General features: G+C 39.2%; 5 protein-coding genes, 1 non-coding gene and 4 pseudogenes across 15 annotated transcripts; 5 read left to right on the forward strand and 5 right to left on the reverse strand.

Annotated features, from left to right (window-relative positions):
- Window positions 1-90,123: 90,123 nt before the first annotated feature.
- On the reverse strand, window positions 90,124-91,507 carry LOC112618535 (annotated as a pseudogene).
- Window positions 91,508-93,768: 2,261 nt separating this feature from the next.
- KPNA4 (karyopherin subunit alpha 4) lies at window positions 93,769-163,533 on the forward strand. The gene is made up of 17 exons (XM_025375642.1): window positions 93,769-94,144; window positions 122,257-122,301; window positions 123,191-123,280; window positions 123,397-123,426; window positions 123,520-123,572; window positions 127,556-127,651; window positions 128,163-128,248; window positions 131,013-131,099; window positions 132,943-133,112; window positions 133,204-133,248; window positions 136,900-137,031; window positions 142,617-142,745; window positions 144,026-144,130; window positions 148,690-148,761; window positions 150,285-150,447; window positions 153,512-153,606; window positions 156,359-163,533. Exons 1-17 carry the CDS (start codon window positions 94,076-94,078, stop codon window positions 156,455-156,457), a joined length of 1,566 nt encoding a protein of 521 aa, XP_025231427.1. The 5' UTR covers window positions 93,769-94,075; the 3' UTR covers window positions 156,458-163,533.
- On the forward strand, window positions 142,963-143,295 carry LOC112619976. The gene has a single exon (XR_003118446.1).
- Window positions 163,534-172,165: 8,632 nt separating the features above from the next.
- On the forward strand, window positions 172,166-224,680 carry TRIM59 (tripartite motif containing 59). 8 transcript variants are annotated; one of them, XM_025377968.1, is made up of 4 exons: window positions 211,858-211,894; window positions 212,809-212,877; window positions 213,771-213,881; window positions 222,381-223,903. In XM_025377968.1, the coding sequence occupies exons 3-4, from the start codon at window positions 213,855-213,857 to the stop codon at window positions 223,593-223,595; spliced, it is 1,242 nt and encodes a 413-aa protein (XP_025233753.1). In that variant the 5' UTR covers window positions 211,858-211,894; window positions 212,809-212,877; window positions 213,771-213,854; the 3' UTR covers window positions 223,596-223,903. The 8 variants fall into 8 exon arrangements, with proteins under 8 accessions (XP_025233754.1, XP_025233750.1, XP_025233751.1 ...); XM_025377965.1 differs by lacking the exon at window positions 213,771-213,881 and having other exon boundaries at window positions 210,692-211,926; XM_025377970.1 differs by lacking the exon at window positions 213,771-213,881 and having other exon boundaries at window positions 211,788-211,894; window positions 222,381-224,680.
- Window positions 185,894-185,962, forward strand: LOC112619892 (annotated as a pseudogene).
- Window positions 224,681-227,097: 2,417 nt separating the features above from the next.
- On the reverse strand, window positions 227,098-228,398 carry LOC112619382 (annotated as a pseudogene).
- On the reverse strand, window positions 227,912-265,322 carry SMC4 (structural maintenance of chromosomes 4). Of its 2 annotated transcripts, none has more exons than XM_025374800.1 (24): window positions 264,877-265,322; window positions 263,673-263,813; window positions 262,576-262,754; window positions 261,747-261,938; window positions 260,082-260,258; window positions 252,380-252,544; window positions 252,013-252,140; window positions 250,880-251,020; window positions 249,997-250,147; window positions 248,129-248,293; window positions 246,687-246,920; window positions 244,800-244,985; window positions 243,445-243,606; window positions 241,036-241,261; window positions 240,844-240,923; window positions 239,582-239,734; window positions 238,003-238,129; window positions 234,051-234,240; window positions 232,245-232,389; window positions 231,783-231,956; window positions 231,175-231,357; window positions 230,229-230,461; window positions 229,594-229,777; window positions 227,912-229,156 (listed from the first exon to the last, which is right to left on the reverse strand). In XM_025374800.1, the coding sequence occupies exons 2-24, from the start codon at window positions 263,806-263,808 to the stop codon at window positions 229,004-229,006; spliced, it is 3,864 nt and encodes a 1,287-aa protein (XP_025230585.1). In that variant the 5' UTR covers window positions 263,809-263,813; window positions 264,877-265,322; the 3' UTR covers window positions 227,912-229,003. The 2 variants fall into 2 exon arrangements, with proteins under 2 accessions (XP_025230585.1, XP_025230586.1); XM_025374801.1 differs by having other exon boundaries at window positions 228,011-229,156; window positions 262,576-262,679.
- IFT80 (intraflagellar transport 80) lies at window positions 265,094-406,469 on the forward strand. Of its 2 annotated transcripts, XM_025374805.1 has the most exons (21): window positions 265,379-265,503; window positions 276,961-277,074; window positions 282,176-282,258; window positions 285,107-285,328; window positions 289,272-289,382; window positions 290,954-291,022; window positions 300,785-300,894; window positions 310,270-310,359; window positions 311,695-311,832; window positions 343,680-343,859; window positions 355,669-355,787; window positions 359,519-359,593; window positions 362,437-362,600; window positions 371,435-371,499; window positions 374,718-374,853; window positions 376,518-376,665; window positions 377,966-378,137; window positions 379,672-379,761; window positions 379,865-380,037; window positions 388,872-388,995; window positions 404,819-406,446. In XM_025374805.1, the coding sequence occupies exons 3-21, from the start codon at window positions 282,222-282,224 to the stop codon at window positions 404,927-404,929; spliced, it is 2,334 nt and encodes a 777-aa protein (XP_025230590.1). In that variant the 5' UTR covers window positions 265,379-265,503; window positions 276,961-277,074; window positions 282,176-282,221; the 3' UTR covers window positions 404,930-406,446. The 2 variants fall into 2 exon arrangements, with proteins under 2 accessions (XP_025230589.1, XP_025230590.1); XM_025374804.1 differs by lacking the exon at window positions 276,961-277,074 and having other exon boundaries at window positions 265,094-265,503; window positions 404,819-406,469.
- LOC112618365 lies at window positions 330,575-331,463 on the reverse strand (annotated as a pseudogene).
- Window positions 406,470-437,224: 30,755 nt separating the features above from the next.
- On the reverse strand, window positions 437,225-439,817 carry C2H3orf80 (chromosome 2 C3orf80 homolog). Its single transcript, XM_025374806.1, has one exon. It carries the CDS (start codon window positions 439,815-439,817, stop codon window positions 439,074-439,076), a length of 744 nt encoding a protein of 247 aa, XP_025230591.1. The 3' UTR covers window positions 437,225-439,073.
- Between the last annotated feature and the right edge of the window lie 136,899 nt (window positions 439,818-576,716).

Below are 576,716 nucleotides of genomic sequence, written 5' to 3' on the forward strand. Positions count from 1 at the left end.
TACCACACATCTACAGCCATCTGATCTTTGACAAACCTGAGAAAAACAAGAAATGGGGAAAGGATTCCCTATTTAATAAATGGTGCTGGGAAAATTGGCTAGCCATAAGTAGAAAGCTGAAACTGGATCCTTTCCTTACTCCTTATACGAAAATTAATTCAAGATGGATTAGAGACTTAAATGTTAGACCTAATACCATAAAAATCCTAGAGGAAAACCTAGGTAGTACCATTCAGGACATAGGCATGGGCAAAGACTTCATGTCTAAAACACCAAAAGCAACGGCAGCAAAAGCTAAAATTGACAAATGGGATCTAATTAAACTAAAGAGCTTCTGCACAGCAAAAGAAACTACCATCAGAGTGAACAGGCAACCTACAGAATGGGAGAAAATTTTTGCAATCTACTCATCTGACAAAGGGTTAATATCCAGAACCTACAAAGAACTCAAACAAATTTACAAGAAAAAAACAAACAACCCCATCAAAAAGTGGGCAAAGGATATGAACAGACATTTCTCAAAAGAAGACATTCATACAGCCAACAGATACATGAAAAAATGCTCATCATCACTGGCCATCAGAGAAATGCAAATCAAAACCACAATGAGATACCATCTCACACCAGTTAGAATGGCGATCATTAAAAAGTCAGGAAACAACAGGTGCTGGAGAGGATGTGGAGAAATAGGAACACTTTTACACTGTTGGTGGGATTGTAAACTAGTTCAACCATTATGGAAAACAGTATGGCGATTCCTCAAGGATCTAGAACTAGATGTACCATATGACCCAGCCATCCCATTACTGGGGATATACCCAAAGGATTATAAATTATGCTGCTATAAAGACACATGCACACGTATGTTTATTGCAGCACTATTCACAATAGCAAAGACTTGGAATCAACCCAAATGTCCATCAGTGACAGATTGGATTAAGAAAATGTGGCACATATACACCATGGAATACTATGCAGCCATAAAAAAGGATGAGTTTGCGTCCTTTGTAGGGACATGGATGCAGCTGGAAACCATCATTCTTAGCAAACTATCACAAGAACAGAAAACCAAACACCGCATGTTCTCACTCATAGGTGGGAACTGAACAATGAGATCACTTGGACTCAGGAAGGGGAACATCACACACCGGGGCCTATCATGGGGAGGGGGGAGGGGGGAGGGATTGCATTGGGAGTTATACCTGATGTAAATGACGAGTTGATGGGTGCAGTAGACCAACATTGCACAAGTATACATATGTAACAAACCTGCACGTTATGCACATGTACCCTACAACTTAAAGTATAATAATAATAAATAAATTAAAAAAAAAAACAAAACAATATATAATGAAAGATTATATAATATGTCATTAACTCATACAAGTCAATATAGAAAACACATAAAATGAATTAGAAAATGAGCAAAGGATATGGAGACAGTCCATAGAAGAGGATACAAATGGCCAAGAATTATATTAAAAATATGTATAATGTCACTGGTTACCAGAGAAATGCATATTAAAATGGTAAAGTATCATCTTTCACTCAACAGATGGGAATTCAGAAGACTGATAATATGTTAGATATTAATTATTAGTGGGAGTAAAAATTGATGCAGTCTTTTTGGAGGGCAGTTTAGCAATATATCTATTAAAATTTACAACATATTTAAGAAGTTTTGAACAATGCTTGGAGGATGTACCATTCTCTTTCCAAATCCCCAGTAATTAGTAGTTTATTTCTATGAAACAGTGAGTGACAGGGATCTGAACTCAAAAAGGCCAATATCAACCAGAAAGATTTTTAAGAAAGTTTTCACGTGTCTTATTTCATTTCTGCTGCTATAACAGAATACCTGAGACTGGGTAATTTACTTATTAATTAATTAATTAATTTTATTTCATTTTTTTGAGACATAGTTTAACTCTTGTCGCCCAGGCTGGAGTGCAGCGGCGCGATCTCAGCTCACTGCAACCTCCACCTCCTGGGTTCAAGTGATTCTCCTGTCTCAGTCTCCCAAGTAGCTGGGATTACAGGCACCCACCACCATGCCTGGCTAATTTTTGTATTTTTAGTAAAGACAGGGTTTCACCATGTTGACCAGGCTGGTCTTGAATTCCTGACCTCAGGTGATCCAGAAACTGGGTAATTTATAAAGAACAGAAATTTATTGGCTCATGGTCTAGAGGCTGGAAAGTCTAAGAGCGTGGTGCTGGTGTCTAGCAAGGGTCTTCTTACTGCATCACTTCATGGTAGAAGGTAGAAAAGCCAGAGAAAGTGAGAGTAAGACAGCAAGAGAGCAAAATACTGTACTCGTAGCCTCAAACCTTTTATAATTGGCATTAATTCATTCATGATGGTGAGCCCTCATGACATGAATGCCTCCCATCACACCCCACCTCCCAACAATGTTGCATTGGGGATTAATTTGCTAACACATGAACCTGGGGGGACTCGTTCAAACTATATTATCAAGATAACATTAAGTTTTCAGATATTACCCCCTCTGGTTCCTTAGCACTTGGATAATGAGGTGATTCTCCTCTTTAACTGGTGAACTGAGTCCGTGGAACAGATGGATGTCTGTCCTGAGGTCTATCACCTTGAATATGACACGGTCACTGATTCTTTTGACATGATCCGCCTCTCCTTTTTTGAACAAGATGATAGACAGTAATGGCATCTACTAACAATATTTTCTTTCTCATTTGGGGTACTGGAGGTGGCCTCTTCTTATCTACTGACAGAGGTATTACAAAGTAGCAGGCATGCAAAAATCCTTAAGACATAATACAAATACATGGAAAAGGGCGTGGAATTCTATTCTGCCATCCAGTGGGAAAAGATTGCTAGAGATGTTAGAGGAGGTCATATGTTCATCTTATGGTCATAAAACATATAAATTATCCCCTTGAACTTGAACAATCTAAGTCTTGCTGTGCCAGTCTTCCCTAGTACAGTTTAGTAAATCCATTTGGTTTACAAATAAGAAGAGATTGTGTGACACATGACCAAGAAAGCCCCTTCCTCAAGATTTTCCCCAGTACCTTTATGTACCTTTTAATGCAATAAGTCAACCTCTAAGAGTGTATCATAAAAAAAATTATGTATGTCCAAAAGAAGCACACACAAAGATGGACATTCATGCTTTATTGTTTCTAACATTAAAATTCTAAAACAACCTGTGTAACCATCAACCAAGGAGAAGTTACATATGTTTGAAATATATTTTCATTCCTCTGTGGTATGGAATACTTTGCAGCAACTAAAAAGAGTATGAGAGAGATGCATGCATAGTGACATAAAAAGGGTACAAGTTAAATGTAGGACCTCAAACTATAAAAATCTTAGAAGAAAACCTAGGAAATACCATTCTGTACATGAGCCTTGGGGAAGAATTTATTACTAAGTCCTTAAAAGCAATTTCAACAACAAAAAAAATTGACAAGTGGGACCTAATTAAGCTAAAGAGCTTCTGCACAGCAAAAGGAACTATCATCAGAGTAAACACACAACTTACAGAATGGAAGAAATTGTTCACAAACTATGCATCTGGCAAAGGCCTGATATTTAGAATCTAAAAGGAACTTAAACAATTCAACAAGCAAAAATCAAATAACCCCATTGCAAAATGAGCAAAAGGCAAGAACAGACATTTCTCCAAAAAAAAGATACACAAGCAGCCAACAAACATATGAAAAAAACGTTCTTCATCACTAATCAACAAAGAAATGCAAATCAAACCTACAAATCAAAAATGTAAATGGGGGACTATCTCACATAATCAGAATGACTATTATTAAAAAGTCAAAAACAACAGATATTGGTCAGGCTGTGGAGAAAAGGGAATATATGTACACTATTGGTGGGAATGTACATTAGTTCAACCACTGTGAAAAGAAGTTTGAAGATTTCTTAAAGAACGTAAGACAGAGCTAACATTTGACCCAGCAATCCCATTGCTGGGTATATACTCAAAAGAAAACAATTGTTCTACCAAAAAGACACATGTACTGGCATGTTCATCACAGCACGATTCACAATAGCAAAGACATGGTATCAACCCAGGTATTCATCAGTGGTGGATTAGATAAAGAAAATATAGTACATACACAGCATGGAATATTACACAGCCCATAAAAAGAACAAAATCATGACCTTTACAGCAACATGGATATTCTTTGCAGCAACATAGATGCAGCAAATTAACACAGGAAGAGAAAAACAAATACGGAATGTTCTCACTTATAAATGGAGCTAAACATCAGGTACTCATGGACATAAAGATGGCAACAATAGACACTGGGGACTACTACACGGGGGAGAATGGAAGGGGGATAAGTTGAATAACTGACTGTTGAGTACTATGCTCAGTATCTGGGTGATGGGATCATTAGTACCCCAAACCTCAGCATTATGTAATATACCCAGGTAACAAACCTGCACATGTACCCCCTGAATCTAAAATAAAAGTTGAAAAAAGGAAAAAAAGGGGGTATCTGATTAAGTTTTTTTTAAAAAGCAAGTTGCAGAACGGTACACAACAGCATGAAATTATTTAGGTTGAATATATGTACATGATTAACCTAAATGATACTTCCTTTGTGTGTCTATTATGCACACACACACACACACACACACATATCTATTTTAACAGATATATGATAAATATATGAAATTGCATGAAGAAGGAGGGCTTGGAAGGCTATTCTCATACTATGCAAAGGTAGAGATTGCCATGAAATGGTAACAGGGGTTTAAAATTTTTTTTGTATCATTTCATGTTACAATGAGAATATCTTCATATAGAACTTGGGTAATTAAACAATTTTTCTTTATTTTAATTTTTTTTTTTTTTGAGACCGAGTTTCACTTTTGTCACCCAAGCTAGAGTGCAATGGCACTACCTCAGCTCACTGCAACCTCCGCCTTCCTGGTCCAAGCAATTCTCCTGCCTCAGCCTCCCAAGTAGCTGGGATTACAGGTGCCCACCACCATGCCCAGCTATTTTCTTTTTCTTTTTCTTTTTTTTTTTTTTTTTTTGGTATTTTTAGTAGAGACAGGGTTTCACCATGTTGGCCAGGCTGGTCTCAAACTCCTGACCTCAGGTGATCTTCCCACCTCAGTCTCTCAAAGTGCTGAGATTACAGGTGTGAGCCACCACTCCAGGCCAAATTTAAATTTTTTATTTTAAATTTTTGTGGATACATAGTAAGCGCATATATTTATGGGATACATGAGATATTTTGCTATAAGTATGCAATACATAATCACATCATGGAAAACTGGGTATCTATCCCTTCAAGCGTTTATCCTTTATGTTACAAACAATCCAATTATACTTTTTAAGTTATTTTTAATTGTACAATTAAATTATTATTGATGATAGTCCCCCTATTGAGCTATCAGATACTAGGTCTTATTCACTCTTTTGATTTTTTTGTACACATTAACCATCCTCCTATTCTCTATCTCTATGAGTTTATTGTTTTGATTTTCTCTGGTGGTACACTTTAATTTCTTGCTTTTTATTTTTTTGTGTATCTGTTGGTATGTTTTATGATTTGAAGTTACCATAAGGCTTACAAATGCTATCTTATAATCCATTATTTTAAACTGATAACAACTTAACACTGATTGTATAAACAAACAAGCAAACAAACATGTAAAAAGAAAACTAATAAAAACTCTATACTTTAACTTTGTCCCCCGCCCCCCACCCCTGCTTTTTAACTTTTTGTTGTTTCTGTTTACATCTTATTGTACTGTTTGGAAAAATTATTGTAGCTATTATTTTTTATTTGTTCATCATTTAGTCTTTCTACTTCAGTCAAGAGAGGTTAACACACTACAATTACAGTGTTACAATTTTCTATATACTATTACCAGTGACTTTTGCACCTTCAGATGATTTCTTCTTGCTCATTAACATCCTTTTCTTTCAGATTCAAAACTCCCTTTAGTATGTCTTGTGGGACAGGTCTAGTTTTGATAAAATCCCCCAGTTTTTGTTTGTCTGGGAAGGTCTTTATTTCTTCTTCATCTTTGAAGAAAATTTTCGCCAAATATACAATTCTAGTGCATTCTACTACAAGTTTTTTTTTTTATCATTCAACGTTTTAAATATGTCATGCCACTCTCTCCTGGCCTGTGGGGCTTCCACTGAAAACTCTGCTGTCAAACGTATTAGAGCTCCATTATATGTTATTTGTTTCTTTTATCTTGCTGATTTTAGGATCCTTTCTTTATCCTTGACCTTAGAGAGTTTGATTATTAAATGTCTCGAAATAGTCTTCTTTGGGTTAAATCTGCTTGGTGTTCTATAACCTTCCTGTACTTGAATGTTCATGTATTTCCCTAGGTTTGGGAAGTTCTCTGGTATCATCCCTTTGAATATACTTTCTACCCCTATCTCTTTCTCTACCTCCTCTTTAAGTCCAACCACTCGTAGATTTGCCCTTTTGAGGCTATTTCCTAAATCCTGTAGGTGTGCTTCAATGTTTTTTATTATTTTTTTCTTTTGTCTTCTCTGTGTATTTTCAAATAGCCTGTCTTCAAGTTCAATAATTCCTTCTTCTGCTTGATCAGTTCTGCTATTAACAGACTGATACTTTCTTCAGCATGTTGATTGCATTTTTCAACTTCAGGATTTGTGCTTGATTCTTTTTAATTATTTCAATCTTTTTGTTAAATATGTCTGATATAATTCTGAGTTTCTTCTCTGTGTTATCTTGAATGTCTTTTGAGTTTCCCCAAAACAGCTATTTTAAATTATCTGTCTGAAAGGTCATATATCTCTATTTCTCTAGGACTGATCCCTGATGCCTTATTTAGTTCATTTGGTGAGGTTATGTTTTCCTGGATGGTACTGATGCTTGTAGATGTTCATTAGTGTCTGGACTTTGAGGAATTAGGTATTTATTGTAGTCTTCACAGTGTGGGCTTGTTTGTGCCTATCCTTCTTGAAAAGGTTTTCCAGGTATTCAAAAGGACTTGGGCCCCAAGCTTGATAACACTATGGTTTTGCAGACTTGTAGAGGTGCGGCTTTGGTGGTCTTGGATAAGATCCGGAAGATTTATCTGGATTACCAAGCAGAGGCTCTTGTTCTTTCTCCTTACTTTCTCCCAAACATACAAAGTCTCTCTCTGTGCTGAGCCACTGGGAACAGGAGGTGTCATGATGCAAGCACCCCAGAGGCCACCACCACTGGGGCTGTACTAGGTCAGACCTGGAGCCAGCACAGCACTGGGCCTTGTCCAAGGCCTTTCCCTTCCGGCTGACATGTTCCCCCAGGCCCTGGGCATGTGCAGAGATGCTGTCTGGGAACCAGGGATTGGAGTCCAAAACCTCAGCAGTTTACCTGGTGCTCTATTCTACTGTGGCTAAGCTGGCATTCAAACCACGATACAAAGTTCCTGCCCTTCCCTCCCCTTTCCACAAGCAGAGGAGCCTCTCCCTGTGGCCCTCACCACAGTCCATGGGGATTTCTGCCAGGCTGTTACTGATGTTCACTTAAAGCCCAAGGGCCCTTCCGTCAGCTTGTGGCGAATGCTGCTGGCCCTGGGACTCACACTTCACGGCAGTGGGCACCCGCATCCCCACCCAGGGCAGGTCCAGAAATGCTGTCCAAAAGCCTAGACCTGGACTCAGTGACCCCCAAGAGCTTGCTTGTTGTTCTACCCCACGGTAGCTGAGCTGATACCTGATCCATGATTTTTGGTTCTTGTGATGGTGCTTTTCTGTGTGCAGATAGTTGTTGAGATTTGGTGTTCCAGCCAGGTTTGGGAGATAAATGGTCTAGGCTTCTATTCCCCCATCTTGCTCTTCCCCTCCTAAACACGTTTTAAGAAGAATTTGTATAAATAAGAGAATACATTGGTTAGGATTAAAGGAGCTGGAGAAACTGCGTGACCTGGAGGAGGTCAAGAACCCAGTACTTCACCCCATGCCTCCCAGAACTTAGATGCCAGCTAGGCAGACAAAGGAGAAAGGGGAAATTCTGAATTCATAGAGTTTATCAGAAATGATTTTTAAGAGAACAGAAGTAAGATTATCTGAAATACCCAGGCCAACAGAGATAAGTGGTAGGAGAACATCTGAAGTAAGGATTTGAGAGCAGAAGTTGTTGGATTCATGCATTCATTTTATAAAATTCCAAACACTTTTATCATGCATTTACTATATGCTAGGTATTGTGCAAAGGAATATTTAGAGATGAAAGCTGTATTTACCTGCCCTCTAGAGGTTCACAGAAAAGTAAACCAACATGCATAATGCAGTGAGGTCAGCAACAGACCCAGTTATACCTAGTGCATCAGAGAAGTACAAAGGATGAGATGAGCTGGTCATGTTCTTCTAAGTGCAAGACTTGCCTTTCTGGCCCTCTGCTGTCCCCAGGGACCACCATGTATACTTCTAGGCTGGAAGCCAAGACTGACTCTGTGTGTGCCATATGCATTACATCAGGAACAATAGGACTTCTAGCAAAACAGAATCTGTGCTGAGGGTGGGCAACAAGGTCTCTTCCATAGTTAACAAAACTTTCTGAACTGTAATGATACAAACAACAGGATTTTAGGACCTTCAACCACCTCTCTACCACTACCACAGTTTCTATGATACCTTCAATTCCTTTCACAGAAAAATATCTTTCATTACGAAATTAAAGACCTGAAATTTTCGGACATGCAAATGCTGTCCGAAAGCTATTCACAGTAAAGTACACAAAATCAATCTGTAGGCAATAAATATATAACAAATTGATGATGACAAATGAAATCAGATCCTCCTGATTTTTTTTTTTTTTTTTTTTGAGACGGAGTCTCGCTCTGTCGCCCAGGCTGGAGTGCAGTGGCCGAATCTCAGCTCACTGCAAGCTCCACCTCCCGGGTTTACGCCATTCTCCTGCCTCAGCCTCCCGAGTAGCTGGGACTACAGGTGCCCGCCACCTCGCCCGGCTAAGTTTTCGTATTTTTTAGTAGAGACGGGGTTTCACTGTGTCAGCCAGGATGGTCTCGATCTCCTGACCTCATGATCCGCCCGTCTCGGCCTCCCAAAGTGCTGGGATTACAGACTTGAGCCACCGCGCCCGGTGATCCTCCTGATTTTTGATAGCATGAGGTAAGGCAAAGTGTACTGCTATCGCTGAGGGATATTTTGATATTAGCCAATGTGTTTTTCATTCTCCATATTTCCCTTTTGCTATGTGACTCCTCCCTCAACTTCAGACAGCAGAGGGTAGCTGCTTCTATGGCCTTGGGAAAGGAAGGTCACAACAGACAACAGAGAACAATAGAGTCCATTTTCACTCTGCTTTTGAATTTCAAAATAGATTTTTTTTTAATTCCTGGCACAGACAATAGACTAAGAATGGATTTTTGAGGAACACAAGCTAAAATTAATGCTATAAACATTTAATTTTGGGAGAATGCATATTACCAGAGTGAGTTTTCCTACCTGTATTAGTCTGCTAGGGCTACCACAACAGAATACCAGAGACTAGGTGGCTTCAGCAACAGAAATTTACTCTCTCTCCGTTCTGAAGCCTGGCAGTCCAAGGTTAAGGTGTTGGCAGGGTTGGTTTCTGGTGAGGCTTCTCTTCCTGGCTTGCAGACAGATGTCTCATTGCTGCATCCTCATGTGGGTTTTCCTGTATACACCATAAGCTCCTGGTATCTCTTCCTCTTCTCATAAGGACAACAGTCCTATGGATTAGGATCCCACCTTTGCAAGCTCAGTTAACTTTAATTACCTCCTCACAGGTCTGGTCTCCAAATACAGTTACATGGGGGGTTAGGATTTCAACATATGAATTGGGTGGGTGGGGGGAGACACAATCCAGTCCATAACACTTCCTTATACTTGTTAGATCAGCTCTGTCCAAAAGCAAAACAGTGCAATTTAAATTTTTCTAGTGACCACATTTTTAAAAAAGTAAAATAAATAAGTGAAATTAATTGGAATGCTATACTTTGTTTAATTCAACATTTTCAAAATATTATCTCAACATGAAAGCTATACTAAAATTATCAATATTTCACAATCTATTCTTCATACTAAGTCTTTGAAATTGGTGTGCATTCTCACTCTCAGTACATCTCAATCTGGACTAACCACATTTCAATAGCTCAGTAGCCACATGTGACTAGTGGCTGCTATATTAAACAGTGAAGTGTTAGATAATTCTGCATGCTGAAGAGAGGGAAGGGTCAAATGAGAGAGTGACTCCAAGATTTGGCTGAGGCCCCAGGGGTGGGCAGTTGAGGGAAGAGTCACCACTTCTCAGGTAGGACCAGGATAAACAAGAAGGAAGAGAAGAAGGGGCAACCAGGTGTGTCTAAGACAACCCCCTAAGTCTCCACAGCTTCAGAGGGGCACAAGAGAACACCCAACAGCTTCCCATTTTCTTAAGAGGGGTGAGGATGTGGCTCAGGGAGAACCACCACAGTCAGGATAAGGGAGCTACAGGCACTAGGGCTGATGACTGGACAATGGGGACATTAGCAGCAAATGCCAGCCTGGAGGGGAATTGGGGGTCAGGAACCCAACACTTCACCCCACATCTCCTGGAACTTAGATGCCACCTAGGGAGATGAGGGGAAGGGGAAAATGCTGAATTGATGGAGTTTATCCGAAGTTATTTTTTAAAAAAACAGATGATTACCTGCAATCTACTGATCTATATTTCTGTTATCAGACAGAATGGAAGCTTGAAATAGAGATTTCAAGTTCAGTAATAGAGATTTTAAGTTCAGTTTTGTGAATTGAAAACATAGGTCTGGCTACCTGAATCTGTGCAAAGGGAGTAGTAACTACCAAGAGCATGAAAGGGTTCCTCCAAGAACAGAGGCTTTAAAGTCACCTGGCAGGATGGACTCCTTCAAGGACCCACGTCCAAGCAACCAGAGAAATTCCTGACCTAGGAGGAACCCAGGGCCAAGCCTCTGTGTACACTATTCATTCTGACCTACTTTTTTCCCGTATCCCTTAATTCTTCTCTGCTGTCTCCATGTTAACCCCTAGAATTTTCCTTCCCTCTTCATGGGTGCCCTGAGAGAGTGGGAGATAATGGGAGGCCATTCGGGCTGTGAAGATGCTGGACTTTAGTGCTCCAAGGCCAGAAACAGTACACAGCAAAAAACAAAGAACTCCACCTAGCTCTTCATTTGATTTGATTGGCTTCTCCAACTCACACTCACTGCTTCAAAATTCCTAGATTGTGGGTGGTTGCCTACTCCCTGGCACAAGCCTTGTTAAGACTTTTCCCAAGGCTGAGGCTTCTGGGGAACAAAGTTTAAGGGGACACTCACTCTCAAGCTGACCCCAAGAGTGACTGTCTCCTTTAATTTTGCACCCAAGGTGCCTCACTTGCCTCACCCTAGCTTAGGCCTCTCCCACCTGGAAATAAAAATTCTTCCAGCCCTTGAGCCCTCCTGTGATCTGTCATTGTTGTCCAGCGTCCCAGGGCTCTCCTCAATGCACGTGTCCTGGCAGAACACTGCAGATACCGTAATGCTGCAGACCAACTGTGGTTATTATCCACCAGTGCCGGGAGCAGAGGAAACTACCAGGAGTGGTTTTTTTTTTTTTTTTTTTTTTTTTTCCCAACTTTCAATTGTAGAATTACAGCACTTTGGACCTAGAAAGAACTTTAATGATTATATAATTTTATGAGCCTACTAATATTGAAGAGTTTGAGGTTTTGTGTTAGTCCTTTTGTTTGTTTTACTTTGGAGATTCTTAGAGGACTATTAAAGAAAGTGCCTCTGTAACCGTGTTTTAGAGAGGAAAAGTCATTAACAGGACTGTCACCTGTTGGGGAAAAATGGTAAAATCCATGTAACCAGGTCAACTAAAAACCTAGAGTTCCCAACAATGAGTGATACAATAATCACAGCATTGGTAATAAAAGATACATCATTAAAACAATATGTAATGAAACCATTCACATTTCTGTGATTGGGTTCAAGCAAATATTTCCCTGCCCTTAAAGACTAGACAGTACCAAGGTAATATTAAAATAAATACGTTGAAGTTAAAATAATTTGAAGTTTATAATTTGATCATGAAATCTCCAGAAGACCAAAATAAATGAAGTCTAGTAGGGCATATAAGTCTATATCCAAGCTTCATTAGAGACTGACACACTATTCAGTGAGTCCAACATAGCAGTTTTTCCTCCAAACCCCAGCAACTGGGCTCTATATTTAGCTAAGTAAGTTTCCTAATCCTGAGAAATCCATTCATATATGATGGTAATGAGAAAGCAGCTTTTAAATGTTCTATCTACCCTGAATATTGTGTCATTCAGGATTTGTAGTCTTCAAAGCGTTTTATAAGCACTTGATAAAATATCCTTCACAATCTGCCTAAGTCTGAAAATACCATTATAACATTTTATGGGTGGGATCTGATGCACAGACATGAAGTAACTCATCATCAACAGAGCCAGGGTTTGGACCTAGACATTCTAGGTCCCAGTCCAGTGACTACTTCTTGTGGGCAGCCTCACTTCGTCTGCCAAGAAATGAGTCAACTGACTAATCTAGTGGCAGAAACATCATTTTACTAATTCAATTTCTTTCCCAATTAATTCCATAAAGACCAAAGTCTATCACCCTAGAGCAGTCACACAGAAGTGTTTGAATTCATATTTGTTTATGATATATATCTATACATACATATAACATATATGTTAAACTTCTCAGCTGCATAAATTTATTTCCATTTAATCTGAATTTTCCAAGAAACCTGGCCTTATGTAAATATTTTTAAAGAGGTAATTTAATTTAAAATATTAAATTAAACTAATTAAGTAACACATCCTAATTAATTTTCAGAAATCATCCTTAAAGGACAGTTTGGAGAAAAATTAATTACAAAGGTGGCTGTCAATAATTGCTAAGTAATGTTAATTATCTATCTTCCAAAATTTCTAAATTATACTTCATAAAAATTAGTACATACCCCATCTGTAAAATTACCATTGAATCAATCTGGAGACTATGAGTCAGATTTTACCTAATAAAACATACGAGTTCTTCTGTTCCTGGAGTTTTATTTTTCTGATTCTGAGTGTACAGGATGACACACCTTCTGAAATAGATTCTTCTGGTGTTTCATTTCCTTTGTTGCTATTCAAAATTATTGTCAAATTATCATATGACCTAACATAAAATTTTAAATAAAGTTGGCATTTTATTTATAATATGATGCTGGAGAGTCTGCTTATTAACTCTAAATTTGAAGCATCAAGAAATCAAATATAAAATACCACAGTGTTATTTATTAGCCATATAGCAAAGATTTACTACCTTCACTAAGCTATATAATTATTCATCCGAACCAAAGACACATACAGCTTAGTCATCAGAAAGGTTAAAAGACGGAAGTCCTCTTGCCAAGAGAGAACAGTAAAGTGAATCAGAAAATACTGATTTAATAGCAGGGACCTATGTTCAGGTGGATCTGGCTAGAAGTCAAATACAGGAGGACATCCATTTATAGGGAGAGCTGCCACTTCTCTCTCATACTTCAGATTTAGCATCAAGCTTCATGTTAATGTAAGAATTAAAAGAGCAAGATAAAATGGTGTCTAGGAAGCCTATTGTACACAAAATAGCATTATGTCTATCATTTTTAAATCAATACAAAAATTGAAAAGAAGAGTGAAGAGCAAAAGCAGACTTTTATCATTTACTTAAGGGCAAACACTTGAAAATCACTGGAAAATCAGGAGAATCCATTCTGGGTACCAAATTGAGAACTCTCTATTTTTTTCTTAAGACACCTCTATCACTGGCTCATTTGCAAAGTGAAGTGGGCTGTTCTGCAATTATAAAACCAGCACAACATTAAATGTTACCATTCCAGGAGCAGAATTTCTGTCTTAATAATCCAAGACTGCTCCAGCTGTCCCTTGGCTATGTCTGTGGAAAGGCACTGTTTCACTCTGGCCAAATAAATTAATATATCTACATCTCATTTTGCTTTTTTGTAAAATGTTGGTCTCCCTAGAAACTGCTGGAAGAATGTATTGGATAATAATTACAAAAGGCTTTACAAGCCTGATGTTCTAGTTGCATGCTAAATAATAATGATTAAAAATGGGATATCTGGCTGTAGGTAGTGGCTGACATCTGTAATCCCAGGACTTTGGTGGGCAAAGGCAGGAGGATTGCTTGAGGCCAGGAGTTCATGACAAGCTTGGCCAACATAGCAAGACCCCATCTTTACATAAATAAATAGAAAGGGATATCCTTCAAAAGAAACCTGGAAGAAAAAAAAAAGGAAACTACTTTAGAATATATCTGAGAATGACTGAGACTCAGAAAGAAATTTTGGCTTAGATGTTCTTGAGCAACTAGGGGATGATGGGAAAGCTCTTCTTTTCCTCATTTTAGAAAGAAATGTGGGAAGTACTAGAATATGTAGGAAATTATTTATGACTGAAATAATGATGCTCTCTATATATTTGCATATATATGTGTATATGCATATATATGTATTTTTAATAGGCAAGATTACTATTTTTACTAGCAGTTTAGTTTTTTTTTTTTAAGTTTGCCCCAAAAAGCCACATAATTTAATTGAGAAGATATTTTAAGTTTTTATTTATTTTGAGACAGGTACTTGCTCTGTTGCCTAGCCGGAGTGCAATGGTGCACACAGGGCTCACTGAAACCTCGAACTCCTGGGCTCAAGAGATCATCCCACCTCAGCCTCCCAAGTAGCTGGGACCAAAGGTGTGTACTGCCATGCCCAGCTGACTTTTTAAAATCTTTTGTAGAGTCAGGGTCTCACCATATTGCTCAGCCTGGTCTCAAACTCCTGGGCTCAAGCAACTCTCCTTAATACATGGCCTTCCAAAGTGCTGGGATTACAGGTTTAAGCCACCACGCTCGGCCTAAACTTTAATGATTTTGACAATTTGCTGGGTTCAGTCGCACCCAAAAATAATGACCAGGATATGAGAAATTAGTTCAAATAAAATGTGATTATCATAATAAGAGGAAAATCAACATTAAATTCAGAGAAAAATCTACAAAACAGATCCCAAAGTGCTGTGATTACAGATTTAAGCCACCATGCCTGGCCTAAACTTTAATTATTTTGAAAATCAACTGGGTTCCCTACATGATTTGCTGGGTTCAGGCATACCCAAAAATAATGATCAGGATATGAGAAATTAGTTCAAATAAGGTATGATTGTTATAATAAGAGGAAAATCAATATTAATTAAATTCAGAGAAAGATCTACAAAACAGGTTGTGATGGAAAGCATTGACCTCTGGTTACAGACAGACCTGGGTTGGAAAACTGGCTCTGCCACTTGCAAGCTATATGGCTTTTGACAAATTACTTAACCCTTAAGTTTCCATTTCCTCACCCATAAAACAAGATAATACCGTCTTCATTGGGTTGCTACAAGGATTAAATGAGATTATATTTGAAGAGTGCTTTGTTCAGAACCTGGTTGTCCATTAAGCCCTTAAAAATAGTAACTGCCCTCTTTTAGCTGAGTCTGTTACCTAATTGTAAGACTAAATGATCCTATTTGGAAAAAATCGTGTCCAGTGGTTCATTAACACTTTGAAAGACTCTAAGCAGATGAAGACTACAAGTGTTACAGATCACTCTTAAGGAATAATTGTTCTTTTCGTCATAGTTTGTAAGGTGATATTAGTATGTCATGAATTTTATATAGGATACCCACTTCACACGTTTTCTCAGTGCAAATATCATTTGTGTGTGTGTGTGTGTTTATTATTCTTTTTTGACATAGAAACACTGACAGACAACCTGTGGGATATTTTCATGTATTTTTAGGATGTTCAAGATGAAAAACCTGAGCTCTCACCTAGTCTAATAACTTCTCCTTACTCATGAGGAAATGGAGGCCAAGAGAGTTTGGGTAACTTGTTCAAAATAACACAGTGCTAGAATTGTGAATAAAAGTCTCTTGACTACCAATTCAATATTCTTTTAGTACCTTTAAATATTAACTCTTGAAAGGCAGTCCAACATACTGCTGCTTTTTAAAAAAAAAAAATCCTGATAAGAGAATTTAAATGTCTCTTCCTTGGGAGAATCATATGTTATACATCTTTGTGTTCACACAAGGCCTGGCATTCTTGGACACTGTGAGTGCTCAATACATATATTTCAAACAAATGAATAGATTTCTCCTAAGGTTATAGTTTGTGTGACTCTTTTTTTCTTTTTTTGGTATAACTTAACACAGAATTTTGCTCTGTGTAATTATTAGGAACTACTTTAAGTTTATGATGACATAGGTAAATGAATCTGGAATTTTAAAAAATTATCTGACATTATATAAAGGAAGGCTAACTGCCAGCATGGGTGATACATACTAAATTTCCTTTTACTGAAGAATGAAGGCTTTTTTTAGCTTTCCTTTTTTTCTGCTATGACTTCTTCATTTAAATTTTTTATTTTGGTAAAATATAAATAACTTAAAATTTACCACTTTAACCACTTCTAAGTGTAGAGTTCAGTGGCATTAAGTACATTCACAATGTTGTGCGGCCATTACCACCATCCATCTTCAGAACTTTTTCATCCTCCCAAAAGAAACTCTGTACCTATTAAACAATAACTGTCCATTCCTCTTTCCTCCCCCAGCCTCTAGCAACCACTACTTTCTACTTTCTGTCTCCATGAATTTGACTATCCTGAGTGTCTCAAATGAGTGGAATCGGATTATGTTTTGGTACTTATAAAACAATTGTCTGAAATTTTCACATTCTTTTCCTTATGTAGATTATGTTGAACTGTGTCTCTGGAAGGTCACACATCCTGACAAAAACTGGAAAATAAGGTAACAAGATGTCGGCTTAATTGTAGCACAGTTGAAAGAATAAACATACAATTTTAATCAGAGAAGTTATACCCGTTGACTTGCATCACATTATAATTACAAAAATCACCATTCCGACTGTGACAATATTGTACAAATACTAAAATTTATTATTTTAAACATAATGTAATAACATGGGGGAAAAGTTTATATTCTAATATCTCACTAGAAATCAATATTTATTGTCATATGATTTTATCTACTATTTAATAAAAGAATTCTGCAAGAAAAAGGGCAAAAAGGAAAAATACCAAAACAATAATAGTAGCCTGGTTAGGGTGGTAGCAGTGTGAGTACTTCTTTCTTATCTTTAGTTATATTACTTCTGCAACAGAAAAAAAATTTTTTTTCGAGTAAAATGAGTTGTATAAAAGAAAGTCTAGTGAACATCTATTATTCATGGCAGCAGCCCAAATCTTTCGAGAAACCACCCCACATTTTGATAATTCCCCACATTATGTATCCTGTCTTCCCAAAGTAAATTCTAAAACCTTAACATTTCTTAATCTTTCTAGCCTCTAGAGTCAAGAATTAGGTCCTATAACTTAGTTTCTGGCTGTAGTTGCACCTGGTGAAAAACTACCCGAAAAACAGGCAGATTCCAGACATCTATTCTGCTGGCCCAGGCTGTTCCAAGGTCATGGTTCTGGGGTCAGCAGTGGGAGCAGTAGCTTCCCCATTGCGTTTGTTGCAAGTTTGGTTCTGGCTCAGTCTAGGACCTGTTCTTTTAACCTTTCCAATGATTATCAGGCTTTCTAGTCTCCATTAATAAGTTCCTTCCCATTTAAATGAGCTAGAGTTGAGTTTTCTGTCTCTAACTAAAAATGCTGACAGATAGAAAGGCTAACAACACTGGGATTTGCCTAAGAAAAGGTGAACGAAGGATGACATTATTAAAGAGAAGATCATTCAACCAGGAGATTCTGGATTAAGTGAATGTTGAGACTTTATCTTAACTGCAAAGGGACATTTTGGGAATAAAAGATCTTTTAGTGAGCAAATGCCATGAGTGTCACGTCCAGACCAAAGCATTTAAGAGTATGACTTTGTAGCTCTCACTTCTGCTGCTGCAGCCACCATGGAGCCTCCTGTTCCAGATGATGCAGCTATAAAGTGTCAGAGTCTCCATCAGCCCTGGTCCTTGAAAAACTGTGTGGAAGACAGCTCCCTACTGATCCAAATAAAACATAACATGAACAAGAAATAAGCCTCGGTTATGTTAGGCCACCGAGATTAGAGGGTCAATTTGTTATATGGCATAGTCTAGCATGGCCTGATTAATACACAATAGTATCTAAAACCGAATGTTTTTTAAACAATCTAAATAAATAAATATTTATTTGTTTAAAGTGTAAAGCCTTGTATGTCTTAGAAAAACATTTTATTCCATAAGAGTAAATGCCAGGCACAGTAGCTAATGCCTGTAATCTCAGCACTTTGGGGGGCCAAGGCAGGAGGATCGCTCGAGCCCAGGAGTTTGAGACCAAGATGGGCAACAGAGCAAGACCCTGTCTCTCCAAAAAAAATTTAAAACTTAGACAGGCATGTTGGCATGTGCCTGTAGTCCTAGCTACTCTGGAGGTCAAAACAGGAGGATCTCTTGAGCCCAGAAGTTTGAGGTTACAATGAGCTGTGACTGTGCCACTGCACTCCAGCCTGGACAACAGAGTAACACCCTATCTCTAACAACACCACCACCACCACCAAAAGTAAATTATATAACACATGAATTAAGGATTTATTGTCATTTGACATTAAGCAAAGTTATCTAGTTTACTTGAAGGCAACAGCAACAACCAAAAAAATGTAGCACATTATGAAAAACCCTAAATATTGAGTGATGTCAAACAACAAAAAGTTTATGCTTTTCAATTCTCACACACACAAAAAGAATTCATAATGCATATTAGTTTCCTTAAAACTACCCTCCGAAAAGAAGTATGCAATAATACAAAAAGTAAACCATTTTTATTTAGTGTGAAATTGTTGTCTGCAGAGAGAAGTATGAGAAAATTGCTAACACAATTTGTTGAAATTGCTTCTAGCAAAACTAAAGGAGAAGTGAATGCAACACTCATTTGAACAGATTCACCAATGTCTATTTACTTTTGTAGCCCTTGTCCTTTTTGAATGTCTATTTTGGCCTGCACGACAGTGAGGTTTTTTGCTTAGTAGGAAATGAACTTTCCTTTAAATGTATGAGACTTTTTTCACCTGGAATAGCCACTGACAAAGTTATTTTCTATTTGTCCATTATAATCTGCACCACCCTGTCTGCACGGCATGATGTGGAATACTGGGCCAACACTGGCAGAGGAAAACATCATTACAAGTCTGTTGTGTGGCTATTCCCAGTGTTCAAACATCCTAATAAATGACACTCTACTACATCTGAATGACTATAAAATGTCCTTCAAAAAGATGGTTTGGTTTAGTTTTGTCTATATCACCTATCGAATAAGAGAAAATGAAAGTAAAGTAGGTGAAATTTCTACTGGATGTAAAGAAGAGCTCCCAGGCTGCCAGAGTGAAAATATCAGAATGGATTATTGAAACAGAATGTCTGATCTTTTGTTAGGCATATCATTAAGAAAGACTAACTTTTCTAAAGGCATAAGACTAGGTCAGATACTCTCTTACAGTCCTTTGCAGTTCTGTAATTGTATAATTGTGTATCACATCCAAATTTTCTCAGCTTCTCTTGTTTTCATTTATATCATTCAGTGTCTCTGGTTATTAACTGGTGGGGCCAGGGGTCTAAGCCCCTTCTTGGGCCAAGTGAACACATGCAAACACACTAGGGTCAAACAGTTCTTAAGAATTCTGAGACAAATTCCAATCTCTATAAATCTGATAGTGGAAAGAAGTTCGCCATTGCCCTCCTTATTGAACTGCTTCATCTCTGAGCATGATCTGTGAGCATAGGCCTCACTGATCAGACCTTGATGATACTCCTCCATGAATGTTTCCTTGGCAATGGAAAGTGTTCTTCTAGACCCCTTGTCTCTCATCACACCACCCTCTTCTCCCCTGCCCTCAGTGCTTTCCCTTCTTCTCCCTTCCCCTATGTTATCCTACCCTCCCTTTTCAGAAGTGGCCCTTCCCCAGTATTAGCAAGTCTTTGGCCTCCTCCTGTGATCTGGAAATCCTGTCAGTCCCTAGGCTAGGAATCACAACCATTCTTCCACCTGTTCTGCTGCTGGATGGGAGGAGAGGGAAGGTTTATATCCTGAAGATAGAGATGTGGTCAGAAAAACACTACCTGGATAAATTTGTTTTCTTTTTTCTTCTCCCTCTCTTCTTTGTCCAGCCCATTAAAAAAAGTCATGCATCTTGCACTAGAGAGTTAATCTCCTGCCAACAGCTTTCAACAGGTCCATGTATGGGAGTCATATTCCCCTTGCTGCTGTAACTCATCAATCAAAAGAGCACCACTTCCCTCCCAACCTTGTATAACATTGCAAGGCCTCCTTTTATTAACTAGTCTTTGGACTAGCCATTGCCTTCTAGTAAGGGTTGAGGGAAAGGCAACCTCATCACTCATATAAGGTATTGTTATGAAGGTTATTAGCAAACTGGTTATGGCCTGTAAGCCAAATCCAGCCCACTGACTGTTTTATGAGAAAAGTTTCATTGGAATACAGTTATGCCCATATATTACCCTGTTGTCTATGACTGCTTTTGCACTAAAATAACGAAGTACATTAGTTGTAACAGTGACCACATTCCACAAAGCCTAAGATATTTACTATCTGGTTCCTTACAGAAAAAGTTTACCAACCCCTGATATAGTGTATCATGTCTATTAATAAAATCAAGGCCACCACAACCAAAAGATCCACTTTAGCTGCTGCTTTCAAAGGTTTTGAATAGTTGTGGGACTTTTGTTTTTTTGTTTTTTTTTTTTTGAACAAAAGACTTAGGCTCTAGAGAAGTTTATCCTTCCATATTCCTTTCTCTATACCCTGCATGTTTTTACTGTGGCTGAAAGAGTTGTCATATTCAAAATGGCAGTATCTATCAAATGAACAGCTTTATGTAACTACTTAATGTTTAAGTTAGGTGAGAAAGTGCATAAACTTGAAACCTTGGATTCTCTCTCAACTCCCTCTTCACATCCCTCTATCCATATCCAACAGGTCACCAAGTTCCATTAATTCTACCTCCTAAATGTCTCCAACCTTAAATCCCCTTTCTCTATTTCTAGTACCCTACTTAAAGCCCTTATCTCTTATGTGGAACTAAATCAATGGCCTCCGGCTCATTCTCCCTGCCCCCAAGCCATCTCATCCTTACTAAGCCATTGTCCCTGTATTTATACCCTCCTCCCCAAAAATCACTCACCACATATATACCCTCCCCTGACACAAGCATATATTTCTCACCACATGTACACCTCTCACCTCAGAATTAGGGCCTTTATATCATTAAATAGAACCACTATTTACTTAGTGACTTAAGCCAAAAACCTCAAAATCATCTTCGATTTGTCATTTTTCTTCACAACCCACACTGAATTAGCTGTTATTAATTTTAATTAACTAGCTCAAATTAATTCTAACTTGGCAAGCCCTATCAGGTCTATCTCAAAAATTTATGGTAATCCTAATAGAGTTAAAGAGGGCCTAAAAATTAACACTTATATTCCCATCTCCAGTTAAGAACCAACTGAAAATAGACACAAAAGTCAGACAAATGGAGACAAATGGAGGTCAAAATATTACCTTTATCAGTATTACAGCTAATATTGACAGCTCATTCTTCTGTCTGCAGGTAAGAAGGCATCCTAATAGTGAACTCACAGCTAGACAGGCTTCCTACCTAGCCCCAGGTGGCATGAGACCACCACAGACTTCACTGTGCAGGGCAGAGAGTGCCTGCTCCTGTAGTACTTGCAGCAGAGGTATAGGGAAGACTATACATTTTGGATGGAAGCAGACAGATCTTAAGGAGGCAGGTTGTAGGAGGAGCATGCTGGCATTGTCCAGTACTGCCGGTATGGGCTGAAAGTCTGACAAGTTCTGCGAGGAGTGAGTGATGAAGAGTAAAGAGGCAGGGAAGTTATAAGCAAGTTATAGGAAAGAAGTTTTCCCTCCTCTAAAATTCCCCCAATTTTTGTTCTCTTACCCTATTTGGCTTAACCATTAACTGGTGGCGTGGCTTCCCTCCATGGGGTACAAGATTAAAAATTTACTCGGGCAGTCTTCATCCCATCTTCAAAAAATTATTCCTCCAACACCAACCATGGCTGTTCTGGGATGCTGGTGGCAGTGTTTTGTGTTTAACCCCATGGACTCTAAAATGGGCCAGAATAGCACATTGATTAAATTAATTCTAAAACCTGCACCCAAAACTGAAAATTCTTTCTTTATTTTATTTCCTTTCCCAAACTATGTCTGGTCACATTGTCTAATATAAGGTTTGGCAATGATTAAAATAACAATATAAAAATACTCCAATAATAAAACTGCCAACAACAAACAAAGTCCCAGATTTGAATATTAATTGCCTTCTTAGATGGATTTTCCTGGGAGGAAATTAAAGTTAAAAATTAAATCTCCATGTAAATTAGTCCAAGGATTTTAGAGGTCAAAAGAATTAACGTCCAAAATCACATTCTCATGCACTTGGGAGTTAAAAACCCAAAGAAATGGAAGTTTAAACTTTATCCTCCTGAATTTCTGATTAATAATTTGCCTAGTCTCAGCTAGGAGGGTCTGGGGTAGGGGGTGGGGAGTAGGCAGCTGCAACCTGGCTATCTTCTATGGAATGGATGTAGGTCCTTTAGGACTTTAGAAGTTGAATGCATCTCTACTATGTCCTGTGTTTAAAGGCTCCAAGACTTAATCGAATACAGAAGACTATCCCAGCATGGGCCCCTGACCCACCAAATCCAGAAAACAAGCCAATCTTGCTATCATAGAATATAAAATTCCATAGCCCAGAGTTAGTATTGTCAAAGGCCCTAGCAGAGATTCATTGGTATTGGATGGAAGCAGGTCAGACCAAAAACAAATAACTTGGTTTAACCTCTCAGTGATGTGAGTCAGTCTGGGATGGTTATCTGAAGTTCACAGTCTCTGAATTTACAGTGAATCTCAGGATCAACCTCCCGTTTGGTAGTTAATTCTGACACCCTTTATCTACATATCTGAGGGTGAGGCTGGAGGAAGGTGGTGGTGATCTGCAAATAGCCTTGTTTCCAAGATAGTAGCATTTGAGACATCACAATCTTCTTGCAAAGTTAGAAACTTGAACCGGTGTCAGCCCAAATCACCCAGCTTTATTTGAGGCGTGTATTAGTTAGGGTTCTCTAGGGGCACAGAACTAATAGGATAGATATACATATCAAGGGGAGTTTATTAAGGAGTGTTAAACACACACGATCAAAAGGTCCTACAGTAGGCCATCTGCAAGCTGAGGAGCAAAGAAGCCAGTCGGAGTCCTGAAGTTGAAGAACTCGAAGTCCAATGTTCGAGGGCAGGAAGCATCCAGCATGGGAGAACGATGTAGGCTAGGGGGCTAAGCCAGTCTAGCCTTTTCATGTTTTTCTCCCTGCTTTATATTCTAGCCACACTGGCAGCTGATTAGATGGTGCCCATTCAGATTAAGGGTGGGTCTGCCTTTCCCAGTCCACAGACTCAAATGTTAATCTCCTTCAGCAACACCCTCACAGACACACCCAGGATCAATACTTTGCATACTTCATTCCAATCAAGTTGACTCTCAGTATTAATCAACACAGGCACCGCCACCTTTCTACTTATTCATAATCTAATTTTCCATTTTCCCTTTGTTTCTGGCACCCCAGAGCAAAACTGAATGTGAGTCTCATTAACAACCTGTGAGCAGACCTTTTCAGGCCTGAGCCACAAAGGGTGCTTCCTTTTCCACTTGCCATGAAATTGCATAGGCCTACAAAATCTGTTTCGGGAAGGGATTTTTGCCGAGTCATCACATTTGATTCAGTTGAAGAATCAACCTTAGCAGATTTCCAAACTGAGTGACTCTTGATGCTTCAGAGTTTCTTTCTAGTGGTTTATGAGAATCAATTCCTCTCCAATGGGCTCCTGGATTTACATCTTTCCTCCATTTTTTAATATTCCAAGCCTTAAGTAGCATGCCGCCTGGTGTATCTTTAAGTGAAGTACTAGCATATGCCTCTGGTGCTTCATTCCCTCTGCTGTTACCCTTTCCTTTCCAGAAAGACCCAGTTGAATTTCTAAAAATTTAAACTACTTCTTAATTGGGTTGATTCCTTTTCTAACACATGTAGGGCTGGGATTAAGGCCCTTCCTTCCTTCCTGTCTATTTTCTCTTTGCCTTCTGGCTCAGAAAATGGTTTTCCTAACATATTCCTCTAAGTTTAATGTGTAGGGCTCCACCTTAGTGGGAGATATGAAATCAATAAAGTCTAGGGCTACCAAAAGCTACACTGTTCAAACAAATCTTAGCAACTTTCTCCCACCTTTGTTAGAAAGACTCACCTGGGAGATATGATCCCATCAAACCACCACCCAACCTAGGCCTAGACTTGGCTGATTATTGTTCTGTCTTGCTCTCCATTTATATTTTTCATATCTACTGCGCCTTCCCTTAAAATGCCAACTTCATAAATTTCTCTGACGGGTGCCCTCATAGAACAGGCACCATCTGCATTGACTGTCTGTCTCTGAATCTAACCATTTGGCAACTATTTGAATATTTTATGCTTATCTACCTGGTCTTCCCCACTCAAATCTCCCTAAATTATTTGTTACCACTTGGTACAACCACACCAGTAGTCAAAAAGTTGTTCCAATTGCTCTTATTTTGGATTCTTCATCTGCGCTTTTCAGGAGAGCCTCTCAGTTTGTTTCTGGATCTGGCTTCTTGCAAGCAAGGGGATTCACCCAAAGATCTTATCTCTTTCCATTTGTTTTCACTGGGCACAGTCACTACTCCTGCACTAATAATGGTTAACACATCTTCACCTTTTCTAAATTCCTTTTTAAGAACAATTAGATGTTTACACTTCCTACTGCTTTTGGGTGGGATATCCATTCTGACCTCCAAGAGCTCATGTTGACCTTCCTAGATGATTCATCTCCAACTAAGCACTCACTCTGTTTCCTAAGAAAAGTATATTCTCCCTCCAGTTAATCATCTTGTCTTCTTTTATTTTGTTTTTATTTTCCCATTTCCTCTGCTCTTATAGTCAGACTGAAGTATAAGTTTCCAATCAACCCAATTCCTCCTCGATTTCCTGAAGAAACTTCATTACTTGGGATCAATGGTCCAGACCCAGGCCTTTGAGTTGTTTTTCTGCCTCAACCCAAGAAAGTGGCGTATTCTCTTTACCTTAAGAGTTTCCATTTCTGCCCGTTCCATTCCATTCATTTATTAATAAAATTTCTCATCTTTTGTGGGTGGGATTTGCTATTTGGTTCTCTAATCTAAAGCCATGGTCAGAATTTATACAACAAGTCCAGAGCCACTTGAGACCACATGATAGGACTGACCCCTGATTCTATATAAGCCTCACAAATAGTTGTGCCACAATTTTCTCTCTTGGACTCAAAACAATAAAATGTGGAATAAAGTTTCAGATAGCTGATTTAACACTGCCTACCTAGAGTGGGCAATAATAATTTAAAGCCAGAACCTTGTCTGCCATCCAAGCCATTATCTTCTTGTCTGGATTACCACGATAGCTTCTAATTTGTCTCCCTGTTCCTCTTCTTGTCTCAACAGTCCATCTTCTACATAGCTGCTACATAGTAATCTTTTAAAAACTTACCTAAGGTGATAGGATGCTAACAAGAAAGTGAAAAGGCAACTCACAGAATGGGAGAAAATTTTTATAAATCATATATCTCATAAGGGCCAAGTATACTGAATATAAAAGAATTCTTACAACTTAACAATAAAAAGAAATTCCATTTTAAAGTGGGGAAAGGACTTGGATAGAAATATCTCCAAAGAAGACATACATAAAACTACAAGCACATGAAATAATTCTCAACACCATTAGTCATTAGGGAAATGCAAATAAAAACTACAATGAGATAACACTTCACACCTACCAGCATGGCTATAAACACAAAAACAGAAAATAACAAATGTTGCCCATGATGTGGCGAAACTGGAACCATCATGCATTGCTAGTGGGAATATAAAATGGTACAGCCACTTTGGAAAAGAGTTTGGCAGTTCCTCAAAAAGTTAAACATAAAGTTACCATATAACAGAGCAATTCCAGAGCTAGTTATATACCCAAGAGAAATGAAAGCATATGTTTATGTAAAAACTTAGATGTGAATATTTATTCAAGTATTATTCATAATAGCCAAAAAGTGGAACAGCCCAAATCCTCATTAACTGATGAATGGATAAACAAAATGTGGTATATACACACAATGAAATATTATTCTGCCGTAGAAAAGGAACAAAGTACTGTTACATGCTGCAACATGAATAAACCTTGAAAACATTATGACAAATGAAAGAAAACAGACACAATAGGCTGTATGAGTCTATTCATGAAATGTTCAGAATAGGCAAATCCATAGAGACCAAGAGTAAATTAGTGGTTGCCAGGGGTTGAGGGGAAGGTAGAATGGAGAGTAATGGTTAAGAGGTACAGGGTTTTTGTGGGGGAATGATGAAAATGTTCTGGAATTTGTGATGATGGATACATGAATTGTGAAATGCTAAGTACCAATGAAATGTACACTTTAAAACAATAAAATGTGTGTTATGTGAATTATACCTCACTTTTTAAAAAGACTTAAATCAGATCATGGCTTCTTGTAGTACTCAAATAAAATCCAACCTCCTTACCTTACAAGGCCCTAGGTAATATGACCTTTACCTCTCTTACCCCACCCCTCATCATTCCCCTCACTCCCCACCCCCCATTTACATTACATTCCAGGCTCACTGGTGCTCCTGCTTCCAACTCTTCCAAGGCTCACTGTCAGTCTTTCTTCCAACTCTTCTAAGGTCTTTACACTTAATCTTTCTCCTGCTTGGAGTATTCTCTACCTAGGACGTCTCCTGATTGCCTCTCTCTTATCATGGAGGTCTCCGGTAAAACCTCTTCAAGGAGGTCTCCTTCACCATCCTTACCACTGTCTATCATATTAGCTTGCATTATTTTCTTCACAGTACTTATTACTCTCTGAAATTATTTGTTAACTCTGTCTCTTCTGTGAAAACATATATTTTCTGAGAGCAGAGATTTTTGTCTGTCCTGTTTACTGCTATAATCCAAGTGCTGAGAACAATGCCTAGCACAGAGAAGATGCTAAAAATATAATTTTGAATGAATGAATGAATGAGAGCTAATGTTTGTACATTGGACATTTGGATATTTTGATAGTATTCAGGTGCTGACAGAGCTGGTGGTTTTGATTCCTGGACACATTGAGACCGTAAGGATTGCATCTAGGGAGGGTATAAGAAATAGGAAGGTTGGGGAAATGTTTTCAAATTTCTCAAAGATAGGGTTAGATAGTAGAAACTATCTAAAAATGTCCAAAGCTTATGGAATAACTATCTGAATCACTCAAAGTAATTCATGATTCCGTTTGTTCCCTGAGATGAGAGTTAAGGTGCACATGCTTAATCTGGGTGCATTGGAAGGAGGTACCCAAAGTATACATTCCTCTGGGCCGTGAGGCAGCGTGGTGAGGCAGCACAGTGAAGTGTCCCTATGACTGCTGCTCAGCCCAGCCTTGGGACTCCTGCTTTCTTCCTGGAAAAGGGCAATAAAGAACAGAGGCCCTGTAAACCAGAGCGCAAGGAACATGTGCTTTAGGGCTCAGGAAGAGGGCAAGCTGGGAGAGAAGGGTGGCAAGAAAGTCATTGAGAATGCAATTAAGAAGCAACCATGCATGTGCCATGAGGATGCAGGGGGATGTCAGGGCAGGAGGAATCACACGACTGACATCAGGAGAGATAATCAGGAGGCCAGGAGCTAGGAAGACACCCTTCGAAGCAGATACCCTAAGGGTTCTGTGAAGGGTCTGAGGCCTGGGGTCCCCATATTTTACTAATAAAGACTGAGCCTGGGGTCCCCATATTTTACTAATAAAGACTGAGCCTGGGGTCCCCATATTTTACTAATAAAGACTGAGTCACACATTGCTGTTTTGTCATGATGGCCCAGGGAAATGTGAGTTAGTCATATAACATAAAGAACAATGCTTGTATTCTTTTATTTGAATAAAGAAAATATCCTGTTTTTATTCAGAGATGATCTATGAATCATAGATGACATAAATTAAGTGGAAACAACATTGGGAAGAAAAAAAATCATCTGGCGCTGTATACTTTAGTGAGTTTGATGATCAGGCAATAGAAATGCTTACCTCTAAACTAAGCCAGGTAGAAAAAGAACATAAAGATAGTATATGTTTAGACAATTAAATGAGGAGAAAAGTTATTGAGGCAGGAAAAAAAAAAAAAGCTTGGAGAGATGAGAAAGTAAGGTGGTATACAGAAATTAAAGGCTAATTCAGAAGTAATAACCAATTTTTGTAAAATGGAAAGTAAAATTTTGAGCTTGAAAGGATAAGATACATATATGTATTTGAGATACTTACATGTGTACCAGTTTGAACAATGAATGACATGCAATACTGCAGGTGAAAGTGATGTTTAGAAAGTTTAAGAAAATGAACAGAACACGATGTGGCCCAGCTTACCCAGACACACTGAGGAAATCATATCTAGGGATGTCATGGATCAGACACATTTCAGGTGGTTGAGAAGGAGACCAGTGCTGGCTCGTACAGGTTGAATTTCCAGAACAGCCTGCTAGGTAGCTCCCACTGTCAAGCCACCCTGTCACTCCATTGCCTAACTAATCTGCTTGAAACAGGCCTTTAATCACCATAAAACCTTCCACGCCTTTCCATGTCTTACTAAGTCAACTCTGAACACCGCCTGGCTCTCCAGCCCCATCCGTCCTATTCAAACTTCCGTCTTAGTACTCCCCAGTACCTCTCTTTTCAGGCCTGCCTCTCCACTGTCCCGCCCAAGATGCTGCCTGGGTCTGACATGTATGCTGTCTTCTATCTGATTAGTAAAATGCCATCCTTCTATCAAGGACCTTATAGTTTAATTCCACCATGGGTCTTTCCTAATTGTTTCTTTCTGTGAACTCCTAAAACCTAATTGCTCGATTCGATTGTCATGTATTATTCACAATTGCTTTACATGTATTAGTGCCAGGAAATGAAAGAAAGAGAAGAGTGAAAGTCAAGAGGTAACTCCCACTTTAGATTCCAATTTGGAGGTAGTTGCTGCTGGAAGGATGGAGGAAGCACAGCAGAGTGGTCCTGGGAGCCTTGGGTGCAGGAAAGGAAGTAGGGTCGGTTGTAATGAGCACCCTGCTTCCCGTGTCACTTAGCGATACATCTTTCCTTTTTAACAGATTTTTTTTAATGCCAGTTTTAGGTTCATAGCAAAATTGAGTGGAATGTACAGGGAGCTCTCACATACCCATTTCCCTGACACATGCACAACCTCCTCCACTATCCCGTACCAGCTGCACTGTGTCTACACTTCTGATCTACAGAAAACTGTGAGATAATAAATAGGTGATTCTTTCATGCTACATTGTGGATGAACCCGGAGGACATTAGACTGAGTGAAATAAGCCAATCACAAAAAAAGGCAAATACTGTACTATCTCACTTACATGAAGTAGCTACAGTAGTCAAATTTATAAAGACAGAAAGTAGAAGGGTGGTTACCCCAGACTCTGGTAACTACCACTTTGTCACTTCTATAAGTTCAGTTGTTTTAGGTGCCACGTAAAGCAAGAACATGAGATAGTTATCTTTCTGTGCCTGGCTTATCTCACTTAGCATAATGTTCTCTAATTCCAGACAAATGAATAATGCTACAATAAACATGAGAGTGCAGATATTTCTTCGACAAACCGACTTTAAATTTTGGGGGTAAATACTCGGAAGTGAGGTTACTGGATCATACGGTAATTCTGTTTTGAGTGTTTCAAGTAGCCTCCATTCAGTTTTTTACAGTGGCTGTACTAATTTATGTTCTCACCGACAGTGTACAGGGGTTCCCTTTTCTCCACATCCTTGCCAACACTTGTTATCTTTCATCTTTTTGACAGTAGCCATTGTTACAGGTGTGAGGTGATATTTCATTGTGGTTTCTCTAATGATTAGTGATTTTGAGTATATTTTTCATACATCTGTATGTCTTCTTATAGAAATGTCTATTCAGGTCATTTTTAAAAATTTTTATTGTTTTATTTTTTCTTTAATTTAAAGTTCCAGGATATGCGTGCAGGGCAGGGGGAACCACATGGCGAGGAAAAATGAGGATGCCTAGAACTATGAAGACACCCTCTGAAGCAGACACCCTAAGGGTTCTGTGAAGGGTCTGAAGCCTGGGGTCCCCATATGCAGGTTTCTTACATAGGTAAACATATGCCATGGTGGTTTGCTGCACCTGTCAACCCATCACCTAGGTATTAAGCCCCATCACCTAGGTATTAGCTATTTATTCTGATGCTCTCCCTACCCCTGTGCCCCCACAACAGTTCCCAGTGTGTGTTGTTCCCCTCCCTGTGTCCATGTGTTTTCACTGTTCAGCTCCCACTTATAAGTGAGAACATGTGGTGTTTGGTTTTCTGTTCCTGTGTTAGTTTGCTGAGGATGATAGCTTTGAGCTCCATCCATGTCTCTGCAAGGGACGTGATCTCATTCCTTTTTATGGCTGCATAGTATTCTATGCTGTATATGAACCACATTTTCTTTATCCAGCCTATCATTGATGGGCATTTGGGTTGATTCCATGTCTTTGCTATTGCGAATAGTGCTGCAATGAATATATATGTGCATGTATCTTTATAATAGAATGATTTATTTATATTCCTTTGGGTTTATACCCAATAATGGGATTGCTGGATCTAATGGTATTTCTGAAAGCACCTTTGCAAAATTATAATTGAGGAAATTATGCCAGTGAAGGAAATCAGACCTAACCAACTCCGTCTTACTTCTAACCTTTTAGCTGTCCTTGTTTATTCCTGGGCATAGGCCAAACTAACTTTGGGAAGGAATTCAGTTCATGATTTGACTCTGAAACAAAATGGATGACAGTCCTTTCCCAAAAAGACCCCCTTCTTGCCTGGGGACCAGTCTGCCTTTGCAGGACTAACAAATTAGCTACAGGATTAGAAATTACAGTTCAGGGGTTATGCAAACTCTGGCTCCAAGAGTCTGAACCTCCCCAAATTGTTCCTGGGGAGAACATCACTGTTGTAAAACCTAAGGTCAGTGCTTGAGATATTTTGCAGACCCTGTACTTGATGGATCAGCTGAGACGACCCAGACCGGTAATCTAGGTCAACTAGTTCTGCCGTCCCACCCAGAAACAGAAGACAGCAAGAAAAACTCATTATGATTCCATCTCCAACCTGACCAATCAGCACTCCCCACTTCCAAAGCCCCTACCTGCCAAATTTTCTTTAAAAACTCTGTCCCCAAATCCTCGGGGAGACTGATTTGAGTAATAATAAAACTCTGGTCTCCTGCACAGCGGCTCTGCGTGAATTACTCTTTCTCCACTGCAATTCCCCTGTCTTTATAAATCGGCTCTGTCTAGGCAGCGGGCAAGGTGAACCCATTGGGTGGTTACCTTTCTGGTTCTAGGTCTTTGAGGAATCGTCACACTGTCTTCCACAATGGTTGAACTAATTTACATTCCCACCAACAGTATAAAAGCGTTCCTATTTCTCCACAGCCTCACCACCATCTGTTGTTTCTTTACTTTTTCGTAATCGCCATTCTGACTGGTGTGAGATGGTATCTCATTGTGGTTTTGATTTGTATTTCTTTAATAATCAGTGACATTGAGCTTTTTTTTCATGTGTTTGTTGGCCACATAAATGTCTTCTTTTGAGAAGTGCCTGTTTATGTCTTTTGCTCACTTTTTAATGGGGTTGTTTTTTTCTTGTAAATTTGTTTAAGTTCCTGTCAATGGTAGTTTGATGGGCATAGGACTGAATCTGTAGATTACTTGGGGCAATATGGCTTTTTCACGATATTGATTCTTCCTATCGATACGCATGGAATGTTTTTCCATTTGTTTTGTCCTCTCCAATTTCCTTGAGCTGTGGTTTATAGTTCTCCTTAAAGAGGTCCTTCACTTCCATTGTTAACTGTATTCCTAGGTATTTCATTCTCTTTGTAGCAACTGTGAATGGGAGTTCATTCATGATTTGGCTCTCTAATTGTCTGTTGTTGGTGCACAGGAATGCTTGTGATTTTTCCACATTGATTTTGTATCCTGAGACTATGCTGAAGTTTCTTTATCAGTTTAAGGAGCTTTTGGGCTGAGATGAGAGGGTTTTCTAGATATAGGATCATGTCGTCTGCAAACAGAGACAGTTTGACTTCTCTTCCTATTTGAATACCCTTTATTTATTTCTCTTCCCTGATTGCCCTGGCCAGAGCTTCCAATACTATGTTGAATAGAAGTGGTGAGAGAGGGTGTCCTTGTCTTGTGCTGGTTTTCAAGGGGAATGCTTCCAGTCTTTTAGCAATATATCTTAAGTGTTCAGAATCATGAAAAATAAGACACCACGTGATGTTCCAGACAATGGAAGCATGCAACTTCTCAGGTCCCCACGCCAGACCTACTGAATCAGAAAGTCTGGATGGAACCCAGCAATCTGTTTTAACAGCACTCCAAGTGATTAAGATTACAGTAATGTTAGAGAGCTACTGCTTTACAGCACTGGAACTTTTCTTAAAAAGTACTCATTATATGACACTATTTCTATAATAAATTACATAATTCCTTCCCTTCTGGAACAGAATGTACTAAACATAAAGTGATATTTTCTCATGGGGCCAGTCACCATGATGGACATCATTTCTTGCCCAGTGCCGTTTTAACAACCAGCACCCCAGACAGAACACACAGGCGCCACGCTGCCAGGGCCACAGTCCACCTGGGCAACCGACTGCAACTGTCAATGTGGGCCCACTCAGCGCTGATTGTTATCTATAACAATGTTGGAGGAGTTCTTCAGTTGGAGCTTTATAAAAACAATTCAAGGACCAATTGAAACTGGCCAAACCACAGTATAAAAGAAGATTCCCCTTGAAAACCAGCACAAGACAAGGACACCCTCTCTCACCACTCCTATTCAATGTAGTATTGGAAGTTCTGGCCAGGGCAATCAGGGCAAGCAGTTCACAAATTATACACACACCTAATACTACAACAAACACTGCGCAGAGGCATTCTGGTGTCATATTCCATTGTCTCTTCAGAAAAGAAGTGGTGGAAATTCTTAGTAATTTTTAGGAAATGTTTCTGTTCTTAACTGGATTTCACTTCCTAGATTATCCAGGCTTTACCGACCCTCCTCAAAGTAACACACTCTTGTTCTTGTCACATATCAGTTTGCCCAAGAATGACTGCTTTCTTACAGCCCATTTAAAAGAATTCTCAAAATCAGCAGCTACAGCTGCTCAAAAGTTCAGATTTTTAGCAAGACATCTCCATGGTTCATAGGTTTAGCTTTTCTTGAATACATTGTGCTGAACCTGCAACCAGCTTCCTAGGCCTTGAGATCAGCGCTGTTTTCCACATTCACAGCTCTTTGTCTATCAGGGCTTTTGTGTTCTCCTGTACTGAGGCTTTCAGTGAGATTTATATTCAGTTTCTTTTAGGAAGAAATAGCTTCCAGATTGAGTCCAACCTGAACAGGATTTTCATAGATCCATAGATCTGAGGGTAGATGCATACGAAAATTTCACAGATATTGCCAAAATGCCTCTCAGAGGAGTTGCACTGATGTTTCCCAGAAATGTAGAGGGTGCCTGTTTTCCTGTAGCCTCACTGACAGAGACGGAAATTTCTTTGTACTGTAGCTATCTTAGGGTCTGATGACACCCTCACATGACAGTCGCCGTTAGAACAATTTCAAGTCTCTCTCTTTAGATGTTGACCCTTTCTCTCTGGCACAGTTTTCTTTTTCAATTTAATTCAAAGAATTGAATTGAGAACTTACTTTGAAACTAGTTCTCAAAAGTGTAAAATCAAAGAACTTGCAACCTTGCTATGATATTTGTGTTCTTTTTTTTACTTTGAAGAAAAGTCAAGAGTTTTAAAACTGAGATTTTCAGAAGGAAAATCTCACCCATATCTGACTTACATGATATTGAAATGACACTTTCGAATTTGAGTTTAAACATTATTGTTCATGCTGGAATTAGTTAAGACTTTTGAGGTTTGGGGGATGGGATGAATATATTTTACATGTGAGGACATGGGTTTGGGGGGGCCAGAGGTGGAATGTTTTGGCTGAGTGTATGTCCCCCCAAATTCATATGTTGAAACCCTACCACTTAATATGATGGTATTTGGAGGCCATATCTCTGGTGATTGTTAGGATTAGATGACATCATGAAGATGGAGGACTCGTAATTGGGGCTTGTTTCCTAATACGAGTCCCTAGAGAGCTAGCCTTGCTCTCCACCATGAGAGGACACAGTGAGAAGAAAGGCTTCTTTGAATTAGGAAGCAGACCCTCACCAGACACAGACTCTACCAGTTCTTTGATATTGGACTTCCCAGCCTCCCAAACCATAAGAAATAAATGTTTGTTGATTAAGCAAAATAAAGCAAACAAAAATCAGAAGGAAAAGAAAATTCTAAGTGATCCCACTTCTATTTGTTTTACAGAATTTGGAGTCCTGTGGTATCTATCTCCATATTCCAGGACAACTCTTTGTTTCCATTCACAGAAAAACACTGTTATTTATTGGGAGTCAAGAGGCTCCCTACCATGCAGCACAATCTTATTGTTCATTTCTAAGACAGCTGATGTTCAAAAGTCAACTATCTAACCTCTATATGACCTGGAAATTTATTTGATTTAAAAATTACCTGTCATTCAAATATTACTTTGAAAGTCCACATCAACTGGACTCCCTTAATTATCAGGTTGAGTTCAGTTTCAAGGCTCTTAGAGTAGTATATCGATTGAAAGTCCTTCTCTTTATATTGATTAATAAAGTAAATTTGGGGTTTTTGTTTTCCATCATTTTACTTCTTAGACAAGAAGGGACTATTTAACTTATCTTAATTTCTGCAAACATTTATTAATTCAGATAATTACTGGTTAACTTGTATTTACTTTTTAGAAATAAAAAAAATTACCCTATTATTGCAGTGGCCTCTTATATCAGAATTTAAAATACAATAAATTAGTCCTGGCACAGTGGCTCACACCTGTAATCCCAGCATTTTGAGATGCCAAAGCAGGTGGATCACTTGAGCCTAAGATTTCCAGACCTGCCAGGGCAACATGGCAAAAACCTTGTCTCTACGAAAATACAAAAATTAGCCAGGCACAGTGGGGCACACCTGTAGTCCCAGCTACTCGGGAGGATGAGGTGAGAGGATCGCTTGAGCCCACGAGGCAGAGGTTGCAATGAGCCAAGAGTGTGCCACTGGACTCCAGCCTGGGTGACAGAGTAAGACCTTGTCTCAAAAAACAAAATAAAGTATAATAAATCAATGATTATTTGAGAAATACAAATTTAAGTAACAGTGGGATCTTTTACAACTATTAGACTGGCAAAAATCAGAAAGCTAGATAATGCAGGAGTGCAGAATGGTGCAGCCATGCTGGTGAGCACCCTGCCACTTCTTGGTTTGATTAAGTATGCTCCATAACTCAGTAATTCCAATCTTGAGCGTGAATCTAAAGAATTTTCATATAGATCCATAAGGGGACATGTATGAAGATATTTGCTTTAGCATTATTTGTGGTGACAAGAAGTTGCAGGCAAACTAGCGGTCTGTCACAGGAAAGTGGACAGATGAACTTGCAGATGCACACCATGGAGGTCTATACAACAATTAAACCACAGATTAAATGTATACATAGGAAAACAGGTAGATCCTAAAAACATAATACCTTACTACTTCATAAAAACCTTAAGGAATATAATAGATCATAGATCTAAATGTAAAACACAAGCTATAAAAACTGGGTGAGAGGAAGTGGGGATGGTTAATAGGTACAAAAATATAGTTAGATAAAATAAATAAGATCTGGTATTTGATAGCACAAGAGGATGAATACAGCCAACAATAATTTATTGTACATTTAAAAATAACTAAAAGTATAATTGAATTGTTTGTAACACAAAGAAAGGATAAATGCTTAAGGTGATGGAGATGTAAGCTTAAGATAAATGCTTACTTACCCTAATGTGATTATTATGCATTGCATGCCTATATGAAAATATCTCACGTATCTCATAAATATATACATCTACTGTGTACCCACGAAAATTGAAAATTAAAATAAATACATAATTAGAAGCTCTTTTTTGTTTTTGTTTGTTTGTTTGTTTGTTTTTTAGAGATGGATTCTCGCTGTGTTGCCCAGGCTGCTCTTGAATTCCTGGGCTCAAGCAATTCTTCCACCTCAACCTCCCAAAGTGCTGGGATTACAGGCATGAGCCACCCTGCCCAGCCAACTTTTTTTGTTTTTTAACTGCTAAAAGATAACATAGGCAAGGACTGGACACGGTGGCTGACACCTATAATCCCATTTCAGGAGGACAAGGCAGGAGCATTGCATGAAGCCTGGAGTTTAAGACCAGCCCAGGCAACATATTGAGACCCCATCTCTACAAAAAAAAAAAAAAAATTAATTAGCCACGTGTGGTGGCACAAGCCTCTAGTCCCAGCTACTTGAGAGACTGAGGTGAGAGGATTGCTTGTGCCCAGAAGTTGGAGGCACCTCTACACTGCAACCTTGGCAACAGACTGAGACCCTATATCTATAAAAAATAAAATAAAAATTACGATAACAGGCGAAAATCTACTCAATCTTCAGTTTGCAATGACTTTTAGATATAACAACAAAAGTAGAATCCATTTAAAAAATTGATAGGTAAGACTTGGTTAAAATACAAAACTCTCTTCTCTGTGAAAATACTGTTAAAACAATGAAAAAACAAGCCACAGACTGCGAGAAAATATTTGCAAAACACATATCTGATACAGGACTTGTGCTCAAAATGTACAAAGGACTCTTAAATTCAACAATAAAAAACAAGCAATTCAATTGAAAAATGGACACACGATCTGAACAGATATCTCACCAAAGAATATATGCAGACGGCAAATAAGCATATGAAAAGATTCTCAGCAGTCTATGTTATTAGGGAAATACAGATTAAAACAACAATGAGATACCACTACATACCTATTAGAATGGCTAAAATCCAAAACACTAACAACACCAAATGGTAGCAAGAGTGTAGAGCAACAGAAACTCTCTTTCATTGCTAGTGCAAATGCAAAATGGTGCAGCAATTTTGGAAAACAGTTTAGAATTTCTTACAAAAGTAAATATACTCTTACCGTACAATCCAGCAATAGCACTCCTTGGTATTTACCCAACTTAGTGGAAAACTTGTGTTCCTACAAAAAAACCTGCACACAAATGTTTATAGTAACTTTATTTATAATTGCCAAAACTTGGAAGCAATGGAAATATCCTTGAATAGCTGAATGGATAAACACATTGTGGTACATCCACACAATAATATATTATTCAGTAATAAAAAGAAATGAGCTAACAAGCTATGCAAATATATGGAAGAATCTTAAATGTACACTGCTAAGTGAAAGAAGCCAATCTAAAAGAATGACGTACTATATGATTCCAATTACAGCAGGTCCTCTAATAATGTCATTTCAATCAAAGACATTTGGTTACAATGTTGATGAGAAAAAAAAATTGATTCCTGGCCTAGGCCACTGTCCATGTGGAGTTTGCAAGGCCTTCCCATGTCTGAGTGGCTTTTCTCCATGTACTCTGGTCTCCTCTCATATTCCAAAGACATGTACATTAGGTAATATGGTGTGTCTAAATGGTCCCAATCTGAGTGAGTGTGGATATGAGTGTGAGTGTGCCCTGTGATGGGATAGAGTCCTGTCCAGCATGGGCTCCTGCCTTGTGCCCTGAGCTGCTGGGATAGGTCCTGGCTACCTGCAACCCTGAACTGGAATGAGTGGGCTGGAAAGTAAATGAATGAATGAATGAATGAATGCAAATTATTGCCAAACAAAAATTTGTAAAGGATACAATAATTTCACAAATGCACAACAATAAATGTTTCAAGACAAAAGCTCTCAGCGAGCCATCATATTTGCTGTTGTTTGTTTTTGAACTGTGTGATGGCAGGAGCTGCTCCTTACAATTTTTGCTCTGCAAAATTATTTGATTTAGCCCATGACCACTGTGACTGTCATCACTCACTGATTCACCAAAAACTGGATAAATAATTATCTTACTTGTTTTTATTACTCTTTCTTCAGTGTGTGTGTAGCTCACATTTATTTCTATATTTAATATTAGAAGTGTTTGGAGTCTTTATTTAGAAGTTTAGTGATTTTTTTGTGTGACCAGAAATATGCCTTAGGAACTTAACTCTTGTAAATATCCACTACCCTATGTAAAATTGGTTTTGGTATAGGTCATTTTGCTTAAAGTCACAGTTTCGAAGAGCCTCTTGACAACATTAAGTGAGGACTTACTGTATACAACGTTCTGGAAAAGGCAAAACTATGGAAACAATAAAAAGGTTGGTGATTGTCAGAGCTTTAGACGGTGGGGAAAGACATGACTAAGTGGAATAACAGGGGAATTTTAGGGCTGTAAAACTACCCCGTATAATATTGTGATGGTAAATACAAGATATACATTTATCAAAACCCATAGAACTAAATAACACAGTGAGTCCTAATGTAAACTATGGACTTTAGTTAATAATAATTTATCAATATAGGTTCATCAACTATAACAAATTCACCATACTAAAGCAAGATGTTAACAATAAGGCAAATTGCCAGAGAGCCAGGGTGGTGTATTATTGGATCCTTCTGTGCTTTTTGCTCAATTTTTCTGTAAACTTAAAACTGCACTTAAATATAAATATTAATTTTTTAAAGTAAAAAACAGAATGAGTTATACTGCTGTTTTTATAACTGAGAAAGACATGCACAGAAAACAACAAAACACATTTTACAAAAACACACAAAAAAGAAGTTATTCATTAAATATACTAGAATTGTGGTCTTTAGGGAAGTGGAGTATGGCAATAAAATGTAGTTAGCAAAATAAGAGAGGAATGTTGACATTGCGTGAACCAATAATGATAACATACCATAAACTGAATATGACCAAATTTGTCCTGTGAATTTGAAACCCAAAAAGGAAAAAAAAAACAAAACAGGCAATGGTTCTCATTTTGGGCTGGGATATAGAGCTTAGAGAAGCTTAAAAAGAATGCACATGCTTCAGCTACATTTCATTTCATACCTATCACATCAGAAACTCCAGACTTGGACCCCAAGCTTGTGCATTTTGCAAAAGTTCCTGTATTAGTCAGGACACTTTTAGCTACAGAAACCCAACTTGAATAAGTATAAGCAGTGAAAGTCCAGGACTATATTGGTTTTTTCAACTTGGAAGTCTGGGGCGTAGTCCAGCTTCAGGGGCAGATGAATCCAGGAGCTCAGGCCATCTCAAGCTCTCTCTCTCACAGCTGCCTGTCTCAGTCTGTTCTACTGAAGGCAGGTTTTCTTCCATGTAGAGAAGAAAATGTTTACTAACATTTCCGGTCATGTGGTCATCTCTGTTCTCTGAGGGGAAAGAGAGGAGTGAAATGGAGTGTTGTAACTGACAACCCTCAAGGGCCAAGGGAATGCAGTAGGAGTTCCCCAAAAGAAAAGATAGATTAAGCACACCAAACTAGACATAATCATCATATCTTCCCAATTTCATTCAGAATGACTCAAACATTCACTTGCAGGACACACTGGATCTTCATGATGATAAAAAAAAAAAAAAAAAAAAAAAAAAAAAAAAAAAAAAAAAAAAAAAGAAAGAAAGAAAGAAAGAAAGAAAGAAAGAAAGAAGGAAGGAAGGAAGGAAGGAAGGAAGGAAGGAAGGAAGGAAGGAAAGAAAGAAAGAAAGAAAGAAAGAAAGAAAGAAAGAAAGAAAGAAAAGGAAAAACTGCTGGAAACATTTTTGTTTCCCACATTCCTCTCTTGCTCAACCTAGGCTCTGCTGTCATGTTCTGTCTGGGAACTCACACCGTCCCCTGTTCTAGGAATGTAAGACAAACATCTGTTTAAACTTGCTCTGTGTCTGGCTTACAGTTTCCTTTAGTAGGCTTGGAATTTTAAAAATGAAGGTATTTAGGACACCTGGGTGTGTTGTGCTTTTCCATATATATTATCTCATTTAATTATCACAACAATACAGATAATGGTCTAAGAAAAAGACAAGATAAGTTAATTATCCAAGGTCAGAGAATATAAAAGTGAGAAATGGAATTTGAACCAAAGCTTTAAATCTCCAAATCTCAAGTTTTTTCCAATGTGCAACAGCTTCACAGATAGCATTAATAATAAAAATAATTATTATAATAAAAGTTGCTAATAGTTTTTAAGTCCTTTATATGTACCAGGCAATGTGTTACAAATATTATCTCACAAATCCTCGCAATAGGCTATGAAGAAGATATTATTTCCCCCATTTTATAGATGGAAAGACCAAAGCTCAGATATTATCCTAATCGCATAGCTACTAGTGGTGAAGCAAGGATGTAAAACTAAGTGCATCTTAGAAAAAGGTCAATTTCAAAAGGTCACATGTTGTATGAGTTCATTTATATGGTATTCTTGAAATAACAAAATTATTGAGGTAGAGAACAAGATAGCAGTTGCCAGGAGTTAGGGATGGTAGAGGTGGAGGAGGAAGAGTGACTATACGGGGATGGCACAAGGGAGATCTTTGTGGTGATGGAATAGTCCCATGTTTTGACTGTGGTAGTGGTTATAGAAGTCTACATGTGATGAAATGATATAGAATCCTGCACCTGCATGGCACCAATGTCAGTTCCCTGGCTTCGATATTGTATTACAAATACAAAAGATGTAATCAATGGCAATGAGGAAAACAAGATGGGATCGCCCAACACCAGACCTCTCTATACTAACTTTGCAGCTTCCTGTGAATCTCTACTTATTTCATTATTTGAAGCTGAGACCAATAGTTGAGCCAGATATAATCCCTTGGAAACTGACATGCCTATACAAAAGTAAGGAATTATTATTATTGGTAGTACTAATAGGGAAGTGTCAGTTCTCTAAGAAGATAATTCCAAATATATTTTGCTTCCAGCTATTTATTTATTTGTTTGTTTGTTTGTTTATTTATTTATTTATTTATTTAGAGAGACATGGTCTCACTCTGTCACCCAGGCTGGAGTGAGTGCAGTGGCACAATTATACATCACTGTAACTTCTAACTCCCAGGCTCAAGCAATCCTCAGACTCAGTCTCCCAAATAGGACTACAGGCATGTTCCACCACACCCAGCTAATTATTTATTTATTTTTTTTTATTTCTATAGAGGGAAAATATTGCTATATTTCTCTGGCTGGTCTTGAACTCCTGAGCTTAAGCAATCCTCCCACCTTGGCCTCCCAAGGTGCTGAGATTGTAGGCATAAGCCATCACGTCTGGCTGCTTCCAGTTTTTAAATGCATAATAAATGTAGGCAACTTGCTTTGCTCCATGTATGTATACTAGACTCACCTATGCACCTCCATAAATTTGTATATCCCCACCTTCTACCCCCTGCTTCTGCTACTTGAACTACCATCACCTATCTCCTAACACCACTTACTCAGCCTTCCTTAGGAATGAGGATTGAACTGCAGCACAGTCTCCATTAGAAGGAGCCAACAGATAAATTTCTTCTCCTGCCATGGTTTATCCTGGCCCCAAGGATTTTGTATGTCTTCTCCAGAGAAGTTCCACGTAACTGAGCAAGTTGTGTTCTTTGAGAGTTTGTGGCCAGCTTGATAACACACCACATTGTATTTTCTTTCCCTCCTTCTTTGACTCATTTCCATTTTCTTTCACCTTTCCTACTCTGGGATTTTATTTTCCATAAACTTTTAGCAGGTAAAGTTTGCCTCAGGTTTTGTTTTCTAGGGAAGCTCGGCTAAAACAGTGTGTGTTACTGGAAAGGTATGCTCAGATTAAATTTTGTTAAATTGAATTATATTTTAAGTGCACATAAAGAGATTTTCTGCTTAAAATTTATTAATGGAACGAGAAGATTTTTGTTCATATAAATTATCCTGTCATATTTACTTTGCAAGGCTATATTTTTTTTAATCTAAACTTGCTATGTTATCTACCTCAGTTAGTTTTTCTTTTAAATGGGAAATTCATTTAACAGATAAATACTACACAGATTAACAGTGTAATCTACACAGATTTTAACCCATAGAGTAAAATATATGGGATTCCATCAAGTTTATAGGTGACAGGCAAATGGCTGGTACTGAAACAAACACAATTTCTATATATATTTTAAATGCTCTTCCCAGTAACAACGAGCACACACAATGCTCAAATTTTGAATCCTAATACCATTCTCTAGTAAATGGAATCTGGGCTCCTTAGAGAAATGGCTGATTCTAGGGCTGGGGCAGGGACAATGCAAAGTAGAGCATCCTATAACTCTCAAAAAACAAATGTATGAGGGCATTCAAAGAGATATGGGAGCAAATGTGAAAGTGCTCCCAAAACAAACCTGAAAAGATTTGAGGGCAAGACCAGCCTGACCAACATGATGAAACCCCGTCTCTACTAAAAATACAAAAATTAGCTGGGCGTGGTGGCACGCACCTGTAATCCCAGCTACTCAGGAGGTTGAGGCAGGAAACTCACTTGAACCCAGGAGGCAGAGGTTGTAGTGAGCCAGATCGTGCCACTGCACTCCAGCATAGGTAACAGAGCGAGATTCCATCTCAAAAACAAACAAACAAACAAACGAAAAACATAGTGTTGAATTATAACCCAAAGTATAGAATAAATGTTCAGGAGTTCATGCCAATTTAGAACCTGATTAAATAAATAAATAAACAAGGGAGAAGAGATAAATCTTCCTTCTATTGCAATCCCAAACAATTTTTGTAGATGCTTTTCTTCTAGGAGGCGAAGTTGAATCCCCTTTTCCCACCTTGAGTATGGGCTGAATTTAGTAACTTGCTTCTAAAGAATGGAGTATGGACAAGGAAAGAGAGTTACTTTACAGTGGAGAAATTGGACAGACACTACCTTAACCAAGTGATCAAAGTTAACACAACCAGTGTTGAGTCAAATTGGTAATATTTATTCACGCTATGATATGGTAAGGATGGTACTTCACCTCTGTGGTCATCCTCCCCAAAACCTATCTCCCCGGTCTAACCAGGGAAAAAAATCAAATTGAGGGACATTCTACAAAATATCTCACTGTTACTCCTCAAAACTGTCAAGGTCATGAAAAATAAGAAAAACCCAGATAAAAGCAGGCTAAGGAGGCATGACTACCAAATGTAATGCGATATCCTAGACAGGGTCCAGAGCAGAAACAACACACTTGTAGAAAAACTAGTGAAATCCAAATAAAGTTTGTGGTTAATAACAACGTACAAATGTTGGTTTCTTAGTTGTGACAAATGTACTTTGGTAATGTAAGATGCTAACATTACCCAAGAGGGAAAACTGGGTTAAAGTTATATAGGAACTCTTGGTATTTTCTTGCAACTTTCTTGTAAATCTAAAACTACTATAAAATAAAAAGTTAAAAAAACAAAAAGGTTCAAACTTACCAGGTTCTTGTATCATTAAAAAAACAGAAACTAGGAAGGAGAAATGTTTTAACAGGTTCAGTAGGAGAGAAGGAAATATATATTGTTTCTTTTTCACTTTAATTATTGTAAACTTCCTTTTTAAGAATAGTTCTATGATGGCGTTACTTAAATATTATAAATGAATAAAGAAGATAGAGAGGTAAAAGAGGATAAAAGGCACAGCCAGAGATTAAGGTGAAGGCTGAAGACGCCAGCATGAAGTGAATCAGGGCTGCCGAGCAGGCATAGCAAGCTCAGGGAGCCCACAGTGGGGCTGAGCAAGCAACCTGCTCAGCCTCCTTCTCTGTCAACACCAACCTTGCCCAACACTGTAACCCAGTTGGCATGAGCTTAGTGATCCAGAAAGAGACATTTTTATGTAGCAGGGAAGTCATTAAAATCTGGAAATGTGGTGTCTGCTTCCTCTCCATATCCCAGATCACCCAAAGCTGCCCAGGTGAAAATCTAGCCATTGGTGAGTGGGGAGAAGCTAAGCCACTCAGGGAAAAGTTCTGGCAAGATTCTATTTGCCCTTTCCTCCTTCAGGGGCTCACCGTGGTGCTGTCCAATTTTCTCAGATGAAAGATAATTAGAAATATACAAATTGCAGCATAATTTTCCCTTCATGGATGGTGGTACTGATTCATATCCAAAACCTACCTGGGAAAAATAATGATTCCCACTGTTAACACTGATTTTAATAGATCCCTGTGGCTTGAGTGACTACAAATTCTGCTCTAAAGGCAAACATTAAATAAAAATTAAAAACATCGCTCACATTTACTTCCACATTAGAAACCAGTAATTATATAAAGCCTTAATTTAAATGTTAGCTGATTTAATTATATCAAGCCAGTGAGACAGATAGAATAGATATTATTTCCATTTTACAAATGAGAAGAAGTGAAGAACTGAGTAATTCAGTAAATGGTTAAAGAGCATAGAACTAGATAACCCAGGTTATCTAGCCTCAGTTCTTGACACTACCTGCCACTCCACCTGGCTTTCATGCTGGTCACTTCATACTCACGGTCAGGTCCCTTTATAAGCTCAAAGTCCAGCTTGAATGGGATGAAGGTAGATTGTGGGAATAAGTTGTGCCTTTCCCTCCAGCAGGCAAACTTAACCTTACAGCTCTCACTGTCCTCATCATGTGTTGTCAAGCAATGGGAATTGGCCTTTTTTGCAACATTACAAAAAACACTTTATTTACAAAAAGCACTGAGTTCCAGGTGCTGGAATTCCTCCAGGTGGAGGAGGTTTCTTACATGACATTTAAAACTTTCCCCTCAAAATGATATGATGTTTGAGATTGTGAGATTTGCTCTGAAATAATCCATGAGGGAACAGAGGAGCACAGGGATGGCTGTATATATGTAGATATGGCATATATACATAGGATATGGGAATGACCTTATAACATAAATGCCAAAGCCAAGCGATAGGTACATCAGACTTCCTCTACTATGATATCCTCTACTTTTGTATCACTGAAAATTTACAGAATAAAAAGTTAATAAATTAAAAAACAAATAAATAAATAACACCAAGACTAGACTCTGAAGAGAAAAAAATCAAGTATCTAAACTTTGAAGAGCATAACTGCAATCAGTTAGGGCAGGCTAACCCATTTTAATAAACAGACCTTTAAAAATGATCACTCAAATGGAATAGAGGCTTATTTCTCTCTAACGAAATGGTACGGAGTAGGTGTTCCAAACAAGAGGTGGAAAGACTGTGCTCCCTGAAGTCGTTCAGGGACACAATCAGACAGGGGTTATGCCATCTCAATATGTGGCTTCCGAGGTCACTTTGTTACCATCCTGGACCGTGAGGAGGAAAGGAGCACAATGCCCAGTCTCCTGAAAGCACGGTTTAGAAGGGCATGTATTATTTCTGTTCACATTCCATTAGCAAGAGCTGAGTCACATGAAACATTTAGCTGCAAAGCAAGCTAGCCAATGTGGCTCATGCTTGACAGACTAGTTACAGCTGCAGTGGAAAAAAGCACAAATTTTGGTGGAGAACTAACTGTCTCTGCTACAACAATCTAATAAATTTGGCTATTAACATAGGCATAAATCAATTTATTATAAAGCTTATGAAACTTAAATTTTAGGGCCTTTCACTTATATGGGTCTCTTCCAAGGCCTGTGAGGGATCTGTATTAGTTACCAATTTTTGTATAACAAATTACTCTAAACATACCAGCTTCAAATAATAAATTATCTCACACTGTTTCTGAGAGTCAGTAATCTGGGAGCAACTTATCTGATTGGCTCTGGCTGAGGATATCTCAACAAGTTACAGTCAGGTTGTCAGCCAGGGCTGCAGTTATCTGAAGGCTTGACCAGGACTCGAGGATCTGCTTCCAAAATGGTCCACTGACTTGGTTGTAAGCTGGAAGCCTCAGTTTCTCACCACACAGGCTTCTCCCCAGGGCTGTCTGAGGTTTCATACAACATGTTAACGATGTTCTCCCAGAGTGAATGATCCAAGAAATGTAGAAGTCATCACGTCTTTTATAACCTAGCCTCAGAAGTGACATATCATCACTTCTATATTCCACTGGTCTCACAGACCAGCTGCAATACAATATGGAAGAAGAACCATACAAGGGCATGAATATCAGAAGAGGGATAATTGGGGAAACTCTTTATAATTGGAGGCTGGAGCACATGGTCATACGTTTTTGTAACATTTGCAAAAGTTAAGATATTTCTATAATATTTTTCTTAACAACTGTCTTGCCCAAATTGTTTAAGCTTTTGGTCCTACAAAACATGATTGCTATTCTTCTGTTATCTTGCTTGACACTTTTCAAATGGCTTTAGAACTCAGTGAAACTATTCCACAAACCAAAGTTATAATAACTAAATTCTGAATGGAATAAGGCACTTTTTAAAAATGTTTGTTTGGGTTACTGTTAATATTATCTAGGTTTTGCACTGTTGATTTATTAACAATGCCAGATGAGAACTTGGGAGATCTGGATTCTAATCCAGATTCTATCTCAAATAAGCTAAGTAGTCTTCCTTTCATAAGAGGCAGGCTGCTTTCCAGGTTGACTTTTTGTCAGTAATGAGAGTTTGCATTCACTCATCTATATAGATCAGCTCTTTAAAACTCTATAAATTAATAATATGTCTCTCTATGCCTGAAATTCCTCATCCACAAAATGAGGATAACAGTACCTACTTTATAGAGCTATAGTGATGATTAAATAAGGTAATCTACATAAAGTGTCTAGAATATGCCGAGCAAGCAACAAATGCTCAATGTTAGCCATTCTTACTATTTTACCCCTGGAAACTCGCCAATCTCAGGAAGCCTATTTTGAATGCTTTTATAGTACTATAGTAATTTGTAGTCTCAGTTTTTATCTTGGATGATTGTGTACTTTTTTGTAAGTTGGCAAAAGACAATAGGAAACAATGGCAAGGATATAGAACATTTAGAACTCTCATACATTCATCAATAGGAGTATAAATTGTAATGACTTTGGTAAAATATTTGGCAGTATATCTACTTAAGCTAAACATGTGCATAGCCTATGATAAAGCAAATTCTCTTCTTGCTACCAACCTGAAAGAAATTAGTGCTTGCATCTACCAAAGGACATATATAAAAATAGTCATAATAGCTTTACTCATAATAAGTGAAATTATTCATAAAAGGTGAAAAACCAAAATGTCTTTTTACAGTAAAATTGATAAAATATAGCGTATTCACACAATGGAATGACTATAGCAATGAAAAAATGCAAGTGTCACCAAAATGATGTTGAGTAAAAAAAAAAAAGCATTAAAAATTGCATACTTTATAATTCCATTATGTAGAGTTCAAAATCAGGCAAACAAATCTGTGCTGATTGATATAGGTCAAAATAATGATTACCTTTGGGAGGATACTCATTGGAAGAGGGGGCAAGGGAGCCTTCTGGGATGCTGGAAGTGTTCCATACATTGATCTGAGTGGGGGTTATATAGGCATATACATAAGCAAAAATCAATCAAGCTTTAGATTTAAGATTTATACTTTTTGTTGTAAGTTTACCTCAATAAACCTTTTTTTAAGTTGGTAATGGTATAAAGGAACACACTGCTGGATAGTGATTTAGATTTATTCAACTGTTTCATTTTAGCTAATGCTAAATTGTTACAATTATGACTACTGGGCAGCAATTACTGAGCAATTATTTAACTATTACTCCCCTAACATATACTACCCTATTAATTGTGTCAATTGTTCACTCATTTTACAAATAAGTGCCAACTACTCTGCTAGGTGATGAGACCATTAACAATGAACAAAATAGTCATAGCTCTTGCCTCCACAATGCTAGGTGCATTGAGATGAAATAGAAAAGTAAATCAAGAGTCACAACTGCATGTCACAAATGCATTATAGGGAGAGTGGAAGGTACCTTGCCTGCTAGTGGAAGACAAAGCAGGAACAAAGGCCCAGAAGAAAAAGACTTGCTGAAGAAAATAATATCCAAGTTAAAATCAGTACCCTTAGAGAGACATAGAGTGTAATTTTATGGCACACTGTTCCACAAGCTCAAGAGAACATGGCATATTCTACGACCTGAGAAAAGTTCAATATGGTGTTGGATAGGGAGCAAGGAGCACAATAAATGATGCTAGACAAGCAAGCCCATGGAAGACACTGCAAGCCCTGTGAAAAGGGTAAAGTTATTCCATGGACAGGGAAAAAACATGACTCAACATGTAATCTGGATGTATTAGTCTGCCTTCAGTGTGAAGAATGAACTAGGGAGAGGCAAGATTGAAGGAATAGAGACTGGTTGGCAGGCTGTGGCAGTAAACCAGACTGCAGATGGTGGTATCTAAAACTAAGACAGTAGAGGAAAATTGAGACATATTAATAGTTTGGAATTAGAAAGAGCAGGGCTTGAAGACTGACTAAGCAAAAGAGAGATTGACAGTTGATGTCCAGTTTCTGGCTGGAGCAACCCTGTGGACAGTGGTATATGTATATTCACCAGTACAGGAAACACAATGAAAGAGAAGTTTGCTAATTTGAGATATTTTGAGGAGGTAAGAGTAGAAAGCTGATGAATTCTGTTTCTTCCATGCTGTGTTTAAAGTGCTTAGGAGCCACTGAGTTGGAGATATTTAGACTGCAGCTGGTGCCTAGGAGAGGTGACTATCCTGAAGAAATAAATTTGGAAGTCGGCATTGTGCAGGCATTAATTAAAGGCACGTAAGTAGAGAGAATCTAAAATCACCCTGAATAATATGTAGAGTAAGAAGAAAAGCCGATTAATTATAGAACACTGAGAAATCCTCATCATTAAATGATCAGAAGCAGCAAAAGAGGGTCCCTCAAAGAATACTGAGGAGAAACACAGAGAATGAAGGAAACCAGAAGACTATGTACACAGAAGCTAAAGGAAGAGAGAGACTTCAAAAAAAAAAAAAAAAAAAAAAAGTATTAGGTGGGCAACAGGATCAAATGGTGCCAAGAGGTTATACAGGGAGTCTTAGTGATCTTCACAAGAGCAGTAGCAGAGAATGTATATGCCAAATTTGAGTGGCTAAGAACAGAATGTGAGGTTAAGAGATTTGATTGTCAAACATCCACTCCTGCCCACCTCAAAACTGGGGGGTCCTATTCCCCTTGCTGTTGACTAGTTTAGAAACACATTAATTAGAGTCCTAGTCTCAGACAGAGTACATTCTCATTAGTTTAAGTGGAAAGGGATTTATTACAGGGTATTGGTTAGCTTAGAGCATGTCTGAAGGAGCCCAGAAACCAAGCTTGAATGTTTCATAGCCAACACAGCCAGAAGAAGTGATCAACCACACCATGGGAACTTTCCAGCAGATATGTCCCTGCTGCCACCACATGCTGCTTGATACCCATGAACGCAGGATCTGGTCACCAGAACCTCTCCAACAGCTGCAGTAGAAAAAAGCCTTTATGACTGTGCCTGCCAGAAGAACCTTGTGGCCTCTGCCTTGTGATGTTCACTTCTGCCTGCCAAGTCTGTTGGGGGATGGGGGTCTGCCAGCAGAAACCATGAGCAACCCCAGCTACACTTCAAGAGAGTCTTGGAAATATAGTCTAGCTTTCCAGCTTCTAAAGCCCAGGAAGCCATGTAACAATGGGATTGGAAAGGTGTGGAATGAGCCAATCAGTAATATTTGCTGCTGTCCATCCCTTTGATTCACCATCCATTCACCCTTCTTCCCATGTTAAAATTTCAAACCACAAATTGCAACAACATGTTCTTGCCTTTCATAATTTAATTATTTCTTATACAAAAGAAGCTACATTCATTGTCTCCTTTTGAGATACAGAAGCTCATCAATTACTCCATGTATCTTTGGGTAATGTTTTTTCCTTTTCATGCAAAGTCACAACTCAGTGTTGATATTCTGAAATCTGTAGACTAAACTGTAAAGTTAAACACAGATGAGAAGAGCAAGGGAAAAAAAGAACACAGCAAGGAAGAAAATAAAGGTAGGTACTACAGATCATGAGACCATAACTAGGATTTATAACTTCCTTCCTCAACTATTTATTCTACGTTCTCTTTGCCTTCAGCCAGAAACTTAGATGAATCATTTACCCGATGAGATTATCTAAACTTCCTTCCTAAAAGGCCTTTTATGACTCTGACATATAGATTCCTAAGATTTTGCATTGGCTTTTGCCACTAGACATGGTAGTAGCAGAAGACAAATGATGCCCTAGATTCCAATTATATTCCTCCTTGCATTCATTGTCTGGTAGAAACTCTACCCCTTTAAAACAAGAATCAAGCACCCCGGCCAATATATGCAATCTTTTTCTTCCCTTGTTCACGAAGCATGAAGAGTCCAAAAAGATCAGGTGCCAGTCTCAACCTCCAGTTCAATGCAACCACTTTTGTGTCTCCTGATGGACCCATTCTTCCCTTAAAAAATAAGACTGTTAGACAAGCAGAATTAAAAGTTACAGGGACAGGAAACAAGAATTTAGTGGGAGATGTCACTCCTACTTCACATCCATTTGCTCCTAAACGAATGTATTGTGGCCATGGAAGATGATATGCATTTATTGCATCCTGAGTGCTAGCACTACAACCCTGCAAGGTCGTATTTCCCAGCCGGTACCTAAACTGGGCCTCCCAATTTACCTTCTGTCTTTCTAAATGCCTTTCCACTTCTGGGTGATGGGATACATGGTGAGATTGGTGAATATCAACAGAATTAATTAGCTCAATGCTTTACTTCATTTGCCAATAAATAAATTCCCAGGTCAAAAGCAATCATTAATGGAATATCAGTGAATTAGTTAGTAGATCTATGGATAATGATGCAGGTAAGAATTTTGCATGCAGGGAAAATAAACCTATATCTATAGTACACACATGTTGTAGTGAGAAAAAACTGCTGCCCTCTCCATGATGGAAGACGACCTGCGTAATCAACCTGCCACTAGATGACTGGTTCCTATTCCGGGGCTTGGGATTGGACGAGGGCCTCGGATATTCATCACTGCAGTAGTTATCATTGGTACTCTGGTGTTGAACTAGCCATATAAGCCCCAGTGAGGGAAGTCAATGTTGAATCTATGCATAAACTCCTTCCCTGCTACTGTAGAAACTTTTTAAATGAGCCCATTGAACACTTAGATGTCTGAGGAAAAACCCTTTTGTCCACTTAGTCATTGAGAATCTCCCCTACTGAAGGAGTCATTTGACAAGTATCCCCGTGGTACCCTGTTATTTTCATACTCTGGGCACAATTTAAAAGTGTCCATATGTGCTTCTTTCCCTGTATCTTCTTATCACAGTTTTTCAATCTTGTTCTTTCGTGACCTGACTTAACTCAGCCCATGAGTCAATATAAATCCATGCCTCAGACTGTCTCCTTTCATAAAAAATCAACCACAACATGTTCCTTCCAAAACTTACATGTGCATCTGCTTGCCAGAAGCCTGTTCTATGAGAAAACCCTTACAATGATTTCTTTTTCCCTGCAAAGAGGAAGCATGGTCATCTGCTGGAAGTGCAGAGGAAGGTGACAGGATCAGAGGTTTGAGAATTCAGGTTTAAATTAGCCACTCATGAGAGTGGTTGATTTGGAGAAAAAAAAGGATTGGTGGGGGCAGTTTTGAAGGTGCCAAATTATATGGTTATATGATTTTTCTCCAGAAGCCTACTGTTAGTCACTGAAGACACAAAAACCACCACAATGAACAAATGCAACATGTTTATTGCAACCTCAAGACTAGTCATTGACCTGAGTTTAAAAATAATCATTCTTTTACAAAGCAATTTACTGGTAATTCTAGCTAAATCAAAGTTATTATTTAGATGTTAGATTTTTAATAGCAGCTTTTTTGTCTAAGACATAATAGTAATGTATAAACATTTTTTCCAAATAAGTACTATTTGAAATAATCATTGTCTTAGCCTGTTTGTGCGGCTGTAATAAATTACCTAAGGCTGGGTCCTTTATTTTTAAAAAATTTATTTCCTCACAATTCTGGAGACTGAGAGGCACAAGGCCAAGATGCTGCCAGGATTGCTATCCGGTGAAAGATGGTTCCTCATAGATGGCGCTGTCTGGGTGTTGTCACATGGCCAAAGAGTGGATAAGAACAAACCCACTCCCTCAAGCCCTTTCATAGGGCCCCAATCACATACATGAGGGCTCTGCCCTTATGACTTAATCACCCCCTAAAGTCTCCATGTTTTAACACTATCATATTGATGATTAAGTTTCAACATATGAACTTTGGAGGACATATTATTTATTCAGACCATTGCAATTATCTTACAAAATCAAATAAAATCTGTTGATTACAATAGTTACCTGTAGGGAGGGAAACTAAGTGACTGAAGGACAAGAGTGGAAGGAGATTACTTTCACTTAATACCCCTTTGTAACTTTTGAATTTTATGCCTATACATAAAAATTCCTATAAATAATAAAATAATGTCTATGAAAAGCCCCTTGATGTGTCCTGCTTTACCCACAAGTATACCCCTCTGCCAGGTGCTGACAGGACAAGGCTCTATGCAACTGTGATCTACCCTATACCTATACCAAATGACACCTAACTGGTGATTTTCTAAGCCATTTGCTCAGCATCAGCTAACCAGAAAGATACTTTCCGAAATATCTATGGTGAGAATACAGATTACTTATTTCTTCCTTGTATTTTCCAAACTTTCTATCATGCTCATAGTCAGGGAAAATGCATCATAAATCTTTTGTCATGTGTTTGTTCATTCACCTTCCCACATATTTGACCAAATTTTATTGAGTGTCGTGTGTGGATGTGCTATAGAAATTCAGATGTGCTGTGTTCTAGGAAATACAGAGCTAAAAAGAGGAAGCCTCTAGTTGCCTTGGTCTCTTTTGAATGAAGCAGAGTGTAAATAAGGAAGGATTCCTGCCCTCCAGGTATTTACAGACGGATATATGGAAAAGCACCTAATAAAACAGAATGATTTTAAAGCTATATGCAACTAGCAATGTGCTATGGGAATAAGAAGAAGAAACAATCCTGTGCATATCAGGAAATGTTTCACTGGACAAAAAAGGAATCTGAATTAAGGTTTGAAGGAGGATTAGAATTTTAGAGAAGAGAACAAGATAGAAAGTGCTTTTCGCATTGAGGAAACAGCATGGGCAAAGGCATGAAAATACATGGCAAGTTCCTGAGTCTGTTCAGGGTGCTGTAACAAAATACCACAGACTGAGTAGCTCATAATCAACAGAAATGTATTTCTCATAGTTCTAGAGACGGAGAAGTCCAAGATCAAAGCACTGGCAGATTCGGAGGTTGATGAGGGCCCACTTTCTTTTTCACAGAAGACACCTTTCACTGTGTCCTCACATGGTGAAAAGGGTGGCTAGCTCTGTGGGGTCTTTTCTTTAAGGGCACTAATCCCAATCATGAGGGTTCTACCTTCATTACCTAATCATCCCCCAAAAAGCCCTACCTCCTAATACCATCACCTAGTTAGGATTTTTATATATGAATTTTGGGGAGATTTAAGCATTGCAGCAAGTTTGGGAAGCTGGTCGCTGCCCAGTGAGATAAGAATGCAGTGTGCAGCTGGGCGCGGTGGCTCACGCCTGTAATCCCAGCACTTTGAGAGGCCGAGGCAGGCGGATGACCTGAGGTCAGGAGTCCGAGACCAGCCTGGCCAACATGGTGAAACCATGGCTGTACTAAAAATACAAAAATTAGCCCAGTGTGGTGGCAGGCGCCTGTAATCCCAGCTACTCAGGAGGCTGAGGCAGGAGAATCACTAGAACCCAGGAGGCAGAGATTGCAGTGAGCCAAAATCGTGCCACTGCACTCCAGCCTGGGGGACAAAAGTGAGACTTCATCTCCAAAAAAAAAAAGAAGAAGAAGAAGAAGAAAAAGAAAAAGAATGCAGTGTGCATGGAAATATTTATGGGAAAGGATGCCAGAAAAGAATGGATGAATCATATTGCCTTGAAGAGTGAGGCATGTACTGGGAAGACACTGAAAGTTTGTGAAAAGGAAGAAACAACTTCCAGTTATGTTTCAGGGCAATGTCGTGTTTTAGGCAGTATGATGACATTAAGATCACGGACTTTGAAATTAAGCATACCTAAATTTTAATCTTTTCTTATACTCACTAGCAGTGTCATTTGGGGCAAGTCACTTAACTTTTCTGTTTCTTAATTTCATCAGATCAGACTAGAGCTGACAAATTAAAGTAATCAGTGCTCAAATGGCACACAGTAGATGCTAAATAAATTATAGGTATCACTCTTTTTATGGCAATGTGAAGGGTATATTACCAAGGTGAGAGATTGAATGCACAGGCTATTCCATGGACTGATGTGGAGTCTTGATGAGAGGTGTTGAGGGCCCAAAATAAATAATGACTGTGGGAATAGAAATGAGAGAACAACTTTAAGATATTGGCATCTAGTGGACAGAGGCAGAGATCCTACAATACACAGGATAGCCCTCAACAACAAAGAATTACCCAGCAAAAAATGGCTGTAGTACCAAGATTGAGAATTCCTTTATTAATGGAAAGAGATCAGAGAACAAGTTGTATGATCTTTCTTTCCTTAAAAAAAAAAAAAAATTTTTTGAGATGGGGTCTCACTCTGTTGCCCAGGCTGGGATGCAGTGACTCAATCTCGGCTCACTGTAACCTCCACCTCCTGGGCCTAAGCAATCCTCTCACCTCAGCCTCCAGAGTGTCTGGGACTACAGGCGCACACCATCACATCCAACTAAGTTTTTGTATTTTTTGTAGACATGGGGTTTTGCCACATCACACAGGCTGGTCTGAAACTCCTGAGCTCAAGTAACCCACCCACCTCAGCCTCCCAAATTGCTGGGATTACAAGCGTGAACCACTGCGTCCAGTCCAATGATTGTTTTAAATTATGAAATATTTAAAACATATTTGCATGCTTACCACCAAAATTTAATGCATATTTATAACATAGTTCTTCTCCATCAAGGAGAAAGAGATGGAGTCCAGATAATCCTTCAGACACACTCTAGCCCTCTGACTGAGAATCAGTTGTATCTGACAGAAGAGTACTTACATATCCTCAGGTAAAGATCTTTCATTTCTCCTTCACGGAACCTTAACATGTAAATTTTCTGAAAGGAATAATTTGTTAAATTAAGAGTAAGAATTTTCTATTAGGCTCATTAAACAACAATATTAACAAATATTATTAAGATAGCTTGACATCTGGGAAAGAAAGAAAAATTGAAGTTTTCTATCATAAAAACTTTCAATAAATGGGGCTTAACACTTCATAGGGACTCCATAGTTTTTAATTAAATGCAAGCAGAGAGGAGAACCCAGTCTACTCTCACAAGCCTCTCATTGCTCCATCAAAATCTGACATTGGGCTGGGGGTGGTGGCTCACGCCTGAAATCTCAGCACTTTGGGAGCTGAGGTGGGCGGATCACTTGAGGTCAGGAGTTCGAGACCGGACTGGCCAACATGGTGAAATTCCATCTTTACTAAAAATATAAAAATTAGCTGGGCATGGTGGTATGTGCCTGTATTCACAGCTACTCAGGAGGCTGAGGCAGGAGAATCGCTTGAACCAGGAGGCAGAGGTTGCAGTAAGTAAGGAGGCAGAGGTTGCACTGCACTGCAGCCTGGACCACAGAGTAAGACTCTGTCCCCCCCCCACACACAAAAAAAATCTGACATTAGCAAATGATTCAGTTTCAGTGCCTGCAGTCTGTATATTTTGCCATGCGTGTGATTTCCACCATAAGATGCCACAAATATAAATGAAAAAATTAAGTGGCTCCGTCAGGCTTTTAGTGACCATTACCACTTATGAGATAAGTAGAGATGTGCAGACACAGGGAGGTCAGACAGACTTACACATCAGCCAAGGCATTGTTCCTGTAGTAGGCTGCTTCAAATTCACACCACAGCACGGTTACAAGACCTACATATCAAGATCCTTTGAGTCACTCTTGGGCAGGTGGTACTACAGATGTAAAATCCGCATATGCCAAGGATTCATTGTGCCTTTATTAAATCATAGCACCTATCATGGCTTCTGTGATGGTTAATTTTATGTGTCAATCTGACTGGACTAAGGGACACCCAGATAACTGGTAAAACATTTCTGGGTGTGTCTGTGAGGGTTTCTGGAAGAAGGGCATTTGAATCAGTGGTTGAGTAAGAAAGATTCACACTCACTGTTGTGAGCAGGTATCATTCAATCCATTGAAGGCCCAGATAGAACAAAAAGGCAGAGGTATTAGGCTGGGCCCAGTGGTTCATGCTCACTTATAATCCCAATGGGAGGCCAAGGCAGGAGGATTGCTTGAGGCCAGAGTTCAAGACTAGTATGAGCAATATAAAGACACCCTTGTCAAAAAATTAGCTACTTGGGTGGCTGAGGCAGGAGGATTGCTAGAGTCCAGGAGTTCAAGATTGCAGTGAGCTATGATCACACCACTGCACTTCAACCTCAGTGACAGAGTGAGAACCTGTCTCTAGAAAAAAATAAAAATAAAATTAAAATTAAAAAAATAATAAAAATTTAAAGAAAAGCAGAAATAGAACAAACTCACTCTCTTCTTTAGCTGGGACATCCATCTTCTCCTGTCCTTAGACACTGGGCCTTTGGGCTCCGACTGAGACTTGTACCATTGGCTTCCCTGGTTTTCAGATCTTTGGGCTAAGATAGAGCACCACCAGCTTTCCTGGACCTCCAGTTTGCAGATAGCAGATTATGGGACTTCTCAGCTTTCATGAGTCAATCCCTCATAATAAATTTTTTTCTGTACACCTATATGTATACTATTTGTTCTATTTCTCTGGAGAACCCTAATAGAGCTTCCTTCTTTGATCCACATCTGCCTAGGTACTCAGATCTTCTATTTACACATGTATTTGTGATATGCATTTTCAATCAGCTGCCTCAAGCAGATTTTTTTGTGGATTATTTTATGTCTGTAGTTTAACATGCTCATGTAACTATCTAAAGCTGTGCTGTCCACTACACTAGTGAATAACCCACATATGGTTACTGAGCATGTAAGACATGGCTAATCTAAATCAAAGTGTGCTCTAAGTGTAAAAAAAAATAGGATTTTGAAGACCTAGGGGGAAAAGAGAAAAAATGTCTCATTAATTTTATTACATTGATTACATGCTGAAATTATTTTAGGTATCTTCCATTAAATAAAATATACTACTAAAATCCATCTCATCTGGCTTTTGTTACTTTTTAAATGTAACTTTTAGAAAATTTGTAAAAACCAGACAACCTTTTTTAGAGAAATATCTTTAGCTATTAGATTATTAACAGACGATATTGTGTTAGATTACCCTGTGCTAGAATGGAGATGTCCTGTTCATGAGAGAGGTTTTATCAAGGAAGAAGTGGTTGTAGCCATATTTCCCTAGCCAGGAACTGATGAAATCAATTATTAAAGGTCTTACTTCTGAATGTGTACATACATATGACCCCTGGAGGTAGAAGGGATAATCATAAGGATTCTTAAGACAAAAATCATACTTGATTAGATTTTTTTTGTAGGTAAATAATTACATGTAAGAAGAGGATGCCATAATATTTACTTTTTCACAAAGTTTTGACCAAGTTTTATGCTGAAAGTTTTCTTATCCATAAATGGGTGGGAAAAGAGTGTGAGATAAAAGCACTTCAGTTAAGAATAGATAACTTGGAACCAACCCAAATGTCCATCAATGATAGACTGGATAAAGCAAATGTGACACATATATACCATGGAATACTATGCAGCCATAAAAAAAGGATGAGTTCATGTCCTTTGCAGGGACGTGGATGAAGCTGGAAACCATCATTCTCAGCAAACTAACACAAGAATAGAAAACCAAACACTGCATGTTCTCACTCATAAGTGGGAATTGAACAATGAGAACACATGGACACAGGGAGAGGAACATCACCCCCTGTTTGGGGATGGGGAGGTAGGGGAGGGATAGTAGGTGATGGGTTGATGGGTGCAGCAAACCACTATGGCACGTGTAGAACTATGTAACAAAACTGCACATTCTGTACATGTACCCCAGAACTTAAAGTATAATAAAAAAAGAATAGATGTATTAGTTATCTTTTGCTGCATAACAATATTACTATAAACTTAGTGACTTAAAACAACACACATTTATTATCTCAGTTTCTGTGAGTCAAGCATTCAAGTACAGCTTAGCTGTAGTCTCTGCAAGACTAAAATCAAGATGTTGGCCAGGGCTGGATTCTCATCTGAGTTTGATTAGGGGAAGATCCACTTCCATACTCACATGAATATTGGTAGTATTCAGTTCTTTTTAGGATGACAGACTAAGAGTCTCAGTTCTTTACTAGATGTTGGCTGGAGGCTGCCCTCAGTTTCCTTGTTACATGTCCTCTCCACAGGGAAGCTCACAGCACAGCAGCTTGCTTCTTTAAAGGCAGCAAGAGAGAAAGCGTCTCAGCAAGAAGGATGTTACAGTCTTAATTAACACAATCACATATATGTAACCAAGTATATCCTATCACCTTTCTGTATTTTATTGGTTAAAAGCAAGTCACAGGTCACATACACACACTCAAGGGAAAAGGAAAGCGTGAAGGCCATGGGGTAGAGAAAATGAGGCCTCCTTAGAGTCTGTCCTACGGACAGAGAACTGGCTTAGGGATAAAAATTAGGAAAAAATGTCACAGTGGTTTCCAAAGTATAGAAGAAAAATAACAAGATTTCCCGGTTTTCCAACAGAAATAATTTTCTAAATAGTGAAATGTTGTGACAATGGGAATAAGCAAAGACTGCTCAATGGAAATCATGAGCTGTGGCAGTAGCAACATCATTGACAAGTGGGAAGTAGACTTATATCTGAGAACCAAGACACAGAAGCAATAACTAGAACTGCACAACCATCTTGGTGGAGTCAAAGACAGGCGACATCAGGAACTGGGGGCATTCACGAAAAGCTACCCAGTAGAGTTTAAGAATAGCAGAGTAAAACATGCAGGCCAGCCCTGTAGCAAAAGGAAAGTGGGTGCATGGTAAACGTTCTCTTCTTACAGAGATTCAAAAAACCTTCCAGTGAAAGGCCAGAGAAGATATATAGACTCTGTGACTGTCTTAAAAGAGAGAGAAAGGGAAAAACTTGCTAAACCATAGTATATGGTGTCAATGCTCAGAAAAGATAACTGATTATTTTATAGGTTCTGAATTAATTAAAAATATTTTAATACCCAAGATCTCACACATTAAAACTGAATCATTCTGTGTTTTAGTGAGTAGCTGCCCTCATTTGCTTTCAACAATTATTTACTAAGCAGTTATTGTGCTAGGACACGCGCTAGATGCTTCAAATACAGCATGAGCAAAAACAGGTGAGGTCTCTGCACTCACAGAGCTTATAGTAATGGGAAAGATGAACACTGGATGAATAATTATACAAATAATGACATAATTATTACTGGTAAGTATTATTAAAAAATGAGAATAGAGTGCTTGGAGGAAAACATAATAGGGGGATCCAATCTAGCATGCAGGATCAGGATTGAGGGCACAGTGACATTCAAGCTAAAACTTGATGGATAAGTTCCTGCCCAGAGATGAAGAAAGCAGATGCCAGCAGAGGAAACGTGTTAGAAGACCCTAAGAGAAAAGAGTTTGAGGTTCACTGGAGGAGGGAGGGTGACATGGCTGGGGCATGGAGAGCAAGAGCTCAAAATGACAGTAGCAATCACATAGAGCCATGTCAAGGATGTTTGAATTTCTCTTAAGAGCACTGAGAAGCCACTGAGAGTTTTAAGCAGAGAAATGACATAATATGATGTTTCCTTTAAACTGTCATTCTCATAGTTATTGGGGACTGGACTGAAGAAAGGGCAACTGTGGACACAGAACAGCCAGTAAGGTTTTCAGTCATCCAGAGAGATACAATGGTGGTTTGGATTAGGCAAATGACAATGAAAATGGAGAGAAGTGGATACATTTAATAAATATTTTAAGGTAGAAAGGTCATTGATTGGATGTGAAGTACCTTTCAGAGGGAGATGGAATTTTCAAGGATGACAACCAGGTTTCTGGCATAAACAATTGGGGGACAGTTACCATTTATTGATAAAAGGAAAAAGTAGAAGGGAATAGATTTGGGGAGAAATTCAAGAGCTTCACTTAAAAGATGAAAGATGCTTCTTTCTCTTGCTTATGGTAACAAAAGAATGTTGTAATTAGGTAATAATTGAACTATATGACTTTTGTTTTTCCATAAAAATACATATCAAGCATTAAAAGGTAAATATATTTGCTACAGAAACAGACCAAGATGTTACAGGGCTAGCTTTGGACTTATCCTACTACTTATGAATAAAAATGTTAATGACATCAATTTATTTTGGCAATGTTCCCTCGTAATCAATTCCAGCAAGTTAGTGCTAAGCAAACCAGGCCTTCTCAGTTGACCAATCTTACCCCTACTGATTCAGTAGCTGCCAAAAAGTAAACCCTTTGGTACCAGGACCAAACAACTCTTTTAGAGTTTGTAGAACACAAATTAAAATCATGAACGACCAAACATTCTGAACTCCTGTCCAATAATTAATACCTGTGGATAACAGGCAACTGTTTTTCTATGCAAGAGTAAAGCTTATTCTGTCAATGTTATTATTGCAATATCTCACCATCAAGGGGATGTTCAGATTTATGAATGTATTTTCTGTATTAACATTTTATAAAACTGATTTGTCCAAGGTTTTGGTTTTGTTTTGTTTTTTTGTTTGTTTTTGTTTTTGTTTTTGCTTTTCCACGTTGTTTGGCCTCTCAGATCTAACACTATGAGGCTGTAAGAAACTATGCTGTGTCTTATCCACCTTTGACCTATAGTGGATATTCATTGAATATTTGCTGGTTAGAGAAATGAATGCTTATTGTGTGGATTGTAAACTACCATTGAGGTTAACAATGACTCTAAAAATGTAAAAATTAGACAGATGAATTCAATATAAACGTGTCAAGATAAATGAATTGGAAGAAAATAATTCAGATCACACTAATAAAATATTGGGTTCTGAGCTATTCAAATACAACCCAAAATAATCCAGAACATAAATAACTTTTTCACAGAAAATATCTATCCTATGTTCTAAGATAGTAGCTTAATGCAATGAACTGTAAAGGGAGATTGATTTTAGAATTTAGTACTCAAATATCAAAGACAAGTGGGTATTGACCATGAGAAGACAAGGAATTTCTTATATGAAAAAAAAAATCAGATAACAGTGAATACAAAGATAAACATTTACAATTAGGTTTATAAAACTAGGAAATGAATTTCTCTGGTAATACAGCTATCTCTGAAAAATCCTATTTCACCAAAGGCAATTACTTTAAACAGTCATTCAAATTATACGACATTGATGGAAAAGGAATATTCCATAAACTATAAATTAAACTCAAATTGTTTCAAATCTCTAATGATTGTTCTACTTATTACCATTTGTTTCCATAGTTTGGTTTCTTTAGCTTGGTTAAATTGTAACCTGAGTGGCACCTATTCAATGATCCACAACAGAGGATTCTAATTTTTATTGTGCAATCATTTCTAAACCTTGGATCTTATCCATTTTGCATGAAACACCAGTGAGGACTCTTAGGAAACCAATGCTATGTGACCCTTTCCAACAGTGGAGAGGTTTATGGCCCAATTTGTTTTGTTTTGTTTAATCTTTAAAGACTAAGATTGAGTTGCAAAAAGGATTGATTCATCACCTCCTTATCAACCTTAGCCACAGAAACTGTGAGAGTCTCTTCAGAAGGAAACTTGCAGATTTAGGAATAGGTCTGAATAGGTCTGAAAAGAAGACTTTTCACTAGATAATGTTGTACTGTTTTTTGTGTATGTGTTTGTTTGTTTGTTTGTTTGCTTGTTTGGGATGAAGTCTCACTCTGTTGCCCAGGCTGGAGTGCAGTGGTGCAATCTTGGCTTACTGCAACTTCCACCACCCGGGTTCAAGCAATTCTCCTGCCTCAGCCTCCCGAATAGCTGGGATTACAGGCACTCGCCACCCCACCAGGCTAATTTTTGTATTCTTGGTAGAGATGGGGTTTCACCATGTTGGCCAGGCTGGTCTCAAACTCCTGATCTCAAATCTCAGGTGATCCACCCACCTCTGCCTCCCAAAGTGCTGGGATTACCGGCATGAGCCACCATGCCCGGCCTGTTTGATTTTCTTTATGTGTTTATTTTAACCACATGTATGTATTACCTTACAATCACCATAAATCACAATTTAAAAACAATAACAACAACAGAATTAGTTACATGAAAAACACCAAAAATTACATAAGTAGTTTTTTGTATCTGCCTTGGAGATAGTCCGTGTTTTTTCCAAAGTTCTACAGAATGTACTGATATTCTAACTATAAAGTTCTGTTATATCATCTAAAAACAAAACTGAATGTCTATATAGTCAATAGAAACAAGTTAATTATCTGCATTTCCAGGGTCATGATGCCAAAAATAAACTAAACTCTCCAAAATTCAAATCTCTTTAATCAAAAGTTTTGATTCTACGCTAAGGACTCTTTGTTCAAACTGCTAACAAAAATAAAATGGGCTGAGTTGAATTGAGTTAAATTGTCTCCTATTTTCATCTCAAAACTCCTAAGAATGTACCATGAGTTGGAAAAATGCATGTTTTTTAAAAAGCAGATAATCTAAACAAGTCACGAAAGGATTGAGTCACCAGGAGGTGCTAGGAAACAAAGCAGGCAAAACTCACCCTGGGTCTAGTGTCCAAATGCACCCAGAAACGAGCCTCAGACAAACTGGCTAATGCTATCTGCAATCATCTGTGGCTCCGTTGTACTAGCAAATTACCTTATTAATGAATAATAAGCAAACAGATCTAGGTCACCTACATTTCCTTTCTTGGTGAGGTAGGTCCACTTTAGGGTTCCAAAGTCCAGATCAGAAATGGTTTTGAAGAAGTCGGAATCAGGACCTAGGACTCACACGGCCATCAAAATCTAGTTTAAAAATGTTCTATCAGTTTGATGTTGGTTCAAAGAAATGGCACAAGTTATGAAAATTTTTAAAACAACTTGCTGACAAAGCCACCCCTTTTCCCTTAAGATTTTTCAGCATTCATTTAATTTGATATTTTCTGCAAAAAATTTTAGGGATACGAGAGTTTTCCGAGACTATCTATAGCACAGCCTCTGCAGATAGCTCAAATCTCTCTCAAATTGGCCTTAATAATCCATATTTGTGGCTTTCAACCAGGGTTGGATGGGCTTGGCCTGAGTACTATAGTTTGAAAAATCTGCCACAGTGATTGGAATACATGGAGTCGACACCTGTTTACCTCCAATGTGCACACTCACAGATGCACACACACTCAGGATTTATGTCACCGGATCTCAGGTTTTATCTTATTCCATTGTAGTGTCTTCTCACAACAGAATAACATACCCAGCATGGAACAGACTTTATCGAGCTTGAATTTCTTTCTTGAAAAAAGTCAAGATAGCATCTTTCTTTCTGTTGCCCAGGCTGGAGTGTGGTGGTGACATCATGGCTTACTGCAGCCTCAAACTGCTGGGCATAAGCAATCCTCCCACCTCAGCCTTGAGAGTAGCTGGGACTACAGGTGTGTGCCAACCAAGCCTAGCTAATTTTTTAAATATTTTGCAGAGAAAGGTCTCACTATCTTGCCCACACTGTTGTCAAACTCTGGCCTCAAGCAATCCTCCCACCTCTGCCTCCCAAAGTGCTTGAATTACAGGCATGAGTACCATGCATGGCCAAGCTCAATTTTCTTGGTTTGTAAAACAAGTCATATTGAGTAGGCTTCTTAAAATTACACATGCTTTCTCACCTTGAGAATGATTTGCTGTAAGTTTACCATTCAGTTTTTCTGCTAACAGCATCCTTTCTGTCACCCAAGTTGGAGCACAGTGGCGTGATCTCAGCTCACCACAACCTCTGCTTCCCAAGCTCAAGCTATTCTCCCACCTCAGCCTCCCAAGTAACTGGGATTACAGGTATGTGCCACCACACCCAGCTAATTTTTGTATATTTTTTAGAGACTGTGTTTCACCATGTTGCCCAGGCTGGTCTCAAACTCCTGAGCTCAAGCAATCCACCTGCCTCGGCCTCCCGAAGTTCTGGAATTACAGGCGTGGGTCACCGTGCCTGGCGTGCTGATAGCATCGTTTTCTTAAACATATTCCTCACATCTTTATGATGGCAAAATTCCAATTTATAATAACAATGCATATGTGACATTACAAAAGATTATTCTGTCTACTAAATTTGGGGTAAGTTTCTACATAAGTATAATGTCTCCATAATACATTTTGACATTTGTCACCCCATATTAAATTCACTTTTTTGGTTTTGGCTTCCAGAAAATTATATTCACTTTTCACCAAACCACAATCAATGTAGTAATGTGCCATAGTCTTTGGATTAAAAGTACAGGGCTTGAGATTTAAATTTGAATTTTCTACTGAAGCAGCCACAACATTCTAAAATAAATTTTTCATGTTTTATTTAGTTATCTTTACTACAATCACTCAACAATATTTATTATTTTAAAATATTTTAAAGCCACTTTTAAAAGTAAAGAAACTCAGCTCCTTCATTAATAACACTGGAGGCAGCTCCAGTAGGGCCTGAGGTGTGGTTCTCAGTAGAGCCAGCCCCTAGAGTGGGAACCCAAATTCTGTTACTGTAATTTTTAATCGGTTCTTGATTTCTGTCACTTCATTTTTGAATTTGAATTAATTTTATTTTTTCATTCCTTATATAATTTTCTTAATGTCTTTTGCTTCATTTTGAAATAATGCAGTACATTGGACCTGTTTTTTGAGTATGTCTTTTTGGCATACTTTTTTGTCTGTATAGATGTTATTTTACTCTTTATTCTCTTTTTTCTTATACATCCCTAATCCAAAAATCTGAAATCCAAAATGCTCCAATATCCAGAGCTTTTTGTGTGCCAACATGATGCCACAAGTAGAAAATTCCACACATAAGTACTTACCACAAACTTTGTTACATGCACAAACTTATTTAAAATACTGGTTAAAATCACTTTCGGGTGATGTGCCTGAGGCAAATATGAAACATAAATAAATTTTGTGTTGAAACTTGGGTCCCATTCCCAAGATATCTCATTATGTATATGCAAATATTCCAAAATCCAAAAGAATCCTAAATCTGAAACTCTTCTAATTGCAAGCATTTCAGATAAGCCATACTCAGCCTTAACAACTTTGTATGGCATCCAACCTCAATATTTTTCTGTTGCTCATTTTCATGTGAATTTAGTTTTCCAGAACTTTAAGAAGAAAGGTTGATTCAGACAGCTTTTATAACCTTGATTGTTCAAAATATGGCAGCTCGCTATCAGAGATTCCGTGACTCTATTCCCCTCTCCCACTTTAATCTGGGTTTCTCTTTCCTTCCCCATTGTTCCTATCCTGCTACATTTTGACTGCAGTCTCAGCCATGGAAATGAGACTGGTGGGTCAGTTTCCAAAGTTCATGAGATTAAGCCACTCGGGATACTGTAGGCCTTCCCTGAAGATTCCCCTAGTTTCCTAGCTCTTCCATCCACTAACTATGTGACCTTGGAAAAATTGTTCTACCTCTCTGGGCCTCTTTTCCTCATTTGTAAAATGGAGATCAGATAGTAAGATAATGAATTTTCATTTGAGGTGCTTAAAACATTGTTCACATGAAGCGAGCACTTTCTGAAGGTTTGTTTAATAAGTAAATATTAGTCTAATCATTACCTATTAATTCACCTTGAAGTTGTAGAAGCTCTCAGGTAAACTGATCTAAACCATCTGCCTCCCCAGTGCCTCACGGAGCCTGTTCAGGTGTTAGCCATAGTTAAAGCTTTAATTTACCTTATCAACATATTTCACATTATTGGGGGGATTATTTTTTAATTAATAATTAAAAATTTGTTTGTACCTTACTATGAGATTGAGGCTAGAGATTGGGGCTATGTGTGTGTGTTTTTTGTTTATTTGTATTTTTTATTTTTGTTTGTTTTTATTTTATTGATAACAGCAAAATTTAAGCATATGATATCGTATTGTTAACTGTAGGCATAATGTGTATTTTTATTTTGTTTTATTGATGCATAACAGATGTACATAGTTTGAGGGTACATGTGATAATTTAATACATTCATATAGCTTGTAAAGATTATATATATCAGTGTACTTGGGATATTGATCACTTTAAATATGTGTCTTTTATGTATGCTAGAAACATTCAAATTATTCTTTTCTAGCTATTTTTAAATATACAATAGATTATCGTAAACTACAGTCACCCTACTGATGTATCTAACACTAGGTCTTATTTCTTCTATCAAACTATACATTTGTACAGTTTTACCATTAATCAATTTCTCTCCATCCTCCCTCCCCATTAACCTTCCCAGCCTAGTAACCATGAATCTACTCTCTATCTTCATGAGAACCACTTTGTTAGCTCTAACATACGAGTGACCACATGCAATATTTGTCTTTCTATGCCTGGCTTATTTCACTTAACATAATGACCTCCAGTTTCATCCATGTTACTGCAGATGAAAGGATTTCACTCTTTTTAATGACTGAATAATACTCCATTGTGTATATATAGCACATTTTCTTTCATTGATGGGCACTTAGGTTGATTCTGAATACTGCTGCAATAAACATGGGAGTGCAGATGTCACTTTGATATGTTTATCTCCTTTCTTTTGGATATATACCCAGTAGTGGAATTGCTGGATCATATGGTAGTTCTATTTTTAGATTTTGGAGAACTTCTATACTGTCTTCCATAGTGGCTGCACCAATTTACTTTCCCACCAACAGTGTATGTGGGTTCCCCCTTCTCCACATCCTCACCAGCATCCATTATTCCCTGTCTTTTGGATAAAAGCCATTTTAAGTGGGGTGAGATGACATCTCATTGTGGTTTTGCATTGCATTTCCTTGATTATTAGTGATTTGGGTATTTTTTCACATGCCTGTTGGCTATTCGTATGTCTTCTTTGGAGAAATGTCTATTCAGATCTTTTGCTTATTTTTCAATCAGATTATTTGGATTTTTGCTAGTAAGTTGTTTAAGCTCCTTATATATTTTGATTATTAATGTCTTTTCAGATAGGTGGTTTGCAAATATTTTCTCTTATTCTGTATATTGTCTCTTCACTTTGCTGACTGCTCCCTTTGCTGTGCAGAAGCTTTTTAGCTTGAAGCAATCCAATTTGTCAATTTAACTAAGTTAAAAATCTTCTGCACAGCAAAAGAAACTATCAACAGAGTAAACAGGCAACCTACAGAATGGGAGAAAATTTTTGCAATCTATGCATCTGACAAAGATCTAATACCCAGCATCCATAAGTAACTTAAAAAACAAACGACCCGTTAAAAAGTGGGCAAAGGACATGAACAGACACTTTTCAAAAGAAGACATACATTCTCCCAACAAGCACATGAAAAAAAGCTTAACAGTACTGGTCACTAGATAAATGCAAATCTAAACCACAATGAGATACCATCTCATAGCAGTCAGAATGGCAATTATTAAAAAGTCAAAAATGACAGATGTTGGCGAGGTTGTGGAGAAAAAGAAACATTTTTACATCATTGGTGGGAGTGTAAATTAGTTCAACCATTGTGGAAGACAGTGTGGCAATTCCTCAAAGACCTAGAACTAAAAATACCATTCAACCCAGCAATCCCATTACTGGGTATATACCCAAAGGAATATAAATCATTCTATTATAAAGACACATGCATGTGTGTGTTCATTGCAGTACTGTTCACAATAGCAAATACATGGAATCAACCTAAATGCCCATCAATGATACCCTAAATAAAGAAGACGTGGTACATATATACCATGGAATACTATGCAGCCATAAAAAGAAATGAGATCATGTCCTTTGCAGGGACATGGATGGAACTGGAGGCCATTATCCTTAGCAAACTAATGCAGGAACAGAAAACCAAATACTGCACATGTTCTCACTGATAAGGGGAAGCTAAGTGATCAGAATATATGGACACATGGCAGGGAACAACACACATGGGGCATGTCAGAGGGCAGGGATGGGAGGAGGGAGAGGATCAAGAATAATAACTAGTGGATGCTGGGATTAGTGCCTGGGTGATGGGATGATCTGTGCAGCAAACCACCATGGCACACATTTACCTATGTAACAAACCTGCACATTCTGCACATGTACCTCTGAACTTAAAACACAAGTTGGAAATAAATATAAATAAATAAAATAAAAAACAAGAAATCTTGTCTATTTTTGCTTTGGTTGCCTATGCTTTTGAGGTCTTAATCCAAAAATCTTTGCCCCGACCAATGGTCCTGCAGCATTTCCCCAAAGCTTTCTTCTAGTAGTTTTATAGTTTCAGGCCGTTTATCATCATATAATGTTCTCTGTCTCTTCTCATAGTTTTTGTCTTGAAATCTATTTTGTCTAATATAAGTATAGCTACTCCTGCTCTTTTTTTTAGTTTCCACTGACATGGAATACCTTTTTCCATCCATTTATTTTCAGTCTGTGTGTGTTTTTATAGGTGAACTGTGTGTGTTTTTATAGGTGAACTGTGTTTCTTATAGGCACCAAGTCTGTGTTGGGTCTCTTTTTCTGATCCATCCAGCTATTCTATGCTTTTTAATTGGAGAATTTAATCCATTTACATTCAATGTTACTACTGATAAATAAGAACTTACCCCTGCTTTTTGTTATTTGATTTTTGCTTTGTGACCTCTCTTCCTTATCTTCTTCCTTCTTGTCTTTCTTTTAGTGAAGGTAATTTTCTCTTGCAGTATGATTTCTGCTCTTGCTTTTTATTTTTTGTGTATCTGTTGTGTGTTTTTTGGTTTGAGGTTACCATGAGGCTTGCAAATATAACCTTATAACGCATTATTTTAAGCTGACAACAACTTAACACTGATTACATAAACAAACTAGCAAAAAGAAAGTAAAAGCTCTACACTTTTACTTCACCCCCTGCTTTTTAACTATTTGTTATTTCTATTTACTGTACTGTATATGTCTTGAAAAGTTGATGTAGTTATTATTTTTAATTGGTTCATCATTTAGTCTCTCTACTTAATAGTTGTTTACACAGCACAGTTAGGGTGTTATAATCAGTGTTTTTCTATATACTTACTATTACTAGTCAGTTTTACACCTTTAGATTATTTCTTATTGTTCATCAACATCCTTTTCTTTCTGTTTGAAGTACTCCCTTTAGCATTTCTTATAGGACAGGTCTGGTGTTGATAAAGTCCTTCATTCTTTTGTTTGTCTGGGAAACTGTTTATTTCTCCTTCGTGGTTGAAGGATATTTTCACCAGATACACTATTCTAGGGTAAAAGTTTTTTTCATTCAGCACTCTAAATGTGTCATGCCACTCTCTACTGGCCAGTAAGGCTTCCACTGAAAAATCTGCTTCCAGATGTATTGGAACTCCATTGCATGTTGTTCGTTTCTTTTCTCCTGTTGCTTTTAGGATCCTTTCTTTATCCTTGACCTTTAGGAGTCTGATTGTTAAATGCCTAGTAGTTTTCTTTGGGCTAAATCTTCTGGTGTTCTATAACCTTCTTGTACTTGGATATTGATAGCTTTCGCTAGGTTTGGGAAATTCTCCTTTTCCTTTGAATAAGCTTTCTACCCCTATCTTGTTCTCAACCTCCTCTTTAAGGCCATTTAACTCTTAGGTTTGCCCTTTTGAGGCTATTTTCTAGACCTTATAGGTATGCTTCATTACTTTTTATTCTTTTTTCTTTTGTCTCCTCTGTGTATTTTCACATAGCCTGTCTTCAAGCTCACTAATTCTTTCTTCTGTTTGACCAATTCTGCTATTAAATGACTCTGATGTGTTCTTCAGTACATCAATTGCATTTTTCAATTCCAGAATTTTTGCCTGATTATTTTTAATTATTTCAATATCTTAGTTAAATTTATCTTATAGGATTCTGAATTTTTTCTCTGTGTTATCTTGAATTTCTTTGAGTTTACTCAACACAGCTATTTTGAATTCTTTGTTTAAAATGTCACATATCTCATCTCTCCAGGATTGCTCCTTGGTGCCTTATTTAGTTTGTTTGGTGAAGTCATGTCTTCCTGGATGGTGTTGATGCTTGTAGATGTTTGTCAGTATCTGGGCATTGAAAAGTTAGGTATTTATTGTAGTCTTCCCAGTCTGGGTTTGTTTGTGGCTGTCCTTCTTGGAAAGGCTTTTCAGGTATTTGAAACTACTTGGGAGTTGTGATCTAAGTTGTATCTGTATTAGGGGAAACTCAAAGCCCAGTAATGCTGTGGTTCTTGGGCACTCATAGAGGTACCACCTTGGTGGTCTTGAATAAGATCTGGAAGAATTATCTGGATTACCAGGCAGAGACTCTTGTTCTCTTCCCTTACTTTCTCCCAAACAGAGTCTCTCTCTCTCTCTCTCTCTGTGCTGAGCCTCCTGGAGCTGGGGGTGGGGTGACACAAGAAACCCCTGTGGCCACCACCATTGGGACTGTGTTGGGTCAGACCTGAAGCCAGCACAGTATAGAATCTTGCTCAAGGCTTGCTGTTACCCACTACCTGGCTACTACCTATGTTTGCCCAAGGACCTAGAACTGTACAATCAGCAGGTGGTAAAGCCAGACAGGCTTGTGTTTCTCAAACCATGAGACTGAGCCCTTCCCAGTCTTCTCTCTGCTTTCCATAGGCAGAGGAGTCTCACTCTGTGGCCACCACCACCACAGGCCCACAGGGAGTACTGCCAGGCTTCCACCAATGTTCACTTAAGGCCCAAAGCCTCTTCAGTCAGCTTGTGGTGGATGTTGCCAAGCCTGGGACTCACCCTTCAGGAAAGTAGGCTCCCTGTGACCCAAGTCAGGCCAGAAACGCCATCTAAGAGCCACACCTGGAATTAGTGACCTCAAGAGCCTGCCTGGTGCTCTACCTTCCTGTGGCCCAACTGGTATCTAATGTGCGAGACAAAGTTCCCTTTTACTTTTCCCTCTGCTTTTCTCAAGCAGAGGGAGTCTCTCATTATAGCCACTACAGATGGGAATGTGCTGTGTCTCACCTGAAGCTGGCAATTCTCAGAGTCTCAACCACAGCCCAGAATACCTGGATATTGCTACTAGTTATTCAGGGCCCAAGGGCTCTTTAGTCAGCAAGTGATGAGGGGTCCTGCCATGGCTAAGTCCTTTTCTTCAAAGCAGCATGTTCCCTTCTGGCCCAAGGTGTGTCTAGAAATGCTGTCTAAGAGCTAGGGCCTGGAATGGGGGCCTCATGACTATGCCCATTACCCTATCCTACTGTGGCTGGGCTGGTATCCAAGATGCAAGACAAAGTCCTCTTTGCTCTTCCCTCTCCTTTCCTCAAGCGGAAAGAAGGGATCTCTCTCAGACCTGCAAGCTGTTCAGCCTGGAGTTTGGGGAGGAGTGACGCAAGCACGCCTTTAGCTGCCCTGGCTGGTGTCTCAGTAGGTCATGTGCCACCACCAGTCCACTGGCTCTGAGCCCAGCTCAGCACTGAGACCCACTTAGCAGTTGTAGTCCTTGTGGCCTAAAATGCCTTTCAACTTTATTTAGAGCCCCAGAGCACTCCAGCACTCAATGACAAGGCTTGCCAGAACTGAGTTCAATGAAAAGTCTCACAATCACTGCATTCTCCCTCCCCAAGCACACAGATTCTTCACACCATGCAGCCACTGTGGGGGGTACCAGGAAACCACAATTAAAGACTGTTTTTTCTTGACCTTTTCAGTGCCTCTTTCAGTAAGGTGAAGTTAATACAAGGTATTGTGAGTGGCTCACCTAATTTTTGGTTCTCATTGAAAGTGGGGTGTGTGTGTGTGTGTGTGTGTGTGTGTGTGTAGATGTTAAATTTGGTGTTCCCATGGGGGGTGAGGAGACAATTATTGCGACCTTCTATTCTGTCATTTCACTCCACCCCTCTGCCAGTAGTAAGTGTTAGAGTCGGACGTGTGATGCCTCTAGTTTTGTTATTTTTGCTCAGGAGCGTTTTGGCTATTTAGAGTGTTTTGTGGTTCCATATAAATTTTAGAAGTTTTTTCTATTTTGTGAAAAATGTCACTGGTATTTTGATAGAGATTGCATTGAATCTGTAAATTATTTTGGGTAGCATTGTCATTTTAACAGTATTAATTCTTCCAACCTACAAGCATGGAATATCTTTTGTTTGTGTCCTCTTCAACTGTTTTTATCAGTGTTTTATAGTTTTCTTCATATAGATCTTTCATTTCTTTAAGTTGATTCTTAGGTATTTTATTTTATTTGTAGCTATTTTAAATGGGATTGCTTTCTTGATTTCTTTTTCAGATTGTTCACTGTTGGTGTATATAAATGCTACTGATTTTTGTATGTTGATTCTGTATCCTACAACTTTATTGAGTTTTGTAATAACTTCTAACAGGTCTTTGGTGGAATCTTGAGGTTTCGCTAAGTATAAGATTATGTTATCTGTGAATGAGAGTAATTTGATTTCTTCCTTTCTAATCTGGATGCCCTTTATTTCTTTCTCTTCCCTATTGATCTGGACAGGACTTCCAGTACTCTGTTGAATAAAAGTAGTGAAAGTGGCAATTATTGTCTCACTCCAAATCTTAGAGGAAAGGCCTTCAGTTTTTTTCCAGACTAATGTTAGCTGTAGGTTTGTCATATACGACCTTTATTATTTTGAGTCACATTTCTTCTATGCCCAGTTTGATGAGGGCTTTTGTCACAAAGGAATGTTGAATTTTATCAAATATTTTTTCAGCATTTGTTAAAATAATCATATGGTTTTTGTTCTTGGTTCTATTAATGTGACATGTCACATTTATTGATTTGTGTATGTTGAACCATCCACGCATCCACGGGATGAATCTCACTTGATAATAGTGAATTATCTTTTTGATGTGTTGTTTTTCTTTTTTTTTTTTTTAATTTATTTGTTATTATTATACTTTAATTTGTAGGGTACATGTGCATAACGTGCAGGTTTGTTACATATGTATACTTGTGCCATGTTGCTGTGCTGCACCCATCAACTCGTCATTTACATCAGGTATAACTCCCAATGCAATCCCTCCCCCCTCCCCCCTCCCCATGATAGGCCTCGGTGTGTGATGTTCCCCTTCCCGAGTCCAGGTGATCTCATTGTTCAGTTCCCACCTACAAGTGAGAACATGCGGTGTTTGGTTTTCTGTTCTTGTGACAGTTTGCTAAGAATGATGGTTTCCAGCTGCATCCATGTCCCTACAAAGGACACAAACTCATCCTTTTTTATGGCTGCATAGTATTCCATGGTGTATATGTGCCACATTTTCTTAATCCAATCTGTCACTGATGGACATTTGGGTTGATTCCAAGTCTTTGCTATTGTGAATAGTGCTGCAATAAACATACGTGTGCATGTGTCTTTATAGCAGCATAATTTATAATCCTTTGGGTATATACCCAGTAATGGGATGGCTGGGTCATATGGTACATCTAGTTCTAGATCCTTGAGGAATCGCCATACTGTTTTCCATAATGGTTGAACTAGATTACAATCCCACCAACAGTGTAAAAGTGTTCCTATTTCTCCACATCCTCTCCAGCACCTGTTGTTTCCTGACTTTTTAATGATCGCCATTCTAACAGGTGTGAGATGGTATCTCATTGTGGTTTTGATTTGCATTTCTCTGATGGCCAGTGATGAGGAGCATTTTTTCATGTGTCTGTTGGCTGTATGAATGTCTTCTTTTGAGAAATGTCTGTTCATATCCTTTGCCCACTTTTTGATGGGGTTGTTTGTTTTTTTCTTGTAAATTTGTTTGAGTTCTTTGTAGGTTCTGGATATTAGCCCTTTGTCAGATGAGTAGATTGCAAAAATTTTCTCCCATTCTGTAGGTTGCCTGTTCACTCTGATGGTAGTTTCTTTTGCTGTGCAGAAGCTCTTTAGTTTAATGAGATCCCATTTGTCAATTTTGGCTTTTGCTGCCGTTGCTTTTGGTGTTTTAGACATGAAGTCTTTGCCCATGCCTATGTCCTGAATGGTACTACCTAGATTTTCCTCTAGGATTTTTATGGTATTAGGTCTAACATTTAAGTCTCTAATCCATCTTGAATTAATTCTCGTATAAGGAGTAAGGAAAGGATCCAGTTTCAGCTTTCTACTTATGGCTAGCCAATTTTCCCAGCACCATTTATTAAATAGGGAATCCTTTCCCCATTTCTTGTTTCTCTCAGGTTTGTCAAAGATCAGATGGCTGTAAATGTGGGGTATTATTTCTGAGGACTCTGTTCTGTTCCATTGGTCTATATCTCTGTTTTGGTACCAGTACCATGCTGTTTTGGTTACTGTAGCCTTGTAGTATAGTTTGAAGTCAGGTAGCGTGATGCCTCCAGCTTTGTTCTTTTGACTTAGGATTGTCTTGGAGATGCGGGCTCTTTTTTGGTTCCATATGAACTTTAAAGCAGTTGTTTCCAATTCTGTGAAGAAACTCATTGGTAGCTTGATGGGGATGGCATTGAATCTATAAATTACCTTGGGCAGTATGGCCATTTTCACGATATTGATTCTTCCTATCCATGAGCATGGTATATTCTTCCATTTGTTTGTGTCCTCTTTTATTTCACTGAGCAGTGGTTTGTAGTTCTCCTTGAAGAGGTCCTTTACATCCCTTGTAAGTTGGATTCCTAGGTATTTTATTCTCTTTGAAGCAATTGTGAATGGAAGTTCATTCCTGATTTGGCTCTCTGTTTGTCTGTTACTGGTGTATAAGAATGCTTGTGATTTTTGCACATTAATTTTGTATCCTGAGACTTTGCTGAAGTTGCTTATCAGCTTAAGGAGATTTTGGGCTGAGACAATGGGGTTTTCTAAATATATAATCATGTCATCTGCAAAGAGGGACAATTTGACTTCTTTTTTTTCCTAACTGAATACCCTTGATTTCTTTCTCTTGTCTGATTGCCCTAGCCAGAACTTCCAACACTATGTTGAATAAGAGTAGTCAGAGAGGGCATCCCTGTCTTGTGCCAGTTTTCAAAGGGAATTTTTCCAGTTTTTGCCCATTCAGTATGATATTGGCTGTGGGTTTGTCATAAATAGCTCTTATTATTTTGAGGTACGTTCCATCAATACCGAATTTATTGAGTGTTTTTAGCATGAAGGGCTGTTGAATTTTGTCAAAAGCCTTTTCTGCATCTATTGAGATAATCATGTGGTTCTTGTCTTTGGTTCTGTTTATATGCTGGATTATGTTTATTGATTTGCGAATGTTGAACCAGCCTTGCATCCCAGGGATGAAGCCCACTTGATCATGGTGGATAAGCTTTTTGATGTGTTGCTGAATCCGGTTTGCCAGTATTTTATTGAGGATTTTTGCATCGATGTTCATCAGGGATATTGGTCTAAAATTCTCTTTTTTTGTTGTATCTCTGCCAGGCTTTGGTATCAGGATGATGTTGGCTTCATAAAATGAGTTAGGGAGGATTCCCTCTTTTTATATTGATTGGAATAGTTTCAGAAGGAATGGTACCAACTCCTCCTTGTACCTCTGGTAGAATTCAGCTGTGAATCCATCTGGTCCTGGACTTTTTTTGGTTGGTAGGCTATTAATTATTGCCTCAATTTCAGAGCCTGCTATTGGTCTATTCAGGGATTCAACTTCTTCCTGGTTTAGTCTTGGAAGAGTGTAAGTGTCCAGGAAATTATCCATTTCTTCTAGATTTTCCAGTTTATTTGCGTAGAGGTGTTTATAGTATTCTCTGATGGTAGTTTGTATTTCTGTGGGGTCGGTGGTGATATCCCCTTTATCATTTTTAATTGCATCGATTTGGTTCTTCTCTCTTTTCTTCTTTATTAGTCTTGCTAGTGGTCTGTCAATTTTGTTGATCTTTTCAAAAAAACCAACTCCTGGATTCATTGATTTTTTGGAGGGTTTTTTGTGTCTCTATCTCCTTTAGTTCTGCTCTGATCTTAGTTATTTCTTGCCTTCTGCTAGCTTTCGAATGTGTTTGCTCTTGCTTCTCTAGTTCTTTTAATTGCGATGTTAGAGTGTCAATTTTAGATCTTTCCTGCTTTCTCTTGTGGGCATGTAGTGCTATAAATTTCTCTCTACACACTGCTTTAAATGTGTCCCAGAGATTCTGGTATGTTGTATCTTTGTTCTCATTGGTTTCAAAGAACATCTTTATTTCTGCCTTCATTTCGTGATGTACCCAGTAGTTATTCAGGAGCAGGTTGTTCAGTTTCCATGTAGTTGAGCAGTTTTGATTGAGTTTCTTAGTCCTGAGTTCTAGTTTGATTGCACTGTGGTCTGAGAGACAGTTTGTTATAATTTCTGTTCTTGTACATTTGCTGAGGAGTGCTTTACTTCCAATTACGTGGTCAATTTTGGAGTAAGTACGGTGTGGTGCTGAGAAGAATGTATATTCTGTTGATTTGGGGTGGAGAGTTCTATAGATGTCTATTAGGTCTGCTTGCTGCAGCGATGAGTTCAATTCCTGGATATCCTTGTTAACTTTCTGTCTTGTTGATCTGTCTAATGTTGACAGTGGAGTGTTGAAGTCTCCCATTATTATTGTATGGGAGTCTAAGTCTCTTTGTAAGTCTCTAAGGACTTGCTTTATGAATCTGGGTGCTCCTGTATTGGGTGCATATATATTTAGGATAGTTAGCTCTTCCTGTTGAATTGATCCCTTTACCATTATGTAATGGCCTTCTTTGTCTCTTTTGATCTTTGATGGTTTAAAGTCTGTTTTATCAGAGACTAGTATTGCAACCCCCGCTTTTTTTTGTTCTCCATTTGCTTGGTAAATCTTCCGCCATCCCTTTATTTTGAGCCTATGTATGTCTCTGCGTGTGAGATGGGTCTCCTGAATACAGCAGACTGATGGGTCTTGACTCTTTATCCAGTTTGCCAGTCTGTGTCTTTTAATTGGAGCATTTAGTCCATTTACATTTAAGGTTAAGATTATTATGTGTGAACTTGATCCTGCCATTATGATATTAACTGGTTATTTTGCTCGTTAGTTGATGCGGTTTCTTCCTGGCCTCGATGGTCTTTACATTTTGGCATGTTTTTGCAATGGCTGGTACCGGTTGTTCCTTTCCATGTTTAGTGCTTCCTTCAGGGTCTCTTGTAAGGCAGGCCTAGTGGTGACAAAATCTCTAAGCATTTGCTTATCTGTAAAGGATTTTATTTCTCCTTCACTTATGAAACTTAGTTTGGCTGGATATGAAATTCTGGGTTTAAAATTCTTTTAAGAATGTTGAATATTGGCCCCTACTCTCTTCTGGCTTGGAGAGTTTCTGCCGAGAGATCTGCTGTTAGTCTGATGGGCTTCCCTTTGTGGGTAACCCGACCTTTCTCTCTGGCTGCCCTTAAGATTTTTTCCTTCATTTCAACTTTGGTGAATCTGGCAATTATGTGTCTTGGAGTTGCTCTTCTCGAGGAGTATCTTTGTGGCGTTCTCTGTATTTCCTGGATTTGAATGTTGGCCTGCCCTACTAGGTTGGGGAAGTTCTCCTGGATGATATCCTGAAGAGTGTTTTCCAACTTGGTTCCATTTTCCCCCTCACTTTCAGGCACCCCAATCAGATGTAGATTTGGTCTTTTTACATAATCCCATACTTCTTGCAGGCTTTGTTCATTTCTTTTTCTTCTTTTTTCTTTTGGTTTCTCTTCTCGCTTCATTTCATTCATTTGATCCTCAATCGCTGATACTCTTTCTTCCAGTTGATCGAGTCGGTTACTGAAGCTTGTGCATTTGTCACGTATTTCTCGTGTCATGGTTTTCATCTCTTTCATTTCGTTTATGACCTTCTCTGCGTTAATTACTCTAGCCATCAATTCTTCCACTTTTTTTTCAAGATTTTTAGTTTCTTTGCGCTGGGTACGTAATTCCTCCTTTAGCTCTGAGAAATTTGATGGACTGAAGCCTTCTTCTCTCATCTCGTCAAAGTCATTCTCCGTCCAGCTTTGATCCATTGCTGGCGATGAGCTGCGCTCCTTTGCCGGGGGAGATGGGCTCTTATTTTTTGAATTTCCAGCTTTTCTGCCCTGCTTTTTCCCCATCTTTGTGGTTTTATCTGCCTCTGGTCTTTGATGATGGTGATGTACTGATGGGGTTTTGGTGTAGGTGTCCTTCCTGTTTGATAGTTTTCCTTCTAACAGTCAGGACCCTCAGCTGTAGGTCTGTTGGAGATTGCTTGAGGTCCACTCCAGACCCTGTTTGCCTGGGTGTCAGCAGCAGAGGCTGCAGAAGATAGAATATTTCTGAACAGCGAGTGTACCTGTGTGATTCTTGCTTTGGAAGCTTCCTCTCAGGGGTGTACTCCACCCTGTGAGGTGTGGGGTGTCAGACTGCCCCTAGTGGCGGATGTCTCCCAGTTAGGCTACTCAGGGGTCAGGGACCCACTTGAGCAGGGAGTCTGTCCCTTCTCAGATCTCAACCTCCGTGTTGGGAGATCCACTGCTCTCTTCAAAGCTGTCAGACAGAGTCGTTTGCGTCTGCAGAGCTTTCTGCTGTGTTTGTTATTTTTTTCTGTGCCCTGTCCCCAGAGGTGGAGTCCACAGTGACAGGCAGGTTTCCTTGAGCTGCTGTGAGCTCCACCCAGTTCGAGCTTCCCAGCAGCTTTGTTTACCTACTTAAGCCTCAGCAATGGCGGGCGCCCCTCCCCCAGCCTCGCTGCTGCCTTGCCGGTAGATCACAGACTGCTGTGCTAGCAATGAGGGAGGCTCTGTGGGCGTGGGACCCTCCCAGCCAGGTGTGGGATATGATCTCCTGGTGTGCCTGTTTGCTTAAAGCGCAGTATTGGGGTGGGAGTTACCCGATTTTCCAGGTGTTGTGTGTCTCAGTTCCCCTGGCTAGGAAAAGGGATTCCCTTCCCCCTTGCGCTTCCCAGGTGAGGCGATGCCTCGCCCTGCTTCAGCTCTCGCTGGTCGGGCTGCAGCAGCTGACCAGCACCGATCGTCCGGCACTCCCCAGTGAGATGAACCCAGTACCTCAGTTGAAAATGCAGAAATCACCGGTCTTCTGTGTCGCTGGCGCTGGGAGTTGGAGACTGGAGCTGCTCCTATTCGGCCATCTTGCTCCGCCCCCGATGTGTTGTTTTTCTTTAGTGTATTTACAGATACAGTTTTTTAAAAAACTAGAAAGCCAAATTCAATAACACATCAAAAAATTAATTAGATTATTCTTAAGATATTTAGAATTATAATTATTGAGAATAAATTTCATTTATCTGGGAAAACACAGATCACAGGTAGCCCTGGAGCTGAGGAATCACTTTAATTTTTAGTAAAATTTGCAAGTCCACAGCTTTCTGATCAACCTTGCACTGCTCTGTAATCTCCTTTTTTTTTTTTTTTTCTTTGTTGACAATCTCGTCTTCCCAGTGTCTGGGCTTCCACAGCTTCTTCCTCTTAAAGTAAGTATGAGTAAGATGTTTTAAGATTTTCACATTGCTGGTAACAATTTTTGTGGAGGTGGCAATGACAAATTTTTTGTGTGTCCTTCATAGAAGAACTCAACTGAGAACCAGAGATCCAGGCACAAGTAAGAAGCCACTGCCCAGCTGCTTCAGGAAAACTACCCTGTTGCCTCTGTGGTGCCCAGTGGGGATCGGCAGAATGGTCCTGGGAGTGATGCTGCCTCGCAGTTTTCTCTGTGCTGACTGAAAGATTTTTGGCTGTGGCTCAACAGCTTTCAGGGCATGTCTTCAGTAGGATAATACCTATGCATTTTGCAAAGTATAACCAGCTGAGTACCTTCAACTTTGTCACCACCAACTGCTTTCATATTATAACAGTTGCAAGGACCTTCTCCTTTTTCTTTTCAATCTTTGATTTACTAGCTGAATACTTCCTCTTGTACATAATCTTTCCTCAATACATAGCAGATTGGGAATATCTGCCAATTCCTCTGATGAAGACAGGACTTCGGCTGCAATGAGGTTTCCCCTTCTTGGCCTTTTTGTTACCCTTTTTTATCTTGCCATTAGCATCAGCCTTCTTGGCTTAAAGTTTCTTCTCCTTAGTATCCACTTTCTCAACTTTTTCACCCACCGTCTTGCAAGATGGGAAAGAGAACTTGCTAGCACTTTATTGAGGATTTTTTTTCCTGTGTCTATTTTCATAAGGGATATTGGCCTGTAGTTTTCCTTTTGTTGTGTCCTTCTCTGATTTGGTATCAGGGTAATGTTGGCCTCATAGAATGAGTTTGGAAGTATTCCCTTCTCTTCCATTTTTTTGAAGAGTTTGAGTAGAATTGGTATTAGTTCTTCTTTAAATGTTTAGTAGAATTCAATAGTGAAGCTATGAGGTCCTGGGCTTTTCTTTGATGGTACACTTTTTATTACAGCTTTGTTCTCATTTCTCATTATTAGTTTGTTGAGGTTTTCTATGTTTTCATGGTTCAATCTTGGTAGGTTGCTGTATCCAAGAACGTATCCATTTCTTCTAGGTTTTCAAATTTGTTGGCATATAGTTATTCATAATTATCTCTAATGATCCTTTGCATTTCTGTAGTCTTAGTTGTTTCTGATTATTTATTTAGCCCTTTACTCTTTTTTCTTCTTAGTCTAGTTAATGGTTTGGTGATTTTGTTTATCTTTTAAAAAAAAAAAACTTTTTATTTCTTTGATCTTCCATAAGTTTTTTTAGTTTCAATTTCATTTATTTCTGCGCTAATCTTTATTTCCTTCCTTCTACTAATTTTGATTTTTGTTTGTTTTTGCTATTCTAGTTCCTTGAGGTGCATCATTAAGTTGTTTATTTGAGGTTGTTCTACTCTTTTGATATAGGTGTTTATTGCTATAAACTTCCCTCTTAGTGCTGCTTTGTTTCATCCCACATATTTTGGTACAGTGTATTCTCCTTTTCGTTAACTTCAAATATGTTTAATTTCCTTCTTAATTTATTCATTGATCCATTTGTCATTCAGGAGCATGTTGTTTAATTTCCACTTGTTTGTGAAGTTTTTGAGGTTTCTCTTATTATTGATTTCTAGTTTTATTCCACTGTGATCAGAGATGGTAATTTTAAAAATTATTTTTATTTTATTTTTTTTTAGAGACAGGGTCTTGCTCTGTTGCCCAGGCTGGAGTGCAGTGGTATGATCATGGCTCACTGCTGCCTGAAGCTTCCAGGCTCAAGTGATCCTCCCACTTCAGCCCCTCAAGTAGCTGGGACTACAGGCAGGTGCCATCGTGCCTGGCTAATTTTGTTTAATTTTTGTAGAGATGGAGTCTCACTATGTCACCCAGGCTGCTCTCAAACCCCTGGGCTCAAGTGATCCTCCCATCTCAGGCTCCCGAAGTATTGGGAATGTGGGGATGAGTCACCTCACCAGGCCAGGAAAGATACTTGATATGATTTCTACTGTTTAAAATTTGTTCAGACTTGTTTTGTGTTCTAAGATACGGTCTGTTTTGGAGACTGTTCCATGTGCTGTTAAACAGAATATGTATTCTGCAGCAGTTGAGTAAAATATTTGGTAAATAAGTTAGGCCTATTAGGTTTAGTGTGTAGTTTAACTCCAATGTTTCTTTGTTGATTTTCTGTCTGGATAATCTGTCCATTACTCACAGTAGAGTACTAAAGTCCCCCACTATTATTGTATTGTGATCTATCTCTCCCTTTAGATATATTAATTTTTTTAAATGTACTTGGGATCTCCTGTTTTGGGTGCATAGATATTTATAATTGTTAATCCCCTTGCCAATTTGACTCCTTTATTATTATATAGTGACCTGCTTTGTCTCTTCTTACAGTCTTTGATTTGTAGTCTGTTTTATCTGATATAAGTAGAGCTACTCCTGCTCTTTTTTTTGTTTCCAGTTGCATAGAATCTCTTTTTTCACCTCTTCACTTTCAGTCCATGTATATTTTTATAGGCGAAATTGGTTTCTTGTAGGTAGCATGTAGCCAAGTCTTGGTTCTTTATACATTCAGCCACCCTATGCCTTTTAATCAGAGAAGTGAGCCCATTTATATTCAGTGTTACTATTGGTAAGCAAAGACTTACTACTGCCATTTTGTTTCTTATTTTCTGGTGGTTTTGTACCTTCTCTCCTCTTACTTCCTTTCTTGCTGTCTTCCTTCATGGCTAAGTGATTTTCTCTGGTAGTATTTTTAATTCATTGCTTTTTATTTTTAGTGTATCTATTATAGGTTTTTGTGTTGTGGTTACCTTGAGGATTATAAAAACCACTTTGCAGACATAAGAAGTTATTTTATAGAGATGATAAAATATCTTAGATCTCAAAAAATAGAATAAAAACAAAGAAAATAATTTTTTAAAAATTTTACATGTTAACTCCACCCCCTCCCCATTTTGACTTTTAGTCATCTCAATTTATGTGTTTTAAATTATCTATCACTTGACAGGTTACTGTCACTATTATTGCTTGAAACACACATGTGGTTTATCCTTCCCTTTCCTTCCTTGTTATTATCTTGAGTAATAAAGTCAATACAAATTGTATTTAAATTATCCCTAAAAGGAGTTAGCATTTTAAGGGTGCCAAGATCAATGATTTGCCAGAATACCCTTTGGATCACTTCACATGTCACAAGAGTGCCTCCAAGAGGACTGACTGAAATCCAGCGAGAAGACAGAGATATATGGCCCTGCTCACATTTCAAAACAGAGCCTATAATCCTGGCGTGTGGTATTACTAAAGATTTCTGTGGCAAAATTTAACTACTCTTAAAGAGTTTTCCATTCTAATGACTATCTCGATAATAAATGCAGGGTATTTTTTTCCTCTTTTCATGTCACAAGCAGGAGCATAAGAAAAAAGTAAGAAGATAAATATAAAACAACAGGTATTTCTTATCCCTATAAATTAAATAGCTCTTCTAGGTCACTTGGGTACTGATATTTTTCTACTACTCTAAATGGTCCGATGATATCCTTGACTTAACCAAATAGTAGTGTTACTAGTCATTAATTGACTTGATCTGTCTACAAGTTAAACGTTTCCTCTGATGCTTCTATTTATAAGTAGAACTAAAAACCTGGGAAGTCTAATTTGGGATCAGTATGGTAGCTATGTTCTGCCATGTAGAACATCAAGTTTGATTAGGCAGATCTTAGGGTTGTAGCCAAAAAGCAAGGGCACAAGACATTCTAATATCTAATGGGCACTAAAGATGGTCTAACACTTACCAGGCTCATATTCTCATTAGTTATATGAACAGTAACTTTTAACAGGCCCTAATGAAACTGTTGGGATAAGCATATAGGTGAAAGACAAGGGATTCCAGGATTCAACACTGTGGAAAGGAAGAAGAAAAACATTAAAAGATTTGTTGTCAAAGATTTTGTCTGAAGTCCATCATAAGGTAACCAGTGGTAACTAAGTGTAAATGGCACACAAGGAACTATAAACCTTTGACTTCATAGGCATCTGGAGAATCCGTTGAAATTTTATTTGAGAAGTTCTCCAAGAGACTTCAGGGTTTTGTATAACATGGTGACAGACTATAAATAGAAATCTGATAAATCCTATGAGGTGTGTATTTCAAGACTAAATCCCATGCCTTAGAAGTGTTTGATCTTACACTATCTTTTAATTCATGTTACACAATTATAATCATGTGTGTATACATGGTACCATATATCACATATAACCTATGCTCAGTAATAAAGAAAAACAACTAATAAATGCAACAGAATCCTTAGATGAGATTATCCAAGGCAGTCGTCCGTTTTAGGACATTAGTCTGTTTTCATTAAAATTATTAAAGACACTTATATTCATGAGAATTAATTTTCACCAGTCTGATTAGCACTACTATTCTCATATTTCGAAACAGAACCTATAATTCAGGTGTGTGGTATTACTGCAGAAAGAATTATATCATTTTCATAAATACAAAAAGGGCTCTATTTAATGCATTTGCCCTTTGTTATTTCCATATTTAACTACTTTTACTCTAAATATTACAATTACTTTTTGTTTCAAATGATTAGATGCACATGTGTCTTACAAGAAAAACTTTCTAACGGTATCCTCTGAAAGCTAATGGGCTACTACTCAAGAAGTATTGAGGTTGGAAAAACCACCTGATGGGAATATTGGAAGTGAAAATTCAAGCACAAAATGGGATGGTTGATCTAGGTAATATTTATACTTTCTCCCAATTCTGAAATATCATGAATATGAAACAATTATTACAAGTCTTGAAAAGGGCAGAGGCATTGGGAATGAAAAGTAGGCAAATGTGAGAGACTCTGTGAAGATACTTTTTTTTTTTTTTTTTTTGAGACGGAGTCTCGCTGTGTCTCCCAGGCTGGAGTGCAGTGGCGTGATCTCGGCTCACTGCAAGCTCCGCCTCCCGGGTTCACGCCATTCTCCCGCCTCAGCCTCCCAAGTAGCTGAGACTACAGGCGCCCGCCACCACGCCCGGCTAGTTTTTTGTATTTTTAGTAGAGACGGGGTTTCACCGTGTTAGCCAGGATAGTCTCCATCTCCTGACCTCGTGATCCACCCGCCTCGGCCTCCCAAAGTGCTGGGATTACAGGCTTGAGCCACCGCGCCCGGCCGTGAAGATACTTAATCATTACAATTTGGCATTGATTGAGTGTGGGATGCAAAAGAAAAGGATGAAAAATCTAAGTTACTTAATGTTTTCAGTTCAAGTAACTGTGTAGCACCATTAGCAGAAATAAAAAAGGATTAAAAATGAAGAGTTCTCTTTTTTCCTTGTTTTGATTGTAAAGGAATCCCCCTGAACAGGGTGACTAAAAAGAGAGAAGCTAACCCAGTAGTTCTGTTTTGTCTGTTGGTGTCAGAAATAGTTCCAAAAGGTCAGTCCAGATAGGTCAGGAAACTCCAATCCTCCTGACTGGACCTCTAGGGGGAAGGCCCTGAGAAGGAGACTAGTAGAAGGGAAACAGAGTATCTGGCAAATGGGCTAAAATTCAGAAACAGAGGAAGAATAGTTAATGGAGACAATCTGCCTCTTTGAGAATTGATTCAAGAACGAGGACAGGCTTGATCCTTCCAGGAGCTAGGGAAAGCAGTGGCAGAGTATGTGAGATTTAAGCTAACACCAAAAAACTCAGAATAGACTTTGCATGCTCAATGGAGCCAGTCTTGGTGAAGAATGCCATAAACAAAACAGTATTTGAGAAAATTCAAGAGGAAAACCAGAAGCAGAGAGAAACCCAGGAAAGTAGTACATACCTCTATTCAGAAAGTAATATGGAACTGGGTATTACTGGCTTGTTCAATGTTGTCCTTGAAATATTAATTATTCGGTACATTTTTTCAAGTAAGAAATCTATAACAATAAATTTACACACTCATTCCTTTTTTTTTTTTTTTTAAACGCAGGGTCTCACTCCTGTCACCCAGGCTCGAGTGCAGTGGTGCGATCATGGCTCACTGCAGCCGATCCTCCCACCTCAGCCTCCCGAGTAGCTAGGACTACAGGCACATGCCACCATGCCTGGCTAATTTTTTCTGTTTTTTGTTTTTTGTTTTGTAGAGACAGGATTTCACCATGTTGCCCAGGCTGGTCCCAAACTCCTGGGCCCAAGTGACCCACCCGCCTCGGCCTCCCAAAGTGCTGGGATTACAGTCGTGAGCCACCATGCCCAGCTGACATGCGGTACTTTGAAGTGTTGCATGATATATGATCTATTACTGTGATGCCTAATTAACCCTTAAGTCTGTTCTTATCTTAATGGTGAAACCACCTTATAATGAGCTCTGTTGGGCCAGATTTAGTGGTTGTCAAAGTGTATTCTAGGAACTGAAACATCATTAGCATCATCTGAGCTCTTGTTAGAAATTCACATCTTCAAAGGCTATCCCAAATTTACTGAAACCCTGGGGATAGAGGCCACCAATCTGGTTTTTAACCTTCCAGGTGATTCTAATGCATTCTGAAGTTTGCAAACCATTCCCTTGGGCATTTCAGAACGTGACCTCTTCAGAGATTCAGCTGAGATCAGTGTGATAGGCCAGGGGTCTATCTAGAATGGTCAACTAGAAATCACAGGGGTTTACAGCTAGGCAGGGCTGGAATCCAACTAGGGTTCTAGCACCTGCTAGTTGTGTAGGGTCTTGAGCAAATTGCTTCTTTTAACCTCAGGTTCCTCATACAGAAAATGGAAATGCCTGCCTTTAAAAGTTGCTATGCACAGTGAAGTTTATGTACCTCCATGGTAATTAGGAGGGCTAGCTCTGGTGTCATGCCCAGTTCAAATGCCAGCTATTGTGTGATCTTGGGAAAATTACCAAACTTCTTTGTTCTTCATTTTATCATCTGTAAAGTGAGTATACTTAACTCATAGGGTGGTGGTGAGGATTCAATGAGTTAACATACATATATTGCATACATACATTATCTATATAAAGTATTTTATTATTATTATTTGTATTCCTTTTGTATTTCTGCTATTATAGGCAGGTAATAGTTATTGAGCACTTAGATGGCAGTCTCTTTTTCTTTCTTTTTTTTTTTTTTTTGAGACAGAGTCTTTCTCTGTTGCCCAGGCTGAAGTGCAGTGGCGCGATCTCGGCTCACTGCAACCTCCGCCCCTCGGGTTCAAGTGATTCTCCTTCTGCCTCAGCCTCCCGAATAGCTGGGGTTACACATGCTTTTTATGCCTGCCAGGCCAGGCGCAGTGGCCCACGCCTGTAATCCCAAAACTGTGGGAAGCCGAGGCAGGTGGATCATTTGAGATCAGGAGTTCAAGACCAGCCTGGCCAACATGGTGAAACCCCGTCTCTACTAAAATACAAAAATTAGCTGGGTGTGGCAGCTCGCGCCTACTCGGGAGGCTGAGGCAAGAGGTGAATCACTTGAACCCAGGAGGTGGAGGTTGCAGTGAAATTGCGCCACTGCACTCAAGCCTAGGCAACAGAGCGAAACTCCGTCTCAAAAAAAAGAAGACTGACTGCCACATAAGTGCTCATTAACTATTACCTGCCTATAATGGCAGAAATATAAAAGACATACAAATAACTATAATAAAATACGTAGATAAAATACCTAAACCTAGAATACAGTACGTACTGCATATTTGGTAACAACTGTCATCACTGTCATTATAGAATTTTTTCCTGTAAAGTATAAGGTTATAAAAGGTTCCAATACATGGATATTGCCTCATACTTCCATGTATTCTTTACATTCTAATGTCTTGCCTCCCCTCTGAATAACCTCTGTGGATTATGTCAATGCCAATTTCATTGTTTTGATAGTGTACTACAGTTATACAAGATGATACCACTGGGAGAGACTCGGTAAAGGACACATGGGATCTCCTTGTACATTTTTTGTTACTCCTGTGAATCTGTAATTAGTTTAAAATAAAAAGTTTAAACAACAAAAAAAGATAGGGGTAGGGAGCTTGCCTGAAATGAGAACTATTGGGCCTGGAGGCTGGGCCTGTAATTGTTTTTCTCCAATGAAATAGTTAAAACTAAGTGTTTTGTTTTGTTTTGTTTGTTTGTTTTTTTAAAAAAACTAAGCTAAAGAAAAACTAGATGTATCCCTCTCAATCAAGTTAACATCAATGGTGAGGTGCAGTGGCTCACGCCTGTAATCCTAGCACTTTGGGAGTGAAACCATGTCTCCACTAAAAACACAAAAAAGTTAACCGGGCATGGTGGCAGGCGCCTGGAACCCCAGCTACTCAGAGGCTGAAGCAAGAGAATCGCTTGAACTTGGGAGGCGGAGATTGCAGTAAGCAGAGATCACCCCACTGCACTCCAGCCTGGGCAACAGAATGAGACTCTGTCTCAAAAATAGTAATAATAACAACATCAATGGCTAGGCTTTTAATTCATCATCTTTTACCAGGGGCTTCAGTCAAAATTATCTGCCTATAATAGCAGAAATAGAAATAACAATAATAATTTTAAAACACTTTACATAGATAAAACGCCTAGACCTAGAATATGGTAGGTGCTCAATATTTGGTAATAATTGTTTCTCCAGGCTCCCCAAGTTATAAGTCAGAAAAGTCTGGCAATGAAAATGAATGAATGAAGTCTCTACTACCTGATCAACTTTGTTTTCCAGAGAAAATAAAGGTGTATTACCAAAGTCTTAATATTTTTCTCTCAAAAAAGCAGGAGTCCAACCGTAACAAAATCAATTACATTTTAGTAAGATTTAGCAACATATAAAATTCCTGAGGCCAGGCACAGTACCACGCCTGTAATCCTAGCACTTTGGGAGGCCAAGGCGGGTAGATCACAAGGTCAGGAGTTTGAGACCAGCCTGACCAATATGGTGAAACCCCGTCTCCACTAAAAATACAAAAATTAGCTGGGTGTGGTGGTGAGTGCCTGTAATCCCAGCTACTTAGGAGACTGAGGCAGGAGAATTGCTTGAACCCAGGAGGCAGAGGTTGCAGTGAGCCGAGATCACTGCACTCCAGCCTGGGAAACAGAGTGAAACCCTGTTTCAAAATTAAAAAAAAAAAAATTCCTTCTCTTTTCAGCCAACACTAACTATCCAGCCTTTTGCTCCGGAAATCAAACATAATCTCAGGTATTCCCCCAAACAGTAACAGAGAACCACAGGATCCAATATTACAAAGAAAGATTCTATAATCTTCAGTTTAATGCATGTATCATGAGAAGAGTCTAAACTGCTTAACTCACAATTATAATTATTTTTGAGATTGCATTTGATCAACCAAAATCCTGTATAAGTCTTCACAAATCCTTTCACAAATGTCTGTTGCAGAACAGAGTTTCTCTATTCAGAAAGTGACTCAGAGAATTTCATGACACACTGAAAGCAAGTATCTCCATAATATTTTAGACTTTCCCAATACCAAGAGTGATTACAAGTCAGAAGATCATTACCTAACACCAAATAGCCTATTGCAAAACAGGTCTCAGATACAGAATAGGTTTTCTGGTGTTTGGTTATAACAACTATACTTCATATACACAAAAAAGTGTCTTTGTTAAATAGTCTGCGTTAGTCATGAACTAAATGTTTGTGTTCCCCCAAAATTTATGTTGAAATCTTAACCCCCATGTGATGGCGTTAAGGGTGAGGTTTGAGGGAAGTAATTAGGTCATGAGGGTGAGGCCCTCATGAATGGGATTAGTGCCCGTATAAGAGAAATGAGAGCTTGCTTCCTGGCTACTATCCAACATACAAGGATACAATAAGTAGATAGCCATCTCCAAACCGGGAAGTGAATTCTCACCACATACCAGATCTGCCTTAATAATGGACTTCACGTCCTCCCTAACTGTGAGAAGTATTTGTTGTTTAAGCCACTCAGTTTGTGATAATTTATCACATCCCAAATTAAGATAATATTGAAATGGTTATTAATAATTCTGCATTTTACTTCCTTAGTCCAGCAAGTAAAATTGAAACCTCCTAATCAGTTAGATCTACTATATCTTGCTAATTCAATTACCAATCAGCATGTAGAGCTATTACCAACTCCCTGAAGGACTTCTTTGCCCATTTGATAAATTATGTATCTTCTATCTGGGAAGAACCGGAAGTACAGACACTAAACATATAAACTTGGCAAACGAGTAGTGACAATTTCAAGTAATAAATTTAAGCCAATAGACTACCTAAGAATTATAATTAAGGATAATTGTTTAACAAAGTGTGTCACAACTACTTTTAAATATGCAGGGGTTTTTTCCCTGAAATGTATGTCTGATTTATTCCCTAAACTTTTCACCCCAGAATGAGCATGATACCAAATCAAGAATTTATATTAATAGAAGGAACTCAGTAAACTATAAGCAATAACGACTCAATCTACAATTTTGTGTGTGTGTGTGTGTGTTGGATCACCAGGCAGTAAACTCCCCTGCAGGTGGGCTGAGCCTCAGGGGGGTCTCCTGTTCTCTGTGCTCCCCCACACAGCAGCCTCCCTCCCGGAGTCTGTGGCAGCCACAGGAGGAACAGACTAGGAGGGGCTGCCACAGTTGTTCACTTGGGCAGGAAGTCAGAGGACTCGGACACCAGCTTCCCATTGCTGGTCTCTATCTTCTTCACAACCATGGCCCTGGTGGAGCTGGTGCAGCTGAAGGAGCTGGAGCCTGTGCCAGAGCCAAAGCAGGAGCCCAGGCCATAGCTAAGGCCAGGGCTTGTGAGGCCCACATAGGCCAAGTTCAGACCACCTGCACAGCCGCTGGTTGTCTTCGTATGGATACCTATGTTCTGCATCCCAGACTCCAGCCAGCTCTCCTAGCCCTCCAGCAGCTTTCTGTAGGTGGCGATCTCCATGTCCAGGGCCAAGTTGACGTTCCTCAGCTCCTGGTACTCACGCGCTGCAGTGTGGCCTCCAGCTCGGACAGTTTAGCATTGACATCCTTAATGGCCAGCTCCCCACACTGCTCAGCATCTGTGACAGCGGCCTCCAGGGAAGCCCTCTGGCCTTTGAGGCCCTCAACCTCAGCCCGGAGCTGGCTGATATTCTGGTTCATCTTGGAGATCTCAGTCTTTGTATGTTGCAGGTCATCCCCATACCTCCTGGCCAGCATCTATAGCTCCAAATACTTGATCTGGTACGTGCTCTCAGCCTCAGCCCAACTGCGGTTGGCAACCTCCTCGTGCTGCGTCTTGACCTCAACAACGATGCTGTCCATGTCCAGGGAGCAGCTGTTGTCCACGGATAGCACCACAGACATGTTGGAGATTTGGGACTGCAGCTCCTGGATCGCCACTTCATACAGTCGGCCCTTCCAGATGAGACTCCAGCTCTACCTTGTTCATGTAAGTTTCATCTACATCCTTCTTGATGAGGACAAATTCATTCTCCATCTCTGTACACTTATGGATCTCATCCTCATACTTGTTCCTGAAGTCCTACACCAGCCCCTGCATGTTGCCAAGCTCCGCTTCCAGCTTCAACTTCTCCTGGCTCCAGCTGCTGCCGAAGGTTGTTGATACAGTTCCCGAACATGTTGTCCACGCTGCTTCCAGCCATCTTCTGCTGCTGCAGAAGGCTCCACTTGGTCTCCAGCATCTTGTTCTGCTGCTCCAGGAACCGTACTTTGTCTATGAAGGAGGCAAACTTGAGGGTCTTGATCTGCTCCTCCTCCTGGGTGTGGACAGCCTGGATGTTGGAGTCCACCTCAGGGTTAAGGGGGCTCAGCAGGGTCTGGTTGACCGTGATGGTGGTGATACCTCCCATGCTGCTGGCCCCACCATAGCCTCTGCCCAGGCCACCCCAGAAGCTTCTGCTCCCCACGAGGGAGAGAAGTTTGAGGAGCTGGTGCAGACACTGGACCCACTCATATAGAGGCGGCTGCTGAAAGCCTGGGCCAAAGGTGGACACCTTATAGGACTTCTGGGTCACCCTGATGGACATGGCGGAGGCAGGCAGGCTGAACCAGGTGGAGATTCCAGAAGGAGTGGAGAAGCTGCTTGTTGATCTCAATCCACATTTTTATCAAGAGGTGTTAGCTTGTTTTTCAATTTAAGTGGAGGCCTGTGGCATTTCTGTAATACTTAAAGGCATTTTTTCTGGTTTTCCTGACTCCTACTTTCGGGGCATACGTTCTTGCATTTGACAAATAGTTCCTGAGTACTTATGTGCCAAGTACTATTAGGTGCTGGGTATACAGTAGTGAACAAAACAACTATGCTTCTTAACTTCAGAGAGCTTACTGTCTAGGGAGGAAGACAGATTTTAGATAAACAAATAAAATCATAAATTGCGGTTATTTCCTATTTGTATTGCATCTTTCTGAGTTGGTAACTAATTGCAACCCTTTTTTAGGAGTCTTCTGCAGAGAGAAAACTCGGGTTGTTGTTTAATCATCAGAGACACTCAGTTGTAGCTGGAGACACGAAGACATGTAACGGACACTTCTATAAACTTCATCATGAAAGCTACCATGACATGTATTCCAAGAAGTAACAAAATGTTCATCTATTGATACGTTGACAGGGTAACTTTTATTCATAGGGTGGGAATTCGCTGGTAATTTGTTTTCTTGAACACTGCTTATGATAAAATCCATGATGGCACAAAATACACACATACTCCAGCTTTTCAAGTGAATTTTCTTATCCTAAACACATTTTGAAAAACATCAATGCTCTGGTATGCAAATACAATGTTACTTCAATTAAATGACTCTTTGAGGAATAACATTTTATAATGAACATCATCATTTGTATTTAAGATCTGTTCTAAATTTATATTCAAGTTAACCTTCAGTGTGAGTTATTCCCAGGCACAGCTTCTGTTGTCCATAGCCCAGTTGATGGTCTATAAAGTATTGACGACTTTAAAGGTACTACTCTGCTTCCTAAGTTTTTACCTTCCTTTCCCCCACTACAATATCCTCTCCAAAGTGATTCCTAAAGCACTCCGGCTCTTTTCATTACCTCTCTCCCAAAGGAAACTCAGTTGTTCACATCTGTTAAACCCACTGACTTCTTCCATTTTAACTTAAAAAAAAAATTCCCCTCTGTTGGCTTTAAAAGTGTTTCCCTAAGAAGCATATGCATTTTAAACATTTATCTCTGCACGTTGTTCTGCTAAAAAAATATACTAGAAAGGACCGGGAGTCAACGATTCTTAAGGAGTTTGTATCAGGGTCTCTTCTCCCTGCCTCGCCAAGTTTAAACACACCCAACGCCTCGATTCCTTGCTTCCGACCAGAGTTGCTGCTTTACATATTCCTGGACATTTGAGATGTTATTCGTTGATATTTCAATATATTTTAAAATAATTTTCCATTTCTGTTTTGTGAAATTTTTGAATACGTTCTTTTGTATCTCGTGTCATTTCTGCCTCTGGTAATGTTGTCCCTGGTATCCCTGGAATTCATTTCCTTTCTCAACAGACAATATTCCCTGTCAGCTGCCACGGGCTCCGCCCTCCAGAAGTTCATACTTTGTGGTCAAGCAGCTTCTTTAACTTTCTAAGACGAATTACCTAGGAAGTGCTATTGTCCAAGGATCACCAGGTCTGCCTAAATTCCTACCTGTTGCGGGCGCTTAGTCACAGAAGATAAATCAGATACGTCTACTGGGCCCTTTCCTTTTCCACCCACCGTTCCTGTCGCTTTCCGCTGAGCCTCCTCAACTCACGTCATCCCTGCAGGTTCTGGCCCCCAGACTCGACCCTGGACGGCAGGGAGCTCCAGCCCGGGAACGGAGCTGCGAGCGTCCGACCTGGGAAAGAGCGAAGCTCAGATCTCTCTGCAAAGCGAACAGAGAGCGCAAGGAATGCCCAGGAAGACAGGGCGCGCCCGGGGAGAGAAGAACGTTACTTTAACGCAGTCTCGACCCTGGACCCCTGCATCTAGGGCTTCCCGGACGAGTGATGCAAATCAACTCGCCCTGCTGCGTTCCCCGGCCTCTCCTTCCCCTTGCTGGTTTCCCCTGAAGTGTACTTCTCTGTCGCTTCCTCCCCCTCTCTCCGAAGGCACGTGGTCCTTCCCTGTCTACCCCAGCCGCACCCCTCCCGGCCCCGAGCCGGCTCCTCCCAGCGTCGTTCGCTTCCCCTTTCCGTTCGCTCCTTCCGCCCCGGCTCTCCATCGCCCCTTCCCATTGGTCGAACGCACCGGAGCCTGGTTGGCCAATGGGCGAGCTGGGCTGGAGGCGATGGGCGTGGCCGCAGCTCCGGGGCCCTCAGATCGAGGCTGCCTCCCCCTCTCAGCCGGCAGCACATTCCGCCGCCGTTGCCGCCGCCCGGCCCCACAGTTGTCTTTGCCGGAGCTGCAGTCGCGCTGGGGTTAGGGCGGGGGGGCGGGCGGGGAGAGGAGAAGGCCGCGGCGGAGGCAGGTGAGAGGAGGAAGGAAGCGGCGGCGCGGCGAGCACAGCAGCTCAGGCGGCCACCCGGTTCCTGGGAGTGTCGGTGCGGCGCGGTGGTTGGGGCGGATCCCGCGGGGCCCGGGCGGGGGAAGGAGTCACCGGCCCGGCCATGGCGGACAACGAGAAACTGGACAACCAACGGCTCAAGAATTTCAAGAACAAAGGCCGCGACTTGGAGGTAAACTGCTGGACGACGCCGGAGGGGTGGGGGCCGTGGGCCTGGGGCCGGTCTCCGCCGGGACCCCGAGTGTGGGGAGTAGGGGCGGGAGCCGCCTCCGGGCCTCGGGGAATGGCGCTGGGGGCCGGCCCGTCCGTGACGCCTCTGCTAGCGCGCCGGGAAGTTTATGTCGGGCCTGCTCCGCCTCCGCCGGGGAGCGAGGTGCCCGGGTACGGCCGGCGCGGCCTAGGCCTGCCCGGCAGAGCCGGCCCGGCGCGGGTGCGAGGGTTCGGGCCGCGCGGCGGGGAGGCCGGGCGCGGCGCGTGCGGAGGAGGCGTGCGTGTGCGGTCGGCGCTGCCCGGCCCGGGCCGCGGCCCTCCCTGGCAGCGGCGGAGATTCCGGCTCTCGCTCGGGCACCGACGTCTGGCGCTGCGGGAAGGAGGGCGGTGGGGGTGGGAGGGTGAGCGTGTGGCGACCGAGTGGGGCTCTGAACTTCCTCAGCGAGGCCTGAGGCGTCTCCACTTAAAGGCATTTTTTCTGGTCTTCCCGACTCCCGCTTTACCCCTGCCTCCCCCCAATATCCAAACTACAGGACAACTTCTCCGTTGAAAAAAACACCCCCGGCGTGAGAGGCCATCCTGGTGATGCTAACAGTGCCTTCCAGCGGCCTGTGTTTTACTCTGGATATAGCTGATTCAAGATGTGGCTCACGGTGTGCCCTCTTCCAGGCAAAGGATACCCCTTATTTCAGCTTGTCCACAAATCTCTTTACCCCCTCCTGAGAGGAGACCACCAGCTGCATTCTTACATATAAAGTCCAAAGGGTTATACAAAGCTGTCATCCTCTAGTCTACAGTATCCTTTCCCTCCACCTGCTGGTGGTGGTAGTGGGGGATGGGGTGGGCTAGGGAATGGCACCATCACGTTTGATTATTTAAAAAAGAAAAAAAAAAATCATTGTCTTAGATACAGCTGCTCCCCAGATTGTCTACATGGGGCGTATGGTTTAAATACATGCATTCACACACGCATACCCACACACCCCACTGAGATTTTTGATAGAAGACTTCTTCCCTTCAGCTTTAATAGTTTAGATAAATAGATTTATTTTAATACTTCCCTTCTGCATCTTAATCAGGAGTTTAGCTTTTAGGGAAAGTGGTCAAGCAGTATTTTTTATGTTGTTCCTCGGTATGTTTTCGTAATGAAATCTTCAACTTCCCATGACATTTCTGAACTTGAGCGTTTGCTTGACTGAAATATTTTTTGGGCTTTTTACAAAGCTGTTAATATTATCTTTAAAGTAGTTTATGCGTTTTAGTGGGTTTCATAATTTGAGGGAGTACTAAGTGTCCAGGGCTGTTAATTCTGTGGTTCTTTTAAGGTTAACATATTACCGTTGTGATCCCTTTTTTAATGCAAAGATGTCACATCTTTATTGAGATAATTCGCATGCTATAAAAATGAGCTTCTTAAATAACAATGATTTTTCAGTAAATTTACTTGTGGTGGTGAAGGTGTTTTTTACTAATATGAATACTTAGAATGAGAAAAAAATCACAAATGATAAAACTTAAAAACTGATAAGTACCACAAAATTACAGAATCCAGAAAAAGAGCAATTAGGTGCTTGACAGATCCCTGTAACCCTTTTTTCCTCTACATTTCTGGCTTCATTTTTCTAGCAGCTTCATTGAGATGTAATTCACATGGCATACAATTCACCCACTTAAAGTGGCTTTTAGTGTATTCGCAGTTTTGCAGCCATCACCACAATCAATCTTAGAACATTTTCACCACGCCAAAAAGAAACCTGTACTCATTAACAGTCACTCTCCAATTCCCAACTACCCCAGCCCCAGGCAACCAGTTTTTTGTCTTCTTAGATTTGCCTATCCTGGACATTCCATATAAATGGAATTGTACAATTTGTGCTCTTTTGTAACTGACTTCTTTCACATAGTGTAATGTTTTCAAGGTTTATCCATGTCGTAACAAGAATGTATCAGTGTTTCATTTCTCCTTATGACCTAATGATCCTCCAGCTCATGGATATACCACATTTTATTTATCCGTTCATCAGTTAATGAACATTTTCATTGTTTCCACTTTTTTAGCTATTTTACATAATACTGCTAAGAACATGTTTGTGTGGACATATGTTTTATTTCTCTTGGCTATATGCCTAGGAATAGAATTGCTAGATCATATGGAAAGTGACGTTCAACCTTTGGTGGAATTGTCAGACTTTCTGAAGTTATCCTTATTTTTTAAATTGATGTTTCCTCCTACCTCATATCTTTTAGCACTTCAGTCAAAATCAGATTAAGTGCTGAGGCTGTATTAGAAGAAGATTGTGATGTGTGACTTTAAAAAAACAAGTATACATTGACATTAACGAGGGTGTTTGTTTGTTTGTTTAGAAATTCATAGTGCCTTATAGTTGTCCTCTGGTGACTTTAATATCCTTTTGCATACATTAGGGGTAGGAATATTTTCACTTTTCCACCTAAGGAAATAACATATGACTCTAATGGAAAGTCATACTTTGTCCACACTGTGGCTTACTGAAAATCTCATATACTTGTAATGAGATAGAAACCTTCTTTTTTATGTTTAGAGAACACTATGGTGGTCTGTTTTGTGTATTTGTTACTTACATATATGCCGCATCTCTCTAAACACTTATCACCCTTTAGATATGGTTACTACATTGCATTACATAATGTATGTAGAATACAGCAAATTCTAAGAAAATAATTGCTTTTTGACTGGGATCTTGTGATGGCATCTATTTCATGGGAAGTCTTTGGAAAGAATTATGGGCCAGTGCTGTCCAATGAATTTAACTTAATCCAGTACATCCAAAATACCATTGCAACATCTAATTTGTGTAAAATAATTGAGACGTTTCATATTATTCCTTTCATACGTTCAAAATCCAGTTTGTATTTTACAGTTATGGCATACCTCCAGTTGGACTAGCTGCATTTCAAGTGCTTGATAGCCACATGTGGCTAGTGGCTACCTTAGTGGAACAGCCCATGTACGGAGTATAGCATTTAGGGAGAGGTAATTGTAGCATATTTTGATCTAACAGTTTATTTGATTAGAAATGATGAAGAGTACAAAGTCCTAGAGTTTAGTTTAATTTGATCTCTAACTTTGTGTATGACCTTGGGGGAAATCGCTTAGTCTTATGGTTCTTTCATCTGTAAAACTGGAGGTACTTGACATCTGCTTCATGAGTGTTGTGAAGATTAATAGGTAATGTTAGGAAGATGCCTGGCAATTCTCTGAGCGTTTTATCACCTTCAGCTTTTCTGTTTGGGGGGAGGGAAGGGATTTAATAGGATTCAGTATAATTGATTCTCTTACTCCCTTATTTTCAGTGGCTGTTTTTTCTCTCTGCTTGTATAACTTGTTACATTGAACAAAATAGAAAAAGTTTTTAATACAGAGACATGTAGTTGCTCATTGAAGGGCAGTTTAGACACACCACATTAGTGATCCTTTTAAAGTTTTAATTTCTGAGTGTTGGAGTTGAAAGTTCATAGATTTCAATATGATATTTGTTCCTACCATTCTGGCTCCTCTAAAATGTGGTCATGTTAGGTTTCTTGAAAGACAAAAAGCATCAAAGAAGGCATATGGGGTTGAGTACCCATTTAAAATAATTTTCAGGAACTATCAGATGATATCCACCATAGCATGGCTGCTTCTTACAGTGTGGTTGAAGATCCCCAGTCTTAGTTTGAGAATAGTAACCATAGAAAAGAGGGTATGCAGTGCAACACAGGAAATGGGTAGTGACCAAACTTGAAATAAAAAATTTGTCAGGATAAAGTAAATTAAGCTCATATAGTTGATGTTTTTTAAAGTAGAGGGGAATTTTCTGGTAGATTTCCTAATAAACCTGCATACTTTTTATGAAAGTTCTGAGTGTCTGGGTTCAAATAGAGCATAAAATATAACTAGATCTTTTAAAAACACAACTTTAAGAAAACAACTTACCCTAAATATAAAAGAATATTAAAATGCTACATAATTAGAAACTTGTGATTATCCACACAAACACAAAATATGAAGTCAGCTTGAACTTTTTTTAAAAAGGTACTTGATTGGCAAGAGTTTAATAAATTGATCAGCTCTTTTGTTGTTTTGAAAGAGCCTTGGTGATTTGTTAAAGCGTACAGAGTGAAAAGCATTGTTAAGGTATTAAGTCTTGTTAACTTTTAGAGACTGATCTCTCTCACCACAAATCTTGGAACATATTTACTATACTTAAAATAACTACTGTCTAATTTTTCACATAATAGTCCAAGCATGTGACAGTATGAAATATCTGATAGAAATATAGTTAGGAATTAAATGATTGTTTTGGTGCTTCCTGCCAACTTTGCTGGTTTACAAGGTAGCCAGTTTGAGAATTGCTTCATTGATAGTTTTCTTGGAGATACCAAGATGCCCTTATATTTCATAGTCACTAAGTATGTCAAATGAATATACAAGATTGGGAAGAATTGTAGGAGTGATTTAGATTTTAAAGAATGAAGCTATTTTAGAAAAAAAAAATGCATAGGTAGTTTTTAAACATTGATTTCTAATACCTGATAGTGGTTGTGGGTCCTTAAGATATTTTTAAATGTTTTCTGGAGCAGCATTCATCTATTTGAGACCTGTAGTGATGAATGAAACAAAAGCATGTCATCAAATTTAACCTTGATCGCTGATTTTGGTACTTACTCGCTGTTTTAGTTTTGGAACAGAAGAAAGAAGTATGACTGAAGGGAACCTTTTAAGCACCCACTGTATATGCTTTTAACTGTATTCACATTTCTCTCAATCTTATAAATATTGAATTTATTTTAAAGAAAAAATTTTAAAGAAGAAACTCTTGTGCTTTTGATTTAATAAGATAACATTCAAGGGAATGATTTTAATTCAGGTGTGTCAAGAGTCTGTTCTTTTTGTATATACCATATTTACTCCATTTGACTTTCAGCCTTAGTGCTGGTCTCAAATTTGATGAAAAGGTTTTATGTGAAAGCACTGAGCATAGTCCATGGGGTATAATAGGTATTCAGTAAATGTTTTCTTTTTTTCTCAGAGGGTTCTTTGGAAATTGTGTGTCACTTGTGGACTTTCAAGCACTAGAAAACACTGTTTTCTGTGCTTTTCATTTAGGTTTGGTAAAAGACAGCGTTGGAGTTCTTCCTTTTTCTATAGTTAATATGAGAGCTATCTTTATATTGGCACCTATAAAATAAGGACATTTTTCAAAACCAAAAATACATAGTGAGAAGAATGGCCATGTTGAACCTTTTTTTCAGGTCTTAATGTTTGACTTAAGACAACTGAATTCTCATCTATTTCTGCAGTCAGTCTATTGTGATACATGTTTTGGTCTAAGTGTGTGAAGAATATCCACCTTCACACAGACAGGCAGTTGAAGAAGGAAGGTATGTGTGTTTTCATAGGCTTTTCAGGATAATTATGGAGATTAAGTGATACTGCACCGTAATTCCACAAGAGGTAATTTCTTAAAGATTAGTTGCAATGTAGAACCTGAAGCCATATGAGTGAAGTTTTCTTACACTGTTACATTAAAATCTATTGGTCTGTCTTGCATTTCAGATGTAACTTTTACCCATCTTTTACTGATGCTTTTTGTAACACCATGCATTGGATTATTTGGAAAACATTATGTCGTGAGTTATGCAGATCTTCCAAATGCTAACATATTCTTATTCAATAAAAAATTCATGATTGTTAACCACACAATTCAGAAAAATCTTAAGTATTGAGAATCTGTCAGGTTCACAGTAGTGGATACAAGTTTTGTAAAATTCTAACTTTCCCTTGGAGGCTCAATTTTTTTTTTCTTTTTTTACCATGCCTCTGGGACAAGTTCAGAGGAAGCTGAAATTTTATCATTAGCAATAAATGCTGTAAATGGTTATCCTTGAAGCCCTAGACTCACTTTGCTCATTTTTGTGAAAACATCTTCCAGCCATTAAGTCTGAATAACCATGATTTGTCTGTCAGTCGTTTTTTCAAGTAAAAATAGTGTTCCATGAAAAAAGTGGCTAGGTCAGTTCACAGCTCAGTTGCACAAGTACTTTTTCCTTGAGACAGTCTTCCTTCAGTAGAAGTTGGTATGCTGCAGAAGTGGCTTATATGTAATCTCCATTTTTTTCACCAATTAGAAAAGGCCAATGTTTAATAAAAGTAATCATTTTTTACTGTTTCCTCAAGGACATTCTTAAGTGAGCTGGCTTTTTAAAAAATTTTAGCTGTGAAATACAGTGACTACTGTTGCATCTTGATGTCATTGCCTTAATTCATTCTGAAGCACCAGCAGTCTTACCTCTGGCATCAATTCAGATGTTAATACAATTTTTTTTTTTTAAGTATTAGTAGTATCATTAGGAAAATAGTTTTGACCGTCTACTCTATGTAAAGGTCTCAGAACCCACATAGGGGCCCATGGACCATACTTCGAGTACCACTCTCTTGGTTTATCATTGCTTCTTTTGCACATGAGTGTCACTTTTAATTAATACAGGCTCTTACAAGGCCTTATAGTGTAGGGGTTAAAGGAACATGGACTGTGGAGTCACTTAGGTCTGGGTTTGAACTCCGGTTTCTCCACTTAATAATTACGGAGGCTAACTTAATTCTCTCTAAGCCTTTGAAATGCTTAACAGTGCCTAGCATAAAGTACATGCAGAATAAATGGAACCTCTTACTATTTCTGCCAACTTACGTAGTCACACATTGCATCCAAGTAAACCCCTGTGTTCCATATCAGAATAACATTTTTCTTACAAAATTCCTCTTGTACCTCTATGTGCCATAATCCAAACCACATCACACAAATTGGGGAAGGCTTCCTATTCCCCTTATTTAACAGTCACCTGAAAGCCTGCTTTCTCCCACATACTTCAGCCAAATTGTCATGTATGTACTAGTTTATGACTTCATTTCTTTAATCCTATGTTGTAAGTGGGTTACTAAATGCTTTATGTAGATTTTGTAACTGTTTTCTCAAAAGATTGTAAATATAATCAGAAAATAACTATAATTCACACTACTTAGCACCCAGAATGAAAATGATTTAAGGTCATAGATATTTGTTGGTAATGCAAGATTAAGTTGATTATTAAAGATGCTAAACTTTGCCAGGCAGTGTCTCATGCCTATAATTCCATTGCTTTAGGAGGCTGAGGCAGGAAGATTGCTTGAGGCCAGGAGTTTGAGACCATCCTAGGCAATATAATGAGACGTTGTCTCTACAAAAAATAAAAATAAAAAATTTAGCTGGGCATGGTGGCACACACCTGTAGTCGTGCCTATTTACGACGCTGAGGCAGGAGGATTGCTTGAGCCCAGGAAGTGGAGGCTGCAACGAACTGTGACCATGCCACTGCACTCCCACCTGGGTGACAAGAATGAGATCTCATCTCAGATAGATAGAAATTTTTAAATGCTGACTTATTTTCTATTACTGTCTATTCACTATTTGGACAAAATTTGGTCACCTGTCATTTTTTCCCTAAATTTTTATTTACTTTAAACTTAATGTAAATTATGTTTTAATTAATGATGTATTTTGACAAACTTGGAATTTTATGAATTATTTTACTAACAAAAGTCGGAATCCTAAGATAGTGTGTTTTTTACTAGTTCAGTATGGAATTGACTAATATTAGAAGGTGAATCATACAGTCTATCTCAATGTCCTGTTCTTTAATGAAAACTTTAGTTTGCACATATCTACTCTTTATGTTTTTTAAAGTATGTCTTTCTGGACCCTTGAGGTAGGTGTTACATAAATTTATTCAGTTGAGTAGTTTTATCCTGAAAGATCAAATTAAGTGGTCTCTGCTTGGTTGTATTAAATGGCCCTGTCCTGTTCGCCACCTATTCTGTCATTTCACTGACTTTTTAGCCACTTTAAGCTGTTACTGGTTCAGAAAAACAAGCAAGATAATACCTTAAGGTTTTCAAATAATTGTTACATCACTCCTGGTTCTTTAGTAGGTATGAAACCCAAATATTTTCCATCTCTCTTTAAAATAGTGCAGAGGGTTTGGTTCCTTGAGGCTGGGAGTTTGAGACCATCCCAGCCAGTATAGTGAGACCTTGTCTCTACAAAAAATAAAAAATTTAGCTGGGTGTGGTGGCACACACCTGTCATCCTACCTATTTAGGGTAGGTTTGGTTCCTTATTTCACTTTTGAATATTATGTGGAGATGTTCATTTTTTTACAGATATATCTATAGAATTGGGTTCATTGTTGATCAGCTGTTATCAAACACCTTAAATTTGTTCACATTTTTTCTCTTAATATCGTGAATAATTTTTCCCAATTTCCTTTTTATTCTCCAGCTTTAAAACAATGACAGTACAGGTTCAACGTCCAAATCCAAAAATCTGAAATCCACAATGCTCCAAAATCTGAAACTTTAAACACCTACGTGATGCTTAAAGGAAATGCTTATTGGAGCATACCAGATTTTGGATTAGGGATGCTCAATCTCTAAGTATTATGCAGACATTCTAAAATCCACAAAAATCCAAAATCTGAAACACCTGTGTTCCCAAGCATTTCACATAAGGGATACTCAGTGATGAAAAGCTTAATTAAGACCAATAAACAAATAAAAAATAGGATCCATCTCAGTCATTAGGGAAACACAGCTCTAAAGCATAATGAGATACCACTTCACACCCACTAGCATGGCAGTATATAAAAAGATAGAGAATAACAGGTGTTGGTGAGGATGTGGAGAAAGTGGAACCCTCATACATGCCTGATGGGAATGTAAAACGGTACGGCTGCTTTGGAATGCAGTTTGGCAATTCCTCAAAAAGTTAAACAGTTAACATGTGACCCAGCAGTTCTAATTAGATATAAATCCAGGAGAATTGAAAACATATGTCTGCACAAAAACTTGTAAATGAGTGTCCATAGCAGCATTATCCATAACAGGTAAAAGAAGGAAACAACCTGGCTGGGCGCGGTGGTTCACACCTGTAATCCCAGTACTTTGGGAGGCCAAGGCGGTCCGGCTCACTGAGGTCAAGAGTTGGGAGACCAGCATGACCAACATGGAGAAACCCCATCTCTACTAAAAATACAAAATTAGCCAGGCGTGGTGGCGCATGCCTGTAATCCCAGCTACCTGGGAGGCTGAGGCAGGAGAATCGCTTGAACCCGGGAGGTAGAGGTTGTGGTGAGCTGAGATCAGGCCATTGCACTCCAGTCTGGGCAACAAAAGCAAAACTCCATCTAAAAAAATAATAATAATTAAAAATAAATAAATAAAAGAAGGAAACAACCCAAATACCCGTTAACTGATGAATGCATAAACTAAGTATGGTATATACATACAATGGAGTATTGTTCCACTATAAAATGAAGTATAATAGTTCACCCTTAGCTGCAGTTTCAGTTACCTGCAGTCAACTGTGATCAGAAACTAGGTGAATACGATACAATAAGATACTAGTATTTAGAGAGAAAGAGATCCCACATTCACAATTTTTTTACAGTATATTGTTGTAATTGTTTCATTTTATTAGTAGTTATTAATCTCTTACTGTGCCTAATTGATAAAGTAAGTTTTATCATAGATATGTAGGCATAGGAAAAAACATACTACATGTAGAGTTCAGTACTATCTGCAGCTTCAGGCATCTACCGGGGTCTTGGAACACATCCTGTGCAGATAAAGGGGGGACTATTGTACTGACACATGCAATGGTATGGATGAACCTTGAAAACATTATATTGCCTGAAAGAAGGTAGTCACAAAAGATCACATTCTATAATTCCAATTATATTTGAGAGGGTATAGTAAATAAGTAAATAAGTAAAATAAAAAACTCTTTTTCCTACACTGTCCTTTCACACAGTCACTCAACGCAACACTTCTAACACCAGATATATGGGGTTTTTCCCCACACACCAACTAAGTAGTCAGTTTTGCAACGGGCACCTGCTAGGTATCCACTGATTCAATTTAATTCTGACAGTGTCTACCTGGAGATAATATCAGATTTCAGGTAGAGAGCTCAGTCCCATGGGAGTGTCCCCCACTTCAGATGGAATCACAAGCACAGGTTAAGGCTTGTGCCTCTGACTGACTGGCTATAACATAGAGTTCACACTACCTGCTCCTTGGGTTCAATTAGCTTGCTAGAATGGCTCACAGAACTCAGGGAAACACTTTCCTTATGTTTACTGATTTTTTTTTTAAATAAACGATATTACAAAGGATACAGATGAACAGCCAGATGTGGTAAGCGGGAAGGGGCACTGAGTTTTCATGCCGTCTAGGCACCAGCGTGTGTTGAGCTATCCACAAGTTCTCAGAACTGAATTATTTTGAGTTTTTATGGAAACTTCATTGGGCATGATTGATTAAATCATTAACAATTGGTGATCAGCTTAACCTTCAGCCCCTTTTCCCTCCCCAGAGGCTGGAGGGTGGCGCTGAAAGTGCCAATTTTCTAGTCATGTCTTGGTCTTTCCAGTGATCACACCTCATTCTGAAACTATCTAGGGCCCCCCAGGAACCAGTCATCTCATTAGCCTTCAAAAGACGCTCATCACTGCATAGATTTTAAGAATTTTAGAAGTTGTATGTCTGGAAATGGGATGAAGACCAAATATTTAACAGTATCACAATATGAAATGTCCAGGATAGTGAAGTCCATAGAGACAGAAAATAAATTAGTGGTTGCCAGGGGTTGGGACAGAGGGAAAAGGAGGAATGATTGCTTGTGGGTGTGGGGCTGATTTTTGTGATGTTGAAAGTCATCTGGAGTTAGATGGTGGTGGTTAATGCACAACTTTGTGAATGTACTAAAATAACTGAATTGTATACTTTAAATGGGTGAACTATATGGTATGTGAATTATATCTCAATAAAGATGTTATATTAATATTTAAAATGACAATAGAAAACTAAGAGATGAGTGGGAGTTGTGAAACTTTCCACTGTTTGGGGGTCACAGTTGAACTCTAAGCAGCTCTTTTTCACTGACTTTTCCTTCTACCCTTCCTTGTATTGAATTCATTTGTTAAGCAAATGTTTATTCAGCATCTGTATTGGAGCTTCTATTGGAGGTTCTGCATAACACAGGCTGAGTTCCTATTCTCATGAAGTTTACGTTCTAACAGGTCCAAATCTCTAAGATCTCTCGGTCAGCCTTAAGCTGACACTATGGGTATATTCAGTCAGTTATGAGCTAGATTCCTTATGTTTCTTTCCTAAACTCAAATTTACAGTGAGTACTATACCTTAATTTTGAAGAGAAAGAAAAGCCTAAATGTTTTGTGTCTGATATCTCCTTGAGATTTATGCAAAAGCTTAGTTTTTAACATGGGAACACCTAGGATTGTATCCCTTTAGCTATTTGCCATTAGGAAAATTTAATAATAATTTTTTTCAGCCTCCATTTCTGCATCTGTAGAATTAAAATCCTATCTTAGTGGGGACTTGTTTTGAATTAGGCTTTTAAGAATGCAAGGAACACATCCTTATTCAGACTAGGTCAAGTAGGATGGGATGTTAGGAAAGTTCAGGGACCAGCTCTCATGTTATCCAAGACATGTCAGGTAGGATTGTCTTGATGGTAGGTGTTGATGGATCTTCAGAGTTCTGCTCTGCCGGCTGCTAAGTCAGCTACTAAGTTTTATTTTCCCTAGCTACTGACTGTCTTAGTCTTTATGTAATTCTATGTTAAATTACTAAGATAGATAATCTGACTGAGCTAATAAGCTGTGCCCAAGCTAAAGCAGATTGTTTTTACTACTGGCCTGTTTATGGATTGGCTTTTCCCGAGTCAGGTGCTTTCTTCCCAACTCCCACTACCAGTCTTCTGTGGTGTGAGGAGTGTGGGGGTATCACATGAGAAGTAACATCATTTGACTGCTTCTTCAGGAGCACCCCTGGAAAGAGCAGTTTCTTTTAGACAGGGTTGTAAATATGACATTACTTTAGCTAATGTCCACCTCCGTTCTTACTTTCCTGTTAACTTTCTACTCACTGTCATAATCTGAGGCAAATCATTATTGTCTCATCTCCAGAGTGGTTACCTTGTTTTTTAAAAATAATAATAATAAAGTAAATCAATTCTCACCTCTCCTGCTTCATTAGCTTCTCACCACATTGAGCTTCCATACTCCTTACTGAGACCTCCAAGGCCATACCATATTTGGTCCTTGTCTACTTCTCCTCCCTCTCATTCTACTGTCTCCCTTAGTTACTTGTAGTGTCATTCATTCATCTTCTTTTAATTCCACTAACACATCAGTGGTGTTTTCCTCTGCTGCTCTATCTGTGAGAATGCTTTCTCTGCCCCTCCTGTTCCTTTCTCTTCCCTTCATTTACATGGTTATTTCTCATCCTTTGAATCTCAGCTTCAAAGTCATTTACTCACAGAGGCCATCCCCTTGTTTTCCTTAAGAGCACTGATGATAATTTGTGTGTTTACTCAATGTTAGTTTCTCCCATCAGACTATAAGCTCCCTGAAACTTAATCTATTTTGTATACCACTATATTCTTAAGTCTCATCACAGAGCCTGGTATATAGTCAGCATTTAAGTAACTATTTGAGGGAATTAAATGAAAAATTTTTTAAAAGAAAACAGGAGTGTACTCTGATTAGAATTAGTAACTAAATTAGAATTTTTATTTTTAAGGTTATCTTATGTATTCTTATATAAATTTATGGAGTACAAGTGCAATTTTGTTACATGTATAGACTGCATAGTGATGAGGTCAGAATTTTTAGGTCAATTCTTTCTCTTGATAGAAGTAATGCATGATCATTTTTAAAACAATTTTTGGAAAAATTAAAATAATCTTTCATATTCTCACTACTGTTAGTCTTTTGGATTGTTTCCTTTTTCATGTGTACATTTTTTCAAACATATTTGAACTCTATTTGAATTCTCATGAGAGTAACTCATGTTAGAATACAGCAAAGATTTTCATCCTTGGCACTATTGACATTTTGGGCCAGATAATTTGTCGGGGGTGGGGGAGTGTCCTGTGCACTGTCGGATGTTTAGCGTCATCTGTGGCCTCTACTTACTAGATGTCAGTAGCACATCCCACCCTCCTAGTTGTGACAACCAAGAATAGTCTTCAGAAATTGCCAAATATCCCTTGTGTGGCAAACTCACCCCAGATGAGAACCATTAGAATGCAGTTACTTTGGTAAACTTCCCAGAACATCATTGCTATTTTCACTTCTCCACCCAGAAACCTTCAATGGCTTCCTATTATCTCTAAGAGGCACTGAGAAGTTCTTAATTAGCTAGGCATTTCAGGCTTTCAATTTGGGTTAACAGGTATTTGAGTGTTTACTGCATAAATGCTAGTAAAGTGAAATTACTTGTCCAAATTCTTACCTTTTTAGTTGATAACTCCCCCATCCAACTAACTTCATCTCTGACTCTCTACTTCAGGCTAGTGAACCCACCTCACGTTTAACATTCAGTTCTGCTTTTTCTGTATTTGCTTGTGCTGGGTCTCTCCTGGAAACACCTTCTAGTCTCCCCTTTACCTTGCCATTTCTTATTTATGCTTCCAGGTTGAACTTAAACCTCCACAACTCAGTTAAATTTTCACTAATCACATCAATTCATATGAATCTTCCCTTTACTGAACTCTTAGAGCAGTTATTTATGTACCTATATTTGGGTATTTTCTCCTGTAAGACAATGTTTTTACTTTTCATATGTTTTTGTAGAGAAAAGAGTATTGCAAAAGGATATGTATGGCTTTGTATGCCAACAACTTGGATAACCTAGATGAAATGGATAAATTCCTAAAACACATAACTTGTCAATACTGAATCATGAAGTAGTAAATCTGACTAGACCTGTAAGTAGTAAGGAGATTGAAACAGTAATTTTAAAATCTCCCAACAAACAAAAGCCCAGGATCATTGGCTTCACTGGTGAATTCTACCAAACATTTAAAGAAGAATTGATACCAGTCCTGCTCAGATTCTTTCAAAAAATGGAAGAGTTCCAAACTCAAGGCCAGCCCTACTCTGATACTAAAACCAGAGAAAGACATTATAAGAAAACGAAACTACAGGCCAGTATCCTGGAGGAAAATGGTTGCAAAAATCCTAACAGAATACTAGTGCACCAAATCTATTAGCACATTAAAAGGATCACATACCATGACCAAGTGGAATTTATGCCTGGGGTGCAAGGATGGTTCAACATATGAAAATCAGTATGATACCCCACATTAACTGACTGAAGGACAAAAATGACACCGTCATACCAGTTGATGAAGGAAAAGTTCAGTGCCAAACTTTGACAAAATTCAGTGCCCTTTCATGGTAAAAACACTCAAACTAGGAATAGAAGGAAATTATCTCAACATAATAAGGGCCATATATGAAAAGCCCACAGCAAACAACATATTCAATGATGAAAAACTGAAAGCATTTCCTGTAAGATCAGAAATAAGGCAGTGGCAGTGTGTGCTGGTTCATGCATATAATTCCAGTGCTTTGGAAGGAGGCCTACGTGGGAGGATCACTTGAGCCCAGGAGTTCGAGAGCAGCCTGGGCAATATAGCAAGACCCTGTCTCTACAAAGAAGAAATAAAAACTATCCAGGCCTGCTGGCATGCACATGGAGTCCCAGCTACTCAGAAGGCTGAGGAGGGAAGACTGCTTGAGCCCAGGATTTTGAGACTGAAATGACTGCCACTGCACTGCAGCCTGGGCAACAGAGTAAGACTCTTTCAAAACAAACAAGGATGCTCACTCTTGGCACTTCTCTTCAACATAGTACTGAAAACGCTAGCTAGAGCAGTTGGGCAAGAAAAAGAAATGAAAGACATCCAAATCTATAACAAAGGTGTAAAATTATCTCTGTTCACAGATGACACAATCACACTGAAGATTCCACAAAAATGGTTAGAACTAATAAATTCAGCAAAGTTGCAGGATACAAAATCAACATAGAAAACAGCTGTGTTTCTATACACTAACAGTGGACAATCTGAAAAGGGAATTAAGAAAATCTCATTTCCAATAGTGTCAAAAAAAAAAAACTTAGGAATAAACCTAACCAAATAAAGGCTTGTATGCAAAACATTGCCGAAAGAAATAAACACAAATGGAAAAAAATCCAATGTTGATGGAAAACTTAATATTGTTAAAATGTCCATGATAACCCAAAGCAGTCTAAATATTCCATTGCAAGCCCTATCAAAATCATGGCAGCATTTTTTACAGAAATAGAAAAGCAGCCTTAAAATTCATAAGGTACCACAAGGACTCTGAATATCCAAAACAATCTTTAGAAAGAAGAGGCCTGGAGACCTCATGCTTCCAGACTGAAAGACATATTACAGAGCTACTGTAGTCAAGTCAGTATGGTACTGGCATAAAGACATAAACAGTGGAACGGAATAGAGACCCCAGAAATAAACCACTGCATATTCGGGCAAATGATCTTCAACAAACATACCAAGACTACACATTGGAGAAAGGATAGTCCTTTAACAAATGGTGCCGGGAAAACTTGATATCCACCATGCAAAAGACTGAAATTGGACCCTTGTACTATATACAAAAATCAACTCAAAATGTATAAAAGACTTAAACGTAAGATCTGAAACTGGTAAACTGCAAGAAAATGGAGAAAGTTTTATAACTTTGGTCTTGGCACTGATTTCTTGGATAAGACGCTTCAAAACTATAGAAGCAAAAATAGACAAATGGAACAACATCAAACTGAAAAGTTGATGTGCCGCCAAGAAAACAATCAAGAGTGAAAAGACAACCTGCAGAATGTGAGAAAATATTTGCAAATGATATATCTGATAAAAGGTTAGTATCCAGAATATATAAAGAACTCCTAAAACTCAACAATAGCAAAAATCCTATTTTAAAATGTTCAAAAGGCTTGAAAAGATGTTTCTCTAAGGAAGATAAACAAAATAGCCAATAAGCACATGAAAAGATCCTCAACATCAGTAATCATTAGGGAAATGTAGATCAAAACAACTATACCATCTCCCATCTATTAAGATGACTGCTATAAAAATAACAAAAACAAAATAACTGTTGGTGAAGATGTGGAGAATTCAGAATCCTGTACATTATTGGTGAGAATGTACAATGGTGAAGCTACTATGAAAAACAGAATGGTGGTTCCCAAAATGTGAAAAACAATTATTATATGACCCAGCAATTCCACTTCTGGGTATATATCCAGATGAATTGAAAGCAGTAACTAAGATAGTTGTACATTTTAGTTTATAGTAGCAGCATTTGCAGTCTCCAAAAGGTGGAAGCAAAAGGTTATTTAATGTATAAAGTAGATACATAAAATGTGTATGTACATACAGTGGAATATTATTTAGATTTGAAAAGGCAGGAAATTCTGACTCATTACAACATGGTGAATCATAAGCATTATGCCAAGTGAAATAAGCCAGTCACACACAAAAAAATACTGTATAATTCCACTTATACAAGGTACCTAGAATAGGCAAATGCATAGAAACAGGAAGAGGAATGATGGTTGCCAGGGGATAGAGGGAAGGAGATGGGGAGTTGTTTAATGGATGTAGTGTTTCGTTTTTGCAAGACCAGGATAGTTTTGGGAGATATGATGCACAACAGTACAAACGTTCTTAATGCTATTGAACTCACTCTAAAATAGTTAAAATAGTAAAGCTTGTGTGTTTTTTACTACAGTTTTTCTTAAATTTCTAAATTTTAAAGTAGTTAAGATAGTACATTTTATTGTTATGTATATTTTACCACCACCAACAACAACAACAAAAAAACCAGAGCACTAACAACATCACATGCCAGTGAGGATGTGGAGCAACAGGAACTCTGATTCATTGTTGGTTGGGAAGGCAAAATGGTACAGTCACTTTGAGAGGCAGTATAAAACTGAACATACTCATGCCATATGACCCAGCAATAGCACTCCTTAGTAATTACTCAAATGAGTTCAAAACTTAGGTCCACACAGAGCAGCTTTATTCATAATTGCCGAAACTTGGAAGCAACTAAGATGTCCTTCAGTAGGTAAGTGGATAAATTGTGGTATATCCAGACAGTGGCGTGTTAGTCAGTGCTAAGAAGAAATGAGCTATTAAGCCATGAAACAATGTGGAGAATCTTAAATGCATGTTGCTAAAAGAAATAAGACAAACTGAAAGACTATATACTTCCAACCATCTGACATTCTTTAAAAGATAAAACTATAGAGACAGTAAAAAGATCAGTAGTTGCCAGGGGTTGAGAGTGAGGAAGATGAATAAGGAGAGCACAGAGGATTTTAGGGCAATGAAAATACTGTTTTGATACTAATGGATGCATATCATTATACATTTGTTAAAACCTATAGAAGTATGCGACACCAAGAATGAACCCTAATGTAAATTATGGACTGTGGGTGATAGTACATGTAGGATCATCAGTTGTAACAAATGTACCACTCTGGTAACAGGATGTTGATGTAGTGGGAGGCTTTGCCTGTGTGGGGGCAGGGAATATATGGGAACTACCTGTACTTTTTACTGTTTTCCTGTAAATCTAAAACTGCTTGAAAAGTAGTCTTTTGTATGGTATGGTATCGTTCATGTAAAAATCCTAAATATATAAAATTGGTGATACGCAGTAAAAACACCAAAACACCCATGAGAATCTAATCAGGCAATTAGGAAAATCATTGCATCTGGCAGAGAAAAATAAGGGGAGGAGAGGATTGTGGATAGAGTGAGATTCTAGCAGTATTCATAGCACTTTAAAATGTTTATTCAAAAAAAGACAAGTATGACAAGATAACTTTAATACATTGGATTGGATGTCATGAAATTTTTTTGTATATTTGACATTTCATAGTTGGAATTTTTTTGATTCATCTTATAGAATTGGTTAATTTGGGATTGCAAATGTTGTCCATTTACTCCACTGACCAGTTGGTAGAAGGGAACCATTATGGTCAGTTTACACAGATTTAGTCAAAAGCTTGCCCTGGAAACATCACCAGAAATGGGAATCGCTTTGCAGTGTGGCTTAAGAGACCAAAGAAGGGCTGGAGAGTGAGTTTCATTTCCATTTTGAGAAAAGTTAATGTTTTGTAGATACTAGGGCTCAGTTCTAGTTTTGTAACTTACTCAGTCCAGTACTATACCACGATAAATGAGACGTGGGTTAGAAGCTCTAAGTCTTGAGTGATATTTTAAGCATATTAAATAGTGTGCAGGGATGGGAATAAATGGTAGCAGAAACAGATCAGAATTCAGTAGATGAGGGATGGGGAGCGATACTGGAACCTTTGTTTATCCAAACAAAGGTTGGTGATTAACCATGTTAGTTTATAAAGTAAATGTGCATTTAGTAATCCTCATCTTATTTGACCTGTCCCCAACATTGGATATAGTTGATTGTGGTTCCTTAAAAAAGAGTATTTTCACTTGGTTCCATATTCACACAGATTCTTCTTTTTTTTGAGATGGAGTCTTGCTCTGTCACCCAGGCTGGAGAGCAGTGGTACGATCTCGGCTCACTACAACCTCTGCCTCCTGGGTTCAAGCGATTCTTCTCCCTCAGCCTCCCGAGTAGCTGGGACTGCAGGCATACACCTCCACGCCCAGCTAATTTTAGTATTTATAGTAGAGTCAGGGTTTCGCCATGTTGCCCAGGCTGATCTTGAACTCCTGACCTCAAGTGATCCACCCATCTTAGCCTCCCAAAGTACTGGAATTACAGATGTAAGATGCCGTGCCTGGCCTCGCACAGATTCTTGACTGCCTTCTATCTCACTGTCTCTGTTAGTCTTCTGCGTCTTATTTTGTGGTGCCTCAGGTTATGCTCATTTCACAGGTAATCTCATCTGGTGATCTGGTTTTAAATATTATTTGGACGCTGTCAACTTTACAAATTGATATTTTTAGTCTCAACTCTTTCTTGAACTCAAGATTCAACTGACTACTTGACATCTCATTTTGATGCATTATATTAAACTTATATCTACAAGTGATATTACGCCCCAGAACTTGCTAATCAGTCAGTCTGCCCCATCTCAGTAATTGGCAGTTCCATCCTTCAGTTGTTTGGATCAAAAACCTTAAAATCATTGTTTCCTCTCTTTGACAGTTCTGTCTAGTCTGTTAGCAAATTTTGCAGGTTCTGTCTTCAGAATATATTCAGACTCATTATGTTTTATGGTCCCCACTGCAGCCACTCTGGTCCAAGGTGTTATCTCTTGCCAGGATTACTGCACTTGTGGTATAATCCCAACATAGCAGCTGGAGTAATTCTCTTTTAAGTCAGAACATTTTTCTCCTCTCTCCTTTGCTCATCCCCCAGTGACTTCCTAGCTCACTTAGGATAAATGCCAAAATCTGTACGGTGGCTAGCCTCCATTTCCTACCCCTCTTTGTTCATTGCATGTCAGCTACCCACCTGGCTTGATCACTCTTCTCAAGGTCTTTATTTAAAAATGTCCTTCCTGGCTTTTGAAACACTATACATTTTAACTTTATTTACAGTCTCTCACACTAAAATGCAATAAACGCCATGAAGACAGAGATTTTGTCATTTCGTTCTCTGTTTTCTCCTTAACACTCAGAACAGTTTGTGACATATAGTAGGTGGTCAGTAAACATGTGTTGGGTGAATGAATGGTTTCCTGTGCACATGTATATATCTGTTTAGTATGTGAACATAACTAGAGGGCTTTTAAAATAGTGCTTTGGCAAAGTAATTCAGTAACTTACCTTTCAATGAAGATTTTTCTGTTGCTAAGTTTCATGTCTTTGAACATAAGTTCACAAGGAAAAATTAAAGAATATTTTGAAAGTAAACACTGAAGAGAAAAAGAGAAGGAAAAATAGTTTATTTGAAGGAATATGTAACAGAAGTAGACCTAGAATGAAAAAAGTAATGTGATGTAGTGTAAAGAATATTGGACTGGATCCAGGATATCTAAGCTTTGGTATTCTTGAAGTCACTGGGCCATAGTTCCTTTCTCTGTAAAATGAAATAGTTTAAATGATTTCTGTTCTCACCAGTTACAAAATCCTGTAATACTGTTTAAATTTTTCCATAAGAAAACCATGAGTTTGAGTTTATTATGTTCTTACATCATAGAAGGAAAATGTTCCTCAATCTCTCTTGCTTTACACATTTGGTATTGTTTTGTAAATGAAAAAAAACTGTTTTTCTCCTCTGAGAATGCACCAAATCAGCAGGGAAATCAGATTCCTTCAAGCAGTAATATAAAAGCTTGGGTTCTAATGACCTTCTTAATTTGGGTATATCTCGTTTCTTCTCTTACTCTTCCTCGGTAATTTTTCCCAGTGTCCTTTCCAATGAGTTGAGTTTTCTTCAAGTCACTCAAATAATTTGTGAAATTTTATTTCTTCTGTTAAGGATTCAAAGTTTTTTGTTTTTTGAGATAAAGTCTGTCTCTCTGTCACCCAAGCTGGAGTGCACTGGCATGATCTTTGGCAGGGGGTTTGAAGAGAAGTGATCATTCTTGGTAGCATTTGATCAATTCCCTTATAACCCATTAATCCTAGAGTACCTTCCCTTGTGCTCATATAAAACTTATATATGTGCTTGTTTACTAGAGTAGATTTATTTGTAGGTTGTCCTCAGTCGCCTTCTATAAGTGATTCTGAAAGTTTATCTTGCAGTGTTTCCCATCCCTGAGAGGTTACATGTGTCTCACCAAACCTATGGTCGTTTCTAAACTTTTTTCTTTCCCTGTCAAACACCATCTCTTTGCCAGTGCACACGTATACATGAACACACACACACACACACACACACAGTTTGGTAATTGTCTCTGCTACCAAAACTAGCTATTGAAAGGTCAAGGAGGCTGGGCGCAGTGGCTCATGCCTGTAATCCTAGCACTTTGGGAGGCAGGTGAATCACCTGAGGTCAGGAGTTCAGGACCAGCCTGGCCAACATGATGAAACCCCATCTCTACTAAAAATACAAAAAATTAGCTGAGTGTGGTAGCGGACGCCTGTAATCCCAGATACTCAGGAGGCTGAGGCAAGAGAATCACTTGAACCCAGGAGGCGGTGGTTGCAGTGAGCTGAGATCGCGCCATTGCACTCCAGCCTGGGCAACAAGAGCAAAACTCCATCTCGGGGAAGAGAAAAGGAAAGGTCAAGGATTCACATGTCCTTTTGGCATCATAGCATAACTTAAGGCGAGAAAAGTGCAAGATACGAAAACACCAAGCAACTGTACCAGAGCCACAAAGTAGCTCTTTATTGTTTATAATTTTGAGTTATGACTTTTTCATGATTCTTAGCATAGAAACTACACTGCCATGCATAGTAACTACAAATGACAATTACACACTTTTTGACATTGTTTTCTAAAGTTGAAAAAATTGGCTGGGTATGGTGGTTCACACTTGTAATTCTGGCACTTTGGGAGGCCGAGGTGGATGATTCACTTGAGGTTAGGAGTTTGAGACCAGCCTGACCAACATGGTGAAACCCCATCTCTGCCAAAAATACAAAAATTAGCCATACTTGGTGGTGCACACCTGTAGTCCCAGATACTCCAGGCAGGAGGATGACTTGAACCCAGCAGGCTGAGGTTACAGTGAGCCGAGGTTGCGCCACTGCACTCCAGCCTGGGCAACAGAGTGAGATTCTGTCTCCGGGAAAAAAAAAAGATACAGTTTTTGAGGCGTAAAAGATCTTAGGGATCTATCGAATTATCTTTACAAGTGAAGGAATTAATACCCATAAAGGTCGTGACTTGCCTATGATTTCATTAAAGGTAGAGCTGGGAGTAGTAGCCATATGCTAGTAGAGTAGTATAACCATATACTAGGAAACCATCTTGGGAGATGTATGCATTTATTTTCTCTTCTATCGTATGTCATCTCTTGCAAAAGATAGATGAATATAGAGAACTCTGAGAATTCAGATTTTTCCCTTCTTTATTTTGTAACTTTTCCAAATAGATATGTATAACTTTTTAATTTAATACATGTTCCTATTGTTTGAATGTTGAAGAGATAGTACAACTCTAATTCCATTCTTTGGAGTTAACACCTAACAGTTTTTTACATTTTGACAATTTTAAAAAATTATATTTATGTACTAATAAATTTTCAATGCTTACAGTTTAGATATGGATCATTTTAAAGTACGGTATCTATAGACTAGAATTAGTTCTTAATATTGCTCCAATAGCTTGCCTAGATTAAGTCTGGCCTCCTACACTCAATGTATTTTCAAACTCTTCTTCACTTATGCTCAGTGTCCATTAATCTTATCACTTCTTGAAGAGATAAGAACTTGATTCTGCTTGAGAAGGCTTTTGCTCATCACTAGTAGAATGTCAGGCCTTTAATACTAGTATTAATAAGTGCTACCTCTGAGAAATAAATCTACAGATTGAAAATTTGAACTAAACTTACTTCTTAAATGAACTTTTCTAAATGAAGGATTTTAATATGGGTTTTTATCCTTAGGAGATATTAATTATTGACCCACTTGAGTAAGCATTTAACAGTGTTAGGCATTTAAAATTTCCCTTTTATTGTCATAATGTAATTTATTTGCAAATTACATGCAGTTTGCCAACATAAATACTATTTGACAAAGGCATGATTAAACACCATGATGGCTGCTGCTGCAGAGAGAGAAAAACAAGAAATAGGAAAACATACTTTTCTAGTTATGCTATTTTAACTTTTGGTTCGCCATGTAATCGGGTTGAACAACTGTTTTACCTGCCAAATGTGTTTGGGTTGTGATGATAATTTGGGTTGAAATCACCAGTAACTCACTTTTCTCTGGAAAGTGTAGCTTAGCTTTATGTTATGTGATTGATTTGTCTCCTTGCCTACCTGTTCATTTCTGGCTTCTGGTATTCTTCAGCAGATTCCACACATGCCATCTTTCATAGTTCTTCTTTTTGTACATGCTGTATTTTCTACCTGGAATGCCTTTCTCTAAATGGATTGCCATTCAGTCTTGAAAATTAAGCTTATATGTTACCTTTAGTAATTACTCTCTTTACTGTCAGAGCACCTTGTGTGCATGTTATTAATACATGTATTAAATAAGTACATTCAAGTAACATGTTTAGAATGGTGTTCAGCACTTGCTATTTGCTAAGTTTGGGCCTTATTACTATTTTACTAAATTATATTTCTGTATCATAAGAATGCTACCTCCTTTAGGGCATAGATATGCAGTGTCTGGTCCATCTTTGTATTTCTAATGCTTGGCAAATCGGTGATTAATAAATGTTTGAATGCATGCTTTCCGGAAGGCTCTAAATTAGTAATATACTTACTGTTAACTCATGTTGGGGAGGGAAGGCGTGTGTCTGTCGTGTGTGTGTATAACTTTTAAAAACCACTTTATTACCTATCATAAAATTCACCAATTTTAAGTACAAAATTCAATGATATTTAGTAAATTTTCGTAGTTGTGCAACCATTATCACAATTCAGTTTTAGAATATATCCTAGTTACCACACAGAAGATCTCTCATGCCTGTATAAATTTTTTAATTCTTATTTTCTTTTTGTAGTGCTGTTACCTAAGTATTAACCTTCCTAAGGTATCAGTGAAAGTCAGACTGGGTGAAATAAAATCAAGGCATTATATTTCTTATCTTTGTATTATTAGAAAGAATTTTCTTTCAACTTTTTCTCCAGTGAGATTGAGTCCTAACTAAATCCCAACTTTGCTCAAGAAAATTTAAAATATCCAAAATTATACAGTAATTACTATATCGTATTTTAAATTAACAATTTTTAGGACTTTAAAGAAAAACCATGTGTCGGTAAAACTGACTTGAAAATTAGCAGGAATCAAGTAGCCACTAATTGTAAATCAAGTAGCAATTAAGTGGAAAGAAAATACTAGAATCTACACCTCATTAAAGCAGGGAAAGTGTTTAATCCCTAGTGCTTAACACAGTGATGGATGCATAGTAAATATTCGTTAAGTACACGAACTGCATTCCTTTTAAATAGAACTAGCATTCTGTTTTGACTTGTTTGAAATTTTTTGTCAACTTCTTATCCCCTTTTGCCTGAATTTATAATTTTATAACTGTCTCACAAGCAAAGAACTATAAAATATCTGAGTGATCTGCCTAAACTCTGTCCACCTCCTCTGAGACAATAGCAGCGGCAGTCCTCAACCTCCCCCACTTACAGTCTTTGTCCTTTATATAGCTCTTTGGCCTATACATAAGCCTTTGGCCAGTTTGTCAGCTTTCTGGAATTCTAATTGACACCACCGCTTACTGCATCAGTATAAGTCATGTAAATTCACAACTAACATATTTTCATGTAGTATACAAAACCTGCTCTTTAAGGACAGGCTTAGAAGTCTTATATACCCCTTTCATGGGGTCCCAAAGAACAACTGTTGTTTGCTGTAAAAACATGGCAAAATGCTGCCAGGCTGTGGTGCATAGAGTTTCTTTCTACCAGTTCGTTCATTCTCTACCTTGGAGAGGAAAAGAAAACTCTTGCTGTATAATAAAGGGATTGTCAAATCTCTTATTTTGCAAAGTTTCTGTGAAAGTGGTAATAGCCTGGTCTTATGTTGTTACTACAGTGCTAAGTTGTTTTGATAAATATTAGTAGTTTCAAATTACTGAAAAACCTCCAGATTTTGTTGTAACAAATGAGTATCAAGTAAAAAGAAAAAACAGAAAATTTTTCAGGCTGGGCGCAGTGGCTCACACCTGTAATCCCAGCATTTTGGGAAGCCAAGACAGGCGGATCACGAGGTCAGGAATTCAAGACCAGCCTGGCTAACACCGTGAAACCCCGTCTCTACTAAAAATACAAAAAATTAACTGGGCATGGTGGCATGCGCCTGTAGTCCCAGCTACTCAGGAGGCTGAGGCAGGAGAATCGCTTGAACCTGGAAGGCAGAGGTTGCAATGAACTGAGATCCTTGTACTGTACTCCAGCCTGAGCAACAAAGTGAGACTCCGTCTCAAAAAAAAAAAAAAAAAAAAAGAAAGAAAGAAAATTTTTCGCAAATCTCTGGATTTAATAAATATGTAATGGGAGAAAATTTTGGGGGATAAACAAAACATTTATGTAAATATGCAGTATGTAGTTGTTTGGGATTTATTAGTTTGCTCTAATGAAAAGAAGTTAAAGCCCATTGTACCTTAATCCTGCTACTTTAGATGAAGTGATTGCTAATAAAAACTTTCCTTAAACTGGAAATACCTCATCCCTCGGAAGTCTATTTATTTGTTGAACAGTCTTAAGTCATGCATCCTACAGATACTATTTTCTGTGCCTGAGACATAGGTCATAGTTTTTTGTTGTTAGAATCACTTATTGATTTCATATTGTGATATTATGCAAAGTTCATTGTGTTGGTAATAGTACTTTTGCTTTAGTGTGAACGATTGGCTCTCCAATTCACTTGAACTTTGACTTCGAGAAGTGTGGAAAACAATATGGCTTGGTGGTTAAGCGGATTTGTGTGAAACTGTCTGGGTTGTAATCCTAGCCAGCTTTGGACAAGCAATTTAACTTCTCTAAGTCTCAGTTTCCTTATTTTTAAAAAGAAATAAACGATTATTTTATTCTTACCTCATAAGGCTATAATGATTAAATGAGATAGATGTTAACACTGTAGTATTTAGCTAATTATTTTTACTCATTTTGCAGCCTATTTTATTATTTTAAAGTTGACTCTTGGTGTTTTAAAAATATCTGTACCAAATACAGTTACATGGTATATTAGAAAGTGATAAATAGTATAGAGATAAATAAGGCAGGGAAGAGAAAGAGAAAGAGAGAAAGAGAAAGAGAAAGTACCCAAATGGAGAGTTGGCAGATGGTCAGGAAGGGAAAAGCCTTCCCATAGAGATAAGGGACTGAGCACTGCAGGTAGTAAGGGAAATGCATTCCAAACTGAGGAAATAGCAGCAGCAATAATAATAAGTTAACACACACACTGCTGTGTACCAGGGACAGTTTAAGTACTTTACATATTTTAGCTGATTTAATCCTTAACAGCAGTCCTATGAAGAAGGTGTTTTTACTATCCCAATTTTATAGATAAGGAAACTGAAGTACAAAGAGCTAGTAAGTAGTATGGCTAAAAAAAAATTGAACCCGGGCAGTTTGACTCTGGAGACCATCTTCTGAGAAGTTACTATATAGTGTATTAGTTAAGGCCTTGCAACAAGAGACTTTCCAGTTTGTTCAAGAAATAGCAAAGTTGGTGTGAGTACAGCAGAATGAGATAGGTAGGAGCTAAGATCCAAACGGTGGTATTTGGGGAGGGAATGAGGTGGGAAGATTTGACTGGACATAAGCCATTGTAAAGACTGGGCTTTTAAGTCCAAAGTGGAGCGTGTGAGAGCCTTTGGATATTTTTGAACAGGAAGATGATATGATCTGACTTTTAGAAAATATTTTTTACTGAGTCCTTGGACCTTTCCGTCCTTGAAGTCTATGGGTAGAATTCAGGAGGGCCCCTGAAATTTAGAAGAAATTATATCTTTATTTTCACTAACTTATAACTGAAACAGTGTTTCCTTCACTTAATGTAGCCAGTTAACCATAGTAATATTAGAATTACCTGTGACTTTGTTACCACCAATAAAAATCACCTCGTTGTTGCATTTATGGTCATCATTACTTTGAAATTATAGTAGTTATTAGACCTACTGCTGAGATCCCATTTAATGTGGTAATAAAGAGGCACTTACACTTTTTTTTTATGTTTCCAGCTCTCTTTTTTACATCTGTGTATCAAGGTAGTTTCCTTTGTAACTACATATATAGTGTGTGTGTGTTTAAAAACACTATTTGAGAAGGTGTCCATTGATTATACCAGACTGCCAGAGGAGTCCATGGCACATAAAAATTAAGAGTCCTTATGAGTCCTATGAGGATTGCTCTGGTTGCTGTCATTATGATAGACTCTGGAGGAAGATAGAGGGCAAGAGCAGGAGGGCTACATGTTAGGAGACTTTTGCAGTTATCTAGTTGAGAGATAATGGTAAGTTGACCCAGAATAGTAGCAGAGGAGGCAGTGATCTGTGTTTGGATTGTATGTTTTGAAGGTTGAACCAACAGGATTTGCTAACAGATTGAATATGTAATGTAAGAGAAAAAAAATCAAGGATGGCTCCAAGGTTTTTGGTCTTTGCAGCTGCGAGGATGGAATTACCATTTGCTGAGATGGCAGGTGGAGTATGTTAAAGATCAGAAGTTCAGTTTTGGATTTAGGTTTGTGATATTTATTAGACATCTAATATGACTTTCTGAATTGTTACCGCTACATAATACACAATCATTAGAAAGAATAAGATGAACCTGTATGTGAAAACAGATTGAACTTACATTGTTTCTGAACATTCAGTTTTACAGTGAGCACACATCCCTGTAGTAAGTAATTTTAAAAATGAGAAAAATATATTTGAAAATAAAAGAATGGCCACTGTGTGTCATAGAATAATTGTGTGGCCATGAAAAATAATGAAATAGGTCTTTATACACCACCATGGAATATCTCTAAGGTCTATAAACAAAGTAAACCAAAACAAGGTAAAGAACAGGATAGACAGACGTGTGTCAGAATCGTGGTAAATCTAACAGTGTTTCCTATGAGAGAAGGAAATTTTGGGTGAGCAGGAGGGCTCCTTTGGCTTTTTTTTTTTTGCTTTTTTTTTTTTTTTTTTTTAAAGCAGTTGAATTTACTAATCTTGTACATGTGTTATTTTTTGTAATATCATTGGTTCATATGAGGGGTGAGATTATGGGCTCTTTTATTCTTTGTACTTCTGTGTTTTTATAAACCTTATGTTATAGTTTTTAAAATTATGATATAGCCAATATTATAGATCTATTAATAATTTCAAAGAGATTTTTCATGTTTTGCAGTATGAATGGGAAATGAAGATTGAAAATCATTTACATAGTATGATTTTTATTATGAGTAAGATTTGAGTTTATATCCATATGGCTAGAAGAAAAGATCAGAGGCGTATATTGAAATGTTAATAGTGGTTTTCTCTGGATAATGGAATTTGAGGTGATTTTAAAAATATTTTCCTTTAATTTTTTTGTAGACTATGAGAAGACAACGAAATGAAGTTGTAGTTGAATTAAGGAAGGTGAGTCTGATTAATATTGGGTACTTCTAAGCATAATTCTAACAACATTAGAGCATTGTATAGAAGATGCCAAATATATATTTTGTTTTTGTGTAAAATGTATAACTTATTGTATAACTAAATTTTATTTACTAAATTTAAACTTTTAAAAATCTCAACTGCTAAGCATTTTTCTTTAGAAAAAGGAGAGATTTTGACTAAATTTGACAAACTTTTGAAGTTGAAAAGGTACACCTTGTAACTTTATCATTGTGTAAAAACAGATATAAAGAGCTTAAAGTATAAGTCATTGAGATACAGTTATATTAAATAGTTCTGCTATTAACGGGCAGTAGTAAGGCCCTGAAAAGAACTTGTTGCAAACTTCTTCAACTTTTAAGTATTATAGTTGAGATTATATTTATAAATTTGCTCCCAGCATTTTAAGTGAAGTTGAAATGGCCCTTGATTTTTGTAAGACATTGTTGGTTTTTGTCTAACTTTGAACTGCCCAACTTCTGCTTTGACTTTGCTTTTAGGTGATAAAGAGGAGCTCCCAGATCATGTGTAAAATGGTTTAGTACTTTTAAATAAATATTTGTGTTTGGTTCTGGCTTAAACTGTACACTGTATTTTTTAGTCAAACTTTTTGTTTTGTTTGTTTTTACATAGTTCACGGTTCATTAAAAATGTAATATTTGGGAATTGGGACTCAAATTAGTTTTGTGTGAGTGGTTAATTCACAATTTGGTTTAATTTTTTACATTTGAATTTTACTTTTAAAAGGCACTTCATATTTCAGTTTGTAGGCACAGGTTTGCCTGAGCTTTGTATGAAAGTATTCAGGTTTTTTTAACTCAAATTCTTTGTTTGATTTTTTTCTTTTTTTTTTTTTTTTTTTTTTTTTAAGAATAAAAGAGATGAACATCTCTTAAAGAGAAGGAATGTACCACATGAAGATATCTGTGAAGACTCTGATATAGATGGTGATTATAGAGTGGTAAGTTATTGTTATTGTTATTCTGGTAAATTAAAAGTACCAGTGAAAGATTTAACATTAATAAAGAATTTTAAGGTGACTTTTTAACTGAGTTTTCTCTTTAACTTTTTTCCCAGCAAAATACCTCTCTAGAAGCTATTGTTCAAGTAAGTTGGATTTTTACTCTCTCTTCATTTGTATTTCTTATCCTCAGCAGCTAATTATTATATATTTATATCATAAATTATTTTTTTTTATAGAATGCTTCAAGTGATAACCAAGGAATTCAGTTAAGTGCAGTTCAAGCTGCTAGGTAAGTTAAATTTTGAAGACATGTTTAGATTTTATAACTTACACAGGGGTTCTATTTTGAATTTTTACTATGGAGTAGACCCTGTTAATCAAATTTAACTTTGATGACAATAGTAAATAGTAATAGATCAACTAAATTTATTATTTTTTTTAATTCTCTGGTTTAGAGTATTAAAATTGGTGACAGTTTTTTTAATTCACACTTTTTATTTTTAGTTGAAAGTGTGTACACTGAAGCTTTAATGTACATAATGCATGCAGATGCCAGGGAAAGTTAATTTAACAAATTAATGCCATAGAAATAAAAAGAAAAAGAAAAACATTATTTGTAAAGCTTTACCTTTTACTAATGAATAGATTTAATTTTATAAAGTCAGATTCTTCAGATCCTTACCAGGTATCTAATTCTTCTCACAATCCTCATATTGATCAAACAATAAATCCAGAATTACAATCTTACTATGTCAGTGTACATAAACAAGTAGATGTAGATTAAGATTAATGACGGCTGGGCACGGTGGCTCACGCCTGTAATCCTAGCACTTTGGGAGGCCGAGGCGGGCGGATCATGAGGTCAGGAGTTCAAGACCAGCCTGGCCGATATAGTGAAACCCCATCTCTACTAAAAATACAAAAATTAGCTGAGCGTGGTGGCGGTCACCTGTAATTCCAGATCCTCGGGAGGCTGAGGCAGTAGAATTGCAACTCCATCTCAAAAAAAGAGATTAATGACTGCATACACTCCCAGTGTCTTTCCAGGTAGGAAGTACCAAGTTGTTTGAACATTCTTTTTTTTTTTTTTTGAGATGGAGTCTTGCTCTGTCGCCCAGGCTGGAGTCCAGTGGTGCAATCTCGGCTCACTGCAACCTCTGCCTCCCAGGTTCAAGCAGTTCTCTGCCTCAGCCTCCCAAGTAACTGGGATTACTGGCACCCGCCACCATGCCCGGCTAATTTTTGTCTTTTTAGTGGAGATAGGGTTTCACCATCTTGACCAGGCTGGTCTTGAACTCCTGACCTCGTGATCCACCCGCCTCAGCCTCCCAAAGTGCTGGGATTACAGGCATGAACCACCGTACCCTGCCTGTTTTGTACATTTCTATTGTGAAACCTGTGCTCTCTCATATTTTAAGGGAAGAGGCAGAAAAATCTATTACTGAGACCTTTGTATTAATAAATAGGTTGGGGAAGACATGACTGTATCATAATGCAATTTAGTGGTTGCTTTGTGTATTTATGAATGTAAGAATAACACCCTATGTTGAGTTTATCAGTAGGAAAGAGACAAGTAAGCAATTGATCCTAGTTACAGAATTTGAAAGTGGCAAAAGTTTATAGGTCCGTCCAATACCTTATACAGTGCTGCACGAATCTGTTTTATGTTTATTAGACTTTTCCAGTATTTGTTTATCCACCTTAAATAACTTAGAACTGATAGGGAAATTATAAAATTACAGTATTGTATACCAGAGGTAAAAGAACTTCTTAGAGAGGAATTCTTTATGTAGGCAGAAAAATCACAGAACCATTCACTTGTCAAAATAGCAAATTAATGTTTATAGGAAGAATGATTAAGAAATTGATTATGCTCATCGTTGTCAGAGTTGAATATTTGATAGTTTTGGGGCAGTTCTAATCAACATGCAATCTGCAAGAAAATTAAAGCCCAGTGTACTCTAAGAGGTTTTCAGAGTATGATCTGTGGATCACTGGGAGATTCCAAGGCAATTTCATGGGGTATGCAAGAGCAAACTGGTTTTCATAATAATTCTAAGACTTTATTTGCCTTTTTTTTCACTGTGTTAACGTTTACACTGGTATTGCAAAGCAACTGTGAGTAAAATTGCAGGTTCCTTAGTACAAATCAAGACAGTGGCATGAAGCTGGTTTTATATTATATTTTGTAAAAATTGTATTATTCACCATTATGTAGAGAATAAAAGCCATTTCTCTTTTAAAATATCCTCAGTGAAGTGTAAAAAAAAATTTTTTTTTAATTAAATTTTGACCCTTGATCTCATGAAGCCTTGTTTGAGAAGGTTTAAGACTGGGTTAAGACTCTTTCTAAGTATTTGTTTTTTTCGTTTTTCTGTTTTTTAAATTTCCACTTATGCTAAGCACTGTGCCGTGTGTTGAGGAACTAGCATGTGGTATAATTCTTTCTTTTTAAGAATTTTATAAGCTAATTGGAAAGGCAAAACTGTATTTAAAAAAATAGGGGGCTGGGTGCGGTGGCTTATGCCTGTAATCTCAGCAGTTTGGGAGGCCGAGGCCAGGGGATCAGTTGAGGTCAGGAGTTTGAGACCAGCCTGGCCAGCATAGTGAAACCCCCATCTCTACTAAAAATATAAAAGTTGGCTGGGTGTAGTGTCACATGCCTGTAATCCCAGCTACTTGGGAGGCTGAGGTGGGAGAAGTGCTTGAACCTGGGAAGCAGAGGTTGTAGTGAGCCGAGGTAGCACCACTGCACTCCAGCCTGAGTGACAGACTGAAACCCTGTCTCAAAAAAATAAGTAGTGATAACACCAAATGTAGGGCTATGCTGTATAAATCCTCTTGAAATTCAAAGATGGTATTATGTAAAACACAGAACTTGAAATGAACTTTGAATAGAGTTTGAATACATAGAAGACGGGGCATTTCAAGTGAGGGGTTTAGGATAGGTTCAGTCTTATTTCGATTGAAATGATGCGACAGACAACTAACCTGTTGTTGAGTTACAGAGAATAAGATTAGTTATAAGATGGAGCCAACTTGTGAAGTAGTTTAAAGCTAGGTCAAGGAGTTTACGTTGATAAAGGTGGTAAATAAGCAGCCATCACAAAGTTTATATAGGGACATGATTTGGTTAAGCTTTCATAAACATTGCTTTTATATAGTAATACAGGGTATTCCAGTGGGTGAAGATATGATTAGGCTACACTGAGGACTTATCAGCTAAACCTGTAGTCTCATACATGTGAAAATAGGCAGTAGGTTTTGTTTTTATCTTATAAGCTCCATGAAAGCAGTGATGTGTCTGTCTTTTTTACCTCAGATTCTCTAGCATCTCTCTGGCTGTTTTCCTGTCAGTTGCTGTGCTTATTCCATTTCTCTTTAGTTGCTGAGATGAAAATGTTGTTGGACTTTTATGACTTTTAATTTGGTGTGTAAACTAGAATGAAGAATTAGGGACTAATATCAGCTCTAAACATATTCCAGCAGCCTACCTGCTTTCGTCACTTGACTCTATTGTGATGTAGTGTGAATAATTTTGGATATTTTGGTGACCTCTTAATTCCTTGCTTAGCAAGGTAAATGCTGTGTTGAAGAAATCTGCCCATTTTTTTCTCTGAACTCAAAATTATGTCCAAAAGTAACATTTTTTTAAAAAAAAATTAGTTTTCTTTTTATAAGTCACAATCAGGGCTTTACTGAGGGAATAAATTATTGTACCATTAAAAGTAGTAAAGTGGCCAGGCTCCGGGGCTCACACTGGTAATCCCAGCACTTTGGGAGGCCAAGAGGGGTGGATCACCTGAGGTCAGGAGTTCAAGAGCAGCCTGGCAAACATGATGAAACTCCATCTCTACTAAAAATACAAAAATAGCTGGGTGTGGTGGCGCATGCCTGTAATCCCAGCTACTCGGGAGACTGGGGCAGGAAAATCACTGGAACCCGCAAGGCAGAGCTTTCAGTGAGCCAAGACTGTGCCACTGCACTCCATCCAGCCTGGGCAACAGAGTGAGACTCCATCTCAAAAAAAGGTAGTAAAGTGGTTCATATCTATATTCTTGTTTTTTTAATTATTTGTCATCTCTATAAATTTAATTTATATATCATTTTATAAATTTAGAGAAAAGTTTGCATTATATAAATTGTTAATTTCAGAGAAGGCACTTGTACCAGATATTCAGATTTATGTTAATATTTGTCAAATATGAATTTAAATTTAATCATAATATTGTATGTTATTAAGTTTCACAAGGGTGTTTTTATCTCTTACAGGAAGCTTTTGTCCAGTGATCGCAATCCACCAATTGATGACTTAATAAAATCTGGAATATTGCCCATTTTAGTCCATTGTCTTGAAAGAGATGACAAGTGAGTACATTATTATTTTTTTTTTAATTTAGAATGTATCCTTTGGAGAAGACAAGACTCTCTAGTAATTAGTTTGATCTTTAAAGAAAAAAGAAAAGGGCTAAGGGATGGAGTTGAAAAGTCAAAGTGAAAAACAGTGCAAGATTTGTTAACACCAAGAGATGAAGGTAGTAGCCAAACAGGAACTTGAGAATGATAAATTTAACTTTTAAGCCTTAATTGGCAAGAAGTAGTTTGACCAGGTAGGTACTTGAGAGAACTGTTTGGGGAGTAGTATGCAAGTATCTTAAAAAGATTTCTTACTAAAATTAAGGATGCTGGAGAAGGTTGTATGCTTTTTATACTGAAGAGATGTTTGAAACAGTTGTTGAGGGTTAAAAAAATATGCTGGATGGATAGATATCTTTTGAAACAAAATATTTAATGCATTTGAAATGGTAGAGGGAAGAATGGTTAGATATTTGGCCCAATGTAAAAATCCTGCTGTTTAAATATACTTGTTTTTTTGTAGTCCTTCTTTGCAGTTTGAAGCTGCATGGGCTTTGACAAACATTGCATCTGGAACTTCTGAACAAACTCAAGCCGTAGTTCAGTCCAGTAAGTTGGTTATTAACAAACATAATTGCATTTTTTTAAAAGAAGTCAGTAAAAAATAGTGATTTTCCCAAGAAACTATGGCAATTTACGTTATAAAATAATAGCTACTACATAGTTATTGAAATAGGTCAACTTAAGTATGTTGCTTTAATCTTCTTATTCTGGTGACTGATGTTTTGTATGTCCAAAAATTCACTTGATTCCTTTCTAAATATGAGAACATTTCCTAATTATAGTAGCAGATTAAATTATTATTGTTACACTTTATTTATAGGACATCAGTAGAAATAAAGGAGTTTTTCCTGTTGCCACATTGCCTCTCAGCCTCTCTTTTTTTGTTTTTGTTTTTTTTGTTGTTGTTTTTCTTTTTCAGACAAGATCTTACTCTTTTGCCCAGGCTGGAATACAGTGGCACAATCTCGGCTCACTGTAGCCTTGGCCTCCCAGGCTCAAGAGACCGTTCTGCATCAGTCCACCAAGTGGCTGGGACTACAGGCATGTGCCACTGTGCCTAGCTAATTTTTGTGTTTTTTTGGTAGAGACAGGGTTTCGCCATGTTGCCCAGGCTGGTCTCTAACTCTGGGCTCAAGTGATCAACTTACATTGGCCTCCCAGAATGCTGGGATTATAGGCATGAGCCCCTACACCCGGCCTCAGCCTCTCTCAATGAGATTTTTATCTTGTTTTTTTTCTGAGATGGAGTCTCGCTCTGTCGCCCAGGCTGGAGTGCAGTGGTGTGATCTCGGCTCACTGCAAGCTCCGCCTCCCCGGTTCATGCCATTCTCCTACCTCAGTCTCCCGAGTAGCTGGGACTACAGGTGCCCGCCACCACGCCCAGCTAGTTTTTTGTATTTTTAGTAGAGATGGGGTTTCACCGTGTTAGCCAGGATGGTCTCAATCTCCTGACCTCATGATCCACCCGCCTCAGCCTCCTAAAGTGCTGGGATTACAGGTGTGAGCCACCACGCCTGGCCATATCATATATTTTAAAGAAATCTTCTATAAAGTAGTCCTAGTTGAAAGAATGGCTTGAATATTTTTTTCATTGTTACTATAATAGGGTTGCTTTTTTTTGTTTCAAGAGATGTAAGTGGAAAATTACTATTGGAAGTAAAACCCCGAGTGTATTGTCTTCATGAATACTATTTGGTTCTTCTACCAAACACAAAAAATAAATAATTTTGAAGAAGATACTTTTAAAATCCTCTTTAAATGTGTAAGCAGCATACTTCTCTGAGCTTATTAAAAATGTAAGCACTAATTTGTACATTTTGAAGGGGAACAAAGATGTTATCTAAATAATCATTTTATTGTAGACACTTGTAATATTATTTAGAAAAGATAATTACCTCACATCCTATTAAAACTGGTTTAGTTTTGGGTTCAGGTGGTTTTTATTGTGGTTTTTTTGGTTTTGTATAGCTATTAGGTAAATTTTATGATTTTGTAACAATGTTTTATTCCCTCTCACACTTTTTCCATTCCGTTATGTATGTTCTCTAAAGATTAGAAAAAGACTTAGAATTTTTTTTGACCTTGCTAGTCTGCTTTAATATACCAAAAATAATAAATAAATGAGGTTGGGCATGGTGGCTCATGCCAGTAATTCCAGCACTTAGGGAGGCTGAAGCAGGCAGATCACTGGAGCCCAGGAGCTAGAGACCAGCCTGGACAACATGGTAAAACCCCATCTCTACAAAATGCAGGAAAAAAAAATTAGCCGGGCTTGGTGGCATGCACCTATAGTCCCAACAACCCAGGAGCCTGAGGTAGGAGGATCAGTTAAGCCAGGGGAGGTCAAGGCTGCAGTGACCTGTGGCAGCACCACTGAACTCCAGTCTGGGCAACAGAGTGAGGCACTGCTTCAAAAACAAACCCATAAGTGAATTACTTTTTATTACAAGCATGATTGAGCTACATATACTTAAATAGTGCTTTTTAAAGTAATATCAGAAGGAAAGAAGAATCGTTTGTTCAGTGCAGTATTTTGTTCGGATACAGACGTATCTCTGTTTCCCATCCAGTTGAGTAACAGAATCACTTTCTGATTCAGAAGATCTCACATGGCCCAAGAATCACTAGCCTGTCTTAAAGACCCACATGTGTTAACATAAATTTGTGTTCAAAAGTTACTTCAGGCTGGGTGCAATGGCTCATGTCTGTAATCCCAGCACTTTGGGAGGCCAAGGCAGGCACATCATTTGAAGTGTCATGAGTTTGAGACTAGCCTGGCCAATATGGTGAAACCCTGTCTCTACTAAAAATACAAAAATTAGCCAGGTGTGGTGGCTCACACCTACAGTCCTAGCTACTTGGGAGGGTGAGGCAGTAGAATCACTGAAGCCTGGGAAGCAGAGGTTGCAGTGAGCCAAGATTCCACCTCTGCCTTCCAGTCTGGATGACAGAGCGAGACTCCGTCTAAAAAAAAAAAGTTACTTCAATAATGTACTTTTTTTTTTTTCAAATTAGAGATAATACTTAATCTATAAGGAATTAATCTTGAAATTAATTCCAGGTTTAATTGTCAATGAAATTTCACAAGCCTAATTTAACATTTGTCTGTATAACTCATTTTGATACTGAGTAAATAGTTGCTGGTCGAAATTCTTCCAATAATGCTATTCCAATAAAATTCATTTAATGAGGCTATATTTTAAATATAGTTTTATAGATTCCCCCTTTTTTTGAAGTGTCAGCAAAAAAATACTGATTTTTGGTTTATGGTATCTTGAACCTTAAGTATTGTTATTTTTTCCTGCATCAGATGCGGTGCCACTTTTCCTGAGGCTTCTCCATTCACCCCATCAGAATGTCTGTGAGCAAGCAGTGTGGGCATTGGGAAACATCATAGGTTTGTATAAAACTTGTAATACAATACTAGTCCAAAAATTGTTCTCATATACTAAGTAATAAAAATAGCTACTAATAATCCAAAAGGGAAAACAGCTTGCCTTCAGTACTAGTTTTTGTGAAATAGCTTACAGAAATTTGAACTGTATTACTGTAAAAGCATAAACTCATAATAAATAGAATTTTTGTTGCTTAAGATACCATTTTTTTTGGTATATAGTGAGCTCTTAATTTTTTGAATAATTATGCAAGATGTATACAATTTAGACCTCCTGTCTCATCCTAGGATCCATTTTTTCTTCCCCTAATGCCCACGTCGATCAGTGGGGTCCATTTTTATTTCTCAGCTTTCTCCATCAAAGAAAGTAACAAGAAAAAAGGAGGCAAAACTTAAACCAATAATTTTTCTCCATAATGACAGTTCTGAGAAGAGTCTAAAATGAAATTTTTCTCTCTTGTAGACTTTAGTACATTAGAATTTAGTAAGGTATAAAATATAGTAATATTATTTCCTGTCACCATGAATCAACATGAGATAACCATGGCCTTTTGACAGTCTAGTTAACTATTTAACACCATGATTACCATAACTTTCAGGTTCTGTCTAATAAATAATTGTAAGGAAAATAAAGACAATTCTGATATTTCAAGGATTTATTTTTTTAACTAGAGCCTAAACTCAAAAATTCAGAGAACTATTCTCCAGTAAAGGATGTGAAAAATCTGAATCGTATTGTGCCCCAGTATAGCTCAGAGACCTAACTATTATGCGTGAGGGTTGAGGTACTGTTTGTAAGGGTCTTGCTAATCTAGTGAAGGAGAATGATTCTAAAGATTATTTTTGCCAAATTCTTTATTCTTGCATGGAAATAATCATTGTTACTTTGATATGCCACCTCTTTATTGCCCTTACACAGGGCTAACATGGAAGTAAGGAGTGGCTATGAGTTTTTAAAGGAGAATTTCCCTGTAAACCATTCTTGACATTGGGTTTATACTATCAGGAATGCTATTGTTTCTATATCCAGAGTCCCTCACTCTTGCTTTTATACCAAATGTTAGATTTAGAGCTATTATACAGCATCTTGATCTTTCATGTTTTATTCCAATCACATTCTGTAATTAACACGAATATATGGATGCAAAAAGAACAAACATTTTATTTCCAAATATTATAGTGCAAGCGAAGGTGTTTTCACTTATGGTAACCTTTTAACATGGCTTCATATATTAGAAACTGCAGTGATGCTTTAGATACAGAAATTAAACTTGTCAGTTCTCTGCAACAGTTGTTCTCAAACCTTAGCATGCAATCAGAACTACATGGGGTGCTTGTTAAAACACAGAATTCCAGACCCATAGAGTTTCTGCTTCAGGAGGCCTGAGCTAGAGCCCAGTAATCACATTGAGAACCACTGTTCTAACACTGGTTCACCCTTTTTTTCTGACATAGTTTTCTAAGTGTATAGAGTAATTTATAGTTCATAACCTTGATGCTCTGATACTGGATCGTAAGTACAAATTCAACAAATGTTTTCTTGATACATCTTTTTTATCACATGAAAGTTTGTTAAACCGAGAGTAATATTGAGAGAGAAGTTAAAAGCAGCAGTTTAATTAAGTGAGCAGCAAAATGCTGAAGATGGGAATAATGTGCAAAAGAATACCTTATCACCTTATGTTGCCTCTCTTGGCTCAGAAATCTTGAATGGGAGCCTGCTTATTGTCTAAAACTGAACAGTGTATCTGGTTAAAATACATGAAGCAGCGTATTCCCAGTGCTTTGTGTTTTCTGAAAATGCTTACTGTCAATGTTTTATTGAGTTAATCCTTTTTTTCTACAGGTGATGGGCCCCAGTGTAGAGATTATGTCATAAGTCTTGGAGTTGTGAAACCTTTACTTTCCTTCATAAGTCCATCTATTCCTATAACATTCTTAAGAAATGTTACTTGGGTTATGGTCAACTTATGTCGCCACAAAGACCCACCACCACCAATGGAAACCATTCAGGAGGTAAACACTTTAAAAAAAATTAAAAGAGATACCATTATATATGTGTTTTTTATCTGTGTATGTTTTTAAATCTACATATTTCTCTCCTCAGATTCTTCCAGCCCTTTGTGTTTTAATTCATCACACAGACGTAAATGTGAGTAAATGTGTCCCATTATATATTTATGTATGTATGTATTTCTAGGGCTTCCCCTGTGACATAGGGGAGAAATACTGTACTAACACATTGTGTCAGCATACTGTCAGATTTTTCCCATATCACGAAATATAATACCAGTTAAGAAATCAAGCATAACTGTTATTTTGGTGTGGGCAATAATGTATGTATATATATATATTAGTGTTGTAAAAACTGACATTAAAAGTTTTTAAAGTTGCCAGTTAGTAGTGATTTCTCTTACTAAGATCGTGTCTTTGATTGTTCATGTGCTTTTTATAAAGGAAGCTCATTTTGACAGTTTGGCCAATGAAAGCACACACAGATAGTGCTATTTTTGTTTTTTGAAAGATGAAAAAGGAAAATGTTTGTGCATGGATTTGTATTCATATACACATACCAAACCATGCACATCAATTGCCCTTTAATTCCATTTTTTATTCTATTTCTCAGTTACAGTGACTGGCAGTGGCTTCATTTATCAAGATAACTCTTGATTATTCAAACAACAAGGAAAAAAAAATCAGTGCAGGCAAGATTTTAAACATAGCAAATATATTTTGCTTATTTTTACTAACACAGATGGCAGAGGAAAAAGCAACTCAGGGAGTATGAATGAGGTGGAAAACTGCCCTGAGTGCTTGTAAAAGCCAGACCAGCCTTTGGTGTGTTAGAGAAACCAGGAATATACTGGGTAAGGGAAGACACATGAATGAAATGTTTAGCAACAATCAGGAACTCATGTGGTTCTTTAAAAACAGTTTGGCATGGTGACCAGTGTTGGACAAGCTGCTTCATTTCTTTACAATTTAAAGGCCTATACCTTTTGGCCAGAATTTAATTTGTCTGGAACAAATTAAAATTAGAATTTTACTGTATCAAACAGTTACATAATATTTTGCTTTGAAAGATTTACAAGAGGCCAGGTGTGGTGGCTTATGCCTATAGTCCCAGCACTTTAGGAGGCTGAGGCAGGAGGATCACTTGAGTGCAGAAGTTCGAGACCAGACTGGGCCACATGATGAAACCCCGTCTCTATAAAAAATACAAAAAAATTAGCCAGGCATAGTGGTGTGCACCTGTAGTCTCAGCTACTCGGTGGCTGAAGCCAGAGGATCTCCTGAGCTTGGGAAGTCAAGGCTGCAGTGAGCTGTGATCATGTCACTGTACTGCAGCCTGGGTGACAGAGCAAGACCCTGTCGAGAGAGAGAGAGGGAGAGAGAGAGAGAGAGATTAACTTCAGAGTTTATACCTCTACTGGAAAACAGGACATCTTGGTTGACTTTATTTAGAGATGTATTGTGTTCTTTCCACCTATTTCCTCCAATCTAGATGAGATTGTGACTCTATTTTCTTGCCTTTGATGTTTCTTGAAGAATTTCTCAAGTCTGTTTGCATCATTCTTTTTAGTAACATGATTAACAAGTAATATTGCTTACTAAATAATGTTTTAGAAGTTTGATTTGAATTTTGATTTTGATCTGAGCATATTAGTGACATGTCCTTTAAAAACATGTATCTAGCTTTTATATACAGTTATGAGCAAGTAACTTGAAATTTTTGGCCTATGTCAACAAATTTTAGCATATGTTGATATTCCAGAAAAGAAACTCAGTTACATTTGCAAATTGAAATTTAGGTTTTTTCACATACGTTGATACCACTCTTTCTGGGTGAACTCTTTTTTTTTTTTTCTTTTTGAGATGGAGTCTCGCACTGTCACCCAGGCTGGAGTACAGAGGCATGATCTCCACTCACTACAACCTCCACCTCCTGGGTTCCAGTGATTCTCTTGCCTCAGCCTCCAGAGTAGCTGGGATTACAGATGCCCGCCACCACACCTGGCTAATTTTTTTTGTATTTTTTAGTAGAGACAGGGTTTCAGTATGTTGGCCAGGCTAGTCTTGAACTCCTGACCTCGTGATCCACCTGCCTCGGCCCCCCAAAGTGCTGGGATTACAGGCGTGAGCCACCACGCCCGGCCTGTGCAAACTCTTTTGTTTGATATCTTCTTTTTACATTAGAAATATCTTTAGCGCTTTCTTGAATTTCCTAAGAAACAATGGCAAAGCGCTATTTTCTCCTTTTAGGAGTTTTTGGGTGTCTTTTTTTTTAATGTTTTTTTATTTTTTTATTTTCTCTTGAGTGTCTTAAACATAACATTAGTTTACAGTTTTACTATTTTTTTTAAAGTCAGGGTCTTAAAAAACAAGAAAAAAAAAATGCCGAATTGTTTGTGTTTTTCATAGAGACGGGGTTTCACCGCGTTGCCCAGGCTGGTGTCAAACTCCTGGGCTCAAGCAGTCCACCGCCTTGGTCTCCCAAAGTGCTGGGATTTCAGGCGTGAGCCACCAATCCCTGCCTGGTTTATAGTTTTAAAGATTGTATACTTCTCCAGCTTGTCTTGACACAGAGTTCATAATCTAGAAAGGCTTTGAAAGTAGTTTTAGGCACAATTATTATTCCCGTGTCTTTGTCAATAACTTGTGTATTTATTTGCAGCAGTTACAGTTGTTTGTCATACTGCCCTTTGGTCATAACTTCTAATTAGGACTTAATATACTAGGAAAGATCAAACAATGGCCCGTTGTACTTAAAGATATAATCATTAAAAAAATAGTAGGCTATTTAGTAGAAGTTGATTACACAGATTTTTTTTTTTCCGTAAGTAGCAGCTGTAGTGAAGTACGTATTTTTTGTTTTAATTACAGATCTCATCTCACAGATTGACCTATGATTAATGTCTTGCAGCTGTAGGGGACTTCCACTATTTAAGAAGTTGCTGGCCGGGCGCGGTGGCTTACGCCTGTAATCCCAGCACTTTGGGAGGCCGAGGCGGGCGGATCACAAGGTCAGGAGACTATCCTGGCTAACACGGTGAAACCCCGTCTCTACTAAAAAATGCCAAAACTTAGCCGGGTGTGGCGGCGTGTGCCTGTAGTCCCAGCTACTCAGGAGGCTGAGGCAGGAGAATGGCATGAACCCAGGAGGCAGAGCTTGCAGTGAGCCGAGATCGCACCACTGCACTCCAGCCTGGGCGACAGAGCAAGACTCCATCTCAAAAAAAAAAAAAGTTGCCTCCAGTTCTATAAGGCAAAACAAACTGGTTGGAAAAGATTTAACTATTATATTATAATACTGTAATACGACTGCTTGGGTTATTGGCTTTAGGCATATCTACATGGTACTTATGATACTAGAGAACTCCTTGAATATATTCATCTAGCCCAGATGTTTTGAGCAACTGTGCATATTGGAGACATGTAGTCTTTCCAGCTTTATACATGAGCCACAATGTTTTTGGACCTATTATCCCTCAGCCTTTGGGAAAGAGAATGTCTTTTTCTCCTGTTTTATGAGCTGTGTAGTGTGCGTGTGTATCTTAGTGAACTAAGATTGGATACTAATCTGGGATCGGAATCCTGAATATGGCTAAAAGATGTACATCTTAGTACAGACATTTATAGATGATGACGTTTAATACAATAGCGATCAGATTCAAATGAATTGAACTGAGAGAAGAAAGAAAGGAAGAAGGTAGTTGAACAATCTTAGAATCGTTGTTTGGTCAAGAATTACTAAAATGAGAAAATATTTAAAAGTTGATTGAATTTTTATTTTATTCACTAGATATTGGTAGATACAGTCTGGGCCCTCTCTTACCTTACTGATGCTGGCAATGAACAAATACAGATGGTAATAGACTCTGGAATAGTTCCTCATTTGGTTCCTCTGCTCAGCCACCAGGAAGTTAAAGTTCAGGTAAGTTTGTTCTTAGTAAAATTATAAGTGTTTCTTACCACTAATTGCTTTAAGCATGGCATTCAAAGATGGACAGTTTCAGTAGTTTAAAATATATCCTTAGCATAACAACAAATCTGTGATGGAAAGAGGAAAATAAATAATAAGCAAGAAGAGACCATTGTAGATTACTAATTTCTTTTTTTGAGATGGGGTCTCACTGTCACCCAGGCTGAAGTGAGGTGGTGTGATCTCAGCTCATTACAACCTCCACTTCCCAGGTTCAAGCCATTCTCCCACCTCAGCCTCTTGAGTGGTTGGGATCACAGGCACACACCATCGTGCCTAGCTAATTTTTTTCTATTTTTGATAGAGTCAGGGTTTTGCCATGTTGGCCAGGCTGTTCTTGAACTCCTGGCCTCAAATGATCCTCCGACCCCAGCCTCCCAAAGTGCTGAGATTACAGGTGTGAACCACCGTGCCTGGCCGGATTACTTATTTTTAATGTAGACCAGGAAAGTTCATTATAGCAACATGCATGGCATCTGGAACAAGTATTGACAGACACTTAATTTTGCCTACTCTTCCTCTTTTTGTTCTTCCGTCACTTCCCTACTTTTACCTTTGTCCTCCTTGCCAGCCATCCTTTTTTACTCACCTGGCAAGTTTAGTTAACTCTTAACTTCATTGATGCTGAAATAAGGGCACTGTACTGAAATGTGCTGTTTAGGGGCTTTCTAAATTGTTCCTTTTCACTTATTTAAATTTATTTTTTATTGTTTAAATTCTTTCACATAATAGGTATCCCAAAGAACTTGCATCTAGAAAGAGCCAAAAACAGTATGAGAAGTTCTCAGAGATATAAGCAGTAGCTGTCAAGCCACAGTTGTAATGGAGGAGATGCAGCAAGCTCCTCCTACCTTTCTGAAGTAAATAGTATATTTTAATCTGCTAATGGCTTAGAATCTGTAAAGTACAATAATCGCGTAAGAAAAACTGTTAGTCTGTAGCCTAAGTCATTATGCCTGAACATCAAATGCAAATGTGTGGAGCTTAAAAAATATGTTTTTAATTTCTCTTGTTCAACCCATGGAGATTCTGTTTCAGAAAATATTTCTTAGAAACTTGAACTTTAAAATGCTCTTCAGGCGATACTGATACATAGATAGAGACCCAGTACCTTAAAATTAAAGCACTTTAAAGAAAGAACACTTAGCTAAATACAGAAAGAATTAATATAATAATTTGGCCCGACATGGTGGCTCTTGCCTGAAATCCCAGCACTTTGGGAGGCCGAGGTGGGCAGATTACAAGGTCAGGAGATTGAGACCATCCTGGCCAACATGGTGAAACCCTGTCTCTACTAAAATACACCACCACCACCAACAACAAAATTAGCCAGCATGGTGGCATGCGCGTGTAGACCTAGCTACTCACGGGGCTGAGGCAGGGGAATCGCTTGAAACCAGGAGGCAGAGGTTGTAGTGAGCTGAGATCACACCATTACACTCCTGCCTGGCAACCGAGCAAGACTCCATCTCAAAAAAAAAAAAAAAAAAGAAAATAATTTGTCATTTAAGGGTATTTATGACTTATCTTAAATATTCTGGCCATATGTTTGTTCTTAAGTTTGTATTTATTTTGTGTGGTACTTATGTCTTGGTACAGAATTTTGGTTTGTATTTTGTTTTTTGTTTTTCCAGAATGTATCTTCAGTTTTCATAATGGACTTCATTAAGAATCTGTAGGGCTTGGAATTTACCTTTAGCCAGTGCTCAAGGAAAGTTGAAATTCTCTACTCTACTTGACACCTTATAGAGATTTTCTTATACTTTTTAACTTTCATGCCATAATATCATAAAATAAAATAGTGTAGTGGAACCCCCATGTAGCTTTTTTCTCTGTATCTCTACTCCTCCAAATTTATTTTGATACAAATTCCAGATATCATTTTACGCAGCTTGCAGCTCTAAAATTTAAGCCTATTTTTTAGCATAACCACAATACCACCTGTAGACTTTTTAAAACCTTAGTGTTAAATATTCAGTCAGTATCTGGATTTTATTTACTGCTTCATTATTTTTTCACAATTTTACTAAATCAGTATCCAGACAAAGACCATACAGTGCATCTACTGGCTATATATTTTAAGCCTCTTTTACTGTGCAACTTTCTTTTCCTTTCTTTTATCTTTCCTCTTTTCCATTTATTTGTTAAAGAAGCTGGATTACTACAAAACATTTTTGGAAGACATTAAAGAAGACCTAAATAAATGGAAAGACATTCATGTTCATGGATTGTCTGATATTATTAGGATGACCATGCTTCCCAAGTTTGTCTACAGATTAAACGCAATCCCTCTTAAAATCCCATGTGCTTTTGGTTTTTGACAGAATTTTACAAAGGGAGATCTTAAAATCCGTATGGAAATATAAGGGTCCTAGAAATAGCCAAATGATCTTGAAGAAGAACAAAGTTTGAGGACTTCTCATTTTCAAAACACTACAAAGCTACAGTAAATAAAATTTTGTGATACTGGCATAAATATAGATATGCAGATCAATGAGATAGAATCAAGAGTTCAGAAATATACATTTTATGATTAGTTGATTTACTTTTTTTTTTTTTTGTGAGACAGAGTCTTGCTCTGTTGCCCAGGCTGGAGTGTGATGGCACGATCTCGGCTCATTACAGCCTCCACCTCCCAGGTTCAAGCAATTCTCCTGCCTCAGCCTCCCAAGTGACTGGGATTACAGGTGCCTGCCACCACACCCGGCTGATTTTTTGTATTTTTAGTAGAGACGGGGTTTCATCGTGTTGGCCAGGCTGGTCTCGAACTCCTGACTCAGGTGATCTACCCACCTCGGCCTCCCAAAGTGCTGGGAGTACAGGCGTGAGCCACCTTGCCCGGCCGGTTGATTTTCAGTAAGGATACCAAGCCAATTCATTGGGGAAAGAATAACCTTTTCAACAAATGGGCAAGAACGACTGGATATCGACAAGTAAAATAATGAAGTTGGACCCCTACTTCATACTATATGCAAAAACTCAGAATAGATCAAACACCTGAACATAAAATCTAAAAATGTAAACCTCTTAGAAGAAAAATACAGGCATAAATTTTTGTGACCGTAGATGAGACAGTGGCTTCTAAGATACGACACCACAAGCAACCAAAGAAAAAGAATTGATAAGTCAGGCTTCACAAAACTTAAAAACGTGTGTGTGCTTCAAAGAACACCATCAAGAAAGTGAGAAGACAACACATAGAATGGAAGAGAATAGGTATTAGAAAATTATGTATTGGCAAAGGGATTTACATCTAAAATATTTAATATATTAAGAACTGTTACTACTCAAAAATAGACAACTCAGTTTTTAACTGGGCAAAATATTTGAGTAAACAGGCTTCTAAAGAAGATATAACAAATGGTCAGTAAGCACATGAAAAGAAGCTCAACATCATTAGTCATTAAGGAAATACAAATTAAAGCCACAGTGAGATACTACTTCACACCTACCAGGATGTAAGCTATAGTTAGGAAGACAATAACAAACTTTTGGTGAGGGTGTAAGAAACTAGAATTCGTATATACTGCTGTTGAGAATATAAAATGGTACAGCTGCTTTGGAATATAGTTTTGGCAGTGCCTGAAAAAGTTAAACATAAGGTTACAATATGAACTGACTATTAATTACTCTTAGGTAGATACCCAAGAGAAATGAAAATGCATATCCACACAAAAATTTGTACACAAGCATTCACAGCAGTGTTATTTATAATAGCTAAAAAATGAAAAAAATTCGAATGTCTATCAGCCAATGAATGGTTAAATAAAATATGATACATTCACACAGTGAAATATTATTTGGTCGTGAAAAGGAACGAAGTACTGATGCATGCTGTAACATGACCTTTTACAACATTATGTGAAATGGAAGAAGCTAGACACAAAAGGCCAAATACGTTTTGATTTTGTTAATATGAAGTGCCCAAGATAGCCAAAATCTTAAAGACAGGCATAGTGTCTTCCAGGGACCTAGGGATGAAGGCAGTGTGGGAGTGACTACTAATGGATACAGATGTTCTTTTGGGGGTGATCAAAAAGTGTTCTGGAATTAGATACTTGTAATAGTTACACAACTCTGAATATATTAACTACTGAATTGTACACTTTGAAAGGGTAAATTTTATGTTACATGAATTATATCTCAATTTTTTCAAAAACTTGGATCATTTGTCATGTAGAAAGGAAAATTAGAGTAAAAAGCTTTACTTAACGGGAAATGACCTCATGCAACCACAGAAAAATAATCGATAATTCAAATTCATACCATAGTGAAATCTCATATTAAGCAGGTGTCTGCTTTCCTTCAGAAAAGCATTGTGTTTTTTGTCTTTTTGTTTTTGACAGGGTCTTACTCTGTTCTCCAGGCTGGAGTACAGTGGTGTGATCACAGCTCACTTCAGCCTGGACCTCCCAGGCTCAAGCAATCCTCCCACTTCAGTCTCCTGAGTAGCTGGGACTACAGGCTCGTGCCACCACACCCAGCTAATTTTTTGTAGAGACAGGGTTTTGTCATGTTGCTTAGCCTGGTGTCAAACTCCTGGGCTTAAGTGTTCCACCCACCTCAGCCTTCCAAAGTGCTGTAATTACAGGCATGAGCCACTACACCTAGCTGTTTTTATTTTTTCAACACTAAATCTAAAGTTCTGTCTCCTTTTTTTATGGCACTGTCTAAAATTATCCTTCTTGATTGTTTATTGACTCCTCTCTTACAATAATATAAGCCCTGTAAGAGCTGGAACATGTATCTATCTTCACATCTCTGTTGCTCCATCAGTGCCTGACAGTAAGTGCTCAAAAACAATAGGTTTGTTGGAGCAGGGTGCAGTGGCTCAGACCTGTGATCCCAGTACTTTGGGAGGCCAAAGCAGGCGGATCACCCAAAGTCTGGAGTTCGAGACCAGCCTGGCCAACGTGGCAAACCCCCATCTCTCCTAAAAATAAATTACAAAATTAGCCAGGCGTGGTGGCATGTGCCTATAATCCCAGCTGCTTGGCAGGCTGAGTCAGGAGAATCGCTTGAACCTGGGAGGTAGAGGTTGCAGTGAGCCAAGATCGAGCCACTGCACTCCAGCCTGGGCGACAGAGTGAGACTCCGTCTCAAAAAAAAATAAGTTTGTTGGAAGAAATAATGAGTGAATGGATGCATTTATCTTTTATAAGGTGCCTAACAAGCCTTTTAATAAGGAGTGTTTCAGCTGGGCACAATAGCCCATGCCTATAATCCCAGCACTTTCGGAGGCTGAGGCAGGCAGATCCCTTGAGCCTAGGACTTCGAGACCAGCCTGGGCAACATGGTGAAACTCTGTGTCTACAAAAAATACAAAAATTAGCCAGGCAGGGTCATGCTCTGCTGTAGTCGCAGCTACTCTGGAGGCTAGAGTGGGAGGATCGCTTGAGCCTGAGAGGCAGAGGTTACAGTGAGCTGAGATTGCACCACTGCACTCCACCCTGGGGACAGAGCAAGACCTTGTCTCAAAAAAAAAAAAAAAAAAGGAAAGTATTTCACATAGAACATCATCTCATTGTGCATTTCAGACTGCTGCACTTAGAGCTGTGGGCAACATTGTTACTGGAACTGATGAGCAAACACAAGTAGTTTTGAACTGTGATGCTCTTTCACACTTCCCAGCACTCCTGACACATCCCAAAGAGAAAATTAATAAAGTAAGTACTATTAAATACTACTTAATAAATTGCACTTAAAATGTCAGCAGTTTTTATTTGTAAAATTAGAGTCTTAGAAATGTCTGTAATATTGATTCTTAATACAAGCTGTCATTTAGACATCAAGAGAAAATAAAAATTTTATTCTATAACAAGCATTAATAAATTATTTTTTGATATATAAGACCAATTATGAAAAGTGGTATTTTGGCTCTCTCGGAAATGATGAAATAGAGATAATTGGGTGTTGAATGTTGTATGACTGGAAATTTTTAATATGTATGTTACGTAATTCTTATAAGTTTAGTGTTTTATAGGTACTTAATAGAGTATAGTGTGTATGCATGCGTGTGTGCTTGTGGTGGCTATGGAAAGGGGGCACTGACTGGTGATGCTGATATTGGAGTGCATCTGAGGCCGTTGTAGAAATAACATGGGTTGTTGATTACAACATTGCCAGTGATTATAACCCAAGAACAGCTCACCTAACTAGCCCGGCACCCTAAAATCTCTAACAGGTTCATTAAAATGGTCCTGTGATCTGATCCAAAAGAGCCTAGTATACATTAGCTAATACTAATTTTTTTAGAGTAAAACTTACTAGTTATCTGTGATTATAACGCTTAAGGCCACCATTATCTTGTCAGAAGTAGCACCAACTGTGATGTAAAGGGTAACATAAAAAGATTATTAAGATAGACCAATAAAGCAATCAAACATCTGGTTCTACTTTTCCTTGAGAGAAATGATGCAGTGAATGACTATTACAAATAAGTATACTAAAACAATGTACTATTTTGTTTTTTATGTCTCCATTATTGTGGATAATTGATATTTATCTACTTCAGCTAACATTCTTCATCAGAATAGAATGGAGAATAAAGCACATTATGTGAGGGAAGGGCACTGAATCTTATTTACAGCTGTTTTAGGATTTGTATTATACTCATTCATATTTGCTCATTCATTATTTCATATTTGCTCACTCAAATTTCTTCAGCCAAGCTTCTTTTGAGTCACACTATTTGGGAGCATTGTTTTCAAGAATTCTTCAGAATTCTTGAAATTAGTTCATTGTGATTTGAATTAGGTCCATTAGCTATTTGTCCAAAGAAAATATGGAAAGGGGGTGTAAAGGAATTGAGATTCCTGATATTTTTATTATGGAGCTCATTTCACAATAAAATCATTGGGACAGTGTAGTGAATGCTTTTTTTTTCTTAGTTCATATGCACATTTTATTTTTTAATGAGAAATATTCAAATGCTCTTGTTTTACAGGAAGCAGTGTGGTTCCTCTCCAACATCACTGCAGGAAATCAGCAGCAGGTACAGGCAGTAATTGATGCCAATCTTGTACCAATGATAATACACCTTTTGGATAAGGTAAGAAAACCATGTTGTATGTATCGTGTATCTGATGTAAGGGGAAGGGGTAAGACATTATGTGAATTTATACTTTTCTGTTTAATTAGAAGCTATACAGTGGCATGAATACAGTAAAGTAATATTAACATTACAACTTTTGAACCTAGCAGTTTTTATATACAAGAAACTTTTTGGGGGGTTGGGGGCAAATCCTAGCCCTTTCTCTGTATCATTCTTTTACCAAAATTGCCATTATCGTAGGCCATACTAAAATTTCATATTGTTACTGTTGATAATAAATGCTTACATAGTATTCTAAGCACTTTACATACATTACCTCATTTAATGAGATTAAGCCTATAAGATTAGGGATTATCCCCACTTGATAGATGAAGAAACCCTGGTATAGACAAATAAATTGTCCAAAATCAGATAGGAAATAAGTATGCTATTGTATGCCATATATTTCCTGTCATCTCTCATGCTCATATTAGCATTTGGGAGAAACAGCTTATCGCAATTACAGCATGAGGGTGGGTGCAGTGGCTCTCGCCTATAATCCCAGCAGTCTGGGAGGCCAAAGCAGGAGGATCACTTGAGCCCAGGAGTTCAAGACCAGCCTGGGCAACATAGGGGGACTCCATCTCTACAAAAAGTTTTTTTAAAAAAAGAAATTAACCAGGTGTGGTAGCATGCACCTGTGGTTCCAGCTACTCAGGAGGCTACGGTGGGAGGATCATTTGAATCCGGGAGGTTGAGGCTGTGGTGAGCCACAGTCATGCCACTGCATTCCAGCCTGAGTGACAGAGCAAGACTGTGTCTCAAAAAAAAACACACACACACACACACACATAAAGTAGAAGAAACAATCACAGCATGAGGGTTCTGAACACTGATCTGTAATTAAAGAGAAGATAAATCTGTTTTTGTTTCCTGTAAATCGAGTTCAGTTTTTTAGGCAAGAATATGTCATGCATAACTCTTATTTCCTAATGATTCACATAAGGAGACACAATCTGTCTTACATGTAGTGATATTAAGATTGACGACTGACCTCAGGTGTTACAGCCTATTCCAGCTGATGGTTATAAAGTTATCCATTAATCTTTCACTTATGGTTTTTAGGTAGCCATTGGTGATCATTGTTAGGGTCCCTTGTTTTACTAGGAGTTGCAAAATGGTGACTTTCTAATTCTGTCATTTTTTGTGTATTGACCATAATTCTTTAGTAAAGAACTTGTCTTGTTTTTTGTTTTTGTTTTTGTTTTTTTTAGACGGTCTCGCTGTCACCCAAGCTGGAGTGCAGTGACACGATCTTGTCAATCTCCACCTCCCAGGTTTAGGTGATTCTTGTGCGTCAGCCTCCCAAGTAGCTGGGACTACAGGCACACGCCACCACACCCAGCTAATTTTTGTATTTTTAGTAGAGACAAGGTTTCACCATGTTGGCCAGGCTGGTCTCCAACTCCTGACCTCAAGTGATCCACCCACCTCAGCCTTCCAAAGTGGTGGGATTACAGGTGTGAGCCATCCACGCCCGGCCAAGAGCATTTCTTTCTCAGCTGTTGTTTATTAATACTTTGAAATATAGTTAATTTAGGATAGGCAAGATAAATGTTTGATTCTTTGTCCTTATCAGTCATTTTTTAGAATGACACATTTCCTAATAACCTTGAAAGCAGACCAGAGTAGATTTTTTTAGTGTCATTTGGAAATTATGAATTTTTAAAATATATTTTGCAAGTTATAATCCATTTTAGTTTACTCTTTTTGACACTCTGTTTGTTCCTGACCAACAGGAACCTCTTAGAATTGGTGACCTGTGTCTTTTATCACTAGTTTTTGAGAGCTACACCTTTTGGATATGATATGATTCCCAGCCTATGTTACATGTTTTCTGATCTAGAACTGGAATTAACTATTTTTCTATGATATCTTGATCTTGTTTTGTAGAGAATGGTGTTTAAGGATCATATTTCGTCCATAAAGATGATCATTGTTACAGTGTTGTCATTTTTTCTAGGTCTGAGTAAACCAAGTAAATGATAGGCATTGTTGTAGAAAGTGAAAGATGAGTTCAGGAACATGAGAGTTCATAAAAAATGAATCATGAATGAAAGGAAGCTATTAAATATTATTGGATATTTAACATAACAGTTTTTAATTTTTATTCCTGTGATTTTATATTTAAATCTCTTTTATGCTGAAAATCTTCCTAAAAACATTAACATAATTATTTTTCTTATATATTGGTATGTATAGATCTGTGGATATATGTCAATATACATGATTTTTAAGTACATCATTGATGACATATATCCCAAAGACCAAAAAAAAACTATCCTAATTTTCAGCATGAGACAAAAGAGATGCAAATATATATTTTGATATATATATATTAAAAAAAACAAAGCCATATTGCCCCTGACAGCATGAGTACTGAATGTACTTTTTTTTTTTTTTTTTTTTTTTTTTTTGAGACGGAGTCTCGCTGTGCTCCCAGGCTGGAGTGCAGTGGCGTGATCTCGGCTCACTGCAAGCTCCGCCTCCCGGGTTCACGCCATTCTCCCGCCTCAGCCTCCCAAGTAGCTGAGACTACAGGCGCCCACCACCACGCCCGGCTAGTTTTTTGTATTTTTAGTAGAGACGGGGTTTCACCATGTTAGCCAGGATAGTCTTGATCTCCTGACCTCGTGATCCACCCGCCTCGGCCTCCCAAAGTGCTGGGATTACAGGCTTGAGCCACCGCGCCCGGCCGAGTACTGAATGTACTTTTAAGATTTCTTTGACATTGGTTTCCTTTAGAATGTATTTCTTGAGTAATGTACTTAAAAACAATGTCACTTCCATAGCACTATATAGAGGGCTTCTTTATTCCTTGTTTGTTTGTTTTTTTTTCTTATTCCTTGTTTTTCTTACTCCTTTCATAGCTACATAGTACTGCATTGTACGGATGCACTATAATGTATTAAGTTAATCTATTATTGATGATATTTGAGATGTCTCCAGTGTGTGTTGTTAAACAGAACTTTAAAGAATAGCTGCCGGGTGCGGTGGCTCATACCTGTAATCCCAACACTTTGGGTGGCCGAGGCGGACAGATCACGAGGTCAGGAGATCGAGACCATCCTGGCTAACATGGCGAAACCCCATCTGTACTAAAAATACAAAAAATTAGCCGGGTGTGGTGGTGGGCGCCTGTAGTCCCAGCTACTCAGGAAGCTGAGGCAGGAGAATGGCGTGAACCCAGGAGGCAGAGCTTGCAGTGAGCCAAGATTGCGCCACTGCACTCCAGCCTAGGCGTCAGGGCGAGGCCTGTCTCAATAAATAAATAAATAAATAAATAAAAGAATAGCTTGTGGCTGGGTGTAGTGGCTCACACCTGTAATCCCAGCACTTGGGAGACTGAGACGGGCAGATCAGTTGAGGTCAGGGGTTCAAGACCAGCCTGGCCAACATGGGGAAATCTCGTCTCTACCAAAAAATACAAAAACTAGCCAGGCGTGGTGGCACATGCCTGTAATTCCAGCTACTCAGCAGACTGAGGTGGAAGAATCACTTGAACCCAGGAGGTGGAGGTTACAGTGAGCTGAGATTGCGCCACTGCATTCCAGCCTAGGCAACAGCGAGATCCTCTCAAAAAATAAAAATAAAAATAGAATAGCTTGTAAGTTTTTTTTAATGTTTTTGCCCAATTATATTTGAAATTACTGGATCTACAGAAAAACATATATGTAAATTTTGCTATTATAGGGCTAATTCCCCTCTATAAGAATTATGCCATTTTATACTCCTACCAGCCTCACACACAAATATTTAGATTTTCTTATTCTGATAAATATGAAAGGAGATATGGATATTTTAATTTGCATTTCTTTTACTTATATGGTTTTTTAATACATCATAAGCATTTTTTCAGGTTGCCAGTTGTCTTAATATTTAATAGTTGCTTATTCAGTAGATTTACCATAATAAGACAATTATGCTTATTGAGAATTTTAGTTGTTTTTACTTTCTAGCTATTACGGTGCTGCGATAACCATATATAGAAAGGATTACCCTGCTTTATATTATTTTCTTGGTGAATTCTCAAAAATGAGATTATGAAGTTTATATATATGAATTTTTTAATGACTTTTAAATATTTCTTCATTTCATATTTGAAAGGCAATATATAACATCTTGATCATAGTTTCATTAATGGTGGGTATCATTTTTGTGTGTAAAAGCTTTGTGTGTAAAAGAATATGTTAGTTTACATGACTCTAGTGATATTATAGATTTTTAAATTTTTTTCTTTACTATTTTTATTTCATTTTATCACCAACTTCATTTAATCTGATATTATTAAATAATAATACCAACTCAGTTTGTATCCAGGAGAGTTCACAGAAAAGTGTCTCCATGTATTTAGGGTAGATTGGGTATAGTTCAAAGACCTGTCTTAAGAAAAAATGATGTATACAGAAAGACTAAAAGGAGACCTTGGGAAATAAGCAGTTGAAAAATCATCACAGCAAACATTTTTTCCAGTTTATGTGGCCATTTTTATAGCCTTTTGCTTTGCCTTTTTACAGGGGGATTTTGGCACTCAAAAAGAAGCTGCTTGGGCCATAAGTAACTTAACAATTAGTGGAAGGAAAGATCAAGTAAGTTGAGCTTTTTAAAATTTATTTCTCAAAACTGGTAAAATAAAAGTACAGGTAATTTTGATTTAGATTTGAATAAGTTATAATTTAAAATAATAGCAACACTCTGGCAGGCCAAGGCTGGAGGATCACCCGAGGCCAGGAGTTTGTGACTGGCCTGGGCATCACAGTGAGACCACATCTCTATTAAAAAAATAAAATAATAGCAAGATAACAGGTACTAACTTTTATATAACAGGTATATAACTTTCTTTTTCACATAGAAGTATCACCTTGACTTCCTTTAGTCATACTTCATAGAAGTGTTCTTTTTCCCAATTTGTTGGCCTACAAGAATTTTTTAATCTGTGGTAAAATTGAGGCCCCTATAGTCAGGAATTTTTTGTTTTTTTTAACAGTATTAGAAATGAACAGACTTCTTAAGTTAATATGGAAGAAAGAACTGCATCACAGATTCTCCTAACAAATGAACAACAACAACGAAAAGTAAAAAGACAGCAACAATAACAAATTCAGCAGCAAACCAAACAAGGAATTAAAAACTCAACCAGATGGCTAGGACTTAGGAACTAGGGTGAGGAATATAAGATGTCTAGGAAAGGAGGCACCCACTCTCAGGTCATGCAGGTGACAAAGCTTAACATTGTGCCAACTGGCAAAGGAAAAGCAGTTTTAAAGAGGTGAGATCTGTTTCAGAGTAGGTAAAAACAAATTTAGAGTTGAATAGCAGTAAATTGATAACTGTAACAAAAAAGCTGTGGACTGGTGGTTATCAGTGAATTCACATAAATACAGAGCAGAACAGAAATATTAATATAATGAATGGAGATTATAACTAATGAAATATTGAAATCATTGGAAAATATTATGAAATCAATAGAATAGTGAATTGAGAGGTAGCCAGGCACATGAGAGCCTCTGGATGCTGTCACATTGAACCGTTGTAGTTTTTTGAAACTAGTATCCAGGCTGGATGCAGTGGCTCATGCATGTAATCCTAGCATTTTGTGAGGCCGAGGCAGGAGGATCTCTTGAGTTCCGGAGTTCAAGACCAGCCTGGGCAACATAGTGAGACCCCATCTTTGTATATTAAATAAATAAAGAAAGAAATCCTGGGTAACATAGTGAGACACCATCTCTATATATTACATTAATTAATTTAATTAAATAAAAATAGCATACAGCCTCCATTAACAGCCTCCTTAACTGATTTCATAATTTCTTACTCTTAAAGGGAAAAAAATCTTTGAGGGAAATATTTCTTATGGCAAAGAAATGTTTAATATGAAGTTGAGTGATTCCTTTATTTTAACTTTATGTTGTTTTTTTCTAAGTTCAGGAAAAAGGAAACTAAATTTTAAAAAAAAAGAAGGTTAGATTAATAATGTAGACACACTTAACATGAGAGAGATGAGGTCATATTTCTATACTCAAAATTTCAAAATCAGAATTATTCCAGTGAGATAACATGGCACACAAAGTTTACCTATATTGCATTATTTTATGTTGTTTTTTTTCTTCAGGTGGCTTACCTTATCCAGCAAAATGTTATCCCACCTTTTTGCAACTTGCTGACTGTAAAAGATGCACAAGTTGTGCAAGTAGTACTCGATGGACTAAGTAATATATTAAAAATGGCTGAAGATGAGGCAGAAACCATAGGCAATCTTATAGAAGAATGTGGAGGTAAGTTTATTATAAGCTCTTATTCCACTTCTTAAAGTTCTCTTTGTAACTACCTTTATTTGCCGACTAATAGAGCACATCTATGTTTTTCTGTCTTAGATATTGAAGTAACAGAATAAAGTCAGTATTACATTCTATATGTACAGTCCTGCTCAGCCTCTTACATATGCTTAGGTAACTGAATTGCTGCCATATATTGAACAGGCACTGTGATAAGTTATTGGGAAGACAGTGGTAAACAAGACACAGTCCTTGACCTCAAGGCATGTAGTCTAGTCTTGATAAATATGAACTGATGTAATGTGCTAATTACCCTAATAGAAATGTACAACAAAATGGGATGCCTAATCCATTCTGGAAGAAGCAGGAAGTGCACCTGAGCTGGATTTTGAGAGATGAATAAGGATTAATAAAGTAAAAAGGGATGAAAGGTGTTCCAGGCAGAGATAACACCATGAGCAAAGTCTGAGGTGAGAAATAGCATTCAGCAAATTATAAGTAGTTCAGTGTTGCTGAATCACACAGTATGGGGTAGAAACCACCAAGAGACAAAGCTGGAGAAGTAACCAGCGTCCTGTGAAGGCTTTTTTTTTTTTTTTTTTTGGAGACAGAGTGTTGCTCTGTTCCCAGGCTGGAGTGCGGTGGCACGATCTTGGCTCACTGCAACCTCCGCCTCCCAAGTTCAAACAATTCTTCTGCCTCAGCCTCCTGAATAGCTGGTATTACGGGTGCCTGCCACCACGCCCAGCTAATTTTTTGCATTTTTGGTAGAGACGGGGTTTCACCATGTTGGTCAGGCTGCTCTTGAACTCCTGACCTCAGGTGATCCACTGGCCTTGGCCTCCCAGAGTGCTGAGATTACAGGCTTGAGCCACTGCGCCCGGCCTCCTGTGAAGTCTGAAGCTTTATGGCACAGCAGATGCTTTATTCTTTAGGGCAGTAGTTTCCAAACATGGCCATGTACCAGAGCCTCCTGGAATGTAAACAATACTTACTAGCTTTCAAGTCTTAGAGTTAATATACAGACAGAACATAAAAGTTTCAAATGTGGCTGTGTAACACAATGTAAATGTTATCTATCTGGATAAGCACAAAAGTAAAGGTATTTCTGACAGAAGGTGAAAAGTTAATGAAAAGAGAGGTAACTGCAAAAGTAGGAGAACCCATAACTTCAACTAAGTGGGAATGTTGAGAGGCTTCAAAATTAATGTAATAAGAAAAGATATACTTAAAATTACTAAAGTGACTGATAGAACAACAACAATAAAAAAATCTGTGACTATCAAGTTAGGAACAAGAGATGGGGAATAGTGTTACAGAACTAAGGATTAAGTAACAAAAAAATAACAATAGGAATACTTAATTATTTTTACTACTTGATTTTTTTTAACTTGTAAACATTTTAATTACTAAAATATCTTTATACATTCAAATAAAAATATGAGTTCTTGGACATTGCCTACCTCATTGGAGGTAAGACCCAGGAATCCCCAGTGTGCCACAGGAGGTGACAGGCCATTGCTGATTGATCTAGGGGATGGATATGTTCAGATGGAACATGGATATCTGGGAAATGAAGCCTTTGGAATGACGGCTTGAAATGAAATGAAGACAGGAGGCAGGAAGAGACCAGTTAAGAAAGTATTTATGGCCAGGCGCAGTGGCTCACACCTGTAATCCCAGCACTTTGGGAGGCCGAGGCAGGCAGATCACCTGAGTGAGGCCAGAAGCTCAAGAACAGCCTGGTCAGCATGATGAAACCTCGTGTCTACTAAAAATATAAAATATTAGCCGGGCATGGTGACACACACCTGTAATCCTAGCTGCTCCGGAGGCTGAGGCACGAGAATCGTTTGAACCCAGGAGGCAGAGGCTGCAATGAGCCCCGAGATCACGCCACTGTACTCCAGCCTGGGCGACAGAGTGAGACTCTGTCTTTTAAAAAAAAAAAAAAAAAGAAAGTAAGTATATAGTGGCCAAGCCATAATAAATGAAGGCAGTCGTAGTAATAGAGACAAAGGGGAGATGAGGAGATTTAAAGTCCAGTGGATGGACTTTCAAGTTTTTGAGGTTTGATTGTGGGATATTGAGGGAAAGGGGAACTTGGGCTTTCTCTTAGATTTCAAGCTATTGTTGATTATCACCAAGTAAGAATACAACTGTAGGATGAACTATTTAAATGAGGAAGGCAAATAACAAATTGTGTTTTGGACAGTTTGAGTTTTAGGTAGCTATGAAATTTCCTGATAGAATTACACAAGCATTTTAATTTTTTGCATGTGAAGCTCAGAAAATAAATGAAGCTATAGATTTGCAAGTCCTCAGCCTATATGTAGTAACCAAATTTTTTAATGGGAAGATCACCACAATGAGTGTGTAGGTGAAATGAGGCTAAGATAACTTCCTCCGTTTAAGAAATGGATAGAGGAAGAACACTCATGAAGGGGCAATTTCACTTTTTTCAAAGACTTTAAAATTATTTTTCCTCTAAAGTAAAACAGGATCCAATTTGCATATCAGCAAGTTAAGTATGTACTTTTTAGTGTTTCTGCCTATAATTCTCATTAATGTTTACAGGGAAAATTATCTTTTCCCCTGAAATACTGTGTTAGATCTTCATCATTTTCCAGTAAACTTAACAGGTATCTTAAGCATCATATTTATTAATCACCAGTATTTTTAATTTTTTTTTTCATACATGCTCAGTAGAAAAACTTGGCAGGTGCTGGAAAGTAGGAAGATTCTGCTTTTTACTTAAACAAATGGAATTTTACATGTTATTACTGCTTATAAAGATTGGTTATGTATTCTGATGAATAGGCAGATGTCTCATTACTTACACATTTACAAGCAGTTAGATACTCAGGTTGTTAATTTTAAGATAAATATGCTATATCTTTGTGCATAAAGATTTTTTATATTTAAGATTCACCTTTAAATTCCAAAAAATTGTAATTCAAAAAATTTGCAATTCAGAAATTGGGTTATGTGTTCCAAAGATTATTCTAACTTGTCACTGCTCTTTAAATATTACTGTTGTTTCACATTACAAAATTTCTTGCAGGACTGGAGAAAATTGAACAACTTCAAAATCATGAAAATGAAGACATCTACAAATTGGCCTATGAGATCATTGATCAGTTCTTCTCTTCAGATGATGTATTTAATAATTTTGTAGTTTTCTTAGTTTTATATATAAACATAGATCTGGATGAAGTTATATATATATAGTAAGCTAGGGGGATGTACATGTATGTATTTTTTTGGAATGGAATTAAAATAGATGTATGACAGTAATGTCACCAGCTTTGAAAACATAAATATTTCAATATTTTAAGATCCCTTCGGGGCATATTAGCTCTAATGGCAAGAAGATAAGGACTTTTTTGACCAAACTAGATGAGTCAGACTTTATTTTCACTTGGTGTCTTTATAGTTCTCATTTTTTTAAATTGTTAATAGCATACCATATTTATAAACAAAACAGTGATACTAGTATATCCTATAATAAGTTCTTTATGACAGTAGTTAATCCACACTTGAATGGATGGTCACTGTTACTTTTATTTCATGACCAAAAACAAATATGAAAATAAAAAGATGGAAATAAAAATGTAAGGCACTGTATAATGTAAGGTATAGTATACAAAAATATCTTCAGATTGTTAGTAATAGTAGTGGAAATTAAAGTATTAACTTATTTTTAGTATTTCCTCTTTGGAAAAGTAAATCTAAAATTAAACCAGTTGCTCCTTAGAAAATTTTATAGTGGTTCAATGCAGCCACCAGAGGATTTCTTGAATGATTTCTCAACTTTTCAAAGTATAAGTATTTTACTGTATGCCTTTCCATATTATCAAAAAGAATAGAATGTTATTAAACATGTTGTTAAGCATGTATAGTTTGGACATTAACTTGACAAGGACAATATTAGAGAAGAAAATTATAGACTATTTACTTATAGTTGTCTAAGCTTAGTCCTATTTAGAATATAAGGCCAGTTAAACCAGAAATAAAATTCAGAAAAGGTTTTGTTTTGTTTTAAGACGAGGCCCAGGCTGGAGTGCATTGGCACAGTCACAGCCCACTGCAACCTCCCCCTCCCTGGCTCAGGTGATCCTCCCACCTCAGCCTCCCAAATTGCTGGGATTACAAGTTCATGCCACTATGCCCAGATAACTTTTTAAGTCTTTTGTAGAGACAAGATCTGTCTATGTTGCCCTGGCTGATCTCGAACTCCTGGACTCAAACAGTCCTCCCATCTTGGCCTCCCAAAGTGCTGGGATTATAGGCATGAGCCACCACGCCCAGCCTGGCATATTCTTTTGAGGGTAACTTTGATCGTATGTCTTAAAGTTGGATTTTTGAAAATCATAATTTGCAATATGGTGACTAATTGTAATAGCCTTATAATTTCTAATACCTCAACATGTAGGTTTCGTTCTTGTCTTAGATTGTGAAAAGAATAATTCAGATGATATACATAGTTATAGGAAGTACACTGCAGGTTTGTAATATTGTGGAATTTCAAAAAGGAACTTTTAGGTGTAAAGCATGTAGAATAATGTATATAATAATAATAACCATTATTAGCAGAACTGTTATAGGTTGAGTATCCCTTATCTGAAATGCATGGGACCAGAACAGTTTTGGATTTGAGATTTTTTTGAATTTTAGAATATTTAAATTATTTCTACCACTTGAGCATATGAAATTCAAAATGTTCCAATGAGCATTTCCTTTGAACATCATATTGGTGCCCAGAAAGTTTCAGATTTTGGAGTATTTTTTGTTTTGGACTTTCAGATTAGGGATACTCAATCTGTATTTTACTATTTTAAGCCCAAATACCATTTGTCTCCAATTGCTATTGAAAGATATATACCAAAGATTCACTTACTTTCCAAAAGTGGTGGCATTAATTTTCTTTTTTAATGTCATTGTCTTTATGTACTTGCCCAGGCTTTTGTGGGTTTTTTGGGGTTTTTTTTTTTTTTTTTTTTTTTGAAACAGAGTCTTACTCTGTCACTCAGGCTGGAGTACAGTGGCACAATCTTGGCTCACTGCAACCTCTGCCTCCCAGGTTCAAGCAATTCTCCTGCCTCAACCTCCCAAGTAGCTGGGATTATAGGTGCATACCACCACGCCCAGCTAATTTTTGTATTTTTAGTAGAGATGGGGTTTTGCCACATTGTCCAGGCTGGTCTTGAACTCCTGACCTCAGGTGATCCACCCGCTTTGGCCTCCCACAGTGCTGGGATTACAGGCGTGAGCCACCGTGCCCAGCCATACTTGCCCAGGTTTAAGGGAAGTCAAGTACCAAATTTTGCATCCTCTATTTGAGACTTACGGCCATCATTACTGTTCCTTCATTCTTCTGGAAAATGCCCGTCTTACATATTCTTAAGTTTTTTCTCATTTTGGCATCCCTTGAGAAAAAGCCTTGAGTAGGCACAGTGGCTCACACCTGTAATCTCAACACTTTGGGAGGCCAAGGCAGGCAGATTGCTTGAGCTTAGAAGTTTGAGACCAGCCTGGGCAATATGGGGAAACTCCATCTCTACAAAAAATACAAAAATTAGCCAGACATGGTGGTGCATACCTGTAGTCCCAGCTACTCGGGAGGCTGAGGTGGGAGGATCACTTGAGCCCAAGAGGTTGAGGCTGCAATGAGCCATGTTTGTGCCACTGATCTCCAGCCTGGGTGACAGAGAAAGACCCCATTTAAAAAAAAAAAAAAAAAAAAAAAAAACCTTTTATAAAGTGTTTCAGTTTTCTAAAGGATGGTAAGACAGCATTGGCATTCATCATCTTTCCAGACTTTTTTTTAAGGGTAAGGGAATTAGTACTATAATACTATTTATATATTTTTTAAACTAATTATCACATTATTTTCCTTTTTTTCACCTAGATTGATGAAGACCCTAGCCTTGTTCCAGAGGCGATTCAAGGCGGAACATTTGGTTTCAATTCATCTGCCAATGTACCAACAGAAGGGTTCCAGTTTTAGAAAGATGTTGTGGAAGTTAGGTACAATGCAGCACTGAGATATATATATATATATATATATATATACATATATATAAAAAGGTTTGATCCATCAAGCTTGGCTCATGGGATCTGCTGCTGCATTAAATCGGGAAAGAAAATGTGAAGATTTCATTTGGAATCACAGAAAATGCCCAAATGAGGTCAAGATGGCGAGTGGGTGCGAGTGAGAATGAGTGGCAAAATGTAATGAAAACTTTACATGAACGCTTATTTAGGTTGTTCAAAGTAAAAAGGGCTACAGGTCACAGATCGTCAGTGCCTGAGAAAGAACATTGACTTACTCTATATCAATTGAGGGGAAAGTGCAGTACTGTCATCTTCAAGCCTTGTAAACATAAAAGAGAATAGGCTGCCCATATAAGTCAAAGGAAAATGAGCCCAGGCCTTGCTATGAAGCAGTGTGTGAATGGACAATGTTGAATGAATGTCTGGCTCAGTGATGGAGAGCCAGGTTCATCTTTGAAATCTAGGGCTCTTCACTCATGAAGCAGACTCCTAGTCCTGGAGTGACTGTGTACGAGAGCGTGGTTGTGGTGCTGTATGTGAACGCATGCAAGCTTGATTCACCTTCAGGGGGCTGATAACAAACCTAGTAAATCATCAAAATGAGATCATAAGTGTTAATGTACACTGGACATGAAAACAAAGACTGGTTTAGCAGCAGACATTGGTTTACTCTGCAGCCTGTGTTTTCTCTTTCCCCCTTTCCCCCCTCCTTCCCCCCCCCCCCCTTTTTTTTTTTTTTCTTTTTTTTTTTTTTTTAAGTCTTTATTTACTTTACCTAGTATGCCTTTTTTTTAGTTGCTTCTCAAGTGAGAAAACTTTTCAGGAAGGTTTCCCTGTGCATTTGCACCAGATGAATGTTTGATGCTATGAAAAGCTTTCCATATCATCAAAACTAATTTGTGTAGATTTTTGCATGAAAAAAAATCATAAATTTCCCTCAAAATAGACTGTGTTGCAGTACACAAGTTGCCATAATAGTATAAAACAGTAAAATGTGCTTAAAAGGCCATCCTTTTCATTTTCAGAGATAACATAAAGATCTTTGCATGAGGTAAATCTACAGCATAGTTCATTTTTAGATTTTGTTGAGTCCTGTAAAGAAGAAGAAGAAAAAAGTTTCAGTTGTGGTAGAATACCGTGCTGTGTTTAAATGTTACTTGTTTTCAAACCTTGTTTTCTATGAAAATGATATGGAAACTTCTAAAATGGAATTTGGTGCATATGTACTGCTGAATAAAGACCGATGAAGAGGTTTGAGTAGATGTACAAATCAAGTAATGGTTTGAACACCTTTAATAATATGCCTAATCTGTTCAATTGTTTTAGAATCTTTTTATCTTAGATGTAGGCAGCCATGAACAATCTATTTTGAGCCACTTTAGGGAGAAAACTTTGTATTTTTAAAACTTGCATAAAAGTTATGCAAGTGGTTTTTATAAATTGGAATAATACCTCAGTTTTGAGGTTATGCACACTAAATTAAATGTGACATAAATTAATTTGTACAAAAAGAACTCTTTATAAGGTGGCTCATTGTAGGAAATCCTGTGCCTTCCCCTTTGAGCACAAGTGTTGCATGAACAACAGTTTGCTATAAGAAACATACCAGATTAGCCACCATTAGCATCTATATCTACTTTGTGTTTAAAAATCAACTGGTAATTCTGAAACACTGTAGAATGGATAAAAATTATTTTGTGATCATAACTCTTTGTTGAACTAGAGTATTTTTGCAGCATTCCTTGTCATCAGAAACATGGTTAAAGTTTAAAACTAGAAGCAGCAGAAAACTAGCTTGTAAAATTTATCCAAGTAGAGTGCAGGCTAGGCTGTCTTGGGGAAATAAACATTAAAACTTAAAGCAATGTTTTACATGGGGTGTGTGTGTGTGATGTGTGGATTTTTTTTTTTTTTTTGTAAAGTTAGAGTATAATTCAATGGCTTACATTAGCTTCTTGTCTTTTTACCTAGAACCAGCATAACAAGAAATTTCTTCGGTTCTGTCATTTCCGTATGGACATAGTAATATTTTAGCCCATTGAATTTGTCCAGTTGACACCATCTGTGCTTCTGTTTTCTCCCCATCCAAACCAAGGTTTTAACTTTCGTTCGTTCTACAGTAAAACAGACCGAGACAACTGGAACTGTATTTTGAGTATTGCTGTATCTTCAACATACAGCTCCAAACGATGGATTGTATACAAAGCATAGTACAGAAGGTTTCAGTAATTGGAAGGTGAACACAGCAATACTTTACATATTTGTGTTTTTTAGTAAAAAATATTGGATTCAAAGTAAGCCAGTAAGCTTGTATACAAATTTTATATACAAATTATTGTATAGAATAGTGATACGGAAAATAGGTAAGGGTGATATTAATATCTCTGGGTATAAGGACTACCTTATCATTTAAATATTTTATTTCCATCTATAGCCTCATATAGAACATTGATTTTCTAGTAGAAATTCTAGGAAGGGCTTTTCTGTCTCTGAAATTGTTTCAGTACAGTTGACAGTTCACCACGGTTACCTGAGTTAAACAATTTTTTTTTTTAAATTCTCCAATGATATAGGAAATTGATCATTTTTAACACAGGCTTATTTCTGATGGGGATAGGGGCATAGAATAATATGCCTAATAAGCTAAATGTTCTTAACATTTCATGTCTGAAACTGTCTTTTTGAGCATTGAGACCACCTCAAGTGCTATAAAAATAAGAATATTATATTACGGGTGTGTGAGACACCCTAGTCTAAAATCTATCTTTGAATATATTTCCTTTGTAATTTTCAAAGACTTTGGTAATTGTGTGTTATGGTGGAAATAATACTTTCCACATTGCTCTGGACCAAACCTGGAGCATTTCTATAATTAGAGCTATCTATTAATCATTAAAAATGGATCTGGAATAATTTGGGGGAAAGGGAGTGTATCATTTAGGCTCACCTCAGCAGCACTTTATAGGGTGAGGAGTTTTTTGTTTCTTTAAAGGTATAACTGCACTGTAAAATGACCGGGTTTATTGTAACATTAATTTATGGGGCACCCTTTTTGGATTCTCCATTGCCTCAGTTTCGTCAAGGAAAAAGTTACAAAGATTAAGCTAAATTTTGGCTTTAGAGAATAATTGCTGTGTAATTTTTGTATAATTACCATAAACTTAGTGTCTTAAAACACAACACGTTATTTCACAATTCCTGTGAATCAAGAGTCTAGTTATGGTTTTCTGCTCAGGATCTCACAATGCTGCAATAAAGGTGTCAGCCAGAGCTGCAGTCTTATCTGAAGCTAGGGGGTGCTCTTCTATGCACATATGGCAAAATCCATTGCCTAGCAACTGAAGAAATCGTGGCAACTTCTTCAAGGCCAGCAAGAGAACCTCTGATCTCAGGGAGGGCCTTAAGCGCTCTTTTAAAGGTCTCACCTGATTAGATCAGGCCACCTACCTACCAGGATGATCTCCCTTTTGATTAACCCAAAGCCAAACTGATGAAGTACCTTCATTACACCTGCAAAATCCCTTCACCTTTGCCCTGCATTGTAGTCCAATCACAGGGGTGATATCCATCATATTCAAAGATCCTGTTCACAGTCAAGGGAGGGGATTATGTGGAGTATGTATACCAGCGAATCTTGGGAGCCATCTTAGAGTTCTTCCTATGACAAGGAAATAACTATTTAGAACTGGAACAATTTAGAAGTGATAACCTTATGTAGTTATCATAGCAAGATTAATATAGCAAGCTTATTTGGGGATCAAGGTTGCCTCTGAGAACCTAATGAAAACTGGACCAGCTTCCCCAAAAAGTGTATATACATGGTAGTTTTTCATACAGTTTTAGGGGATTCATAAGAGTCCATGAATTACAGTCTGTCCCAACCCTCCCCTTTAGATGATAGAGTTGTTGAGGTGATTTGCCCAAGCTCACACAGCTACTAAGGGCCAAATAAGGCCCACATCTCAACTCCCATACTGCCCAGTGCTTCTAATTACTATTCTAAAAGTAATTTAAATTCATCTAAATTTGTGAACCAATGCAAAAAATGTGAATATAGCTTTTTGGATCTTTTTTTGTTTACTAAGGAATGGGTAACATTGTTATAGAAGCTTGCCTAAGTTTTGAAATTAGTTGACCTTTTTGGGTTTCCAAAATTGAATCTTCCATTGTAGCTATTAAAGTGAACTATAAATAGGCCAACTTTAATTGTTAACTCCTTGGGTTTGGTGGATTATTTACCATTTATATATAAAATTTCAGTTAGAATCCACCATAGACTGTTTTGAAGGCCAAGATAGCTGAGTATCTTACTATTTTCGTAACTTCTTGATTATTTTACTCATTGGCAAAATTCATTAACTGTCAGCCAATAATTTAATATTATGGGGGGAAAAAATTTTGCCCAGACATCCAATGCAATACTCCCAAACACTAACAAATTGATGCCTAACAAACTTGACATTTTGAACACTTAAAGAAGTTTTCCCTAAACGTCTTAATAAGCACACTAATAAAGTGTATGCTTTTAAATATATATGTACAGTAACTTTTAAAAATTGCTGCAAGATGCCTTCGAATCAATATGCACGTTGATGGCGTTAGTGCAGTCTTTTGTTTGTTTCTTTGAGACAGAGTCTCGCTTTGTGGTCCAGGCTGGAGTGTAGTGGCGCAATCTCAGGCCACTGCAACCTCTGCCTCCAGGGTTCAAGCAATTCTGCCTCAGCCTCCTGAGTAGCTGGGATTACAGGCGTACGCTACCACACCTGGCTAATTTTTGTATTTTTAGTAGAAACGGGGTTTCACCATTTTGGCCAGACCGGTCTCAAACTCCTGACCACAAATGATCTGTCCACCTCGGCTTCCCAAAGTGCTGGGATTACAGGCGTGAGCCACTGTGCCCGACCAGTCTTAATAAAGGAAGTTGAAAAATAACATTGGTAAAACCTATATTCCAATGTGATCAGAAGCAAATCTGGACTGTAGTGTCAAATTGATAAAAACTAAGCACACCAATCATGTATAAGAAAAGTAGTTTTAACATTTTTTTCCCTAAATACTTAACCCGGAAGTTACAATAATCTTGAAAATTCCTTCTAAGTCCAGGCCCTTTAGGTGATGGCAGTTTGACTCAGGATGTCCAAGTCAAGTGTGTTTTCAATAAAATTGACAGCTACTGCTCTGGGTGTAAGAGCAGCTGACTGTGAAGAACAGTAAATGGTCCTACAGATTCTTTCTGATCTACCTCCCACCAGAGGACTGCAGTATTCACTTGTCATTTATATTTTCTGCCCCAATTTTTGCCTTCTCCACAAATGTTATACCTTTTGTAGCTCTAAGTATGCTGCCTACTCCAGATTACTTCACCTTTCCAGACTATCAGCTCTTCCAGTTTTATCCTTTATAAAGAAAATTTTAATAACCTGTTTCACTTAGGTTTTTCTATTACTCTTCAAGCATGAATCCTAATTTCCCTGACTATATCTTACCTGTGATCTCTATAACTGATGGATTGCTATCCTAGACTTTGTTACTCTAATTTTACCAAGATTTTTCTCCAGCCTGTTATTACTCTTACTTTGAAACAGCTGTTTAAAATGTCTTGTAATCTGCTTAAATCTACATACTTTTTGTGGTTCTCAATCCAGTTACCTACCTTCCAGATAATTCCCTCATTGTCCTGTCCTCTCCATTCTCTGATATTTGAGCCCTGTGAGCCACCTTTCCCCCATCCTTTGTGCATAGTTACCATTTTACTCTTTCTTGTTGCCGAGGCTGGAATGCAGTGGTGCCATCTTGGCTCACTGCAACCTCCACCTCCTACGTTCAAGCGATTCTCCTGCTTCAGCCTCCTGGGTAGCTGGGACCACAAGCGTGTGCCACCACGCCCAGCTAATTTTTGTATTTTTAGTAGAGACGGGGTTTCACCACGTTGGCCAGGCTGGTCTCATCTCCTGACCTCAGATGATCCACCCGCCTTGGCTTCCCAAAGTGCTGGGATTGCAGGCGTGAGCCACCATGCCTCGCCACCATTTTACCCTTTTTAGGTACAGTAATGTAATATCCAAAGTCTTGGACTCAGCTAAAGAGGGTATTTACCTTTAAAAAAAAAAAAAAAAGATTCCATGTGTTGATTCATAATTGTGGTTGGGGGGGAGTCAAGACAACCTTAGTCACTATGGTATTACCGTATTTCTTGTCTTTTCAGGGTTGTCCTGTTCAGCTGCATAAAACATCGTGTGTTCTAGGTATTTCCTACCTCCACTTAGGTTTTTACTTGCTGATGTGCTGCCTTCATAAATGGGTATATTCTGCCACACATCTAGTAAGCCCCCAATGCAGTACACAACGTGTATCACTGGTAAAACTGGCACTTCTGCCATGTCAGTATTATATTCAGTTCAGTGGTCTTCAGCATAGTGGCAGTCCTAGTCATCCTAACCTTTTAGTTAAGGTTAAATTATATATGTACATAGAATTCATATAGACAAGCTAGTTTTTAAAATCTTTTTCCTTTTAACCAGTTTAGGATGATCTAGGGTAACTAAGTTACCTAAATGGTGACTTTGTTCCAGTCTAACTCAGAATGAGAAGTGCTAAAAGAATACTAAAAAGTTTTTACCCATTATCTCTATCCCCGTTTTCTTCTGCAGTTCTCAACTGCAGGGAGCAAGAAAAGAGGCAGCAGTTAGGAAGTGTTTGTTTGCATCCTGGCTTTCTCAACTGCACTTTACGTCCTTGAATATTCTAGATACTTATCTCCTTCAGGAAGTCAGGAGTATATCCAGGACTACCTATCATCCTTGCCATCCCCATTAACCCTCATTTTTCAGTATGTGTTTTATATTTATGGTAATTTTTCAGTCTGTAGTATCTGTTCACTCATTGCTCTATCACATCTGAGTTACTCCGTCTTTCTTTCCACTAGATTGTAAGCTCCTTAAGGGCAAGGTCGGCATATAAACAAAGTTCTGTAAACACCGTGAAGGTACCATGAGTTCTATGGGTACTCAATAAACGCTTGTGATAATGGTGCAATTTCTCAGATGAACTGATTGTAGTGACTACCTCTAAAAGCCTTCAATGTACAGTTTTTAAATTTGTCTCATTGCATCTGAGTTTTAGAAAGCCTTCAATAGAAAGGGAAGGTACTTCATAGCTTGCCAGATGAATGCCCATTTCCTTATTTCCTTTTCCTCACTTTTGATATTTTACCCAGCGTCTGGTCTGGATATCTGACATCCATAAGGATGTTGAAATGGATCCTCGTGGTTTTCAAATACCAGTTTTATATACTATGAAGCAGAGGTAACCTAATATCGTCTAACACTATTGATACAGTTTATTTTTTGGAAATACTGTATGGGTGATTTATTGAAATAACTATTATAATAAGATTTTTTACAAAGAAAATATCCAAACCACAAAGTTAAGTGATTGCTGTTTTGGGCAGTCAGCTATAGTATGAAATTATTAGAATGCTTTGGTTTATTGATGTATGTGAAATTATTTTATCCCTATGTGCTTCAGTTTCTTCGTCTGAAAAAATGGAAAATAGTAATAGTACCTACTTGTATGGCTTAAGTGAGTTAATTCATGTAAAGCATACACAATAATTATAGGTAGATAATAAGCACTCATTTACAGCATCCAGGGGAAATTCCCTTTAAAGTTTGTTGCAAGTAAAGGCAGAAGCTTTATTCATTTCTACCTTTGTCAAATATCTGAGAACCTACATTGGGTTAGGCAGTAAACCAGGAGCTAGGGATACCAAACCAATTAAATGTAGCAAGCGCTCTCAATTTAGTTTGCTGGGAGAGACACAGTCATAAATAGGCAAATAAAAAGCAGTGATAGATAAATGGTAAATGAAAGCATGATAAAAGCAACGATAGATGTACATGATACATTAGGCAAACTGCTGCTTTGGTACTGCATCAGAGCATTTGATGGAGCACACACAAATTTAGACTTGGTATCTCTAAACTCATTACCTCCAAATTCAAACTTTCTTCAACTATTTAGACGTCAGTTTTTTCAAGCCTGTAACTCCTTGCTTCCCTCTCACTCTTAGTGGATGACCTTTCCTATTTCAGTACGGGGCAGTGGCAAAGAGAAACTATATGAAAGGAACTCCATTAGTTCACTTCCAGCTTAGAAACCCATTTAGATATCACTCCTTCACTCCTCACTGTTCCATTAGAGAAGCTTTCCTCATAACCAAGGCAGTCTTACTGTCTTGAATCCTATCTCCTGCTACTTAGGAATCTCACACCGTGAATTATGATTTTTCTCCCCTTTATATTCAGCTATGCCCCTTCAATGTGATTGTACCCACTAACATGTAAACATGCTGAAACTTTTATCTTAAATCTCAGCACCCAGCTACTACATCCTCTTCTTACTATCACAGCCAAAGTTCATGTAAATTTGCTTGTTCTCTCCAGTTGCTCACATTCCATTCGCTTCTCAACCCATTCCCGTCTTTGATTTGCCCCCATCACTCCATAAAGCCCTTGAAAAATCACCAGCCTATATGTTACTTAATTAAATGAGCAGTTTTTGTCTTCATCTTGACTCAAACACTAGGCACTTCATGACTCCCTTCTAGATTTTCACAACACCACATTGTTTTTCCTCTCATCACTGCCACCTCCCTATGCCCAGCAATTTTATCTCCTTTCTAGCACATCTTTTTCCCTGGTCATTAAATGTTAAGAGTTTTTCAAGCCTCAACCAAGTTTCTCTTCTCAAACTCGTTTGTGTTCTATGATGACCACACTTCAATGATCATGTGTGACATACTACTGATCCCTAATTGAGTACTGGCTTTCTCTGAAATCTCCATATTACTTCCTTGAAATGTTCACTTATCTGAAAGACAACCACAACTCTCGTCCAATATTAAGCTCATGTCTTTCTCTTCCACTGCCAAACATGATCCTCTTGCATTGTTCCCCGAGTGAATGTCACCTGCCCTCACCCTAAAGTTCTCCAAAATGGTTCTTGCATTCCTTCACTTATTTCCATTTCCACCTCCTTTGTCTGACCATCGTCTCTTTTCTTGAACCATTGTAAGTCTGTTAAGATGGTCTCTCACAGCCACTCTGACCCTCTTCCTCTGATGTCTGCAGTGAAGACAGCATGATCTTTCTGAAATCAAATCTGAGTGTTCAGATCATTCTTACTGTTCATATCTTTTCACATTTCTTAAAATGAAACCCATCTATTTTTCTCCTGATTAAATTATTGGAAATTGCAAGCACGTGCAAAATTAGAATAAAATAATCACCCTGTGTACATCACCCAGTTTCTACAATCATCAACACATGGTCCAGCTTGTTTCATCATCAGCCCACTCACCTTTTATGTCTCCCTAGGATTATTTTGAAGCAAATCCCAAACATTATGTATCTCTAAAAAAAATTTTTTTTCAGAGTAACTACAGTACTATCATCAACCCTCTTAAAAATTAACAGTTCCTTAATACAAGTAACTTGTGTTCACATATCCTTGATTTAAGTAAAAATCATTAACATGGATATGGTCTTCCATTTTCTGGCCCCTGCCTACTTCTCTAGCTACTTCTCACACATACCACTCTGCTCTGTGTTTCAACTGCACTGGCTTTCCAGCTCTTCCTCATTTAATACAATTTCAGAATTCCATTCCCTTTCTTTAGAGCACATTGAAGTTCACAATGAAAATTCATACATTATTAGATTATAACAGGAACTATATAGCACATTGCTTGGAACATAGAACACAAATATTCTTTAGATGATTAAATAAATGGATTTGTGGGGAGAAAGAGGATGGATACTTAGCCCAGACTTGGGGGAGATAGGACCTCCTGAGTGGCTCAGGACTTAACAAAATGAAGTGGAGACAAGAGCATCCTTCTGTGAGCAATGTCAGGGAAGGGAAAGCTGGCATCATTTTTAGTCTCAAAGTTCACAGCAGGTAGTGGTGGGAAGGTGGCAGACCAAGCAACACGTAATACGCTTCGTTTAGGAAGGAGGGACTTGGGAATTTTAAGTATGAGAATATCGTCAAAATTGAACTCTTAAAGAAATCACTGTCATCTTTGTTGAAGATGGATTGTGGGGAGATATTATAAGAATGAGGCAGGAAGATGGATTAGGAAGCTTTTAGAGCAATTGGGCGTGAGATGGGGGTCCTGAATAGGGGTTGAAATAGCTGAAATAGAAAAGGGGATTACAAAAAATACGGAGAGGGGTGTGTTTATTTTCAGTTTATTGCCCCACCAGCTCCAAATCCACTCTTCTTTGCCCTATTTTTTGACACTGGAGCTGAACTGTTTAAGTATTTTTCCTTTACCAGCTGGCACAGTGTTAAGCTTTGTCAAAAGAGAGCACTAGGGTGACATACAGACTATACTGTGGCAGGAAAACACTTTCAAGTTCCCATTGTCCATTTTTACTATTGACCGTTGGAGCCCAGTGGTACTCAGGGACCAGCTCCTACTATGCTTTTAGGCCACGCTGACTCAATGGCAGATGCTTCCACAACAAGCCACTTTCACAGCAATGTATGCATGTGTGTGTTGTATAGAAGAATTGAAAATATATTTACGGATGGACCTGGTGGCTCACGCCTGTAATCTCAGCACTTTGGGAGGCCAAGGTGAGTGGATCATGAGGTCAGGATTTCCAGACCAGCCTAGCCAAGATGGCGAAACCCTGTCTCTACTAAAAATACAAAAAGTAGCCTGGCGTGGTAGCGGGCACCTGTAATTCCAGCTACTCAGGAGGCTGAGGCAGGGAATTGCTTGAACCCAGGAGGCGGAGGTTGCAGTGAGCCAAGATCTCGCCACTGCACTCCAAGCTGGGCAACAGAGTGAGACTCCATCTCAAAAAAAAAAGAAAGAAAGAAAGAAAGAAAATGTATTTACAGTAGGAATTTCATCCAAGGAATAAACTTTATAAGAAATTGTGTGAGGAAGCTGATGCCTGTAATCCCAGGGAAGCCAAGGCAGGAGGATCGCTTGAGGCCAGGAGTTTGAGACTAGCATGGGCAACATAGTAAGAAAAAAAGCGCCTGATTAAGATTAAGAAAACTTTAATACTGCAGGAAATCAACTTAATCTCAATATACAAAATCTTAAAACTCAGTTAAGAAAACAACCTAATTTTAAATAAGCAAAAATTTGCACAGACACTTCAGAAAAGATATGTGGATGGTAAATAAACATATGAAAAGATGTTTAACATCATTAATCATGAGACAAAAACTACAAGATACCATTACACACCTATATTAGATTGCTAAAATTTTAAAAACTGACAACACCAAGTGCTGACAAAGATACAAAGCACCTGGAACTCTCATACATTCCTGATGGGTGTGCACAATGGTCCATTCTCTTTGGAAAATAGTTTTGCAGTTTCTTAGTTAAGCATGCAATTTGCCCTACAAATAGCAACCCCACTCCTAGGTATTTACTCAAGTGGAGTAAAAACTTTGTCTGCACAAAATCTGTATGTGAATGTTTATAGCTGCATTATTCATAATCTCAAACTGGAAACAACTCACTCAGAATTCCTTTAGTTGGTGAATGCATAAACTGGTACATCCATGTAATGGATTATTACTTATAAATAAAAAACTGATACACATAACATGGATAAATTTCAAGTGCATTATGCTAATGAAAGAACTCAAAGACTTCATACTGTATGATTCCATTTATATGACAGTCTGGAACAGGGAAAACTATAAGGATAGAACATTCTATCAGTGGTTACCATGTACTAGGAAGGGGAGAGATTGCCTATAAAAAGGCCCAAGGGGAATTTTGGGGGTGATGAACAAATCCTATATTTTGATTGTGGTAGTAGTTACATATTCATTTTTCAAAATTCATAGAACCGTATGATAAGATGGATAATATTTACTATATATATATATATATATATATTTTAGAGATGAGGTCTCACTCTTGTCTCCCAAAGTGCTGGGATTACAAGCACCAGCCACCCCGCCTGGCTTAAATTTTTTTTTTTTTTTTTTTAGACAGGGTCTCACTCTGTCACCCAGGCTGGAGTGCAGTGGTGTGATAACAGCTCATTGCAGCCTCGACCTCCTGGGCTCAAGTGATCCTCCCATCTCAGCCTCCCAAGTAGCTGGTGCTACAGATGTGTGCCACCACACCCAGCTATTTTTTTTAATTTTTTGTAGAGACAGGGTCTTGCTATGTTGCCCAGGCTGGTCTCAAATTCCTGGGCTAAAGCAACCCTCCCACAAAGTGCTGGAATTACGGCATGAACCACCACACCCAGCTTAGTTTTTTAAATGCTACTGTTGAACACAAATGGAGATTTGAATCAAAAGTTACGTGATTTTCTCAAATAAAAAGACATAAGATGTCAGTTATCCTAAGCTGATCTTTTAAAAGAAAAAAAAAATTCATGAATATTCTGAAAAGGGGGACTAGCTTTGTCAAATTTTAAAATATACATTCTCAGTAATTAAAATAGCATAGAACTGGCTCATTAATCAGCAGTTCACTGGAGCCAAATTTTTGAAAAATCCAGATTAGACCCAGGATAGGAACATACCATGTATTAAAGGTAGCATGTCAAATAACTGGGGAGATATGAAAACTGAGTAGACACCCAGAGAGAAAATTGGCTTTATACATCACATATCCTACCAGAAAAAAAAAAATCCAAATGAATAAAAGCAAACACTAATACTATAAAAGTACTAGTGGAAAGCCCTGCAAGAATTATCATACAACTGCAACATGGGGAAGATATTTCTGGCTATATACAAAAACTCAGAAGTCATAAACAAGAAATGGATCAAATCTATTTATGTAAAAAATAATTTCTGTGCAGGAAAACCATAAGCAAAGTGAAGCAACTGAGAAAATATTTCTAATCATCCTAGACAAAGGCCTAATTTTTCTAACGTGAAAAGGTCCTACACATCAATTTTATTTTATTTATTTAGTTTTGTTTTTTGAGATAGAGTCTTGATCTGTCACCCAGGCTGGAGTGCAGTAGCAGAATCTCGGCTCACTGCAACCTCCACTTATGGGCTCAAGTGATGTTCCAGCCTCAGCCTCCCGAGCAGCTGGGACCACAGGCAGGAGCCACCATGCCTGACTAATGTTTGTATTTTATGTAGAGATGGGGTTTCACCATATTGCCCAGGCTGGTCTCAAACTCCTGAGCTCAAGCAATTCTCCCACCTCAGCCTCCCAAAGTGCTGGGATTACAGGCGTGAGCCACCATTCCCAGCCAATTTTAAAAGGCTCATTAGATAAATTATGTCAACAGAAAATGTAAGAAAATATAATTGGCTCTGTTATGGGTTGAATTGTATTCCCCTAAAATTCCTATGTCTAAATCCTAGCCCCCAGTGCCTCAGAATGTGACCTTATTTGGAAATAGGGTCTTTGGAGAGGTAATCTAGTTAAAATGAAGTCAGTAGGGGGGGCCCTAATCCAATTTGACTGGTCTCCTTAAAGAAAGGTGTAAAAATAAATATAAAAGGAAAATCTGAAGACATACACACAGGGAGAAGGCCACATGAAGATGAAGGCAGTAATCAGAGTGTAATCAGATCTACAAGCCAAAGAATACCAGGAACTACCAGCAACCTATTGGAAGATAGGGCAGAGGCATGGAACAGATACTTCCTCACACCCCTTGGAACAAACCTGCAAGATACCTCGGTCCCAGACTTCCAGCCTCCAGACTGTGACAATGTATTTCTGTTATTTAAAGCCATACCCAGTTTGTGGTACTTTGCTTCAGCAGCCCTAGCAAACTAATATAGGGTCTTAAACATATGAAAATTTACTCAGCCTCCCCTATAGTAAATGAAATTCACATTAAAACTGCAAGAAACCATTTTTGTTCTAATGAAATTGCTAAAGATCAAGAGTCTGGATAACAAAATGTCATTGACATAAGACAACAGTACCCTCATGTCTTCCTGTTTGGAGTGCAAATTGGTACAAACTCAGGAGAGGTAAATTTGATAAAATCTATCAAAATTATAAATATATGTACTCTTCCTAAAATGTGTGAAATGACACACAAATTTATTGCAGCATCATTTGGAAAATGAAAAGACTAGACTGGCTGGGCACAGTGGCTCACACTTGTTATCTCAGAACTTTAGGGGGCCAAGGTGGTTGGATCAGTTAAGGCCAGGAGCTCTAGACAAGCCTGGCCAACATGGTGAAACCCGGTCTTTACTAAAAACACAAAAATTAGCCAGGCGTGGTGGTGTGTGCCTGTAATCCCAGCTACTGGGGAGGCTGAGGCACGAGAACAGCTTGAACCAGTGAGCCAAGATCATGCCACTGCACTCCAGCCTGGGCAACAGAGCAAGAATCTGTTTCAAAAAAGAAAAAACAAAAACAAAAAAAAACTGTAACTAACCATCATTATGTGCTGGTTAAATCAACCAACATCAATATAGTGAACAATTTTACACCTATTTTTAAAATAAGGAAGACTTTTTATGTCTTGATACAGAAAAATCTCCAAAATACCATTGAAAGACTGAAAAAGCAAAATATATAGCAATGTAGTATTTTAGCATTTGTATTAAAAATACATTTTTGTTTGAATATGCTTAAAACATCCCTGGAAGAAGATACACAAAAATTATTAACATTGTATTCTCTATGGAAAGGACAGGGTTGGAGGGAGAGTTTTATCACATGATGTTTTAAAACTGAATTTTGAACCATATGAATAATAAAACGCATAACTTTTTACATAAATAAGAGTGTTTTTTGCTGCCACAAGGTGGCAGTGTTGAAGTCTTTATAAAAGAAGAGTATTTTGAAATTTGTCTCAAGACAGAAATTTTTGTATTGGGCCTGTAATTTTCAAAGATCTAACTGGGGATTGAAAACAGGTAAAATGTATTTTCATATAAGGTAGCATATTTTAGGAGTCATGTAAGTATGTTTTATTTCTGTAGTTTTGTAATCACAGTGTATTTTATTTTGACTTTGCTTTAAATAAAGCACTACAGGACCATGGTAAGAAAAAGATAATACAAAAGCATTTTTGGCCAGACATGGTGGTTCACACCTATAATCCCAGCACTTTTGGAGGAGGACCAGATTGATTATTCCAGGTAGCTAGTGTGAGCTTTCTCTGTTGTTGGATTGTCAGTTTCTGTACCCAAGAGACCTCCCCTTAGACTAGGAAAACAGGGAATTCTGCATGCTTGGCCAGTGCATGTTAACTGCAGACTTTGCTTTAAAGTGTGTGGACCTGATGCTGAGCATCAGACTGGGAGCCTCAAAATGTCAGAATAAAGAGGGAGGAAGCCTAGTTTCCCCTAACCAGACCATTTTATTTTGGTAAGAGCCCACTTGTTTCTTTTTCCTTTTGCTTTTTTGCCCTCAGGATAAATATGGATTGTTTTACAGTAAGGCACATGTGAGAAGGGAGGGGAGTTGAAGAGGCCAGATGTTAACTTTCAGTGTACTATGTTGAGACCCCTTTCTTTTTTCCTTTTCTTTTCTTTTTTTTTTTTTCTTTTTTTCTTTTTTTTTTTTTTTTTTTTTTTTGAGATGGAGTCTTGCTCTGTAGCCCAGGCTGGAGTTGCCCAGGCTGGAGTGCGGTGGCGTGATCTCAGCTCACTGCAACCTCTGCCTCCCGGGCTCAAGCGATTATCCTGCCTCAACTTCCTGAGTAGCTGGAATTACAGGTGCCCGCCACCATGTCGAGCTAATTTTTGTATTTTTAGTAGAAAGGGGGTTTCACCATGTTGGTCAGGCTGGTCTGAAACTCCTGACCTCGAGATCCTCCCACTTCGGCCTCCCAAAGTGCTGGGATTACAGGCATGAGCTACTGCGCCCAGCCCGAGACCCCTTTCTTGTCTCTGCATAGCAGCCCCACTCTGGCCTAGAGCCTCTTCAGCTTTCCACCACTAAGCTAAGCTCTCACCTCCACTTTAGCCTCTTCCTTACTTAGACTTGTGTTATGGGCTTCCTCCACTCGGATTAACCTACCCACATGCTCCAATCTTCTCATCTTCCTGAAGTCATTTGATACGTCTCATCTAATGGTTCAGCCCTCACTGGTAAGTAAGCGTTTATTCCTTTTTGCTCTTCTATGTAATTATATTTATTTCATCAGGTTCTCCTGAGAGAATAGAGAAAGCACAAATGTTCCATCACCATACTGGACTGGAATCCTCTGGAGATATCTCTTAGTTCTGCTTTTTTCTTCACTCAGATCTTTGTCCCTCAGATGTGTGTGTTTGTGTTTATAACAGTTGTTGGTCTTCTGATTACAACAGTAATATATATTCATTGTATATAATTTGGAAATATAGAGAAATAAAAAAGTCTATAATCCACCAATTACTGTTACCATTATAGTATATTTATTTTTAGCCTTTTCAGTATGCATATGGTGTATTTTTAAAAACAAACGACATTATTTATACTATGTACAATTTTGTATACCGTTCTTTTTACTAATATCGTGAACAATTTCCCAAGTCACAAAATGGTCTTTTTCAACATGGTTTTTAAGGCTACATAGTATTTCATTATCTGAATTGACCATTATCTGAATTACCTCTTATTCTCCTGTTAGACGTTTTGCTTGATCTCAATTGTATTTGTTTTTTAGTTTGTTATTATAGAACACTTCTATTATACCTGGCCTTTCCTGTGTGCTTGTGATATCTGTCTTAATTGCAATTGAGAAATGGACTTTGGGCCAGGCACAGTGGCTCACACCTGTAATCCCAGCACTTTGGGAGGCCAAGGCAGGCGGATCGCTTGAGCCCAGGAGTTCAAGATCAGCCTGGGCAACATGGATAAACCCTGTCTGTACAAAAAATTTGCCAGGCATGGTGGCACGTGCCTGTAATTCCAGTTACTCGGGAGGCTAAGGTGGAAGAATCACCTGAGCCAGGGAAGTCAAGGCTGCAGTGAGCTGTGATTATGCCACTGCACTCTAGCCTTGGCGACAGGGGTGAGACGATCTCAATTTTCAAAACTAAAAAATATTTTTTAAAAAATATACTCTGATTTAAGCTGCAAAGGAATTTATTGAAAGGAAGGCTGTTAGCTCGCAAAATCATACATGCACAAGTTCAGGTAAGGGCTTTTCTTCTCTTTTTCATCAAAAACAATGTTTCATCTACTATCCATCATCCCAAGCACTGTGAGAGATTCACTTTTGACACTTGAACGGAGTTCAGAGCATTTCTACTAGCTATTCTGTTCTCATTCCATACCAGTCCTTCCTTTTTCTCATTCTTTCTGATCAGATCTGTTCATAACATTTGTTGACTGTGGGGCAAAAGTACAAATAAGGCTCAATGTTACTTATATCTAAATATTTTAATCATACAAATTAACCTAAAAACTTGAAAGAGAAGATGTGCTCTGTCTTCCTCCATTGACCAATATACTTCATAAATAACCTGGAAGGGGAAGTTCTAATTCTGAATTATTGTTCTGTGCCTAAATGTAGTGGGGCAGGAAGAGCCAGCCCTTGGCCCTCTGCCTCAGGCCCGTGGCGCCCACCTAGTTGCTTTTCTACCTTTTACTCATTCCTTCACCTGCTGTGGATGCCAGCATAAGAGGCTTTATACAGGCCTTAGAAGTGGACTCAGCGTGTTTGGCCAGAATTCTGGGGGTCCCAGTACACAGAGTGTGGTCTAGAAGAGAGGGGGTGGGTGCAGGCTCTGGTGGGCATTTCCTGATGGACTCCTCACTCTGGTGTTGGACTGTGGCCAGAGAAGGGCCAGAGCAGGGCCCTCTAAGAAGGGGTTCTGGGCAGGGCTATCTCCACTTCTCCCTGAAGCCTCCCTTGTCTCTTATAGTTCATATGACCTCACCTTTGTCTTTCATGTTCCCAGAGCATTTACCATTAATATCACTCATTTGAGCATATTAGTCATATATTCACTGTATTGTTACTTAGCGATTTCCTAAGGATATGGGCAGCTTCCTGGCATCCCAGGAAGAGAGGACTGGGTTCATATCTTATCAATGTCAAATATTTCATTATCACAATTGATACTTTATGAATACTTGATAAATTGAATGGCATCGAAATGATGTAATAGTGTACTAATCCAAGATTAGTAACTTTGTTCTCAAATTAAAGCCTTACTGGATATTTGCAATGTGGCCGTCTTAGTCAGTCTGCATTACTATCAAGGAATACCTGAGGCTGAATAATTTATAAGAAAAGAGGTTTATTTGGCTTACAGTTCTGCACACTGTACAAGAGCCTGGCACCAGCATCTGCCTCTGGTAAAGCTTCAGCCTGCTTCCCTCAGTGGAAGGTGAAGGGGAGCTGGCCACGTGGAGATCATATGGCAGGAGAGGAAAGAAGAGAGAGGTGGAACAGGTGCCAGGCTCTCTTTTAACAATCAGCTCTCAGGGAAACTTCTGCAGGAACTAATAGAGCAAGAACTCATTCATTACTGCAAGGAGGAACCAAACCATCTAGGAGGGATCCACCCCCACAACCCAGACACCTCCTGTTACATTAAAGATCAGATTTCAACATGAGATTTGGAGGGTGAAATATCCAAACTATAGCAATGACCATATATGTTTTTGCCATAATTGTGGGATTATGTTTTCTGGTTATGCAAAACAAAAAATAAAAAAAAAATCCTGTAAAAGCGTCTTCTAATGGAACTAGCATTGTAATAAAAAAAATGTTATATATCTAAAGTATAGCTCAAAATGTATGGCCAGGTGCAGTGGCTGTCACCTGTAATCCTGGTACTTTGGTGGGAGGATTGTTTGAGCCCAGGAGTCCAAGACCAGCCTAGGCAACGTAAGCCAGACCTCATCTCTAATAAAAATTAAAGAAAAAAAAAAATTGGCCAGGCATGGTGGTGCACACCTGTAGTCCCGGCTACTCCAGAGGATAAGGCAGGAGGATCACTTCAGCCCAGGAAGTTGAGACTGAAGTGAGCCATCATTGTGCCACTGCACTCCAGCCTAGGTGACAGAACAAGGCCCTTTGACAAAAATAATAATAATAATAATGAGAACTATTACATGGAAAAAAAGTAAGTAAGCTAATACACTATAGAATTATTGCCTTCAACACGGAACATGCTGATAGAAAAGTTTCAACATAGCACACAATTTATAAAATAATCAGTTAATCAGGCCACAAATATTTCTTGAGGTTTCTATTTACTGAGTGCTGTGCTAGGCCCTAGGCCCTAGGAGTATTCAGTAGTAAATAAAATAAGACAAAGTTCCTCCTCTCGTGGATCTCATATTAAAGCTGATTGTAACAAAGGATGAATTTGTCATTGGGCATTACAGCTGCAACTCTAAGTTCAGGCCAAAGAGTGTGCAAGGGTCGGAGGAAGAGCTCAAGGTCCGCATAGGATCATTGTTTACTGGCAATGGCAGTCCTTCCTTCTTGCTGTTCTGAATTTGCCATAAATGTCGCGAGGATAATGTGAAGGGTAGTGCCACCTCAGGACCTGCTCACCTCTCTCATGTTCCATCTTATTCCCGTAGACCTTTCATTGAAGCTGCAGCTCTTATTTTCCAGTTACTATTTAGATCGCTCTATCAAGGCCTGCGGTGACTTGGGTTTGATTATGAAGACAGTTATTAAGGCTCCTAAATTTTCTTCCCTTGCAGTTTGCCTAAAGGCTGTTTAGGGAAAGATAGAGTCTCTTGGCTTGGCTTCTCTAAATGATCTTTATTTTTCCTGCTTTCCCCTAAATCTTTCTTTCTTTATATTTATTTATTTATTTATTTATTTTTGAGATGGAATCTCACCTGTCGCCCAGGCTGGAATGCAGTGCTGCAATCTCAGCTTACTGGAACCCCTGCCTCCCGGGTTCATGTGATTCTTCTGCCTCAGCCTCCTGAGTAGCTGGGACTACAGGTGCCTGCTACCATGCCCAGCTAATTTTTACAGTTTTAGTAGAGACAGAGTTTCACCGTGTTGGCCAAGCTGGTCTTGAACTCCTGACCTCAGGTGATCCACCCACCTCAGCTCTCCTAAATCCTTCAAGTAGAAACAGAAAAGAAATAGGAAGGGGGAATAGGCACAACTTTGTTCAGGCTCCGGAAAGCACCACCTCTCAGGCTGCCCTACACAACAGGAGAGCTGCCATCTCAATGTAGTGACGTGGTTCAACAGAAGAAGGTCTTCATATTTAGCTTCCCTGACACACCCACAGCTCCCCAGCATTGCCAACACTGAATTAATAGCAGCACATCTGCCCTGAGACTCAGTGAGGTAGAGCAAGGTGACTCACCTGCACTCAGAGGCTGAGTGGAGACCAAGGCTCAAAGACTGGAGAGAGAAGACACTGCAGAGACTCAGGGGCCTGCCACCAGCAGGAGTCAGAGGAAAGCCAGCCAGCCAGAGGAACATCATTGGGAGCATTGCCCAAGGTGAGAGAGCCCAACCTCCATTCACATTCATATCAGCCTCAGACTTCAGCCTTGAATACCAGCAGCACAGGGAGAAATTAAGTGAACAGTGGGTTGGCCAGGGGTGATGGCTCACACCTGTAATCCCAGCACTTTGGGAGGGTGCAGTGGGTGGATTACTTGAGGTTAGGAGCTCGAGACCAGCCTGGCCAACATGGTGAAACCCCATCTCTACTAAAAATACAAAAAATTAGCCATGCGTGGTGTCAGACGCCTGTAATTGCAGCTATTCAGGAGGCTGAAGCAAGAGCATCACTTGAACCTGGGAGGCAGAGGTTCCAGTGAGCCGAGATCACACCAGTGCACTCCAGCCTGGGTGACAGAGCGAGACTCTGTCTCAAAAAATAGTAATAATAAAATAAAATATACAATGTTTCAACACACTTGAACTGAAGACAAAATTCTTATAAAGTGTTATAAGCAGTAGGAGAAAATGGGGAGGGGGTGGTGGGAGATCCTCAAATAAAGTATGGATTGTCCACCAAATCTCTGTACTTGCAGAGACTTGGACTCTGGTTCCCTTCTTAGACCTCAGTGTGGTGGAAAGAACATGGGCCTCTGTTTTCAGCAGGCCTGAGTTTGAATCCTACCTCCATATATTATTTATCCTAGCTAATTTGTTAAATGAGAACAACTACTTAATCAGTCTGAACCTCAGTTTCTCTACCTGAGGAAAATACATGCGTTCTGTGTCATGGGAGGATTAAATGAAGTAGTAAACACCTGCAAAGTGCTAAGTATATTTTCTGGAACATAAAGAGGCAAAGGAAAAAGAAGAGAAGGAGAAGCAGAGAGAAAAAGGAGAAAAGAAAAACGTACAGATGACTACCAACAATGACCATGGTTAGTCATCTCACAAAATCTCTCCTAGCAAGTTCTGTCTTCTTTATGTCTCAAATATTATTGCTAAACTTACCTTCTATTTATTTGCCATTTGACTTCCCTTCTTAAAGCTGCCTACCCCCTTTTGAACAGCAGAGGCCTTAATGTTTGGGGAAATTGGGTGAGGAAGAAAATCATTCTGCATATAGAGTTGCTGAAAAATACTGCCATATAGTTGAAACTTTTAACATTTGTTTTTTTTTTTTTTTTTTTGAGACAGAGTTTCGCTCTTCCTCCCCAGGCTGGAGTACAATGGCATGACTCGGCTCACCACAACTTCCACCTCCCAGGTTCAAGCGATTATCCTGCCTCAGCCTCCCAAGTAGCTGGGATTACAGGCATGCACCACCACACCCGGCTAATTTTGTGTTTTTAGTAGAGATGGAGTTTCTCCAAGTTAACCAGGATGGTCTCAATCTCCTGACCTCGTGATCCACCCGCCTCGGCCTCCCAAAGTGCTGGGATTATAGGCGGGAGCCACCGTGCCCGGCCGAAACTTTCAACATTTTTTAGCAGCTTAAAACAACAGCTGTTTATCTCAGCGTTTTTGTGGGGCAAGAGTCCAGGCATGGTTTAGCTGGGTTCTCTGCTTTAGGGTCCCTGCTTCAGGCTGTACACCACCAGGGTGTAAGCTGAATGTTATTCTTAAAGTCTGACTGAGCAAGTGTCCACTTTGAGGTCCACTTGGATTGTTGGCAGCCTTCATTCCCTTGAAGCTGTAGGCTCCCAGCTCCTATAAACTCTCTGCTGGTCCTTGCCATGTTGGTCCCTCCATAGGCAGTTCACAGCGTGGGTATTTGCTTCTTCAAAGCCAGCAGGAGACTGAGAACAAGACTGCTGGCAAGGGAAAGTTTTATAAACATAATGTGATTACAGGAGTGACATCCCATCACCTTTGCCATAATGTATTGGTTACAAGCAAGTCACAGGTCCCACTCACACTCAGGAGAGGGAACTACAAAAGGGGGTGAGCATCAGAAGGTAGGGAATATACGGGTCACTAGATAGTTCAACTTTTTAAATTGTTTTCACAGAATTTTTCATCCCTTATGGAGTTTTCAAGAATTGGTTTTTGGCCGGGCGCGGTGGCTCAAGCCTGTAATCCCAGCACTTTGGGAGGCCGAGACGGGCGGATCACGAGGTCAGGAGATCGAGACCATCCTGGCTAACACAATGAAACCCCGTCTCTACTAAAAATACAAAAAAATTAGCCGGGCGTGGTGGCGGCGCCTGTAGTCCCAGCTACTTGGGAGGCTGAGGCAGGAGAATGACGGGAACCCGGGAGGCGGAGCTTGCAGTGAGCCGAGATCGCGCCACTGCACTCCAGCCTGGGCGACAGAGCGAGACTCCACCTCAAAAAAAAAAAAAAAAAAAAAGAATTGGTTTTTAAATTGTGCATTAAGGATGGTGGTTTGGGCTGGGCATGGTGGTTCACACCTGTAATCCCAGCACTTTGGGAGGCCAAGGTGGGCGGATCACTTGAGGTCAGGAGTTTGAGACCAGCCTGGCCAACATGGTGAAACCCCATCTCTACTACAAATACAAAAATTAGCTCGGCATGGTGGCATATGCCTGTAGACCCAGCTACTCAGGAGGCTGAAGCAGGAGAATCACTTGAATCCGGGAGATGGAGGTTGCACAGTGAGCTGAGATCGTGCCACTGCACTCCGGCCTGGGCAACAGAGCGAGACTCTGTCTTTAAAAAAAAAAAAAAAAAAAAAAAAGGAACGGTGATTTGGCTTAAACCCTTTGTGAAATGAAACAGAATGTCAATATAAATAAAAAGAACCATGCCCCACAACAGCACTGAGTCTATTTCCAGGCAGCCGGTGATCAGGGCTGAGAACTTGCCCCAGACCACGAGCCTCTCTGTTGAGAAAGTAAACTGACACAGTTTTTCAGCGTCTCAAAGAGCCTGCAGCGGTGATCCAGTTTCTTCAAAGGGTCTGTGGATTCTCTAAGCTTTCCTGTTATGTTCCTGCCGTAGTTCTTGCAGCAAAAGTTCATAATGTGAGTCTCCACATGCTGCTTTATCCATCTGAGCAGGAACTGCAAGCTAGTCCTGCCTCCTATCTGCCGTCTTAATCCCTAAACTCTCATCAGTTTTCTTGTCCTGTAAAAGATCAACAAACAGAGAATGGTATTTACCTGTGATAAAATGCAAAAACTAAGACTGCTTCATCTCCAATATCACCTTCACCTCCAACTCTACATCAAGGTTTGCCACAGAATATTGACTGTTCAAATAGGTTGTTTGCCGTGTGACAGCAAGAAGAACCTGAGACCTTAAAAGAACTCTTTAAATACCTGAAGATGAACTTTCACACAAACCAAAGGAATTTTAAAATATATGTCTTCCCCTCCCAATTTTCCAAAAAGCTCAGGGCTTGCCCTGTTTAAAAGGATGTGGTCAGCTGACTGCTACCTCAAGCCAGAAAAGCAATCATGTCCAATCAGTCCACACAGCCATTGCTGCCTCTGTGTCTCACTGGCATTCAGGGTCATTTTTCAAGGCTGGGCCTCCATGACCACCTGCAGTTACTGTTGTCTACTGGGAGATAACACTTCAAAGACCCAGGTGGGCCATCAGACTGAAATGAAGCTTCGAGGCTGGATACTCCCAGCCTTAGTGCTAGACTTAGCGAAGGAAGGCTCTCACTTGGGGTTAACTCCCAGGGGGCCAGCCCAGGGGCTTCATCTCTGTGAGTCCCGGCAGGTCGCTCCCTACCTTGGGACCTCAGTGTCATGGTTGGTTCTGGCATTCATTCCCGGAGGACCAAAACTGTCCCTGTCCCTCTTGGGTTGCTCAGCTTTTCATTTTTAACTCTTGAAACCCACAAGACTGATCTTCCCACTTGCCAGAAAACAGAGCTCTGGTTCCATCCTCCTGCGGGAAGCTACCTTTGGGAGGCAGTGCCTGCAGTCACTCATTGACTGAGATAACCCTAGTATCTCTTGCTCTGAAGTCAAAAGAAAATCACTTTCTCTCCAGGGGCACACATTGCAAAATGAGAAGCTGCCAAAGCAGGAACTCATTTTAATTTTCACTCCTCTCTCTCATCTACTTTTCTCTCTATTGCTCCTCATTCTCTCCACACCCAGTAAGTGACATGTTTCTAAAATTTCTCAGGCCATCAAATCTCGATGCCAGAATGCTAATCTATTGGGTGTATTAGAAAGAAGCAAATGTGAATGAAGGTAAAATATGACAATAAGAAATACATATCTACAAATGTAAAGGACTACAGAAATAAAAACAGTCATTAGTCTATAGATTTAGGTTATTTATTTATTTTGAGATGAAGTTTTGTTCTTGTTGCCCAGGCTGGAGTGCAATGGCACAATCTTGGTTCACTGCAACCTCCGCCTCCTGGGTTCAAGTGATTCTCCTGCCTCAGGCTCCAGAGTAGCTGGGATAACAGCCACCATGCCCGGCTAATTTTTTGTATTTTTAGTAGAGATGGGGTTTCACCATGTTGGTCAGGCTAGTCTCGAACTCCTGAACTCAGGTGATCCATCCACCTAGGTCTCCCAAAGTGCTGAGATTATAGCGTGAGCCACTGCACCAGGCATATTATTTAATTTTATTACTATTTTATTTTATTTATTTATTCATTTATTGAAGTAGGTTCTTACTCTGTCACCCAGACTGGAGTATAGTGGCATGATCATGGCTCACTGCAGCCTCAACCTCCCAGGCTTAGGTGATTCTCCCATCTCAGCCTTCCAGGCAGTTGGGATTACAGGCACATGCCAATGCACCCAGCTAATTTTTTGTCTTTATTGTTGAGACATGGTTTCATCATGTTGCCCAGGCTGGTCTTGAACTCCCGGGCTCAAGCAGTGCACCCACCTTGGCCTCCCAAAGTGCTGGGATTACAGGCGTGAGCCAACACACCTGCCCTAGATTTAGATTATATATAAGAAGGGCTACTTATGTATAGATATATGTGTGTATGTGGTTACTATGATGATAGTTTCCCTTAAGCTAAATAACAAATATATACATGAAAAAGAATACTATAGCATAGGCTTCATTTTGCCCACAATGGGCACAATAACTCCATGGTTCAGCATTTGATGGCTAATATTATTATGATGAGCAGCTATTAGCAAGGCCTTTCAGCAGCTATTAGCAAGGTAAAATTTCTACCTGGCAGAAACCTTAGTAGGAGTAATCACTTTGGTTTGAGGCTTGGTTTTAATCCTGAACACATCAACAGAATTTCAAGATCAAAGGCCCTTAACAGTGACTGAGTTTCTTAGGATCTTTTCCGTGGGAAGATTGACATTTCTCTTTCTTCTTGAGTTAGATCATTTATTAGCATCATTTTCATTTAGTTACTACCCAGTATAAAGTGTAGCACTAATATATAACTCATTGTCCTCATGATGACTAAAGCTTTTTATCTGATGACACTGGCCTGGGAAGATCAGGATTATCTTTGCTTTTTTTTTTTTTTTTTTTTGACGAAGTTTTACTCTTGTCGCTGAGGCTGGAGTGCAGTGGTATGATCTTGGCTCACTGCAACCTCTGTCTCCTAGGTTCAAGTGATTCTCCTGTCTCAGTCTCCCAAGTAGCTGGGATTACAGGCACTTGCCACCACACCGGGCTAATTTTTGTATTTTTAGTGGAGACAGGGTTTCACCATGTTGGCCATACTAGTCTTGAACTCCTGACCTCAGGTGATCCACGGGTCTTGGCTTCCCAAAGTGCTGGGATTACAGGCGTGAGTCAACACGCCTGGCCAATCAGGACAATCTTGAAAGGACTTTTTGAAGAGTCTGCCTCAGACTTTGTGTTACCTACCTCTTCATCTCCTTCACATAGACCTTATTTCATAGTTACTCTTGAAACAAACAGTGCATCTGTTCTTTCCTGGAATCAAATGAATAGGGTGGAAGTAGGAGGAGAAGAGGATCATGGCAGGAAGAGAGGAGGCACAGGGACTTTGAAATCCATTCTCTTCCACAGTCAAGTGCCTTACCTCCTCCTACAAAGTGCAGGGGAGAGGGGGGAATTCAAGGTTTGCTGCCTTCCCTAAATGCAGAATTTTTTAAAGTATTATTTTAAAAATACTGCTTACATTTAGTTACTTCCCTATTTCTGCCGATGCAGACATTTTTATGCAGACATTTTTAGCAAATGTCTTTTTTAAAAAGTGAAGAATTGTATAACTGCAGAATTTCTATGATCCAAAGAGCCAGGGGTACACAGGCCTTTGCAGCAGGAAGGGGAATTCAGAGATGAATCCTCTCATTTGATGGGTGAGAAGACTGAGGCCCAGACAGAGGTATCCACAGTGGTTTAGCAGGTTAGTGGCAGAACAGGGATCCAAGGTTCTCTTTCCTGGTTTAGTGATTTATCACAAAAGCTGACTCATCCATTCACTCATTCTTCAAAAAGTGTTTGGATTCTCACTCTGTGCCAGGTGCAGTTCTGGGCACAGCCTCCTGCCTTTGGTGGATTTCCATGTTTGTTAGAAGATAGGGAGTGCAGCCTCAGGGTAGGTACAGGGTGCTGTGGAGGGTGAGGAAGTCTAGAGACGAGAGCTCACAGGCCTCTGTGGGTAATAATAGCAAGTTGTTTTGGTGTGATTGGAACATGGGGAAGGGGTCATGAGCAGAAGGCGAGGCGGTGAGGAGGCTAGAGAGGGAGGTGGGGTCTGATCAAAGAGGTCTAGCTGGTGGAGAGCCAAAGTGGGAGTCTGGGACCTGGTAATGTCTGTGCTTTAGAGAGACCACTTTGGCTGCAGAAGGGTGAAAAAAATCAGAGAAGAGCTTACTAGTAGGCTTTGAGCCAAGGTAATGAACCTCTTAGACTCTGAGGCAGAAGTCAGACCTGGAAGCTTCCTCCAGTAGCCTCAAGTTGTTATCCCAGTGTGCTGTACTAAAATTGTCATTTTCTGTGTGCTGTGATGAGAAAACAGATGAGAAAGCGCTGCCATAGAGGAGAGCAAAACCCTGGGTGAGGAGACTGGTTTGATGGGAATTCCAATTGGAAATCATATTGACCTGAACCAAGAGGTCAAGACCTGATTCTGGACTTTGTAATTTACTGGTTGTAGGTAGTGAAAGGGAAGTAGAGGTAAGTAAGAGACCCCTAGTCTGGGACAACTAGAAGGGTGATGGTACCATTCATTGAAATAGGGAACATAGGTGAAGAGTTTGTGGATAAAGACTATGAGTTAGCACATACTAATGATAGGTACCTGGAAGACATCCAAGAAGTGATGTCCAGTGAGCATGTAAATATGTGGCTCTGAAGGGGAGAAGGAGGTCTGGGTTACAGTTATGAATCTGGGAATCTCAGCATATCTAGTAATTGAAGCCATATGGTCAGTGAGTAATGGTGGCCAAGAGAAATGTGTGGAGTAAAAGGAAAATGGGACTCAGGAGAGGAACATCAACATGTAGGCTAGGGCCCAGGAAAGGAGCTCCTAAAGAGAAGATGGGCCAGATAGGAAGGAGGAAGGTTCAAGGAGGTGGTGTCCTGAAAGCCAAAATTAAGAGCCTTTCTCAAAGGTAGAAGCGGCTAAGTCCTTTCTAGAAGATGGGAGGTTAATGGTGTAATGCTGTGGATGCTGGTTGTGTGTGGCTGTAAATAGCTCCAATCCATGGCATCCATTTGTATTCTTAATGTACATGGATGCTGTTACCTTTTTTGGGCTAAAAGAGGAAAAGATGTTGTTGCCTGGGTTTGTGGAATAGGTAGAGAAAAATGAAAGAAATCGATACCCCAGGAGGTTCGGTAGAAGCTGTAGGGACTGGATAATGAAGGACCTTATGGGACTTTGGAACCTAAGGGATACAGGGTTGGAGACAGAGGCCTTACTACTATTCAGTACCCAAGACTACTGTATGGCTGGACCCATAGAGCATCTGCGGACAGCATCAGGGCCAGCCTCTACTGGCTTGCAGAGGCAGTAAACTCTGTTTAGAATCTTGGAGAGAAGACCAAGAGTACATGCGAGTCCACCCTCTGAGGCTACAACACATCACTGGGAAAACTTTGGGGGCTGAGGGTTTGCTGGTTGCAGGAACAAGGAGCAAACACAAAATGTGGTCCCATCTGTGTCTACAGCTGGTGAGACTGGGTTATTCAAGAATCTGGGTGTGGAAGAAAGCAGCATTCTTAGAAAGAGCTGCAGGAGACATGATTAGTCAGGGCAAAGCCAGTTTTCTGGAAGTAGAATAAACTTGTAGTGAAAAGGTGAAGTGTATGGGGGAGTTTGTTTGCCTGGAAAACCTTTCCAAAGGTCACAGTTGAAAGGAAAGTTTAGGAGAGAGTGAAATGGTAGAACACTGGGTGAGGAAAATAAAAAATAGAGAAATAGGGGATTGAGAGTGCATAAGAGGAGAAATGAGCACAGATGGCAATGACCAAAGATAATCAGGACTTCTAGGATGGAAGAGAGATTGGGAGGTAGGAGCAGGAAGGCAAATTCAGATCCCATAAAGAATCAGTTGTCCTTCCAAGAGGTTCTCAGCCCAGTGAAGTTCCAGATCTCTTTCCATTCTTGGGAAAGAGTAGCAGTCTCTGGTGGAAGGAATATCCCCTACTTCTTAGGAAAATTTATTCATGACCTGGTCTGGTAGTATTCCCTACTTCTTGGGAAGATTTACTCATGACCTTCCATAGCAGGGTGGAGTTGGGGTTTTGGCTGCTGCCATGCGTCTTCCTTTCCAGTGTCTCTTCTGCTTATCCGAGGTAATGCAAAAACTTTAAACTGATACCTGTTGGTGTAATGGGAGTGCCTTTAATTTATATCAACCTTCCAACTACCTTAATGTTTGGTTTTTGCTAGTCAATTCCATGCACATCTTATCCTCAAATGCTCTAATATGTGTAGACCTAACTGTCCTATTGTGAATCCCCTGTCTATTAGATACCGAGAGGCATGATCCAGCCAGGTCATTCAAGAGTGGCTCAGCAATCAGCAGACAGGATGTGTCAAAGGGATGGTCAAGTCCCTGGTTCCACCTCCAGGGTCAGCAACAAGGAAGGTGTCTGATCAGAGAGAAAGAGTCAGAAAAGCAAGAAGCAAATGTATTATAATAAAATGTTACAGCTCTTTTAGAATTTATCTAGCAGGTTTTCTGGTTACTATAAGAGAAGGGGGAACCACCGCGGATTTGGAATATAGTAAGATGGGGATATATTTATTCTCTTAGTAGCTGGTGCAAAGATTCCTCTTTGGGGGAAAGGTGTCTTTGTAAAATTACTTCAGGGGCAAACATGGGGAAGACTGTAAACATTGTGTTTGGGTGCAGAAGTCCTTAAACTTTAGCATGCAGCAGAAACCCTGGGGGTTGCTAAAACTCAGATGTGCTGGTCAGCTCACCTTCAGAATTTCTCACTCAGAAGACCTGGGGTAGAGCTTGAGAGTTTGAATTTCTAACACACTCCTGGGTGGTGATAATGTTGCAGGTTCAGAAACCACATTTTGAGAACTACTGACTTTCAAAAAAGAAGACACTACCTGAATAACTGAAGAGAAGAATCTAGGGTTGCACTTGTATTAGCCCATTCTCACGCTGCCATAAGGACATGCCTGAGACTGGGTAATTTATAAAGGAAAGAGGTTTAATTAACTAACAGTTCCACATGGCTGGAAACTTATGATCGTGGTGGAAGAGGAAGTAAACATGTCCGTCTTCACATGATGGCAGGAAGGAGAAGTGCCAAGAAAAAGGGGGAAAATCTCCTTATAAAACCATTAGATCTTGTGAGAACTCACTGTCACGAGAACAGCAGCATAGGGGTAATTGCCCCCATGATTCAATTACCTCCCACAATGTCCCTCCCATGACACATGGGGATTTGGGGGAACTACAATTCAAGATGAGATTTGGGTGGGGACACAGCCAAACCATATCATTCTACTCCTGGCCCCTCCCAGATAACTTGTCCTTACATTTCAAAACACAATCATGCCTTCCCAACAGTCCCCCAAAGTCTTTTTTTATTTTAATTTTTGAGACAGTGGGGACTCTCTGTAGGGGCTCCAACCCCACATTTCTTTTCTGCACTGCCCTAGCAGAGGTTCTCCATGAGGGCTCCACCTCTGCAGCAGACTTCTGCCTAAACATGCAGGCATTCCTATACATCCTCTGAAATCTAGGTGGAGGTTCCCAAACCGCAGTTCTTGTCTTCTGCACACCCGCAGGCCAAACACCACATGGAAGCTGCCAAGGTGTGGGGCTTGCATTCTCTGAAGCAATGGCCTGAGCTGTACATTGGCTCCTTTTAGCCAAAGCTAGAGCTGAAGCAGCTGGGAGGCAGGGCACCATGCCTCGAGGCTGCACAGAGCAGGGGGCCCTGGGCCCTGGGAAACCATTTTTCCCTCCTAAGCCTCAAGGCCTGTGATGGGAGGGGCTGCCACAAGTGTCTCTGACATGCCCTAAAGACATTTTCCCCATTGCCTTGGTGATTAACATTTGGCTTCTTATTACTTATGCAAACTTCTGCAGCTGGCCTGAATTTCTCCCCAGAAAATGGGGTTTTCTTTACTATCTCATCATTAAGCTGCAAATTTTTCCAACTTTTATGCTCTGCTTCCTCTTGAATGCTTTGCCACTTAGAAATTTTTTTTCTGCCAGATACCCTAAATCATCTCTCTCAAGTTCAAAGTTCCACAGATCTCTAGGGAAGAGGCAAAAAGCCACCAGTCTCTTTGCTAAAGCATAACAAGAGTCACCTTTGCTCCAGTTCCCAGCAAGTTCCTCATCTCCATCTGAAACCACCTCAGCCTGGACTTCGTTGTCCGTATCACTATCAGCATTTTGGCCAAAGTCCTTCCACAAGTCTCTAGGAAGTTCCAAATTTTCCCACACTTTCCTGTCTTCTTCTGAGTCCTCCAGACTGTTCCAATCTCTGCCTGTTTCGTAGTTCCAACATCGCTTCCACATTTTCTAGTGTCTTTACAGCAGCACCCCACTCTCTGCAGTACCAGTTTACCATATTAGTCTGTTCTCACAATGCTATAAGGACATTCCCGAGATGATAATTTATAAAGGAAAGAGGTTTAATTGATTCACAGTTCTGCATGGCTGGGGAGGCCTCGGAAAACTTACAATCATGGTGGAAGGGGAAGCAAACACATCTTTCTTCACATGATGGCAAGAAGAAGAAATGCCAAGCCAAAGGGGGAAAAGCCCTTTATAAACCTATCAGATCTCATGAGAACTCACTCACTATCACAAGAACAGCATAGGGGTAACCACCGCATGATTCAATTACCTCCCATCAGGTCCGTCCCATGACATGTGGGAATTATGGAAACTGCAACTCAAGATGAGATTTGGATGGAGACACAGCCAAACCATATCAGGGGAAGAGGATTCAGAAGGGAAGGAGAAAAAAGGGAGGTCACAGAGCTGGTGGCAGGCAGGCTGAATACCATGTGAGGCAATCCTCCAAACTTTGAATATAACATTCTTGGGGTGAAGAGATTTCTTGTGGGAACTGGAAATGGGGTTGAGCTCTGCATTCTGAGATGACAGGAGGGTGAAACAGACATCATCCATGGGGCCAAGGAGACTTAAAATGAAATCCATGAACATTTTCAGAAATCTTAGTGGAACACTTGAAAATTTTCCCAGGTGGTGAAAATTGAGAATGGTGGGCAGTTTAAAGAAAAATCAACGGATAAGTTGGGGTTTGTGTACCTCAGCTGACCTCTACATTGCATGTCATCTAGGAGGAAGTATTTGTTGAAGAGAAAGAAAGGTTCTGGGAAAAGAAAACATTATACAGTATACATTCCTGAGGAAACCCAGTGTTTGAAATTCATCAGATGTTAGCAACACACAGAAAACCTGGGGAAGACAGAAGCTCCTCAATAGGAAAATATTCAAAGGCATTTTTTTTTTTTGGAGACAGAGTCTTACTCTGTCGCCAAGCCAGAGTGCAGTGGCACAACCTTGGTTCACTGCAAACTCTGCCTCCTGGGTTCAAGTGATTCTCCTGCCTCAGCCTGCCAAGTAGCTGGGACTACCGTTGCATGCCACCACGCCCAGCTAATTTTTTGTATTTTTAGTAGAAACAGGACTTCACCATATTGGCCAGGATAGTCTCGATCTCTTGACCTTGTGATCTGCCTGCCTTGGCCTTCCAAATTGCTGGGATTACAGGCATGAGCTACCGTGCTCGGCCTCAAATGGCTTTTAATAAGCCCATTTGTTCATTACGAAGTCCACGTGTTCATTAAGTTCAACAAGACAAGACTATGCAAGTATCCACTAACTTCATCCATTGGCAATTGGGAGAAACAGTGACGTTTTTACTGTAGTGTAACATTTCCATATATACCCACTTATGAAAGATTGTAAGCAGAGTAAATTTCTATACATACCACACTGTTTTGGTTTTTTATTTATTTATTTATTTATTTATTTATTTATTTATTTTTTGAGACGAAGTCTTGCTCTGTCACCCAGGCTGGAGTGCAGTGGCGTGATCTCGGCTCACTGCAACTTCTGCCTCCCAGGTTCAAGTGATTCTCCTGCGTCAGCCTCCCAAGTCACTGGGATTACAGGCACGTGCCACCATGCCCAGCTAATTTCTGTATTTTTAGTAGAGATGGGGTTTCACCATGTTGGCCAGGATGGTCTCGATCTCCTGACCTCGTGATCCACCTGCCTCAGCCTCCCAAAGTGCTGGGATTTACAGGCGTGAGCCGCATGCCTGGCCATACCACACTGTTAACAGTGCTGAATGGGGTAATTACATTTTTCACTTTCTTCATTTCTGTACGGATGATTTTTTTTAAACAGGGAGTTTCATTACTTTTGTAATCAAAATATTTTTAGAAAGCAGATTTTTCTTTCCTTCCTTCCTTCCTTTTTTTTTTTTTTTTTAGACAGGGTGTCACTCTGTCACCCATGCTGGAGTACAGTGGAATGATCACAGCTCATTGCAGCCTTGACCTCCCGGGCTCAGCTGATTCTCCCACCTTAGCCTCCTGGGTAGTTGGGACTACAGGAATGTGCCACCACACCTGGCTAACTTTTGTAATTTTATAGAGGCATAATTTCACCATGTTGCCTAGGCTGGTCTCAAACTCCAATTACATATGTGAGTCAACATGCCCGACTAAAAGCAGATTTTATTTCCTATTCTAGTTTTCAACTGTTTCATGAACCTAGAGATTTTTTTTCACTTGAAAAGGGGAAAAGGATAAAACAGCTTTATCATAAAGAAAAAATGGAAACAAAAATAAACTTTACTGTATTGACACTTAGCAGATAGAGATGATCACCTTATAAATGTGCATTTGAAACTGAACTGATCTGTCTTGTAATGAGTTTAACAAGCTTCCAACAGAAACTTGTGATGAATGTGGCTGTGTGGGTATATAGACTTCCCTTCTTGATGGTGGTTTAGCTCCACAACCCACATATGGACTTCAGGTCATTGGAACACAGGGCAGGATTGACAGGGTGAAGAAGACAGGATCACAAGACCTGGGCCTAATCACAGGGATGAGGTGCTAGAGTGAGAACAAAGGAAAAAAATTGACTTAAAGATAAGATCCTAAATTAGAGTTCTCTTTAAATTCTCCAAGACTTGGAGGAGGATTGGTAATATATCTTGTTAGACATTGCCATAGTCTGCCCCAAAAAGGTTTGCATTCCCATCAGCAGTGTATAAATGAGACTGCCCATTTCCCCAGACCTCAGGATGTGTTGTCATAATTTTTAATTTGCAATTTTCATCAATACTATGGGTAAGAAATGGTACCCAGAATGATGTAAGTATGAGTAGAATGTAAGTATGAGTGAGTTTGGGTGTCTTTTTATATGTTTAAGGGCCATTTTTGTATCTTTTGTGTGAATTGCCTGTTCTTTTCCCAGTTTTTAAAATGAGATTTGTGGTTCTTTGTTCCTCAGTTTTTAAGAGTTCTTTTTATATTAAAGATATTAGCACTTTGTCTTTGACATATGTTACAAATATTTTTTCCCAAATTTTCAGTCTTTTTTTTGTGTGTATGTGTGTGTCTGTTTATGGTGGGTTTGCATGTTAATTTTTTTCATTTTTACATAGTAAAATGTATCAATATTTTCTCTCAATGACTCCAGATTTTGAGTCATAATTAGAAAGCCTTTCCCTACACAGAGATTTAAGAAGTATTCATCCATGTTTTTGTATAATACTTGTATGATTTAGTTTCCTTTTATTTAGAATCTTGACACATTTGGAATTTATTCCTGTATATGGGTGTGAAGTATGGATCTAATTTTATCTTTTTCCAAATGGTGAATTAATTGTCCCAGCATCATTTATTTAAAACTCTATATTTATCCCAGTAGATGCCAACTACTGGGTTGAATAGTTGGCGTAAAGTTGAGTTGGATAAAGTTAAGATGACAACTTTATCATGTGCTAAAATTTTATATGCACTTGAATGTATTTCAGGACACTCTAGTCCAGGAGTTGGCAAATTTTTTTTTTTTTTTTTTGAGATGGAATCTCACTCTGTCGCCAGGCTGAAGTGCAGTAGCGCGATCTTGGTTCACTGCAATCTCCGCCTCCCGGGTTCAAGCCATTCTCCTGCCTCAGCCTCCCAAGTAGCTGGGACTACAGGCATGCGCCAGCACACCCAGCTAATTTTTGTATTTTTAGTAGAGACGGAGTTTCACCATGTTGTCCAGGATGGTCACAATCTCTTGACCTCATGATCTGCCTGCCTCAGCCTCCCAAAGTGCTGGGATTACAGGCGTGAACCACCGTGCCTGGCCAGCAAACGTTTTTTTCAAGGGCCATACAGTAAATACTTAGGACTGCAGGCCACAAGGTCTTTGCTGTTATAGGGCAAAAGCAATCATAAACAATTTGTAAATGAATAGACATGGCTGTGTTCCAATAGCACTTTACTTACAAAAATAAATAATCTTGAACCGTCGCTTGCCAATCCCTGCTCTAGATTATTTCACTCATTTATTTTTACACCAATAACTCATTGTTTTAATTACAGAGGCTTTTTGGTATGTTTTAATGTCTGGTTGGGCTAGTTTCTCCCCTTGTAATCTGTTCATTCTTTTAAAAAAGAAATATAGGATAGATCCATGAAATAATATGACTTTTTGTTTTGTCTGTTTTTTGGTCTGGTTCATAGACCAACTCTAACGATAATTCCAAAGAGGAGTTCCAGAAGAGCCTCAAGCAATGTTAGTGATTATTCGAGTTCCCCACTGTGTTACAACTTAGAGGCATAGTATTGATGTGAATGTATCTGGTATGAACTGTTATAAAGTTAAATCATACAACTTACCTAATAGTTATAACTTTTACATGCATATTTTAAAAACTGAAGTGAATAGAAATTATGTTGAGGAGATATTTTTAAATGTTATAATAACCTTTGAGAAATTGGAAATATTTTAGGATATTACAATCAGAGCTAGGAATGGTTTCAGTATGTAATTTTTTTCCTGTGACAAACGTCTTGTCAATTGCAAATGATATGTAATTCTTCACAGTCTAAGATCATGAGTTATTTTTAAAATCCTGTCAATCATCTCTTATTTATCAGAACATTCTTCAGCTGAGTTGTTTTAAATAGTAGAAAGCTTCCCAGTTTTATGACATCCAGACCCTCATCCTGTTGGAAATGTCATCAAATCACTGCCGATAACCTGGCCACTAATTTGACACTCCTTACTTTCGTCAATCCTATAGTTGGATTGAACAGACTTTATGAATAAGAATTCAGAAGCTTGAATGAATATGAAGCTTATAACTCTTTAGTAACCACTAGGAACCAGAAACTTTGGACGGTAGCCAAGCAAAATCTCACCATGTATGTGAGTTTCATGGTTTTGACAGCTGTGTAATTTTTACTGAAGAGAAAAGATTATCTTTTAAATGTACAAAATGGGAAGCTCATTTTTGGTTACTATCAAATGCAGTGGGGATGAAAAACGCTGTCTCTTCAGTTGATGTCAGAATTATTATTAGAGAAGGAATTATATTAGGAAAACCAATTGACCCTGTGAGTGTGGAGGTCAGAAGCTTACATAAGAAGAAATGGCTAACCTGCTCTATAAGGAAAAGCGAATAGACTGTGTTTTGCTCCTGAGAGAGGGCCACTGGAAGAGAAGTACAGCAAACTAAAGGGAGGCTACGGCAGTGTGTGGTGAATAGTGGCAGTCTGCTGAAGTCATCACAAGATGAGACCCATCTCTGCCAGCATTGTCCCACAATAACAAACATCGTTTTGTTCAAGAGTGATAGATCTCCAATTGTTCATCAACAGGTGTTTGAGATGGTGGCTTTTGTTTTCAACATAGTGTAATTGCTAATTTGAACAAGAACCTATCAACTACACAGATAGTTTAATTTTGCTCCTCAACTGTCCATTTAAGATTTACTCAATAAAGAAAGTTCTTCCTCTGACCCTGGATGGAAGTGGTCGGTAGGCCCATGACTTTTCTTTTCTTTTTCTTTTTTTTTTTGAGACAGAATCTTGCTCTGTTACCCAAGCTGGAGTGCAGTGGCACAATCTCGGCTCATTGCAACCTCCACCTCCCAGGTTCAAGCAATTCTTCTGTCTCTGCCTCCCAAGTAGCTGGAGCTACAGGCATGCTCCACCACACCCAGCTAAGTTTTGTATTTTTAGTAAAGACAGGGTTTCACAATGTTGGCCAGGCTGGTCTCGAACTCCTGACCTCAGGTGATCCACCCGCCTCGGCCTCCCAAAGTGCTGGGATTACAGGTGTGAGCCACCGCGCCAGGACGGCCCATGACTTTTCTAGTCAATGCTTGCTAACACAAAGCCCTGAGGCCCCTTTAAATTGTGAAACAGTCTCGTTTCAGAAATTAGTTCCATTGTCAAAGCTTGAGACTTCATCTGAAACTATAGTTACTCCCTCTCCCTCAGATAAGGCCTATTCCAGGGGGGTTGTTGACTCCTGAGGAACGTACAGGATCGGCTGCTTCTAAATTACCTCCTTTCCACCCTACCCCACTTCCCCAGTTGACAGCTGTTTCTCATCCTTCCTGCATTTGAGCAGAGGGTGGAGGAGAGGGAGGTGAAGTGGGAGAGTTCTTACCTGGCTGGTGCTGTGGAAAGCCCAGCTCACATTCTCTGAGCAGGGGTAATGTTTCAAGCTGACTCTCTTGTTACAGAGGATCTTCTGTGGTTATTTGGAGACTCTGGAGTTCTTTCATGGGTTCTTTAAAGCATTTTACTAGGACTTCTCACCTGCAGTTTGCTTGACCTGGTGGATTTGCTCCCCTTGGGCTCACTGCTTACTCTTTCGGAGTAAAGGAGTGCTGTGATGCTTTTAGTATTTCTCTGTTGAGGCCTGTTTGCCCCTCTACTTGGAACAATTGGGCAGGACCTTTGGCAACCCCACACCTGCTCATCTGACCCTTGGGAGCAATCAGGCTTTCTCAGCACCCACCAACTCTGGGAATGCAGCAGCAACTCTCCCTCTCTCTGGCCACCAGTGTAGGCAGCTATCTCTGTCTCTGCTTCCCCAAGGATTCAGTAAATACTAGGCTACTCAATCCCTCCAATGCAGAGTAGACATAGCTAAGCCCTTCTCACTAGGCTTGAGGTGGGGGCAGACACTGTGTGAGAAGGTAGGACTGAAAGCACCCCACAACTCTTTCCAAGAGAGTTCTCACAAATCCCCTCCCCAACTCTTGCATACTGTCTCTGAGGGTGAGAAGTTATGATGCCCCAGTACAATTCTCAAGCCCCTATATTGTGGATGTTCCCCAGAGGTCTGTCTGCCTTGCGGTACACTTGGACGTTTAATAGCCTGTATCTTGAAGTTGCAGCAAAAATTTCTAACACAAAAGCCATCCAAGGAAAAGTAATTTATTTGGCCTGGAAGGCAGGGAATTGATGAGATTCTAAGATTTGGACCTAATCCCTTAGCAGTTGGCCACAAAGAGAGATAATTATGTGGCTTTCCTAGCCATGTGAAACGTAGCCCATCAGTGGAAAAAAAATACTTGTTAAGGGCTTGAGATCTGACAGAAATTTGTCACAGAGACATACTGATAATTGTTTTTACCATGATTCTTTGGCAGATGAAAAACACTATGAGATGAAAAACATTCTTAATCACACAATGATATAATCATTCTCTGATAGTGTGACATGGTCATTGGGTAAGGCATCAGGAGGTTTAAGCATGGTCTTGAATCTGCTGTGACCTTGCTGTGTTATCACAAGTCAGTCACCTCTCCTTTGGAACTAAGTTTATCCTGTTGAAAATGTGGAGATGATCTCTGGGATTCACTCTGCACTTAGTGTTCTATGAGTCTGTTAAGCTCTCAACATCATATAAATGACAACTCTAACCCACAGGGATTGCATTAGGAAGGTGTAGTAGGTTAAATGGTGGTCATGCAAAAGTTATGTCCACATCTTAACCCTCAAAACCTATGAATGTGACCTTATTTGGAAAAAGGGTCTTTGCGGATGGGTCGTTAGGAATCTTCAGATGAAATCATCCAGGATTACCCAGGTAGGACTAAATCCAATGACAAGTGTTCTTATAACAGACAGAAAAGAAGGCATACAGAGGAGAAGCCCACATGAAGGCAGAGGCAGAGAGTGGCATTATTTAACCCTAAGCCAAGGAATGCCTGGAACTACTAGAAGTTGGAGGAGGCAAGATCAGATTCTCCCCTAGAGCCTTCAGGAGGAGCACAGCCAAGTTTGGACTTGGCCTCCAAAACCGTGAAAGGATAAATTTCTGTTGCTCCAGGCCACCAAGTTTGTGGTAACTTGTTACAATAGCCCTAGGAAATTAATAACAGAAGGTGAGGGATAAAATAAGAGCACACAATCTGGCAGTGAAGAGCTCCTGCTTTGGAATTAGAGAACAACATTAAGCAGCCTGGAGGGCATTATTTAACCTTGCTAGCATTTAGTGTCCTCCTTTGTAAAACAAGGATGAAAATAGAGACCACTGTTTCTTTTCTATACTTCATTTAAAAGTTTAAAAAATAGTAACTATTTTATAGCCCATTTGTAAGGATTATGGAAGATAGTGAATGACTTAATACAGTGCCTGGTTTGCAACAAGTGCTACATAAATGTTTGCTGTTGTATTTAAGGTTATTGCATACACGAAGTGACAATCTCTTTCCTTTTGAACGCTATCTCTAAAACTTATTTGATGTTTACTCATACATTGCTAGGATCATCTTAAAAATGAGGCAGGGTACAAATCATAGCATAAGTCTGCCTAAATTTTTTAAAAAGGCAAATTCTGATTATGATGAACATGAACGGCACCCTGAAAGGGAAAACAAAAAGAATGACAGTTAACTCTTGAACAATGTGTAGGTCCCCATGCAGTAAAATATCCATACACAAAACTTTTAACTCCCCCAGAACTTCACTGATAATAAACTCCTGTTGACCAAAAGCCTTACCAACAGCATAAACAGTCTATTAACACAGCAGTCCCCATCCTTTTTGGCACCAAAGGCCAGTTTCATGGAAGACAGTTTGTCGACAGATCAGGGTTGCAAGTGGGGAGGATGGTTTCAGGATGATTCAAGTGCATTACATTTATTGTGCACTTTATATCTATTATTATTACATTGTAATATATAATGAAATAATTATACAACTCACCATAATATAGAATCAGTGAGAGCCCTGAGTTTGTTTTCCTGCAACTAGATGGTCCCATCTGGGAATGATGGGAGACAGTGACAGATCATCAGGCATTAGATTTTCATAAGGAGCATACAACCTAGATCCCTCAAATGCACAGTTTGTGATAGTGATGGCAGCGCCTGCAGCAGGGTGGTGTGGCTAGGGCTGCACACTTCATGGAGCTCCCCATTGCTGCTGCAACCACCCAAACCATGATGTAGACCCAGGCCTCCTGCTCTCTAAGGAGCAGGCAGGAGCCCCACCCTCCTGGATGGGGCTGCAGCTACTCAAACTGCAGCTGTGGAGCTAAGCCTCCCTGTGCTCTTGGAGGGGGTTGGGAGTAGTCAGGATCTGCCCTACTGGGTGCAGCTGCATCCACCTGATCTGTAGCTACAGACCTGGGCCTCCCGCTCCATGGAGCAGGCAGGAGTCGGGAACAAGCAGGAACACTGCCTCTTCTGAGTTGGTGGGGCGGGAGCTCCCTGGGTATAGCTGTAGCTGTCCTCCCAGGTGAAGGACCTGGATATCTCTGTAGTCTGCATCCTCAGGGGCCTGGGAAGGGCCCCTCACCTCTCCATCCCTGCTGGCTGGGGGGGTGTCTGCTCCCACTGCCTGGACTTTCTCCTCTCCTAGTGCCATCTCTAATCTTGGAGTGGGGTTGGGGCCAAGCCCTGGGGCCATAAATGGCAGCAGGAGGAAGTCAGATTCCTGGGCTGTAGGGGGCAGGTCCCCAGTAAGACCCCACCTTCAGGCCAGGGAGGGCCTGAAGGCTGGGGGCGAGGCTGCCAGTTCTGCAGACTGGAGTAGGGGACTCGTGGTGCCTCTTCCAGGCCTGCCCATAGCTGCCCATTGATCAATCAGTACACACTTCCTCCCCTCTGAAGTCCATAAAAGCCCTGGGCTTGGCTAGTGTGGGCAGAGGATGGCCAGAGGATGAAGAGGGCAGAGAGATGATGGGATAACCAGCTGTAGAGAGAAGCTACCCTCTCTGTTGACAGCTGGAGATGATGGGACAACCAGTTGCAGAGAGCACCAACCCTCCTGCTGACAGCTGCAGAGATGACCTGCTGGCAGGGATGCGCCCCCCTCTCCTGGGCCTCCCTCTGCTGAGAACTGACCACTTGACAGATGGCCTGCCTACAGAGAGGAGCTACCCACTGCGGGGCTCCTCTGGGCTACTGTAACACTCAATAAAGCTCATCTTCATCTTGTTCACCCGTCGCTTGTCTGCATATCTCATTCTTCCTGGATGCAGGACAAGAACTCGGGCAAAGGCACTATGGCCACAGAGGTTTCTGGCTAGAAAATCGACACCCCAAAGATCCCATAACAATAGGGTTTGCACTCCTATGAGAATCTAATGCTGCCACTGATCTGACAGGAGGTGGAGCTCAGGCGGTAATGTAAGCAATAAGGAGCGACTGTAAATACAGATAAAGCTTTGCTAGCTCAGCTTCTGCTCACCTCCTGGTCTATGGCCCTGTTCCTCAAATTGGGGACACCTGTATTAACACATATTTTGTACCTTACATGTATTATATACTACATTCTTACAATAGTGTAAGCTAGAGGAAACATTTCTAATATCTTGAAAAATATATTTATTATTCATTAAGTGAAGGTGGATCATCACACAAGTCTTCATCCTTGCCATCTTCACGTTGAGTAGGCTGAGGAGGAGAAGGAAGAGAATGGGGGTAGGTCTTGCTGTCTTGGGCTGACAGAGATGGAGGAGATGGAAGAGAAGTCAGGAAAGGCAGGCACACTTGGTGTGACTTTATGGAAATATATCATAATTTCTGTCTGGCTTTTGTTACTTTTCTATTTATCTAAAATTGTTTCTGTATAGCACCAATTCTTCTTCTGCTTTTTGCCTGAGTTTCAGTGCCCTTATCATAGCAGAGTCCTTGCTGTAAGAGAAGTCAAAAGCAATCTTGAATCATTGAAACTTTTCTGCCAGGTTGTCTAATGTCAGTTTGTTTTCTGGCACTGCTTCTTTTATGTCTTTTTCTTCATCACTTGGCACTGTTCAGAGGTGCCCATCTTCATTAAGCTGTCTTCTGTTAATTCCTCTAGTGTGGCGTCTATTAGTTCTTGAATTTCTCCAAGGTATCTTAAAACCCTTCACCCTCCACCTTTTTTGCCATATTCACAATCTCTTTTATGATTTCCTCTATTGGTTCTGTCAAAATAAATAATAACTGGATTTATGACAGAACAAGTTACATATAAGTTAGCAAGCCCAAAACAATAAATTCCTGCTGAAGAAAACTGCAGGAATTTATTGTTTGGGACTTGATAACTGTCACAGCTTTTTCTATAACAATGATGCCATCTTCAGTGGTGTAATCCTTCTAGACTTTCATGTGTTTTCTCTATTGGGGTTCTCTTCCTTTCCATAGGGTACCATGTGTATGTAATGAGCCTTAATGGTCCTTATGACTCTCTGACCTAGAGGCTGATTTAGAGACGTTGTGTTTGGGGGCAAGTAGACCACTTTCACACCTTCAGTGTTGAGCTTGTGGGGCTCTGGGTGGCCAGGGGCAATGTCCAATATCAAAAGAACTTTAAAAGCAGTCAGTCCATTATTGGCAGGATACTTCTTGACTTTAGGGACAAAGCATCAATGGAGCCAATCCAGAAAAAGGGTTCTCCATGTCCAGGCCTTTTGTGCACCAAGACTGGCAGCTGGTGTTTATCTTTTCTCTTCAAGGCTTGGGGATTAGTGGCTTTCTAGATAATGGCAGTCCTGATAGCATTTGCATAAAACACTAGAGTTAGCCTATACCTTCTTGCCTTAAATCCTGGTGCTCACTTATCTTCCATACTAATACATGTCCTTTGCAGCTTTTTTTTCCCCCATAATAGGGCACTTTCATCTGTATTAAAAACCTGACCAGGCAGATATCCTTTCCCCTCAATGACTTTTTTTTTTTTTCGTATTTTTGAGACAGAGTCTCATCATGTTGCCCAGGTTGGTCTCAAATTCCTGGACTCAAGTTATTCTCCTGCCTCAGCTTCCCAAAGTGCTGGGATCACAGGTGAGACCCACGGTGCCCAGCTTTAATGATTTTCTTAATGGCATCTGGGAACTCATCTGCTGCCTCTTGGTCAGCAGAAGCTGCTTCTCCTGTTATCCTGACATTTTAAAAGCCAAATCTCTTTCAAAATCATCAAACCGGGCGCACCCAAGATGGCCAAATAGGAACAGCTCCAGCCTCCAGCTCCCAGTGTGAGCAACACAGCAGATGGGTGATTTCTGCATTTTCAAGTGAGGTGCAGACCGACACCTCACACCTCACACGGCAGGGTACACCCCTGAGACGAAGCTTCCAGAGCAAGAATCAGACAGCAACACTCGCTGTTCAGCAATATTCTACCTTCTGCAGCCTCCGCTGCTGATACCCAGGCAAACAGGGTCTGGAGTGGACCTCAAGCAAACTCCAACAGACCTACACCTGAGGGTCCTGACTGTTAGAAGGAAAACTAACAAACAGAAAGGACACCCACACCAAAACCCCATCAGTACGTCACCATCATCAAAGACCAAAGGCAGATAAAACCACAAAGATGGGGAAAAAGCAGTGCAGAAAAGCTGGAAATTCAAAAAATCAGAGCACATCTCCCCCTTCTCCCCCTCCAAAGGAACGCAGCTCATCGCCAGCAATGGAACAAAGCTGGATGGAGAATGACTTTGACAAGTTGAGAGAAGAAGGTTTCAGTCGATCAAACTTCTCAGAGCTAAAGGAGGAACTACATAACCAGCACAAAGAAACTAAAAACCTTGAAAAAAGATTTGACAAATGGCTAATTAGAATAACCAATGTAGAGAAGTCCTTAAAAGAACTGATAGAGATGAAAACCATAACACAAGAACTACATGACAAATGCACAAGCTTCAGTAACTGACTCGATCACCTGGAAGAAAGAGTATCAGCGATTGAAGATCAAATGAATGAAATGAACCGAGAAGAGAAGTGTAGAGAAAAAGAAAGTAAAAAGAAATAAATGAAACCTCCAAGAAATATGGGATTATGTGAAAAGACCAAATCTACGTCTGATTGGTGTGCCTGAAAGTGACGGGGAAAATGGAACCAAGTTGGAAAACACGCTGCAGGATATCACCCAGGAGAACTTCCTCAACCTAGTAAGGCAGGCCAACATTCAAATTCAGGAAATACAGAGAACACCACAAAGATATTCCTCAAGAAGAGCAATTCCAAGACACATAATTGTCAGATTCACCAAAGTTGAAATGAAGGAAAAAATGTTAAGGGCAGCCAGAGAGAAAGGTCGGGTTACACACAAAGGGAAGCCCATCAGACTAACAGCAGATCTCTCGGCAGAAACTCTCCAAGCCAGAAGAGAGTAGGGGCCAATATTCAACATTCTTAAAGAAAAGAATTTTCAACCCAGAATTTCATATCCAGCCAAACTAAGTTTCATAAGTGAAGGAGAAATAAAATCCTTTACAGACAAGCAAATGCTTAGAGATTTTGTCACCACCAGGCCTGCCCTACAAGAGATCCTGGAGGAGGCACTAAACATGGAAAGGAACAACAGGTACCAGTCATTGCAAAAACATGTCAAAATGTAAAGTCCAGTGATGCTAGGAAGAAACTGCATCAACTAGCAAGCAAAATAACCAGCCAATATCATAATGACAGGATCAAGTTCACACATAACAATCTTAACCTTAAATGTAAATGAACTAAATGGTCCAATTAAAAGACACAGACTGGCAAATTGGATAAAGAGTCAAGACCCATCAGTTTGCTGTATCCAGAAAACCCATCTCACATGCAGAGACACACATAGACTCAAAATAAAGGGATGGAGGAAGATCTACCAAGCAAATGGAAAACAAAAAAAAGCAGGGGTTGCAATCCTAGTCTCTAATAAGACAGACTTTAAACCATCAAAGATCAAAAGAGAAAAAGAAGGTCATTACATAATGGTAAAGGGATCAATTCAACAGGAAGAGCTAACTATCCTAAGTATATATGCACCAATACAGAAGCACCCAAATTCATGAAGCAAGTCCTTAGAGACTTACAAAGAGACTTAGACTCCCATACAATAATAATGGGAGACTTTAACACTCCACTGTCAACATTAGACAGATCAACGAGACAGAAAGTTAACAACGATATCCAGGAATTGAACTCAACTCTGCACCGAGCGGACCTAATAGACATCTACAGAACTCTCCACCCCAAATCAACAGAATATACATACTTCTCAGCACCACATCGCACTTATTCCAAAATTGACCATATCATTGGAAGTAAAGCACTCCTCAGCAAATGTACAAGAACAGAAATTATAACAAACTGTCTCTCAGACCACAGTGCAATCAAACTAGAACTCAGGACTAAGAAACTCAATCAAAACCGCTCAACTACATGGAAACTGAACAACCTGCTCCTGAATGACTACTGGGTACATAACGAAATGAAGGCAGAAATAAAGATGTTCTTTGAAACCAATGAGAACAAAGATACAACATACCAGAATCTCTGGGACACATTTAAAGCAGTGTGTAGAAGGAAATTTATAGCACTAAATGCCCACAAGAGAAAGCTGGAAAGATCTAAAATTGACACTCTAACATCACAATTACAAGAACTAGAGAAGCAAGAGCAAACACATTCAAAAGCTAGCAGAAGGCAGGAAATAACTAAGATCAGAGCAGAAGTGAAGGAGATAGAGACACAAAAAACCCTCCAAAAAATCAATGAATCCAGGAGCTGTTTTTTTGAAAAGATCAACAAAATTAATAGACTGCTAGCAAGACTAATAAAGAAGAAAAGAGAGAAGAATCAAATTGACGCAATAAAAATTGATAAAGGGGATATCACCACCAACCCCACAGAAATACAAACTACCATCAGAGAATACTATAAACACCTCTATGCAAATAAACTAGAAAATCTAGAAGAAATGGAAAATTTCCTGGACGCTTACACTCTCCCAAGACTAAACCAGGAAGAAGTTGAATCCCTGAATAGACCAATAGCAGGCTCTGAAATTGAGGCAATAATTAATAGCCTACCAACCAAAAAAAGTCCAGGACCAGACGGATTCACAGCCGAATTCTACCAGGGTACAAGGAGGAGTTGGTACCATTCCTTCTGAAACTATTCCAATCAATAGAAAAAGAGGGAATCCTCCCTAACTCATTTTATGAGGCCAACATCATCCTGATACCAAAGCCTGACAGAGATACAACAAAAAAAGAGAATTTTAGACCAATATCCCTGATGAATATCAATGCAAAAATCCTCAATAAAATACTGGCTAACTGAATCCAGCAGCACATCAAAAAGCTTATCCACCATGATCAAGTGGGCTTCATCCCTGAGATGCAAAGCTGGTTCAACATATGCAAATCAATAAACGTAATCCAGCATATAAACAGAACCAAAGACAAAAACCACATGATTATCTCGATGCAGAAAAGGCCTTTGACAAAATTCAACAGCACTTCATGCTAAAAACTCTCAATAAATTCGGTATTGATGAAACGTATCTCAAAATAATAAGAGCTATTTATGACAAACCCACAGCCAATATCTTACTGAATGGGCAAAAACTGGAAGCATTCCCTTTGAAAACTGGCACAAGACAGGGATGCCCTCTCTCACCACTCCTATTCAACATAGTGTTGGAAGTTCTGGCTAGGGAAATCAGGCAAGAGAAAGAAATAAAGCGTATTCAGTTAGGAAAAGAAGTCAAATTGTCCCTGTTTGCAGATGACATGATTGTATATTTAGAAAACCCCATCATCTCAGCCCAAAATCTCCTTAAGCTGATAAGCAACTTCAGCAAAGTCTCAGGAAACAAAATCAATGTGCAAAAATCACAAGCATTCTTATACACCAGTAACAGACAAACAGAGAGCCAAATCAGGAATGAACTTCCATTCACAATAGCTTCAAAGAGAATAAAATACCTAGGAATCCAACTTACAAGGGATGTAAAGGACCTCTTCAAGGAGAACTACAAACCACTGCTCAGTGAAATAAAAGAGGACACAAACAAATGGAAGAATATGGATAGGAAGAATCAATGGTCATGGATAGGAAGAATCAATATCGTGAAAATGGCCATACTGCCCAAGGTAATTTATAGATTCAATGCCATCCCCATCAAGCTACCAATGACTTTCTTCACAGAATTGGAAAAAACTGCTTTAAAGTTCATATGGAACCAAAAAAGAGCCCACATTGCCAAGACAATCCAAAGCCAAAAGAACAAAGCTGGAGGCATCACGCTCCCTGACTTCAAACTATACTACAAGGCTACAGTAACCAAAACAGCATGGTACTGGTACCAAAACAGACATATAGACCAATGGAACAGAACAGAGCCCTCAGAAGTAATACCAAACATCTACAGCCATCTTATCTTTGACAAACCTGACAAAAACAAGAAATGGGGAAAGGATTTCCTATTTAATAAATGGTGCTGGGAAAATTGGCTAGTCATAAGTAGAAAGCTGAAACTGGATCCTTTCCTTACTCCTTATATGAAAATTAATTCGAGATGGATCAGACACTTAAATGTTAGACCTAAAACCATAAAAACTCTAGAAGAAAACCTAGGTAATACCATTCAGGATGTAGGCATGGGCAAGGACTTCATGTCTAAAACACCAAAAGCAACGGCAACAAAAGCCAAAATTGACAAATGGGATCTAATTAAACTAAAGAGCTTCTGCACAGCAAAAGAAACTACCATCAGAGTGAATAGGCAACCTACAGAATGGGAGAACATTTTTGCAATCTACTCATCTGACAAAGGGCTAATATCCAGAACCTATAAAGAACTCAATCAAATTTACAAGAAAAAAAACAAACAACCCCATCAAAAAGTGGGCAAAGGATATGAACAGACAATTCTCAAAAGAAGACATTCATACAGCCAACAGACACATGAAAAAATGCTCATCATCACTTGCCATCAGAGAAATGCAAATCAAAACCACAATGAGATATCATCTCACACCAGTTAGAATGGTGATCATTAAAAAATCAGGAAACAACAGGTGCTGGAGAGAATGTAGAGAAATAGGAACACTTTTACACTGTTGGTGGGTCTGTAAACTAGTTCAACCATTGTGAAAAACAGTGTGGCGATTCCTCAAGGATCTAGAACTAGAAGTACCTTATGACCCAGCCATCCCATTACTGGGTATATACCCAAAGGATTATAAGTCATGCTGCTATAAAGACACATGCACACGTATGTTTATTGCGGCACTATTCACAATAGCAAAGACTTGGAATCAACCCAAATGTCCATCAGTGATAGACTGGATTAAGAAAATGTGGCACATATACACCATGAAATACTATACAGCCATAAAAAAGGATGAGCTCGTGTCCTTTGTAGAGACATGGATGCAGCTGGAAACCATCATTCTCAGCAAACTATCGCAAGAACAGAAAACCAAATACTGCATGTTCTCATAGGTGGGAATTGAACAATGAGATCACTTGGACACAGGAAGGGAAACATCACACACTGGGTCCTATTGTGGGAATGGGGGAGGAGGGAGGGATAGCATTAGGAGATATACCTAATGTAAATGATGAGTTAATGGGTGCAGCACACTAACATGGCACATGTATACATATGTAAGAAACCTGCATATTGTGCACATGTATCCTAGAACTTAAAGTATAATAAAAAAAAAAAATCATCAAACCATCCATTGCTGGTGTTACGTTTTCCAGCTTTAGATCTTTTACCTTCCTTTTGCTTTAAGTTGTCATATTGTGACTGTGCTTCTTCTTGAATCATATTAGAGTCTATAGGCATGTCTTTCTTATAGCAATCCTATACCTATACAAAAGCTGCATTTTCAATATGAGATGAAGTATTTTACAAAAAGTGCAAGGTTTTTGTGCCTGCTTGCATAGCTATAGTGACACCTTCATAAATTTCCTTTTTTTTTTCTTTTGTGACGGAGTCTCACTCTGTCATCAGGCTGGAGTGCAGTGGCATTATCTTGGCTCACTTGCAAGCTCTGCCTCCTGAGTTTAAGCGATTATCCTACCTCAGCCTCCCGAGTAGCTTGGATTACACAGGTGCGTGCCACAGGCCCAGCTAACTTTTGTATTTTTAGTAGACACGGAGTTTCACCATGTTGGCCAGGATAGTCTCGATCTCTTGACCCCGTGATCTGCCTGCCTCAGCCTCCCAAAGTGCTGGGATTACAGGCATGAGCCACCGCGTCCGTTCTCTTTTTTTTTCTTTTCTTTTTTTTTTTTTTTTATAGTGGCCTTTATGCTGGACTTATTTAACTTGAAATGGTGGGCAATCCCAGCTGCAGACTTCACTCCATGGTACATATCAAGCAATTCAACTTTTTCTTGTAACGTCATGACTTTTCTCTGCTTCTTGGGAGCACTTCCAGCATTATTAGTGACACTCTATGCTGTTATTCAAGGTTTACAGTATTGCAGTAAACACAATGAAAAATACATGAGAACCGTGAGAGATCACTTTTGATCACAATAAGCGATTTACTAGGGAGAGGAACTGCTCATGGGGAGATGATTAAGGTCACACAGTGTTTTAAGCAGATACAACATGAGCTCACTGCAATAGCAACAGAAGGGACTATGAAATTATTACAGTAGTACGGTATGTGCTATTGCTCATTTTATGCAGTTATGATTTAATGTTGCATCTTTATGTTTGTTTACACTTCTCTCAACTTTGAATGGTGCTATGTACAGTGTGTGTGTGTAAGTTTTGGTAAATTTTAACTTTTTAGAAAAGGTTTGTGTATATTTTATGGTAGTAAATGATAAACTAGCATCTACCTATATTTTATGCAGTCATGACACACCTTTTTTTGATATTTCTAGGCTACATGGTTCATCTGTGAGTTTTTTCAAATTGTCCAAATCTCCGCGTTATTTTCTAATATATTTATTTTTAAAAATCCACCTCTAAGTGGGCCCTTGCAGTTCAAACCTGTGTTGTTCAAGGATTACCAGTATAAGTAATCATCCACATGAGCTATTTCAAGTCCTTAGCACACACATGTTTGGGAATTGCCATTCTGAATATACAGAGTGACATGTATATACTATAAGAGGGTTTTTATAACTAGAAAAGTCCTCATGTTTCTCCTTTAAAAGACAACAGGGCAGTGTCTCAGTAGAGGATTTAAATTACAGGGGTGTTTTATTCTCTCAAGTCTCAAAAACTTAAAAGATATATGTTTCTTGACTTTTCAGCTATAATGCCAACCAGCATTAGGAAGATATTACCCAATCCCAGACTTGTCTTGCTGCCCCAAATTCAACCATTCTGAATTACAAGAGACAGAGACTATCACCTGAAAAGGTGATATAGCACAGAGATGATGAATGGGGGCCTAATTGTGAGGTGGGCAGCCAGTGTGATTTGTATCTCTTCCGGAAATCCCTCTATTGATCTCACAATGGGTGAAGATCATCCAGGTATAGCCCCAACTTCTGGTCATCAGTCACCAGAAATCTGGGAAACTCAGTGGCATAAGGCCTGGGCTGCTTGTGCCAATTGGAGGTACACCTTAATCTGCAGTTTATCTGATATTGTCATTTAACTAGATCTGTATGTTAGCTCGCTTAGATAAGCAACTTGAATACAGGAGCTGTGTTCTTTGTCTCTGTAATGCTGTGTATTTTAGAAGGCAACTAACAGATATTGGTTTGAAATGGACTAGAGAATCACACAAGGCTGTATCAAAATAAAAATTCTAGGAATCATTTATCAGAAAAAATTCTTGAAATTCAAAATGTTTGGATCATTTTTAAAAAATAGATGCATGCATAACCATTACAAAATAGTCTAGAAAACTGGATATTAAGTGCCTACATAAAGAGATCCCCAAATTTACTTAAGGTTACAGCCACCCATAAAATTGAGTACTCAAAAAAGCTGGTGGCAAAAAAGTTAGTGGCATTTGAAATAAAAAAGACTCAATGATAATAAAGAAAAGGAAAAGTGGTTACAAGGTAAACTGCTCCAGGACAGACACATCTTTGGAGTCTTCCAAGGTGCATTCAGAGACACAGCTGAAAAGGGCTGTGTGAAACTAAATTCTGTGTATGTTCTAGTTTTAAAAATTGTGTAGTAATTTATGTATTTTTAGGTAGTAATATACAACAAACGAGCTCAAACTCAGCTGAAAGCAACACCAACATGGTTGTTAGGTTTCTCTCCTCTAAAAATGAGGTTTTTCTAGATTGCCTCCAAAATCCCCCCAAACTCCAGGTCTCTGAGTCTATAAACTCCGCTGCATCATATAGCTGTGTGCTGTTTTTCCAGATAAAATGACCTTCTATGAACTATTAGGTAGATTCTCCCAGCTCATTATCACAGATTCATTGCCACTATAATTATGGTGCCAGCTGCTGCTGTGTTTTTTTGTTTTCTTTGCACTCCAGGCTCCAGATGAAAGCTGTGCATTTTCTGTGAAGTCCTAGAAATGAAACACATGAGCTTTCTAACTTTGGAAAATCACATGTTCTCTTTATTAGAATTCTGCTGAGACTAATGTGATGGGAGACAAGAGTGGAGTATTTAAACTCTGTAGCTATTAACACCCCAATCAAGTGTTTTAGCTTGTCTATAGAGTACTTCTCTGTTACTGATGCCTCCTGTTTTAGCAACTGAGATAGAAGATGCCTAGAAGCAAAAAGTCTGACCTGAGCACCAGAAGGTTGTCATAATTAAAAAAAAAAAAAATTCTTTGTAGAGATGGAGTCTTGCGATGTTGTCTGTCCATGGCTGGTCTCAAAACTCCTGAACTCAACTGATCTGCCGGCCTCCATCTTCCAAAGTGCTGGGATTACAGGCGTGAGCCATCACGCTCGGCCTAGTTGTCATAAAATTAATGTTATATTGCCTCCTCTTCTACACCTGGTAATAACTGCAAATGTTTATCATCTTTTATCTCTTTCCAGTATTCTATCAAAAGATTACTGGAAGTAAGGCCGGGTGCGGTGGCTAAAGCCTGTAATCCCAGCACTTTGGGAGGCCAAGGTGGGTGGATCACTTGAGGTCAGGAGTTCAAGACCAGTCTGGCCAACATGGTGAAACCCCGTCTCTACTAAAAATACAAATATTAGTTGGACACAGTGGTACGTGCATGTAACTCCAGCTACTCGGGAGGCTGAGGCAGGAGAATCGCTTGAACCTGGGAGGCGGAAGTTGTAGTGAGCCGAGATTGTGCCACTACACTCCAGCCTGGGCGACAGAGCATGACTCCATCTCCAAAAATAAAAAATAAAAGAGACCCTGCCCAAGCAGCTCAACTGTCCTCTTCCCCACCATTTTTTTGGGTGGCTGAGAAACTTATCACCTGAGTTTTAGGCTTATGGATTTGAAGCATGTACTCCTGCATTTGAGTATTAGTTCTTGTGTCCCACCTTCCCAGGAAAACATTATCTTTTGTAGAGTATGTTAATCACGGTCCACAAAACCAGTTATGTCAGGCTGACTGCCACCACTTAGGCCACCATTGTTTTTGTAGGCTCCTGTGGTTCTCCACACCATCCTAGCCTCCTCAATCCCCAAATTCATGCTGGGCTACAGAAATCTTGAATCTTTGGCAGGGTTGGGAACCCACGGGCCTCTGAAGCAGACTCCCTGGAGGCACCAATATAACCCTTCCCTTTTGGCGTCATAGTTTTCCCCCACCAGGACCCGAGTCATCTCTATTTTGGGGCAAACATAATTCTTTCTGCTTCTCTGAAGCATTCGGCCTCTTCCTTAAAATATTGTTTCTCTACATGGGCTCAGGCTTTTTGGGAAACAGCCAGTAAGTCTAGTGTGAGGTTCTTCTGTTTTCTTGCTACATACGTAACTGTTTTGAGGTAAGAAAGCACACAGGGGAAAACAGGTGAAAAAAATTATAGCTCAAAAACATTTTCATCCATATTAATTCAATTCCAGAAACAATTACGCTTTTTATAAAGACAACAATTTAATATACTACATTTACTGCTATGGAAAGATAATTCACAATATGTTGGGTTTTTTGTTTTGAGACAGGGTCTCACTCTTCTGCCCAGGCTGGAGTGCAGTGGTGTGATCATAACTCACTGCGGCCCTGATTTCCCAGGCTCAAGCAATCCTCCTGCCTCAGTCTCCCAAGTAGCTGGGACTACAGGTGTGAGCCACCACTCCGGCTAATTATTTTATTTTCGGTAGAGATGGGTTCTCACTCTGTGGCCCAGACTGCTCTCAAATTCCCGGGCTCAAGCAATTCTTCCACTTTGGCCTCCCAAAGCGTTGGAATTACACACATGGGCCACCACGCCTGTCCCACATGTTGTTGTGACAGGAAATTATAAAGATGTCTATCAGGATGACTCCAATGTTTAAACAGAAAATGTACATCAAGTCAAAACGAATATTTACCACCATGAAACAGTAGCTATCACTACAATTCACACTTCATAAGCAACCTTTTTAGGAGCTGAATTGGTGAAGCTATCTGAGATTGACTAAGGCCTCATTAATATTGCCTTACTTTCTGCTTTGTATCTTTAATATTTTCTGTAATTTACTGAATAAAAGCCTAGCACCTGAATGTACTGCAATATAAATATACAGTATATAGAGCCCATAGGTTTTTTTTTTTTTTCCTGGAATGCAGAGGTGCCATCTTGGCTCACTGCAACCTCTGCCTCCCAGGTTCAAGCGATTCTCCTGCCCCAGCCTCCAGACTAGCTGGGATTACAGGTGCCTGCCACCACGCCCGGCTAATTTTTTGTATTTTTAGTAGAGACGGGGTTTCACTATGTTGGCCAGTCTGGTCTTGAACTCCTGACCTCAGGTGATCCACCTGCCTTGGCCTCCCGAAAGTGCTGGGATTACGGGCGTGAGCCACTGCACCCGGTCTAGAGCCCATATCTTTATTTAGCACATTAGTAAACAAAATGACTTTAGTTATCAGAAGTTAAGTAATTCAAACTTAAAGCTGTTGGAACTTTATTCTGAGCCTTGAGAGGAATGTGGCTACAGCCTGAGCCAAGAAGCAGGCATCTGCACCGTCTGCCTTTTGTTTCTGTAAATAATTAAAATAGGAGGAGCAAACCATACCAGAGATACAACCCCCTGAGATCACTACCCGTCCTCACGGAGTAACGAAGTACCCTTTCTTGGAATGTAGCAATCTGTAACCTACCAAATAGCTGTAAGTATACACTGGTCTCTTACGGAAAATGAAATCCTGCTAAAATTTGTCTCTGGCCACCTAGGTGAAACCTTAACTTCTTCACTTTGGAATGCTGACCCCATTTGGAGCTGGTGTCTCCTGGGTGGCTACCCTCAAGCCTTACGCTGGAATAAACTCTTATCCTTAATCATATTTCCTGAACCTATTTAAGGTCGACAGGAGAGGGAAGCGGAGATGTCTTGAGATAAAGCTGAATAAAGTTTCTCAAGAAAAAAGGGAAAGGGACCTCTGAGCTGTACGTTGTTTTCTAACTCTAGGGAGTTAGAGGTGAAGTAGGAACTTGAAGTTGGAAGTGCTGAGTTGGACAGCCCTCATCTCTAGGCAATACTTTAGTAAAGTGGAGAAGAATACCTTAGGAAAACGGGAGAAGACGACGAAGGCTAGGGAGAGATGCACCCAACCCAGTCCCGGGTTTCCCACTAGCTCTCGGAGTTGGGTACAAAGAGTGTTCCAAAACCCCTTCTCCTGTGCTCAGCCCAGTGCTCCGGTGGGTCAGGTCTCCGGAACGCGTAAACAAAAGCAAACAGCTGAGCGGCGGAGGGCGCTGGCGACAGGTGTGGGTGTGCCCTGAGGATGCGTGGCGACTTCCCCGGAGCAGCGGGTCTGTGAGGCAACGATGGAAGACACTGCACTCCACAGCATAGCAGCAGGCCCTGCCCTGGATGGCTCCAAGTAAAAGACAGTTCCCCAGAAGCCGTCGGCCGCCGGCGATCCGCCTCCTCCCGCGCCAGACCCCGCCTCTCCCCCCGACTACCGGTGCCATCCAGATGCCCCAGGCGGGACCCCAGCTCACGAAGCCCACCGGCCGAAGCTCCCCACAGGCTAGAGAGCCGCTCCTTCGAGGCCAAACTTCCGAGAGGCGGCCTGCGCCTAGCACGCAGGCGTGGAAAGCTAGGCGCCAGCCTCGAACTGACCACCGCCACCTGCCTGGGGCCGCGCCGTCCGCCGTTTACTTTCGAACGAGCCCAGCAATAGTTCCCATTGGCCGATGCCGCGCAGTTGAAAGCTGCCTGCAGACTGCGCCTGCGCCGCGAGGCTCCGGGCGGCCCCGCCCGGCCTGGGCACCTGAAGCCCTTCGGGGCGGAGGAGGGCGGGGATTCGGGGCGACTCTCAGCATCAGCCAGGAGTCGGTGGCTCCCTGTTTCGGCGCTGTGGAGTCGCCTACTCCGCCTCCTCCCCGCGGTGAGTCTAAGGACCTTTACGGATCCGAGAAGGTGGCTCTGAGTCCTTTTTCTTTTCCTGTAGCACAGGCTGGTGTTCCAGTGTGTTTGCTGGGGAGTCCTGGGGGCGTGACGATGGAGGGAGTGGCTTGGGACCTGCACTCATTCCCACTTGTCCCACACTGGAGTTTGGGGAACCATTCTCCCGTCTCTCCACTGTGGAGCTGCGTTCCTGTGAGGGAGGAGGCGCTCTGTGGTGGCCAGGGTGAGCTGGGCCAGGCCGAGTCGGTCAGCCCCGCGGGGCCTGGGGTCGGGCGGTTGCGGAGGCGGAGGCGCTTTAGGAGGGAGGCCTGGGAGAGTGGAGCTTTCAGAGGGGGAGGGGAAGAGTACTGCCATTTTGAGCCCCTTTGTGGGAGGTGCTCGTAGGACTTAGGTGGGATAGGTGCAGTTACCCATTTTACAGATGTGAAGCCTCACTTTTGAGAGGTATTTGATAATACTGACTCAGGTACCACAGCATTGAAATGGCAGAACAGAGAGATGAGCAAACTATACTAAATCAGTTATAATTTTGAGCTGGCAAAGTATTTTACTCCCATGGATGCTTTTGTCTTGCAGTTAATTTTAAGCACTCTAAAATGACCGTGAATGTTTTTTCTGCCATCGCCATTGGTGGGTAATATTGTCGAGCGCTCATAAGCTACTTGACGTTGTAAAGAGGTCCTTTGTGACCATCTGTTTGGTCAGAGTTCGGATTTTCAAGGAACAAGCGATACCTCTACTGCAGCTCCAGCAACTGTGTTGGTGTTTGTGACTTTTCGGAAAACACAGTGAAGCATAGTGAAGATAAACATCAAAGACAGTGAACTAACAACCATTTTTATGACATGAGACAATAAATTGAAAGCATTAAGGATAACATTATTTTAATTTTAGAATAAGAATAAAAGATTCTGGAGGAGTTGGAGAGAGTGTATTCAGTCCCCAAACCAGGAGATCAACAAAGTAGGTAAGTTCTGGGAGATTAAGTAAATATGAAAAACATTTTAACTGAGTTTTTACAGAGTGTATCATTTAAACTATAAAGTGAAATTTAGAAGTCTTTTGAAAAAACATTATGTTGATGGTGTATCAAATTCCAACCATCTTACCGAAGGAGCGGAGCATAAAGTGAAAAATAAACAGCTTCCTTTTCCGATCTGTACCTTAAAGGTAGTCACTCAACTCTTTCGTACATCCTTCTAGAAATTTTACAAGAATGTGTACATCTCAAAACACATGCAAAGCTGTTATTTTAGACATACAGATCTGCAGAACTACACAAAACTGCAAATTAAGTTACCTGGATACTTCTTCACTATGCATTCATATATTGGTCTTTTTAAATGAGTAAGTAGCTATTTAATCTGGCAAGGTGAAATTTTGATTTTAGGTAATGTTAGTTTTGACATTGCCTTTCACCAAACACGTTGATGAATATTTCCCACCAGATATATTTTTACTTTGAAAAGTATAACAAAAGTAATTAAAGCCTTAACTTCTCAAGTCAGTTCCTGGTTAAATTGAATTAATAGTCTTTTTTTGTTTTGTTTTTAGTTTTTTTATTTTTTAGTTTAGGAAAACAGGTTGATATCAAAATGAAATAAAATAGTACAGATGGACAAAGAGAGTTAAAATCAGCTGACCATAGGATTTTTTTTTTTAATTTGAAAAAGTTAAGGTGATCTCTCATTATTTTTGTATATTTATATGTGGCAGAATTATTTTTAAAAATCTTGTTTCTCAAACTTTCCGCAACAGTGTTAAAAAAAAAATTTATATATGTATATAAATGATGCAGTTGTAGTTATTTCTTAAGTAAGTCTTCGATTGCATGAAATGTATTTCTTCTTTATCAGTTAGGGCCACAAAGATGTGAGCCCCAATTTGGGTGGTGGCACCACTTGAATTTTTCTATACTTAAAGCTGACTCACTAGAAGTCATGGGGCAAGTCATCGAATTCTATAATGTAGTAAAAATATTTTCGTTTCAGAGGCTGTGAAATGTAATGAATGTTTTACAACTGTTCATGTTTAGAGTTGAAAGGCAGGAAAGCATTAGTGAATTAAAGCTTAAAAACTGGTTTACACAAGAGAATGGGTAATGATATTTTTGGTGCTATTTAATCATCTGTTATACTATCTATTACCTAATATGCCAGTTAGACATCAGGGAGGCTCCCTAGTGAATTGGTCCTCTGGAGAAAGACTTAATAAAAAGTGTGGAAATTCAGAAATGTATTTGTTTTGACACTTAAACACAAGACGTTAGTGAAATAATTTGTCAGTAGAGTGATTTAGCCTCAGATTTCTTTCTGAGAAGATTCATTTTTTTATATTTATATTTCTTGGTGACTTTTAAAAGAGAAGCAGGAAATCTTGAGGTACTGGTTTCTACATGAGCTTAGTACTCACTAGAGGAAAATACATTTTACATGGATTATTTTACTTTTTTGCTTTTTAAAAACATACAGTAGTATAAATTGATTCAAATTCATTTAGCAAAAGAAAGACTGGATAATAGGCAAGACACTTGAACATTTTTTTTAATTGTGTAAAATATACTAAACATAAAATTTACCATTTTAATATTTTTAAGTATACAGTTTGGTGGTATTAAATACATTCAGATTGTTTTGTAATTATCACCACCAACTATCTCCATAACTTTTTCATCTTCCCAAACTGAAACTGTGTACCCATTAAACCAGCAGTCCTCAACATTTTTGGTACCAGGGACCAGTCTCGAGGAAGACAATTTTTCCATGGACAGGTGCGGGTGGGTGGTGCATGGTTTTGGGATAAAACTGTTCTACCGCACATCATCAGGCATTAGATTCTCACAATGAGCTACAACCTAGTTCCCTCGCGTGCGCAGTTCACGGTAGGGTTCACACTCTTATGAGAATCTAATGCTGCCACTGATCTGGCAGGAGGCTTTGCTCAGGCGGGCTTGCCAGCCGCCATGGCGGGGGTGCAGGGTGGGTAGGGAGGGTTGGGGACCCTTGCATTAAATGATAACTCTACGTCTTCCCTGCTCTCAAGCCCTGGCAACTACCATTCTACTTTCTGTCTTTGAGGACTGCTTATTGGTTTTAATATTATATGTGCTTTTTTCACATATAATGTGAATGTAAATTTTTTTTCCATTGAACTAATTGAGTGAATTATATTAATAGATTTTTTGTTATTGAATTAACTTTATATTTCTGGGAAGAACCTTATTTAGTCATGGTGCAGTGTTTTTTTAAATGTACTCCTGTATTTGTTTTTGCTAACATTATATTTAGAATTTTACATAAGTGTCCATTTTTGAAATTAGTCCATTTTTAGTTTGTATTGTCTCAAGTTTTGGAATCATGTTTTACTGTCTTCAAAACATTTAGCAAACTTTTCATATTTGTATTCTGGAACAGTTGAGTAGGGCCTAGTCCACACTCAAGGGAGAGATTTCAAGAGTATCCAGGAAGTGCAGGTCATTGGGGGCCATTTTAGAGGCTGCCTATCATAGATAGCTAATGGCTTGTTTATTTACTTAAATAACTAACTCTTAGACTGGTCATGGTGACTCACAGCTATAATCCCAGCCCTTTGGGAGGCTGAGGGGGGAGGATCTCTTGAGGCCAGGAATTTGAGACCAGCCTGGGCAACATAGTGAGACCCTATCTCTACAAAGCATAAAAACATTAGGCACGTGTGTTGACATGTGCCTATCAGCTACTTGGGAGGCTGAGCTGAGAAGATTGTTTGAGCCTGGGAATTTGAGGCTGCAGTGAGCCATGGTCTCACCACTGCATTCCAGCCCTGGTGACAGAGCAAGTCTCAGTCTCAAAAAGAGCCATCTCTTGGGTTTATCAGTTCTAGCATTTTTATTTTTTATTTTTTTGAGACATAGTCTTGCTCTGTCACTCAGACTGGATTGCAATGGCATGATCTCGACTCACTGCAACCTCTGCCTCCCGGGTTCAAGCGATTCTCCTGCCTCAGCCTCCTGAGTAGCTGGGATTATAGGCGCCTGCCACCCTGCCCAGCTAATTTTTGTATTTTTAGTAGAGATGGGGTTTTGTCATGTTGGCCAGGCTGGTCTCGAACTCCTGACTTCAGGTGATCTGCCTGCCTCGGCCTCCCAAAGTGCTGGGATTATAGGTGTCAGCCACAGTGCCCAGCCAGTTCTAGCAATTTAAGTTTTCTAGTTCATTATCATCTTCCATTTATCTTTATTATTATTTTGTCTTTTGAGACAAGGTGTGGCTCTGTAGTCTAGGCTGGAATGCAGTGGAATGACCATGGCTCATGGCTCACTGCAGCCTGGACCTCCCAGGCTCGAGCAATCCTCCCTCCTCAGCCTCCTGAGTAGCTGGGACTAACAGGCATGCGACACCATGCTTAGCTAAGTTTTTTATTTTTTATAGAGATGGGGTTTCAGTGTGTTGCCAGGGCTGGTCTCAAACTGCTGGGCTCAAGTGATCCTCCCACCTTGGCCTTCCAAAGTGCTGGGATTACAGGTGTGAGCCATCACACCAGGCTTATCTTTATTCTTTTTTTTCCACTTTTCCTTGTTTTTTTTCCCTCTTTTTTTAAGTTGAATTATTTTATATTCCTTTTGGATTGGTAAGGAAAGTGTATGGTGTCAACTCTGCCCATGTAGTTTTTTTTAGCTCTGTAGATTTTACTGAAGAGTATTTCTGTTGTTTCACATGAATAAATTATGTGTTGACTGTGTACGGAATTCTCAGCTCATATCCCTTTCCTTCTAGACCTTGTGGACATTGCTACATTGTGTTCTAGCATTCCTTGTTGCTGGTGATGTTCTGGTTATTTCCTACTGTGTAACAAATATCTGAAAGCTTGGCTGGCCAGATGTTCAAGATGTCTTTTTCACTCATGTGTCTGGCAATTCCTTGCCCTTCTGTTTGGCCTGTCTCTTCAGCAAAGTAGCCTGGACTTCTTACATAGCAGTTTGTGGCTCAGAGGCAGCAACCTGGCAAGCTAGTTAAGGGCTATACCTAGAACTCACCACATCACTTATACTGTATCTTCTTGGTCAGAGCAGTCACATGGCCCACACATATTCTAATAGGGGGAGAATAGATTTCAACTCTTCATGTGCAGGGAGTAGAAGCAAAGCCACATTATAGGACAGCTCGTGTGGGAGGTAATTACTGTGGGCATTCCAATTTTAGAAATTCCAGTCTTTCAGAGGAGAATTCTGAGACCTTTGGTTTTGTTTTCCTTTTTTCATCCTTCTTTTCTATGTGGATACTTGTAGGATTCTCTTTCTTTCTTTAAAATTGTATTATATTTTTAATTGCTTAATAGTTAAAAGTGAAACCATAATTTATAATGAAAAACAGATTCTTACCCTCTAGAAGCAGTCACTTTTATCTTTTTTAACATTTCTTTTGGTATTTTCTTCTAAATTTCTAGATACTTATTTTTTTGTGGTTTCTTTATTTTTTAAGTATGTATTGACTTTCTTATAAGGAAAAATTAAGATTTAGTTCTTAAACTGTTTCCTTACTGTATTTCCCCCCTCAATATAATTTTGTTACTCTTTGGTAAAATCAGTATTTGATATTTACAATATTATGACTGTTACAGTGACAGCTGAGCCATATACTATAATATTAATCTTTCCTCTTTTCGTGATTCTATCATTTTTTTCCCTAAATTTAGTTACCTCTCAGTATGTTTCAGATACATGAAGCATTTCTATCAGTTCCATTTATTTACTTAAACATCTGTCTTCTGCACGCCTGTAATCCCAGCACTTTGGGAGGTCGAGGCAGGCAGATCATGAGGTCAGGAGATCAAGACCATCCTGGCTATCATGGTGAAACCCCGTCTCTACTAAAAATACAGAAAAATTAGCCAGGCGTAGTGGCGGGTGCCTGTAGTCCCAGCTACTTGGGAAGCTGAGGCAGGAGAATGGCATGAATCCAGGAGGCGGAGCTTGCAGTGAGCAGAGATTGCGTCACTGCACTCCAGCCTGGGCGACAGAGCGACACTCCATTTCAAAAAACAAAAAAGAGATCTGTCTTCTGGATCTGCCTTCCTCTTCTAGAGTGACTCTTCTCTAGGCTTTCACAGTTGTCCTGGAATTTATTTCACCATTATGCTGGTGAACATTCTTGCTTTTCTTTTCTCCCTGCAGTAGCGTCTTTAGAAAGAGTTGGCAGAAGGTTGTTCATTTTTGAGATCTTACGTTGTCAAACTGTCTTTATATAAAAATTTATTGTTTTTTTTTTCTATGTATAGAATTTTATTTTCCATTTTGGAAGCTATTTTTTTTTTCTGAGAATATCAAAGGCATTACTCCATTGTCTTACTGTTTCCAGTGTTACTAATGTTTTTACTGTTTGGAAACCTACATACAGCATAGCTAAATCCAAGGTGTTCATCCTAGATTAATTTTTGCTCTTTTTCTTCCTTCCAGAAGTCTAGACTGGTTGTGGAAAATTTCTGCTGCATAAAATTTCATACTGGTTTCTGAAAGAACTAGCCTGTAAGCATGGTAGCCACCTTTTTTTTTTAAAAGAAAAAAAAAGGGTCTTGCTCTGTTGCCTAGGCTGGAGTGCAGTGGCAGTCGTGGCTCACTGCAGCCTCAACTTCTTGGGCTCAAGTGATCCTCCTGCCTCAGTTTCCCGAGTAGCTGGGACTATAGGCATGTATAACTGTGCCTGACTAATGTTTAATTTTTTGTAGAGATAGGGTCTCACGGTGTTGCCCAGGTTGGTCTTGAACTCCTGGCTTCGAGTGATCTTGCCACCTCTGCCTCCCAAAATGCTGGAATTACAGGCGTGAACCACTGCACCTGGCCCACCTATATAGTTAGTGTACTTCTCAGGCAGCAACCAGAGTCAGAAAGTTCCTGACCTTACACAGTTATTTTTCAGTTCTAGTTTCTCTTCAATTTGTTGCCTAAAATTAGTTTTTAATAAATAAACCAGTGAGAAAAGGGTAGTCCGAGAATAGATTTTGACTTCTGTGATCTGTAAGTTATCTACAAATTTTTGTCTAAAACGTATTATTAAAAATTTTACATATGATAGCAGTAACTTTGAGACCAACCATGATTTTTGCTTCCTTTTTTTTTTTTTGAGACAGAGTCTTGCTCTGTTGCCCAGGTTGGAGTGCAGTGGCGCCATCTCATGCCTCAGCTTCCAGAGTAGCTGGGATTATAGGGATTACAGATGTGCGCCACCATGCCTGGCTAATTTTTGTGTTTTTAGCAGATACAGGGTTTCACCATGTTGGCCAGGCTGGTCTCGAACTCCTGGCCTCAAGTGATCCACCTGTTTTGGCCTGCTTCCATTTTATATAAGCTTAGGATTTGCTTTACAATGTCGTGAATATTTTCATTTTAAAGAAAGTTGAGCTTTTGGGCTCCTAAATGCATTATCAGAGTTGTTCCCTAGCTTTTTGCAAGCATAGAATAGGGGTTTGGGGAGAAAAGTTAGATTCTGTTTTAGGACTAGTTTTGCTACTTAAACAATTGAATAGCTCCAGTAATATTAAATCTAGATTAAATGTATGTCCACTGCTCAAATTTTATTTCCTACAAAGTGTTATTCTGTTTATTCCTTCAATGTGAATTCTGACATCACTCAAATACTCTGAAAAACACATCTGTTTTTCTTGGGTGGTTTCTGTATGAGTTCAGAGACTTCTGTAGGTGTAAAGTTGTAAAGTCTTGCCAACATGCACTCACTTGAATTCATCTGCAGTGAATGTCATCTTTACTGTTGCTCAATTACTTTAGTTTGTTGGAATGCTTCATCGTTCAAGCTTAGTCTCTGTTTGACACACTTTGGCTCATTCAGGGTCTGTCAGTCTGAATGGAGTATTTTCTGATAGATTTTCCTTTTACACCTTTTCCTAAGCAGAGATTTTGCTATTAAAAAAAAAAAGCAAAAAAAAAAAAAAAAAAAAAAAACAAAGTCCCGAAACAAAAAAATCTGTATTATCACAGGTGTCTGAAAAGGCATTTGTTCATTGAACCAATAACAAGTAAATGCCTGCTGTGTTAAAAGTTGTGCCTAAATTGCAGGAATATAACCATAGTTTTAGACACAATTCCTGCCCTTCTAGGAGGCCTACATTCTAATGTATACAGAAAAGTTACAAAATTCTTTTAAATAAAATCTTGTTAAAGTGCTATGAAGTAAAAGTTCAGTGTTTAATGAGAATAACAGGGGACCTAATCTGGGGAAAGGCATCCCAAGTTGAGCCCTGAAGAAAGAGTAAGAGTTTGACAGATAGTAAAGATAAGGAGCTAAGTTTGCATTTTATTAGAAATGCAGTTACTTTTAGATGCTATTTTCACAGATTTTTAATCTTAAAAGTTAGTTTTATGGCATGTGATTTGGTAACCTTTATATTTTATGTGAATGGCACTTGGGTGTCTTTTTTTTTTTTTTTTTTGAGACGGAGTTTTGCTCTTGTTGCCCAGGCAAGTGCAATGGTGTAATCTTGGCTCACAGCAACCTCTGCCTCCCAGGTTCAAGCAATTCTCCTGCCTCAGCCTCCCGAGTAGCTGGGATTACAGGCATTTGCCACCACACCGGGCTAATTTTGTATTTTTAGTAGAGACAGAGTTTCTTCACGTTGGTCAGGCTGGTCTCAAACTCCTGACCTCAGGTGATCCATCCGCCTTGGCCTGCCAAAGTGCTGGGATTACAGGCATGAGCCACTGTGCCTACCCATGGCACTTGGGTTTTTAAGTTTTGCCTAAGGTACTTTCAACAGTGGTGTAACTTGATTTTTCTCTATCAAGGGGTAAGCTAGTCTTCAGAATTGTGGCTTGCGTTGAAGGTAGATATAAAGGAAAACAGTAGGAGGTGATAGGGTGCAAAATGGTCAGACTTCTGTTACTGGAAATATCAGTAATAGCTTGCCAAGAGGTCAAGTTACTTGTGTCAGAGATGGTCTCTGAACTATTGCTGCATTTCTTTTTCTGTCTCAGAAATACTGATTGAGAGACTTTTTCATGAAGGAAAGATGACTAATGGTCTCCTTTTTGTTCTTTACCATTTAGTGCTCTAGTTTTTCACTTAAAAATTAAGGCAGTAATTCAGTTACCATAGTCAACTCTTATTTTTCAAACTGATTTTTATTATAAGGATTAATTCAAAATTTTTCTGCCTTCTAAATCTCCAAGTTAAAATTATTGCCTTAGAAATTTATACTGTGCTGATCCTGGGGTTTAAGCATACTTGTATTTTAATTCAAGAAGCTAAAAAATTTATGGTAGTAACGGTTACTATGGAGAAATTTGATAACTTGCTTTAGAAACCATTGTTGAGCCAACTGGGACGTTTCCTTCTTTTGTATTAAAGAATATACTTTTGCTAAGCCTAACTTGTTATAATAGAAATAGTCTTGTCTACTCATTATATGTGCTTGGTTTTGATTTTATAATCTTAAATGTTAAAATGTTGCCCAAAATAGGCCAGGTGCGGTGGCTCATGCCTGTAATCCCAGCACTTTGGGAGGCCGAGGCTGGCGGATCACGAGGTCAGGAGATCGAGACCATCCTGACTAACACGGTGAAACCCTGTCTCTACTACAAATGCAAAAAATTAGCTGGGCGTGGTGGCGGACGCCTGTGGTCCCAGCTGCTCGGGAGGCTGAGGCAGGAGAATGTCATGAACCTGGGAGGCAGAACTTGCAGTGAGCCAAGATCATGTCACTGCACTCCAGCCTGGGTGACAGAGCGAGACTCAGTCTCACAAAAAAAAAAAAAAAGGAAAAAAAAGTTGCACAAAATAGTTGTAATCACTAAGTAGACTTTAACAGAACACTTTGAATTTTTGTCTTTATTAGATAGTATATTAGTCTGTTTTCATGCTGCTGATAAAGACATATCCGAGACTGGGTAATTTATAAGGAAAAAGAGGTTTAATGGACTCACAGTTCCACGTGTCTGGGGAGACCTCACAATCATGGCAGAAGGTGAAAGGCACATCTCACATGGTGGCAGACAAGAAAAGAGAATGAGCCAAGGGAAAGGGGTTTCCTCTTAAAAAACCATCAGATCTCTGATACCACAAGAACAGTATGGGGGAACTGCCCCGATGACTCAAGTTATCTACTGCTGAGTCCCTCCCACAACATGTGGGAATTATGGGAGCTACAGTTCAAGATGAGATTTGGGTGGGGACACAGCCAGACCATATCGCGTAGCAACAAATTTAAATAACTTCAATTTGAAGCATTTTACTACAAATTAATGATAATCGCTTTGTTTGGGATGCTTTTGGTCCCTAAGGAATAAACTCTTAATTGTGATCAGTTATTCACCATATATACTAGGAATTGAATTACTCAGAAAGCTTCATTTTAAAAATACTTTGTTCTCTTTTAAAAGACAAGCAGTATAGTAACAATTTGGAGGTTAATGCCTAGAATGTTAAATAATATGTACAGGTGTCTCTATGTAAACTTAAAATAAGCTTTTCTCTTGACAGGAAATGCACAATTTTGAGGAAGAGTTAACTTGTCCCATATGTTACAGTATTTTTGAAGATCCTCGTGTACTACCATGCTCTCATACATTTTGTAGAAATTGTTTGGAAAACATTCTTCAGGCATCTGGTAACTTTTACATATGGAGACCTTTACGAATTCCACTCAAGTGCCCTAATTGCAGAAGTATTATTGAAATTGCTCCAACTGGTATTGAATCTTTACCTGTTAATTTTGCATTAAGGGCTATTATTGAAAAATACCAGCAAGAAGACCATCCAGATATTGTCACCTGCCCTGAACATTACAGGCAACCATTAAATGTTTACTGTCTACTAGACAAAAAATTAGTTTGTGGTCATTGCCTTACCATAGGTCAACATCATGGTCATCCTATAGATGACCTTCAAAGTGCCTATTTCAAAGAAAAGGACACTCCTCAAAAACTGCTTGAACAGTTGACTGACACACACTGGACAGATCTTACCCATCTTATTGAAAAGCTGGAAGAACAAAAATCTCATTCTGAGAAGATGGTCCAAGGTGATAAGGAAGTCGTTCTCCAGTATTTTAAGGAGCTTAATGATACATTAGAACAGAAAAAAAAAAGTTTCCTAACAGCTCTCTGTGATGTTGGCAATCTAATTAATCAAGAATATACTCCACAAATTGAAAGAATGAAGGAAATAAGAGAGCAGCAGCTTGAATTAATGACACTGACAACATCTTTACAAGAAGAGTCTGCACTTAAATTTCTTGAAAAAGTTGATGATGTACGCCAGCGTGTAGAGATCTTGAAACAAAGACCACTTCCTGAGGTTCAACCTGTCGAGATTTATCCTCGAGTAAGCCAAATATTGAAAGAAGAATGGAGCAGAACAGAAATTGGACAAATTAAGAACGTTCTCATTCCCAAAATGAAAATTTCTCCAAAAAGGATGCCATGCTCCTGGTCTGATAAGGATGAAAAGGAAATTGAATTTTTTAAAATTTTAAACATTGTTGTAGTTACATTAATTTCAGTGATACTGATGTCAATACTCTTTTTCAACCAACACATAATAACCTTTTTAAATGAAATCACTTTAATATGGTTTTCTGAAGCCTCTCTATCTGTTTACCAAAGTTTATCTAACAATCTGCATGAGGTAAAGAATATACTGTGTCACATTTTCTATTTGTTGACGGAATTCATGTGGAAAATAGTTTCTCATTGAAAACGTCAATCTGAATTGTTTAAATGGGCTCATTCTGTACACTGCTAAATGAAAAATAGGGTGGCAGCATGAATAAATAGCAAACTAAGCTTTATTAGTGCTGCAACTAATATAAACAAAGTTTATATTTGTTGCTTTTGGTTAGCAATATGTCAAAGTTAGAAATATCTGAAATATTCAAATCTTTGGGAAAATCTAGTAACTAATTTGAAAAATACACTCTCTCATTTTTATTGGCTTTATGAAGGTTGACATAATGTTGCTGTGACATTTAAACATTCTTGTACCAATATTGTCTTTTACCATTATTATATACTGCAGTTAATTGGCTTTACAGTTCTTTATATATATAGCAAAATCCTGAAAGTACGTATACCTTTATTTTGATATGGCTTGAAGCTTTTGAATGGGTGAATAGGATGATAGGTTTTAAAATCAAGCAACAAAGTCTTAAAGTGATAAGGCATTGCTTAAAGATCTTTTGATCAAATATACCTGTGTTTTAAATAGTTTAAGAGCCCTAAATGTTTATCACCATTCACTCCAAATAAAGCTATTGCTTTTGGATAACTGTTCGGGAACAGTGGCTTTTTAAAAGAAATTTTCGAGACTGGGTCTCACTTTGTTGCCCAGGCTGGAGTGCAGTTGTCTGGTCATGACTCACTGAAGTTTCGACCACCCAGGCTCAATTGATCCTCCCACCTCTGCCTCTGATGTAGCTGAGACAAGGCACACACCCCCATTCTTGGCTAATTAAAAACATTGTTTTTTGCAGAAATGAGGTTTTGCCATATTGCCCAGGTTGGTCTCAAAGTTCTGGACTGGAGATCTGCCCACCTTGGCCTCCCAAAGTGCTGGGATTACAGACATGAGCCACTGTACCTGGGGGCCAGCATTTTTAATACTTGTCATATTCTACGTTAGTGTAAATTTAAGATTGTATTTAACTTTTCGGCTCATCAAATCAGTTCTTGGATTAAAAACTCATTCTTACTAGAACAGAATCATGTTGGTAACTTGGTCTGCAACAGGTTTTGATGGCATCGTGGACTTTATTCATCTTTTTTATTATACTTTAGGTTCTAGGTGTATACATGTGTATACATGTGTACAACATGCAGGTTTGTTACATATGTATACATGTGTCATGTTGGTGTGCTGCACCCATTAACTCATCATTTACATTAGGTGTATCTCCTAATGCTATCCCTCCCCCCAATATGCCCCAGTGTGTGATGTTCCCCTTCCTGTGTCCAAGTGATCTCATTGTTCAATTCCCACCTGAGTGAGAATATGCGGTGTTTGGTTTTCAACTTTATTCATCTTAGCTCATTTAAATTTTCTACCACATTCCCTTAAGCTAATGCAAAAGTACCAATAACTTAATCTTATATTTGCTTTGCTTAAGAGGGCCTATTAAATCAAAGCCTTTTAGTTCCCTTTAACAGGGACTGGAGTTATGATGCATGTGTTACGACTTTTGGCCCACTGTTCATGCAACCCTAAGTGCAGGTTGATTTGCTTTCCAGAAATCCCAAAGGGGCTGCTCTTGGATCACTGAAGAAGAGCCTTATCTAGTTCAAAAAGACGTTTTGGGTCAGATTAGACAATGCTCCTGGCCCTACAGATTACACATAAACTATCATAAATAAATACAGCTTTTCAGGGAACTAGTCCTAAAAGTCTTATCTGCTGAGAACAAGTCTTAACACTAAGATGACGGTATTATATCAATTTATGATTAGTATCAGACTTACATCTAGCACAATTAACTATTGTGTGGGTAAAGAACATTTAAAGGGCATAGTAGAGGTAAGGAGACACATATTCAGGTAGAGATAAAAATACTAAGTTGCATTGATTACTTAAAATACTAGTCACACCATAAAAGTGCCCTGTAGTTTGAAAAACACATAAGCAATGAAATGTATGTTAGCCATTATGTGTTAAGCTACTTAATCTCTCATATCTGTGATGTGAATATTTTTAACCCCCACTTTTTGTAGATGAGGGAACTGACAAGTGACTTGCCCAAGGCCATATAGCTGTGGGAGAACCCATGCATTCTCTTTTCAGAGTTCATGCTATCACTCAACTTTAAAGAAGTAGGCCAAGATTAATGTTAATAAGGGTTTATAATCTATAAGAATAGCTAAAAACATAAGTATATATACCATTTTAGATTTGACATTATTGTGTATCTTGCTAGTTTTTAGGAAGACTTCATTTTGTTAAGTATGCATATAGTTGAATATGAGTAACTGGTTCTTATACTGCTGTTTTGTATTTTTACCAGCAGGAAGATTGCAAAAGTTAATGTATATAAATCTTGAAATATTTCTAAGTTTTATGTATAATAAAATATATATTTTAATAAACACCTTTTGATATTTTATTTGCACTGTCTTAATGAGACTTCCAAACTCAGGAGTGGTAGCTATGGGATTTTCACATGGGTTCTGGGTACTTCTATTCTTTGAAACTTAGTACTGCAGGCTGGGTGTGGTGGCTCATGCCTGTAGTCCAGCACTTTGGGAGGCTGAGGCAGGCAGATCACTTGAGGCCAGGAGTTTGAGACTAGCTTGGCCAACATGGCAAAACCCCACTCTACCCAGAATACAAAAATTATCTGGGCACAGTGGTGTGCACCTGTAGTCCCAGCTACTCGTGGCTGAGGCACTTGAATTGCCTAAACCCATGAGGCAGGGTTGCAGTGAACCAAGATCTTGCCACAGCACTCCACCCTGGGTGATGGAGTGAAACTCTCAAAAAATCTGAGCTCTACTGCATTGGTTATGAAAACATAATAAAGTATTAAATTCTATTCTCCCACCAAATGAAAACACTTGAGATTATCATTATAGCATTTTAAACTTACTTTTCCCTTATATATTCTTTTTTTTTACTTTTCTTGAAAAAAATTTTAGAAAATGGCAGTTAATAAAAGGCACAAACAAATCAACAGGGACATACTAGTGGAAAACACAATATAAAACTAAAAGGCCATTGGCTTGTTTAACTGGTTAAAAGCACAAAATGTAACAGGCAGAAAGTCTGTTTCAAACAAATTAAAAAGCTATGTGTTTTTTAAATTCTCCCCAAATCAGATACATACACACCCACAAAAAGTGTGTGAAGGAAAGCTGTCATACACAAGAAGTTGTATCCTGAATTCTTCAAGGAAACATATTGAAATAGGAATTAACAGAGTCAGCAACAGATTAATAATTTTTAAAAATTGAGTCTTAAAATGCTACATGGCCCAAAGCTATACTATATAAAGTACTGCTAGGTACAAAAGAAAATGTCTGTACAGCTTTTAGCAAAACTGCTTTCTCAGAAAAGCAAATTAAAATAATGCAATCAGCAGATCAAGGAGACTATAGACATCAGAGCTACAACTTCTCATTTCTGTGTCAGAAAATCCTATTTATCCAGAATAGACTAAAATTTCAGGACAAAACAGGGACTTAACATTTCTTACTTTACCCAGTTTAAGTTCATCTCCCCCACCCCCCAAGCCAGTAATTCAGCAAGATCCAGCAGAAAGAGGGCTACTTTTAGAAGTCGCTATTTTACTTTTCTATGGCGAGACTGTCATGGAGCCTGGATATTTCAGGCTCATACGCATCCAAGACCAGTGTCCCACTGTGGTCAAAAAACTTAGCAATGGACTTGGTGAACTTGGCTTCCCGCTGCTGCTTTGTTCTCCCACTGATGAAGGTCGGCTTCAAGGTGTATTTGTCATCAAACCTTTTAAGACCGGAGGACAGCTGCCAAATATCATCAGGGTCCATTCCTGTAGGATCTTTCCTGTGGGCCATGAGACAGATGCTCTTCTCCTTGTATGAGGTATAAATGGTCAGAATCCCCATCATCACAAAATAGGATGACGCACAAAGCCAAAACGGGTTTGGACTCTGGAAAGGGGTGCATACAATCCCAAAGCAAAGCCAGTATGGCAAAGAAACAGGAGATTGTACAGATGGTAAGGCGACCATCAATTAGACCAAAATTCTCTACATATTTCTATTTTTCCAGAAGTACTTTTTTGCCAGAATCATCCAAAGAGTTTTTCACAGCTGATCCATCCCACTTGTCAATTTTTACAGGCTTATCTATCTTCCACTTACCTAACAAGCCGCTACGGCCACTGCCTGTCCCGCAGTTGGAACCACCGCCAGCCCCACTATTGCCTCCGAGACCACGGCTTCTCCTGCCCTGTGCAGCTCTGCCGCCATTTTGTCCACCTCTGCGTCGCCCCCTTATATATTCTTGATTTCCAATAAGTTACCATACTTGAATTTCAGATCTTGCTTTATTTAAAAGTCCATGCTAATAATGCGTTTACATTTTTACAGTTACATTATGATACAAACTGTTGGATTTCTTAAGTATCTAAAACAAAAGCCCACTGAAGAAACAATTAACTCTTTTAATTCCTTAGGATAAATACCCAGAAATTTAATAGCTAGGGCAGACTTCTAATTCAATACCAAAATTCCTTCCAAAAACCAAGTGGTTGCCAACTTATGTCTAGTAGCATTAAACATTCTTGAACCAATAGTATAAAAATACCCTGACAATTTTATAGGCAAACATTACTCAAGATATCTTACTAACCATTGATTACTAAAGTAACCCCCAAATACAGATGCTCCTCAACAGTGGGGCTACATCCTGGTAAACCTATCAAGTTGAAACTACCAAGTTGAAATGCATTTAGTACCCTGATAAATGTATCACAAAGTTGAAAATTTGTAAATGGAACCAGTGTAAGTCAGGGGCCATCTTCATACTCATGAAGCAACTACAGTGGGGTATTTTTCAACTTAAAAGATAGCCTAGGCTTGTTGAGACACTGTCTTAATTTACTGGCTCTCTTGTAATTAAGTCATAAATGGTCAAACATCAAATTCTAGAAAAGCATATATTTAAATTCTCATCACTATAATTCAAAATGACTAGTTTACAAAAATATGTTCCTAGTATTTGGGTAATAACTGTGGTGATTGTCTAAACTGGCAAGCTAAGTGGAATGCCTTAAAGAATATATCCAAGATTAGTTGGCAGATGTTTCCAGTGTAGGTAGATCAAAGGCCCACGAAGGTATGCTGAGCACAACCTAGTTCAGGACTTTGCCTCAACTAACATACTTCTTACTTTGGCAAGTTACTTGACCCTCCAGGTATCTAATTTTTCTCGATAGTCTGCTACTTACAAGATTGTCATTTTTTGTAATCTAGAAGCAATTATAGAGAATATTTTATTAGACTTAACTGCATAAAATAGAAACCAGTTTCATGATCTAGTTTAAGGGGTATTTTATAAAACTCATAATCCTTTACAAATAGAAAAAAATCAGTAATACACTGAATCAACTTGAAGAATCTTCAGTATAAACAAGTTCAACAAAGTCCCTTAGATGCAATTTCTTTTGGATTTACAGCAACACTTTTTGTTATGTTGTATGTCTTGTAAATTCCAATAAGTCTATCCGAAATCTCAAACATATTATTTCGAAGAGAAATTATTATGAACTGTGCATTTTTTGTCTGTTCCTAAAGAGAAAGAAAGAAAAGTCAAACATTAAGTAATAACAGGTAAATCACACAAACATGTAACCTCAAATATTTTTTGGAAAATAAACATTGCATTGATAACATGTAAAGGAATGATGGCAGGAATAATTCATAAAACAGTATTTCAGTGTGAAAGGAATTTGGTTATTTTGACTTCCAATGGAAAAGATCTAGGAAGATGACCTAGGATTCTAGCTGTGATTCTGCTAATTTGCATTTTAAAATTTGTATTTTATTCCTCCAAAATGGAAGTATTTGGTTCAAATAAAAAATAATTTGGTCTCCACTGATACCAGAGGAGATGGGAGTTAGACAATAAAGAAAAAGCTCAATAGTAAGAAATGAATAATTCCACGTGCAGTGTTTAGGATACCCCTAAAAGTTTCTGGAATGAAAATCCCGAAATGATTACTTACATATATATAAAATGCAACAATGGACACATTTTTAAAATCAAGGGCTGCATCAATCTCATCCATGAAGTAAAGGGGAGTGGGCTTGTAGTGGTGAAGAGCAAATACTAAAGCCAATGAACTAAGTGTTTTCTCTCCTCCTGAAAGGTTGAAGATCTTTTTCCAACTTTTCTTAGGTGGTCGAACACTGATGATTAAGAAAATCATAGTCAAATTACTTGTAAAGCTAAAGTTAAGACCTTATGATTTGTTTTCCATAATTGACTTCTACTGTCTTTCTCTCAGGAATCTGTAATTTGCTTTTCACAAATATGAACTCTTCTGTCATTTTATAAAAACGTTATTGGAAGATGAATACATAGGAACACATACCAAAATTTTAAGATTTAAAGAGCAAGCTAAGTATACTTCTTGCTATTCTTTCTCCTTATCAAATAGTTTCTCAATCCTGATGTTAAAAATGCCTTGAAAATTTAAGAAAAGCTGAACTAGACAAATATTTTGTAAATACTGGCGGGCTGCCCCTGTAAACTGCAAGCATAAATAGCACGTAAGCAAATTAATACTTGTAAATTGAGTTTGGAGAATATGCAGAAAAAGGTTAACAGTGGGATTATAAACTCAGCATAATTACACACCTGAACATGATTCCTTCAGAGAAAGGATCCAAGCTGTCTACAAGCTCCAGTTCAGCATCCCCTCCCAAAGTAAGCATTTGGTAATTTTCCTTTAATTTATTTGTTATTATATAAAAACCGGCCATAAATTCATTTAGCCTTTGTTTCCGAAGATCTTCATATGCCTGTCTAAAACTGTCTCTTTCATAAGTAATTTTGTCCAATTCTGCTACCCGTTGCAAATACAATTCTTCCTGTGAAAATATTATGATAGGAAAAATCTATTCAGATAAATTTGATATAATTAGCACTGTTTTTTTTTTGTTTTTTGTCTCGCTCTGCCGCCCAGGCTGGAGTGCAGTGGCCGGATCTCAGCTCCCTGCAAGCTCCGCCTCCTGGGTTTACGCCATTCTCCTGCCTCAGCCTCCCGAGTAGCTGGGACTACAGGCGCCCGCCACGTCGCTCAGCTAGTTTTTTGTATTTTTTAGTAGAGACGGGGTTTCACCGTGTTAGCCAGGATGGTCTTGATCTCCTGACCTCGTGATCCGCTCGTGTCGGCCTCCCAAAGTGCTGGGATTACAGGCTTGAACCACCGCACCCGGCCAATTAGCACTGTTAATTATTATTTTGTTATGAGACGTAGTCTCGCCCTGACGCCCAGGCTGGACTGGAGTGCAATGACGCCATCTCGGCTCACTGCAACCTCCGCCTCCCAGGTTCAAGCGATTCTCCTGCCTCAGCCTCCCAAGTAGCTGGGATTACAGGCACGTGCCACCACGCCCGGCTACTTTTTTGTATCTTTAACAGAGATGGGGTTTCACTATGTTGGCCTCGCTGGTCTCAAATTCCTGATCTCGTGATCCACCCCGCCTGGCCGACAGCATTCATTATACAAAACTAAAGGTCAGAATTTAGGCTAAGGACTAAAAAGAATTCCAACTAGTATACATAAACAGTTCATTCATACCTTCTTTTTATACTCTGCAATGGCACCGAGGTTTGGTTTCATTTCATGACACCGGGCTTCCAAAAGTGCAATTTGATTTGTTATAGAATCTGGATTCTTGATTGCTTCAAGATCCTCTGGGCTTAGAACTGAAATCTCTTCAATAGGATTATCTTCTATAGGATGCAATGATATTTTTGAAATCTAAAAGTTCAATTTAGGGGAGAGTTAGAGAAGGCATAATATCACAATTCATTGTCTTAAAAAAATAGTGTGACAAATTACACAGCTATGAAAACAGGAGTTGTGACTGATTTGTGTATCAATTATTTTTCAAAGGACTTTAAGAAAAATAGTTGTAACACTCGAAAGTGTTCATGTAATCTTTTCTTAAATGTCCAGATCAGCCTTAGGGTGAAAGGGTAGTTGTCTGATTCTAACCATTACTTAAGACTTTTCTGTCTATAACAATATGTCCCCATAAACCTGAGATGTGTCACAGAATTAAAAATCACAATGTAGCTCGCAAACAAAATTTAAGAACCCCAACCCCCCAAAACAATCCTCCCCAAACCCACTTTTTTCATAAAGAATATGTTAAAAATTAAACTAAGTGGTAACAATCTCACCTCTTTGTGCCAATATTTTATTTTAGAATTATGTTCAGCAATGTGACCATCTATTTGTTCAAGTTTCAACTTAATACTAAGTGCATCTTTTTGCAGAGCATGTTCATTTTCTTGAATAACTTTTAATTCTTGAAGCAGATTGCGATGTTCTTTCTGGATCTCTGGTAAGGATTCCTAAACACCAAAAAGAACTGCTAGATAGAATCTTCCCAAATACAGCCATCATTTTCACATTATAAAGATGAAGGAATTACTAATCTCTCCTTGCCCCTTCCATTTAAAAATAATATAAGCATTTAAATTCACAAATTACAGTATTCTCTTATTGTACAAATACAAATTGATAGTTATAAAACTTTAAATCTATGAGTGCTTACTACATTCTAGGCACTGTCACATATCCAGCTCTTTAAATTGGTTCCAGTATCATCCCATCTCCTCTTAACAGAAAGCAACTCTTACCTCTGCAGCATTTGTATTCTTTACGACCTCTGCTGCTTTGTCCTCAAGACTTTTCAGCTCTGCTGTTAGGTCATCCACTTCTTTCTCAGTATCTTTTATTTCTTTCTCTGTACGCAAGACAGAGTCTTGTGCCTTTTGAAGGTTTCTAAAGCAAAATGATGCATCAAAAATGCGGTAACATGATTTGTTGTTTCTGAAAACCTACTAAAGAACTTTTAATGAGATTTAGTGTGACATTTTTTGTATTCATAGATTTTTACGTTTATGACTTTCTAAACCATCCTTAAATCGGCTTTTATAGGTTTATACAAACACTTGTGGGATGAGCTGTATATTTTTAATTAAAAATATACAATATAAGCTGCTTGTATCATCTAACTTTAGATTGATGCAACACTGTCCATTAGATTATCAAATTCTGTCATTTTCTTGTCAGAGATTCTTAAATCTCTACACCCATAAAGTTGTACCTTCAAATACTTACCAGTTCAAGACAAGGCAACAAGTACTTCCAAAAAAGCAAGGCACCACTTCTCCCTTATTACCTCCTTATCTCTGAGCAAAACACTCTGGATTAATTTAACCAGATAATCAATATGCAATCAATTTGTTAGAATTTTTTCTAAAAACAGAAATGGCTATTTAAATTTCAATATTTTATATACATACCTAGCTTTATTTTAGACATACTTCAATAAATACTCTAAACAAATTAAGGGCCAGGCGCGGTGGCTCATGCCTGCAATCCCAGCACTTTGGGAGGCCGAGGCAGGTGGACCATGGGGTCAGGAGTTCAGGACCAGCCTGCGCAACATGGTGAAACCCTGTCTCTACTAAAAAAACAAACATTAGCTGGGCCTGGTAGCGTGTACCTGTAATCCCAGCTACTTGGGAGGCTGAGGCAGGAGAATCGCTTGAACCTGGGAGGCGGAGGCTGCAGTGAGCCAAGATCGTGCCACTGCACTCCAGCCTGGATGGCAGAGCAAGACTGTCTCATAAATAAATAAATAAATAAATAAATAAATAAATAAATAAATAAATGATCTAGAAGTAGATAAACCTTTTTTTTTAAGGACAATGAAATCTTTTAGGTATTTACAAATTCAAGGTGGCTGGGTGCAGTGGCTCATGCCCGTAATCTCAGCACTTTGGGTGGCCAAGGCAAGAGGATTGCTTCAGCCCAGGAGTTCAAGACCTGCCTGGGAAATATGGCAAAACTCTGTCTCTACAAAAAAATACAAAAATTAGCTGGGTGTCGTGGTGCATTCCTGTAGTCCCAGCTACTCGGGAGGTTGAGGTGGGAGGATTGCCTGAGCCTGGGAGATTGAGGCTGCAGTGAGCCCTAACTGTGCCACTGCACTCCAATCTGGGCTACAGAGCAAGACTCTGTATCAAAAAATAAAAATATAAAATAAAATGTAAGTTACCAAGAGAATTTTGCTAAGTGATCCCATTTTTACCTCTTTTACTTATTCTTTTAATGCCTATATCTATTTAAATTAAGGACCAACTACTCCCTCCCCGAGACCAGAGAAACAAAACTGATTTCCATGCCCTCACAACAACTGGGGGGTTCGTCTACCTGTACTTTCCTATGGCATACCTGTTTACCAGCCTTTTTAATTGGCCATAGGATAAATGTTCATTATAGGTTTTCCATCATGAAAGTCCTATTAGGTAATGTGTCAGACAGGTTCAATAAGTTAACAGTAAGAAAAACATTTTATGGAACATTACATAGTAACCCCCTTTCCAATGTGAAGGTGGGGAAAGGGAAAACAGGTTAGGGTAACATGCATACTCTACCTGTCAGCAGTCTTGATTGCTACTTGGGCTTTAGTAATAGCAGAAGCACATTCATCTAATTGCTTATTTATTTTATCAAGTTTGTCTTGTTGGGCCTTGAGTTTATGATTATTGATTTCTACGATGATATTGTGTAAGCGTTTAACCTCAGCTTCTACTTTACCAGCTTTCTCAGCCACAGCATCATATTCTGAAATTAAAAAATAAACAACCTAATTTGTGTTTCTATGTTAATGAACATCATTCGTTACAGGTACATTTCTTCAGTTGCTATGACTTAACGTGAGGCATTAAAACAAACTTTAGGCATATGGGAAAAAGCACCTTAAAAAAACGATTTCCTGTATCAAAACAAATGGTGTTACAAAAATATACAAGGTTAAACACTCTAACTCAGCTGTACACACACCATTTCTTAATGGCTTCATGTTCTCGGCTTCTTTTAAGGTATCTTTACAACTTTTTCTTAGGGCATTTCCTTGACTACTGAATTCATAATGATTTTTAGCCTTAGATACACTATGTGCCTAACTCAATATTATCTTGCCCACAGTGAAGTAACTGTGGTTATTTTCTTCTGCTAACATAACTCCGCAGTTCTCCACATTAAAACAAAGTGGAGGATATAAGATGAATTAGCAATTCTTCCTGTGACAACGAAGAGTAAAAGTTAACATTTCCCAGATTCCCCTGTAGCTAGGGTTTAGACGTAATTTAGGTCAATTCAATCAAAAGTACTTGCATAATTTGGAAGGCATAAACAAATTGGACATGTTTCTTCTGGCAAGCAGTCTGGATTTTCTGTAATGAAGTTAGAGGTTCTGGTGTCCAGTCAATAGCTTTGTGAATATTAACAGGCAGTGGCACTGACTTTGATGGTATGGATTACAGTAGGTACAATGTACTGCTACTGTTGGCAGTTGTAGTGGCATCTTCCAAATTTGAGAGATTGCTTTCCAAATGTGGAGGAGGCAGTAGCTTCTTTGATGGTTCTGCAGAGCAGCTCTGGAAATTATTCTTGAAATGTTAAATCCAGAAACTCTCTTTAGACATCCCAGTGACTCTGTAAACAATGTATTACCCTGCCTCTCCCCCACCACACCCACTCACCACACATATCCTATTTATGCTAGCCGTACTGAATTCTGTTCTTCACACTTGAATCTGAATCACTATCCAATACAGGAAGAATGAAAAGGTAGCAAAAACATGGGAAATTCAGGCTATCAAGAATACTGAGATAACTGGTGGAGATTCCCATAAAGCTCCTATGGGTATATGGGTATTAGGCACAGGAGGAGGGAAGTAGGATTTGCTGAGACAAGGATCGGACAGATATAACTACTGCTTCCTTCGTCTTTGCTCTCCTGTTAGGCAGATGTTGGAATTTCAAGAGCTCCCAAATCTCTTAACTTCCTGCTTCTTTATCTTTTTGTACTACGTTATCAGATAATTCTTTAGCCTGATCTTTTAGCCCATCTATTAATTCCAGTATCTCTATTTCTCAAATATCTGAAATTACCATTTGGCTCTAAAAAAAACAAAAACCCCCACTACTTTTTTGGGGCGGCTTATGGATGGCTCCTTACTTTCCTAAGAATATTAAACATATACATTTAAAAGTCCTACATATTGCTAACACTAGTAATTACTTCTTTCAGGTCTAAGTTACATTTGTTGACAGGATTAACTTGTTCATAGTAATAATGTTCTTTGTGGCTGAAATTCTAATAGGCTGCCTGTGTGCTTGGCTCACTTGTAGGGTAGAGCACCAGTTGCTGTGAGAGCCATCAGCACCACTCATGATGATTGGGGGATACCTCAGGCATGCAGTTGGGAAGGCTTCTATCCCTGAATCTCCTTTCAAAAAGAAATTCTACAGAGCACTTTCTTGTTTTCAAGTACCTGCAGTGCATTTTTTAATACCTATAGCAGTATGTCTACTAGAATTAGAAAAGCTGTGGCACATATAGCCTACGATTCTGACATCACTATTCTATATTTAACTATTTTTTATTTTTGAGACGAAGTCTCGCTCTATGGCTCAGGCTGGAGTGCAGTGGCACGATCGCAGCTCACTGCAACCTCCACCTCCCAGGTTCAAGCCATTCTCCTGGTTCAGCTTGCCAGGTACCTGGGATTATAAGCGTGTTCCACCACACCCGGCTTTTTTTGTGTGTGTGTATTTTTAGAAGAGACGGGGTTTCACCATGTTGGCCAGGCTGGTCTCAAACTCCTGACCTCAAGTGATCTGCCTGCCTCGGCCTCCCCAAGTGTTGGGATTACAGGTGTGAGCCACCATGCGCAGTCCAATTTATCTTAAATATAAAATGTTTGCACAGATTTAGATATAATGATTTACTGTAGCCTTTATTTAAAAATATGAATATGTTCAAGAGTTGAAAAGAAAATATTTAATCTTAAAGATATGCTTGCACGAATGGGTCCTCCACATGAGATATTAACAGAGTCTCCTGATAATATATGGCATTTTTATGGCATTTCTATGAGAGTATATAGAGCTCCTAATAAAGTCAAGGATTCCTTTACAAGTAAGTATGAAACACATATAGACTCTTGCAGTCTCTCCATGAAAATGTTGCCATTAACAGCACAGATATACATTTTGGCTTCTCAACTGACCGTTAGGTACCATCAGAGCCATTGTTGTGGGTGCTTGTAGGGAAAGTACAGTGTGGTTGAAGGCCCCAGAGGATCTGGGTTCCTCTGTCCTTTATTCTAGCCACAATGGCTTGTGTTCCCAGCATACTCCTGCTTCAGCCTTTGTATTTGCTCCTTTATGCTCTTCTTGGAATGCTTTTCTCTCAAACATACACAGGTTAGCACTCACACTTTCTTTGGGCCTCCACTTAAATATGTGCCATCTTACATGTGTGCTCCCTGGAAAGAGACTTTATTTTTGTTTACTGCTCTATCAACAGGACCTAAAACAAAGCCTGGTCAGTAGCAGGTACTATTTAAGTGAGGGCCTGAGTATTAGAAATGCAGATAGACACAGACACAGACACGCACACAAATTAATGTGCGTATAAATGAACATTTGATACGCATTGTGGAAATGTGTCAACATTTAAAAATCTTTTTCTTTGGGAAGAAAATCCCCTCATTTTTGGAGCAGTTGGATAACTGCTACAACTCCACTCTCATTAGTTTTTTGGGATGGTTAATCGGTATTTGTCTTCCTTGGCTCACGAAGCAAACTAACAGGGATCCGTCTTAAGAATAAAAATGAAGCTTGCTGTGTTTGCTGGAGTCACTAGCTAAGATTGTGTAAACCTGGAACGGGACTGTGGCATAATTCACCATCCCTTCTCTCAGTAAGATGCACATCTATGTTTGATTGAAGCCAACATGGAAAGAGAAGCACAGCTGCTCAAGTGCGTGATCAGGGGATTTCAATTAAGGCTACAGAGCCAATTCTGCCTATGAATTCCTTTTCCTGCCTAAAGATTCTATTTTGGTAGAACATTTACACGTCTATATGTGCACAAGAAGTTATAAAAGAAAAAAAAATACAACTACACATTGTTTTTGAGTGCATACCACTTATTCCCTGTTATTTGAGTGATTTAGTTTTTCTAAATCTATAACCACTATCTTGAAGGGGTTTTGGAATGATTAGGGTCAAAGTATACAAAGTATGACATTAAAAACATGGGCTCAAAAATCAGACTATATCACCTATTCCTAAACCACCACGTACTGTGTGACCTTAGGCAAATTATATATGTATACACACACACACACGCACCACTGTGCCTCAGTTTCCTTATTTGTGAAATGAGACTTAACAGCACTTACTTTATAACACCATAAAAGAGTGCAATGACTTGCATATACTTAGCTTCTATTATTATTCCACTGCTTCTTAAATATTGCAAGCTTTAAAAACCTGTTTTTGTTTTCAAAAAAGGTCTATCTTTAAACATACCTGTTTTGAAAGCACTAACGTTTTCTTCTAGCAATTTCTGCTTTTCTTTGTCAGGGGCTGTAGCAAGTACATTGGCTTCAAGTTCCTTAACTTGGACATTCAAATATTCTTCTTGCTCTATTAAACGCTACAAAAAAGTTTTAACATTTAAGGTCAATATTTTAACATTTGCTGTAAACATTGTTAATTTTTAAAAAGAGCACTTAAAATCTTCAAGAAAAAGACACACACTAATAGGAAAAGGGAAGACATGCGCCATTGATATAAAAAATGAAAATGGCCAACAAAAACAAAATGTGTAAGCTCGTTATAAAGACAAGTTAAAATGCCACATTTCTGTTTACAAGATAGCAAACTTATTTAGACCACCCTAGTGTTCAAAGACTTGGAAAAATAATTATTTGAATATGCTGTTAGTAGTGCATAAATTATAACTTTTGAAAACAATCTGGCATTATGCAACAAATGCCTTAAACATTGTACACATATGGTCTAATACTTGTAATTTTTGAAATCTAAGGAAATAACTGAATGAATCAAGGTATACCTACAAGGATTTTTTTTTTAACATAGCCATGTACATAATACAAAAAAAATGGTCAATTATGGTATAAACAAAATGCTCTAAAGCAATTAAAAACAAAGTACATTTATATTGGCTTGAGAAGAAAACCATATTTTATTAAGAAAAGTTAGTATGACATTAAAAAAACCATATGCACACTTTATATATACATATCTACCACATATATAAATATGTTACATGCAAACTAGGTATTAGAAAAGTTGAAAGAACATGCGTCAAAATTGAAGGTGATCATTTGGGTATTTTCTGGAAACTTAAAAAAAAAAGTGGGAGTGCATTGCTTTTTCATAATTAAAAAAAATTCCACTTTGAAAAGAATAAAAATAAAGGGCCACATCGTTGTTAAGGAAAGTAATAAAAAAAAAAAGTGGGAGTGCATTGCTTTTTCATAATTAAAAAAAATTCCACTTTGAAAAGAATAAAAATAAAGGGCCACATCGTTGTTAAGGAAAGTAATAAAAAAAAAAAGTGGGAGTGCATTGCTTTTTCATAATTAAAAAAAATTCCACTTTGAAAAGAATAAAAATAAAGGGCCACATCGTTGTTAAGGAAAGTAATAAAAAAAAAAAGTGGGAGTGCATTGCTTTTTCATAATTAAAAAAAATTCCACTTTGAAAAGAATAAAAATAAAGGGCCACATCGTTGTTAAGGAAAGTAATAAAAAAAAAAAGTGGGAGTGCATTGCTTTTTCATAATTAAAAAAAATTCCACTTTGAAAAGAATAAAAATAAAGGGCCACATCGTTGTTAAGGAAAGTAATGTTTCTATGGAGTACAAATGGAAAACAGGAATAGCTGTGGTTGGGGCAACACTGTGACAGGGCATTATCTATTAATACTCAATGAAACAAAATCATCAAGAGTTACATCTGCCTATAGATCCTCTCTTCTCCCTCCCTTATATATTTTATAAATTGTAAGCAAATAGCAAAATGGTTCTGATAAATTCCTGCTGAATCCCAAATAGTTTCAGTACACACACACATGCACATACCTGGATGCTTGCAGTAAATTTTTCTAGCGTGTTCCTCATTTCTCGTTCACTATGCCGTAACTTAACTACTCTTTCTTCAAGTTGTACTTTCTGTTCTTGGATTTGCATTGCTTTTTTAGAGTCGTTTTGCAACTGTGATTCCATTTTGTTTACCTACAAAGTAAGTTTTAAAAGCTATTAAAAAAAGTTTTCTCTAAGAGCCATTTCAGATTGACAGAAAAGTCAACTTACGAAGAAAACTAAAACTTCTGTCGCCCAGGCTGGAGTGCAATGGTGCAGTTTTAGCTCACTGCAACCTCCGCCTCCTGGGTTCAAGTGATTCTCCTGCCTCAGCCTCCCGAGTAGCTGGGACTACTGGTGTGTGCCACCACACCCAGTTAATTTTTGTATTTTTAGTAGCGACGGGGTTTCACTATGTTGGCCAAGCCAGTCTTGAACTCCTGACCTTGTGATCCGACCGCCTTGGCCTCCCAAAGTGCTGGGATTACAGGTGTGAGCCACCATGCCCGGTCTAAAACTTCTGATTTTAAAGACTAGAACAAAATCAAACCACCCGTTCCAATCCCAAGCTTAAAGTTCAGGAGATGGTCAAATAATTTCTTGATCAAGTAATAAGATGGAAAGGTAACTAAGTGTTGTAAAGTCACCTATTACTTCAATGAAGGTACAGCATTCAAATACTTAAGTGGAAGGATATAAACTCGTATTTTCAAAATATGGGAGGAAAAAATCAAAGCACAACACTTTGGGAAAACGTATTCAGGCTATCTAAGAACATGTTTTTGAGAAGGATAAAAGTATAAAATATGGGAAAAGGTATTCAGGCTATCTAGGAACATGTTTTTGAGGAGGAAAAAAGTACAAAATACTTTGAAGTAAAGTTGAGATTTGCATCAAGAAGTCTTTGCTCTGCTTATAATTATTTTGAAATAAAAAATTATGTAATATAGCAATAATGCAAAAAAACCCCAATAAGTTAAATGTAAAACAGAAATAATTATGTAAGTTATGGAATATCTGTATGATCCAAATGTACTAATTAAAAGATTTTGAGCATATAGTTTCTAATTAATATTTTGTTTTCTAAAACTTTAAAGGGTTTTACATAAAAAACTCCTAGTCATTTACAGAAAATTCAGTCTATTAAAGTTTGAGTACACCATACTTAAAATGGCCAAATTTTGTAGAATGTATGTACTTCAGTAAAGCTATTAAAAAAAAAAAAAAAAAAAAAGTCTGGCTACAATTTCAGATATGCTGACCTCTTCTTCAGAGATTTCAGTGACAAGTGAGGAACCCATTCTTCCTTTCATTACTTTGCTTCCACCACCAGTCATTGTACCTGGAAAATAGGGGCGAGAAGTCAGTTTCAGATGTCTCCCCAACAAGATTAAAGTCAATGCTGGTAGAAAAAAAAAACAAAAACAAAAACAAAGAAACAAAAACACTATTACCTGACTGTTCTATGATCTGTCCCTGTAAAGTTACCACTCTCCACCTTCTATCTTTTTGATACGCTACTCTTGTGGCTTGATCCAAGTTGTCAGCTACTAAGGTATCTCGTAAAGCAAAATAAAAAGCCTGGCGAATTTTCTCATCTTTTACTTTTACTAAATCAAATAAACGAGGAGTATTTTCAGGAGTTTGAATTTTGGTCATCTTTTTTGCCCATACAGCCATCTACAAGTGAAAAACAAACAAACAAACAAACACAGTAACAAAAAAGAAAACTCAGAAAAAAACCCCATAGGAATAAATTTAACAGAAGAAACAAGAAATGTACACAAAAGGTTATAAAATTAGACCTAAATAAATGGAAGACATCCCATGTTTGTGGATCTAAAGATTTAATATTGTTAAGATGGCAATACTATCTAAACTGATCTACAAATTCAATACAACCTGTATCAAAATCCCAGTTACTTCCTCGCCTTTTTTTTTGTGGCAGTAATTGACCATCTGGATCTTAAAATTCATATATACAAATTCTGGGGACCCAAGAACAGTCAATATGATAAAGAACAAAATTACAGGACTCAGACTTCCTGATTTTAAAACTTATTACAATGCTGTAATAATCAAGACCAGCACAAGTAATAAAATTGAAAGCCCAGAGATAAACCTTTACATTAATGGCTGGGTGGTTTCAACAAGGATGCCAAGAAAATTCAATGGGGTAAAGAATCTTTTCAACAAATGGTGCTGGAATAACTGGATAGCTGCATGGAAAGAGCAGTTTGATCCCTACTCTATATCACGTGAAAAATTAACTCAAAATAGATTAAAACCTAAATATAAAGCTAAAACTACAGAACTCCTAGAAGAAAACAAAGGAGGTAAATCACCGTGACCTTGGATTAGGCAGTGTTTCTTGGGTATAATACCCAAAACACAAGCAACCAAAGGAAAAAAAGATAAATTGTGCCTCAAAGGATACCATCAAGAAAGTGAAAATACAATCCAAGGAATGGGGTAAAATATCTGTAAATCATCTCACAAGAGATTTGTATTCAGAATAAAGAAATCCTACAATTCAACAGAGAAACCAATTAAAAAATGGGCAAAGGATTTGAACAAACATTTCTCCAAGGAAGATAAAAAATGGCCAAGGACATAAAAGGACTTTTACTATCATAAGTCATCAGGAAAATGCTAATCAAAACCATGAGATCCCACTTCATATTCACTGAGATGACTATAATCAAAAAGATGTACCATAACAAGTGTTAACGAGGATGTAAAGAAACTGGAACCCTTACACATGCTTGTGGGAAATGGTACAGCCACTGTGGAAACAGTCTTGACAGTTCTTCAAAAAGTTAAACATAGAATTACCGTATGACCCAACGGTTCTACCCTAGGTATATACCCAAAAGAACTGAAAATACATGTTCATTCAAAAACTTGTACACAAACGTTCATAGCAGAAGTATTGCCAAAGCAGTCAGCAAGTGAAAACACAAGTGTCCATCAACTGACAAATGGTTATACAAAATGATGTAACAGATACCATTTGGCAATAAAAGGGAACGAAGTACTGATACATACTTCAACACAGATGAACCTGAAAACCTGCTAAGTAAATGTAGCTGTATAAGAAGGCCATATATCATATGATTCCATTTATATGTAGATAAATCTATAGAGACAAAAAAGTAATTAGTGTTTGGAGGAGGTGAAGGGGTATAGGGAGTGACTGTTACTGTCTATGGGGTTTCTTTCTGGAGTGATAAAAAATATCCTGGAATCAGACAGTGGTCATGGTGAACAACACTGTGAATATACTAATACCCACCAAACTGCATACTTTAAAATGATTTCTTTTTTTTTTTTTTGAGTCTCACTGTCACCCAGACTGAAGTGCAGTGGCACAATCTAGGTTCACTGCAACCTCTACCTCCCAGGTTTAGGCAATTCTCCTGCCTCAGCCTCCTGAGTAGCTGAGATTACAGGCGCTCACCACCATGCCTAGCTAATTTTTGTATTTTTAGTAGAGATGGGGTTTTGCCATGTTGGCCAGGCTGGTCTCAAACTCCTGACCTCGTGATCCGCCTGCCTTGGACTCCCAAAGTGCTGGGATTAAAGGCATAAGCCACCACACCCAGCCTAAAATGATAAATTTTATTGTAGATAAATTATCTCAATAAAGGTTTCCTTTTAACTCTGGAATGTACATTTCTTTAATGGAGGCACTGCAATATGTCAAACAAGTTTTTATAATCATATAACCTCAGAACATAAAATAATCCTCAAAACCCATCAGGTGTTCACTGAGTAACCATAAAGAAAAAGCTAGAATCCAAAATGAAAAAACACTTAGCACTTAAAAATTCTATTATAGGTAGGTTATTATGAATACCCACCTTATCTAAACCTATAAAGGTTGCAACTCCAATATTTTGTCTTTTAAGGAAGTTTACACATTCTTGGGCTGTATCAATAGAATCAACAACAATGTAGTCTAATGCATGACAACAGGATGATATAGCCACATCGTATTTTTCATCAATGGCTCCTAAGTCCCCCTAATAATTAAGAGTGGGGGGAAAAAAGAGTTAGGCAAAAAGCACAGGACCATTTCATTCAACAAGTTTTAAAAAGTTCTTTTAACTGAAAAACTTTATGTAGACATGGTTTTAAAGGGTACAAAAGGGTACACAACAAAATACAAAATATATAGTTTATGAATATGCAGCTTGAATTTCTAATGAGCACGAAAGAACTGTTTTCATTTTATGAAAATGTGAAGCTATAAAACGTAAATGAACTATAAGCAAAACAACTCAGAAACTCTGAATTACTGAAAAGCATCTAAAATTATGTAAATCGTGATGAAACACATTTATCTGTTTATCTATTACACAGCTATCTAGCAGTATTCACTGGTTTGGGCTTTCCTTGAGAGCAAATGAATAGGATCAAACTGTTTATCCTCAAGAAAATCAGGTGGAAGTCCCCTGATACAAGATGTAGAAGCAATCACGTTGGGTAATTTTTCATTTGCCCTTTTAAATCACTTTGTTCCCTTCTCCGAAAGGCTGACTTAAGGACTGTATCAACTGGCTCCTTTGACTCTCCAGCTTCAGCCAATATGAGGTTTCAGTTAAGACTAGAGGGCAGGAAATAGGTGGGGTTAAGGTATCGATTTTCCCCATTTCCTCTGAACCACAACTCCCTTCCCTCGAGGCTCAGAAGCAGTAATGGCTATTGCTAGCCTTACATTTTTAGATTATCCCTTGTTATATCCTTAAATGCTAGCCAAAACCTAAGTAAAATGGTGTGAAACCCCAAATACACCAACTTTTTAAAAATTTTTCATTTTTTAAAAAACGGACTTTGTTATATTGCCCAGGATGGACTTGAACTCCTAGGCTCAAGTGATCCTTCTGCCTCTGCCTCTCCAACAGCTGGGACTACAGGCACACGCCATTATGCCTGGGTAAATTCTTTCTTTTAAAAAAAGGATAAAATGGTTTTAAGTTTGTGTGCCATTACTAATATTTTTCTTGACAGGTATGAAATAACTGTATTTATCTAAAGCTAAATAAACAAGAAACTGTAAGGGCAAAATGTTTAAAAATAAATGTGCTTTAAAACAAAGAAAATGAATGTTATTTTATATACAGTGACATTTGAAATACAGTTGTTTAAGGCAAAAAAATGTTACACTTTCTTAAAAAATAAAAGTAAAGCCATGCCCCCCCAAAATCTACCTTACCAATCTTCCATATATTCCTGGAATCCTGCCAGATTTTTTTTCTTGAATTACTGCATCAAGGACTTTCCCCCTACTTCGATTCATTGCTAATGAGCTCTTTGCTTCTTCAACTTTTTGGAAGAGATCATGAACCAAACTTTTAAAGTTTATTTCTTCTTGTGTAAGTTTTTGAAGTTCTTTTTCTTTCTAAAAGTGAAAATAAAATGAAATCCAGAAGCATTAACTCCTAAATATGATCAGTCATTGCACTGAATTAGTTGTAATTCTTTAATAACAAAGAAAAAAAAAAGACCAACAATAAAAATGTGAACCAAAACTGAGCAGCTGTATGGCGATTGCTGGTTTGGTTGTGGCAAATATGGATGGGTTTAAAAGGGGCATAAATTACTTGGGTCAATAAAAGAAAACATTAAGTGTAGTATTTTTCCAGGAGCAATTAGTTCATCCTGATAGAGAAAGTGTACCTGGGGCTGTGAAAATCCCAGTTTGACGCTACATAGTTATATGTAAGTGTGCCCTAATTCTTAAGCTCTGCCCTAATTAAAAGCAGACCCAGAAACAGGATCCAAGGTATGAATAACTGGGCAGGACTATGGTAATGCGGTGCTTTATTTTAGCTGAATGGGGCTGGGGGGTGCTGGAGAAAAAGCACACCTCTGAAACAAAGGGGAGAAAGAGGACTGGATAATTCTATTGCTATACAAAAATGCCAGGCTCCCAACAAGAGAGGAACCACACACATGCACACATAAATACAGCCTCTCAGTTTCTCAATCTCCAACTTAGCAGCAGCCATTTTTTGTAACTGGTATTCTCCTCCATCCACTAGATTTAAATTATGTCTATTACTTACTGCACTGGCATAAAGTTTAAACCAGGTTACTGACATAAGTCATCCCAAAATAAACGGATTCACCAGGAAGATAGAAGTAGTCACTGGATCTAACTTAATTTACATTTAAATTCTCCCTGGTCATGAAATTCCCTGATGACCAAATAGTATGCATTTACTAAAATGAAAAAGACTCATATTTATTTTCAGTATAATTACACTTCAAACAGTTGTTTTTTTTTTTTTTTGAGACGGAGTCTCGCTTTGTCGCCCAGGCTGGAGTGCAGTGGCCGGATCTCAGCTCACTGCAAGGTCCTCCTCCCGGGTTCCTGCCATTCTCCTGCCTCAGCCTCCCGAGTAGCTGGGACTACAGGCGCCCGCCACCTCGCTCGGCTAGTTTTTTGTATTTTTTAGTAGAGACAGGGTTTCACCGTGTTAGCCAGGATGGTCTTGATCTCCTGACCTCGTGATCCGCCTGTCTCGGCCTTTTTTTTTTTTTTTTTTTTTGACACCTTGCCTACTGAGGTTTTGGAGATCTTTGGAGATTTAAAGTTTATGAAATTCCTTAGACATCTAATTCACTCAAGGATAGGGGACAGGCACCGATAAGCTAAGCTACACATCTTGGTTAGTTTATAACATTTTGGAATGCCAGCAAAGAAACTACATCCATAAATTCAAAACCCAAAACACACTAAGATAGTTGTTCTATATTCATTATATAAATACATATACACTTAATGTTTTTTATTTATCCTTAAATAAATTGTCTATACTTAAGATTTAAAGAAACACAAACTTTCTTTTGTTTAAATTATTTCCACAGTGGGGTGGTGGTGGTGATTTACTGTATGATGCTTCTGGGGATAATACAGTTTCTTCATAGCACACATATGGAATACTGAAATGCTGACCTCATTCTTTTGAGATTATATAAAATGAAGAAAATTTATCTATCACTAATCACCTTAGATGCTGAGATTAAAAACAACAAAAATGTATAAAGCTAAAGGTGATGAAGGATGTTCTGACGCAATAGAGAAGCAAAGATTTACCTCCTTTAATTCTTGTTCAGTTTGAGGGAGTTTTCCTTCTATATCTCTGATTGCAGCTTTCCTTTCTTTGAGAGTCTCAGAAGCTGCAATTAGAGCTTCCTTGGCCTTAGTTAATTGCGACACTGCAGTATTATGACAACTGAGATAGATATCAAGTTCTGACTGGGCTACATCCATCTTTGAACGTGCTTCATTTACCGATTTGCTGAAACCCATAAGTTCTTTCTCTCGACTCTGTTAAAATATGAGTTCATTAAATCTGGACAGATATTTACTTTCAAACCTACACTGAAATGAAACCACACATTTTACATTCAATTTAAGAAAGGAAATTCTACAAGCACAGTATATAGAAATAAAAAATTCTCACAAGTGGACTAGATTCAGTTTTTGCCTAGTTGTCAACATTCACTGTAGACAGTTTTTTCCCAACTGATTTCACAAGAGCTTTGTGAGGCAGATCATTATGCTGAGGAATAGACATTTGAGGCCTAGCTTTGTCATTAACATGCGGTTCAGGGCACATGAGTACTCAATATATATTAAATGAGCAAACAGTGAAAATCCACTAACCATAAAGTATCCCATCATGAAAGCTACTGCATTATCCATTGACACTTTATCACACAGGTATTCTAACCTGCGAAGTTTTACAGTTTGACATTAGAACATGTCCATATTCCAAAGCAGACTCTATTAAGTCCATGACTTTTTAATACAGTCAATTCAATTACCATTTTCCATTAACATATGTATTTAACATGCTTAGCATTGTCAAAAATGCTGTGGTACATATAAACAAAGATAATTTTATACTTACTCTTGGGGTAGATAGTACATATCAATGTGACAACTTCATGCTCTCGTTTTATTAATAAAGTGTTAAAATTACAGCTAACGTTTATTTTCTTTCTTGGTACTTTATATATATTTATTCTTTATTTTCACAAAGTAGATATAATTCTTTCTCATTTTAAGGAAGACGACTTGGAGACATAACAACCAGCACAAGAACACAGACAGTAAGTGACTGACCTAGGATTTGAAACAAGAGCCACAGCTTTTAACTATTACACAAGAGCTATAGAAGCAAAAAGAAAGGAGACATTAATCTGTGCTTAGTGTGGCTCCAGGTTTTACAGGTGGCAACAAAATATGATGATTCAACATGCCTAGGAGTGGCATATATAATAATCAAGGTACTGTATTTGACATCACACCTTCTGCTACTACTACAAATTCTCATTCAGTTAACTTTTTAAAAAACAGGACAGCAGGAATTAAAAGAATAGTCATCTAAGTCTAGGTTGACTAGTTTTAGGAATGTTGGACATTAAAAGTCCAAACTTACCAGTTCATGTTTCATATTTTTGAAAAAATCATCTTTAAGTTAAAAAAAAAAAAAAGGCCACCAAAATAAACACTGATAAAAAACATCTTACTTCTTTTTCTTTCTGAAGCCCTTGTGTTTCCTGTTTAAGGCTATCCATAACTTCCTTTAATTTTTTTTCTTCTTTCTCTTTTTCTTTCTCGAGGGCATTGTTTCTGGTTGTTGTTTCATTAATGACGTTGTTACTCTTGGCAGGTATACTTTTGAATTCTTCAACCTGAGGTTATAAAACAAGTTATAGGAGTATACATCTTTATGCTACCCAATACTATCAATATTTGACTTATTTAAAGGCATTTCTCAGTTCTTGTTTTCTTTATAATCAGAGTTAAATTAGCTAACAAGTATTTTCCCGACTGTTCACGTAATTTCTAGATTATTTCAATCTAACAGTAAAACTACTACAAACACCTGACTTCTTACGAAGGAAAATTCTCTCTGGCAGGGCCTTAGGTCTGTCATCCTTCTCTCCTGATTTCAGGTTGTAACTATTCTTCTTTAGCTATAAATACGCTCTGACTACAAGGAATTTTCTAAACTATCCTTCCTGGTATATCATAAGTTACCACAAATTATCTTTACCATCTTCCCCAATCCTAAAATCTTTCACTTTACTCTTCCAGAGTCATCATGTAGGGCTAATATTTTATTCCATTAACATATTCTGATAATAATCACTTATTCACGCAGTCTATGCCTAAAGGCTAATGACTCTGTAACAGTTACACTTAAATAAGATTGTCAAGTCTTTGGGGTTACCCCCAAAGCCTTGTTATTTTGTTTACTCTGATTATGTAGTTCCAGTGAAGTTCAACATTTCCCAAAATGCCATTTCCTTAAACACTGACTCAACATATTTATCAGCTGTGCTAAGCAGAAAGTATTTTGTGAACAAATACATTTAGAAAATGCTTATAGCATAGAGCCTAATCTATAATTACTGTGTAAACATATGCAACAAAGCTTTTTTTCGCGGGGCTGGGGTTAAGGTATCATATCTATTTATATATGATAGAGCTACGAACATGAACACAGCTTAAGAGACTCCAAATTATGAGCTTTCCTATCTCTAAGACATAGAGTCTCACTTTGTCGCCCAGGCTGGATGCAGTGGCTTGATCACTGTTCACCGGAACCTTGAACTCAAGGCATCCTGCCGCCTCTGTCTCCTGACTAGCTAGGACTTACTAGGCATGTTCCACCAAGCCTGGCTAATTTTTAAATTTCTGTAGAGATAGGATCTTACTATCTTGCCCAGGCTGGTCTTAAACTCCTAGCATCAAGCAGTTCTCCAACTTTGGCCTCCCAAAGCACTGGGAACATAGGTGTAAGCCATCATGCCTGGCCAACATTGGTAATTCTTGCGAAATCCTGCTCTGATACTGTTAGCTTAGTTTTTTGTAGAAGACAGGCAATATTTTAAAGCCTATAATACTTAACCTAAATATCTTTAAAAACTACTACTTTAGGAAAAAGAAAATTAAAATTAACACCAAAATGGAACTGCGGTAAATGTTTTCCCAATAACATATATTATTGTAATATAAACTTTAAAACTTAAAGTCAAGCTAGGAGCAATGGCTCACACCTGTAGTCCAAGTTACTTTGGGAGGCTGAGGTAGGAGGATTGCTTAAGTCCAGGAGTTCAAGACTATAATCATACCACTGAACGCTAGCCTGGGCAACAGACTGAGACCCCATTTCTACAAAACTCCAAAACCAAACAAAAAACCTCCTGCAAAATAAAGTCAGTGGAAGCATGGTTTCCCTAGAGGGGGTAAAATCATGTTCAGAGACAAATCTTAAAACAACATTTAGAATACTAATTCATTCTCTTAGGCAATAAGAGGCAAACACTTCCATGAAAACTAGATATGATATTCAGACATGATATCTTAAGAATTTTTTTCTAACACCTACCTTTTCTTTATCTTTTTGAAGTTGTTTCTCCAGTTTTTTGACTTTACTAGTTGCATGTTTTAATTTTTCTCTAACTTGAACATCTTCCAAATCTAGTTGTGTAAATTTTTCTTTATACTCCTCAATAAATTTTGTAATTTTATTCAGTTTCCTAGCAAAGCAAGTAGTCATTATTTTGAATGTTCAGGTATTTTAAAACCATGTTATATTTCCTACCTGGAACACTTCCTCTATAAATATGTTCAGGCTTTTAATAAGGCAAGATCCTAAATCTCTCCTTCTTCCAAATGATCCCTCTCCCCATAGTTGAAGAAGCACCTGTATTTGTGATTATGACAGCAATTTTGCCTTTCTAAGTTGGATGCAAAATACTACATTTTCCAGTGACTGCAATGTCTAGGTATATAAAATTTTTACCATAGGAGTAAAAATTTTTTTTTTACCTTTTATGAATATACTTACAAGTTACTATACAAATTTTTTATTTAAAAATAGAGATACTAGTGTCACTGAAAAATGGCATAAGTAGGGACATGATAAAATCCTTCAAAATTTATCTAGAACAACCCAAATCCTACCCCTCTATCAGATTTGTGACTATTAATTAACCTGTCAAGCCAAATGCTTATTGTTTGTTACTGTGCTATGCCACTAGGGGGTAGCATCCCCACGGTTCCAAGACTTAAGAGTAGGGCATTTGATCTGTAATAATGAACTGGATGTGAGGCAAGGTTTTTTTTTTTTTTTTTCCTGCCACGGGGGCCACCACTTGATATGCTGGCAAATGTCTTACACTCATAATGTGCTGGCAGTAAGTTTATATATAAATACACATGTAATAAAATTATCTAAATACTCTTAGTACTTTCCAAAATATTATTACTTTTCTATATCTTTTACATCTTTATTCTTAGCTTTCATTTCATTTGACAGTATACTGCTCTTCTCATTAATTTCTTTGGTATCTTCATGAATTTTTTTCTTTTGAGTTTCCATTTCAGCAATTCGTTTCTGCAAATCATAACTAGAGGAAGGAAAAAAAAAAAAAAAGAAATTGAAGCTCCTAAAATGCCATTTCTAAAACTGTATAACAATTTTAGTAAAATTAGCTGTTTCTAAATTATTATTATACTAGTCAATATGTGACTACCTAGGCTATGAAGGGAAAAATCTCCTTGGGTCAAGGCTAGAATTTAGGAACAAAAATCGGTTTCATTGTACCAATGCGGTGGCTGACGCCTGTAATCCCAGCACTTAGGAGGCTGAGACAGGCAGACTGCCTGAACCCAGAAGTTTGAGACCAGCTTGGGCAACATGGCAAAACACCAACTCTACCAAAAAAAGAAAAAACAAATACAAAAAAATCCCAGCAACAACAATAATTAGCCAGGTGTATTGGTTTGCACCCTGTAGTCCCAGCTACTCATGAAGTAGAGGTGGGAGGATCAACTGAGTCCAGAAGGTTGAGATTGCAGTGAGCCGTGATCACATACTGCGCTCTACCCTGGGTGACAGAGCCTCGTCTCAAAAAAAAGTTCGCTGTAAGCTGAAAAAAATCAGATCTGCTATTACACAAATTTTAAAAAGTGCACATGTAAAAGGATTAAGCATAGTAATAAATACCTGCGAACCCACCTCCCAACTTAAAGTAGGATACTAAAAAAGTCAGCTTCAGTGAATTGATAAATATGCCTAATTTAATAAATTCAACCCTGGTGATCAATGGGGTGACAGCCAGATAGTCCTCACATCAGATAAATTCACCACATAATTTCTTTTTTGTAGAGATGGGGTCTTGCTATGTTGCCCAGGCTGGTCTTGAACTCCTGGCCTCAAGCGACCCTCCTGTCTTAGCCTCCCAAAGTGCTGGAATTACTGGCATGAGCTCACACATCCAGTCAAAACAATGTTTAGAGACTTTTTTCACTTCAGTCTTTATGTTTCTCTAGGAAAAGAGAAGGGCTTTGACTTAATGGTTAAAAAGTAATATAAAAATTGATAAATCAAGGCACTTACATATAATATTGACAAACATGATTCTTTTTTCTAAATATTTCATTTTCCAAGGTAAGAAATTCAATAGCTATGTTTTTCTCTCCTTCTAAGGCATCCTTTTCCTTTTCCACCATCTTTACTCTGTTTAACTATAGAAATTAAAAGTTTAAAGACTGAATACACACTTCATATATACAATATGAACTTAAAATATGCAAACATTAGACTAAAAACAGTAAGAACGTTGATCTTAAATGTTAATATATAACTTCAATATAAGAGATAACATTTCATTATGAAGTATTATAACATGACTATCTGATTTAGTAAAATGTGTTAAATCATAAATGAAACATTGATATACAATGAAAGTCTACAGCAGATTCACCTTCTCTCCTCTGTGTTCATTTAATATTTCAACTCTCCGACACAAGACTTTAATAGGTTCATTTAGCCGTCCACAACCAATTATATCTTCTAAATATTCAAGCATACCCTCATCGTGTTCAGTCTGGCCTTTTGGTTTCATCATAGCAATTTGTTCAACTTCGCCCTTTAAAAAAAGTTATATTTCATACTCACTGTATATGTTTAGCTAAATCAATCTTAAGTGAGAATTGGGAGCGGTTAAATAACAAAGCCAAGAGTAATAAACATCTAAATAAGGTACAATAGTTCAACGATTGCATAAGGTATAAATAAAAATGTTATTTTCACTGGTATTCCTAGGAGTTTTAATTTTACATAAGGAGATATGAAACATGAATTTATATTCCCTTAGATAAATCCTTATAAAAGTGTAATATACATCCACTTATATATACACACACAGTTCCCCATCTAGAATGTTCAATATAAAAATAAAACAAGTAAAATTTAGGAAAGCATTCACTTAATCTGCAATCTGATTATAGTGGCAACATTATCAACTATTAATAACACAACTGAAGCTCCTGTTCTAAAATAATTTTCAAAAACACTTGCATCATTAAACTGTGCTAGGAACCCTGTCCCAAAGTAGTATTACCAACTTTCTCTATAAATATGGTTATTATGAGTTCCTTAACAAGTAATAGGTTTCAAAGGTAGTCAAAAACTTAAATGTTCAATTTTCTAAAAACAAGAGCCTTTGGTAGAAAAGGATATTACCCATTTTTCATGGTAATAATAGAAATCAAACTGATCACACCTTGACTAGAGAAAACTAATGGCACTGGTATATAAGACATCAGAAAACTTTTAGTTTGTAATCACTAATATAACAACTTTGAAATGTAATTAAAATCTTTGATTAACTTTACATATTTGCATTTATGCAGTTTAATTATGAAGAGAAAAGAGAAAAAAAATCCATAATAAGTAACCACCAAGGCTGACTGCCAGGCAGCCATTTAGTTTGATGGTGGAGAGAAAATTTTGTCTGAATACGTTCAGGCCAAATGCCTCTACTTTATAGAAGTAGCTTGTTTGTACTCTAAACTATTACAATGAAGAACAGGTACAGGCAAGTGAAAAAAAGATATACCTCTTATTTTCAGCAAAATAGCTAAGATGAAAAAAACCAACAAAAAGAATTACATATTAAAAATAGTATATTGTTCTCAATTTAAATATCTTAGTGATTCCCATTTCCTAAGTGAACACAGGTGAACCTTAAAAATGTGGGGTAAAACTTACTGAGAGCATCATATTCACCAAAAGGCTCAACATAATTACAAAACGTAGACAATTTAATAACAGGACAAAACAGCTCATTTGAAAATCTACTCATTAAGGCATAATTTTATTTGTATACATCACTTTTCGATACTTTTGACAGTCTATTAGCACAATGATTATCAACAAAGTAAAACTGTTACCCCAAAAGTTATTTTCCATAACATTCATATTATGTATGAATCTGTATAAAGTGAAAATATGTAGATATTTACATAAAGTATTTTATTCTGCTTTCAACTGTTACTTCTCTCTAAAAGTTTGCAGCAATAGTTTTAAGTTTTAGACAGGAATGAAGCCTGGAAAAACGCCCAAACCTTTGGATTATACAGGATGAACGTTAAGTCACTGAGGAAGCCAAGAGTCTTTTTCAAAGTTTGTATCTATGTAGGGTTTATCAACAGTGGCAGTACTGACATTTTGGGCTGGATATACTTTGTTGTGGAGAGCTATGCTGGGCATTATAAGATGCTTTAATAGCATTTCTGACTTTCACCCACTAGACACCAGTAGCATCCCCCCTTCCAACAGCTATAACAACCCAAACTGTCTTCAGATGTTGCTGAATGTCCTATGGGAAGGGGAGCAGAATTACTGTCAGCTGAGAACCACTGATCTAGAGGCTGCAGTTTGTTTGTTCATTCATTTATTATTTTTTTGAGATAGGGTCTTGCTCTGTCACCTAAGCTGGAGCATAGTGGTGCAGTCTCAGCTCTCTGCAGACTTGACCTTCCAGGCTCAAGCAATCCGCCCAGCTCAGTGTCCCAAGTAGCTGGGACTACAGATGCACACCACCACACCCAGCTAATCTTTAAAAAAAATTTTTTTTTTGTACAGATGGTGGTTCCCCTATGTTGTCCAGGCTGGTCTTCAACTCCTGGGCTCAAGCCATCTTTTACCTTAGCTTCCCAAAATGCTGGGATTAAGGGCAGGAACCACTATGCCTAGTCTAGAAGTTTTAGTTTAAATCCTGTGGGTTAGTGTTTATAATCCAAATAAGAAACAATATCTGACAACTAATATTCTACCCAATTCAAGGATAATATCTGAACACATATTTTAAGAAAATGAAAAACCATCCTAAGAGAACTTACATTTGAGTCAAATGGCCATATTATTATTTAAGTATACATTTTTCAGATAGCTAAAAGTTGGGATTCAGTTAACAGTTTACGCTGATAAAAATATTCCTTAAAAACATCATATTTCTCCTGGCAAATTACTTATTGAAGAGACAGAGTACAGCTATTAAGAAACAGCTTAGCTTTGGGTAAATAACAATGGTTGCTTATTTTTGGTTGGTTGTTCCTCTCTCTCCAAACAAAATGAAAGATACAGCTATGATTTCCTCTTACTCTAATAAAGTTGACAAGCTTTTTTTTTTTTTTTAAAGACAGGATATTTACGAAGCAAAATAGTTACATCTCAAATCCTACATAACATTCAGTCTTATTATACTGTATTGCTTTTTTAAAAACCAGTTACCATATTATCAGATTAGCATTATTGAATCAACAGGCAGTATTAACAGGCCTTTACTTGTCCTTTGACTATTAAGACTACTGTGGTATCACAATGACAACCTGTGACTTTTCTTGTTGCTCTGTTCTTTGATGTCCTTTGCCTGCCCTACCACTTGCTACCATTTCCAATCTTCCTTCTTCATTTGTGCCATCTCCTATGTAATCTGTAGACTGACAGTCTATGCCTAAAGGATTCCTGCTTATTTCTTCAGAAAACTTACATAACTCATGTAAAATCATAGAATATAGTTTTAATTTAGGGCAATAAGCTCAATAAATTTCAGAAATAATTTTAAAACATCAACTTGAATTTAAAGTCATATCAAGGTTCAATCCAAATCACAAATAGTGACTGGCACAATCACAGACAAAAAATGTTTTGTTTTTTTTTTTGAGACGGAGTCTCGCTCTGTCGCCCAGGCTGGAGTGCAGTGGCCGGATCTCAGCTCACTGCAAGCTCCGCCTCCCGGGTTTACGCCATTCTCCTGCCTCAGCCTCCCGAGTAGCTGGGACTACAGGCGCCCGCCACCTTGCCCGGCTGGTTTTTTTTTTTGTATTTTTAGTAGAGACGGGGTTTCACCATGTTAGCCAGGATGGTCTCAATCTCCTGACCTTGTGATCCGCCTGTCTCGGCCTCCCAAAGTGCTACAATACTATTACCTGACGCTGACAAAGTTTTACATGTTCCCAGTGTTATCTCTATTTGCTGTCGCTTAAAGCATATGAAACAAGGTCTTAAATGCTTTCTTCCCCCCACTGTTATTTACTACAAACTTCCTATGTTTTAAATTACATTCTTACTATATAAAAGACACTAAGCAACTGTGGAAAAGATCAAGTATGGTTTTTAAGAGTTACACAAAAAGAGCAAACATGCTCCAAGAGTACATTTACCATATCAACAGCTTAAATCTTAATTTATGGAACACTTTGAGTGGCAAACCAGGAATTATGATCCAGTTATACCATTCTTTGAGAATCAATTTACAGAAATACAGCTTAAAAATCTAAGAGGAATGAATAGGTATGATGCCCTTTATCCTTATTCAAATGTAATCCAAATTTTAGCAAGTATAAACTACAGAAAACTCAAACAGTACATAGCTATAACAAAGTTTTGTTGTCCTAGTAAAGCCTCAATTATTCTTCTATTTTTATGTATAATTACTATGAAGGGGGGTTTCAATGATTCTTACGGCAAATACGACTGTTTGCATAAAAATTAAATGGCCTAAAATTACTGGGGTTTAAGTTTTTACCTTGATCATATTTTTATTTTCTACATCTTTTATTATATTATACTATAAATTACTGTTCTTTATCTTCCTCTAATACATTTTACTCTAATTTGATCTTTGTAAGCTACCAGAGGCCAAGAAACTAAACCACCAAGGTTAGTATCTTTCTAAAATAAAACAGAAAGAGTAATTTGTTCGTAGTTGGACTTCTTGATATCTATTTCTGGTTGGTTAGAGGATGCTTCCTTGCTGCTCCCCACCACCTCCACCCTACTTGTGGATATTGAATACCTTTGGAAAACTGAGGTATTACTGAAAAAACTAAAAATTTCTTTTGATATTATAGCATAAGCTCATTTCTACAGAGTAAGAGACTAGAATCCAAGTAGTTTATGTGATAAGCTTAAGAGAAGTACATTGGAAGAGATGGCTAGGCAACAACTCAGACCTAGGTTAATTAAATCTTCAAATTACAAAATAATTTAAAAACAAACAAACAAACAAAAAAACCTTTGCTATTATTTATTTAGAGACAAGGTCTCACTCTGTCACCCAGGCTGGAGTGCAGTGGTACAATGTTGGCTCACTGCAACCTCTGCCTCCTGGGTTCAAACAATCCTCCTACCTCAGCCTCCTGAGTAGCTGGGACTATAGGAGTGTGTAACCAAGCCCAGCTACTTTTTGTATTTTCTGTAGAGACATAGTTTCACCATGTTGCTTAGGCTGGTCTCGAACTCCTGGGTTCAAGTGATCTGCCTGCCTCAGCTTTCCAAAGTACTGCGATTATACGTATGAGCTAACGTGCCCAGCCTGGTTTTTCAAACTTTAGATTTTGTAATGTGAAGACAAAAACATATGAAATTGAAAACTTTGACAAAATTAAAGTTGTGCTAATAGTTGCAACTTTTGAGGAGTTTACAAAAATATTCCTGAGGCAGCAATCATTAATACAACTTTTTAGTAAAAACATTAACCATTCTTCTACCCCTGAATGGAGCAAAAGCACCCCTAATTTATAAGTCATAGTTACCCAAGAAATGCTATACAGAGCTAATAAAACTCTACTTGTATGGACTTATAGTTATTACAACAGGACCAAGGCTCCCAAAGTAGATATATATAAAAGGAAACGTACAATTATAAAAAACACAATGGTCAATCATAACTAAAACTTTGTAAGGGCATGTATGCGTCTTTAAGGACAAGAAACAAGGTTTAGCCATCTTTATATTACTTATAGCATCTTAGCATAGTGCCTTAAAAGGAATTCATTTGAATGGCCAATTAATGAAATTTTTAATGGATTCAAGTAATAAAAATGCCTACTTGAAAAATTTGCTAAGCCAACATATTAACACTGAAAAATTTTACTCTTAGGAAATTCTAGAAAATTTGGTTCTTTTAAATCTTAAAAATAAATGTTTACTTTTACTAAATTTAGATTACTTTTGCTGTTAATCACTATTACTGGCCAAAGAGTCTACATGTTTTATTCCAAGTAATGATTTAGGTCTTGGATGTTGATACTACGATGCTGTTTCCAATTTCTCAGCCTCCCAAATCAGTTTTTAAGATAGATGTTATTCAGTAAAAGAGAAGGTAATACAAATCACATTTTTACTTACCATCAAATGCTTTATATTGCCAGTTAGGAGTATAAGATTTTCATAAGCGACTTAAAAAAAAAAAATCCATAGAAACCATTGCCATTTTCCCTCAGTTTTAATTGGGCACTCACTATTAGTTCTACTGTAGTCCAGTCCCTGTTTCTTATTCCTAACAGGTGAGTTTCTAAGGTTCTTATCTGTAAATTTAATTGAGTCAAACTGAATCTGTTAACTTGGAACATTTACCTTGGTATTATCTGGGAAGAAATGTTTTTAAAACAACTGTAAAGATCACAATAAAAAGGTTCAGATTATCATGTGGACAAATTGGCTTTAGCATCCCATATACTTCAGAAGCACAAATGTAATATAAACTTGACAATTTATAAATTATTTACTCCCTTGGGACAATATTACATTAGCTTCCTTTATTACTGAATTATGTACAGAGATGCTGTACAGGGAAAAAAAATATCCTCAGAAGGGTTAAAATGCAGTGTATTTTGATGAATCTTTGCATAAATGTAAAACTCTGATTATCCCAGGACGACGGTAAAAGATGATTAAGCAAAAGATACACGTTAAGTATAATTTCCTGCAAATTGGTATCATCATCAAATTTAGCATTATATAGGGACATAGCTTATTATCCATAATTAACCAAACCAAGTCCCAGAATATGAAAGTCAATAAAACAGTTCAATTTGATTTTAAAAACACACAAAATCCTTTAATGCCACACTCTATACATTCAAATCTTGTTTAGAAATACATCTGCAATTAATTTCCTCAACATTAATTTTTAAACAAGTTTAGGTTGAAGTATTGCAAATATACTGTGCCTGGTAATAAAAGATACTAAAAAAGGTTATCCTAGAATGATACTGATTTACCTTGTATACTACGAATGTCTAAAAGTAATTAATTTTTAAAAACAATTGAAGAATAAAGACTAAAATGGAAACAGAGGCTAATATTTTATAAGTTTGTTACTAGGAACATCCAGTCACCCTAACAAAACTTTTAGCATCAAATCAAAATTCCCTACTTATTTCAGTCATTTCTGCATCACAAAATAGTTTTGCTTTTATTATTATGCTTCGGTGATTCCTGATGGAACACAGGAAAAGAAGATACCCTAGAATCAAACAGGAACTTGACAAAGCCATGGTTTTACCCCCCTTTTTTTTTTTTCAAAACATTCTGAATTTTGAGGACAGGGAAAAAAAGATAGGGGATTTTTCTTACCAAGCCCTGCTGGTAGAATATACTTTTACTTAAAGAAAACAGGGTTTCTAATAAAAATCAGCTTGGCACAGGTACTTAATTTTTACATCTCTTTAAAAGGACTTGCTCTGTAACAGCTGTGATACTTAAGAATGTAATATCAAAGTTCCTTTCTTTCACTAGTCGTGGTTCCACCAAGTCAGTCATTTTCAACGAAACAAAAACCAATGAGTAAAGGTTCAGTTAACCATCCGAAGTGTTACAAAGATTACATTAACTAGGTGCTCAGGTAAATCGAACACCAATTGTACCGATTTTTCAGTTTTTGGTTATATATCAGAAAAGAGTAAGAACAAGAACAAAGGAAAAGGATAGATTATTAAAAAATAACACATTTCATTTAAAATGTTACCTTAAAGGGAAATACAAACAATGGATAAAATAGTTGCTATATCCCTGTCACACTGAAGCAGCACAGTAATATTGGTGTTTAATACATATTTCACTACGCCAATATTTACGTGCTGCTAGAGTGGAACAAGTATGTCAGTTCATCCAAACATAAAATGAACATCTGATGATGAAAACATAGTTTTGAATGAATTTCCTTAAATTTCTAGAGCAGCAAATAATGATTCGCATCTTGACTGTAGTATGTAAACCATGATGTGCTGCTACAGTACTTTAAGGCCTCAAAAATACAGGATTCATCCAACCTAACTTTATAGAAAAAAAAGTAACAAGAATAAGATAATCTTGGAAGTCTTTAATAAACTTACCTGTAAAATTAAAAATCTATTATGGTCCAAGTCAATTCCATGGCTTCGAAGAAGATTTCCAACATCCTTAAATGTCTTTTTCTTTCCACTTATGTGATAGACAGAAGTATTATCTCTGTAGGCCGTTCTGGATACATAGAAATTACTGTTCGGAATGACTTCATAATCATCCCCTTCCTGTTTTGAGGAAAAACAAAACCAGAAAACAATTGTTGGTATTAAGTCATAGGCCTACTTCAAAATTCACTCATTTCATACTGAAACTAATTCTATGGATTAAAAACTTCAATTGAACACGCACACAAACTGCCAGTAGTTCTCAATAATAACTCGGCTTAGCAAAGAATGGATAGTTTTCCATGCTGCTTGGTCTCTTTCTCAAAGATCACAAAAACCAAGAAGCCAAACCAACCAGCCAACGAAAAAACCCACCTCCAAACAAGCCTAAAAACATTAATGATTCAGAAGAGGTAGACAAGATTCCTACCATATTCAAAACTCACACAAATTATTAACATGTTGACAGATTTAAAAAGCTGCAGCTTTTAAAAATGATGATTCAAAGAAAAAGGAAGGAAGGTAGTAACGGGGTGACACAGTTTAGTTTTTTTGTGTGGGAGGGTAAAGAGTGTGCCATTAATTTAAAGTAAAAAGCATCACAAAATAACAACTAAATTCCCTAGGTTTTCTTTTAAACAAACAAGATGTAAAAAAAAAAAATCAATTGCAAATCTACTTTAACACTCACTTTCCCTTACCCTTAAAAGTTCTGTCATACTGAAGCAATGGCTTCTAAAATTTAGATAAATCAAATGTAATTAATAGGCAATGGAATAAAATCTGATTTACCGGCAATCTATTTTCCAACCCAACTTGTACAATAGAAAGCACAAAAGAAACCAAATTAAAATAGATGATTCTGTGTAATTAAAGCACTTTGTACTTTTTTTAAAAAAAGGAAACAAAATTCAAAAGCCAAATCACCTCCCAATTTCATTATGTAATTAGTTTTCTATATTTTTAGGTTCCATCGAGTCATTTTTGAACAATTAATTTCCTACATTAATTATTAAACAGAAGCAAAAGTATCAACAGGTAAATAATCTAGACATTTTACCTGTAATTGTCTCTATTTCTAGAAAACAAACATTAGCTTGCCCTTCCCCCATTTCAAAAGGACTTAATCACAGCAGTAGTCAAACTGAAGCAAAGCTCCTTCATATCATAGATACTCAGGGGCCACTAACATTAAAGTTAAAATGCATTGAAATAATAAAGATGGTAAAACCAGCCAATTGCCATATTTTCAAGTTTAGCTAATTTATTCTAAAGCAACCAAAATATAACTTTAAAAATGAACCCAATATTTATAGTAAAATAATGCCTATTTAGTACTCGGGATCCTAAAACTGCTCAATGTTTTTATTCCAAAAAGGATTACTATGAACTATTTGTAATTCATTTCTTTAGCTAAAAATTTAATATTTTAAAAGGCACCACCACCACTCCCCCAAAATAAAACATGGTCAGAGGTAATGAAACCAATACTTTCTGCTATAATTACATACAAATTTCTTAAAGTCAAAAATAATAAAATATGAAATGCATTTAAGTCCATTTGCCTTGCTTGAACTTGTCAATAACTAAACAGTAAAAATCCCTTACCTTATCAATTATCTTTTGAAAATGAACTTCTACGGTACAACTCTGAATGTCCTTGTGTTCATCAGAATTATGTATTAATACTGAGAGTTTTTTAGATCTTATTTTTTGTGCTCGATAGCCAAACACAAAAAGCATAGAATCAATAACATTGGATTTGCCACTGCCATTTGGCCCGATAATACAGGAAAAGCGCTGCATTAAAAAAACAAAAACAAAACAAGTAAAAGTTCATAAGGTCAAGCTAATACTACTGATTTTAACTTAAACCGTTCGGTTTTTTTACTTTACTTGCAGTTAAAAACTGCAAGTATTTAAAAGTTTTTATTGCTAATCACGAACATACAACTTGAGTTTTCTTACATCAAGTTCTCCTCTCTTAAAAGTTTCAACATTTAATAAGAATGCTCTAATTCTAACGCAGACGTTTTAGAAAACTCATTTTATAGTTAAATTATCTAAGGGTTCCAACGAAAGCTTTAAGAAAAAAAATTATCTAAGGGAAAATACTATTTCACACAAAAACACCGACTCCATTCAATGGAAAACTTTACAGCTAGAGGTACCAAAGATAACCAGATAAACAAAAGATAATTTAAGTGTTAAAATCATATGAAACGTGTGTGCGTGTGCGAGAGAGAGAGAGAGAGAGAGAGAGAGAAAGAGAGAAAGAGAGAAAGAGAGAAAGAGAGAAAGAGAAAGAATGGCTATCAGGATAAACAGGGAGTGAGTGAATTTTAGTTTAGTTACAAAACTGAAACATCTTGTAAAGACGTTATTACCTTACAATAGTTATTTAAAAGTTATAAAATAGTTATTTCCATACAAATACCTTATGGAAAGGTCCCAGAATTTTCTCCCCAGCGTAGGATTTGAAGTTCTGGTTTACAATATGAGTTATCATAAGCCGAGGAGCTCCAGCTTCATTGGTCATTGCTGGAGGCGGGGGAGGAGGAATGCTATTCAAAATCTCTTCTAAACTTCTATTATCAAGCTCCTCACTTGCAGTCTCTAAGTCAGTGAAAGGAAAGGAAAAGGAAGGCAAACGGGGGAAAAGCCTACATTAGTGCAATTAGTTCGGAGAACTAATGACTGCCCATCTTTAAAAGTAGGGGATGGAGGGATGTTATTTATGAAACTTAGGAGTCTGTATTTTCCACTTAAATATGTTATTATCTTAAACTCATGGGGGCGACTAAACCTTCAGCTTGATTTTATTAAAAAAGAAATTCTTGAAAGAAATGCCACCAGTCACAAAATTCTATATACCTATACCTAATCTTAAGAGTCAAAACCCTACATCATAGAGCTAATCTGGGAAAACCATAACAAGCTATTTCCTGCTGTCTATCCTAAACAGGAGGTTAAATCCTAAGGCTCTAGATCCAATTATCCGTACCGCTGAGCACCTCGAACCTTCATTTTGGAAACTCATGAACTTCAGCGACACCGCCACGAGAGTTTAATAATGTCACCCAACTCCTGGACTCACAAAAGCTACAGTGGTTTCAAATAAATTACCGTCTTTTCTTTAAAGGCAATCTAAGACCACGGAGGTGAGGTTAGGGTCAAGAAACTTTTCATCATGCTCACAGTCATATTGATTGTCTCTGGGAAAAAAATCCACTTGCTCTTGACTGACCGTCTCGATTTTAGCGGAAATACAATAAAGACGTCTGTACCATTCCACAGGTCACAAACAAAAATTCACAACTGAACCCGTTTGCTCGCCCCCATCCCTTCCAGCGCCGTTACACCAAAATTGCACGGGAGTCTTATCTCAAAGTTGCCAAATGGCTCTCCTAAGCCTCTACGGGACCGACACCGGATCTTCAGACTTCAACCCCGCAGCCTCTAGCCCGCGCTCAACAACCCCAGCCAGCCTCGGGCTGGGCGCGCGTTCCTGAGGAGTCGCGGCGGGTCACTCACCTGCGGCGGTGGCTGGGCTCTCCGCGCGGCCGGACAGCGGCTCAGGCTCCGCGTCGCTGCTGGCGCCGTCAGGGGACGGCGGCGGCCCTTCCTCTCTGCGCCGGGCAGTGGAGGGCTGGGTGCCTCTACGGGGCATGGTTGCTGGGGCCGAGGGAGAGCCGGGAGCAAGTGAGCCCGCGGGCTGCTACACCGCGCCCGCCCCACCCGGGGAAACCTCGGTCCACCGGCTTCCATGAGCCCCGCTTAACACTCCGCTTAGAGGCAGTGGGAGTTCGGGAAGGGAGCCATCGAAAGACACTAGTGGCAAGAAGGCAGGACTGGTTTCTTAACAAGACCTATGTAAGTGAGAAAAACTAGAGGTGCCTGAGGATCAATCAAGGTCTGAGCAACTGCTTATTTATTTTTTTAAAAGCCCTCCACCCGTCCGCCCATAGTATAAGCGTGTAATACTCGCTAACGCATTTCTAACGGAGGAACTCCCATACGCCGGCATTTCCGGACATTCCCACGCTCTCGGCGCCAGGGATGCAAGCGCACCGACAGGGAGAAACGAGTTCGTGTCAGGGTCAGGATCCCGCGGCTAGCAACTCTCTCTAGAACGGTGAGGACTTAACTGGCGACTCGCCGCCCGCTTTCGTCTGCCCGCCTTTTAGCTCCCGGTGCCGTTGACGGCCCGAAGCATAACGAGGTCTCCCTCCTCTCCGCGATCCGACCGCTAAGGGCGAAGGCTGGAACCAACCACTAACAACTTCAAGTCGGACGCTGGCAGCGCTTGCTAATTTTGGGGTGGCAAGAGTTTGTCTCTCCAGCTCCCCGGGCGGAGTCCCGTTGGACAGTAAACCATGAAAGGTCACCAGCGAAGGCTGAGACCCGGTGACTAGTCCCTTGGCAGAAGAGAGAGGGGTAGGGGGAGACGCCCTTTCCCAGATAGAGACTAGGATTTTTTAAAGAAGAGATCTGCGAGGCTCGGGGCCTCCCCAAGACGTCTGAGTAGCTTGGAAAAGTGGCGCCCGGGAGTTGCGCGCGGGAGCCCGGGCCGCCGGGGAGCGGCCGAGGGGGGAGGGGTGACAGCAAGAGAAATCTCCCAGCGGCAGCCTCAGCCCGGACTTCGTCGCTCCGGCTCAAGGCCTCTATTTTCCAGGCGCTCGCGGACAAGGCAGGAAGTAAGAGCGTGACAACCTGACCAGGAAGAGAAGTACTTTACCTGCGAGACAGTCCGCTCAGACCAAAGCTGGAAACGGTTGTGTAGTATCCACCTCTCTGCTCCTACCGGTGTTTCGACTCCGGGTCCTTCACTCGAAAATGGCGCCTAAAATACAAACTCGAACGGAAATTCGTTACAAATGCGCGCAATGATTTCTGGGATCCACTAATTTGAAAAAAAGTGCGGCGATTACCACCGCCATCTTATGGTCGCTCCTGCGCATGCGCGAGCTCCTGGCGTGACCTACACGGTAGAAGTTTCTACTAAGTGAAAAGGAAGAGCGAGGGATTGTTTTCTCTGTGGTCTACAACAGCAGCACTATTATTAAAAATATTTGGAAAAACAACCTGGCAAGTTTTGAAAAATAGTTTTTTGAAAAGGGTAGGGTTCCGCTCACAGCGGAAGGCGGGGCTCAGTGGTCCAGAAACGCCTCTTCAGAAGAGGGCGGGCTCACCGAGAGGCGGGGTGTCTGGCCCACTCGGATGACGTGCCGCGTAAAAGTATCGCGGGAAGAGGAAGGGAGCGTAACTCTAAGAAGTCACTATGGTGACGGGGAGGTCGGGAGGCTTCTTGGTAACTGGTACCAGGTATTTCAGAGCAATCGCCACCGCTTTCCTGGAACTTGAGGTAAATCTCTTCACCTCTGGACCTGGTGGGAAAAGGGTTTGGAAGTTGTAGGCGTCACTGGATCCCATCTTTCTTGTTTTGAAGGTGTGTGCTTCGTGGAGCATCATTTTCTGTCTCCTTGGCGGCAGCGAGGCTCTGGGTGTAGCTTTTGGGATGAGAAGGAGGAAGCCCTGAATTTGAAGGGAGTAGAGAGACAACTAGAAGAAGACCTGGATTAGTGATAGCTTAGTCCACATGTGAATAGCTCAATAACGATTTTCGAGTTACTGGTTTTTAGATCATTGTTGTTACTAGTGAAAGGTTTCGGTCTTTTAAAATAGTTTGACTAAAAGGCTCTTTAATGGAAAAAACGACTCGCCAGTGTTCTGGTTATTTTTATGAGGAAATTATCGATCAGCAAATATTCCCTAAGTAGCTTTTGTATACATTGCACTGGATAAGACATAATTAGGATTAGTAAGCAAGTTTGGCAATTCCTGTTCCCCAAGAACAGGAATTTTAGTTTTAGTGGGTTTTTAACCTGAGGTCTGTGGATCTGGTGGTAGGTGATTGGGCTTCACAGTTCATAACTCGCCTAACATTGTATACATAATTCTATGTGCATTTTTTTGGGAAGTTAGTTTTCCTACAGCTTTAATCAGAATCTCATACTTGCTCCTAATTCCCTGCATTGTTAAAGAGCCACCATCTCATTTGACTATCTCCAGTATTCAGGCAACAACTCTTAAGTACTTGACATTGAGAACTACTAGCCTCTTTTTTTTTTTTCTTCAACTTTTGCTTACTTAGGGTCTGGCATGTTAAAGCACCAAAAAATCTGCCTTCTGAATGAATTTACATGATCACTCTAAATATATTATGTTTCTTCTCTCGAAGAGCATTAAGTCAGGTTCAGTGATTCTCAAAAATGCGTGGAGAGCCACGGCCCTCCCAACCAATTGTAAGAATTTGGTGAGGTTGGGAGGCTAGTGTGTTTTAAATAAGCATAGACTCAATATCGTGATATATCTTTATATTTGAAGTTAAAAACTATTGTTTTCATAAACTATAGAAATAAAGCTTAATGAAAAAAAGTTTTTTGACTGGTAAGCATACCAAGAAGATATAAGGATTATCTTTGAGAGCTTCTGGAATTTTTGCATTTCCAAAGGTTGTAAAACACTACAAAACCTGAGTTGGAGAGGTATCAACTATGCGGATCACCTGAGGTTGGGAGTTCGAGACCAGCCTGACCAACATGGAGAAACCCCGTCTCTACTAAAAATAAAAAATTAGCCGGACACGATGGAGCATGCCTGTAATCCCAGCTACTAGGGAGGCTGAGGCAGGAGAATCGCTTGAATCCGGGAAGTGGAGGTTGCGGTGAGCCGAGATAGTGCTTTTGCACTCCAGCCTGGGCAACAAAAGCGAAACAGCGTCTCAAAAAAAAAAAAAAAAAAAAAAGTATAGACCAAATTGAGTGGTGTATTTGGGGGAAGAGAGCACATTGTAGTGGAAAGATGTAATATAGAAAACAGAATCGTAAGTTCCGTCATTTTTTAGGTTTATGCTTGACAGTTTCCTCCTTTTGTCAATCTTGAGAGTATTTATTTATGAAACCAGCATATAATACCTGTCTCATCATACTGTTTATGATTGTTCATCTAGCACATATTCCATAAGGATTTGATTTTGCTGTGTTTATGACACTGAACTTATTAAAGTATGCTAAGGACGAATACTGGGATATCAAGTTAGAGGAAGGGTAGCTTCTGAAGGATCTTGAAAACCAAGTCAAGGATGTTAGATACGATATGGAGGAAACGGCTTTTAGAACAATTCTGAGCCAAGGAATGACTTGGTAAATATAGGAAGAATAATTAACAGTAGTTATGTGGGATGTGTTAATGGGGAAAGAAAATGAGATCAGTCTAGGCTTTCGTTAAGATTGTTACTATATAACAATAAGTGAGAAGCGCCTACACAGTAGGATGGAAAAAAATCTGGAGTCATTTTGGGGGAAAAATCTATAGCTTTTGTAAATTGTCATGGTTCAGAGTATAAACCCTTGAAGTCAGTCATGTACTATTCTTTGTGTATCCTTGAATTAGTGATAAGGTATAGGAAGAACGATAAGTCACAGAAACATAGTTTTGATAAATAAACTGACCGATGGCCTTAAATTTAATTGAACCTAACTATTGCCCACTCAGAAATTTTGAAAAGGGGCATAAACCAGGTTGTATAATGAGAAAACATAACAAACAGCTACAGAGTAGACTTAAATCTGGAGATTTATATATACCACAAAAATAAGACATTCAGAATAAGTATAATTTTTGAGACGATATTAGAGTCACAAGAAATAAAGACTTTTGGTTGATTGTTGCCAATATTTTGGACATGTCTCATGAAATTAACAGAGTTTAATTACAAAGAGAAGCTAGCCTACCTGGAAAAGACTGGGTTACAATCATTTTGGAAAGTATTGCTATAACCAGGTCTTATCTTCCTAGTCTAAAATAATCTGCCAGTTATCTCTATTTGCAATTTCAGGCAGTCTTAGAAGGAAAACCTCACTTTTTACATTAGAAAAAAATTATACCCCACAGGAAGAAATACGTTCAAAGAGAAAAATTGGAATTACAGTCTTAATTTTCAATTCTTTAAGTGCAAGGTTTTTTCATCATTTTAATAATACGTGTTTTGTTTGCCTTCTCATGTCATAACATTTCAGAAAGGCTGAAATTAGATTTCTCAGTAAATATTTTAAAAGATTAAGTTTGTAATTGTAAATATTTAGATAAATTAGATATTAACTAATATGATTTTATGTAAGTATTGTATAAATATTTAGATTATATTGTTCAAGATTAATAGATATAGACACAGTGCAGATAGAAGTGAATATTCCTCCTGATAATATAAGCCCCTTGGTATATTAATGTTACAGAAACACACATAACTTATCACCAAAAACCCAGGAAGCTAGAAGGCAGAACAGCTCTTTTTTGGAAATGTTATATTGAAAGATAAGTATGTTTTTATTCTGTAGGTTGGAATTCTGGAAAGATATATTCAACAAGCAGTAGAGGTACAGAGTATGGCTTAAGAGAGAAAATAAAATGGGTAGTGTTATAAGAATAACTGGAACACTAAAATAGGTTAGGTTTTTAAGATTGTAAGTGGAAAGAAGTTAGCACCAGACCAAGGATATTAAGAAAATGTTCATTTTTAGAATGTAAGAAGAAATAATTACAGTAATATCTAGGATAGGACCCTCTTGATTACAAGTGACAGAAAACCCAATCCAAATTGTCTTGAGAAAAAACAAATATTGTCTCCTATAACTAAAAAGTCAGGTGACTATAACTGGATTGAGGGTTCAGACAAAGACACAAGGGTTTGGTTTCTTTCCTTGCTTTGAACTCCACTGTGTTGGCAGTATTTTCAGGTTCCGTATGATAGTCTCTAGCACCTTTAGGTTCTCCCCTTGCTGTGGTAAGATAGCTACAGCAATTCCAGCCTCATATCTTCTAAAATTAAAATCCAAGGGGGAATGAGAGTTTCTCTTCCCCAGCATTGATTTGAATAAAAGTCCTGGGCCACCTGTGAAACAGTCTGTGCAAAGGGAATGGAATGCTCTAATTGGCTTAAGTCTGGGCCTCATGCCACATGGGCTAACAGTGAGGAAGTGGTTGTTGCAAAGAGAAATTCTTTTTAGGTAGGAAAAGAATGAATATACATATGCAGGGTGAAAAAACAACTTTCATGGGAAATACTAACATTTATTAAGTACTTACTATGTATAGGGTACTCTACTGGACACTTTACATACTTTATCTCATTTAGTCATTATAACTAATTTGTCAGGTAGGTATTGTTAGCCTCATTTTATGTAAGAAAGAAAGCAAAGTATAGTATCTTCATGAAGATAAGCCAGGTGAGAGTTTTAATAAGAAGGGATTCACGTGTGGAGAATGGTGATCTTATAAAAATATCATTTATTAGGGTTTTGTAGAAAAGCAGAAATGCATAAAAATTGGGTCATAATCCCTTTCACTCAGATAATCCTATATTAAATATATAAATGGATAGATTAAAAAGTACTGTGAGCATTGTTAAAAACTTCAAACAGAACAGAAGTATATAAAATTAGAATTTAAAGCTTTCCTTCTCATCCCAGAACCCCTACTCTTTTAGAGGTCTCCATTATTAAGTGTCTTGCATATCTTCCCAGAAAAATGTTTTGGTATCCACCAGCTTAAATATATCTCATTTTTTCTTTTCACAAAAGGAATTGAATTATATAATACAGCTGTATATCTTGCTTTTGTCATTTAACATAGACATCTTTCTATATCAATATGTACAAGTTCATCTCATTTTTAAAATAGTTTTCTTTTTTTTCTTTTTTGAGATGGAGTCTCACTCTGTCACCCAGGCTGGAGTGTAGTGACAATCTCGGCTCACTGCCACCTCCACCTCCCGAGTTCAAGTGCTTCTCTTGCCTCAGCCTCCTGAGTAGCTGGGATTACAGGCACCTGCCACCACATCCAGCTAATTTTCATTTTTGTTTGTTTGTTTGTTTTTGTTTTTGTAGAGATGGGGTTTCACTATGTTGGCTAGGCTGGTCTCAAACTCCTGACCTCAAGTGATCCACACACCACAGCCTCCCAATATGCTGGGATTACAGGTGTGAGCCACCATGTCCGCCAAAAATAGTGTTAAAACACAACCTTCAACTGTATCAGCTATGTGATTTTTTAAAAATGTTAGTGGAATTAAAAGTGTGAATTAAAGGTGACTACATACTTTTAAATTTGTGAATCATATAGTTTAGTGGTTAGAATTTATTAGACCACCCCACAGAAGAATTATAAGTGTAGCCAATAAGAATAATACTGAAGTATGGCTATTAATCATAGCTAGAATTTCAAGGAAATGTAAATACCACAGCATTTAGCAAATGCATACAGGAATTGAGATGGGGTGGGAGTTGAAGGTCTTTACTAATTAAACCACGGTTGTCCAACCCATGGCCCGTGGGCCACATGTGACCCAGGACGGCCTTGAATGCAGCCCAACACAAATTTGTAAACTTCCTTAAAACATTATGAGATTTTTTGTGATTTTTTTTTCTTTAGCTCATCAGCTATCATTAATGTTAGTGTATTTTATGTGTGGCCCAAGACAATTCTTCCTCCAATGTGGTCTAGGGAAGCCGAAAGATTGGACACCCCTAATAAAGTAAACTACTGTACTGTTTCCTGTGGTTAAGCCTTTGAGTCTGTGCCTGAAAATGGTGAGCCTGCTTCTCTATCTTTTCTACCATGCAAGAGATCTCAGCTCAAGTCTGCAAGTTCTGTGATGGCACCAATCTGAATAAAAGGCTTGCCTTTCCCCTTTCTCCTTTCTCTATTGGAGAAGAGACACAGGAGTCTGGTCAGAGCTATCAATTTAGGGGACTGTTGATAAAATCTGTACTTCTTTTAATAGGACCTTGGTTAGTAATAAGCCAGCCTGCTGTCTCTATTAACTAGTATGCAAGTGACCCAAAGAAAACTTGGTATAAATATGCTTGTGATCTAGCTCTTAAATTTCTTATCTATCCTTCACATTCTTGTTCACTACTAGAGATATTTCTGCCACTTCTTATTTACAGGTACATTCTTGTTAACAAGTCATGGTCTCCCTGTTTATCACCTAAAATTTTTCTTATTGTTAGTGCTTTTACCTCTTAGTTTTATTTCCTAAATCTAATTCTTTTATTTTCTTTTTAAAAAACCATCTGTTTTACAGTTCAGTGACATTAAGTATATCCACAGTTGTGCCACTGTCACATGCATTCATTCATCTATCCATCCACAGAACTCTTTTCATCTTGCAGAACTGAAACTGTACTCATTGAACAATAACTCACTATTCTCCCTTCCCCTAGCCCCTGGCAGCCATCATTCTACTTTTTGTTTCTATGAATTTGACTACTTTAGGTACCTTATATAAGTGGAATCATATAGTATTTGTCCTTTTTTACTAGCTTTTTTCAATTAGCATAATGCTTACTTAGGTCTAACTCTTAATTATATTTTCCTGATTTTAACTCTTCCATATTATAAACACATATATCCACACAGGGATGTAAAATCTATAAACATTTAAATTTCTAATTTTTGATAATACTTACAGAGTTCTGTAATGAACAGATTTGAATATACAGTCTCAGACTATGATGGTTTGACATGATTTATATTGACTTTATGACGGTGTGAAAGGGAAGCACTTTTCAGTAGAAACTGTCTTTAAATTTTGAATTTTGATCTTTTTTTGGGCTAGCGATACATGATATGATGCTCTCTTGGGATGCCTGGCAGTGGGCAGCCCGCCACAACTCCCAGTCAACCACATGATCATGGCGTAAACAACTGGTAAGTTATAGTATGCAACTATAGGCTAATGTGAGTGTTCTAAGCATATTTAAGGTAGACTAGACTAAGCTATGATGTTTGGTATGTTACGTGTGTTAAATGTATTTTTGACTTAATGATATTTTCAACTTATGATGGGTTTCTTGGATGTAACCCCTTTGTAAATTGTTGAGGAGCATCTGTATATCTTGGTGTACATTCATATGTGTAGAGTGAATTCCTATGACTAGCAATTATTCCCAGTGTACATTGCTTATATGATACTTCCTTTGCATCAGTAGCTTCTAGTTTAAAATATGGCATAGATCGTAGATTTGGCAGAGCCTTAGTTTTATTAATATTTACCTGTGTTTCAGCTATAAGGAAGTGTAGAGAGGAAATAATTTGTTTTGTATAATGGGAAGAAGGACTCATAAGACATGGAATTCCCCAAACATAGGAAATGCAGCACCAGTTGACCTACCCTTCAATAATGTATGGAAGTATCTGTTTCTATGTACTGGCCAACTGGGTTTTGGATATTTTGCATTTGGCCACTCGGAGAACAGAACAATGTATCTGGCTGTTTTAATTTTCATTTCTATAATTATAATTGAGGCTGGGCATTGCTTCTTGTTTCTGATTGCCCATAACCATCTTTATGTTTCTACGAACTATGGATCTGTACATTTAAAAAAATAAAAGGTACCCTATTATCAGTGCCCTTGATCAAATGATTTCTAAGGGGACTGTGCTCTCTTAGTTTTCCTCTGTTTCCATGATATTGCTAATCTATCCCTGTCCACTGGGTCCTTTGCTTCCAAACTTGTTGTTTGCTTCCAAACATGCTAAGGTGTACCCTAATTTAAAAGGCCTTCATAGCTATAGCTGTATTTCTTTCCTTTAACCCCTATATTTATATACTTTTTAACACACACACGTATATATATATACAGCATATTAATACACACACATACTACTACATCTATCTATCTACACTTACAGATCTTTAACCTCTGCACTTATAAGCTGTGCCTACTGGCTTCATATTTTCTCCATTTGTTCATTGGACAAACGTTTACTGAACACTTACTGTAAAGAAGGCATGGTTCTAGTTGCAGGGGATTTTTGGGTGCACAAAACAGACAAAAATTTCTGCCCTTATGGAGATTACATCTTAGAAAGGGGCAACGGTAAGTAAAATACATAGTATGACAGACAGACGTAATAGGGTATACAGAGAAGGCTTTACTGAGAAGTGACTTTTGGGCAAAGATATAAAGAAGGAAAGGGGAGTAAGCCATACAGCTCTCAGGGGATAGGGATTCCAGGCAGGATATGGTAAATACAAAGGCCCTGAGGCAGGAGCATGCTTGAAAGAAAAGCATAGATGTCATTGTGGCTGGAGCAGTTTTAGTGAAAGCGGAGAGAAGCAGAAGATATTGTCAGAGAAATAATGGGTATATTACTCAGGGCTCTCTAGAGAAACAGAACCAACATGGGGTATATACAGCATACCTCAGAGATACTGCAGGTTGGGTACCCAACCACCACAATAAAGCTAATATTGCAATAAAGTAAGTCCCATGAAGTTTTTGGTTTCCCACTGCATATAAAAGTCATATTTACACCACATGGTAGTCTCTTAAGTGTGCAGTAGTAATATATCTAAGAAAAGAATGTACATAGCTTAATGAAAAACTACTGTATTGCTAAAAAATGCTGATACTCATCTGAGACTTCAGTGAGTCATTAATGTTATTGTTGGCTGAGGATGTTGCCTGGATGTCAATGGCTGCTGACTGATTAGGATGGTGGTTGCTGATGGTTGGGGTGGCTGTGGCAGTTTCTTAAAATAAAACAACAATAAAGTTTTCTGCCACCAGCTGCATTAGCACCTAACAAGAGAATTAGGATGTCATTTGAAGCTTTGAAGCCAGGCATTAACTTGTCCTTTCTAATTGTGAAAGTCCTAGATGACATCATCTTGACTGTTTCATCTACACTGAAAACCTGTTGTTTAGTGGAACCACCTGATTTCATTAATTATCTTAACTAGATCTAGATAACTTGCTGTAGCATCTAAGTTAGCACTTGCTGCTTCACTTTTTGCCTTCATGTTATGGAGAAGGCTTGTCTCCTTAAATCTCATGAACCAAACCCTGCTAGCTTCAGACTTTTCTTCTTCAGCTTCCTCACTGAGATTTCTCAGCGTTCATAGAATAAAAGAGAATTAGGGCCTTGCTCTGGATTAGGCTTTGGCGTAAGGGAATGTTGTGGCTGCTTTGATCTTCTATTCAGACCACTAAAACTTTCTCTATATGAGCAATAAGGCAGTTTTACTTTCTTATCATTCGTGTTTTCATTGAAGTAGCACTTTCAATTTTTTTCAAGAACTTTCTCTTTGCATTCACAACTTGGCTGTTTGGCACAAGAGACCTAGCTTTTGGCCTCTCTGGGCTTCCAACATGCCTTCCTCACTAAGCTTCATCATTTCTAGCTTTGGATTTAAAGTGATAGACCCTTCTCTTGAATACTTAGAGGCCATTGTGAGGTTATTAATTCACCTAATTTCAATATTGTTGTGTCTCAGAGAATAGGGATGTCTGAGGAGAGGGATGGGGAAACGGCCGGAGGGTGGAGCAGTCAGAACACACACAACATTTATCCGTTAAGTTTGCCGTTTTACATGGTCATGCTTTGCGGTGCCCCAAAGCAATTAAAATAGTAACATCAAAAATCACAGATCACGGATCACTGTGGCTGATATAATAATAATGAAAATGTCTGAAATATTGCAAGAATTACCAAAATGTGATACAGAGACACAAAGTGAGCACATGCTGTTGGAAAAGTGGTTGATGGACTTGCCCAAGGCAGGGTTACCACAAACCTTCAATTTGTTTAAAAAAAAAAAAAAAAAAAAAAATGCAGTATCTGTGAAGTGTAATAAAACGCAATAAAATGAGATATACCTGTGTCTGTGTATATATGATATATGATATATTATATATAAGATAATATATAAGATATATATTGTATATACATATATTCCCCATATAAAATCATAAATATATAGATCTATCTGTCTGTATATAGAGGGAGAATTTAGGAGTTGTCTCATGTGATTGTGGGAGCTGACAAGGATAAAATCTGTAGGGCAATGCTGTCCAGTAGGTTGGAAATTCAGATATGAGTTGATGTTGCAGTTTTGAGTCCAAAGGCTGGAAACTCAGAATTTCTGTGTTGTAGTCTGGAGGCAGAATTCCTTTTTTGTGGGGGAAACCTTGGTCTTTGTTCTTAAGGCCTTCAGCTGATTGAATGAAGCCTACCTACATTATGCAGGGTAATATGCCTTATTTAAAGTTAACTGGTTGAAAATGTTATACTCACCTGTAAAAAAATACCTTTACAGTAGTGTTCGCCCAAACGACTGTGCACCATAATCTAGCCAAGTCGTCACATAAAATTAACCATCACAATGGAAATCCAGATTAATAAGGGCCTTGGACAACATTGTCAGAACTTTGTTTTCACTCTGGGTGAGATAGGAAGCCACTGAAGAGTGTTCAGCAGAAAAGTACCATGGTTTATTTAATCTAATTTATTTTTTTTAGAGACAGGGTCTCACTGTGTTGGCCAGGCAGGAGCTCAGCAGCATGGACATAGCTCAATGTAACTTTAAGCTCCTGTGCTCAAGCAGTCCAACTGCTTCAACATTCCCAAGTAGCTAGGACTACTGACATTCACCACCATGCCTGGCTAATTTTTTATTTTTTTGTAAAGAAGTGGTCTCACTATGTTGCCCAGGCTGGTCTTGAACTCCTGGCCTCAAGCAGTCTTCCTGCCTTGGTCTCCTAAAGTGCTGTGATCGCAGGCATGAGACATTGTACCTGGCTGTGGTTTATTTTAAATTAGTCACATTGGCTGTTGTGGTGAGCATACATTGTAGAGTGGCTCAGAGGCTAACTAGGAAGCTGTTGTAGTAATTCTGGTTAAGAGAACATGGCATCTTGGATTGCGGTCATAGTGGAGATGGTGAAATGTTTTACATTTTTAAGATAAAGCCAACAAATGTTTTTATTTACAAGTTGGATTTGGTTTATGAAAGAAGAGTAAATGATGACTCACGTTTTTGGTGTATGTAACTGGAAGAATGGAATTGCCATTTACCAACATGGGTAAGAATGTGGGAGGAGCAAAGTTGGAGGGAAAATCGGGTTTGATTTGGATCTTTTTAAATTTGAAATGTCTGTTAGATATTCAAATAGAGTTGTCAAATAGATATAAAAGTCTGGGGTTCAGTGGAGAGATACTAACTAGAAATATGAAATTAATAGTTGTCACTATATGGTGAATATATTTACATTCATATTAAACCATAAAACTGGATGAGTTCACCATGGCAGTGAGTGTAGATATAGAAGAGGTACAAGGACTGAGCCTACCATTTAAGGCTGGGGATATTAGGAGAAATTAACATTTGGTTATTTCCTCTGTAATTCTCTGTAGTTCCTTTCCCTCCATAAACTGCTAGTGAAGTAAATGCCAACATCCTTATCAAGATTGAAAAGAAATCCCATTGAGTTCCATATGCTGCTAGAGGACTGCCCCTTTTTCCTTATGAAAGTCTGTATCACTACCGCCTAAGAGAGCAGTTCCAAGAAGGCTACAGTTTAAATCGATTAGCCACCTTTTCTCAAGAGACATTTGGGACTACTATGTCTTACCTTACATCCCTGTTTACCTCAGTCTCCACATTCAAGACTCTTAATTCCCTGTATTAGTTTGTTATTAGGATTAGCTGTTGATGACAGTAACTTAAATATGATGCAACTATTCTCTGTCACTTAAAACTTTGATGGTACAGGATTGATGTGATTTTCCACAAGGTCAGGAATCTTGGCTCTTTTTTATCTTGCTGTGTTATACATGGCCTTGATGGCATGGCATGGGGAGTGTCACTCTTTCAAGTTTTTATTTCAATTATGCTGTGATTTTATATAACTTTTTTTTTTTTTTTTTTTTTTTTTTTTTTTTTTTTGAGACAGAGTCTTGCTCTGTTGCCCAGGCTAGAGTGCAGTGGTGAAATCTCGGCTCACTGCAACCTCGGCTCACTGCAACCTCCACCTCCTGGGTTCCAGCGATTCTCCTGCCTCAGCCTCCTGAGTAGCTGGGATTACAGGTGCCTGCCACCACGCCCGGCTAATTTTTTGTATTTTTAGTAGAGATGAGGTTTCACCATGTTAGCTAGGATGGTCTCGATCTCCTGACCTTGTGATCCACCTGCCTCAGCCTTTCAAAATGCTGGGATTACAAGCGTGAGCCACTGTGCCCAGCGATTTTATATAACGTTTATAAGAAGTAATGAAATGGGTTCCTTAGATAACTCACTGTGAAATTAGGCAACATGAACTTAGGTACTATTACTGTTGGGCAGTGTATCTGATGCAGGGCAGGCAAGCTCCAAAACGGGCTTAGCCCAGGAGTGTTCTTGGCGTGGCCCAAGAAAGAATTCAAGGGCAAGCTTGTGGTGTTATAGCAACTTTTATTGAAGCAATAGTGTACAGCAGCAGCAGAGGTACTGTTCCTTGTGGAGCAGGGCTACCCCATAGGCATTGTGCCCAGAGGAGCAGCTCAAAGGCACTTCTGCAGTCATATTTGTGCCCACTTTTAACTATATGCAAATTAAGAAGTGAGCTATGCAGAAATTTCTGGAAAAACAGGTAACTTCCTGGTGTTACCATGGCAATGGTAAACTGATACGGCACACTGATAGGCATGTCTTACAGAGAGGTGCTTTCACCTCTTCTGTGTTTTAGCCAGTACCCAATCTGGTCCTGTGTCTGAGCCCTGCCTCTGGAGTTGAGTCCTGTCTCTTACCTCATTTCTACCCCTCACAGAATATAAAATCCAGATTGGGCCAGTAGGTTGATGATATTATAATAGCCACTGTTGGTTTCAGTATTATTAATGCCTTGGGTGGCCACACCTAGTTTCAAGGGCAGCTAGGAAACATAGTGTTTGTTCTAGGTGGCCAGATGTACAGCGAAACTTCAGATTCCTATACCACAGAAGCAGGGATGAAGGCATATTGCACGATAGCCAGCTGTTTCTACCATCTCCAACCATCTATCTTAAACCATTAGTTCTTCACCATCTAAATTTTTTTAGACCTCACAGTGTGTCATTAGCCAAATCAGTGTCCTTAGCTTTTATTCTGAATGATCCCTTTACTCTCAAAGTCTAACCTAAATCTGGTTGTTTCCTAAGGAAACTGCTTTTCTTTTTTTTTTTTTTTTTTTGAGACAGAGTTTCACTCTTGTTGCCCAGGCTGGAGTGCAATGGTGAGATCTCGGCTCACCACAACCTCCACCTCCCGGGTTCAAGCAATTCTCCTGCCTCAGCCTCCCGAGTAGCTGGGATTACAGGCATGCACCAGCATACCCGGCTAATTTTGTATTTTTAGTAGAGACAGGGTTTCTGCATGTTTGTCAGACTGGTCTCGAACTCACGACCTCAGGTGAGATCCGCCTGCCTCGGTCTCCCAAAGTGCTGGGATTACAGGCATGAGCCACCATGCCCATTGCTGGAAACTGCTTTTCTTACAGATCTCTCAAGTAGAAGCTATTTTGCCTCCCAAACTCCCATACGTCAGAGTCTTATCTCTTATTACTGTATCTGGACACTTGATTCTCTTTCTCCTTCCTCTCTAAAATCTCCTAGTCCCTTTGAAACAAGTCCTACCAGATTGAACCATTCTCTGCTGTGCTTTTATGCGGTCATCTGCATAGCTCTTTGCTCTTCCCTCATTCAATGAATATTTTAGCATCTGGCTAATTGTCCTTATCTCTACTACTACTCTTGTCATTATCTTCAGCGATTTAAAATGTCCACAAATAAATCCCTGGCCTGTCAGTTCCTTGACCTCAGCCACCCACTTTAACAGTCATAACCCATCTTATTGTTACCAATATCTATACTGGCTCTAAAATCTGTTTTAAGTATCCCATTGTCTATCTCCACTTGTTTTTGCTAGTTAACTTCTTCTGGAATCTTAATGCTAACAATTCTAAAGACTCAGTAAGATTTCCAGGCCATTGAATCTACCACTTTTTCATGGTATCTTTGGCAATTTCATCTTATTCCATGGCTTTGAATATGATGTTTTTGCTGACAACCCTCAAGTTGATATCTAATTGATATATGCAACTCCAACTTCCCACTTGACTCCAGACTTAACTATATTATATCTCATTTCTCTTTAACTTTTCCATTGGGTTGTCTAATAGAAACCTTGTACTTAACATATCCAAGACAGAATGTTTGATATCACCCTTTCCAACCTGTTTCTCAGTCTTCCTCATTTCAATAAATGGCAACTCCATTCTACCTATTGAAACTTTATAGTCATTTTTTACTACTGTTTTTCTTTTTAATTTTTTGAGACTGAGTCTTGCTTGATGCCCAGGCTGGAGTGCAGTAGTGCGATCTCGGCTCACTGCAACCTCCACCTCCCGGGTTGAAGCAATTCTCCTGCCTCAGCCTCCTGAGTAGCTGGGATTACAGACATGCGCCACCATGCCCAGCTAATTTCTGTATTTTTAGTAGAGACAGGATTTCACCATGTTGGCCAGGCTGGTCTTGAACTCCTCACCTCATGATACGCCCACTTCTGCCTCCCAGAGTGTTGGGATTACAGGCGTGAGCCACTGGGCCTGGCCACTACTGTTTTTCTTAAACTCAATTCACCAGCAAATCTTCTGGAATCTTTCCTCAAAATATATTTAGCATATGACTGCTTCGTGCTGCTTATACTATTGCCTTCCTTGTCCTTCTTTATCTAAGTCACTTTCATTTCTCTTCTGGATTATTGAAATCCCAACTGGTCTTACTGCATCCAGTCTTATTCATTTTCCCTCTGGATAGGCTCTTTGTTGTATACCATCCATCACATCCATTTAAAATGTAAGTCAGTTCATATTGCTTAATTGCTCATAACCTCTCCACTGGCTTCTTGGTTCATTCAGAAGAAAAACTAAAGCTTTTATTATGACTTTCCAAGGCCCTGCATGTTGTGTCCCACCCTCTCCTTCCCTAATTTCCTGCCAGTCCCTCACTCATTTTATTTTAGGCATACTGGCCTTCATATTCTGACTTAACTTTAAAAGAATTACTGGCTGGTGTATTTAGAATAGTTTGTAGGGGTAAATGTAGGAATAGGAAGATCAATTTTGAGGCCACTGCAATAATCGAGGCAGGGGCTGGTGGTGGCTTTGGATTATGATGGAGGTGCTGAGAAGTGACCAGATTTGCTGTGTATTTTAGTGGTTGGACTCAGATTTTGTTGCACATTTTTTCCTCTCAAGCCTCATAAATGTTGACCCATACTGGACCAAAAACAACTTATACATGGTTTTTAGTAGCAAAGACATAGTTGCTCCCTATGTAAAGTTGCAAAGTTACCTATACCCTCAAAATTGTCTTTCTATTATCTAAACCCAGCCCCTGCCCCAATACCACTGGTTAGTCAGATCCTCGTGATCAATCCCTTTAGGCAGATAAAAACACCTCAATGCAGCATTCAGGCAGTTCTGCACTTCCCCAAATTGGCTATGTTTTAACATTACTTTTCTTTTATTCCCTTATTCAATCCCACATGAAAGTGCACATGTCATTCATACAGATGGACTCAGATAAATGGAATGTGTGAGGATGATCGTTAAGGGAGAATCTTCCCAGTGTTAGAATGCCATCGTCTTACTTTCTCTGATTCCTTGGCATGATGTTTCTGAATGGTTAGTGATTCCTTTCTTATAAAAACCATACTGCTTCTACTATTTATAGAGGATTATTATTTATTCTCGTGAGGAATTATCGTAATTATTATGGATTTCGGCAGTTTCAGGTTTTCTGATGTAGAATCCATCATGTCTTTTAAGTTTCTGATTGTAATAGTATATTCAGTTTTTATGTGTATTTTGTTATCTATTGTGTTTTCATTTCCAGAAGCAAATATTTATCTGCCTTTCTTCTTTTAAAATCCTTATAAGCTGAGTAAATTTCAATTATTGTGAAAAAGCAGCATTTCATAAAATGTTATTAGTCTTTTTTCCCCTGTCTAATCAGAGGGGGCCTGATGGAAGAGGGAGTTTGGAGGAAGGTGGAGAACTCCTAAAGACCAAAAAAGTGAACCTAGGAAGTGTTCCTAGGAGACATTGTATTTTAGCTCTGGCTGTGCTACACATAGTTTCATACTTTTGATATTCCACAGAAATCACCTTAAGAGAACTGGAAGAGAAAGAAGTGAAAAGAGTACTTTGAAATACAGCTTTATTTAGCACCTTGCTGATCTAAAGGTTCTTGGATTCATGAGAATGAGAAATTATCTAAGGGAGGCCTACTGAATTCTCATCTATAGTCAGTACCTCCTTTGATGTAGTTAGCAGTAATTTTCAACTTAGTAAAGAGGATTGTTTCCCTTTAATTACACTTTCATTTGATTTATATTTGCCTATTTAGGTTAGTGATGCTACTCAGAAAGAATTCTGTAAATGTAAATCATACTCAGACAATTTAGCATTTTCTTGATTTCTAGCTTTTTTTTGTGTACGACAACTATATTCATAGCAATGATTTGTGTCTTCTGATGATATGGCTATTTGGGGAATGTTATTCTTCTTTTCCTAATTTTTTATTTGGCAATTACACTGTGATTTTTACATAACTTTTATAAGCAGTTTATTACCTCTTCCTTAAATAAGTCACCTATTTTTCACATTGTCACTGTAGTAACCGTAACTGTTGGGCAGTGTATCTGCCCCACTGCAGAATGTCAACCCCAGATTGGGCCACTAGATTTATGATGTTGTATTTTTCCACATGGATTCTAGAATTGTAGCTGAGCCAGTCAGACCTCGGATATTTATATCCAGTAGACAAGACCAAAATTGATTTGCAATTGAAGAGTTCCCAGTTTGTGGAATTTTTTGATTTGGTCACAGGACATGGAAATTCTTTACCTGACCAGATTTACCTAGTGGTGTTCTGCGTAGGACTGTCTCAGGCAGGTTTAGGGGACTCCTGGGGTTCAGCCCAAGGCTCTCCATCATCCCTTGATAGGATTGGCACACCAACTAGTTTTCTTTTTCTTTCCATGTACTTGATGTCAGAAGGATTGAAGGTGCTCCTTGGGGTGCAATGATGTTTTGTTTGCTTTTTGTGTGTGTACATATACATTTGTTTTTAATGCTGACTTTATATTTTCTCTCCTTTTATTTTTGCAGTAAATACAATCAAGTGGCATCTTAAATTTTTGCTGGAAGTGGAGTCATGAGACTGAAGATAACTCTTTTAAAAGAACCAAAGCATATCCTTTTAATGGTTGTAAATCTTACGGATTTTCTTAATTATAGTATTGTTAAAAGTTTCTCTATTTTATATTCTAGTTGAAGAATAGATGTTTTTTTCATTTCTTTAGTAGCTGTTTATCTAAATTGTTTTAAAATATTTAAGATCATGTGTTTTAGGTAATTCTCCAAAGTGAACCATTTGCTATAAATCTTACCTTCAAATTCTTATTGACATTTTTCTTATTTTAAGTACTATACTTAAATACTTAAAAACCAGTTTTTGTTTACTTTAGTAGGGTCTTAAAAAGAAGCTTTTTTTGTTTTGTTTTTTTAGACGGAGTCTCACTTTGTTGCCTAAGCTCGAGTACAGTGGTGCAATCTCGGCTCACTGCAACCTCTACCTCCTGGGTTCAAGTGATTCTTCTGCCTCAGCCTCATGAGCAGCTCGGACTACAGGCACCCGCCAACATGCCTGGCTAATTTTTTTATTATTAGTAGAGATGGTGTTTCACCATGTTGGCCAGGCTGGTCTCGAACTCTCGACCTCAGGTGATCCACCCGCCCCGGCCTCCCAAAGTGCTGGGAATACAGGCATGAGCCACCATGCCTGGCCAAAATGAAGCTTTTGTAAAACCAAATAGTTTCTTTGCTAGTGTGATCTAGCATGTATTCATTCTGCCATGCTCTATTTCTTTACATTCATGATAAGGTAAAGGACAAGTTGGGGAAATCTGAGCAGTCAGATCCTCATTATTTCACATGAGAAGGTGGCAATTAGTAATATTTTCTCAAACACATGACCCTATATTTTGTCAGCAAGAGTCCCCAGTTATGTGTCAAGGAATTATGACAGGCCCCAGTATCATCATTCTTAGACATTGAGACTAATTCTACTCAAAGCATCCTTTGTAGACTTCATTGCAGGTCTGTGAAAGAATAGATAAAGAAATTGAAAGTAAGGGCTGAGAAATTTTTGTAGCAATTTGACATTGTTATAATATTGAAATTTTCTAATATTTCATTTTTATTATATCTTACAAAATATCTATCTGCAATGGATTCAAAATAAAGAAAAATCTGGTCCTCCATCAGAACTAGGAAAACACTGATTTAAACATTTGGTCAGACATTTTAAATTGATAGGTGTTTTCATTTATATTATCTTGTCTGCTTATTTAACTATTAAGTGAAGACGTAATTCTTTTTATTCCTACTTAAGTCATTTTTACTGTCTTTTCAAAAAAGTGTGCTTTCAAGAGTTCATGCCATACACAATTGTATAGATTTTGACCATGTCTACTGTCTGCTTTCAGACCAAGAAATAACAATGTTTTTAGACTTTCTTGATCTGGCTGTCTTCTCATTTCTCCCATAGTTTTAGTTGACCTATTAGTTTGAAGATAATGCCATGGACATCTAGCATGTACTTACAGCAATTTATATAAGGATAAGCTAATGATTTTTGGTTTGCGATGTGTGCATATTTGTTTGTGTGAGTTTTCTTCCTTTCTAGGTTTTACCTAAGCTACTCCCATTTTAGTTTTACCTAACATTCTTTAGGCAACAGCAGTGATAATACAACAGTTTTTTCAGGAATGATCTAGTGTCCTTTTGTTTAGCTTGTGTTTTGAGTTTTGAGTATTCTGGTGTCTCTTTATTACCTTTTTGTGCAGACTCTTAAGATCTTTCTATAATCTCTCTTTATTTTTTTGGTTTCTGCTTAATCTATCATATTTTGAAGTATTAAAAAGTCTTGGAACATACTAGAATAATTAGGCACATTGTCTCTGTTTCCTTTATCATATTATTGCTCAGATAAGACAGTAAAAGTATTGGTGAGAAATGAAGGAAATAAAAGGATTATATCGTAACAGTAAGAACAAACAACTCAACCAGGAATAATCTGGCAGTATAGAAATCCAGATGTAGCAAGAGAAAACATCCTTTGTAAATAAAAGACTGAAATACCCTGTGGGTACACAATTCTGCTAGGGTAAGTACCCTGTCCTGATGGAGGAAGTGAGGGCTACTTGAGCATCTCAACTTACATAGAAATTCTCCTGATAAGTTAGAGCTAAAAAAATGGGTTAAATAAAATAAAAATTTTAGGGATCATATCTCATCCAGCACTTTGCATCTTTTAAGTGAGGTAAATTATAATTGAATTATTTCCTAATTTTAATGTAGGAAAGTTTGCTATTGTCAATTAAAAATAAATGAAGAAATAAAATGAAAAATTTTAAAAAAGTTTGGTGAGATTTTAGTTTCAGCTGTTAAACCATAGGTTCTTTCCTAGGTGAATTGTTATGATAATATGTGATTTAAAAGGATAGCCTACTGTTAGATTTCAGTCTTCTTTTGACACTTGATTATTTTTTCCTTAGCAAAAGAATACATGCTTATTTTAATAACTTAAATGATACAGATATATATAAAGAAAAAAGTATAGTTCCCTTTGCTCCCTACCTATCCCCCAACAGTTCAGTGTAGATTCTTTGATACCTTTTGATCTACTAGGTTTCTTTTGTGTACCTTTTGGCTTTGTTTATGGGATATTGTGTAACACAAGTTTTAAATTTTCATGTGGTCAGATCTTTTCTCCCCCTCCTTTTGGCATCTGGATTTCTTTCTTGCTTTCCATTCTTACAACTGTTTTAATAGATGCTTATTTTCTTTTATATAGAAAAAAATACTAGTCATAAAATGGAAAATACATTTAGAAGCTTGAAAACATTTGACCCTATTTTACTTACACCTTAAAATCTGCATCTGTGAATTACACTTTACTTACACCTTATAATCTGCATCTGTGAATTAAAATTTAAGACTTTTGTTATGTTTTATGTCTCCTTAACATGGTGACACATCAAGAATTAGTAAGCTGTGTGGGCTGGACTACTGCTGAAGAGCTGTATTCATGTAGCGATGATCACCAGATTGTGAAGTGGAACTTGTTAACCAGTGAAACAACTCAAATAGTAAAGCTTCCTGATGATATTTACCCTATCGATTTTCACTGGTTTCCAAAAAGTTTGGGTGTAAAGAAACAAACTCAGGCAGAAAGCTTTGTCCTCACAAGTTCTGATGGTAAGTTTTAAATAAACATTATATAGTCACTATTGTATTTAAAAGACAATAGTATGATTTATGCTTTGAGTTGTTTTACAAAACTGGTATTTGTGGATCTGCATATTTTTATCCACACATTGTATTTCTTTTCTGAATAGTCACTTGGTTTGTGTATGGGCTATGAAATTATTGTCATGGAAGAAAGTTAATTTAACTGGCATATACCAGGATTGAATATGGGCCTTTGGCATTATTATATATATATATATTTAGAGACCAGGGTCTCACTCTGTTGCCCAGGCCAGAGTGCAGTGGTGTAATCATAGCTCACTGTAGCTTCAAACTCCTGGGCTAACACAATCTTCCTGCCTCAGCCTCGTGAGTAGCTGGGACTACAGTCACACACTATTACATCCGGTTAATTAAAACTTTTTTTTTGTAGAGACAGGGTCTCATCTTGTTGCCCAGGCTAGTCTTGTATTCCTGGCCTCAAGCATTCCTCCTGCCTTGGCCTCCCAAAGTGCTGGGATTACAGGTATGAGCCACCATGCCCAGCTGGCTTTACTTTTTTAGTACTCTTATGAGTTGAGTTAAGCTGTTCTCATAGTTTTAGTTTCTAAATTCTTCAAATTTAACTTAATATAACCACACTGAAAAGATATACATATTCATTTAGTAAGGTATCTGTTAAAATATATACTTTATTTTTCAGTACATGTTAATTTTCAGTTACAGAGTTGAAGAGTTTTATAATTTGACCGCAGCTTTCTTATTGGTGAATAGAAAGTATGATTTTTTTTTCACTTTTTAAGGGTATGTTTTTATATTTGTTTTCTTAGAAGTACATGAACTGTTTTCATCTGTGTTATACTTTACCTGCTGTTTCAATTAGGAGTACATTCATTGAAAGTAACAGAAACTTACTTGGCTAACTTAAGCACAAATGGAGTATTTTGGTTCACCTAGCTGTAGGGGTGGATCAAGCACTAGTTGCATCAGGTCCCTGTTCTCACCATCTCTTGGGTAGGCTCTTTGCACATGGTGAACATGGTGGTGAGTATGACGGTGGCCAGTAGCCCAAGGCTCATCATACTTCATAAGACTGCTTCTTCCTCAGTATCTTGTGCAGGCAGCTTGCAGAGGGACCCTAAATGAGCTTGGGTCATATGCCCATCACTGAGTCAATCAGTTTAGTCAAGAGAAATGGACTTTGGGAGGCTGAGGTGGGTGCATCATTTGAGGTCAGGAGTTCGAGACCAGCCTGAGCAACATGACAAAACCCTGTCTGTACTGAAATACAAAAAAAAATTTAGGCAGGCATAGTGGCACATGCCTATAGTCCGAGCTACTCTGGAGGCTGAGGTAGGAGAATTGCTTGAACCTGGAAGGCAGAGGTTGCAGTGAGCCGAGATTTTGCCATTGCACTCCATCCTGGGTGACAGAGCGAGACTCTGTCTCAAAAAAAAAAAAAAAAAAAGACAATGGGACACTGATTGAGCATATCCAGCCTCAGGCCATCCACATGCAGCTGGAAAGAGAAAGAGAAGAGAAGAGGGCTTTTGTAACCTGAAGATGGAAAGGATGTTAGGCCAAACAATAATATCAGATTACACCTCATTTACCGAGAGACTTGTGGTAGTTTTTTAAAACTTTGTTTTTCAGAAACTTGATTAAATGAGATACATGTGTAAAATCACTTTGTAGAGTGCCTGGCGCTTAGAAGATTGACCCTGAACCACAGCTAGAATTTAATTTACCTCAGATGATAAAGGGAACATTTGACTTAAACAATTTTGATTTAATTTTGCATTTACAGAAAAGTTTTAAGAATCGTACAAACAATTCCTGCAGGTCCTTTATCCAGATTAACTAGTTTAACATTTTGTCCCTTATACATTGGGACAAAGTATTGGCTCTGTTTCTTTTTATACAAACCTCCCTCCCCCTCAACATCTACCCTTTTCCTGAAAGATGTGAGAGCAATTTGTAGACATGTACTTTTAACCATAAATACTTCAATGCATTTCCTCAGAATAAGAAGTTTCTGTTACATTGCCACAATTTGTTGATAAAAATCAGGACATTTAACATTGATGCAATACTATTATCTAATCTATAGTTTATATTTAAATTTTAACAATCATTCTAATTTTCCATAGAAATTTATTTTTGCTGGTACAGGATAACATATTGTTTTTGTTGTGTCTCTTTAGCTTCCTTTAATCTGGAACAACTTTTCAGTCTTTTATGATCTTGACAGTGTTAAAGAATATATGCCTGTTATTTTATAGTTCTTCAATTTGTTTTTGTCTGATGTTTCCTCATGATTAGATTCAATTTATATGTCCTTAGCAGGAATACTTGGGGCATCAGATTAGGAGATTAATGATGTTGGTTTGACCCATTATTGGTGATGTTAACCTTAATTATAAGTTAAAAAGTTCATGTTCATTAAGTTAATTCTGTAAAGTTACTATTTATTCCTCTTAATAATTTGTGAAAAGATACTTTGAGACTATGTAAAAATATTCTCTTCCTCATCAAACTTCCTCCCACTCTCTTAACGTCTATTGATGACTCTTGGCTGAATCATTTATTACTAAGATGGTTTGCCAAATGGTAATTTTTCCAACTCCATAATTCCTTCCATATTGATTAGTTGGTATTCTACTCCAAGGAAGAGGTTCCTGTCCCATGTTCATATATTTATTTGTTTTTTTTTTTTGGGGGGGGGTCAGATTACACTTGTGGATTCTCATTTTATTTCATAAATATATTATTATCATTTTTAGATTTTGATGTTAAAAGTGCCCCAGATTTGGCCAGTGAGAGCCCCATCAGGCCAGCCACAGTGATTTTTTTTTTTTTTTTAATTTTATATGTGTCCTCATCATTTTTTGAGCACTTCCTTGCTGGCACAAGATGTTCCAGGCTTATCTTGTACTTTCTTAGTCCCAGCCCCCAAATCAGCCATTTTCCACAGAGACCTGTTCTTTTTCTGGTGGTTAATGGTATTTAAAAAAACAAGATAACAGTGCTAGCTGTGCTCATTCCAATGGGGTGTATTTGCTTCAAGGCCCTTTCAATGGACAGAGCTAAGAACTGTGAATATAAAACCTTGAAACAAGTAACATAATAGACATATGTATACAGTGCTATGATAAATCAGAGGGACATAAAACTCTGCTGTGATGTGGCCAAGGGAAGGTCAAGAGAAATGTCAAGAAAGTCTTGTATTTAAGCACAGTTTTGCAGTCTTGACTTTTTTTTTTTTTAATAGACTATAAAAAAGCTGGAAAAGGTATAAAGGAGAGGAACCAAAATAGTAAAATGGATAAAATACTTGCCTTATATAATTTTATACTGTATCAGGCAACAGGTAGACAAAAGCAAGCCACTTAGTTGCAGAAGTTTGTACATATATTGGCAAAAAGTAAAAACACTGTAACTTTAAAGGACATAAGCTAATTATATAAGAGATGTCAGAGAGACAAGTCAACAGTGCAAAGAATAAGTGATACAAGAAGCCAAGAAAGGATCATTTGGTTTCTGAATGATCATTAAGTCTAGTAATATACAGCTGGTAATTTAAAACACTTTCTCATCCATAGGTGTGGCATATTTATTGGCACATTGTTTCTGAAGCATAGACATATACCCAGACCATAGGTATTTAAATTATGTTAACTAAATCAAAAGGTTTATGAATTTGAATTTTTCCCTATTTTGAACATATATAATTATTTTGAACCAAGTAAGCATATGCATTTTCAATTTATTTTAAAATATTTAAATAGTTTTGTTTTTGTGCCTATTTTCCAACAGATTTATGTGTGAGATTAAGAATAATTATATTGTTAATATTTGCCTTTATGCCTCTAGTGCCTGTTACTTAGTCTAGTAGTAGGTGCTTTGTTGATTGAATAAATAAAATAGATTTTTCAAATGTAATTTCTTTTAGGTAAATTTCATCTGATTTCCAAATTAGGAAGAGTAGAAAAAAGTATAGAAGCTCACTGTGGAGCAGTACTTGCAGGAAGATGGAATTATGAAGGAACAGCATTAGTTACAGGTAAGTTGTCTGTTAAAATGACTTTTGAAATGAATATTTTAAAGAAAAATTTCCAAAGAAACAGAATATTTTCATTTAGCAATAATGTCTAATAGCATTGTCTGATAGCAAATAATTGGCATAGTGTTGTTCTACACTGCTATATAAATGTTATAATTCAGAATGTTATATTAATCATTTTCTTATGTGACCTTTGGAGACTGTTCTGTCAAAGAAGGCTTTTGGAATGGTCAAATATGGGATAAATAAAAGTTGTAATTCTTTAAAATTTGAAAATTCCAAATATTCTCATTTAACTGACCGTTATCCCCATTCTGTCTCTTTCCCGTCCCTGCCCTACTCTAAGGATTCTTAACTTCACCTATTACATTAGTTATATATTGCTTATAACAAATTAATCGTTAGTGACTTAAAATAATAAGCATATAGTACCTGATAGTTTCCGTGGGTCAGGGAACAGTTTAGGTGGGTGGTTCTGTCTCACTCAGAGCCTCTCATGAGGTTCTGGTCAAATTGTTGGATGGGGCGGCAGTCATATGAAGGCTTGTCTGGGGCTGGAGGATCTACTTCCAAGATGTCTTACTCACATGGTTGTTGGCAGGAGGCCTTAGTTCTTCTCTGGCTTTGGAAGGAGACCTTAATTAATTCCTTGCCACACAGGCATTTCCATAGGGCTGCTTAAGTGTTTTTACAACATGACAGCTGGTGTCTCCCAGTGATCCAAAAGAGAGCCAGGTAGAAGCTACTATATCTTTTGTAGTGCATCCTCAGACATTATACTCTGTTTCAGTTATATTCTGTTAACTTAGCAAGTCACTAAGTACAGCCCACACTGGAAGAGAGGGAAATTAAACTGTGCCACTTGAAGGGAAGAATAACAAAGAACTTGAGGATGTATTTTAAAACCACCATGCCTATACTCTGGGCCTTCTCTAGGACTTTCCTCAGTGAACTGGCACTTCTCTTACTTGTATCTTTAACATCTTTTCCAACGGTTTCTTTATCAGCATGTAAATATGTTCAGATGTCACCCATCTTAAAAATTAAGAAGAAATAGAAATCCCTCTCTTAACAAACAACTCTCTCTACCTGCAGCTATTTTCTTTCTCCCTTTTTCAGCCAAGCTGTTCAAAAGAGTAGTCTATTACCTCACTTCATTCAGTCTCCAGCTCATTGGAATTTGGCTGCAGCTCTGCTTATTACACTGGAAACACTTTTCTTGGAATTCTAAGATGGAGATTGCAGTGACAAAGGAAACATTATTTGCGTAATATACTTATAAGTCTTCTAAGATTGAAGGAAATAAAAATTTTAGTCATGAAAGTTAAGCTACTTTGATAAAATCATTTCAAAGTAATTTCTATTAAATGATACAGTTATAAAGTACTCTGCCATTTAATTAAACTGTATCTGAATTTTAAATATGCAGTAACACTCCATGATTTGAGGAAGCCTAGAAAAAAAAAGAATATGCAGTAGTATAGATACTGTTAATTTTTATATGCAAATTTAATGTTTAAATTTATTTCCTATAGGTAAAAATACTGATTAAATTTTTTTTCCCTGTATAGTTGGAGAAGATGGGCAAATAAAAATTTGGTCAAAGACTGGGATGCTTAGATCTATTTTAGCTCAGCAAGGTATGGTTTACAATTGACAATTTCATTTTTGCAAATTATACAATACAAAAATGCCTTAAAGTTTTGTTTTAGAAAAAATCTAATATGGTGGTTGAGACTGACTTTGGTTGAGTTCAAAATCTGTAATCTCTTATTTTTTACACTTTTTTGTCTTGCTTTGCTTGGTACCTGATGTACCATGGTAACGCTATTATTTCAAGCCAAGAACTATAAGAAATACTCAAGGGCTTCTTCTTTATGTTAGTGAATCTCTGTAAAGGCAGTTATAAGCTAAATATTTTCAAAAAATAATTGTGAAACGTTTGAAGCATTTCTTATATAGAATGGAATTGGCTGTCTAGTTTAGTAAATCATAGTACGAAAAGACATTGAGTATCTCCCTACTTAAAAACTCCCAATAACTCTTCATAATATTAACACCCCTTCCAAATTAAGTTGTATGTTTGATTTCTATACTAATGGAGGGGAACAGACACACTAAGAATCTGAAATTTGGTAAACCACACTATTTAGAGTAGCATCTTAATTTTTTATGTTAATAGAAAGGAGTGGCCATAAAATCAATCCAGTGGTCCTTCCTGTTAGAAGTTAGATTACATATGATTTTTTTCTGTGTAACAGATTAATTTTCTTAGTTAGATTTTACATAGGAACAGTAAGCAGTTTTAATGTTTACCTGAGCGTGTATCAGCTGATCTTCAGGTTGCCAAAAAACTTGAGGACTATTCCTCAGAACTATTTGATAAAGTCATATTGTGAAACATTTTCAATAACTGACTTCCAAAAATTTCCAAATTTTATTTTAAAAATCACGTTTACTTTTAGGATAAGGTTCAAATCACTTGCATTTCTTTAGCTATATATTAACTGAATGTTAGCAAAGGTAACCAGCAATACTAGGTAGTATTTCTTTTCTGAGCTTAAATGTTTGCTACAGATAATCTCAAGGTAGAATATTTATTTATGAGTAGAAAATTCAGAGTTCATAGAAGTAGCCATGGCTAAATTTCAGTTAACAGCAAAAGTCAACTTATTGTTACTTTAGTAATACATGTACCTTTAGAACATAAATCTTACTTTAATCTTCTAGTAGGCAGATGGATTTACCTTTGGCTTCATAGATTTTTCTTTTAAGGCTAATTATTTGACATTCTCAATTTGTGATGAATGACTTACAAGTAATTGACAGAATTCTTCCAGAGATCACTGGCTCTTGGAAGAACTACAGGAATTTCAGCTACTGCTACTGCTGAGACAGTGTGCAGCAGCTGAAATGCTATATCCATTTTTCTTTTCTTTTCTCTTTCTCCTGTCAATTTGTTGCCTATAGATGACACAGATCTTCAGAGAAATTCTAAAAGCCAATGCCACTATCCACCATAGAAGATTTTTCCTTCCTCCCTCCCTCCCTCCCTCCCTTCCTTCCCTCCTTCCTTCCTTCCTTTCTTTTTTGACAGGATCTTTGTCTGTAACCCAACTGGAGTACAGTGGCACAATCTTGGCTCCCTGTAACCTACTCCTCCCGGGCTCAATCGGTCTTGCCACCTTGGCTTCCCAAGTTGCTGGGAGTACATGTGTGTGCCACCACACCTGGCTAATTTGTTGTATATATAGATATTTTTTCTGGTAGAGACGAGATTTTGCCATGTTCCCGGGCTGGTCTTGAACTCCTGGGCTCAAGTGATCCTCCTGCTTCAGCCTCCCAAAGTGTTGGGATTACAGGTGTGAGCCACTGTGCGAGTCTGAAGATTTGAATTCTTTCCCGAGACCCTTCACCAGTACCCTCCCAGTGCTGCTTCCACTTCCTTCAATTTTTGTGTTAGCTCCTTCCCATTTACTACCTGTGGATTCACCATTTCAGATGTTCTAGAGTCTAAAATGGAAACTTGGAATAAGTTGTTTAATACAAACATTGTTAATTGTTTAGTCTAGGTCAGGGGTCCCCAACCCTTGGGCCACAGACCAGTAGCTGTCTGTTATGTGTTAGCTGGGCATTACAGCAGGAGATGAGCGGTAGGTGGGCGAGCAAGTAAAGCTTTATCTATATTTACAGCTGCTCCCCATCACTTCCATTACTGCCTAAGCTCCACCTCCTGTCACATCAGTGGTGACATTAGATTCTCATAGAAGTGCAAATCCTATTGTGAACTGTGCATACGAGGGATCTGGCTTGTTCACTCCTTATGAGAATCTGATGCCTGATGATCTGTCACTGTCTCCCATCACCCCGAGATGGGACCATCTAGTTGCAGGAAAACAAGTTCAGGGCTCCCACTGATTCTACATTATGGTGAGTTGTATAATTATTTAATTATATATTACAATGTAAAAATAGAAATAAAATGCACAATAAATATGATGCCCTTGAATCATCCTGAACCATCCCCCACCTGGTCCATGGAAAAATTGTCTTCCACAAAACCAGTTCCTGGTGCCAAAAAGGCTGGGGATCACTGTTTTAGGTGATAATAGTGCTAGTAGTTTAGTGCTGTAGTTTTCCTGTATAATGAGTCTGGAACCAAATTGCTACTTATTTTATTCTCATGGGGAAAATGCATTCAGAGTCTTCAGACTTGAAAAGGCTAGTTGGAAGCACATGTTCACAAATGAAGAAAATTGGAGATCACAATTAGATGGCCTCTGAGCTTAATCTGGCCCACCAGCATGGTAGAGGCCCAGTATTAAAAATCAGGACATTTTGGCCAGGCATCGTGGCTCACTCCTGTAATCCCAGCACTTTGGGAGGCCGAGGTGGGTGGATCACTTGAGCTCAGGAATTTGAGACCAGCCTTGGCAGCATGGTGAAACCTCAACTCAACAAAAAATACAAAATTTACTTCTGCTTTTCATATTATAGTGATGAAGCCATTGCCTAATCCCATGCCATAAAAATTTCACTTATATTTCAGTGCTTACATTCAGGTCTGTGATCCATTTTGAGTTAGTTTTTGTGTGAGGTGTTTATTTTAGAGAGGGATGGTGATGCTCTTCCCCTCACTGCCTTCATAGATGGGTAAACAAGATTTTCTTAAAAACTAAAATACAGAATATACCATAAAGTACGGGTGATTTTCTGATGTATTCGTTATATCATGTAATGATATTACCCATCAACATTTAAAATGTGTTTTCCTTAACATCAAATGACTTTGAAATGACTATCATTGTTGTCCTATTTTAATTTTATTGTTCTCATTCAAAGTTTGTTAATTACGAATTAATAAGCAGAATTAAATTAGCTAGATATCCCCATTTTGGCTAACCTCTTGGTATTTCAACAGAGTAATCTGATATCTTTTTCTGGACTAAGAATTACAAACTTACTATAGAACTATGCATCTAATTTTTGAGTTTTTAATCATTGGTGCCACCAACACTTTCCTAATAAGGCATAGACTTTTCCTTTTTCGTCTCCAGAAAAATCAGTAGAGCAGTTAAGTTGTTATAATGACACTAACCCAAAAGGAAAGGTCCCTAATTACTTATAAAGTTTCTTTGATCTATTAGGCACTGCAAGTTTTGAGGGTGATTGTAAATCTGAACTGAGAGCTGGATGCTAAAGGCTCAAGTAAGAAGGCCAAGGCAGCTGGGGGTGCAAGACTGTTGCCTCCTTTGAAGGGAGAAACTAAATTTTGACACAAAAATGAAATAACATAAACCTGAATTATCATAAAATTTGGAATTCTGTAAACAGTGTTGAAAGCATCCGTGTGGCTTTGTCTATGTGTGTTAATTATACTTATTTCTTGATGAATAGAGATTAATTCCTGAATTCATTTCTTGACTATTGGAGCCAGATGTTTGGATAGAAAAAGCCATAGTCATTAACTTCTCTTCTAATCCAAAAGATACTTTAATCTCAGTTTTGGTTGGGGGGATTTGACTTAGTTTAAAAATGATTCTTAATGGTATTATGGGGAATTTATTGTTCCTTATTAGAGAAAAATAATATGTACACCAGAGATAATTATACTTAGGCCATATGTTTTGTGTATTGTTCCAGTTTTAATCTCTAATTAAAGTATATAAAGTAATGCTGCAAACCTTTAAGGACATTTTTCCCACACTGTTTTCAAGTGGAGGAATAGAACAACAAAACATGGAACTTGTCTATAATGAATTTAGTAAAGGAGGTAAACTGTAAATGTAAATAATTGTGGCTGGGCACAGTGGCTTATGCCTGTAATCTCAACACTTGAGAGGCTGAGGTGGGCAGATCACTTGAGCCCAGGAGCTGGAGATCAGCCTGGGCAACATGGGAAAACTCCGTCTCTACAAAAAATACAAAAGTTAGCTAGGCATAGTGGTGCATCCCTATAGTCCCAGCTACTCAGAAGACTGAGGTGGGAGGATCACCTGAGCCCACAGGCGTTGAGGTTACAGTGAGCTGTGATCATGTCGCTGCACTCCAGCCTGGGTGCCAGAGTAAGACCCTTTCTCAAAAAAATCAATCAATAAAAATAAATAAATAAATAATTGTAATACAAGGGAATGTGCTTAAGGTGCTGTTGGTGGCAGGTAGGAGTGGACCAGAGGGTTAAGATTAATGCTCTGGGGAGAGTGAAGGTATTGGGAAGTCTTCCTGGCAAATATTGCAGCATCTTTTGAACTGGGCTTTGAAGAGTGAAGAAATAGGAAAGGAAATGGTCTTGTTGGCATTGGAGTGAAGCTGTTAAGAAGCTTGGCATCATAAGAGGCTTAGAGACAGAAGACTGTGAGACATAGAAATCAGGTGAGTGGGAGCTAACTTCTTGGGCCAGAGTGTAGGCCATGTGAAGGATAGTACTGCCAAGGGGACCAAAACACTGACAGTCCTGGATGCTAAAGGAAGGGGTTTGGCATTTATTCTATAAGCATACAAAACCTTTAAAAAATTGACCAGGAAAGTAAAAGATAATGCCAATCTTTTAGAAAGATTCCCTTTGCAGTAATAATAAAACTAGAGGAGGTAGAGATTAAATAGAGGTGGCCAGTAAGATTTGAAATTGTCTATTCTAGTGCTAATGAAAACTTGAACGAAGGCAGCGGTTAAGGCTTGAATAGAGGCAGTGACAACAGTAGTTGGAAAAGTGAATAGTTCTCAGGGACTGAGAGGGATGTACCCTGTAAGGGTAAAGACTTCAAAGAGGGATAAATTAGGAAATATATGTGAAGGGATGATGGTTTTGGATATGTAGAATTTGAAGCTCTGTGATGGAGATCTCTTTGGATCAAGTAGAAATGTGTTGGAGCTCAGAGGTAAAGGCTAAAATATTAATTTGGGAGTCAGTTACATTAAGTGAAAGGTGAAACTATGGGGAAAGTTGAGACCCCCCAAGGGAGAAGTGGTTGAAGATAGAAACTAAAAAAAAAAAAAAAAAAAAAAAAAGCCTTTATTTAAACTTTTTCTTGTATTGATCCAGTGACATACGTAAGCATGGAGCCTGGAATTTTTTGAATAAATCCCACTTGACTAAGTATTGTTAGCTCATGTCTCCTACAAATGAAATGAAAAGGAAACCATTCTTGGTTTTTGAATGCCAATGATTTGGCCAAAACAGAAAAAAAAAAAAAAATCAAATGGCTACTACTATGAACAATACAGTAAGCAAATGCTTGCTTATTACATTACAAAATAATTTGTAGTAGTAGTAGTAGTTAACAGATAGTGCTATATAGTGCCAGACTCTATTTCAAGTACTTTACTTCTGTTCACTCAATGTAGACCAATACTGCATTCAAGGCAAAGATAGCTAATGCTTTATTATAGTAGTGAACAGTTTGTTTCAAAGGCATTCTTAAAAACATACAAAAACAACGTTTTTAGGGGATACTTTTATAGTGTGAATGTGAAAAACATGGTATATTTGACCATGTACTTCCTTAAAACAATTGAAATACATTTTTGTCTCCTCTTCTGTGGTTTAAAATGCCTTCAACAGGTTGAAAGAATTTAGATAATTTGTTTTATGGAGAGATAAGGGTCTGACATTTAACACAACCCCAGGTGCATGTGGTTTCTTAAAAAATGTCAAAAAGGTCACATGATTTTAGTGTACAAAGTTAGAAAAACAAGATCTTTTTGAGTGTCTTAGCAGAAATGGGGCATAAATTAAAATTTCCGATATAAAAAGTAAAAAACTATTATAAAGCTATTTGTTTTTTGTCCATTTTTGTTAATGGTGAAATAAATAACATTTTGTTACATAATTTGCTACACTCTTTGTTTTAAAGTAATTCAATCCAAAGGCTAAATTTGTTATTTCCCTGCTGACTTTGCAAAGTGAAACATAGCAGTGGGAATAATTCATACTTTAATAAGTATATTTTAAAAACTTGAAATATTATAGATTTTTTAAATGCTAGTGGATGGATTTCATAATAATAGAAATTATTCTGTGAAGCTGATTCTTCCACTTTTAATAATGATCTTTATTAGAACCACCCAAATTGAAAGTTGTATAGCTATGTAGTTTATTTCCTTCTAGAAAAGAAAATGTTCACATATACAGTAGTTTCATGCTTAATATTTTATTTTAAATGTAAGGAATGGTTGTAATAAAGATCAAGGCTTTTGATGTTATATCCATTTTGAATTTTTAGTGGTTAAGGAGAGTAACTAATGAGTCCTATCTATTGACCTTGCTTATTTATCATAAATAAATTATTTATTTCCATATTTGTTTCCATAGCTTGTATTTTGATTGAAGGAATGTGGTTAAAAACCACATAACAAAGGAATTACTTAACTTTTTCTTTATAAGCTTATTTTCTTTTATTATATAAGTTATACCTGTTTTTTTTAACATTATTGTTTACAAATTTGTTTTATAAGCAGGAAATGAATTATCTCTTTGTCCCAAAAGGGAAGATAAATACGATGAAGAAAGGTTCATAAAAAAGGAAATGGTGTCATAACTGACTTAATGGGACCACAAATTAAATGTTAAAGTTAAGAGAACTAAGGAGTCCTTAGTTCCTCATTCTATACCCCAACCGTGCCTTTTACCACAACTAAAGCCTTAAAGTCACATCCTGTATAACTCAATGGGAGTTGTATTTACTGAATTATTTCCTTGAGGGTAGGTGTTTGTCATAGTTTAGTATACACCCCAGGAAAGTATAATTTTACTGAGTGTATTTATGAAGATTTGATAGGCTATAAATTAAAACATATTAATTTACTTTTTTGTACAAAAATTATAACTATAATAATGGAAATAAAGATGGCATCTATAATTCTACCACCTTAACTAGTAAGTCCCTGTTACTCCTTACCAGTGATCAACAAGAACTACATTTGAAATATCTGAAATTTTGACTTCTATTTTTGGGGGAGTTTATTAAGGTTAAACTTCGTTCATTTGGAGATTTATTTTTGAAGCACAGGTCAACTCCTGGCTACTCCCAGAGAATATTCCCAGAAAATATACTCATCAAGTACAGAAGAAAGAGGAGTACCTTCTGAGGTTGGCCATCTCATCAGGAAGAATTTCTGTGGGTTCCTTTGATACAGAACAATCCTAGATGTCATTGACTAAACAGGATTTAGACATTTTATAACACCTGAACTGTGGAAGACATGTTTCAGGGTTTTTTTTTTTTTGGACTGGGTCTAGACTAGACTTTCTAACCTCTATAAACCATTGGGACTGGTTCATAAATGAATTATATTTTTATTAGGGAGAAAATGGCACAAAAAAAGTAGAGTACCTCTTAAACAAAAGAATTTCTCTTACTGAAATTTATTCCCTGTTGATTGTATCATCAGTTGGGCTTTTCATTTAAATAAACAATTAAATTTTATTGATTGCCCACAAACCCTGAAATTCAGATTTCATTCCACTAAGAATGTAAATTCCTTAAAGATTCATTCATTTATTCATTGGTTCATTTATTCACAGAAAGTCAGTTACTACAATAGTCTGATTTAGGAGTCCTAGACAATTTTTAAAAGCTGGTTTTGTAAGTATATTTGGGTTACTATTTCATAGATTAACTACATAACCTTGATTCACCTGCCTAATGAATAGACAGCTGGGCCAGGGAAGTGGAATACAGATTATTTACTGCCATATAACCAATGCTTTCAATAAATATGATAGTCATTTTTTAAAATTAGGCTTACATAAAGTATAGTCTTCCAGAAGACATTAGGTAATCTAGAAAATAATTAAGCTAAAAAATACTTTACTTAAGTGTAATTTATTTTAAAAATCCCATCTCTAAATTCCTATTGGCAATTGAAAACACTATCAAGTGTAATGTAGTTTATAGAGTGGTAGGTAAATCAAACTTGTGCTTTTCTTCTGGAAGTAAACTTTATGCAAGTTATAACATATTGGAGCTTCTTTTAGCCAAGGTTTCAGGCTAAAGCCAAAGCTGATAACAAAACTTTTCCTAATCTGATATAAAAAAATTTGCCATTTGTGAATTCATGAGTTGGAGGTTATTAGATTATTTTGGGATGAAGTTATTTCTGTCCATTAGTCTGCTGCTTAAGTAGCATGTGAGGGGAAGTTCTGTTGCCTGTTGTAGCATCAGGTATGATAATTAATTTATAAGGTGAGTATATCATTTGTATTTTAGTATGTAAAATTTAAGTTACTTTATGCGTTGAGTCAGTTTAATACTGATGGCTCTAACTCCATTGCTGAGTCATACCCAAAAGAAAGGAAATCAGTATATTAAAGAGATAGCTACACTTTTGTGTTTGTTGCAACTCTGTTCACAATGCCAAGATTTGGAGGCAACCTAAGTGTCCATCAACAGATGAATAGATAAAGCAAATGTGGTACTTATATATGGTGGAGTACTATTCAGCCATAAAAAGGAATGAAATTCAATCATTTGCAACAACATGGATGGAACGGTAGTTCATTCATTATGTTGAGTGAAATGAGCCAGGCACAGAGAGACAAACATTGAGTGTTCTCACTTATTTGTGGGATCTAAAAATCAAAACAATGGAACCCATGGAGTTAGAGAGAAGAAGGATGGTAACATGATGCTGGGAAAGGTAATGGGGGTTGTGAGGGGGGTGGGGTGGTTAATGGGTACCAAAAATAGAATGAATGAATGAATAAGTCCTAGTATTTGATAATACAACAGGGTGAGAGTTTAATTGGATTGTTCATAACACAAAGGAAAAATGCTTGAGGGGATGGATACCCCATTTTCCATGATGTAATTATTTTATATTGCATACCTGTATCAAAATATCTCATGTACCCCATAAATATATCTACTGTGTACCCACAAAAATTAAAAATAAAAATTTTTAAAAAGCTCTAGGTGATTACAATGTGCAGCCAAGCCCCAAGACTGCTGCTTTAAACCAACATCATTTGTTGAACTAGTTGCAAATAAATGTAAAAACATTTGCTGCCAATAAATAAATACATACTGATGACTGTCGATGATGGGAAATGATAAATCATGACTTTTCTGCTATTCCTTTATATTAAAATGAAGTATATTTGTTTTATCTTATGTATTTCAATAGCACTGTATATGGAATTTCTAAAACTCTATTTTCTCAGCAAGATCCTAATTAGTTAAAAGTATAGTATGTCAGTTGCTCACAGTAGATTTTCAAAGGTCAATATTAACTCAGTCAGCATTTCAACATCAGACTATACTCTATTTTGAAAGGTCCATTGAAAAGAGAAGAAATGAAATGACACCTCATATGACTTTTTTCATTCTCTTAACAATCTCTCTTTTTATAAGGCATAATAATTAAAGTTTATCAGCCTTTTTTTTTTTTTTTTCCTCTTTCAGGAACACCAGTGTATTCAGTAGCGTGGGGCCCTGATTCAGAAAAAGTTCTTTATACAGCAGGCAAGCAACTAATCATTAAACCTCTTCAACCAAATGCTAAAGTTTTACAGGTACTTTTCAGTCATATGTAAATTGTTATCAGGGTCTGCCTGACTGCTAAACTAGAGGGCACTTGCTTAGGAGTCTCTTTCTTCAGGGTGGTCTTTTTACAGTCTGGTCTTTAAGTACATGGTTTAATCAGCCTTTATTACAGAACAAGGAATATCTTTATATTTCCAACAAGGTTTGTTTTCCCCTTATTCCAACTCATTTTGATAATGATACAGCATAGTTTGCTAATAAGAACACAGGCTTTGGAGTTAGCCACTTGAGTTCAAATATTCACTTACTTACCTATACACGACCTTAGGCAAGTTATAAAATATTGTTGAATGTCAGCCATCTTATCTCTTAGTCAGTGACACTAATATCAGCTGAACAGGATTGCTGTGAGGATTAAATGAGTTAAATTACAAAGCACAAAGGACAATTCCAGGCATACAGTAAGCACTCAATATAGAGTACCTGTTATTATCTGTATTATTATGCTATTATAAGTTGCTATGCCATCTCTACCTTTTAGTCAACCAAGGAGACCAGGAAAACATTGTAGAATGACTAGGTCTTGAGTAAGAGATTTGTTGGCAGACATTGACAGGCTACAGCGGCATAGATGTGTTTTAACAGTTGAGTAGATGTCGATTTTAGGGAATAAGGACATAGAGATGACTTCGAGGTTCCATATTAATAACATCTGTATAGATTATGCTATATGTATTTTACACAGCCAACATGCATTTACATTTTTACAGTGTGCAGAATACTCTGCTAGAAACTATAGGGACATGCAAGAATAGAACATACAAGCCCCTGTCCTTAGGCACCTAAGGTAAAAAATTTGGGCAAAGGGAAGAAGCTGGGAAAGAGGACTAGATCTGATGGCTCTTAGTCAAAGTCCTTCCATGCCAATTACCTACGCTGAAAATCTGCTATGAAATTTATACAGCAAAAACAGGCAAGTTGAATATTTTAGTTTATACCTTTAGTTTATAGTTATGTGAATTTGGTTTTCTTTTTCTTTTTTTTTTAATTATACTTTAAGTTCTAGGGTACATGTGCACAATGTGCAGGTTTGTTACATAGGTATACATGTGCCATGTTGGTTTGCTGCATCCATTAACTCATCATTTACATTAGGTATTTCTCCTAATGCTATCCTTCCCCATCCCCCCACCTTACTACAGGCCCTGGTGTGTGATGTTCCTCGTCCTGTGTCCACGTGTTCTCATTGTTCAAATCCCACCTATGAGTGAGAACATGCGGTGTTTGGTTTTCTGTCCTTGTGATAGTTTGCTGAGAATGATAGTTTCCAGCTTCATCCATGTCACTGCAAATGACATGAACTCATCCTTTTTTATGGCTGCATAATAATCCATGGTATATATGTACCACATTTTCTTAATCCAGTCCATCATTGATGGACATTTGGATTGGTTCCAAGTCTTTGCTATTGTGAATAGCACTGCAGTAAACATACATGTGCATGTGTCTTTATAGTAGCATGATTTATAATCCTTTGGGTGTATATCCAGTAATGGGATCACTGGGTCAAATGGTATTTCTAGTTCTAGATCCTTGAAGAATCGCCACACTGTCTTCCACAATGGTTGAACTAGTTTGCAGTCCCACCAACAGTGTAAAAGCATTTCTATTTCTCCATATCCTCTCTAGCATCTGTTGTTTCCTGACTTTTTAATGATCACCATTCTAACTGTGTGTGAGATGGTATCTCATTTGGTTTTGATTTGCATTTCTCTGATGACCAGTGATGATGAGCATTTTTTCATGTGTCTGTTGGCTGCATAAATATCTTCTTTTGAGAAGTGTCTGTTCATATACTTTGCCCACTTTTTGATGGGGTAGTTTGTTCTTTTCTTATAAATTTGTTTAAGTTCTTTGTAGATTCTGGATGTTAGCCCTTTGTCAGATGCGTAGATTGATTCTGTAGGTTGCCTGTTCACTCTGATGGTAGTTTCTTTTTGCTCTGCAGAAGCTCTTTAGTTTAATTAGATCCCATTTGTCAATTTTGGCTTTTGTTGCCATTGCTTTCGGTGTATTAGTCATGAAGTCCTTGCCCATGCCTATGTCCTGAATGGTATTGCCTAGATTTTCTTCTAGGATTTTTATGGTTTTAGGTCTAACATTTAAGTCTTTAATCCATCTTGAATTAAGTTTTGTAAAAGGTGTAAGGAAGGGATCCAGTTTCAGCTTTCTATGTATGGCTAGCCAGTTTTCCTAGCACCATTTATTAAATAGGGAATCCTTTCCCCATTGCTTGTTTTTGTCAGGTTTGTCAAAGATCAGATGGTTGTAAATGTGTGGTGTTATTTCTGAGGGCTCTGTTCTGTTCCATTGGTCTATATCTCTGTTTTGGTCCAGTACCAGACTGTTTTGGTTACTGTAGCCTTGTAGTATAGTTTGAAGTCAGGTAGTGTGATACCTCCAGCTTTGTTCTTTTTGTTTAGGATTGTCTTGGCAGTCCTGACTCTTTTTTGGTTTCATATGAACTTTAAAGTAGTTTTTTCCAATTCTGTGAAGAAAGTCATTGGTAGCTTGATGGGGATGGCATTGAATCTATAAATTACCTTGGATAGTATGGCCATTTTCATGATATTATTATTCCTATTCATGAGCATGGAATATTATTCCATTTGTTTGTGTCCTCCTTTATTTTGTTGAGCAGTGATTTGTAGTTCTCCTTGAAGAGGTCCCTCACATCCCTTGTAACTTGGATTCCTAGGCATTTTATTATCTGTGTAGCAGTTGTGAATGGGAGTTCACTCATGATTTGGCTGTCTGTTTGTCATTGGTGTATAGGAATGCTTGTGATTTTTGCACATTGATTTTGTGTCCTGAGACTTTGCTGAAGTTGGTTATCAGCTTAAGGAGATTTTGGGCTGAGATGATGGGTTTTTCTAAATATACAATTGTGTCATCTGCAAACAGGGACAATTTGACTTCTTCTTTTCGTAATTGAATACCCTTTATTTCTTTCTCTTGCGTGATTGCCCTGGCCAGAACTTCCAACACTATGTTGAATAGGAATGGTGAGAGAGGGCATCCCTGTCTTGTGCCAGTTTTCAAAGGGAATGCTTCCGGTTTTTGCCTATTCAGTATGATATTGGCTGTGGGTTTGTCATAAATATCTCTTATTATTTTGAGATATGTTCCAAACTAGGAACTAGATATGTTCCTAGTTTATTAAGGGCTGTTGAATTTTGTCAAAGGCCTTTTCTGCATCTATTGAGATAATCATGTGGTTTTTGTTGTTAGTTCTGTTTATGTGATGGATTACATTTCTTTATTTGACTATGTTGAACTAGCTTTGCATCCCAGGGATGAAGCCAACTTGATCACAGTGGATAAGCTTTTTGATGTGCTGCTGGATTCAGTTTGCCAGTATTTTATTGAAGATTTTTGCATCTATGTTCATCAGGGATATTGGTCTAAAATTATCTTTTTTTGTTGTGTCTCTGCCAGACTTTGGTATCAGGATGATGCTGGCCTCATAAAATGAGTTAGAGAGGGTTCCCTCTTTTTCTATTGATTGGAATAGTTTCAGAAGGAATCGTACCAGCTCCTCCTTGTACCTCTGGTAGAATTCAGCTGTGAATCCATCTGGTCCTGGACTTTTTTTGGTTGGTAGGTTATTGATTATTGCCTCAATTTCAGAGCCTGTTATTGGTCTATTCAGATATTCAACTTCTTCCTGGTTTAGTCTTTGGAGGGCGCATGTGTCCAGGAGTGTATCCATTTCTTCTAGATTTTCTAGTTTATTTGCGTAGAGGTGTTTATAGTATTCTCTGATGGTAGTTTGTATTTCTGTGAAATCAGTGGCGATATCCCCTTTATCATTTTTTATTGTGTCTATTTGATTCTTCTCTCTTTTCTTCTTTGTTAGTCTTGCTAGTGGTCTATGAATTTTGTTGATCTTTTCAAAAAACCAGCTCCCGGATTCATTGATTTTTTTGGAGGGTTTTTTGTGTCTCTATCTCCTTCAATTCTGCTCTGATCTTAGTCATTTCTTGCCTTTTGCTAGCTTTTGAATGTGTTTGCTCTTGCTTCTCTAGTTCTTTTAATTGTGATGTTAGGGTGTCAATTTTAGATCTTTCCAGCTTTCTCTTGTGGGCATTTAGTGCCATAAATTTCCCTCTACACACTGCTTTAAATGTGTCCCAGAGATTCTGGTATGTTGTATCTTTGTTCTCATTGGTTTCAAAGAACATCTTTATTTCTGCCTTCATTTTGTTATGCAGGCCATAGTCATTCAGGGGCCGGTTTTTCAGTGTCCATGTAGTTGTGTGGTTTTGATTGAGTTTCTTAATCCTGAGTTCTAATTTGATTGCACTGTGGTCTGACAGTTTGTTGTGATTTCTGTTCTTTCACGTTTGCTGAGGAGTGCTTTACTTCCTGCTATGTGGTCAATTTTGAAATAAGTGTGATGTGGTGCTGAGAAGAATGTATATTCTGTTGATTTGGCGTGGAGAGTTCTGTAGATGTCTATTAGGTCCGCTTGGTGCAGAGCTGAGTTCAAGTCCTGGATATCCTTTTTAACCTACTGTCTTGTTGATCTGTCTAATATTGACAGTGGGGTGTTAAAGTCTCCCATTATTATTGTGTAGGAGTCCAAGTTTCTCTGCAGATCTCTAAGGACTTGCTTTATGAATCTGGGTGCTCCTGTATTGGGTGCATATATATTTAGGATAGTTAGCTCTTCTTGTTGAATTGATCCCTTTACCATTATGTAATGGCCTTCTTTGTCTCTTTTGATCTTTGTTGGTTTAAAGTCTGTTTTATCAGAGCCTAGGGTTGCAACCCCTGCTTTTTTTTTGCTTTCCATTTGCATGGTAGATCTTCCTCCATCCCTTTATTTTGATCCTATGTGTGTCTCTGCACGTGAGATGGGTCTCCTGAATACAGCACACTGATAGATCTTGACTCTTCATCCAATTTGCCAGTCTATGTCTTTTAACTGGGGCATTTAGCCCATTTACATTTAAGGTTAATATTGTTATGTGTGAATTTGATCCTGACATGATGTTAGCTGGTGATTTTGCCCATTAATTGATGCAGTTTCTTCCTATCATCGATGGTCTTTAGAATTTGACATGTTTTTGCAGTGACTGGTACTGGTTGTTCCTTTCCATGTTTAGCGCTTCCTTCAGGATCTCTTGTAAGAGAGGCCTGGTGGTGACAAAATCTCTCAGCATTTGCTTGTCTGTAAAGGATTTTATTTCTCCTTCACTTATGAAGCTTAGTTTGGTTGGATATGAAATTCTGGGTTGAAAATTCTTTTCTTTAAGAATGTTGAATAGTGGCCCCCACTCTCTGTTGGCTTGTAGAGTTTCTGCTGAGAGATCCACTGTTGGTCTGATGGAATTCCCTTTGTGGGTAACCCGACCTTTCTTTCTGGCTGCCCTTAACTTTTTTTCCTTCATTTCTACCATGGTGAATCTCACAATTATGTGTCTTGGGATTGCTCTTCTTGAGGAATATCTTTGTGGTGTTCTCTGTATTTCCTGAATTTGAATGTTGGCCTGCCTCGCTAGGTTGGGGAAGTTCTCTTGGATAATACCCTGAAGAGTGTTTTCCAACTTGGTTCCATTCTCCCCATCACTTTCAGGTACACCAATCAAACGGAGATTTGGTCTTTTCACATAGTCCCATATTTCTTGGAGGCTTTGTTCATTTCTTTTTATTCTTTTTTCTCTTAACTTCTCTTCTCACTTTATTTCATTAATTTGATCTTCAATCACTGATACCCTTTGTTCCACTTGATCAAATCGGCTACTGAAGCTTGTGCATGTGTCACGTAGTTCTCGTGCCATGGTTTTCAGCTCTGTCAGGTCATTTAACGTGTTCTCTATGCTGTTTATTCTAGTTAGCCATTCATCTAATCTTTTTTCAAGGTTTTTAGCTTCCTTGGGATGGGTTAGAACATGCTCCTTTAACTCGGAGAAGTTTGTTATTACTGACCTTCTGAAGCCTACTTCTGTCAACTCGTCAAAGTCGTTCTCTGTCCAGCTTTGTTCCATTGCTGGCGAGGAGCTGCGAATCTTTGGAGGAGAAGGGGTGCTCTGGTTTTTAGAAGTTTCAGCTTTTCTGCTCTGGTTTCTCTTTGGTCTTTGATGTTGGTGACCTACAGATGGGGTTTTGGTGTGGATGTCCTTTTTGTTGATGTTGATGCTGTTCCATTCTGTTTGTTAGTTTTCCTTCTAACAGTTAGGACCCTCAGCTGCAGGTCTGTTGGAGTTTGCTGAAGGTCCACTTCGGGCCCTGTTTGCCTGAGTATCACCAGCAGAGGCTGCAGAATAGGAAATATTGCAGAACAGCAAATATTGCTGCCTGATCCTTCCTCTGGAAGCTTCGTCCCAGAAGGGTATCTGCCTGTGTGAGGTGTCAGTTGGCCCCTACTGGAAGGTGTCTCCCAGTTAGGCTACATGGGGGTCAGGGACCCACTTGAGGAGGCAGTCTGTCCATTCTCAAAACTCAAACGCTGTGCTGGGAAAACCACTGCTGTCTTCAGAGCTCAGTTGGAAATGCAGAAATCACCCATCTTCTGTGTTGATCATACTGGGAGATGCAGACCAGAGCTGTTCCTATTCAACCATCTTGGAATGGTGTCCCTGTGAATTTGTTTAGATACCTGTCATTAGCTTGTATAAATGAAACTCAGGAAGCTGGTTATATCACCGTTGGTCAAGTAAAATATGGTTTAGTGGTTCAATAGAACCTTTGGGCCAGGAGGTAGCAGAGAGAAGCAAAGTATCCATTGCCAAAATTAGCTAGAGAGGAACAGGACTTAAACTATAATTAGTAACTTCATGCAAATTATCTATTCCTTTTGGGAGACTAAAGCAGTTGCAATTCTTCTTGAGCATAAAAACATATTCAAATTAGGATTGTACACAAAAAAGTGTGCTTAATTAATTCTTGCTTGTGGAATGCAGTTCAGAAGTATATACCTCATTTCCTTTAAAGCCTTCTTGACACCTAGAACTTGGTTTTATAGTGAGGAAATTTTTATTTATTCATTGAATAAAAATGTAGTGCATACCTATTATATACCAGGCACTGTGGTAGGTATGAGATAGTCAAAATGAAACAGAACATAGTTTCTGCCTTCAAGGAGCTTGTTGTTCAAAGGAACTTTACAAAATGCCTAATAAATTAAGAAATAAATAAAAATTATTGTATGTATAACAATATGCAAATATTTGTAATATATGTTGATACCCTAAATTACAGTGTGAGGAAAATTTAAATCTCATTTTATTCATAAATCTTGAATATGCAATATTTATTTTGTTCCTTTAAAGTGAAACTCTTAAGAATCCGTGGCTGGGCACAGTGGCTCATACCTGTAATCTCAGCACTTTGGGAGGCCAAGGCAGGTGGATCACCTGAGGTCAGGAGTTCAAGACCAACCTGACCAACATGGCAAAACCCCATCTCTACTAAAAATATAAAAATTAGGTGGGCGTGGTGGTGGGCGCCTGTAGTCCCAGCTACTTGGGAGGCTGAGACATGAGAATAGCTTGAACCTGGGAGGCGGAGGTTGCAGTGAGCCGAGATTGGGTCATTGCACTCCAGCCTGGATGACAGAGTAAGACTCTGTTTCAAAAAAAGAAAAACAAAAAAGAATCTGTATGTATATGTGTAGCTGTATATATTGTTACATTTGTCCTTGTAGTGTATTTCAGGACATTGGATTAATTTGGCAGTTAATTGTGAAAACTATTGCTTTTTAACATGTGTTATCAAAACATTTGTTTTTGAAAATGTATATTTTTGTATATTTTGAATATAGCAAGTTACGAATTGTTGCTTATTCTTAGAGTTTATTTGGCTCACATTTAATACTTTGTACTGTATACAATAAGAACAATAGATTGGGCAGGGCGTGAGGGTAAAGCCCTTAAAATCTGCCACCCTTTGAGGTGAAGTCAGTTGACTCAGACATTAAAATATACTTATAGTCTTAAAAGAAGGTTAATTCTTTTTAGTTTCATTATTCTGCCTATGGTAGCATTTAATTACATGTTAGATAATAGCCAAATGGGCCCATGAATTACATTTAAGAGCAAGACATCCATGTTTACTGTTTGGATTGCTAGTTTCTGCATGACTTATAAACACCCATGTCTATGCATAGTATATACATTCAGCGTAACCATGGGTTCCGCACTGATAGATTAAACTAACCATGAATCAAATATATTAAAAAAGATAGCATCTGTGCTGAACATGTATAGACTTTGCTCTTGTCATTATTCCCAACAATACAACTATTTACATAGTATTGCCATTTTATTTCTATAGTAAGTAATCTAGAGACGATTATAAGTATGTGGGAGGATATGCGTAGGTTGTATGCAAATATTGTGCCATTTTATATTAGGAACTTATGATTTTCATATCAGTGGGAGGTACTGGAACCAATCCCCTACAGATACCAAAGAATGATTATATACATAGAATATATACTTATCTATGGAAAACATCTTTTTGTTACATGGTAAATACAGCAAAAGTTTCTCAGAGTACTCCAGTTATAAACCAGACACATGAAGATAAAGTGGATGAAACTTAGAAGAATATGATGAACAGAATGAAATGAAGAGGGTATTAAAGATGTTTGTTCAGAAGTTTTTTTAAAAAAATGGTTAGGAGGGCCGAACATGGTGGCTCACACCTGTAATCCCAGCACTTTGGGAGGCCAAGGCAGGAGGATTACTTGAGCCCAGGAGTTTGAGACTAGCCTAGGCAACAAAGCAAGAGTTCTCTACCAAAAATGAAAAAAAAAAAAAATTAGCTGGGTGTGGTGACACGTGCCTGTAGTCCCAGCTACTCGGGAGGCTGAGGCAAGAGGATTGCTTGAGTGTGGGAGGTGGAGACTGCAGTTAGCCCTGATCACATCATTGAACTCCAACCTGTGTGACAGTGAGACCCTGCTCAATAAATAAATAAATAAACAAGCATGAAGGCAATATGAGTAATGGCATCTGCTGTATGAAGGAGAAAGCAAGATTTGGATTCAGTTGACATTTTTGGAATGCATAACATATTCATTCAGTGTTATCATACAAATGTCAATCTTGAAATAGTTTAGCAGCAAGTGATTTTCCATCTGGAGTCCAGGCAACTGAGGAAATTCATAAGGTTTGAAGCTGTATAGTGGATGTCTTAGGTGCTAGGTGCTTGCGTTAGTGTAAATTACAAATGAAAGAAGCAAATGAGGTATTGTACAATGGCTATAAAAGGAAGATAGGAATCCTTGAGAAGATGACAAGGGAGTCATTAGAAAGAGGCAAAATATATTTTCTTATAGAAAAAAACTTAAGTGCTTTTAAAGTTATAATTAATATCTTATTTTTTTCTCACAGTGGAAAGCTCATGATGGCATTATTTTAAAAGTAGATTGGAACTCAGTCAATGATCTTATTTTATCTGCTGGTGAAGACTGTAAATATAAGGTATGTAATGTTTAGATTTATCACTTGGCTGAAAGAATCAAATTTATAAGTACTTAGCATGTAAGAATATTCTTTTAGTTTTTTACTTTAACCATGTCTTTATACTCCAGTAATTTAGCAAATTATTTTATAATGCTAAGTGGTATTTTAAAGCATGGACTTTAAAAAGACTATCTCATTAGCCTGGACAACACAGTGAGACCCTACCTCTACAAAAATAAATTAGCCAGTTGTGGTGGAGCACATCTGTGGTCCCAGCTACTTGGGAGGCTGAGTTGAGTGGATCACTTGAGTGCAGGTGGTCGAGGCTGCAGTGAGCCATAATTGTGCCACTGCATTCCAGCCTGGGCAACAAAGTAAGACCCTCTCTCTCTCAAAAAAAGAAAGAGGATCTCATTGATCTATAGAGTTTGATATTTAATAACTAACAATATCAGTATAGCCTGTAATTTTACCGTGACTCAATTTAAGTCAATTCAGTATGTTTTTAAAAATCAACCCTGCTGGTTTACTAAATATTGATCAATTTCAGGTCAAAATAATTTGTAGAGAGGAATAAGGTTTAATGTATTAATAACTAGAGTTAGACACAATTAAATTGAAATAAATACTTTTAGAGAAAGTAGGTAGAGCCCTTACAGGGAGAAAAAAATTTAGGCAAAATGGTAAGCAAGCTAGGTATGGTAGCTCATACCTATAATCCCAGTGCTTTGAGAGGCCAAGGCAGTAGGGTTACTTGAGACCAGGAGCTGGAGAACAGCCTAGGCAATATAACAAGACCCTGTCTCTACAAAAATTAAAAAATTAGCCAAGTGTGGCAGCATGTACCTGTAATCCTTGCTACTTGGGAGACTAAAGCAGGAGGATCTCTTGAGCCCAGGAGATCAAGACTGCAGTGAGCTATGATCATGCTACTGTACTCCAGCCTAGGCCACAGAGTGAGACCCTGTCTCTAAAATTCAAAAAACAAAACAAAGCTAAGAAGTAAACATTTCAAAAAGTACTATTATATTTAAAAGACTTAAAGTGGGTAGATTTTATGTTCAGAGATTTAGTAAAATCTGAAAATTATGACAGTGTTATAAAATAGTTTCTTTTTGAAATATTTAGGCTTAAAGGAATACAGCTTTGTTTTCCCCTCGTGTGATAGTAAAGACATTTAATTGCTAATATATAAGGTGCTGATTTCTAAATTTTTATTTACTACCTTGCTGGAAGACAAACTTGTTTTTATGTGGTGTCTGTTATAAAACATTTTTATTTATTTATTTTTCTTTTAGTTTTGGTAAACTTCTCCCTGATATTACAAAAGATTTTTAAAAATTGCTTTTGTAGGTATGGGATAGTTACGGCCGCCCACTGTACAATTCACAACCTCATGAGCATCCTATTACTTCAGTTGCCTGGGCTCCAGATGGAGAATTATTTGCTGTTGGATCATTTCATACTTTACGCTTGTGTGATAAAACTGGGGTAAGTTATAGTGGTGAGCAATCACAGATGTGCTGTCATAAATGTGGTAATGCACAACACACATGGTTCTCAATCTTTAAAAAACATTTTCAATGGATGCATTTGGTTGAATCTTTCTGATTTGTCTTCTTAATATACTGGTTCAATCAATTCCAGATATATGGGACCAAAATCTGTTTAAGTTTGAAGAATGGGCACGTTCTCTACTATTTGTCTTTCTGGAAATACTTACTTTGAGCATGATTGTGAAGGATGAAGTAGTTAAAATATTAAAATTTATGCCCATTAAAAATGGAAAATTCAGTTTTAAATATTTCTTTCTAACCTTTCACTGACTAGCTCATAAACTTTTTTTTGTTTTTTGCTGTCAATATGTTTCATACGAAATCTCGATTGCATATTTTGTGTAAGGAATTAATAGTGCATTTGAAAAGCAGTCATTTTAAGACCAGAGGACATGACTGGATGTGGTGTTTCATGCCTGTAATCCCAGCACTTTTGGAGTCCAAGGAGGGAGGATTGCTTGAGCCCAGGAGTTTGAGACCAGCCTGGGTAACATAGTGAAACTCTGTCTCTACAAAAAATTTTTAAAAATTAGCCAGGCATGAAGGTGCATACCTGTGGTCCCAGCTACTGGGAAGACTGAGGTGGGAGTCTCGCTGCAGCCCAGGAGGTGGAGGCTGTAGCGAGCTATAATTGTGCCACTGTACTCCAGCCTGGGTAAGAATTAGACCTTGTCTCTAAATAAATAAATAAATAACCAAAGGACATATTTTTCTTTGTCAAGGATTCATATTTGAATACATGCAAGAATTTTTCCTCACAAGAAAATATGCCCTCCTTCATACAAATTCTGTTTAGAACCTAGGGAAATAGCCAACCTCAGCAGCATTTACCCATTGTACTTGAATGAATTGTTGGTTGAAGTACCCCAAAAGCAGCAGCATTATGTGGTAAGTGTGGCTGTTTTATACTGTTCCTAACTGGGAAATCATATAATTGTTCTGTGGCTTATTTGCCTCTAACGCAGAATAAGACAGACTTTTTAGAGCTTTTAATCTGTTAAGATTTCTAGTTACTTGTTTTCTACCACATAAATATGAAGTCCTCTGCCTGGCTTTAGAAAATGTTTGAAACCTGGTGTCATAAAATCCATTCAGTCTTTTCACCCGCAACTCTCTAAGTGTGTTCAAATCACGTTGAACATTGACTCTCGAACCTTTCCTGCCTCTTACTAACATCCCTACTCGTTTTCTCATTTCATGGAATACTTTGATTTCTGTCTTAGACCATAGCGAGTTCCACTCATTCTTTTTTTTGTGGGGGGGGATGGAGTCTCGCTCTGTCACGCAGGCTGGAGTGCAGTGGCGAGATCTCGGCTCACCGCAAGCTCCGCCTCCAGGGTTCACGCCATTCTCCTGCCTCAGCCTCCTGAGTAGCTGGGACTATGGCCGCCGGCCACCACGCCCATCTAATTTTTTGTATTTTTAGTAGAGACGGGGTTTCACTGTGTTAGCCAGGATAGTCTTGATCTCCTGACCTCGTGATCCGCCCACCTCAGCCTCCCAAAGTGCTGGGATTACAACCGTGAGCCACTCCACCCGGCCCCAGTTCCGCTCATTCTTAAAGGTCCATCTCATGTTTGACTTCCTTTGATCTTGCCTTCCATTGACTCTAAGTTTGTTTGTATGTTTTTCTAATTTCTTTTCTGCTAGGTCTCTCCTTTCTCAATTACAGCATCAGGATGTTGAATCATCCCATCTAATCACTTAAGGAGATTTTACCTCTGATTTTCCCTATCAATGATTCTAAATCTATAGAATATGTAGTCTCATTTTCACAATGTATTACATTCTTACATTGTCAAAATCCCATAGTTCAGTAATTCTCTGTTATTTGTGCAACACAGTAGATACTTAACAGTTTATTAATAAGCCAATTTAAACATAATTTTAGGTTGTCATTTTGATTAAAATATTTAAAAATATTAAGAGCTTGAATTAAAGGTTTATCTCATTAAGCACCTAGTCTTTTTATTTAGAATGTTAGCATCTATCTTTTATTCAATAGACATTAAATATATACTACTCATCAGACAGTGTTCTAGAAACTGGGGATATAAATAAGAAAAAGATATAAAGACTTTCACTCAAGTTGTTGACAGTGTAGTGGAGAATTAGACTATAGTACTTACAGTGCATTATGATAAGTGATATATGGGAAGGTTTTTATACAAGCACTGCAAAGGTGTGGAAGAGCCTAACTCAGCCTGTGGGACATTGACTAGAGAGCAGAGCCTTGAAGAATTAGTAGTTCTCCAAGGAGACAACATTGGGCCAGAGAGTTGCAGGCAAAAGAAACCTCTTGCAAATCAAAGTACAAAAGAATATGGTGCTTTTTGTGCAGTGTCGGTAAAATTTTCATGGCATAATATGAGGAGATAATACAGAAAAGATAGATGGACTAAAGTGTTTGCCATGCAACAGAATGCAGATTTCAGTCTTTTAAAATCTAATTCTGTTTTGTGGAGCCTCCTTTGGGGTTGCTGTGGGGTAGAAGAGAGGTGAGGGAGTTGAGCCCCTGATCTCTCTCACTACCTGCAACCAGAGCAGCTCTGGTTATACTGTTTGAGCATCTAGTATAAGATTTTCTTTGAACAGCTGAAACAGTGAAGTTGGAAATTGAGTACATTAGTCGGTAGAGAGCCATGGATGGTGTGTAGTAACATGGTAGTATTCAAATGTTGGAAATACTGCTTTGAGGTCAAAGGAACAGTGATTTGAGAGAAGGAATAGAATAAACAAAGGTGAAGAATCATGGTTTATTAGAAAAATTAAAAGTTTAGTATGGCCACAATAGTTTGGAGTTTATCTTATGGGCAATGATGAGTCACTGATCTATTTTAGATAGTTACCTTATTAGATTTGGCATTTTTGGGGAAGCATACTCTAAGATCATCATAGAGGACAGATTAGAGTAGAGGTACACTAGAGGCAGGATGGCTAATTAGGAGCTGTTGTAGTACAAGAAAATGATGACGTTGGCCTGAATAATAGAGAAGTAGCAGTGGAGATGGAAAGAAATAGACAGGTTCAGGAGATAAATCCTTGCTGTATAAGTAGAAAGAGACAAGAATAATTACCTGAGTTTCCATTCCTTACTGTCTGGATGTTCACCTGAGGATAATGCCCTTTCATGATGTAATGCCCTGTTCAATCATTACAACAGTAAACCAAGTTACCTAAATTTCAGCATTCATAAGTATCATCTGGGTATTGCAAAAATACACATTATTGGGTACTATTTGCAATATGGAGAATCAAAATCTCAGAGAATGAGGCTCTGTGAAGTGATATTTTTAGGAAGTTTCCTAGTTGTCTTTATGCAGGTTGTCCTCAGAGGGCACTTGAAGGAAGACTTAGTGAGATGCTTGATAATTCCTTTTGAGTTCTGAAATGGGCAATGCTTACTCTACTGCAGAAAAAATACCTTGAATTTGGAGATGAAACAGTAAACTATAATGCAGGTGATACCAAAAGAGAATAGTATAACAGAAAAAATTACATTTCTTAAAAATCTCAGGTAATTTATTCTTCTGACTCATTCTAAGCATCTTCTTCATTTAAAATTACTGTTGGGGGTCAGGCGCGGTGGCTCACGCCTGTAATCCCAGCACTTTGGGAGGCAGAGGTGGGCAGATCACGAGGTCAGGAGATTGAGACCATCCTGGCTAACATAGTGAAACCCCATCTCTACTAAAAATACAAAAGCAGAATTAGCCAGGCATGGTGGCAGGAGCCTGTAGTCCCAGCTACTCGGGAGACTGAGGCAGGAGAATGGCATGAACCCGGGAGGCAGAGCTTGTGGTGAGCCAAGATTGTGCCACTGTACTCCAGCCTGGGTGACAGAGCGAGACTCCATCTCAAAAAAAAAAAAAAAAAAAAAAAAAATTACTGTTGGGTTATGTCTGCCACTTTGCTGCGGCAACAATGTTGACAGTATATGAATCATATGTGTGATGATATTATCTCTTAATGTTCTAGACTGATTCTTTTAGAATAACTAGTTGTAAATACTATTCAAACACTTAACTTTCATTCATTGAATTATCGATTTTTTTTTTGTTTCATTTTCTGCCTTGTGTATTTCCACAAAAGTATTTGGAATTCATTTATGCAATCATTTCTTTTCTTTTTGCAAGGTTTGTATTAACCCTGTCATATATCCTTTTATACAGTTATCATTTAGATTTTTATGAGTTACTTAATATTTAGATTTTTATGAGTTACTTAATGTGTTATTTATGTGTGTATGTATATCTATACTAAATATATTTATTTGTTTGATTCTTTCTGGAGGATATTTTGACGTTTTATATAAAAAAACTCAAGAAATAAACATATACTTCAACCCAGCAATTCCAGTTTTAGGATTTATCCTAAGGTAATAATAAGATAAAGAATGCTTAGTGGAGCATTATTTATAATTTAACAAATGAAAAGCAATATAAAACTCTTTAACAGTAAGATATTATTTAACTTAATTATGGAATATAATTCTTACAATGAATTATTATATAGTTATTAAAAATGATCATTACTTTTATAATACCATGAAAATGTTTTAAAATATATGACCACAAGAAAAAAATAGTTACAGACTTTATGCATAGGGTGATCTTATTAGTATATATCAGTATAAATGAACAGAAAAATAGTCTGACATGATATAATAAATTTTAACAATGGTTATGTCTGGAGTTTGTTGATTTAGTCATAGGTGGTGATAGGTGAGTTTTCTTCTTTTTTGCATATCTACATATCTACATTTTCAAAATGTACATTTTTTAAATCTACATTTTCAAATAAAATGTACAGTTTTTGAAAAGGGAAAAAATAGCTTTATCCTTTCTTTTGTTTAGTTTTCCCTAGATTCTCTAATCATGTAATTCAGCCTTCTTTCTCTTTTTAAAAAATGTTGTTTTTTTGAAGTTATCCAATTTATTTTAGAAATATGTATTAGTTAAAACATGGGAAACTATTTTTAAGGTGACATGCATTTTTTTTTTTTTTTTTTTTGAGATGGAGTCTCGCTCTGTCGCCAGGCTGGAGTGCAGTGGCATGATCTTGGCTCACTGCAATTTCCACTTCCCAGATTCAAGCGATTCTCCTGCCCCAGCCTCCCAAGTAGCTGAGATAACATGTGCGTGTCACTACGCCCAGCTAATTTTTGTATTTTTAGTAGAGGCAAGGTTTCCCCATGTTGGCCAGGATGATCTCGATCTCTTGACCTCGTGATCCACCTGCCTTGGCCTCCCGAAGTGCTGGGATTACAGGCGTGAGCCACCGCATCCGGCCTGGTGATATACATCTTTATTGGGGAATAATTCTACTCACTAAGATATAAATGCTATGAGCATTTTGAGTTTAATAAAAGTATGTAAATACTTTCTGCATGTCTATTTTTTTTTTTTTTGAGACAGAGTCTTGCTCTGTCGCCCAGGCTGGAGTGCAGTGGCGCTGTCTCAACTCACAACAATCTCTGCCTCCCAGGTTCAATTGATTCTTGTGCCTCAGCCTCCCGAGTAGCTGGGACTACAGGCATGCACCACTACTCCCAGCTAATTTGTATTTTTAGTAGAGACGGGGTTTCACCATATTGCCCAGGCTGGTCTTGAACTCCTGAGCTCAAGTGATCCATCCGTCTTGGCCTCCCAAAGTGCTAGGATTATAGGCATGAGCCACCATGCCCAGCCTCTGCATATCTTTTTTAAGAATGCCAAGCAGACATTGCCTTTATAGAGTTTACTTTCTTGTTGATAAGACATATGTTAAATAATTAATTATACACTCAGTTATTTAATTACAGTTGTAATAAATTTTAAAAACAGGAACAGGCTGCTCTTAGTAATGAGAACTAATATGTCTGGAGGGTCAAAGCAGGTTAGTGTGATGAAAGGGAAGAAGGGCAGCGCTTATTGAGACTCTTTACCTTTTCTTCTTACCAAGTAAGTAGATATGGTAACTGCTGGTGTCAACTTAGAGTAAGTTTACCCAACTTACTCTTAATGGTGTCAATTTAGACCTGAAAATTTAAGTCAGCTGGTGTCAGCTGCTTTTCTCACACAATGTTTTCTCTTTCGGAAAAAAACTTGCCAAGGCTTCTTTTAAAAAGTACATGTTTTCTTGAATCTGGAAATGTTACCCTTAAATGTAGCCCCTTGTTTCTTTTTGTTTCTCTCGTAATCTGTAACTTAAAGTGGCATAATGAATGTATGTCTAAATAATGTAATCATTTATCCAGGGCCAGATTTTGTGAAATAATTTCAATATCAAATATATAAAAATCTAATCTTCAGAAATGATCTATACTCTAGCATTTTCCACAAATTTATCAAATTTCTATTTAGTGTTTGAGAGCTCTTCACAAACTTTTAGTTGAGGTGCAGCGTTCCTTTTTTTTTTTCTTTTTGAGAGGGAGTCTAGCTCTGTCACCCAGGCTGGAGTGCCGTGGCGCGATCTCGGCTCACTGCCATCTCTGCCTCCCGGGTTCAAGCAATTCTCCTGCCTCAGCCTCCCAAGTAGCTGGGATTATAGGTGCCTGCCACAGCGCCCAGCTAATTTTTGTAGTTTTTATTAGAGACGGGGTTTTGCCATGTTGTCCAGACTAGTCTCAAACTCCTGACCTCAGGTCATCTGCTTGCCTCAGCCTCCCAAAGTGCTGGGATTACAGGTGTGAGCCACTGCGCCCGGCCCTGTTCTCTTCTTTCAACCATTGACTCCTCTCAAGTTTCTGGCTTTTTTAAAAAAACAAATTTATCAAGATACCATTTGTATATGACACATTTTACCCATTTAAAATGTGCAACTCAGTGTTTTCTACTATATTCATAGGGTTGTGCAACCATTACCAAACTCTAATTTTAGAACATTTTCCTTTCCTGTAAAAGGAGTTGTGTACCCATTAACTGTCAATCCCTATTTTTCCCTACTCCACTCCTAGTCCCTGGCAACCACTAATCTACTTTTTTTCTATGAATTTGTCAACTTTGGACATTTCATATAAATGAAATAATACATTATGTGGCCTTTTGTGACGGCTTCTTTCAGTTAGCGTGTTTTCAAGATTCATCCATGTATCCAGTACTTTATTCTTTTTTATAGACAAATAATATTTCATCATATGTTTATAACACATTTTGTTTGTTTATTAATCAGTTAATGGACATTTAGTGGTTTCAAAATTTGGTTATTAGAAATAATGCTGCTATGACTATGTGAACACATGTTTTTATTTTTGTGTGGACGTGTTTTAATTTTTCTTGAGTGTATCCTTAGAAGTAAAATTGCTACGATAAGTGTAACCCTATGTTTAACTCTTTGAGGACCTGCCAAATTGTTTTCCAAAGTGGCTGTCTGCCTACTTTTGATTGCTGTCCAGTCTTCAAATGCTTGTATTTTGTCTGGAGTGCATAGGTGTTATCTGTGAGAAGGCAGATCTAATAGCAGCTGTTCTGCTATTGTAATTCTTTACATATCAGAAGTTTATTTTAAATAATTGAACATGAGTTTGTAAAAATTAGCTTTGCACATTTCAGAGCTACGCTAAACTACTGCGGTGATTCTCAAGGTGGAGTGGAGTGGGAAAGCTACCTGTTTGAATTTCACCGTTCAAGAAATTATCCAGAAAAATAGCCAAAAGGCATAAATAGTTCATAGACAAATATAAATGGCCAATAAAAACATGAAAGGATGTTCAATTTAGCTAATAAATAAATATAAAATAAAGAAGTAAATAAATAAAATAACATATTTTACCCAATAAGTTGAAAAGATTAATAATGACCTAAAACCCTCAGTTTTAGTTGAGCAGGAAGGAATTGAGCTCCTTCGTTTATACAGTATTAGTGGAAATATGAGTGATTTGACTTTTTGAAGGGTAGTTTGATAATACATATCCAAATGTCAGACGCACATATCCCTTGACTCAGGAATCTCTCTTCTAGGAATTTTCTTTAAAGAGATCATTGCATAAGTACACAAAGATATATGCATATCAGTTTTCAACACAGTATTAATAGTGAAAAGTAAAAATAAATATCCATGAGCAGGAGACTGATTGGTTATTATTCTATATACCTAAAGTGCAGTACCCTCAACTCATTAAAAATGGAGAAGAAGGATCATGTTTAATTATCTGGAAAGATATTTGTGATGTTATTTAGTAAAAAGACTGGGTTATAGGACAGCATGCTATTCTATGATTTTTCTTTAAAAATAGCTTTATTGGTCAGGCATGGTGGCTCATGCCTGTAATCAATCCCAGCACTTTGGGAGGCCGAGACAGGTGGATCACGAGGTCAGGAGATCAAGACCATCCTGGATAACACGGTGAAACCCCGTCTCTACTAAAAAATACAAAAAAACTAGCCAGGCGTGGTGGCGGGTGCCTGTAGTCCCAGCTACTCGGGAGGCTGAGACAGGAGAATGGCGTTAAACGCGGGAGGGGGAGCTTGTAGTGATCTGAGATCAGACCACTGCACTCTAGCCTGGGCAACAGAGCAAGACTCCGTCTCAAAAAAAAAATAAAAAAATAAAAAATATAAAGAATAAGGGCTTTGGAGGGTCCTCACATATACTGAGGGATCTAGAATGTAACATACATGCCCAGGGCCAGACACATGCTCAGAAAAGACCAGAGGATGTGAGGCTTGTATCACTGGAAAATCTTTCATCTATGAACAAACAAGGAGTGAAAGCTAAAGTAGAGTTGTAGGTGGTCTGGCTATGTATTAAAGGAGTGCCTAGGTCAGAGCCAATTGGCAAAGACTGGGAGAGTATTTTTTTTCTTTCTTTTTGGCTCTGTCTGGCTGACCACTGAGATAACAGAATGGAGATTTCAGTGACCACACACAAAAAGCAGTCTGCAAAAATAGTTTGAAAAAGTCAGTAAATAGACAGATAACTGAGCCCTCAACAAGCAACAACACAAGCCTTGTTGGGGAGAGATTCTGATTTCCTGAATTACCACATTATGATATTAAAAACATCCAATTTTCTACAAAAAATTACAAGGCATACAAGAAGCAGGAAATTACAGCCCATTCACAGGGAAAGAGATTAATAGAAACCATACCTGAGAATGCCCAGCATTGGACTTATTACACAAATACTTTATTTTTTTCAAAGTTTTATTGTTAATTGACAAATAGTAATTGTTTATATTTATGAGGTACAGGTACAATGTGCTGTTTTGATATATGTATACATTGTGGAAGGATTGTATCAAACTAATTAACATGTCTATCACCTTACATAACATTTTTTGTAGTGATAACATTTAAAATCTTCTGTTTTAGCAATTTTGAAATTTACAACACTTTGTTATTATTATTAACCATGCTATGCAATAGATTTTGAAAACTTTCTGTCCTGTCTAACTGAAACTTTATACCCTTTAATCATCATTTCCCCATTCCCCACTATGCACCACCTTGTAGCCACTATTCTACTCTCTACTTTTATAGATTTGATTTTTTTATTTAACTTTAGTTTTTGTAGATACACAGTAGGTGCAGATATTTATGGCATATATGAGATGTTTTGATGCAGCATGCAATGTATAATAATCATATCGCAGAGAATGGGGTATCCATTCCCTCAAGCATTTATCTTCTGTGTTACAAACAATCCAGTCATACTCCTTTAGTTATTTTTAAATATGCAATTAAATTATTGACTATAGTCACTCTGTTGTACTATCAAATAATAGTAGATCTTGTTCTTTCTGATTTTTAAAATACGTATTAACTATTCCCACCCGCTCTCCTGCCCGAACCCATGACCCTTCCCAGCCTCTGATAACCATCCTTCTTTTTGTTTTTTCTGAGGCAGAGTCTTGCTCTGTCACCAAGTCTGGAGTGCAGTGGAGCAATCTTGGCCCACTGCAACCTCTGCCTCCTGGGTTCAAGCAATTCTCCTTCCTCAACCTCCTGAGTACCTAGGAATACAGGTGCCTGCCACCACGTCTGGCTGATTTTTGTACTTTTTTTTAAAAAATTTATTTATTATTATTATACTTTAAGTTGTAGGGTACATGTGCATAACGTGCAGGTTTGTTACATATGTATACTTGTGCCATGTTGGTGTGCTGCACCCATCAACTCGTCGTTTACATCAGGTATAACTCCCAATGCAATCCCTCCCCCCTCCCCCCTTCCCATGATAGGCCCTGGTGTGTGATGTTCCCCTTCCTGAGTCCAAGTGATCTCATTGTTCAGTTCCCACCTATGAGTGAGAACATGCGGTGTTTGGTTTTCTGTTCTTGTGATAGTTTGCTAAGAATGATGGTTTCCAGCTGCATCCATGTCCCTACAAAGGACACAAACTCATCCTTTTTTATGGCTGCATAGTATTCCATGGTGTATATGTGCCACATTTTCTTAATCCAATCTGTCACTGATGGACATCTGGGTTGATTCCAAGTCTTTGCTATTGTGAATAGTGCTGCAATAAACATACGTGTGCATGTGTCTTTATAGCAGCATAATTTATAATCCTTTGGGTATATCCCCAGTAATGGGATGGCTGGGTCATATGGTACATCTAGTTCTAGATCCTTGAGGAATCGCCATACTGTTTTCCATAATGGTTGAACTAGTTTACAATCCCACCAACAGTGTAAAAGTGTTCTTATTTCTCCACATCCTCTCCAGCACCTGTTGTTTCCTGACTTTTTAATGATCGCCATTCTAACTGGTGTGAGATGGTATCTCATTGTGGTTTTGATTTGCATTTCTCTGATGGCCAGTGATGATGAGCATTTTTTCATGTGTCTGTTGGCTGTATGAATGTCTTCTTTTGAGAAATGTCTGTTCATATCCTTTGCCCACTTTTTGATGGGGTTGTTTGTTTTTTTTCTTGTAAATTTGTTTGAGTTCTTTGTAGGTTCTGGATATTAGCCCTTTGTCAGATGAGTAGATTGCAAAAATTTTCTCCCATTCTGTAGGTTGCCTGTTCACTCTGATGGTAGTTTCTTTTGCTGTGCAGAAGCTCTTTAGTTTAATTAGATCCCATTTGTCAATTTTGGCTTTTGTTGCCGTTGCTTTTGGTGTTTTAGACATGAAGTCTTTGCCCATGCCTATGTCCTGAATGGTACTACCTAGGTTTTCCTCTAGGATTTTTACAGTAGTAGGTCTAACATTTAAGTCTCTAATCCATCTTGAATTAATTTTCGTATAAGGAGTAAGGAAAGGATCCAGTTTCAGCTTTCTACATATGGCTAGCCAATTTTCCCAGCACCATTTGTTAAATAGGGAATCCTTTCCCCATTTCTTGTTTCTCTCAGGTTTGTCAAAGATCAGATGGCTGTAGATGTGTGGTATTATTTCTGAGGACTCTGTTCTGTTCCATTGGTCTATATCTCTGTTTTGGTACCAGTACCATGCTGTTTTGGTTACTGTAGCCTTGTAGTATAGTTTGAAGTCAGGTAGCGTGATGCCTTCAGCTTTGTTCTTTTGACTTAGGATTGTCTTGGAGATGCGGGCTCTTTTTGGGTTCCATATGAACTTTAAAGCAGTTTTTTCCAATTCTGTGAAGAAACTCATTGGTAGCTTGATGGGGATGGCATTGAATCTATAAATAACCTTGGGCAGTATGGCCATTTTCACGATATTGATTCTTCCTATCCACGAGCATGGTATGTTCTTCCATTTGTTTGTGTCCTCTTTTATTTCACTGAGCAGTGGTTTGTAGTTCTCCTTGAAGAGGTCCTTTACATCCCTTGTAAGTTGGATTCCTAGGTATTTGATTCTCTTTGAAGCAATTGTGAATGGAAGTTCATTCCTGATTTGGCTCTCTGTTTGTCTGTTACTGGTGTATAAGAATGCTTGTGATTTTTGCACATTAATTTTGTATCCTGAGACTTTGCTGAAGTTGCTTATCAGCTTAAGGAGATTTTGGGCTGAGACAATGGGGTTTTCTAAATATACAATCATGTCATCTGCAAACAGGGACAATTTGACTTCTTCTTTTCCTAACTGAATACCCTTGATTTCTTTCTCTTGCCTAATTGCCCTAGCCAGAACTTCCAACACTATGTTGAATAGGAGTGGTGAGAGAGGGCATATCTGTCTTGTGCCAGTTTTCAAAGGGAATTTTTCCAGTTTTTGCCCATTCAGTATGATGTTGGCTGTGGGTTTGTCATAAATAGCTCTTATTATTTTGAGGTACGTTCCATCAATACCGAATTTATTGAGCGTTTTTAGCATGAAGGGCTGTTGAATTTTGTCAAAAGCCTTTTCTGCATCTATTGAGATAATCATGTGGTTCTTGTCTTTGGTTCTGTTTATATGCTGGATTATGTTTATTGATTTGCGAATGTTGAATCAGCCTTGCATCCCAGGGATGAAGCCCACTTGATCATGGTGGATAAGCTTTTTGATGTGTTGCTGAATCCGGTTTGCCAGTATTTTATTGAGGATTTTTGCATCGATGTTCATCAGGGATATTGGTCTAAAATTCTCGTTTTTTGTTGTGTCTCTGCCAGGCTTTGGTATCAGGATGATGTTGGCCTCATAAAATGAGTTAGGGAGGATTCCCTCTTTTTCTATTGATTGGAATAGTTTCAGAAGGAATGGTACCAACTCCTCCTTGTACCTCTGGTAGAATTCAGCTGTGAATCCATCTGGTCCTGGACTTTTTTTGGTTGGTAGGCTATTAATTATTGCCTCAATTTCAGAGCCTGCTATTGGTCTATTCAGATATTCAACTTCTTCCTGGTTTAGTCTTGGAAGAGTGTAAGTGTCCAGGAAATTATCCATTTCTTCTAGATTTTCCAGTTTATTTGCGTAGAGGTGTTTATAGTATTCTCTGATGGTAGTTTGTATTTCTGTGGGGTCGGTGGTGATATCCCCTTTATCATTTTTAATTGCGTCAATTTGATTCTTCTCTCTTTTCTTCTTTATTAGTCTTGCTAGTGGTCTGTCAATTTTGTTGATCTTTTCAAAAAACCAACTCCTGGATTCATTGATTTTTTGGAGGGTTTTTTGTATCGCTATCTCCTTCAGTTCTGCTCTGATCTTAGTTATTTCTTGCCTTCTGCTAGCTTTTGAATGTGTTTGCTCTTGCTTCTCTAGTTCTTTTAATTGCGATGTTAGAGTGTCAATTTTAGATCTTTCCTGCTTTCTCTTGTGGGCATTTAGTGCTATAAATTTCCCTCTACACACTGCTTTAAATGTGTCCCAGAGATTTTGGTATGTTGTATCTTTGTTCTCATTGGTTTCAAAGAACATCTTTATTTCTGCCTTCATTTCGTTATGTACCCAGTAGTCATTCAGGAGCAGGTTGTTCAGTTTCCGTGTAGTTGAGCGGTTTTGATTGAGTTTCTTAGTCCTGAGTTCTAGTTTGATTGCACTGTGGTCTGAGAGACAGTTTGTTATAATTTCTGTTCTTGTACATTTGCTGAGGAGTGCTTTACTTCCAATTATATGGTCAGTTTTGGAGTAAGTACGATGTGGTACTGAGAAGAATGTATATTCTGTTGATTTGGGGTGGAGAGTTCTTTAGATGTCTATTAGGTCTGCTTGCTGCAGAGATGAGTTCAATTCCTGGATATCCTTGTTAACTTTCTGTCTCGTTGATCTGTCTAATGTTGACAGTGGAGTGTTGAAGTCTCCCATTATTATTGTATGGGAGTCTAAGTCTCTTTGTAAGTCTCTAAGGACTTGCTTTATGAATCTGGGTGCTCCTGTATTGGGTGCATATATATTTAGGATAGTTAGCTCTTCCTGTTGAATTGATCCCTTTACCATTATGTAATGGCCTTCTTTGTCTCTTTTGATCTTTGATGGTTTAAAGTCTGTTTTATCAGAGACTAGTATTGCAACCGCTGCTTTTTTTTGTTCTGCATTTGCTTGGTAAATCTTCCTCCATCCCTTTATTTTGAGCTATGTATGTCTCTGCGTGTGAGATGGGTCTCCTGAATACAGCAGACTGATGGGTCTTGACTCTTTATCCAGTTTGCCAGTCTGTGTCTTTTAATTGGAGCATTTAGTCCATTTACATTTAAGGTTAAGATTGTTATGTGTGAACTTGATCCTGCCATTATGATATTAACTGGTTATTTTGCTCGTTAGTTGATGCAGTTTCTTCCTAGCCTCGATGGTCTTTACATTTTGGCATGTTTTTGCAATGGCTGGTACCGGTTGTTCCTTTCCATGTTGAGTGCTTCCTTCAGGGTCTCTTGTAAGGCAGACCTAGTGGTGACAAAATCTCTAAGCATTTGCTTATCTGTAAAGGATTTTATTTCTCCTTCACTTATGAAACTTAGTTTGGCTAGATATGAAATTCTGGGTTTAAAATTCTTTTCTTTAAGAATGTTGAATATTGGCCCCCACTCTCTTCTGGCTTGTAGAGTTTCTGCCGAGAGATCTGCTGTTAGTCTGATGGGCTTCCCTTTGTGGGTAACCTGACCTTTCTCTCTGGCTGCCCTTAAGATTTGTTCCTTCATTTCAACTTTGGTGAATCTGGCAATTATGTGTCTTGGAGTTGCTCTTCTCGAGGAGTATCTTTGTGGCGTTCTCTGTATTTCCTGGATTTGAATGTTGGCCTGCCCTACTAGGTTGGGGAAGTTCTCCTGGATGATATCCTGAAGAGTGTTTTCCAACTTGGTTCCATTTTCCCCCTCACTTTCAGGCACCCCAATCAGACGTAGATTTGGTCTTTTTACATAATCTCATACTTCTTGCAGGCTTTGTTCATTTCTTTTTCTTCTTTTTTCTTTTGGTTTCTCTTCTCGCTTCATTTCGTTCATTTGATCCTCAATCGCTGATACTCTTTCTTCCAGTTGATCGAGTCGGTTACTGAAGCTTGTGCATTTGTCACGTATTTCTCGTGTCATGGTTTTCATCTCTTTCATTTCGTTTATGACCTTCTCTGCATTAATTACTCTAGCCATCAATTCTTCCACTTTTTTTTCAAGATTTTTAGTTTCTTTGTGCTGGGTACGTAATTCCTCCTTTAGCTCTGAGAAATTTGATGGACTGAAGCCTTCTTCTCTCATCTCGTCAAAGTCATTCTCTGTCCAGCTTTGATCCGTTGCTGGCGATGAGCTGCGCTCCTTTGCCTGGGGAGATGCGCTCTTATTTTTTGAATTTCCAGCTTTTCTGCCCTGCTATTTCCCCATCTTTGTGGTTTTATCTGCCTCTGGTCTTTGATGATGGTGATGTACTGATGGGGTTTTGGTGTAGGTGTCCTTCCTGTTTGATAGTTTTTCTTCTAACAGTCAGGACCCTCAGCTGTAGGTCTGTTGGAGATTGCTTGAGGTCCACTCCAGACCCTGTTTGCCTGGGTATCAGCAGCAGAGGCTGCAGAAGATAGAATATTTCTGAACAGCGAGTGTACCTGTGTGATTCTTGCTTTGGAAGCTTCCTCTCAGGGGTGTACTCCACCCTGTGAGGTGTGGGGAGTCAGACTGCCCCTAGTGGGGGATGTCTCCCAGTTAGGCTACTCAGGGGTCAGGGACCCACTTGAGCAGGCAGTCTGTCCCTTCTCAGATCTCAACCTCCGTGTTGGGAGATCCACTGCTCTCTTCAAAGCTGTCAGACAGAGTCGTTTGCGTCTGCAGAGGTTTCTGCTGCGTTTGTTATTGTTTACTGTGCCCTGTCCCCAGAGGTGGAGTCTACAGAGACAGGCAGGTTTCCTTGAGCTGCTGTGAGCTCCACCCAGTTCGAGCTTCCCAGTGGCTTTGTTTACCTACTTAAGCCTCAGCAATGGCGGGCGCCCCTCCCCCAGCCTGGCTGCTGCCTTGCTGGTAGATCACAGACTGCTGTGCTAGCAATGAGGGAGGCTCCGTGGGTGTGGGACCCTGCCGGCCAGGTTTGGGATATGATCTCCTGGTGTGCCTGTTTGCTTAAAGCGCAGTATTGGGGTGGGAGTTACCCGATTTTCCAGGTGTTGTGTGTCTCAGTTCCCCTGGCTAGGAAAAGGGATTCCCTTCCCCCTTGCGCTTCGCAGGTGAGGCAATGCCTCGCCCTGCTTCAGCTCTTGCTGGTCGGGCTGCAGCAGCTGACCAGCACCGATCGTCCGGCACTCCCCAGTGAGATGAACCCAGTACCTCAGTTGAAAATGCAGAAATCACCGGTCTTCTGTGTCGCTCGCGCTGGGAGTTGGAGACTGGAGCTGTTCCTATTTGGCCATCTTGCTCCGCCCCTCTGTACTTTTTTTTTAGTAGAGACTGGATTTCACCCATGTTGGTCAGGCTGGTCTCGAACTCTTGACCTCAAGTGATCCACCCACCTTGGCCTCCCAAAGTGCTGGGATTACAGGTGTCATCCTTCTACTCCCTATCTCCATGAGTTCAATTGTTTTGATTTTAAATCCACAAATAAGTGAGAACATGTGATATTTGTCTTTCTGCACCTGGCTTATTTCACTTAACATAGTGATCTCTATTTCGATACATGTTATTGCAAATAACAGGATCTCATTCATTTTTGTGGCTGAATAGTACTCCATTGTGTATATGTAACACATTTTCTTTATCTATTCATCTGTTGATGGACACTTAGGTTGCTTCCACATCTTGCCCATTGTGAACAGAGCTGCAACAAACATGGAGATAGCTCTTCGATATATTGATTCTTTTCTTTTAGGTATATACCTAGCTGTGGGATTGCTTGGTTATATGGTAACTCTATTTTTAGTTTTTTGAGGAACCTCTAAACTATTCTCCAAAGTGGTTGTACAAATTTACATTCTCACCAGCGGTGTATGAGTGTTCCCTTCCCTCCACATCCTCACCGGCATTTGTTATTGCCTGTCTTTTAGGTATAAGCCATTTTAACTGCAGTGAGATGATATGTCATTGTAGTTTTGATTTGCATTTCTCTGATGCTCAGTGATATTGAGCACCTTTTCATATACCCATTTGCCATTTGTATGACTTCTTTTGAGAAATGTCTATTCACACCTTTTGCCCAATTTTTTTATCAGATTATTAAATTTTTTTCCTGTGGAGTTGTTGGGTCTCCTTATGTATTCTGGTTACTAATCCTTTGTCAGATGGGTAGTTTGCAGATATCTTCTCCAATTCTGTGAGTTTTGTGTTCACTTTGTTGATTGTCTCCTCTGCTGTACAGAAGCTTTTTTAACTTGATGTGATCCCATTTGTCCATTTTTGCTTTGGTTGCCTGTACTTGTGGAGTATTACTTAAGAAATTTTTGCCCAAGCCAACGTCCTGGAGATTTTTCCCAATGCTTTCTTGTAGTATTTTCATAGTTTGGGTCTTCAATTTAAGGCTTTAATCCATTTTGACTTGATTTTTGTATATGGTGAGAGATAGGGGTCTAGTTTCATTCTTCTGCATATAGATACCCAGTCTTCCCAGCATAATTTATTGAAGAGACTGGACAAAGACTTTAAATCAGTGATCTTAAATATGCTCAAAGAGCCAAAGGAAAACAGATCACAGTCTGAACAAATAGAAAATACCAGTAAAAGGATAGAAATTATACAAAAGGAATATTATGGGAATTCTGGAATTGGGAAAAAGCAAAGGATAAAAGAAGGGTACATACCCCCAGAAATGCAAAATGTGTTGTCTCTTTAGCAATGAGTTTTATGCAGATAAAAATTACAATGTTATGCCATTCCCATTCATCAGAAAATGGGAAAATGGGGCTCTTTGTAGAACATTGATAGGAACATTAACTGGCACAGCTTTTCTCAAGGATGATTTGGTAAAATCTGTCAAGAGCTTTGAAACTTTTGACATAGCTATTACTTCAGGGAAGTATAAAAGTGCATTGCATATTAATTTGCTCGTTTATTTTCATATTTATCAATTCTTTTACAAACATTTATTGAGAGTCTGTTAGATGCCAGGCACTTGCCCTAGTTGTCAAAGAAAATCCATAAATAAATTCTGTGTTGTTGAAAGGTTTTATTCCATCGGATGAAAGACTAAAAACAAGCAAATGTAACATATTTTAAATGGTAATGAGTGCTATAAAAATTAAGCTGGGCAAAGGAGATGGCATTATTTTAAGTGAGATGATCAGGGAACATTAAAACAAATATAGAAACTAAATGTACGTTACTGGATGGTAAGTAAAATAAATATGGTACAAATGAATTACCTTTGGGATAAAAATTAAAAGTCATAGTACCATAATGTTTTCTATATTACATGATAAATTTTATTTTTACCTTTGATTTTTAAGAAATGCTTGATTCCAATTGTAAGGGCACAGATGTTCAGATTAACATAGTTATTATAAATAAATAAATTATACAATACATTAATGAATTATGCTGTATTAAACGATAGTGTCCAAGGGGAAAGATCTAAATATACGAAGTACTTGGCCTCATTTTTAATTAGCTGACATTGTTGCTTTTATTTATCAGCAGGTGGTGCTATTGCTTGTGTAAGAGATACTTTTTGTGATTCTCATTTTCTCTGTCTTTGAATATTCGGTTAGGCATTATAATAAAAAGGTATCTACCTGTTCATCTTTTCAATTAAAATAATTGCAATGACTTACCATCCGCAGTAACTGCTCCTAAACATCAGTTAATGTGCCCTAAATGAATGTAAGAAACTTTGCATCTATTTTCTCTTCCACTTAAACTTACTTTGTAAATGTACAATTTTATGAATTGAATTTCTTGAACTTGGCCAAAGTTTATGCTTTTTTTCCCCCCAAGAACACAAATCCACTTTTATTTACTTTTCGTTAGCTTAAATCCTTGAGGGGTACAGCATCACACAGATTCTGTGTCCAGTGGCCTTAGCAGGAAGATTTCTTTGGATTTTGGCACAAACCATGCTACTGTTTCCATGGGCCCAAATTATCTTTCCACGGATTACTCTAGTTTGTTTGGTTTGCCACCAGGAGTCACTATGTTGTTCTTTGTTTTATATACATAAGCATATCTCTTGCCCAAATAGAATTCAGTTTCATCTCTAGCATAAACATCTTCAACTTCAGGAAGAGCTGTGTACTCCCTTTGGTTCTGGAGACCCCACTTAGAGCAAGCAAACATGATCTTGTACCACAGCCTTCCAGCCTATTTCCCTTTTAGACATCCTGTTCCCTGCAGGCCTCCACAGGCTCCAAGATGGCAGAAAGAGCCAAAGATTATCCTTTTGAGGATCCTTTCAATGTAATATATTTATACAGGAATAGTAAAGATAAGGGTGAGGTTGGCATTGAGGAGATACTTTTTAAAGTCTCTATAGTCAAGTCATGTTTTTTAGTTTAAATATTTATTTCCCTGTTGAGAAATAACCTGTATGCCTAAGCAATTTGACAGAATACAGAAGGAAAAAAATAGTCTCTTCACTCAAAGGAATGTATCATTTTTTGATCTATCAACACTTTATAAAACATTCTGAATTGTTATTCCCTATATTGTGCTGTTTAACATGATTGCTTATTTTGTTTTAATGTAAGAGTAGCATTAGTATGTTTGTAGAGCCTGGAGTCAAGCCTCCAGCAGTGAATTTACAAAGTCAAAGGCCTCTTCTTGGTCTTTACATTTCTCATCTACAAAATAAATTGTCTAAGCTAAATGATTACCTCTCTCTTTTCAACTCCACGATTCTATGATACCTTTTCTATGGGCATTGGACATCCTGCTTGCTTCTTCTTGTGTTAGTGTATTGATTGTTTCTTTGTTTTTTAATATGAAGTTATTATATAGGAAGAGGCAACACTGCAGCCTTTTCTCACTGCCAGAAGTGAGAAAAACACAAGCAGTGCTGGAGAAGTATGGCTGATCTTATGACTTCAAACTTACTGAATGTTTTCTTTTAGTTGAAGAAAGTAGAAGAAACCATTAAGTAAAAAGGAGATTTGGTTATAAGGATACAGGGATATCTTCCAGAAGCCAGGGAAAGGATATAGCCAGACCTCAGGAAACAGGAACTGGAGTGCTAGGAGAACACAGAAAGTGCCTGTTTTCTTTGTGTCTTTTGTCGCTTCTGTCTGTATATCCAGGTCCTTTTTTTCTTTTCCAGTGGATTGACCTTTTTTAACCCCCTCAGTTTATGTGCTGGGAAGTGACCAGTGTTAACAACTCTGAAGTATACGTTTTTTTATTTGAGAGAGCAGTCAGACTGAGACAAGATTCTTAATCCCAATTTTAAGCACTCCCTCAGGGAAGGGATCACTGACTCAGCTTAGGTTTGGTACACATGCCTGGTCTAATGAGTTGTGTCTAGGCAGGTTGGGGTAAGTGTACCTATTTTGGTTATTTTTTTCTTTTTAAAAGCAACTTCTTCAATAACTTAAAATGTTTTCTTTTGGATATCTTTAATAATCCAGTGCCACATGCCAAGTTCCTACCACCACTTGGTGGCAACGTGGTCACATAGTCAAAATATTGTTTAGGTTTTTTTAAAAAAAATCATTGTTAATAAGTCCTTGAAAGCCAAAACCACAAATCGCAAACTACATTTAAAAAGTGGTAAGACTTTAGGAGGCCAAGGCAGGCAGATTGCTTGAGCCCAGTTCAAGATCAGCCTGGGCAACATGGTGAGACCCCCATCTCTACAAAAAATACCAAAAAAGCATTAGCCAGGTGTGGTGGCAAGTGCCTGTAGTTGTAGCTACTCAAGAGGCTGAAGTGGGAGGATTGCCTGAGCCCAGGAGATTGAGGCTGCAGTAAGCTATGATCGCGCCACTGCACTCCAGCATGGTGACAGAGTGAGAACCTGTCTCAAAAAAAAAAAGAAAAAAAAGTAGTAAAAATATCATTTTATGTGTTTATGCTCATATCTAAATACGAATCTTTAGAACAAAAGGAATATGCTTTTACAATCCCCAAATTAACTGCTATGTTCTTCCTAATGTAACTTAATGACTGGCTGAATAATGGGCCTCCGAAGATATCCATGTGCTAATCCCCAGAACCTTCGAATATGTTACCTAATATGGCAAAAGGAATGTTGCAGATGTGATTAAGGGTAGGGACCTCTAGATGGTAAATTATCCTGGATTATCCAGTCATCCAATATAATCACATGAATTCTTAAAAGCAGAGAACCTTTCCTAGCTGGGGGTTAGTGGACGAAGAAGGACAGATTCAAAGTAAGAGCAGCTCCACCTGCTGTTGCTGGCTTTAAAGGCGAAGGAAGTGGACTGCAAACCAAGGAATGCAGGTGGCCTCTAGAAGCTATGAATGGCCAGCAAGGAAATGGGGACCTCAGTCATACAACTGCAAGAAACAGTTCTGCCCACAATCTGAATGATCAAGGAAATGGACCTTCTCCCAGAGCCTCCAGAAAGGAATGCAGCTCTGTTAGCACCTTGATTTTAGCTCAGTGAAACTCATGTTGGGTTTTTGACTTAGAGAACTGCAAGATAATCAATTTATGTTTTTCTAAGCCTCTACATTTGTGGTAATTTGTTACAGCAGTAATAGAACACTGCAGATATACGTGCAAAGATATAAACTATATCTTTGTAACTGCATTTTAGGGCCAATGTTAGCAATGAGTCATGTAGGTAGAAGATAACTTGGGAAGGATTTCACCTTCTTACTGATAAAAAAATTCCCTCACTAGCTTTATTGCTTTGATTTAAGAAATTGTTTCTTAAAATATAATAGTATCATGGGAGTAACACATTAAACTTATTTTTATCAGGTCCTTTTCTAAGTAACTTGGCTAGCTGAGAGCAGACTTCAGAGCATGTGAAGAGAGGTATAGAATATTTTTGCCCAGGAGATGGCCCTTTATGGAGAGATTTTGGCTAGTTGTAGAACACCCTCAAGGTACTGGATATTTGAGGAAATGCCAGTGATATTTGCCCAGAGCTAAAAACCAAATTGGTCAGCCTCACACTTTTTCAAGACTGCCCTACCTTCAGACAAAGTTGTTGCTTAAAAGAAAATTGGCCTAAGGGAAAAATAGAATGCAAAAAGAAGTTTTAAACTCTTTTATAATCATGTGTTTGTGGTATTAATAGTGTTATTCTGAGTATCTATATTGGTGTCTTAAGAATCGGGATTTTTAGGGCCGGGGGTGGCGGCCCATGCCTGTAATCCCAGCACTTTGGGAAGCTGAGGTGGGTGGATCACCTGAGGTCAGGAGTTTGAGACCAGCCTGGCCAACATGGCAAAACCCCATCTCTACTAAAAATACAAAAATTAGCCAGGTGTGGTGACGGGTGCCTATAGTCCCAGCTACTCAGGAGGCTGAGGCAGGAGAACCTGGGAGGCAAAGGTTGCAGTGAGCCAAGATTGTGCCACCGCACTCAAGCCTGGGTGACAGAGCAAGACTCCGTCTCAAAAAAAGAAAAAAGAAAGAATTGGGATTTTTTTTTTTTGCCGAACCGAGTTTGACATCAGCCTGAAAAACATAGTGAATTGAAACTCTATCTCAAAAAAAAAAAAAAAAAAAGAATTAGGATTTTTTCGGCTAATTAAAGGAGATCCTGAGGTAAGATTGGAGAGGGTAAGTAGAAATCCGATAGTTCCTGGATTGGAATGGAAAGCATTAGAGTTTGTTTTTTATGTTGAAAAAATTACCTATTTCTGTCCACTAAAAAGACCTAGAAAAGCAATGATCAACTCAGTAATAGTATCTAAGCACTTGTGGGCATTCTTTAAATAATATTTTCCACATTTTTATAACATGAACCAGTGCTCCACTGAGAATTCCCCGTGTAAGTCAGGAAATCTGAAATATGAATCTGGACATTTTATCATACTAGGAAACAAGGAAAGTGTCTAAAAAAAAAAAAAAGCTGTAAGAGTCTGTCAAGAAGACTAAAAAAAAAAAAAAACACCCAAGTTGAAAGAGATCTGACTGGCTAAAAGTGAGCCAATTTGAAACGGGCACAGTAGCTCACGCCTGTAATCCCAGCACTTTGGGATGCCGAGGCGGGCGGATCACAAGGTCAGTAGATCAAGACCAGCCTGGCCAATGTGGTGAAGCCCCGTCTCTACTAAAAATACAAAAATTAGCTGGGTGTGGTGGCAGGTGCCTGTAGTCCCAGCTACTCTGGAGGCTGAGGCAGGAGAATTGCTTGAAGCCAGGAGGCAGAGGTTGCAGTAAGCCGAGATCGTGCCACTGCATTCCAGCCTGGGTGACAGAGCGAGACTCTGTCTCAAAAAAAAAAAAAAAAAAAAAAAAAATTGAGCCAATTTGAGCATTCTATTTATTGAAACACATCAAAGGTGTATATACCAACTGGTATAACAAACCGCTATTTACCCATTACTCAACTTCCAACAATTATCAACTAATAACATATCTCATCTGTACCACCACCCACTTAAGCAAATCCCTGGCATCCTATCATTCTGTCACCAAATATTTTAGTATATATCACTGAAAACACAAAGTCTATTGTTAACCTAACCTCAATACCATTATTAAATCTGAAAACAATTAACAGTAATTTTTAAGTATCATCAAGTATCTGGTCACTATTCAAATTTATATTTTTGAAAAGTGATACAATTATGTACCACATAATAACATTTTGGTCAGTGACAGACTGCATGTATGACAGTGGTCCCATAAGATTATAATGGAGTTGAAAAATTCCTATTGCCTAGTGATGCCATAGCCATCCTAGTATCATAGTACAACACATTACTTATGTGTTTGTGTTGATGCTTGTGTAAACATACCACTGCGCTGTCAGCCATATTAAAGTACAGCATGTACAATTATGTACAGTACGTAATACTTGGTAATGATAATAGATGACTGTGGTACTGGTTTATATATTTCTTATACTATCCTTTTTATTGTTATTTTAGTGTGTACTCCAATTTAAAAAAGAAGTTAACTGTAATACAGCCTCACATAGGTCCTTCAGGAGGTATTGCAGAAGAAGACATTGTTATCATAAGGAATGACAGCTTCATGCATGCTATTGCCCCTGAAGACCTTTCATTGGGCAAGGTGTAGAGGTGGAAGACAGTGATATTAATGATTCTGACCCTGTGTAGGCCTACACTAATGTGTGTGTTTATATCTTAGTTTTTAACAAGAAAGTTTAAAAAGTAAAAAACAAAACAAAAAATTTTAAAGATAGAAAAAAACATAAAGAATAAGGATATAAAGAAAATATATTTGTACAGCTGTCCCAACATGTTTTATTTTAAGCTTAGTGTTACTACAAGAGTCAAAAAGTTTAAAAAATTAAGAGGTTTATAAAGCAAAAAGTTATAGTAAGCTGAAGTTAATTTGTTATTGAAGAAAGAAAAATACTTTTCAATGAATTTAGTAGCCTAAGTATACAGTGTTTATAAAATTGATAGTAGTATGCAGTAGTGTTTCAGGCCTTCACATTCACTCACCATTCACTCTCTGACTCACCCAGAACAACTTCCAAGCCTGCAAGCTCCATTCGTGTAAGTGTCATATACAGGTATACCATTTTTTATGTTTTAATGCTGTATTTTATTATACCTTTTTTTGTGTTTAGGTATGTTTAGGTCTACTACTATCATTGTGTGACAGTTTCCTATAGTATTCAGTACAGTAAGGCGCTTAATAGGTTTGTAGCCTAGGAGCAACAGGCTATACCATATAGTCTAGGTGCTATATTATCTATATTTGTGTAAGTACACACTATGATGTTCACATGATGAAATCGCCTAATAGCCCATTTCTCAGAATGCATCCCCTTCATTAAGCAACACATGATGGCAACTAACTGGAAATAATAAAGAATTTATCCTGCCTTTGATATATATACCCCAGGGTAACCAAATAGGTGATGAGAAGATATTTCTTTTTCTAAAACTATTGCAGTTAGTAAGTGAAGAAAAGATTAGAAGATTACCCATTTTGCAACCCTACTGAATTAGTAGATGTAGGCAATGATCGTCATTTACTAAAAGCATAAGAAGAGAGGCAACAGATGTTAATTGCTTCCTACTGGAAGTACAGGTCATTACTCTTATTCATGTAATGCTGTCCCAGCATCCATTTTGTTGTCTTGTCCCTGACTTTTGACCCATCTATTTTGAGATAGTCTCCATCTAGTTAGCATTTTATCTTCTAGATAGATAAGGCCCCGTACCCCGAACTGTTTGATCACCTTCTACTTTTAAGTGTTAGGAACCTGATAATGTAATCCCCAAGTTCCCGTGCTTATCCTTGTGCTCCCTCCAATCAACCCCACCTAGGGGTCGCCAGGGGAAACCCACCTAGGTAACACCCTGCACACCAATAAAAGCTTCCACCCGAAGGTCTCACCCTGTCTCTCTTGCTCCCCATCTGCTGGTCGAGCGTTCATGTTCTTGATGACACCCCACACCTTCCCATTGGCTCTGCCTTCTCGCTTAGACCTATGAGTAGTAAACCTAATCTTTCCATGAATGTTCCTCACTCTGCCACACAAAACCTAACTTAAATACCTCACTAAACAAATTGCAACAGTATACAACATCACCTATGAAGTTTTCTTGCCAAAAATATGGAACCTGAATCTGATCAAGACTCTAAATCTAACTACTAATTTACAGGAAATAAAGGGGACAGAGGAAATGTTAAATAACACCATGAGAATGCAGAAGCCAAAATCCAGACTGGGAAATTTTATAGGACATATGACCCAGTTTCTTCAACAACCACAAAATTACAAAGGGAGGTCAGGCATGGTGGCTTATGCCTGTAATCCCAGCACTTTTGGAGGCCAAAGCAGGAGGATCACTTGAGCTCAAGAGTTCAAAAGCAGCCTGTACAACATAAACCTCATCTCTACTAAAAATAAAAATCCCGATGTCTTGGCATGCACCTGTGGTTCCAGCTACTCAGGATGCTGAGGTGGGAGGATCACTTGAGCCCGGAGATTGAGGCTAGAGTAAGCTATTGCATCACTGTACTCCAGCATGGATGAAAGAGCAAGACATTGTCTCAAAAAAAAAAAAAAAAAAAAAAATTTACAAGGGTAAAAAGATGTGGAAGGAGAACATATAGATCTTACCCATCAAACATAGTGGTTGTACCTTATTTGCATCTTGATTGACACAAACTGGAAACAAATTGGAAAAAAAATGGCAATTGGGAAATTTTGAACAGTGACTTAATGATGGTATTGAAGTTGGGTTTAAAAAGCCTTTTGTCTTTTTAGTGATATATAGTAGTTCCTCCTTGTCTGTGGCTTTGCTTTCATGATTTTTCGGTTACCTATAGGCAACCATGATCTGAAAATATTAAAGGGAAATTCTAGAAATAAAAAATGCATAAGTTTTATATTGCACACTGTTCTGAGCAGCATGATGAAATCCCAAGCCATCCTACTTCGTTTTCCCAGGACATGAGTCATCCCTTTGTCCAGTATATCCACTCTGTATACACTACCCACCCATAAGTTACTTAGTAGCTGGCTTAGTTGTCAGATCAACTGTCACAGTATTTCAGGGCGTGTGTTCAAGTAACCCTTAGTTTTCTTAATAATGGCCCCAAAGCACAAGAGTAAGGATGCTAGCAATTCAGTGTGCCACAGAGAATCCATAAAGTGCTTCCTTTAAGTGAAAAGGTGAAAGTTCTCAATTAGAAAAAGATGGTATGCCGAGGTTACTAACAGCTATGGTAAAAATGAATCTTCTATCCATGAAATTGTGAAGGAGGAAAAACAAATCTGTTCATAGTGTTATATAGACAGTACAGAACTATCTGTGGTTTCAGGCCTCCACTGGGGGTCTTGGAACCTATCCCTGTGGATAAGAAGGGACTACTATGTGCTGAAATATTTATTGATGAAATGATATGATAGGGATTTGCTTTAAATAATCTGGGCCATGGAGAAGTGGATGGTGGTACAGAGGAGATGAGAATTAGCCGTTAGTTGATAATTGTTGGAAACTGGGTAACAGGTAAATGGGGGTCTACTATGCCAGTCATTCTCAAAGTGTGGTCACTGGCCCAGTAGCTTCAGGACCCTCTGGGAGCTTGTTAGAAATGCAAATTTTTTGACCCCAGCCCACATCCACTAAATCAGACACTCTGGGGTCGGGCCCAGGAATCCATTTTAACAATCCTTCTAGGTAACTCTGATGCACACTAAAGTTTGAAAACCACTGCTTTGTATTATTATTCCTACTTAAGTTTATGTTTGAAATTCAAAGAAATAAAAAGTGCAAAAGAAAAAAATTAGTTTATGAATATAACAAGCCAAATGTACACATACCTAGGAGAAGCTGGTTTAGAGGCTAAGACAAGGTTGTATAATTGTCTTAATAGTTAGCAGATGAGTTGGTAAGGTACTGTCAGAGAGCCAGCTGCTAATGATAAACTAAATTACAAATTTTGCTCTTCTCTTGAAACAATGGCTCTTTATTAAAATCACCTAGAGAACTTTTAAACACACATCCAGACCTACCCCCAGGAGATTCTGGATTTAATTGGTTGGATCAGAGCTAGGGTTTTGGCTCTCTTTTTTAAAAGTTTCTAAGATGATAATAATGTGCAGCTAGCATTGATAACAAGTATCCTAACTTTATGTGCATAAGAATTATCTCAAGAGCTTGTTAAAAGCTTCCTGTCTCTCCTCTCCAGAGATTCAGATTCAATAGCTTGGGGTAGGGTCCATGAATTTACATTTCTAATAAGCTCACACGTGATATAGATGCTGCTGGCTTGCACACTTTGAGTAACATCTTAAAGTAAGAGATAGTCTGGTCAAAGAAAACGATAAGATAAGTAACAGTATAGGGGAGAAAAAGTATGTCTCTTCCCATCTTAGGTTTATGAATGAGGACCCTATAAATAACGAAAGACAGATTAACAACAACAACAAAAAAGCATACAATTTTATTTAATACAAACTTTACATAACATGGAAGCCTTCAGAAATGAAGACCCGCCCCCCCCACCCCAAGAAACAGGGAAACCTGTGTATTTTTATGCTTAGGTTTTATTACAAATGAACTGTCATGCAAAAGTATGATTGGACAGAGAGGTTATGATCTAATGCTAATAAACTGGGGGAAATGTAGCAAAGCCTTTCTGTTCAGATTATTCCTCTCTGCATCCCTGTGTCTTTAGAGATAAGGATGTTCCTTTCCTCCTAGTACAGGGAAGGTACCTCTCCCTTGATGAACTGACCTGCCTTGGGAGAGGGGTGAAAGAAGGTTAGAGAATGACGTTCCTGCTTCTACTGTGTTCTCTATGTCAAAAATTTTGGATTTTGGAGTATTTTGGCTTTTGAATTTTTCAGATTAGGAATGCTCAACCTGTATAACAATATCGTGATAGTAAAGTTAAATTAAATTCTTACATTAAAATTTTTTTAATTTACAATTTAAAAATTATTTTAAATGTAAGCATTAAAAATTAAAATTTCATCACCAAGGTATTAAGCCCAGTACCCATTAATGATAACAAACCCCCATGATACAAGGTTACCTGTATAACAAACCTGTACATGTACCCCTGAACTCAAAATAAAAGATTAAAAAATAAAATTATTTCTCTCTGTTTTAGATTAGTAATAAAACAATATAATCGAAACCTAATCAGCAGAGAATAAGTCTTTAATAGTTACTAAAATTGGGGAGACATACTGGAACTATTCCAAAAATTAAAAAGGAGACACTCCTCCCCAACTCATTCTATGAGGTCCGCATCATCCTGATACCAAAACCTGGCAGAGATATGACAAAAAAAGAAAACTTCAGACCAATATCTTCGATGAACATCAATGCAATAATCCTCAACAAAATACTGGCAAAGTGAATCCAGTAGCACATCAAAAAGCTTATCCACCATGATCAAGTAGGCTTCATCCCCAGATGCAAGGCTGATTCAACATACACGAATCAATAAATGTGATTCATTACATAAACAGAACTGAAGACAAAAACCACACGATTATCTCAATAGATGCAGAAGAGGCTTCTGATAAAATTCAACATCTGTTCATGTTAAAAACTCTCAATAAACTAGGTGTTGAAAGAATACCTCAAAATAAGAGCCATATATGACAAACTTACAGCCAATATCACACTGAAAGGGCAAAAGCTGGAAGCATTCACCTTGAAAACCAGCACAGAACAAGGATGCCCTCTCTCACCACTCCTATTCAATACAATATTGGAAGTTCTGGCCAGAGCAATCAGGCAAGGAAAAAAAAAATAAGGGTACTCAGATAGGAAGAGAGGAAGTCAAACTATCCCTGTTTGGAGATGATATGATCCCATTATATATCTAGAAAACCCTGTCATCTCAGCCCAAAAGCTTCTTAAGTTGATAATCAACTTTAGCCGAGTCTCAGGATACAAAATCAATGTGCAAAAATCACTAGCATTCCTATACACCAACAACAGACAAGCAGAGAGCCAAATCACGAATGAACTCCCATTCACAACTGTCACAAAAAGAGTAAAGTACCTAGCCAAAATACTCCAAAATCCAAAACTTTTTGAGCACCAACATGATGCCACCAGTAGAAAATTCCAACACTTGACCTCATGTGACAGGCCACAACCAAAACATCTGCAAAACTTTGTTTCATGCACAAAATTATAAGAAATATATGTATAATTGCCTTTATGCTATGTATAAGAAATATATATATAATTACCTTTATGCTATGTGTATAACATATATATGAAACATAAATGAATTTTGTGTTTAGATTTGGGTCTCATTCTCAATATATCTTCTTATGAATATGCAAATATTTCAAAATCTGAAGAAATCCAAAATTTGCTTCTGGCCCCCATGCATTTCAGGTAAAGGATACTCAATCTGTATTCCTTGAGATGTGTTTTCAGGGATAAGTTGCATGTTGCAGATTTTATTTCTGTTGGTTCGTGTGGACTGTAAAGGAAATCAGTTGAATATGGGATGATGATATACTATTATCTAAACATTTCATTTTCTCCTCTTAGGATCATGCATCTGTAAGTTCTTAGATAAATATTTCTGTTTAATTTTAGTAAGACATTTCTTTCTGGCTGATTTGGTTCTTCCAGTGTTTTAAAACCATACTTTAAATTCGGTAGTCCTCCCTTTTTCACAGTTTCTTTTTCTGTGAGTTCAGTTACCCTCTGTCAACTGCAGTCCGAAATGGAATTTCCAGACATAGAGATCACACTCACGTAACTTCTACTATAGTATATTTTTATAATTGTTCTATTGTATTATTAGACATTGTTAATCTCTTACTTTCCCTAATTTATAAATTAAACTTCAACATAGGTGTGTATATATAGACAAAAACATAGGATGCATAGGGTTTAGTACTATCCATAGTGTCAGGCTTCCACTGGGGATCCTGGGACTTATCCCCATGGTTAAGGAAGGAGTGTTATATGAATGTATGATTTTAAAATAGAAATTAAACTAAGATCTCTGTTTCTTCTACACCATGAGGATAGACTAGATTTAGAAAGAGAGATATGCCATAAGCCTATATGTTAATAAATCAAGACTCGTTTGTCATTACCAACCACTTTTAATCTTTATGTAAAATAGTATTCATGTAGTGTTTCATAATTCTTTTTTGTCAAACACAAATGAATTAATTTCATTTTATCGCCCAAAGCAGGTTATTAGTATCTTTGAAGTTCCCAGTCTTACAGTTATTTTCAAAAGATGACTTCAAATATTATATGTATTCTTTTTTTAATTGATTCTTCTTAATTTTTGAAAAGGAAGTTTCTAGTATTTTCATACTGCTGATGAAGCAAAGGTTATGGTTTGTTCATTATCTTCTCCTTGATAACTTTATTATTAGGCCTTTACTGAAGCCATTAAAGCAACAGTTAGTGGCTCTAAAGCTGGAGGGTGGGGAGAGTTGTAAAAGAGTGTCAGCAAGGGGTCAAAGAGCCTTTCAGTATGTTTTTGTTATGTATGAACTTTTATTAGGAATTTTAAATTCTTGTTTTGTAATAGTATTAATTAGTAAAGCTTTATATTTTTCCATTCCCCCAGATTTGTTGTCAAAGTGAGCCTGTAGCTAATAATGAGTATTTCTGGAAAAAAAAATGTAAAACAAACAAACAAATTCTATCTATCTATCTATCTATCTATCTATCTATCTATATCCAGCCAAGAGCAACAACAACAACAAAATCAAGACTGTGATTATACGCTGTAAGGCTGGAGAAATGGAAAGAGAATATGTATATAAGTTTAGTCAAATTAATTATCCTAGCAAATAACATATGTTGCATCTGAAAAATGAAACAAGTGCATATAATACCATGTATTAAAAAGTTTGCTTTTTTTCTTATGTCTTACTTATACACACACACACAAGAATCTCTTTTGTCCTATTTAATGCTTATTGATATCTCTAAATAACTTTCTCAATTAGATAGATAGGTTCTAGGAGACGTTATACTTACTGCAGTCCGTTAAAAAAAAAAGAAAAGAAAAGAAATAAATCCAATTTCGTGTAATTTCATGATTTAGGATGTGTGTCAGAGCTATTTTAGTTACATTATGTGTTGAGTTTCAGTTTTTTTGTGACATTCTTAAAATATTGTAATGAGATTTTTTTTAGATGTGGAGACTATATATTAAGAATGAATAATAAGATGTCTTTGTTTTTTCTACAGAATCTTTGTGTTTACCTATTAAGTATTATTACTGAAAAGGAATAGTAAACATTGAAATGATGTGGGTTTTTTATAGTTCTTGAGATATTTCATACGGTGTTTTATCATGATGTTCTACTGTGGACTTTAACAATTACATCTGTATTTTCCATTCAGTACACTGTAATTTTAGTAAGAAAAATATTTTAATAATTCCAGAACTGACATTCTTTTAAAAATGATCTTAATATGTTGTCATGTGCCTGATTTAAAACTTCCTAAAAAATTTTTTCAATAAGTCCATTTTTTTCTTGTTTTTTCTCCCCCAGTGGTCATATGCATTAGAAAAACCCAATACTGGCAGCATATTTAATATTGCGTGGTCTATTGATGGCACTCAGATTGCTGGAGCCTGTGGAAATGGACATGTTGTTTTTGCACATGTGGTGGAACAACATTGGGAGTGGAAAAATTTTCAAGTAACATTAACTAAAAGAAGGGCCATGCAGGTATGATTATGTTCCAAGGTTGGTTAAACCTGCTTCTTTTCATATTAGTTAACTGTACAGAATATGGAATTATTTTCATTAATTATATTTAGTCAAGCTTATAAAAATTCAGTCACATTAGAAATATTTTAGCTATGCCATTAGTGACTTTCTCTGACATAAAAACCTTTCACAGATATAGAACCTGAATGCCAAAGCTACTCGGTTATGCATTTAGTACAAATATGGTAAAATTGGAAACATTGAGGAAATGTTGAGGAAAAAGCTGTAACAAATAGGAGCATGTTGGATTTGACTCCTGGAGCTGAATCCAAGGCAGGCCTAATCTGCCAGTTACTGACAGGGTTAATTGTTTTACTTATTTGTAATTGGATGAACTTATTTAACCTGATTTTTTTTTTTTTTTAATTTATTTTAAGAATTACCTAAGGAGAGTCAAAATGGGAAAATGGTATAGGAAGTTCTTATTAGGAATTAAGAAGTATAGGGGAAGAAAAATATCTCTACCCATCCTAGGCTCATGACTGAGGTCCCTATAACAAAAGGCATATTAACAAGAAAAAAGCATATAAACTGATTTAATGTAAGTTTTACATGACACCAGAGCCTTCCTGAGGAAATGTAGATCTGAAGAAACAGTTAAGCCTGTGTGCTTTTACGCTACGTTTGATGAAGAGTAGACAGTTGTGGCGATACGCAGTAGGCCAAAAAAGGTATGATCTAGTGGTAATAAGCTAGGGAAAATTTAGCAAGACCTGCATGTTTAGATTCTTCTCTGTGTCCCTGTGTCTTCAGAAATAAGGATATAACTTTCCTCTGGGTATAGGGAGGGTACCTCTCACATGAGAGTCTTATGACCTGCTTCAGGAAAAGGTCAGAAAATCCTTTCTAGGTTTTATGACCTGTGTGAGAGAAGAAGAGTTGGGGAAGGTCAGACTGACCTCCTGCTGCTCTTGTTTTATCAAATTCCTTTAGCTTAAAATATTCAGTATGCCATAGTGCCATAATAGTGTATCCTCAATCCCATCAGAAGAAAATTTTGAAGTGAAATATTTTGTAGATAAATACAAGGAGGTTGGAATGTGGCAATGGGAAGTAGACAGATGTTTTACAGGTCAAAAGTCATCAGTGGGAGGGCACAAGTATCCTCATGGCTCATCTTTGTCTCTCTTTCAGGGCCTCTAGCCCAGTGCCTTGCCCTTAATATATTAATAATTAGTTGAAGAAAGGTACAAGGAGAAGATCAAAGTGCAATGTGTCAATAGAAATCCTCTGAAAAAGAGGGATTCGACCTTTGTCTTCTTCCTTTTGCCTGTATCAATTGCCTCTATCTTCAGTATTCATAATTCATATTATTACTATAAAAATTTAGAAGCATAGGCAGGTCTATTCAAATATTCTGTTAGCCCACATATCCAGATTTTAAAATTTGGATAATATTGTCACTAGATTACTAATAATTAGGTATATTATACTTTTTCTTTATTCTGCTTATTTATTTTAAAATTATAAAACTTTTTATTTAGATAATTTAAAACACACACAGAGTAGTATATTGAATCCCATGTGCTCATCACCCGGCCCCAGTAATCACCAATTCATGCTTAAGCCTGCCCGGTCCATGTCCTGTCTACTTTCCTTGTTCCCCAAATTCAGACGTCGTATTTCATTTGTAAATATTTTAGTATATATAACTAAAAGATAAGAACTCTGTTTTAACATAACCACACTACCATTATCATATCATATAAAATAACAATTTCTTAACATTATCAAATATCCACAAAGTGTTTAAATGTCCAATTGTTTCCTACATGCCACAAAACTTTGTTTGAATCAGGATCCAATTTTACATATTGCAATTGGCTGATATATTTTTTGAGTCTCTTTTCGTCTGTAGAGTCCCCTTCTATCTCTATTTCCTGCCCTGCAGTTTGTTTGTTGAAGAACCAAGTTATCTGGTAGAGTTTCTCAGTATGGACTGGGCTGATTCTATCTCCATGGTGTGATTTGACATGCCCTCCATCTTCTGTGTTTCCTTTAAGAAGGATTTAGGATCCAGATGATGATTTAATATATATTTCTTCTAATTAACCTGAGATCTAAACCATTATAATATTCTGGATATGACATAGAATCCATTGTGAGTTCTAATCAACTAATTGGGGTATAATATTATATTTATAGCTAATATAGTAGTGCTAAAAAGTTCTAGCCTTAATTACAGATATGCCCCAACATAAGACTATATCTAGAAAGAGGAGTTCTTCTTTCATAATAAAAAGAAATTATCCTAGTGATGAGAGGATTTTTATGTGAAATAAGATGAACCATGGAAATGCTTAAATGGCTTATCTAATCTAAATTATCTTTGTGTTTAAAATAATATTTATAAATAATTTTTTAAAGTTTTAAACTAGAACATTATTTTTATTTTTTAAAGAGGTTTTACTTTCTCCATGTTATAAAACATTTGACTGCATTTTTGCTAAGTTAGGCCTATTCACTGTTTCTTTTTAGAATGATTTTATTCACTCATTCAATGGATATCTATTGAGTGATCCCTACTTGCCAGGCATTGGGCTAAACAATGAGGAATACAGTAGTGAACAAGACAGATTTGGTCCTTGGTTTTACGGACCCCCTAAATTATTACCTTGAAATTTTTTTTTCATCAATTCAGCTGTAATTGATTTAAAGTGAAAAATAAAGGAAAAAAAGGAAATTTATTGATTCATGTGAAGTTAAGAGATAGACTGACTTGAGAGGCATTATTGGTTCAGAGGCTTAAATAATGCCAAGAGGACTTCATCTCTTTCTCTTCCTTGACTCTTCTTTTCTCTGCAATTGCCTTAGTTGTCAGAAAGGCTCTATTTTGTGGCCTTGGTAGTTCCAGACTGACATTCTACCAACTTCAAGTTCAGCGGAAAGAGTGCTTTTTTTCCCCTAGTAATTCCGGGAGAAACCTCAGCCTTGGATTTCATATGCTGAGCCTGAGTCAAGTGTATTTACTTAGGGAGAGGCAGGGGAAAATGAGTCAATCCCATCTAGCCAGTCACTGAGAATAGTGGAAAGAATGTTTTCCTAAAGGAAAATCAATGTATATTTATGAGAAAAGATGTCATTTGATTCTGGGCAGACAAAAAATGATAGATAGATATATGCTGTAGTCTATCCTTGAGCGGTTTAGCAGCTATAGTGTATTTATTACTTATTGTTGCATAATGAATAACCCTAAACATAGTGGCTTAAACAGCAACAATTATTATCTCTCATTTTCTGTGAGTCAGGAATCCAGGCATAGCTTAGCTGGGTGTCCTGTTTCAGTCTCACAAGGCTGCAAACAAGGTGTTGGCCGGGACTTTAGTCTTATCTGAAGGCTCAACTGGGGAAAGATTTGCTTTCAAGCTCACTGACATGATGGTTGGCAAGATTCCGTTCATCAGTGTCATTTACACCTGCGGGCCTCAGTGTTTTCTTGACTATTGACTGGAGGTCTCCTTCAGTTCTTTGTATGTGGCCTCTTCATAGGGAAGCTCACAACTTGGTGGTTTGCTTCAGCAGAGCAAGCAAGAAGGGCCAGAGAGAGTGCAAGCAAGACATAAGTCACAGTTTTTTATAACCCGAGCTCAGAAGTGACGTCTCATCACTTTTGCCATATTCTATTTACTAGAAGCAAGCTATTAGGTCCAAACTACACTAAATAGAGAGATTTGCTCAAGGGTGTGAATACCAGGAGGCAGGGATCATTGGGAGTCACCTTACAAACTTCCTTTATTCATATATATGGATATATATTCAAGCTACTCATACATATGACTCAGAAATATACTAATTTATCATGCAGCTATTTCATATGTGATTGAAAACAAACCCATCCCCTTTCTAAAAAAAAGATAACCTAGACTCTACGGTTATTGCATCCAGCTCCAACTCTCTGGTTTGGAAAACTATACATAAATATGTATTTTAATTCTTCTCCCCTCCCCTCCCCTCCCACTCTCCATATTCCCAGTTTACAATGGCTAAAGGAAAAGAGGGTGGCTGCAATGAAAACAATTTGGAAAAGGGGAGAAAGGAAAACAACACACAGTGATTACCCATTTATAGCTAAAATCCAGCTGGTGAGTGTGAAAGGAAAATAAAAATCTTGAGACCCCAAACTCATTATGTCAAAGGGAAAGGGTAAGCTTGAGAACTGAGTCATGCAAAACTGCCTCTCATTTTGTTCCTAAGTAGATAGCTACAAAGATAGAACACATACCTCCCCAGAGGACTTCCCTTGCAATATGCTCACAAGTAAATTCCCTGTAGGCCCCAAGATCTTTACCCTACAACAGAGTTCTGTTGAGTTTCACCCTAACAATGAAAATTAACAGCTTATCTTCACAGGTATGGGAGAAAGACAAGACTAGAAGTCATCCCTCTGCTCATCGGAGACAATGCATATTTCACTGCTTCTTCTACTCTTGTGTTTATCTTTTGTAAAAATTCAGATTCACTGCAAGGGGAATACATAGTTGACTATCCCTGTACCTCTTTTCATTTGCAACATGTGGATTCAGTGAGCTCTAATCAAAGCCTCACAAGAATGTGACCATACCCTCCCTCTTCTCTTCTCTTCTCTTCTCTTCTCTCTTCTCTTCTCTTCTCTTCTCTTCTCTTCTCTTCTCTTCTCTTCTCTTCTCTTCTCTTCTCTTCTCTTCTCTCTTTCCCTTTTCCCCTCCTGCCCACTTTTTTTTCTCTTTAAATATTGAAGCTCTCCAAACCCTTTTTTGGAAAAAGCATGGATCACAGATGTTCCTGTGATTTTGTGTTCCTTTTTCCTGGGCACATCCCCAACCTTGGCAAAATAAACGTATAAATTGATTGAGGCTCGCCTCCAGTCATTTTCTTTGGTTTTACCCCAAGAATATCCTGAGAACTTTTTTAGCAACAAAGAAGTTGCTTGGTCAGTTTGTTAACTCCAGTTTGCCTTTCTGGGAAGATCTCCCCGGACATTTGGGAGGATTCCCTTTCTGTACTTTGTAACATTCCACTTTTGTTGCAAGGTGGAGTCACAGGATTTCAGTGAGACTAAACAATCACAATTGTTTTTGTTTGCCCAATTTAGAATTTTACAGTTTCCTTAGAGGCTTTGTTGGCTTTTGGTTTATCCGTGTTTCATTAACTCAGAAACCAGAGATCATGTTGAGTCATGATTGTTAAATCTACACCTTGACCTGCTGGTGCAGTTTTCCTACAGTAGACCTACTTGCCCTACGGTCTCCCTGGACCTCAGCTTTTGTGGGACACAATAGCCTGTAGTGAAAAAGTTTCTTAATCTGCCTCTTGCCTCCAGGAAGCAGCCCAGTGGATAATTCTTTCCAAAAGAGATCTGTTGATGTCTTTGTTAGAAGGAAGTGCCTAGGAGGGAAAGCCTGCGGGTGCAAAGGATGAGGCATTTCTAGTGTCCCAATTTCTTTCCTGCCACTCTAACTTTAGGATGGGATACAAATTTGGCTTTTAATAGTCATCAAAGTTCAAAGGTGTCTAATTCTTACAGGACACTTTATGTCTTGTAAAAATAAGAGCTAATAATAGAGTAATTTTGAAGATGAAATGAGATCATATATGTAAAACAAAAATAAATGATAGCTATTGCTATGATTATGATTATAGCTATGTATAGGATTAAATGAGTGTTTTGCAAATGTGCAAACAGAATGTTTAGACTTATGTCAATCTGAGGAGTCTAAATATTGTGATCACATAGAAGAATTAGGTGATGCGAATATCAGGAGAGATTAATCCTGGAGCTGCGCTGAATTGAACAGAGTAATTGGTGTATTTTAAAATTCAGCAGAGGCCGGGCGTGATGGCTCATGCCTGTAATCCAGCACTTTGGGGGGCCGAGGCAGGTGGATCACAAGGTCAGGAGTTAAGACCAGCCTGGCCAACATAGTGAAACCTCGTCTCTACTAAAAATACAAAAAATTAGCTGGGTGTGGTGGCTCGCGCCTATAGTCCCAGCTACTCAGAAGGCTGAGGCAGGAGAATCTCTTGAACCCTGGAGGCGGAGGTTGCAGTGGGCCAAGATCAAAGCCATTGCACTCCAACCTGGGCGACAGAGTGAGACTCTGTCTCAAAAAATAAAAAATAAAATAAAATTCAGCACATAACATTTCTGATGTGGAATTTGCCATAGTTTTGAAACTATAACAGCAATTACTAGAGTGTCTTTAGTTTTGTTATTGTGGCTAGGATGCTTTATTCTGGTTTGGTTCAGGTGTACCAGGTTCACAGAAAGGGACACTCCCCCATGTGAGGCTTTAGGCAAATATGGATCTTAAGAAATCTATCTATAATTTTAATAATGTTAAAGGCCCATACAATTGGATTTTTAAATGTTGAATTTTCTTAAACCTGTTTGTTTAGGAAAGTTTGCAAGCAGTTTGACTAGATAGCATGTTGCTATAAAGAAACTAACATATAACTTCCCTTTAACATTTTTATATCATTCTATTAGCTTTAAACTGTTTCTAGAAGATGGCATTTTGGATCTTTAAAAAACAAAATCTCTGGGAGCTCAGACTTCTCACAAAAATGGTGTTAATTCATACATGGAAGAAAGAGACATACTTTTGGCACCAAAAGATTTAAATATGTAGATATATAAAAGACTCATCTGGCCTCAAAAACAAGATAAAGATCTCTGTGGACCAGAAACAGAACAAAAATGCAGTGTGGAGTCTCAGACCTACTCCAGGTCCAGAAGCAGGCAGGGAAAGGCAGTGAGGAAAGTTGCTCCTGCTGGCTAAGGAAACTGAAAGTATTAATACTTGAAGTGAGACAAGGGACTAGATTCAAGTTTCTGTTTGAAATCAGAGCCTGGGGGTCTATGAGGTAGCTCCTTTCTCTCCATCCTGAAAGGAGACCTAAAAATTCTACAGCCGCCTGCTACATGGGGCTTCATATGTGTAGTTGTAGGCCTAGGAAATTTGAAGACACCACCTGCAGTCAGCGGCCTGTTCAATTCCAGAGGGCACCATTCACATAGACCCAGAGTTGTGCAGTACACAACCTGCAGTCATATAGCTGTGGCCTTGCAGACAAAGCTCAGCCCTTTCACTAAAAGCATTCTTGTGCTAATTAACAACAGCTGACTACTGGCCTGGCACGGTAGCTCACGCCTGTAATCCCAGCACTTTGGGAGGCCAAGGCAGGCGGATCATGAGGTCAGGAGATTGAGGCCATCCTGGCTTACACGGTGAAACGCCGTCTGTACTAAAAATACAAAAAAATTAGCCGGGTGTGGTGGCACACGCCTGTAATCCCAGCTACTCAGGAGGCTGAGGCGGAAGAGTCCCAGCTTGAACCTGGGACGCGGAGGTTGCAGTGAGCCGGAGATCACGCTATAGCACTCCAGCCCAGGAGACAGTGCGAGACTCCGTCTCAAAACAAACAAACAAACAAAAAGCAGCCGACTACTGAGAGCAGTGTTTTTCCTCCAGCCTTTGTTATGCCCAGACCGTTTGATCCCCAAAGAAGACCACCAGAGCCCAGTGTCAAAGCCAAGCGGCAAGGATCTTTACTACAAGTTCGAACTTGGTCCCTCCATTCCACAGTATACAAGAGGGCCTCGAACAATGCGAGCGTTTGCTTTTTATAGCCCGAAAGTTGCAGGGGAACAAAGAAATTCTTTTGGCTCCCGCGCTTTCAGTAACCTTGAACGGCTGTCCCCTTATCGGAGACTTTCCAGGTGGTGTTTGTACTGGGCTCAGGGAGTTTGAGAGATATATGGTGGTATGTGGTGGGATGGGAGGATGGGATGTGTTTGTACTAGGCTCAGGGAGTTTTGAGCCCGGGGCTGAGGAATGTGCCCAGCTCCTTTCACCTTCTCAAGTAGAGGTGTTTTTCTTTGATGCGCTGCATATCACCGGATCTGGTTAGATGTCTTCCTTACTCCTCCTTGCTGATTCTAGACCATTATAACCTCCTCTTCCCTAAAAAACTCTAGCTCCTTTGAAACACTTGATATCAGACTACTCCCCTCTTTACAGTCATTCCTCCTACGCCTTGAAGAGGTGAGCAAAAATATTCATGTCTTTTTCTTCACCACTAGTTCTGGAATTGTTTTTAAGTTCTTTTTAAACAGTCTGAAAGATAAGAACTATTTTCATTTTGACATTACCATAGTAACATTCACATTTCCCCAGTCTTTTCCTAACGTCTTTCTACAGTAACAAATCACATTTCTCCAATTATTTTCTAAATATATTTTTCTAGTTGGTTTGCTTTTATCAGGAAATAAAGCCCCACATTGCATTTAGTTAATTTGTCTCTTAAGTCTTTTAAAATCTGAAACAACTTCTTATTTGTTTACTTACAATTTATTTGTTAAAGGAACCAGGTTATTCTGTTGAATTTCCCACATTCTGTATTTGACTGATTCCATCTTTGTGGTATGATTGCATTTATTTATTTATTTTTATTTACTTATTTATGTATTTATTTTTTCAAGACATGTTCTCACTTTATCACCCAGGCTAGAGTGCAGTGGCACAGTCACGGCTCACGGTAGTCTTGCCCTCCCAAGCTCAAACGATCCTCCCACTTCAGCCTCCTGAGTAGCTGGGACCACAGGCGTCTGCCACCACGCCTAGCTAATTTTTTTTGTTTGTTTGTTGTAGAGACAGGGTCTCACTTTGTTGCCTGGGCTGGTTTTGAACTCTGCCCACCTCAGCCACCCAAAGTGCTGGGAATAAAGGCACAAGCCACCATGCCCAGCCTTGATTACAATTAATATGTTCATTTATCCTGTGTTTCCTCTAGACTGGTTATTGGATTTAGAGCCTTAGGCGATGCTGTGCACTTCCTGTTGCATTAAATCAGGAGGCACATATGTCTGCTTGTCTCTCTTTTAGTGATGTTAAGATTTGATCAGTGTGTTCAGGTATTAGAAACCTGATTCATGTATCATATAGTTTCCCACTGGGTTTTTTACCTTAATGCCTTTAGCTGCCATTAATGATAGTTGTTTAGACCTATTTTTCATTGGGGGTTGTGAAATAGTAACATTGTAATTCTATCATTCCTTCCACATTTATTAGCTAGAATTCTCCTATGAAAGACTTTGTTTGCCTCCTCAACCATTAGGTTACCCTATGGGGAATGGTAACAAATGCGGATTTTCCTATTTGCCAATTTTCAAATAAGTTGGTTTCCTAGCATGCCCAGTAAATTTCTTTTTTGTTGTCATTGATGTTATCATTATAAACTTGTAGATTTTAACATTTTCTCTGTGTTTCAACCCATCGTGGTTATTCTCTATAATGCTCAAATTGTCTCATCTTTGGCCAGTTGGCTCCTATGTTCTTTTGACTGATTTCAATAGCTTCCTTGCTTTCTGGTATGACAAGATGTTTCAGGCTTCTTTTGTACAGACCACAGTCAGATCTGTAAATAACGTGTGTTCATTGCTACTGATTTCATCATTACTTCTAGACAAATTTTTTTTTCTTTTTTCTTTGTACTTGAGCCTACACTGGGAAGAAATGTTTTTGTTTTTGACAGATAAAAATACATCACAAGTTTATGCTGAGGTTTCTAATTTAAATTTAAGATTATAGGGTTTTACTCTTGATTTTTTTAAGAGCAACACTTCTCTGACCAGAAAATTTTGGTTCCTAAAAACATTATATCCCCAAATATAGTTTGAAAATAACAATATTAATATTATTCTAATAATATATTACTGAATACTGTTTAAGATTTCTCATTTTTTTTAAATGTGAGCAAATCCATATCTTCATATTCTTACGTTTCTTAGATAAAAGGTATCATACTATACACGCTGTTCTGCATCTTGCCTTTTTTTTTTTGTTTTTTTTTTGAGACAGAGTCTCACTCTGTCATCCAGGCTGGAGTGCAATAGCACGATCTTGGCTCACTGCAAGCTCCGCCTCCTGGGTTCACGCCATTCTCCTGCCTCAGCCTCCCGAGTAGCTGGGACTACAGGCACCCACCACCAAGCCCGGCTAATTTTGTGTATTTTTAGTAGAGACGGAGTTTCACCGTGTTAACCAGGATGGTCTTGATCTCCTGACCTCGTGATCTGCCCGTCTTGGCCTCCCAAAGTGCTGGGATTACAGGCGTGAGCCACCGCGCCCGGCCACATTTTTTTACTTTACTACATCTCATGGACATCTATAGATCTTCCTCATTCCTTTTTATAGCTGTATGTATAGACACTTTATGTCTCTATATGTGTGACTATATCAGTTTATACAACCTGTCCCTTATCAATAGACATTTGGGCTATTTCCAGTCTTTTGTTATTACTAATAGTGCTGTAGTGATAGTCTGTGCATACGGTATTTTATAGTTTTGCTGGTTTATCTTTGGGATGGAACTCTAGAAATGAGATTGCTGGGTCAATATTTTGGTGGAGATGGGAGTTAGACAGCAGATAGTAAAAAAAAAAAATAACATACCCGTTTATTCCGTTTGGTCTGCTGTAACAAAATACCATAATCTGGGTAGCTTATAAACAACAGAAGTTTATTTCTCACAGTTTTGGAAGCTGGGAGTCCAAGATCAAGGTGCCAGCAGATTTAGGGTCTGGCAAGGGCCCACTTTCTAATTCATATATGGTGCCTTCTTGCTGTGTCCTTGCTTGGTGCAATAGGCAAGGCAGCTCTCTGGGGCCTCTTTTATAAGAGCACTAATCCCATTCATAAGGGCTCATAACCTTCCAAAGGCTCCACCTGCTGATACTGTCATACTGGTGATTAGGTTTCAAAATATGAATTTTGAAGACACAAACATTTAGATCATGGCAGTGCCTGGTAGGCATAAGTACTTCTTTGAAGTACTTATAAGAAGTTAGATTTACCTTCCTGTTTTTCTTTCCATACCCTTTCATTGTTCATTAATATTATAATTGTCACATTATATTTAGAAAAATGGTAACATTTTGAGGAGAACTTAAAGCAGTATTAATTTGTAGGTATAATTACGTTTTTTTCCTCTATTTTTCACCTCTTACTGTGCTGCCATACCCATTCTGGTATTGGGCAGAGATTAGGTAAATTTAATTTGCTCAACGTTTTTCTTAATTTCTTGCACTTTGTTCGTCAACTTCAAGATTTTTGTCCAATACTGCCAAATATTAAAATCCTTGCAAAATAGTCTGTTACAAACTTTTATGATAAATCTGACTGTCATAAGCAAATCTCTCTCTGTTAGTTGCTGCTTGGCTTTTTTAGACACTGTCTCTGTGTTTTTGCATATGAAAATACCTTTCCCCATTCCTTGCAGCTTGGCTTCTTCACCATGCAATTGGTTTGTTTACCAGTACCTCCCACCCCACTTTTGATTTTTAAAGCAATTATGTCTCTTCTTTTAGAATGTATATTTTTAAGTAAAATCTAACCCCAAAAAGAGATATTCTTACCGTTTTGGGCAGAAATCACATAGAATCTTTCCAACTTCAATATGCCACCCTCCTTTGACTATATCTCAGTGTTGGAATATTTTTTATATCACTCCATTGCTACATCATTAAGTTTGGCTTGCAAGTTAGAAATCTCTGTGGTCTTTTTCTACTTATTTCTAAGAGATTTTCTGTATCTCTACTTTGTTGGTTGGTTTTTTTAATATTAGGTATACTATCTTATGCCTAGTTTCTATTAAATTCTTTTTTATATGATTAGGTAATCAGTAGTGCATTGAATTTTTTTGTGTTTCAAAATCTTGCTAACTTATGTAAATAAAATTTGAATATGTTTTAATGATGTTTGTTGGCATTTTATTTTTCCTTGTTTAGGTTCGTAATGTTCTTAATGATGCAGTGGATTTACTGGAATTCCGTGATAGAGTCATTAAAGCATCTTTGAACTACGCACACTTAGTTGTTTCAACGTCTCTTCAATGTTACGTGTTCTCGTAAGCATCTTGCATTTCTTAAAAATTCAGAGTTTTGTCTATGCTGAGGAGTTTATTTTCAGGATTTCACATCAGCGTGGTTTGGTTTAAGCTTAACTTTCTCGAAACCTCAGCTATCCTGAACTACCTCAAACCAGGAAGTGAGAGAAAGTGAACACAGAGCAGTGAAAATAGATCTAATAGGGTTTGTACATCAACAGTTAATAGTCAGGCGAGGTGCAATGGCTCATGCTTGTAACCCCAGTACTTTTGGAGACCAAAGCAGGAGGATTGCTTGAGTCCGGGAGCTTGAGACTAGCATAAGCAGCACAGTGAGACCCCATCTCTACAAAAATTTTTTGAATTAGCTGGGCATGGTGGTGCGCACTGTGGTCCTAGCTTCTCAGGAGGCTGGGACTGGAGGATTGCTTGAGCCAAGGAGGTCTAGGGTGCAGTGAGCTGTGACCCTACCACTGCACTCTAGCCTGGACAACAGAGTGAGACCCTGTCTCAAATAATAAATAATGGCTTTATTTAACAGTTGGCTTACAAAATTCTTGAAAACTTAGTAACTAGTACAAGCTGGCTCTAGCATGCTACCAGTTGATTCCTCAACTATCCAAAAAACTCATGTAACCACTATGATGCTTTCAAGAGTTAGAAATAGTTAAGGATTTTTTAAAAATTTTGTCCTTATTATTTGTAACATTACGTAGTTATAGTTTAGTCACTGAATATAAATTGAGATGGAGACTATATGTGTCTCATTCACCACTATATGTCTAGCACCTAGCACAGTGCCCAATGTGTTGTGAGTACTTAATAAATACTTTTGAATGAATAAATGAATTAAAATATGTAAAGTATAGCATCATCTTGGTATCCTAAAGTCTAATAGTACACAACACAAAGGTATTTAATTAACAACTGCTACAACTATATATTTTAAAATTCCCACTCACCATATATAAACCTGCTACTAATCAGAATCTGCAATTTGGGACAAATAGCCAAATCTGAAGTAATGAAATAGAAGAAACAGAGGTGAGTGGATAAAGAAATAAGCAATTTAATTTTATGTGAGTTTTTTTTTTTTTTTTTTTCTTACATGAGAGCGAAAGAGGAACAGTAAGAATTTGGGAAAATTCAAAAAAGATACCAAGTTAGGCAGTTGAGATGTGGGGAAGGGATTATAGAATGTGAGAAAACCATACAATCACTTTAATGCAGATAGGTGTTTGAATAATTAATTTTCATGGGGCAGGGGAGAACAGAGATCTCTTCAGTTTAGTGTTTATTTGTTCGTTTGAGGGAAGATAAGGCTCTTAATTTCCCCATAATAACTTCCCCATTATTCTACTAGTTATAGTGGCAAGGACATAATGTTTGAATCTGTAGGATTAGTATCATACTAGTTATAGTGGCAAGGACATAATGTTTGAATCTGTAGGATTAGTATCATTAGGTGTTACATGTATTAGAGAAGTTGCCTTTAAAAATACCCAAAGTTTAGCAGCTATTAATTTTTTTTGGTCATTCTACTTTTCCCTTACAAGTTTTTTGTTTTTTGTTTTTTTTTTCTGAGAGAGGTCTTGCTCTGTGGCCCAGGCTGGAGTGCAGTGGCACGATCTCGGCTCACCGCAAGCTCCGCCTCCCGGGTTCACGCCGTTCTCCTGCCTCAGCCTCCCGAGTAGCTGGGACTACAGGCGCCCGCCACCGCGCCCGGCTCATTTTTTTTTGTATTTTTAGTAGAGACGGGGTTTCACCGTGTTAGCTAGGATGGTCTCAATCTCCTGACCTCGTGATCCACCCGCCTCGGCCTCCCAAAGTGCTGAGATTACAGGCGTGAGCCACCGCGCCTGGCCTCCCTTACAAGTTAATGTGTGGCAAATTTAAGATTGCTTTTCTTCTTTTCTGTTTGAACCTTGCCTCCCCTCTTTGATTGTCAAGACATTTATTAAGGTACAAAATATTAATACCAGGATGCAGCAGTGGTAATGAAATGCAAGGATGCAGTAGTGGGAAAGAATCACCACGAAAACATATTTCATAAAGTTTTAAAAGCCTACTAGCATTTTAGATAATAATGACTGTCATTTATTGAGCAACTGTTATACTGTCTTTCATGTTTATTATTATTCTGATTTGAAAGCTGAAGCTAAAGGACATAGAGAATGATTAGATAACTTGCCTTACATCAGATTATTGACTTTATTACTAAAGGAAAGTGGGGATTTGAATCCAAGTTCTTAATAACTCTTGGCTCTTTTTTAGTAATAAAAATATAATTATAAAAACAGACATGCAAGTAGTTTACTAGTTTATATGAAAAGAAGTTCCAGAAAAAGAAAACAATATATAAGCATTCTATATTAAATTTTCATTTGATTTTTCAGATAATTATATTAATATTCTTGTTCTATTCAGCATTTATAGCTTAGGGAGTCTATATTTCCATGGCATTTATGTATCTCTCAGTTGTCAGGAATCTCAGATATTTTCTTAGGGGACATTTAAAAAACCCTCATAAATCACTATTTTTCTTATCAACTTTCTTGACAAAGAATGAAGGTTAATTAATAAAGTATTTTGTGATTTTTTTCTAAAGTGCAAAAGCATATATCTTTATCATATCTATGAACCCCAGACTAATTAATAATCAGTAAGTAATAATCACTAATTATTAGCAGTTCTTTATTTGTTATTTTACCTTGTCCATGTATTTACTTACTGAAATTATTATCAGAATCTTTACATTAGTCAAGATTAGTTGCCTACCTGTTTGCTTACTCACTGCTTCCTTCCCCTTCCCTCCTCCATCTTCTGGATTTGAACATGAGATTTAATCTGATTTAGAGAATCGGCTTTATGAAAGTTACTGAAATTCAGAATATATAGAAGTAATAAAACTTATTTTAAACTGTGGAACAACTTTTATTATTTAAGGATGAGTTTTTCTGTTTGTAAATGTTCTCTTTACCCACCCAAATCTTTGATTGATGTTACCCTATAAAAACAAAATGATTTGCTTGTTCATTTATTAATCAATTTATTCAATAAGCATGTTCATGGCTTACATTTATATAGTATTTTAGAGTTTACAGAATGCTTCACAGAAATATTTTCATTTCAACCCAACAATAACATTGGGAGGTCTGCAGGAAAAATAATCATGTTCATCATATTACTGTTATTAGTTTCTGTTTGCCTGGTACCTGCTTTATAACAGGTAGTTTGCCAGACACTATGTAAGTCATCATTATCCCCATTTTACAAATAAGGAAACTAATGCTTAGCAGGTTAAGCTTAAGATCAAGTGGCTGACAGGTGGTGAAGCCATATTTCTAATCCAGATATGTCTAACAAAAAGCTATCATCTCTTCATTATGCCATGCTGCTGCTGTTTTTTTTAATGAGGATCATTAGATGACTTGCCCAAACTCACAGAGCCGATAAATGGCAGAACTCAAACTTAGAATTCCTCAATTCACATGTTGTAATACCTCCAGTAAACATTTATTGGATTCCCATTATGTGCTAATTGCTGGAGATACGGAGTCTCTGCTTTTTAGTTGGGGACACAGACACATCAAGGAATAATTTCAGAACAATGCACCAAATGCTGTAATAGAAGTATGTATATAATTACTATGAAACTGAAGTCACTTTATTTAAAATGAATACCTATCTACTTATTTAAAAGTATTTGCTATTTTAAATGTTAATACATATCCATTTTACTTGTCTTTTAGCACGAAGAACTGGAACACACCAATTATATTTGATCTCAAAGAAGGAACTGTTAGTTTAATTCTGCAGGCAGAAAGGTAATTTATTATGTTTAACTGTTGGATCTGGGGTTAAAATAAATAGCATTAAAGCACTCTTTAATAAAAACATCCAATTAAAAGAATGATGTACTAACCATTTAGAACAAATCTGTTTCTATTATACATTTTAGAATAAAAAGAAAAGAATAAAGTTTTTTAAATCAGTGATTCTGAAACATTTTAGTCTCTGAATTTCTTAACATTCTTAGAAAATTACTGAGGGTTATATGTGGGTTAAATATATCAGTATTTACAGTATTAGAAATTGAAACAAATTTTAAAGCTATTTATTTTAAATGATGAGAATAAACTCATTACAAGTAAATATCCGAGTGATGACATGAGAGAATGGGAGCAACCTAGGTAAATAACTAGTAAAGAATTTTTACCTCATGGCCCCCCTATTTTCTGTTCTGCTTTGTTTTAAATATTGGTTGAAACTCTTTGGTTTCATGGGCCTACTGGGCTGTGACCTGAAGTTTGAAAACTAGTTTTCTCTACTAAGACATTCAGTGTATACAGGACTAAGAAATGCCAGGCAATTAACTGGAGTAAATTAGGAATAGCTATTACTCAAGAACCTACGCTTTTCCATGAAAACTGTCAATTAGTCTCTTGCGTACAGCAATAGCCTACTGAATCAGAGGAGGACTTAGCTACAACCCAATAAAGCTTGTTAAAAATTGTGAAAATATAATCGACAGTTACCTAAAATATCTACCCATAAAACATTTGCCCCAAAACCATGCGCTTTATTCCTCATCCCTTTACTCATCATGTAGGCAGCTCTTAATAGTGTTTATTATCAGCTTTTCTAGCCCACAGCTTTTTATAAATAGAAAACCAGAAGAAGAATGGTACTGGTGGACTGCTAGAGGCTGGCACAATGACAGGAAGAAAAGTGGCTGCCTGGCAAGGGAACATGGAGAAAACTAAAAGCACAGAACTGTGTAGCTGAGTAGTATAAGGATTCTGCACACCAACAGATTCTTATGAATATCAAAGTTATCAGTTAAATAGTGAAAAATGTGATCACCGTGTTGATGACCTTGAGTGACCAATGAAGTGTTATATCAAATTTTATGTTATCTATTTAATGAAATTGAAATATATGAATTGTTTAGTTATACCATAAATTTTTTAAGTCATTTTTGTCATTTAAAAGGTAAAATGTCAGCTATCTAAAAAACATATATCTGAAATGCTTTTTACTCTAACAGTTCCAAATAAATTCATTTATACATTATTTATAAATGTATTTATTGAGTATACTCTTAATAAAGACATATATTAATGGCATAAATAGCCAAAAAATTTAGTCACTGCCTATCATTGGTCTTATTTATGCAATTAGAGATGTTTGCCCCTTGAAACAGGGTGTTTACTCACAAGTAGGTTAAAAGCTATAGTGTCTTATTTGGAAACAAAAATACTTTTAGTACGGAGACAAAGGAATATATACTAATATATGTCACTTTGTCAAGTTTAGCAAGTATTGTTTTCATAAACCAATATGTATGACCATACACCAGTGTGTAAGGGCCAAACCCTTCAATTAAATAAACTACCTACCAATCCTCAAGTATTAATTTAATTAAAGTGTATATAGTTGGTGTTCATTAGATACTAATTTTTCATTGGTTTTGGTGTTTATTTCCTTTTTGTTTCCATAGCAAAAAAAGAACAATTAGCAATTCCTAAATCAAGAACCAATTCTGAATCAAGGATATTTAAAACATTAAACATAAGATTTTGAAAAGTAATAATGTCTTCAGCATTAAGGAAACAGGCACACCCATATAGCCATAGTATGTGTGTAAATCAATACAACTTTTCAAAGGGCAGTATAACAATATATATTTAAACATTTTAAATGTATGCTCTTTAATCCAGTAATTGCATTTCTAGAAGCTGAACTAAGGAAATAAGTAGGGCAGACATATGGAGGTGTATATACACTGTAGACATTCTTTAAAACAGTGAATAATTTGAAACAAATGTATATCGGGGAATGAGTGAGTTAGTAAAGCAATATACTATTGCCATCGTTATCTCTATGGAGGTAGGATCTCAAGAGGTCTTTTGTTTTCTCTGTATTGCTTGAATTATTTTGTACAATATTCATAAATTTTCAAAGGAAAAATATAACAGCCATAAAATATTTATGTTTCGAGTTAATAAAAAAGTAACAACAGAGAGCCCTATGCCTTAAATATGGTTGTCAGTATAGCAGATGAATCTGACCCTGTGGCAAAAAAATATGAGTTTTTAGATATGAATACATACTGATAGTCACCATATGATTTTAAAGTCACAACTACCTTATTTTAATAAATGCTTGCCCTAATGTTAATTTTTTTAGTCATTTTCACTACTTTAGACTTTAACCACTATTTAATCTTTAATTATTTTTAGCATAATCTTTAGTTATAAAATATGTATTAAGACTGTTTCATGAAACAAATAGCACCTGGCATTAACATGACTGTATTGTAAACTCTAAGATTTTTTGATTGTCTTTGTATAGAATCTTCTTTAGGAAAGGAAATGAATTGTGGGTATAATGTAAAAGAAGTCAAAATTTTAGTGTATAGGGTGATGATTATGGACCTTTTCATTTTTCTTCTTCTACTTCATAATAAAACAAAAACCGAGAAAACAAACCAAAACAACCAATGCTGGTTTTCAGTGTTTGAAATGTTTTATTCCTTATATATCTACACATTTATATTAATTGTAAGATTTAGATTTTTTCCCCAAGGATAAACTATTCTGTAATATAAAAACGAAAATATAATATACTCCTATTTGAGAATCTATTTCTATTCTTTATTTTTTAGACATTTTCTTCTTGTAGATGGTAGTAGTATCTATTTATATTCATATGAAGGGCGCTTTATTTCATCTCCAAAATTTCCTGGAATGAGAACAGATATTCTGAATGCACAGACTGTATCTTTGAGTAATGATACCATAGCAATAAGAGACAAAGCTGATGAAAAAAGTAAGTACATTTTTATAATTTTTCCTGTCAAATATGAAAATTTGTTAAAACTATAAAATTTTTTAACACTATAAAATTTTCATAAATTAACTTACATTTTCTACCAATACATCAACTTTATAGAAAAAGAATTATGAGCTTTCTAATTTGTTTTCAAAACATGAGTTAATTAAACAGCTAAAGTTGTCATACTATATCTAGTTAATGGAACAAATAGATATTGTCACAACATCAAAGATCAGTAATAAGGAAAAAAATCTTTATTGTAGCTGCGTAGCTGTTGGTAGAGAGTTTGAATTTAATGTTGTGGTCCTAAAAACATATATTAATGTTTAAGTTTTTGATCTTTTTAAATATTCTCTTTTTCTTCATTTGGTAACATAGTAAATATTGCACTTCATTGAACTATTTAATTTGTTTATATTTTTAAATTCATATTTTAAGTTAATTGAAAGAAAGGTATGAATAACTTAAATTTTCTGTTTAAAAATCTAGGTCACATTAGTATTCATAAATAAATATAAGTATGTGATTGCACTCAGTTTCCAGGTCCCTTCTCAAGAGGTTGCTGGTGGGGTGGAGGGCTGAAAAGTGCTCAACTCTCTGAACATGAGATTGGTCTTTCTGGTGACCAGCTGCTATCCTGAAGCTATCTAGGGGCTCACCAGAGTCACCTTATTAGGATAACAAAGACACCTCTATCACTCAGAAAATCCCAAGCATTTTTGAAGCTACCTGCTAAGAGCCCAGGACAAAGACCAGACAAATTATTTATTCAACTACAGATCACCCCCTGGTCTATGACCATGGATCCCTTACGGCAAAAGGATCATTCCTGTCAATAGGACCAGCATGAGTATGCCTAATGTTTGGAGGAATCAATATTGGGTAGAGATAGGAGGCTTTTAATTCCATTCCCAGTACATTCGATCATCACTATCAGTATTTATACTCTTACCAACAATTCCAGTGTTATATCATATTGTAAAATAGGAGTCAGAAGACACTAGCACATTACTAGAGTTCTACTAGTCATTAATAATTAGTCCAGTCTGGGCCAGGCACAGTGACTCACACCTGTAATCCCAGCACTTTGGGAGGCCGAGGTGGGCGGATCACGAGGTCAGGATATGGAGACCATCCTGGATAACATGGTGAAACTCTGTCTCTACTAGAATACAAAAAATTAGGTGGGCGTGGTGGCGGGTGCCTGTAGTCCCAGCTACTCAGGAGGCTGAGGCTGGAGAACGACGTGAACCCGGGAGGCGGAGCTTGCAGTGAGCCGAGATCACGCCACTGCACTCCAGCCTGGGCGACAGAGTGAGACTCCATCTCAAAAAAACAAACAAACAAAAAAACCCAAAAAACAAAAAACAAAATAATTAGTCCAGTCCATCATCATGTTTTGTGACCAAGTTGTCTTCAAGTTTAGACCTCTGAGGTTTGCAGGATTCCATTCAAGTTTGTCAAGTTCCAAGTAGGAGAGGTCTCAGCAATATATGGCTTCATCTTCTCATGTATCAGCTATAATTAAGCTAAGAAACAATATCATTCTTTTGCTCTGAGCCTCTTTTGAAGCATTAATGTAGTATTTTACTTATTGCATAACCCATTTATTCATTTCTTTACTCTCAGCTATTATTTCTCCTATCCATTTGTACAGAGCAAACAGGCTGTTTCCTCTACCAGCCGATAAAGCTGCATTCACTATTAAACCCCCAATCTCCAGATGAGTGAAGGCACAACCCATCCTATCAGGTCCTTAGGAATTTTGACATTAAGGCTTAAAAGTATAGTTATAGTTTCTTTCTTGGGGACCATCCCTGCTTCTGGCATTTGTAGTGGTAGCCCTGGTCTTGGGACCATGGTGTCAAGTAGGAGAAGGTGATATAAGGAAGAAAGAAAAAAGTGTTTTGCCATACCAGCATCCTCCTTTCCCCTCCCCCTCTCCCTGAGATCCATCAAAAAAACAAAAGGAGGCCAAGGTGGGCAGATCACAAGGTCAGGAGTTCGACCAACTTGACCAACATGGTGAAACCCTGTCTCTACTAAAAATACAAAAATTAGCCGGCCATGGTGGTACGCACCTGTAATCCCAGCTACTCAGGAGGCTGAAGCAGGAGAATCGCTTGAACTTGGGAGGCGGAGGTTGCAGTGAGCCGAGGTTGTAGTGAGCCAAGATCGCACCACTGCACTCCAGTCTGGGTGACAGAGCGAGACTCTGTCTCAAAACAAAACAAAACAAAAAAACAGAGGAATCTATCTAGTGCAGGAATCTATCTCTTTGCTTCTCTCTTGCTGAATCCATACTCATGCAGGCATGCAAGCCAATTCTTCATACTTTCCCCTGTTTTAGAAAACCGCTGTTTTAACTTACCATTCTGATTCTTTACCAAACCATTACTCTCGGGAAGATATCTCTCTGCCCATTGTTGGACATTATAGATTGTAAAGTATGTTCCTTGGTCTGATGAAATGTGACTAGGTAGTCCAAATCAATGCATTATCTTCTCTGCTGGTTCTTTTATAATTCCCTCAGTATTTGCCAGGCTACCACTGGTTAAGCAAAGCCCAGTGCAGAGTCAGCATTTACTCATCTCAGGACCCTTTTGTAGCCCTCCAGGGCTACTGGCATGAGTCCAGGTTTCCAGCTATATGTAGGGCCATCCTCCTGGGGAATCTGCCCTATAGCCATCTGCAGTCTGTCATGGGCAGACAGAAAGTTCTTGCTGGTATTTTGTGCCTCAGAGGGTTTGAGAGGAACATTTCTAGATTTAGTTCATCTCTGCATTACTGCAGCCCCCAGTGTTCACTTGCTTCGTATACCCAAGGGGGCCACCTCAAGCAGGCATCCTGAGGTATTTGCTCGTCAATTCCAATCACCTTTTGAACCTAGAAGGGGAAGTCTCCTGATAAGCATTGATACGCCATACCTTAATGCACCCATCAAGTTCCCATAGTAAGTTCCTTGAAGGCTGTACCCTATATGGGCATTCCTATAACAGGCCAGTTTTCCATTGTCCTTCTTGCCTGACCATGTGACCATGGCCTGCAAGTTAATAAAAACTCAGATATCGAGGCAAACAGCATGCAGTGCGGCCCACCACACCTTCTTCTGTCAGGGGGTGGCCTTACAAATAAAACGTTGTATGTTCACAATAGAACTGCTATTCATAAACCAAGCAACTATCTGTTAGTTAATTGAGAGCTGTTTATAGGCCACTGTCCGAGTGTCAACAGAATTTGGCAGCTCCTCAAGTAGTTCCAAAGTCAGTCAGAGCAGGTAGACTCATGAATACACTGTAACTTTTTGTATTTCCCAGTAATGTGTTCCTACTCAATACATTTCCATTTTATTATGAAACTCTTCTGGGCATTGCCTTTCCTAGTAGAATCTGTCTCCAGTGTCACCCAAGATATTATGGGTACTTTAGATTTCAAGATTATTTTCTATTCTTCAGTTATAGGGTCAGTTTCAATTAATGTCAGATAGCAAGCTAGTAATTGCCCCCAGATGGGAATTCTCTAGTCCAGAATCCCAGTAATTTTCACTGAGAGGTGTTCATAGGCTTTCTCCTGTAAGTTCCAATCTGTATTCTACCCAGGGTTATTGTATAGAGAATTCATCCATACTAGTTCATATACTGATTGATATTCAAGGCCTGTTGAACTTGAGTAATCTTATTGATTCCCATTTTGCATTCCCAATTAATATTGCTTAAAGGGTGGATTTACATGCCTTCTGTTTCACGTTACTTGATAGAGGAAACGCTCTCCAGTCAGACGTAATATCAGTCCCTATAATACATTCTGGCAAATGAGACACAACTACTTAACATAAAGCTCGTTTGGGGCCAGGCGTGGTGGCTCACATCTGTAATCCCAGCACTTTGGGAAGCCAAGGCAGGCGGATCACCTGAGGTCAGGAATTCAAGACCAGCCTGGCCAACATGGCGAAACCCCGTCTTTACTAAAAATACAAAAAATTAGCCGGTGTCCCAGCTATTCGGGAGGGTGAGGCAGGAGAATCGCTTGAACCCAGGAGGCAGACTTTACAGTGAGCTGAGATCGCACCACTGCACTCCAGCCTGGTCAACAAGAGCAAAAACTCCGTCTAAAAAAAAAAAAAAAAACTTGTTTAAATATACAAATTTTCATCCAAAACTTTCACCTTAATGCCATTAGCTCTTGCATTTCTATATCCTCTCAATCTAGTTGTGACTCCCATTAGGACTTTGTTTTCTTTTTTTTTTTTTCCTTTTTTTGAGACACAGTCTCACTCTGTTGCCCAGGCTGGAGTGCAGTGGTGTGATGTCGGCTCACTGCAACCTCCTCCTCCCAGATTCAAATGATTCTCCTGCTTCAGCCTCCTGAATAGCTAGTATTACAGGCATGCGCCACCACTCCCAGCTAATTTTTTGTAGTTTTAGGAGAGGTGGGGTTTTACCATGTTGGCCAGGCTGGTCTCAAACTCCTAACCTCAAGTGATCTGCCCACCTCAGCATCCCAAAATGCTGGGATTACAGGTGTGAGCCTGGCCCCATTAGGACTTTCAGTAGTAGGTGGGGGAAGTGTTCCGGTCAGACATAGTATCTATTCCCATGAAACATTCAGGTAAAGGAGACACAGCCTCTTCACATAAAGTCTGTTTAAACTCTCCAGTTTTCATTCAAACTTTCACCTTTCTTCTACCAACGCTTGCACTTCTGTACTCTTTCAATTTAATTGTAGTCTCCTTTAGGACTTCACCAGGGGGTTTTGGACCAAAGTACATGGCACTTTTGCATCAAGGTGTCTAGAGTCTTCTCCTCTCTACCCCCTGACCATTTTGCCTATTCATGTGCTTAAGGTGTTGGGTCTGCAGCTCAGAATTGAGCCAAGGAACCCAGGCTCTTTCCTGAATCTTTTTCTTGATTAAATTGGTAGACCATTGCTCCAGGTAATTCAAGGTCAGGTTTCTTGTTGCCATCTTTGCCTTTCTGCTTTCCAAATTCTTCCAAACTAAGATGAATAAAGCAGATTTGCTTAGCACTCTTAAATTTTGGGGCACTAGCAGGACCGCCCCATTGGTCCACCCAACCTCTGTGTTTTGATCCCAGACTCCCACACTGCTATGATGAGTCCCTTGACTCTCTCCTTTCTCTTTCCCTTTCATTTTACCCCCATCAGCATTTGCTTTTTCACCCCATTTCTTTAAAAAACAACCAAAAAAACTTTTGTTTTAGGTTCAGGGTACATGTGTAGGTTTGTTACATTGGTAAACGTTGTGTCATAGGGGTTTATTGTACAGATTATTTCATCACCTAGTTACTAAGCCTAGTACCCAATAATTATTTTTTCTGATCCTCTCCCTCCTCCCACTCTTCACCCTCAAGCCCCCAGTCTCTGTTTCCCTCTTTGTGTCCATGAGTTCTCATTATTTAGCTCCCACTTATAAGTGAGAACATGTGGTAATTGGTTTTCTGTTTCTGCATTAGTTTGTTAAGGATAATGGCCTCCAGCTCCATCAACATTCCCGCAAAGGACATGATCTATTCTTTTTTATGGCTGGACAGTATTCCATGGTGTATAGTACAACATTTTCTTTATCAGATCTGTCATTGATGGGCATTTAAGTTGACTCCATGTCTTTGCCATTGTGGATAGGTGTTGCAGTGAACATTTGCATGCATATGCCTTTGTGGTAGACTGATTTATATTCCTTTGGGTATACACCCAGTAATGGGATTGCTGGGTTGAATGGTAGTTCTGTTTTTAGCTCTTTGAGGAATTGCCACACTCCTCTCCACAATGATTGAACTAATTTACACTCCCACCAACAGTGTTAAACTATTCCCTTTTCTCCACAACTCACCAGCATCTGTTATTTTTTGACTTTTTAATAATAGCCATTCTGACTGGTATGAAATGGTATCTCATTGTGGTTTTGATTTGTATTTCTCTAATGATCAGTGATATTGTGCTTTCGTTCATATGTTTGTTGGCCACATGTATGTCTTCTTTTAAGTTCCTGTCCTTTACCCAATTTTTAATGGTTTTTTTTTCTTAAAAATTTGTTAAGTTCCTTATAGATGTTGGATATTAGAGTTTTGTCAGATGCACAGTTTGCAGAAATGTTCTCCTATTCTGTAGGTTGTCTGTTTACTCTGTTGATAGTTTCTTTTGCTGTGCAGGTCTTAAATTTAATTAGATTCTATTTGTCAATTTTTGCTTTTGTTGTGATTGCTTTTGGCATCTTTGTCATGAAATCTTTCCTTGTTCCCGTGTCCAGAATGGTATTGCCCTGGTATTCCAGGGTTTTTATAGTTTTGTTTGCTGTGTTTTCTTTTTTTTTTTTTTTTTTTTGAGATGGAGTCTCGCTCTGTTACCCAGGCTGGCGTGCAGTGACGTGATCTCAGCTCACTGCAAGCTCCACCTCCCAGGTTCACGTCATTCTCCTGCCTCGGCCTCCCGAGTAGCTGGGACTACAGGCGCAGGCTGCCACGCCTGGCTAATTTTCTATATTTTTAGTAGAGACGAGGTTTCACTGTGTTATCCAGGATGGCCTCAATCTCCTGACCTTGTGATCCGCCCGCCTTGGCCTCCCAAAGTGCTGGGATTACAGGCGTGATCCACCAAGCCCGGACCACACTGTATTTCTTAATAACTGTTTAAAGATTTTTTTCCCAGTTTGAATGAGTTTCTAGACACTTCCCTCTGTCTGTCCCCATTCTCTTATGGATCATTTTAGTCTTTTTCATGATTTGTTTCAGCATAACTTTTTCCTTTGAAAATGACTCTGAGGCTAGTGCCTGTTCCTTGAACTGGCAAGAATCCAGTATCTTTCCCAACACATTCGTTCCTTCATTTGGGGCCCTGAGGCTAGAGGCCATAATTTAGACTGGCCAGAATTTATATTTGATTCATCTCTTCCTTTCATTTTTAGCTGTTATATTATAGATAGCAATTACCAAGAGATTGTATATTTCTCTTTTTTCTTACTGTTTTGCATTTTCCTATGCATTTAGTGAGCCAGTTCCCAGAAGATGTATGCATCATCTCTAAATTTCATCGGTAACTTTTGCCTCCAATAACTGATTGCAGCATAGCTGGTGTTTCGTATCCTGAGGGACCCCATGGCCACTGAGGAATCAGAAGTTCTTCATCCCCTGCCCTTTCATCTTTCTCTTCCCAAACCATATGTTTCAGTAACCTGATACCAACTATTCCATTTTCATCTCAACTGGGTATACTGCAATTCATTTCTACACTACCCGGAGTTAATGCAGACACCAAAGCTTAAGGGCACAGTCTTCCACAAGACTGCTCCTATTTCAGATGACAGTCACAAGTCTAACGCTCCCCCAACCCCACTGCAGCTGCCTACTTTTCTGACCAACTAGCTGCAAATTCAGGGATTCCCACAATGCCTTCAAGTTTGATAATTCACTAAAATGACTCACAGAACTCAGGAAAGCTATACTTATTATTACAGTTTTATTATAAAGGATGGACACAGAGTTTCTGTGCCCTCTCCTCTCAGGACACATCATCTTCTCTGCTCATCAATGTATTCAGTAACCAGGAAGCTCCACTGAGCTTTGGCATTCAGAATTTGTATGGGGTTTTATTACATTGGCATGGTTAATTAAATCATTGGCCACATGATGAACCCAGTCTCCAGCCCGCTTCCCATCTCCAGAGACTGGGAACCTGAAAGTTCAGACCCTCTAACCACATGCTTGATCTGATTATCAGCCCCTATCCTGAAGCTATCTAGGGGCCCATCAAGAGTCTCCTCACTAGCAATAATACAGCTACTCTAATCACTCAGGAAAGTCTCAGCATTTTTGAGGCTTCAGGACAAAGACCAGATAAATTATTGATTATACCAGCGTAGCATATTAATAACAGAAAACTGAACAGCACATAACATGTTGCCTGGCATTATAGTAGACATTCAACATGTTTTTCCTTTGTGGAATATGATGGTCTATTGTTGGGGTCTAGAAACTGACACCCCAAAATATGGTGCTTTGACATGCTGTGCTGAAGTTCCCTTATCTACCTCAACTTCGGACCCACCAAAGAAGACAACAATTCTCTCTGGTCCCTTCCTTGAGTTTTCATTAACTAAACTCATATTGCAGGAAGAAATACAGAAAGCTGTCAACACACCTGAGCAGACTTTTGTCACAAACCATTGTGTGCTCTGTGGGCCCAACAGACGGTTCCAGGCCACTGAATGTTCTTCATGCCCACTGAATTCCCTTAGAAATCATTTACTACCCATTCTAAAACCATCCACACTTCCCTATCTCCATTTCCCTTAAGAAGGGGAAGAAGTGGCTTTTAACCATCTGCACCCCATTGTATGGTAGGGTAATCACTCTCTGATTCTCCCCCATGTAAGTTAATAAAATTGTATACCATTTCTCCTATTAATCTGCCTTTTATGAGTTGATTTTCAGCTAACCTTCAAAGGACAAAGAGGATGTTTTCCTTTGGCCTCTACTCTATGGTGTTGTATTAGTTTAAATCAAAGTTATCAGAATTATAAATTACATTCACATTTGGATTTCCCATTGTTGAGCATTGATGCCATACCATTAATAAAAATTCTAATTAGGGAATGTGTTTTAGGAAGAAGTATTCAGTTTTATTGTTTTCATAAGAAATGTGACCACATTAATAAATTAAAATTGGATGCTGCTGCTCTTCTGTGCTGAATTATTTAACTCTCTGTGGTCTAGAGAGGTAAATAATTTCTCATAAGGATTATAATAGTTTCACTGAATTTTACCAGTAAAAATTCTAATATAACACATTAATTAATGTTCTACTTTTTTTTCAAGTAATCTTCCTCTTTGAGGCATCAACTGGAAAGCCTTTAGGTGATGGAAAGTTTCTTTCTCATAAGGTAATGGACATTAACTACTTCTAATGTAAATAGCCGCTGTTTATTTACTTCCTTTTCAAAATTAATGTTTTCATTTTAAAGAGGGCACAAAGGAATTAGTTTTTTATTTAAAATCAATGTGCATTCTCCATTGACCGTTTCGCCTAAAAATGTCACAGTTAAAGACTAAGCACTGGTAAAGTTCGTGATAGGAAGCTATACATGCAAATTAGTTGAATAAAAGGATCTGACTTATATGTCTGTTGTCAAACTCTTCACTGCTTTTCAGTTGCATGTTCTTTTTTGATTAAAATTTTAGCACCTGTCAGTAAATAAAAATGTATTTGTGTTTCTAAATATCTTGCAGTTTTCTCATTGACCTGTTCTTAGCCAGCATTTTCTTTAGGTTTTAAGACTGTAGTAAGAAATCTCTATACAAAGTACAAAAGACCCTGAATTTTAAGTTGTTTATTGGTTTCTGATTTTTAGCCTTAGAAAAAGAAGCACATTGCGTTGAGTTATCCTTCTAAATTACTGATATGCTGGGGTCTAGAGACACTTTTAGTTTTATTAATACTTCTAGTGAAATGTTACTCAAAATTATATGTATTTTTTGTAATTAATTTTTTTTGTTTGTTTGTTTTTGGAAGAGACAGGGTTTCGCCATGTTGCCCAGGCTGGTCTCGAACTCCTGAGCTCAAGCAATCCACTCACCTCAGCCCTGCAAAGTGCTAGGATTACCGATGTGAGCCACCACGCCTGGCCCTAGTTTTAAATTTGAATAACAAACACATTCATATGGTTCAAAAATCAAAAAGCATTACAAAGTATACAGTGGTAGTCTCCCTACTATACCTATTATTCATCACTGTAGTGCCTCTCCACCAAATAAGTAACCATTGTTATTAATCTCTTATATATTCTTCCAGAGATTTTTAGTGTATGTACCAACAAAACTGATATATGTTCTCTTCCTCCCCTTTTACAAAAATGTAACAAACAGTTTTACACTTTGCTTTTTTCATGTAATACTCTCTTTCTGGAGATGATTCCATATCTATACACAAAGTGCTTTCTTAACCCTTTTTCCTCCCACTGTATGGTATAACATTTTATGTATGTATCAGAATTTAAACTGTTTCCAATCTTTTGCCATTAATATTACGGTATTGCCAAGATGAATTACCTTGCATATACATCTTCTTGTACATGTGCCAATGTAACTGTGGGATCTATTCTTGAAATATTGTTGCTGAGTCAAAGGATATGAGAATTTGTAATTTTAATAAATATTGTAAAGTCATCTTCCAAAGAGAGTTTATCAGTTTACTTTTGCACTGGTAATATATGAGGTGCTTATTTCTCTATAACCTCTCCGTTATTGTCATTTTAAATCAAAACTATGTAAGCAGAGTTTTTCCTCTTCAATAGATTAAGCATATCAAAAGGAGTAAATTTTTCAGCTTTTCAAGATGCAGTCATTTTTGTTAGTAGGATTGAAAGGAGAGTCAATTAATAAGGTTAAATATTTATTTTAATTTTATAACTCTTTCTATAACACTTTTCCTAAGTGTAAGAATTTCCTAAGAAATTTACAATTAAAATAATTTAATTGTAAATAAAATTTACAATTTACAATTTAATTTACAATTAAAATTAAGAAATTTATAATTTCCTAATTATAAGAATGAAAGTGTCTTCTACATGTCACACTTCACCCAATTACCCAGTACATTTGTATGCAATACAAAGGATTTTTAAATTTTACATTCTATTAAATAATAGAAAAATCACCCACTCTATTTTATTTTATATGTGGAAGAGATTCATATCCAAGATCTTCCCAAATAATAACAGAGCTCAAACTAGAACTCAAGTCTGTGTATTAGTAAATGAATATTGATTAGTGTAGGGCAAGGGAGATGGTTCTAATGAACACAAAACTGCTTTTATGTCCCACCAGAAAGAGTAACCCAGGCGGAATAGAACCTATGTGGAGGTGGTAGGACTTGACGAGAGGAAAATGGGGGGAAGCCCTGCTGAATGAAGTGAGGGAGCCCCTCTTCCCCTATGTACATAGGCATTATTATAATTAGTGTCCATCTTTGATTTTTAATTTCTTAGGAGTGTCATATCTGTTTAGCAGTGTTTTTAAAAGAATACACTAGGTTCTGATGATGATGGTGATGATGACGATGATAAGCAATTCTTTATTGTTAACATTTCCATTTTGAAAATACCTAGAGTTATATTTCATGCATGCCTTGATATATATGAAACCAGATTCTTTTCTTCCTTAAAATATAAATTATGGTATTCTAGAAAGAGCTGAATTTTTAAAAATGTATTATGAACTGGTATATGATTGGTTCATCAATTTGGATAAAAGTATTTGTGTATTTTGTTTTATTTTAAAAAGTGTTTTTTATAGTTCATTTTGGTACAGTGACTTGATGTTGTGGTCATGATTCTTGTTGAATTCACAATTCCTACCAAAGTCTTCAGACATTGTAGGAAGTAAATAAATCTTTCTTGGTTTGAATTAAAATGAATCTATATTGAAACATTTTCAAGTTATAGTAAAATTCATCTCACTAGCAGATGAAAAACAATGATCTTGGAGTTAGAAGTCTGAGTTGCAAGTTTATATATACTTGATACTGGCTTTTTCTGAGCAAAATTGCTCAGTGAGTATGAGTCTAGTCTTCTGATTTGTAAATTAAGTATAGTAATACCTACATTACAAGCTTGTTTCCTGTTTTGCAAGAATGAATGTGAGAGAATCTGTAGAATTTAAGGCCCTGGACACATGATGTATTTCCACATATTTCCAAAATTTGTTTTTACAAATATTTAACAGATAGTTGTTAGGCAACTTATTAATCAAAATAGACCTCTCATATGATACTCAGAATTGCCTGACCCTTTCACCCTGACTACGAAAGGTAGGTCAGGACAGATGGGAGTGTTTCTCAGCCTGCAGAGTATCAAAATATATGTTATTTTATTGTATTTTAAGAGGTGTCTTTTCCTTGGATGTCAGGCAAATATACTTTAGTGCAGCTTTTGAACGATTAATGTGTTGGCAGTTTAAAATTATTTAACAGGGACATTTTATCATTATAAATGTGTAAATGACATTTAATTGATCTTAAAGGGAATGATTTTATAATTAATTAAAATGATCTTATGTCAAACACTAAAACTAACCCAGTATTTACATTTTTAAAAAATTTTAGAATGAAATCTTGGAAATTGCTCTGGATCAAAAAGGACTTACCAATGATAGAAAAATTGCTTTCATTGATAAAAATAGAGATCTCTGTATCACTTCTGTGAAACGATTTGGGAAGGAAGAACAAATTATCAAGCTTGGTAAAATAATTTGAATACATTTTAAGTTTTAATTGTCAACTTTCTTATATTTACTATAATAAATAATTTGAATGAATCTGGAAATGTTTTAATGTTTTGATCTTGTAATACTTCTTAGCTACTTAACCCATTTTTTAAAGAGTAGGAGTGAAAGTTTATTAAAAGCTTTATTTTTAAATTTTTATTGTGTTTTATTTGAGATAGGGTCTCACTCTGTCACCTATGCTGGAGTGCAGTGGCAAGATCAAGGCTCACCGTAACTTCTGCCTCCTGGGCTCAAGTGATTCTCCTGCCTCAGCCTCCCAAGTAGCTAAGACTACAGGCATGTGCCACCACATCTAGCTAATTTTTTTTGTATTCTGGTAGAAACAAGGTTTCACCATGTTGCCCAGGCTTGTCTCGAACTCCTGAGCTCAAGCCATCCACCTGCCTTGGTCTCTTAAGGTGCTGAGATTACAGGCATGACCCACCGGGCCCGGCCTATTCAAAAGATTTAGAGCAGGAAAGAAAGGAAATAGAGTAAACTTGGAAGAGGGCAAGCAGGCAGCTTGAGAGATCAAGTGCACTCTTTGATCTTTGACTTGGGGTTTTATACTTTGGCATGCTTCTGGGGAGTTGCAACCCTTCTGCCCTGATTCTTTCCTTGGGTAGGCTGTCCACATGCCCAGTGGCCTGCCAGCACCTGGGAGGGGCCACATGCACAGTGTGTTTACTAAAGTTATACACATGCTCACTTGAGGCATTTTTCCCTTACCACTCCAGTGTTTCTAGAGGAAGTTTGTATACCAATTAAACTCCTCCACCATTTTACCTGTTAGTACGCATGTGTGAGCCCACTCACCTAGTTCTTGAGATCTTATTGAGAAGCTACTGATTTCCAGTTTTGGCGTTTATATTGAGAGACTACCTTTCCCTGGCACTGGCTGCAACCCATTATTATTTTAGAGAGACAGCTTAACAACAGCCTGACCATCAGCTGATGGTCATCTGACATTCCTGGTGCTGGTGGCAGGGGCCTCTCCTGCCTTGCTCATGTCTGCCTGACTACCTGCTGTAACATTTCCACCCTCAAGAGTCCAAGACCCCAATTCTGTGGGGAAAATGGACAAAAGTCAGTCTTCTGTAACTGCTTCCTGCTGACAGAGAGACAGTGGTGGTTATTCTGTGGATCTTGGCCTCTTGCTAGCTGTCAGGGCAGGGTGGCTCTGTGGGTTGGTGAAAGCGTATACAGCTAGGTCCAAGGGAGACAAGGGAGGACTTCACTTCTGTCATGTCCCACTGACGGGCAGACTAGGGGTCCCTTGTAGAAGAGTGACTCTTGAATATTGAGGGGACGGTATTCCTCACTGAGGATCATCTGGAACTTGATGGCCTGAAGACAAGAGGATTAACTGAATAGCAAGTCTTTAGCTGCTGCAGCTAAATTGTCACTGAAAGAAAGATTTGCAAATTTAAAATATAAGGGTTCTAAGTAAAGCATTCAAATATTTCTGTAAATTATTGTGTGATTCTTTTGTATGTGTTTTTCACCATTATAGAATCAGAAAGTAGAGTCATATCTAACAGAAATTTTGTGGGATTTTGTTTGTCAGGCATTTTAAAGATCTATTCTTAATTCTTACATATTAAAGCTAATAGCACATTAACATTCTTTTTAAATTAAGGAACAATGGTGCATACTTTGGCATGGAATGATACATGTAATATCCTTTGTGGACTTCAAGATACTCGATTTATAGTGTGGTATTACCCCAATACAGTTTATGTGGACAGAGACATTTTGCCTAAAACATTATATGAAAGGGATGCAAGGTAACATTTTACTGCATATAATTCTGTATTGTAGTAAATAAAACTCTGAGTATCATGTTTTTGCTTCTGTTTTCAATCCTGCAAGGTGTTTTTCGCATCAGTCAGATTTATTGATGAATAAATTGTTCGGCTAAAGCTAGCTTGAGACTTAAGTGACAGAATCAAGTTGAAAGTGTGGTATGATATGAATTATTTATTTGTCCCTTATATGAATATAATTTTCAAGCTTAATATTGTGTAATGGTAGCTCAGGTAGTTTTCTCAGTGTGATCAAGTGATTTTAGTCTAGTCACTCTTAAGATTTTTCAGGATGCACAACCTTGTGACAGCTAGCCAACTCTGTCACAGATTATCATTGACTTTAATACTTTCAAGAATGTAAATGTTTCTAGAATTGAATTTTTGGTTGATATTAAAAGTAGGAAAGGACCAAAGTTACTGAAATTTGTTAAAATTTATATGCTTCAGAAAATCAAAGCATTTATATTCCTAAATTCTCTAAGAAATAGCAAGGAGATCTCTTATTCTTGACAAAATAGGAATACAAAGGCTTCTTAATTCTAGGCCTTAGCTTAGTTTCCAAATCTGTTTTGAGTTCATTTTTAGTATTCAGATTCAAACCCTTAACAAAACCAGAGAAGCATCAAAATAAAACAGTGTATTTTTAAAAGTATTTGAACTAATGAAAAGAAGTTAGTCACTTTATTTAAAGGTCATCTCTTTATTTATTTATTTTTAGAGTCAAGATCACACTCTGTTGCCAAAGCTGGAATGCAGTGGTGTAATCATGGCTCACTGCAGCCTGGGCTTAAGTGATCTTCCCAAGTAGTTAAGGCTGTAAGTGTGAGTCACTGTGCCTGGCTCACCTTTTTTTATTCTGAGAAAATAGTCTTGGAATTTAGTTTACTTTTTATTGGTTTACCTTTTAATACTTTTAAAAGCTAAAGCTATATTAATTATTGTTGTGATTTATCTTAAGCCTCAGAAAAAAAAAGATGATTTCAAATGCTCTTAGGAATAGCTCTCAAATATGTAATAATTTTTCCTACTTTATATAGCAAGTTATATTCAAATGTTTATATTCAAAGTTAATTCCAGGGAGAATGTATGTATTCAAATAAATACATCGAAGTGTTTTTGAACATATACATTCTCCCTGGAGTTAACTTTTGGGGTTGTGCCTTTTGGAGATTGGAGACTCCCTGTATATTTCATGGTCCACTCCCCAGATTTAATATACATGAAAAATTTTGCTCAGAATACAATTTTAAATTGTACTTTGCTTTTTTTTCCCCAACAGTGAATTTAGTAAAAATCCCCATATTGTGAGTTTTGTTGGAAATCAAGTAACTATTAGAAGAGCTGATGGCTCCCTGGTTCACATCAGCATATCACCATATCCTGCTATTCTCCATGAATATGTAAGCAGTTCAAAATGGGAAGATGCTGTAAGACTTTGTCGCTTTGTTAAGGTAATTTACATTTTAGATTCATAGTTGTATATATATTTCATAGTAGTTTACCTTTGTGCAAAATGAGCAATGATAATAGGCTTAAAGGCTGGAAAATTGTGAATAAGATCATGTCTTTTGTTTTATAAGTAAAGACATGAGCAATACAGAGGAATACATGTTGCTGTGTGATTTATTCTCTGAAGAAGATATAAAATTTAAACTGTTTTTCCATACTGGCACATATAAAAATCTTCTGTGGAACTTCTTTGAAAGTCAGATTCCCAAGTTCTACTCCCATAGAGATTCTAATTCATTATATCTGGATTGAGGCCCAGCCATATTTTTTAATTTCCTCAGATGATTGTTTTGTACAGCTAAGGTTAAGAATCTCTGCTTTTGATCAGCCTTTTTCCAACTTGGTTGAATCTAGTATTTTTCCAACATGTGTGACCGTAGACCTTTTTAATTGACTATCAGTGAACATTCCTTAGAATACACTTTTGTGAAATAACTTTTAGATGCTTTTTTTAAACAATGGGTTGTTGTTGGTGAATAGCATCATTGTCTGGGGTAAATACCCAGAGTTTGTCATCTCACACCAAGAAAATTAAGGACGGACACATGTGGGTAGGTTAAGGAGTGGAAAGTGTAATAGGCAGAAGAAAGGAGAGAGGAGAGCAGCTGCTTGCCAGACAGAGGCATCCAAAAAGGGAAAAGTGGCCGACTGCAGCAGATTTCATAGGCAGGCTTGAGGAGGCTGTGTCTGATTTACATAGTGCTCACAGATTGGTTTGACCAGGTGTGACATTTACATAGCACAGGAAAGGCTGGTCGCCCCACCCTAATCTTATTATGCAAATAGACTTTGCACTTGGCCAGTGCCATCTTGTCTACTCCTTACTGTACATATGGCTGGCAAAAAGAGAAGATGGAGCTGCCGTTTTGAACATGCCTAGTCCCAGGTAGTGTATTGCTATGGGCACAACTACTGGCATTCACTCATGCAAGCTTCCAGTTTGCTTGTTTGTGTCTGCAGCTGTATTTTACAGGCTGCTCTTTGTTAGAAAAGAAAATGATTTGGGGGCTGCTTTTCATTAAAAGGAAAACCTTATCATGAAGGACTTCTATACCCTCACTATCTGCCTAAATAATTTCTTCTTAACTGGTATATCAGTAGCAGTCTGCCATAATATCATTGTCTGATAACTTCACTATTTCTTTGGTTCCCTATAAATTACATTATTTGACACCTCATCAAAAAGACTGGAAGGTTTATAACCTTGAGTTATTATTTTAAATTCAGAAATAAATCCTTAATAACTCAAAATTGAAAATTTCAGAAAATTTCTTTCAAAAGTTTTCTGTGTATTAATATATTTTAACAAAATGGCCACAATGAAATTTCCACATTATTAGTTTTTTTCAATGCCATGCTCAGTAATTTTTATTTTTTAAATTAAAATATCATTTTGGTATGAGTATTTAAATCACTGCTTATTTTAAGGCAGTTCAGTCACATAGTTAAGATAATTGTTCTCATACTTCACTTTAGGAGCAAACCATGTGGGCTTGTCTAGCTGCTATGGCAGTTGCTAATCGAGATATGACTACTGCAGAAATAGCCTATGCAGCAATTGGTGAAGTAAGTAATTAATGTTTACATATATGTACATGTGTTTTTTCTTAGCATAATTTGTTATATTTCTGTTATTATCTACTTCAATATTTTTCTTTTCTTTTTTTAGATTGATAAGGTTCAGTACATCAATTCTATAAAAAGTCTTCCATCTAAAGAATCAAAAATGGCCCACATACTACTTTTTAGTGGGAACATACAGGAGGCTGAAATAGTACTTCTTCAGGCTGGCCTTGTTTATCAAGCAATCCAGATCAATATTAATCTCTACAACTGGGAAAGGTAATAAGAATGCTTTCCATCAATTCCAAAATCTGTTTGACCTTAATGTATTTTTCCATCTACCACTTAGTAAATTACATTTTCACTGTATTTTAGTTTCTGAACACCACAGAATTTATTCATGTTTATATTTGTGAATAGTTTGCAATTTATTTCTTCTCTGAACTTTCGACTGATTAAAAGTTGGGGTGTGAAGAATGAGAGGCTAGGATGTTTCCTAAATTTTTGGTTTTAGTAACTGGAAAGATCATGACACCATACCATTTGCAGATTTGGTAGAGAAGATAGTGAGTTTCATTTTAGCCAAGTTGAATTTGAAATACTCGCAAAGAGATATAATTGTTGATTAAATGGACCTGGAGCTCATAAGAAAGATCTGAGCTAGAGGTTTAGATTTAGGAGTCATTAGCAAATGGATAGTAGTTGAAGCCAGAGAAATGGATGCAATTGTCTGGGGAATGTGTGGAATGAAAAGACATCCACTACATTATGAGATGGATGAAAGAAAAGAAAGACACCAAATGTTTTTCCATAAAGCAGCCAGACAGGCAGAAAAAAGAAGAACCAAGAGAGATGTATAGTGCTAGGGAAGAAAGAGGAAAGGATTGGTGATTCCTTGCATTTGGCTCTCAGACAGATTGCTTTCTGAGGCAAACTGGCATGCTGCTCTTCTCTGTGACATAAGAGGTTCCTCATTCTCTCAGGTACATGTCTCTCAGTGAACAAAACTATAGTTTTTATATACTCCTGAAGTTACTATGTTATGGAATTGACGCATTTTTCCAGGTTTGAAATGTCTTTCATGATCTTTGTTTCTGCCTGGGTGAAAAACAACCCCTGTATCTGTCAATTACAAGGCCCTTTACTTAAACTTCCTTAGACTAGAATTTCTATAAATGTTTTATCTCTGTCTTTCCCTTGACTGAAAGTAACAAAAATGGCAGATGGTTTATTTTATGATTGACATACTGTAGTCTCCTTATTTAATTTATGCCTAATGATCTATACTATTCGTATAATTTAGCTACTCTGTTTTTGTCTTTTATTAACACAAATTCATTTTCATTGTTTAGCTGTACAAAGGATCATGAAAGATGTTTTTAATTCTATAAAAATAAATAGGCTGCGGGGTGCAGTGGCTTACACGCTTGTAATCCCAACACTTTGGGAGGCTGAGGCAGGCAGATCACAAGGTCAGGAGTTTGAGGCCAGCCTGGCCAATATGGTGAAACCCCATCTCTACTAAAAATACAAAAAACAGCAGCCGGGCACGGTGGCGCATGCCTGTAATCCCAGCTACTCAGAAGGCTGAGGCAGGAGAATTGCTTGAACCTGGAGTTCCAACCTGTGCGACCAGACCGAGACTCCATCTAAATAAATAAATAAATAAATAAATAGGCCATTATCTTTGTCCTGAATTTATTCATAATTCATAAAGTTTAAGGTAACTAGTTTAGAAAGTATGAATATTTTAAAAATTTTATGTTAAATAACTTACAGAAAGTTGTATGTATCATTATCAAGCTAACAGAGTTCTATGAGAAATGGGGAAGAATTGTGTTTATAGCATTCTTTTGACCAGTGTTTTTGAAAAAATATGTTGAAATCATAGACACTGCTCTTGCTATAGTATTCTGAATACTGTACAATTTAATAAAAAAATTTAAGATAATGGTCTTTATTTTAAAAAACTTATAACCTAATTAGGAATTCCATTTTATTGTCATTAATAATAGTCAAATGTCAAAATGATGAAGAGTATTGCACATAGAATGAATATTAACTACCTACTATGTGAAAGTAATGTAAAATGTTTCTGCTGTTCAGGAAGCATATAATCTGTAAGGGGAAACATAAATATCTGCAAATATAAATAATTAGAGAGAGAAACAGTAATCCAGTAAAAAAATATAAACAATGGTACCAGCAGTACATAATTAACTGCTTGGTGACCATTAATAATCATTTTGCAGCATTCCTCCTTTTAGATTGATGTGGTTCAGTACATCAATTCTACAAAAATCTTCCATCTAAAGAATCAAAAATGACCCACATACAAATGTTTAGTGGGAACATACAGAGGTTGAAATAGTACTTCTTCACACTGACCTCCACTTATCAAGTGGTTATGATGTGCTAGGAATTAATTGTGCTAGACACTTTCTATATATCATGTCATTAGGTTATCTCAGCAACTCCAGAAGTTTAGATATTACCAGCCCCGTTTTATAATTTAGGAGATTGAGGTTTACTTATAAATAAGCACAAAATCTAGGATTCGAACCCCCAAGTTGTCTAATATCAAAGAAGAGCTCAGTTTATCACCAAGCAATCAATTATCTATGGCTGGTACCATTGCATATGTTGTTTTGGGTTTTTTTTTGAGATGGAGTCTCGCTCTGTCACCCAAGCTGGAGTGCGGTGGTGCAATCTCAGCTCACTGCAACTTCTGCCTCCTGGGTTTAAGTGATTCTCCTACTTCAGCCACCCAAGTAGCTGGGATTACAGGCTAATTTTTGTACTTGTAGAGATGGGCTTTCACCATGTTGGCCAGGCTGGTCTCAAACTCCTGACCTCAAGCGATCTGCCTGCCCTGGCCTCCCAAAGCAAAGGGATTACAGGCGTGAGCCACTGTACCCGGCCATGCTTATGTTGTTTCTACTGGATTACTATTTATCTCTTTATTTATCTTTGCAGATATTAAATCGTCTTTCCCCTTACAGATTATATGCTTCCTGAAGAGCAGAAACATTTCACATTATCTGTACATAGTAGGTAGTTAATATTCATGCTCTTACTCTCTATGCAATACCCTTCATCATTTTGCAGCATTCCTCCTCTTCAAACATTTATTGGGTGTAGATACGTGCAGTGAGTGAGTAGGTATCATAGAACAAAGTGAGGAAATTTGCCTCTGATGGCCCATAATATAACCTTCTGAACATTTCTTGTACCTCCTTGACCCAAATGAAACCTACCTTTATTTGGAAGAGAAGGTAGAGAAGAGAACACCACTTCTCTACCAGTCCTCTCAAATGGAGTCAATTTATTCTCTCCACTCTACATTCCTTAGGATCCAGTGTGAGTGGAGTTGGTGTCCTTTTTGCCTCCCTCATCTTTACTTCCCTATCTTATAAAATCTCCAGTCATTTAAGGCTTATATCATGTGTCTCTACTTATTTTTTGCTAAGACCTCAAACTTTCCCTGCTATCCTTATATCTTGTTCCCCACGTGCCCCCCCTTCACCTTCCAATTCTCATAAGTGACCTTGACTTGAGATTATTAGATCTCAGGGAGAGGGAAAAGAAGAGGGTCAAAGAGGATGTAATGAGGAAAGAGAATGAATTCCGGGTGCTCCTGCGTTCCTCTTATCTCCTGACATCTCCTTTTCCTGTGTTTCTTGTTTTTACCTAACTGTAAGCCAGTCGGTTGGTCAGGTGCTGGTAGAGATCTCTGAGTCTACCTGATAAGATGATAAAGATCCCAGAGCATTATTCCTGGATTCTGACCATTATTTATACACTACACTATCTATACACTTAAGACTCCAAAATATGCATCTCTCATCTAGCCTTCTGTTCTGCCCATATTTGCTTCCAGAATCAATTCTCCAACTGCCTACTTAACATTTCCATTAGATATCTCACATTTTTTCGCTCAAATTTATGTTTATTCCCTCATAAACCTGGTCTTCTTCCAGACTAATCTATCTTATCATTCTTTCAGCTGTACAAAGCTGGAAATCTAGAAGTCACTTTTGACATTTTCCTCACCTTCCCCCTCCCTATTATCAACCACTTCCCTTCCAAATACCTCTAATACTCATCCACTCATCCACTTCACTACCATTATGTAAGTTGATTCAAGTTTTTCTGCTTAATGTCATCACTGATCTCCCTATATCTGCTCTGTCTCTCTCCTACCCATTATTCACTCAGCAGTCATAGTGATCTTTTCACAATGGAAATCTGATCATATCACTCTTGACCTCTGATTCACTTCAATGAAACCCACTTCAGTGAAATTCATAGTTTCCCATTGCTTTTAGCATAAATATCAAGATTGGATAAGAAGGGATTGCAAATATTCAGCAAAAGTAATTATAGCTGCTAAGAAACTCTCAGGAAACTTATATATTATTTTCATTTCTAAGTTCTACAGATATTTCTGAAAAAATTTGGAGTATTTGTTCCAACTGCACATTCATTCATTCATTCAACAGATAATTGAGTATAATCCCTTGGTATCCATGAGATGGGTAAGGATTGGTTCCAGGACCCCCAGGATACCAAAATCTGGAATGCTCAAGTTCTTTATATAAGATGGCGTAGTACTTACATATAACCTATGCACAGGGCTTGAATTTGTTTGCGTACCTTAGGTACAGGGAAGGCCCACATTGAATATGTGTATAGGAAAGAACTGTACTAGATTTTTTTGTAGGGAGTATAAGGTAATGGTTAAGCTGTGTAACAATTTGAATTTGTTTACCTTTAATTGACTTTCTACATCCAGTTCATAAGCATAAGACCCAGTAGGGAGTGGGATATACAAGTTTAATGTTCATGAGAGACCCTAGACATTGAGGGAAAGCCAGTAAAGGAATTATCAGCCTACAGATAGTAGTTGAGGCCATGAGTATGGCTAAGGTTAATCACGAAAACTTAAGAAAAGAGAGCAGCAAGCAGATATCTGCTGAATACCAATATTTAAAGGTGTTCTTTAAGAAGAGAATTTTGCAATAGAAATCAGAAGGGATGAAAAAGATGGAATTTTAAAAAAATTGTTCATTATGGAAAATTTCAAACACATACAAAAGTAGAGAGAATAGTGTAATGAATCTGAATGTACCCATCATTCACCCCAACAATGATCAATTTGTGAACAATTTCTACCCTTACCCTACCATTTATTTTAAAGCAGACCCCAGTCATCTCATTTTTTCTGTAAATATTTCAGTATGTATCTCTAAATTTTTTTTAACATAACCACAATATTGTGGTCATACCCTAAAAAGTTGACAGTAATTATATTCCGTGTTCTTATTTCTCTGTTTCACTCATAAGTACTTTGTTTTGTTTTATGGTTTGTTTGAAATAGAATTCAGTAAAGATCCACACATTGTGATTGGTTGATATGTTCTTAAATTTATTTTAATCTACAGCTTCTCCTATTCTTTTTTTGTGTTTTCTTGCAATTTTCCCATTGAAGAAACTGGACCTATAGAATTTATCATAGTGTGGACATTATTGGATCTTTGGACAAAGATTGCATCTTTGTGGTATACTTTAACATAGTCTTCTGTCCCCTGAATTAGTTGCAAATTGGTTGTTGAATATAGGAACTTGATTAGATTTAGGGGTTTTTGTTTGTTTGTTTTGTTTTTTTTGGTAAGACTTCATTATAGTAGTGTTATGTTTTTGTAATGACTGGCTGTAGTAGTTTTTCATGGTATTTTTTGTGATGTTAGTAGCCATTGATGATCATTGCCCAAATGTATTAATTTGAGCTTACAAAATGGTGATATTCTATCATTCCAGAAGGATAGAACTTGTTAGATGCTAAATACATTAGATTGTTTTTAATATTCCTGAATTTCTATATTTGTTTAATCCTCTAGAAGGGAACAGATTTTGTTTTGTTCATATGTGATATTCCACTTGAGAAGCATAGTCTTGCTGGTTTATGTTTCTGTCTTTCATATTTGAATTTGAAAATTGCCTGCAACCTAATAAGGTACAGCTCTTGAAGAGTTATAGGTAAGCAAGTTATCTGTTTGCTATCCACTTTGGACATTTCATAGTAGTCTGTTCTCAAAAACTGAAGTTGAGAGAGGTAGAAACTAGAAACTCCAAATATGCATATTAATCCTTTATGATCCTTTATGTGCATATTAATAAAAATAATTTCTAATCTACCAGTTATACAAAGTGATTTTGCTTCATTCAAGTTATGCAAAATCATATTTTGAAGTTATAACATCTTTTTATATAACTTCCTTCTATTTAAAATACATGGATTTATTCCAGCCTTAGAATCTAATGTCACATTTGTTTGGTTGCCAAATAACGATTTTAAAATTAGAGACATACTGTTCCCAAAACCCTTATATAATTTGGAGTAAGTTCCCTCCTAAATGTGGAGAAGAAACATTTTTTTACCCAGTATGTGCTTTTAGAGAACATTTAAAATAGCACATATCATTTGAATGTTTACCCTTAGCCATTGCTATTCAATCAATTGATACATATTTTATAATAATAATAATAATGACAATGATAGATAATTCTTAGGACCTAGCATCTAAATGCAGGATTAGACATCATATTCTATTCTTTCTACATAATTAAATGTATTGATGTTTCATACCATAGTATCTCTTTCGAAATTTTGGAAAAGCTCCAACCCAGAATGGATGCTTTTATGTACTCCCCACTGAGAATACTTTCAGTTTTGCACAATCAAGATCTCCTTCCCTCATCATGTACAATCATAAAGAAAGAATGGGAGATGGAGCTTCTAAGGTGACAAAAAAGTAGCTCACCAGTCTCCACTCACACATACACCACTGGAATCAGAGCCTTAGGGATGTACATGGGGGTTTAAATGGGAGAGGGTTAGCAGAACTGAAGCATCTTTACTTCCGTTTCTCCTTTTTTGAGCCTCTGTGAATTGCTTTTTGCCTTCTTTAACTTCCACTTTTCCCCTCTATATTCTAGTAATTTTACATTCTTTTCTGCCTGTTTTTTTTTTGTTTTGTTTTGTTTTTCTGAAAGACTTAAGGTCACAGAGGAATGAGGGAACTTTGTGAGAATGTGTGATGGTAGCAAATACTGACCCTTGGATTTCACAATATATTATGTCAATATATATATAAGAAATCATTTTGCCTAATTTTGGTATTACCATTTGTATTATATATAACTTACACTCATAATTTTTTCATGTTAAGTGTTTAATATCTCTCAAAAGTCTATCAGTTGTCAATCAATACATACACCGTGTCTAAAATACTTTTTAAAGTGACTATTTAGTTTGATCAATAGTAAGGCAAACCAAGCCAGGCATGGTGGCTCACGGCTGTAATCCCAGCACTTTGGGAGGCCAATGCAGGCAGATCACTTGAGGTCAGGAGTTCAAGACCAGCCTGGCCAACGTGGTGAAACCCCGTCTCTACTAAAAATACAAAAATTAATTTGGTATGGTGGCAGATGCCTGTATTTCCAGCTACTTGGGAGGCTGAGGCAGGAGAATTGCTTGAACCCTGGCGACAGAGGTTACAGTGAGCCAAAATCATGCCACTGCACTCCACTCTGGGTGGCAGAATGAGACTCCATCTCAAAAAAAAAAAAAAAAAAAAATAGTAAGCCAAACCAAAGCATGCTGAAAATGAACCAGATTTTCCTACTGAAGAGTCTAGTTGCAAAAAATCTAATCAGTAGTCAGCTTTGCTAAAACAAGAGATTTATAATAGTTGGCTCTGATAAATCCTGACTGGAATATTCAGAAGTCATATGTCATATTAGAAAGAAAGAGAACTTGAGAAATAATGTGCTTTTGACTATTATGATGACTGTTATCTTATTTTGAAACAAGATGACAGTGAACAGTGTAAGAGAACTGTCGTCCCCTGGATTGTTCCCGACTCAACTAATATGAGTTATGCATAGGATTGCAGTGGCTGAGGTGCTGTCCAAAAGCAACATGTAAAAGTAAGCCTGGAACTGAAGATTAATCTTTTTGTTTTCCTGCAAATTATCGTCGGTATATATATTTTATGTCTTTAGTTTATACCACTGTTTTCAGCAGCAATTTATTTAGTTCTCATCTACCATTTAAATAAAATATTACTTTAAAAATAACTTGCATAAATATTGATTGAATTATAAAACTTAAATGACTGTCAACTTTTCCTGAGACTCAGATGGCAAAAGGCATTTTGTCAGACTTCTTAGCCTCAATTTATTATTTTCATAAGATTTTTAATTTGCTATTATAATAATGTAAAGATACCAGTTTTTAATTTTATAAACTCTGTATAGACTTATGAAAATGGTCAAAATAATGGGACCACTTACATTGTGGGGAAGTTCATTCACTTGAATTACAGGATGATTTCAAAAAATTTTCTTTTTTTTTTTTTTTGGAGTCTTGCTCTGTCACCCAGGCTGGAGTGCAGTGGCATGATCTCAGCTCACTGTGACTTCCACCTCCCAGGTTCAAGTGATTCTCCAGCGTCAGCCTCCCAAGTAACTGGGATTACAGGCATGTGCCACCACGCCCAGCTAATTTTTGTATTTCTAGTAGAGACAGGGTTTCGTCATGTTGGCCAGGCTAGTCTTGAACTCCTGGCCTCAAGTCATCCACCCACCTTGGCCTCCCAAAGTGCTGGGATTACAGGCATGAACCACTGTACCCAGCCTCAAAAATATTTTCAATGAATATTTACCACATATATACTCTGTAGTACTCACCAAAGAGAAATATCTCCCTTCAAGAAGTGTATTGCCTAGTAGAGAAAGCAGACTCATAACAATTGTACTATAAGCATGCTGTAATAATAGTATATATATATAAATGGTATGAAGCATAGATAAGATAATAGTCATTTATTTCTACAAGAGGAGCTGGTCAGGGAGAAGAGGCCTCGTTTGATCTGGTCCCTGAAGTATATAAGCAGGAATTTGCAAGGTTGATGAGGTAGAAAATGGCATTTCATATTGTGGAATAAACAGAGGGAAGAGCCATTTGTCTTACCCCCAACTCCAGAACTCTACTACTCATGGAGTCTGACACAAACAATGTTAATAATCTGTTTTATTTCTCATTATAGGGCACTGGAATTGGCTGTAAAATACAAAACACATGTTGATACAGTTCTTGCTTACCGTCAAAAGTTTTTGGAGACATTTGGTAAACAGGAAACTAATAAACGATACTTGCATTATGCAGAAGGCGTAAGTATTTCACAATTTTGTATAATAATACATACGGTTTATAAGTATATGTCATATTCATCCTAATGAGACAAAATGTGAATGATTCAAATTTTGAATCTTTTAACCTCTAAAAGAATTACTTTTTGCCTTATGACATCTTATTTTGACTATGTAATTCTAGTACTAAAATTTTTTCTGGAATCTCGCAGGCATGGTTTGATTAACTCAAGTCTGTCATCATAATATTCCATTTGTTCTAAGGTTGGGTGCTATTTGATATTTTTCAATAAATAATATAGATGGGTGGAATAAAAGCTTCTAACTCTTAAATTTTACCTGCCACCAGCTGCCTCTTCTGCTGCAGGGGAAATATGTATGCACAGAGGGCACTGACCAGAAAATGCATAGTTGGTCACTTTGTTTTAGAGAGCTAGGTTGCACCTCCTAGAAGTGCCTAGCCTAGGTAGATTTCACTACCTAGAACCAAAGACGACTCAGCCTTTGCCTCCCAGGCTCCTACCAGCATCTCAGATTTTATTACTCTAATTAGAAGAAAGTCATTCTGGGATGCAGTGGTACATGCCTGTAGTCTCAGCTACTTGGGAGGCTGAGGCAGGAGGATTGCTTGAGCCCAAGAGTTCAAGGCCAGCCTGGGCAACATAGTAAGACCCTTCCTCTAAATAAATAGATAAAAACAAAAAGAAGGAAGTCATTCCAGCATAGATCAGCCCACAAGGAGACCCAGAATGAGTTTGCCCCATTGCCTAGAGCATAACTGATTGTAGCCACTTACCGAGATTATTTTAGGCTCAGACAGCAGAAACAGAGCTCATGTCACTAACCATATAGATCCAAGAGACTTGACTCCTAAAAGCTATGATTACAAGATAGGGCTGACCTTTCTTTCAGCTCTGTGAACCACTTTAGCCTTTCATTCATTCATTTATTCAAAAATTATTTATGATGTCTCACTCTGGCCTAGACACTATTCTAGGGGTTAAAATCAGATACAGCGTCTTGTGTCTCTGTGGAGCTAATAGATTATGTGGGAACACACCTTCTTGGTATAGAATAAAATGGAATGTTCTGATTGATCCTAGGGGCAGACTGGGTTAGAGGAGCCTCAGGAAGAGGAGAGAAGATAGAGAGAAGGCACCCACAATTTCTATTAAAGCCAACATTATCTACTTACTGTATTTATAATATGTAGTGTCTTGATCTACATTTTTGCACTTCAGAACAATTTTCATGTTAGTGAGACCTTTAAGACCATTCTTAGAGTTTAGCAGTGCAACTTCAACATCTAGATCCAGGATAGCTACAAGTTGTGGATTTCATGGTAGAAAGGAGATATGTTTTATAGAAGATCCACAAACCTTTTTTTGATTTCATTTTGAACCTGTTTAGTACTGAAGTGAATCCTGGGAGTCTGGGCATACTGTACTATTAGGACAAACACAGCATCCCTGGGATCTCTGGGGCTACACTCTGATTCATAGTACATGACAGCAACCACCACCAAAACAGTGCTAAGCAACCCAAAGAACTGTGACACAAAGATAAGGAGATCTGATCTTTGTGTCACAGTTTTGAAAATATGGCCGTATGTTAAAACTAAGCACCCACCTTGTTTATTGTGTAATTTTAAAGCAGATTAAGCTACTCTGCTTTTTCCTCCTCATCATCATCAATATTTTTTCAATATTCACATTTGATACTTTTGAGAACATAAGAAATATAGTTCTGATCAGGTGTGGTGGCTCAAGCCTATAATCCCAACACTTTGTGAGGCTGAGGCAGTAGGATCACTTGAGCCCAGGAGTTTGAGACCAACTTAGGCAACATAGTGAGTTCCCACCTGTACAAAAAATTTAAAAATTAGCTGGACATGGTGGCTTATGCTTGTAGTCCCAGCTACTTGGGAGGCTGAGGTAGGAGGATCACCTGAGCCTGGGAGGTCAAAGGTGGAGTGAGTTGAGATCATGTCACTGCACTCCAGCCTAGGTGACAGAGTGAGATCCTGTCAGAATGAAAGAAAGGAGAGAGAGAGAAAGAAGGAAGGGAGGGAGGGAGGGAGGGAAGAGAAAGAAAAGAAAGTCCTTACTATAAAGGAAATTATATTTTAGATAACAAAAACTTCTCAACATCCTTATAATCTTTTTCATTATACATATATTCAACTATTACCAAAATATAATACTTTAATCATAAGAGTACCAGAACAACATGGCTTTCTTAGGTATTTTAGGGGTTTTTTTCATCCAGAAACTTTGTAGGTTACTTTGACTCCCTAGGGTACTGTGTTCTAGTTTCCTACTTTTCTTCATAAATATCATTTGGAGTTAACTAAAAATCATAAAGCAGTATTTTACGATGAAATATATTTTTTTTCTTAAAAATTTCGTACCAGTGAAATAAAATGTAACCTTAGGAGAATAGCTCTTGGGGATATCTGCATTACTTGCTGATCTTTTGGTTTCATTTAGGTCTATAATCTAGTCATAATATACATCCATATTTATCTTTGCCAGACTTACAATTATATAAACCCTTTATTTCAGAAGTAAGAGTTAAATAGAAAAGGGTCACTTAAAAATAACATTGAGAAATTTATTCTAGATATCTGGTGATTTTGGTGGGCTCACAATGCATGCCATCTGGAAATTTAGAAATGAATGGAATCTACCATATGGGAAGAAGTGAGAAGTTTGATAGACACTTAGTTTATGAGCCCTGAAATGTTATTTGGCCATTTCTAATTTAAAATATGGCAATCTGGGATTCTTACAAGGAATACTGTTTTCCAAGAACCCTGATATTTAGAGTCATTGTGCTTGGTCTACGATAGTGTTCTGTAAATATTTATAAGACAAATTATAAATCTAGCAAATAAAATCCACTCAAAGTATACATTTATTATACTAAATATATACTCTGCACAGGAAGAAAAGTAGATCTGGGAAATACTTCAAACATTTTGCTAGGAAAAAGAAAAAGAGTGAAAGAAATCAAACTCATGAGCAGGATTTCAGAAAGTTTAGAATTTTGAAGATCTGAGTCAACACTCTACTTAGGACAAACCACTTTAGGCTTAGCTACTACCGAAAAGCTGCTTTACAGGTTTAACTTTGGAGGAATTGCTAATAGTGAGGAGTTGTTAGCTGATTACTGATTTGCTTGGTAATTATTTACCTTTTATTCATTCAGTATTTATTGAGTGCCTCCTGCAGACAATGTTTTCTCCTTAGTGCTTGGGATATAATAGTAAATGTGACAGACACTGGCCCTGGCTTTATGAAGTTTATATTCAAATGGAGGTGACAGTTATATAGGTAATTGTTCATTTCAATTGTGGTAATTGCCTTGAAGGAGATGTATGTGGTGCTCTAAGACTTTATGAATGGGAGTCCTGACCTAGAGTGAGGCAATCAGCAGAGACTTTTCTAGCAAAGCACATGATATTTGAACTCAGCCCTAGAGGATGAATAGTAGAAGCTCACTGCAGGGTAGAGGTTGGGTGGGAGATGAGGATTACAAGTTCCAGGCAGAGGGAAGGCTTTGAAGTAGGAAAGAGTAAAAGCAATGGAGGGGTTGAGTTTAGGGTTTCATAGGGCAAATTAAATAAAGAGAAGCCTTTGGAGGTAAATAACATGATCCCTTTTCCCTTCTAAAATCCTGATTCGGCCAGGCGCAGTGGCTTACGCCCGTAATCCCAGCACTTTGGGAGGCCGAGATGGGAGGATTGCTTGAGTCTCAGAGTTTGGAGACCAGCCTGGGCAACATGGCAAAACCCTGTCTCTACCAAAAAAAAAGAAAAAGTTGGACATGGTGTTGTGCACCTGTAGTTCCAGCCACTCTGGAAGCTTAGGTGGGAGAATCACTTGAGCCCAGGAGGCAGAGGTTGCAGTTAGCTGAGGTTGCACCACTGTACTCCAACCTGGGCCACAGAGTGAGACTCCACCTCAAAATAAAATAAAATAAAATAAAATGCTGATCTCTGGCCAGGCACAGTGTCTCATGCCTGTAATCCCAACACTTTGGGAGGCTGAGGTGGGAGGATTGGTTGAGTCTAAGAGTTTGGAGACCAGCCTGGGTGACATGGCAAAATCTTGTCTCTAAAAAAAATAAATTAATTAATTAAATAAAATAAAAATAAAAATAAAATTAACTGGGCATGGTGGCATGCACCTGTAGTTCCAGCTACTCTGGAAACTTAGGTGGGAGAATCACTTGAGCCCAGGAGGCAGAGGTTTCAGTGAGCCAAGGTCATGCCACTGCACTCCAACCTGGGCAACAGAGCAAGACTCCATCTCCCGAAAAATAAAATCCTGATTCCTGGCTGTCCACAGTGGCTCACGCCTGTAATCCCAACAGTTTGGGAGGCTGAGGTGGGAGGATCACTTGAGCCCAGGAGTTCAAGACCAGCCTGGGCAATATAGTGAGACCTTGTCTTTACTAAAAATAAATAGGCTGGACACGGTGGCTCACGCCTGTAATCCCAGCACTTTGGGAGGCTGAGGTGGGCAGATCACGAGGTCAGGAGATCGAGACCATCCTAACACAGTGAAACCACATCTCTACTAAAAATACAAAAAATTAGCGTGTGTAGTGGCATGCACCTGTAGTCCCGGTTACTTGGGAGACTGAGGCAGGAGAATCACTTGAACCTGGGATTTGGAGGTTGCAGTGAGCCAAGATCATGTCACTGCACTCCAGTATGGGTGACAGAGTGAGACTCCGTCTCAAAAAATAATAATAATAAAATAAAAATAAATAATCAATAAAATAAAATCCAGATTCCTAAAAATAAATGGAAACAATAGTTTTTACAAAATTATCTTAAGATTTTGCTAGTCAGTTGAAGGAGATGATAATAAGAGCAAATGTATGAGTTATTGTATGAATGAGGAAGAATCCCGAGTGACTGCTCTGGGCCCTGGGTGGTTGGAATACTGGTTGGGAAAAGACATTGAAAGATCTTAGTACCAAGCTAAGAGAATAAACTTCGTAATGAAGGCAATGAGAAGACTTGGAGATTTGTAATCAAGAGAATGACTTGAAATATAACGTCAGACATGAAAGATAGCTTAGAGGAGAGCGTGATGACTAGGAGAATAGTTAGGAAGTTACTATAATAATCCCACTAGGAAATGGAAAGGGTACGATTAATGTAAGAAAAATTTTAGAAGTAAAATTAAGAGAACAGTTGTGGCTGGGGGTGGGAGGAGAGGTGGTGAGGTAAGACAAGGCATTTGAGAATGACTTCAACATTTCTAGTGTGGGCAGCTGATAGATGGGAATGCCATTAATCTAAAGAATACATAAGAATATACACATTTTGGACCTTTGAGTTTGAGTACATGAAAATATACCATTTTGTATGTGTTTAGAGTATCTATTAGGTGTCCAGAAGGAGGTGTCTAGAAGGCAATTAGAAATACAAATATGAACACAAAAGGATATTAACAAGGGAGAAACAAGGGCTAGAAAACTAACTTTATTGCCTTGATCATATAGGTATAGTTGAAGCTATAGGAATTGATATTTCTTAGGGAAAGTGTGAGAAAGCTTTGGTTGGACGCTGGTGAATATTAACAGTTAAGAGGTTGTTGAAGGAAACCAAAATATGACACCCCAAAATATGCCTCTTGGAGATGTGTATTTTTGAGCTAAAGACAATTAAGCAGCAGCAAATAGAAGAGCTCTATTCTCCCCCTTTTCCTCCTACAGACAGAATATAAATTCTCCTTTACTAGAGACAACTCTTGTCAGCTCAGAGACGACTCCAGAGAAATCTACCAAAAAACCTTACTGCATGGCTGTGCGTGGTAGCTCACCCTTGTAATCTCAGCACTTTGAGAGACCAAGGCAGGAGGATCACGTAAGCCAAGCCCAGGAGTTCAGGACAAGCCTGGGTAACAAAGTGAGACCTTGTCTCTTCAAAAAATTTTAAAAATTAGCTAGGTGTGATAGCATATGCCTGTGGTCCCAGCAGGAGGTCGAGGCTGCAAAGAGCCATGTTTGGGCCACTGCACACCGGCCTGGGCGACAGAGCAAGACCCTGTCTCAAAAATAGAACAAACTTCACTTGATTAGTTTCTTCCCATATATTTTTTTCCCGTGGTTTCCAATCTCTGGAAGCCTAAAACTGCTTTCACTTCTCTAAAAACAGTCTTGTCACATCTTTAAAATTTATTGTTCTTTGTTGAAAATGCTATGTAGGCCAGAGTTCCAAGACGCTGTTTTGAGTTACCTTTCATTGAGATTTTTCCTGCTGTGATGTACACTGCGCATATTATTGTACTGGCTTGTTTTTCTCTTTTTAATCTGTCTTTTGTTACAGGGGTCTGTCCCATCAGTAAACTTACAAGCGTTGAGGAGAAATTATATTTCTTCTCCAACATTGTCTAGGGAGCAGAATGTAGGGGAAAAAAGAGAAAGAAAGAAGCAGCATTTAGAAAGGAGAGCAGAAGCCAGAAGAGAGTGGTATTATACAGTCTGAGAGATTTTTCAAAGAGCAGTGGTCAGCAAGGTCCAGAGAAGGCTGTTATCCCAGGGCCGTCCGTGTACTTCTCCATATCACCATGCCCTTCCCCAGATATACACATGGGTTCACTCACTCATCTCCTTCAAGCCCCCTTTTTTTTTTTTTTGGGGGGGGGACAGAGTCTCACTTTGTTGCCCAGGCTGGAGTGCAATGGCACAATGACAGCTCACTGCAGCCTCAACATATCAGACTCAAGCAATCCTTCCACCTGAGCCCTCTAAGTTGATGCGACTTGAGATGAATGCCACCAAGCCCAGCTAATTTTTAAATTTTTTTGTATAGACAGGGGCTCACTATGTTGCCCAGGCTGGTCTCGAACTCCTGGGCTCAAGCAATCCTCTTGCCTTGGCCTCCCGTCAAGTAAACTGATGACATTGCAACCTCCTATTCTATTCCTGGTGCTCACTATCTCCCTTCTCTATTTTCAAAATCTTTACCGCTTCTGGCATACTAGATATATTTTTTGTTTTATTTATTATCTGCCTCTTCCGTTTTTATCTGTCTTTGTTTATTATCTCTCTATGAAGACAGTGATTTTTATTTTTTTGTTCACTGGTGAATCCTTGTACATCAGACAATTCTTGATATATACTAAGCACTAAATATTTGTTGAATGAAAAATTGAATCATACAGAGAAGGTATATAGGATAAGGACTGAAAACAGCTGATGGTGGCTTTAGTGCAAAGTTCCTAAAGTGTCACAGGATCAGAATTATAGTGGACTGGGAAGAGAAGGAGAGTCAGGAATGAGAAGAGTAAGGGATGGTAGCTTGCAGGGAGAAGACAGAATAGAGAGCCAAGGATGATGAGAGCGAGCCATTGAAAAGAAAGACACTTAATGTGTGAGGAATAATTGAAGTCAAATGTCCTAGAGGAGTCAAAGAAAAGGGAATCAGGGACATATGTTAAGAGGTTGGCCTGAGACGGAAGAGAAAGATAATGATGGGTGTAAATATAGGTAAGTTCGTAAATGCAAGGAAGGAAAATAAAGTGAATTCATACCTGATGGCCACTATATTCTCTGTAAAGTAGGAAGCTGATCTTCAGCTGAGAGGAAGAGAAATGTGTTAGAGGATGAAGAGCCTTTTGGTATGATTTTGAAATTGTGTCTATATGAGTAAGAATTGGCTAGTGAGTAGAATAAGGAGTGCCAGATAATATTGGCACTCCCTATACAAGCAAAAGATGGATTTTAGTGTAGAAATCACTTGACAACTATCAGAGAACATTCTTATCTAAAGCCTGCTATTAAAAATATTCTAATCCTAGAACTAAATTATCTGCAGAACACTTTTTAAAACTGGATCAATGCCAAAGTGAAAGTGAAACATTTATTTTCAGTAGGACAGCTATCCACTGACACCTTCATTTGTAGTATAACAAGTAACTAATACAGATATCATCAATTTACTTGCAACAGAGCAACAGTTGTTCAGTATACTATCAATGTATGTTTTTATTGTGATTGATTTGAGAAATGTATGTAAGTCAATTTAAGGCTGGAAGAAACCCAAAGCATTCATCAAGTTTCATCTTCTCTGTGTTTTGTTAGACATAGAAAGGAGTGCTTTGCCATTTAAAAAATATCAGATTTTGCCCTGATTGAAAAAATGAGTCTTTCAAATAATCTAACATCTGGTTGGCTTTTAGTGAGCTGTCACTTGCATCTTAACACAGACATTTTTCTTCTATGAGTAAGAAGAATTATTTTATTAATCCATCTATTTTATGTATTATACATAAGTATATGGCATTGTTTTTTTAAATAAAGGTGAGCCTCCCATTATTATTGTATGGGAGTCTAAGTCTCTTTGTAAGTCTCTAAGGACTTGCTTTATGAATCTGGGTGCTCCTGTATTGGGTGCATATATATTTAGGATAGTTGGCTCTTCCTGTTGAATTGATCCCTTTACCATTATGTAATGGCCTTCTTTGTCTCTTTTGATCTTTGATGGTTTAAAGTCTGTTTTATCAGAGACTAGGATTGCAACCCCTGCTTTTTTTTGTTCTCCATTTGCTTGGTAGATCTTCCTCCATCCCTTTATTTTGAGCCTATGTGTGTCTCTGCATGTGAGATGGGTCTCCTGAATACAGCAAACTGATGGGTCTTGACTCTTTATCCAGTTTGCCAGTCTGTGTCTTTTAATTGGACCATTTAGTCCATTTACATTTACAGTTAATATTGTTATGTGTGAACTTGATCCTGTCGTTATGATATTAACTGGTTATTTTGCTCATTAGTTGATGCAGTTTCTTCCTAGCATTGATAGTCTTTACATTTTGGCATGTTTTTGCAATGGCTGGTACCGGTTGTTCCTTTCCATGTTTAGTGCTTCCTTCAGGGTCTCTTGTAAGGCAGGCCTGCTGGTGACAAAATCTCTAAGCATTTGCTTATCTGTAAAGGATTTTATTTCTCCTTCACTTATGAAACTTAGTTTGGCTGGATATGAAATTCTGGGTTTAAAATTCTTTTCTTTAAGAATGTTGAATATTGGCCCCCACTCTCTTCTGGCTTGTAGAGTTTCTGCCTAGAGATCTGCTGTTAGTCTGATGGGCTTCCCTTTGTGGGTAACTCGACCTTTCTCTCTGGCTGCCCTTAAGAGTTTTTCCTTCATTTCAACTTTGGTGAATCTGACAATTATGTGCCTTAGAGTTGCTCTTCTCGAGGAGTATCTTTGTGGCGTTCTCTGTATTTCCTGAGTTTGAATGTTGGCCTGCCTTACTAGGTTGGGGAAGTTCTCCTGGATGATATCCTGAAGAGTGTTTTCCAACTTGGTTCCATTTTCCCCCTCACTTTCAGGCACCCCAATCAGACGTAGATTTGGTCTTTTCACATAATCCCATCCTTCTTGAAGGCTTTGTTCATTTCTTTTTCTTCTTTTTTCTTTAGACTTCTCTTCTCCCTTCATTTCATTCATTTGATCCTCAATCGCTGATACTCTTTCTTCCAGTTGATCGAGTCGGTTACTGAAGCTTGTGCATTTGTCACGTATTTCTCGTGTCATGGTTTTTATCTCTGTCAGTTCATTTATGGCCTTCTCTGCATTGATTATTCTAGTTATCCATTCTTCCATTCTTTTTTCAAGATTTTTAGTTTCTTTCTGCTGGGTACGTAATTCCTACTTTAGCTCTGAGAAGTTTGATGGACTGAAGCCTCCTTCTCTCAACTCGTCAAAGTCATTCTCCGTCCAGCTTCGATCTGTTGCTGGCGATGAGCTGCGCTCCTTTGGAGAGGGAGATGCACTCTTATTTTTTGAATTTCCAGCTTTTCTGCCCTGCTTTTTCCCCATCTTTGTGGTTTTATCTGCCTTTGGTCTTTGATGATGGTGACGTACTGATGGGGTTTTGGTGTGGGTGTCCTTTCTGTTTGTTAGTTTTCCTTCTAACAGTCAGGACCCTCAGCTATAGGTCTGTTGGAGATTGCTTGAGGTCCACTCTAGACCCTGTTTGCCTGGGTATCAGCAGCGGAGGCTGCAGAAGATAGAATATTGCTGAACAGCAAGTGTACCTGTCTGATTCTTGCTTCGGAAGCTTCGTCTCAGGGGTGTACCCCGCCATGTGAGGTGTGGGGTGTCAGTCTGCCCCTAGTGGGGGATGTCTCCCAGTTAGGCTACTCAGGGGTCAGGGACCCACTTGAGCAGGCAGTCTGTCTGTTCTCAGATCTCAACCTCCGTGTTGGGAGATCCACTGCTCTCTTCAAAGCTGTCAGACAGGGTCGTTTGCGTCTCCAGAGGTTTCTGCTGCTTTTTTTTGTTTGTTTAGCTATGCCCTGTCCCCAGAGGTAGAGTCTACAGAGACAGGCAGGCCTCCTTGAGCTGCAGTAGGCTCCACCCAGTTCGAGCTTCCCAGGGGCTTTGTTTACCTACTTAAGCCTAACACCCCACTGTGAACATTAGACAGATCAACGAGACAGAAAGTTAACAAGGATATCCAGGAATTGAACTCAACTCTGCACCAAGCGGACCTAATAGACACCTACAGAACTCTCCAACCCAAATCAACAGAATACACATTCTTCTCAGCACCACATCACACTTATTCCAAAATTGACCACATAGTTGGAAGTAAAGCACTCCTCAGCAAATATAAAAGAACAGAAATTATAACAAACTGTCTCTCAGACCACAGTGCAATCAAATAAGAACTCAGGACTAAGAAACTCAATCAGAACTGCTCAACTACATGGAAACTGAACAACCTGCTCCTGAATGACTACTGAGTACATAACAAAATGAAAGCAGAAATAAAGATGTTCTTTGAAACCAATGAGAACAAAGATACAACATACCAGAATCTCTGGAACACATTTAAAGCAGTGTGTAGAGGGAAATTTATGGCACTAAATGCCCACAAGAGAAAGCTGGAAAGATCTAAAATTGACACCCTAACATCACAATTAAAAGAACTAGAGAAGCAAGAGCAAACACATTCAAAAGCTAGCAGAAGGCGAGAAATAACTAAGATCAGAGCAGAACTGAAGGAGATAGAGACACAAAAAACCCTCCAAAAAAATCAATGAATCCAGGAGCTGGTTTTTTGAAAAGATCAACAAAATTCATAGACCACTAGCAAGACTAATAAAGAATAAAAGAGAGAAGAATCAAATAGACGCAATAAAAAATGATAAAGGGGATATCGCCACTGATTTCACAGAAATACAAACTACCATCAGAGAATACTATAAACACCTCTACGCAAATAAACTAGAAAATCTAGAAGAAATGGATAATTTCCTGGACACTTACAGTCTCCCAAGCCTAAACCAGGAAGAAGTTGAATCCCTGAATAGACCAATAGCAGGCTCTGAAATTGAGGCAATAATTAATAGCCTACCAACCAAAAAAAGTCCAGGACCAGATGGATTCACAGCTGAATTCTACCAGAGGTACAAGGAGGAGCTAGTACGATTCCTTCTGAAACTATTCCAATCAATAGAAAAAGAGGGAATCCTCCCTGACTCATTTTACGAGGCCAACATCATCCTGATACCAAAGCCTGGCAGAGACACAACAAAACAAATGAATTTTAGACCAATATCCCTGATGAACGTCGATGCAAAAATCCTCAATAAAATACTGGCAAACCGAATCCAGCAGCACATCAAAAAGCTTATCCACCATGATCAAGTGGGCTTCATCCCTGGGATACAAGGCTGGTTCAACATACGCAAATCAATAAACGTAATCCAGCATATAAACAGAACCAAAGACAAAAACCACATGATTATCTCAATAGATGCAGAAAAGGCCTTTGACAAAATTCAGCAACCCTTCATGCTAAAAACTCCCAATAAATTTGGTATTGATGGAACGTATCTCAAAATAATAAGAGATATTTATGACAAACCCACAGCCAATATCGTACTGAATGGGCAAAAACTGAAAGCATTCCCTTTGAAAACTGGCACAAGACAGGGATGCCCTCTCTCACCACTCCTATTCAACATAGTGTTGGAAGTTCTGGCTAGGGCAATCAGGCAAGAGAAAGAAATCAAGGGTATTCAGTTAGGAAAAGAAGAAGTCAAATTGTCCCTCTTTGCAGATGACATGATTGTATATTTAGAAAACCCCATTGTCTCAGCCCAAAATCTCCTTAAGCTGATAAGCAACTTCAGCAAAGTCTCAGGATACAAAATTAATATGCAAAAATCACAAGCATTCTTATACACCAGTAACAGACAAACAGAGAGCCAAATCAGGAATGAACTTCCATTCACAATTGCTTCAAAGAGAATCAAATACCTAGGAATCCAACTTACAAGGGATGTAAAGGACCTCTTCAAGGAGAACTACAAACCACTGCTCAGTGAAATCAAAGAGGACACAAACAAATGGAAGAACATACCATGCTCGTGGATAGGAAGAATCAATATCGTGAAAATGGCCATACTGCCCAAGGTAATTTATAGATTCAATGCCATCCCCATCAAGCTACCAATGACTTTCTTCACAGAATTGGAAAAAACTGCTTTAAAGTTCATATGAAACCAAAAAAAGAGTCAGGACTGCCAAGACAATCCTAAACAAAAAGAACAAAGCTGGAGGTATCACACTACCTGACTTCAAACTATACTACAAGGCTACAGTAACCAAAACAGTATGGTACTGGTACCAAAACAGAGATATAGACCAATGGAACAGAACAGAGCCCTCAGAAAGAATACCAAACATCTACAGCCATCTGATCTTTGACAAACCTGAGAGAAACAAGAAATGGGGAAAGGATTCCCTATTTAATAAATGGTGCTGGGAAAATTGGCTAGCCATAAGTAGAAAGCTGAAACTGGATCCTTTCCCTACTCCTTCTATGAAAATTAATTCAAGATAGATTAGAGACTTAAATGTTAGACCTAATACCATAAAAACCCTAGAAGAAAACCTAGGTAATACCATTCAGGACATAGGCATGGGCAAGGACTTCATCTCTAAAACACCAAAAGCAATGGCAACAAAAGCCAAAATTGACAAATGGGATCTAATTAAACTAAAGAGCTTCTGCACAGCAAAAGAAACTACCATCAGAGTGAACAGGCAACCTACAGAATGGGAGAACATTTTTGCAATCTACTCATCTGACAAAGGGCTAATATCCAGAACCTACAAAGAACTCAAACAAATTTACAAGAAAGAAACAAACAACCCCATCAAAAAGTGGGCAAAAGATATGAACAGACATTTCTCAAAAGAAGACATTCATACAGCCAACAGACACATGAAAAAATGCTCATCATCACTGGCCATCAGAGAAATGCAAATCAAAACCACAATGAGATACCATCTCACACCAGTTAGAATGGCAATCATTAAAAAGTCAGGAAACAACAGGTGCTGGAGAGGATGTGGAGAAATAGGAACACTTTTACACTGTTGGTGGGATTGTAAACTAGTTCAACCATTATGGAAAACAGTATGGCAATTCCTCAAGGATCTAGAACTAGAAATACCATATGACCCAGCCATCCCATTACTGGGTATATACCCATAGGATTATAAATCATGCTGCTATAAAGACACATGCACACGTATGTTCATTGTGGCACTATTCACAATAGCAAAGACTTGGAATCAACCCAAATGTCCATCAGTGACAGACTGGATTAAGAAAATGTGGCACATATACACCATGGAATACTATGCAGCCATAAAAAAGGATGAGTTTGTGTCCTTTGTAGGGACATGGATGCAGCTGGAAACCATCATTCTCAGCAAACTATCGCAAGAACAGAAAACCAAACATCGCATGTTCTCGCTCATAGGTGGGAAACGAACAATGAGATCAGTTGGACTCGGGAAGGGGAACATCACACACTGGGGCCTATTTTGGCTACGGGGGAGGGATTGCATTGGGAGTTATACCTGATGTAAATGACGAGTTGATGGGTGCTGACGAGTTGATGAGTGCAGCACACCAACATGGCACAAGTATACATATGTAACAAACCTGCACGTTATGCACATGTACCCTAGAACTTAAAGTATAATAATAAAAAATAAAAATAAAAAAATAAAGGTGAGCCAAAATATTTACAAATTGCTTCACAGCAATTCAGATATGGGATATTGGAATTTAAAAAAATACTTAATTTCTTAAACCTCAATCATAAGATAAAAGAGGCACGAAGTCCTATTAAAGTTAAATTAACCCCTCACTTAAGATAAATCTGTTCAAGCAGACTGAGGGTCCCTCAGTCTTCTTTAATGCTACTTATTCCATTCAGCTCCCCTAAACAGAGGTGAAAACCTCTTCACATCTGGCTCAGGCTCAGGGGTTTGGATTTATTTCCTGTAAATCAGAGTTAGTTTAATCTATGACCCAATTTTTTCCATATCTTGCCTCAGAAAGGATAAACATTCCTAAACTAGTGATCTCCAAACTTTGTTAAGTGGTAGAATGTGCTTTCCTAAACAAGTTGCTCATAGAACTCAGGGGCAGAGTCTATTCCTAGTAAGTCTAATGAACTTAGGAGAGGAATAGGGCTGGGCTAGAGGAGGGGAGACTGCATAACGGATAGAAGGGAAGCAAACAAATAAAAATGTGTGTATTTTGCAATTATTCTTTTCATGTGTTTCCCAGTCTTGCTTTCCCTTCGCTTTCTCTAACATCTTTTCCTCATTGTCTTAATGACCACCATGTCTTACTTTAAGAGTTGGTGCAAAGGAGTCACTTTCACAGAATATGCTTAGGGGAAGCTAAGGAATCCTCGTCTTTCCTCATAACTGGGCTTCCAGTGGAAACTTCAGTTTATAAGATGTGAAACCTATTTGAAAAACGGCTTGGTAACCAGAGTCCTGTCCGTTTTTCCTCGTTTGGAAGACGGCAGTCCATCTCATCCCCTACCTTGTCCCTGAGCACCTGTGCACAATCCTAAGGCTCCATGGGACTGTTTAGATGCACCTTTATAAATAGCTGTGACTAGATTTTGGTCTTTTGAATCACAATGAGAGTCTTTGCTTTTTATTATATAATTCTTATTTTTTGGTCTTATTCTTAAAACTACTTTGTGAGCATTATTTGTTTTTGTTTTTTTGAGACAGGGCCTTGCTCTGTCACCCAGGCTGGAGTGCAATGGTGCGATCACCGCTCACTGTAGCCTTGACCTCGAGGGCTTATTTGATTCTCCCACCTCAGCTGCCCTAATAGCTGGGACTACAGGTGTGTGGCACCACACCCAGCTACTTTTTTTATTTTTTGTATTTATTTTCCCATCTTGGAATATTGCCACGTTGCCCAGGATGTTGTCAAACTCCTAGACTCAAGCAGTCCACCCACCTCAGCCTTCCATAGTATTGGGATTACAGGAGTAAGCCACTATGCCTGGCCAAGCATTATTTCTTCTTCTTTTTTTTTTTTTTTTTTTTTTTTTTGAGACGGAGTCTTGCTCTGTGGCCCAGGCTGGAGTGAGTGGCGCCATCTTGGCTCACTGCAAGCTCCGCCCCCCGGGTTCCCGCCATTCTCCTGCCTCAGCCTCCCGAGGAGCTGGGACCACAGGCGCCGCCACCACGCCCGGCTCATTTTTTGTATTTTTTTAGTAGAGACGGGGTTTCACCGTGTTAGCCGGGATGGTCTCGATCTCCTGACCTCGTGATCCGCCCGCCTCGGCCTCCCACAGTGCTGGGATTACAGGCGTGAGCCACCGCGCCCGGCCGTATTTCTTCTTCTTAACTTTGATGTTCTCTTTTTCTCTAATCTTTTGGAAGTCACACATTCTATCTATTTACTCTTGGTTACTTTGGAGTAAACAAAAATGTCTTATACTATCTAAGCATATTTCTTCTTTTTTTTTTCTATTGCAGCTCCAAATAGATTGGGAGAAAATCAAAGCCAAAATTGAGATGGAAATTACAAAAGAAAGAGAGCAATCATCAAGCAGTCAATCCAGCAAGAGTATGGGTCTAAAGCCCTAAATGCCATGCTTGTCTTTAAGAAGTTTTATCTTTTGAAATAATTCTGATTAACCAAGGGTAAGCATGTTTTGGTTGCTAAAGAAAAAAGCATAATCTTTAAATGAGTATAAGTACTTGCTGTGTATTTAACGTAAAAGTACATTCAGAAAGATGAAACACAAAGTAACTGATGTATTTCTATCTTTTATATTTTTTAGTCCAATAATTAGCAAAATGTTACTATATACGTAAGATATACCTGTGTAGTGTTGATTATATTTCAGTTTTTTGCCCATTACTTCATCCCTAAATCTTCAGCATGAACAAATATTGATGTTGATAATAAAACAATGGACTCTTTGAAATGTATGTTACCATTAATTTCTATTTGACCTCTAAATTGTAAAGTGCCTCCAAAAGTTTATTTATTTATAGAACAAAAATACATGAGGATGGATTTGTACAAATGTATAAAATGCAGCTATTTATACACCAAGTTCATAGCAGCATTACTGGAATAGCAAAAGATGGAAACAACTCAAGTGTCTATCATGAATGGATAAACAAATGTGCTATAATACATGCAATGGAATATTATTTAGCCTTAAGAAGGAATGAAATTCTGATAAATGCTACCTCAGGATAAACCTTGAAAACACTATGCTAAGGGAAATAAGCCAGATACAAAAGGTCAAATAAGATGCCACTTTTATGAGGTGCCAGCAAAGGCAAGTTCATAGAGACAGAAAGGAGAATAGTGGTTACCAGGGACTGCAGGCAGGAGGAAATGGGGGGGTTATTGTTTAACGGGTACATAGTTTCTGTTTGGGATGAACAAATTCTGGAAATGGATAGCGATGATGGTTGCTCAACATCGTGAATGTTAATGCCACTGAATTGTACCCATAAAAATGGTTAAAATTGTAAATTTTGTTGTGTATATTTTATCATAATTTCAAAAATATATCTAGAATGGGCAAGAGGTAGTCTCCTCATTCCTCTCTTGACTTGAGAATGGTCAGGCAATAGGCCCTGAAGTCTGAATTTGTGAAAATTTCCTTGGGTGATAAACCTGTTTGATTACTGTTAATTTAGTATATCCCAAAGTTATTACCACATAATCTTTTAAACAATAAAACAAACACCCCTTAGAAAGTCTTCTATAAACCCGTTTCTGAAAATGGTACATTATAGGGTGGGTATAGATGCATATATATGGGATTATGTATGTTACATATATATACACACACACAAAGGGATAGAGGGATTACCTCTCTTAACTCCCATTTTAATTACTATGTCTAGGTTTTTTAAATAAAAATATTTTCTTTTTAACATGTTTCTTTTCTTTTCCGGAATGTTGGAATATTCTGTTCTTGATCCAGATGAAATCTGATTGAGTAGTGTACTCATAAGTTGTACTGTTTATATGTTTCCTATATTGTTATATTTCAATGAGAAGTTTAAAATGTTTAAAAATAAAAAATGGTTAAAAGGGTTTTGTGTTATGTATATTTTACCACAATAAATGCAAAAAATAAAAAGTCTGTGTTCTAAACAACGATTCTCTCATATCCTGGAATTCAATCCATTTCTGACACTAACTACCTGGAGTTAGAAACAGGTCCCACAAGTTAAAGGGCAAGGTTCCCAAAAATACTCCTATTTATTTATTTATTTATTTATTTTTTGAGACAGAGTCTGACTCTGTCGCCCAGGCTGGAGTGCAGTGACCCGATCGCAGCTCATTGCAACCTCCGTCTCCCAGGTTCAAGCCATTCTTGTGACTCAGCCTCCTAAGTAGCTGTGATTACAAGTGCCCACCACCACGCCCAGCTAATTTTTGTGTTTTTAGTACAGATGGGGTTTCACCAGGTTGGCCAGGCTGGTCTCAAACTCCTGAATTCCTGACCTCAAGTGATCCGTGCTCCTCGGTCTCCCCAAGTGCTGGAATTATAGGCATGAGCCACTACACCTGGCCTAAGACTGCCCTTATTTTAGACTCCAGCCACAATCAAGAGTCCCCAGGCTACTCACACTTGTGTCTGACTTGGCTGCACATTTGGAGGCTCCCTTGACCCCACTTTAAGTTTGATAATCTGCTAGAAAGATTCACAGAACTCACAGAAACACGTTACTTACAATTACAGTTTTATTAAAGTAATACAACTCAGGAACAGCCACATGGAAGACATGCATGGTCTGGGAAAAAGTTGGGGGAGGGAACGTGGAGGGAACACAGAGCATCCATGTCCTCTCCTTGTGGAATCCAGGCATGTCATCTTCCTAGCACATCAATGTGTTCACCCACTAGGAAGTTCCCCTGAGCCTTACTTTTCTGAAGTTTTGTTTGTTTCTTTTTAAATTAGGATTTCATTACATGGGCATAATTGATTAAAACATTGGCCATGCAATTAAACTCAGTCTCCAGCCCCCTCCTCTGCCCAGAGGTCTAGTGGCTTAAACTTCAATTACGTGGTCAGTTTTTCTGGCAGTCAGCCCCATTCTGAAGCTATCTAGACGTTCTCTGCCAGTAGTCACCTTTTTGGCATAATGAAGATATTCTTATCACTCAGGAAATTCCAAGGACTTTGGAAGATCTATGCCAGGAACCGTCCTTCACAAGACCATATATATTCTTCGTGTATCACAGACCACCCCCTTGTATTTGACCCAGGATCCTTTATAGCAAAAAGATCGTACCTGACTGAGCATAACTGATACTCTTAAGTATTTGCATCTCTCCCTGTGTAAGCAAAGCCCAGTCCAGAGTGCCTACTCATGTTAGGACCCATTTGTAGCTCGCCCATGGCCACTGGCATCAGTGTAAGTTGTTCTCCATGTGTAGGGCCTTCTCCCTGGGGAATCTGCCCCCTGGCCATCTATCTGGAGTCTCTGTCTCTCTTTTTGGCAGACAGAACAATTTTTATTGGTGGTTTTTTCCTCAGAAGATGTAAGAGGAACATGTCTATGTTCACCCTATCTATGTATTGCTGCAGCTCCCCAGAGTCATTTTATGGACCCAGGTGGTTATACCAAGTGAATAAACTGGATATCTGCTTATCGACTCCAATCACCTTTTGATGCTGGAAGGGAGGTCCTCTTATGAGCACTGACATGTCTTACATTAATGCACCACTCAAATTCCCACAATGATTTCCACAGAGCCATGCTGTGTCAGGGCAGGACATCCCTTTACTAGACCAATCTCCCATTGCTCTTCTGCCTGACCATATGACCAGGCCACTGGCCACCACAAATGAGTACATAGAAACCCAAACATAAGAATAAACAGCATGCAATACAGCCCACCAAGCTGATTTGTTTTTACATTCTATGCTGGGTGTGCTGGCTCATGCCTGTAATCCCAGCACTTTGGAAGGCCGAGGCAGGGGAATTGCTTGAGCCCAGGAGTTTGAGAGCAGCCTGGACAACATGATGAAACCCCATCTCTACAAAAAAGCCAGGCGTGGTGGCATGCATCTGTAGTCCCAGCTCCTCAAGAGGGAGGATTGCTTGAGCCAGGGAAGTAGAGGCTGCAGTTGAGCCATGATCATGCCACTGCACTCCAACCTGGGTGACAGAACAAGATGCTGTCTCAAAAAAAAATTTTTTTTTGTTTTACATTTTTTGATCAGAGTAATGATATTGTCTGATCACATTGGAACTGCTATCCATAAACCAAACAGCTATTTATTGATCAAACAAGAGCTGTTTATGGCATATTGTCCAAGTGATGACAGAATCTGGCAGATCCTTGGGGACTTCCAAAGACAGTCCTACGGGAAAAGTGTCTACCGGCTGATGAATACACTGCATCCCCCCAGTATGTATTCCTATACAAATCATTTCCACTTTATTATGGAACCCTTCCACTTTCTTCCTCATTAGTGTTTCTCTGACATCAACCCAGACATGATAGATACTACAGGTTTCAAGATTATTTTATGTCCTTCAGTCATAGAGGCAGTTTCAATTAATGTCTGATAGCAAGCTATTAATTGCCCCTCAAATGGGAATTCTCTAGTCCGACATCTAAATGGTCCAGTCGTTGTTGCTGTGAGGCGCTCATAGGCTTTTGCATAAGCCCTCTGCTCTACACAGGGCAATTACACCAAGAATTTGTCCAGACCAACACTCCGGCTTCTATTATGGACTGGGTGGGGTTGGGAATCTCATTCATCCTCGTTTATCCTGTCCAATAAATATGGTTTGATGGGTGGATTTACATGGCTTGTTTTACTGTTGATAAATGCAAATCATTAGATTTAGAAAATAAGATTAAGTATAGAGTTTATTTGAGTGAAAAGCTCGAGGATAGCCACCCAGAAAACACAGATTCTGAAGGAATGGGGTCAGTGCTCTAAAGTGGAGAAGTTAAGGTTTCATTTATAAAGGCAGAGACAAAGAAATTTAAAAGGGTTATAGCATTTTCCATATAAGGTCAGCCTCCTCATGCCTGTAATCTCAATAATTTGGGAGGCCAAGATGGTAGGATAGCTTGATGCCAGGAGTTTGAGACCAGCCTGGGCAATATAATGAGACCCTGTCTCTGTTTAAAAAAAAAAAAATCCTCCAAATTGGGATAAATAAAGCAGACGTTTAGGAGTTCTTTTAGTGTTGGAGGCCCAGGAGAGGGGGTCCCATTGGTCCACCCAACCTCCTATAGAGCTATATTAAGATCTTTATTTCAACCCATCAGTGCCCATTTTATTCATCCCATTTCTTAATAACCATCTAAAAATTTCCACCCTACTGGAATGAATCCTCTGTTTCTGCTGTCTCTTCTCATTGTCTTGTTGATTAATGTTCTTGATATCTTTATGACCCACATCAAGAAGCAGAGACAGCAAATCCGATAAGCCTTCTCTGTTGTTGAATTTTGCAAGAGAAAGTTTACATGGGGTGCCCTTGCAAACGGGGTCCCTTGAATCACAGCATTTACCATGACTGAGTAATGGGCATATTCAGTAGATAAATATCCTGATAATCATAATTCCAGTTTCAGTGGTTTGCATACAAAGCATATCAGCCTCTTCATCTGGGCTATTTCACTTGGCATTTATAGAGAGAATCAGAAAGTCCTTCTCAGGGTAAATACACTCTTTACAGTGGCTTTTATCCAGTCTGCCAGGCCAGCTGTTCCCTCTGGAATAACCTGCTGTGTGTCTGGATCACATAAACCTTCTATGATTTTTCCATAGTGAGCTGTGGGTCCTGTATCAATCCAAACATAATCTTCTGCATTGCAGCATTCAAAACCAAAGGTACTGCCCCTAAATTAGATACTCTCACAGTCCACGTTGGTAAAGATTCTTCAGGAGGCTGATAACTATTCACAAAATGAAACAGCTCCTTCACACTACACCTACTGATTTCAGTAGTTTTCTGGGTTTGCCCTCCCACGACATGAAGTACCCTCTTACTGACCAGAGCTACCTTCTGTTGTCCTAGCATAATTGTTCCTTTTGGGGGTTGCCTAAGGCTAGTGGCCATAGCTGAGACTTACCAAAATCTGAGTTTGGTTCAAGGTCAACATCCACCCTAGCATTTTCTTTCACTCTCACTTTAGCTATTATAGATACAGTCAAGGGATTGTATGTTTACTATATTTCTTATTATTTTGCATTTCTTTATGTCCCCTGTGAAAGGAAAATAAATCCCGGGACCCCAAAATCACTGAGCCAAAGGAAAAGTCAAGCTGGGAACTATGTCAGGCAAACATGCCTTCCATTTTATTCCTAAATAAGATAGTTGCAAAGAGAAAAAGCTACATACCTCCCTCACAATTAGCCCACAATGAAATTCCTTGTGGACAAAAGACAGACAGAACTCAAAGTCATCCCTCTGAGGCTCACCTGAGACAAATGCGTACCTGATTGCAGAAATCCCATATTTCTCCCCTATTGTTTATGTAAAAATGCGGATTCACTGAGTAAGACTAAACTGTGTATTCAGTGGAAGGCTGATCAAAGGACTCAAAAGAATGCAACCTTTTGTCTCTTATCTACTTAGGACCTGGGAGCCCCTGCCTCAAGCTGTCCCTCCTTACCTGATAGAACCAATGTACATCTTACACATATTGATTGTGTCTCGTGTCTCCCTAAAATGTGTAAAAGCAAGCTATACACTGACCACCTTGGGCACATGTTGTAAGGACCTCCTGAGGCTGCGTCACAGGGGCGTCCCTAACCTTGGCAAAATAAACTTTCTAAATTGATTGAGACCTGTCTCAGATACATTTTGGTTTATAATTCAAATGATTCCCTTCCTTTGGAGTTGAGTCTACCACCATTTCTAAATTCCACCGATAATTTTTACCTTTGGTAACTGATTGCAGCACAGTGCAGTCTCATATCATGAGTTATCAGGTAGCTATCAAGAAACTAGATTCCTCATCCGCCACCCATTCATTCTTTCTTTTCCCAAGCCAAGTTTCTGTGAATCAGGGCCATTCTAGAAATCCTGTATTTCTGACACACACACAAAAAATGTGTTCTAACCACAATTCTCTGACACCAGCAGGGTGTCCTACAATTTAATTCAATTTTGACACTAAGTACCTGGAGTTAGAAGCAGATCCCACAAGTTGAAGGGTAAAGACCCCAACAAGACTGCCCTTACTTCAAAGGCTAGCCAAATGGGTTCTCCGACTTACCAAGACTTGTGTCCAACTTGGCTACACATTTGGCGGTTCCCACGACCCGCCTTCTGGTTTGACAATTTGCTAGAATTACTCACAGAACACATTGAAATGCTATACTTATGATTACAGTTTTATTATAAAGAATACAACTCAGAAACAACTAAATATAAGAAATGCAATTTTAAACAAGTTGTAAAGCAAATATACCTTAGGAAATGGTTTACTATAGTAAAGTATTTCTATGTGTCCCTATTGAAGAAAGTCTTCAAATGTCTGTCATTTTGTACATACAGAAAATATATACCTTTCTGAAAATGAAGTATGCTACATAAATCCCGTTTGGAGAATACCTCAAATATGTTTTCCTTATTAATCCTTATACTGACAAAATTCAGAATTTACAACGTACATAGCATTAAGAGATAATATGCAGCAATAAAAATGTATGGATTCATGTTATTTACCAAGAACTCCTTGTTAATTTGTCGGTAGGATTTTGGGAAAATCACTTGTCAGAATTTCTTTTAGAACTATCTGCAGAAACCAAAGAAGGACATGCAGCAGCTCTTTTGGAAAGACTCATCATCTTCTTGTTCTTAGCTTGTATATCTTCAGTGTCTTCTGCTCAGTGGTAAGTGATATCTGGGCCAGAAAATTTGTGAGGTTCTCCCAACCTTTTACAGTCTCTAACAAAGTCAATTTAAAAAAATTCTGTCTGCTTTACTCTTAAGTTACTCTGTCCCTGTGAATTGGCTTGAGCTGCTGGAATATTACTGGCTGGCCATTTGCAACCCAGGGGATCAAACACTCACTGTGCATTATGCATAAATTTTTAAATGTAGTAATTTCTAAAACAGACCACTTCAAAACAACCATTTTGAAACAATTTAGAGCAATTCATGCTTTCAGACAGTTCCAGATGTTCTAGATTATCTAAAGCTCTTTTTTACTCTAGTAATCTATGGTGAAGAAACTTTCACATTAAAATTTTTTATACTTTTAATTGAAAAAACATTTTAATTCCATGGAAATGATTATGACACATTATTTTCCTAGTAAGGTGAGTATAAAGTAGTGGCTCTAAGCTCCTTTTCATTTTGAGAGTATTATCGCCAAAATAGAGAGTTTAAAACAACTCAGTTCAGAAGCAATAAAATATCTACCTAAAGTGTGTTTTCTTGTCTTCAAGTCAAGGGCTGTACCAGAAGGCTACTAATTTAGCCAGTAAATGAGTAAACAAATAATGTTTACTTCTATAAAACATCAATAGAGTTTGTAAACCAAGATCCTCCACGTGATTAGCATTAAATGGGATTGCTTGTGAATAGATTCTATTTAATAGTCATAATGACTAAACACTGAATATTTATATAACCAAATAATTACTATTCAGGTCCACAATCCCACATATAAAATCCCTGGGTCACATCTGTTTCAGAATTCAAATCTGTTTAAGAAAAATGGTGTGTATTCCAAAGTTCTTGGTAACACATATGTTGTTACAGAACATCCCCAGCAGGGTCACAGCGATCATTCCCTAAACACATCAGTATTTCTGCCGTGTAACACATGAATATTTATATTAAGTGGTATAAATAAAGATAGTAGCTTCTCTTCAGGTTTTCTAGTTTTTCTTCAGGTTTTGCTGCCAAATGAGTTCAGATTGGGTCAGTTATGAAAAAACTTTTTGTAGTTCATAAATTTGCAGTTCATAAGTTGTGAATATGAGATTATAGATTTGTCCTGGAGGAACTGGAGTAAAAATTGGGATGTATACATGGGCTTGGGATGAAAAGAAAGGTAAAAAAGGCTAAATCTTCATTTTTTCATAGTGGAGAGACAATAGATACTGTTCCCCCACCATTGGTAAATAATAAGCATGTTATTTATTAATAGGTGGGTTAAGGTAAATACCAAAAGAGCCAACTAAAAGAGCTAAAAGTGATTGCTTCTGTGGATGGGAAGGTTGAGAAGAATGGATCCAGTACTACTGTTTTTCACAACAAACCTTATAGAAGTATTTGCCTACTTAAATATGTGCATGTATAACTTCAATAAAAATAAACACTGACCTTAGAAAAAAAAGATGGGAGAAAATATGCAGACCACCTATTTGACAAAAGACCTGCATATAGAACTTACCAAGAACCATCAAATCTTAACAGTAAAAAAAAAAAAACAAGCAATCCAATAAGAAAATGGTCAAGGGACATAAACAGACATTTCACCACAGAGGATATACAGATAGCAAATACACACATGAAAAGAAGCTCAACAGCTTAGCAATTAGGGAAATGCAAATTAAAACCATGCCAATCAGAATGACTGAAATAGCTAGTGATAACAAATGCTGGCAAGGATGCAGAGAAACTGGATCACTTACATTTCACTGGTGGGAATATAAAAATGCCATAGTCACTATGGAAAGAAATATGGCAGTCTCTTACAAAACTATACCTGCACTTACCATATGACCAAGAAATTGCACTCTTGGGCATTTATCCCAGAGAAATGGAAACTTATGTTCGAGTAAAAATCTGTATGCAAAAGTTTGTAGTAGCTGAACTCTTAATAGCCAAGAACTGAAAGCAACTCAAATATCTTTCAATGAGTGAATGCTTCAACAAACTATGGTACATCTATATCACGGAACACTACTCAGTAGTAAAAAGAAAACAACCGGCACAACAACCTAGGTGGATCTCTACGGAATTATTCCAAGTGAGAAAGGCAATCTCAAAAGGTTATACACTGTATGAGTCCATTTATATAACATTCTTGAAATGACAAAATATTAAGATGGAAAACAGATTAATGGTTGCCAGAAATTAAGAAGTGGTGAGAGGGAGAATGGATGTGGCTCTAAGGCTAAAAGGTAGCACCAGAAAGCCCTGGGATGATAGAAGAGTTCTGTGTCTTGATTGCGGTGATGGTTACATGAAGCTACCAAATGATTATATTGCACATAAACAAAAACCTTAGGTGAAAAATAGTACTATATATTTACTCTGGGTACATCCATGTGGAGCAAAAATATACAGAGAAAATTCTGGAAATATACTTACCAAACATTGGTTAAATCTCGATTTAGAGGAGTAGGCAGCGATTGAGGACCAAGATAGCAGAGGGGACTTTGTTGTAATGTTCTCTTCTTTCTTTCCTTCCTTCCTTCTTTTTAAAGGAAGATGTATTTGTTATTACTTGAGTTGAAAACGTAAACAAAAAAGACTGGAAGGTTTTAGTTCATTGGAGTATTTCAGTGTAGTGAGATAAAGGACAGATTTTAAGACTGAATTTTCTCCAATGTGTGTTTAAATATCACTTCCATAATTTTATTTTTATTAAAAAATATTTTTGATCAATTTTGAACATTTCTATTTCACAAGAAACCCTGTACCCTATTGCAGGAAGTCAGGGACCCCAAACGGAGGGACTGGCTGAAGCTGTGGCAGAAGAACATAAATTGTGAAGATTTCATGGACATTTATTAGTTCCCCAAATTAATACTTTTTTAATTTCTTACTCCTGTCTTTACTGCAATCTCTGAACATAAATTGTGAAGATTTCATGGACACTTATCACTTCCCCAATCAATATCCTTGTGATTTCCTATGCTGGTCTTTACTTTAATCTCTTAATCCAGTCATCTTCTTTGTAAGCTGAGGAGGATATGTGTCGCCTCAGGACCCTGTGATGATTGCGTTAACTGCACAAATTGTTTGTAGAGCATGTGTGTTTGAACAATATGAAATCTGGGCATCTTGAAAAAAGAACAGGATAACAGCAATGTTCAGGGAACAAGAGAGATAAGACTTCTGACTGCCAGTGAGCCAGACGGAACAGAGCCATATTTCTCTTCTTTCAAAAGGCAAATAGGAGAAATATTGCTGAATTCTTTTTCTCAGCAAGAAACATCCCTGAGAAAGAGAATGCGCCCTGAGGGTAGGTCTGTAGACGGCCCACTTAAGGTGGCTGCCTGTTAGGATTGAAGCCAAAGGGATGAAATAAGCCCAGGTCTCCTGAAGCGCTCCCAGGCTTATTAGGATGAGGAAATTCCCGCCTGATAAATTTTGGTCTGCTCTCAAACGCTGTTTCCTGATAAGATGTTATCAATGACAATACGTGCCCAAAACTTCATTAGCAATTTTAATTTCGCCCCATCCAGTGGTCCTGTGATCTTGCCCTGCCTCCATTTGCTTTGTGATATTTTATTACTTTGTGAAGTATGTGATCTCTGTGACCCACACCCTATTCGTGCACTCCCTCCCCTTTTGAAAATTGATAATAAAAACTTGCTGATTTTACGGCTCGGAGAGCATCATGGAACCTGCCTACATGTGATGTCTCCCCCGGACACCCAGCTTTACAATTTCTCTCTCTTGTACTATTTCCCTTTATTTCTCAAACCAGCCGAGATGTTTAGGGAAATAGAAAAGAATCCACGTTAAATATCGGGGGTGGGGTTCCCTGATAGTACCCATTAAAAGTGAATCCTCATCTCCTCCCCTATCTCCCACCCAGCCCTAGGAAACTACTAATCACCTTTCTCTCTTTACAGATTTTCCTCTCTTGGGCATTTAATTTAAATGGAATTATACAATGTGTGGTCTTTTGTAACTGGCCTCTTTCACTTAGCACAATGTTTTTAAGGTTTATGCATGTTGTAGCATGTATCAGTTCTTTCTTTTATTGCTGAATAATATTCCACTGTATTTATATGCCACAGTTTATTTATCCATTCATCAGTTGGTAGACATTTGGGTGATATCTACTTTTGCTTGGGCTATTATAAGTAAAGGTGTTATGAACATTTTACACAAGTTATTGAGTAATATATTTTCCTTTTCTTTTCTTTTCTTTCTTTCTTTCTTTCTTTTTTTTTTTTTTTGAGACAGAGCCTTGCTCTGTTGCCAAGGCTGGAGTGCAGTGGTATGATCTTGGCACACTGCAACCTCTGCCTCCCAGGTTCAAGCAATTCTCCTGCCTCAGCCTCCCAAGTAGCTGGGTCTACAGGCATATGCCACCGTGCCTAGCTAATTTTTGTATTTTTAGTAGAGATGGGTTTTCACCGTGTTGGCCAGGCTGGTCTCGAACTCCTGACCTCAAATGATCCACCTGCCTTGGCCTTCCAAAGTGCTGGGATTACAGGTGTGAGCCACTGTGCCTGGCTGAGTAGTAGGTTTTCATTTCTCTTGGATATATTACTGAGGATTGTAATTGTTGGGTCATATAGTAACTCTATGTTTACTCTTTTTTTTTTTTTTTGACAGAGTCTTACTCTGTTGCCCAGGCTGAAGTGCAGTGTCATAATCACGGCTCCCTGCAGCCTTGATTTTCTGGGCTTAGATTATTCTCCTACCTCAGCATCCTGAATAGCTGGGACTACAGGCATGCAGGCATGTGCCCAGCTAATTTTTGTATTTTTTGTAGAGATGGGGTTTTGCCATGTTGCCTAGGCTGGTCTTGAACTCCTGGCTCAAGCAATCTGCCTGCCTCAGCCTCCCAAGGTGCCTGGATTACAAGTGTGAGCCACCACACCCAGCCTATGTTTAATCTTTTGATGAACTGACAGGCTTTTCCAAAGTGGCTGCATTATTTTACATTTCCACCGGTAGTATATAAAAATTCCAACCAATGTCTTTCTTTCCTTTCTTTCCTTTCCTTTCTTTCCTTTCCTTCCTTTCCTTTCTTTCCTTCCCTTCCTTTCCTTCCTTCCATCCTTCCTTCCCTCCGTCTCTCTCTTTTTTCTTTCTTTTCTTTCTATTTCTTTCTCTCTTTCTTTCTCTCTCTCTCTTTTTCTTTCTTCTCTTTCTCTCTTTCTTTTTTTCTGCCAGTATTGTATGTGGCTAAGCTCAGACATCCTTAATGTCATTTATTATTTATTTATTTATATTTCAATAGGTTTTGGGGGAAGAGGTGGTGTTTGGTTACATGAATAAATTATTTAGTGGTGATTTCTGAGACTTTGACGCACCCATCACCTGAGCAGCGTACACTGCACCCAATGTATAGTCTTGTATACCTCATCTCCCTCCCACCCTTTCCGTCGAGTTCCCAAAGTCCATTGTATTAGTTTTATGCCTTTGCGTCCACATAGCTTAGTTCCCATTTATAAGCGAGAACCTATGATATTTGGTTTTCCATTCCTAAGTTACTTCATTTAGAATAATGGTCTCCAATTCCATCCAGTTTGCTGCAAATGCCATTATTTCATTCCTTTTTATGGCTGAGCAGTATTCCACACACACACACATATATAATCACATTTTCTTTATCCATTCATTGATCAATGGGCATTTGGGCTGGTTCCATATTTTTACAATTGCGAATTCTGCTGCTATAAGCATGCATATGGAAGTATCTTTTGCATATAATGTCTTCTTTTCCTCTGGGTAGATACCCAGTAATGGGATTGCTAGATCAAATGGTAGATCTTCTTTTAGTACTTTAAGGGATCTCCACACTGTTTCCCATAGTGGCTGTACTAGTTTACATTCCCACTAGCAGTGTAAAAATGTTCCCTCTTCATCACATTCACTCCAACATCTATTTTTTTTTTATGGCCATTCTTGTAGGAGTGAGGTGGTATCGCATTGTGGTTTTGATTTGCATTTCCCTGATCATTGGTGATGCTGAGCATTTTTTTTCATGTTTGTTGGCCATTAGTATATTTTATTTTGAGAATTGTCTATTCATGTCCTTAAACCAATTTTTGATGGGGTGGTTTGTTTTTTTCTTGCTGACTTGTTTGAGTTCCTTGTAGATTCTGGATATTAGTCCTTTGCCAGATGTATAGATTGTGAAAATTTTCTCCCACTCTGAGGATTGTCTCTTTACTCTGCTGATTGTTTCTTTGGCTCTGCAGAAGCTTTTTAGCTTAATTAAGTCTCATCTTATTTTTGTTGCATTTGCTTTTGGGTTCTTGGTCATGAAACCTTTGCCTAAGCCAACCTCTAGAAGGGTTTGTCCGATGTTATCTTCTAAAATTTTTATGGTTTCAGGTCTTAGATTTAAGTCCTTGATCCATCTTTGTTGGGAAAAAGCTGAGTGTTGGTAAAAAAATAACTGAGGCAGGGCTTGCATGTCTGATGTAATGTCCTCTGGAATGTGTCTAGACTTGCCAGCTCCTTGCTTCTAGCCCTCCTAGGCTCTTAGATTGATTGTATTCCCATTATCTCAAGTAGCAGAACGTGTTCCATATAAATGCTAAACCGTCATAGCTGTAGATCATGTGCCTGCCCTTTTGACCCCCATAGTGGCCGTACTAGTTTACATTCCCACCAGCAGTGTAAAAATGTTCCTTTTTCACCACCTGTTTCTTTGTTGGATTACCAATAAATAGCGTGGGCTCCCAGAGCTTGGGGCCTTCACAGCCTCCACAGTTGTACTGGCCCCCTGGTCCTACTTTCCTTCTCAAACTGTCTTTTTCTCAATCCTTTGACTCCACTGGACTTCATCGCCCCCATGACCTGGTGTTGGGTCTGATCACCCCAACACATCTTGAGTTAATTTTTGTATAAGGTGAGAGATGAGGATCCAGTTTCCTTCTTCTACATGTTGTTTGCTGGTTATCCCAGCACCATTTGTTGAATAGGGTATCCATTCCCCACTTCAGGTTTTTGTTTGCTTTGTCGAAGATCAGTTGGCTGTAAGTATTTGGCTTTATTTCTGGGTTCTCTATTCTGTTTCATTGGTCTGTGTGCCTATTTTCATATCAGTACCATGCTGTTTTGGTGACTATGACCTTATGGTGTAGTTTAAAGTCAAGTAATGTGATGACTCCAGATTTATTCTTTTTGCTTAGTCTTGCTTGGCTATGTGGGGTCCTTTTTTGTTCCATATGAACTTTATGATTGTTTTTTCTAGTTCTGTGAAGAATGATGGTGGTATTTTGATGGGAATTGCATTGAATTTGTAGATTGCTTTTGGCAGTATGGTCATTTTCACAATAGTGATTCTACCCATCTATGAACATGGAAAGTGTTTCCATTTGTTTGTGTCATCTATGATTTCTTTTAGCAGTGTTTTGTAGTTTTCTTGTAAAAGTCTTTCACCTCCTTGGTTAGGTATATCCCTAAATATTTTATTTTATTTTTTTGCAGCAGTTGTAAATGGGGTTGTGTTCTTGATTTGATTCTCAGCTTGGTCACTGTCAGTGCATAGCAATGCTACTGATTTGTGCACATTAATTTTGTATCCTGAAACTTTACTGAATTCATTTATCATATCTAGGAGCTTTTCAGATGAATCTTTAGGGTTTTCTAGCTATATAATCATAACATCAACAAACAGCAACACTTTGACTTCCTCTTTACTGATTTGGATGCCCCTTATTTCTTACTCTTGTCTGATTGCTATGGTTAGGACTTCCAGTACTATGTTGAATAAAAGTGATGAAAGTGGGCGTCCTTGTCTTGTTCCAGTTCTCAGGAGGAATGCTCTCAAGTTTTCCCCATTCAATACAATGTTAGCTGAGGGTTTGTCATAGATGGCTTTTATTATATTAAGGTATGTCTGTTCTGTGCTGATTTTGCTGAGAGTTTTAATCATAAAGGGATGCTGGATTTTGTCAAATGCTTCTTCCACATCTATTGAGATGATCATGTGATTTTTGTTTTTAATTCTGTTTATGTGGTGTATCACATTTACTGACTTGTATATGTTAAATCATCCCTGCATCCCTGGTATGAAACCCACTTGATTATGGTGGATTATCTTTTTGATACGCTGTTGGATTTAGTTAGTTTGTATTTTGTTGAGCATTTTTGCGTCTGTAGTTTTCCTTTTTTTTTGTTATGTCCTTTCCTGGTTTTTGCATTATGGTGCTACTGGCTTCATAGAATGATTTAGGGAGGAGTCCCTCTTTCTCTATCCTGTGGAATAGTGTTAATAGGACTGGTACCAATTCTTCTTCTTCTTTTTTTTTTTTAGATGAAGTCTGGCTGTGTTGTCCAGGCTGGAGTGCAGTGGCATGATCTTGGCTCACTGCAACCTCTGCCTCCTGGGTTCAAGTGATTCTCCTGTCTCAGCCTCCCAAGTAGCTAGGATTACAGGCACATGCCACCAAGCCCGGCTAATTTTTGTACTTTTAATAGAGAGAGGGTTTCGCCATATTGGCCAGGCTGGTCTTGAACGCCTGACCTCAAGTGATCCACCCACCTCAGCCTCCCAAAGTGCTCAGATTACAGGCATGGGCCACCGTGCCCGGTCCCAATTCTTCTTTGAATGTCTAATATAATTCAGTTGTGAATCCGTCTGGTCCTGGACTTTTTTTTTGTTGGCAATTTTAAAATTACCATTTCAATCTCACTGCTTGTTATTGGTCTGTTCAGAGTTTCTATTTCTTCCTGGTTTAATCTAGGAGGCTTGTTTATTTCCAGGAATTTATCCATCTCCTCTAGGTTTTCTAGTTTATGCGCATAAAGGTGTTCATAGTAGCCTTGAATGATCTTCTGTATTTCTGTGGTATTGATTGTAATGTCTCCCTTTTCATTTCTAATTGAGCTTACTTGGATCTTCTCTCTTTTCTAGGTTAATCTTTTTTTCTTGGTCTATCGATTTATCTTTTCAAAGAGCCAGCTTTTTGTTTCATTTGTCTTCTGTATTTTTGTTTGTTTGTTTTAATTTCATTTAGCTTCCGCTCTGATCTTTGTTATTTTCTTTTCTTCTGCTGGATTCAGGTTTGGTTTCCTCTTATTTAGTTCCTTGAGGTGTGACCTTAGATTGTCTATTTGTGTGCTTTCATATTTTTTGATGTAGCCATTTAAGGCCATAAAATTTTCTCTTAGCACCACTTTTGCTGTATCCCAGAGATTTTGATAGGTTGTGTCACTATTATTGTTCAGTTGAAATAATTTTTAATTTCCATCTTGATTTCACTGTTGACCCAATGATCATTCAAGAGCAGGTTATTTAATTTCCATGTATTTGCATAGTTTTGAAGATTCCTTTTGGAGTTGATTTCCAATTTTTTTTCACTGTAGTCTGAGAGAGTACTTGATATACTTTCGATTTTCTTAAATTTGTTGAGACTTGTCTTGTTGTCTATCATATGGTCTATCTTGGAGAAAGTTCCATGTGTTGATGAATAGAATGTATATTCTGCAGTTGTTGGGTAGAATGTTCTGTAAATATCTGCTAAGTCCATTTGTTGTAGGGTATAATTTAAGTTCATTGTTTCTTTGCTGACTTTCTGTCTTGATGACCTGTCTAGTGCTGTCAGTGGAGTATTGAATTCCCCCATTATTATTGTGTTGCTGTCTGTCTCATTTCCTAGGTCTAGTAGTAATTGTTTTATAGATTTGGGAGCTCCAGTGTTAGGTGCATGCATATTTAGGATTGTGATATTTTCCTGTTGAACAAGTCCTTTTTATCATTATATAATGACCCTCTTTGTCTTTTTTAACTGCTGTTGCTTTAAAGTTTGTTTTGTCTGACATAAGAAAAGCTACTCCTGCTCACTTTTGTGTCCATTCACATGGAATATCTTTCTCCACCCCTTTACCTTAAGTTTATGTGAGTCCTTATGTTAGGTGAGTCTCTTGAAGACAGGAGATACTTGGTTGATGAATTCTTTTCCATTCTGCCATTCTGTATCTTTTAAGTGGAGCATTTAGGTCATTCACTTTCAATGTTATTATTGAGATGTAAGGTACTGTTCTGTTCATCATGCTATTTGTTGCCAAAATACTTTTTTTTCTTTTACATTGTGTTGTTTTAAAGGTCCTCTCAGACTTATGTTTTAAGGAGGTTTTATTTTGGTGTGTCTTGAGGAATTTGTTTCAAGACTTAGAGCTGCTTTTAGTAGTTCTGATAGTATTGGCTTGGTAATGACATATTCTCTCAGCATTTGTTTGTTTGAAAAAGACTGTATCTTTCCTTCATTTATAAAGCTTAGTTTCACCAAATACAAAACTCTTGGCTGATAATCATTTTGTTTAAGGAGCCTAAAGATAGAACCCCAATCCCTTCGAGCTTGTAGGGTTTCTGCTGAGAAATCTGCTGTTAATCTGATAGGTTTTCCTGTATAGGTTACCTGGTGCTTTTGCCTCCACAGCTTTTAAAATTATTTACTTCATCTTGACTTTAGATAACCTGATGACTGTGTGACTAGGTGATGATCTTTTTGTGATGAGTGTTCCCAGGTGTTCTTTCCACTTCTTGTATTTGGATGTGTAGTTCTCTAGCAAGGCCAAGGAAATTTTCCTCAATTATTCCCTCAAATATGTTTTCCAAACTTTTAGATTTCTCTTCTTCCTCAGGAACACCAATTATTCTTAGATTTGGTCATTTAACATAATCCCAAATTTCTTGGAGGCATTGTTTGTTAAATTCTTTTCTCTTTGTCTCTGTTGAATTGGGTTAATTTGAAAGCCTTGTCTTCAAGCTCTGAAATTCTTTCTTCTGCTTGTTCAATTCTATTACTGAGACTTTCTACTGAATTTTGCATTTTTCTAAATGTCTCCTTCATTTCCAGAAGTTGTGATTGTTTTTTCTTTATGCTCGTTAGATATGAATTCTAAATTTCTTTTCAAAGAATCAATACGTCAGTATGTTCAATTCTTTGCCTTCTACTTTTAAACTTAACTTCCTCATAAAGCAACCTTTTTTGATTACCTGCTCCACCCTGACTCATTCCAATTGCCTGCTACCTGCTGTGCCCTAACTCATTCTCCACCCTGCATGACCAATTTTTCCAGCCAAACCACTCACCCCATCACTCTCTTTAAATTAGCCAATCGGAATTAGTTTAGCCTGTGTGGTCTAACCCTAACCAATAGGGGAACGATACAGCAGCAGGGGCCACGTGTATCAGGGATAAGAACCCCTTCCTATCCCTTGTCCAAGTATGCACTCATCATTGCTCCATCCATAAGAGTGTACCCTTCTATAAAAGTACCTTGCCTTGCTGAGAATTAAAAAGAAAATTTTATATTCAAGTGCTATTTCTTTTGAGGCACAGAAACTTTATTTATGACACTCTCTATTCCTCTGGAGATTTTTTTCATCCATATCCTATGATATTTAAAAAATTTCTTTGAGTTTATATTCACCTTTTTCTGGTGCCTCCTTGAGTAGCTTAATAATTGACCTTTTGAATTCTTTTTCTGGCAATTCAGAGATTTCTTCTCAGTTTAGATCCATTGCTGGTGAGCTAGTGTGATCTTTTGGGGGTGTTAAAGAACGTTGTTCTGTCATATTACCAGAATTGTTTTTCTGGTTCCTTCTCATTTGGGTAGACTCTGTCAGAGGGAAGATCTGGGGCTCAAGGGCTGCCGTTCAGATTCTTTTGTCCCACAGGGTGCTCCCTGGATGTGAGTGCTCAGAGAAAAGGCTTCCTGAGAGCCAAGCTAGATTGAGATACAACAATCCAGCTGCCCAGTGGAGCTACCAGACTCTAGCATGGTACTGGGGAGTCTCTGCAAAGAGTCCTGTGATGTGATCCATCTTCAGGTCTCTCAGCCTTGGATACCAGCACCTGCTCCAGTGGAGGTAGCAGGAGAGTGAAGTGGACTCTGTGAGGGTCCTTTGTTGTGTTGTTGCTTATTGGTTGGCCTCTAGCCAGGAGGTGGTGCTTCCAGCTGCAGTATTATAGGGAGGATACAAGCTTGTCCTAAGGTCACCTGGATAAGTTTCTCAGGCAGTGGGTGGGGCTATAGGGCTACCAAGAGATTATGTCCTTTGTCTTCAGCTACCAGGGCAGGTAGAGAAAGTCCATCAGGTGGGGATAGGGATAGGCTTGTCTGAGCTCAGACTCTCCTTGGGCAGGGCTTGCTACAGCTGCTGCAGGGGATGGAGGTGTGGTTCTCAGGCTAATGGAGTTAGTTCCCAGAGGGATTATGGCTGCCTCTGCTGTGTCATGCAGGTCACCAGGGAAGTGGGGGAAAGTCAGCAGTTACAGGCCTCACCCAGCTCCCATGCAGCCCAAAAGGCCGATCTCACTCATACCCCTCTAATAGCACTGAGTTTATTTCCAGACAGGAGGTGAGCAGAGCTGAGGACTCGCCACAGGCCCCAGGCTACCCAACCGGGAAAACAAGTGGGCTTTCAGGTTTTGCACCTCCCTGCCCGCTGCAACTTCTGTGCTTTGTCTGCACTCGTGGTTCACCCTCTTTCCCAGATTCTGTCCAGGAAACTTCACATTCAGTCGAAATTGTTACAAAGTTCATTTGGAAGTTTCCTTCTCCCTGTGGTCTTTCCCCAATTCCACTGGCAACCCTCCAGTGGACCCCTGTGAGACAAAGTCAGAAATGGATTTCCCAGGGGCTGAAAGTGCTCACAGGCACTCTCCTGCTGCTTCCTCTACTCCCGTATTTCCCTCAGCTCTCTAAGTTCGCCTTAACTCCAGGTAAGATCAACTTCTTCTCCAATGATCTGTGCCTTCAGGTTCCCAAGTAGGGATGTGTGTTTGGGGGTGGATGACCCCCTTTTCACACTTTTGGACACTTACAATTTTTTGGCTGTCTCTCAGAGCCTGCAGCAGCAATCAGCTTCCTTCAAAGGGTCTGTGTATTCTCTCGGCTTTCCTGGTATGTTCCTGCAGTAGTTCTTGGAGCAAAAGTTCACGATGTGAGTTTCCACATGTTGCTCTGTCTGTCCAAGTGGGAGCTGCAAGTTAGTCCTGGCTTCTACTCTCCATTTTCTTCCTAATTCCAACTTTCGTAATTTTAAAAAACAGTAAAAATGACTCTTAAAAAGCTTAAATGAGATAAATAGCATTTATGGAAAGTAATCTGAAAGTTGTACAGTTACCTATATAGTTTTATAGATAATTCTAGAATAAGGCCTCTAGAATAAAACTTGTTTTGAGATTGGCTCAAAGCATCCAATGTTAGAGTTTCTGTACTACATTATTTAGACATCTTGAGAAATTGCTTCCCTTGAGGCAAGTGTCAATGCTATGCCATTGTTTATACTGAAGATCTCATTTTTGGAAGCCCTGTGAAGCATATTTAGTGTTGAGATGGCCACATATGTTATTCTTGACCTTACAGTGTCTTCTTTATGAGAACCCACAGGAACGGCTTCTCCCAGATCTCAAGTAGTAGGAGGATTGTGCTTCTCTGAAGCATCTGGTCTGTATTTTACTTACTAAATGTCATGAATCCTTTAACTAGTCTGCCGCTGCTTTCATTGTATTTCCTACTTTAAAGCTCAGAACTGAGATATAGTCTTATTTGTTCAGCTGCTTTCCCTTTGCCCTGTTTTTTCATCTACTCTTGGGGGGTCTTGTTTTTTAAGTGTTTTTTGGTAAATACCCTTAAAACTGCTTCATTGTAAGTTACAGAATGGCTGGACGAATAAATAGGTAGACAGATGAGATAATTGATGTGTTTGTAATTTGACTTTTTTTAAACTTTTAAGTTCTATCTTCTGGAACCCTACAAAATAAGATTAAGTCTATTTCTACAAGTTAACACTTTAAATATTTAAAGATAATTATTCCCCTTATTTGTCTCTTCTTCAGGTTAAAAATCAGAAATGTTTATATCAAGGCTGGGCACGGTTGCTCATGTCTGTAATCCCAGCACTTTGGGAGGCCGAGGCGGGCGGATCACTTGAGGTCAGGAGTTTGAAACCAGCCTGGCCAACATGACAAAACCCCATCTCTACTAAAATTACAAAAATTAGCCGGGTGTGATGGCAGGCGCCTGTAATCCCAGTTACTCAGGAGGCTGAGGCAGGAGGATCGCTTGAACCTGGGAGGCAGAGGTTGCAGTGAGCCGAGATCACACCGCTGCGCTCTAGCCTGGGCGACAGAGCGAGACTCTGTCTCAAAAAAGTTAAAAAAAAAAAAAAAAAAGCCTTTTTTTTTTTTTTTTTTTTTTTTTTGAGATGGAGTCTTGCTCTGTCGCCCAGGCTGGAGTGCAGTGGCCGGATCTCAGCTCACTGCAAGCTCCGCCTCCCGGGTTCACGCCATTCTCCTGCCTCAGCCTCCGGAGTAGCTGGGACTACAGGCGCCCGCCACCTCACCCGGCTAGTTTTTTGTATTTTTTAGTAGAGACGGGGTTTCACCGTGTTAGCCAGGATGGTCTCGATCTCCTGACCTCGTGATCTGCCCGTCTCGGCCTCCCAAAGTGCTGGGATTACAGGCTTGAGCCACCGCCCCCGGCCAAAAAAGGCTTTTATATCAGACTCCAGTTCTATGTCTGACAAGGGTTTCAATGTCCATTGTGCCAATTCATTTACCCTCATTACTGAACTTGCCCTCCTCTATCTGCCTTAACCTTTATTCTCCCAGCTCTGTTCCTATAGCCCTGATGTCCATTCTCCATCTAGTAAATCTAGAGACCAGAGATTTACTTAGGCAGACAGACTGCATACTCCACAGCCCAACTCTAAACCACTGTGTATATGAAGTTCTTGTTTGTTTATTATTATTTTTTTAACAGAGTCTCCTTCTGTTGCCCAGGCTGGAGTGCAGGAACATGACCATAGCTCACTGCTGCCTGGAGCTCCTGGGCTCAGGTGATCCTCCCACTTTATCCTCCTGAATAGTTAGGACTACAGGTGTGTATCATCACACTCAGCTAATTTTTTTATTTTTCATAGAGATGGGGTCTCACTTTGTTGCCCAGGCTGGTCTTGAACTCCTAGGCTCAAGCAGTCCTTGCCTTGCCCTTCCAAAGTGCTGGGATTACAGGCATGAACCACCGCACTCAGCCTATATGAAGTCTTAACATTCGTATTCTACCACAAAAATATAAACAGAACCTTAATTTAAGAATGTGCTACTTTTGTCCTTACTCTGATATTAGCTACCACTGGGTATTTAGTGATATTATGTTAGACTCTGTGGTTCTCATTTTTATGCTGAACATACAAATCCCCTGATGTTTCTTTTTTTAAATATTGGAAAAGATTTACCAGCTATTTTAAAGAAATGATTTTCAATTTTTAAAGTTAACTAAGCCAGACTGGGAAGGAGGCACACTTGGTACTAATGGCCCATTAGCCGAACAAAATGGAAAAATGAAACAAACAAACAAAAAAACCAAATCAGCATCTGAGTAGTTTTTTGTCAAACATTTCAGATTGTATCCATTTTATCCATTAAACATTTCTATATGCCTACAAATAAGTTTGAGTCGTTATTATAGATCCCCAGCACAGCTCCTAAGGTGTTTTTAATAGTGGTTTCTTTAAACAGCAAATTACAGCCACCATGCCTGTAATCTCAGCACTTTAGGAGGCTGAGGTAGGCAGATTGCTTGAGCTCAGGAGTTTGAGACTTCAGCCTGGGCAACATGGTGAAACCCTGTCTCTACAAGAAATACAAAAATTAGCTGGATGTGGTGGCACATGCCTATAGTCCCAGCTACTTGGGAGGCTGAGGTGGGAGGATCACTTGAGCTCTGGGGGTGGTGGGAGGGTCGAGGCTGCAGTGAGCCTTGATTGTGCTACTCCACTCCAGCCTAGGTAAAAGAGTGAGACCCTCAGAAAGAAAAAAAATAATAAAAGATATTCTGCAAGGTTAAATTAATTGTGTGTTGAGACATTGAGTGGTTGAGAACAGCAGCTCTGGAGTAAAACAGGCTGGATCAGCTTCCTGGATCTTCTACCTATCAGCCGTGTGACTTTGGGCACATTACTCAATCTCTTGGGTCCCTACTTTTCTTATCTGTAAAACGGGGTTAATAATCCTCACTTCCTCCTGCTGTGAATTTTAAGTGAAATAATACATGTAAAATGCCTAGCACAGTGCCTGGCATATGTCAGCATTCAGTTAATTATAGTTATTTTTGTTATAGTCATCATGATAGAAATGAAAAGTGTCACCCTCACAGCAAATGTTGAGCTTATATCTAAAGTTGGGTGAATGCCTATATTTTATTTATCGGAAGAAAGGCTAACATGTAAATGCTACCAAATGTTAAATCAGAGCAAGCTAGAATTAATGATATTTAACTTATCAAAGTGAATTGCCCGAGTTCAAGCTCAGTAACTATACATTTCAGGAATTCATTAATGAAATTACTAATTATAACTGATTACAGATGTTTACTGAAATAGGTAGCCATAAAAATCTTAGGAGTACTGCAAAGCATAATTGGGAACCTGTAGAAACTCTAACATTCCTCAAGAGACTGATGAAAACAGCTGAAGAAAAGGCAAACGCTGTGGAAGACCTGGCAGGTATCAGAGAGCGCCCACAATCACTGAAAGAACCAGAGGAACAAATAAGTGGTGAAACACCCATAGAAATCTTATGAGCACTCCAAAGCATGAAACAGAACCAGCGGAAACTCTTAAGAATTCTCATGAAAATGCCAGGACACTTAAAATAAAACCAAAACCCACAGAAGACTGGCAGCTATCAGAGAGCTCCGGTAAACACCAAAAGAACTAGAGAAACAAATAAATGTTGATGATGTCAACAGAAAGTTTAGGAACACTTCAAAGCACAAACCCAGGAGACTGCTGGGGACGACTGGGGAAAATGCAATCAGGAAGAAAACCCGACAGGCATCAAAGGGCTTATGAAAATGCCAAAGCAGACAGTACAGTTAGCGAGTGAAAGCAACAAGAACCCCAGATCTGCCAAGTGGAAATGGTGAAACCTCACAGGGAGCAAGAGATTGTTTAGGATATCTAAAGAAAAGCCAGAACTGGCGGAAGACCCAACAGAAACCAAGGACCTTGGGAAAACTCCACAGCCAATTGCCGACCCAGAGAACAATCAACAAGAAACTTGGGATAGTGTCCAGGGCTCAGTGCAAATCAGCTGGACTTCTTACAACAATCAAGAAATTTCTGAGAACTTCTGTGAAAAAGATTGAACCCATAGAAGACCTGACAGGCACCAATAGACCAAAACTCCTAAAGAAATAAAGGCCGGTGCAGTCGTTGACGTCTGTAATCCCAGCACTTCAGGAGGCCAAGGTTGGTGGATCACTTGAGTACAGGAGTTTGAGACGAGCCTGAGCAACATAGCAAGACACACACACACACACAAAAAAATAATAAAAATAAATAAATAAATAAATAAATAGTTTCAAATAGTTAGAAGGAGGATACTGAATGTCCCCAACACAAAGAAATGATAAATGTTTGAGATGATGGATCTGCTGATTACCCTGGTCTGGTCACTATACATTATAGGTATCAGAACATCACTATGTATCTCACAAATATGTACAATTACTATATGTCAACTAAAACGTGTAAAAATGGAAAAGATGAAAACAGTTACTTGAACTTAGCATGTTTTCAAGAAATATTTGTAAAAGGAAGAAAAGTAAAATAAAGCCCAGTTGGATTCTGTTTCCACTAGGAAAAAAAAAAAAAAGGAGGAAACAAGGAGAATATTTTTTCTTTCTTTCTTGAGAGAGAGTCTCCCTCTGTCGCCCAGGCTGGAGTGCACTGGTGTCGGCTCACTGTAACCTCTGCTTTCTGGGTTCGAGAGATTCTCGTGCCTCATCATCCTAAGTACCTGGGATTACAGGCATGCATCATTACACTGGCTAATTTTTGTATTTTTAGTAGAGATGGGGTTTCACCATGTTGCCCAGGCTGGTCTCGAACTCCTGGCCTCAAGGCCAGGTCTTGAACCACCTGCCTTGGCCTCCAAAAGTGCTGGTAACACAGATGTGAGACACTGCGCCTGACCAAGATTTGACAGGTGTCAAGAACCTCATGACAACTCTTTTGTGGAGATGTGAATCGGCAGAAAATTTTACAGGCATCAAGACACTTTTGAAAATTTCTAAGGTATATCTAGTAGAAGATCTGGCAGACATTCCAATGCTTATAGAAACTTAGAAATTCCAAATTCTAAAAACTTGCTCATAGGAAACCTTAGTACACATTCAACTATATTAGACAGAACTAGAAAAACAGTTGGCTAAAACACCTATAATAAAAAATACGAAAAATACTACTCAATGGCCGGGTGCAGTGGCTCATGCCTGTAAGCCTACCACTTTGGGAGACTGAGGTAGGAGGATCACTTGAGGTCAGGAGTTTGAGACCAGACTGGCCAACATGGAGAAACCCCATCTCTACTAAAAATACAAAAATTTGCCGGGCATGGTGGCATGCACCTGTAATCCTGGCTCCTTGTGTGGCTGAGGCAGGAGAATTACTTGAACCTGGGAGGTAGAAGTTGCAGTGAGCCGAGATCACACCACTGCACTCCAACTTGTGAGACTCTGTCTGGAAAAAAAGAAAAAATACTACTCAAGAAAGCCAAGCACTAGAAAACAATATACACAATATACAGAGATTTTATGTTCTATTTAGAGTTCAAATTTGATTGTACAAGTGTTCAGTCAAAGGAAAATGTGGAAGACCATACAAAGACTATAGCCCTTTTTTTAAGGTTAGTCAACTGACCATGAAGCCCTCCTCAGAGCATTAACAAGAATTCTGGACAGATATACAGCTACAATTAAGCATTAATCAGGCTGCACTTTGGCCCACTTCCTTGTAATCAAAAGTCAGGGTGGCACTAGATACTAATTATTTGCATGCCCATTCTTCCCATAAATAGGATTTCTGACCTTTGAATGATAAAACTCTTGTTTAAGAATTGCTTCAACAGATCCTGAATTCCAGAAGTACAGCTGAGACAATAAGTTTGAAGACCACCATAGAGAAACCAAATGAGCATGAGAATACTGATGCTGTCCCATGACCACACCTTTGTACTCTGACCAATCAATGAGCTCAACACTTTGGCCCACGCCAAAACCAAAATCCTCAGGGAGACAGATTTGAGGTTTTCTCTCATCTCCTCTTCTATTTGGTGGCCCTATGATTAAACCTCTTTCTCTGCTGCAACCAGATGTCTCTGCATGTTAACTTCCTTGTGCATCAGGCAATGAACCTATTATAATTACAATCATTCAGAACTTTTTAAAACACCAAAAGAAAACACTTACCTAAGCAAGAGTTATCAGTAGCTTATTGAAACCATCAAGAAAAAAGAACAGTGCAGTTGAAGACTTATTGGAATGAAAACACTTATGACAGAACCCAAACGAAAACATCATTTGGAATTATATAATAGATTTGAAGAAATGTTTGATCCAGTGAACAAAAATAAGAATCGACCAGGAGATCTGTCAAGAAAACTTCTTTTGTAATCCTTGTTAATATGAATCTAAAACGAATGCTTCTGAAACTGGAGACATGGTCAAAGAACATGCAAGATTGAGTTGTCAAAGAACCAGATCTACCCTAAAAAATAAAGATTTTCAAGAATCTAAAACCTTTGCCTAGCCAAACAGATATGTGCAAAGAGAAATTAATATAAAGGAATATAACCTTTTTTTTTTTTTTTTTTTTTTTTTGAGACGGAGTCTGGCTCTGTCACACAGGCTGGAATGCAATGGTGCAATCTCCACTCACTGCAACCTTCACCTCCTGACTTCAGGTGATACACCTGCCTCAACCTCCCAAAGTGCTTGGATTACAGGTGTGAGCCACCATGACTGGCCATAAGCTTAATTTTCAAAAAAGTTGAGTCAGGGAATGTCCCCGTGTCCTAGACCCAAATACAGAACTGATACAAACTGCAAGAGTCTCAGTTGCTTACATCAACAGAAAAGATTCAAATAAATAAAGTTTAAAAGAATACTGTGAAGATGCCTGGCGTGGTGGCTCACGCCTGTAATCCCAGCACCTTGGGAGGCCATGGCAGATCACTTGAGGTCAGGAGTTCAAGACCAGCCTGGCCAGCATGGTGAAACCCCATCTCTACTAAAAATACAAATATTAGCCAGGTGTGGTGGTACATGCTTGTAGTCCCAGCTACTCAGGAGGCTGAGGCAGGAGAATCACTTGAACCCGGAAGGCGGAGGTTGCAGTGAGCCGAGATAGTGCCACTGCACTCTAGCCTGGGCAACAGAGCAAGACTATTTCAAAAAACAAAAAAAGAATATTGTGAAGCTTTTCCAAGAGAAAAACTCAGAAGACAGAGCTATGAAACAAAAGACAGTGAGTGTAACATAGCGGGGGGTTAGGGGGCGGTGCAGAGGGGGTTAGTGGGATGGGAGAAGGTAAAACTAGTATAAATCTTCAGGCATCTGATGGTTTGGCTAGTTTAACAGGGATTATACACGTGGAAAAGAATGATAAACCAATGAAGAATTTGCAACAAAAATTTAAATCTACAAATAGAGAGAAGATATTTGTAGGACCTAGAAAAATAATCAAAATTAATTTTTATCCGGTGGTATCTTTGGTCAATACAGAGGAAAAACTTCACACAAACGAAAATGAAACAGGAGTAACCTGGAAGGTTCTAATCCTCTGTCTGATGAAACTAACATAGGCAACAAAGAGGCAGAAAATAAAACTATTTCTGGTTCTTCAGATAAGCTCCTAATGCAATGGGGATTGGATGCATATAACTTCAAGATCATATTTGCAAGCAGGAATAAAAGAAATGTAAAGGTAGAGATATTTTCTAGTCTACCTAGTAAAACTGAGATACCAGATGCAGAGGAAGTTTAAGAGGAGCCCATGCAAAAAAATCCATAAGAACGTTATAAAAGATAGAGCAATCAATTGTAAATCAAGTTACCTTTGAGGTCCAGGGACTCAAGTGAGGTCTTTCCTACAAACACAGAGGATATGATCTTTTAACTAGTACAACAAATAGAATGTCTGCGAGCAAGGATAGGAAGAAAACAGGCGATCATTACTCACAAAAAGTGACACACACACAGGATACCACAAGAATGCCTGTGAGAAAAAAATCCAGTAGAAAGATGTAGTAGTCTATGAAGAAAGAATATGCTTGAGGTTTGGAAGCCAAAATAAGATCCCTGTCATTACTAAAATGCAAGGGTCTAATTATTTGTCCTAATATAGCAGAGAACACATTTTTGGGGAAAGATGGGGAGAAAAGTGCTGATAATCCCTCTAGGAAAATCCAGGTGAGAAAGCAGAAGATAAAGAGGTAGTAGTACATCTGGATCTATTACATTTGAGATTTAGAACAGTCCTAGCTGGACACCTGTAAAGATTTGATTGTCTGGCATCACAGAGAAAAGCTCCATAGATAATAACAAAGAAAAAAAGTTTACAGTCCTTTAGTAGATAAAGAGGAAAAACCACACCTGCGTCAACATGGAAAAGCTACAGAAGTCAGATGCAAAGAGAAAACAAAGGAAGCACGTTGGAAAATACCATTTTACTAAAAGAAGAAACTGTGCAAAAGGTGAAGCCATAACCAGAGAGAGAAGAAAGCACAGCAGAATAACGTGGAGTTCTAAGAGATGTGTTCTGAGGAAACATCTACTGAAAATCTAAAGCAGGATAAGAACAATCACACAAAAAGGAAATAAGAACAGCAAGATATCAGATAAGATACTCAGCTAAGAAGCTGAAGAGGAGATAAAAATAATACTGTCTGGTTTGGAGACAAACATAAGTATCTCCACCATCGTATAATTTTTGCCATAAAATTAATAAAAGTGGGCTGGGTGTGGTGGCTCATGCCTGCAATCCCAGCATTTTCAAAGGCCAAGGTGGGAGGATTTCTTGAGCCCACAAATTTGAGACCAGCCTGGGCAGCATAGTGAGACCTTGTTTCAACGAAAAAAGTTAAAAATTAGCCAGACATGGTTGTGCACTCCTGTACCCAGTGACCAGGAGGCTGAGAAGAGAAGATCACTTGAGCCTGGGAGGTTGAGGCTGCAGTGAGCTGTGATCACACCACTGCACTCCAGTGTGAGTGACAGAGAAAGATATTGTCTCAAAAAAATAAATAAATTTTAAAAGTGAGTTATGTAAATAAAAATGAATAAATAATAAAATTAGGTTCTACATGTAATTAAGTATGACAAAAGTATTGGTTTTACTTGATATTTGGTTATTTTTACAGGCAACATTTTACAAAGGAATACTGTAACTTTTCTGGTATTACCCACGTGGAAGAAAGAATGGCCTAATTGTTTGTCATTAGCTGTTGCTGATTCATTCCTTGGTTGACAAAATACCTTTCCTTAGTCGACCAGTTATTAGCCTTTTCATCAATGCATGAAAGGAGAATGAAAAAGTAAATCATAAACTACTGAGGTCAGATATAAACTTGACAAATATTCTATTATTGATCGGTTTAGGAAACTTACACTTTTGAAGAGATGGTTAATACTTGCTGCTCAAAATAAAACTCAACATACATCATTATTTCTCTCAAGCTGAAAACCCAAATTAATTACAATTCATAAAATTTTTAATAAAAATCAGATCAGAATATTGTATAAATCTAGACATCATATTCATGTTATATGAGTTTCAGCTTTGAATTGTTTCCTTTATTAATTCCACTTGAGAGAAACTGTATACAAAAAGTACAACATTAAGGTAGTTAGCATATTGCCTTTCAAATTGTTAACTGAGTCCATTTCCTTAATATTCCCTCTGGCCTTTACAATTGAATCTTGTTTTCCTTATAGAGTACATTTCATGCCCTTTGACATAATTGCCAATGCCATTTTCCATGGTTGAAGCACACTCACGTTTGCAGAATGTGGCAATTAATGGCCTCTTAAAACTATCATTCTATCTCAAGAAAACATTTTCCCCTTGGTTAAGATATCGAACACCCATAACAAATTGCTTCTAAGCAACTGATTACACACACACACACACACACACACACACACACACACTACAGTCATCCCTAGGTATCCATAGAGATTAGTTTTAGGACCCCCTGCAAAGGTCAAAATCAACTCCCTGATATAAAATCGTGTAGTATTTGCATATAACCTATGTGTATCCTCCCATATACTTTACATCTCCTCTAGATGACTTATAACACTTAATACAATATAAATGTTATATAGTTGTTATAACGTATTGTTTAATTTGCATTTTTAAAAGCTATATTTCTTAAAAATATTTTCAAAAAATTAAAAAAAATATTTTCTACCTGCAGTTGGTTGCATCTGCAGATGCAGAACCCACAGATACAGGAGAGCCAACTGTATATATACAATATACATATTTACATATCCAACACCTAAATTTAGAAAATCAATCATGTTTTTTTGCATTCCAGATGGATTACAATATGCAGGACCATTATTCCCCTACTCAAGACAAGTCAGTGAAAATAAAATGTGCTTAAAATGTTTTAGTATTCGAATTACTTTGTAACTGAAAACCAGGAGCAAAAGTTCACTTAGTACTGGAAAACACTGCACGCCCAGGTGGGTTAAGATATATATGCCACAGGCTGGGCATGGTGGCTCACGTCTATAATCCCAGAACTTTGGGAGGACAAGGCAGACAGATCACTTGAGCCCAGGAGAATGAGACTAACCTGGGCAACATGGCAAAACCCCATTTCTACAAAAAAATACAAAAATTAGCTGGGTATGGTGGTGTGTACCTATAGTCCCAGCCACGCAGGAGGCTGAGGCAAGAGGATCCCTTGAGCCCAGAAGGTCAAGGCTGCAGTGAGTGGTGATCATGCCACTGCACTTCAGCCTGGGCAACAAAGTGAGCTCTTTTCTCAAAATAAATAAATAAATAAATAAATAAATAAATAAATAAATAAATGTGTGTGTTTGTGTGTATATATATATATATACCATAAGTGTTCCATATTAATTCCATTAATATTTCATGCCATAAGTTAATAGTATATTATTCTACATATAGTTAAAGAACACAATGTTCTATCCTCCACTTTTACTATGGAATATTAAAAAGAAGTAAAATCATTTCTTTGTGAGTTTTTTTTTAGGTAACAGGATAACCATTTTCTATATTAATAAACACATGCAATGATATATAATAGGTTCTGTCTATATAATAAATAATTTCCAAGTGAAATCTATAAAGCTTAACACCCAGATACTGCCCTTACTGCTTTAAAAATGTTTCTATCCAGGCAATCCAGCGTTATGAATACACAGGTTCTGTGTGTGTTAATATGGTCTGTTATATGTGTATGTATTCCCATGAGGCATGTTCATTTATCATTAATAAAATACTGTTTTAAAGAATTTTTTCCACAAAATTATGCCTGAACAAAATTGTCCTTGGTAAATCAATGGATTGCAAGAAAAAAAACCCCACAGTAGAGTCAAACTCATTTCTATTGAACTGAGGGATGTGAATAAAAGCTTGTGGGTTGGGCAGGTAAAAAACAGGTGAAAACTTGTCATTTTAAAATTCAGTAGAACCTCATTGTGTGATTGGTATCAAGTGTAATTACCACTTTATAGACATTCTAGATTTTAGGGAGAGAAATGTTCCATAGTTGAGAAAAGAGAAATATACTTGATCCATATTGTAAGTATTTTTCATAGGATTTTGTTGAATTTCTTTAAGATGTTATGGTAACAACATATAGACTGCTTCATATACTGGCACAGGTATTATTTGGATATCTAGGTTGATGTTGCAGATACAGGTAACATTTGTGAAATGTGTAAAACAGTAACTTCAAAGAATAAATTATTTTTTAAAATACGGCAACTTTCCAGTTTGAATGGTAAGTAGTATTGATAGCCACCTATAACAAAAATATACGGTATTTGAGTAATATTAATATGTGATTATCTATATAATGTAATTAAATTTTGTACCATTCTCAACTGATATAGCCTCAACTCCTGATACTTTTGTCAATTCACAGCTCAAATTGCTTTAAATGACAGACATATTTCATATTTTGATACACTACCATATAGCCATGCATCTGATAAAATTTGCACAGAGAAAAGATTTTAATGTTTTGCTATGTTTTAATACACTTCAAATGATTTTTCTTTAGTCACAAGGTCATTAGTTTTTAGAAGTTTAAAGTAAATCATCCTCTTTTATTACAATTCAGACATTTAAAAATTTCTCAGAACTGTCAGACTTTTTCAACCAGCCTTTAAAAGTTTAATCAAATAATTTTCTTCTAATACAAGTCAGATATTTTAAATTTTTTCAGGAGTGGCAGACTTCTTCAATCAGAAGAACAATGTTCTAAAAACATGTATGAGATCCATGTGTGTAATCATTCTTGATATAACAACATTCACCTTTTCCCAAGCAGAGAAACCTTTTGTATTTCCTTCTCCTTTCAGGAGAATGACAAACGGTATTAACACTATTATAAACAATGTGTATATAGTACATAGACAATATGCATATGTACATTACACACAATGTATTAAAATATGTTATATTATCTTTTACTTTTAAAGGGCGTGTCACAGAACAGGAAACTGATACAATGACACTTGTTTCTTAAAAGAAGCTGACTGAATCCTTCTGTAGCACATTACCGCACAATTAATGGCTTTAAACAAAAGTTACAAGTCACAAGTTCTTATGTTTTGGATCATGTTGTGGAATGTATTCCAAACGAAAAATGGAGGAGAAAGTGCACAACATCATATGCTTCATGGTATGGCATATACATGTCAATTATTTTTACATATAATTATGTGATGAATGATACAATTAAGAGCTATACTACATAATGCATACAGTTATTATTATAAAAAGTTATATATTATGCCACAGTACTAAAAATAAAATATATTCTTCTCAAATAGTGAAAATAAGATATCCTTCAATGTTTTTAGGTCACATATGCTTCCTCGTTTGACCATACCTCTGTTTTTCTTTTTTAATGAAATAATTTCATGAATTATTAAACAATAATGACAGAGTATGGGCAATTTCCTGACCATTAATGGCCTACAAAAAGTGATAAGACGATTACCTTGTCATGAATTTGCTGAAATACCCTCCTGTTGCATTCAATGCATGATAAAAATATTAGAATAAAAGACAAATAAATATAAATACCTTCTGTTATTGAACAATCAAAAGTCCAGTCGAGTGGATACACATGGTTGCTGTGCCCTGAGTAGGTACAGCAACTAACCTTGTATCACAGGTGTTCCCCATAGCCCACTCCCCGCACTCCACCTAATTGTGAAACACCAGCTGTGACTATTTGCTCGATCAGGAAGACACTGAGGGATTTTTTGGGGGTCTGCCGCACAGAAGCGATTCCACCATACCCAAGTGGCGCTCTCCCACACCCACGTGCAGCAGTCCCCGGTCGCAGCTGGTCCTCAACGGCTCCTCGCCCTCTGCCCACCCTGGGAGACCGTGACCTGTCCAGGTGGCAGGTAGGGAAAGGAGAGGAACTGCACTCCTTTCTCCTCAGCCCTAAAGAAGACCGCCCTTCTCTCCACGCACCAAAGGGCTCACATGTTCTCTTTGACTGGGGAAGCAGGCACTTACGAGTGAACCACAATACGAGGCAAGGCAGAGGGCGGGTACGTCCTTCGAAGGTGCGCTCGAGGGTCGCCTGCTGCAGCCGCACCCGCCACACGTGCCCCACGTTTCTTTGAACGGAATGAAACGCAGAGAAACACAAGATCCCAGGAGAACGCGAGGGAGACGAGTGACCCCAACCCGGTTGCGGGGTGCCAGGCAGTTAGGCCAGGGTGCCAGATAAGGTCTGAGGCAGTTGGCAGCGGCACCCCGGCCGTTGCGTGCCACCCGTAGCCCCCAGCCCTGCACCAGCCGCCGATCCCCGAGCGCTCAGATAAGGGGGAAGCGGCCCTCGCCGCCGTCGGGCTCCGCGGCGACCCCGCCTCGCGGGCGGCCGAGCACTGACACTGGCAGCACGACCTCCCCGGGGCTGAGCTGCTGCAGCCGCATGGACTCCTCGTAGGTGGGCAGATACTTGACCTCCTCGTAGCTGGGCAGCTGCAGGAAGACCGGCGACACTACACGCAGCTCGTGCTCTGAGGCGCAGGAGGGGTCCAAGCGCCCGCCGCCTCCCCGGCCTCGGCCGCCGCCGCCACTGTCCAGCAGTGAGTCTTGCGAGCCGGCTGCCGCCTCGTCGCGTAGCAGAGCGGGCGAGTCGTCGTCGTCGTCGGGCGGCCCCGCGCCCCGCAGCGGTCCGGCGCCCCCAGGAGGCCCGGGCCGCTGTCCTGGGCGCGCCTGGCCTCGCGGGTACCTGCGTGGACTGGGGCAGATGATGCGCTGCAGGAAATAGCCGATGGCGAAGAGCACCAGCAGGATGAGCAGCCCGGAGAGCTTGCGAACGAACCAGCCCACGTTGTCCAGGAAGGCGTGCAGCGGTAGCTTGCAGCAGCGTACAGCCGTGGCGTTGGTCGCGTCGCAGCAGCGCTCCCGCTCGCCGCACGCCAGCTCCGCGCAGCCCCCGCCGCCCCGCGAGGGCGCCACCAGCGCCAGCGCCAGCAGTAGCAGCAGCGGCAGCAGAGGCGGCGGCGCTGGAGCCACCGACAGGCCCTCGGCCGTGACCCCAGGTCCCCACATGGCCCGCGCAGACCTCGGCTAACGTCCGGGACGGGAGGCTGGGGAGTCCGTCCGCCCGCGCGTCCGTCGGCCCCTCCCCGGCGCTCCTCTCTGGTCCCGCGCGCGCCGCCTCCCGCGCCTCAGCTACCTGCGGCCGGAGCAGTCCTCACTTGGCCACGCTTGGGCGGGAGGAGGAGCCCGCGGCGCGCCTAGGCTGCGGGAGGCGGCTGCTACTCGCGGCCCAAGCAGCTGCCCGAGCTTCTGATCTTAACCTCGCGCGCCCAACCGCCCGGGCCGGGTGCAAGGGGTCCGGAGCCTCCCTAAATGGCAGAGGCAGCCCGCGCGGGGCTGCCGTGGGCATCTTGGCCCCGGCCGTCCGCGTTTTTCCTCCCCCGCCTTGTCGCTCTCTGGGACTAGAAGGGTTAACGCTCTGCTCTCAGCCCAGGAGCCCCTTGATCTTGATTAATTCAGCCTTCGCGCTTAGGCCCGCCAGACGGGCGGGGGCTCTCGCTCGCGTAGGTGTCTCCGTTTTAAGTGATTGGATTTCCCCAGGAATGTTATTTAAATTGACTTGCGACTGGGATTCGCTTACCATCTTTCTTGTGATCTTCCAATTAAAAATAGATGATGACCATTAATGGCCAGTCAGTCCCCTCTGCTGTCCCAGAGTTTGGGGATGGGGGGCGGGGACCGGCGGATAATTCTGCTTGCAGGCAGGTCCAGGGAACTGAGAACTCGCGATTCCCAGGAAACCTCCAGAACAGGTAGAGAATTTCTCGTAGAGGGGCAGATCAGGGCACCACAGAGGTAGCCCCAGAGGGACAGGGAAGCACTCTGTCAAGGTGACCTTAGTTAAGGAGAAATGAGGGAAGCGTATTTTCCCAGTGGCTCATCCGACAAGCCCCACTGGGTCCGAAGCACAGAGCAAAGATTTGGGTTGCGGGGGTGAAAGGAGGCCCCCGCCTTGAGCATAAATAACATATCCGTGAAATGTCTAAGGAGGTTGCAAGTGATTGGCAACGTTCTTGAGCACTGATTTGCGCCCAAAGGGTCTTTTTCAAGATTATTATTGTTCGCAAAGTTTGACTTTAAAGGAAGTTTGTGCTCCCACTTAACATGGAACAGCGTTTACCTTGCCTTGGTGTCACCATTCTCTGGGGAAGCCCGTTAGCGCACACAGCACACATAACGGGTGGCAGTTTCCGCGGTCCCTGACTGGCAGGCACATCTACATGGTGCAGTTAGGCTCTACCCCCATGGTGGATAGAGCCACACCACGGGGAAGCCAGGAGATTGCCACTTTTATTAAGGCAGACTGCAGTAGACAATCATTCCCTCACCCCTTAAACACGAGGACCCCTTGAAGAGAAACCAAAGGGAAAATTCCATAGTCACGGAGAGAGAAAAAAAAAAAGTAAAAGCAAAGGAACAATACACAGACAAGATTCAACCGTGGATCAGATAAAAGCAAAGATTTCTCCCTGAGTAAGTCATCGTGTATCTCTGTAACAAAGTGATGATGGAACAAGAAGGTTGGCAATGGTGGTTTGATTGAGACAGGTCATCTCTCAGCCTAAATGAAACATTTTAAATATATGTGCTGCTGCGAACACCTTTCTTTGCCTCACACTCCAAAATGATCCTTTCTACTCAAGAGAAGCTTCTAAGTGTTAGACAAGATATAATACATAAAGCTTGCTTGAGCACAGGTCCCTTTTTTGCAAGCTCTTCAAAAGCCACATTTCTCTGTTATGATCTCTTTGTAGGGAGGCATATTACCTATTTTGCAAAGGCATATTACCTATTTTGCAGTGGATTTCAAATTGTAAAATAATGGGATGAAAATGATTCATTTTAATACAGCGATTTATTTTATTTTATTTTATTTTTTTAGACAGAGTCTTACTCTGTCACTTGGGCTTGAGTGCGGCGGCACAGTCTCGGCTCACTGCAACCTCTGCCTCCTGGGTTCAAGCGATTCTCCTGCCTCAGCCTCCTGAGCAGCTGGGATTACAGGTGTGCACCACCACACCCAGCAACTTTTTGTATTTTCATTAGAGACAGATTTTCACTATATTGGCCAGGCTGGTTTTGAACTCCTGACCTCAAGTGATCCATTTGCTTCGGCCTCCTAAAGTGCTGGGAATACAGGCGTTAGTCACCACACCTGGCCAGAAAATTGTATTCTTTCATTCACCCATTCTTTTGCTAAATTTACACTGAACATTTTCTATGTTTAGGGAACTCTGCTAGATGCTCGTTGTAACAGAAAAGTACTGACTCCTCCCCAGTGTGGAGTAAACCCAGGCCTGCACTCCCAGCTTCAACTAAATGGAGTAAAGGAGAGATGGCACAGAAGGCAACAAATGGCAGTTTCCTCTTCTATCATGACTTGTTCTTACTCTCCCAAAGGAAAAATAAAATTAATGAATTTCAAACAATTTCAGGAAGAAAGGCAGTTCATAGCTTGAGATGGGCTTTGAATATGAAATGGAAAAAATATAAACCCTCTTTGGGTTTTGATTATCTGAGTTTTTGGGATTTCTACCAGTAGTAGCAAGAACAGTGGCAAAAGTAAAGGGGGTTATACGGCTGATGATACCTTAGAGAAAGTCCCCTGCTTATTATTATTTTGAAATTACTAAGGAGCATTTAAATGGTTTCATTTCTAGCTACCTTTCAATAGTTAGAATTTGCAGAATATTAGGTAGGACGTAGTAGAAGAACAACATAGATTGTACATAGCATCATCAATTAAAGACCCTCTATAGAAACTGGCACCTCTTTATTTCTTCTCTGATCTCTCAGTTTCACTTAATTCATTTCTATTTGCAATGTAACTTATTGTGTACAATCTTTCAAAGGAAAGAATAGAAACCTTATAACTTTAAAAGCCCCAGGAAAGACACAATCTTCATTACTCAGCATCCTTATTATTTTCTTCAGATTCAACACACACATAAATGGGGTAGATTGAGCTGCCCGAAAGTCAAATTCAAGCCACTTAGTGAGGAAGACAGAATTTAATGGTATGTTTCATAGAATGACCACAGTGCAAAAATTAAAACCTCATTTTGTTAAAAAAAAAGTTGCACAAAATGTGTTAAGTGAGAACAAGAGAGAGCGAGAGGAAAAAACCCAACATGTGGTGGGAGGAGACTCACCTTTTTCCAAAAAGCATGGTCTTGATAAAGATTAAGAACTTAAACTTCGTTACCATACTGTAGAGCTTGAATGAGAGTTTTTGAACATTTTCTCTTCCTGATTTATTTGCATTCACACCAAAGAATGCCAAATTAGCCATACTTTTCAACTTTCTAGAACAGAAGAAGGTAAACAGCACAGCAAAACTGGCTGCTATTTTACCTGTGTCTCTGGGAGCTGTCTTGATAGCTTGAGAAAGACTTAGTGGCTCCATCATGCAACCTTCTGTTCTAACACATGACACAGGCCCAGAAGGAAGTTTTTCTCTGATGTCTGCTGACTGTGGTTTGTGTCTTCAAGCCTGAGAAGTGATGGCTCTGCCCTTTTCATGTCCCTTCTTTGAAACGTCTAGGCGTGGGTAGTTGGGACCTTGTAAACTGTCTAGTCCTTAAGGATTCCTTATTCAGGATGTGCAATACCTGAATACTACCTTAGTACTAAATTATTATAATTGATTTCTTAACTTCCTCATTGTATGATTTCCCTCCACTTGCACATGTGTTCCCTGAGCAACAGTAAATTAAGAGTTTTATTGTAAATAGCATATGTTTGCATGAATATACCTACCTAGAAATGATGTAAGATCTGAGATAATCTGCTTTGGAGCTCTTTCCAGATCGTATTTCTTTCATCACTCATTCAATGAATATTTAACGAGGGCCCACTTTGAGCTAGGCATTCTGCTCCACTTTGAGGATACTAAGAAATCAAACCGTTCTTTGTCCTCAGGGAGCTTATTAGGGGAGGGGGAAAAGAGCAACAGTCAAACAGTCAAAATAATGAACTGATCATTCCAATGATCAATGCACACACTGGAGGAGTACAGGATGCTCTGAGTTTTTGCACTGGACATGATCTGGTTTGGGTTAGGACAGTGGTGTTGGCTGGAAAGACGTCCCTAAGAAAGACCTCCTTAAAAAGGATAACAAGGGGAAGCAGAAAGGGGTCCTCTGGGCAGAGAAATCATTATGGACATGGGTCTCTGAGGTAAGAAGACACTTCACATGTCATCTCTTATGGTTGAGGCAAAACTTGTATAATTTCTATCCCAACAATTTTGACTCTGCTCCTAGATTAGCTTTATGAAGAGTCAAGCCGCCTCTGCTGCCATCCAACTTTAAACTGAACCTGATTCTCTGCAGTGGTCTAACAGGCTGTGTGGTTGTACTTATCTGTGTATTTGGTCCTGCCCGGTTTCCCCTTGGAGACCAGGAAAGTTCTAGTGAAATTTCTTGTTCTTTCCACCTCCACATCCCTGACTCGGAGTGGAGTTCAGATTTCCCCTTTCAACTTTATGAGCTGGTAGCTGGCTGACAAAAGGCTTCTGCTAGTCAAATGCTTGAAGTAGGAGAAAAGTCCACGTGGAATGCTTTGTATCTTTTGTCCAAATTAGGAGCAAAAGGAAATAGCTTTCTCGCAAGCTTGAAGTTAGAAACAAAAGGTTGAGTAATTCCAGGCCTTTATAAAAATAATATCTACGTTTATATTTGGACTTTTAGCTTTTCAGAGAACTTCCACATGCATTGTTTGTTTTTTTTCCCTCCTTACTACATTTCTGTGAGATGGGTTGAAGTTATTATTATCCCTTTTTACCAATGAAGATAGGCTAAAACAGCAAAATCAAAGGGCAAATTAGTGGTGGTGCTAACACTGGAATCCAAGGCTTATTACACCAAATCTAGTTAAAAACAGTGGGCTGGCATCTTACTCTCTTCCTGATTTCAGCTAGACAGTCCAAAGGGATCACTGTGGTGGGAGTCACCTGATTTCCCTTTGACAACTCCTGATGCATCATGAGGCTAATTCTAAGGAAAATAACTGGGAGTTAACCTGGACTGTATTCTGGACCACAAATACAAAATTCTTCTGAGGAAATAAAACTTTTATTTCTGCCATTTTGTGGTAAACTGTTAATAATGGTCTAGGTGATAATGTGACAGGCCAGCTATTTTTGTATGCATTTCTGCAAACAAAAAATAAATTTCCCTCCTTCATTACATTTGATCTTTACCCATGAACTGTATTATCTAATGCTCATCAATATAAAATAAGAAATGCTTGGCAAAATAAGGACATGTTGAGTTCTAAAACACAAATATGCAGTATTATTTGTCAATAATTTAAACTTCTATATTTAAATTCTTGCTTTATAACAATTATCAGTTAATTTCTTGTGGCAACCTTGTAGAAGAGATTGATAACTTTCACATTATTGCTGATGACATAAAAACTAAACCATCAATGTTATGAGAAATATTTAGTGAGGCCATGAAGATCTGAAATTAGAATTCCAGTTATGTCAGCTGAATGAATTTCTTTCTCACTCATGCTTTTTAAAAATGGTCAGATTGTTCAAATTAGAATATATTTGTTAGTGCGCTGTTGTACCAGCCAAACACTTGCACTGGCAGAAAAATCACATAGCATGAAATTATTTCATAAGATGAATAATTTTTTAAGGTGAAACATTTTTATGCTCCATTATTTTAATCTGAAACTAGTAATGTATTCTTTGTCTCCGTTTCATTACAAGGAAAAATTGCTTGTCAATAGTTCTTTCTGAATATGTTCTGTAAAGCTGGATGGAGTGGGAGATGACCATTCCTGCTCACCAGACCAGACTTTATACTTATAGGGCAACAGGCTAATGGCCTTGACTCTGAGCTTGCCGTTAGTCCCTGGGCAGCAGGGCTGTGGTCCATCTACCCAGCATCCTGCTTCAAACATTAAATGAAATGGGATAACCATCTTCCAAGACACATGCCTTAAAAGCTTTTGAATATACCCTAAATATCCAAATTCTGCTTAACAATTTTCATTGTAGATTTATCCAACTATGAATTTAAAAGGGCCCTTTGGGGTATAATCCTAGTCTTTACTTTCACCTTTCTTTCCTACTCTCTTCCTTTCTGCACCCTTTGCTTCAATAAATGACTTCCTGATATGGCTGCTTAAGATGCCTGCTTTAGAGATGTTCTCCCTTATCATTTGCTGTGCCCTCCACCAGGAATTATCTCTTTCCCGTCTCTGTTGGTCAAAACTATGCAAAATACAGCTCCAGTGACAGCTCTTTTCCAACATCTACCATCTACTGTTTGTGGCAATTCTCATTTTTAAAATTTTATTTTAATAGAGATGTGGTCTCACTGTGTTGTCCAGGAGGGTCTCCAACTCCTGAGCTCAAGTGATCCTTCCACCTTGGCCTTCCAAAGTGCTGAGTTAACAGGCCTCCCAAAGTGCTGAGCCACCATGCCTGGCCGCAAATCTCATTTACTACCTTGTATTTCAGGTAGTTATGTACACATCTTGGCCTTAGGACTTTTAGAAATAAGCTTATGGTGGTAGGCTTTGTGTGTGTGTCTCTGCAGCACACTGGCTTTCTGTCTCTTTGAATACTAGACGTTGGTAGGCTCTCTTAAAGGGTTCACCTGGACGTATGTTGCCTTCTACCCATTGCTATGTTGTTGTTTGGGTGCAATGCCTCACTGTCTGCCTGGGTTCCCTTAGAAATTCGTAACACAATGCTCTCAAATGTTTCTGTAAGCACGTTTCCTGAGCCCTTACTTGCTGTTAGAATGTTCTTCTTACCTCCCGTAGCAAGATTTATCTCGCTGAACTCAAGTCACAAGACATGCAACGTTCACCATTCTGTCTAACAGGCATCACTTACATGTATGGGACTCAGCAGGGACAAAATGAATGCAGCACACCTGTGAAGAGCTTACAGGATTCCCCAATACCATAGTCACATCCAAGAGCCTCTACCAACTTATACATAATAGGCGCTGAATACACTTTTGTAGAATTAATTTACCTAAGTTTATGAATATATTTATGTTTTCAATATATACTCCTTTTTTGAGTAACAATTCCATGGTTTTGCTACCTGCTGGATGAATCATTTTACTTATGTATTCTTTCAAGCATAAAGAGGATTTCCCCCTTGTTATAGTGACTTGGGATTTAGAGAACTGGCCTTTAATTTACCCCGATTTGCCTTCTGAGGTCCATATGTTCCAGCTACTTGAAGACAGAATGTCAAACTTTTTTTTTTTTTTTTTTTTTTTGACAGGGTCTCACTCTGTTGCCCAGGCTGGAGTGCAATGATGCGATCTCTGCTCACTGCAACCTCTACCTCCTGGGCTCAGGCGACCCTCCCACCTCAGGCTCCTGAGTAGCTAGGACTGTAGGCACGTGCCACCACATCCTGTTAATTTTTTTTTTTGTGTGTGTGTATTTTTGGTAAAGACAGGTTTTCACCATGTTGCCCAGCTTGTCTGTTCCTGAGCTCAAGCAATCCACCCACTTTGGCCTCCCAAATTGCTGGGATTATAGGAGTGAACCATTGCGCCTGGCCAGAATTTCCACTTTTGTAGTGTTAGTGTGTGAGCCAATCTTGGGTGTTTTTGCTTTTGGATTTCGTTCTCAACCTTTTACAGCTCTGCCCTGTATCACAGGAGGGCTGATCCCTGGAGGGTACATTTCCCTGTTGCTGAAATTCTGGCAGAGTTCAGTCAGTGGGAGATTGGAAGGCAGATAAAGGGTGAAGCCAGGGTGGGGACACTGGCAGCTCCTCCACGGTTCCTATTGAGGCCTGCTGTGGCTCCAGCTGCTGTCAGTCAACTCTCCTGCCTGCCTCCCCAGGCTCCCATAAGACCGCCTCCTCCTTCCTATTAATACCAGTCTCCAGGCTGCCTCACCATTTTCTGGGAGATTCTTAGTACTTCCTGCGTAAACAGTTTCTTATATGAAATTTCTGTCTGTTTAAAAATTCAGAATGGGTCGTTTTCCTGGTTGGACCCTTGATTGGTGCAGTTTGCCTGAACCACTTGCACCAGCATAGGATGCAAAGATAACAAATTGTGTGATTCCGCTGATCCTACTGATTGAGCAGAGTAGTGTTAATCCCCTCTAAAGCTTAAGACTGGTCCCATTTCTCCCAACCATTGATGTGGAAAGGTGACTCTAACTGCTGGTGACAGTAACCGGTGTTAGTATCAGCCATGTGATCTTGGACAATTAATCACTGGATCTGCATTTTCTTGTCTGTGAAATAAAGGGTATAATAATTCCTACCTGCCATTGTGAGGATTAAATGAATGAATACATATAAAGTGCTTAGAACATTGGCACATGGTGAGCTCTGTGTAAGTGTTATCTATAATTGTTATTTAACCACAAAGAGTGCATTATCTTTTCTTGCCTGCTAGTTTGATTCTGAAAATGGTGAAGTAAAAGCTAATTTTTCTTAGGGTTATCATGACTTAATTAGATTTGTAACTTGTCTTTGTGAGTCAGCCAAAGACAAATGGAACCTATTAACTTCGTAAAATTTGATATTTGGCTCTCAGCTTTATCATTGGCAATATTGTAAGAGTTAACCACATGAAGTTATTATTGCATTTGTGGAAAATGGTGGGAGGCATTATGTCTGCTATGAAATTCTCCCTTTTGAATGATTTCTTTTAGAAATTCAGGCCAAAAAAGCCATGTTTTCTTTAGAGACATGTTAAAGCTTTCTTCTTTTTCATCACGGTAATTTTGTAAATGGTCTTGAATCCCTCTTTGCTTTGGTTGCCAGGGAGCTCAGAACTAAATTTAAAGTTTAGTTTTAATATCTGGGCTTGTTCCTCCTTTTTTTTTTTTTTTTTACATTTATGTTTCTACTGTCATATGGCCTTAGTTTTCTAATTCAAAATTTATTTTTTGTTTGATTCCCTCTTTAGATTTTGCCATTTATATTCATGTTGTAAGTTATGGCACAATTCTTTGTGGAACAAGATGTAGTAGAAACAAATAACACCAAATTTGTAGCGTTTTTAGAGTGTGTTGTGAGTTTGCCATCAATATGTTATTCTGTGTCACCAAATTCCTTTTGGAATATACAGTCATTTCCTGCCTGATGATTTTCAGAGAGCTAGGGACTGCATATGTGATGGTGGTCCCATAAGATTATAACACAATATTTTTACTGTATCTTTTTTGTATTTAGATAGCTACAAATTTTCAAATTTAGGTACCCTACTAATAGCATTGCCTACAGTATTCAGTACAATAACATGCTGAATAGGTTTGTAGCCTGGGAGCAATAAACTATACCATACAGTGTAGATATGTAGTAGGCGATACTACCTAGATTTGTGTAAGTACACTCTATGATGTTTGCACGATGATGACATCACCTAAAGACACATTTCTCAGAACTTATCCCTGTTAAGCAATGGACAGTTGTAATCTCAATGTAAAAAGTAACATTCTTAGCTATATTTTTTCATCATGGTATGTATTGGGAAGTCCATGTGGTTTGGTCATATTCCTCAGTCATTTTTATTTCAGAATAAATTATATTCTGAAATAATATAGTTGTTTTTGTTATTCGGGAAAGTGGTTTTGTGGTCAAGTAAGTTTGGGAAATACCCAGTAAGCTTCATTGCTTCAAGATTTTTCAGGACTGGGAGCCGTGGCTCATGCCTTTAATCCCAGCACTTTGGGAAGCCAAGGAGGGTGGATCACTTGAGGTCAGGAGTTTGAGACTAGTCTGGCCAACATGGCGAAACTCTGTCTGTACTAAAAATACAAAAATTAGCTGGACATGGTGGCACGTGCCTGTAGTCCCAGCTACTCGGGAGGCTGAGGCAGGAGAATTGCTTGAACCTGGAAGGCAGAGGTTGCAGTGAGCCGAGATCATGCTACTGCACTCCAGCCTCGGTGACAGAGAGAGACTCTGTCTCAAAAAAACAAAACAAAAACAAAAACAGAAATTTTTCTGGAGTCTTTAATTTGTTCAGGTAAACAGTCAGCCCTATGTATCCCTGGGTTCTGCATCTGCTGATTCAACCGACTGCTGATAAAAAAATATTTGGGAAAAAAAACCCAAACCCAAACCAATTAAAAACAGATACAAAAATAAGAAAATATGAATTTTAAAAGACTATTTATGTGGCATTTATATTATATTAGGTATTATAAGTAATCTAGAGATGATTTCAAGTATGCAGGAGGATGTGCATAGGTTTAATGCAAACATAATGCCATTTTATATAAGGGACTTGAGCATGGGCAAATTTTTGAACCTATTCCCCTGTGGATACTGCAGAACAACTGTATTGTTATTCTCTAAAAGAAAGCAATATAAGGTAGCAATTTTCCAACTTAATATGACCAAGGCACTCCTCTCAATTCCCGCAATTTTTTTTCTCTCCAATTTTTTTTCCTAACTGAAACTCCAGTTAATATTTTAAGGAACTAGGGTTCTCAAGTATAGACTAATTTCCCATAGACATGGTTTTGCCTACATTGGCAAGTGCCACTTTTTCAATAAGTCCATAAGAAAAATCTGAAAGGGCTGTTCACCATTAATTAAAAGCATTCCTTAGAATCAGAAATCTTGAAGATGCCTTAATATTGGAAAAAATTATCTTATTGTAATAATAAATGAAGATTATTTGGAAACAAATATACATTTTTAGTGCTGGACCTTCACTGTTTTTGCTTAAAGTCTATTTGTCTGGGCAGAAATATAAAATCAATGACCATGTTACTAATGTGACATTTAAGCTGTCAATATCATGGAGCCACGCTTTAGCTTTAGACAGAGTCAGATTAGAAATGAGTCTAAGAGTTAAAGAGATCAAGCTGTGAATAGAAGAATTTTTTAAATGACATGCTTGGGAAATGAAAGTAATTACTTTTGAGCACTTTTACCATATATATATACATTTCTCAAACACAAAGCATAATTTTATTAAGATTGACAAGGCCAATCTATAATTAAAGCAGTTCAGAAAGACATTTTAACAGAGATTTACTTTTTCTTAAAGTGGAACACAATGGATACTGCTAAGTGGAGCCATCTAATAATAAAGCATTCTGGCTGCCTGCCTTTGGTTCCAGAGAGCACAGTGGGGCTGGCTCCAGAATTCTAGATTCCTCTATTTATGCAGACATTTTTTTCCAGAGAGTCGATACCTTCCAGCTCAGTTTTCCTATCCTAATCAGAACCAAAACAGTTAGCATTCGTTTCACACTTAACATGTACCAAATTTGCGTATGTGTCATCTTGTTTGTTATAACAAGATGGATCAGGAAAGTGTTAGTAGAGATAATTATGCCTGGTTGGTTAGGAGTTCAAGCCATGGAGTCAGACAGACCTTGGGTTTAAAGCCAGTTCTACCATTAACTCTGTAACTTTGGGCAGGTCACCTAATCACTCCAAGCCTCAGCTTCCTCTTCTATAAAATGGGAGTAATAATATAATCTAATTTATAAAATTTTTATAGGATTAAATGAGATAATCCAAAGTGCTTGGTGCATAGTAAATGCTCAATAAACACATAACTATTATTATTTTAAACTATACAAAAATTTGCTAAACAAATTGCAGAACTGATTCTATTTATCTGTTGCAACACTGAGAAAAAAATAAAATCTGATAAACATTTTTGGAACATGGCTGGTTGTAATGGCTCATGCCTGTAATCCCAGCACTTTGGGAGGCTGAGGCAGGAGGATTACTTAAGCCCAGGAGTTCAAGATCAGTCTGGGACACATAATGAGACCCTGTCTCTACAAAAATTAGAAAAACAAAAACAAAAACTTATCTGGACATGGTGGTACATGCCTGTAGTCCTGGCTACTTGAGAGACTGAAGCAGGAAGGTCACTTGAGCCCAGGAGTTTGAGGTTACAATGAACTAAGATTGCACCACTGCACTCCAACCTGGGTGACAGTGAGACCTCATCTCTTAACAATTGTTTTTTTCTTTTTGTGGAACATGATAGCAAATACGAAAAGGAAATGTTTGTGGAAATAGAAGACGATAATGAACAGAGGCAATAGTCTAACATTTATAAAAGTGGAAACATGGCAAACCATTAGAGCATTTCGAAGTTAAATTATAAATAAGTTAGTTGATAACTAACACCATACATTCTTTAATGAATTTAGAAGAAAATTAGATTCAAGAAGGGTGACTTGTTCAAGGTTGCAGAAACAGGAAGAGCTAGGATGTGAACTCTGATCTCTGTATTCCCAGTGAGGAAATCATACAGTGCTAAAGCTGGGGACAGCTGCCTGCCTGATGAGTATGCTGCTGACCCTGCCTAACAAGGTCCTGGCATGAGTTCTACCATGACATCAGGATGAAATTGGACAGATAAGAGTGCAAATCCAAATGGTGTCACTTTTTAGCTCTGTGAAATTGGGATAATAATTCAGAATCGTTGTAAAATTTAGGGAGATGATGCTTACAAAGTGACTGGGTAGATTGGTTACGGTTGAGAAGTCCTGTGGTGGGTAGAGGGCACCTCTTCTGCACTAATCTAGGCAGAACAGATTTGGAATGGCCCCAGTCCTCACCCCATAGGGTGGAGACTTAGACACAATGTATTTTATTTCCTTTACCCAGATATAAAGAAGGAAATAGAAAGGCTTTCTCATCCCCATTATTTTTTAACAACCTTGTTTATAAACTTTATCTACATAATCCAAAATAAAATATTAAAGCTCCTTAATAGGCTCTTAGAAGTACCATTTTGGCAAGCGCTTCTGAACGTGCTTACTGCATCTTGGGTTTGTAGTTACAGTAAGTCAATATGTACTTTTAGATATAATTTGAAGTTTACACTTTAATATTAGATACATAAAAGAACCTCAGAAAATGGCATATTCAAATAATGCTCCATCAACATTTGATATTAACTACCATCAATTGGGAGCAACATAAGCATTTAGGTGTTACAAAAATATCTTGAATTTTGTGAGCTGAGGAACATTGAGGGCAAGGAACAGAGCAGGAAGGGGAGAAGGGGACCGTGGAAAATGTCAGCTGAAGCCTGAGGAAGGAGTCAGGACAGGAAAAGACACTGAGGACTGTGGGTCGTTGTACTGTAAGGTATGCATAACAGATCTTATGGTCTAAAGAATAGAATAGGTGCAAGCATCTGAACACACATATAAATATAAAAATAAAATTGAGTCGGTAATTTGATTTTTGCTGGCTCTTTGGCAATAACCATATTTCCCTGCCTCTTGCCTCTGCTGTCTTCCTCTGGTGTAAGTTAGGGGCATCCCATATACATCTCATCTCACATGCTCTTACAATGTAACCTTAACATGCCTCAAGAGAGCTAGGGTTTATGCTCCCTCTCATTGAGCCGAAAGAATGTAGCAGAAGTGACTCCAGTTGACTTCCAAAGCTAGGTCATAAAAGGCAATATGGCATCCACCTGGCTCTCTCTCAGGACAGCTGCCCTTGGAACCATGTTGTGAGGAAGCTCAGGCCACATGGCGAGGCTTCATGTGGATGTTCTCGTTGACAGCTCCAACTGGGCCCCCAGCCAGTCACCAGCACCAATCACCTGATTGTGAATGAATGAGCCTTTAGAGGATTCCTGCCCCCTGCCTTTGATTCTTTCAGCCAATGTCTGAGACTTTAAGTAGAGTCAAGCCAGCCTTGCTATGCCCCATTTGAACCCCTGACCCATAGGAACTGTGGGAAATAATAAATGATTTTTGTTGTTTTAAAAGTCTCTACGTTTTGGGGTGATTTACTACACAACCACAGTAATCCAGAGCAAATTCTTTTCCCAGTTATTTCTGAGAATGCCTGGGGGCATCACAAATGCATCTCATAAATGACCTTCTCATGGTGTTCAGCTTTGTTTCCTGTGGGATGGACACTGCTCAAGAAGTCATGCAAAGTGCAATGCACGCAAGGGTGACCGGGATGATTAGAACTAGGGCAGGCTTGCTTGGGAAACTTCACATGTTTTTGATTAGTTATTTGAAATAAGCTGGAGAGTAGCTGAAAGACCATTACCTGAAAGAGAAGTAACATATGACACTATTTGGAGGTTTAAGTATGTGTACATAAGTACGCGTACTTATTGCATACATAGTCAGTTGCATGCTGGGTATGCAGTTGGGGGATTCAGCTCCAGGGGGAGGGTGGAGGAGTTCCATTTAGGGGTACAAACAGCAGGCAACATGACCCTTTCAAGTGGTGCCCATTTGGTCATAGACTCTCAGCCTTCATACCCACAGTCACCATCTTTTCAGGGACTCCAGAGAATGTGGTTTGGAATGCAGGAGGAGTCAGGAGATCTTGTATATACTTTGGCCACTGGGAAATGTCTGCTTCTGTACTGGACTGGTTCAAAGGAAGAACATTTAGAATTGTGTTTGGCTGCAAGTAACAGAAAACCTGAAGAAATGGTGGCTAAAACAAATAAGAACTTTTATTTTTTTCTCATGTAAAAGAAGTCCAGAGGGAGGCAGCAGGGAGCTGGTCTATGGTTCTGTGATGTCATCTTGTTACCTCATGGTTACAATACATCAGCTCCCTTTCCAGACATCACATTTGGACTCTAGACAGGAGGAAGAAGGAAAGGCAAAATATAAAAAGGTACGTGCCAATTTTTTTTTTAAAAAGTGTATTCTCACTGTGTCCTCCATTGCCTTAAGGAGCTTTCCTAGAAGCTCTACCTAAACAATTCTATCTATACCATACTGGCTAGGATGAGTCATGCACCTTTCCCTAGTTGCAAGGCATCTGGGATATGTAGTTTAGTAGGTGGGCACATTCTGCCTAAACCAAACAGCGGATCTTCTGTTAAAAAAGAAGCCATGGGGCCGGGCGCGGTGGCTCAAGCCTGTAATCCCAGCACTTTGGGAGGCCGAGACGGGCAGATCACGAGGTCAGGAGATCGAGACCATCCTGGCTACCCCGGTGAAACCCCATCTCTACTAAAAATACAAAAAACTAGCCGGGCGAGGTGGCGGGCGCCTGTAGTCCCAGCTACTAGGGAGGCTGAGGCAGGAGAATGGCGTGAACCCGGGAGGCGGAGCTTGCAGTGAGCTGAGATCCGGCCACTGCACTCCAGCCTGGGCGACAGAGCGAGACTCCATCTCAAAAAAAAAAAAAAAAAAAAAGCCATGGAGTTTGGACCATTCTGAGAGTGGTTCCTGATTTTAACAAGGGGGGCTGATTTTAGCGAGGCTACGTGTATGCTATTAATAGAAAAAACACAGGCTTTGGAATCAGAAAGAAAAATACCAATTACTGTTGTGTGATATTGGGTCAAAGACTCACTTCCTTTGTGCCTCATTTCCCCTGGTTTTAAAGATTACATTACATTAAATTTTTTCAAAAAGACACAAAATGACCAGCACAGCACTTGGACATAGGACACTTGCAAGACAATTAGTTCCTCTTTTTGCAAAGGATCTTAGCTAGGACATGCAGAGTCCAGACCAATTAGACTCTCCCAAGTCCCCTAGGCCCTTCTGCATAAGCAGGAAGTAAACTCCCTATCCCTGTCCTCAGCCAGAATGAAGGCCCCAAGGAATCTAAATCCCTTAATGCCAGGAGAGACAAATGGAACTCCTGCGGCAGGTTTGTGGACTTTGGGGGCACTGACCCTTCTGAAACCCTTCTCGTGAAGAAGTCTAGGAACTGCGTAGGAGTATTGGAGGTGCCTAATAAACAGCTCTGTATGAAGAGGTGATTAACTTAGATGGTTGGCATCTCTCCGTAGTCATAAGATGTGGGTTTTATGAAATACAGGGTAAGAGATTTCAATTGGTGACAGTCTTAAAGGCCTTGATGACTTAATATGAAAATGAAAGAAGTTGACATTATGATATGATTAGATGGGTGCTTAAGGGTGAGAAGAGAGATGGAGAGAGGAACAGAGACCATCACAGATGGTATTTCCTCAGGCTAGGCACATGAGGGCTCAGAGCTGTGGCTGTGGAATTATTTAGTTAAGGTAATGCTAATTCCTAGTACAGATAGACTCTCCAAAATCTCAGTGGATTTGTACAACAAAAGTTTAGTTCTCACTCTTGTAAAGTTCAAAAAAGGTCCAGATTGGGGCAGTTTTCCTCCAAGTGATTTGGAAACCCAAACACCTTTCATCTCCTGGGTCCTTCATCATCAATGACAGGCAATGACAGGGAAAGAACATGGATGATCCTGCATGGGTGGTTTTGTGGGCCAGTCCTGGAAGTAATGCTCATTCATTATATTGACTAGAAATCAATCACATGGTTACATCTCTTTCTGCAAGAAAGGCTGGGAAATGCAATCCAGCTGTGTACCCAGGAAGGCTGGAGAAATGGGTTTTGTGAACATCTAGCTGGTGTCTACCATGGAGATGAGAAAAAAGTCCAAGTCAAAACTGTAGCCTTTGAATAACAAAACCTTAGGCCCCAAATAGGATTTTAAAGTCATTTTGTTCATCCTCTTTATTTTGAACTTAGTTCTATTTCAAATAAAGGCAACAGGCTTTGCACATACTGTGCTAGGGTTTGTGGGCAACCTAAAGAGGAGCTCCATCCTGCCTCATCCCTGTCTTCTCTCTGAGGAAGACAATGCCACGTGGGAGGGGGCAGAACAGGAGCCAGATGTGTGTGATGAAATGTAAGATGCAACAGAGGATTACTAAATGACAGGGGATCTTTCAGAGGTGTTTCACTTCAATGTTAGTGAAATATGTAAGTGTGAAGATGGTACTATAAAGCTGGTAACAATCAGTAAACATTAGCTTTAGCCAAGTGGTTCTTGAAGTATGATCCCTGGACCAGCCACATCAGGCTCATTTGGCAACTCATTGGAATTGCAAATTCTCAGGCCCACCCCAGATCTACTGAATGAGAAACTCCAGGGCAGAGCCCAGCAATTTGTGTTTTAGTAAGCCCTCCGGGTGTTCTAATCTATGAAGTTTGCAAAACTCTGCCTCAGAGTACATCAGCTTTGCAGATATATATGTATTTTAGATATTCAGGCCTTTGAGACACCCTAAACTGTAAAGGTTTCCACTGTTCTTCCATGTTTATTCTAATGTAAGATTATTTTATCATCAATATCACATAATATCTGAAACCTAAAGAAACTATATAAAGTTATATAGATTGTATTTTCAACAGTTATCCAAACTGTTATGTATCATTAGTTTAATATTCTTTGGAGTCATAAGGGCATTTTGATCTAAAGGTCAGTTAGTGCTTAATTGCCTTGTTGGTCATTAATGGTGTTGTACACTGGAGCTTTTATAAGTCATGGCTCATAGATTCCTCATGTACTCAATAGCAGTGATACAGGGGAAACAACCAACCATCCATCACCGTCCAATCACTGAAGTCAGAAGGGCCCATTTCTTCACTGGTTTCACTGCATATCGTACCCTGACCCCTATTTATTACCATAGCAGGTATCGGAGGGTGGTGACATGAGGGGCAATGAGGCTTCAGGAGCCGGTGCTAACAGTGATACAGGATTAGGGGAAGTGGCAGCTCTTCTGAGAGGCAAGAAGTTGCTGAGAAGTGTGATGACCTTGCTTCTAAATCTCAGTTCTGCCACCACTGACTCTATGAGACCCTTTTGATTTTCATTTCTGTGACATGAAAGACCTGGATTTGGTCTGTGGGTTTTAACTTCTTTGGAGCCATGGTCCCCTTCAGAATAATATGTACATGTGCATATATACCCCCAGTCCACCGCCCTGGAATAGATGGTCTCTATGAGCCATTCCAGCCCTGACCTCATTGAAAGTTCTCATGCTTCTAGGAAACACTATGGAAAGGAAAAGTTCATTACTTACATTCTGGAAATAAATATTGCCATCATCCTTCATGAGCCTGTGGGTGCATAAGTCTCATGCTGTAAAAAACACCTTCAATCAGTTTAATCTAATTAATCTAGTTAATGAAGTCACTCTGATCTGTAACGCTGGTCTCAAGGTAGGGAAGTGGGCAATTCATTCCCAGTGTTCAGGTAGGAAAAAAGGCAAAGGGCTCATACTTTTTTTACAAAGTAGAAATAAAAGTTTTACATTTTCTTTAAGTTTTCATTTGTTATTTTCAACAGGGTTAGGAAGCAGCCAATCATAACTCAAGCTATTGGGTAGTAATTATCCTTCATCTGCTAATTTCTAGGCAGGAAAAATATGATTAAAATGAGTTTCCGCACAGCTGTTGATTAGACATAATGGCAGAGTCATCATCATAAAACTAATAATCAGAGCAGAGCTAACATTTGGAAAGTTATTGTTGAGTAACTGGATGGCTCTAAAAGCCAAAAACAATGTCCAACTAACTAGAAAATTACCACCGTCCCCACATACTTTCCTGTCTACACTTCAATATCAATTAAACACAGCAAACTAAAACCAGTTAATTATATCAATTTTGAGGTCAACTTTCAACAACTCAAACCTCCATGATAAACAAACCACAATATTGAAAGCTTTTTTGAGAAATCAATAAACAAACAGCCATCATTCTAGGAAAAGCTGCAACACAGTTAACAACACATCAATAAATTATAAACAAACTTTGTACTTTGATTAGCTCAAACCCCCTGTTGCCTCCCCCTGCCCCGAATACGCATTCTCATTCTATTCAGGCCAGTGTGCCTGTGGCCCACGGATGCTGCAGTTGGACAGCTATTGGAGGTCTCCGCTGAGCAGCTCTTTGCAATTGCAAAGCTCCCACTGGAAAACAGAGATTAATGAGCTCACAAATGGAACAGCCCATAATTTCAGATCTTGGTGATGATAACAAGGAGCTCTTTAGGATTCTCCTTGTTTGATAACAGAATCACTTTCTTTCTTTCATTTGTCATCCAGAAGTCTAAAGTCAGTGGCAGTAATGGAAAGTTGGGCTAATGTGGAGATATTCCAAACAGAACAAGAACAAATGGGATTCTTGGCTTGTCTCTCACTGTGATCCTGATTGAAGACCACTGGACAAGGTCTGTCAAGACTAACTGCAATCCATTGGAAGTCATTGGAGAGCCAAAGGTGAATGAAAATGAAAGTATACTAGGGAGGTGTGGTAAGATGGCCAATGGTAAAGACAATTGCAACTTTAGGGCATTTATGTTTGGAGTATTACTATCTTTTGTTGTTTTCTCTCTACTTTTGCCTCCTCTTACTTTTTTTTTCTTTTTACGCATTTACATTTCTTAGAACTCTCTTTCATTGTCCTGGCTGGAAGCACTGGATTCCTTCTATCAAATGAACTAAAATATTTTCCAGGATGTCAGGTCAATCTGGGCAAACTTTCTCAACATAACCATCCCTACATTCCAATATCCCTCTTTTTCATTTTTCCTTTAAAAATAAATGTGCATTTTTTCCTCAAAAGTGACTGAGCTCCGTACTCCAGGCAACCACTGTTTTTAGATCATCCAGATGCTTTGACACACGGTTTTATGTTTTAATAGAAGAAGGCTGAATATAGATTACAAAATCATCTGTCTCCTTTTCCATCATAAGGATGCGACAACTCAATCTCAATTCCTCAACAAACAGCAGTCTTCTCACGTGGGTAAAACTCCATAATGTTAAAGTCATTGCTTTGCAAAGACATTCTCATAAGATTCTATTTCCAGGAAAACTCAAAATTTCTAGTGCTATAAGTGTTGGTCACTTTGACAGAAGAGAGATGATCAAATATTTGAAATTTTCGTCAAGAATTAAGGAATTATCTAACTTTTTTTCCCCCCTGGGATTACTTTGAGGAAAAGGAATGAAATGTAGAGGCTCTAACTGTGAGGAGTTGGAGGACAAAGACTCCACTGGCAGAAGCATGAACTAAAGGGAAAAGATGATGAGAATTATGGCAGGGCACTGAATTCGCAGGGAAGGAGTTCTCTTGAATGCTATTGGTCAGTGTTTGTCCTCAACTCTGCACACAAAGCTGTAGGCCTTGTTGCCTACTTTCTGGGTTACAATTGAAGCCAATAACTATAGTTCCCCAGGACCAAAATGGGCCCCTCCTACTCGTGGTTCTAGGAGGATGATGCACAATTCCTACTCACGCCCTCTTTGGAGAGGGCTCAGCTTCCCTGCTTGGGATGAGATTCCTGCCAGTGTGCCAGGAGATATTCCTGGAGAATTTCACGAGGTCTAAACTAGGGAAAAGTTTCACTTCCCATCCCCTTGTAGTTTCTTCTCAACCCCCTATGTTCTCATTCTCATATTTTAGGACATGTCTATTAATGGCATGATATAGAATGGATTGAGGTAGATTAAGAAAAAGTTGCAATAATATTGAGATGTTAAGATTAGCGTTTCTGCTATAAGTCCTGTAGAATCACTGGAAGTTTTGAAGTGCCAAAGGATGTCCAGAGACCTCAGAACCACTTACTAAATCTTTGCTTTTCTTATCTTTATATTTCAGGATCTGGGTGGTCTCCTTTTGACTTCACTGAATTTCTCAAATTTTACCTGCTGTAGCCCAAATTAGACTCTGCTTCTCCTTTTCTTGCCATCACCAGGAAAAGGGTGGGAATGGGTGATGCTGAAGTTGAGGTGTATTAGTCCATTCTCACATTGATATAAAGAACTACCTGCAAGGTGGGCTGATCACTTGAGGTCAGGAGTTTGAGACCAGCCTGGCCAACATGGCGAAACCCCATCTCTACTGAAAATACAAAAAAAAAAAAAAAAAAGTAGCTGGACATGGTGGTGGGCACCTGTAGTCTCAGCTACTTGGAAGATTGAGACATTAGAATTGCGTGAACTGGGGGGTGGGCAGAGGTTGCAGTAAGCCAAGATCATGCTACCGCACTCCAGCCTAAGCAACAGAGCAAGACTCCATCTCAAAAAATAAAAAAAATTTTTTTAAAAAAAAAAAGAAAGAAAAAAAGGACTACCTGAGACTGGGTAATTTATAAAGAAAAAAGATTTAATTGACTCACAGTTTCACAGGCTATACAGGAAGCATGGCTGGGGAGGCCTCAGAAAACTTATAATCATGGCAGAAGGCAAAGAGGAAGGAGGCACATCTTATGTGGCAGGAGCAGGAGGAAGAGAGCAAAGGGGGAAGTGCTGCACACTTTTAAGCAAGCAGATCTTGTGAGAACTCACTCATTTTCATGAGAACAGCAAGGGGGAAGTCCTCCCCGGATATGGTTTGGCTGTGTCCCCACCCAAATCTCATCTTGAATTGTAGCTCTCATAATTCCCATGTGTTATAGGAGGGGCCTGGTGGGAGATAATTGAATCATAGGGCGATTTCCCCTATGCTGCTCTTGTGGTAGTGAATAACTCTCACAAGATCTGATGATTTTATAAGGGGAAACTCCTTTCTCTTGGCTCTCATTCTCTCTCTGGCCTGCTGCCATGGAAGATATTCCTTTCACCTTCCACCACGATTGTGAGGCCTCCCCAGACACATGGAATTGTGAATCCATTAAACCACTTTTTCTTTATAATTTACCCAGTCTTGGGTATGTCTTTATCAACAGTGTGAAAATGGACTAATACAGCCCCCATGATTCAATCACATCCTAGCAGGACCCTCTTCCAACAGTGAGGATTACAATTTGACACGAGATTTGGGTGGGACACAAAGTCGAACCATATCATTAGCAGAGAAATTGCAGGAACTTACTTCAATCGACTGTGAGAAGATGACTCCACACCATTCTCTGCATGAGTTGGCATCACACAATTAAGACAGTCTGATAGACTGATCAGATCTTATAACCTAGACCAAGGAGGCCATTATATCATTCATCACAAGTCTACAGGCAGGCCCTGGTCAAGGCTGGCCTAGGGAGGAGAAAAAGAAAAGAGGAAGCAAGTCATGATGGGTCAATACCACCTTCTCTTTCTCAGCCTTCTACACCCTAGCCTCTGCTGTTATTCTCAGCTGATGATCTCACTCTCCAGGTTTTTAGGAAAACAGAAGTCAGACGTACAAGTCTACGGAGGTAGGGCCTCTCTTCTCTATAGTTTGAGTCTCTCCTCCCACCAAAGGCCAACCCTCCACTTCACCTTCTCAAGAATCTTTTCCCTTTGTTTCTCCTCTCACTTCAAAATCTTCAGCATTTCTCCCCCACTTTTTTTTTTTTTTTTCCAGACAGAGTCTCACTCTGTGCCTTAGGCTGGAGTGCAATGGTGCTATCTCAGCTCACTGCAACCTCCACCTCCTGGGTTCAAGTGATTCTCCTGCCTCAGCCTCCCGAGTAGCTGGGACTACAGGTGCGTGCCACCACACCCGGCTTATTTTTATGCTTTTAGTAGAGACCGGGTTTCAGTATGTTGGCCATGCTGGTATCAAACTCCTGACCTCATGATGTGCCCACCTCAGCCCCCAAAAGAGCTGGGATTACAGGTGTGAGCCCCCACACCCAGCCAGCATCTGCCACTTTACTCAATTACTGTCATCACTAGATAGAGATGTCCTTAAAAACACAGAATAACCCCCCCTCAACCCATATGTTTCTCCTGATGCTTTCCCATTTCTCTTTTTTCAAATGCCAGCATCAGGATATGGGTAGGAATGGCAGTAGGGTGATCTAGAGAAGGTAAGTAGGGAAGAAAATGTAACTCTATTATGAGAACAGGTTAGACTTCTCCCTGCACAGGAAGGGGTAGTGGTGATGGGTACTTGTAGGTAAGTGTGAGCAGAGTGTGAGGATGAGTGTTCATTCTAACAAGCATTTAGTGAGCACCTACTCTCTGATAGATACTCTGCCAAGTGCAGGGAACGTAAGGATGGCTAGCATTTTGTCTCTTCCCTGTGAGTGCAGAAGTGTGAGCCTAGAAAAGAGAGGAGGAGAGGAAGAAGGAAGAGAGAAGAAGGAAAGAAGTCAAGGCAGCAAGAGAAGCTAACTGTCCCCATCGCCAATCTCACCTCCATCCCAGTGACACAGATTCCTGGGGCTTGCTAAAAATGATGGCTAGGATCATGGCCTCTAATATAACATCTTCTTTAGAAAGCCCTGAATGGCTTGAACTTAGGAGGTCAAGGCTGCAGTTAGCTGTGATTGTGCCACTGCACTCCAGCCTGGGCAACAGAGCAAAACCCTGTCTCAAAAATAAAAATAAAATAGAAAGCCCCTGAGATTTATTGAGCCCTTGTTCTGCACAACTCTGCTTTCAGCTTCCTATCCTTGTATTCTTGAGCACACTAGGCCTTTTACCCAGCCCAGGAGCAGTAGCAGTAGGGCTGGGATCAAGATGGTAGTCGACTATTAGTACAATTTTCCAAGAGCCATAACCTTAACCTAGTAGCTAGGCTCCAGATGTTTCTCTCAATGCACAGGTCTTTTGGGAAGCCTCCTGTAGACTCAAACACAAAACTCTTCTGGTTTAAGTGTCAATATGCTTTAGTTTTTTGTTGTTTGTTTGTTTTTTGAGACAGAGCCTCACTGTGTCACCCAGGCTGAAGTGCAGTGGTGTGATCTCAGCTCACTGCAACCTCCACCTCCCAGGTTCAAGTGATTCTCCTGTTTCAGCCTCCTGAGTAGCTGGGACTACAGGCACATGCCACCATACCTGGCTAATTTTTGTATTTTTAGTAGAGACAGGGTTTCACCATATTTGTCAGGCTGGTCTCAAACTCCTGATCTCAGGTGATCTGCCTGCCTTGGCCTCCCAAAGTGCTGGGATTACAGGCATGAGCCATCATGCCTGACCAATATGCTTTAGTTACAATGGTCACTTAAAAACTTAGAAAATTGTTTCTCACTCTGTGTTCATGCTGTAAGATTGAGGTGACTTTGAGAAGGCAAAGCATTTCCTCTTAACACCTTTCATGTTCTGTATCATTTAAAGATAGTGCTGGGCTGCATGCAAGAGGAAGTGGCACTGGCAGTGGCTGAAATAAGTAGGGAGGTTATTTATCTCATGCATCAAAGAATTCCAAGGTAGGCCATAGGGCGGATACTGCAGGTCGTGGTGACCCCAAAGATCCAGGTCCCTTCTCTCTTCCTGTTCTACCACCTTCAGATAAGTGCTTGGCACTTTTCTGCTTGCTTGTAATACAGCAGCTGAAGATCCAGGCAGGGCATCTATATTACAGACAGGAAGGAAAAAAGGGGGCACAGGGCAAGAGGCTAAAGTGCCCACCAGCCAAGTCAGTCTCCTCTAAAAAGCTTTCCTGGGATCTCTACCCAGTGGATTCCACTTATATCTCACTGGTCAGAACTGGGGCACATAAGCCTCTTACTGTAAGGGAATCTGCAGAGGTATTTTAGTTTTCTAGCCTTTTTATGTGATGAAGACAAGGGAAAATTGAGCACTGGATGGCTTTTGGGTAGCTCACAGTGTGTGCCACACACCCCATGGAGCTTTCTCCCCAAGCAGGAGTTTTCAGCCTGAATGTCCATTAGTATCTCTGTGGTCTTTTAAAATTAAAGCCCGGGAGTCCTCAGACTAATGAAATTAGAATCTGCAGGTGGAACATAATGTCAGCAATTTTATTTTTTTAGAGACAGAGTCTTACTCTATTGCTCAGAGTGGAGGGCAGTGGTGTAATCATAGCTCACTGTAATGCTGGCCTCCTGGCTCAAGTGGTGCTCCTGCCTCAGCCTTACAAGTACCTGGAACTACAAATGCAGCCTTACAAGTACCTGGAACTACAAGTGCATGCCACCATGCCTGGCTAATTTTAAAGTTTTCTGTAGAGATGGAGGACTTGCTATATTGCCTAGGCTGGTCTTGAACTCGTGGTCTCACACAATCCTCCTGCCTCAGCCTCCCAAAGTGCTGGGATTACAGGCGTAAGTCACTGTGCCTGGGCTACATCAGTAAAGTTTTAAAATCCTCAGGTGATTCCAACGTGCAGCCAAGATCTGAAGCCATTATTCTGCAGGCTGCCCTGAGTGTTAATTTTAATGATTCTCATTAGAAACAAGTGATAGACTATAAAATGTTAGAGGTTGGGCAGGACCTTCATCATCATAGAACAAGATTTGCTCAAGGTTAAATTTGTAGTCAATGAAGAGTTTGGGGTGGCATAGCCCAATCCTCCACCCCACCCCTGCAAATAATAATAGCCCCTGCTCAAGTTTCCGATTATATCCAGTCAAATGCAATGTGAAATATGTGGCTGTTTGGAAGAATTAAACCTTGATCCAATTAGTACTGAAGGTTGAGGAGAGCAGGTAGCCTTGGACTGTAGCTGTCTCTCCTACACTCCAGTAATGATGCTCAGCTTGAAATCCAATTTGGGATGAGTGTGTAATTTAAATGTTTATTTAATTCAGAGCCACTTCTCTGTAAATAGGATACTCAGGGGCTTGAATTACCAAAGCTCTCTCTACCCAAGGCTCCCTTACTAATCTGCTCCTGACATTATTCACTGTGTGTGCAGCTGCCAAAAAGCCCAATGCTAAATGCCCTCATTCAGCTGGAGATTTTGTCTTCTGAAGTCAAACAGCTGGTCTGTCGAAGTCCCTGGTGGTGTTGATTAACATGGGGTTTTCCAGATTTTTGCATTGATGACAGCCTACAGATTATCCATCCAAACTAAAGCTTGGGGAGGTGGAGTGACTTGCCAAAGGTCACCGAGATTATTTGTTGCAGCACCAGGATAATAACATCAGCCTTTAGGTTAACTCGACTGGAGGTTGTGTGTGTGTGTGTGTCTGTGATGTGGTTAGGCTTTGTGTTCCTACCCAAATCTCATCTTGAATTGTATTCCCCATAATCCCCACAGTCCCTATAATCACCAAGTGTCAAGGGAGAGAGCAGGTGGAGGTGATTGAATCATGGGGCAATTTCCCCCATGCTATTCTCATGATAGTGAGTGAATTCTCATGAGATATGATACTTTTATAAGGGGCTCTTCCCCTTTGCTCAGTTCTTCTCCTTCCTGCCGCCTTGCAAAGGTGCCTTGCTTCCCCTTTGCCTTCTGCCACAATTGTAAGTTTCCTGAGGCCTCCCAGCCATATGGAACTGTGAGTCAATTAAACCTCTTTCCTTTTATAAATTACCCAGTCTTGGGTAGTTCTTTATAGCAGCATGAAAATGGCCTAATACGGGGTGTGTGTGTGTGTGTGTGTGTGTGTGTGTGTGTGTGTTTTGTGTTTTTTTAGAAAGGGTCTTGCTCTGTTGCCTATGCTGGTGTGCAGTGGCACAATAATAGTTCATGGCAACCTCAAACTCCTGGGCTCAAGCCATCCTTGTGCCTCAGCCTCTGGATTGGTGAGGACTATAGGCATGTACCACCATGCCTGGCTAATTTTTTAATTTTAGTGGAGACAAAGTTTTGCTGTGTTGCCCAGGCTGGACTTGAATTTCTGGATTGAAGCCATCCTCCTGCCCCAGCCTCCTGAAGTGCTGGAATTACAGATATGAGCCACTGTGCCCAGCCTTGATGGGATGTTTTTACAAAGCAGAAACATAACAACTTTGACTAAAGATACACTGGTGCATAGTTATTGCCCTCTGAATTTTCAGCATAAACCTTTAAATAATTCAGAACCCCAAACACGCCCATCTTGCAGGAATAACTCAGCTAGCAGACGGAAAAGCAAATAATTCTATGCTTTTCCTGAATTGGCTGCCTGCCTGCACTGTTCAATTACACCAAAAACCCCTGTCAGCACCTAGCACATGCCTGGCCCACATGGGTTCATTTTAGACGGTTGTTGGTCTGAATTGATGCCTGCATGGGCTTTGCTTTGCCACCCATTATTTAGAACGCCTCTGCAGGACCACATTATTACCAGCTATTACATTTAGAGCAAAGCAACAAGAAATCAACTATCTTTGGGATTTATGTGAAAAAGACTCATGGTAGCTGGAAGTCATACATAGACTGATGAATGTTTTACGGTAATGTGCTCTCAAAGTTCAATTTCTTAAGTTCTCTAGGTGACGCAAAATGATTGATTTTGAAAATGAATGCTGAAGAAATAAATTGATTCCTTTGAAGTAAGCGGACCATTAATTCTTGACCTTAAAATCTCTAAAATGTTTTAAAAGGAGTTGACTTAGCAGTTACCGCATTTTATAGAATTAACTCTTTTTCTCTTCTTTTGTTATATTATCTTGCTGGGGCCCATCCACAAGCTTCATAGCTCCTAGAAAAATAGGATAGAGCCTGCTATTATCCATATGTTTCTTAATGCCTTACTTTAAACACACATGTAGTCAATGCTTGAAGGTATAGTGGGGGGCATTAAATCCATGGAAAAGCTCAAAGCCACGTTCTAGGCTACTTTAGGAAATGGCTGGTTATTTTGGCTGTGGCTCTAATTTGATCTCATTACTGAGGCTGACTGTCTTACAGCAATCCCTGGGGCAGTGTGATTTCGCCCACCAGGGCACAAGCTCCTCATTTGGTTGTGTCTATCCAGAGTGAGAGAGAGGCTCCACTTTACTCTGTGTGGAAACTTCCCCCAAGCCGCCACGGTGGAAGCTCTGGTGAACGGGCTTAAACTTCATTCATTTGTTTATTTCTTCATTCACTTATACCTTTATTTAGTCAATATTTAGTGGTTATCTACTATATGTTAAAAGGCCTGCCCCTAACATTTGGAGAGCAATTGGAGGCCCACATACTATATGCCTAAATTTTAAGTTATAAATCAAACTAATGAACTGTTCCATCATATACTGTCATAAAGACCTGGAAGGCCAGGTTCAAATGCACAATCCTAGAGCTCCCTGGAGTTCTGCATTGAAACTCGATGGTGTGTGGAGAGTTCCCCCATCCCCTGCCCTCGGCCTCCATGTGGGAACTGCTCTCCCTTTTCTTCCCTCCCCCTACTCTCCCTGTCTGCCCAGCATTCTGAGGAGCCCCACTTGCATGTACTGCTCCATGGCCACATTTCGGGCCTTGGGGCCTCACAATGGTGTGTGATCTGCCCTAGGGAAGATAGGAGGCCCACAAATCCTCCCTGGAAGTGCGTTTAGGGCCATGTGGTCAGGGACTTACTGGTTCCTGGGTACCCATAATGCCATCTAGAAGAGAAGACAATGGGTTCTGGGTGGGTACTTCCTTTGGCCCTGTAGACCCCTTATCCCATGGGGAGGGCACAGCTGCAAGGGCCCAGAGCAGACCCTCTGGGCATTGGTTCAGGCCCCAGGGCAGGGGCTTGGCTGCCCGCCGTCTGAGGATGGTGCTGTTTGCCAAGTGCTGCAAGGTGACAGTGAGCAAGACTCCTGATACTCTAACCTCACTGAGAGAGACAAAAATAAATGGATAGGCAGGCGAGGTGGCTCAGGCCTGTAATCCCAGCACTTTGGGAGGCCAAGGCAGGCAGATTGCTTGAGCTCAGGAGTTTGAGACAAGGCTGGGCAACATGGTGAAACCCTGTCTCTACAAAAAAATACAAAAAAATTAACCCGACATGGTGGTACGTGCCTGTAGTCCCAGCTGCTCTGGAGACTGAGTTGAGAGGATTTCTTGAGCACAGGAGGTCAAGATTGCACCACTGCACTCCAGTCTGGATGATAGAGTGAGACTCTGTCTCAAAAAAGAAAAAAAAAAAGAATAAAGATGAGTAGGATAAGGGTTTGGAGGCACTCGACCAGGTGATGAGATACAGAGTGATGGATGAATGCTACTTTAGAGTGACTAGGGAAAAGCCTCTTGGAGGTGACGATGTCTTCGCTGAGACCTAACTATACGGAGGCACTGTCCAAGCACAGGGAGCCCAGGGGCTGCAATGGCCCAGAGGCAGATTTGAGGAACCGGGTGGTAGGGAGCCCCTGGTACTGGGTTGGGGCTTGGGGGCAGTGAAAAATAGGCTGTGTTTGTAGTGGCCAGTAGGAGCTAAGTGATACAGGGCCTAGAGGAAAGAGAAATGGCCTGAAACTTCCCAACTGGCTGTCTCTGAGCAAAGGACATCCCTTGGCCTTAGCAGCCTCACCTGTAAAATTGAGATGCTTCATAACTATCTTGCCCCCTCAGAGGGCTGCAGAGGACCAGATGAGATGCTGCTGCTTCTGATATTGGACATGGGGTAACTAAGCAGTGATATGCAGCAATGAGCTACCGTGGACTGTGCCAGGGACTGCTGCTGGGAATGGCTCCGGAGTGTCTTGTTACAGCTCTAAAGGACGATTCTTTCTAGGGCGTACTCACTCCCCAACCCCCACTCTCAGATAGGCTTTGAAGCCCTTCTCATGGCCTTTGTCTGTCCAGGGAGACAGATCTCCGCCGATTGAGCAGAAAATGTCTGGGAGGCTGTGGAGCCAACACAGTCTGGACAAAGCAGCTCCTCTGCAACCCTGTCTCCCCTGTCAATAAGGAAAGCCCAACCTATCCCAGACTGTGCCCTGGCCAAGAGCTGGAGCAATGACTAAGAGTCAGTCCCAGGGGCTCCAAATCAAGACATCAATGGCCCACTTGGCACAGAAGCAACGTTAGCTCATCAAACACCAACTTGCCGGCATCAGCAGTGGGACTTTTCACACAACCACTCCCAGTTAAGACTGCTGCTTAGTGAGAGGAACCAGAGGCCACGTTGCATGGTGTTTCTTTTTTAAGTCAGTGTCTACACTGTGCCTTCTGAGTTGTCTGTTATCCTCAGTATAGATTGTAAGCTCAAACATTCCCAAAAGATCTTTTTGACATCTCTACAAGGTTCCAAGTTAAGGAATCTCTTCAGAGATTGTGTAACAGTAATGACTTCCACAATGGCAGTAGCTACCAGCTGTTACCCACTTTCTATTTGTCAGGGCCCACACTGAGCATTTGAATCTCACAACTACCCTATGAAGGCAGCACCATTATTATCTCATTTTACAGATGAGGAAAACAAATATGAAAGGGATTGAGTAGCTTCCTTAGGGTCATACATTGGAGATTTGAACCTAGGCTTGTTTGACTCCAAAGTGACACTCTATTTTTTTTTTTCAACTTTTATTTTAGGTTCAAGGGTACATATGCAGGTTTGTTACATAGGTAAACTCATGTCACAGGGGTTTGTTGTACAAATTATTTCTTCACCCAGGTACCAAGCCTAGTAGTATCAATAGTTATTTTTTTCTGATCCTGTCTCTCTTCCCCGCCTCCATCCTCAAGTAGGCCCCAGTGTCTGTTGTTCCCCTCTATACGTCCATGTGTTTCCATCTTTTAGCTCCCATTTCTAAGTGATAGCATGTGATATTTGGTCTTCTCTTCCTGAGCTAGTTTGCTAAGGATAATGGCATCCCGCTCCATCCGTGTTCCTGTGAAGGACATGATCACATTATTTTTTATGGCTGTGTAGTATTCCATGTTGTATATGTACCACATTTTCTTTATCTAGTCTGCCATTGATAGCCATTTAGGTTAATTCTGTGTCTTTGCTATTGTGAATAGTGCTGCCATGAACATTCGTGTGCATGTGTCTTTATGGCAGAAGAATTTATATTCCTTTGGGTATATACCCAGTAATGGGATTACTGGGTGAAATGGTAGTTCTATTTTTAGCTCAAAGTGACACTCTTAATCACAGTGCTGTAACATCATCATCATCATCAGCAGCAGCATCCTAATACATTTTTGGCAGAATTTTGCATACATTAAATCATTTAATCCTCATAACCCTAAAGATAGTTATTATTATCATTATCCCATTTTACAGATGAGGAAACGGGTACAGAGATTTTTAAATAACTGAAGTCTCATTGCTCATAGGTAGTTAGTTTTGTGAATAAACACCTATCACCGAGAGGGGTCAGCTGAGGCTTAGTGAGATGAAGCATCTTATCTAAGATCACATGACCAGTCAGTGGCAAGGCAGGGACTGAACCTGAAGTTTGCCTGACTCTCAATGCAAGCCTTTTAGAAATCTGCACTGAGTCTCCAACATGAGGACTCCCTGCCCCATATTTCAGTGCCTGGAGCAGAAAAACCTGGGTGGGGGTGCAAGAATTATTTTCACAGGGGTCCTTCCCGCGTGCATGTGCCACATGTGACTCAAGCACTTTGGGAAACTGAAGGTTCAAGGATCGTTGTCCAAGTCCTCCTGTGGTGGATGTTTTGCCAAGTATCACTGAAGGACAGCTGATGAAAGAAGAAAGGAAAGCACAGGAGCTGAATAATCCAGAAACTGGATAATTAAAATTGACTCTATTTGAGAACTACCTGGAAAGGCCTCTTGCTGGCTACAACATCAGAATTCAGAGTTGAACCCAAAAGTTAAATGGCTACTTTCAACACAATTACAGTGATTGGGCAAACCCATCTTTCTTTAAAAAAAAAAAAAAGTTTTTCCAAAGGGAAGGGACAAACCTACCATTCCTTTCCCAGCAAATTTGAACAATTTAGATGGTACAATGGAAGAATTTAGCCTGTTGATGATAATAATGATGATGATGCTAATGTTTCACTTGAACTTAAAGTAAGAGTCATGATGAAAGGCACGGGGTTAAATGAAGAGCATTTGCTTACTTCCTTAATGCCGTAGGTTTAGATGAAGCATATATGATATGTCAAGTCCTTGAGTTAGGCAGTAAAAGCCCAGAACTTGTGTGAATGTGGTTTATTTTCCAGTGGGGAAGCAGAGACATCAACCAAGCATCACAAGTAACTTTCCGAATATCAAGTAGGTGCAAAGATAGTCTTTTTGACAAATGGTCTGGAACAACTGAATATCCACATGCAAAAAAATGAATCTAGACACAGATCTTCACAAAAATTGACTCAAAATGTATCATAGATCTAAATGTAAAATGTAAAACTTTCAAACTGGAAGATAACATAGAAGAAAACCTAGATGATCTTGGGTTTGGTGATGACTTAGATACAAGAGGTGATTAGAAGTAAGCAAGGGCTGTGAGAAGCAGGGTAAAATATTTGAATTTGGGCCTAAAAGTAAAACCAGAAGTGCAGAGCTGTGTTATCAGCAGGATCAATCACGTGCAAAGGCAAAGCAGGTGAGGTTTTGGGTGATTGGGTTCCCTCCTTTACTCTTTCTTCAACTCCCCCTGCTCCCAATGTCTGACATTCCACCATTAATGGCAATACTTTATTCCTCCCACAATTCCCTGCGGATGTGCAGAAAATAGTCTGGTACTCCCGGGGAGGGCTGCCAATACTGAAGAGATTACAGACTAGGGGATTTGAGAGCAGGCCCTATGGTGCATGTAGAAAGCAGGGTGGCACTGGGTGTCTAAGGATGGGTCTGGAAGGGAAGCTGGAACAGCAGTGGGGGAGGCAGGGCTCTGGGTCTGTTGTATTCCCTCGGGTGGCTCTTGACTGACAGCTGCACTAATTGTAGATTACACTGCTGATACATTACCCATATGGCTGAATTGATAATGTTTTGACAGCAAAATGTTTTATGACTAAAGACTCCCAAGGTGAAGGAAACCAATTATGAAACATGATGGAGAATCTCATAGAAGTACACACAACTACTCTATTTGCGGGCACGAATGTGTGCTTGGGTCATGTGCTTGGCCCTGCTTCCAGCACTTTGTAAAACCCCCCACCAGTCCCCATCTCATCCTGGCTCTGACCTGCCTCTTTCTGGGGGTCTCTTGGCCAAGTTTCTCTTCCTGCCTGCCCCTCAAAACCCCCTGCTCCGTTCTAAAACCACTGACAATCCTGTCTAAAGGACTTTATTTGCAATAAACCCATTTTTACCCCAAATGCATACATTCCTGTGTGTTTAAAAGCTAATAGTGGCACTAAAGTGTCAATTGTTCATTCACTAATTGGTTCTAATAAATGGCATTCATCAAATGCCCATGATATCCACTAAAGCTAAACATGCCCATATCCTATGACCCATCAATTTCACTCCTAGTTTTATACCCAAGAGAACTGAGTGCATGTGTTTACAGAAGCACACGTATGTGAAGGCAGACAGCAGCCTTATTCATAATTGCCAAAAATTGGAAACAAACCCAAATGACTGTCGAGATGAATGGATACACAAATTTTAATATATCCATATAAAGTGGAATACCCCTCAGCAATTAAAAGGAACAAACCACGGGTCCATGCAACAACATGGATGAATCTCAAAGACATTATGTTGAGAAAAATAAGCCAGATAGTAAAGTCTACATACAATATAAATCCATGTCTAAGATGTTCAAAAGCAGGTGAAACAAATCTATGGTGTTAAAAGTCAGAATGCTGGTTGCCTCTGAGGGAGGGGGCTATTGACTGGGAAGGGCATGAGCAAGCTGGGTTATTGAGTCTGGAGAAGCCATTTGGAGTGACGTAATTTTTCTAACTCTTGACCTGACTGATTTGTTTACATGGGTGTACCCATATATAAAAATTCATCAAGCTGTACACTAAGATCTGTATACTTTATGCTAGGTAAGCTATACCTCAGTTTTAAAAAGTGTTCACCACCAGGGCACTGTGCATCCAGGCTGAGTCCAGCTGTTCCAGGCCACCACTGTCGAGAAGAGTCGATGGCCCAGATGAGGGTCTGGGCAGCCCTCCCTCAGGTCCCTAAGGAAAATGAGCAGTCGTTGGGCAAGAGCACTAACTGCGGCTCAGGGTACTCCAGGGAAAGAGAAAAGACTGTTAAGGCAGAAAGGAGGTGTGTCTGGTGGTCACTGCTGAGGGCTGCAAGGAAGGCTGATCCAGTGTGGACCACAGCAAGGTCTCAGAGAGGCAGGAAAGAACCTCCCTCATCAGTGCCAGTGGCTCAGAAGCTGGAAGAACTGCACAGCTGTGGCCAGGCCAGGAGGCAGTGATCTAGGGAATGGAGACCCGGGGGGTCTTCTTACCAGGAAGTGAACATGTGGAGGAGCAAAAAGAGAGATACACTGTGGATAAAGCAGCTCCTTTCTATTTTTGAATGTGTACAGATATTATTTCATTGAAGTCTCACAACTCTGTCACATAGCCTGTATTAGCCCCACTTTACAAACAGAAAACGCAAAACTGAGTTCATAAGATACCTTGAAGGCCTGCAGCCAGTCAGTGCCGCATTCAAACCCAGGGCTTGGGTCCCAGAACCTGCACCCCAGCTACCACACTGTCTGCCAGATGACGAGTGTGAGGACAGCTTATTCAACCCATGGCGTCACACATAAACTGCCTGTTTTTCCAATGTCTGTCCCCATCTATGCTCTGCTCCTGAATCAAAGGCTTCCTTAATGTCACCTCCATCCGACTCCGTAACTGCATAATTTCCGTTATTAAAATGGGATAATCCAGTTATTAAAACTCAGCCTCATTTGTTTTAAAACTCCAACTTCGTATACTTTTTAAAGTGTCATTTTGATTTTAATTGGCATATAATTGTACATTTCAGTGATGTTTCGATACATATATACTTTGTATAATGATCAAATCAGAGAAATTAGCATATTCATCACCTCAAACATTTGTGATTCACATCTTTCTTCCTTTCCCAAGCTCAGGCTCACCTGCGGTTCTAGAGATCTGGAGCTGGGAGGTGATGTGGTCCGCTCCCTTTGCTGTTCCCCACCTATTCCCCATACTTCTGTAGAGGAGGGAAGCTGTCTCCTTAAGCAAGAGCCTGCATTGGTTGAGGTTTGGTTTCTGATGGCTGTTACCACTGATCCATTTCCCTTGTTGGAGCCCCTCACTCTGATGGTGCATTTGTGGCTTTCGTGGTACCTGTGAGACACATCTGACCTTCACCTGGGGCCTCTTCCTATGCTCCTCAATCTAGTAACCCTTCAGCCCTAGTCTCCTCTTCCTTCCCTAGACTCCAATGCTGGGGCTCATGGCTTGGATCAGATCTGTCTTTTATATCTCTGAGGCCTGGGAACTTGAGGGATATTGTCTTAGTTCTGGTTGCTATAACAAACTGCCATAGGCTGGGTGGCTTACACAACAAGCATTTATTTCTCACAGTTCTGGAGCCTGGGAAGTCCAAGATCAAGGTCCTGGCAGACCACATGTCTGGTGGAGGCCTTCTTTCTGGTTTGGAGGTGGTCATCTTCTTACTTTGTCCTCACACGGCAGAGAGCAGAGAGAGAGAGAGAGGAAGCTTTCATTTCTATTTGTAAGCGTCCTGATCTCATTCGTGAGGACTCCACCTTCATGACCTGATTACCTCCTAACGGTCCCACTTCCTAACACCCTCACACTGGGGGTTAGGATTTCAGCATAGGAAATGAAGGGGTCGGGGGACGGGACACACACATTCAGTCCATAGCAGGTATCCTTGCCCCTCTCTCCCAACACCATCCACCACGCTACCTCTCCCCGGTACACTTTGCCTGATTTGCAAGCACTTGGACAGGCAGGGAGTCCAGTGGCCAATCAAACAACTGGGAAGAAGATGTCAGTCTTCTCTTCTGGAAAAAAATCTGAACTGTATGAGCAAGTCTTCTTGGGACATCCTTCCTCAACTTCAATTTTTAACAAAGGAGTCCCTAAGGAACTGTAACAAAAGAGCACCAATTCCCTTTCCCTCCCAGAGTGGGGAGAAAAAATGACTGATCTTCATGAACACTACCTTCTTATCACAGGCAACCTCCTCCTCCTCACTCACTTTTTTGTTTTTGTTTTTGTTTTTGCGACAGAGTTTTGCTCTCTTGCCCAGGCTGGAGTGCAGTGGCACGATCTTGGCTCACTGCCACCTCTGCCTCCCGGGTTCAAGTGATTCTCCGGCCTCAGCCTCCTGAGTAGCTGGGACTACAGGTGGCTGCCACCATGCCCAGCTAATTTTTGTATTTTTAGTAGAGACGGGTTTTGCTATGGTGGCCAAGCTGGTTTCGCACTACTGACCTCAAGTGATTGGCCTGCCTCAGCCTCCTGAAGTGCTGGGATTACAGGCATGAGCCACCGTGCCCAGCCCTCCTCCTCACTTTCAATCTTCCTTTAGTATCTCCAGGATGAAAGCCCCAAGCCAGTTTATCCACTAGGAGTGTCTTCTGCCTAGAAGGGCGTCTTCTTTGAAGTAAGTGCTGAAGAATTTAGTAATTTTATTATCAGCAATGTCTCTACCTGAGGTGTTATCTCTGAACTATTGGGTAACCTCTAGGACAAGTAAATAGTTCAGTCCAAACTCTCACCAACTCAGTTACAATTTTGCCCCCTGAAAGGCCTTTATTGGGAAGCCCACATTCCTGCGTGAGATAGTGAGGCGGTTTGCCTCTTTTTAATACATTGTTCATCATGCTACATTGCTTAGGAAAGGTCAGATTCACGAGGTTTGTCATGGCATAAAAATACTTCCAGAACCCCTAGGAATGGTGGCTGCACAAAGCCACTCATGTAGGGGTGATGGTGCTTATTGATGGGGATCTGCAGGATGGGGATTGATTTTTCTCACTTGTCTCTTGGGGCTTATGGAGTGCTCATGAATACTATCGCCACATGACAAAGCTTAGCGTCATAAAACATTGGCCATTTGATTATGCCCCCAAGTGCTGTAGCCCAAGAATGTGAAACAGACATGACAGGGATGGATTTTCTCTTCACATGTTTGAGGCCTCAGCTGGGAAGACTGAAACACAGAGGGCAAACTGAGGCTCCAACTCCCATGTCTCTGATGCCTGGGCTGGGGGGCTTGAAGACTCACTGCTAACTGGAGCATCTACATGTCTCTTCTTCACTGGATTGCACCTCCTTACAACATGGCAGCCTCAGAGAAGCTGGACTTCCTTCGTGGCAGCTTACAGTTCCAAGAGTGTGTCACTGTCTTCCTGAATCATAGGCCTTCCCAGACTCCAGTGGGGGAGAATATGACTTGGGAGCTATTGTTATGATGGCCATTGTTGGAAAACAGCCTGCTATGGGAGCCCATGCCCCTTTCCAGCCTCGAACATCTCAGATTCCAACAGAGCCAGGTGAAAGGACGCTGCACCTCTAGACAGGTACATAGCCACTAAAAGCACCAAGAACAATATCACTACACTGTGGAATTATTGTTTTATTCTAGAGAGTGAACAATTATTTAAGGTGTCCAAAGATGTCAAGAGCAGGAGTGGTTGTCCTGTCCTATTTTCAAGAGTACAATGCTCACAGAGGGAAGCATTTCCTATGGGCCACTTGTTGCAGTGCCACTAAGCTGTACCTCAGGGATAAAGCTGTCTCAGGATCCAGGGCAAAATTCAAATTTTGTGACTCCCACCCAAAAGGGCAAAGACACCTCAGGGCATCATCATCATCGTTATTTTAAATTTTTATTTTAAAGAAATGGAGTCTCAGATATGTTGTCCAGGCTGGAGTGCAGTGGCTATTCACAGGCATGATCATAGTACACTACAGCCTCAAACTCCTGGGCTCAAGCGATCCTCCCACCTCAGTGTCCTGAGTAGCTGGGACTACAGGTATGTGCCACTGCACCCAGCAGGACATTATTTTGAATGTCCCCAAGTGAGACAGCAAATGTTTGAATCTCTCTGGTCCCTTTGGGTGTGGTAACCAGGATGGGCCATCCATTAAGGTTCATGGGGTTGGTGTTAAGAGAATAGAGCTTCTCCCTCTGAATCATGGAGTTGCCAAAAGTAGAAAGTGAAGTTTAGCCAGAGGAGAAATGAGGTCCAAGAAACCACATGGAGGTTCAGAGAAGGGAGCAGAACTAGATGTAGAAGTTGTGATTGGGTCAGGCATTTGGGAGATAAAGAATTAGTTTGGGAGGAAATGGAGGAAGGGTCTTGTACTATGCTGTGCTGTTCAATATGGTAGCCAGTAGCCATGTGTGGCTATTTAAAATTAAATAGCTACAATGAAATAAAATTAAAAAGTCAGTTTCTCAATCACACTAGCCACATTTCAAGTGCTAAATAGCTACATGTATCTAGTACATGCTGTATTAGGTGGCATAGATTATAGAACATTTACATCATCACAAAAAGTTCTACTGGACAGTGCTGACTCTGTAACAATTGCCTAGAGCAGACAGCTTTTTTCATGAACCAGCCTTAGCATGATGGGTGATGGGAAGGAGGTGAAAGGTGGGGAGGCGGACAGCAGAATGTAAGCAGTCAAGAGTGGATTTGACTTTCCAAAACAACCCAGAGTCATCTGGAGCCAAGGAGTTTTGGGATAAGACAATCGGATCAGACACATGGCTCCTTCTCAGAACTATCTTGACAGGTCTGTCTCTCTCTGCCTGCCCTTTGCCTGCCTGAAATTTAATATTCAAGCTATCCTACTACCTGGATCTGGGAAGCCCCTCCATGTTTTGGATTTCTGCATGCTGGATTTGTCCTTTCTCCCCTGGCCCCAACTCCTTCCCTATTGATTTTCATCTCTAATAACCTGTGATCTTTCCTTTGTGCTCAACATTTCTTAACCTGAAATCTGTAAGGTAAGCTTTGCTCTAACCACAGGCCCAAGGTAATCAATGAAAACAATAGTATTGCCCATATATAGAGACTAAGATCTGTGCCTGTAAGCACTCCCTACCCTTCCCCTTGTATTCAGTCTTAGTGGCTCCAGACCCCTCCTTGTTAATGAGAAATCACTAGGATCCCTGTGACATGGTCTGCCTCCCTACCCAGGTTCTCAGAGGTAGCTAGCCACATGCAATCAGATGTGTTAAGTAGCTGCCTTGTCAACATGCAGCAGCCAAGAAAAGTCCTTTCTAATCATGCTTCCTGTGGACTTTGAGATTCAAGTTCCATTAGGTACTCCAATGATCCCAGCAATGTGATAACATTTCTATAGCAACCTCCTCAGGTTCATGCAAGCCAAGCACTCAGGCAACTTGGTTCCACCTCTGAGGCATGAGTGGACTGCTTATCTCCTGACTTTTAAACACCTATCAGCTGTCCCACACTTGTTTAAATTTGTCCATTTATTACTAGCCAAAGAGGAGAACTGAGCTTGGGAAGTCATGGGGAACAGCCATAATGCATAACTCAGTTTATCCTGGTTGCAAAATTAATTTAGGTGAACATAAGTCTACATGGTATTTAAAAGACTGCACACTGTGGGAGATTTCCCATCTTAGTGGGACACATACATGAAATTTTGCCTCAGCATCTGATCTGTAGTCCCTGCTCTATGCACATGGGCCTCTGCTCATATTTACCTGCTGTCTGGCTTTCAGATCTGTGAGTGCTTGACTTTCCTTTAAACTATAGATTAGCTATCTGGATTTCTGATCTCCTGTGTTAGCTGGCCTTTAGCAACAGCATGTTCTTTTATGCTTGCATATTTGTATCTCTGCACTGATGCATGTGGTGGTGGCTCTAATAATATATATTTGCTTACTATTTTTTTTTTTCGTTGTTAACATTTCCCTGGAGTAGCCCTGTTCCCTAAAACCCATCAGCCAGGATAATAGCCACAGACCATGATCCACATAGATATTTTGGACAATTTTCAATAACAGGCTGACAAATGTTAATCTCAAAAGTTGGTTAACATTTCAGAATACCAGGTAAAGTCTGCATGACCGCAAACACAAGGTAATTCGTTTTCCTTCAGCTTAGGTTAGCTGAATCAATCTCAAAGAACAGAAAAAAAAAAAACCACAAAGACCATTCACACTTTAAAGGGTCCCCCTCAGCTGTCCTTTACCCCCTTCCCTGCAACCAACAGGCTCCTATGGACATGGGATCTCCAGCATTCTCAGAGCATCTGTAGGAAGAGACGGAGTTATTTATGAACACTGTGCATGATTACATGATTGTTACAATAACTCATGTGAAGTCATCAAATGGATGCTTAAGCCTTGCTAAATATATCGGACGGAAACTTTTAAACATTTGAAACACGATTATGCAATTGGCTTTTGAGGTTCACATTCTGAAAAGGCATGTATTTAAAGATAAGGGGAGTTTCTTTCTGGCTTGGAAACTTCCCATCTCTGGCTCTGAAACCATTTTAGAAGCAAGATGACTCGGCAAGTTGGAACCAAACAAAAGAGATGAGAAATATTCTGCTGTGAGCAAGTATTTTCTTTTAAGTTATGAAGAAAGGCATTTTCCTCAATACTTATACAAGATTTCACGTGATATTTTCCCTTCCCAGATTAGGTTATTTCTTCTGCTAACAAGTTGGATAATGTCCCAAAACAATCTAAATTACTTAACTCCACTAAATTTTGAAAAATACTGTAACAAAATCTCATCAACACCTTGGCTACTGTCAAAGTTTCCAGATTCTAGTCTTGTGTATGCCATTTAACCCATGTGAATTTAGATATAGTTGTCAAGGTAGGTTCAAACACATATGTCTTATTAGCATATGTGTGTAAGAATAATCATGATGATAGTTTTAATCTAATACTATTTTCTTTGTCATGACAAGAACTGGTTAATGTGCAAAATAATAAACATGACTTCACGCTTGCTGCAAAAAATGGCGAAAATCTGCATCAATCCAGAACCACACACCAAATGATAGTCTGAGTTGCTCTTCCTGATATGATACATTTTTAAAACATACATCCGGAATCACTGAAATGTATGAAACCAATGATTACATTTGCTGGTCTGGAAAAATTCAGGATAATGATCTGATGTAATAATAATAATAATAATAATAAAGCATTTATTTTAAAATGAACAAGTTTTTCAGACCAGAATTTTAAGTAGTGACATTTCTCAGGCAGCAGTAATGCTATTGCCATGGATTTTCCAGAGAACATTTCACTTCACTGTTATTTATAACTTAGCTGAGCCTCTTTCTATTATTTATATTTAAATGTAGAAAGAAATCTTTTCCTGTTCCTATTTCTTTGGATTTTTCTTTTCAACACCCACACAAATCCATGAGTCATAAATGAGACTATGAAAATGAATGGTCCCCATTGCAGAAGAACAGTCTTTGGCTCCCCATGTGAATTTAGATATAGTTGTCAAGGTAGGTTCGAACTGCAAATGAAACAATGTCATGTGAATTCTACTCAGAAAAAACCCAGAAATTAGGAAGTTGGCATATTGTCCTTATATTCTAATTTAACACAATATATTTTTTATACAAACACATCCTTTTCTGAACTCTCACATAAATACTGTAAAATATGTATAAGTAGTAGAATGGGATGGTAAGAATCCAGCTTCTAATCTTAGCTCTCCACTTCCTGATTAGGTGAACAGCTAACTGTGGCCATCTGCAAAACAGACAATACTGTCTGTCTAGCCTCCCCAACAGTGTTGCTAAGAAGGTCTAATGCATAAAATATTTAAGAGTGTTTTGTAAACTATAACACACCATCACAATTTTAAGATATGTTTATTACCGTTTCTTTAGCTAAATTAATTGTATGGGCAGAAGAATGACTAGGCAGTGGAATGAACTGACAGGCAGATTATAAATTCATCTGCTGCTGCAAACATATTTAATGTTAAACTTAGTCCCCAAGGATCTTATAATGAATTTGGTCCTGTAATACAAAAAGACATAATTGATCACCATAAGTCAAGTCCAATTCAACCTGAATGATCCAATGATGAGTAAGAAACAAACATCCAATATAGAGATCTTATTGCTTTTTGCAGTTGAACTCAGTTTTACTTTTATCCAAGAGTGAGCTGTCCCTGCAAAACTCCATCTCAGTTATTTTGCATATGAGTATGTACCAAATCTTACAAATGTTATTCATCACTCTTTATAATAGTATCTCTGTTTGAGAGATGAAGAAATTGGAAAAACATTTTATTTTGAGATAAAGGCTCGTTCTGTTGCCCAGGCTGGAGTGCAGTGGCCTGATCATGGATCACAGCAGCCTCCATCCCTAGTAGATGGGAATGCAGTCACATGCTACCACACCTGGCTTTTTTTTTTTTTTTTTTTCTTGTAGAGATGGGATCTCACTGTGTTGCCCAGGTTGGTCTTGAACTCCTGGATTCAAGCAATCTTCCTACCTTGGCCTCCCAAAATGCAGAGATTACAGACATAAGCCACTATGCCCAGGCTTGAAATCTTAGAATAGCTTTATTATTATATAATTATAATAGCATATACTTACAACTCTGACCAAAGTTTTACTGATTAAACAAAGTTGTAATTGTACGCCATTACTATTGTATTTGGACAAAAATTGTTAGAGTATTTGAATTGCATTTTTAAACTTTTTAGCTGAACTAGTTTGCCAAACATACCAAAGGGTGTAAAACATGAAAAAATTCAAAGGATAATAATATAAATGGTAAACATTCCAACAATATGAAAGAATATATAATGAAAAGTTAGTCTCTCTAGTAGGGCAAACACTCAAGTCACCCAACTCACTTCCCTCCAAGAACATACTCTTACCAATCTGGTGTGTCTATGCTTTTAGATTCTTATGGATATATAAGCATTTATATATATATATTTTTTAAAAACAAAATACACAGGGTAGCGTAATATACTTGCTATTCCACATTTTAAAAAATTTAACAATAAACCTTGGAGGTAGTTCTACATCAACTTATTTCATATTTGGACATACAACAATTTGTTTAACCAGTTCCCTACTTATGAGCAATATTTTGCTGTTACCAACCAGGGTAAAATCCTTGTACATACATCTGCACATATTTTAAAAGGAAAGAATAAATTGATACTCTAAGACTTATCGAAATACAAATACATCACAAGTAAAATAGAAAAAAGAGATTATCCATAATTTCTTTAAGTTTGAAAAAATCCTCTGAATTACTTTTTAACCAGAAGAGAAAAACAGAATGGAATGCTATAGCTTAAGTAAATTTGACCCTATGGTGATTAACATTTGGATGTTGCATAAGATCACCCAAAAGCAAACTATTCTGCAGCCAATTTCAAGTGACACTCTAGTGTTTAGACAATAGTGTACTTCCCATAAAAAATAAACAAAGCAAAGTCACCTTCAGCAAGTAGAGGAGATGTATGTAAGAAGATGATATTCAGCTTTGCTACATTAAAAAAAAATTGGAGAATTTTGCTATTTGAACTTGGTTTGAGAAGTTGTTTGTGGCAAGTCTCAGGATGTAATATAATTTCACAAAAATGGTGCCATGCAGGTCATTTTCTTTGAGACTTCCAGGGAAGGAAAATGTAACCCTCCAAATGAGACATTGTCTTTCCCGGAGGCCCCGCTCTCAACTCTGCACGTCAGGCCCGCTTTGGTGGTGCCAAGGCTAACATGAGCTTGTTTGGAGATAAAGCCTTCCCATGTGCCCATATGATGGAGACCTTCCAGAGCATTGTCACCACACTCAAATCTACTCTACGCCAATCCCTGAGATCCAGGAGAAGATGGGCCTGCAAATGCTTTCCTTCACCTATGGCTTCATTTGTGCCTCAGTTTCCCCTGCATTTTCTCCTTCGTTCACCTAATATCAGTCTTTTTCTTTAATGGATATATTGTTTATCTAGCTTTTCAGGAAGCGATACATTTGCTTAAAAATAGATTGTCTTCATTAATATTCCAGTTAATTCCAGGATGATGTCAAGAGCAATCCTCTTTGCTAGTGGCTGTGAGAAATCCTGTGTCTGGTCCTGCTGTGTGACTTACCAATGTCCTCCTCATCTGAAGAACTGGCCTGCCAGAGTTTTTGGAAGGAGCAGACATGCAATGTGGTTTAAAATGCATGTAAGTGACTAAAATTTATGGATCACTGTAAAAATGTCAGCCATCCTAGTGATTATTTATCTTATCTCTGTTGCTTTTATGGCTACGTAGGTCCTGAGGCCTGATGGGAAGGAAGTTCTCTAAAGATGAATCACACTTAACGCCTCTCTTTTTCTCTGCAGTCAAACCAGTGTGATTGCATAATGATCCTAACTCCTTTCATTGGCTTAATGGCTACATTTCCTTCCATGGATGGAGACTTGGGGGATGAATGTTTTTTATGGCTCTTTCCCTTTGGCCATATTTCCAAGTTGTAATCCCTTTTTGGGTTTTGTTAGAATTCTCTCAAGGAAGATTTTTAATGTCCTTGCTTGCCAATGTCCTGTTGGCAGGAGGACACATCAAGAGCCAGCCAGTACTAAAACTCTGCTGCCAGGAAATGAGGCAGCAGTTAACAGGCTGGAGGAGCGGAGCCGCATTCAATCTGTATCCTGCTCTGCGCCCGCCCGGCAGGCTTTGCTCCTTCTGCCTACTTAAACAATATATTGTTTTCTTCTGATATAGAAGTGAATAAGTGCTTGTAAATAATTCAAACAATCCAGAGATGTATAATTTAGGAATTCAAAGTCATCTATTATTCCTTTCTCTTGACTACTGTTAACAGTTTGTGGATTATTTCTCTGGATTTCTATGTGTGTACTAAGATACGCATTCATTTTCTAAAGTGGAAATTAGAGTAGACACAAAGTTCTGCACCTTGCTTTTACCCTTAATATTACATATGAGACTTTTTCCTCAACTTTAAATGTATCTCGTTCTTGCTAAAAGCTGCACAGTATTGTATGGATATAGCACACATTCATTAGAATCTTACTAAAGAATATTCGGGTTGTTTTCAATATTTCAGTATCATAAAAAGGAATAAAATAAACATTTTTGTTCATATTTATTTGCAATCTTGACCAAGTGTTTTGGTTGGATAAGTTCTGAGACATTGCTGTATACTCTTAAATAATGTTAAAATTTTAACTGCAAAATAAGACAAAATAAGCTGTATTCTGTTATTAGAGTAAGAACTGTTGCGTGAAGAAAATTTGGTCAAACCCAAGTGGAAATTTAATTGCCTTTGTAACAGTGGGATCTGTTAGTGGTTAGGCCCTGAGGGTGCTGCCATCATCAATGTATTAATGCTTTTACCTTGGGAGTGTGTCCCTCATAAAAGGATGTGTTTGACTCCCTTTTGTCTCTCTCTGCCCTCTCCCTCTTTCTGCCCTTTTACCGTGTTATGAGGCTGCAAGATTTTTGAGGTGCTGGAATTTTGATATTAGATTTCCCAGCCTCCAGAAGTGTGGGTCAACAAATTTCTGTTTATTATAAATTACCCAGTCTTAGGAATCCTGTTACGGATTCACAGAATAAACTAAGACAGGTATACAGGTGTTCACCACTCTCTTCTGTTCACTTTTCTATAAATGTTAAAACTATCCAATTTAAAAGTTGAAAAAAAACAAAACAAAACAAGATAATTACCCAAAACCATAGTAAGTCCTCACTTAATGTCATGGATAGGTTCTAGGAAACCATGACTTTAAGCAAAATGATGTATAGTAAAACAATTTTTTCCCTCATCAATTTTATAACAAATCACATTGAGTGAAATAATGTTATTCTAGGACTGCTGTATGTCACTTTGCTTAAAGTCACAGTTTCCAAGGACCTATAAGGACATTGAGAATTTACTGTATCTTGCTTTAATTTGCATTTCTTTCATGAACAAGGTTGAATATTCTTTCTCATTTTCACTTACTAATTCCCATTTTAATTATGTGACTGATCTGATATGACCCTTTACTCATCAGTGGGGTCTTAATTGTTTCATATATAAGCTCTTTGTAGATATTGATATTAAAATCCTGAACCTCATCATTGCAAATATCTTTTTCTCAAGCTATTTTCCTATAATATTGGAGAGCCTGGCTATAGGCTGGCCCGCTTTTCTCTGTTCTCCTCCCTGAGTGATCTTATCTGGTCCCATAGCTTAATGGATCATCTACACGCTAATGATTTCCAATTTTCGATCTGTAACTGTGACTTCTCTTGTGACCTCCAGCAACATCCCAAAGGTAATGACCACCTAGTGCCCCGACATTGGTTTCCAAATATCCTTGCCAAGTCAAATGAATGAGGGCTCCATGGAGAAATGGTTGATTTCATGGCAGATGCAGGAAAAGTAAAAAATAAACCTAGAACATCTTGTTGTATCAGAAAGTAAGGAAGAGTCCAAAGAATGATGAAAATTTGTCAAAGGGACACAGAAGTCAGCTTGAAGTGGCTTTCAGTGGCCAAATTTAGAATAATTTGAGCATCAAAACCAACAATAAATGATAGTAATGGGGTAAAATAAGAATCCACAAGTCCACATGATACAAATCAGAAGTTGGCTTTTCCTACAAAGGGTTGGATAATAAATATTTTAGTCTTGATAAGCCGTACAGCCTCTGTCACAACTATTCAACTCTGCCATTGTAACACAAAAGCAGCCATAGACAATAGGTGAGTGTGTGGCTGTGTTCCAATAAAACTTTATTTGCAAAAACAGGCAGAAGGCCAGATTTGGCCCATGCATCATAGTTTGCCTATCCCTGCATCAAATAAACAAATGAATAAATAAACAGAGAGGAGAAGAAGCTCTTAATCATAGCAGAATGCCAACTAATAAACCGAGAGGAGCGTTGGGGTTTAAAAAGTCACAATGTGGCAACCATCATAGTAATTATTAATTCAGGTAGAAAAATCAACAGATGCTAAAAAATAGTGTGTAAAAGAAGGATGAGCCAAGATGGTGCCATTGCACTCCAGCCTGGGCAACAGAGACTTTTCGAGGAGCCATGAGCAGCAGAAGCAGTGGTTCCAAATCAGCATCCAGTGAAGGTTATATATGGGATTGAGGTGGAGGCTGCAGCCTTAGCAGCTACAGAAGGAGGCTCTTTTGGGCTGCAGTGTGGCTTGGGTTTTGCAAGGCTGGCTTCATGGGCAGTGGTCTCTACAGTCACAACTGCCCTGCACTTAGAAGGGCTCCACACTTGGTTTAATGCTCTACTTTGCTGTCTTAAAATTATTAATAAATTTGAACGAGAGACCTGCAAATTATGTTAACTCGTCCTGGGGTATTGGTCTGACTGTAGTTTTGGATGTTGGTCCTGACTGAGGAATCTAAACCCAGTCCTTCAGCCCTTCTAGAGACCTGGGGAGTTACCCAATACCACTGGTGTGCCAGGGCAAATGTTTAACAGTCAGTATCTTCTTTGAGGATAAAAACAAATACAAACCATTTGACTTGAAGTGTTTGCTGATTCCTGTGGTGCGAATATGCTCACCACTGCTGAGCTCAAGCTACCAGTGTAATGTCAGTCAATATGAAACTGGAAAGAAAAATACAACAGCACATTGCTATATGGTATTTCTACCACCCAGACACCAGACACAATACATGTCATAGCCTCGAGGGTATAGATGCCAATAAAATCTAGAAACGTACTTAAGAAGTGATGAGTTTTGAGCATTTATTATCTTTGATTTTGATATAATTTATTTAATTGTAAGTTTACTTTTTATTTATTTATTTTTTGAGATAGAGCTTACTCTGTCACCCAGGCTGGAGTGCAGTGGCACAATTTCGGCTCACAACAACTTTCGCCTCCCAGGTTCAAGTGATAATCCTGCCTCAGCCTCCCAAGTAGCTGGGATTACAGGTGCCCACCACCATGCATGCCTTTTTTTTTTTGTATGTTTAGTAGAGATGTGGTTTCACCATGTCGGCCAGGCTGGTTTCGAACTCCTGACCTCAAGTGATCCACCTGCCTCAGCCTCCCAAAACGCTAGTATTACAGGTGTGAGCCACCACATCTGGCCTAATTGTAAGTTTATAAATTTAATTTTTACTAATGGCCGTGTTTAACAACTAGCTTACAGAATTCTTAAAAATTTCACAATTGACTCTTATGAGCCAGTACAAGCCAGGCCTAGCACATGACTCCTTTCTCCTTTTAATGAATTACTTTTCAGTTTAAGTCAGCCAGCATTAGCTTCTGCCGCTTGCAGTGAAAAACCCTGAGTGACAGGAGCAAGAATTATCAAGGTGTGTGCAAGGTGTAGCCAATTATCCAACGTTGCCTCCCATTTCCTGTTTTAATGATCTCACTAGAAACAGGAAATAGGAGGCAACACAGGAGACTGACATGAACTATGAAATCCCATAATTCCTGGCCTGCTGATGATCCCATGGAGATAGGGTCTGCTGAGGAAGACAGAGTGGGAGTTACCACAGAGTAAAGGTGGTCCCAATGCCGGGTATTACTTGGTTATGTGTTAAATTCCGGGGTTCACATTCTAAGTGCTTCAGAACCTTGAAGACAGGAGAGGTCAGTTCTGAATGGGGCAGTCTAGAAAAGCCTAACAAAAGAGATTAGATTTGAGCTGGCTTTGGAAGAGTGATAGGATTCCATAAAAATTTGGCTTCCATTTATAAATGTGGGAACATCTTGGAACCTAGCTGCCCTAAAAAAGCATACACTTGTTAACTAATAAGCATTTTTTTGGTCATAGAAACCTCAGGAATATAAAAGTGTGGGCGAGGAAACTTGGAAAACTCCAAATTTGTTCTTTCTCATGAAGTCCCTGTTACATCAGCCAAATAATCTCAGCTAAAAGTTCTTGATACCCAATAATAAATTCTCTTTGTGTAGCAGTCCTAAGAGACAGAGTCTGTTACCATTCCCATTTTACAGATGAGGAAGCTGATGCACAGAGGTTAATAATGCATCCCGAGTTGCACAGTTAGAAAGTAGTGGAGCTGAGATTTGGCAGACTGGCTCCATAGCTTATGCCCTTATCCTGTATGTTCCACCACTTTTCCAAATGTTGGTTTTCTCATCTATAAAATGGAAATAATAATACCTGCCTACTCTATCTCACAGTTGTGTAAGGATCAGATGAGATAAGACATATGAAAGTGCCTCAAGAAGGCCATGAACAGACTAAAGACATGGTCATAGTCATCCATGTTTAAATGCCAATGGAAGGAAACGTAGCAATTTCTTGTTATTCTGTTTACAGCTCTCATTCTGCCTCCTGACATCTGGATGATGGATTTCTTGCAAGCCTATGTTTCTTCCCAACTGTAGCATGGAAAATTTTTTTCACACACCACATCCCAACTCAAACCTTAACTTGCCAACATCATGATGTCTCCCATTTGAAACGGCCTCCTTTGGAAACATTATCTCCTTTGGATAAGTGTGTAGTCTTTCTGATGACCTCCCTCTTTAAAATATAACTGGGATAAAGCCGGGGATGGTGGCTCATGCCTGTAATCCCAGAACTTTGGGAGGCTGAGGTGGGCGGATCACGAGGTCAGAAGATCGAGACCATCCTGGTCAACACGGTGAAACCCCGTCTCTACTAAAAATATAAAAATATAAAAGTATAAAAGTTAGCTGGTCGTGGTGGTGGGTGCCTGTAATCCCGGCTACTCGAGAGGCTGAGGCGGGAGAATCTCTTGAACCAGGGAGTCAGAAGTTGCAGTGAGCCGAGATCACGCCATTGCACTTCAGCCTGGAGACAGAGCAAGACTCTGTCTCAAAAATAAAATTAAATGTACCTGGGATTTGTTTGATCAGGTATGGTAAGGTGACTGGCTCGGAGACAATTGCCTTGAAAGAATAGCTTATTACACTTCCCCAGAGGAGGAGGGATGCCATGTCACGCAGGGCCCAGTGGGGAAGCACCAGGGTTGGTAAACGGGCAGAAGGAGTGAGATAAAAGCATGGGCCAGAGTCTTTATTGTGTTTTTTGCACACAATAAATATATATGCTGGGAGGATATGATGAGCACATTTAGGACTGGATAGTAGGCTGAGGCTGGCAGATCACCTGAGGTCAGGAATTTGAGAACAGCCCGGCCAACATGGTGAAACCCCCTCTCTACTAAAAATACAAAAAAATTAGCCAGGTGTGGTGGCAGGCACCTGTAGTCCCAGCTACTTGGGAGGCTGAGGCAGGAGAATTGCTTGAACCCAGAAGGCGGAGTTTGCAGTGAGCCAAGACTGCACCATTGCACTCCAGCCTGGGCAACAAGAATGAAACTCTGTCTCAAAAAATAATAATAATAGTAAACAAATAAAATAAAAACAAATAATATAGTTTCCTTCCCCCAACTCCTCTACAAGATGATATCTGGGAATATAGATGATTCCAGATTCATGAGTGTTCTCTACACCCTTAGTGGTCTGTTGCTGATTGTCTGCTCTGGACAGGCCCCTAAGCAGATGCATACACAGATCCCTGAGTGGATGCATGGACGAACTTCTAAGCTGATGCAGGGTCAGATCCCAGAAAGAAGATGCATGGCCAGGCCCCTAAGCTGATGCAGGGTCAGATCCCTGAGCAGATGGATGGACAGGTCCCTAAACAGATGAATAGACAGATCCCTGAGCAGATGCATGGACAGGCCTCCAAGCTGATGCAGGGTCAGATGCCAGAGAGGAGATGCATGGACAGGCCCCTAAGCAGATGAGTAGACAGATCCCTGAGCAGATGCATGGACAGGCCCCCAAGCTGATGCAGGGTCAGATGCCAGAGCAGATGCATGGACAGGCCCCTAAGCTGATACACAGTCAGATCCCTGAACAGATGCATATTCAGAGTTCTGAGCAGATGCATGGACAGGGCCCTAAGCTGATGCAGGGTCAGATCCCAGAGAGGAGATGCATGGACAGGCCCCTAAGCAGATGAATAGACAGATCCCTGAGCAGATGCATGGACAGGCCCCTAAGCTGATGCAGGGTCAGATGCCGGAGCAGATGCATGGACAGACCCCTAAGCAGATGAATAGAGAGATTCCTGAGCAGATGCATGGATAGACCCCTAAGCTGATACACAGTCAGATCCCTGAACAGATGCATATACAGATGCCTGAGCAGACGCATGGACAGGCCCCGAAGCTGATGCATGCAGAGGGGCAGCTGGCCCCACTGGGTCTTCTAGAGCATCTGCTGGCACACATTTGAAGTCTCTAGACCAGCCATTTGCCTCTGGCTGTGGAGGCCCCAAATGTGGTGGCTTTTGTCTGAATTCCAGCCTCTATCAGAGACTATGGAAAATCTCTATGCTCTGCGTCAATCAAGTGTGCTAAGCAGAGATGATGGAGAAAGAATATATTGGTTTGATATTTCAGAGTATTATTTGCCTTTGGGTCCCCCCTTCAGGTGTGTGTGTACTCAAAGGCAGGCATATGCAGTCAGAAAGGGTGAACCGGGTTTACTTCATGAGGATCAAATGACTTATTGCCTTGATTTGCAAAAGGAAGGTACTAACATGGATATTAGTTGTGAAAAGACATCATCTAAAGCTTCTGGAGAGATGACTGCCAAAAAGAACGAGAAGATACATTACCTGAGATGGTTTTTAATAGAGCAAGGTATTAATTTGGTCCAACTGAAGTTCTCAAAGTCAAAATGAAATTATAGCCAGGCCACATTGATTGGCCCCTAGCCAAATCCACACCTCGGAAGGAACCCTGCTGTTCCAGAAGACACCAATTTGCTAAGGTCACCTGTTTCAGTAGAAAGCAGGAAAAGGATGTGGTAGCAGCATATCAGAACCTCATCTTACGAGCTTCAGGTTTAAATCCCTGACAGGGAAGAAAGTATATTTATTGTTGTTGCAGCTGTTAACATATTTTAAAAAGAAATAAATGGAAAGGGAATGATTTATCTTCTGTTTACAGCTTGTGAAATGGACTTCTGTTTTTACTGACCTCCTCAGCTTTCATTCCCTCTCCATTTCTTCTTGAACCCTCACCCTCTGTCGAGCACATCCTCAGAGACACTGGAAATGGAGGTGTCCAATTCTTCCTGGCCAAGGTGGTGGCGGCAGGGGCAGTGTAGGCAGACTCTCCTTTATCCAAGCTGTAGATAAAAATACTGCAGGGAAAGGGATGCAGAGAGCTGGGGTGGGAGTATAATTTCAAAGATGGTGGTCAAGAAGGGCCTCACTGAGATTTAGGATTTACCTGAGGCTCTTCCCCAAAATAAATATTGCTCTACCCATAATCTTCCTCATCTCAGTCTATGGTTTCACCACCCTTTCAGTTATGTTAGTGAAAAAGTAAACAAATAAAAATGAACAACATGGAATAATCACTCCCATTCTCTCACATCCCACATCGAATCAGTCATCATTACATCCTGTTTACCTTCTAAATAGATTCAGCATCAGACCATCCCTTCCCTGCACAGCTATCAGACAGACCAAAGCCCCCACTTCTAAACGGTCTCTCTGCTCCTGCCCTTACATCCTGTCATCTATTCTCAGCACCACAACCAGAGGAACCTCTACAGGTAGAAGTCAGTTGATGTCACTCTTTTCAAAACCTTCTAAAGCTCCCCATCTCACTCAGAGAGAAAGCAGTCTTTATCATGACCTGCAAAACCCTAACTGATCTGGCTTCCTATTCAATTACTTCTACGACCACATTTTTGGTTATGTTCCCCTTTGCTCATTCTTCTCAGCTGCCTGGCCTTCTGTTAATCCTCAATGTCCCTGTGCAATCTTATGTCCCAGGGCCTTTGCACATGCTGTTCATAGTTTCAGATATTGGATGGCTCACCCATTCAATTCCTTGAAGCCTTGTGTGTTTTCTCTGGACTTCTTCAGCCGTGTGGGCACAGGCACAGTAGGCAGAGAGCTGAGGTTGACCATGGGAGTTAAACTGGATAAAGAGAGCAGTGAGGAGAAGAGGGGCTGAGAGTAGATGAATTATCAGCTCAGTGAGGTACTGGAAAGAATGAGATGTGTTGGGGCTCAGATTGTGATACTCCTAAGTATGGCACCTTAGCATGCTCAGTATTTTGAACTGAAAGAGACCGTAGAGCTTCAGAAGCAAGGTCCCTCTGCCCTTCTCCTGCCCTCCTGTGTCTCACCCCTCTCTCTCTCCCTAATTGAGTTGTAGAAACCAGAACTCCTGTTCTCTAAAGCTGACCATAGCAACTAGAATCCCTATCTCCAAAATCAAGCCATACGACCTAAAAGGTGTATACTTGCAGCCTGCAGCTCAGCCGTTTGCCTCTGACTGTGAAGGCCCCAAGTGGTGTGGCTTTTGTCCCAATTCCAGCCTCTACCAGAGACTACGGAAAACCTTTATGCTCTGTGTCAACCAAGTGTGCTATGCAGAGGTGATGGAGAATAAGATATATTGGTCACTCTCTCCCTTCTCCCTTGAAGACCTTCATGTAAGAAGTATTCTGTCCTATTCCATAGAGGAGGAAATGCTACACAGAGAGACCAAGAATCTGAACACACAGGCCTTGCTGGGTTTTCCTCTCAGTCTATTACCGTTAGATCATACCTTTTTGTCTCATCACACTTTTACATGGCTATCCATTCTTCATAGAATCTAAGCTTAAAAACAGAATGTTTTTCCTGGGTCTTTGAGTCTCCATTTCTGAAGTGTCCTCTGTCACATAAAAATGTGATTAAATAAGTTTGTTATGCATTTCTCTTGATAACCTGTCTTTTGTTATAGCAGCGTTGGCCATGTCCCTTATGATGAGTGAGGAAAGGTATCACTCCTTACTGCCCCTACAGATAGAAAGATAGGAGATGGTGTTGGAGGACAGAATGCTTGGGATTAAGATTAGGGAGGGGTTGTTGTTGAAAATGCAAAATTGGGATATGACTCTGAAAGTGAGTAGCTGAGGTCAGGTTGGGAACAGGATCCTGGAAGAGAAGACAGGAACTGAGAAGCCAAGAGTTTGAGAGGATCATCTTTGTGGATGTTGAAATCCCCAAGAATTAAGGCAAGAGTAGGGTTGGAGAGAGTGATAGCAAGCTAGCAGCTAGAATCACCTGGTGGGGTGTGTTCCAAGAGCTGGGGAAAACTGCAACCAGTAGAGGTGTGGAAGGGCCTGCCAGAAGACCTGAGATTCAAAGATGCTGGAGGGTGCAGCAAGTCAGAAAGGAGAGAGGCCAGAGGATCTCCCACTCCCAGCCTCAGGGCCAGTGGCATGAGGCCTGGTGGGGGCTGTAGGGGAGCTGTTAGAGCAGGAAGGCAAGGACTGCATTTACAGAAGAGGCTGGGGATAGACAGAGTTTTGCTGATGACTGTGAGTTTCCAGGGGATGGCTTTGGGAGTTTGGGAATGGTGAGGAAAAGGTCAGGAAGGGACATGATTTTGAGGTTCAGAGTGTGGGAAAGGGAGGTGATCTGAGTCCTAGGATAAAAGGCAAAATGAGATGGGTAACAGTGGTAAAACCCAAATTCCTTCTGCAGCTGCCGTGACTCAGCAAATCAACTAGTCGCCGGTTATTATGAGCAAAAATAACATTCAAAAGTATAAAAGAAATACATGCTCCTGGAAGAAAAATCCAAATAATTTAGAGAGGCATACATTGGAAAATGAAAATCCACCTCTCCCTCCCAGTCCTACACCCAGAAGTAACCACTGTTAACAGTTTCTTGGGTATCCTTGCATCCATTTTTTATGCATGTACAAGCAAAAACAGTAGGTTTTTTATGGAATAATTTTATACAGCTTGGTCTTATCCATTAAAAATACACTTGCTGTACTTTGTCATACATATATAAATTCCTCCATTCTGCTGCATAGTATTTTATTATATACAATATATTTCCCCAGTCTTCTGTTGTTGGCCATGTATGTGATTTCCAATTTTTTGCCTTACAAACAGTGCTTCAGGGAACACTGTTGAGAATAAATCTTTATTTTATTTCTCATTTTATTTATTTGTGCTCACTGGTTAATATTCATATTGTTACAACTATTAACCAATGAGCACATATATACATATACAGTGTTACATATTGTTGATATTGTTGCATTGTAACATATTCATGCTGACAAAATAAGAAAACATTTCTAACATTAAAAGTACAGGACAGATATAATACATAACTACATACACACTACTGGGATTGAATATGTGTTAATGTTTTACCATAATTGCTTTAAGTCTTCAACTTTACTAGGTGTGTCTACCTTGCTTTTCCAGGCAGTTGTACTAATGTATGGTCCCACCAGCAATTATAAATGTTCACATTTCCCCACATCTCTGACAACACATAATGTTGTTAAGTTTTGTTTTGCCAGTCTGCTAGGTAGAGAAAATCATACTGCATTACTTCAGTTTCATTTTCCTGTTTCAAAAATTATTCAAATGTTTCTTGGCCATTTGAGTTTCCACCTTTATGAATAATCTGTCCTTCACATTTTCCTGGTTCTTCCTGGCAATATGCTCTTCCAAAAGGATACAGGATTAGTTTGCCAAGTTCTATGAAAAACCATTGTTTTAGCTATAGCTCTTTGCATATTTTTCCATTTGTTTTAGTTATGTCAGCAGTAGCCTTTTTTTGTTTGTTTGTTTGTTTTTTGAGATGGAGTTTTGCTCTTGTTGCCCAGGCTGGAGTGCAGTGGCACGATCTCAGCTCACCACAACCTCCACCTCCTGAGTTCAAGTGATTCTCCTGCCTCAGTCTCCCAAGTAGCTGGGATTATAGGCATGTGCCAACACGCCCGGCTAATTTTGTATTTTTAGTAGAGATAGGGGTTTCTTCATGTTGGTCAGGGGAGCTGTTAGAGCAGGAAGGCAAGGACTGCATTTACAGAAGAGGCTGGGGATAGACAGAGTTTTGCTGATGACTGTGAGTTTCATAGAATCTAAGCTTAAAAACAGAATGTTTTTCCTGGGTCTTTGAGTCTCCATTTCTGAAGTGTCCTCAGAAATGCATGTGTTGGTCAGGCTGGTCTCGAACTCTTGACTTCAGGTGTTCCGCCCGCCTCAGCCTCCCAGAGTGCTGGGATTACAGGCGTGAGCCACCGTGCCTGGCCGGTACCCAACTTTTTTGGCACCAGGGACTGGGATGGTTCTAGGATAAAACTGTTCCACCTCAGACTATCAGGCATTAGTTAGATTATCATAAGGAGCGTGTCACCTAGATCCCTTACATATGTAGTTCACAATAGGGTTCATGCTCCTATGAGAATCTAATGCCATTGCTGATCTGATAGGAGGCAGAGCTCAGGCAGTAACGCTCCCTTGCCACTCACCTCCTGCTGTGCAGCCTAGTTCCTAACAGGTCACGGACCAGTACCAGTCCACGGCCTGGGGGCTGGGGACCCCTGCTCTACACCCTTTACTTTGCACAGTCTTTTTAGAGTTGACATTGTATCATTTTGTGTGTAAATATTGTTAAAAAGAAATATAAAAATTTTACAGTCATAGAAGTCTATTTACTCCCCTCCATGCTTTTGCACTAGTTCCTATATGTAACACATATAAACCCATAAATGTTATAATTTTTGCTTGAAGTATTACTGTGTATTTTAAAGGAACTAAGAGAAAATAATAGTCATTTATATATATCCACATCTAGTTACTATTTCATTGCTTTTTTTTTTTTTGAGGCAGAATCTTACTTTCTTGCCCAGGTTAAAGTACAGTGGTGTGATCACAGCTTACCATAACCTGGAGCTATTGGGCACAAATGATCCTCCAACCTCAGCCTCCTGAGTAGTTGGGGCTACAAACACATGCTACCACATCTAGCTAACCTGTTACTTACTTACTTACTTACTTATTTTTGAGAGAGTCTTGATCTGTCGCCCAGGTTGGGGTGCAATGGCATGATCTCAGCTCACTGCAATCTTCACCTCCTAGGTTCAAGAGATTTTCATATTTTTAATAGAGGTGGGGTTTTGCCATTTTGGCCAGGCTGGTCTTGAATTCCTGGCTTCAAGTGATCCACCTGCCTTTGCCTCCTAAAGTGCTAAGATTACAGGCGTGAGCCACCTCGCTCAGCCTAACTTTTTTTTCTTTAGATATGGAGTCTTGCTATATTGCCCAGACTTGTCTTGAACTCTTGGCATCAAGTGGTCCTCTCACCTCAGCCTCCCAAAGTACTGGGATTACAGGCATTAGCTACCGTGTCTGGCCTTTATTTCATTGTGCTTTATTCCTTCCTAGAGATTCTCATTTCCATCTGGTACCATTTTCCTTTAGTTAGAAGAAATTCCTTTAGCCTTTCTTGTAGTGCAAGTCTACTGGGGACAAATTATCTTGTGCGTTTTGTTTTTTTTAACCTGAAACTATATTTTGCTTTCATTCTTGGAGGATATTTTTCTTGGATGTAGAATTCTAGGTTGATAGGTTTCATTTTTTCAACACTCTAAAAGTATTTTCCACTGTCTTCTGGACCTCGTAAGTTACTTTTCAAATCATCAGGAACTTTACCCATTGTTCTCCTGTAATGTGCTGCTTTTATATTTGGTTTTCAGCAGTTTCACCATGATGTGCCTAGGTGTGGTTTTCTTCATATTTATATTGTATGGGATTTACTGAAATAATTGAATCTGTTAATTTATGTTTTTCACCAAATCAGGAACTTTTTCATCCATTGTCTCTTCAAATAATTTTCTGCCTCAGTCTCACCTTTCCTTTTGGGACTCCCAGGGCATGTTTCTTTAACTTTTTGATATTGTCCTTTAGAGCCCTAAGAGTTTGTTAATTTTCTGCATTTTTTTTTCTGTTCTTAAGATTGGATGATTTCTATTGATTTATATCCAAGTTAATTGACTTTTTATCGTCATCAGTATTCTGCTGTAGAATTTTAATTTTAATTTAAACTTTTATTTCTGCTTGTGATTTTTAAATGTGAGAATATTACTGTGTTTGAATTTTCAGTGATTCTTTTTGAAGTTTTTATTACTCTATTGGGATTTTTTTTCCATTTATTGGGAAGATATACTCTTCTATTTTGTTGAGCATAATTAATATAGATGCCTTAGATGCTTTAAAATCCTTGTCTGTTAATGCCAAACTTTGGATAACATTGGGATTGGTCTCCATTGATTGTCTTTTCTCCTGACACTAGATCACATTTTTTTCTTTTCTGCTCTTCATACGTCAAATCTTGAATTGTGTCTTGTACGTTGTGATATGTTGTGTAAACTCTGACATTTGTTACATCCTTCCAAAATTTTGCTGTTTTTGTGTTTGGAGGCAAGTAACTAGATTGGACTCAAGCAGCAAACCATCTTTTGCTTGGCAGCTCAAGTTTCAGTTCAATTCTGTCTTTATGTGAGTTGCCCTGAGTCTGCCCCATGAATGCTGAGAATTGGATATAAAATAGGCTCAGGATCTGGGGGTTCCCCTACTCAGATTCTTTCCTTTCTGGGATTCTCCCTTCATTTTCTAGTGTATGCAGCTGCTCGAAACTCTTTCCTCTGGTTTTCCAGCCGACAAAAACTATGCTTTTTTCTATCATACTTTTAGTACTCTGTGTAACACTGACCTCAGGCTAAAAGCATTAAAAAAAGGTAAATCACATTTTATTATTTCCTTCTTTTATAACTTCCTTTCAGAATAGATTAACTCTCTTGTTCACTGTTCAGTGTCTACATATGTATTACGTGTGATATTTTCTCCAGAGGTTATAGTTGCCTGTGGAAGTCATATCCAGGGAAATCTTACTTGTTTACTTGGGCACACTGGAAGCAGAAGCATTCATTCTTTTTTTTTTTTTTTTTTTTGCATCTTTAAAATTAGAATATGGTGGAGCATCTTTTTATGTGTTTGTTTATATTTGCATTCCTTTATAAAATCAATTATCTGTTCATGTCCTTTGGCTATTTTTTCATTGTTTTTTTTCCTTTGGTCTTTTGATGTGTAGAAGCTCACAATTATTTTTCCCAGATTGTTATTTCTTTTGACTGTTCACTTTTAACTATTAGGAAGCTTAAATTTTTTATGTAGTCAAATTTATGAATCTTGCCTTTAATGATTTCTGGATTTTTGGGTCATGCTTAGAAAACTTTTCTCCACCAAATACTAAAATAACTACTTTTAAATATTTTAACACTCACCTATTTAATCTATTTATAATTTGTTTTAGTGTAAGTATTTAGAAACTGAACCAGCTTATTTTTCCAAATATGTAACTAATTATGCCAATTTGATTTATTAGATAATTTATCTTTTCCTCACTGATTTTATACTGCCAACTATTTTACTTTTATATTTCTATTATCTTCCTGCATTTTCTCTTAAAATTTATATTTCTGACTCTTTTCATCAGTGTATATTCTACTTCTTGCTATTTTTTTGATGGCGTTTCATTCTTGTTGCCCAGGCTGGAGTGAGTGGTACGATCTCGGCTCACTGCAACCTCTGCTTCCCGGTTTTAAACAATTCTCCTGCCTCAGCCTCCTGAGTAGCTGGGATTATAGGTGCACACCACCACGCCTGGCTAATTTCTGTACTTTTAGTAGAGACGGAGTTTTGACATGTTGGCCAGTCTGGTCTCGAACTCCTGACCTCAGGTGATCCACCCGCTTCAGCCTCCTAAAGCGCTGGGATTACAGGCGTGAGCCACCGTGCCTGGCCCTCTTGCTCCTTTTAGGATGGCTTTCATTTTTGTAACGTTTATATCTTTATTTTCTTTTTATTGTCCTAAGACTCTGCCATCTCATTCTTCAACGATTTTGTCATCTTATACGATCTTATTTGATCTCTCGAATTTCTTCTTTGAGTTTTATTTCTTTCAGAGTTCATATCTATTCCAATTTCTTTGAGGGCATAAAGAAGCATTTGTCTGACATTTTCTTCTGTTTCTGAAGTGATTCTTCTCCTGTTTCTGAAGTGATTCTTCTTCTGCTGTGAACCATTAATCTGTATTTTGCTTATTCTTTTCCTTCCCCCAGCTTCTGCCAGTTTTGAACCACATTAATTTATCTGACATTAAATCCCAAGTTGCACTGATGCAGGATATAATATAAGGGGTGAGAGTGTAGACCCTGGAGCTGTAAAAGCTGGGATAAAATCCCAGCTCCACCACTTACCAGTTCTGTGACATTGGACAACTGAGTTGGTGTCATATTGTCTGTCTTACAGGGCTGTTGTTAGGATTACAATGTTTAATACAGTGTGTGGTACATAGTACTCAATAAATACTAGGGAAAGATAATTCTGGTTATTATTTTAGCAAGAAAGCTATAATACTTATATAATTTTGGTGTTATCTAATTAATATATGGACACAAGAATGCTAATTTAGTTTTACTTTTTGGTTAATCCAAAAAAATTACAAAATAGATTATTTGTGATATTTGTTATTATCCACCAATAAAGAACTATCCCCATCTGCTGGCCACACTCAAGAATTAAAAATCAAAAGCTGTTCAAATACGGTTGTTGGAATATTTCATTGTGTAGCCACTGTGACTTGGAGCTGTCTTTGTAGCAAACAGCCTCTCTGTCTCTCACCTACACAGTCAAACAGATTAGCATCTTGTCACACAGTGCTGGGTAATTGTTGATACACTTATTTAGTTGGAGGCAAACATTTATTTTCACTTGGGAATTTAGATTTGTCTTAGGTGCAGGCTATATAGGTTTCCCTTCTTGCTTAGCTTGGCTATTTCATAGGTTTAGCTTTCCAAATCTTGAATCTTTGTCCCAAGAAAGGAATTTCCCCTAATGTCTTTTTTATTTTTTCCCTTCTTAAGACTCACTGCAGTCAACACACAGAATATTCCTAACTACCATCAGTGTTTCACCGAAAAAAAAAAAAAATCTCTTAACTGGTCATTCTCTCTCTCTCTCTCTTTTATGAAGATGTAAGAATTGCTGATAAATGAACTGTTGGGGAGAGTTCTATTTAAGTTCTACCTACAGTCATTTCAGACTGAATAATGAAGGTCAATAGGTCTTGATCTTTGAGTTTTGACCTTTCTGAGATCCATACATTTCATCAGAGCTTTCTTTGGGGTACAGAAAAGTGGCAATCCAGACCTGGCTCTTTGGGGAACTTCCATTGCTGTGGGTCGCAGGGATTGGCTCAGGGCAGTGACTCAGGTCGGTGTAGCAGGAGGGGAAGTTGAAGCAGCACCAGCTGTGGATGCTGAGAAAGACCCCAGACCTGCCTGTGGCATTTCTGCATAATTGGTGTCAGCCTGTTTGCTCTTCTGGCCTTCTTGTTACCAGGCAACAGTGGGCCTAGTCCGAGCTGACTGAGAGGTTGCTACTCTCCTCTGCCTTCCACTCTCACATTCATCGTGGCCTCCTCGCTGTGTGCCAGCTCCCAATGGCCTCCAGCTCTTTCTCTATCTGGATTCCCAGGGATTCTTTCCTGAGCCCAGCCAGAAGACAAAGGGACTCTCTTACTCTTTATTCCAAAGGATACACCTCTTACTACTTCACTTTCACTCCCTACCCCATACACAGCCTTCTGATGCTACTGCAAACCCTTTCCACCATCTTCTCTCCAACTCCTCCCAAGCCCATCTGCTGTTCCTTCACCAACTCTCTGCATCTCTTCCCACTCTGCCCCAGCCTCTATGCCTTCCCAACCGCTCTCCTGGTCCCTCACTCTACCTTCACAGGGCCTTTCTTTTCTGCACTTTTGTAATGTCTTAGGCTGTTTTGTGCCCACCGATGACACACCCTAGTTTTTTACTACTTTTTTTCCCTCTGTGTTCCTGTGACACCTCATTTGCTTCTCAGATAACCCTCATCACAGCATCCTATCATTTTTGTGTCTGGATCCTTCAGTCCAGACTCAGGCCTCACAGATATCAGGGACTGTCTTCTTCCTGGTTGTATCCCCACTTCTAAGAACAGCCCCTGGCATACAGTAGACCCTTTTTATTAAGCAAATGAATATTTCTGTCATTCCAAATCTTCATTTGTTGATTAAGTTTCTCTGATGTTTATTTTCTCTGATTTTATTGTCCAAGTTTTAAAATAACTTTCATTTTGAAGTACTTTTAGACTTTTTAAAAACTTACAAAAATACTGCAAGAAATTCCCATACACTCTTCAGCCAGATTCCCCACATGTTAACATCTAACATATCTACAGTATGATGATCAAAACCAGGAAGTTAACACTGATGCAATACTATTAACATCTCTAGATATTACTCAAATTTTCTCAATTTTCCCATTAATGTCCTTTTTCTGACCCAGGATGCAAATCCAGGGTCACACATAGTATTCAGTTTCCACACCTCCTTAATCCCCTTTAATCTGGTACAGTTCCTTCATTTTTCTTTGTCTTTCATGATCTTCTAACTTTTGAAGGATACTTGCCTTGCCAATCATTTTGTAGACTGTCCCTCAAATTCATTTTGTGTAATGTTTTCTTTTTTTTTTTTTTTTTTGAGACTGAGTCTGGCTCTGTCGCCCAGGCTGGAGTGCAGTGGCCGGATCTCAGCTCACTGCAAGCTCCGCCTCCCGGGTTTACGCCATTCTCCTGCCTCAGCCTCCGGAGTAGCTGGGACCACAGGCGCCCGCCACCTCGCCCAGCTAGTTTTTTGTATTTTTTAGTAGAGACGGGGTTTCACCGTGTTAGCCAGGATGGTCTCGATCTCCTGACCTTGTGATCCGCCCGTCTCAGCCTCCCAAAGTGCTGGGATTACAGGCTTGAGCCACCGCGCCCGGCTATGTTTTCTTATTATAATAATCAAGTTTTACATTTTTTCCCAGGAGTCTCCTTCACAGTGCATCATATCAGAGGGTATATGATGTCTATTTGTCTTATTACTGATGATATTAATGTTGATCTCTTGGGTAAAGTGGTTCTAGCAGTTTTCTTCAATCTAAAAGCATTATTTTTCCTTTGTGATTAACAAGTATCATGCAGGAATATGTAACTATACTGGTTCTCATCATACCACTGACTTTAGTATCCTTTGATGATTCCGTATTGCGTGATTATTATTATGGTGTTTTCCAAATGGTGGTTTTCTATTTCCAAGATTTTAAATGGGGCTGGGGAAATGATTTTCCCATGGTGAACTGTCAGGGTCTAATGCCAGGCATGACCGTAAAGCATTCTCTAAATGAGACTTGAGCATTTCAAGTAGCACTCTGGGTCACAGATCTCTGTAAACGACTTCAGTGTATGGACTGCTCCCTTGCTCTTTTCTCCCCCAACCCCCAAATCTCCTATTTGTGGACACAAATAGGCTCTCCTGATGGGATGGTAGTGTTCCTGATGAGACACCAAGAAGGGCTATCACAAGTAAATTGATCATGACTTAATTATTAATTCATGCCCTTAAAGTACATACTGTGGAGATTAATGCTCCTAGCCAAAAGATCCTTGGCTCACATTTTTAGAACCACTGTCTTAAAGGACAGCTGCATAGGCTAAGATCAAGGTAGCATATAATAAACCAAGACTTAATGTCTTTAGGGAATACGCTTCACAATCCATTATGAGCTATGTCATGAAATCAATGACCTTGGGATCTTTTCTAAAACATTCAAGCACAGAGTTAATGAGTTTAGGGAAGGAGTTGGAGGTGGCATGACATTTTAAAATGCTTAAGACACTGGATCCTTGACGGAATGCTTGTTAGATTCTGTTATTTCCTGAAGTATAGGGTATTTATGATCTACAAAAAGTTTCAAATCCATAGACAGTGTCAGAAAAGAAAATCTTTTCTTTTATCATGTTTGCAGTAGCTAGTTTTCAGTGTGACCAAGTCTGGGTTAATTATTCCCTGATTAGGAGGTCAAAGTGGTACAATTCTGAACTGTGTTTAGGGGACTGCAAAGCAGTCCACCGGAATTCCTAGCTGTAGGAGGACTCCTTGGGAAAATCAGGTAAGTGTATACTGGGATTCATAGTCAAGACTGAAATGAAGAAAAAGTAGCCTGCCTTTGACCCTGTGCTGGGGTCAGTAGGCTGCTGAGGCAATTGGTGTCACCAAAGTAAGAGAGAATCCAAGTCATGGGCCTGGTTCTAGATTGAGTTTCAGTGCTGGAGGAGTAGCTCAACAATTGCCCTTCACCACATTCCCTGCCCAGAAACCTGGGAATTATAGAGATGAATGAAAAAGAACAAAAGGCCTCAGTTTGGCTGAGAAACACGTGACACTTGGGGGACCAATCACTGCCTTGGCTTTCTCCTGTGTGAGAACACTGTAGGCAGAAGCTGAGGATGGTGTGTGCTACAGGGATGTGGCGAGGGCTGGCAGCAGCCCCAGGGTGACAGTTACGAAGGCAAAGAGAGTTCCTGCCATCATTAGAACCCCTGCCTGCGATTCCTCCGACCCATGGCTGGTATAGTCCAAGAAACAATGGTTACCTTCATGAATAAATTAGAAGCAAACATTATTTCCTCTTTTTGTGAAATTCCTTAATGCTGATTATTATATCTTCTGAAATCTATAAGAAAAAGTAGTCTTCCCTTGAGTTGGAACAGAGAAATCTTTATGCTCAAGTGACAGTGCTAAGTGAATTGTTCAAAATCTTTTAGGAATTAAACAGCCTAACTACTCAAAAGCTGTTTGTCATGAGAACCATATTCTCAACAAAGGCCTTCTTTGGAGCTGTAGACTTTGGACTGAGTTTAGCCTTTGGTAACTCATAAATTCTGGTCAGCCGTTGAAGAGGCCCTTTCTGAGGGTAGCTCTGTCCAAAGGGATAGCACTATCTAGGGAGGACTTCTCTCTCTGATTTCTCAATAGCATCTCAGGGACAAAGATCTCACTTCACAGCTCTGAACTTCAAGATGACAGGCTCCTTTTAAGACCTGGCTTCATCCAGCTGGATTCTCTGAAAGAATGACCACAGAAAACACTCGAACATATACATCACCACTGTGCACAATAATTTGAAATAACCAATGCGCAAATGGGACACCAGGCTGGGTACTTGTCATGGGGGAGGAGGACCAAGTTAGGTCCTCGTCTATCACTGAGCAGTGAGCTAGGTGATGCTGAGAAATGTTTTGCTTAAGACCTGTGTGAATTCTATCAGTCAGATCCGTCAGTCAACCTGGCCTCTCTTTGGCACAGCTTGATTTGGAAAGACCTTGAAGAGGCCTGAGAGACCCAGGCTGGAGGGAGGGGTAGTGACTGATCCCCTGCCAAGGCTATTTTCATTAGGAGTATTAGTATTGTTTCCAGCATAGAAACCATTAGATACACAATAAGCGTCCTTCCTCTCCTAGAATACCCTGGGAACATACCAAAAAGAGAAGATCTGGTAAAATAACCTTTCACTGAATGTATTCATTCATTTAACTAATCACACTGCTGTTCCGCGAATATTTATTGAGTGTCTAGTAAGTGGCAGGCACAGTACCAGGTGCCAGGAATGACAGCAGTGAACAAGACAGACACAGTCCCACAGTCCCTGCCCTTGGGGAATTTGCTTTCCAGATGAGGGAGACATCATCAATACATTAATCAGATATATTGTGGATAACAGTGCTATAAAGGAAATAAGGCGGGTTAATGCAATGGAAATGGTTGGGGTCTAGAGGGCCCCCTGATCTGAATGGCAGGACAGATCCTGTTGTGCGAACACCTGAGGCATGTGAATTCCAAGCAGTGGGAGTATCCCAGGCACAGCCCTGTGGTAGGACCATGATGGAACTGTGTTTGAAGAGCAGAGAGACGGCCAGTGGAACAGAGCTCAGAGAGCAGACGTGAGGGAGGCTGGAAGGTGAGGGTGAGATGGTGAATCTAGACAAGACCAGAGAGACAGGGAGAGACTGGATTGTGCAGGGCCTTGCAGGCCACGCGAAGTCTCCTCAAAGAAAACTAGGAAGTTATTCAGGTCAGTCTTTAAAAACTGTCTTCTCTAGGGACCTCGTTTTATCTGAAGTCCAAGGGAGCAGCAGAAGGAGCAAGGCTCTGCCCCTCCCCCGGAGCCCCCACGTCCAGCTAATATGCCTCCCTCCCCGTTATCAGTTTTGCACAAATTCTGTGTAAGATTAGCCTCTCAAAGGTTTCAAAGTTGTGATAGGTTAAAGATGGACAGAAATTCTTTCACTCCCCCATCAAAAGGTGGAGTTTTTATTTACCCTGCCTTTGAAACTGGGCTGATTCTGTGACTGCTTTAACCAAAGACTGTGGTGGAAGTGATGCTGCACAGCCTTGAAGAGGACTGGCACCTTCCACGCCCTCCTTGACTGATGGGCTCTCAGAGCCTTCACTGCCGTAGACTAAGGTCTATTCTACTGAAGAGGCCATATAGCAGACAGCCAAGCAACCAGCAGACAAGGAGACCTGCGGCACTGCCCCACGCCCTCCACTGGACCGTTCCAGCCAGCCCCCATAGCCCCCATCCATCTGCGCCCTCTCAGCAGATGTGAAGAAGCGTGGGCATTCCGTCTCCAGCAGGCATCATCTGGGGCAGAGACGAGCAGATCCTAGTTGCCTTGCCACGGACCTCAGAACTGTGTTCAACATAAAATGGTTGCTGCTTTAATCCACTTTGCTTAGGGGCAGTTTATTACACAGCAATAGATAACTGAAGGAAAAGTTTAAACAAAGAGGTTGAAAACCACTTCTCTGAGAGAACTCTGCTCTCACAGCTGGGAAGGCAGTGGAGTATGATGGAGAGGGCAAGGACTCGAGAGTAAGATGGTCCTGAGGCTGAGTCATGGCATAACCTTGAGATTCTTTGCCGCTTTGTTTCTGAGACACACAGAACGATATGTACTGTGAAGGGTTAATGTGAGACTTAAAATCAGACATGGTGTGTGAAGACCTTGGTACATACTAAGAACTTGACATGTTGTAACTATTGTGTGGTCATCAGGGCCCTTCCAGGGCTCCCAGCCACCTGGGTTAGGAGCCCACCTGGTGGGCCAGGCCCTGTCACTGCCAGAACCCAGGTGAAATCACAGGTGTGGGAAGTGGCAGGAGGAAATCTGTTACCCAGACTTACTGTTGAGTTTCCTTATGTGTTAATGTGTTTCATGAAGACGGTATTTCATAATGTTGAATTAGGATTGAGAATGGTTTTCCCTATTCAATTCTCTTTCAATCCTGATAAAATCTAAGCAAAATTGCTACTACAGCTTTAACATCTCTCTAGCCCTTGATGATCTCTCTTCCCTCCTTCCTTTTTTTTTTTTTTTCATTTTGACAGAGAGAGTATAACCTTAGGTTTAGAGTGTTTGGCAGGCAACAGTATATAACTAGACTAATATAGATATCATTTAGTTTTCACTGTATTTGTGTTTTTTTATATTACTAGTTTCCTTTTTTTTGGACTTGATATAAAGATTTTCCTGAAAATGAAGGAAGAAAAGTGAGTCAATTTAAAGAGGACTATTAGATAAGAAATATACAGGTACGATGTGACAAAGATTGTGATGAAGGTATGCGGTTGACTGATGCAAATGTTGCTCCGTTGAATAGCCCCCAAGCTTTGTCTATGGGCCTACTTTGGGTTGTCATGTGGGGAAAAGCTGACAAAGCCACTGTGTGTGTGAACTTTCCCTCTGCCTCCTCTGAGGCCCATGCACCCTACAGTCCCCCACAACCCAGAGCGGTCCAGCAGAGGTGACAGGAGAGGGCAGTAGAAGGGAACAACAGCTTCATGCTTAAGATCCTAACACGCAGTTGTTAAGACTCTTTCAGCCAGCCCCAGGCATTTGGCCTCTTGGTCTCTTTGTTCTTTTCAGAGCCAGGCTGGCCCATGAGCCATGCACCTGGCCCGGGACTCCTGCCCGGGCAGTTCTGTCGGCACAGCTCTCCCTGACCTTCTCCTTGTCTGCAGCTCTTCCCTCCCTAATGCGCTCAGCACTTTTAGCTGTTCTGTGATAGTCTCAAAGGGCGTGGGGATGAGAGCTTTGCTGAAAATGTGCATCTTCTGCAGAAAAGGGCCATGGAACACTTAGAGAGGAAAAGGACAAAAAGATCAAAGTGGTTTTGGAACAGAAGAGGGAATGAGGAGCTATAAAATTTGAATGAAGAGGCTGGAAAAAAGAAGCAGGGGAAGGGAAATGGCTTTGTTTGGTAGTTAGAGCTAAGAAGGGAGAAATGATAAGAACAAGGATGGAAGCCCTTTAAACTAAGGGGCTGCTTTAAAACTAAAAATATCAATGTGATAGTGATTAAGCTATCACAAACTACAATGGCGTGGATCTCAAGCACTGAAATCAACTATAGCGTTTCTATCTATCTATAATACAGTGTTTCTATGGTCCTTTATCCTCCCAGGTATCTGCTGTTATGTCACCTCCTCCGTGAGGTCTTCCTGGACCACATCATCTGAAATAGCAATCTCCTTTTCTGATCCCTGATCCCACTGTGGTTTTCTTCATCACATCCCTACATGGAATTTTGTTTGATCATGTATTTGTTATTCTATCCCCATTAGGTAGTAACTCCATGAAAGCAGGGACTTTGCCCTGTCACTTTCTATCTCTAGTTCCTCTGGCACACAGAAGGGATTCAATTTAAAAAAAAAGTCAGAGGAATGAATTCAAATAGTTAATGTAGGCTGGGCACAGTGGCTCACACCTGTAATCTCAGCAATTTGGGAGGCTGAGGTTAGCAGATCACTTGAGACCAGGAATTTGAGACCAGCCTGGCCAACATGGCAAAATCCTGTCTCTACTAAAAATATAAAAATTAGCCGGGCATGGTGGCATGCACCTGTAGACCCAGCTACTTGAGAGGCTGAGGCAGGAGAATTGCTTGAACCTGGGAGGCATAGGTTGTAATGAGCTGAGATTGTGCCATTGCACTCCAGTCTGGGTGACAGAGCAAGACTCCGTCTCAGAAAACAACAATGACAACGACCAAAAAAAAAAAAAAAAGTTTTTGTATATAAAGCCCCTAATATTCTATGGAAAATACTAAGAGCAAAAGACAAGTCAGATATGAATTTTGCCCTCAACACATGGTCTAATAATTATGATAATCACTGTACATTTTAGAGGGCTTCTATGTGGTAGGCACTTTATACACATTATGTTATCTTTAATAACTAGTAGCGATGTTCAATGTAAACATATTTAACAAGTATTATAGAAACTGACCTATCAGTACCATGAACTGGCACTCCGACATATTAAATAATATTGCCAAGATCTGAGAACCAGAAAATGACAGGGTCAAAATCTGAATGAAGGTGTGCCTGACTCCAATGTGCATTCTTCTAGGTGTACTACTGCCCTTCTTGGAAATACATGTGAGCACATGTATTGAGACTCACAGTTCTTTGATGCTGGAGAACATTCTTTTATGTGTGTCATAAATAGTTGTCAAAAGACAGATTTTATGTGTGCACAGAAATAGTATATTTCCAGCATCAGAGAACTGTAAGTCTCATTGAAGAGCTAAGGACTTTGGACCAGTTAGGAGCTGGCGAGCCAGCCAGCTCCTTCTCTCACAGCCATCTTAGCTTCAAGAGGTGCTAGGTTCAATGTCTATACAAAGAGAGATAGGAGAGAAGGGCAAGAGGAGTGGGGGAGAGCTGAGCAAGCAGATAACTTTGAGGAAGTTTATAGAAACTGGGAGAATAGGCAGAGAGAGCCCAGATCCTTGGATAGTTTGCTGGTTCCCACAGGGCTGTGTTCCTCCTCACCTCTTCTAAGTGACCTCTGTCATGAGGGAGTCCAGCCCAAGGGAGCGGCAGCAGGCTGAGCTCTCTAGGATAGGCTTTTCTCAGGCCTGGCAGTGCAATTGGAATTTTCATCCCAGATGATACCTAATAGAAACAGTATCACCACAATCAAGGAGAATTGGAACCTGGCCTTCTCACCGTCTGCAGAGCCTGTGCCTTTGGTAGTAACAGTTAGTGCACACCAAATGTCCATGTTCTCCCTCTGTTTCCCAGCCTTTCTTGCAGTTCATGGGTGGCAGAAGAGATGTGCCACTTTCAGTCTTAATGCCTCTCTTCTGCTGCTATGGCGTTAGAGTCACCTTTTCCAAATCCATAGTTACAAGGTGGTGGTCAGCCTCCTGACTTGTGACCAGCAACCATAACAAACTTGTATTGTGTTAAACCATTGAGCATTCGGGTTTGTCTGTTGCAGAAGCTAGAGTTAATTACCTCAGACTAGTATGTCTCCCTAAATGCGCTCTGCACTTCCTGATGAATCTGTAATGATCACTGCTAACAATAGATGTATCATACACTTTCATATTAACAGTGCTTGACTTAAAATTACATGGGCTTGGCATATGGCACAATTTTATCTGGTCATATGCCAGAGAAAGTAACAATGATGGAATTAAATCTGTGCTTGTGCCTCTACAGTGCTGTGGCACTATACGATAGCTTCCTAAGACATACCTATAGATTTTATACATCATCTGGGTAGGCAGACATTTTTGTATTTAACCTGCTAGGGAGATACTGTTCCCACCATGTTACAGAAGGAGAATGAACCTCAGAAAGGCCAATTAACCTGCCCTCAGTTGCATGGCTACTGAGCAGTGGAACTGGGCTTCTAACCAGGGAGCACTGATTCCAGAGCCCATTCCACAGTGCCATGCTTCCTTGACTGACAAGTTGCCTCTATTTAATTCACAAATAAGACTTGGATATTAACCTCAAAAAGAATAGAAGCCAGATGAGGCAACTAGCTGAACCCAGGTAAGATAGAAGGCAATATTAAAAAACACCAGTGTGAATGAAACAGATTTGAAATACTACAGGTACCCAGATAAGGGGAGAGAGAGAGGAATGCATGAGTGGGAACTCAAGGCTTCCCAAAGCTTAGAGAGCTGAGGGATGCCAAGAAGGATGGAGAAGGTAGGGGCAAGAGGAAGGAGGAATGTGTCCTACATGAGGGAGAACATCCCTTCAGGGCCTGGGGACAGGGAGGGGGAACCAGCCAGGGGCATCAGGTGACAGGGAGAAAACTGATGTGGCAAAATGAAGGCTTTGTATGGAGACGAGTGGGATGGAGGCCGCAGAACAGGAAGCTGTGGAAAGCCTGGCTGGGGAGTTTGGAGTTGACCCTGAGGCAGGGCAGAGCCAAGAAAGTGAAAATAAAGGAATCAGTTGTTTGGAGGAGACAGTCTAAGAAAGATTTTGAGTATATACTTCCTTTAAAAATGGAATTGATTTGCAGGCAGTTAAAGGTAAAGGGATTTGACTCAGGAAAAATGAAGATCCAGGATGTCAATTTAGAAGATATTCTGTGGTTGCAGTTGGCACCAAAGTGAACCCTGTTTTCCTTCCTGAAGACCAGTCGACCCCTCCAATGACTTACCCTCTCCTAACGTGGAATGGAAAATGACCGAGGATCAACAGCTGTCCTTGGCCTTTATTTCAAATTACTTTATCTCCCTGGCCTCAGTTGCTTCACTTGTGAGTTGGCAGCATTGGACCTGGCAGTCTCCGGGTGGTGGCTGGCCATGGTGATGGCAAGCTCTTCATTTATGTCTACCTTGTTCTGCTTCTTTTCATCAAGCCCTTGCTCCCCCTCCTTTTGCTCCCTTTGGAGGATGTCTTGGGATATATGATCAGATTTCCTCTTTGAGGTCTTTGGTTAGGTGGGAACATAGCGCTCGGGTCCTGACTGCCTATTCTTAGGTTTGGGCCAAAGCTTAGAGTTTCAGGAAATATAGTGCTCTTCAGCTGCAGCCTGTGAGGAATTGCTCCCATGCTGAGATTTGGGAGACCCTAGAAGAGATAAATGTTCAAAAACTACCTCTGTGAGTACACACTGAAATATTTATGGATAAAATGATACAATATCTGGGGGAGTGGGTCATGTATGAATGAAACCAGATTGGCCATGACCTGGTAATTGCTGAAGCTGGGTGATGCTACATGGGGTTTAACTGAACTGTCCTGATGACTTTTGTATATATTTAACATTTTTCCATAATGAAAAGTTGAAAAAGACACAAAAACACACTTTTGTTTTCATGTTGTGGTATTCAGAAAACTGGACAATTGAGTCTCCAGAGAGCACAAGTTGAATACCCACAAGGCAGTATCCATAAAGCACCCCGATATGTGGGACAACAGTAAACTTGATACAGCTAAATAATTGACTGTACATGATAGGGTGTCTCTGAGCACACTGGCCTTGGATGCCTTGTTGATGGCCTTGGATGCCTTGTTGACCAGAGTATCTCCCTTTATTGTGCGCTATTTTCCTGTCTGACGACTCCACCTTCCACTTCTTTCTCTTTCCATTTCTTCATTGGCAAGTTAACTTTCTCCCATAGGCAGAGGGAGCTTCTCTTTGAGGAACTATAGAGGAAGGATGAGAGAGCCCTCCAAAGCTGCAGTTTTCAATTTTTTTGACCACAACCCAGTGTAAAAGATATATATTTTTATCATCATAGACAACCATAACTAAAATGTAAGTTTCACAAAATAACACCCTTTACCAAATGGGATACATTCTGATATTTTCTCTTCTATTCTATTCTAGACTAGTCTATTCTATTCCATATTTTAAAAGACTGTCATGATCCACTAAATGTAAATCACTAATAAATTCAGGATTCCTAACGGGTTGCCACCTGCATTTTAAAAACAAAATTGGTTAGTGGAAAAGAGATGTTGGGCAGGAAATTTACCATTTAACGCATCTGGCCTGGGGTTGAAGTCACAGGCAGCTGGATTTCATTTGCATCTGACAGTGGAGAAGCCCTCCATACTTTGTGTGGGTGTTAAGGTCAGATCTACAGTGCTAGCCAAGGATTGACTAGAGTATTAAATTTCAGCAGATGTGTTAATTGATGAGCTCATCAATAGGGAGAGATCACAAGTCACAGGCTTAAGATGGGAACTTTGTTGAACTGGGCTGTCACATGCCATCTTGTAGTTTTAAGACAGGGAACAAAAATAAAAAACAGGAAAAAAAAAGAAATACCTCTGTTATACACACCACCACTATGACTGTTGCTCAGAGAAGACACCAGGCAACAGGGTAAGGCAGTACCTTCAGAACCAGGTAGATCTGAATTTGGACCCCATAAACTACTAACCACGTGACTTCAGAAAGATTACTTAATCTCTCTGAATCTCAATTTTTCTCATCAGAATAGGAGAATGATAATACTTCATTAAGTGAGAGCATTCTGTATAGCATCTGGCCCAGAACCTGACCTGAGGGCAGACCCTCACATGTTAACCCCTTCTTCTCCTTGCACAGAGGCTCTTTAAGGTTTCTTTCAAAGATTGTCAATCTAGTACACTATATGACAAATCTATCACTCTACTTTGCTCAGAGATTTACTGGAGGGGGAAGAGAGCCAGGAGAAAACCCAAATAGAAACAAGTGAAGTGCCAGGAGAGAAGCCACATTTTCAGACTAAGTGACCTAGGCAGAGCCATTCACCACCTTTAGCTCTCCAGTTCTCAGTCATGAAATGAAGATGGGGGAAATCCAGTTCTCAGTCATGAAATGAAGATGGAGGAAATGCTATGTTCTCCAAGAACTCTTGACTCATATTTCCTAAAGATAGTTGGCTTCCTGGGCACCAACTCAGACCCAGTGAATCATAATCATTCTAAGCCAATGTCCAGTAATTTACCAAGTCCTTTCCAGCCTGCTTCCTAACCATATCTCAAGACAGCTCATTCTCTCCTCCCTACCGTCCCTACTTCTGTACCCTTCCCACTCCTGCTTGCCCTTTTCTCCTGTTGACTGCGTTCCTGGCTTTCAGTCTTGCTTGTTCTTCACCCAGTCTTCACTCTGCAACCAGAGAGACAGTTTTATCATGCAAACACGACACCGAGACTGCTGTCCAAAGCTTCTAGTGATTCCTCTTTCTCCTTAAAATAAAGTCTAAACTCTTAACCTGTCCCCAGGGCTCATCTTGATCTTCTCAACACCAAACCTTGCTCTTTCTTTTTTGATCATCTGTCCCCACCCCTGGACTGTCAAGTCTGGGATAGTGGCAGCAGTGTCTCTCCTGCTGTTGATGTAGGCCCAATGCCCAGGACATGGCCTGATGCAAGTCAGGCACTGAATGAAAAAGCAGTTGCTGAACTCCAACTAATCTTTTTCCATAAAACGATAGCAAGTGACCTATTTTCTGGATAAAATAAATTCCATGTGCTATGGCAAACTGTCTCTTAAAGTCCTTATTGTGTTCTCTGCTGGCTGTGTAGAGACTAAATCTATTGTACTATAATGTCCATTATTTTATATTTTGGTACAAGGATGCTTTCAAGGATTTTTTTGGGGGTTTTGAAGAACAAATATGATTTGGGTGCCGTTTCCATACTCCTCAAATACTCTAAGTGGATAGTGAAGCTGCTCTTTATTTCTAAATCCTCATCTCGCGCAGACATAGTGGCCAGAGATTTCCCTTAGCAGGAGGAATGTCACGCATTATGGTTTTCACTTCCATTTAACTGGATTAAGTCTTTGTTGAAGAGCTTTATGCTGATTAGAGATGTCTGAATATGAAGTGCTCCTTGAACAAAAGTTATGGGTAGTCACATCAATTTAATTGAAAAATGTTCCATAATTAAGGCAAAACCACTTCACTTAAATAATTAGCTTGAAGTGGTCATAGTAACAGAGTTCATAGATTTGCTTTTATTTCCTCTGTGTCACTGGTGCCTGCCTGACAAAAGAACACTGGTGACATGGTATTCTATAGAAAATTTTGGGCTTAGCAATTTAGGGTTCTGTGCCATATAAGTACTGTCCAACTCTCTTCCTAAGAAGGCACCTAAAGAGGTGTCAAAGTGCAATAATCACCAGATCATGATTTATTCATAAAGTTGAGTAAGCATTCAGAACACAGTGTTCTGGAGAGAATATGGGCGGTTCCACCACACTTAGTAGTGCACACTGGAGGAATTATTTCCAGAGTTTTCTAGAGTAGTGATCCTCCCATCACTACTGATTTAGGATGCTGCAAAATCTTTGGGGTGTCAATTGCAGGTGATTCACTGTATGCAAAGGATTAGTAAATTATCAGTTAGATATGTGTTCAGAAGCTCATAGCAGAAAACCCAATTTATAATAGCTTAAACAATTTCCCTTTGACATCATCAAATGTCCAGAAGTAGATGGTTCTTTGTCTTGGTTCAGCAGGTCCAAGGTGTCACACGGGCACCCAGGTGTTTTCTCTTTCCATCTGCCATCTTGTGATGTTGCCTTCACCCTTGGGCTCCTCCCGCCCTGGTCACAAGCTGCAGTGCCAGCCATACATCATCAATCCAGGTGACAAGAGGGGAAAAGGCAGGTAAGCCACAGATGGCATCCTTTATCAAGAGAAAACAAGGGTTTCTTAGACCCCTCTACCTTGCTTAGATCTCACTGCATGGCCACCCAGGTCAGGAAATACAGGACAGTGGAGGACAGGAGTTTCATATTTGCTTTAGACCTAGTCTTATTGTAGGATAAATACAACGGACAGCAAAAATTTAAGCATACCCTTAGAATGACCCTGTAAGGCAGATGCACCTGAATGTGTGTACCATGCTAGGGAATCCGGGAGTGGCCAACTCAGAGACTTGCTCCTTTTCTATGAGGAACATCTGAGTCCCTGGCATATCCTATAGAACATGCACCGTGCAGGGTATTGAGGCTCTGAGTTTTGTATTAAATGAAGGTTACCAGGCAGAAGTCATTAGGGGAGAGTGTTAAGTGAAAAGGCAATATCAACTGCATGATGTGTGTAGGTGGTTGCAGTTTTCCTGCCCAGCCCATCACCACTGGGCCATGAGGTTATTTTGTCCAGCCCATGGCCCTGGACTGTAGGCAGGTAGATATCTTGCCTAGCCCACTGCCACTGGACTCTCTGCTTTGTATGTAAGCCCCTGGATTTAATAAAACCCTATGTCTTGTTTGCTGGCTCTGAGTCTCTTCATCGGCCTCTAGAACCTGGTGTCTCTTCTCTATCAAGGTTAATAGGGGTTCAGCACAACAACTATCAAGACAGGTCTTCCCTTTTATTCCCTCTTTTTAAAAAACAAATATTTCTTTGTAAACTATACATTCAACAAAGGACGAATCTCCAGAACCTATAAGGAACTTAAACAAATCAGCAAGGAAAAAACAACCTCATTAAAAAGTAGGCAAAGGACTTGAACAGACACTTCTCAAGAGAAGACATACACGTGGCCAACAAGCATGAAGAAATGCTCCATTAATATCAGAAAAATGCCTGTTAAAAAACACAATGAGCTATCATCTCACATCAGTCAGAATGGCTATTATGAAAAGGTAAAAAAATAACAGATGTTGGTGAGAATGTGGTGAAAAGGGAACACTTATACACTGTTGGTGGGAATGTAAGTTCGTTTAGCCCCTCTGGAAAACAATATGGAGATTTCTCAAAGAACTAAAAATAGAACTACCACATGATCCAGCAATCCCACTACTGGGTATCTACCCAAAGGAAAGTAAATCATTTGATCAATAAGACATCTGTACTTGAATGTTTATTGCAGTACTATTTGCAATAGCATTCAGGGAATCAACCTAAGTGTCCATCAATGGTAGCTTGGATAAAGAAAATGTCTGAGGCAGGAGAATGGCTTGAGGTTAGGAGTTCAGGACTGGCCTGGGCAACATAGCGAGACCCCCTGTCTGTATGAAAAAATTAAAAATTAGCTGGGCATGGTGTTATATGCCTGTAGTTCCAGCTACTTGGCAGACTGGGGTGGGAGGATGACTTGAGCCCAAGATATCAAGGCTGTAGTGACCTATGATCACATCAGGCTGGGTGACAGTGGGAGAGAGAAAGAACGAGAAAGAAAGAAAGAAAGAGAGAGGGAGAGAGAAGGAGAGAAGGAGAGAAAGAGGAAAAGAAAAGAAAGAAAGGAAGAAAAGAAGGAATGAAGAAAGGAAGAAAGCAAGAAAGCAGAAAATATGGTATATATACACTCTGGAATACTATGTAACCATAAAAAAGAATGAAATCATGACCTTTGCGGCAATATGGATGCAACCAGAGACCATTATCCTAACTGAATTAATACAGAAACAGAAAATCAAACACCATATGTTCTCACTTATAAGTGGGAGCTAAACAATGAGTACACTTGGACATGAAGATAGGAACAATGGACACTGGGAACTCCAAAAGGGGAGAAAAAGGGAGGGAGGAAGGGAGGGAGAAAAGGGTTGAAAAACTACCTATTGGGTACGATGTTCACTATTTGAGTGATGGGTTTCATGGAAGCTCAAACTCCAGCATTATTCAATACACTAGTGTAACAAACCTGCAAACGTACCCCCTGAATTTATAATTTAAAAAAATGTTTAAATAGAAAACAAATATTTTGTAATATTCTTTTATCCTTAAAGGCAATGAATAAATCATATAACCCATTTAAATTCATAATTTCAAAGTAATGCCCTAACAGTAACATAGGAATTAGAGGAAAGTAGCCCAAGCAGGACCTACCCCCACAAGACCTCTTATCTTGGAGGAGGAGAAGGTGGAGAGATGAGCATCCATGGGGAAGTCAAAGTGGGTGACAGGAGGACTCAAGGCAAGGTGTTAAATCTCAATCCCACCAGTGTCAGAGCCTGGCACAGGGAGAAGCCGTCCGTGACACTCACTCCCAGCTCCCAGCAGGAGCAGACGGCATCTCCAAATAAGAAGCAGGTTCCTAACCAGGGCGGTCATGGCTGAGGAAGGGTAAGATGCTCCAAGAACTTTGGGGTACACAGGAAACTCAGAAAAGAAACATCTGCAAAGCTTCCTCCAGCTGCCAGGCCCCTACTTCCCTCTTGAAACAAGAACTCTAATCTGGAAAAGCAGGATTAGAGAAAATCTAAACCGTTTATGTCAACAGGCCTACGGGATTTGATCAGGGATCCTCACAGTTGTTGCTAGAATCTATCTCACCTTCCAACGTTGGACACATAGAGACCGATCCTTTATATGGAGAAAAACCACTGGACATATTAATAGATATTTTTAAAGACACAAGAGGAGCCTAACCTGAAAAATCAGAACAACAATGTTCCCTTCTGAAAGTACTACTTCAAGCCCATTAGGAAGCCTTAAGCTAGCTCTAATTCGTATCCAATAGGGAGTCAAGGGCACATTGCGCTCAAGACACAGGAGCAGGCAGACAGGAAATGGGGAATGATTGTGGCAGGAAAATTGTTTACATATTGCAGTGGATTGAATGTGTCCCCCCAAAATCCATATGTTGAGATCCTAACCCCCTCAATATGATAGAAGTGGGAGGTGGGGCGTTTGGGAGGTGACTAGGTCATGAGGTTGGAGCTTGCACGAATGGGATTAGTGTCTATATATAAAGGACATCAGAGAGCTCCCTCACCCTCTTTCTCAAATGTGAGGACATAGCGAGAAGATGGCAGTCAGCAACCCAGAAGAGGGCCCTCATCAGAACCTGACCCTGCTGGCACCCTGATCTCTGCTGGCCTCCAGAACTGTGAGCAATAAATTCCTGTTACTTAAGTGCTATTCAGTCTATGGCATCCTGTTACAACAGCCTGAACTAACTAAGGTACATGTGAAAGACACATGTCATGGCTGGAAATGTAGTGGAGACAGTCAGTGGAGATACAGTTGATGCTAAATAGGGCAAGAAGACAAATCAGACATTTTCCCAGAGTTGAATAGAGGCAAAAATGACACGGAGAAGAGAGAATCCATGATGCACAAGTCCAAGAAATCCAAATCTATAAAACAGGGAGGGACTTCCAAAACGAGAAAACACGGCAGATGCTGTGATTACATCCAAGTGGAAAGTTACTGTTATTTTCTTCTTCATACTTTTTGCTTTGCTTTCTTCTCCTTCAAATTATCATGGAATGTGCTACTTATAAACTCAGAAAACTACAAACTACAAAAAGCATACAACTCGGACAAGAAAATCTGTATAGAGGCCATATTTTCTCTGCCTTTTGAGAGAGAAAATATTCTTTTTAAATTTTTACTTTTTAGAGACAGGGTCTTCCTCTGTCACCCAGGCTGGAGTGCAGTGGCATGACCATAGCTCACTGCAGTCTCAAACTACTAGGCTAAAGTCATCCTTCCACTTCAGCCTCCCAAGTAGCTGGGACTACAGGTGTACACCACCATGCCTAGCTAATATTTTATTTTTTGTGGAGAGGTGGTCTCACTATGTTGCCAAGGCTGTTCTTGAACTTCTGGCCTTGAGTGACTCTCCCACCTTGGCCCCCCAAAAGTGCTGGGATTACAGGCAAGAACCATCGCATCCCACCTGAAAGAGAAAATCTCATAGAACTAAGGGAGGATCCCAGGCTAAAGGCCAGAAATTAACACGTATGACTGTAATTTTCAATCAAAGGTGAACATCAGCTGCAAGAGAAATGCCCTGATAGGTTTACTCACTTGCTCCTAGGTCCCTTTCACATCTGGGGAAGGCTGAAGCAGTTTGGCTGACTGTAGTCCTCCTTTTGAGCAGGCCACATGCAACCTCCCTCATCTCATTGACTGGGGCACCCACCATGGATTGGGGCTCCCTCCTCTAGAACCCTCTGGCATAACCACAGTTATTGCCTGCAGTCTGGGGCTAGCATGCTGCTAGTGAGGAAATGGTCAGAGGTTAAATGCCAGGGTGAATCTGTGAGTTTTATGCAATGGAAGCTCCAGACCTTCTGTGCCAGAGAAGCCCTGACTTCGGTGGCTCAGGTCACACTCAGAGTCAGGGGCACCAGATGAGGACTCATTGCAACTCTTACAACTGGAAAAATAGCTCATATCACTGCTCTGTTAATGGTGTCTAAATGAAAGGAAGGGTCTCTTCTCACTGCATGGACTTTCCAGTGGTCCACAGTTTTCTTTTAAGCAGAGTTAGGCAGACATTTAATTTTTTCATGGCCATCAATGAAAACAGCATTCCACTCTTAAGTCATTCATTGCACTTCCCAGGTTAGTATTTGCTCTGTGGCACATTGCCCCTTAGAGGAAGCAGAGGCATTGCTCTTTTAAAGTGAATAACATGGACTGGTTTTTTCATACTCAAATGTGAAATGAATGAAACATGTGGCTAACAAGCAATTACAATTTCAGTCTTTCTCTTCAGCATAAACCTTAGGCATATCTTAACAGGACTGAAAATACCAGCATGTGGTAAATAAAAGAATTCATCGTGTCCTCACTCTTAATGATAATTCAGCTGAGTGTAAAATTCTGTCCACCAACTGATGAGTGGATAAACAAAATGTGGTATGCCCATGAAATGGAATATTATTCACTAATAAAAAGAAATGAAGTACTGATACATGCTGCAACATTGTATGAACCTAGAAAACATTATGTTAAGTGAAAGAAGATAGATCCAAAAGGTCACATAGCATATGATTCAATTTATATGAAATAGCTAAGATTGGCAAATCTATAGACATAGAAAGTAGGCTAATGGTTGCCTAGGGTTGACAGTGGGGTGGGGAGATTGAGGAATGGTAGCTAGGGTGTGGGTTATCTTCTTGGGCTAATGAAATATTATAAAATGGGTCAGTGATGGACGCATAACTGCGACTATAATAAAAGCCATTGAATTGAATTATACACTTCAAATGGTTGCATTGTATGTGAATTATATCTCTATAAGCCTGTTTGTTTGTTTTTAAGTAGCCATGGGCAGTCATTCTTTTCTGGGCATGTGCTTATATTTAGGACACTGTTTTTGGTCTCCTCTTTGTGGCTCTAATATTCCGAGCTTGTTTTTAATGCCTTCCTTTCATTGCCCTATTTGAAATCCCCTTTTCGTTTTATTGTACTGAGCTTTTCATTTGCCTTTCAGCTCTGCTTGCTCTCCTAATTTTGGTGAGCCTGTCAACCTCTTCTTTCTCCAGCCCCTGGCAGTCCCATCGATAGGCTTCCTCCATGATCTTGCGTAACAGATGAGACAGACCCACGTTCTCCTCCATAGCAGCTTTTCCTTGGACCATCAGAGGAGCTCGGTTATTTATCGGTACTGTAACTACCTTTTGTGAGTACGGTTCTTTCACAGGGCAGCTTTCTCACTCACTATTATCCTTGCTTTTCACAGTAATCCTGTGAAGTGAATACAATAAGGGTTATCCTCCTTGTTTTACCTGTGAGGAAACTGAGCTCAAAGAGGTTAGCTGGGCTCCAAGTCACACACAGGATCATACAACTCAGATCTTCTACTATTCTTTCCACTGATTCAGGATTTCCCAACATAAAATTCTAGGATTAATCCTTTACTCTAAATAAATTGTTTTCTTTAATCGCTGTTCTTATCTCATGTTTATTGAGCAACTACTATGAGTCAGACACTGCTAGGTGCTGGAGATATGTTTGAGAAAAAAGATAGGGTCCCAGCCCTACAAACTATCAGAGAAAGTAGACATGCATCTCTCCTTACCTTTGCCCAAATAGTATCTCCACTGCCACCCAAGACCCCCACCTCCCATCTCGCACTACCACCCACCATCTGACGTGACTTCTATCTCCTCTCTAAAGGTTAATGTCTAACTTTGAAGGTTCTCCCACCTGGAATAACACACCTTTCTGAGAATACACAATATCCAGGGGTTTTTCTCTACTTTCCCTTGTTGTTACATACAGGTTTTAAGTGAAGGCAACCATGAGCTAAGTGCTGTTCCCTGCCACTTTCAGAAAAAAAGAAATAAATGATCCTCTGAACCTGAAAGGGCTCAGAGCAGAGACATGCAAAGTCATCTTAAAGAGAGAGAGTGGCTCCCAAGTTTACTACTGGTAACTTGATTGAATGTACTAAAGTGTCCAAAGAAGGAAACTATTATGAAGAGGGGTTGGTTAGCCAGGGAAATTAGAAAAGGGACAGTCCCTGAAGCAAATGTTACTGGTGCCATTCAAACGTCACTTAGGGAAGGGGGTGCCCAGCCAGCATGCAGGATAGGAATGACTATTGTAGAAATGGTCCAGTGGCTACCAAAATCTTCTGGGACCAAGCCCCCGATTCATATAACTCCCATCTGTTGCTCTGAAACCATGCTGACCAGATAACCACCAGTTAAACTGGCTTCCCCTGCTTGCCTTTGGGGAAGAAGGGGCTGTTCAAGCTGGCATATTATCTGACCTACCCATCAGTTCCTTTCTCTCTGGAAGTTAATAAATGAGCAATGGCTTTGTGCATCAGCATGGGAGTCTTTGGGAGGTGGTTAGGTCATGAGAATCGATTCCTTATGAATGGAATTAGTACCGTTATAAAAGAGGCCCCAGAAAACTGCCTTGCCCCTTTGATCATGTAAGGACACAGCAAGAAGATGCCATGTGTATTAGTCAGGGTTCTCTAGAGGGAAACAAATATATATATATTTGAAGGCTCTCCCACCTTCAATATATATCTAAATATATATATTTTATATAGAGAGGGGGGGGGGAGTTTATTAAGTATTAACTTACATGATCACAAGGTCCCACAATAGGCTGCCTGCAGGCCAAGGAGCAAGGAGATCCAGTCTGAGTCTCAAAACTGAAGAACTTGGAGTCAAATGTCTGAGGGCAGGAAGCATCCAGCACAGGAGAAAGACGTAGGCTGGGAGGCTAGGCCAGTCTCTCTTTTCACACTTTTCTGCCTGCTTATATTCTAGCTGTGCTGGCAGCTGATTAGATTGTGCCCACCCAGATTAAGGGTGGGTCTGCCTTTCCCAGTCCACTGACTCAAATGTTAATCTCCTTTGGCAACACCCTCATAGACACACACAGGATCAATACTTTGTATCCTTCAATCCAGTCAAGTTGACACTCAGTATTAACCATCACACCATATATGGACCCGAAAGCAGTCCCTCAGCAGACACCAAATGTGAAGGTGCCCTGAGCTTGTACTTCCCACCCTCCAGAATGTGAGAAATAAATTTCTGTTGTTTATAAGTCCATCAGTCTATGGACTGAGACACACGAGTCAGCCTTCAGTCAAATCTAGAACAGATGAAGTGACTTATCTCACTAAAACCTCACAAAAGCTGGTGTTTATCTCACCAAGGCCAGTGACAGAACCCTGCACCACCCTAAATCATCAATGAAAATGGCACTTTATGTGGCTGAGTAGGTGATACACCCACTTCCTTCAAACCCGAAACGTAACAACAAATGCTAATTGATTGATGCATTATCCTAGAGGGAAGACTTGAAGAAAACTCAGGCCTGACCCTTGCTTGCCTGAGGCTTAAGCCTTTCCATAATTTTGGTTGCTGTTATTGATGTTGCTCTTGTAGTAAAGCCAAATTATCAAGGCTATGGCATTTGTCAAGGGAAACCTGGGAAGAATGATCATTTGAACAAAAAGGTATTTTTATTTTTATTTTTATTTTTATTTGAGAAAAAGTCTCTCACTCTGTCACCCAGGCTGGAGTGCAGTGGTGCAATCTCAGCTCACTGCAACCTCCACGTCCTGGGTTCAAGTGATTCTCATGCCTCAGCCTCCTGAGTAGCTGGGACTACAGGCACACACCACCACACCTGGTAAATTTTTGTATTTGTAGGAGAGACTGGGTTTCACCATGTTGGCCAGGTTGATCTTAAACTCCTCACCTCAGGTGATCGCCCTTCTTGGCCTCTCAAAGTGCTGGATTACAGGAGTGAGCCACCACACTCTGCCAAAAATGCATTTTAAAATATATTTAGTTGTGACTATATTTAATAGACAATATCTTTACTCAGTATTTAATGTAATTTTCAAAAGCTGAATCCATTTTAAAGCTATACAATTTGGAACTTCAACAAGAGTCCATCTGTGGAGGTGGACCATCCACATAAGTCCCTGTGTCATTGCATATGGCTCCACTGTACAGAGGAAGGGTAAATGGCTTGTTTAAACAAATTTTTGTGTGTGTGTGGTGGTGTATCTAAATTTTATTATTTGACCTCGTATGTGTTATAGAAGTTCATTTAAATAATGAAACATCATTTATTGGAAGAAGAAGTAACTATTTTAGTCCATAGAGACAGTCCTGAGTCACCTTGACAAGCAAATTGGCCTCGATGACAGAGCTCTGCACAGATGCAGGAAGGTATACTCTGGTGGCTAGCTGGTAATGATAAATAACGAGTTCCTTACATTAAGGTCTCTTCTAATTTAAGAAAGAAAAATAACATTTGGTAACACAATAATTCAGGGGTATCTGTGTTTTCAGGCACAGACAAAATTGGAAAGATCTGTGAAGATTAAAGGAAATTTTAGAATTTTCTATAATGTACACTGTCTTCTAGGAGGAAAAAATAGTATCAGGTTGAGGTAAATCAGCCTAATTCTGTTACCTGAATGTGTTCACTGGTAGATTCTTTCTTCTATTTGTTGACTAATTGAATATAAATTCCATTAAAGGGCATTGGATTCATTTTTCATTTGAATAAAAGGAGCTCAATTTCCTACAAGAATTGGCTTGCTGAGAATTCTTAACACACTGCTAAAAGTGCTCTAAATTTGCAATTCAAACCCCAAGGGATGCCAAGCCTCACATGATGAACACACACACACATACACACATAGACGCACACATACACACATAGGCACACACACCACACACGACGAGTTAAATTTAAGAATATTTACATCATGAAATAAATTAGTTGTCAGATTATTGTGAATTACAGATCCCCAACAAGAAAGGTAATTCAGAGCTTCCTTTTCCCTCTTAACAAGTAGGTTAGCTTTATGAAGAACATACGAAGAAAATAAACAGTCTAAGGAGTAATCATTACATTTCCAATGGCTGGAAGCTTTTGGCAAAATGAGGAGGAAATTTAAAAACACATCATAATGTGGGAGAAAATTTGTAGTTTTAATTGGGAATGTACTTGAACAAGTAAATTTTAGTTTAGACATCGGTAAACTTGAATTTTAATCTGAAATTAAATCCTTATGGAATTACACTATCACATCCATGGTTTTTTTGTTGTTTTTGAGACAGAGTCTTGCTCTGTTGCTCAGGCTGGAGTGCAGTGGCGTGATGTCGGCTCACTGCAACCTCCACCTCCTGGGTTCAAGCGATTCTTCTGCCTCAGTGTCCCAGGTAGCTGGGATTACAGGTGCCTGCCACCATGCCTGGCTAATTTTGAAAATATTTTTAGCACAGATGGGATTTCACCATGTTGGTCAGGCTGTTCTCGAACTCCTGGCCTCCAGTGATCCACCTGCCTTGGCCTCCCAAAATGTTGGTATTACAGGCGTTAGCCACTGCACCCAGCCTCTCCTATGTCATTTAATCATCTATTTTTATGTAGGGTTTACATTACGGCAAAAGAAAAAAAATAGATATGGCTCCTTCATTCTTCCATGACAGCTAAATGAATGTCTTTTTTATTTGAATTCTTTAAAATTTTACTCTAAGTTCCACGATACATGTGCTGAACGTGTAGGTTTGTTACATAGGTATACATGTGCCATGGTGGTTTGCTGCACCTATCAACCCATCATCTAGGTTTTAAGCCCCACATGCATTAGGTATTTGTGCTAATGCTGTCCCTCTCCTTGACCCCCACTCCCCGACACAGGCCCCGGTGTGTGATGTTCCCCTCCCTGTGTTCATGTGCTCTCTTTCTTCAACTCCTACTTTTGAGTGAGAACATGCGGTGTTTGGTTTTCTGTTCCTGTGTTAGTTTGCTGCGAAGTCTCAGTTGGACATACAATTATCTAAGGCCTTCTCCCATGTAAAGGCCTCCCAGTTACCCTCTAGTCAAACAGATGAGTGTCAACTCTACACTGCTTGCTGGGACCTCATGTCATTCCACAGTCCTGTTCTTGTTTCTAGGTGAATCATACAAGTCAGTATACTCAGGGTGAAGAATCTCTGGGTATCATATACAGCAACTCAGCAGAATCACCAAATTTAGCTTGGCAGGATAATGCATTAGTCTGAACTGTTTCACCCAGTGTCTTAGCCCTAACCTGTGGGGAAGCCAGGTCTTTTAACCTGAGACTTGCTTGGCAACTTGAGCTGCAAATCCTAAGTGCTCCTCTGTAACCTCCTGACATCCATGCCATTTGTCCCATGCCTGGTCTATCTTGAACTCCTAGGTCTTCAGGGTCTCTCCAGCCTGAACCTTTACCTCCATCAGTTCTTGGACTTCTTATTCTAGTTCTTTTGAAGTTTTTGCTCTTCTTGCTCCCTTTTTTCTCAGTCTTCACAAATAAGATCTTGGGACCCATACTATCTGTTAAGATGGGGAAAAGAGAGGCTAGCTGCCTCTGGGCTCAGAAGTGCTAGTGACTGGATCCTTCCTTCCTAGCCTCTCTCCAGAAGAGGGAGGAGAGGGTTTGATAGGTGGGTGGGATTTTACCTGTGGAAAAGTAAAGACATTATGAAAGCTAGTGAAGCTTTTTTGGGTGAACTTTTAAAGTCAAAGAGTTTATCAAAGAATCATGGGAAATTTAACTGGGGAGCTCTGGGTTGGTGTCTCTGATTGGTGGCTCAGGTAGGAAGAAGCCAAGAGCAGACTTTTTAGGCCCTAGGCTCCGGAAATAAAGAGAGCCTCCTGGTTTCCTTCTCAATGGTCTCACCTACTTCCTAAGCCTGGAGGAGGGGCAGGGACTCTGGTAAAACCTGGCCGTAAATCTTCCTGTCGGTTTTGGTTTTCAGGATCCTGACCCATTATATGTGGTGCTAGAGAGCAAGAAATTCTAAGCAGTAAAGACTTCCACCGCCCAATGGTCTGGGAGGATATTCATTCTTGTCCTAAAGCCCACTGTGTTTTCCCATCTTGTAATGGGGTGGTCATCTAAATAAAGTTCCACCAAGCATTATGACCTGGCATAGTCCCATTGTCCCAAACCACTGTCACCACCCAAATGTTTGTGTCTTGCCTACAAATGTCAACCAAGTCTGTTGGTCACCTATCCTAGCATGCCACCTGTACTGAGTCCAGCAGAATTCCATAAGAGCCATTTATGTATTTTTTTTTTTTTTTGCCACAGGCAGAGGAAAAGCTGGCCCTTGATGTTCCTAAAGCCAGCCCCTGCTATCCACAAGCTCCCTCGAACCCCCTGACCTTCCCAGGAGACCTTATCTTGGACTTGTCACTTCCATTCATTAAGGACAATATAAACTTGAGAGCTGTTGGGAAAGGCTATTTTAGTAGATTCCAAGTTCTCTGTGACCATGGCTATACAAGGCTGTGGGGTGGGGCCTGTCACTTCATTCCAGTTGTTCTCACTAAGCCTCGGCCATTAGAGACTCCTCTAGGAGGAAACCTGTCTTCTTCTGTGTAGATGCTTCATCTACAAAAAGCACGATCTCATGTTTGTGGGGCCCCTTCTGCACCCTTGAAGTTGTCAAGACACACATGTGAGTCATCTGGGGGCACTCCGTCATGACAACTCTTCACCCCGTTCTCACCTCACTGAGCAGGCAAATTAGTTTTATGTTAGGGTTGATAGCATTTATGCTTCAGTTCCTTTCGATGCATGTATAACTGCTGAGCCACCAGAGATCTAATAGGTACCACATTCCAACACGCAAGCTTCCAGAAGACTTAACAGAAAAGTGCTTACAGACTCTCGAACTCTTCACCTATGTCAAGGGCACATGAAACATTGACGAGAGTAGGGACAGAAAGTTGGTGAAGTGAATTTTTGGAAAGCGTTGTTGGTGCATGAAGAGTCTGATCCCCAATAAAGAGCAAGGACTCCTCCCATCTCAAACCCAGTGAAAGGGGCTTCAAGACAACCTTGGGGGAAAGGGGCCTCCCAGAGCTGGGTCATGGCAGTCTGGGGTCAACTTTGAGAAGTGAAACTAAATGTTGAAGAGTGGGCTGGCCAACAGTTTTGGTTGTGAGCAAAGGAGTGAGACCCGGATAGGACCAGATGGCACTCACAGACTTTGTGAACACATGTTTTGTGTGCTCCAAATGTAGGTCACAGCATGAGAGAGAGCTGGGGGCAAACAGAGCTGAGAGGATGTGAAGGTCTGGCTGGATTCCTAGAGGCTGGTATCCGAAGTCAGGTGCCAGCAGATTAGAGATGAATTCACCTGCAGCATGATAGCTGCCAGCTGGATAACCTATGTTCTTGTTTTGGGGAGTCAGGTGGGGGTGAGCACAGCTCTCCAAAGAATCCACAAAATACCCACAGGAGGAAGCCTGCACTTTAAACACCTACCAGACCTAGAAAGCTTGGAGCCAGAAGATGACAGAACAAGTCAATTCAGAACCTTTCTGTGACCCTCTGACCCTGGAGAGATCAGAAGCTACTGCAGCAAAAGGGCGGGGCCAGAAATTAGCAAGGCAGGGGCCAGGGAGACCAGCACAGGCTTTCCTCAAATTGAGGTTTCCTGTCAGCAGCGAGCCCTGAGCCCCGGGTGGGCACAGACCCAAGAGGGACAGCTTCAACTTTAAGTCACAGTTGGAGTGTTTAATTTGATCCTGGCCAGACATATTAGGAACAGTATTGATGTGAGAGGGGATTTGTGACTTAAGAAGTGAACAGAGAAGTTGTAAGACCCACCTGATCTTTTATGCAGGGCATGGGGAGAAGGAGTACCAGTGACATTTTAAAGGGACAGTGGCAGGCAAAATTAAGTTGCTATGTGCCAATATTCCAGACGATTCACTTCTTCAATGTGCCTGTAACATATATTTATAGTTTGCTTCATATAGTCAGCATACATTTATTGATTTATACCCAACACTGAGAACACAAAAGTGAAACATAGTCAGGATTCCTGTCCTTGAGGAATTCATGGTCTTGTCAGGGAAGTGGACATTTTCTCTACAATGAGTCTGAGTCTGAGTCATTTACAACTGTGTCTGCTATAGTGGTCTTGTGTAAGGTTGAATTGAATTGCATAATGCCAAACCCACAGAGCCTCTCTCTCTCTCCAAAGTTCTTTATTTTTTATTTATTTATTTTTTTAGAGATGGGGGTCTCACTGTGTTGTCCAGGCTGGAGTGCAGGGGCCCAGTCATAGCTCACTGTAATCTTGACCTCCGGGGCTCAAGTGGGCCTCCTGCCTCAGCTTTCCAAGTAGCTGGGACTATAACATATGCAACCATGCCTGGCTAATTTTTTATTTTTATCTTTTGTAGAGACAGGGGCTGGTCTAAAACTCATGGGCTCAAACGAGCCTCCTACCTTGGCCTCCCAAAGTGCTGGGGTTACAGGTATGAGCCTCTGTGTGCCTGACCACTGTCCCCAGAGTTCTAATCTAAGGCACACCAACTCAGGAAAGGTCAGGTGCCTCCCAGCTAGTCATGCCTTAATGCTGTGGCTCATTGTAAGCGGTCCTTGCTATTTGCAGGCGATGCACTCGCCCAGTAGGAGGACACTGTGTCTATGTGTTTCCTCCCAGGCGAAATGCAGGGACCTTGGTCACCACCCACTGAGAGTTATTCCTATGAATTGCAGGTGTGAAAGCTGAGCAGTAGCAATATCTGGACATGGAGAGAGCCACGCTTACTGTCCTGAGAGTCACAGGGATGATAAAGAAAGAGGTTCATGTAGAGCTTTCTTATGCAGCAGAGAGGAGAGAAAAGAGCACTGGGTGTGAGTAAGAAGACTGACCAGAGGAAAGGGATGGAACAGGCCAATGTGTTTGGGGCAGTCTCTCCTCTTTACAGACTGAAGTTGTCAGGGGCTCCGCTGAGCTGCCAGGAGTTAGAGCAGCCAATGAAAGCAACAAGCCAAAAATGAGAGTCACAGTGAAGCCCTTAGTCACTTACTGTGATTGTATAAGCAAGAGCTAAGACCAGAGAAAGCGCCAACTCCCCTGTGTTCCATCTTCCCCGTGGAACAGCATATCAGTGGAGGCTCAGGTAGATCAGCATGGATGTAAAGGAGTGGAGGATCATCTCAGCCCCAAAAGCTCTGGCAGTTTTATGGAGGATCTGGGGGTGGTGTGTGATAGGGGGCATAGCAGGTAAGGGCTCAGAATGGAGAAGTGCTGAGTCAGAGCAGAGAAAAGTGGCTTGGACGTTCCCTAAGGAGCCCTCCAAATGGAGGCACCTGGGCTAGGAATCAGTGATGCATAACAGCGCGGGCAGCTTCCCCATGAGGCCTGCCAGGCTAAGCCTTGTCATTGCTCATAGACAGGCCTGAAAAATCACCCACAGGATTTTGGCCTGGAGGTGGAATTCACAAGAGTGACTTGATGATGCTGCTAACACGGATCTTTATGACAAAAAGCCTGTAGCTTCTACAAAGAGTGAGAAACAGACATGCTCCTAAGGACTGAGACCTTTCCCCCACTTTTTTTAAAATTAAAAAAAAAAATTGAGATGGAATTTCACCATGATGCCTAGGCTGGTCTTGAACTTGAAGCTCAGGTAATCCATCTGCATTGGCCTCCCAAAGTGCTAGGATTACAGGTGTGAGCCACCACACCAGGCCAGGGCTGAGATCTTAAATCTGAAACACTGTCTTCCCGCAGTGTCACTAGGAAAACGAATCCCCTCTTGGATCTGGCTTTATCCAGGAGGGTTTGGGTCATCCCCTCTATGGGGACTCAGGGAGCCAAGAAAGCCTTTGTGGAAACCTGTGCCTTCCTTCCCTTGACCAGCTCCCCTCCCTCCTGAGGGGCTGAAGTTCCCTGCCCAGTGCTCCAGAGTTCATGCCACCCTGTTGGGGTTACAGGAGGGATGCTGAACCCAAGGTAATGCCTGTGTTATATTAAGTGAAGGTGAGGGTCATTTTAATCAAGCAATTGCCAACTCTGGGGATTTCTGGGTTATGGAGTAGGGTTCGGATCTGGAGTCAGAGTGTCAGGTTTAGAATCCCAGCTCTGCATCCTACTGGCCATGTATCTTGGGTTAATTATATAAGTTCACTGAGCCTCAGTTTTCTCATCTGTAGAATAAGCATCTCGCCAATACCAGCCTTATGCAGTTGTTAGAGAGAATTAAATGAGTTAATGCACATGAAGTGCCTAGCCTATGCCCGGCACACAATGTGTGTCCAAAGGCAGTCATTGATTTGGGCTTATTTGACTATCTGGGGGAGAGGAGCAGCCGAGACGGAAGAAAAGTTGAGGGTGCGGGTGATGGGCATTTTGCTGCTTCATAGCTCCATGGAGGACGTTACTCTTGAATCTAGAAGCTCAATTCCCAGAGAGAGAAGAACTTTTCCTCAATCAAGGGTAATAGAGTAATTTCAGCTCCCTGCTTGAGTCTTCTTTTTCAAGGTAAAGAGTCGTGCCATAGAGTGCTGTATGATAAACACACATGGTAGCAATAACTTAAGCATACCCTGATAATGACCCTGTAGGGCAGGTGCACCAGAGTGTATGTTCCCAGCTAGGGAATCCTGGAGTGGCCAACCTGGAGATTCATTCCTTGTCCATGAGGAGCATCTGGGCCTGCAGCCCATCCCATGGAACATGGGCCCTACAGGGGATCAAGGCCCGGAGCTTTGGCTTGAATGAAGGTTGCCAGGTGGAGATTGTTAGGGAAGCAGTGCTAAGTGAAAACGCTACATAAACTGCATGCCTTTTGCAGTTGGGTTCTTCTGCCCAGCTCACTGTCACTGGACTCTCTGCCCTGTATGTAAGTTCCCAGTAAAAGTCTATACCTCATTTGCTGGCTCTGGGTCTCCTCTTTGGCCCCCTGAAACTGGTGCCTTTCCCACTGGAGTTGATCGGGATTTGGCACATCAGGCACGTGGGCAGAAGAACTCGTTTAAACCTAGAAGGGATTTCCCACTTGCCTACGAGTAAAGTCCATCTAAGAGTGGCTGATACTAGATGGCTTCAAGGAAGAAAACCAGCCTGGTTTTGACAGTCCTTATTTGCTACTATTCATAGTAGTGAAAGCATAAATGATTTAGGATTAACTCTGGAGACATCTTCTAAAAAAAGAAAAAGATTTTCTGCTCTCTACAATAGTGATTATTCTTTACATTGGCCCATAATACTTTATTAATAAATTAAAATTATGTTCTGAATGAATGTTTAATCAAATAACGCAAGTTGAACAATATGGTCAAAATATCCATGACCACACAAAACAACAACTGAGAACTCCCTTCTCCAGATTGCCAACGTGCCTTACCTGTTCATGCTGCTTTGCCGACTCGATGGCTACTAACACTGCCATTTCAAGTTCCACATATATCATGAGTTACTCTTCACCATTCTTGCCACATATCTACATTACATTGGCTTGCCTATTAATGAAACTATATGTTATTTTATTAATTTCACACATGGGTTGCACACATATTCTCTTCAAGTTGGGAATTTGTATTTGCAGTTGAGATGGGGTTTCACCATGTTGGCCAGTCTGGTTTCGAACTCCTGACCTCAAGTGATTTGCCCGCCTTCGCCTCCCAAAGTACTGGGATTACAGGCGTGAGCCACTGCCCCTGGCTCAGAATCTGCTTTAAGTTCCAGAATTCTATAATCAGATTTTATTTCATTTTTGTTTTTAGGATGCATGATTATAGATGAGATGGAGGGAGTTGGGAAAGGTAGAAAATGATTACAGAAACATTTCTTTAGTTTGAAATTGTAATTTTATGCTCTAGGGGCCTTCTATTAGTTCTTGGCACTGCTTTTGCTAGAGTCTTGGGTGTGATTACTCACCACCATGCTCAAGAGGAAAACTAAACAGCCAAGGGATCAAGAGCAAACTAAACAGCCAAGGGATCAAGGATACTCAGCCAGGCTGCACTCAGGGAACAAAAGCCCAGCTAAGCCCCTGAAGGGTCCAGGGAAGGAAGCAGGACAATTGAGGCACTCCTAGGAAAACACAAACTGAAAGAAATTGAGAGGCTTCCTAAGAAAAATTATTAAGGGAGAAAGGTATGAGTTATATGAACAGTAGAAACTTGATAAATATGACTGAAATGGAGCTTACTTATTTTGATAATTATAATGTATTGTCAACCAAGTGTTGGCAAGATTATGCATTCCAGGCTGGGTGTGGTGGCTCACGCCTGTAATCCCAGCACTTTGGGAGGCCGAGGCAGGCGGATCACGAGGTCAAGAGTTCGAGACGAGCCTGGCCAATATGGTGAAACCCCATCTCTACTAAAAATATAAAAAATTAGCCAAGCATGGTGGCATGTGCCTGTAGTCCTGGTTACTCTGGGGGCTGAGGCAGAAGAATTGCTTGAATCTAGGAGGCGGAGGTTGCAGTGATCCGAGATCACACCATTGCATTCTAGCCTGGAAGACAGAGTGAGACTCTGTCTAAAAAAAAGATTATGCATTCCAAATAGTTACAGATTAACATTATGGAGGGGAAAAGGAGTGTTTATCATAATTGTGTGTGAATAGATAGAGGGCTGAGCAAAGTAGGCATAAGGAAATGTAAGGGGAATATCAGGATAGGAAGAAAAACACTTCCAAACTTGATTGGCTGTGAACTAGCCTTGCAAGGATAGCAGTGGTGATGACTCTGGAATTCACCAGTTATGTACCTTCTCTTGGGACCACTGATGACTACAGACATGATGTATGACAATCACCCTGGTGATCTCAGAGAGCTTTTGGACCTCTAGGTTTTGGCCAGCCCAGCATCCAGAGTGTCCTTCAGGGAACTAGCCCTCCTCCAAAATATGCAGCCTGAGGGAATGTCAACCATGTCTCCTCACCTCCACCACAAGAGGTGTGCATGTGTGCAACGCAACTTTTACATCAGTTAGACTCCTGGTCGCAATTACTGTGGACTTGCTGTGTGCCAGGAACTGTTCTTCAAGCTTTACATATATGAACTCATCTAATCCTCAGAACAACTCTATGAGGCAGTTACATTTTTCAGATGATCTAAGTGAGGTAAAGAGAGGTTAAATGACTTCCTCAAGGTCACACAGCTCATAAGAGGAAAAGCCAGATTTGAACCTGAGCAATCTAGTTCCTTCTGGCTGCAGGGAAGACAGGGAAAGAAACTATTTTAATTTTTCCAGCCTTTAAAGCAGAGTAAGGCAAGCAAAGTTGGGAGATACTGAATGAGTCAACTGTGATGTCTGCCAAATCTGTCTGGTCAGTTTCCTCTTCCCCTCTTGTTAATTATTTCTTCCTGTCTGTTGTGGCTTTGTATGTGATTCAAATAATTCTCCAATGTCACACTCATTGCTTCATGAACCACATCTTTTATGAGACTTGCAATTTCACTTTGCAATTGATTGCACTGTAGTCTTTGTAGTCATGAATATCATCTGAAATTGGCAGGTACATTTACAGTATCTGACAGCCTATGAGAGACTGACCCCAGATCTTTGACTGATAGCTGGTATGGGTACTAGTGTGTTTGGGCAGGAATGTTTCAGTGGGGGATGATTTAAATAAATGGACAGCTCAGGAGGACATTTTAATAACATATTTACTTTCCTACATAATCTGGTAACCCAAGTTCTTATATAATGTATACTAGGATCATGATTTGAAATTTGCAGATAGCAGGATGAAATCACTTTTGTCAGACCCAGACAAAATAGGGCCAGAAAAACCTGAAAGAGAGGAGGTCCATGCTTTCATGTTTGAGATAAGAAAGTCCCAGGATTTTCAGCTGGCACGGTGGCTCATGCCTGTAATCCTAGCACTTTGGGAGGTCGAGGTGGGTAGATCACCCAAGGTCAGGAGTTTGAGACCAGCCTGGCCAACATGGTGAAACCCCATCTCTACTAAAAATGCAAAAATTATCTGGGCATGATGGCACGTTCCTGTAATCGCAGCTACTCGGGAGGCTAAGACAGGAGAATCGCTTGAACCTGGGAGGCGGAGGTTGCAGTGAGCCGAGACTGCACCATTGCACTCCAGCCTGGGGGACAAGAGCAAAACTCCATCTCAAAAAAAAAAAAAAAAAAAAAAATGTCCAAAGACTTTCTAGAAGCCCTTTTACACCTCCTGCTTTGATAAGGCTTATCATTAGATATGCTTTAGAATTGGCAGTAATTCAGACAAGATGTTCTCAGAAGAACGTTTGCCCAGTAGTGGAATCTCCACCAATAACTGACAACAACTCTGGCTTTGAAACTCTGGAGTCAATGAACTCTGTTCTAAGCAACTTATGTAAATCTCTTTTTGCTAGTAAAAGCTCCCCTTATCCTTCTCTCACCAAACGGGCTGGTGGCTTGCCATTCTGTGCATTCCAGATTATAATCCTGAGTAAATGCAACATATTTAGACATAATTTTCTGTCTTTATTTAAGTTGACAATAAGAACTTCTTGAATGTGGTACACAGTAACCTAATTCTTAATTCCCCTCAGCCCCATATCTGCCTTAAGGAGGATATTCAAAGAATGTGGATGCCATTAATAATGACAACAAGAAAGATCTGTAGGCTTGAGGCCCCCTCGGCTCAGCCTCATGCATTCTTCAGTCCTTCAGGTTACCCCTCTGTCCATAGCTGGATTTGATGTCCATCAGAATTCTTCAGTGTCAGCTGTAGATACAGCTCTCCTTGAGCCACTCCTGCTGCCTTAGGTCCCTCTGTGGCTGACCACAGAACCTGACTGCAGTTGCAGTCTTGCTTGTGACTTGCCTGCAGAGCCTCTATCTGTTGTTCACCAAGGAGTGTCTGTTGAGCAGCTGATGCTGCTGTCTTTATGTGGAAGAAGATCTCTTCAACGAATGTTTCACAATTCTTTTTTAAGTCCTGAAATGGTGTCATTATTCCCTCAGTCTTCTGTGATTACATGAAGACCCTTAGACCATGAAGAAATTTGGAAGGAAGCAGGCAGTGTCTTACTTATCCTCCGTGAAAATTAAAATTATCACTGTCATATATCTATCTATCTATACATATATATATACATGTTGAAGATTTTATTCATTGATCAGTGAAGGATTGAATCAGGCATACATTACAACCTGAAGAATAGACATTTATAGATCAAGAATAGTGAAATGGGCCAGGTATGGTAGCTCACATCTATAATTCCAGCACTTTGGGAGGCTGAGGCAGTAGGATTGCTTGAGGCCAGGAGTTTGAGACCAGGCTAAGCAACACAGTGAGATAAAAAAATTTTTAAAAATTGTTTTAATTAGCTGGGCATGGTGGCACACCTATAGTGCCAGCTACTTGGGAGGCTGAGGCAGGAGGATCACTTGAGCCCAGGAGTTCAAGGTTGTAGTGAACTATGATTGCACCACTCACCGCACTCCAGCCTGGGTGACAGAGCGAGAGAGGGAGACCCTATAACAACAGCAACAACAACAACAACAACAACAACAATAACAAAAACGGAAATGAATATATATGAATGTATAAATGAAGACAAACTAGTTTTCCTGTAGAGGTAGGAGAATCAAGTGGACCTCTACCAGAAAGGACAGATTTGCATGTGGAAGTGAATCATTTTGCATTGCTATCAATGAATTACAACTTAAAAGGTTGTAAAATAATTCAAATGCAATAAAAGATTAGAATCCTATAAACTGGAGGGCTACCCTTTAGACAGTGTCTAATTTTCCATTGAAATACAATTCCTTTTCTCTAAGTTCCAAAGCATCTCTTTCCTTTGACAGTCAAGCAAGGCATCCTGGGGCCCTATCGTCATTGGGATAACCTTGATATCAGGGTTCCTGAGGTTACCACTAAATGTTCTTTTTTCCTTGTTTCTCTCAGGATGATTTGGTCCTTATGTAAACTGAGGGATCCTGGTGTCCTGCATTGGGGCTCAGAAAATGACACTCCCAATATGGAACTTTGACATGTTGAACTAAAGAAACAGACTCTCTGTTCACCCCTCAACCCCCGCCCCCCCAACCATCCTCTCTCCCAAAGCACAGAACGAGGCTGTTCTCTGGAGTTTCCTTATCAGCCTAGAAACTGGAATCACCAAAGGGGAGCATAATTGCCTTCAATCATCTCCCTGAAATGTCATAACCAGAGAATATTAAAATTCATCGCACCAAGGAAGAAGCTGAAAATTATACATCACACCTAGAGCCCAGATGAACTTCAATCCCAACGATTGTCAATTCTCTGATCCCATTCAATTTCTAAAGGGAATTATTTGCTAGCCATTGTCTGAGCATTGGGCCCATTCATTTTTCCTTTTTTATTTTTGAGATGGAGTCTCACTCTATCACCCAGGCTGGAGTGCAGTGGTGTGATCTCGGCTCACTGCAGCTTCTGCCTCCTGGATTCAAGCGATTTTCCTGACTCAGCCTCCTAAGTAGCTAGGACTACAGGTGCCCGCCACCATGCCCAGCTAAATTTTTGTAATTTTGGTAGAGACGGGATTTCACCATGTTGGCCAGGTTGGTCTTGAACTCCTGACCTCGTGATTTGCCTTCCTCGGCCTCCCAAAGTACTGGGATTACAGGTGTGAACCACTACACCCAGCCCATTTTTTCCTAATGATCATTTACCACTCAAAAGAATTGTCCACGTCCCTCCCCATGTCTTCCTCCCCTATGAAGAAGGGTGTATAGGCACCCATACCATGTTGGGTTATTGGGTAATCATTCTCCTCTGAGTCCCCATACTACGCATGTTAAATAAATTTTGTATACCTTTTCCCCCCAATTTATCCATTATTGGTTCATTTTTGTGAACCTTCAGAGTGTGGAAGGGAAACTTTCTCTTGTCTCCTACACTTGCCATAACCTGCCAGAGTTCCTATATGGGGCACATAGGTCAGGCCTCCCTGGGACCCTCACTGTAATGACAGATGCTTCATTCGTATTGCTGTATGATGTTCGGAGGGGGTGCATGGCTCATTGGTTGCAGTGGGAGACGCTGCAGGGAAGACATGATGGGACCAAATTGTGAGGCGCCTTCTGTGCCATGCTAAGCTGTTTGTTCTTGACCTCAAAGGCAAGGGAGAGCAACTGCAGGCTTTTGGATAGGTCAGTTAAGTGAGCAGACTGGATTTTAACCAGGTAACTGGAGGTGGTGTGAAGGACACATCCCAGTAAGGAAACTGAAGATTTTTTAGGGGGGGAGGGGTGAAGTGGAATGCAGGGGTATTGGCTTGTGGAATTGTCTTGAGTAAATGGAAATACCTTTTGTTTTGTTTTGTTTTGTTTTATTTTATTTTGAAACAGAGTTTCATTCTTGCTGCCCAGGCTGGAGTGCAATGGCACAGCCTCAGCTCACTGCAACCTCCACCTCCAGGGTTCAAGTGATTCTCCTGCCTCAACCTTCCAAGTACTTGAGATTACAGGTACTCACCACCTCGCCTGGCTAATTTTTGTATTTTTGGTAGAGACAGGGTTTCACCATGTTGGCCAGGCTGGTCTTGAACTCTTGACCTCAGGTGATCTGCCCGCCTCGGTGAGAACCACCACACCTGGCCGGAAATGCCTTTTAAAGAATTTTCGCACACCTTTCACTCTTCTCTTTAAAATATCTCCAGATTTGCTGCCCACTATTCCTCCCTGCCTTCTTAGGGCTTCTCTCTAACAGTTCCTAAGCAAGGAGAACATTCAGCCACCATCCTCAGTCCAGTGCTGTGACTCAGTTGCACCTGAAATGTTTGAAAGGGCTCATGCTCCATGTAAAGACTGTATATGTCTTCAGGAAGAGGGCCAGGGGATGCCAAAGGCAAAAAGTTGGAAAAAGTAAGGAAATTATTTCTATTCAGGCTATTGGAATAGACAGAATACTCCAGGTGTAAAGATCAGAGGGTCTTAGCAGGGTTGTCTCTTCTTAGACTTTGATAGGAAGGAGTAGACAAGTTACAGGGATGGCGATCTGGCAGGAGGGGTTGTTTTGTCATCAGGGGAAGTCCCTGTCTATGAGTTGAACAAGAAACATTTATCTCTCTGTGTTTAGCTAGTTTTTAAATTTTGTTTCTGGGCGAAACAACAGGAGACAATTCAGTTAATCATTTCTAAGAAGGAGAATAGGAATTGGGAGAGTCTGTATCTGGCCCTTTCATAGGTAAACAATGGGGTGCAAATCTTATCTAAGTCATATTAGGAAGGATGGAGGATTTCAGAAAACAAAAGGTCCAGGACTGGGCGTGGTAGCTCACCTCTGTAATCCCAACACTTTGGGAGGCCAAGGTGGGAGGATGGTTTGAGGTCAGGAGTTTGAGACCAGCATGGGCAACATAGTGAGACCCCATCTCTACACAAAGTAAAAAAATTAGCCAGGCACGGTAGCACATGCTTCTAGTCCCAGTTACTTGGGAGACTGAGGAGAGAGGATGGTCTGAGCCCAGGAGTTCACAGTTACAGTGAGCTATGATCGTACCAGTGCACTCCAGCCTGAGCAACAGAACAAGACCCTGACTATTGGGGCTGGTGGGGAAGAGAGAAAATAAAAAGTCCAACAAATTAATCCTCCCTGTTTTCCAGAAGCACTGGACTCAGGAAAGTTCAATATTGTCAATTATTATGGATTTATAGATCCAAACCCAGTGTGAAGAAAAGAAGCCAAATGTTCAGTGTTGATGAAGAGTCAAATTCTATAAAATATTTGAAGAGATTTATTCTGAGCCAAATATGAGTGACTATGGCCCCTAACAGCCCTCAGGAGGTCCTGAGATCATGTGTCCAAGGTGGTTGGGCTATGCTTGGTTTTGTACATTTTTGAAAGACTTAAGACATCAGTCAATACATTTAAGATGCACATTGGTTCCATCCAGAAAGATGAGACAACTGGAAGCGGGGGTTGGAGTGGGATGGGGTGGGCTTCCAAGTCATAGGCAGATTCAAAGATTTTCTGATTTGCAATTAGTTGAAAGAGTTTATCTGAAGACCTGGAATCAATAGAAGGGAGTGTTTGGGTTAAGATAAGGGGTTTAGAGACCAAGGTTCTTATTATGCAGATGAAGCCTCCAAGTAGCAGGCTTCAGAGAGAATAGACTATAAATGTTTCTAACCAGACTTAGAGTCTATTCTATCAGTCCTAAGGTCTCTGTTTTAATGCTAATGTTGGTCAGCTGTGCCTGAATTCCAAAGGGAGGAGGGTATAATGAGGCATGTCTGACCCTCACTTCCATCATGGTCTGAACTAGCTTTTCAGGTTTACTTTGGAATCCCCTTGGCTGACAGGAGGGTCAAGAGGCGAGGTCCATTTAGTTGGTTGGGAGTGCTTAGAATTTTATTTTTGGTTCGCACTAGGAAGAAGCTGGAAGGCAGATAACCCTGCTCCCAATATTGCAACTCTCTCCTTTACAGGGATGAAGACATCAAATGCCTGTCTGCACCAGGCAGGTTCCATTAATGAATGGGTAGTGCTGGGCACCAGGGTAACAGGGAAAGCAAGTGCCCTATTGAAAGTGGGGAAATGAAGCTGGGGATGGTGGCTCACACCTGTAATCCCAGCACTTTGGGAGGCCAAGGCAGGCAGATCACTTGAGATCAAGAGTTGGGGACCAGCATGGCCAACAGGGCAAAATCCCATCTCTACTAAAAATACAAAAATTAGCCAGGCATGGTGGAACACACCTGTAATCCCAGCTACTTGGGAGGTTGAGGCACAAGAATCGCTTGAGCCCAGGAAGCTGAGGTTGCAGTGAGCCAAGATTGCACCACTGCACTCCAGCCTGGGTAACAGAGTGAGACCCTGTCTTAAAAAAAAGAAAGTTGGGAAATGCTCCTCGCTTCCATATGTGAGAATGTGAGCCCAATATTGAAAGGACTTACTTCCAGTTTTTTTTTTCCAGAAAAGATGGAAAATCAGATTTTTAAGCAAAATCTGCTAATTAAAACATTGAAGCTAAAATGGCTGGGTGTTGTGGCTCATGCCTGTAATCCCAGCGCTTTGGGAGGCAGAGGCAGGAGGATGGCAGAGCCCAGGAGTTTGAGACTAACTTGGGCAACATAGGGAGACTCTATCTTTACAAAAAATTTTTAAAAATTAGATGGGTGTGGTAGCATGTGACTGTATTCTCAGCTACTAGGGAGGCTGACAGAGGAGGATCACTTCCGCCTAGGAGGTGGAGGCCACAGTGAGCTGTGATCATGCCACTGCATTCCAACCCAGGTAACAGAGCAAGACTTTGTCTCAAACAAACAAATACCCGAAATACAATCAAAGCCAAACAACAACAAAAAAACATCAAAACTAAACAAGAAAACATCAAAACTAAAGTAAATTTTAGGAAATCATGTCAAAAGAATGACAAGCCACTGTCAGGCTCAGAAAATGCTATCCCAAAGTATTTTGAATGGAAGGGGACCGGAAGGCCTCAGAAACAAGATCTCTTCAACATCTTGATCTCCTCCCATTCTCCTGTCTTCCCAACTACCCTCTGCAAAATTAGTTATAGAAACCAGAATTCTTCTTCACCAAGTTTGGTCACAGAAACTAAAAGTCCTCTTCCCCAAAGCAAGTCATAAAACCTAGAAAGGTAACTTTGTCCCTTCTCTCTTGAAGACCTTCATGTAACAGGTGTCCTAACCTCTACTGGAGAGGAAAGGAATGCTACGCAGAGAGACCAAGAAGAACCTGAACAGACAGGCCTTGAGGGGTTTCCCCTTCAGTCTATTACCATTAGATCATAACCTTCTGTCCAATCACAGTTCTACATGGCTATCCGTTCTTTATCCAACCTAAACATAAAAACAGTTTCCCCTGGATCTTTAGACCTTCACTTCTGAAGGCTCTTGTGTCACACACAACTTTGATTAAATAGATTTGTTATGCTTTTCTCTTGTTCACTTGTCTTGTGCTTTAAGAGTGGTAGCTGTCCCCCTTCTATGGGAAGGGAAGATATGACACTTTTCTACCCTTATACCACCAAGTTCAACCTCCCATCATGATGTTTTCCAGATACAAACTCATTTGATCGTACTTAACTTTTTTCAACATCCCATAAGGGGGGCACAGCAGCAATTGTTACATTTTGCAGGGGGAGACACGGTTGCAGAGAAGTTGAAGTAACTGCTAGGGTCACATAGCTGATACACTGCCTTGCCTGAATTGGAAACCAGCTCTGCATGACAGCAGCTGCTGTTGCTCGATACCACACAGCCTTCCTACAGGCTGGTTCCCAAGTCTTCTCTTCTGTTAATAGAAAAATGGGATAGTCATCATTTTATTTTTCAATTCTAAGATTCTGGGCAGCTTCTCTAGTTTCATTTGCAATTCCACAGGGGAATCTAGCAGGTTTGTAAGTTACATCCTCGCTTACTCATTTTAGAAAATGGGTGATTATATTCACTCTCAAGCTGGTTGGCTGACTTTTCAAAAACCGTAGTCTCCCACAGTGAAGAATCTAAAATGACAATCAGGACCTTAAGAGACGCGAAGGTGAAGAAAAGACAAAATAATAATTCTAATTGTTCTATTGATCTCTTGGCCAAGGAGCAAGATAAAAATCAATTATAAATAACAATAGCTTTTAACTCATTGAGCTATCTTTTCTCTTAAAATCAAGATAAAAGCCAAATTGTAGATAGCTAGAGATAGAATAAATGTTAATTTCCAGAAAGTCCCCTTCTGCAGTCATATGAGTAACAAATAGATTCTATCAGGGCTCAGAACACAGTGTCCCAAAATATGGCACCTTGGCATCCTGAGTACTTTGAACTGAAGGAGATTGCAAAGACTCAGAAGCAATGTTTCTCTGACCTTCTCCTGCCCTCCTGTCTCCCACGCCTCATTCTTCCCTGAATTAAGTCATAGAATCTAGAGTTCCTCTTCCCGAGGGCTGATCATAGAAACTAGAATTCCTCTCCCCACGAACAAGCCATAAAACCTAGAAAGGTCACTCTCCTCCTTCTCTCTTGAAGATTCTCATTCCAGAGGGATCCTGCCCCATACCCGGGAGGAAAGAAAAGCTACACAGAGAGGCCAAGAAGAATCTGAACAGACAAGCCTTGCTGGATTTCCCCCTCAGTCTATTACCATTAGATCATAACCTTCTGGGTTTCCCCCTCAGTCTATTACCGTTAGATTATAACCTTCTGTCCAATCACATTTCTACATGGCTATTCATTCTTCATTGAATCTAAGCTTAAAAATGCAGTTTTCCCTGGGTCTTTGGGTATTTATATTTCTCAAGGCTCCTGTGTCACATAAAACTTTGATTAAATAAATTAGTTTTGCATCTCTCTCATTAACCTGTCTTTACAGAATGTTGGCTGTACCCCTTAATATGGGGAGGAAAGGCACACTTCTCTTATTTACCTGGGCTCTCGTTATCTTATTTACCTGGGCTCTCGTTATCTTATTTACCTGGGCTCTTAAAAATATCAGCTACAATCAGAGGTTGTAAGAGAGCCTCAAGAAAGATCGCCTTTCCAAAAGTATATTTCATCTAGTGGGAGCTAGACAAACCTTGTAGACAAACCTACTTTGAGAAACTTCTTACTAGAGTATTTTCTTAATTTCACATTAAGGGATTCACATTATCTACCTGTTTATATTTCTATAAATAATTTATACAAATAAATTTCTGTTTATACAATTAAGTTGATACGAAAAGATTATTTATACAAATGAATTGCCACATGTCTCAGTATGTGCTGTAATTCCACTCTGAGAAGCAGGGTTGACAAGGAGAGTGAGAGAGTAGGAAGAATTTGAGCCAGGCTCCCTAGGTGTTTCTCTATAGCGGTGTATTAGTCTGCTCGGGCTATCAATCTAAGTGGCTTGAACAACAGAAATCTTTCAGTTCTTCGGTTAATTCCTAAGTATTCAATTTTATTTGTGACTATTGTAAATGAGATTGTGGTTTTTATTTTCAGATTGTTCACTGTTGGCATACAGTGATTTTTGTATGTCGATTTTTGTATCCTGCAACTTTACTGAATTTATCAGTTCTAATAGTTTTTTTGCAGAGTCTTTAGGTTTTTCCAAATATAAGATCATATCATCTGCAAACAAGGATGATTTGACTTCTTCCATTTCAGTTTGGATAGCTTTTATTTCTTTATCTTGTCTATTTTTGCTAGGACTTCCAGTACTCTGTTGAGTAACAGTGGTAAAAGTAAGCATCCTTGTCATGTTGCCATTATTAGAGGAAAGGCTTTCAGTTTTTCCGCATTCTGTATGATACTAGCTGTGGGTCTGTCGTGTATGACTTTTATTACATTGAGGTGTGTTCCTTCTACACTCAGTTTATTAAGGATTTTTATCATGAAGGGATGTTGAATTTTATCACCTGCTTTTTCAGCACCAATTGAAATAATCATATGGTTTTTATCCTTCATTCTGTTGATATGATGTATCACATTGGTTGATCTGCATATGTTGAACCAGCCTTGCATCCCAGAGATAAATGTCCTTGGTCATGACGAATGATGAATGATTTTTCTAATGTATTGCTGAATTTGGTTTGCTAGTATTTTGTTGAAGGTTTTTGCATCAATATTCGTCAGAGATATTGGCCTGTAGTTTTCATTTTTTTCATGTGTCTTTGTCTGGTTTAGGTATCAGGGTAAAACTGGCAATATATAATGAGTTTTGAAGTATTCTCTCCTTCTCTGTTTTATGGAATAGCTTGATAGGATTGGTATTAGTTCTTTAAATGTTTGGTAGAATTCAGCATGAAGCCATTGGGTCCTAGGTTTTTCTTTATTGGGAGAATTTTTATTATGGCTTTGATCTAGTTACTTGATATTGGTCTGTTTAGATTTTGGGTTTTTCCTGGTTCAATCTTGGTAGGTTGTATGTGTCTAGGAATGTCCATTTCTTCTATATTTTTGAATTAATTGACATATAACTATATGGTAGCCACTACTATAACTCATGGTAGCCACTAATGATCTTTGAATTTCTGTTGTAGTGTCCATTGTAGTGTCTCCTTTCTCATTTCTGATTTTACTTATTTGGATCTTCTTCTTTTCTCTTTTTTTTTCTTTTGTTACCCTACTTAAAGACTTGTCAATTTAGTAAAACTGTTCAAAAACCAACTTTTTATTTCATGATCATTTGTGCTATTTTCTTCATTTCAATTTCATTTATTTCTGCTCAGATTTTTATCATTTTTTTCTTCTATTAATTTTGGGTTTGGTTTGCTCTTGCTTTTCTAGTTTGTTAAGATGCATTATTAGATTGTTTAAAGTTTTTCCTCTTATTTTATGTAGGCATTTATAGCTATAAACTTTCCTCTTAGTACTATTTTTGCTGTATCCCATAAGTTTTGGTATATTGTGTTTCCATTTTCATTTGTTTCAATAAATTTTTTAATTTCCTTCTTAATCTATTTATTAACCCACTGGTCATTCAGGAGTGTATTGTTTAATTTCCCTGTATTTGTATAGTTTCCAAAATTATTCTTGTTATTATTTTCCAGTCTTATTCTATTGTAGTCAGAGAAGATGCTTGATATTATTTTATTTTTTGAATGTTTTAAGACTTGTTTTGTGATCTAACACATGGTCTATCCTTGTGAATGATCCATGTGCCAACAAAAATAATGTATATTCTGCAGCTGTTACATGAAATGTTCCATAAATGTCTACTAGATCTATTTGGTCTATAATGCAGTTTAATGACTTTCTGTCTGGAAGCTATGTCCAATGCTGAAAGTGGAGTGTTGAAGTTCCCAGCTATTATTGCTTTGGGGTCTATCTCTCTCTTTAGCTCTAACAATATTTGCTTGGTATATTCAGTGTTGGATGCGTATATATTTAAAATCATTATATCCACTTGCTGCATTGACCCCTTTATCATTATACAGTGAGTTTTGTCTCTCTTATAGTTTTTGTCTTGGAATCTATTTTGTTTGATATAAGCATAGTGACTCCTGCTCTTTTTTAGTTTCCATTGGCATGGAGTCTCTTTTTCCATCCCTGTATTTTCAGTCCATGTGTGTCTCTATAGGTGAAGTGTGTTTCTTGTAGGTAACAGATCAATGGGTCTTGTTTTTTTTAATCCATTCAGCAACTCTGTCTTTTGATTGGAGAATCCAATCTATTTACATTCATTGTTACTATTGATAAGTAAGGACTTCTGCATTTTGTAATTTGTCTTCTTTCTATTTGTGTGTGTGTGTGTGTGTGTGTGTGTGTGTGTGTGGTTTTCTCTTCCTTCTTTCTTTCCTTTCTGTCTTCCTATAGTTAAGGTGATTTTTCTCTGGTGATATGATTTAGTTTCTTACTTTTTATTTTTTGTGCTTCCAATGTGTGTTTTCTGGTTTGAGGTTACCATGAGGCTGGCAAATACTATCCAATATATCAGCATTTTAACCTGACAACAACTTAACACTATTTACATAAACAAACAAACCAGCAAAAAGAAAGTAAAAACTCTATGCCTTAACTTCGTCTCTCTACTTTTTAACTTTTTGTACTTTCTATTTATATTTTATGGCACTGTGTATGTCTTGAAAAGTTTTTGTAGTTATTATTTTTGGATTGTTCATCATTTAATCTTTCTACTTAGGATAAAAGTAGTTTACACACTACAGTTACAGGGTTATAATACTCTGTGTATTTCTTTGTACTTATTATTGCCAGTGAGTTTTCTACCTTCAGGTGATTACTTATTGCAGATTAACATCCTTTTCTTTCTGATTGAAGTACTCCCCACTTAAGCATTTCTTGTAGGACAGGTCTGGTGTTGATGAAGTCGTTCAGCTTTTGTTTGTCTGGGAAAGTCTTTATTTTTACTTCATGTTTGAAGGACATTTTTGCCAGATATACTATTCTAGGGTAAACTTTTTTCTCCTTCAGTACTTTAAATATGTCATGCTACTCTCTCTTGGCCCATAGGGTTTCCATTGAAAAGTCTGCTGCCAGACATACTGGAGCTCCATTGTGTGTAATTCATTTCTCTTCTCTTACTGCTTTTACGATCCATTTTTATCCTTGATCTTTGCGAGTTTGATTATTAAATGCCTTGAGGTAGTCTTTTTTGGTTTAAATCTGCTTGGTGTTCCATAACCTTCTTTTACTTGGATGTTGATATTTTTCTTTAGGTTTGAGAAGTTCTCTGTTATTATTCCTTTGAATAAATTTTCTACACCTATCTCTTTCCTTACTTCCTCTATAAGGCCGGTATGTCACAGATTTTCATGAGGAGGGCAGATAACTTGAAGTCGGGAGTTCAAGACCAGCCTGGTCAACATAGTGAAACACCGTCTCTACTGAAAATACAAAAATTAGCTGGGCGTGGTGGTGCACACCTATAATCCCAGCTACTCAGGAGGCTGAGGCAGGAAACTTGAACCTGGGAGGTGGAGGTTGCAGTGAGCTGAGATCACGCCACTGCACTCCAGATTGAGTGACAGAGCCAGACTCCATCTCAAAAAACAAAAACAAAAACAAAAACAAAAAACACCAGGTGCAGTGGCTCACATCTGTAATCCCAGCACTTTGGGAGGCTGAGGTGGGTGGATCATGAGGTCAGGAGATCGAGACTATCCTGGCTAACACAGTGAAACCCTGTCTCTAATAAAAATACAAAAATTAGCCAGGCTTGGTGGCAGGTGCCTGTAGTCCCAGCTACTCGGGAGGCTGAGGCAGGAGAATGACATGAACCTGGGAGATGGAGCTTGCAGTGAGCTGAGATAGAGCCACTGCATTCCAGCCTGGGCAACAGAGCGAGACTCCATCTCAAAAAAAAAAAAAAAAAAAAGTCTTAGATTTTCCCTCTTGAGGCTATTATCTAGATCCTGTAGGTATGCCTCATCATTTCTTATTCTTTTTTTCTTTTGTCTCCTCTACTTTCAAATAGCCTGTCTTCAAGTTTGCTAATTCTTTCTTCTGCTTGATGAATTCGGCTATAAAAAGACTCTTACGCATTCTTAAGTTGTCATTTGCATTTCTCAGCTCCACAATTTCTGCTTGATTCCCTTTAATTATTTCAATCTATTTCTTATATTTGTCTGAGAGAATTCTGGGTTCCTTCTCTGTGTTATCTTGAATTTCTCTGAGGTTCTTCAACACAGATACTTTGAATTCTGTGTCTGAAAGGTCACATATCTCTGTTTCTCGAGGATTGGTCCATGGCGGCTTATTTAGTTCATTTGGTGAGGTCATGTTTTCTTGGATGTTGTTGATGCTAATAGTTGTTCTTTGGTGTCTAGGCATTGAAGAATTAGGTATTCATTGTAGTTGGCACTGTCTAGGCTTGTTTGTACTCATTTATCTTAGGGAGACTTCCCAGATATTTGAAAGGACTTAGGTGTTGTGATCTACGCTGTATCTGCTTTAGAGGGGTCCCCAAACTTAGTAATACTGTGGTTCTTGAAGACTTGTGGAAGTACTGCCTTGACAGGCTTGGACAGGATCCAAGAGAATTTTCTGGATTATCAGGCAGAGACTCTTTTTCTCTTTCCTTACTTTCTCCCAAACAAATGAAGCCTCCTGTTCTGAGCCACCTAAAACTTGGGGAAAAGTGACATAAGCAGTCCTGTTGCCACCACCACTAGTCTGACCCTGAAGTGGTCAGACCTAGTGCCAGCACAGCACTGCATCTTGCCCAAAGCCTACTGTAACCACTCCCTAGCAACTGCCTATGTTTGCTCAAGGTCCAGTGGCCCTACAATCAGCAGGTGGCAACCCAGCCAGGACTGTGTCCTTCCCTTCAGAGCAGTGGGTTCCCCCAGAACCTGGGTAGGTTCAGAGGTGCCAACCAGGAGTCCGGGACTAGAATCAAAAACCTTAGGAGTCTAGCTGGTATTCTATTGTACTGCAGCTAAGCTGCACTCAAACCACAATACATAGTCCTTTCCACTCTTCCCTCCTTTTTTTTAAAGGCAGAGGGGCCTCATCCCAAGTACACCACCACAGGCCATGAGGAGTAGTACTGCCAGACTATCACTGATAGTCCCTCAAGGCCTAAGGGCTCTTACGTCAGCTTGTGAATGCTGCCTGGCCTGGGACTCACCCTTCAGGGCAGCGGGCTTCCTTCTGGCCCAGGGCAGGTGCAGAGATGCCATCCAAGTTAAGCCCTGGAATTGAGGTCCCCAAGAGCCTCCTTGGTGCTCTCCCACACTGTGGCTGTGCTGGTACCTAAGGTGCAAGATAAAGTCCTCTTTACTTTTCTCTCTGCTTTTCTCAAGCTGAAGGAGTTTCACCCTGCAGCCACCAAAGCTGATAAAGTGCTGAGTCTCACCTGAAGCCGGCAAGTCTCAGAGGCTCTCTCAAGACACTTGACGTAGTACTTGGGTATCACTGCTTGTTATTTAGCACCCAAGGGCTCTTCAGTTAGCAGATGATAAATGCTGCCAAGACTGGGTCCTTCCCTTCAGGGCTGCAGATTCTCTTCTGGGCCAGGGTGTCTAAAAATGTTATCTAGGAACTAGCATCTGAAATGGGGACCTCAAAACTTTGACTGATTCCCTATCGTGCTGTTGCTGAGCTGATATCCAAGATGGAAGACAAATTCCTCACTCCTCTTTCTCCTCTCCTCAAGCAGAAGTAAGGAGTCTCTTTTGGAGCCACAAGCTGTCCTGCCTGTGGTAGGGGAGGGGTGATGCCACTCCCTTAGCCACCCCAGCTGGTGTCTCAGTATGTCATGTGCCTTCCACACCCCAGGTCCACTGTCTCTGGGCCCAGTTCAGCACTAGGACTTGCCTAAAATTTGCAGTCCTCATGGCCAAGACTGCCTTTTCAGTTTACTTAGAAAGCCAGGGCAGTTTAGTCCTTGGTGGTGAGGTTTGTGGGAATTCAAGTTCGGACTGCTGGAATCAGCGATTCCCCTCTGGCTAGGGCTGGTTTAAATATTCCCTTCATGGGTGGGCAGCTGAGTTTGGTCCAGTTAAACAGGGAAGCGCTGAGTTCAATGCCTCAGAATTACTATGTTCTTATTTTCCCTGCACAAAGAACTGCTGTCTGCCTCATGCTGCTGCTGTGGAGTGGGGAGGGGTAGTACTGGCCATTCAAGACGTTTTTCTCTCTCTTCAGTGCTACTTTCAGAGATATGAAGATAAAACCCGTTACTATGAGGGTTAACCTGAGAGTTGGTTCTTATGCAAGCGATTTCCCTGTGTAGATAGTTGTTAAATTGGTGTTTTTGTTGGGGAGACGATCGGTGGTACCTTCTATTTCACCATCTTGCTCCACCTCTCTGCTTCAGCCTCATTTTAGAGATGAGAAAAGTAAAGCTAAGGGTTACAAGGTTTATAAACAGAAACTAAATTATAAGCCGGTGTCTATGACTTCAAAACCACTAGCATGTGTACCATGTAAATAAAATTTTCTTAAAAATTACCATTTGATTGCATAACAGTTTTAGATATATAGAAAAACTGTAGAGATAGCTCAGAAAATTCCTATATCCTCTGCACCTAAGTTCCCCTCTTATTAACATCTCACATTACTATGGCACGTTTGTTACAAATAATGAACCAATACTGACACATTATTATTAACTGAAGTCCATACTTTATTTCAATTTCCTTAGTCTTTATTGAATATTCCTTTTCTGTTCAATGATCCCATCCAAGATGCCACATTACATTTCCCTTCTGTGTCTCTTTAGCTTCCTCTTGGTTGTGACAGTTTATCAGACTTTCCTCAGTTCTGATGGCAGTTTTGAGGAGTACTGGTCAAGTAGTTTATAGAATGCTCCTCAATTGGAATTTATCTAATGTTTTCTCATGATAGGACTGGGATTATGTGTTTTGAATGGAAGACCACGGAGTAAAGTGCCATTTTCATCACATTATACCAAGGATACACACTATTACCATGAGTTACCACTGTTGATGTTGGCTTTTGATCATCTGGCTAAGATACTGTTTGCAGGTTTCTTCACTGTGAATACATATAATTATTTTGTCTGCCTATTTTCTCCTTGGTCTTACTTCATTTTCACATTTCTAGATAGTAGCAATCTCTGAACTTGTCCTTTTACAATAATTTCACATCATCCCATTGTCAACGTATCATGTGTACTAGCTGCTTGTCATTCTGCTATTTCAGTGAGAGGTTTGTTCTTGCCTTTGTCTTGTGTGTGTGTGTGTGTGTGTGTTTTGTGTGTATGTGTGGGTGCGCATGTGTAAAAGGGAGTAGGTAGCTTGTCGTGAACCTTTTATTCTGTCTAAGGATTCTGCTGACCAAAAGTATAGAGTCTAACAGGGCTCCAGCACTGTGTCCAAGCAACAGCAATCAGAGGGCACTTGGGAGGTACCTAGACTGAGGCATTGAGCGGAGATGAAGTTTAGAAAAAGCTCCCTGAGTTGCAGTTTTCTCAATGGTAAAATAGTAAGATTGTGAATGCTAAGGTCCCTTCCCACTCTGGAATTAGGAATCTGGGGTCTGTAGGTAGGAAAATAAGCCTGGTTCTCTTCCTGTACCAACTTTATTTCTTCAGCAGTTCATTACAAGCTAAAGCATTAGCAAGAATCCCGGCTCATAGTCCCTGGGGGTATTTCCTTGGCTAGAGTCTCTGATTTAATGAAGAGATAAACATTTCTTGTGGAAACAGATCTCAGCTGATTGCTTTGCCCACACTTGCTTCCTTGAAGCAGCTCTGCCCTGTTTCCTCTTGACCCTGTTGTGTTTCCTACTATCTTCCTTATGCCTTACCATCAGTAAGACACAGTAAGACTTGTAAGACTTCTTATTTATCCTCTGGGAGCACTTCTGTAAAACCAGGTGGGAGCTCACTCAGATTAGGCATGAATGGTATTTAATTTGGCCATTTTGGTTCAAGGCTCTTCCCATTTCTGTAATTATTTAAGGTAAGAGTCAGAGTATAAAAATTTTCATTTCTGCTTTGTGAACTTGAGAAAATTGCAGTTAATTTTTCTCTATCCTTGGCCATTTGCCACACAAATGAAACTTTCTTGTGAAATTTATGCCTGCTGATAACTACTTTTTGTTTCTTTAATTAAATCTTATATGTTAACTAAGTACCAGTAAACATTTACTGTATAAGCCTGTTGCAATCTTTCTGTTTTTGGCAAAGTACCCTTGCACTCTGCTATGTAACAATTAACTTTTTGCAAGCTAGCAACTTGTCCATTTACAATGCACACTGAATATGCTAATAATGATTGCTTCTGGATAGAAAAGGAAAAGTCTAGGAAGGTGTCGTCTTGTCCCACTTTGTCTTGCACTAATTTCTACTCTTCGGCAACTGAAAATTGAAGTTCTTCTTCTATCATTCTTTTTCCCTCATTTTCTCATAGCCCCATTTAAGACAAAAACTTTCACTTTGTGCGTTGTCAATTCCTCTGGGTTCACTTACATCAGCTTTGGCTGGATTCATGTTTAAAACATTTTCAGAGGACTAAATAATTTATTTGAAAGCTAGTGGCAAAAGACACTTAAAAAATTAAACCAAGAGAATAGGTTTGAAAGAAAAAATGTTGCTGAGAACCAAGATGTGTTGTCTAAAGGAGAGTTCCCCATTTCCAAAGCAAAAGTAAATGTCATTTAAGTGTGACCTTCATACATATGATTTCATGAATCTTGTTTGAATGTATAAATATGGGTCAAAATATGCCTGAATAATTAAATATTTCTTTAAAATATTGGCTTAAAAATCCTCTAAGCTTTGATACTATCTTGTTACTTATGTTTGTGTCACATTGCAGTTGTGAAAAGATTCACTAGCTCTTTGAATAATAATTAAATACACTTCATGCCCAATGTCAACAAATTCAGATTTTGTAAAACTGTATTGGATTTTTTCTACTTTATTTTTTATTACAGATTCATCGTATCTTACTCTACTCTGATGTTATCTAGAATTAATTCTGCTTATACTTAAAGTTTTCCTTTTTCTAGCAAATTTTATTTAGGGGGACTAGTCTCAAAGTTTCCCCCCCAAAATTCGTGTTGGTTTGCCAGAAAAAAACTGAGGCCTTGAATGAACAGGCGCTAGCTTTTCAGGAGCAAAGCTAGAAATAAAAAACCAGGAGGTGGCTGGGCGCAGTGACTCACGCCTATAATCCCAGCATTTTGGGAGGCTGAGCTGGGCAGATCACCTAACGTCAGGGGTTCGAGACCAGCCTGGCCAATATGGTGAGACCCTGTCTCTACCAAAAATACAAAAATTAGCCAGGCATGGTGGCGCATGCCTGTAGTCCCAGCTACTCAGGAGGGAGGCAGGAGAATCACTTGAACCTGGGAGGTAGAGGTTGTAGTGAGCCAAGACCATGCCATTGCACTCCAGCCTGGGCAACAGAGCAAAACTTTGTCTCAAAAAAAAAAAAAAAAAAAAAAAGAGAGAAAAGAAAAAAGAAAAAAAAGAAAAACAAACAAAAAAACCACACAAAAACCCAGGAGGTTCATTGGACTTTTCATGGGCAACTGACCTCCACTGGGCATCTGCCAGACCCTCAGTAGGAACAACTGAAACTGGGAAATTAGAACACCAACCCGATTTGCCCTTAAAAATTTGCAATTTAGTATGCTCTGCCTCTCATTATAATGTCATGCTATTTACATACATTATTTATTTGAAAACAGTCCCAAAGTCCAAAATGGTTGGAGGACAACTGAGTTTATTGTATTTTATAATTTGGGAGTCCATGAAAGGAGAAAAGATGTGGTACATAGGATTTATGTATATACATAATTTGCAATCATATATTCATGCCACTTGCAAATTAAACTGTTTTTATGATAATTTTTCCTTTTTTCGACACAGGCTCTCTGTCACCCAGGTGGGAGTACAGTGGCACAATCATGGTTCACTGCAGCCTCGACCTCACTAGAAGGATCCTCCCACCTCAGCCTCTCGAGTAGCTGAGACTACATTTGTGCACCACTATACCCAGCTAATTTTTTTATTTTTTATAGAAAGGAGGTCTCCCTATGTTTTCCGGGCTGGTCTTGAACTCCTAGGCCCAAGTGATCCTCTTGCCTTGACCTCAGTGCAAAGAGCTGGGATTACAGGTGTGAGCAACGGTGCCCAGCCTATGATAATAATAATACATCCACATGTTTAAAAAAAAATCAAAACATACATTTGGATGTAAAATGAAGATAACTTCCCCATTCTGGCTATGGCTGTTAGGAACATGTCTATTCTATGCAAGACAGCGATTCTCATTCCTATCTGCAATCTATGAAGGTATGAAATAATACAGATACGTGGTTCTTTACCCAGAACTACTGAATCACAGTACCTAAGATTGGGAGCAACTGTGTTTTAAAATCTGTAGAGGTGATTCTGATGTGTGCCTAGATTCGAGATCCAATGGTTCATCTGCTACTTTAACTTTTTACTTATTTATGAAGTTATCAAGTGTTTGGGTTTTCCTGGGAGTCCTTATCTTTACCTTAGGATCCCTTAAAATTCTGGGCTCCTATTTTGGTCTCTAAAAGAAATACACACAAATCAGAGGGAGGACATACTTGCCCTCAAGAAAACTCCCCCTTGGCCCTAGAGGAAGCACTGTGCAGGAAATATTGGTGAAAATGTAGTAGTAAAACTGTGTCCGGAATTGGTGGGTTCTTGGTCTCAACTGACTTCAAGAATGAAGCCGGGTACCCTCGTGGTTGACTGTTACAGTTCTTAAAGATGGTGTGTCCAGTTCGTTCCTTCAGACATTCACATGTGTCTGGAGCTTTTTCCTTCTGGTGGGTTTGTGGTCTCGCTGTCAGGAGTGAAGCTGCAGACCTTCGTGGTGTTACAGCTCTTAAAGGCAGCACATCTGGAGTTGTTCATTCTTCCCGGTGGGTTTGTGGTCTCGCTGGCTTCAGGAGTGAAGCTGCAGACCTTCGCGGTGAGTATTACAGCTCATAAGGTCTGGCTGGCTTCAGGAGTGAAGCTGCAGAGCTTCTCAGTGAGTGTTACAGCTCATAAGGGCAGCGTGGACCCAAAGAGTCAGCAACAGCAAGATTTATTGCAAAGAGCGAAAAAACGAACATACCACACTGTGGAACGGGACCCCAGGACGCTGCCGCTGGCTGGCTCAGGCTTTTATTCCCTTATCCGGCCCCACCCACATCCTGCTGATTGGTCCATTTTGACAGAGTGCTGACTGGTGCGTTTACAATCCTTGAGCTAGACACGGAGTCACAGAGTGCTAGTCCTCCGAGTCTCCACAATTGTATTCACAAACCCTGAGCTAGACACAGAGTGCTGATTGGTGTATTTACAATCCTGTGGCTAGATATAAAAGTTCTCCAAGTCCCCATCCGGTTCAGGAACCCAGCTGGCTTTACCCAGTGGATCCTGCGCCAGGGCTGCAGGCGGAGCTGCCCGCCAGTCCCGAGCCGCGCCTGCACTCCTCAGGCCTTGGGCTGTGGATGGGACCTCGCGCCACGGAGCAGGGGGCGGTGCCAGTCGGGGAACTTCAGGCCGCGCTGGAGCCCACCGCAGGGGGCGGCGCTCAGATATGGCGGGTTGCAGGTCCAGAGCCCTGCCCTGCGGGGAAGCAGCTAAGGCCCGGCGAGAATTTGAGTGCGGAGCCGGCTGGCCGGCTCTGCTGGGGGACCCCGGGCAACCTCAGCAGCTGCTGGCCCCGGTGCTAAGCCCCTCACTGCCCTGGGCCGGCGGTGTGTGGGGTCCGCTGAGCCCACACCCGCCGCAACTCACACGCGAGCGCAGCCCCATTTCCCACCCGCGCCTTTCCCTCCACCCGCGTCTCTCCCTCCTCACCTCCCCACAAGCAGAGGGAGGCATCTTCGGCCTCAGCCAGCCCAGAGAGGGGCTTCCACGGTGCCGTGGCGGGCTGAAGGGTTCCTCAAGCGCTGCCAGTGTGGGCGCGGAGGCCGAGGAGGCGCTGAGAGTGAGGGCTGGTAGCACATTGTCACCTCTCAAAACCACGATAATAGGCCGGGCGTGGTGGCTCACGCCTGTAATCTCAGCACTTTGGGCGGCTGAGGTGGGCGGATCCCGAGGTCAGGAGATAGAGACCATCCTGGCTAAGACGGTGAAACCCCGTCTCTACAAATAATACAAAAACAGTACCCGGGCGTGGTGGCGGGCGCCTGTAGTCCCAGCTACTCGGGAGGCTGAGGCAGAACAGCCTGAACCCGGGAGGCGGAGCTTGCAGTGAGCCGAGACTGTGCCACTGCACTCCAGCCTGGGCTACAGAGTGAAACTCCATCTCAAAAAACAAAAACAAAAAAACGAAACAAAAGCAAAAAAAAACCCCACGATAATGGTAGCAACATTAACATCAATCAGAAAACAACAACAACAAAAAACTGTCCATAAACCCTTTATTCATCCCAGTAAATCAGACTACTTTCTTTTGCTGTCGAAGTTTGTATACATAAACAAAGGAAACATTGATGAAACATTCCAGCGTATGTTTGCTTCTCTCTCAGATCAAACCAAAATACGGAAAGAGTTGGTATTACCAGATGCTTAATCAATTACCCAAAACCATTGGGCTTTGAACTTTCTAAAGAAATAAGAATGCTTTTCAAATTCCCTTTACCAGGAACTAAATGTGACAATGCTTTATCCTCAACTCAGCTACTTAAAATCACCAACGAATGCATTTTAATTTCTTTCAAGGTACTATGTTCTTCAAAAGATGATCTCAAATCTATCCTTTTTCTTTTATCAGAAGCTTATAGGCTTCAAAACAACAATGATATATTTGAGGCTATGTGTTATAGTGTGCAGTTCTGAGTTTGGATTTTTTTAGGTATTTATTTTCAAATCTAAATATTTTTAAAAATTATCTGCCTATAGCTCCTGACATGTCAAAGTGACAACATTTAAAATCAAGGATTTGATTTTTTTTTATCATTTGAAAGACTTAGCATCTCTCATAATTGGAGTTTGTGTAGTTTATTTGTGTTTTATTACTCTTAGACATATGGCTAAGCAATTTTATAAGATCCACAGGGCTATTGAGAAATGTGAGCCCTCTGCAATTCCCTCAGGTTCTTTTTGGCGCCATCAATATTTTATTGTTTACCATTTACTTCATGGTTTGGAACTCTTCCTGTCTTCCTCTCAACCCAATAAAACTCTGTAGTTTAAGCAGCAGCTCAGGAAATGAGGGGGATGAGGTTGGTTTGGATCTTCTGAAATAGAGGGACTGCATAAGAGCCTAATGCCTAATATAAGATGAACCTTTCTGACTCCTGAGCCCATGATGAAGAGATTTAAGGCTGGAGTTGAAATACAGGAGACTGTGCCTTTTATGAAAGAAATCTTCTCTGGTTTGTGTAGAACATAATCCAGAGAACAAAATCTTCTCTGGTTTGTGTTTTGGACATAAAAACATGATCCAGAAAATCAAATGGCACACAAATATGTTCCAGAATTTATAAGGAATGTTCTGGACTCAGACTCTTAAAAACAGTGAGTTTAATTGAGGACCCATTTTATCAATTTACAGGGTGCCTTTCCTTGACTGCTTGCCCAATAAAAAGTGGGATTTTAATTTTGAAGTTGCCTTCAGCGTCTAATGAAAATATGTCTTTAATTAACAGTGACTTGGATGACTTTTGTCACTGCACTACACAATAAACCTTTGTAGTGCTACCTTGCATGCTAGTGGTAAGAAAACTATCATGCATCTGCCTGTATGTACTTCACTTCAGACTTGTGACTGGAAGCATTCTTTAGATAAAATAGTATTATCTTATAAAGTTACATGTCAGTCTCTTTGAGATTAACATTCACAAACTATGTAAGAGTGAAGCATATTTTTGTAAAGCATTCATACTATAAAGATTTCCAATATCTACCATATCCCAAGTGCTGCCCCAGAAACTATAGAAGCAGAGATAAGAGACAATCCCTATTCTCAAGGACCTCAGTGTTTCTGGAGAAGCCATTGGGTGGAGAGAAAACCGCTGATGACCCTGCTGTGTAGTGACTTCCATGGCCTGGGACTCTCCAAGGGTCTGTGGGAGTGAGGGAGGCCCTCCTACCTGCTTCCTCATAGGTCCGTTAATCTTAAAGTTAAAAATCCTTTTATTGATGTGACTTTAACTTGGACTCATGGGACTCAGAAAAGCTGTTATACTCATGGTTGTAATTTACTAAATATATATAGTTTGTGAAACATGTTTTAATACAGTGAAAGAATATACATTAAAATCAGCAAAGGGAAAAGGTACATTGAGCCATCCCCTCCCAGTGAAGTTGCGCAAGAATGTGCTTAACTCTTCCAGCAACAATATGTGGCAACATGTGGGAAATGTTGTCAACCAGGGAAGCACATCCAGACATTGGACTGGGGTTTTTATTGTGAATCAGCCATGTAGCCCTTGTGTGACTGGTCTCAGATACAAGACACTAGCTCTTTTCCCAGAGTAAAAATAAGCATTCCCTATATATAACATTATTAGCATAAACCTATGTGGTTAAATGAGTCTTGCATGGCCCAAGACCTCAGCCATATGAAAGTACTCTCATCAAGCAGAATATTCTAAGGGCTCAGAGGTTGGCTCCTAGGAGCTGGCTGATGGCCAGTTCTGACGGTAAGCTAACTGTACTAACAGTCCTTGCTAAGTATTCCACATGATATGTCTTATTCTGATCTATTCTTGGGGTGAATGTAGTAATACTGTATCTGTTTAAGTTACAAGTGTCCCTAGAGAATGCTCTTAAGACTGGAGGTCCATAAGGTTACTATAAACAAATCTCCCCAGTGGCCCAGCAGGATGTAGTTCTGAAAATTCCTAACTTAATTATCTCTTTTGTAGGAGAGGTAACCTGAAAAATAAAAGTAAAAGAACTGGAACATTACTAGAGTTCCACTCAGTCACTAACAATTCATTCAGTTTATCTAATGGCTAAAGTGTCTCCCAGAGCAATGCCACTCAGGTATGCAGATTTCCGTTTGACCTTGTAGGGTTCCAAAAGGAGGGGTAATCTTGGCAAATATATAGCTTTTCTTTTTCTGGCATCTAGTATAATTGTTCTAAGAGACAGGATCTTTCTATTGTGCTAAGCCTCTCTAGAGGCACAGTTGTAATATTGAATTTCCCTTGCTGCATAACCCACTTTTTTATTCTCTTCCTTCCAACAATACTGTTGCTCCTTCTCTCCACTTGCCATTGATTTTTACCCAGACTTTTCCACCTGTAGAAGAGATATTAGGTTCAACAACTGTGCTGGTCCAGACTGCAGGCAGCAACACCACTCTAGCAAGTACCTACCTCTTAGACCACTAGTATTCATATAACATAGGAGTACATAGGTACAGACCAGTGGGCTCTCTCAACCACCATGCAATATAGCTGCATTCACTGTCAACCAATTATGCCAGATAAGGTGAAGGCACCATCCAAACCATTAGGCCCTCTGGAATTCTGGCATAGATATTTAAAGGCTTAGTTACACTTTTTGCTTAGAAATCATCCCTACTTCATTCCTGTTTCTGGCACTAGAGTTGCAGCCCTGCTGGCAGGAACACTGTATCAGTTAGGAAAAGAGGAAGTTAAGGTGATGTGGGAATAACTGTACAGTCAAAGTAGCATTCTAGTCACCCACTTTCTCCCAAATCCACCAGAAAAGCAGAGGAATCTACTGACTGGAGACCCTCCCCTGGCCCCAATCAGGTTGAATCTGAGCACCCAAGAATGAAAGTGTGTAAGCCAGCCCTGCATGCCTTTTCTCCTCATGTTTGGGACAATAAATGTTTCCAGTGCCCCTACCAGTTCTTTATCAAGCTATTCCTTTGAGGCTGATGAGCAACATGATGTATCCACTTGGTGTGATACCTCTTTTTCCACTGTTGGACATTATGGGCAGTAGAGTATATTCTTTGGTTTAAAGAAATGTAACTCAGTGGTTTTACATGGTGTAGTATTTTTGCTCCATTCCTTTTATGGTGCGTCCACCCCTGGGTATGCAAAGTGTGGTCTGGAGTGTCTATTCCTGTCAGGACCCATTCCAAGGCAACTGGCACTGAATGGCATAATAAAGTCTCTTGGTCAGCTCTGCACCAGGGACCTACCCTGAGGAAATCTGCCCCATTACCTCCTGCAGTGTCTGTCTTTCCTGCTGACAGACAGGCCAGTTCTTGGCATTTTGTGCCTCTGAGGGTGCAGCGGAATATGTGTCTATGATTACCCCTCTCTGTATTGCTGCCACTCCTGCACATCCAGTCACTTCATGGACCCAGTTGGCCACCTCAAGTAAGTGCATCAAGATTTTGACTTAAAGTTGCAGTCACCTTTCAGTCTAGGAAAGAGGTTCTTCTCATGAGCATTGATTTCTCTTAATTAATGCATCCCTTAAATTCTTTATTTTGAGAAAAAGTCTCGCTCTGTCACCCAGGCTGGAGTGCAATGGCGCGATCTCGGCTCACCACAACCTCCGCCTCCTGGCTTCAAGTGATTCTCCTGCCTCAGCCTCCTGAATAGCTGGGATTACAGGTGCCCACCACCACGCCCAGCTAATTTTTATATTTTTATTAGAGATGGGGTTTCACCATGTTGGCCAGGCTGGTCTCAAACTCCTGACCTCAAGCAATCCGCATGCCTCGGCCTCCCAAAGTGCTGGGATTACAGGCGTGAGCCACTGCGCCCGGTTGCATTCCTTAACTTCTTATTGATGTTCATAGGGCCATGATCCATATGGACATTTCTTAAGAATTCAGTTTTCCATTGCCCATCTTCCTGACCGTGTAGCCATCCATTGGCCAATGCCCATGAGTTGGAATGCACCCAGACTTTGGGGAATTGTTCAATTCTTCCATTACCGTGAGGAAACCAGCAGACAATCAAGCCACTGAACTTACTTGTTCTCAACTTCTTCAATTAGAATTTTTGCATTATTTGGTTATAGTGCAGAGCCTTCCAAACAGGATGCTGACCATCCACTGTGAAACTGTTATCTGTAAACCAAGCAGCTTTTTTTGACCAATCAAGGACTGTTTATAAGGACCCCACCCCCCCACCAGGTGGTTATACAATTTGGTATTTTCTCAGAGGGTTCCAAAGTGTGTCCTAGAGGAAATGAGGCTACCCATTCCTGCATACGATGAGAACCTCCTGGCATTCTTCCATATAAACCATTTCCATTTTATTACAGAGTCAGCTCTTCTGGTCAATGGCTTCCTCATCAGAATTTTTCTCTGACATCACCCAAGACATCATAGGTATATCAGATTTTAAGATTATCATATGTCTTTCAGTTATTGGAGCAGTTTCAACTAATGCCCAAAAAATCACAACACAACAGCAACACAAGAATTGCACAATAATGACACGTACTATACTGCCACATCTGGAAACTTTCTAGTTCCCAATTCCAGTGGTCACCATCAGGCAGCACTTATGCACTTTTTGTTTGTTTGTTTTTGAGACAGACTCTCACTCTGTCATCCAGGCTGGAGTGCACTGGCACGATCTTGGCTCACTGCAACCTCCACCTGCTGGGTTCAAGCGATTCTCATGCCTCAACCTCCCGAGTAGCTGGGATTATAGGCACATGCCACCGTGCCCGGCTTATTTCAGTATTTTTTTTTTTTTTTTTTAAATTAAGTAGAGACAGGGTTTCACCATGTTAGCCAGGCTGGTCTCAAACTCCTGACCTCAGGTGATCCACCCACCTCTACCTCCCAAAGTGTTGGGATTACAAGTGTGAGCCACTGCATCTGGCCCACTTATGCACATTTTAACTTCAGTCTGTAGAAATGTAAGTTGCAGATATTTCCAAAGTCAGAATATGGATTTTTTAAGGGCCTAATATTCATTCAGCCATCACTTTTTACAATTCAGACAGTTGGCTATTGTGAAGAGTTCCATTCAAATACAGCCTTCCTTCAGAGACTCTTTATTCTTTTTATTTTTTGAGACAGGGTCTTGCTCTGTCGCCCAGGCTGGAGTGCAGTGGTGCAATCACAGCTTACTGTAGCCTCAACCTCTTAGGCACAAATGATCCTTCCACCTCAGCCTCTGCAGTATCTGACACAACAGACACATGACACCGTGTCTGCTTAATTTTTGGATTTTTTGTAGAGATAGGATTTCACCATGTTGTCCAGGCTGGTCTCCAACTCCCAGGCTCAGGCAATCCACCTGCGTGGGCCTTCTAAGGTGCTGGGATTACAGGCATGAAACTATTTTGCACAGGTCAAAACTGAAGCTCAGACAAGATCAGAAACTTGTTCAAGGTCACAGAGTACCAAAACTCAGGGAGGAAAAGACTCCTGGTTTCCTGGTTGTCCAATATCTATTCTTCCCTTTATTTATTAGTAAAATCTGTAAATTTTAGCTGAGCACATGACTGCCTAGTTTAAAATCAGCATTCCCAAGCCTCCCCAGGATAATCTGCAAAACTAAGTTCTGACAAAAGGGGTGGGAACAGAAATCATTCATGCTCTTTTTTTTTTTTTTTTTTTTTATGATTAACAACTATTTATTTATTTATTTATTTTTTCTTTTTTTTTTTTTAAATTTATTTATTATTATTATACTTTAAGTTGTAGGGTACATGTGCATAATGTGCAGGTTTGTTACATATGTATACTTGTGCCATGTTGGTCTGCTGCACCCATCAACTCGTCATTTACATCAGGTATAACTCCCAATGCAATCCCTCCCCCCTCCCCCCTCCCCATGATAGGCCCCGGTGTGTGATGTTCCCCTTCCTGAGTCCAAGTGATCTCATTGTTCAGTTCCCACCTATGAGTGAGAACATGCGGTGTTTGGTTTTCTGTTCTTGTGATAGTTTGCTAAGAATGATGGTTTCCAGCTGCATCCATGTCCCTACAAAGGACGCAAACTCATCCTTTTTTATGGCTGCATAGTATTCCATGGTGTATATGTGCCAAAAGAAACTACCATCAGAGTGAACAGGCAACCTACAGAATGGGAGAAAATTTTTGCAATCTACTCATCTGACAAGGGCTAATATCCAGAACCTACAAAGAACTCAAACAAATTTACAAGAAAAAAACAAACAACCCCATCAAAAAGTGGGCAAAGGATATGAACAGACATTTCTCAAAAGAAGACATTCATACAGCCAACAGACATATGAAAAAATGCTCATCATCACTGGCCATCAGAGAAATGCTAATCAAAACCGCAATGAGATACCATCTCACACCAGTTAGAATGGCGATCATTAAAAAGTCAGGAAACAACAGGTGCTGGAGAGGATGTGGAGAAATAGGAACACTTTTACACTGTTGGTGGGATTGTAAACTAGTTCAACCATTATGGAAAACAGTATGGCGATTCCTCAAGGATCTAGAACTAGATGTACCATATGACCCAGCCATCCCATTACTGGGGATATACCCAAAGGATTATAAATTATGCTGCCATAAAGACACATGCACACGTATGTTTATTGCAGCACTATTCACAATAGCAAAGACTTGGAATCAACCCAAATGTCCATCAGTGACAGATTGGATTAAGAAAATGTGGCACATATACACCATGGAATACTATTCATGCTCTTATAAAAAAGGGGCATGTGCTTTTATTCTTTTCTCCTCTTCCCACTGGCTACAAAGACGACTAGCTTGTGGGAACAGGAGAAACCCTGTTGATGGTAATTGTCAAACAGATCCACTAGGATTTGAAGCCACGTTTGTCAGGTGCTAGAGCCTATGCTGTATTAGGGTTTCAAAGGAAAGAGTGTTTGAAGAATTTACCAAAACTTAGAGGTAACCTGTTCTAGGGATGCCAACAGGCTTTGACAATGAACCTACATGAGGTTGGACATAGGCTCCAATATTTGCTAATCAAGGAACCATGGGCAAGTTTCTTAATCTCTCTTTTTTCTTATCTGGAAAATGAGAATGACAATAGTAGCTACATCATAAGGAAGATGTTAGGGCAAACAAGATAGTACATATGAATCAGCTTAGCTAGCACTATTGCTGGCTACCTTGTACAAAGTAGTAAGTATTATTATTATTATTATTATAGCTATTCATCCACTGTAAGATGTTCATAACACCAAAGAGGATTTAAGATACTGTATTTAAAATGCTTACCACAGTACTTCTTATATGGTAAAGACTCCATAAATGGTTAAATATGTACCAACATTTATATATTTAAAATAGAAAGGATTTCTTTCCCTGCAAAAGAGTCAAATAAAATGAACATGAATAAAATTATTCCAGTTGAGATTTCACTGTAGTAATATTTACCATCATTTACTTGCAGAGCAGAGATGGCCTAACAGTAAAAAAAAGAAAAAAAAAAAGCACTCATTCTTTTTTCACTGCTTCAGCTGACAACTTATTTCATTGGGCAGGATTTGCCAACCATATTTGATCTGAGATGTGAATTTAAAATTGTGTTGAAAAGGCTTTCACTTTATGTCATAACAGTAACGGAAAACTAGAGACTGAGGATTCATGACAGATGATTTTAAAAAAATGAAACCCATAGGGGGTGTGACCTCTTATTAGAAGACAGAGAAGAGGAAACAAAATTTGTATATCTTTCTAGAGAAAAAAGCAGAAGAGACTCATTATTTAAGAAACTCAAGGCCAGGTGCAGTGACTCACGCCTGTAATACCAGCACTTTGGGAGGCTGGAGTCCAGGAGTCCAGAAGTTCGAGACCAGCCTTGGCAACATGGCAAAACCCTGTCTCTACAAAACATACAAAAATTAGTCAGGCACGGTGGTGTGCAATGTAGTCCTAGCTACTTGGAAGGCTGAGGTGGGAGGATCACTTGAGCCCAGGAGGCACAGGTTGTTACACTGAGCCGAGATTATGCCACTGCACTGCAGCCTGGGTTAAAGCGCCAGACCCTATCTCAAACAACAACAACAACAAGTCCTCAAAATAAATGCTGATCTTGAGAACAGAAGACCTGAAATCTGGTCTTGTCATTGTCCTTCTCCTTTAGCTACCATTTACCTCCTAGAACTGGATGAAGAATTTTGTAGAACTTAAGAAGTTCATTTAAATGATCGCCATTTTATTTCCTCCGAAGAGTGCAAAAGAAACACGTGAGAGTCTCTCATTTACTTTCTAGAGAAGACTCTTAATAAGGAAACTATTTTAATCAATTCCTTCCATCTGGGTTTCTGTGGCATTAATATGCACCTCACCACTGACATTAATTATTAACTTTTCCTAGTAATAGTTTTACGATGCCACTAAAAGGGAAAGGGGATTACTTTACTGATTCTGGGTCAACATCTTGGTGGCTGAATCAATTAAGTTAGATATGTATTTATAGAGCATTACTAGGGCAGTAGGCAACACCTTTTCAGGGGAATAACACATTACAGTGTTTAACTTACTTTCACACACATTAACTACTTGACTGTGGTTACAGGACTGCATTGTGAAGAGCCTGAAGACTTGGAGTTTCTTAGACTGGTCACTCCCAGCCTCTCTCTCTTCCCATCTGTAAAATGGAGATCACACTATGTTCCTTCTTTATCACAAAGAGTTGTACTGTGGCTCAAATGAAAACACATGCAAGGGAATGCTTTGCAAATTGTAAAGCCTTGTGTATAAAGCAAGCATCATATTTAAATACTGTAATATTAAAGATGAGGAAACAGGGGGTATAAGATATTCCTGTCCTTGGTAAAGGTAACTGGGCAGGTAGTGGCACAGCTGGACTCCCCAACTCTTCTGCCCCCAAAATATGCAGGAAGTGGAGTCTGTTATGTCTTTGGCCACACAGCAGCTGAACTCCCTTGCTTGTGTTTTGAAGCCTCCCCTCCTTCCTTAGGCACACCTCTGCTCTCATTGCTTAAACTGAAAATGCCACTCCCTCTCCTGGTCTCCCCTAAGCTGAGGGACAGGCTGTGGCCTGGGTCACAACAACCTTCTGTATCTGCCTTGGATTGAAAGCTAGAGAATGAAGAAAGGGCAGGCCCACATGGGCTGCAGGGTAAGGGAGGAGGAGATGGCAGCTCTGCTGTGAAAGCAGCTCTCCACTGTTAGTGGTGCAGCCTTCTGTTCTTGCCTGCGACCTGCTGACCCAGGCACTGGGCTTGTCCCCTCTGTGGAGTGATGTGGGTGTTGTACCTGATGGCAATATTCCCAGATCTGGCTCTCTGGCTTTCTGGAGAGTCTGTGAGCTACCCAGTGGCTTTGAAATGACTTCTTCTCACTCAAACATGAATCATACAAATCCCTGGAGGGTTGTGTTGAAATGTAGATTCAGATTCAGTAGGTCTGGGTGGGCATAAAACTCTGCATTTCTTTTTTTAAAATTACTTTTTTTCTTTAGGCACTAGTCCACTATGAGAGATTCTGCATTTTTTTTTCTTTCTTTTTTTCTTTTTTTTGAGACAGGGTCTTGCTCTGTCACCCAGGCTGGAGTGCAGTGGCATGATATCGACTCACTGCAACCTCCGCCTCCCGAGTTCAAGCAATTTTCCCTCCTCAGCCTTCTGAGTAGCTGGGACTACAGGCATGCACCACCACACCCCAGTTAACTTTTGTGTGTGTGTGTATTTTTAGTAGATATGCGGTTTTGCCATTTTGGCCAGGCTAGTCTTGAACTTCTGGCCTCAAATGACCCACCCACCTTGGCCTCCCAAAATGCTGAAATTACAGGTGTGAGCCACTGTGCCCAGCTGAGACTCTGCATTTCTTTTTTGTTGTTGTGTTTGAGACAGAGTCTTGCTCTTGTCACCCAGGCTGGAGTGCAGTGGCGCAATCTTGAGCCACTGCAACCTCTGCCTCCTGGGTTCAAGTGATTCTCCTGCGTTAGCCTCCCCAGTAGCTGGATTATAGTCACGCACCACCACGCCCCGCTAATTTTTGTATTTTTAGGAGAGACATTTTGTATTTTTAGGAGAGACATCACCATGTTGGCCAGGCTGGTCTCAAACTCCTGACATCAAGTGATCGGCCCAACTTGGCGTCCCAAAGTGTTGGGATTACAGAAATGAGCCTCCGCACCCGGCTGAGGGTCTGCATTTCTAACAGGCTCCCAGTTGATGCCACCGCTGGCCTGATGTCCCCCACTTTGCACAGCAAGGTTTCACTCAATTTGTTTTTGGCTTAAACTAACGCTCTGACTGATAGCTATAGATTCCAGCATCTAAAAACTTACAATGTATGGGGAGGCAGCATTTACACATACATTACCAAAGCACACTAAAGGACATTATCCAGTTTTTCTGGACTTGTAACACCCTATGTCATCTTTGGAAAAAAAGTTAAGATGGTATTTAATTTGTAAAATCAAAACAAGTTAGAGGCCTGGTGGGGAGCTCATGTTTGTAGTTCCGGCACTTCAGGAGGCAGACACGGGCAGATTGCCTGAGCCCTGGAGTTGGAGACCAGCCTGGACAACATAGCTGGACCTCATTTCTACAAAAAATAAAAAAATTACGGCTGGGTGAGATGGTTCACTCCTGTAATCCCAGCACTTTGGGAGGCTGAGGCAGGTGGATCACTTGAGGTTGGGAGTTCGAGACCAGCCTGGCCAACATGGTGAAACCATGTCCCTACTATAAATACAAAAATTAGCCGGGCATGGTGGCAGGAGCCTATAATCCCAGCTACTCAGGAGATCAAGGCACAAGAATTGCTTGAACCTGGTAGGCAGAAGTTGTACTGAGCTGAGATCATGCCACTGCACTCCAGCCTGGGTGACAGAGTGAGACTCGGTCTCAAAAAATAAATAAGTAAATAAAATAAAAATAAATACATATAATAAAATAAAATAGGCTGGGTGTGGTGGTTCACACCTGTAATCCCAGCACGTTGGGAGGCCAAGGTGGGCAGATCATGAGGTCAAGAGATCAAGACCATCCTGGCTAACACGGTGAAACCCTGTCTCTGCTAAAAATACAAAAAATTAGCTGGGCGTGATAGCATGCACCTGTAGTGCCAGCTATTCGAGGTAGACTGAGACTGAGGTAGGAGAATCACTTGAACCCAGGAGGCGGAGGTTGCAGTGAGTTGAGATGGCGCCACTGCACTCCAGCCTGGGTGACAGAGCGAGATTCCATCTCAAAATAAATAAATAAATAAATAAAATAAAAAATAAAAAAATTAGCTGAGCATGGTGGCATGTGCCTGTACTCCCAGCTATTTAGGAGGCGGCAGTGAGAGGATCACCTTGAGCCCCAGAGGTCAAGTCTACGGTGAGCTGAGATCATGCCACTGTCCTTCAATCTGAGTGACAGTGCGAGACCTTGTCCAAACAAGCAAACAAACAAACAAACAAAAACAAGTTAAAGTGTGCTGATGGATATTTTATTATTCTGTAAGAGCCCTCGAGTTAATTGGAGACACAGTGTCAAAGAAGATCTGGCAATCACTGTACAATGTAGTTACATCTTGAGATGCATGATTATATGGGGATATAAGGGTGTAAGTGGCAGGAATGATGACTCCCTGGCTAAAACTACTTTCCTGAAATCTCTTAGTCACACACTCCCAGTCTCTTTAAGTAACTGAGGCAAAGAGATAAAGTTTAGCCAGATAGAAGGCAGAAGCAGAACGAATGTATCCCTTACGTGTGTTGATTGATGTCTTATGTCTCTCTAAAGTGTATAAACCCAAGCTGTAACCTGCCCACCTTGAGCACATGTTCTTAGGATCTGCTGAGGCTGTGTCACAGGCCATTGGTCACTCATATTTCACGCAGAATCTTTTCAAACATTTTACAGAGTTTGACTCTTTTCATCAAAAACTGGCAAGATTCATTCACAATGTAAGTTTAGTGTCTTAAGTAATCTGGGGCTGCCAATGAAAACATACCACCAGGACAAGGTGCCTTAAATGACAGCAGTTTATTTCTCATAGTTGTGGATGCTGGTAAGTCCAAGATCAATGTAGGGACAGATTTGGTTCTTGCTCAGGGTTCCCTTCCTGGTCTGCAGATGGCCTTTGCCATCTGTTTGTGTGTTCGTGACTTCTTGTGGGATAGAGAGCCCTGATCTTTATTCTTCTTATAACAACACTAATCTCATTGTGAGGGTTCCATCCACAAGACCTCATCTAAACCCCATTACCTGCCAAAGGACTTACCTCCCGATCTATCACATTGGGGATTAGGGCTATAAACAAAAAATAAAATTCTAAGCCTTCTGACTAACTGAGTGAACTCCCTCTCGGAGCCAAGGGCACCCAAAGTCAACCTGAAAAACTAGTTCAGGTCATGATGGGAGGTGGGGATTGGACTTCCTTCATTATACCCTCCTCTGGTTGGAATTCAGGCACAGATGACAAGTATTAACATTAAAACAGAGATCTTAAGCCTGACCAAACAGACTTTTTTTAGCAACAAGACACCAAATTTCAGCCTGACTCTAGTATAGCATCATATGACATATAGCAGGGCCGGAAAGAAATCTGAGTATTTTATCTCCAAATATGTTTCTTTGATGTATTTTGAAATGGTCCTGCAAGCTGTCTCTTGTGGGGAGATCTACATTCTGTAGAGAATCCCCATTCCTTTCCATATCTTTTCCCTAATCCAGTAGAGAATTAACTGAGAGTCTGACATCTTTTTAGGTCTGATAAGAGCTCTGAAGCCTGCTACCTGGAGGCTTCATCTCTCCAATAAAACCTTGGTGTCCACAACCCCTTAACTTAGACATTCCTTTTGATTGATTCCAGGCCTGTAGATGGTAACTCTTTTAACCCATTGCCACTAAAAAAATCATTGAATGCACCTGTGACCATGAAGCCCACCATCCCAAGTTGTCCTGCCTTTCTAGACAGAACGAATGTATCCCTTACTTGTGTTGATTGATGTCTTATGTCTCTCTAAAGTGTATAAACCCAAGCTGTAACCTGCCCACCTTGAGCACATGTTCTTAGGATCTGCTGAGGCTGTGTCACGGGCCATTGGTCACTCATATTTCATGCAGAATCTCTTCAAACGTTTTACAGAGCTTGACTCTTTTCAGCAACAGGTCTTCCACATAAGAATTTTTTTGGGGGTACGAACACTGGGTCCATAACAACTAAGCTAAAGATTCTTTGATACGAACATTTTGGTTTCAGTGTTAGGAATCTGTCAGTTCTGGATACAAACCTCTGTTGCCAGCAGTAGTGTGATTTGTAAACCTGGAATAGAATTTTAGTTGGTTTACAGATCCCAAGAAGTAAATGAAGGTGTCCTTGTTGGTGGGGGGTCTCGTGGTCTGCAGGTGAAAAATCCACCCATACAGGAGTATCTAATCCCAATCAGTGGGGAGAGGAGTTCTCTGCCTCTCCAGAATGGCAGCGGCCTTTTCTCTTCAAGTCCTTTTTTTTTTTTTTTTTTTTTTCTCCTGTGGTAAGAAAATACTGGAGACTGGGTAATTATTAAAACACAGAAACGTATTTTCCAGTTTTTGAAGACTGGAAATTCAATATTCGCGTGAAGTTTAGGTATCCTCACATGCACAAAAGAGACCAAATCCGTCCTCTAAGTGCTTTTGAGGAGGACGCTGGTGCAGCACTGAGAACCTCCCAGCCCTCAGACCTCATCTCCTCCAGGCCCCACTCCTAATGCTGTTGCACTGGCGATTATTTTCACTGGGGTGTTGGCAGGGACACAAACATTCAAACCAAAGCGTCTTTCCACCTCACGGAAGATCCAGGGTAAGTGACACTAAGCCGGGTTCTGCAGAGTCAAGACACTCACAAGGCACACAGCGTGGGTAATGTGGGCTTGCCCGGCAGGCAGGCGTTTCTAATCCGGGATCACTGGCGGCCCCAGCGGGCACTAACCTGCAGCCACCGCCCAGCACCCGCCCCAGTCGTCTTCCGGGCAGCGTTAGCCTCAGGGTGCCCAGCGCAGCGCCCCGCACGCAATCTCTCCTGCAGCCATCCTGGGCAGAGAGCGCCAAGGCTCCCTGGGAGCCCTTCCCTGGGTCAAGGAGAGCAGGTGAGCACAGCCTGAGGACTCCAGGCAGAGAAAAGGTGGACGGCGTTGAGAGCAGAGGGCAGCTGGGCTCTATGTCCCACAGGCAGCACATGCTGTGCCCTGTCAGTATCCCCAACCTCGGGCTCTGATTCTAGTGTATTCCCAAAAAGTCCTCAGTGTTTGAAATGAATATTGGTCCAAATTACAAAAGGTTAAAACATTAAAATTCAGATGCTTCCTTGGTGCAAAATAATTATACATGCTTATAATAGGGAAAAAGTTCAAATTTCACATAGGTCTTAATTGACTCCAAATAAATCTCTATGGTTAGAGTATTAATATGTCTATGCTTCAGAAACAACACCACAGCTTTGCATGAGAATCCCGTTTACTTCCCAGTAGGTTTCAGATGTCTTAAAAACACAATCCTAGACTACCGCTTCAAGAGACCCAAGTAATCACATCTGCTGACTTCCAGGTTGCCCTCCTAGAAGCAGGTCAGGTGTCCTCGGCATCCCCTTAAAATACCCTCTCCCCCAATGAGCCCCCACCGCCGGAGCAGCCCCACTTTTGAATGCTTTACTAGTCCAGATGTCAGGTGACATTTCTTTTCACAAGTGGCTTCCATGGCTAAGGAAAAATTACACACTCACTGAACTGGTCCAAGCCCCTCTCTATGGTGGTTTTTATAAAGTAACAGGACCTTATTGTGGATATTCAAGTTTCTTTCAAAATAAAACACTGCTATAAATCCATAGAATGTCCTCCCTTCTGAAAACTTGTGCCAAATGGGGAAAGCAAACAGCAAGAACGCGATTGTGCTGAATAAATGTGGCTGAACAGCTAGGCTTCCTAACTGTAGACTTACATCAGCATTGAAACAAATTAGATCTAAATCTACAGTGGGCTCCAGGGTAGAGCTGAGGTCCCAGCTAAGAAGTAGGAGGAACCATGGAACTCAGAGCCTGGAATCCAACCCCAGGGACTCTGTGTTAGCATCAGTGGCTGCAGAGCCACTGTCAGGACTTTTCAAACCCAGGCAAGTAGGCAGGAAGGTCAGGAACCCCTGTCACCTGAAAACACACGATCCCAGCAGTGAATCCCTTATCCATCTGGGATCAAGCTCTTCAGCAAGCAGTCTCCTGTATCACCCCAAGGACCCCCAGAAAATGGGTAATGGGCTAGCTCAACTGCTGGAAACCACCGCCTTAATGGAAACACATTTAAAAAACCAGCGGCCGGGCGCCCTGGCTCACGCCTGTAATCCCAGCACTTTGGGAGGCCGAGGCGGGTGGATCACGAGGTCAGGAGATCGAGACCATCCTGGCTAACGTGGTGAAATCTCGTCTCTACTAAAAATACAAAAAATTAGTTGGGCGTGGTGGCGGGCGCCTGTAGTCCTAACTACTTGGGAGGCTGAGGCAGGAGAATGGCGTGAACCCTGGAGGCAGAGCTTGCAGTGAGCTGAGATTGTGCCACTGCACTCCAGCCTGGGTGACAGAGCGAGACTCCGTCTCAAAAAAAAAAACTCCAACTAAAAAAAAAAAAAAAAAAAAAAAAAAAACAATTGTTGTGTTCTCTAGAGAGAATGGAGTGAAGCGAGCTTCAGCATGAAAAAGCAGGAAGAAACTTTTCCCCTAAAGCAGTAGAGCAAAAGAACCCCGACATGTGCAAAAAATAACACTTCCAAGAGAGATGCACAGGCAAGGAACAAATAGGAATCTGTCTGGCTTTAAATAAAAACAAGCTTTCCCACCCATGCAGGGGAGAAAACTGTAATCATTTATGTGGCAAAAGAGGAAGGGGGTTATGCAGGTTGACCTAGTGAACGGACTTACCCTGGTTTATTCTCACTCAGCCTCAGACTAAAACCCAAGTATCAAAATCAACTTTTGGCAAAAAGCCAAAGGAATAATAACCAAGGATAGGATGCTTTAAAATATGGCCTGTAAGTAAGTAATAATACAAAGACACATGAGAGGTGTCAAAAGGCAAATTTACTTTCCTTCAGTTCATCCATAATTTAGGAATTCTTCCAATAACTTAGAGAAGATATAGCCAAGTTATGAATTACTACACACACAATGCCAGGATAGTGGCAGTGTATATACAGACCAATAAAACCATTTCACCAGCTAATAAAAGCCAATGTGGCCCATTATTCCCTGGGTCAAGTACTCTTCAAGACAGCATGATCACTTTAGAAAAACCAAGGGAAAACAATTTCTGAGTAGCATTCTTCTCCCAAAAGTACATGATCCCAGAGTGAAAGTTAATAACTGTGTCCTTTGGCCTAGTGATTTCTGGAAGGTGGCTGAAACTTGAAGAGACTCATTGAAGATGGAGTGGCTTCTCCAGTGCGATAAGGAAATCACCTGTGAGCTTGCAGACCAACATTACAAGGTGGGGGAGAATTGCATTCATTTCTAATCTCTTGAGGCTTCAGCATCCAAAGACCAGAGAGTACGAAAGGAAACTTCAGTGGCCTTCCTGGCAAAGTGGTCCCGGGGAGTTCGAAACGCTTGGCCAGCATGTTTGAAAAGTATCCAGAGAGATCATAATATTTGACTTCTGATACAATCTTCTGGGGGTGTTTTCACACTTTTACATGATTTAAGGGATAAAAAATTTAATAGAATTTTAAATAAAACCTCTCCAAATTTCTGAGGATTCTCAGAAGGAACATGACATTTGTTAACCGTGGTAACAATGTATAATAACCAAAGTTTTGAATTGATTTGAGCTCAGTTTTAACAATGTACTAAGTCCAGCCACAAAAAGAGAAGTGCTTGAAAACCAAGATAGGAACCCTGTTGTTTTCTGGATCAACACCAGAACGACTCCCTCCAGCCCCCCCTGGGCTCTGCTTTCTCCCTTCCCCTTTGCCGGTTGAGCATCGCTGGCACCACCCAGTGGCCCCCATGACTCCTACTTCAGTGCCACGGAAGGCTCAGAAGGCTCAATGCTACCAACCCAGTCTCAAGTACCAGAGTGACATGATGGACCCCTTACTGAGCTTGACCACCTGCCTTGTCTCCTTTTACTCTCATCGCAGCTCAAGATACAGGGGGTTTTGCATCCATTTGGCAGATAGGAACACAGAGGCTTCAAGTTGTGTTAAGACTTTGCTTATAGTCGGAAAGCTAGCCAGCACTGGGGCTGGGCATTCAACCCTTCCTCTGACCCAGTTGCACACATTGTCCTTATGAAGAGGATGGCAGTACTTTGCTTGTTGTTTTATTTGCATAACTCTCGGAACCCAAGCTTATAAATAACCAAGCAACACATTCTATATTACACATTTGCTATTCCCAAAGACATAGCTTAATTCCAAATAAATGACCAATACAATTTTCTAAATGTATTACAGACTTAAATCTAAGACATCAAACTATGAAACTACTACAAGAAAACACTGGAGAACCCGTCTAGGATATTGGTCTGGGCAAAGAATTCTTGAGTAATGCCCCACAAGCACATGCGACCAAAGCAAAAAATGGACAGATGGAGTCACATAAGGTAAAAAGAGACGAAGGTGGGAGGATCGCCTGAACCTAAGAGATCAAGGTTGCAGTGAGCTATGGTTGCGTCACCGTACTCCAGCCTGGGTGACAGAGGGAGACCTTATCTCTTGTGTGCAAGTGCCACAAAGAAGTTGATGTAACTGCTGATCCAGGCTCCCTTGGTAAAGGTGAACTTGAAATTTAGGTTTCCTGAAGTCAAGACCCAAGAAAATATTTTTCTACATAGGAAAAAAAAAATCAATCAAAGAAGAAAGGTATAAAAGTAAATTATCAGCCAAGAAAGATGGCCAGCCTTTGCCATGCCACTGTCCCTGCAGTTCGTGGTCAGGGAAGTCTGCAGAAGCTAATGTGATCACCTCTTCCAGATTCCCAGCAAGCATGCATGAGGCCTTTCTAGTGAATTTACTTTGAACAATGTAAACCTCATTAAATAATAGCACTTCTTCTGAAATTGTGGTAATTACACTTCATTGGTATTATTTTTATACCAAGTTGAAGATGATTTTCCAACTGAAAGTATTATGTGAATGAGATTACAGGAATCATGCTTTACCTTCTTAGGAACAAACTAAAAACTTACTATTTAAAAAAAGTTAAACTTTCATATATATTGCTAATTACAAGGATAACTTATTTGAAAAGCACTAGAAATAATACAAGCTAGAAATATTAGGAGTACTTTGAGTTATAGAATTGACACCAAACTATAATTAATCAAGAATAATTATTATAGATCGAATACTTCTTTAAAACCAGACATTCTTTTTGAATCTGAACGTGTGATTTTCAGTGACCATTGAATCTGTCTGCTTTGCTTCTTTCAGTTCACCATCCACTGCTGCAAACATTACGATTATACTGGTGATCAGTACAAGTATGAAAGGAGTTTCAAAAACCCCTAGGCTGATTTACACAAAAGTTTGGAAAATGTGCTGAAACAGTGAAGCTTTCTTCCATATTCTGGAAAACTGGTTCCATTTTGGAGTATCCAAACCATCGCCACTCAGGCCACACTGCCTTGCGCAAAAGAGGTGCTTCATAAATATTTACTGTGACATGATCCAGAATGTTGAACCCATGAGCCCTAGGTGATTTTTAACTTAAAAAACTAGTATAAAATGGGTTAACCTGGGAGGGCTGTCTTATTTGAGGAGCTCTAAACTACGGAGAAACCTCAAATCACTCTGTATTTGACCCAAACACCTCAAATGGCTTCCCAGTGTATTCTAGGGCACTTGCTTCTCGAATCTTCAAGAAGCAAAGGAGTCACGTGGGATTCCTGCCTAGTGTAGGTTCTGATTCTGCAGGTCTGGGGTAGGGCTATGATTTTGCTTTTTGACAAGCTCCCAGTTGATGCTGATCCTATGGTCTCCTAGTTTGTAGATCCTGCATTTTGAGTAGCAAAGATGCAGAAAAGAGGTGGCCTAGGCTGAATGTGGGGCACCCAGTTCCATGGCCAAACCTGCTTGCCGGGATTCACCCCACCTCTGGATAACTCTTCCTCATCTGTTATTTTCTTTTCACGTGTAGAAAAAAACCCTGCTCCATGGATTTGAGGATGTGGCACATGGGATTTTCTGCAGCAAGCTCCAAGTTAGACCCCCACAGTGGTGGCACCCACCTGCAGTCTTAGCTACTGGGAGGGGAACTTAAACAAGACTCACTTCAATGAACAGGTATGCTTGACCACAAAGTCTTCAACATTTATTATTCATTTCCACTGGCATTACCTTCTTAAAGGGCTCGTTATTGGTTGTTGCATACACATGAAGAGTCAAAAATGGCTAAAGGTAGATAACATCGTACAGAATCAGGAGCCCATGGAGGCGCAGTGTTTCTTCACCTAGACTATCCAGTACTGGAGGAGAAAGAGAGCTCATGTACCAGTTGATATGGGTTGCAGAGTGAACCACAGTATCTTTAACTTTTCGAAATGGGAGACATTGAACACTACATTGGCAACATGGTCCGTTAAAATATGATAATTGGCTGGGCATGGTGGCTCACGCCTGTAATCCCAGCACTTTGGGAGGCCGAGGCAGACGGATCACTTGAGGTCAGGAGTTCAAGACCAGACTGGGCAACACGGTGAAACCCTGTCTCTACTGAAAATACAAATGATTAGCAGGGCGTGGTGTTGGGCACCTATAGGCCCATCTACTCAGGAGGCTGAGGCATGAGAATTGCTTGAACCCGGGAGGCGGAGGTTGCAGTGAGCCAAGATCATGACCCTGTACTCCATTCTGGGTGACAGAGTGAGACTCCTTCTTAAAAAAGAAAAAAAATGAAGATAATTAAGTGTTAGAGGTTTTGTATTGGGTGTAGACGGTGTGGGTGCATGTACTCACGTGCATGCACATGCCCACAAATTAAACCTTAGCAGGTAAGGCGCGGTGGCATACACCTATAATCCCAGCACTTTGGAAAGCTGAGGCTGGTGGATTGCCTCTGGAGCTCAAGACCAGCCTGGGCAACATGGTTAAACCCCGTCTGCCAAAAGAATACAAAAAGTAGCCAGGTATGGTTGCCTGTGCCTGTAGTCCTGGCTGCCATCAGCCCTCCAGGCTCCTTATGCAGTTCAGACTTGTGTTTGGAGGTAAGAAAGGCACTGACAACTGGTTTCAGGTGACTTTAAAAGAGAACTATTCTAAGAGTCTCCATCTCGCAGGAGCTTCTTTCAGTGTGGCCAGGGCCCTCTAGGCTCTCACTGTCCTTCTTCCATCTCCTCCCAGCCTCCCTGCACTTGCTGTCCTCCAGCCACTCCTACCCATTTCTCCTTGAAGGCATGCTCCTGCCTCAGGGCCTTTGTACTTACTGTCTTCCCCCACAAATAGCCCTGTGGCTCACTTCCTCATATCTTCTGGTCTCTGCTCAGACGCTGCCCTGTCAGAGAGACTCTCCTGACACAGCCACTCTCCCCTTTCCTTTCTTTCAGGGAATGGGCCCCTCCTGGCATCCTGCACATTTTAGCATTTGTTTCCTGTCTCTCCCCACTAGAATGCAAGCTGCAGAGGAACTGTACCCCTGGGGCCTGGTAAGTGCTCAATGACCACTTTTTCAAGGACCACATTTCCATAATATTAAAATGTATTGTGAAAGGGAACAGCAGTGAATTTTCCTGTTGTCTGCACTGGCCACGTGTTGCATGAGCATGTGCCTCTACGTGTGTAATTGAGTCTCTCTGTGCCTCACTTTCCTTATCTGTTAAATGGGAGTTACAATATTATTACCTCCACAAAGTTATAGAAATTAAATCACAGGTGCGGATTGTGCCTGGCAGGCAGCAAGCACTCGGTGAGTGTTAGCTATCTGATATTAACTATTATTTTGCTATGGAGATGGGTGGGGACCATGTAAAAATGCAAGACTTCAAAAGTAGACAACAACCCTCTCACTTGGGGTTCACACCTGATGTGTCACGAGATGGGCTTTGGACCTTCCAGATCTCAGCCACCTTTGGGAGGGTCACCTGAAGGGAAGCTAGGCACTCCTGCTCAGCATGATTGGCAAGGTCCTTATGCCAGCACTAGTGCCCAGAAGGTGCAGGCAGTTCCAGCCGTTGCCACATATGGTGTCTAGACTACTGATCTATCAGGGCAGTGTCTGGGGTACCAGGGGATGGCAAGAGAACCAGCTTTTTTTTTTTTTTTTTTTTTTTTTTGTATTTTTAGTAGAGATGAAGTTTCACCTTGTTGGACAGGCTGGTCTCGAACTCTTGACCTCTGGTGATCTGCCTGCCCCAGCCTCCCAAAATGCTGGGATTACAGGTGTCAGCCACCGTGCCCGGCCTTTAATACTAACTTCATTTTGTGCTACCGAAGTCCTACCCAGCCTTGACTTGGCCCTTCTCCACCAGTCTTACCCCTGTGCCTGCACATCTAGAAGGCTCACATGCACAAGTTCAATGATACAACAGTGCAGAAAGCTGCAGTGGGAATGCCATTTCTCCATTGCCCTACTTGCTCCTTTCTGTTAACCCATCT

This window comes from Theropithecus gelada, chromosome 2 (genome assembly GCF_003255815.1).
Source record: "Theropithecus gelada isolate Dixy chromosome 2, Tgel_1.0, whole genome shotgun sequence".
In the NCBI taxonomy this organism is placed as follows: Eukaryota; Metazoa; Chordata; class Mammalia; order Primates; family Cercopithecidae; genus Theropithecus; species Theropithecus gelada.

What these genes read in the sequence shown, in the direction of transcription:
- KPNA4 (XM_025375642.1), top strand. Translation starts at nt 94,076, where the DNA reads ATGGCGGACAACGAGAAACTGGACAACCAACGGCTCAAGAATTTCAAG. An exon ending in ACAAAGGCCGCGACTTGGAG is followed by an intron (nt 94,145 to 122,256) that starts GTAAACTGCTGG and finishes ATTTTTTTGTAG; the next exon opens with ACTATGAGAAGACAACGAAA. An exon ending in TTCATCACACAGACGTAAAT is followed by an intron (nt 133,249 to 136,899) that starts GTGAGTAAATGT and finishes TTTATTCACTAG; the next exon opens with ATATTGGTAGATACAGTCTG.
- TRIM59 (XM_025377965.1), top strand. Translation starts at nt 211,375, where the DNA reads ATGGCTCCAAGTAAAAGACAGTTCCCCAGAAGCCGTCGGCCGCCGGCG. An exon ending in ACCTTTACGGATCCGAGAAG is followed by an intron (nt 211,927 to 212,808) that starts GTGGCTCTGAGT and finishes TTTTAATTTTAG; the next exon opens with AATAAGAATAAAAGATTCTG. An exon ending in CAAACCAGGAGATCAACAAA is followed by an intron (nt 212,878 to 222,380) that starts GTAGGTAAGTTC and finishes TTCTCTTGACAG; the next exon opens with GAAATGCACAATTTTGAGGA.
- SMC4 (XM_025374800.1), bottom strand. Translation starts at nt 263,808, where the DNA reads ATGCCCCGTAGAGGCACCCAGCCCTCCACTGCCCGGCGCAGAGAGGAA. An exon ending in TTCAAAAGATAATTGATAAG is followed by an intron (nt 260,259 to 261,746) that starts GTAAGGGATTTT and finishes TCCTCAAAACAG; the next exon opens with GAAGGGGATGATTATGAAGT. An exon ending in TTGCAGAGTATAAAAAGAAG is followed by an intron (nt 230,462 to 231,174) that starts GTATGAATGAAC and finishes ATATTTTCACAG; the next exon opens with GAAGAATTGTATTTGCAACG.
- IFT80 (XM_025374804.1), top strand. Translation starts at nt 282,222, where the DNA reads ATGAGACTGAAGATAACTCTTTTAAAAGAACCAAAGC. An exon ending in AGGAACAGCATTAGTTACAG is followed by an intron (nt 289,383 to 290,953) that starts GTAAGTTGTCTG and finishes TTCCCTGTATAG; the next exon opens with TTGGAGAAGATGGGCAAATA. An exon ending in AGACAAAGCTGATGAAAAAA is followed by an intron (nt 362,601 to 371,434) that starts GTAAGTACATTT and finishes TTTTTTTTCAAG; the next exon opens with TAATCTTCCTCTTTGAGGCA.
- C2H3orf80 (XM_025374806.1), bottom strand. Translation starts at nt 439,817, where the DNA reads ATGTGGGGACCTGGGGTCACGGCCGAGGGCCTGTCGGTGGCTCCAGCG.